The following is a 554,150-nucleotide window of genomic DNA, read 5'->3' on the forward strand; positions in this document are numbered from 1 at the left end:
TGGTTTCACTTCTAGATCCGATGCAAGCTCCCAGGGAGGAGTGGAGCTCTCCTCAGGTTCCATGCCCAAGAAAATGTCTTCCCCTCTAGCAATGCCTTTCATTGATTACTATACCCTTTTGCTCCTTGGAGGCCTGACTCCCACACCCTCTATTACTTGGAGCTGATCTATTTCCCAGCAATGTCAGAGGTCTTGAGTTCTCACCTACTAGCAATTTAACCCTAAAAATTAGCTACAGTCAGTAGTACATATATGTGTCTTTTAAGATCCAGGAGATTTCCCACACGGATCTGAGTCTCCAGAGCCCTGTTTCTCCCAGCTTTAAACGGGCTTTGAGCTTTCACATGTGCTAATCAAAGTGTGCTCAAGTGCCCTTGCATGCCCCATGCTTGGACTGCACACTGACCTGCCCCTAATTTTGCTATAGAGTCCAGAGAGAAGAGAGACCTTGATGCCAAGGAAACTTGCTGTTTTGGAATCACAGAACAGTCTCAGCAACACAGCTGGGATCCACTATTTTGTGAATGGATAAAGAAGATGTGGTACATACATACAGTGGAATACTACTCAGCCATAAAAAAGAATGAAATAATGCCATTTGCAGCAACATGGATGGACCTAGAGATTATCACACTAAGTGAAGTAAGCCAGACAAAGAAAGACAAATACCACATGATATCACTTATATGTGGAATCTAAAGTATGCCACAAATAAACTTATCTATGAAACAGAAACAGACTCACAGAAAACAGACTCATAGAAAACAAACCTACGGTTACCAAAGGGGAAAGGGGATGCGGAGGGATAACTTAGGAGTATGGCACTAACACATACAGACCACTATATATAAAACAGATAAACAACAAGGATTTACTGTATAGCACTGGGAACCATATTCAATATCTAATAATAACCTATAAGGAAAAAGAGTCTGAAGCAGTACACCTGAAACTAGCACAATTTGTAAATCAACTATAGTTAAATTAAAATAAAATTAGGGACTTCTCTGGCGGTCTAGTGGTTGAGACTCCGCCTTCCAGTGCAGGGGGTGTAGGTTCGATCCCTGGTCAGGGAGCTAAGATCCCACATGCCTCGAGGCCATAAAACCAAAACATAAAACAGAAGCAATATTGTAACAAATTCAATAAAGACTTTAAAAATGGTTCAAATCAAAAAAACAAAAAAAATTTTTTTTTTAACTTTTAGATTAAGATTAGAGATCAAAAGACTGGAATTCTAATTCAGGTTCTTCCACTAACTTCCTGTATGACTTAAGCAAGTCACTCTCCTTTTTTGGGCCTTCATGTTTCTCATCTATAAATTTAGGGGAATTGAATGCAGTGAGTTTGAAGGTGGCTTCTGCTTTAAAATGCTTTATCTCCTCTCTCTCTCATCTCATTTCCCAAGTATCTGCTCTCATAGAATGTGGCCTCAGTTAGAGGGATCATAGGGATATAAAGAGAAGAAGATGACACTGTTTCCTCCCCTATTTTCTTCCCATTGCTCTGTATTGTGATGGGATTTATTTCAAGAAAAGTAAATATAGGAAAGGATAAGTAGAGGATTGGATAAGCAGAGACATAACATTTAACTATGGCATCATTGTGCAACTGTTGTATTTGCTCAACAGAAGATTCATGAACATGACCTGAAAGCTATTGATAAAGGACTGAGTCAGACTAGGATTACCTCACAACATTGCAATCTTACTTGTTTATAGCCACACGAACTGCTGACCTGACAGAACATGTTGGGGTTTTCCTCCCCACCAGCTTCCGCCTCAGTGATGCTTGATCATGCTTTCCCTAACCGTTTCAGTTTCTGTAACACAGACCTTGCGCTGTGTGTCATAGGGAATGGGCAGGGCAGTTTCACCAGACTTCTTTGCAAGAGTCCCCTTTAATGAACTTCATACGCTGTATCCTTGGGGCAACATTCTCACAAGTTATGACATGGTATCAAAAGGTTATGCCACCTTGTGTGCATACCTTCACTCTCTTGCAGCTCCATGTATACTAGTGCCATCACCACCAGAAGGAGGGCACTATTTTGGCCTTGGTGAAGTCTAAGGCTTACAAAGGGAAAGCTACGCACTCAAGGGTTCTCAAGAGAGCCCAAAGGCACATAATAGGTATACACTGGCTCAGGAAAGGGGTCATGCTTCAGAAGGGAAGTTGTACTGATTGCTCCTATCGGTTATTACCTGGTCCACTCAATCCCCACACCCGCTGGCATTTGGTTAGATGTCAGGGTCTCCGAAGTTCTTTCTAAATGTGTTTAGTCCCTGCTTTCTCCATCACTTTCTGTTTGTGTTAGGATCTGGCCTCAAAAGATTTTCCTTTTAAGAAGAAAAGGCTTTATCTATATTTTGGCTTTATCTATATTTCCTTTCTCCCCTTCAGCACCTTCTGTACACTGTTTTTTGCATGTAACTTTTACCTCCATTTTCTTGCTATCTACGTCATATCAAATCTCATCACTCTTCTGTTAGTTCCATGATCATACAAGAGAATCCCTTTACAATACAGGCGTAAATATTACTGTCAAATTCAACCCATGGCAATTGGGTAGGGAGTGCTTTTCATGGACATTTGGAGGCTGGGTAGTAATTACATAGGTGACTACTAGGAGAGAAGCTGTCCAATGGAGCTATAAACCTTAATCACCAAGTCGAAGAAATAGAATAATTTCCCCCTCTTCTATACATGCACAGGCTCTGGATAGTCATGTTTAGCCTTTGCGACATTTTCTCTCTTTTAAGATTGTTCCTGAAGATGTTCATTTAACCTAGCTGTTCAACCTAGTTTAATGAGTTGTTCATTGAGCTTAGTTTTAATTTAAAAAGGGGAAATTATCAGATTGATTTACCTGCAAACGCTTACTGCCTTAAAATTGGCTTTGGATACTCAAGACATTAAAAAATCTAATAGTAGATTAGAATTCTAATATTACATTGCTCTACAGCATCAATTTGATCTGCAATAGTTCTAGAACATTCCAAGAACAAACTCTGAAGTTAGAGAGTTCTGCTGTGTGAAACAATTAGAAAGAATTGTCTGCTTTAATTTTTTTTTTTTAATTTAGGGGTAAGTTTTCTACTGAAAAAGCAGAACTTAGGAGAAATATTAACACTGTAAAAAGGAAAGCAGTACAAAGGAAAAACTGTTCAGAAAATATTTCCCTTAACTGCTTATACAAAGATGTTAATAGTCTGCTAGAATACTCTGATCCATAGATATTCAATATGAACATCATTTAAACCATCAATGACGTGCTGATCGTTGTATTTATTTACTGGCTTAGAAGAAAGGGGCCCAAAATCCTCCTCATTAGGATAGCTTTGTCTGAGGGACTTCTAAACGGTTTCTGGCATCAATCAACCCAGCTTCAGCTAGCAGATTAGCCAGAAAACAGTTTCTAGTAGTACTTTCAAGTAGTATATCCCACATTGAAAGGTAAAGCTTGCTTTGACAACAGACATAGGAAGACAATTCTGAGAACACAACATGCTGAAAGGTTCGTCACATCAATACAATACAGCAGCACTTAACACTGATCCTATGATCAACGAAAATCTGTTCATTAAGCAAGTGTTGACCAATGAGTGAACTGGCTCATTGAGACCGGTGAACTCTATAGTTCCTTGAATCATTATCCCTTCAGTAGATCTTCAACTTCTCTGCCTCCCTAATCCACGTTTATCAGCTATTACTTTCCCAAACAGGCTCTTCCCTCACGTTCCTCTCAAGTATACTTGATTTTCTGCCATGTCTACCACCAGGCCCAATTCTTCTCTCCTGGGATTTTATTACAGCACCTGAGAGATAGATGATAACTATAGGATAAAGGGGTGGGGAGGCAGGTAATTGGACATTAAAATCAGAGATAGATATACAGCAAAAAAAAAAGTTAGAAAGACAATTTTAAGACATTCATTTTTCTACTTTAGGTAGAATCCACATAGTATGGTCAGGCTTATCGTTTATAGGAAAATTTCCATTGAATCTATTTTCCAATGAATCTATTCCATAATAGGATCAGGACTCAAATGAGGTTAAAGCATTTTCCTAGGTAAGATCAAGATGAACCAACTAAAATACGATCAACTCAGCCAGAGAAACAGAGTTCAGAATAGAGGTTCGCATTGGCGAATGGGATTGCCTGCGGGAAGCATGAGGAAAACTTCTGAGTGCTGGACATGTTCAATATCTCAAATCTGGGTGATGGTTACATGGGTATATACTGTCAACCTAAATAAAGAGGTAATCTGAGGCAAGCTCAAATTACCAGAAATTGAGTTTATTCAGGAATAGCAGAGGAATTGCAATTCAGGAAATGAGGCTGGACCAACTTACGGGTGAATCCCTTGAGGGTTTGGGGTGGGGACAGGGGCTGTATTTGTGGGCAAGGAGTGCAATGAGGGGAAAGTCCAGCCAGAGACCAAACAGCAAGTTCATTGGCTTGAGGATGGGGAGAAATTCTTGGTGGATGTTCAGTTCACTGTCAAGAGATAAGTCTCAGTATTCCGTAAATCGAGCATTTACGGGAAATCAGCCACTCAATTCTTAAGTTCTGTTCTGAGGGTGGATGAATGAGATTCTCCATTTCATATCCTCTCGTTCCATTTTAGATTGAAATCCTTTCACAATACATATGTAAAATCCATCAAGCTCTACATTTAAGATCAGGTACTTTACTATAAAGAAGGTATACCACAATAAAAAATAAACAAGAATGTAACAATGTAAAATGAGCTGTGCAACTGAGAATCCTGATTATGACAGTCCTCTGAAAAGCAATGATTGGTATAGTAATGACACCAATGAAAGAGCCAAAGTGATCCATAATTTGGTACCATTTTCTGAGCAATTTCTAAGATGGAGTGATGCTCTCTGAGGGCTCTGATAGCCAGGAGTAGAAAGCAGAGAGGCAGTCTACCAAACTCTGTCCAGAAATCTTATTTAATTGTACACTCAATATTTTAGCTCCCCATTCTAAATTAATAAATTTGTTTTCTGGTAGATAGGCCTTATTTGAGTCTGAATGGCTTCACGAGCAGGTTTTCTGAGTCTGCTTCCCACTTCTTCAAAGGCAATCTTCAAAGATCTGGAGTAACTGGGCTAATTATAATTCCTGGACCCATAACGGCCTCACCAACCTGCAAGTTCCAGTGTCTGATTAGCCTCCCTAATATAAATGCTGAGGGCAGAAATCCTCTGGCTGAGGACTTGGGAGGAATGGGGGGTGGAGTGGGAGATGGATTATGTGAAATGTCATGTCTTTCTATCTTACAAGGGGGAAAAAAGATAAACCTAATTAAATTGGTGTTAAAAATGCGACTCTCTAAATTCATATTTTTCCTTTGTGAAGTAATATTGCTATAGACACTAAGTATGTTTCAAAACACTTTCTGTACAACATTTGGTAGGTTGGTGTTGCCCATTAAAAGGAATATAAAGAAAAGCATCTGAAAATATGTTAAGATGGACTTCATTTCACTATGTTTATAATGCAACGGTTACCAGATGTCAGTTTTAAGGGATTTTTGAAAATGGTATCTTTTAAAGGACTGTGAGTTCACTCAATAAAATTTTTTAAAAGAATTTTCTCTGATGGGTTTTCTGTAACTATTTCATTTATGGAATTAATGAAGAAATACATTTTAAGCATATATCTAATGCCAAAAAATAATATAAAACTTCCAAGAACAAAACAAAACAAATCAAAACAAGAAGCCACTAATAGGAGGTCTCAGAAAATAAAGTACGGATATAAATTTGTTCCAAATCCCAGTATGATCAAGATAAACAGAAAGAAAGTTGAAAGTACACAAGATCCTTTTGCTTAAACATAACTGTATGATAATCTATTGAATGTGGTTAGATCAATGCAAAATTGCATTTCCTCCTGCTGAAATGTTTTATTACCAAGCACGCTTTTCATTAGCAATGACACTGACAATATTTTAGGCCTCTTCTGTTTGTGCCCCAATTTCATTTATTTTGTTGACTGTTATGAACCTGTAACACTTTTTAGAAAATATCAAGAGGAAAGTGTTCCAATCATTTATTTCCTAGGAAACAGTATATGTATAGACACTCCTTACATATCTGCTGACTGGCTAAAAGGAAAATTCACTTCAGAACAATATTCTAACATGCCCAGGAAACAGAAAACACTTATTCATACATGGCCTAGGCAGTCATTTATGTGTAAGGAGGTGCTGGAGATTTGAGAGAATAACTCTCCCTAATTTCATAGTCTCTAGAGAAGCCCATATGTCACAATTGTGAAAAACAGATACTTGTCATTTAAACAGTCTCTTTTGAGAAAAGTCATTCTGAGAAATTATAAGCTAATAAACATTGAGGAAAAAAATAATTTCTATTTTATAACCTTGAATCTCAAATATAAAATAGAAATAAAAGTCATCATAAAATATTTTTCTATAACTTTGCTAAATTATAATGATGTAGACATCTTTGATTTCATGCAATAGCAGGAAATTATATGAGACAGAAAAATAGGAAAGAGAATTCTTCAGTGCTGCCCTCAATCATATGAAAGTCAGAGGTCTTGAAAAACTGAAATAGAAATGTCTGATCATTTTTAAGTATGTTACAACTTTATGTTTCCTAAAATTCACCCACAATGTCACAGGGCAAATAAAGGCTAGTCCTGCACTGAGGCTTTCTCTATTTCTGGACTCTGATTTGGGTGCAGGGATCTCCCTCACCTCCTTCTCTCATCAGTTTAGTGAACCGATTTAACTTTGCAAGCATTTATCAAACTTCAATTTTGTGGTCCCCAGGACCATACAATGAAAAATACTAAAAAAGAAGTCAAAACATTGTGAGTCATAACCTCAAGAAGCTTACAGACAAGGCAAAGAGCCCAGGTGGGGAACTGGAAGCTTGCTTCTTGTAACTTCTTGTTAGTTGAGCTTTGATGAAAGCCTCCAAACTATTTGATGGGTGCTCATTTTGAAGTGCTTAGCTACTCCTTAGCAAAATGGCAGAGTACACGGTAGCACTTATTTACAGAGTTCTGCCACTAAAGTTACTAATAGGGAGCTATGTTGTAAAAGTTTTTGATATCACGGACTAACACTCAAGGTGAGAGCAAACTTTGCCATTTGCAATGCTTTTTCAACATAACAATGACATTTTTCTATGTGTCCAAATAGTCCAAACTTTTCTTCAGGAAAAAAAACAAACTTAGATATCTTCCAAACAAATTTACCATGTTTCAGTTGAGCCTAAGGAAGTGCTGATTCTAAGACTTTAAGAACGGGCAAGTGTGTTTAGAGTTGTTTCCACCTAAACCTCCCAGTGGGATATTAAAATCCAGTCAACAGCTCTGTATAAACACTTAGGCATTTAACATTATATAAATGTTTTAGAAGGCGCTTACTACCGAAAATAAATTTTTAGTCAAGACACTTTAATAGCAACTTGTTGAAAATTTTCCCATTCCTTAATGACCTTTCATTTCTTGACACAGGATCCTTGAAAGAATACTATGTTGCTGGCAGATCTTATTGTTTTTATGTAAACATATATATTTATATATTATATAATCATATATATATTATTTCCTATATAATTTACATAGTATATAAATATATATAGTATATGTAACATATCTTTAATTCTTAAAAAGTTGTGCCTTCAGAGTTCCACAGAGAGTGAAGCTAAAAACTCAGAAGGTTGAAGGGACTTGGTAAAGTTTTTTGATTAAAACTTCTTAGATTCTCATTGGGAACTGAGCACACTATCTCCCAGCTGGCAGGATATTTCAGCTGGAATCTTCTTCACTACTTCTAAGATTAGATAGAAAGCTGTCTCATTATCCACAGGAATTCTACAGTTAAAAACCATGCCAAATAAATGCCATGAAAATGGGTATGGCATTCTGGTTCAGTAACTAAAAACAAATAATACTAAATCCCTTGACTACACACAGAGTAATGGCGCTTAATCTACTGTGTCAGTGGTTTCAGCAAATCTCTGGTACTCTGAACCAGGGTATGGCCAGACAGTCTTGCCAATGAAAAGTCAATATTTGACCAACATTTTAGCTTCATGCCCCAATATGTTAGCATGAGTCCCACTTCAGGGAAGAAGTATGGCAGGAGAGAGGCTGCTGAGAACATTCCCTCCAGCTCCTTTTCTTTATCTACTTCAGGCTTCAGTCTATTCCACTCCTTAATTATCCATTTGGGCTTACCAACGACATGCCCTTTATTTCCTCTAGACGTGTTTTCTAGTCATTGATTTGCAAACAGAGCTACTGATTAAAATAGTAGAGAAGCTAATCACTTTAATGAAAAAACCCTGGCTGAAGCTGGAAACAATCAATAGCAAAGGAAGAAAACTGATGAATTGAGTAATTACTCACATCCTGTTGTTAAAAAGTTACACACAACTCATAGAAATGACAGTACCCTACCAATACATATTACGACATCCTAGTGTGTCACAAGGGAGTCAAGGTGCATGGTAAATTGACGTTTTCAGATTGGTGTGAACAAATGAGATGTAATATGTACATCCTATCCCCCATTGGTTTTGATCAGAACTGCCCATATTCTTTATATTTAATTCCTATGGTCTTACTTGGGCACTCTTTTAACTGTTTTTCATGTTTCTTGGCTGAAATAAAGTAGATGAAACACTAAGACAGGCCATATTGCTTAGAGGAAAGAATCCTGGGATGATACCATAAGTGCCAGGCTCCTCTAATTTTGACTTTGTAGCCAACATCAGGCAAGTTACAACCTCTCAGTAACTCATTTGCTTCACCAGTCAAATGAGAATAATGCTGCCTTCCCTGCCCACTTGCCTCACAGAGTGATGATGAGAATCAAGAGATATCAGATATGAAAGATTCTGAAGTTAAAAGTGCTCTGTAAATGCAAGTGATTATTGGGGGAAAAAAAGCTGTTGTGGCCAATTCAGCTGGAAAAACTGTAGGCTGGTAGAGGTGCAAAGGAACCTGAGAAATTGAGTCCAACCCCTTAATTTTGCAGATGGGAAAACTGTGACCCCAAGAGTAGTGAAATGCACAGATAATTCCCATAATTTTAGATAATAATGATAATTAGAGGGCTTATTCTGGGCCAGACAGTGTGCCAAGTGCTTTATATGTATTATCTCATTTAACCTTCTCAATCTCCCTATTAGGTAGGTGTGAGACTCAAGTAACTCACCTCCCCAAGGTCACATAACTAGTAACTGGTAGGACTATGATTCCAAGCGAAGAGTTTTTGATGCCAAAGTCAATGCTCTTAACCACCTTACTATACTGTCATAGTTGTGAACCTTTTTTCCAGGGTGGCTAATTAACATGAAAAAAAAAAAACTCCTTTCTTCTTTCTGAGAGAAGCTACTCAGCCAACAGATAGAAAGCTAGCAGAAAGATATAGGACAAAGGATATATCCTATTTCTTAAAAGTTAGTCATTATCTTGTATATCTTTCCCTTTGGTATTCTAAAACTACTACCTAGTTATCATTAACTGTTGCTGCAGTACACAAGCATCACTAGTGTACTTATTTACAATCTCTAAGCCCTTTAACATGAAACATATGCAACTGCAAATGGGAAGTTTCATAACATAAGGGTTTCTTGTGCTTTGCCATTTGCAGACGTATCAGTCAGCATCCCACACCAAATAAATCTAACCTCTATACCTAAGAGGATAGTGCAGAAATAATGGAGTATGACTTCTTTTTAAATTCAACATATATGAAACTTTCCAGTTCCTATATAAGCCTAAATGATTTTCAGAATGACTATGGACCAATGCCCTTTTTGTGCCTCCTGCCCTACCCCTTTTCAAAGGGGAGTTGATAGCAGTTATCCTGTGAATGACAGGTGTGTGTGGGGGGAAGCAGATAGCTTATCTCCAGGCCTGTAGGTCATAGAACTGCACCCAGGGAGCTGTACCTAGTGGACTACACCTGTGAGGCCTCATCAGCACCTACATCTGACTGAGAAGATGAGATTCTGGACTTTGTACTGGGATGAGACTTTTGGCGGGCTTGGGCAAGAATGAATGTATTTTGCTAGTGGGAGGAATGTAAATTACTGGGGACCAGAGAGGACTGTGGTAGCCAGTCTCCATGTTGATTCCCCCAATGATTCTCACTTCCTAATATTCACGCCCTTGTGAGGCCCACTTCTATACTGATCTCTAAAATCAACAGCTTATTACGCAGGTGGCAGGCTCTAACTTTTTAATTAATTTATTTATTTTTGGCTGCATTGGGTGTTCATTGCTGCGTGCAGGCTTTCTCTAGTTGTGGTGAGCAGGGGCTACTCTTCGTTGCGGTACATGGGCTGCTCACTGCGGTGGCTTCTGGTTGGGGAGCACGGGCTCTAGGTGTGCAGGCTTCAGTAGTGTGGCACACAGGCTCCGTAGTTGTGGCTCGAGGGCTCTAGAGCGCAGGCTCAGTAGTCGTGGCACAGGGGCTTAGTTGCTCTGCGGCATGTGGGATCTTCCCAGACCAGGGCTCGAACCTGTGTCTCCTGCATTGGCAGGCGGATTCTTAACCACTGCGCCACCAGGGAAGCCCAAGCTCTAACCTTTGAGACTAGATCCTAAAGTCATTGCAGTTTCCTCTTTGCTTTCTATTGGATCACTTGCTCTGGGAGAAGCCAGTGGCTTTGTCCTGAGGACACTGAAGCAACCCTATGTAGAGGTCCATGTGGGGAGGAACTAAGACTTTCCACTAACAACTAGCATTAATTTGTCAGCCATGTGAGCGAATCATCTTTGAAAAAGATACTCTAGGCCCTGTCAAACCTTTAGATGTCTACGCCCTAACCAATATCTTATTGCACCCTTATGAGAGACTCTGAGCCAGCACCACCCAGCTAACCCATTCTTGAATTCCTGACCCTGTATGAGACAATAAATGTTATTGTTGTTTTAAGCTGTTATGCTTTTGAAGGTAATTTGTTATAGAGAAATAGATGCAGCAGAATATGAAACATGCTTATCTCAAGCATTTAACTGACCTCAGAGAATATTTATCAACCATAATTTTAGGATTGAGGAAGCTAAAATGGCAGGTTGGAGTATTCATTTCAAATGCAGTGTGTGTGTGTGTGTGTGTGTGTGTGTGTGTGTGTGTGTGTGTGTGTGTGTATCCCTGAACAAATCATTATGTATCTAGATGTCCTTCAGTTAACTTCATTTTTTTCCTACCAATTTCTCCCGAGGTGGCCTTGAGGATGACCAGTTACTTAACCGCTGAAAACTCTGAAAACAATGGGACTTGTAAGGAATAAAAACATATCTGTGAAGAGATTGAAAGTAACTTCTGTGCTCAAATTCCTTCAGGGGCTTCTGAGTAAAATTTACCACGTTTTACTTTTTTGTTCTCGAGGGAGGTGATTAAAGAAATCCCATCCTGTCCCGCAGAATTTTTAGAGGCAAAATTAAATGTGATAAGGTATAGCCAACAATTAACAACTAGTATGGGCTTTTTCTCATTCTTGCCTCTTCCCCATCTCTCCACTTTGTCAAAATTTAGAGCACTGTCCACTCCTTAGAATCACAAATTTTTTAAATCCCATTATTCTTTGGCTTTTCCTTTTATAAAGGCTTAACTGTCCCTGAGATCAAAATTCTAAAATCTTCAGGGAAGATTACTGACACTGGTATGGCAGGATTCATTTTGTTTTGGGGTAAGAGATCATTAAATTTGTAAAACATGCTCAACCATTTCAGAGACTGTAAGGTCCCCAAATACATGTGGGAAAAAAAAAAAAGAACAGTGTCTATGAAGCAAAACAGGAGGTTTTGAGAAATTTTTAAACAACCAGAAATACTTAAAGGGAATTTATGATGATTCTTTTCCTAGACATTTCCAAAAACTTCCCATAGGTGATCGTTTTCTTTTTCCTAGTTGATGCCTTGTCTGTTTCCTGCATTGAAAAAAAAAATCTCTGTTGTGCTCTTTCTAAGCCCTAAGCCCACTGATTTACCACACTGAAAAATACACACCCTAGATTGTCCCAATACTCCTCTCTCAGAAAAGCACAGAATTACAGTGCTGGAGGATTTGTGCTGTAGTTCAACTCCAGCGTTGTCCTTTTAGAGGAACGGATAAATGGCTGTCCCCACTGAGAAAAAAGAGTAGCTTTTTGGCACTGAAGAATGAATATGGAGAACAAAAGGTGGGTAGAAAAGGGTAAGAAGTGTAGGATATGATGTTGTACAGAGTAATGTCTAATTTTTCCCCAAATGAGAGTTGAACAAAGAAGAATATCGATTTCACTTTAACAGATATTACTCTACTATTAGCTAATAAATTTCTATCCAAATATAACATAGACTTTCTATCAAACATTATTTATTGTTATTAAATAAAAATTGACTATTGAATCAGAAAAATATGTCCCTGTAATCCAATGGTGTCTGACTCTCATCAAAGCCAAAGCTTTTTTGGTTAAGTTTTGACCACAACACATCATAGTATACACACACACACATTTTTATAAATAAATAAACAGATAGATAAATAAATAAATAAGTAAATGGCACTAATCCTAAGTGCACAGTTGGATGAACTGTATGTATGATTCCACCTAGAACAAGATAATAAGAAGTTCCCTTAGGCTCCTTCCCAGTAGGTAACTATCCACCTCCACCCCAAGGTAATGACTGTTCTTCCTACTACCACCAAAGATTAGTTTCCCATGGTCACTTTTTAAAATAGATCTCAAAACCTCATAATAATAATTTATTTGTTGTTTCATGGCTTATATGAATCAGAAATGATTACCATAAAGCTTGTGAGAAAACATTTACTATAAAATCTTGCAAGATTCTGCTTCCTTGTCATTCTAAGGATACAAGGAGAGCAAAGGAGAATATTAAAAGTCCATATCTGCCTATACAGAGAAGTAAAAATGCAGATCTTGTGTGCTTTAAAAGACATTGGCCCTATCCCATGGATGATACTTGAACCTTGTAAGTAGATATAATCATGTTGTTCAAATTAGGATGAATTAAGGTAAAAATAGAACTGCACTGCACAGTGCCAACTAGACATACATTTCTTTCTAACAACAACAACAAATCCAAAACATAGACCTGCAAACTTTCCAGAGAGACAGAGACAGACCAAGGCATTATTTTTTAAAAATCTAAACACTCCTAAGAATTAATTTTTTTTGTTTTAAAATGACTTCACTTAGCTTAACCTTCATATGTTAAGGTTGATTAACTCTATGCACTTTATGTCCAGAATGTACTTTAGCTGATACTTGCTTGGTTGAGAGAGCACTGTCACTGCTGATGCGGGAAATCTATTTTAAAAATTGCAGAAAAAAATGCACCAGATACATCCTTATCACATTTTCAAAAGAAGTCTATTTTGTGTTATTCCTAGGGAAGAGAAAAGTTAAAAATAAAATACTCAGTAAAAGCTTAGTGTTTCACCTAAGCCTTTGTAAATAGCCTGCAACTTAGAGACAGTGAATTAAGAATTCCATGTTGAATTAGAAATTAAAAATAGATGCAGTAGTGAGAAATGTATTTTAGGCCCTGCCTACACTGCAGTAAAAATTGTGTTTTGCAGAAATTAGGATGATTCTTGCTAGCATGCTGTTAACAATTTCTCTGGCCAGGAAAGATAAAAATATAGATTTTTTTTAGTTTATTATTTCAAAAACTTATTAATTTTCTTACTGTTATAGATCTAAGTATTTAACCTTTAGCATATATTTAGCCTTTTGTCTATTTTATAATGAATTATGTTGAATAAAGTATGAAGTAGTGACATTTAAAATGCATGTGATATTTTCATAGAGGATAACCTTATATCAATGTGTTTGAGGTCAATTATTATTATCAGTTTTACATCTAGAGTACTGAAGTACAATTCCAGTGAAATCATTAATAGGGGTTTGTTTGTTTTTTTAATTTTTTTAGGCCATGCCATGTAGCATGTGGGATCTTAGTTACCCGACCAGGAATCGAACCCATGCCCCCTGCATTGGGAGTATAGAGTCTTAACCACTGGACCACCAGGGAAGTCCCAATAGGGGCTTGTTTAACTTATAATACCTTTGTCCCAAAAGAACATGGCACAGCCCTGCCTTGTATACACAACCCACGCACACATACAAGCAGGTGTAAACTGTGGAATATATTATTAAATAATAAAGGGGACTACTTCTATAAGAACACATAACCAAGAATTATATGTCCTCTAATAGCCTATTTCCTAAGAGCAACACTGTTCACAAATTAAAGCATGACAGTGTTTTGCCAACAGATCTCAAAAAACTATCCTTTGCTAGAACATATGTAGTTAATATTGCAATATATTAACCATTGAAGTTAAGGACTGGGAAATTCCTTAACTCCGTGAAAATAAGTTTAAATGAATGCATCTATAATTTTTGTTCCCTAAAATTCAGAAAAGATTTTTTTTACTCTTTATTAGCTCTAAGACAGTAAGGGTAATCTCTTGACAGTCAATTAATTCACAGTGTAAGGTTTTTCTTTATATATATATATATATATATATATATATATATCTTTATTGGAGTATAATTGCTTTATATAGTGATGTTAGTTTCTAATGTTCAACAAAGTCAATCAGCTATATGTATACATATATCCCCATATCCCCTCCCTCTTGAGCCTCCCTCCCACCCTCCCTATCCCACCCCTCTAGGTCATCACAAAGCACCGAGCTGATCTCCCTGTGCTATGCAGCTGCTTCCCACTAGCCATCCATTTTACATTTGGTAGTGTATATATGTCAATGCTACTCTCTCAACAGTGTAAGGTTTTTCTAAATTAATAAACCCTGACTTTTAAAATTGCCATTTTAACATTCTATTGTATGGTTTTCTGTCTCTCATCTCCAAAGCTGTGAAGCACTTATCACCCAATTATTACTTTTTTTTTTCCTTTTTCACATTCATTCTTTCTTCTCACTGAGGTGGGCCATGCCCAAGTTGTGGTCTTCCATTTCCTTGTCTTCCACCTTTCACAGCTCAGTTAAGTACACAATATCCTCTTTAATTCCATCCCTTCCTCAGCTTTATTACAACTCTTTCTCTTTTACTTCAGGAAAAACCTCTCATATTTTTTTCTCTCATGCTCTCCCCTTCCATTTGCAATCTAAAAGGCAAAGTTAATCCTGGGTGATAAGCCCCACACTGTGACAGTAAAAAGGAAAGTCATGAGTTTTAAAGTAAGATTAAATATAACATAGACCAATTTCCTTTGACTTCTAAAGCTCTTGAAAGTATCCAGAAGTTCCCAACAGACATTCTACAAATCTCTAACTCCAAAACTTCTTTTAATAAAACCAGCTTTCCTTCAGATACCAGCATCAAAAGGATCAATAAGAAATATTAAGTGGTATTGCTTTTCTATTTTATTTCATTACTATTATAGAAATACTACTTTATTTTTCACTGTAACTTAAACAACCTCAGTCACATTACGGTTTAAATAGGCACTTGTGGGCTAACCTTGACTCTTACTATTCATTCATCCCTAATCTTTTTGCTTGAAAGTGTTCGATAGTATCCAACCCAGCTGTTCTCTCTACTTCTATCATTGCCTTTCTGCTATTTTTCACCCAGCAATCAGTGATTATTTAAAAGTGTAACCAGAGTTTGTCACGCCCATGACCTCAGCCCTCCAAAGGTACCATATTGAGAGTAAAATCCAAAGGCTTCATAAAATCTATAGCCCACCAGATCCTAAATAATGTGGCTCCAGTCTTACGTCCTTCCACCCTCGCTCTCTCCCACCACGCCGCAGACAAACTGAACCATTTGCTGTTTTGCCAAAACACCGAGTTTGCTCCCCTCTCTGTAAGTCTCCCTCCAGATGTGCTGAGATCTGGGCTCAAATGTCACTTCAGGCTGGTTAACATTTTAGATAATACCTGAGTAGCCAGGTGGTGAGAGACTGAATTATGCTGTAGGAGTCCGAACAAAGAAAGAAAAAATTGGAAACCACTAACATGTAGATACATAGGCAGAGTGTGGTGACTAAGAGAAATTATGTGAGAGAGAAGACAAGGGTCCCGCCTTGAAAATAGCCCACAATTAAGTGACCTGGAAGAGGAGCCAGTGCAGTGAAGCAAAGAGGGAAGAAGTAATTAAGAAAACCCAGAAGTGCAATGTTGTTGAATAGCTGTGATGTGGGAACTGCAAAAAAAAAAAAAAAAAAGTAGATGAATAATCAAGTGAAATGTAATAGCTTAGGAAGTGTGAGGATCAAGAAGGAAAAAGCCATGGGCTTTGTTGATTTATTGTATTGTTTCAACGTGGAAAATGTCTTTTGTACTGCTAATATCTGTTTTAACTAATGAATTTCTTGGACAACTTTTGAAATTATTCTGTATATTCATGGAGCAAACTTTCCATATGCCCAATGACAGCCCCATTTTGATGATTCTTATTTGTTCTTAATTATCTGCACAGTAGTAAGAAAGTCTATCTACAGCACCATTGTCCCTTGAGGATTTCTATGAAATTGCTGCTCATAAAAGACAGAAGCTGTGATATGTAAGGGATTTTTGGGTTATCAGAAGGCACTCACAGAATAAGACTTGAATCATAAAGAAAAAAATTGCTTAATTTTAAGTTTAAAAACATTTTATTACTCTTTGTACGCTTTGGTTGACAAGTCTATAGAACTAAGTTAATGTCATCTAAAATATTACCACAAAACCCCTCCTGGGATGTCACAGACTAAATCAGCACACCTATCAGTAAAAGAACTGCTCTTTATCTACTGTCAGTGTTATGGAAGTCCTACTCAAGCAAAGTTATAATTATATGTAATTAACTTTTCCATTTTCAACTAATTAAAGGAAGACCTGAAAACCCATCATCCCTGTATAACACAGTGTATTGAAGCTTGGAAGTTTTAACATTTAATCAAAAAAGGCACATTCATTTTGGCTTCCTCTTATCCCTCTTGTTAACGGAAACAGCCCACTGGCTCTAGAACAGAAAGGCCAAGCTTTGAAATTACGTGGCATTAGGACGTGGATAAATTTGCTGTCATTTTTTGTTTTTGCTGTCATACTTTTAACATGCATTTTTAAATTCAGATATAGAAAGATCTAAAGCAGTGCAATTTGTAAGTTGAAAACAACATAATTAATACAAAGTGATTCAAAGAATTAAAACAAAACAGAAGACAAATTCTCTGAATAACATCTAAACAGAGACAGATGAAGAGATATCATGTCCTTACTGGTTGACAAACTTACTTTCACGTATACATTCATTTAATTTAGTCATTCTTATGTCAGCTAATTTGTTTTATGACATTCTTATGTCAGCTAGACTGTTCTTCAAATATTACTAATTTTAGAATTTCAGATGATAAATTTTGTGTTATAGATAGGGAAACATGAGACTACTTTACATTTTAACATGATATAACCCCAAATATCTACATAGAACACGACTTTGCCATCCCCATAGACTTTATTTACAAAATGTACATTAAAATTGATCATGGGAGAATGTATACTGTTATGGAAGGGAAGAGTTATTGTTGCAGACATGTACTTTTTGACCTAGGAAAATTCAAAGTGAAAAAAGCCTACAAAAATAATACAGAATGATATTTTGTGTGCATGAAAAAAATGTGTATAGGTTTATTAAAGACTGAAATGGGGCTTCCCTGGTGGCGCAGTGGTTGAGAGTCCGTCTGCTGATGCAGGAGACACAGGTTCGTGCCCCGGTTTGGGAAGATCCCACATGCCGCGGAGCGGCTGGGCCCGTGAGCCATGGCGGCTGAGCCTGCGCGCCCGGAGCCTGTGCTCCACAACAGAGAGGCCACAACAGTGAGAGGCCTGCGTACCTCCCCTCCCCCCCAAAAAAAAGACTGAAATGGCACACACCAAAATACAATATGTTGGGGTTACAGGTTATTATTTTTTTATTTGCATTTTCTAATTGTTCTGCAATGTATCTGCATTACTTTGATATTCATTTCATAACACTATGAAACTATGTGCCAGGCAGTGTGTAAGTCAGTATATCCAAAGGTAAACCAAACAGACACAATCCCAGTCAATACAGGGCTGATATTTATTTATAATATTTACATATTTTACTTTAAAATTTATATTTCCTAGTGGTAAAGAGCACAGGCTTTGGAGACAAATTGCCTGGGTTCAAATCTCAGCTTTGACTTTGTAAGTCACACTTACTGTGTGTGACTTGGGATAAGTTATTTAACCTCTCCGTGCCTCAGAGACCCCATAAGTAATACAGGGACAATAATAATACCTACCTCATAGGATGTTTTGACAATAAGTGAGTAGATGCCTGCAAAGCACTTATATTAGTGCTAGCATGCGCCTAGCGCTTTGTAAGTGTAAACTATTATTGTTACTAACTGTGCTTTTATTTTATTGTTTTTTTATACAGCAGGTTCTTATTAGTTATCTATTTTATACATATTAGTGTACACATGTCAATCCCAATCTCCCAATTCATCCCCCCAAGCCCCCATGATTTCCCACGTCAGTGTCCTTACATTTGTTCTCTACATCTGTCTCTATTCCTGCCTTGCAAACAGGTTCATCATTTTTCTAGATTCCACTTACATGCATTAATATATATTTGTTTTTCCCTTGCTGACATACTACACTCTGTATGACAGTCTCTAGGTCCATCGACGTCTCTACAAATGACCCAATTTTGTTCCTTTTTATGGCTGAGTAATATTCCATTGTATATATGTACCACATATTCTATATCCATTCGTCTGTTGATGGGCATTTAGGTTGCTTCCATGACCTGGCTAATGTAAACAGTGCTGCAATGAACATTGGGGTGCATGTGTCTTTTTGAATTATGGTTTTCTCTGGATATATGCCCAGTAGTGGGATTGCTGGGTCATAGGATAATTCTATTTTTAGTTTTTTAAGGAAGCTCCATACTGTTCTCCATAGTGGCTGTATCAATTTACAACCCACCAACAGTGCAAGAGCGTTCCCTTTTCTCCACACCCTCTCCAACATTTGTTGTTAACAGATTTTCTTATGATGCCCATTCTAGCTGGTATGAGGTGATACCTCATTGCAGTTTTGCTTTGCATTTCTCTAATAATTAGTGACGGTGAGCAGCTTTTCATGTGCCTCTTGGCCATCTGTATGTCTTCTTTGGAGAAATGTCTATTTAGGTCTTCTGCCCATTTTTGTATTGGGTTGTTTGTTTTTCTGATATTGAGCTGCATGATCTGCTTATAAATTTTGGAGATGAATCCTTTGTCCGTTGATTTATTTGCAAATATTTTCTCCCATTCTGAGGGTTGTCTTTTCATCTTGTTTATAGTTTCCTTTGCTGTGCAAAAGGTTTTAAGTTTCATTAGGTCCCATTTGTTTACTTTTGTTTTTATTTCCATTACTCTAGGAGATGGGTCAAAAAAGATCTTGCTGTGATTTACGTCAGAGTGTTCTTCCTATGTTTTCCTGTGAGGGTTTTATAGTGTCTGGTCTTATATTTAGGTCTTTAATACATTTTGAGTTTATTTTAGTGTACGGTGTCATAGAGTGTTCTAATTTCATTCTTTTACACGTAGCTATCCAGTTTTCCCAGCACCACTTACTGAAGAGACTATCTTTTCTCCAATGTATATTCTTGCCTCCTTTGTCATAAATTAGTTGACCATAGGTGCGTGGGTTTATCTCTGGACTTTCTATCATGTTCCATTGATCTATATTTCTGTTTTTGTGCCAGTACCATATTGTCTTGCCTACTGTAGCTTTGTAGTATAGTCTAAAGTCAGGAAGTCTGATTTCTCCAGCTCTGTTTTTTTCCCCCTCAAGACTGCTTTGGCTCTTCAGGGTCTTTTGTGTTTCCATGCAGATTTTAAGATTTTTTTGTTCTAGTTCTGTAAAAAATGTCATTGGTGATTTGACAGGGATTGCAGTGAATCTGCAGAGTGCTTTGGATAGAACAGTGATTTTCACAATATTGATTCTTCCAATCCAAGAACATGGTATATCTCTCCATCTGTTTATATCAACTTTAATTTCTTTCATCAGTGTCTTATACTTTTCTGTATAAAGGTCTTTTGTCTCCTTAGTAGGTTTATTCCTAAGTAGTTTATTCTTTTTGTTGCAGTGGTAAATGGGAGTGTTTCCTTAATTTCTCTTTCAGATTTTTCATCATTAGTGTATAGGAATGCAAGAGATTTCTGTGAATTAATTTTGTATCCTGCAACTTTACTACATTGATTAGCTGTAATAGTTTTCTGGTGGCATCTTTAGGATTCTCTATGTATAGTATCATGTCATCTGCAAACAGTGACAGTTTTACTTCTTCTTTTCCAATTTGTATTCCTTTTACTTCTTTTTCTTCTCTGATTGCCAGGCTAGGACTTCCAAAACCACGTTGAATAATAGTGGCGAGAGTGGACATCCTTGTCTTTTTCCTGATCTTAGAGGAAATGCTTTCAGTTTTTCACCATTGAGAATGATGTTTGCTGTGGGTTTGTCATATATGGCCTTTATCATGTTGAGGTAGGTTCCCTCTATGCCCACTTTCTGGAGAGTTTTTATCAAGAATGGGTGTTGAATTTTGTCAAAAGCTTTTTTCTGCACCTATTGAGAGGATCATATGGTTTTTATTCTTCAGTTTGTTAATATGGTGTATCACACTGATTGATTTGTGTATACTGAAGAATCCTTGCATCCCTGGGATAAATCCCACTTGATCATGGTGTATGATCCTTTTAACGTGTTGTTGGATTCAGTTTGCCAGTATTTTGTGGAGGATTTTTGCATCTATATTCATCAGTGATATTGGTCTGTAATTTTCTTTTTTTGTAGTATCTTTGTCTGGTTTTGGTATCAGGGTAATGGTGGCCTCATAGAATGAGTTTGGGAGTGTTCCTTCCACTGCAATTTTTTGGAAGAGTTTGAGAAGGATGGGTGTTAGCTCTTCTCTAAATGTTTGATAGAATTCACCTGTGAAGCCATCTGGTCCTGGACTTTTGTTTGTTGGAAGATGTTTAATCAGTTTCAATTTCATTACTTGTGATCGGTCTGTTCATATTTTCTATTTCTTCCTGGTACAGTCTTGGAAGGATATCCTTTCTAAGAATTTGTCCATTTCTTCCAGGTTGTCCATTTTATTGGCATAGAGTTGCTTGTAGTAGTCTCTTATGATGCTTTGTATTTCTGTGGTGTCAATTGTAACTCCTCCTTTTTCATTTCTAATTTTATTGATTTGAGTCCTCTCCCCCTTTCTCTTTCTTTTTTTTTAACATCTTTATTGGAGTATAATTGCTTTACAGTGGTTCCCCCTTTTTCTTGATGAGTCAGGCTAAAGGTTTATCAATTTTGTTTATCATCTCAAAGAATCAGTGTTTAGTTTTATTGATATTTGCTATTGTTTTGTTTCTACTTCATTTATTTCTGCTCTGATCTTTATGATTTCTTTACATCTACTAACTTTGGGTTTTGTTTGTTCTTCTTTCTCTAGTTCTTTTAGGCGTAAGGTTACATTGTTTATTTGAGATTTTTCTTGTTTCTTGAGGTAGGATTGTATTGCTTTAAACTTCCCTCTTAGCACTGCTTTTGCTGCAACCCATGGGTTTTTGATTGTCGTGTTTTCGTTGTCATTTGTCTCTAAGTATTTTTTTATTTCCTCTTTGATTTCTTCGTGATCTCTTGGTTATTTAGTAACGTATTATTTAGCTTCCATGCATTTGTGTTTTTTACATTTTTTCCCTGTAATTGATTTCTAATCTCATAGCGTTGTGGTCAGAAAAGATGCTTGATATGATTTCAATTTTCTTAAATTTACTGAGGCTTGATTTGTGACCCATGATGTGATCTATCCTGGAGAATGTTTCATGCACAGTTGAGAAGAAAGTGTAATCTGCTGTTTTTGGATGGAATGTCCTATAAATATCAATTAAATCTATCTGGTCTATTGTGTCATTTAAAGCTTGTGCTTCCTTATTAATTTTCTGTCTCGATGATCTATCCATTGGTTTAAGTGTGGTGTATTATTGTGTTACTGTCAATTTCCTCTTTTATAGCTGTTAGGAGTTGCCTTATATATTGAGGTGCTCCTATGTTGGGTATATATATAATTACAATTGTTTTATCTTCTTCTTGGATTGATCCCTTGATCATTATGTAGTGTCCTTCCTTGTCTCTTGTAGCACTCTTTATTTTAAAGTCTATTTTATCTGATATGAGTATTGCTACTCCAGCTTTCTTTTCATTTCCATTTGCATGGAATATCTTTTTCCATTCCCTCACTTTCAGTCTGTATGTGTCCCTAGGTCTGAAGTGAGTCTCTTTTAGACAGCATATAAATGGGTCTCGTTTGCATAGCCATTCAGCGAGCCTGTGTCTTTTGGTTGGAGCACTTAATCCATTCACATTTAAGGTAATTATTGATATGTATGTTCCTATTACCATTTTCTTAATTGTTTTGGGTTTGTTTTTGTAGGTCCTTTTCTTTCCTTGTGTTTCCCACTTAGAGAAGTTCCTTTAGCATTTGTTGTAGAGCTGGTTTGGTGGTGCTGAATTCTCTTAGCTTTTGCTTGTCTGTAAAGCTTTTGATTTCTCTGTTGAATCTAAATGGGATCCTTGCTGGGTAGAGTAATCTTGGTTGTAGGTTCTTCCCTTTCATCACTTTATATATATCGTGCCACTCCCTTCTGGCTTGTATAGTTTCTGATGAGAAATCAGCTGTTAACCTTATGGGTGTTCCCTTGTATGTTATTTGTCATTTTTCCCTTGTTGCTTTTAACAATTTTTCTTTGTCTTTAATTTTTGTCAATTTGATTACTATGTGTCTCAGCGAGTTTCTCCTTGGTTGTATCCTGCCTGGGACTCTCTGCACTTCCTAGACTTGGGTGACTATTTCCTTTCCCATGTTAGGGAAGTTTTTGACTACAAACTCTTCAAATATTTTCTCACGTCCTTTCTCTCTCTCTTCGCCTTCTGTGACCCCTATCTAACTATGCTTTTAATTTTTTTTTTTTTTTAAGGAGATGGTTGAGCTGGCAAACCCAAAGCATTCACTCCAAAAATTTCTGTAAAGTACTATGGAATTTAAGATGTGGTAGTTATATTGTGAAAATAGAAATTTAATATAATCAAAACCTTATTATAAGTAATGTGTTGGAGTGTTACTGTTAAGCATATCATTTCAGGTATATTAATATATTAATATTTTCATTTCTGTGTTTACACAGTAGTCAGCACACACTTGGCCTTTCAAAAATAAGAAAAATTGTTTCTACCATCTTTAGTATGGGAAAATAATCTTACTAAATGGGCTTGATATAAATTGGAGTTATAAGATATGGGGAAGAAAGGATGCTTTGAGGATATAACATAATTATTATTTTAAAAATGGGTATAATTTCTATGTGTCTAGTTATCAGGTTTAATTACTTACTATGCTCTCTAATATGTGGTTTAAACTATGTATGATGTCTGTGAAGACAGTCACTTTTTTCAAAATGTTTTCAAATTTTATCCCAATGAGAATAAACAGAATTTGGAGGTAGAACAGCGTGAGGGAGGGGATATTAACCATAGTAAGGGGTTTGCCTTTAACGTCAAAACAGCTATTTTGCCAACAAACATAAACAGGACAATTTCTTAGTCATGTGTTGCTAATGAAAACTAACCAGAAAAGCTAAGCCTGAGGTTGACATACTGTGTCTTACGCTAATTTATTATTTATCCATTTATCATTAATTACTTATGCTAAAGTGTCATACAATGCTTCACTCAGCTACTCTCATTGAGATGTGCTTTGTGTGCCAGGCACTGTACTAGTGCTAGCTCCTCCATCAACAAAGATGAATAAGGTCTACCCTCTCCCTCAAGAAGTTTACAGTCTAGTAGGAAAGACACATGAATACCCACTACTGTTTATATGTGATTAATAGAGAAGAATTTAAAAGTAGCCAAGCTTTTTCTTCTAGGCAATAAATATGTGAAAGCTTCTCATGGCACCAGTTGTTATCATAAAACTTCTATAAAACACACACATTTCTGGGACTTCCCTGGTAGTCTAATGGGTGAGACTCTGAGCTCCCAGTGCAGGGGGATCAGGTTCAATCCCTGGTCAGGGAACTAGATCCTGCATGCATGCTGCAACTAAGAGTCCACATGCCACAACTGATCCTGTGTGCTGCAAATAAGACCCAGAGCAGCCAAAATAAATAAATATTTTAAAACACACACATTTCTATGCATATTAGTATTGATTTCTATAATGTAATGTTCAGGCAAATAATCAATTTATAATTGATTATTTATAATAATCAAATAATCAATAATAATCAATTTATAATAATCAAATAATCAATAATAATCAATTTATAATAATCAAATACTCTAATTCTATTTAATCCATGCCAATCAGGCATGGATTAAATAGAATTAGAGTGTTTCGGGGTGAGGGAGGGGGGCAGAAAGTGAAGGTTATTCTTAAGCAGGGCATTTTTTTTGTAAAACATAAAGTACTGGTACTCACATCTTCCTGTGCTGTGCTCATTTCTTGATGGATTTTTAAAGCCTACTTCCTTACTGCCGCTATCCTGTGTCCCCTCCTTCCAAAGGGTGTAAACTTGATGTGCTTACAAATGAATCAGTCAAAGAAAAACCAGTAATTTATTTGAGAAAAACTATAGCAATAATGCTGTAAAGGAAAATCGCTGGAACTCAAGAAGAGGGGACCACAACAAAAGAGAAACTATTGTTAATAGGGTAATAATCTCTCCTGAAGCTGGAATATGAGGCACAGACTTCCTAATTACTACAAGGATCAAAGTCTTATCCGACTAAATAATATGTTAAACATAGACTTTAATTGTCCGCAGTCTAATAATCTTTTCTACACTTAAAAACTGAATGTTAGCTTTGTGATAAACTATTTCATATAAACTGAAACAAGAGCAAAGCAATGACTTTTTATACCCAAATTATCTTATTCTGAAAAATCCCAGCAAAGTATGTCAAAAAACAATCTGTGATCATTTTAGTTTGAGCTTAATGTCAATTCCCATTCTTAGTTTAAACAGAATTAAAATAGTCTGTAGTTTTGATTTGCATTTTGATGTAAACTTGGCCATTTCTCTCACTTTGTGCAAGTTTAAAGATTGAATAATTTTTAGTTGTCAAAATCACAAATAAAATGAATACAGAACAAAGGGACTACCCAGAGTCAGCAAAAATATCTCACAAACTTATTCCCATGAAAGGAATTGGAAGTTGTTAGAAGTTCAATCCATAAATATATGCAAAATGAAAACGACTGCTTCTGTTAAAGGATTATGTTTTATAGTTTCATCACATGAAATGTGAGCTTAAAGAGTTTTTAAGTGTTTCTGGCAATCCTAGAGTGAAGACTTCTAAAAAAAGGGACTGGAATAAAGTCCTTTAGTTGCAATAGAAGAAGGAAATATCTATTAATTTTTCCAAAAGCAACTATAGTAGCACTCTTCCACCATCCCCACCCTCCCCACCCCCACTCCCATACTCAGAAAGCTGAATAATTCCTGGTTAAATGGGCACGGATGGTGAGATCTAGGTAGAAAAGTTCCGATGGACAAGATGTTGTCAGATAAGTCCTGCGGAAACACTGGGATAATTCTTATGCATGAGGGCACTCTGCTGTAGTATTCTGAAATAGGACTTGATTGTTTTTTATACCTATTCCTACTGTGATGGTCAATTTTCTGTGGCAGCTTTGTTGGGCTATGAAATGTGGTCAAATATTATTCTGGATGTGTCTGTGAGGTGTTTTTGGATGAGGTTAACATATATCTGGTGAACTTTGAGTAAAGTACATGGCCCTCCATAATGTGAGTAGGCCTCATTCAATAACTGAAGGCCTGAATAGAACAAAAGACTGACCTCCCTTGACCAAAAGGGAATTCTGCCAGCAGATGGCCTTCAAACTTGAAGTATAACATTGGCTCCTTGGTTGTCCAGCCTCATGGCCTACCATGCAGATTCTGGACTTGACAGCCTCCATAATTGTGTAAGTCAATTCCTTAAACTAAAATTTATTTCTATACATGTACACACCCTATTGTATCTCAATCTGTTTCTTTGGAGAATCCTAATACACTTGTTTAGATAAAAATTTAAAATCAAATTCTGGAAGATGACAGACATGACATATATACATCCTGGCACCAGAGTGAGACAGTGTCAGAAATTCTTTTTAAAAGTACTAGATAAATGGGTGAACAAATTAATTTATGGTCTATTCCCCTTTTTATTACAGAGTATGGTTAGTGCAGAGAATGGGAAATGCAAACACCTCCAGGTAGCCTAACCAGTAGGTAAGAGGTAGAGGGTCCACCCTCTAGTGGCCTAATAGTGTGTGGTCTGTGATGTGTGGTAAACTTGACAATTACTAAATCCAGTCTAATTTCCTTTCTCTTCCTCGTTCTCATTTTTAGTCTCATTCTTATTCTTCATAAATTAATACACTACATGGGTCAAATACAAAAAAGACCACATTAAGTTATCAATTTTCAACTCCAAATAAATTTGAACTTGAAATTTCAGAGGAGCTTGACCTCACAGATATTGACAGAGGGCAGATACAGGACAACATAAGGGCATACTTTGTTGAGAAGTAACAAGTCTAATAGTGGGTGGGGGATAGGGGTGGGTAGCATTGTAGATTGGTACTGTGAAGGCAGAAGCATTATAAAGACCAGAAGGGCTGAGAAGGAGACACAAGAAGATCACACAGGAGTGATATTGTAACTGTAATGCTTGAGTTGGAAGGTTCTGTATAGCTTTGAAAACAAAATTTCCCCAGGGATTCCCTGGTGGTCCAGTGGTTAGGACTCCGAGCCTCCACTGCTGAGGGCCTGGGCTTGATCCCTGGTAGGGGAACTACGATGATCCCACAAACCGCGCTGTGTGGCCCAAAAGGGAAGGAAAAACAAGAAAGAAAGAAAACAAAGTTCCCCAAAGATGGTTACTTTCCCAAGTTCACAGCTAGCTCTTTTTTTGTTTGTTTGTTTGTTTAAGTATATTAGACAATAGGAGAGCCACCTAGGACACATGCAGAATTTAATTTCCTATAAGGAAAGAATTAAGTAAAATTGCAGCCCTTATTAAACCGTAAGTTTCCTGAGAACTTATTTACCTAAATCTAATATCTTTGTCACAGTGCTTTGTACAAAGTAGGTGCTTGATAAACATTAGTTGTTTCAAATAGCACTTGATAATGAATAAGTAGTCAGCCTGCTGTCTCAAAGGCCTCCTCAGTCCAGGAGCAGAGGAAGGGAAGTAACTGTAAGATACAGGAATAACTCTGGGACATTGAGCCATGTGGTACACCTCCACACTGGGCTCCGTGGCAGGCCTTGACTGAAAATATCCCTCCCTCAACACCCTGTGTGACTTTTCTGTCTTTTATTTTTATACAACAACCCCAATTTTCCCAACCGAAGACTCTTTTGGCTGAGGAATCCCCTTTAAAAAAATTAATCTACATTTTTTTAGAGTTAATGTGACATTAGTCTTACAAAGATGAAGCAATTTAAATTAGGTAGCTTTCTCCTACACATTAGCTGAAATCAGCTTTATTTGTAGAGATGGGGAATTTTGTGGTTAGTTTGGGAGTAGCAAATATTTTAAGAGGAGAGACGGCAGGTTGTCACAGTACATTGAGAGAACATCAACAAAGGCGGGGACAGAGCAGAGGAACTGGAAGTACAGAAGTCTTATGACTAGTTAAGGTAACCTAAGATCTTGTCACTCAAAGCATGGTCTGAGGACTGGCACTATGGCATCACCAGAAAGCTTGTTAGAAATGCGGAATCTCAGGCTCCTCCTTGAGCCTACAGAAGCAGAATCTGCATTTTACAAACACTCAGGTGTTTTGATGCTAATTAGAGTTTGAGAAACCCTGCTGTAAAATTTTATTTCTTATTTCCAAATATTATCCTAATGGAGGTCCTATGGAAGTCGGGAAATGCCTCTGTTCTTCCTTCTTCTGCTCCAAATGACTTCTTGCTTCCAGTAGCCAGGATTTAAACCTGTGCTGTTACTAATATATTGTAGTTATTACATTATGAGTTAAGTAGGCTTTGAAACTAGCCTAAGAGTCAAACCAAGTCATGCAATAAAGCACCCACAGGGAAATGTGTTCTGATTTCAACAACTAACTTATAAATAAGCTATTAGAACACAATTCCCTTATACATTTGAGTTGTCTTCAGTTATTCATAGAAAAGACTCATTCTGAGTTCAGAAAACACAACAGAATTTTCATGCACCAATCTATAAACATCAGAGTTAATTAATATTAGAATTTTCATATTCAGGTATCTGTGACAGTGAGAGAAAAGTAAATATTTAAACAAACAAACAAGAAATCCCTCAATATCATAAATTTACATATAACAAATCATGCTAAAAAATTTAGGGCTTCCCTGGTGGCGCAATGGTTGGGAGTCCGCCTGCCGATGCGGGGGACACGGGTTCGTGCCCCGGTCCGGAAAGATCCCACATGCCGCGGAGCGGCTGGGCCCGTGAGCCATGGCCGCTGAGCCTGCGCGTCTGGAGCCTGTGCGTCTGGAGCCTGTGCTCCGCAACGGGAGAGGCCACAACAGTGAGAGGCCCGCGTACCGCAAAAAAAAAAAAAAAATTAAATTTTCCATTGAATGAAGAAATCAAAAAACAATCAATGAATGGGAAAATAGAATTTTTTCCAGATTGCTGTGGCTTAAAGACAGAGCTGTATTTTATTCATCTATCCCTAGCATTCAGAAGGATGCCTGGAACAAAGAAAAGTCTCATTAGGTTGTGAATGAATTAATGAATGAGTGAATCAATACCTGGTACAATGCCATGTTTAAAGTAGGTTCTAAGAACATATTTGTCAAGTCAACAAAAATGTATAAGAATGTACTAAATCAAAAAAATTATTTAGTTAATAGAAGACCATGAGTCAAGGTGACTAGCACATATATGCTAAATGAAAATGGCATGTTTTATATCACTGAGGATAGAAAGTTAAAAAAAATTTTTTTAACAACTGCATATTTTTGTTTAGATACAATGAAATAGTCTTTATCAGCAAAGGAGATAAAATGTCTAAAGGATTACTAAAATGAATTAATTTTCTTTGAAGACTTTCAAAACCAGATAATCACTCATTTGTGGAGTTGCCATCCATGTTCACTGTCAAAAATTCATCCTCTAAAAATACAAGATAATAATTTGCTGATTAATATGTATTTTAAGTAATTTGTTCTAAGTCATATGCTCCAAGATGTAACTATAGAATTAAATTTTTAAGACAAAGTTAACTTAAGAGTTCTATATCCTAACACAAGCCTTTTAAAGAGTTCTACTGAATGATTCTTCCATGGCAAATCAACTAAATGCCTGAAATGTGAAAATTTTCATAAACCTCTTCATTTTAATCCAATTCAGATGAACTCAGAAATCTGTTAAGCTATTTCATTTTATGAATGGAGTGAAAGCTTAATATACTTCAGCTGTAACAAATACCTAAGGACAAAGGAACTTTTCAGGTTGACTTTTCCTAAAACTGAATTGGGGATTGGAGTTTACCTTTCACTTATCTGTACACAGGCAAGCATTTATTTGCAAAAAAGAATCCAGCACCTAAATCATTCCAGTGTTTACTTTCAATGGCAGCAGAGGTCATCACACAAAGGCTACATCTCCAAGAAACTGACCACTTGAATCTATGTGCTCAGATTGCTTTTTGAATGAAAGTAGTCAACATTTTTTTTATTAGTCATTATTTTTGTCTTAAAGCTACCACTTTTGAGAAGTGCTCCTCTTAAGTTTAATACACCGCAATTGTGTGAACAGAGTTAGGGTCACATTCACATTAAGCACACTTTATACAAGTTGTTTATATCCCACTGCAGGTAAACCTTTCCAGAGTAGGTCACCATACTTTTGTGACTCTGCCGGAGCTTCATTTTATATAAATACACTAATTAAAACATGTTTACTGAGTGTCTACTGTGGGATAGGCACTTTGTGAGCTGGGATATAGCTGTGAACAAGACAGGCAAGGTACATTGCCTATCAGGAAATGTACATTCCACAGGGGCAACCAAGAAACAAAGAAGGAAATACCAGTTAATGAGAAGTGTCGTGATAACAATAAAATCAACTGATACATAGTACCTGGTGGGTAGCTTTTGATTGTGTTCTCAGAAGAGGTCTCTCTAAGGAGATTATATTTAAGCTGAAATGCAAAGAAGGTTGCAGGCATGTAAGTATCTGGGGGTAAGGGCATTCTAGGCAGGGAGAGAACATCTAATTCAAAAACCTTAAAATGAGGAGAAGCTGCACATACTTATAAAACAGAGAAAAGTGGGCACAGAAGAAAGCGATGGGAAATGAGGTCAGAGTGGTAGGCAGGAACTAGATCACATAGGACCTTTGAGACAAAGGTCAGGGACCTTAATTTGTTTCCTAATTGAAAACAGGAAATCATTGATACATTTTAAACACAGAAATGACATGATTAAATTTAGGACTTAAAAAAGATCACCTTGGTTACTCTGTGAAGGATGGAGTGTAGAGGGGCAAGGTAGGAAGCCAATGGCTACTGCAGTCCAGACAGGATATGAGAAGGACCTGGACACTGTGGTAGGAGTAGACATGAAGTGAAGTGGATTTTTTTTTTTAATGATTTGGAAGTAAAGGCAATAGAGACACCTACAAAATGTAAAGATTCTATAGCTTTTTACAAGGATATGTTTTCCTGTTTTATTTCTAATGCCACAATTAATATTATTAGAAGTCTGTTGACCTTCGTGGACCAAACTAGTTGATAGGATCAATGTCTTCATGGAACAGCCTATGTGGACTCCTAAGGTTCCTTCTCCCTATGCCTCTGGGAAATGAGACAACTCATAACCTACCACCTCTTTGAGTATTTTGGAATATTTTTACAAAATGCATGATTTACTGTTTGCCTCTGAGGTCTTTAAGGACAGGGACCGTGTTAAATTTATCTTTTTATCACCTGAGAATGCACAATAGATTCCTGATACATATGCAATAAATGAATAAGTGCTGACATGTGAAATTCCATTTCCCCCTTTTCTACTTATATAAACTCTATAAAGGCCCCTTAAAATGAATCCCATTTGCTATTCTGCCACTTGGAAAAAATTCTTTGTTTTCAGGATAATTCATGTTAACTTCTACATTGGGGTTGTTTGATGATGGAAAATTTTATTTTAAAAATAATTAAATTGATGTCAGTAGCAATACATGGATAGTTATGTTTACATTTTGTATTATTTTGCTAGAGCTGCCATAATAAATACCATGGAGTGGGTGGCTTAAACAACAGAAATTTATTTTCTCACAGTTCTGGAGACTAGAAGTCCAAGAGCAATGTCAGCTAGTTTGGTTTCTCTTGAGGTCTCTCGCTCTAACTTGCAGATAGCAAGTCTTCTCACTGTGTCCTCACATGGCCTTTCCCCTGTGCACACACGCCCTTGGTATCTCTCTGTGTCCAAATTTCCTCTTTTTATAACGACACCAGTTAGATTGGACTAGGGTTCACCCCAAAGGCCTCATTTTGACTTGATCACCTCTTAAAAAGGCCCTATCTCCTAATACAGTCACATTTTGGGGTACTGGGGGTTAGGACTTTGGGAGGAACACAACTTACCCTATAACATATTTGTTAGAAATGCTAACTCATTAGCAATAAGAAAATAGACACATTTTGCAGTGATGACTATATGCCACTCACTGAAACACACACACACACACACACACACACACACACACACACACACTCCCATGAGTGTGCATGTGTTGGCCCCATAAGGTAAGCAGTACCATTTACTGATGAAGAAACTGAGACTCAGAGAAGACAATTCGGCAAAAATCCCAGAGATAGTGTTGGGGGGGTGGCTAGGATTTAAACCCAGATCTTCATGACTTCGAGGCCTGTTCTTTTAACTCTATACTGTTGCCATCCCTAATAGAACGATTGTGAATATATTTCATAAAATAGTGCATGTAAAGTACACGGTACACTGCCTGACACATAATGACTCAACAAATGTCAGTTTACTTCCCCTAACACTACAGGCTTAAAGGACAATAGCATTTAAATCACCCCTTTCCGGCTCTCCTAGCTTTTCTGGAATGCCAATTTGGAATATGCTTCTCCAAAAGACTGGCCATAATGGTTATTTCTCTTGACTGAGCGTCAAAGCTTGTTCACTATTTTGGTAGATGCCTCTGTGTACATATGAATTCATAAGAGCTAGATAATGAAAATGCTTTTAAATTTAAAAATAGTTTTCACAATTCTAATGCTTAGCAACTAGCATTAAAAAGGGAAAGAAAAGCATAATAACATTCCTTTTCCTTTAAAGACCATTCTGTTTATAAAACCATCTCTAGCTGTGCTTTAAACCAGCAGGAATTAGGGCAAAATATAATGAACTCCAAGTTTAACATTGCAGTAAATTAAGTACTCAAGATCTCTACCATGAATAGTATCTACCAATTCATACAGGTAAAGGTCCATGGTAAAATGGAATATATACAGTGAAATGAAAATTAACTCTCCAAACTAAGAAAACTCCCATTTAGAAATGCTATCAAAGAGAATTCTAAACAGAATTTCTCCTTTTGTTATTTCACCTGTTACTGCTATAAATGCTCTCTCAAAATGTCTAATAATAATAATCAAGGCTTGGTTACAAGATCTGTGATCCCTTTAAAAATGCTCTAGCTTAGACAGTATAATATCACAGATGTGTCTATTAGTTTCCTTTTTAACCCAAGGGGCAGTCAGTTGCTTTAATGGAGATTCAGAGATGGGCAGCAAGCAATTTATCAGAAAATGCCATTTTTCAGAAGTAACTAGTACAAGTGCTTTGGCTCGCTGCATCTCAACATCTGAGACTTGCCTAATTAGCATACTAAATGTCAGACGTGGTTTTTATCTGGGAAATTTATGGTTTATTTATAGGCATGATGAATGTTAGAAATGGGCCATTATTGGTGGCATTAAAGGTACTCACAGATTGGTGAGGTATTTTAGAAACACCTCTACTTTTGTGTGAATCTGGTGAACCCTGAAACTTGGACCAGCAAGGAGGGGACTCGAGTCTGGACCCCCAGATGCTCTTGTGTTCATTCACTGGATCTGAGGCAAGATCTAAAGCAGACTATACAGGACAGCATCCTGCCTGTGGATTACTGTTTTTCCTAACTCGAGTAAACTTTCATGCAGAATACCTAAAGAACAGAGAGCACATCTTCCAGTTTCCAGATCAGGTTGTAAGAACTGTTTTTGAATCTGCTTGTTAATGTGTTTGTTAATTAAATGTCTATATGTATGGCAAAATTGGGTCTGAGATTTATTTTCATTGTAAGATGGTAGCCAGTTTGTTGGGGAAGAGCCAAAACTTTCCCACCCAAGGTCTTTCTGGGTCAGATAGGATTCAAGAGTTGTGGCTCGGTTCCATCAGAGCAGCATTTTACAGAATTCTTTTTCTTGAATTTTAATCTTTAATTTTCTGTGGGAATGTTAAGATGACTCATAGGAATAAAATATATTAAGCTTTTTAATCATGCAATTTAAAAGACTCCCAATAATACTAAACATGAGATCATTTAAATGAGTATTTTCCTCATTTCTTAGTTTTCAATTAACATTCTTTTACATCTTTCTAGACCACAGGGGAAAAATGACGAAAAGTTGCCTTGAGAATTTAAATATTAAAAATTAAGAAAAGCTTTGTCCTCAAGGAGGACAAAGAATTCAGAGAGGAAAAAAAGCAGGAACCAGTGCTTTAAGCCTTAGTTAAATTTCATAAACCATTCATAAACCATTTTGTTCTGGGTTTGGCAGAACACAAAATGCTTTTGCCAAATTTTTCCCTCATTATTTAAAGCCACATGTTGTATGAAGGGGACTTAATGCATATGTCAGAAATATTTTTATAAATACATTTTACTAGTAGAGATTACTGAACTAAGGTAACCAAGCCTAACGTTAGCCCAGTATAGCACAAACCATGGGATTATTTTAATTAATCAGTCACTTTCCTAAGGTATGATGGAATGGAATTTACCTGCAGAGGAAGTGGATTTTAGTTGAACCATGAGGAATTGAGGTTGAATACATTTAATCACCAGTGAGATTTATTAAACCTTGTAATATATGAAAGGCTTAGGAATGTACCATAGACTCACTAGACAAATAAAAATTAAGAGCTGAAAGGGGATTTTGGCAAGTTGCAACCTTACTTGACCTCAGCTTCTGCTTCTGTAAAATTTAAGAGTCGGTGTATGCTGTCGAATCCCAATCTATTCATATTAAGGACCCCCTTTATTATTCACTCACTCAACATGGGGCCTATACTTTGAAATTTTGCCAAACAAACTGAATCTGATGACTAATAAATCCTTTCTCAGATTTTTTATTAATGAAACATATTAATCACTGTTTCTGATCGGTGTAAGATATCCAGGATTACTACACTGGGTGCATATACTGTTGGCCAAAGCCAAAGAAAATTTGATATTTTAGTTAACCTGGGCAGGTTGACTGTGGTGAAATTTATTATTTCCATCAGACATTTTAAAATATAGGCAGTGCCGATTATACGAGGATAACTGGTTCCAGAAAAGGGCCGTTTTTAAAGTGAGTCCATGTAAAACAGGGGTCACTCTGCCTTGAAACTTGAAGCTTAAAATTATGAAAATAGGTTTATTTTATTTCAGTTATACTTGCAGTGAAGGGTATAATTGTATCTAAAGATATCATAGAATAATGAGAGCAACAAGAATGTGGTTTGTCTTATTTTGACGCAAAATTTTTTCCAACAAGCTTTCACACCTCGCATTTAACTTTCTTGCAGCTTGCAAGAAGGGTCAGAGGGGAGGGGTAGATAGGGGAATGCAAAACAGTCCAGGCCCAAAGACCTCCTTCGTCTTTTGATATGTAAATCATTCTCTTTTTGCAGCCCCATCATCCTTGTGCCTCATCTTTGACTTCAGTTTGCAGTTGATTTATTTTTCATATATTTATTTATTTTTTATTGACATATAGTTGATTTACAGTTGATTTTTGTGTTGTACTTGCATTAAATGGTTGAAAGATTACAAGTATCAAGTAATTATCAAAGAGAACAGAGATGGTGAAGCCAAAGGAGAGGCTAGATCTAGTGGTAGAAAGCAGGTCTAGAATCTAGGCTCCTGAGGGTTTTTTTTTTGGACACTTAAGCATAGTATTTTGTAGTTGTAACTGTTTATGATTTTATAATCCAATTTGTGCCTTGTCTTTAAACTAAGATATTATTGATATAACTTGATTAAATAGAAATATTAAAAACAACTGTCTCTTCCTCAGGAAAACTCATGGGTTTTAAAAGGATATCTTTAAAAAATACGCTATATTCTGTTAATTTTAATTAAATCTTTCCAGTCTGGAGATCACAATTAAGCTGAAACTTCAGACAGTGGCACTTCGGAACAGTGCAATTTGGTACAACTCAACCAAAGGAATTTCATTTTTTTTTTTTTTTTTTTTTTTTTTTTTTTGGTACGCGGGCCTCTCACTGCTGTGGCCTCTCCCGTTGCGGAGCACAGGCTCAGGACGCGCAGGCTCAACGGCCATGGCTCACGCGCCCATCCGCTCCGCGGCATGTGGGATCTTCCCGGACCAGGGCACGAACCCGTGTCCCCTGCATCGGCAGGCAGACTCTCAACCACTGCGCCATCAGGGAAGCCCCCATGTACAGTTTTAAAAGTAATTTTATAAAGCTGCAAAAGGAGTTGTGTTTTTTAGTGGCATATTCTTCTGAAATGGGGGGGGGAATAAAGTGTCTGTTAAAGAAACATTATCAGATTTTTATTTTTAAAGAGACAGTTGAAATTGACTACTTTCAAAGTATGTAAGTCATAATTCTTAGCAGAATTTATTATATTTCCATGATGTGACATAGCAAATCACACAGAAAATACATAGTTCACCTTCAGTCTGAAAATATTTCCTCTAATTAACGGGACATTTTATTGTTTTATTGATGGATGTAAACTATTATGTTAAAGGCTAGGAGAATGAGAGTACTGGAGGAAAAAACAACTTTAGACTCACTTGAGGAACTGGGCTAGAATCCTGGAGAAATGCTAAGCTCACAGCCTTTCAGGGGGAAGACTGCCATTTGCACTTGCGGGTTCTCAGAAGTGCACAGCTGATGGTCAGATAGTGAGTTTGGGGAGAAGCAGGGCTGTCAGCACCAAGAACATTCAGATTGTATACAGATGTTCTATGTGGGCTGGAACAGAGGGAAGCCTTGCCTGAACAAAGATAGAACCTTTGTAAAGGAATTATTTAGGAACAATTTGCCTAAAATAATGGGAAAAATAGAAAAGTGTCTCAGAATATTGAATGTATTAGTTAATAAAGTATAGAAAACTATGTCTGAGATCTTTAGGTCATACTTCTTGAAATTCTGCTAAATGCAGTAAAGAAAATGTTGCTTTAGTCAGCTAACTGGAATGTAGCAGAATGCCTTGGGACTCTTACAGGTTAAAAACGACAATAGAAGATATGCTGTATTCCCAGCTTCACTGGATTCCAGGAGCCTGTAATTCTGCTGATGGACTTCCACGCCCTAGCTAGTGATATAATCACCTTGAGAAACAAGTACACTTGTTGCAATAGTGGTTTCCAGAGTCGACAGTATCCTTCTATCAGGTACTACATGCTACATGTCTAACTTGCTGTTGTCCTTAAACCTTGCTCTTTTCACAGAGGCTGAAAAGTCTACTACAGTAGTCCCCCCTTATCCACAGTTTCAATTTTCACAATTTCAGTTACCTACAGTTAAATGAGGTCCAAATATGTTAAATTAAAAATTCCAGAAATAAACTTCATAAGTTTTAAATTGCACGTCATTCTGAGTAGCGTGATGAAATCTCACCCTGTTCCACCCTGTCCCCAGGATGTGAATCATCCCTTTGTCCATCTATCCTGTCAGTTAGTCACTTAGTAGCTATCTGGGTTATCAGATTGACTATCACAGTTTCACAGTACTTGTGTTCAAGTCACCCTTATTTTCCTCAATAATGGCCCCAAAGCACAAGAGTAGTGATGCTGGAAATTTGGATATGCCAAAAAGGAGCTGTAAAGTGCGTTTTTAAAGTGAAAATGTAAATGGTTTTCAACTTAATAAGAAAAAAAATCGTATACTGAGGTTGTTAAGACCTATGGTAAGAAGGAATCTTCTATGCATGAAATTGTGAAGAAAGAAAAAGAAATTTGTGCTAGTTTTGCTGTTGCACCTCAAACTGCAAAAGTTTTGGCCACAGTGCATGATAAGTGCTTAGTTAAGATAGAGAAGGCATTACATTTGTATAAGGTATTTTGAGAGAGAGAGAGAATACATTCACATAACTTTTATTATAGGATCTTGTTATAATTGTTCTATTTTATTATTAGTTATTGTTGTTAATCTCTAACTGTGCCTAATTTATCACAGGTATGTATGTCTAGGAAAAGAACATAATATATATAGGGTTCAATACTATCTGCAGTTTCAAGAATCCACTGGGAGTCTCATCCTCTGCAGATAAGCGGGGATTACTGTATTCAAGCTGAAGTGTGCGGAGGAAAAGGAGGAGGCTGAGAGACAGAAAGAGGGCAGTGAGAGCAAATGGAGGGTAGTGGCGATTGAATCAGAAATATAAACCTCAAAGGAACCAATGTCTGGAAGGAAATCCCAGGAAATTCCCGTTCAGTCTGGCTCGTCTCAGCTCAAAGCACCATTTGAATGATACTGTTTATATAGTTAAATTAGTAAAAGTCTACAGGCCTAAAATGGTCGTCAATGCTATTATGATTTGTAAGTGTGAATGCCAACTTTAAATCATATGGCAGAATAATGTCTGTGCTATCCAGGCTATGCGGAGGCCATGAACATACCCACGGAGCCTCAAAAAACAGGGCAGCTTTCAGTCTTCTCTGTAGGTAGCCTTAGGGATCTGGTCTTTGGAATTTTATGACCACTGAAGAAATGGCTTCATTCATTGGACCAGCCTCTGAAGTACTGTCTCTCTTAGCTCCAGAGTGGTATGAAATTGGTGTGATTGTGGGGTGTGCGCTCTAGCTAGGAGTGTGTGCCCTGCTCTGCTCGCATCCATGCTTGGGGATGATGGGAGGAAAACTTGCTTGCCTAGAAGTATATTTATGTGTTCCTTGGTTTTGGATACAACTGAAGGTAAAGAGCCTTATATAGATCTGTAATTTTGTTGACTCCTGGCCATGAATAAAAAAGAAACTTAGTGGCTAGCATAGACGAGAAAACTGAAGCCAAGCAGCTATTTCCTGACAGACTTCAGAAGGAAAAGCAAAGACTTCTGACCATAGTGGTTTCCGAGGCTAGGCATGTCCAGAACTTTGGAGTTTGGAGGGCCTGTAGGGATTTGACTTTAGCTCTCCACTAACCTTGCTTTTGGTTCAGAACATGTATATAACCAGTTTTCAATATTCTCATCCTTGGAGACAGGAATGGGGCTATTCCTCCCCAACCTAAGAGACTGAGAGTTAAGGGAGGAAATCAAAGTGCTCTTATCCAAGGAAGAGAGTACGGGTGCTAAGGAAATACAGCAGGGCACTACAGTTGTTAGTTGATTTCCTCCAATGCAGTTTTGGATTTAAAAGCTTTAAAAATTACACTTTTACTCTTGTATGCTTAAACTTCTCAAAATCCTTTCCCATAGATTCCCTAATTTTGACCTCACTATTAGCACTCTACTTGAAGAGACTGTACTGAGCACAGATGCTGTGGCCAATTATTAAACCTTGTTAAGCTGTCTCACCCTTGGGGAATTACTCAGCCTACATATACCACAGTTTTCTCATATGCAAAACAAGGATTATATTAGCAACCTCTTCACAGGCTGGTTGAGAGGGCTATATAAATTAATACATGTAAAACGTATAATGGTACCTGGCTCATACTACACTATCAGCAAGTGTTAGCTATTATGAGGAAACTGGGGCTCTGAGACGTGAAATGATTTACAGAGGCTAAATTCTACCCCAATCTCAAGCTTACAAGACTAGTAACCAGTGTCAGGACTTGCATGCTGGTTTAATTATATCAACTCTAGTCCAGCTGCTCAACAATAGAACACAGCTGAATACTTAAATACAGAAAGAGAGAGAGAGGCCCATTGAATCTGTACAAAATCATAATGTATCTCATTGTGTTATATTTATATATATACACACACATATATATGGTATGAATATTTTTCTATATGATCATGAACTTTTGGGGGACAGGAACTCTGTCATTCTTTTTTCATTTTACTGGAACCAGGTACATAAAATGCCCACCCATGTGTATAAATATTATGGAATGAAAGAACAGAAGGACAAGTGAATGAATGAATGAGTGAATGAACATGCATGGTTAGCTATTAAAGAAATACTCTAAGTCTCATACGTTAAAGCAAGTAGTTTGGAGAGACTCGTGTAATAATAAACCCCAAACCATGTCACCATGATACTAGTAGAAAAGCACTTGATGCACAGGATGTCTACCATCAACACAGCCTCCAGTGGTGTTCTAAGAGCACTTAGTCTTAGAAAATGATGTTGAAGGGGACTAAAATGATCAGCTGTCGTATAACATTGGAAATCAGTGTTTCTACAGCACAGTGCTCTCCACCACATAGTTTTAAAGGGCCAGATTTCCTTTCCACTGTTAAGATTTTCCTTTTTAACTGCAATCTTCGTTGATGATGAGAAGATTCGGTGATAAGAGTTGTGAAACCTATACTTTAGCAATCATCTCACTTTTGCATCCAGTTTTTTGACTCCCTGATCACTCAGATCTCTATTGCTGTCCATTAACATACAATAAAGGCTTCCCACCAGCCAAATAAAGCTATTTCCTGTCATTCCATGGCTGGCTACCTGGTGGGCTAATCACTAGCAGCACATACAGACTGGACCTCTATGTAAATGAACAGTCTAAAAATAGAAGTCTGTATGCACCCTATGGAATTCCCTAAGCCATCCATCCCCTTAACTCCATTTTTGTTGAAATTATACCCTATCCTAAGGGGCATTTCAATACAAAGAGATAGTATTGAGCCCTGTAGCATCCCATTTATGTATGTTACTTTACTAAGATTTGTAGATCTGCTTGATTTCTTCTAATTTGGGGTTTCCAAATTAATTTAATTAGTTCTCCCCATAAAACCATGATAACTAAATTTCTGCAGCAATCTGCTTCAGAGATGCACAGTACATTTCCTCTCCCTGATCTTCTCCTGCCCCAACTCCTCCACGGCTTAATTTCTGCCCTCCTCTTCAGCACTTACCGCTTGAGAAAGTTAGATTTTAAAATATCAGGATCTTCGTTTTCACTCATATTTAAATAGCTTAGTCTATAGGATACATTTGCAAGATTCATAGTAATGAATATATAAGTGAACTTTTTAATGCTAAACTTTAAAAGTTGGTTCAAAATGTGCTGCCAACAGCTGCAGTACAACTCTACATGAAGCTACTGATGACCTTAGGATATCCTCTCCTTTATAGTAATTCCATAATTTCATCTGCTTTTCCCATTGCTAACTATCATTTAGAAGGCTGCGTGAATTAGTCTGACAGTAAGAACTCAGAGTAAGTATTAAGAGACATAATTTTAATGTCTGGTTTTATTGTTGATTCATGTTTTGGCTTAAGGCAACCAAGCCATCCCTATTCATAAGGAGAGGGTGGACACCTACAAAGTGTAATTTTTTGGGGGTATTAGTACCATTTTCATACAAATGCCATAGTGTGTGATGTTCTATTATCGAAGGTCAATTCATTTGTGTTTAAGGCTTTCTTTCTCTTTTAAAAAGCAAAGGACCATGCTGTATTAAGATCCTAATAATATGCTATGATTTAATATTCAGTTTACTATATTACTGGGCTTTTAGCCTTATGACAGCAATGTGTTTATATATGTGTGTGTATGGAGGCTATGGTTAGGCACATGAGTAAGTCAGGGGAAGGTGAGAGGACAAACATACAGAAAGGGTTGTTTCGGGACACTGAAGACAAATTGTCTTTTTCTGTTTCTTAAAACTATAAAACAGGAGAAAATCCCTGAATCTATACAATTATTTGAAGATTTGTCAGCTAATGGTTGATAATGTGCCTAAGCAAAAACCTGAGACAAATAAAAGGTATCAGTCACCTAACGGACAATTTCTGACACCCTCAGTGACATGCTACCCTTAACCTTTAATACCTGATAGTGAATAGAGCTGTTAGGAAACACACACACACACACACATCACCAATGCTGTTACATAATACCTTTCATATTGAGCAATGTAAGCTACCAGGTAATCATGGCAGTTAAAATAACACTTTTTTTAAAAAACTGACGTTGTTTCTCCTCTCTAGATTTATTTTTTTGATAAAATGCTATTCTATTTTTCAGTCCTTCCTTTATGATGTAGAAGGTAATCACAGGTTGCAATTTTAAATCCCTTTAGTTTTCTTTCCTCTGAATAATCCTATTTGACAGGCTCCCTTCCGCCCCTTTTCTTGTCATTAAGAACAGCTTCAGTTTGGTCTGAGTAAAAAGAAGATTGATTATATAGCTCTAGGAACACTACTACCATGTTCTGAGAGGTAAAGAAGGGAATTTCAAAAATGAATCTGTCTTTATCAGGAAGAAATAGACTTAACACCTCTGAGCTATAATAGTCACTTATATTAGTGGAATATTACATTTTGTGACTGCATTTATAGTTTAAAATACAGAAAGATACTGATCAAATCTTTTGGTCAGGATGTTAGACGTATTCCCAGAATTCTATTTTGCCTTATCTTTTGGGAAGCTAATAGAACAGTAAATATCATCTTGAAAAGTTGCCATTTTTAATGAAGCATTTACTTTGCAATTGATAAATATTTTAAAAGTTAACACAATTTATGGTGTGTTCATTCTCAATAGATATCAAAGAAGCCCATTTCTCCTTTGGAAAGATATATATTTTTCCATTTCAAAAGGAATGGAAAAAAATAATTTTGATATGAATTAGCTGATAAGGGCACGTATTTTAACCATTTCCTCCAAAAAGCTCCAATCAAGTGAATCCAGCATTTCAAGAAGTTAGGAGGTGGTATGTATTACTCCTGGTGAAAAAAAGCTATCATGGGCATCTAAATGTTAAGTAGCTTGCCAAGTTCACTAAGTCAAGCAGTGGGACTGAGGATAAAACTACAGGTTTCCTGCCTTCCAGATGGTAGTAGAGTGGAATGAGACCTATACATCAGATGTTTCTAAACAGAAGGAGGGTAGAGATAATCCTTCAAGAGCAAGGTCCCCCAGCACCCCCTTTTCACAGGGCAGCTGAATGTTGTAGGCTTGTCTGGGTCCAAGAATGACAAGGAGATTTCTGAATTAAACAATAAGACTACCTGTTGGAAAATGGCCTGTGGTTTACTTCTTGGATAGGCGTTGCCCAGAGCAGCTTCCACTGCCTCTGCAGTGCTGTCTGCAAAGCTTAGGGGCTGAGCGACAGGTGGAGAAACAAGAGACCTTTTTGCTGCCCTCCCTCTTCCTTGCAGATTGAATACTAATACGCTGTAACTTCTCACCAACCTCCTTTCCTTTTAGGGTAGTGGTGATCTAGGATGCAACAGAGTTTATCACAAATGCACAGAAAGAATCAATGCCCCCTAGGCAGCCCTGGAGGGGTGGGGAAGGGAGTGGGCTGTATTTCCAGCACAGTGATACTCAGGCAGGTACAGCCCTCCAGGCCCTGTACACTCAATGAGTCAGGGGCAGTCACTAGGTCACTATCTCACCGAAACTTGTGGTAATAGACCACCTGGGGCAAGTAGTTGTTCTATGAGAGAAAGAATACAGGACAATGAGGAGGGAAGAAATGTGCTGAAATGGACAAACAACTGAAGCTTGGTTCTTGTGGAGATAATCCCATTTCCCCACCTTAGAAACTGCATATCTAAATAGAAATGCAATGACTAGATTCCATTTGATCACATCTGGTTTGTAGACATTGCATCGGTAATTTAGGAGATATGAGGTATCTTTCTAAGGTTTGCTGCAAAATACAATTCTGCTTATGCTTTCATTCAGCGGCTTGTTACCCATGTTGTAACACACTGTCTATAGGAAGCAGCCACCTGGAGAAAGTTTAAAGCCTTTAACAGTCCATCCCCCTCCCTCTTTAGGTATTTCTCTAATCACTTCTCTGCCACCCCTGGCCCTCACCTCCTGCACACTCAAACACACTCTCCACTCCAAATTATCTGCAGTTTCCCAAACCCACCAGCCCCTCTTACTTACTACACCCCTTTCTTTCTGAGGTTATCTTCCCTAGTCTCTCCTTATCTGCCTGCAAATATCAACAAGTTTATCTTTCAAAATGCACCTCAAGCTTCACCTCCTGTGTAAAGCCTGAACTGCCCTCCCCCACCCCGATAAAACTGACCATTCTACTTTTACACTCCCATATAGCTCACTTGATTATACCTATTTGTTTACAAGTTTATCTTCCCTGGCTAGATTGTGAGCATCCCTGGAGTGGAATCTGTATCTTATCTTGCAGTCTCCTGAAGCAAACGCAGTGTCCCAGCATTTAAATATGTTTGTTGAATGAATAATGATCCGTGTTCTCTGCTCTGTTCTATCTATCCCCTTGGATAGAACAACCCACAGTTGCAGTTTTTTAAGCAGTGAGGAATTTGGAAGAATAGGGTGGAAGGATTCTGGAAAATCAAAGTCCAACTCTAGTTTTCAGACAAGATTGTTCACAGTGGAACAAATTCTCCCTCTGAGAAAATTCAGTGAAAAATTCTCTCTACTGATTATGATGAACTACATTTAAATCAAGTCCTAGCTGTGCCAAATAATGTTTGGAAGGAATTCATTCTCTTTTTTTGACTATTTCCATCCCCGGATAAGTATAATCCAGGGAATTTTTGAAACGATACTGATGCCTGGGTCATGCCTTGGATATTCTAGTAAAATGGGCCTAGGGTAGGGCCAGGGTTTGGGATTTTTAAGCTCACCAGGTGATTCTAACGTGCAACCAGGATTGAGACCCACTGCTTTAAGAGAATTTATCCAGGACTGGGTTTTACATAGCCTCTGAATGTTGATAAGCTACCAACTTTGCAGGTCCAATTTAAACTGAGCAGGCGTCTCCAGTTTAACATGTTCAAAAGCAACCACGCCCCAAATACCAAAATTAAGTAGCAACTCCATCCTCCCAGTGGCTCACAACAAACTCCTTGCAGCTGAGGATATGAGTAAACTGAATGGTGGGGGAAGAAGCCAGATAAAGTGGTTTAAGAAGAAGGTAGTGAGAGGGAAATAAAGACTTTGACTGTAAAAGGAGAAGAAACTCAGGGAGCTAGTTATAAGTGGAATTAAAATTAAGGAACCTATTTATAGTTTGTTTTATAAATTTGAAGAAAGATTGGCCTCATTTAAAAGGTGATGGGAAAACCCAGTAAAGAAGTGCATTGAGCGAATTGCCTACTTTCTCTGAGTTGCTTGGTTCTCTGAGTTGCTTGTTTATTGAGAGTGCACAGGTGATACGGCTGATGAAACAACATAGAAGAATTGGAGAGATAGTTAGAAGGTGCACTTGCAGAATTTGTAGTTGGATGTGGGGTGAAGTAAAGGGACGAGTCAAGAATGACATCCAGGGATTTGCTGGCTCAAGGGTGGCTGGTGGTGCCCTTCACTGAGCTAGAGAACAGAGAAGAAGGAGATTTCAGAGAGAAAAGGAAAAAAAACTTTTTTTTTTTAAAACCGGATGCTTTATTTAACATTATAATTTTGGTCGGGCATATCCCTCACCTTTAAGGAGCAAAACAAAACATAAGCCTCAGATTAGGTCCAGGCACAAGTTATTCTTCCAATGATTCTGAAGTCAAACTGTAAAATTCAATTATTACTGCCTCTGATTTCCCATGAGGATTAAATAAAACCACACAAATGAGAGTGCCTAGCACAGTGCCTGAAGTAAACAGATGCTCAATAACATTAACTGCTCTTTCCTTGGCTTGAAGCCATGTGATTAATGAGGAAATAATAGGCTTAGGAATTAGATAGGTTTAAATTCTCACTATACCATTTGCTAGCTGTGTGACTTAAGGCAAATTATTTAACTCCATCTGTCAAATGGAACTAACAATACCCACCTTATAGGGTTAATGTGAAAAGTCATTAAAGAATAATGCATACATCATTCAACCGAAAAAGGACTTAATAAATATCCAACCCCCCTCCTTCAAGATAGCCTATTCATAACTCTTCCAAAAGTATAGATTCATAGGTCGATGAATTTAAACATATCCATCAGAATCCCTAACTTGTGGTAAGAATTACACCAGTGCAGTACCTTGACACAGTACCTGGCATGGAGTGGACCCTACATAAATGTTTATTGAACTCAGGTGAATTGCTATGTCCAATGTCACTTGGCTAACTGTGGCAGCATGGGCTAGCCTGGGATGGGACTAGGCCTTTCTACTACTCAAACAAGGGCTCTTTCCATTATCCTGTGTACTCCCCCAAGGTTAAGTCATCTACTTGCTGATAAAATTATATGCTTATTTAGAGCAGTACAAATTAAATTAAGGGTCATAATAAGGTATTACCATAATTTGAGTTTTTCAGGGTTCTATGGCTAAGGAAGTCATTACTGTTAAAATACTTTTACATAAAATAAATTTTACAAGAAACACAAACTTTTTTTTTTTTTTTTTTTTTTTTTTGCGGTGCGCGGGCCTCTCACTGCTGTGGCCTCTCCCGTTGCGGAGCACAGGCTCCGGACGCGCAGCCTCAGCGGCCATGGCCCACGGGCCCAGCCGCTCTGCGGCATGTGGGATCTTCGCGGACCGGGGCACGAACCCGCGTCCCCTGCATCGGCAGGCGGACTCTCAACCACTGCGCCACCAGGGAAGCCCAAGAAACACAAACTTTTTAACACAGCTTAAATTAAGAAAAGTTTCCTTCCTTTTGTTTTGCCTAACTACCACAGGAAAGTCACCTATGTTTATGATTTCCTAAATGGAAACTGTGTAGAAATGCTTTTAGAATAGTAATAACTTCAGAATGGTATAACCAATTCAATGGTAAGCAGCAGACTCTAGTGGAATAAAGAGTTGGGGGAAGTGGGAAAGCCGGTCCAATCTTGTGAAACTCAAGGCTGAATACACATGAAGTAAAATACTATGCACTGAACATACAAATGCAAGTACAACTGTACGTGGTGAGGTGAACTGTACATGAAGCACCTATTAAGACGAAACCACTCAACCTCTGGATGACAAGTAGAAAACAGGTTTTTAAATGTCTGAAAACCGCAACTTCAGTGCTTTTGCAATCCCCGCTTTTAGGATTTGTCACGTGAAGCAAACAGGCGTAACCCAACAGCACTATTAGGGCCACACAACCATTCCACACACAGGCTGGTCTCATAAACATCATCAAGGAAAAGCAGGCAAACCAGCAGAGAAGGCCTTCACCTACTTTCCTCCAGATTGCAAACGCTGTACGGAGACGGCGGCGCGCAAGTAACCAACCCCAAACAAATAAAGGAATACCTAGGCATTCTGACACCCCCAAAGGTCCTCCATAACATTTACGGAGTCTCATCCCATGAAATACGGTTAGTTTGCACAGAACCCCGCGTCCCCTCCTACAAGGGGCAGCAGTGGTCACCTTCCATGGATGGACCCCTTTAAGCCAGCTTCACGGACCCCCCCACAAACCAGTGACTCGATTGACCGCCACAATGTAGACTCCATTACCCCTGTTAACGTTTCTAGAACACGTGATTTGGGGGTGCACACTTGCTAGAAACAGATCAAACAACACTTTCACACATTTCTGAGTCCTGCCATACTTGGATCCAAACTATTCCAAAGGAGGGGCCGAACATCACCAATCCTGGATGACACTCGTTCAAATCGCCCTCAAGAGGGGAGTGAGTCCCCCTCTTAGCTGGTCGCCAGCAGCTCTTACCTTTCTGTCACGGGGGACCTCGGCGAGGGACCCAGGGATCTGGTACAGGTCCAAGCTGAGATGCTCCAGGCTCAGCCTCTCCTGCAGGAAGTGGCCCGGGTACCACTGTAGCAGGGACCGACAGGGTCTTCTTGATGGACCCTTGAAAACGTCCAAGGCATGATGGGGGCTGGCAACTGGGTCGGCGGGGCCTCCGGCCGAGCGTCCCAGCTCTGGCTCCAGGCCATGGCGGGGCCCAAGCCCGGGGAGGCCCCTCCTTGCCCGCTCGGCGCGGCGCCAGCGCCGGCTGTCTCCCAGGGCGACCCCGCCGCCTACACCGGCTGATCGCACTAGGGCTGGCGGGAACCAGCCGCGGAGGAGTCCCCCTTGCCCCAAGCCCAGGGGCTTCTGAGGGGTTCGTAGTCCGCACAGAGACCGTGTGAGAGAGCCTGAGGGGAAGCCGCAGGGCCCCAGGCCCGGCCTGAGGTGGACTGAGAAACTGTGTCTTCCATACAGTACATTCTACGTAGTATTTCTTTTCCTTTCTTTTTTTCTACTAGCAAAAGCAAGTTTATTCAGAAACAGCCAAAGAAGTTGCCAACCTACGTTTCTGAACTACAGCTGATGCTAGTCAAATCCAGAACTTGCTTTTATAGGGAAAAGGAGGTAGCTGGGCAGGGCTGTAATAACAAAAGAGTTCATTGGTGGAAGCTGGGAGTCCAAAGTATGGAGGCTTCTCATTGGTTGGGCTACAACTAGGCAGTGTTTCTTATTCAACATCACAAATCTATATTCGGAAGCTCTGAATCCCTGCTACACTGAAACTCTGCTAGGGATATAAAGATATGAGTAATGAATAAATCCAAGTTCCTGTTTTCGAGAAGCTTGCAAACTTTTCATGAGGACAGGAAAAGAGCCACAATAAAAGAAGAAGGTAAGTGCCAGAAGAATTATGCAAAAATCTAAAAGCATTCAAAGAAGAGGGAGATTTTTTTTTACGTGTGAGAGGTCGCTGGAGATAAGATTCAGCAAAGACTTCAAGGAGAGGGGGTGATGTTTGAGATTCATCCTGAAGAACTAACATTTCTATAGGCAGTAGGATTGGGGAGAACATTCCAGGTGGAAAAACTCCGCCACAACAGCACAGAACTGTGATAGGGCTAGGAACGATTGCAAACTAGCACCGCAGGCTAGTGTTAATTTAGGCTACGTATGGCCTAGTGGTCAGAAACAAATCTAGACCGGCAGGCTGGACTTCGGAGTTAAGCAGGCCTGAGCTGGGACACTGGTGCCACCACTGGATAAATACCCAACCTAGGGAAAGTTATTTAACCTCCCTCAGCCTCGGTTTTCTCCCTTCTAAAATTAACCTAATCATACATTTACCAGGATCGTTTTGAGATGTCTGTTCTATAATAGGTGTTTAATAAATGATAGGTATTATTACTTTGCAGAGGTCTTGAATACCAGGGTGAAGAGTTTATGTTTTCTTAGCCAGCTTATGGAAGCGTTTGCACAAAGTGACTACAGCTGGAATAATCTGCCCCCAATTTATACGCTTGAGGGAAGCAGGGAAGAGAAAAGACTGGAAGACAAGTTAGGAGACTCCTTGGTAGTCAGCTAGTAGATCAATAAGTAATCCTCAGGGTGATGCTACTTCATAGTCAATCCATAATATCAAAGTTTTATTTTTTAGTTTTCAAAATATACAGATATTTTATTTTCTTCCCTTCCCCTCCTGCTGTTTTGCCATTGGATTGTTCTGCCAGCAGGCAAAAAGACAAATCAGTGAAACTTCAATCAGCCAGTGTCGCCATAAACAAAAGAGGAACTTAAATATCTGTGGTTACTGTGTGAATGTAAGCATCTTTGAAAGATTTGGTTGGAGCAGGCTGAAATTAACCACTTGAATTTAACATTTTATGTAGAATATATATGCCAATAATTCTTAACCTCCCTTTGTTCCACCGATACAGCTGAGTCACTATAGCGTGGGAAGAACCTCTATACTATAAATAATCTTCTGTCAGTTAATTTAAAAAGGCAGTAGGGCAGGACTTATTCAAAGTCAGTGGTCATGTACCACTGACCAACCACATAGAACCTTGGACAAGCCATTTAATAATCCTGAACTGCAGATCACATATCTGTAATTTGGGGGAGGTAATTTATTTTTTGCCTCATTCTTAAGGTTGTTTTGAGGATTGAATGAGGTAATTGATATAAAAATGCTTATGTTTTATAAACCACAAATGCAAAAGATTATCTGGACAAAACCTCCATCCACATAAATAAGGCACAATCATTATGAACTGTATAAGAAGTTTTCCCACTTTTTTTCTTCCTTGCTCTCTGAAGAGCTGCTTGATTTGTCTTTTTTTTTTTTTTCCAGTTGGCGAGCACTTTACTTTCATATGTTGACCACAGTTAACCTCCCATTTTGGGTGAGATTTCCAAAGTATGATTTCCAACTAAGTAGCCATTTTGTCATTTTGAAATTGTGTTGTTTGGCCTTCCCTGTGTTTTGGGATAAGTATAGGAGGGTTTGGCTTCAGACTTAAATTATTTCACTAAGGGCACTTTTGGAGGAGGAAAAGTTATTTTTCGCTCACTTAATAAAACAGCTTCTTGTACAGCAAACTCTGTCTCATTAAGGGCTGTGCCGGAGACTTCAGGGATTATTTAAGAGACTGAGTCAGCATCTTTATCTTGTGATGTATTGAAAGATGTGTTAGTTCCCCAAGGGAAGAAGAAGGGAAATTGAAAATAAAATCCTTTTTCCCCCTTTTTGGTTAATTTTCAACAAAATGAAGCAGTTAGTTCTGAAATATAGACACACAGGTGAGAAAAATGTGTGTAATTACTTAATAAGAAAGGGACTTGCATAATTAAACTGAAATTCAATGCATTTGAAGGAAAGGGAAAGCATCCCAGCTAAGTTTCTGGCAGATAATGATGAAGAAACTGAAAACAGTTGAGGCTCTGAAGTCACACTTCTGTTGATACATATGGTGTTAATGGATTTTGAGCTCCTGGGCCTCCTGGTAAGCAGATGGTTTTATACTTGTGCTTAAACTAGAGGTTAGATGGCTTGGTGGAAAAAAGCAGTGACCTTTCATCTCAAGTTTAGTTCTGGACCTAATGATTTCTGTATTCAAACTTTTCAAACACATATTGTCACGCTTAACACCCTGTAAGATACTCGAACATTGACTGGGCCTGGTAAATAAATCGTAGTTGATCTTCACAGAGATTCTTTTTTTTCCCCCTGGCTGAAGCCAAGTTTTATAAGTTACCTCTCTTCTTCTGGGCAAAAAGTTAAATCAGGGAGTCAGTGTCTCTCATTGGATTGTCTGTTCAAGTATACAAAGTAAAACAACTAAAAATATACACTAGTTTCTGTTAGGTTAACTAGAAAGGAATATTCCTGAAAATAATTATGCTGCTGTAGAACTACAGTAATAAGCTCCCTGCCCCCCAGACCCACATTTAATTAGAAAACTACTGGTGTCATTCCAAATCCTAACTAATTTAATTTAAAACCGTATGTTTTATACAGTAATTGCCTATTTTTTAAGTTAACTAACCATTGTACCATCAGCTTAGACATTTTATGAGTGGAGACAGCACTCCTAATTGATAAGCATGGCATGCTTATAAATGAAGTGAAAACAACAGTGACGCTTTGGGAAACAAATGTTGCCATTTGACTGCTTCCCAAAAGTAGCTTGTTTAGCAGAGATCCAAGAAAGTTGCAGATCTCTGCATTCAGGATTCATGACTGGAAACTGAAATGTACTTGAAAGTCAAGAAGGTGGATTGCTGCTTCTCCTTTTGGTCAGACAGAGGTGCTAGGAGCAAAATGAGGTGGGGTGTGGGGCATGGGCTAGAGCCTGGAGAATCACATCAATAAACACCTTCTCACCTGGGCTCCCTGGGTCCCAGGATGCCAAGACTCTTTCAACAATAAACACAGTAGTTGCCAGATAATTCCACAAGAAGAAGGAACTTTCACCTTCTTTACAGTTTGGTGATTACAAAGCACTTTGAAGAGAATATATGTGAGTATATAACACACTAATTGAGTGAGTGATGTTATTTGGATCAAGAAATGATTGGATGGAAAACTGTCTATGATATATTAAGAAGGAAAAGCAGGTTACAAAACAGCGTGTACAGTACAATTCATTTTTTGTGAAAAATAATTCTATAAATGTGCAACAGAAAGACTGCAGTGAGACATAGGAAACAAACAAGCAATGGGGTAGAGGGAATACAGATGATTTTCGTTTTCTTCTGACTTATCTATATTTTCACACAGTAATGTTATTTTCAGAATAAGAAAAAAGTTCTTTAAAAAGACTTTAGAGGGCTTCCCTGGTAGCGCAGTGGTTGAGAGTCTGCCTGCAGATGGAGGGGACGTGGGTTCGTGCCCCGGTCCGGGAGGATCCCGCGTGCCATGGAGCGGCTGGGCCCGTGAGCCATGGCAGCTGGGCCTGCGCGTCCGGAGCCTGTGCTCTGCAACGGGAGAGGCCGCAGCAGTGAGAGGCCCGCGTACGGCAAAAAAAAAAGACTTTAGGGAAGGAAACATTCAAGTTATGAAAACACGGGGCAGTAATTATTACTTAGACTAGTAAATCTCTATATTTAAGGGAATAGAAAGCGATTAAAATACAGACATAAAGAACACAGTATTTATATTTCCTTTCACACCCTGGAACAATACATTTTTGAGAAGTGAGATATTTAGCTAGGTCAGGCTGTACACATTCGAGGAATCCTACATCATGATGTCTGTTAGCATTTAAGAAGCGTTAGTAACTGCAGAGTAATACACTAAACAAAATGTCCGGAGCATACAAATACCATATTATATAAAGGTAACTTAACTTTAAAAAGAAAAGCTGGTCCTGTCTCTCTGAAATAATTCAAGATTTGAATTGAGAAATATTGCTATTAATAGCGCTAGAACACTGAGACCAGAAACCATCAGAACTTCAAGGATTAAAGAAAATTGTAACATGAACTGATGGAGAAGATATTGGAAAACAGGCTCTCTCCCATGCTACTGGTGGAAGTATATTTTCACTACTCTAAAGGACAAGCTGGTAATAGTCATCAAAAGTCTTAACATCATGGATATCTTTACAACCAGCATTTCCATTTCTAGGAACTTATCCTACAGACTGTATAAGAATGTGAACAAATCAATAAGGATGCTCATAGCAACATTGTTTATGACAGAAATTCACAGTGTCTTAATTGTCCCATAGAAGAGCTTTCATGCTGAAGTCAATCATAGTAATCCATTAAATAGTATACTGTGCAGCCACTAAGAAGGGTTTGTGTGTGAATGTATCTAATAAACACAAAGGTGGACAAAGGAAGCCTGACACAAAAGAGTATATACTATATGTCATTTATATCTAGTTAAAATGAGGCAAAAATCACTAATGGACAGCTTTGGGAATGCCTCATGACTAGAGATGGGCACAGAGCACGGAGTGCTTCTGGAGTTCTGTCAGTATTCTTTTCTTGGTCTCAGACTGATACATGGGTGTGTTCGCTTTGTGAATGTTCATCAAACAGTACACTGATGTTTGTTTACTTTTCTGCATGTCTGCTGTACTTCAATAACATTTATCAGAAGGGTCGTAAGAAGTATTCATAACATAGAAAGAATTTCAGCATATATTTTTAATATAAAAGTATTAAAATCCTTTTCCATCTTAAAGGATCTTATAGAAAAATAAATGGATGTTCACAAAGTGGCATTGGTAGACATCTCTGGGTAATAGGATGATAGGTTATTTTTATTTGTAATATTTTTATTTTAAATATTTTCTAAAATTGTCACAGTTTTATAAGAAGAAAAAGTCAAAATAATATCATTATAAAAATGAGAATGGTATATGTAATTTTGTTAAAACAGAGAAAAGAGTTAATAAGAATGTGCTAATAGTAAGAAAAAAAGCTCACCAAGATCAGTTAGTATTAAATAACCTGGCATTTTACAAAGCTTTGATTCAAAAATAGAACACTTTTTATTCTAATAGTACATAACATGTGGCTTTAAAATGAACGAAGGTTGTTAAAATCCCAAAACAAGTGTGTAATAACAGACTCTGCCCCACTAGTTTGCTAGGTGATGCAAGCAGTCTAGACCTCAGTTGTCCTGCCTGTAGAATGGGTTTAATAATACCTTGCCTGCATCCTCCCAGAGGTATTTTGAGAATAAGTGATATAAAAATATAGGAGTAGCTTTTAACTTTTCAGAGATGTTGTTTCTAGGTATTATTACAAGGGCAGTTTATGAAAAAATATGAAATTTGATGCCACTTGAAAATTTTGTGACTCTTGTGAAACTGTACCCTTAAGAAGCACCTATACATTAAGAAGAGTTGGGGAAAAAAAAAAAGAGTTGGGATAACACTTTTCATTTTTTCAGACTTTTATACAAGAACGTTTTTACAAAGAAAAATTGAGCAGAAAATAACTTTCTCTTTTCATCTTGAGAAAAATGGAACAATTGTACAGATTCAGATTATTTTTGAAAATTGGATGATAGCACTAATCTATAATTCTTATGATCTACTGAATATTTCCCACTAGAGAGAGATAAAGAAATGCATCCTTGTTTACTTCAGCTCTTGTTAGAATTGTTTCTCCTCTCTGTCAGTTGGCTTTCCTTTCAGCTGCATGGTCTTCTGGGATTGGTTAAAAAATACTGAAGAGCTGACATTTAAAAGTCTTAAACCTACAAATATTCCTCTCCATCTGCCACCTCCACCCCACCTACATTCTATGATCTTTATTTCATTACCCTAGGGACTTGGTATTAAGATGCATTTAATAGTTTACAACAAATGTTTTGAACTAGTACTTTTATTTTTCCAAAGAGTGTACCCGAGGATTGTTTGTCCATATCCACGTTACCCAGAGGACAAAACCATATTCATGGCATTCATTCAATGCTGTGGCCCTTCGAAATGGACCTCACTGGATGGTCATAATAACCCCAACAAATATATCTCTAGCATTTCCTAGATCAGTGGTTCCAAAGTGTCCTTGGACCAGTAGCATGAGCATCATCTGAGAACTTGCTAGACATGCAAATTACTGGGCCCCACTCTAGATCTACTGAATCAAAACTCTAGAGATGCTTCCCAGCAATCAGTAGTTTAATAAGCCCTCCAGGTGATTTTGATGCATGCAAAAGTTTGAGAACTACTGTCCTAGAGGGACCATAGGTGAGATTTCTAGAAGCACAGTATGCTCCCTTAAGGGATCTGTGAAAATTACCAGTATGCATGAGCTTACTTTGAAAACAATGTTGAAATCTCGACAGTAGTCATCATAAAAAACATATGGTAGCACTAGCAGCTTCACTTTGCAGCCATTTGACCATTTTCAGGCCACCACTATGGTAAATTAGAAGCATTCCTAATTTACAGACAAGAAAATAAAATCAGATAAGGCAGGGGAAAGCACTCTTAGAAACTGGTGTAGCTTTTTGCATCATCTGAAAGTTTCTTTAATGTTAATTGCAGTAGAGATGGTGGTTACATTGCCTTTCAAAGCCTTTCTCCATGGCAAAACTGAGACTGAAAACCAGAATACTGGTCTTGTTTCCACCAGTAAATCATCCTGGCCTTAAAGTAAGACTCAGATACAAGAAACACCTGAAGAACAAGGGATCGTTACTGTGGAATCATCAGCACCTGTTCAATTTCTCAGCCTAACCACATCCATCTGTGTAAGAGAGCTTTGGTATTATGACCATCCAGGGAGATCCGTTTCAATGGACCACTGCATTGAATGAATGCTGTGGGTATGGTTTTGTCCTCTTGGCAAAGTGGATATGGACAAACAATCCTTGGATACCCTCTTTGGAAAAATAAAAGCAGTAGTTCAAAACACAATTCATTGTAAACTATTAAATGCATATTTTTTTATTTTTTATTTTATTTATTTACTTTTGGCTGTGTTGGGTCTTTGTTGCTGCACGTGGGCTTCCTCTAGTTGTGGCGAGCGGGGGCTACTCTTCGTTGCGGTGAGCGGGCTTCTCATTGCAGTGGCTTCTCTTGTGGAGGAGAATGGGCTCTAGGCGCGTGGGCTTCAATAGTTGTGGCTCACGGGTTCTAGAGCGCGGGCTCAGTAGTTGTGGCGCACGTGCTTAGTTGCTCTGCAGCATGTGGGGTCTTCCCGGACCAGGGATCGAACCCATGTCCCTGCTTGGCAGGCAGATTCTTATCCACTGCGCCACCAGGGAAGCCCTTGAATGCATATTAACACCAACTCCCTAGGGTAATGAAAGGCCTCTTCTCTAAAGTAAAGTCAGTTTACATATTACAAGACTGCTCTTTTTCTTACAAAGAAAGAATAAGGTAAAACCAGGAAAGAGAGAACAGGAGCAACACTCTTATTACTACTGAAATTTTTTTATATCTCTTCACCAACTTTAACTTACTAGTTCATTTCATATAAAGGTTCTGATGCCCTAGAGGCCCCTTCCCAATACGGTGGATTTGATTATCTACATATTTAAACACAATTGTGTAAACGGAGCCATAAGAAAGGCTCTAAAAGGATTAATCCACTACTATGACTTTATAAACAATTTGTGAACAAAATTATTATCTTTAATTTTGGTTAAGAATCAGAATGGTAACTGTTTTCTTGACAAAAAAATATACAGAGGTAACAGCTTTATATTTTTAATGCTAAATTAATTCCAGAAAGTCACATATAGAAGTAAGGCTTTGGGACAGTTACTTAATTGCTCTAAACCTAAGTTTTATTGCCTGTAAGAAGGTGTAACAGGATGGTTGTGAGAATAAATGAGTTAATTCATGTGAATTGCTGAGGACAGTGCCTAGCACTTAGCAAGCACACAGAATGTTAGCTAAATTATTATTTTTGTAACTGCAAATGTTACTGTTTTCAGGTTAAATTAACTACAGAATGCGGAAGTCAATATGAACAGACCAACTAATATTGAACAGATTAGTAACAGAAAAGTTTTCAAGATAATGAATATTGTTGCCTTATCCAAAGCTATTACCATTTACTCAAGGAATTCAGATAATAACATATGTAGTCCCTTAATCATCATACTCTGAAAACAACCAACCTAGCTAAGCTTCTGATGTGGAATTTGATTTACCTATTATAAAAACAGAAACTATACTTAGGCCCTCTGAATAGTAATTTTTAATTCACAGTCACTTATAGGTCCTATTTAAAACAGAAAAGCTGGGGCAGGATTACCCTGTAGAGTATTTGGCATTCATCCAGTTGGCCCCTGATGTAGAGAACTCTTGCTGGTCTGGGAGACATGCTGCAGGAGGACAGTGGTTTTGGGCAGAGCAGTGTCAAAATCTGTTTTTCCTAATTCAGTGTAATTTTGTAATCAGGTCCCTGTTACTGAAACAGTGCACAGATATATTTCAGTTTGGATAGTCTTAAAATGCACACATCATAAAGGAAAACAAAAAGACGGAGAGAGGTCCGCCTTTTAATGGCTTGTCTCAGCTGATCCTTATAATAATATTGAAGTGTATTGCATGTGTGTGTGTATGTGTGCATGTATAGTTTTATAGGTGGAAAAACTGGAGCACAGAGAGTTTAGAGTCAGGGAGGGGTTAGAAACCGTACTGAGAACTCACTAGAAGTCTTGAAAATAAGATCATGCCCTTTAGAACGTGAAATGCTCAGTGTGTGGAACAATTTTATGTTACACAGGCAATAAAGTGTTCTTTCTTTCTTCCTTTCTCCCTCTCTCCTCCCTCCCTCCCTCTCTCTTTCTCCCCTCCTTCCATTCCCCCCCTCTCTTTTTCTTTCTTTTTAAAATAGATGATAAGCCAAACTTTAAAACCTACTATTCAGAGCTCCTTGCCAGCATATAACACATTGGTGTAGAAAATTAATGAATAGAAATCTCAGATAAATAGAGTGGAATGACCAGAAGGGGGAGCTCTTACGTAGCAATAGCAGAGCTCAACTGGAAGAAGAAAGTCTCCTCTTTCCTGGCAAGGACTTAGCCAATGAAAACCCATGGTGTCTTTGTTTACTACAGCCCTCCCAACTTCCTCTTCCTCTCTATGAAAAGAGTTCTCCCCTTGACTTGCAAGGACTTGCACGTGGCTCACCATTATTGCAGACCCTGAAATATAATTCTTTGCTGATCCCACATGAACCCAGTTTTGCTGGATAATAACTGACAATCTATTTGTTTTAGGTCAGCATTGGTCTCTAGACTTAACTTTACTGATTTTCACTTCTAGAAAGGCGTTAAGGTAATATACACTTCTGAACTTTGAACACTGAGGTAAACACCTTGGCCTCGGCATATTCTAACTTGAAGTCCATGTTCTTGGATCCAAGTCATGGCTTTTCTGTCTTCCTGACTGGGCACTGAATTCTTTGTGCCTATCTCAAAGTATTAATGTGAGAGTCCAATAATTAGGTGGGAAGGAAAACACTCTAAATTGCAAATTACTGGATAAATGTTAATTTTTGTTTTTATACTTTACAACCTTGAATTCTCAGTAAGTAATACTAGTTAATCTCCAAAAGAGAAACCTTGTAAAGGTGCTGTTATGTAGACCTTTGGTATGTCAGATGTTACACAATTTCAGTCATCTCTATTTATCAGCAATACACATTCAGTAAAAATACCACATGAGTGCTATACATCCTTCAGTGTAATTACCAAGCAAATATGTATTCAGCCTGTCAGAAGCCTAATATAGAGTCTCAGCCTTAGTTGTAGCCTAAAACTAACGATGGTAACTATAAACAGTGACAGATTGGATTGGCAGTCCCTGTACAGTCTCAATTTGCAATTTTGTATTTGGCAGAACTCATAGATTTTATTACCAACAATATATTGCAGTCCAAAGGAAAAATGTAAGCATTCTGAGCCATTTTCAAGGGCTGTCTCACAAAATACATACTGTAATTACTGAACCGTAGAGAACAATTCCTGATGTGGCATGGTGAAGGCTGTTGTTTCTGTTTTGGCCATTATTATTTTAAAGACAGGGAGTGTGTATAATACTACATCTTTCAAAAGGGACCAACGTGAAACCTTTGGGTTTGTATGTAGCCAAAATGCCTAATCCCGTTCAGAATGAATAATAGACAACCGAGGAAAGAAATTCTATTTTAAGGAGTGACTCAAGTGTCAAATGTTTAACCAAGGTGTAGTTTTGATTTGAAACATAGTTGGAGGAAATAGCGATAGAAAACAACTGAAGATAAGAAAAATCACAGTGAACTTATTTTCAGTTTTTCAAGTTTAAACTCTGTAATAGTTAAAAACTTTTAATTGAACTATGGAAATGTGCAAATTTACTCTTCCATATTTTAATCATACAAGCTGTAAATTTGTGAGTTATTAAAACATCACTAGTTTCATCTTCATTTTTTATTTTCTGATAGGATGATAGTGATATTCAAGAACTAGTTCAGACTTATAAGTAAAATTAAGCAATATCTACACAAAAATACCCATTCTCTTATTTTACTTCCAATTAATTATTCTTAGTCTTTCAGTTAAATTGATGAGGTTGGGAATACCACTATTCAAAAACATTTCCATGAAAAATTCACCGACTGATAGAAAACATCACAGAGATAAAATTTCCCCAAATTGCAGGTCTGACATCATTTGGAAGGGAAAAAAATAGACTGACTGACATTTTTGTATTACAGGTACAAAATATGAAAAGCCAAAAAGAGAATTTTAAAGTTTGATGGAAATTTAGTTTCAGGTAAAACTTAAAGACAACTCAGAGAGTGAAATATGCTTTCTTTTGTAACCAAAACCCTTAACTAATCTCAGCTCCAAATGATTAATTTTACATCCTACATTTTTGGGGGTCACTTATTATTAATGAAAATAACCCCACCATCTACTCACTCTCTACCAAAACACCTTGTTTTATTTCTTCATAGCACTTATCACTATCTGAAATTATCTCTGTGATATCTTTACTTATTAATTAGCAAGTGACCTGATCAGGTGTGTTCACAGATTACCAGCACCTAGCACATTAACTGGTACATAGGGTCTGAAAAATATTATAACATTAAAATTATAATTTAAAAAATTAGGAGGGGCATTATGTTTAGATCTCTGTTCTCCAATTTTTATATATTCCATTCTTATCTTTATTTCTTTTTTTTTTTAACTTCTTTTTCTTGCTGTCTCTCTATTTGGGAAGGAAGAGAAACATTTTGTAATGAATGACAAAAAGTATTCCCTGACCTAAGAAGAATAAGGCCATAGAAACATGGGCTTTTATTATAGATTTTAAAGCCTATGAAAAGATGCATATTGATAAATTCTCTCTAGAAAAAAACTTAGCCAGCCCTCTATTTAGCCAGGCCACAGAGGAGAAAAGTTTAGTTTCCTCCCTTAAAATTTGAAATCCAATTGCAGGTATGGATTCTGATGGAATACACATTTCATAAAATAAACAGTGTTGTAGTCTTGCTGCTGTCTTTTAAATGGTAGTCTAGTGAAGTGGCTAAAAACATGGGCTCTGGAGCCAGGATGCTAGAATTTGACTTCTGACTCTTCTATTTAATAGCTATATAATTCTAGGGAAGTTAAACAACCTCTTTGTGCTTAAGTTTCCGTATCTGTAAAATGGGGATCATAATGGAAGCTTCTTTTTAAGGTTGTAAAAAATTAATGAGTTGTATAGCACAGGGAATTTTACCCAGTATCTTGTAATAACCTATAATGGATTATAACCTGAAAAAGAAAAAAAAAACCCACTATGCTGTACACCTGAAACTAACACAATTTTGTAAACCAACTATACTTCATTTAAAAAAAAAAGAATCAGTTAATACATCTGAAGTCCTTGGAAAAGTAAGTGACATATAGAGAGTGCTCAAAAAACGTTCTCTATTGTCTATTCTAAGAAAAATGTCCAAAGTGATACTGTTATTACAAAATTACCTACCATAACAAGTATCAAGTTGTCTTTGTAGAGAAACTTCAGACCAAATGTACTTGAGAGATATGCTTTTCACACAGTGCAGGTACATAAGCTATAGGCCTGTAGACCCAAGTTTCACAAACTGAAACTTGTTCACTCATTCAGTCACTTAAATAACTAATATTTATTGGATGATAAACTACAGTATTTCCAACTTCCTTTAGATGCCAGGAAGAAGTCTTAGAAGGATAATTTTAAAAAGGAAGAGCTTTCTTCTTTCAGAGGAAAGAATAAAAATAAAAAAAATAAAAAAATAAAAAAAAAAAAGGAAGAGCTTGAACAACAAACTGAGATATGTTTAATCTCCCTTTCTGGCTACTATCTTCTAAGAGAGATCAGAGCAAACAGAAAAATTCTCTTCTACACCATCAAGTATCCATGTTGAGGTATCACATGCCCTTCCAAGTAAAGAACCATTGTACTGTGGTGTAATCTGAATATACTAATATGTGGATCCTGAATTTTTTCTTATTCATCAAATACTTATAAGTGGCTATGTTGTGTGTTAGATTTAGTACTAGGCTCTGGTTCTAGAACTGGAAACAAATAAAAACAAAACAAAACACCAAACCTCCCTACTACTTTTAAACTGCTTATGATGTAGTCAGATAGAGATGAGCCACTGACGGCACATATTAGGGAAAAGAAATCCAGCCCCGGGAATTTTGATTTCAGAAATAAGGAAGGGTAGGGTTAGCTTAGTAAAGAAACAAAGAGAAAACTGTTGTAAGCAGAAGGAAGAACACATAGAAAGCCAAGAGGCCAGATGTAGCATGGTGGGTCCTGGACTGGGAGCAGTTCAGTCCTGACTCATTGTACAACTGAATCTCCTCAGGAGTTGCTTTCCTCCCCTCCTCTTTCATCCACTTCCCTTCTCTTTTTTAATGCTAGAACCCCCACCCCCTTTGATTTTCTCATCTTTTCCCTCAGAGATTTTAAAGTAACTGGTTGAGGGCTGGTATCCAATGCATCAGTATTTTTAAAAGCCTCTAATGATGCTCTGATGAACATAGATGCAAAAATTCTCAACAAAATACTAGCAAACAGAATCCAATGGCACATTAAATAGGTTGATACACCATGATCAAGTGGGGTTTATCCCAGGAATGCAAGGATTCTTCAATATATGCAAATCAATCAATGTGATAAACCATATTAATGAATTGAAGGAGAAAAACCATATGATCATCTCATTAGATGTAGAAAAAGCTTTTGACAAAATTCAACACCCATTTATGATAAAAACCCTCCAGAAAGTAGGCATAGAGGGAACTTACCTCAACATAATAAAGGCCATATATGACAAACCCACAGCCAACATCGTTCTCAAGGTGAAAAACTGAAACCATTTCCTCTAAGATCAGGAACAAGATAAGGTTGTCAACTCTCACCACTATTATTCAACATAGTTTTGGAAGTTTTAGCCACAGCAGTCAGAGAAGAAAAAGAAATATAAGGAATCCAAATCAGAAAAGAAGTAAAGCTGTCACTGTTTGTATATGACATGATCTATACCTAGAGATTCCTAAAGATGCTACCAGAAAACTACTAGAGCTAATCAATGAATTTGGTAAAGTAGCAGGATACAAAATTAATGCATAGAAATCTCTGGCATTCCTATACACTAATGATGAAAAATCTGAAGGAGAAATTAATGAAACACTCCCATTTACCGTTGCAACAAAAATAATAGAATACTTAGGAAAAAACCTACTAAGGAGACAAAAGACCTGTATGCAGAAAACTATAAGACACTGATGAAAGAAATTAAAGATGATACAAATAGATGGAGAGGTATACCATGTTCTTGGATTGGAAGAAGCAACATTGTGAAAGTGACTATACTACCCAAAGCAATCTACAGTTTCAGTGCAATCCCTATCAAACTACCAATGGCATTTTTCACAGAACTAGAACAAAAAATTTCACAATTTGTATGGAAACACAAAAGACCCCAAATAGCCAAAGCAATCTTGAGAACGAAAAACAGAGCTGGAGGAATCAGACTTCCTGACTTCAGACTATACTACAAAGCTACAGTAATGAAGACAGTATGGTACTGGCACAAAAACAGAAATATAGATCAATGGAACAGGATAGAAAGCCCAGAAATAAACCCGTGCACATATGGTCACCTTATTTTTGTTAAAGGAGGCAAGAATATGCAATGGAGTAAAGACAGGCTCTTCAATAAGTGGTGCTGGGAAAACTGTACAGCTACATGTAAAAGCATGAAATTAGAACACTTCCTAATGCCATACACTAAAATAAACTCAAAATGGATTAAAGACCTAAATGTAAGGTCAGACACTATAAAACTCTTAGAGGAAAGCATAGGCAGAACATTCTATGACATAAATCATAGCAAAATCCTTTTTGACCCACCTCCTAGAGAAATGGAAATAAACATAAATGGGACCTAATGAAACTTAAAAGCTTTTGCACAGCAAAGGAAACCATAAACAAGAGAGAAAACAACCCTCAGAATGGGAGAAAATATTTGGAAATGAAGCAACTGACAAAGGATTAATCTCTGAAATTTACAAGCAGCTCATGCAGCTCAATATCGAAAAAACAACCCAATCCAAAAATGGGAAGAAGACCTAAATAGATATTTTTTCAAAGAAGATATAGATTGCCAACAAACACAGGAAAGGATGCTCAACATCACTAATCATTAGAGAAATGCAAATCAAAACTACAATAATGTATCGCCTCACACCAGTCAGAATGGCCATCATCAAAAAAATCTACAAACAATAAATGCTGGAGAGGGTGTAGAGAAAAGGGAACCCTCTTGCACTGTTGGTGGGAATGTACATTGATACAGCCACTCTGGAGAAGAGTATGGAGGTTCCTTAAAAAACTAAAAAGAGAACTACCATATGACCTAGCAATCCCACTACTGGGCATATACCCTGAGAAAACCATAATTCAAAAAGAGTCATGTACCACAATGTTCATTGCAACTCTATTTACAATAACCAGGACATGGAAGCAATCTAAGTATCCATCAACAGATGAGTGGATAAATAAGATGTGACACATATATACAATGGAATATTACTCAGCCATAAAAAGAAACAAAATTGAGTTATTCGTAGTGAGGTGGATGGACCTACAGTCTGTCATACAGAGTGAAGTAAGTCAGAAAGAGAAAAACATACCGTATGCTAACACATATATATGGAATCTAAAGGAAAAAAAAAAGTTCTGAAAAACCTAGGGACAGGACAGGAATAAAGATGAGAGAGTGGCATGGACGTATATGCACTACCAAATGTAAAATAGATAGCTAGTGGGAAGCAGCTGCATGGCACAGGGAGATCAGCTTGGTGCTTTTCGACCACCTAGGGGGGTAGGATAGGGAGGGTGGGAGAGAGACGCAGGAGGGAGGGGATATGTGGATATACGTATGCATATAGCTGATTCACTTTGTTATACAGCAGAAACTGACACAACACTGTACAGCAATTATACTCCAATAAAGATGTTTAAAAAAATAAAACATTTATAAATAAATAAATAGCAAGCATCTAGTGATGCTGAAGGGCAAGGCAATGAAAAGAATTGAAGGTGGTACCTCACCCTTCACTACTACAGCAAGTAACCTAGGGTGGTACCCTAAGGCAGAAGGATGACCTTGAGGCGTTTTATACATGGGCAGCTTATAGTCAAGCTCACTTTGGAACTATTCCTCTGGCTGAGTTGTGGAGAATGGATTGGAGGGGAAAAGACTGGAGGCAGAGGGACCACTTAAGAGGCTCTTGTAGTATGTGCATTACTGCCTGTGGCTTTCCTCGTTGTTTCTTAAACCTGGTCCCTTAAGTGTAGCATCTTTCTTTCAAGAAACACACAGGCTCTCGTTAAGTGCTATTTGAGGGGGAGTTACTGAACTATTAACTCTCACAGACCACAAGTGCAAGCATTCACACAGGCGTTCTTCTCCCTAGATGGATTTAAGCAATCTATAGACACCCTAAAATTGCGTATAATTTTTTTACCTTTCTAGGCATGTGTGTTTTTCTGGAGTAGAGGTCAACATTTTTCATCAGCTCAACAAAATGCTGTATGACCTCTAAAGGTCAATGGCACATAAGGCCTTGCAATGAGTGAAATTTAGTGACATATTTGGAAATTGAGACATTTTAATATATTCAATAGTGCTAAAAAATACAAGGGTATTTTAAAAACTCTCCCTTAACTTGAATTCTCCTGCGGGTTCTGAGCCTGACAAAGCATCAGAATAATCTAAGGAGGTTGTGAGAAGTAGAGTTCCATACCTCACCCCAGAACTGTTGAGTCAGGATGTATAGGGAAGGATCAAACTGACTGTAGTTGCCAGTCGGGCTTGGGGACCACTAAGATACTTCTTTACTTGCGGGAAATGTATTTACTTCATTATTTATGTAGAAAAGCTGAACCAAGAGCTTTCTTTTAAAGTAACGTGACATCACTAATGCTGTATCTCCCCCAATGGGGGGGCATATTCATAATCCGATTTATAATTCTAGGGAATTTTGGGAGTTGGAAGGGTTACATTTTTTTGTATGTACCTCTGCTCCTTTCTGTCCCTACTAAGAATTGCCGTTCAGTTCTCTTCTAAGAGTGCTGTTTCTGCTGAAGATTTTTGTGCCAAGGTGAAAATCATTCTAAATTGTCTTATCTCAGCACTTAAAATGAATGGATACCGTCTTCTTTCTTTTCTTTCTTTTTTTTTTTTTTAAGAAAGAGGCTTCCTGGTTTGAGGAAATTATTTTCACTCTCAGATGAATCTGGCCCTCTCATGAATATCCTTCTTATTTTCCCCTATTTATGCTATCTGCTCCACATCTGTATCCAGTACAAGGCAGAAACAGCATGTTATCAACCACAAGAAGAAAGAAACATAAGGCTCTTAGAAATCTTGGTTCTCATTTATTGTCCTATTGAAGGCGCACGCTGGTGTATCTGAAAAGCTTTAGATGATTAAAAATGTAAGAATGTGTTGTCCTAGACAATTACAAAGGCTGAAGGGAAACCTTTTGTATATCGCTGGGCTGCAGCTATCTCCAAGGACAGCTTGGAATAGCAGCAGCATATTATGATATTCAGAAGGACTGATTATATAGGATTGATACAGTATTTGGTATTATTTCTTGTTCTATCAGATTTAATAATGTGAATTTGACATAGCTAAGTATTCTAAATGACAGCAACGCAATTGCTGTTTTGATGCAAGACTTTCTGAAAGAGAAATATTTTACATTAGTTCCCCCCAAAAGAATCCATGCTGAGAAAGTCTAATTTAAAAAAATACATTTTGTTTAGGACTGGGGCTAGAATTCTCTGGCAAGTTTTTCTTTATACCTACTCCGTTTTCATTTTTATTTTTTTTCTTCTGCTTCCTCTCATGTTTCTTTTTTTCCATATTTCTACATCTCACTGTTACCCTTTTTCTCTTCTGTCATTTCATCCAGCTTCCGCCTTAAGAGTTCCGCACCCATGGCACTGAGGAGTTTGGCAGACGTTGTCAGGAGAGAAAACATTGTATGCTCCTTCTGTAAGGACATCCAAGAAAAAGGAAAGCCCAGGAATTTGAAGGGGACCTAGTATGTGTGAGTTTTCAATCCCTTATTTTCCATAGACTCCCTTTGGTTATCCCCTTGTATTATAGGAGTTATCTTCCCAGTTTTTTTTTTCTTATTTAATGTATAATTTCTTATTCTTGTGATAATAACAAGGTATCGGACCCTTTTAGGTTTGGTCTTCACTCTCAACCCTAAATACCTATTAGGTAAAGAATTAGAGTCTGTTCTGTAGAACTGACAATTTTTTGATTTGCCTGAAAAGAGATACTCCAAATCCCAAGCATACATCACATCTTATGTCCAATCTTTCCCCTCCCTGCATTGAGAACTGCACTGCGAGGGAAAATATTTTCAGGACAGCCCAGTGCAAAAAGGCTCATCTCTATAGCAGTGGCTGTCAGTGGATTGATTTTGCATCCCCTTGCCTGGGACATTTGACAATATCTGGAGACATTTTTAGCTTTTGAAACTGGAACGATGCTACTGGCATCTAGCAGGTTAGAAGGATGCTGCTAAACATCCTACAACGTGCCCTCGCTTCTCCCTACTTCACCCTCTGCTGCTTAAACAAAGAATTATCCAGCCAAAATGTGAGTGGTGCCAAGGTTGTGAAACCAACCCTGTATGAGACATCAGACGTGCCCTGCTACGTGAGTTGCTTGGTCCATGCGCGACAGCAGGGAAATGTGTCCGTGAGACTCAATGCTGACTCGCCGATGGCAATTGTGCCACCTTTGGGAAAACTGGCTATGCTTGTTAGACCCGACGGGTGTCTATGTGTCTGCCAGACACTTGGTTTGTAAGGGAAAGTGAAGTGGAGTCTGCTAAGCAGAGGCCGGGGGGTTGCGGAGCACAATCTATTTAAAGAGCATTAACTGGGCATTGGCAGACCTGGCTCTGCTTTCAGCTGGTTGCAGGGCTTGGGCAAGTCACCTCACTATTCGCCACTCTAGGCCTCTGTCTCTCCTCTTATCAAACAAGAATTTGAATGAGCTCATCTCTTCCTGTTCCAAAATTGTGTAATGAATGAAAAAATTACCTCACAGTTAAGTGTAATTATTTGACATAGCTTAGACTGGGCATCTTTTTAATCACTAGCTTCCTAAAATTTTAAGAGCCATCTTTAAATATCTGCATTAGAAATGTATTGTCTTGAGTAAGTTTGATATCCCAGGAAAACAGAATATCCATTGGTGTTTAAATGTTGCCCCTCTGTGATGTCCTTCTTAGAAAAATCCAGTTTGTCTAGCTACTTGTTTTACCACTTACCTTGAGGAGCTGTCAGTGTTTTTCTACCAGACATACATCAACCTGGCTGACCGCTAATGCTACCTGGGAAAGACAGTAGGGTAGGGTCAGGTCTAAGGAGAGGCACTGGGAACTGTGGCCTTGGTAATGACTTCACTCCTTATCCCACACCACTCCCTTCTCTGAAAACACCCTGGGTCGATGGATCATTCAGTGATCTGACACATCAGTACCCAGAAGTTTGTGAGTTGAGAGGAAAAGAAAGGAAGCAGGATTAAATAGTTCCTGAATACTCAGCACATACGACCTGCTTTACGGATGTTATCTGATTCAATCATCACAAATACCTGATGAGGTGGGTAATATTAACATCCCTTTACTGATTAAAAAGAAGAACAACGACCAAAAAGACTGAGGCTCAGAAAATTTATCTACAAGCTGTTGAAAATGTGATTAAAGGGGATTTAAATAACAAAATTAATTTAATGGATCACATAACTGAGGAGTCAAGCTTGGTCCAAAGCCTTAACACATATCAGCATTTTTCCAATTTCTGTTTCTCTTTCCTGAAGTGTTGGTTTTGGTGTTGGTTTGAAGTGTTGGTTTAGGCCACATGGCGCCTCCCAGAAGCTATTGGCTCTCCCTCAGGACCTCATCTCTCTTTGCTTTAGAGTATCCTGTGGTCCCCACCCAAGCCATAGGATTCATTCTCTCACTGGCTCTTGTTGAGTCACATGTGTTTTCCCGGAAATAACCACTCTGATAATGGGGGTGAGTTGGGTCAAAGGTACAAGTTAGAAATCGATTGAATTCCTTAAAGGAATATCTGGGTGCTGTTGGAGAGAAAATTTGAAGGACTGGATATGGAGGTGGTAACTCAAAAGTTCACCAGTAGGTTAGGAAATGACCAAAGTACCTAGAGTTTCTACTACAAAAATACTTTTTAAACAAATCTAAAACAAACTTTAAATTTAAATGTCCAAGAAACAGAAAGATCAATGTCAGAATCTGGGCTACTAATCCTTAATTCCCAAGCAAGTTCTAGAAATTGTGGAGATTTTGTATGAGTAATTTAGAGTTTATTATGCAATGATATTTTGAAGCTGGTCAAGATAAGGCATGGAGACTAAACAACAGTTCCACTAACTATGTTGTTTTTCATTGCTCATATTACTGGACACATTTTTCTCACTGATCAGTGGAAATTCTCATGAAAAAGTAACCAGGACAGATTGGTTCCCTGCATCCAACCCTCTGGTCATCTTGGAATAGGACCATGAGAAAGAATCTGAATGATTTCTAGATCCATACCAGTGTCTTTTTTTTTTTTTTTTCTTCAAACATCTCATCAGTTTCCAAAGATGACCGCATTTGTTTTCAGCTATGAAGTATTTCTTCATCATTAATAATGTGACAATTTCTAGAGACTTGAGTCAACTCCATATGATTTAAAATTAAAGAAGCTAAAACTTTTAAAAGGAAGACTACATTATTATGCCTATTAAAGAGTTTTTTTTTTCCATAATCTAAAACACAAACATTTTTAATTAAGAGAATTCACATGGTCTCAGGGAAACTCTGGGCAGCAACCACTTACCCTGTAGAAGCAAAAAACCATGAAATGTGGACATTAAGCTTATTTATCCTCAAGAAGTAAAGGGAGCTCAAAATTAAACCTGAAATGGTAGGATTCATATTAGTTGGATATTGCATCATTTCTCTGTACAGGTGGATATCAAGTAAGAGTGAGAACAGGTTTCTGATCCATCACATAACTACCAATATACCCAAATAGTCTTTGATTAACAATATCCCATCTGGATGGAAAATGTATCCCCTCTTTTAAAAGATTATACATTTTGGTCTGAAACCTAAGTTTGAACAAAAAATTGCTTGTGAAGAAATTAGCACAAAAATTTCAAATATTAATTTTTTGGTTTACCCCAGGCTATCTTTAAACCACAAAGGTAGAAATAATTGAAAAACAAATTTTAAAAAAGCCTCCTTTATAATGTTATCTTTTAAAACAGAAAACAGGCTACAATACTAATATGACAATAAATCATCTGTGTGGACCTATTTAGAAGCACTTATTGCCTGTGGGCGGAAGTCAGAGTGGGCCTCCGACTCTGCTTGGTGTCCCCTCTCTCTCTCTCTCTGGTACAGTTCAGCACATCACAGTTTGAGTGACCAATACGTCAATTGCATATTCAGAGAGGAGTGACTTCGGTGGCGAAAAGACTTCAAAATGAGGTCATGTCCACTGTCTGGATGTGTTGAAGGAATTTAGATTTTAACTTAGGAAATAATGACTTCATTTCTTTTTCCAAATAACCAAAACGTTAACTTGACCTAGAGAACTAAGTGTTTAATTCATTAGCATCTTAAGAAAAACCAGAAGCAGTGAACGGAGGCTCAAGAAAGTGGCTAAGTACACAAATGATGGAGTTGGAAAGTCAGGGGTTCAAACACCTGTTCCGCCACATACTAATTGTATAAGTTTGGCAACATATTTAACCATGCTGAGCCTCAATTTCCTTGTCTGATAAATAGGGAAAATAACAGCTAACCTGCAGGGTTGTCATAATGATCAAATCAGTCAACAATGTTATCTGAAGTGCTACATGTAGCAGCTGGCATTTGTAAGGATTCAACAAATGGTCTTTCAACAGTTGCTTTATAAATCAGCATCAGACTATTACTATTATCTGTCGGAAGTATGCCATGAAAAAATTCTTGCCTTTGGAAGTAGTAGTTTCAGCCATCAGTTGAGGTATTCAAGTAGCTTCTTATGGTGTAAGGAGTATGGGCTTGATGTCATCAGGTCTGGATTTGAATTTCAGTTCTAACACTTTCCAGCTCTGTTTAACTTGGACATGATATTTAATTTGTATGAGCCTCAGTTTTCTTTTCTTAAATTAGGATAATAATATCTTTTTCACAAGTTTGTTTTTTCCTGAGTAGTAAATAACAATCACAGCAAGAATATCATTTTTTGCTCATATACAGATCTTCCTTGACTTACAATGGGGTTATGACCCAAGAAACCCATCGTACGTTGAACATATCATTAAGTCAAAATGAATTTAATACAACTAACTTACCAAACATCAAAGCTCAGCCTAGCCTACCATAAATGTGCTCAGAACACTTACATTAGCCCACACTTGGGCAAAATCGTCTAACACAAAGTCTATTTTATAATGAAGTGTTGAATATCTCATGTAATTTATTGAATAGTGTGCTGAGAATGAAAAATGAAATGGTCGTATGGCTGCAGCATGGTTTTAAGTGTATCAGTTATTTACCCTCTTGATCGCAGAGCTGACTGGGAGCTACGGCTTGCTGCCACTGCCCAGCATCACAAGAGTATCATACTGCGTTATCACTAGCCTGGGAAAAGATCAAAATTCAAAATTCAACAGTTTCTGTTGAATGCATATCGCTTTCACACCATCTAAATCAAAAAATTGTAAGCTGAACCATGGTTAAGTCAGGGACTGTCTGGACTCAGTGCCATGCACTATGCTAAATGCTTTACATGCATCCACTTATTCAGTCCTTATAACAAAACTGTGAGGAGGTTATTACGATTATCTCCATTTTACAGATAAGGAAACTGAGACAGACAAAATTAAGTTGTTTGACCAAGGTCACACAGTTAATAAGGGGCCGAGGAGGAATCATAAGTACAAGATGTCTGGCCTCTGGAGCCATGCTCACGAGCATTTCCAACATAGTGCTTGACACTGAACATTTTCTCATTCCTTCCCTGTGCACCAGAGGACCACTTAGCCACCATAGCCATATGCTTTGCTTTGTGAGAGCAAAACAAAGATGCAGACTTGCCAGGGGTAGTAAGTCAGGAGTCCAGACTTACCTTTCTTGAGTGCCAATCCATGAACTAGGGTCAGATTGCCTGCAGTTAAATAAAAGATTGCTTTGAAAAGTACAAATTCCCGGGCCCACCTCTGGAAATTATGAGTCAGTAATTTGAGGTGGAGCTCGAAATGTATAACTCCCTAGGGATCCTCTTACACAGCCAGGGTTGATAACCAATCTATACATGACTCTGTGTGTCTTCCAACTAGGAGTTTCTACAATCTTTTAAATTTTATGAATAAAAACAGGCCCTTGATTGTTTGATTCTAAATTTTCCATTTGTAGTCAGGGGCATTTCCTCCTTCTAAGTGATTAGGGAAAAAGACATAAGGTGCCAGAATCCATTGTGTTTTCTCCATAGAAAAGCTTTACACCTCCATTTCTAAAGGATGTGGGTTTTTTTTTTTAGGTTTGTGTTGTTTTAGTTATTCATTCTTTTTTTTTTTAAACATCTTTATTGGAGTATAGTTGCTTTACAATGGTGTGTTAGTTTCTGCTTTATAACAAAATGAATCAGTTATACATATACGTATGTTCCCATATCTCTTCCCTCTTGCATCTCCCTCCCTCCCACCCTCCCTATCCCACCCCTCTAGGTGGTCATAAAGCACCGAGCTGATCTCCCTGTGCTATGCGGCTGCTTCCCACTAGCTATCTATTTTACGTTTGGTAGTGTATATATGTCCATGCCTCTCTCACTTTGTCACAGTTTACCCTTCCCGCTCCCCATATCCTCAAGTCCATTCTCTAGTAGGTCTGTCTTTATTCCTGTCTTACCCCTAGGTTCTTCATGACATTTTTTTTTCTTAAATTCCGTATATATGTGTTAGCATATGGTATTTGTTTTTCTCTTTCTGACTTACTTCACTCTGTATGACAGACTTGTAGTGAGGTGGATGGACCTAAAGGGTGTGTCTTAATTGAACATTGCCGTCACCTCCCTGGTCACCTCATACCTTCTACAATAAATGGAGATGAAGAAACCAAACGAACAATTTCAAAACCCGAGTACAAGCCAGTTCCTCAGTCTCCAGGAGATGTTATGGATAACATAAATAAAGAGCAAAAATGTAGGGCACATTGAGTTTGTAAAATAAATGGGTATGAAACTCTACCTCCACCTCAGGCATGCAAGACTGTGCAATTTAGAAGGACCAGGAGGGGGACTTCCCTTGTGGTCCAGTGGGTAACACTCTGCGCTCTCAATGCAGGGGGCCTGAGTTCGATCCTTGGTCGGGGAACTAGATCCTGCATGCATGCCACAACTCAGAGTCCACATGCTGCAACTAAAAAGACCCCGCATGCCTCAATAAAGATCCCGTGTGCCACAAGTAAGACCTGGCACAGCCAAAATAAATAAAATAAATAATTATTAAAAAAAAAAAAGCAGGAGGAACAACATCTGGGTCCAAGGAAGATTTTGTCTGTGAAAAGCATCCTTAATTATGGTCCATATACGAGAGGAAAATGGTGAACTTTCAGCTAAGGGCATAATCCTTAGACAAGAAAAACAACCGGTTAGGAAAATGGATCCAAGACCCTGATTCAAGTGTGTAAAGTGAGGTCCCATGAAGAGCTCTGGTCCTATAGTTGAGTGACTGTGACACTGGCTGGAGGTGACAAAGAGAAAGATTTTGTGTGTGTGTGTGTGTGTGTGTGTGTGTGTGTGTGTGTGTGTGTAAATATATATGCATTCATACACCAATGCACATGTTTTAAAATTATACCTACAAACATAATTTCAATAAATCATCAGTTACTCCTTGACTAATTATTTGGACAGAGGAGTTTCCCCAAGTTTTAGTAGAGAATACAGAGGAGAGAAAAAAAAAAGGTTTCATAATTCTTTGGTTGGAATTTGATTCACAGCCAAATTAATTTCTCTTTCCAGTGTGTTGTTTTTTTTTCTTCCCTTCCCTAGACAGGGCTTGGGAAATGATAATCATTTTTCATGAGAGCAAATATACATATTTTGGTTCCCTAGATTTTATCATGGTATAAACACCTAAAAAAGTTATAAATGTTGTAAAAACTCCAAAATAGCTGTAAGGCAGAAGTGCAGTGGGGAATTTTCCAGGATATACTTTGAAGAAAGTCATGGCAGAGTGTTAGGCAGGGAATACAGGAATGACATTTGGTAACTCTAATTCTCGAGAGAATAGAATGACCCAACTGTTTCTAAAGAAGCAGAGCAGTGTATGTCTCAATAAGAAAAGGGCAAAATAAATAATTACTGTTGTATAAGATAAAGGAATAGAAATGACTTACTGTGAAGGAAAGGGCTTTACAAAATTGTAGTGGACCTCAAAAGACTATTTTTAAAATTTACTGTGAGTGCCAAGTGATAAGGAAAAACATCTGTGCATCTTTGCCCAAATAACAGATAAATAAAATAGAAACTAAACAGTCAGCAGAGACCTTGTCCGTTTTACACTGAAGAGTTGCTGTTATAGTTGTACTTTTTTCCCCAATTGTAAGGATATAGATTCTTTGGGCGCCATCTAGTGATAAATTGGAGGAAGGCAACTAAAAGAGTTGGAATTTTGTTTTATTTTGGTATTTGGTACATAGGAAAAATGAGTGTAATGAAACAGTTGAGTTTCAGGGATAAGGCATTAGTTTGAAACTTTTAAATTAAATCAATACTCATTGGTATAAGCAAGAATTTGAAGGTGATTTGCAGAAGGCAGGGAACTTTGCCTCTCCGTTTTTGTTTTAACTCCCAGCATCTAGAATGATATCTAGCATACTGTATAAATGTTATGTGAATCTGTTGTAAATAAAATGAATAAATGGTGACAAAAATTACAGGGTTTAAGAGACTGTCTATCTCTTGTTCTGCATATATACTGCATCCACCTACATTTTTTTAAACAGATGGTGCAACTTTTATAAGTGATTTTAAATAACAAAATTAAAATTCTATACACTAAAGCATTGTCATTGCTGTAGACTCTTCAAAATCATGTTAGGAGTTCCTTGCCAAGTTTGAAAGGAATATCAGAAAATCTAGGCTATTCAAGCTCTAAAATTCATATTATTTAGCCTTATCTGTTAATTTATTTTTATTTTGCACATTTGCAGGGAAAGGAGGAGATTAACATATATTGTATCTCTCTGATGAGCTAGGTGTCTTATTTATATATTAATTTCAAAGAAGGGAATTGGATGGGTTAAAAAAAAGATAAAAAGAAGGCAATTCGGTGGGTTTAAAAAAAAAAACCCACCAAAGCTCAGAGGTTTAGTTTATATAGTCATAAAGCTCACCCAAGTTTTTTGGCTTTCAAGCCCTTAATAATGTGTTAGACATGAGTGGTTTTTATTTGTTTGTTTTTTAGGTTTTTTTTTTTTTTTGGTGGCTTTTCTCTAGTCTAATGTTCTCCATCCCTCTTTCATAATTACCTAAGCTTGTCATTTTGATAGCATTGTCTGGGACCAAGGGATTGGTTTGGTTTTGGTCATGGTAACCCATTTATGGCCAAGGAGACAGAGAAGAGATCTTCGAGAAAAGTTTCTCATCCTGGATAAAAAAAAAAACACGAGAGAAATGTTCCTTTTCTGGCTTTTGACATTGGTTTCTGAAAATGTTATGCCTGGCACTATTGCAGTCATCTTGTGACCATGAGGGGAATGAGTTCACATATCAAAAATGACAAAGTGAACAAATGAGAAGATGGGCATTTATGACATTGTGGAGCCACTAAGATAACCAACCAGGGGCTGCCCTGCTTTGAACTTTGTGTTATATGAATAATAAAGAACCTCCTTTTATAAGTCATCTAGAGATGATTTTTCTGTTACTTATAGTTGAAAACATCTTAATTAAAACATGTAAGTGAAATATAAGAAAGAAATAATATGAAATAGTTTGTTTAAACCCTATTGGGAAAAAGAATTAATATGAAAATGAGTGTTATTTTAATAAATCAGAGAAGTAATCTTACATTTTAAAAAATCAACAAATGGCCTATTGAAAAAAAATATCTAGCAAAGTATGTTTGGTGAACTTTAAATTGAGACAAGGAGGAGCTAAATTCTATAGAACGATCAATTAAAAAGACAAGAAAACTGAAAATCTGCTTACCACTTTATGGGTGCCACAATTTAATAGACTGTTAAAACTATGCTTTAATAACTTTCTCAAATCCTCTAGCACGCCAATGGAAAACTGGGTAAGCCAAGTTTCAGCACACATGATCCCTGTTGTATTGAGCTTAGCTGTCCTCTAAAAGTGGTGCTCTCATACTTCTAATATGAGAATTAATACCTTAACTTTCTTGGAAGCCAAACCAAAGTAAGGAAAACCGCAAACAACAATAACAACCCCCCCCCCACCGAAGCAGAGGACACTTCAAATTGAAGTGGAAATTAAAAGTAGTTTATTTTTAAAATTCAAATAAAAGATGAAAGTAGAAACGTTTTCAAAGTTAATTGGGGTGGTGATTTTTGTAAATATAAAATTATTTGTATTAAATTTATATAGCAAGACATAAACATTATAGCTATTTGCATTGTATTCTGTTTTGGCAAACACACACACTCACACTCACTATCATTTCCTTTGAAATGATTTTTTTTGATAGAAGCTTTAAAAAGTCAACACTTTATTCTTTTTGCCTCTCTTTAGAAGTAGTAAGTGGTGGCAGGAGGAACCGGTCTTCCAATGCACCATCAGCATCTTGCCATCTTTTATTGCTTCCATTTGCTCCCGAGAGCCATCTTATTTCCCATCCAATCAACTTTCAATAAAATCGAACTTCTCCATACCTCAGGCTTATGAAAGTGTGCTTTATAATTTGAAGAACTAGCTCTATTACTTTCCTACATTTCAAAACATAGTTATTTTGCCACTATTTCACTGTGGGTCAACAATGTAATAAATTTTGAGTGTGAAAGGATTTCTGTGTAAAATCATCATCATATCACAGCTTAGAGACATTCTCAGAATATTTTCCTTACACAGACATTGTAAAAAGTAGCATAATAAAATAGGTGGTGTTTCTCATTAATCTCATATATACCTCTTTTTACCTCTTTACAATTGTATTAATTACACCATAAATAATAACTCAAACAATAATAATTATTACTATACCTTCATAGCATGCCTGTGAGATAGGTGTATTATTATTACCATTCTACAGATGGAGAAACTGAGGCTGAGTGGAAGAATAACTTTTCTGAAATCACGTAGCTATCAAGTGACAGAGCCAGGACTTGAACCCAGGCGGACTGAGAATAAAAACTCGGAAAACAGGAAACAGTCTTAATTCCATTGCTCTGATGAGACAATTAGCTTGTTAAAATTATGTCGGAAAGGATCATGCGTACCTTGCTGTTGAGAATGTAGAATAGCAAACACTCTTGCAAACAGTTTGGCAAGTTCTTATAAAATTAAACGTGCAATTACCATATGGCCAGACTACTGCACTCTTCTTGGGCATTTAGCCCAGAGAAATGAAAACTTGTATACATGTGTTCACTGTGGCTTTATTTATAATAGCATCCAACTGGAAACAACCCAGATGTCCTCCAGCAGGTGAATGGTTAAACAAACTGTGGTATATCCATACCATGGAATACTACTCAGCAATAAAAAGGAATGAACTGTTCATATACACAACAACTTGGATAGATCTCAAATAATTTATGCTGAGTGGAGAAAGCCATTTTTAAAAGGTTAGGCACAGATTTTAGTTATATAACATGTTTGAAATGGCAAAATTACGGAGAGCAGATTAGTGTTTGTTATTGGTCCGGAATAGGGCAACTGGGTGGGAAGGTAGTAGATGTGGTTAAAAGGGCAATGCCAGGGATCCTGGTGGTGAGAGGGCTATTTTGTGTCACTACTGTGGTGGTAGATACACAATCTACACCAGGTAGTAAAATTACATGGAACTAAGTATACACATACCCCAATACAACTATAAGTAAAACCAGGGAAAATCTGGATAAGATCTGTGGTTTACGTCAGGGTCAGTGTCTGCTTGTGAACTGCATTATATTTTTGCAAGATGTTATCACTAGAGGAAACCTAGTAAAGAGTACATGGGATCTGTATTAGTTTTTACATCTACTGCCAACCTGAATGATCTCAAAATTTAAAAAGTATTTAAAAATTATTGTAGGTAATCCTATTATCTTAATTAGAATTATTTTCCCACACACCTAAAAAAAGTGAACTAAAATTTTTATACATATTTTTAGCCACAAAGTAGATATAAAAGTAAGGTTTCATTCAGCAGATAAAGCTACTGCCCTCCATTGGTGCACTGCTTTTAATGTTAGAATCCACCAACAAGTGATTCAGTAATACCTCATTTCTTTGCTATATAGACGTGCATCATACGGTGTTTTTTTTTTGAAATGTGAAAAGAAATTCCTTAACGGTACAGCTTTCCTTTTGCATTAATTCATTATCCGAGCCTGGACATCTTTGTCTGTTTTCATTTTCTCTGTGTGACTCTTGTCAGACACATTGATTTTTTAAAAATATTTTTTTATTTATCAATACCCACTGATTTTAAAAATATACATAATTCAAGTCATTTATTTTTCTCTAAAAATGGCATAATAGTTTGTCTCACCTTTGATTTGAAGAGGATAGAGGGAAAATATCTTTGAAAACAATAGGTCTTAAAGTCTGATTTCTTCAACTGCAGTTCTAATGAATCAAGGCAGTCTAAAGTCACACAGCTTCCAGTTTAGCTGTCATTTTCTTTACTCACCTTCTCTCCAGATCCCCCAGCTCCTGCTCCCCTGCCATTTTTGTTCAACCTGCTCCAGCTGTTATTGGTATTGCTGTAATATATACACAAAGCGAAATTTGCCTTTATGGTTGCCATGGAGACGCTGCTTCTTTTAAAAAAAAGAAAAAAAAAGTCTTTCTCTTCTGAAAAGAACTGTGATGTTATGCATTCGCCTAGGTCTGTGAGCAAGTTTTCTACATTCTGAAATTACATAATTAGCTCTGCAAAATTAACCTCTGGCATTTACTGTCTATATAAGTGATCTTGTACTATTTCACAAGATATATGCTATTTCCCCTAAGTTGCGACCACATCCCTCTGGCCACAGGGAACTAAATAAACAAAACAGCTAATAATTCTCCCCTTTCCTTCACCACTCTCCTCCCAATTTTAAAATCGATAGCAATTAGTTACATCTCTCCCAGCTCTATCCTCCATTCAAACTTATGGTTGGACATACTGTGTACATTTATCAAATACCAAGACTTATAGTTGGCATTATCCCGTTGAGAAATGTATTGTATATTGTCTTTAAAATTTTTTTTTAATTTTTAATTTTTTTTCTTTTTTTTTTTTTTTTGCTGTACGTGGGCCTCTCACTGCTGTGGCCTCTCCCGTTGCGGAGCACAGGCTCCGGACGCGCAGGCTCAGCGGCCATGGCTCACGGGCCCAGCCGCTCCGCGGCATGTGGGATCTTCCCGGACCGGGGCACGAACCCGTGTCCCCTGCATCGGCAGGCAGACTCTTAACCACTGCGCCACCAGGGAAGCCCTGTGTTTGAGATTTTAACAAGATTTTGCAGAGAGATAAAAGAAAGAATAACAATCTTGAGAATATAAAAATTATGAAAAACCAAACCAGTAGCATATGAAAAAAAATCAAGTAAAAACCTTGGAAATGAAAAGCACTATTATAGAAAAAGATAAACAGGATTAATTCAAAACTAAATGCAGTTAAAGAAGAAATTTAAAAATGATAGGAAAAAGGTACTGGGAAATCTAGCCCTAGGAGGTAAGACACTGAAAAATATATATGAAATAGCAGTTAGACATGGATATGCTATAGAAAGACTCCAAAACTGTTTACTAGGAGTTTTAGAAAAAGACAATAGAAGAAATAGCTGAGAAGCAATAGCTAAAGATAGTTTAGTATTATATAGAACTGAAAAGAATAAAATTTCATATAGAAATACCACACAGTATATAACAGGATGTATTTTATCTTATTTTTTATTGAAGTATAGTTGATTTACAATGTTGTGTTAATTACTGCTGTACAGCAAAGTGACTCAGTTATACATATATATACCCTCTTTTTCATATTCTTTTCCATTATAGTTTATCACAGGATATTATATATAGTTCCCTGTGCTATATAGTAGGACCTTGCTCTTTATCCATTCTATATATACCAGTTTACATCTGCTAACCCCAAACTCCCAATCCATCCCTCCCCCACTCCCCATCACCCCTGGCAACCACCAGTCTATTCTCTATGTCCAACAAGATGTATTTTATTTATTTATTTTTATTTATTTATTTTTGCGGTACGCGGGCCTCTCACTGTTGTGGCCTCTCCCATTGCAGAGCACAGGCTCTGGACGCGCAGGCCCAGCGGCCATGGCTCACGGGCCCAGCCGCTCCGCAGCACGTGGGATCTTCCCGGACCAGGGCATGAACCCGTGTCCCCTGAATCGGCAGGCGGACTCTCAACCACTGTGCCACCAGGCCCAAGATGTACTTTAAAATGGACTTGTTGTTTATTCCAGTGAGAAGTCTTTTGTCCACTGGGAAAATATAAACTTTAAAGGATGTTGATGAAACAATGACTTGTCTACTTACAGAATTTAATTTATTACTTTAGCCACACATATATTTAAATTACATTTTATCTAAATAGAGTAATTTAGAAACATTGTTTTTTTCCCTCAGTCACACTTAAAAAATACCCAGCCTCTTTAGATGCATCTTTGAGATCACCAGAGTATTTTTAAATTATCATAGCAGCATCACTTATATCTCAGTTGTTCTGAGATACAGCACTATGTGATTATGTGTGTGATGTGGACACTGAAGGTTCCCATTCACACACATTAGTACAATTTCATTTTCATTTTTATTCTTCCTCTAGGTTTATATTCCTAAACTTCATAATGTGATAATCTTTATTGCTTTTTAAAGTAATCTTTAAAAGCATTGTTTATAATGGTCTCCAACCCTTGCAAACATAATGTCAAAACCCAGGAATAAATACTGAAATTGTTAACCTTCTTTGCCTTCTTTTATACTGATTTTAACAGACTATCTTTGTAAACATGAAAACTAGCATTAATTTTAGAAAAAAAAATCGTTGGGTCTTTTTTGTCTAATGTTCTAAGCAGTATTTTATGGCTTATGAAAGTGTCCATAACATGGGAGACTGTATAAGGACTCAAATATATGTATGGCTATTTTCTTTTCTAGAAAATTTGGGGAAAAATCTTACCTTATATTTGGGTTATATAAGGCTTTTATTGACCTCTTACTCCATATCAGGTGTTGGTGCTATAGGTATGTAGCAGTGAACAAGATGAATAATGAATGGTCCTGATCTCCTGGAGTCCACATTCTAGTTTGGTGATATAAACAATAAGCAAACAAGTAAGAAAATATCATGTAGTGATAAATGATATATAGAAAATTTCTTAAAATTTCAAGAAATTGGATGAAGTTTATAAGGGTCTGGAGGGCTTCCAAGGAATCTGAATATTCGATTGAAGGCCCTGTGAGACCAGGTAGACTTTAAGACTCCTTTATGGAGCAACCCAGGTCTAGAATTCCCATACCCTGAATCTAAATCCACTAATTTACCTTTAGACCATTCATCTTTCTGTTTAAAACTTTTTGACCTCACATTAAAAAAATGTATGATATAGGAGGATGTTATAAAGCTAGAAAAAGTAGAAAGGAGAAGAAAATTGTAGAAAATCAAAAGCAAACAAAACAAAACAAAAAGATCTCTGATTTACTGGTAGGCAGAAAGGCATGAGTCTTGGTCATGTACAGAATTTTTTGGCCACTTGAAATCTGCCCTATGGGGAGGGTACGTGTACATTTGCTTGCCTACCTTCCTTTCTTCTTTTCTCTCTTTCTTTCTTTCTAAAATTCTGTATTTTCCAAAATAAGCCTGCATTGCTTATATAATCTGAGAAAAACCCATGCTTTTAAATTGGAACCATTAGCTTTCACTTAACATTTCAGGCATCATCATCTTTTTAATTTGAAGTGATTGAAGTAGTATTTTTAAACCTTAAATTTGACACTTCTATAAATACATTCTAATGGGTATGTTGCCTTGTTGATTTTATGTCAATTAGTATGTAACAATGTGAGAATATATGGAATGTAACTCAGAAACACTGATTTTACATGACTTCTGAGAGAAGGATGGTTTGCTTATCTGCAAAAGTTTCCTAAAAAGATAGTGTATTCTCTTCATTACTTTCAACTGAGTGAAACCCAAGCCATTTACCACTAGTTACTCTCTCATGATATATTTTATATTGTCAGGTTGATCATAGGATGTTGAATTACTAATGCTATGAGATAATATCTAGGTCTTGAAAAAAGATACTCACTCCTTCTTGAAACTCGTTTAATGTAGAAAATATATATTACCCTTCTAACTTTATTGCTTTTATGTACTTGAAAGTATCCAATTGAAAATACTGCTAGATAATAGGTTCATAATCATCCCAGATAAAAATCTTTGGTTTACTTCCCTGTGCTCACATTATCCTGTTTCAGGTAATAGAATCACTCAGAGTAATTTCGATTCTTTATAAGGTCAAAGTGTCTTTTGCTTGGACAGTTTTCTGATGTAACTGGTATTGACTCAGTAACTTCTCAGTATCTTCTGTACAATCAAGTCACATTCGGTTTGAGAATTGTCATTTTTTTCCCCTATACTGTGACCCTCGAAAGACATGTGTATTATATCCCTTAACTCTAATTTCATTTTTCCTGGTACATTGTAGACTCTCACCTATTTACGTTTAATTGAATCATTAAGGACATTTGAAAATTTCTCACAATACTTCTATAAAAAAAATAAAAATTTTTTCTGCAATCAAATACAACTTTTAAAAGCATCTAAAATTAAAGGGGTAAAAAGAAGCTTGCTAGGTTTTCTTTCAGCTCAAAAAGTACATAATTTAGTAAAATAATCTTTTTAGGTCTTTAAATTTTTTTTCAAGAGTGGGATATCAGATTGTTAGCTGATAGACATTTTTAATTGCTTTGAAAAGTATATGCGTTACATCATCCAATAAGGATACATTATAAACAGATTTACAGAAAAATGTCTAAACAGCTTAGGTCATGACAAGTCTCGAAGGCATTTCTCTAATACATACCACACACACACAGACACACAGACACACACACACACACACACACACACACACACACACACACACACACACACACACACACACACACACACACACACACACCCCTGTTGTGTGCTGCCTGGAGCAGGTCCAGGCAGCTGCTGGGGTGGGTGGAATAAGGCAGCTGACATTGCCTGTCTGTCTCACAGAACAGCCGGGGCTGGAAGGAGGCTCGTTGGCAATGATGCAGGTGAAGAATCCAGTTCTTCCGGCCAAGCTTTCTCCTGAAAATAGTGGTAATGGCACCAAATATGCCCCACTTGAACTTTATGAAAAAGGTGAATATGGGGAGAGCACCCAAAGCTTGAACTAGGACTAAAGTGACACGTACGAGGCACCTGGGATGCACAATTTAAGGTGGGTGCTGACCCTGTACCTGTATGACCTGAGAGTGAATGTCACCTTAAATTGTGTGCCTGCAGTGTTTCACTCTAGTCCGTGCCAACTTTGTCCTGCAATTTTTAGTATCTCTGGGTTATAAGCCACCTGTAACCAGGTATAAGTCAGGTGACAAGAAAAACCCATAACAAGTGTAGTTTTCTTCCATTGAAGCATCTGGGAGATATTTGATAATGACTTAGAGTAAGAACCTAGTTGAGAGTTCTGAATATCAGGGCTCTTTTAGGTTAATTAACTTAAGTGTGTTTTAAACATACATTTTAACTATACAAAAGCTCCCTTTCATGAATAGAAGAGAAATGTCTGACTTGATCAAACTATATATTCTACCCTCTCATTTGTTTTTTGTTCTGGATTTATATACTCAACTCATCCCCACTAGGCTGCTTTTTTATGTCATTGACTTAATCACTAGTTATAGAGAATTCTCTCTCCATCGTCAATTACTCAGAATTAGGCTCTAAGTAATGTCGGTCTATGGCTACAGCTACCTGTGCTCAGAATTACACAAAGCTTAATGAAGTTCTTTCTGCTCCCAGCGTTATTAACAAAATGCTCACCCTAGCTACTTATTCTCCTGAAATGATGTCTCTGTGTTAGTGCAGTATTCCAGGACTCTGGTTGGTTCTTCATTGAGAATGTCTCATCCTGTTCTGGATTTGGGCAGAACAACTTCTGGATTTGCTGTACCCTGAGTAACTCCTCCACTGCAGAAACATTGTACTCCCTGTTGCTTACTGAGTTACACTACAGAGAAACCCCTAGTTAGGGTCTAATATTTAACTGTTGCGTGTTCATTATGGCATAGGTTTCCCATACTACACGTGCATTTTTCTGTTGTAAGTTCTGTGAAAAATGAGTGAGACTTAACATTTCTCTGATGATTAGCCATGCTGAGCATCTTTTCATGTGCCTGTTGGATATCTGCATCTCCTGTTTGGAAAAATGTCTATTTAGTTCTTCTGCCCATTTTTTTTTTTTTTCGTTTTATCATACAGGTTTTTTTTTTTTTAAATTGGGGTATAATTGCTTTACAATGTTGTGTTTCTGCTGTACAGTGAAGTGAATCAGCTATATGTATACATATATCCCTTCCCTCTTTGACCTCCCTCCCTCCCGTCCCATCCTACCCACCTAGGTCATCACAGAGCACCCAGCTGAGCTCCCTGTGCCATGCAGCAAGTTCCCACTAGCTATATGTTTAACACACGGTAGTGTATTTATGTCAAACCTAATCTCCCAATTCATCCCACCCTCCCCTTCCTCCCCCTGTGTCCACATGTCCATTCTCTATGTCTGCCTTTCTATTCCTGCCCTGCAAATAGGTTCATCTGTACCATTTTTCTAGATTCCACATATATGTGTTAATTTACGATATTTTTCTTTCTCTTTCTGACTTACTTCACTCTGTATGACAGACTCTAGGTCCATCCACCTCACTACAAATAACTCAATTACGTTTCTTTTTACGGCTGAGTAATATTCCATTATATATATGTACCACATTTCTTTATCCATTCATCTGTTGATGGACACTTAGGTTGCTTCCATGTCCTGGCTACTGTAAATAGAGCTGCAATGAACATTGGGTGCATGTGTCTTTTTGAATTATGGTTTTCTCAGGGTATATGCCCAAGAGTGGGATTGCTGGGACATGTGGTACTTCTATTTTTAGTTGGTTTTTTTTCCTTTTTTTTTTTTTTTTTTTTTTTTGCGGTACACGGGCTTCTCACTGTTGTGGCCTCTCCCGTTGTGGAGCACAGGCTCCAGACGCACAGGCTCAGCGGCCATGGCTCACGGGACCAGCCGCTCCGTGGCATGTGGGATCTTCCCGGACAGGGACACGAACCTGCATGAACCTGCATCGGCAGGCGGACTCTCAACCACTGCGCCACCAGGGAAGCCCCTATTTTTAGCTTTTTAAGGAAGCACCATACTGTTCTCCATAGTGGCTGTACCAATTTACATTCCCACCAACAGTGCAAGAGGGTTCCCTTTTCTCCACACCCTCTCCAGCATTTATTGTTTCTAGATTTGCTGATGTAGATTTTTAAAATCAGATTGTTTTTTTGTTTGTTTGTTTTTTGATGTTGAGTTGTATGAGCTGTTTATATATGTTGGATATTAATTCCTTATTGGCCATATCATTTGCAAATACTTTTTTCCATTCAGTAGGTTTTTTCATTTTGTCAATGGTTTCCTTTGCTGGGCAAAAGCTTTAAGTTTAGGTCCCATTAGTTTGTTTTTGATTTTATTTCCTTTGCTTTATGATATCATTTATATATGGAATCTAAAAAATACAACAAACTAGTGAATATAACAGAAAAGAAGCAGACTCACAGATATAGAGAATAAACTAGCAGTTACCGGTAGGGAGAGGGAAGGGGGGAGGTACAGTATAGGAGTAGGAGATTTAGAGGTACAGACTATTAGGTATAAAATAAACTACAAGGATATATTGTCCAATATGGGGAATATAGCCAATATTTTATAATAACTATAAATGGAGTGTAACCTTAAAAATTGTGAATCACTATACTGTACACCTGTAACTTGTATAGTATTGTAAAGCAATTATACTTCAGTTTAAAAAAATGAGTGAGTCACGGAAGTATACAGGTGGAAGAATCCTTTATCTCATTTATGCTTCTGACCATGAGATTCTAACGTCCTGTTTAATGCTGTTATAGCCAGGTTAGCCCCCACCTATGAATTAGTTATCCGGGTACAAGACAAACTCACACCTCCTTCTTCCTCTAGATGCACTTGCCCTTCCTGCCCTGCTTCAGAACACCTAAGGCAGGGGTCACAAGCTCAAACACATTGAGTCCAGTCAGAATGTGTGAATGAACAAAGCTGACAAGGAACAGAGAAGGTAGAACTGTGGTCACCTGGTTTATGGGCCTTCACCAGAGGTCCTGCATGAACCCCAAGTTCAAATCCAGATGTAAATAAGATGGCATATTCCATGGATATGAAACAAACATTCCAAATACAAGGTGCTTACACACGTGTGGATGTGTGTGTCTGAGTCTGTGTTGTGTTCCGACTACTACTCAGAAGAGGCTCTGCTCGTGTAGGAGTATCATGTATTACAAAATTTGCACCTAAAACATAAGTCTCTTAAGAAATGAAAATTGGGAGCCAGAAAGAAACCGTTTCACAGTTGATCTAGGAGGCCATGCTGGAGGTAAGCTAAGGAAGTATAAGCCCGCAGTTTTTCCAGGAAGAGAGAAACAACAGCACTCCAATTTCTAGGAGAAACAAAATGCTAAAAATAAACTCCCAGCAGTAAACCTAGGAGAAAGATGTAACAGCAGTGTCAGAGTCTCAATCCTGCTTTCCGGGGAGATCGATGAGAAAACAAACATCTTTTCTCACAATTAATGGTTGTAGCATTTCAAACTGAAAAAACTCCAGGGTAAACAAAGGCAGCACCGAGGCAGGACTAAGAGCGAGTGCATTGATGATTCAGCAGCACCTGTATCTTTCCACATTAATTCTTAAATCAATTTATCTGGAACACTTGGGATCTTGAACTATGAAAGCAAATGCCACAAAAAGCATCATTGAAAGCCTCATAAATTTTATTTATTTTGAAAGTAAAACTCAAAAACTGAAGTGTCCTGAAGTCGATCTTCTAAATGAAAACTTAACAAAAAATCAGTCCTTTCTTCTGGTATTCTCTAATAACTAGATTTTTGGCATTGTTTATAAAAAATTCTAGATAGTATACAAACTTAAATGAACAAGGAATAAAAATGTAATTTCAGACAGCAATAAGAATACAGCAAAATGATATGATTGAATGAATATCAACCATGATGAAATCGTCTGAGTATATATTCTTATATGTAATGTATATATTGATATATTCCTCGATTAAAATTATGCCTACCTTTAGCAAGGACACAGGAAGAAAAAGATGATGAGTTTGTTTTATAGTGTTATATTTCTTTGTGAAACAAACAAAAACACAGTTGTTCTCGTGGTATTTCTTGAAAAACAACTTTCGGAAAGGTGACTTAATACTTGGTAAATAATAGAAATCGTCTGGAGCCACCTAGTGGCAGTCATCTGTAATTGGATGTGGTTTTTAAAATAATGGTTTAGCTATAGTCTAGAATAAATAAAGATGTTTTACAGCTGATAAATCATCTAATTTCTTTCAGAATGCTAACCTCTCAAACATAGTGTACTTATGATGCAGAAGTACCAGACAAAAATATATTTGTAATAGGAAGTAATAATAACAATTACAGTCATAATCCTTTGTACAGTGTTTCCTGTGTGCGTTCGTTCGCTGCCTGGGGGACCCTATAGGGGAGACCAAAGTAGACCAAATCAGCTTTTTGCCCAAGGCCACAGAGACTTAATTATGGGGTGGAGCTGGGATTTGAAAGTCAGATCCTTAGTAACTATTACCCGTTTTAAAAAGCCTATTATATACCAGGCATCATGTTAGGTACTTTCTGTTTGTTGTCTAGTTGTGACAACAGTCTTATGAGATAAATATTACTATACCCATTATATAAATAAAGATATTCAGAAAGATTATATAGACTGTCATAAATCATTTAGCTGAAACTGACAAAGCTGGAATTTAAAACCAGGGTTATTAAAGATCACAATTATTAAAGATCACACTCTTCAAGAATACTGTGCTTTGTTCTATTATATCAACTATATCATTATACTTTAATTAATTATATGTATGGATGTATTCATTCATTCACTCACTCATGATAACACACACGCACACACACACACGCTACACAGGGATGGGTGGGAGAGAAAGAGAAGGAGATATTAAGACACAGACTATTAGGTTTCAGGCTCAAGAGTCCATTTGACAGGGTCTAGGAAGAATCTGTTTTCTCCAAAACAGGCAAATCTGTTTAATATGGCTTTAAACTAATTGTGAAGAAGACTAAGAAAAAAAAACCCAGATAGATACATACAACTGGTTATCATGGAGGATACACTGAATTTCTCTTTCTCTAACTTACATACACACACACACACACACACACACACACACACACACGCCCCAGGGCCTTGGGGCGTTTTTCCTTCAGCTGGCATACTCTCACTTCTTCCCTTGGGTAACTCGTTCCTTTTGCAAGTATCAGCTTAGGCATCAGTTCCTTGAGAAGCTTCCTGGCCTTCATCCCCCGTCTTAGCGCCCATGAAGCTTCCACACACCCCGCCTTCTGCCTTTCAGAGCACTTGGCCCACGTCCCTGTGATTGTGCTTTCCTGTGCCCCACCAGACTCCAAGCTCCATGGTCTCCAGGCCACTCCCTCCATCAGTGGACCTCCAGCATTCCATACAAACCTGTTGGCAAATGAATTAAGGTCCCCAAAGAAATCCCAGTATAGATCACAAAAATAAAAGCTAGGTACCATAGGTGCAGGGTAGAGGTATGGAAGGGTAAAGTGGCTACACAGGAAGGGCAAAGGGTCAATTGTATCTGCGGAAGGAGAGGGTTAAAAAGACGTTTCTCAAGGAGATAATATTTGAAACGTAGAGGGACAGAGGGGAAGAGGGACTCCTCATAAGGAGTGAGATGTGGCCCTCAAATTGTACTGTATGTGAAAAATAAATTGCATGGAGAATTTGTTAAAATACAGCTTCCTCAGCCAAATGCCGAAGCGTTAGGTTTCAGTAAACCCTGGAGTCCACGTTTCTAAAAAGGCCCTCAACTGATTCTAGTGCTGATGGTCTTCAGATCTCATTTGGGGAAACGGAAAAGCAAGAAAAAGCATGGTGTGTTTGAGACCAGGCGAGAAGTTCACTGTGGCTGGAGATCTGTGATGCAAGGGAAGAATGTGGAAGGTATGGCCTGGAAGTTAATGGAGGCCAGATTAGGAAGCACCTTGTGAGTCATGCCAAGGAATTTAAACTTTATTCTGTAGTAAGTACTATGGAGGCACTGATGGTTTATAAGAGGGAACTGGTATGATCACATATGATTTGACTTCACTGTAAGGTATGGAATTCGTGGGAGAGAGACAGAAGGTGGGGTGTGTCCACCAAACATCTCCTCCATGCATTGCCTCATGAACCTGAGCAGTGTTTTTCAGACCCTTCCAAGTTACCAGACATATTCTTGGGTTCCATAAATTTTCTATGACGATCTCTTTAGTTTGTATTTTTCTAGCAATGACAGTTTTATGTTGACGTAATCTTCCTCCAACTCATCTCATTGGTTGTCTTGTAACTAGATGTTACTACACACATCTAGTAGCTATTTACATTTGTGCTCTTCTCTGCATCATGCTGGGTAGATAAGCAAGGCAGTTTAGCATAGTTCTAGGCTTTGTGGATTTAAATCCTTACTGTGTCACTAACTAGCTCTGTGTCCCTGGGCAAGTCCTAAACTTCCTGTGCCTCAGTTTCCTCATCTGTGAGATGGGGGTAATAGAATGCCTACCATATAGGGACATTGTGAGGATTAAACGTATTAATCCTGCAAATGTAAAATGTTAGAGTAGTGCCTGGCACAACATAAGGACTATATGAGTTTTAACTGTTTCTGAAAAACTATTGCTTTATCTTAGGTTTCTAACATTTGTTAGGTTTACGTTAGCGTCTCCTAAGCTGTGGGGCTTTGTTTTACTGCTGTACTTTCAATTAGTCCATAAACTGCTTGACACAGTCACCAGCCACTTCCAAAGCATGAGAAATATTTTACAATGACCTTCTGCCTTGGGCTTACTTGAGTCCACTTTATTACTACACTACTGTGGGAGAAGGAGGCTCTCAGAGTCACACCAGATCTTGTAGCTCAGATCTCCACACAGAGATCATACATGTCTGTCTTGACCTTGCTTACATGATTAATTTTCCAGGGTCACTGTGCCAGCTGAGATAGCAGGGAGCATGCTTAGACCTCAAATTTTATTGTCCTCTTTCCTATATCTGAAGATGTTAAATGATTTCTATAACTATCCTTTATTGCCTCTCCTCTTGTATCTGGGATGATGGAAATTTATAGGAATAAGGCATTTGGAAATCTGGGATTTTGTGAGGTTAGCATGTCAGAGTTTAAGTACTACAAACTTGAGAATCTCCTCCTAAAACTTTCCTTACCCCTCAGTGCTCACTCTGTTTAGCCCAGCGCCTTAATGTGCATGGACTAACTGGAAAGGAACAATACCTATGTTATGTATAACTTCCACTAAAATGGAATGATAACAAACGGGTCTTATCATTAGCAAGTCATGCTCTCACATATAAAACCCTAGAGAATGTTCTACTCGTGTGTTACTTAAGGATCAAGGGATATAATAACTCATGCAGAGTTCTCCTGGGGGCAAAGAATTCGGACTGGCTTTTTTTCACCTCTTTTTTTTAAAATTGGAGTATACTTGATTCACAGTGTTGTGTTAGTTTCAGGTGTACAGCAAAATGATTCAGTTATACCTACATATATGTATTCTTTTCCAGATTCTTTTCCCTTATAGGTTATTACAAATGATTGAGTATAGTTCCCTGGGCTATACAGTAGGTCCTTGCTGGTTATCTATTTTATATATAATAGTGTGACTGGCTTCTTTATTCTATTCAGCTTGTCCTGGGCACAGGGCTGGTGTCCTGGACTCTTGGCACGTCTCTTATGGAGTATTGTTCACCTTCAGGTCAGCAGGGAGCATCCCTCCTGGAATCTCTCCCTCAAGATTTCCTTCTCTGGGGCTTCCCTGGTGGCGCAGTGGTTGAGAGTCCACCTGCCAATGCAGGGGACACGGGTTCGTGCCCCAGTCTGGGAAGATCCCTACATGCCGCGGAGCGGCTGGGCCCGTGAGCCATGACCACTGAGCCTGCGCCCGTAAGCCATGGCCGCTGAGCCTGCGCGTCCGGAGCCTGTGCTCTGCAATGGGAGAGGCCACAACAGTGAGAGGCCCGCGTACCGCAAAAAAAAAAAAAAAGAAAAAAGATTTCCTTCTCTGTCTTCACCCTACCTCCTCCCCTTAGTTTTGTTAACCCCTTTCCCATGTGCCCAGCGTGCATCTCCTAATTCTGCCTGGGTGGGGCAGGACTCACTGGGGCCCACCCTGAAGAGCTGCTTGCTCTTCTTGTCTCTGTGCGTTAGTGGTTAGTGTCAGCATCCGGGGTGGGGTATACAGTCTTCACACAAACAATGCTAACCTCCCTTCACACTTCAGAAACCCAAACCACCACCAAACACTGGGTCCTCTATACAGTTCTCCTGTGACTTTCTACAACACCCACGTTCTTTAGTAAGGCCTGAGGGCTGGTCTGTGGATCCTGGTCCTACATGCAAAGTCACTGTTTTTCTATCTTAAGCTATTATGCCAGAGGCTTACAGGAACCAGAAGAAAAACCCCCTCTGAGGTTGTTTTTTTTTTCCACCTAGTTCTACATGAAGGGAGGTAGCTATTTTATAACCAAAATGGGGAAAAGCAGCAGAGGCTTCTATCCAAATGCCAAAAAATGGGAGTGAAGAGGAGGTTATTATTGTGATGTCTGGGAAATCTGTCTATTCTCTTAGCTCCACTGTCTTTCAGCCCTGGTTGTAAAGCCCCTAGAAAGTTCTACGACCTCTTTGGTAGGGAATTCCCTTGGGAATAATAAGATATTTTGTTCCCTAACCGGAACGTACGTCAGAGAAACCGGGTCCCAAGATTCCTCCTTTGACGGGAGTTGGTTCAAGCGGGAGCCCTGGAATTTTTTTTTTCAATTTTTATTGGAGTATAGTTGATTTTCAGTGTTGTGTTAGTTTCAGGTGTACAGCAAAGTGAATCATATATATATATATATATATATATATATATATGTATGTATGTATATCTCCATTCTTTTTCAGATTCTTTTTCCATATAGGTTGTCACACAATATTGAGTAGAGTGCCCTGTGCTATACAGTAGGTCCTTATTAGTTATCTATTTTGTATACAGTAGCGTGTATATGTCAGTCCCAAGGGGGCCATCACCATAGACAAGTTGTTTAAATGGAGGTTTCTGGTTCTATTCTGCTTCCGCATAGATTCTGAATCAAAATAGAACAGAGGTTTGCTGGCTTCTATCAACCTCTACCACTGTAGAGGTATTTACAATTACCACCACCGTAATTAAGATTTGCCTCCAAGTACCCTCATCCCAGGGAGATGATGCAGAAGGGGTGAGGGTGGGGAGTTCTCACTCCTTATACGTGACCCTAAACCTGCTGGCTTCTCTGCAGCCTAAGTAAGGCGTCCTGACTACCTATTCAGTGTGTAATAATGTACACACTTCCTCTTTTTCTAGATTCTACCCGCATGACAAGTTGTCTGAAATGCAAGTGTGTTGCCAATGACAAAAATAAATGCCTTATTATGGTCACTTGAATCATAAAGTTCCCTGAGAAAGCCATCCTTCTGGAATGCTTCTGTAAAGGTTACAGTTCCTGAACACCACCCTCCATCCCCCCTCCCCTCGCCCATTCAGTCCCATTCTGTGCTGCTTTCTTTTGTCCAGCCCTTCTCCTAGCTTGCAGCGTTTGGTTTTATCTTTCCTTCCCCGTCCACACAACTGGGCCAAGGTGAGTCAGCCACCACCCTGTCTCCCTTCCAGGTTCTCACATGGCCCTCCATCCATCTGTACTCAATCTCTGCCTGTGGACTAATGGCTTTGGAGGAAGTGGTCTTGCCTTGAGAATGAGTAACCATTTTCAAGGGCGGAATCTGGAGAACTCATACAGCCTTGAGCCCAATAACATGCCCAGACCTGTGGCCCAGAGGACTTCCTTCTCTGGCATTCAGCATGTTATGTGCTACAATAAGAATATTAATAGCTCACACTTAGAGTGCTTACCCTGGGCCAGCTTTGTTCTAAATTCTTCACGCACAGGAACTCAGTCCTCTTAACCCAACACTAAAGACAGATTTATGAAGGAGAGAAACCCCAATTCCATAATCTTACTCATGCATCATTGGAAAAGCAATTCACCTTTTTTAAAAAAAATCCTGCATCAAAGTATGTAGGCTAACATCTCCATTGGTTGTTTTCCTTGGCATTTCGATAGGACAGCTTGGGTCCAAACTGGTCCCACAACTCGCCTCATACTGGCTGCTGAATGTTGACTCAGCTGCAACCCTGGATGCCTCCGCCTCATTCCCCGATCTTGAAGGGTGCCCAGCACACCCTTCCTATTCACACTGTGCCCACCTATTCCACAGCTGCGTTTGGTCATTAGAGTAGAACATTTGTTGCCTCTGATCTATGTGATGATGTAATTCAGATAAAGCAGAACACTACCAAAACAGTAATTTTTCAAAATGTAACGTCAACGTATCGCTTCTGTACTTCATTGCTTAAAAAAATCAGATTCCTCTCCTCTCCTTGATTCATGTTACAAAAGCCCTCTTCTGTTCCTTTCGAACTCCTCCTTAAAGCCCTTCGTCCCTTCAATCCAAATAGAGCCGTGACAGTATGCTTCATGAAGGCCTCTGTCTCACAGAGCCGGCGGTCTGGATGTCATTTTAAGCTCAGCTGGGATTCTCCATCTACAGAAATATTCAGCGGTTGGCTGAATGAAAATAGTGATGTTTGAAATGAAGCTTCATTTTCTTCCTCTGACTGGGTAGCGTATAGCTTACTTACAACACAGCACTTCTGTTCTGCCCCGCTTTGTCCTTACCAACAAGAGCTGCTTCTCTGTGTGCTTCTTCCTGCATACTGTCACGGATTTATGGATTTTTGCACACACAGATACATTTCCTTTTGGTAAACAATACTTATTTGCCTCTGTTTCTTTTGAAGAGGCAATACTAATCCATCATTGTATTAGTTAAGATGCTTTGGGTGTCAACTAACAGAAAACGTAACTCAAACTAGGTTAAGAAATAAACATGATTTATTGATTCATAGAAAATAAAATCAAGAATCAGTGTAAGCCCTAGATAAAGCTTGATCTTGCAGCTCAGCAAGGTAACTTGTGATTTGACTGCTTCGTTATCCTAAAGCATTACAGATGGCTTTCAACTGCTTCTAGTGGCCACATTCATACCTAGCAGTGAGATAGAATTCCTCTGTGGATTTCTGGTAAAAGCAAAGACGGTCTTTCTTCAAAGGTCCCAATACACATTTTCTTGTGTCTCAGTGACCGGCTGGGTCACACACCCATCTGTAGGCAATCAGTTTTGGCTAGTAGATGATACATGCTGACTGGCTTAAACTAATCGGGGCTCACCCCTGGAGATGGGGGTGGGATTAGCTTTTGCCAAGTACAGGGGCTTTATTGAGAAAGGTATTGTACTTTCCCCAGGAGGAAGTAGGGCTTGGATTCAGCAAACAACCCTTGTAAGTACCACGTTTCCATGACAAATATAATCCCACTAATATTCAAGGAAACGCATTGTTACTTATCAATTTTGTTAGCTCCTGTTTCAAATGCACTTTGTATATTTCCCATGCTCTGTGCTTGGGTATGAACAGATATCTGAGGCCATAAGCACTCTTACTGGATCCTTTCTCAACTAAGTTCTTGTGTGAATGACTAGATCCGGAGCCAAGTGCTTTACATGTTTGCACATTAGAATTTCACAGAAGCCCTGTGTAGCAGACACTATCAACTTCTTTTTGTATATGAGGAAACAAAGTTAACTAGTTTGCTCAGTGTAACACAATTAGTAAATAATGGACTCAGGGTTTAAATGGAGGCAATCCGTCTGTAAAACCTGGAATCTTAAAACCTGGAACCTATTATGCCATGCCAACTATTGTTTCCCTAATGAGCTGAGGCTTACCAAGTGTCCTAGGACAGGAACATGCACTATTTTAGTTATAGTCAAAAAAATCAAGAGAATAAGGAAGTTATTATCTGTTTCTTGGGACTTTTCTCTGCATCCTTGCCAACACTTGTTATTTCTTGTCTTTTTGATAATACCCATTTTAAGGGGCATGAGGTGCTATCTCATTGTGGTTTTGATTTGCATTTCTCTAATAATTAGTGATGGTGAACATCTTTACACGTGCCAGTCGGCCATCTGTATGTCTTCTTTGGAAAAATGTTTATTCAGATGTTCTGCCCATTTTTTAATCAGTTTGTTTTTTGTCGTTGTTGACTTGCATGAGTTACAATACCTTATGATTTTCAGTGCACAGGTCTTTCACCTCCTTGGTTAAATTTATTCCTAGGTATTATATTCTTTTTGTTGCAATTGCAAATGAGATTGTTTTCTTAGTTTCTCTTTCTGCTAGTTTATCATTAGTGTATAGAAATGCAACAGATTTTTGTATATTGATTTTGTACCCTGCAATTTTACTGTTTCTCTTTATTACTTCTAATAGTTTTTGGTGAAGACTTTAGGGTTTTCAATATATAAAATTCATATCATCTGCAAATCATTATTGTTTTAATTCTTCCTTTCTGATTGGATGGCTTTTGTTTTTCTTGCCTAATTGCTGTTTCTAGGACTTCCAATACTATTGTTGAATAAAAGTTGGCAAGAGTGGGCTTCCTTGTATTGTTCCCAATCTTAGAAGGAGAGCTTTCAGTTTTTCAGTATGATGTTAGTTGTGGGTTTGTCATTTATAGCCTTATGATGTTGAGGTACCTTCCTTCTATATACATTTTATTAAAAGTTCTTAGCATAAATGGGTGTTGAATCTTGTCACATGCTTTTTCTGCATCTAATGAGATGATCATATGATTTTTTTATCCTTCATTTTGTTAATGTGTCTATCATATTGATTGATCTGTGGATATTGGACCATCCTTGCATCCCTGAGATAAATCTCGTTTGATCATAATGTATGATCCTTTTAATGTATTGTTGAATTTGGTTTGCTCTTCTTTTGTTGAGGATTTTTCCATTGATGTTCATTAGTGACAGTGGCCTGTATTTATTTTTTTTAATGTGTGTGGTCCTTGTCTGATCTTGGTATCAGGGTCATGTTGGCCTCGAAAAATTAAGAAGTTAGGAAGTGTTCCCTCCTCTTCAATTTTTAGAAGAGTTTAGGAAGGATAGGTATTCAGTCTTCTTTGAGTGTTTGGTAGAATTCATCTGGCCCTGGACTTTTGTTTTGGGGGAGGTTATTTTTTTGGTTTTTTTTGTTTTGTGTTTTTGCGGTACGTGGGCCTCTCACTGTTGTGGCCTCTCCCGTTGCAGAGCACAGGCCCTGGACGCGCAGGCTCAGCGGCCATGGCTCACGGACCCAACCGCTCCGCAGCATGTGGGATCTTCCCGGACCGGGGCACGAACCCGTGTCCCCTGCATTGGCAGGTGGACTCTCAACCACTGTGCCACCAGGGAAGCCCATGTTTTTGGGGAGGTTTTTGATTACTGTTTCAATCTCCTAACTAGTCATCAATCTATTCAGACTTTCTATTTCTTTATGATTCAGTCTGGGAAGGTTGCGTGATTCTAAGAATTTATCCATTTCTTTAGGGTTGTTCATTTTGTTGGCATATAACTGTTCACAGTATGCTCTTACAATCCTTTGTATTTTGGTGGTATCCGCTGTAATCTCTCCTCTTTCATTTTTGATTTTATTTATCTGAGCCTTCTTTTTAGTGAGTCTAGCTAAAGGTTTGTCAATTTTATCATTTCAAAGAACTAGCTCTTAGTTTCATTGATCTTTTTCATTGCCTTTTTAGTCTCTATTTCAATTTATTTCTGCTCTGATCTTTATTATTTCTTTTCTTCTGCTTACTTTGAGCTTTGTTTGTCCTTCTTTTTCTAGTTTCTTTATGTGTAAGTTAGGTTGTTTGTTTAAGATTGTTTCTTGAGGTAGGCCTGTATTGCTATAAAGTTCCCTTTTAGTAGTGCTTTTGCTGCATCCTGAAGATTTTGGTATGTTGTATCTTCATTTTCATTTGTCTTCAGGTAGTTTTAAATTTCTTCTTTGATTTCTTCATTGGCACAACACTTGTTCCGTAGCATGTTGTTTGGTGTTCACATATTTGTGATTTTTCCAGCTTTCTTCTTGTAGCTGATTTCTAGTTTCATACCATTGTGATTGGAAAAATGTTTGATATGATTTCAGTCTTCTTAAATTTATTGAAACTTGTTTTGTGTCCCAACATATGATCCATCCTTGAGAATGTTCCATGTGTACTTGAGAAGAATGTGTATTCTGCAGCATTTGGATGAAATCTTCTGTATAAATCTATAAAGTCCATCTGGTATAATGTTTCATTTCAGGCCACTGTTTCCTTGTTTACGTTCTGTTTGGAAGATCAATCCATTGATGTAAGTGGGGTATTAAAGTCCCCTACTATTATTGTGTTGCTGTGAGTTTCTCCCTTTAAGTCTGTTAATAATTGCTTTATATATTTTGGTTCCTATGTTGGGTGCTTATATATTAATAACTATGTCTTTTTTTTTCTTTTTTCAGTTATTTTTATTGTGATTAAAAATCACTATATTAACCATTCTTAAGTGTACAGTTCAGTAGTATTAAGTATAATCACATTGGTGTACAACAGATCTCTACAACTTTTTCATCTTACATAGCAAACTCTATACCCATTAAATGCTAATTTTCCCTCCTTCCTCCCCACAGCTTTTGGCAACCACCTTTCCACTTTCTGTTTCTATTATTTGACTACTTTAAATATTTTACATGAATAGAAATATCTAAAGGACAGTATGTGTCCTTTTGTTTTGTTTTGTTTCAGCTGCACCACACAGCTTGCAGGATCTTAGTTCCCCGACCGGGGATCAAACCTGGGTCCCCTGCAGTGAAAGCACTGTGTCCTAACTACTAGACTGACAGGGAATTCTCAGTATCTGTCCTTTTGTAACTGGCTTATTTTACTTAGTGTAATGTCCTCAGGGTTCATCCAAATTTTAGCATGTGACAGGATTCCCTTCTTTTCTGAGGCTGTATAATATTCCATTGTGTGTATATACCACATTCCCTTTTTTCCAGTTTTACTGAAATATAATTGACATATAACATTGTGTAAGTTTAAGGTGTATGTGATGACACATTTATATACTGTGAAATGATTACTGTAGTAGGTTTAGTTAACACCTTCATCATGTCAGATAATTATCACTTCTTTTTTGTGGTGAGAACATGTAAAATCTACTCTCTTAGCCATTTTCAAGTGTATAATACAGTATTGTTAAGTGTAATCCCCAGGCTGGAACTTTGTACCCTTTGTCAAAATCTCTCCCCATTTTCCCCACCCTCAGCCCCTGGAAACCACCATTCTTCTCTCTCTATGGAACCTCATGATGGAGTCTGAGAAGCAAGTAGTAGGATCCACGTCCCTCTAACGTCCTTTGAGGGTCCTATCTGCTGCTCTCTCAGACTCTTTCCACCCCCCAGTTATGCAGCTCATGACTCAGTATTCTGGATACTGGGGTAAGACAGAAATAGGCCTCTTTGGCAATGTCCCATGTATCTGGGGAAGGCAGGTGCTCACTCACGCTCTCACTTTCCCAAGCAGGAGAAATCATGGGCTGAGAAAGTCTTGCTTGGCACTGAGCTGTGCCACCTTGGGGGAGGGGTTGACAGGGATAAAGTTAAACTGGTCCCCGTACTCTCTCCAGTGGGTCCAAACTCATTTGGTTTCTTTTTGTTTGTTTTTTGGGTTTTTGGGGGCTCCAATGGTGTGTCGGAGCTTCTCTGATGGAAACCAAGACTTCCACAAAAGCTCTCTTGTCTGTGGGTGATTGTCTAAGACAGCGTTCTCCAGGGGCTCCTGAATGGTGACTGAGAGGGGCTGGAGCTGGTTCATGGGTCACTGCAGTGTCCATAGCCACTACTGAGGTCAGTGCACAATTACTCAATGCACAGGTGGGTGAGACTCCTCTCAGTTCCCTTGGCATATGGTGCTGGATCCTACAGTTCCCACAGAGGGACTTCTGTCCATGGATAGGTGCAGAATTGTTGATGTTGGAGAGGGGGGATACAATGCGGGATGTCTTCTTCAGCCATGTTGCTGACATCACCCCCATAGGACAGTTTAAAATGAGAAAACCTTCTCAATAAATAGAGAAAATATTTTTGGTAAAATTAAAAACGTGTTCCTGACAAAGTTTTTAGCAAATGAGAAATAAAAAGGTACTAACATGATAAAGGACAGCCAACATCACAATTCTTTGTAGAACATTATAATACAGACAGGCCCATTAAATTAAATAGTATTTGAGCAGAAGCCTGAATGAAAGGATAGAAGAAGCCATCAGAAGGTCTGGGAGAAGAGCATTCCAAGAAGAAAGAGGACAGCCAATGCAATAACCCTGAGTGTGATCGTAGTAGTTAAGAAAAAGCCAAAAGATCACTGTGGCTAGAGTGTAGTGAGCTAGAAGGGACGGATTTTATTCTGAGAATAATGGGCAGCCATGAAGGGTCTGAGCAGGGAGTAATATATGATCTAATTCAATATATTCTGGTTTTCTTCATTAATTACCAACACTACCATTCTCCTAATTAGCCACAAAGGAAACATCGAAGGCATCTTCAGCAGCCCCATGTACATTCCATGTACAATTGATCGGCAAGGTTTGCTGATTCTAATTCTCCAATAACTCTTTTAAGTGGCCCTTTCTTTTCAGCCCATTGCTACTGCCTAGGTTCGTGCCCCATTATGTCTCATGTGGACCACTGCAATTACCTTCTTAATGGGTCTTATGCCACCAATCCAGACATCATGCTGATGAGTTATCCTCTTGAAATACATAAGGGATACCCCGTTTCAAAAACTTCAGTAATTAATACTTCATAGTAAAATCCGAGCTCTTGGGACTTCCCTGGAGGTCCAGTGGTTAAGACTCTGCACTCCCAATGCAGAGGGCACAGGTTCGATCCCTGGTTGGGGAACTAAGATCCCGCATGCTCTTTGACAGTGATTAATGTTGAGGTTGGCATGTGACTCAGTTCTGGCCAGTGAAACATAAGGGAAGTCTGCAGGGGCTGAGAGGGCTGGGCGGGGGGCGGTGGTTCCAGAAAAATATTTTTCCTGATTTTTTCTGAGGGTAGAGCAGTTCAGATTCAACTTCTTTCTTCCTGCTTTTGTATGCAGCATGCAGCCACTGAGCTGCTCAGTTCCTTCATCTTTTAAACTTCATTGACCTTCACTGCTATACATCCACAGCCATCTGCATCTAGGACTTCACTCAGAAACACTCTGGCACAGACTCATTCTCTGGAAAAACGTCTGGGAGAAACCGCAGCAGGGCCGGCTTCTTAGCAGTTGCAGCCTTAACAGGAAGCTTATTCCTCCCTACGGATGGGGCAACAAGTTGTCCTGCAGGTGCAGGGGCGCTTCCTTTGTCCTAAGGAAACTAACTTCTTGTCGCCCTCGCTGTGGACTGGGCAGCGACATTGTGGTAGCTAACTATGTCTTCTTCTTTTTTTTTTGCGGTACGCGGGCCTCTCACCGCTGCGGCCTCTCCCGCCGCAGAGGAGCGTAGGCTCCGGATGCGCAGGCCCAGCGGCCATGGCTCACGGGCCCAGACGTTCCGCGGCATGTGGGATCTTCCGGGACCGGGGCACGAACCCGCGTCCCCTGCATCGGCAGGCGGACTCCCAACCACTGCGCCACGAGGGAAGCCCACTATGTCTTCTTGATGGATTGTCCCCTTTATTATGATATAATGTCCATCTTTGTCTCTTGTTACCTCTTTTGGCTTGAAGTCTATTATAGGTGTGACTACACCCACTTTTCTTTGACTGCCGTTTGCCTGAATTATCATCTTCCAGCCCTTCACTTTGAACCTATGTTTGTCTTTACAGCTGAGATGAATCTCCTGGAGGCAGCATATATTTGTGTCTTATTTTCTGATCCATCCAACCAATCTGTGGCTTTTGATTGCTGAATTCAATCTATTTACATTAAGGGCGATTATATAAATGAAGATTTGGTATTGCTGTTTTATCTTTTGTTTTCTGGTTGCTCTTTATCTCCATGGTTTCTTTTTCCTTACGTTTCAGGCTGCCATTTTAGTTTAGTGGGTTTCCACGATGTTTTTCTCAGTTTCTCTTTTCTTTATGTTTCGTGTCTCTGCTCCAGATTTGTTTTGTGATTGCCATGAATTTTGTATAAGATGTCTCATAGGTAAAATACTGCTATTCCTTCTGATAGTATCCTATCTTCATTGGCCTACATGAGTTTTGTCCTTTTCCTCTTTCCTTTTTATGTTTTTTTTTTTTAAATTTCAAATTATCCATTTTTATGTTGTGAGTTTGTTAAGAAATTGAAGTAGCTATAGTTATTTTTATTGCTGTGTTCCCATTAACCTTTATGCTATAATTAAGTGTTCAACGATCTCTTCTGATATAGAGTTGCAGTTTTCTGATTGTTTCATCCTATTTATCACCTCATTAAAAGTTTTGCGTACTTTTGCCTTTTGTTTCAGGTAGAAGAGCTCCTCTTAAACTTTCTTATAAGGCAGGTCTAGGGGTGATGATCTCCCTCAGCTTTTGTTCACCTGGGAAAGCCTTTACTTCTCTCTCCTTTCTAAAGGGTAGCTTTGCTGGATAGAGTACTCTTGGCTGACAGTTTTTATCTTTAGATGTTTTGGTATGTCATTCCATTCTCTCCTAGTCTGTACAGTTTCTGCTGAGAAATCTGCTGATAACGAAATGCGGGTTCCTTTGTAGGTAACTGTCTTCTCCCCCGCCCCGCAGCTGCCTTTAAAATTCTTTCTTTATCATTGATAGTTTTAATATAATGTGTCTTGGAGAACATCCTTTTGTATTGAGATAATTAGGTTTTCTCTTAGCTTCGAGAACTTGTATATCCACTTCCTTCCCCAGATTTGGGAAGCTCTAAGCTATTATTTCATTAAGTAAACTCTCTGTTCCCTTCTAGAACCCTCTCCTAACAGTGCGACTTTTTGGTAACTAGAGGTCTTTTTCTTGTTTTTCAGTAGGTGGCGCTATAGCACACGTTTTTGTTTTCTTTCACCTTCTGCTGCCTCTGGCTATATTTGAGAATCTGCACTCTCCACTCTCCACCCTCCACGGCCTCTGCTGTGGGTATTGCTGGTGCCCTCATTGTTGCTTGTGCCTCTGGAGTTGCTGGTGGTCTTCTGCTTCTGGTGTCCCTGATCTTGCTGGCGTTGCCACCAGGGGCACCAGCATGGTGGGTGCCTCTGTTACATCTGGGGTTGTTGGGTATGTGGGTATTGCCACCATGGGCAGGGAGACCAGAGTCAAGGGTGCTGCTGTGGCTGAAGGGACCAGAGTCATAGTTTCTGCTGCTGCTGCTGCCCGGTTCCCTGCGGCAACCGATGCCACTCTAGCTGGGAGCCTTGAGTCGTGTGCTACACCTTCTCTGCTGCTAACAGGTTCTCTGGAGCTGCAGGCTCAGCCGCCTTGACCAGGGCCTGGATGATGGGTACTGTTTCCACCATTCCCCCACCTCCTCTCTGTGTTCCAGTTGCCCACCTTCAGCTGTACAGTTGTATGAATCTCTCTGGCATCCAGGTGTGTTGGGCATTCAGAAACATTTGGTGAATATGGTTACTTTACTAGTTGTAGATTGAAGGGGAGAGACGAAGGGAGAATCTCAGGCTGCCACGATGCTGATGTCACCCCACAAACTCATGTCCCTTTGCCTAGACAAATTAAATGCTAGGAACTAAGAGAAACAGTGACTGATTCAGACTGCTGAAGCAATGACGGTGATCCATGACAGAACTATTCCTGAAGCCTAGGGACTGGCAAATGCAGTTGGAAAAAAAAAAATGCAGTTCCATAAATAAATAAATATTTACACTAAAGTCTGAAGAGGCAACTTTTGATTGTGAGCAAGTAGTTACCAAAAGCGCAGTTTATTAGCACTTAGAAATGGAACCAGGCCTTCCAAATGTAAATGGCAGACTGAAGATAGTTGTTTATTTCCATATATTTCTTGACTCAGAAATCCCAATAAAGGATTTTAAAATGCATAAATCCGAGTATATATGGCAGTCGATGAGAGGAACCCTATATTTTGAAGCTAAAAATGCGATACACACATAGTTACTGATCTAGAAGTCTACAGAAAGTGAAACCTAAGTTTGTGATAGAATAAAGCAGGAAAGTCAAGGAGAAGTAAGCCTGTCCACTATAAAAGTGAAAAGGCTTGGGAAGAGGGGGCAGAGGGGGTGGTAGTAGTTACCATGCATAAAAGGAGGAATAATAAGTACAATTAATAATGACTGCTTTCACCTGCTTGGATCATATAATTTGACATCCAACAATATACCAGCCTAACCTCTACTACAGATGAGACTGGAGTATTCCTCCCTGGGGAAAATTACATATACTCAAGAGAAGAATCTACTAATAATGACAATCAGAGATCTCAAAATAAAGCAGGTGGCTTGCTGGCCAATCATCTAATAGAAAAGCCTGCCAGTTGACAAGGTGTTTCACTTCCAACTCAAATACAGATTTTCCAAATAGCTTTTTCAGTGTCTTGTCTCTTTTGCCAAACCAAGCTACCATGTGATATCCTTTCTATAGTCACTCCCCCTACCTCCTTGTCTGTCTGATGGACCCTCATAATGCTTCAGGACTCAGCTCAAATGCCAAACCTTTCGTGGTTTCTCAGAGAATAAGCACATCACCCCCCTGTCCCTCGTGCTGTATTATGCATTATGACACCTTATTGCTTTCATTACTTGGATCTAGGTATGTTTGTCTCCTCGTTTGGCCATGGATCTTTCAAAGATAGGGACTATATTCTTTTCAGGTCTGTATTTCCAACCTCTATTCCAGTGCCTGGAACAAAGAAGGAATGTATCTTAAACTATTTTTAATGTTAGGTACAGTGAGAATTATACTAGCTAACTTAAAAGAATTCTCTTTGAAACCTGAGACACTATGATCATAAAACAAAAATTTAATTTCCTGAGAGATAATTAAGACTATGTAAAATGGAATGTGACCATTATAATGGTATAATTGAGAAACTGGGAACCTGTTGGGAACAGAACTGGTATAACGTGCAATATAAAAAATATTGAATAAAATTCAATCGTTTCCTCAAAATACTTATTTTTTATTCTCTATTCATATCTTCTTTTCTTCATGAGTCCCTTTACATTTAGAGACCATGTAATTTTGTTCTGTATATATGATGGGTATTATATATATGGCTACAACTCTCAGTCTTTTATAAACCAGGCAGTGACATGTGTTCACTGGCTAGCCATTCCTTGTGTTTGGAGTTGAGGATTTTGAGAACAGTGTTAGGAACCACTGTCTATTGGGAAACTTTTGTGACTAACTTTGGGGAACTCTTGGGGTTTATGAAGTGTGTTTCTAAAGCTTGATCTTTAACACACAGAGATCTCAAGGAATTGTTGGAATAGAATTAATGCTATTTTTCTTATTATAACTGGTAAGGCTATACAACATTTCTTCCTAGCTACATAACCCCATTGATTTTTCTCAATCATTATGCTTATTTTGGGGATAATTCAATTCCATAAAATTATGTAGGCCTATTAGAAAAAAGTGGGTATAAATATAATACATGCAAATGAACCATATTTCATTTAACTGGGAATTTCATGAGGGCAGGAATCATATCTATTGTGTTACTCACTGTTTGTCTAACATCTAATATAATACACAGTAATACAGAGTAGATGCTTAGTAAATATTTGCTAAATAAGTGAAAAACATAATCATGGTAAGCATTTCATTATCTCCTCAGATATAATTTTTACAATGCTCTTCTAAATTTTGAACCAATTCAATAGTTTCTATTATTGTATGAATTTTTAAAATCCTTCCATAATCAGAACAATGTGGTATTGGTGAAAGAATAGGCAAATCAAGAGAATTTGATTTGAGAGAATTTCAGAATTTGATAAGAGAGAATCCAGAAATAGACCCACATATATATAGTCAACTGATCTCTGACAAAGGAGCAAAGGCAATAATAACTGTCTTTTCAACAAATGGTGCTAGAACTGGACATCCATTTGCACAACAGCAACAAAAAAAATGAATCTAGACACAGACCTTATACCCTTCACAAAAATTTACTCAAAATGGATCATAGACCTAAATGTAAAATGCAAAACTATAAAACTTCTAGAACATAACATAAGAGAAAACCTAGATGACCTTGAATGTGGAGATGAGTTAGATACAACATGAAAGGCAGGATCCATGAAAGAAAGTACTGATATACTGGACTTCATTAAAATTATAAATTTCTGCTCTATGGGGAAAAAAAGGCCAAGAGAATGAAAAGACAAGCCACAGACTGGGAAAAAATATTTTTAAAGGACCCATTTGATAAAGGATTGTTATCCAAAATACACAAAGAGCTCTTAAAACTCAACAATAAGAAAATAAACAAGCTGATTTAAAAATGGGCCAAAGACCTTAACAGACACCTCACCAAAGAAGGTACACAGATGGCAAATAAGCATATGAAAAGATGCCCCACATCACATGTCATCAGGGAAATGAAAATTAAAACAATAGTGATATACACTACACACTTATTAGAATGGCCCAAAATCCAGAATACTGACAACACCAAACGCTGGTGAGGATATGGAGCAATGGGAACTCTCATTCATTGCTGGTGGGAATGCAAAATGATACAGCCACTTTGGAAGACAGTTTGGCAATTTCTTAAAGAACTAAATATTCTCTTACCATGTAATCCAGCAATTGTGCTTCCTGGTATTTACCCAAGCGAGTTGGAAATTTATGTCCATACAAAAACCTACACACGAATATTTGCGGTAGCTTTATTTATGACTATCAAAACTTGAAAGCAGGCTTCCCTGGTGGCGCAGTGGTTGAGAGTCCGCCTGCCGATGTAGGGGACGCGGGTTCGTGCCCCGGTCCGCGGAGATCCCACATGCCACGGAGCGGCTGGGCCCGTGAGCCATGGCCGCTGAACTTGCGAGTCCGGAGCCTGTGCTCCTCAACGGGAGAACTTGAAAGCAACCAAGATGTACTTCAGAAAGTGGTATATCCAGACAATGGAATATTATTCAGTGCTAGAAAGAAATGAGCTTTCAAGCCATGAAAACACATGGAGAAAATTTAAATGCATAATACTAAGTGAAAGAAGCCAATCATATTGTATGATTCCAACTATGAACATCCTAGAAAAAGCAAAACCGTGGAGGCGATTAAAAGATCAGTGATTGCCAGGAGTTAAGGGAGGAGCACAGAGGATTACTAGGGCAGTGAAAATTCTCTGTATGATACTGTAAAGGTAAATACATGTTTTTATACATTTGTACAAACCCACAGAATGTACAACACCAAGAATGAGCCCTAATGTGAATAAAACACCTAATTCTCTTTCTGCAGGTCCATTTTTGGACATTCTATTTGTTTAATTTGTCTTTCTATTTATTCAGGTATGATTGCCATACTATTTATTGAGGCAATATAAGATGTTTTAATTGTCTGACATGGTAATGCTATTTCTCCTGCATTAATTTTCTTTTTTCAGAGAAATTCTTAGGACTCAGAATTTTTTTTTTACAGCTGCCTAGAAATTCATTGTATGGATATACTTAATTTATTCAACCAATCCCCCTATTACGGACACTCGTTTATGCTTTTTTGATTTTACAGACAACGCTGCATGAATATAATTTTACAGATATTCAAGTATTCCCAAAGAATAAATTTAAATTGATAATTATTAAGTAAATGTTTATTTTTCCATATGAACTTTAACATCACCTTAAGTAGTTGAAAATATTAGTGTTTTATTGGGATTTTGCTAAGTTTATAAATTACAGAGAATTGACATTTATGGTATTGATTCTTCTCATCCAAGAATAGGGCATGCCTTTCCATTTATTTGAATCACTTTTTTATATATGCTTCATGAGTATTTTAAAGTGTCCTTCTCATGGCTCACACATTTCTTATCAAGTTTATTCCTAAGCATTTTGTTATTTTAGTGAGGTCTTTTCTTTCATTATATCTCCTAAGTGGCAGCTGATTATGTTGTTAAAAAACAAAATCCAACTGAGAACATTTGAAGATCTAATTTGGTTTTATTCAATGATTCATGAATCAGGCAGCATCCCATCTAGCAAGTAGAAAGGAGCTCCAAAGAGCTGCAGAAAAAGAAAGTTTTTATAGACAGAAGGAGGCAGGGACAAGGAAAAATGTGAATTATCTCATCTTTCTTTGGGAGGTGGAAGGGGTCTATCAGGCAGATTACCTCAGTACTGCCAACCAGGAAATTCTAGACTGACTGGTTAAGATTGCATTCCCTGGGCGAGATTGAAACTGCAATTAGGTTAGGTATTAAATTTCAGTTTGGTGATGTGGGCTGAGCACAAGTCACTCCATTTTGAGCCTATTGTCTCCCTTTTTTTAAACAATGTATAAAAAGCTGCTGATTTTTGTATTTTGTTTATGTACTATGCTTCCTTATGAAATTCTCATGTGTTTATGGGAGTTTTCCAATCAATTCTCTTGGGATTTCTAAGAATTCAATCATGTCATCAGTAAATAGTGATAGTTCCTTCTCCTCTCCAGCGTTTATACCTCTAACTTCTTTCCTTTGTCTAATTGCATTGTGTGGTACTCTCAGGACAATCACACAAATAATAGTGGTGATTGAGGATGTATCTGACTTGAGTGAAGACAGACTTATTTTCTCTGCTCATATTTATTCATATCTATTTATATTACTCTAGTCATATTCCGTAATCCATTTTCATCAGGAATGGCTGTAAACTTTTATTTTAAAATGTCTTTTCAGTGCCTGTGGAGATTTTTATATGATTTTTGTCCTTAGATGTAATAATATGGAGAATTATATTAATAACTTTCTTAATATTAAGACATTCTTGCATTTATGTGATAAACTTCTTTTGCACATAATATATTTTTCTTTACTGAGCTGATGGATTCCAGTTTGTAAAATTTTATTTAGGATTTTTTTCATTTTATTCATTAGTGGGCTGAATTTCTTTCTTCCTTTCTCCCTTCTTTCCATCCTTTTCTCCTTCCTTCCTTCTTTCCTTTTTCAATCTTTTCTAGTTTTGACTTCAATCTTGCTTTCTCAAAAATAATTGGGAATTTTTCCTTCTTTTTCTGTGCAACAACATAGATTTATCTGTTATTTAAAACTTTGGTTAAACTATCTGCGTCTTGTGTTTTTGTGGGGAAAGTTAGTTGCTTAACTTTATTTCTTCTATGGAAATTTGTTTAGATTTTATATATATTCTAGGATCAGTTTTAGTAAATTGTTTTTTCTTAGAATATTGTCTTTTTAAGCCAAAGTTGTGAACCTTATTTCCATGGATTGGACCAAATAACTTTCTCATGGTTTTTAAATTTCCTCTCCTTAACTGGTTATTAATGGGAAGCATATTTATTTTCATTTTTCCTATGTTAGGTTAGCTAATAATTTATATATCTTGTTATTTTTATCTTTTTTGTGATCTACTTTTTAATTTTATAATTTTATTTATTTTTTGACAAATTTTCTTCCTTTTATTTTACTTATTGTTCTTTTTCCAAATTCTTGAATTGCTTGCTAAATTTGTTTTATTCCTTCTTATTTATTGGTATGTGTGTATATATATATATTTATAATAGTTTGTTTTTATGTCTATAATATGCTTCTGTAATTTTCTTCTGAACTTTGCTTTAGTATGTCATCAGTTTAGATATGCAGTGTTTTCATTGTAAGTTCTTTTAGATCACCTTTATTTTTCTTTTTTTATTTCTTTTTTACCTAGAGTTATTTTTAAAAGGTGTTTTAATGTTACTGTTTTTGAAAAATTTCATTGCGGTGAGGTCAGAAAGTGTTGCCTGTATCCTGGGTCATTTTAACTTTCTGAAATTTATAGATTTTTTTTTGAAGCCAATGTCCCTGAAAGTTTCATGAGCACTTCAAAGGAAGATGTATTCTCTATTTTTGGCAGAATTGAAATTATAATATTTATATACACTTTATTAATTATGTTATTTAGATCATCTATGTATTTACTTACGTTTGTCCATTTACTTTGTCATGTTCTGAGAGAGTAAAATTAAAGTCTCATAGTAATAGTTATTTCTATTTCTCTTTACATTTACTCTGACTTTTCCTATATATATTGATGCTATGTTATTTGGTTCATAATGATTTTTAACTATTTTAAGTATAACATATTTACGGAAAAGTGTTACTAATCATATGTGTACACTTTGATGAATTATTTCTAAATGAACATACTTGAGTAACCACCACCAAAATAAATATTTAGACTATTTCCAAACAAGGCTGGCTAGCCAATTTTTTTAAAAAATTGAAGTTTAGTAACTTTACTGGGTAGGATATGTGTCAGTGTTGACCATGTAGGAGGTCAGAATATGCCACCCCAAAATATGACTGTAGGAAACCAGAATATGCCTCTTTGGCATAAGGATTATTTTGAGCTGATTATTTTGAAAAAGAGCAGACGCAAGAGAAGCTCTGAAAACAGAGTAGGTTACCATTTCTGTAAGGGAAATTTACATTTATAAATTTACGTTCTCCTTTTGTAAGAGTGTCCCTCTCTCTGTACCAGGAAGAGAAGGATGACTTTAAATTACAAGAGACTCGTGTCAGTGGAGAAGGCAAGGACTTAAATCTGCATAATAAGCCTTATTCTGGTTTACCCTGCTTTCCCTGGTCACCTTCCCCTAACTTGCCTCCTCCACACCCTTCTTTCTTTGTTTTTGCTGAGATGGTATTTAAACCCCAATTCTAAGCCAACTCTTTGAGTTACTCATTCTCTGGGTTTTCCCATATGTATATATATGAGATATACACGTTAATACCTTTCTGTCTGTTTTTCTCTTGTTAATTTGTCTATTGCAGGGTCCCCAGCCTAGAACGTAGAAGGGTAGAGGGAAAAGGACTTTTTCCTCCCCTTCAACCATTTTGGCTCAGTGTTCTCTGGCACCTCACTCTTACGATCTCACATCAGAGAACTTGGCTTGAAGTATATCTTTTAAATTGGCTCTGTTTTATTCTTTTGTTCTTCTACTTTGGGAAATACAATTACGTATATGTTGGATCTCTTGCTGTCTTCTACATTATTTTCTTTCTAATTCCTTTTAGCTCTCTATTTCCATTTTATTCTGCTCATTTTTTTTTTTGTCCATTTCTACCTTTTTGCCCCTTGCTTTGTTTTCTGGATATTTTCCAACTCTTTGCTTTTCTTCTAATTTTGCCTTCATTTCTGTTACAATTTTTTTTCTTCTTTTCTTAAATCTGTCAGACTATATTTCTAATCCTCTTGTCGTTTTTGTCATTTCTTTTCTGAGTTATTTTTTGCTTAAGGCCTTCTTTCATGAAGGAATTAATATATAAGTTTCTAATACAATTCATGGTGCAATATATGATCATAATTTTCATCTGCTTTGTTGATTTTTTTTTGGTAAATGCTTTTTTTTGTTACCAAATTTTGCTGCCATATCCATCATCTCTATCTTAAAGTATCTTTGTGTCAATTTTTTGTTAGTTTCTTCTTAATTCACTCATCACTGAATAAGTTGGGTTGTCATGGTCTGTTCAAGTTATTGTAACAAAAATACAGTAAACTGGGTGGCTTGTGAACTATAGACATTTATTATTTCTGGAGGCTCGGAAGTCCAAGATCAAAGTGCTGGCAGATGAGGTCTCATGAGGACTACTTCATAGACAGCTGTCTTTTTGCTCTATCCTCACATGGCAGAAGGGATGAGGGAGCTCTGTGGAGTTTCTTTCAAATGAAGGTATTTGTTGCAATTATGAGAGCTCTGCCCTCATGACCTAAGGTCCCAAAGACCTCACCTCCTATTACCACCACTTTGGGGGGTAAGATTTCTACATATGAATTTTGGAGGGACACATTCAGTCTATAACAGAGGTTCTTCCTGGATCTGCTGAGCATGTTTGGGGATGTAGAGAGGGGAACGCATAATGTTCCAGGTCAGGTGGTTATCAGAGCACAAAGGTTCTGTGGTGCACCATTGCCATGACCATGACTTTTGTTAACAACTGAACTTCAGAACTCAGTGCTAGGGCAGGAAGTTATGTTACATTTTTCCAAGGGCATAAGTTTGCAAATTCATTTGTTAGTCTGTCCTCTGCTTTCTCAGTATGTCTTAAAGTATGGAAAAACATGTTTGGTCTCTGTGTGCTACACATAAAAGTGTGTGTGGGTGTTGGTGTGGGTGTAAATATGGTTATATGTGTATGTGTGTGTGCACCCATGTACTTCAGCATGTAGTGGCAGGACAGAAAATGCAACCGTGCCAATTTGGTTGGTCAATCCTCTTTACCAGTTAGAATGAAACATATAAATAACTGATTGAAATTTTAAAACCGCAGATGCAAAGGCAATATCAGACAACTCTTTATCCTCTGTCCTCCCCCATAGCTCAACGTCAGTGGTTGCAGCACTTAAGATGGGCACACTGAGCTTTGAAGTATTCAAGTATAGAGTACTCACCAGAGAATAATCACAAGTGGCTGGAAGTGAATAAACAGAAGACAGAATAGCTTTATTTATTTCTGACTTAAGTAGTGATAAAATGACTATATTTGATTTTAGGGCTAGTGGTTGCAACTAAATTTTTTCTCATTAGGTTTCACTAGGAAACCAAAATAAAGAAAAATCTTACTCAAAACAATAGCTTTTAAAATGTAATACAAATTTTTTGACTAATGCATAACACAGAGTCCAATTTTAGTCAGCTAACTTTACCTGAGATTATATGAATTGTTAAACATTGTATGGAGTGGCTTAGGATCACAAATATATAAGTATAGTGTCCTTTCTTCCTGACCTCATAATTTACTAAAGCCCATGAACTGTAATCTAAAAATAACTTGGCTGAAAGGTGAATATGGGTGAAGGAGAAATTAATCCTGACAAGGGAATCGGAGAAGACTAGTGTTGGGAAATGTGGGTAGGGAAGGTAGGATTTGCAAAGCAGTCTTCAAGGGGGAAAGATCTCAAGTGATCCTTGGGTTGGTGTCTACTGGGGGTCCTGTGAGCACATAGTATGCTCAAAGAACATGTCTTCAGGTGATGGCTTGTAGCATGGGGTACATCTTGATATGCAGATTCAGAATTTTTGAACTTTAAATGATCATAAGGCTCATTAAGTTTATTTTGCAAATAAACTAAGTGCAAGAGAAATTAATGGATTCCCTGAATGTCTCAGAGTTATCAGAGACTGTGCTGGGACTGAAACCAAGAACTTCTGCTCAGTGTTTTTCCCAGTATACACACTCCCTCTAGAAGACAGTGGTCAGACTGGAGAAGGCTTTGAATGCCAGGGAAGGAATATCGAAAGGATCTGGGATGATTAGATGTATAATTAGAATATATTGGAGAGAAGAGGAGGTAGATAAAGGAATCAGTTAGGCAAAATCTGGGTTATCATAAGAAAAGTGTACCTCAGTTCTATTTTGTGGTCTCACACTGCCCTGGGTAGATGACATATTTGCTAGAATGCTTTCTACCCTTCTGTTTTAAGGCACTGTATGGACGTGCAGGATAATAGAAGTATTTGTGGCTGTATTTGCTGTGTGGGGCCTTAGCATGAATAAGAGAATGAATACCTGCCCATCTAATATGAAGATATGGCTTTGCCCTCTTGAATTACCCTGACCATGTCATGTATATGGCTTCCACTCTTAGCTCATTTGTCCAGGAGGTCACTCCTCCCAAGGCCACCCTTTTGAAATGAAATAGTAATCTAAAACAAATGAGTATTTTATGCAGGCATAAAGCCAACACGTATAATTTAATAATCAGACTGAAACTCATTGCTACGGATTTCATTCAATATCAGCATATAAGTACAACCTTTCATATTTTATCACTTTTTCCTCCTCCATCGACAGCTGAATATGTTTCAAGTTCATCTTTTGTACAAGCAATCAATTCTCAGAAAAACTAGCTGGCAAGCCTACAGCTTGAAGAAAATGAAAAGAGAAGAATATCAATAAGCTTCCTGCTGCTTTGTCTTTTATGAATGGTCAGATTTATGCTTTGTATGCCTGTTACCTATTTTCTGAAGCTAAACAGTTGGCTTCCAGGAGGGAATAAAGCCCATGAACCATCCACTTTAAAGATCTTGGCATTTACCTCGAGGACTAGTTAATTAGCTCTTTGGGTTTTCTCGTTTGAATCAAAGACAAATTAGAATCAAGAGGAAAACATACATTCAATGGCCTTATGTTTCTGATTTTATTATTGCTTCAGTCTTGCTTGGTGTGGTTGGCTTGAAGTCAAACAGCCAGAAAGCAGAATGCACAGTTGAGATGATAGAGTGACCATGAGAAGTATAATTACTTCATAATTGGGTTTTCACATTCACTGCTAATTACCGTGCACCAGAATTGTTATAGTTCAAAAGCAGTAAAAATAATGTCCATAGTTAGGAGCTTTTCGATGAAATGCATATGTAATTTTCTAATGGTGGGAGCTCTGTGGTGATGCCAGCCACAATGAATTTAGCAATGATTACAATAACTTTGCATTACAGTCGAACAGTTACCTTTGGGAACTGATGAAAGCCCATAATCCACTTGATTTTTTGTTACAGTCATGCTCTCAGTAAAAGCTTTTAAAGAGTTACCAAGAAATATACTCTCACTGAATGATCAAAATTTTGAGGCTTCGGAGAGCATATAGTTTAGTCAACACCTAATCTGAAAGTAAGTAACATCTTTTTGAAGTTTTATGAGCCTGAAAATGTGACTACCACTTAAGTTACTGATTTCTTAGTAAATTAAATAAAGGAAAACAGAAGATACCGTGACTGCATTATCTTCATCCGGACAGTTTAAGGCAGCAGGCCCCAGCGTTTTTGGCACCAGGGGCTAGTTTTGTGGAAGACAATTCTTCCACAGACCGCGGTGGGGGGGTGGCTTTGGGATGATTCAAGCACACTACATTCATTGTGCACTTTATGTCTATTATTATTACATTGTAATATATAATGTAATAATTATACAACTCACCATAATGAAGAATCATTGGGAACCCTGAGCTTGTTTTCCTGCAACTAGATGGTCCCATCTGGGGGTGATGGGAGACAGTGACACCCATAAGTGTGTTGCTTATGTCCGGTCTACTCCGTAAGATGCAGCTTGTCACTTGCTACTCACTGATAGGGTTTTGATATGAGTCTGCAAGCAGTCGATTTATTGTGGTCTCTGTGCAGTCAAACCTCTCTGCTAATGATACTGTGTATTTGCAGCCACTCCCCAGCACTAGCAACACCACCTCAGCTCCACCTCAGATCATCAGGCATTAGATTCTCATAAGGAGCGCGCAACCTAGACCCCTCGCAGGTGCAGTTCCCAGTAGGGTTCGTGCTCCTATGAGAATCTAATGCCACCGCCAATCTGACAGGAGGCGGAGCTCAGGCAGTAATGCGAGCGATGGGGAGCAGCTGTAAATACAGAAGAAGCTTTGCTTGCTCGCCTGCTGTTCACCTCCTGCTGTGCAGCCTGGTTCCTAACAGGCCACGGACTGGTACCAGTCCATGGCCCAGGGGTTGGGGACCCCTGGTTTAAGGCATTCAGTATATAAATCAGATAGCTCCATAGCAGCTGCTTGCTATAGTGGATCACTCATTGAGAAAAGACAGGGAAATATGCATAATCATACATAGAGAGAGTTCAATACCATCTTTAGCAAGTCAAATACACCTTTCACAATTATTCCTATTTACTAAGAAATCGTATACTACTTACTCTAAGAAGGTAGATTCTGAGCAGGAAGAATAATGAAAGTCACATGATTGTTTCTCTTTAATTCTCTATTACGTTCCCCATTTGCAGAAAATTTCTGTCACCTTGATTAAGTAGTTAAATTTTCCAAGTCTGCATCTCTCTTTATGCAGAGCAGGAGAGTAATACTGTTTACGTGCAGGAGTAGAGCCAGGAGAGAGTGGACAGTGCCGAAGATGGCTGCTATGATTGCACTAGAACCTCAGTTAAAGGTTCCAGTCCTGGGACCCAATAATACAGAAGCAAGTTGTCTCTTGCCACTCTTGATTTCAATTCTATGATTCATAATTTAGTTTTACCATGGGTTAGGTGGAGAGCATTAACTTTCTAATCAACCTTTTCACCTAAGCCAAGAAGTTTGATGTTTGCAATTGTTTTGAACATAAAAATAATTACTTCGCCATGCAGGAATTGGCAAACTACGTCAAGTCCCAACTTTAGCTGGACTAAATCTGTTTTACATTTTTAAAGGATTGCAAACAAAGCAAACAAAGAATATGCCACCAAGACTATGTAGGCTTGTAAACCCTAAAATGTTTACTATCTGACTCTTTACAAAGTTTGTCTACCCCTGCTCTATGGGCTTATACAGCTTTCTAGTATCCTTGAATAAGAAGTACTGAATAATGTATTTTTATTCTTTATTATTTCAAGTCTCTATTGTAAATTACTTTCCTGTCCTCCAGCCTTTCAGCGTTTGCAACCAGGGTTATATCCACTCATGCTTCAAGGATGCTATGTTTGTTAAAGTATAAAGGCAGCTCATTGTACATCAACTATTGTAAGATTTAAGACACTCATCATACTGTCTCTTGTAGTTTGGAGCTATGAGATTTGTATGCATATCTCTTCTTTAGATGCTCAACGTGAGAGTCAGTTAATTACTGGAGCAACAGTTTGACCAAAAAAAAGTACATGGTGTTAGAGGGTCTGATTCGTACTCAAGCTTTCTGCTCGGATGTGTCACCTTGGCCAGTGTAGCCAAGTTCTCTCAGCTGTGGTTTACACACTAGCCATACAGTCTAGTAGCACCTTCCAGAATTGTGTGACTTAAATTGAGAATTCATAGTTAAAAGCATTTTGCTCAGTTTCTAATGCATGGACTCTCAACAATTATCAGTGGACTCTGAATCTGAGGTCAGGACAATGAATGTACATTCTTGGATTTAACTCCAAGTTGGACCATAAAATAATAATACCTATAAAGTAATATACAGTAAGGAATTGATTCATTTTTTCCATTCAGGTTAATCTGTACCATTTTCCTTGTACCCTTTGTATTGGCTGAATTTTTTAGAGATGACAAATTTTATGACTTAGACGTGGTTGTCTATATTCTGCACTAAGAGAATCTTTACCTCGAAAAGTTACTTATGTAAATGAGCCCAGTTATTAGGCACATTATTTTCAACTGAGAAACAAATTTATGAAGTGAATATTTAAGGGGACATATCAATGAATATTTGTGCAAATATATTGTTGATGTAGGGTTAATGAGTATCTCAGGAGGATCTATTTCTTCATATATATATTTCTCTCTCTCTCTCTCTCTCTCTATATATATATATATATATATATATTTTTTTTTTAACATGGCTTCATTTGGAAACATGCCCAGTAGCATGGTAGCTGTGATTGCTAGTGGCTTCCCAATATCTATTATCTCCCTTTCTTGTTAGTAACAGAATCCTTATTTTTAACCTTGGCACACTGGTACCCACTACACTTGTAGCTAGATATGATTACGGGACTAAGTTCTAATCAATGGGATGGTTGCAGAAAAGTTGAGTGCAGACTTCTAGGTAATGTCCTACAAGAGAATGGCTGTATCCTTCTTCTTTCTTTCCTCCATCTTGCTTCCTGGAGTGAAGATATAGATGGCTGGAGCTCTAGCAGGCATATTGGAACATAAGGATGAGGATCACACCAAAGGAAATGGAGTTCAGGGAACTACAAGGTCCCTGAGTTTCTGATGTTTTGAAAGTTTCTGCAAAACCTATACTATCTACCTCCAGACTTACTTTATGTGAGATGGAATTAACTTATATCTTCTTAGTTGCTATTGTTTTATTTTCTGCCATAGATAGTAGAATCCAATCGTATCTAATATAGATACCAACAGATTTTCTTCGTTCATGGTAAAAGGGAAACATCCATTTATTAAGAAGGGGGGAGCTTATTGATTCTATAGCAAGGATCATGAATATGTATTTAAATTTGCATCTTGAAATAGTCTTCAAACACATCAAACCTACCACTAAATAAATAATTGTAAGATATGTGTCTGAATATATATATAATATAATGGCAAGGAAATATATATATATACATATATATACATATATATGTGTGTATATATATATATATAAAATCACTAGGATACAACCTTCTCTAAACCATTGTAACAAACAACTTGAAGTTCCAGTATTGCATCAGATCTTGGGCAGAACTGATTAGCCAATCAGAGATCTTATGTCTGTGAAGAAAAATAAACATCATAGGGGCTTCCCTGGTGGCGCAGTGGTTGAGAGTCCGCCTGCCGATGCAGGGGACACGGGTTCGTGCCCCGGTCTGGGAAGATCCCACATGCCACGGAGCAGCTGGGCCCGTGAGCCATGGCTGCTGAGCCTGCGCGTCTGGAGCCTGTGCTCCAAAACGGGAGAGGCCACGACAGTGAGAGGCCCGTGTACCGCAAAAAATAAAAATAAATAAAAAAAAATAAACATCATCTAGGTACATTTCTTTAGCACAAACCAAATTTATTATAGAAAGAGGAAATTCTGCCAAAAATATGTGGATTATATTCTTTTGAAAGAAAAATTATGTTTCCTGTTCTATTTGTATCTTGTTCCTTCATTTTCAATAGCACTTGTCAGGTGGTACTAATTCATTAACTTCTATCAATGAATAAAACTGCTATTTAACAATCAGTGTATGTCTTCTACAAGTGATAAGGTGCAATTGTGCCTCTGCAAATAAAACACCTTCACTGACCATATCATAATTTTAAATATTTGTTAACTGTGAATTTTCACAAATTGACTAGGTGGAAAAATGTTAGACTCATATGTGAGATGAGAAAAAAATACACATGCATGCAGAAAAATGCCCAGCAATTTTTCATTTTTGAAAGTAATAATAGATTAAAAGTGCAGATTACTTATAAACATATTAAAATAACTAATTGCCCTACAATTAACTAAAATTATAAGCATTAGTCTCATAAAATAGTACGCAACTCTTCTTTAAATATCAGGAAACTGAAGGATAGAAAACTTAAAGTCACAGTAAGTAGATACTAGAGGTAGGATAAGAATCCATATTTCTTTATTTCTAAACTGGTGCTCCCTTGGACATGCTGTAAGACATCTTAAAAATGATGAATTATGGATGGACATCATGCTGTTGTTGACTCTTCTGAGCAAGAGATTTAAAATTCAATTCTAGCTTGTATAAAAGTTTTGGAATTAATTGTAGACATCTGCCACTTTCTTTGCTCTGTTCTTTAGCAGAAGACACTATCACTCACCTTCTGTCATTCGTGTTGCTATCACATTCTGTCTCCCACTGGGTTCCACTGCTCACTCATCAGAGCACATATATTACCTTCCTACTGCCCAGAGGTGGAAAATAATATGGAGTCAAATCAAACTCAAGGAAATAAGAACCCTGAAGTTTTAATGATGCAGCTGGTTTTGGTATTTTAAATTCTCTGGTTCATTAATAAAAACCCTGCACTTGCTGCTACTATCCTAAAGCCGATAAATACTGGAAAAGTGCAAACACTTTTCTGAAATATCAATATTATCTACTAAATAAATTATTTACTAAGTAACCAATGATATTAAACCACAGAAAATGGAAAGAGAGAGAAGTTATTGGATAAAAACAAGTCACAGTGGAACTATTCTGGCCGACTGGTTTGGGCCAAACTCAGAAAAAAGCACTAAGAAAGTAATTTTATAAAGAGGAATGATGATCTGGACAACTCCTGGTGTTTGTTTCTACCAGTAAAACCTTCTAGAATAAAGTCACATGATAGATGGCGTCCAGTGGGAGATTGTAGCTACAAAGGGGGAGGGACAGAAGGCCAAGTTTCGGTTTTCTCTTTGCATCATCTTCCCATCCTCCTAAAATACTTTGTAATTGCATTCAGCCCTTTCTTTTCTTTTTCTTTCTTTTTTTTTTTTTTGTGGTATGCGGGCTTCTCACTGTTGTGGCCTCTCCCATTGCGGAGCACAGGCTCCGGACGCGCAGGCTGAGCGGCCATGGCTCAGGGGACCAGTCGCTCCGTGGCACGTGGGATCTTCCCGGACCAGGGCACGAACCCGTGTCCCCTGCATCGGCAGGCAGACTCTTAACCGCTGCACCACCAGGGAAGCCTTCAGCCCTTTCTTGACTCCATTTCATTGTCACTATTTCTGTGTCTCTAGGCAATATATTTTCTTTTCTCAATGAGAAATAAAACTGTATTTGCTGCTTTGTTTTCAGATGGCCAATGTTATTAACCATGTGTTTCTATATGATGAGTGCTTAAGGTGAAGAGATTGTGTAGGTTATTGATTAGTGGAAGAATGATAAAATGTGCTAATTGAGTGGTACTTGGAAAATCTGTCAGGATCTGCCTCCATGGAGTGGCATAAAAAAACCAAAAGCTGGTAAGAGTTCACAAGTAAACGGGAGTCGAGTACTAACAATTTGAAATATATGATGACAGTGGGTGGAAAAAAAAACAAAAGGACTGATCCAAGAGGAAAAGTAATGTTACTGTTAATTATAAATCACGCACAGACACTTCACTCAGGAAAAACTGTACCATGAGACACTGCTACAATCGTTGTTATTAGAAATGTGTCTTTGTGCATTCATATCAGTCTTAGGAAGAGACAATAAGCTGATGGTGAGAGGGGAACAGGAGCCAAGTTTTGTGACAGAGTTCCAGAGAGGGAAATTTGTGAATACCTTCTGGCAAGATAGAGAGGGTTCAGAATGCAAAGTGTTTCTTAAAGGAGAAAGGGGAGAACTCAGAAAGGAAAAGTTGAATGACAACTTCACCTCCCTGATCTTCAGAAATTACGTACAATTGCTGACCTCAGAGTACTAGAGGAAGCAAAACTCAGACCTACAGCCCGGAGAAGCAAGTATAAAGCTCAGAATGTTTAGGAGAATTACTGGCCAAAGAGTCTGGAGAGATGTGAGAATGAGAGTAACAGTATTGAGTGCAGGTCACATAGAGTAAAGCCTTGGCCCCAGCATTCAAACATTGCAGAGTTGTAGGGAGTTCCTGGATTTCTGTGTCATTCACATAATTAATACTTGTTGCATTTTTAGTCTGCATTCCTCCAGTTTTGTTCTAACGGGTAGAAGTGGCAATTGCCCACTGTAACACCTCTTTGGAGATTGCTTGGGGTCTTCAAGTTCAGTGAAGCACTGGACTTTCCATCACATAACTCAGACTCTTGAGGAATATCAACACCATGGTTACTATCATCAAGTATGAATAAGTCATACTTTCCAAACTCAGGAGTATAAGAAATATAATATTCTTTCTTTTCTAAAGCTCCACTTAATTTTTTAACTTCAATTGCCTCTTTTGTCTGACTGGCAGGGGGAGAGAGGAACAAAACTCAGACTATAACCTTAATGTTGCAAGGTGTCCTTCACTCTCATTTATCTACAAATCTGTGATATTCGCCATGCTTACGTGGCTGGGGTGCAGGGAGTCCATTCAGCCATTGGTTATCCATAGGTCCTTGGTTACTCTGCCCCAATCTTCTTGTTATTCACCCCATCCTTGGTTACCCTGCTCCATCATTGGTTAAATTAACTCATAAAGACCTTCACATACCTCAGTTCCCTGCCATTTCTGTGCCACTACTGGGGGCATAGGCATTTTGCCAAAGTTGCCTGTGGTCCTACCTGTCCTAACACATACCCAATCACTCCTCTCTCAAGTCAGGTTACTTTCTGTTGGCATTGAACCAAAGGGCACCAGACATGTTTGGTCTGAAGAGCCATCCAACTCTTATATCTCACCCCTCCTTTTTCCCACTCCAACTCTACCATATTTTTTCAGATAACCACTAATCCTCTTAAAAGTTGTTCTAGAGTCATAGACAGCATAATCTCCTGAATGGTTTTGGCTGTGCTCCAGGTGCAAAGAAGACATAAGTTGGCAACCTGCTTGAAATGGAGGTGGGGGAGGGGAGGGGAAGTTAGGAAGAAAAACAACAAATTAACATCATGAAATATTATTTAGCTTCATGTTTATTTTTTAGATATCAGATAGTCCAATAAGAAGCATGATTTGTGTTTGCCTAAATCATTGTCATTACTCAAGCATCACTGGGCTGACAATCCAATGACTTACTTCCCTTTCAAATGCCAACGTTAAAGATACTTTAAAACACTTAAGTAGGTGGTTGTTACTGATCGCAATAAGCATTCTGCTGTAGATTGAAACATATCATGAGATTCAAAAGAGAAGAAAGAAAAAACTTACTGCAGGATTCCTCCAGGATTTACTGTTTTCATGCAACTTGGAGGTCTCTGGTAATGATGAATTTATGATCCATATTACATATTTTAAAATAATCTGTAGCTCCCTGAATACATTTAATCTCAAACATATTTCCTTTCGGTTATATGACAGAAAAAAATTTCAGAATCTTTCTGTTGAGTTTACATCTTATGCTTCAGGATGTTTTGGCTGGGTGACTTGATATTTGAGGAATTTTTTCTGTGAAACAGCCTGTTGAATTTTAAAGTGAAAAAATGAATAAAGGATGCCATTCTCGCTCCCCTAGAATCCACCAAAATGGGATTTGATTAATTTTCTTTGTTAATTTTACCTATTTCCTGAAGTTGTCTTTTTTAGTGAAAGCTCTACTCCAGTTAAGAGCTTCGTATCTATTGAGAATGTGAAATCTTACTCAGATATACAAAAAGATACGTTCAAGAATGTTCGCCAAAATTGTTTACAGTAATAAAGAGTTGAAAATAACTTAAATGTCATCTTGAAGAAGAGACAAATAAAATGTTATATGACAGTGATAGAATACAAGTTAACATAATTAGCAAAACCTATCTATCATGAATAAATTCCAAAATATAAGTTTGAGTTATAAGTTAAGTGAGATGTAACATGATGCCATTTATGCAAATTACAAATACCATACTATTTATGGACATATACATGAGTGTGTATACATGTGTATATATGTATTTATAAATATACATTATGTATTATATATGTGTGTTATACACATGTACACATTTGTGAGATATATATCACACACATATATAGACACATTATATATGTATAATAACTAATTATATATACACATATATGTGATATATATCACATAATAATACACAATGTATATTTTATATAAGCATATATACAGATATATACATTATATATGTATACATATATATATGTGTGTATATATATGTAGAAGAACCCATAATAAAAGCATTTATCTGTGGAGAGAAAAGATCAAAATTAGACTAGGAATGTGAGCCTAAGGGGAAATTGATAAAAATTAAATTAAATATGGGCAATGCATAGACTCCTTCAAGTCAGATGTCAAATTCAAATGTCACCTTTCTCAATGAGGCTTACTTTGTCCACTCCAACTCCTGATGCCCTTAATTTGCTTTCATTACTCTTTTCTCATATCATCTAATATGATGATCAATTAGAATCTTGGCAGAAAGCAAAATATCTCCGATGACAGAAACAAAATATCTCAAGAGACTAATGAAAGGACTGATTGAGGAATTGTGGTCAAGGTTAAGGGAACTGATAAGGAATAATGAGACATCTAGAGACCTGAAGAAGGGGCAGAGGGAAACAGTGGTTTATTGGAATCCAGAGAGAGTTAGAGCCTTGCAAGAGGAAGACACCCAAGAGGAGGTGTAGCTGGGCAGGGACACAGCTTTTGCCAGAAATGCAGCCCAAAGTAGGGAGGAAGTAGGGAAGAAGTAACCTGACATACACCTCACGTTGGCCCAACTCAACCAGAAGCCACCTGGCAAGGGAGCCTGGGTGCTGTTCATAGGGCAGAGAATGGATTTGGGGAGGAGTGGGGAAAACAGAATAACCAGGATATGTCATGTAAAAATATTTAATAAATAGAAAATAAATGAATAAATTTATAATAAAATGTGTTTATATTATACATTTTTTATTTATTATCTGTCTCTCCCTGCTAGAATATAAGTTCCAAGAGTCAAGGACCATTGTTTTATTCACTGAAGTATTCCAAGTGCCTAGAGAGTACCAGGTATAAATAGTTCATCGATAAATAATTGTTAAATGAATGGTATGCCACTAATTAAGGAATATGTTTAATATACTTCTTGGAACCTGAGATAGAATAAGAAAAGATGATTAGTTTTGGATGAATTAGACATCAGAAAATAGTGATTTTTATAATTATGGGGAAATTTGTATGCATTGAATCAATTAATTTTTATATTTTATAGTTAGATGCAGCACAAATGGAGTTAATAAATTACCTTAAGATTCCAGACTAATGTATCTGTACCTAAATCTTAGAGATATGTGAAAGGCTGAGCTTCCTGCTTATCCAGATCCTGTCTTCTGCAGACAACCCTATGTAAAGAATAGGCATTGGAGCAAGTCCTTGTCAATGATTTCAGCGATCATAGTGACTAAATCCAAATGAAAGGTTATGCTGCAGGAAAACACTTCAGAATGATTCCTCCATATCTTGAGGTCAGCTAACAATATCCCATCAGTTCACTGGCCACCCCTCATTTCCCTTCCTTTTTTAGCTAGTCAGCGTTCATCTCTAGTAATCTTCCAAGTTCTTAGGAAGTGTTAACGACCAAGAATTATTTTAGAGGATTGCCTCTTATGAAAAATGTTCCTGACATGAATTCCTGTCCCAAGGGCAGATGATGTCCAAACCCCTTATAATACGTCCTTGATGTTTACTGTTCTAAACACTCAGAGAATCAGATTATGCTACTGGAAGAATCAGATTATGCTACTGGAAGCATGGCTTTACGTACTTAATATTACAATGAAGTATTTTGCCTAGCACCTTAATAAACTAAACTGCATGAGGCCTTAATGAGGTGAAGTGTGTCCGGTGACTTTCAACTCTGGTCTTGAAAGCTTTTAAGTACTAAAGTAATTTGCATATTGTCTCATCCGCCCATATCTGAACAGTTTATTGAGTAACAGTATAATTTTAGATTGCCCGGAAAATATGTCAACTTAATCGTTAGGGAAAGGCGATGGGATTGCTGTCTGTGGTGGTTTTTTATAGACGGTCTTAGAATTCTTTGACAGTCCTCCCGTTGAGAGATGGAGGCTCTGTCTCTCCCTTTGGTCCTGTGTTCTGTGACTGTTTGACAAATAGAGGACAGCATAAGTGACACTGTGCCAGCTTCTGGCTCCAAAGACTTAGGAAACTGGTAGCTCCTACTACCTGAGTTCTGGGCTAGTAGTGGCTCTGCACACGCAGCCACCCTCCTCTGAGGAAGCCTACCAGTCACATGGGAGAGGCCACGTGCACACATTCTAGCTGACAACCCTAGCTAAGGTCCTGGCCAACAGCCAGCATCAACCCCCAGACATATGGGTGAATGAGACTTTGAATGATTCCAGCCCCCAGCCATTGAGTCATTCTAACCTTTCAGCCACCAGAGCTGGCAGTGCATGAGCTCTGACCAAATTGAAGACTCATGAGCAACATGAGTAATTGTTGTTTCTGTCCAACGAGTTTGGGGTAGTTTGCTCCACAGCAATAGATAATCAGAGCACTATTCCAGCTTCTCGATGGCTACAGAAATCTTACTCAGCATATCTCCCACTTGTGGATATCGGAATTTTAAGTTAGAAAAGTTTTGCTCTGTGTCCTTCAGTATACAAGCTGAAAGAAGCTGTAAATTTCAGGTTTGGTTAATCGAAGCATTTTGTGAATTAACATACTTAAGATAAAATAAGAGCAAAATTATCTAAAATGCTTTTCTGAACCATTGAGCTGGTCAAAAGAGAATCTAAGGAATTTTAAGGATCCATATTTTCAGCCATTCTAAAACCATCTTCCTCCTTTCTCAGAGAGAAACCTTTCATTCACTCAGCTCCCTCCACACCCACCTTGGCCTGCATAGACTGCCACTTTAATAACCATCTGGTTTTCTTCAAGTACCATCACCATATTTTCTTTCTTCACATCCCACCTCTAAAAAGTATGTTTATCTTATATCCATACAGTGCTGTCTGCTTTGTTCGTTCCCAGTCAGTACTCATTTCTGGCTTGATGCCAAAGTTGATTAGCTAAAATCATTTAATTTAGTAAAGATTGTTCATTATCAGGAAGACTAGGTTTTACTAGCATGTTGACATTAGAATCTCAAGTATTTATTTAGGTTAAGTATTTGCTGTCTGGCTTTTCTGTATTTACTTCTTTTCCTCTCTGTTTGTAGCTTTCCTGGACTTACAGAAACCAAGAAAATTAAAATAAGGGCCTAATTAATGAAAGCAGATCAAACCATCAAGGTGTATAATTTGTTATGACAAGTTCTAACCTCTTTTGTACACAAAATTCTAAAAAATGAAAGGGAACTAGCAAACATTTCAGTTTTCAGCTAAGTACTTACTGTCCTTGTAAGAAAAATTGAATATGTGAGTCTATACTGAATTATTTTCATTCTTTTTTTTAACATCTTTATTGGAATATAATTGCCTTACAATGGTGTGTTAGTTTCTGCTTTATTACAAAGTGAATCAGTTATACATATACATATGTTCCTATATCTCTTCCTTCTTGCGTCTCCCTCCCTCCCACCCTCCCTATCCCACCCCTCTAGGTGGTCACAAACCACCTAGCTGATCTCCCTGTGCTATGCGGCTGCTTTCCACTAGCTATCTATTTTACTTTTGGTAGTGTATCTATGTCCATGCCACTCTCTCACTTTGTCACAGCTTACCCTTCCCCCTCCCCATATCCTCAAGTCCATTCTCTAGTAGGTTTGTGTCTTTATTCCCATCATACCCCTAAGTTCTTCATGACCTTTTATTTATTTATTTATTTTCTTAGATTCCATATGTATGTGTTAGCGTACGGTATTTTTTTTTCTTTTTCTGACTTACTTCACTCTGTATGACAGACTCTAGGTCCATCCACCTCACTACAAATAACTCAATTTCGCTTCTTTTTATGGCTGAGTAATATTCCATTGTATATATGTGCCACATCTTCTTTATCCATTCACCCGTTGATGGACACTTCGGTTGCTTCCATGTCCTGGCTATTGTAAATAGAGCTGCAATGAACATTTTGGTATATGACTCTTTGAATTATGGTTTTCTCAGGGTATATGCCCAGTAGTGGGATTGCTGGGTCATATGGTAGTATCTTTACATTTTAATTTTTATTTTATTTTTAAAATTTATTTATTGAAGTATAGTTTGATTTACAACATTGTGTTAATTTCTGCTATACAGCAAAACGATTCAGTTATACATAGATATATTCTTTTCCATTATGGTTTATTACACAATACTGAATATAGTTCCCTGTGCTATACAGTAGGACCTTGTTGTTTATCCATTCTGTATATGCTAGTTTGCATCTGCTAATCCCAGACTCCCAATTCATCCCTCCCCACCCTCCATTCCAGCAACCACAAGTCTGTTCTCTGTATCTGTGAGTCTGTTTCTGCTTCATAGATAAGTTCATTTGTGTCATATTTTAGACTCCGCATATAAGTGATATCATATGGTATTTGTATTTATCTGGCTTACTTCTCTTAGTATGATAATTTCTAGGTCCATCCATGTTGTTGCAAATGGCATTATTTCATTCTTTATTATGGCTGGATAGTATTCCTTTGTGTGTGTGTGTGTGTGTGTGTGTGTGTGTGTGTGTGTGTGTATATATATATACACCACATCATTGTGCATTTATCTGATGATGAACATTTAGGTTGTTTCCACATCTTCGGTATTGTGAATAGTGCTGCTATGAACATAGGGGGTGCATGTTTCATTTCAAATTATAGTTTTGTCCAGATATATGCTCAGGAGTGGGATTGCAGGATCATATAGTAACTCTATTTTTAGTTTTTTGAAGAACCTCCATGATGTTTTCCATAGTGGCTGCACCAATTTACATTCCCACCAACGGTGTAAGAGGGTTCCCTTCTCTCCAAACCGTCTTCAGCATTTGTTATTTGTAGACTTTTATTTTTTTAATATCTTTATTAGAGTATAATTGCTTTACAATGGTGTGTCAGTTTCTGCTTTATAACAAAGTGAATCAGTTATACATATGTCCCCATATCTCTTCCCTCTTGTATCTCCCTCCCTCCCACTCTCCCTATCCCACCCCTCTAGGTGGTCACAAAGCACAGAGCTGATCTCCCTGTGCTATGCAGCTGCTTCCCACTAGCTATCTATTTTACATTTGGTAGTGTATATATCTCCATGCCACTCTCTCACTTTGTCCCAACTTACCCTTCCCCCCTCCATATCTTCAAGTCCATTCTCTAGTAGGTCTGCATCTTTATTCCCGTCTTGACCCTAGGTTTTTCTGATCATTTTCTTTTATTTTTTAATTATTTTATTTTATTTATTTTTTTGTAGACTTTTTAATGATGGCCATTCTGACTGGCGTGAGGTGGTACCTCATTGTAGTTTTGATTTGCATTTCTCTAATAATTAACAATGATGAGTATCTTTTCATGTGCCTATTGGCCATCTGTATATCTTCTTTGGAGAAATGTCTATTTAGGTCTTCTGCCCATTTTTTGATTGGGTTATTTTTTGTTGTTGTTGTTTTTGAGTTGTATGAGCTGTTTGTATATTTTGGAAATTAAGCCCTTATCAATCGCATCATTTGCAAATATTTTCTCCCAGTCTGTAAGTTGTCTTTTTGTTTTGTTTATGGTTTCCTTTGCTGTGCAAAAGCTTATAAGTTTGATTAGGTCCCATTTGTTTATTTTTGCTTTTATTTCTATTGCCTTGGGAGACTGACCTAAGAAAACATTGGTACGATTTATGTCCAAGAATGTTTTGCCTATGTTCTCTTCTAGGAGTTTTATGGTGTCATGTCTTAAATTTGTCTTTAAGCCGTTTTGAGTTTATTTTTGTGCATGGTATGAGGGTTTGTTCTAACTTCATTGATATACGTGTGGCTGTTCCAACTTTCCCAACACCAAAAAATATGGAATGCTTCACAAATTTGTGTGTCGTCCTCGCGCAGGGGCCATTCTTCTCTGTATCGTTCCAATTTTAGTGTATGTGCTGCGAAAGCAAGCATGGTATTTATATGTTTAGATGTTTGTAACGGGTTAGTTAATTTAAAAACATATCAATTTAAGTCAATTATATAAATAATTTGCATGCTATATTCTTTTCTAAAATTTTGTTTACTCCTTTTTAAAAAATCCAAAAACATATTTTAGAAAGTCCAAACAATAAAAAAGCATGATTTTAACAGAAAAAGTTCTTCTGATCCACTAATTCCCACCTACCCCATGGAATACTTTCCAGTTTGTAATTCTTATTCCTACCTGGTGCCCAGGAAAACACCTGCCGAATTTGGTCTTCACTGTGGGAAATTTCATGAATCATTTTTACATCACTCCTTTGACATTTCCTAATAAAACAGACATGAAAATTAGAATCAATCTAAAGAAGTTTATTTTAGAATTACATACTTTGTAATCCATAAAGCTAAGTGTCATCTCCGAAGGCGGAATTGAATCTTGTGTCTTTCCTAATGTAAAAGTCAACAGAATGATTTTTTTCAGATTTGTTTTGCAGTAAGCTTGAAAATATTTTAAAATATAAATTATGTCTTCATATTCATTATCTTAAATTGTCTAAAAAATTTATTTCAAAGAAATGAGCACAATTTTACACCATAAAATTGGGCCGCAAAAATTTAAGCAAATTTAACCAAAAATATGTAAATAAAAAGTAGAAATGACAAGAACCCAGAGCTTCATTGCTCTCCTAAGACTGCACTGCTGAGCTGACAGCGATTAAGTAAAAGTTATCATTGGACAATTCAGGTAACTGCAGTGTAAATAACATTGCTCCCATTCTGTCTGTTGTAATTAAATGCTGCTTGTGATTCACAGAGAAAAACCTGTGCCCTATTGAACTCTTTTTCCCAAAGAAATAAGAGACAAATTGAAGGATCACCTAAATTCACATTTTGTCACAAATAACTTCCGTTGTAATTTAACCCATAACCTTATATTTCAGGTTTTCCAATAGGTGATATAAAAAAGAAAAAAAAATTTACCAGAATGACATTTTTATCACAACTGAAACTTCATGTGATTCCTATAATCTTATCAGCTCTTAGAGCATCTCTTAAAGGAACAGAGGCCTTATTCTTGGTTGAGTGTACACCATCTTGCAGGAGAAAACACTGGACTGTGGTGTATTGTACTTGTTTGCTTAGCAGACTTTTATGAAGTACCTATTATATGATAGGCACTGTTATAGGCACTGAGGATACAGCAGGGAACAGACTAGATCTAGCCTCAGCTGTCATGGAGCTTATATCCCAGTGAAGGGAAGCAGAGAGAGCAGGAGTCCCCAACCCCCAGACCTTGGACTGGTACTGGTCTGCAGCCTGTTAGGAACCGGGAAGCACAGCAGGAGGTGAGCAGCAGGTGAGCAAGCGAAGCTTCATCTGCCGCTCCCCATGGCTCGCATTACCACCTGAACCATCCTCCCGCCCTCCCGTCCGTGGAAAAATTGTCTTCCATGAAAGCGGCCCCTGGTGCCAAAAAGGTTGGGGACCATTGAGATAGTGGACATCCAAATCAACAAACATGATAATCATAGATAGTAAGATAATTATGGATATGAATAAATATGGATAGTCAGAAAATAGAGTGATGACATAGGGTGTGGAGGACTTGGATGTGGATATATTGGGGAAGACGTCTCTGGAAGTGAAAGCAGAACAGTGTTCTGGAGGAGGGTGAGCCCCAGCCCTGAAAAGAGTAGTGGGGAGCACGCAGGCAGAGCTAATCCAGACCTCATATTGGACACACGAAGGTTCCGTAATCATCACAGAGTCCACATCTTTAAATTTGAGTGCGTTGTTTTTCTTTCTATTTTCCAGAAACTAGTTTTCTTTGCCAACTATCCCATTTTCTGTCATCAATCCTCTAATTCACTTATAGAGAACAGAAGGAGCTGATCAATATACTGATGGCAGCCACACTTCCCTGGTTTGCTGGTTAGCTCAGGGGTAAATTCAGTTACTGAAAATTAACTTTCCCTAGCAAAAAAGTGTAAAGGAACTACAGAGAAAATTATTGGTAGAATAGACTTTCTGGCTACTGTTATAGAAGGAACTGATCAGGTTGGGACTCAAGAGAAAGATAATCTAAATCAGACAGAATTAGGATGTCAAAAGAAGATTAGGTTATTAACAAAGACCATGCAATAAGGTGTTTTAGAATAATCTTATACTGGCACAAAAACAGAAATATAGATCAGTGGAACAGGATAGAAAGCCCAGAGATAAACCCACGCACCTATGGTCAACTAATCTATGACAAAGGAGGCAAGAACATACAATGGAGAAAAGACAGTCTCTTCAATAAGTGGTGCTGGGAAAACTGGACAGCTACATGTAAAAGAATGAAATTAGAACACTCCCTAACACCATACACAAAAATAAACTCCAAATGGATTAGAGACCTAAATGTAAGACTGGACACTATAAAACTCTTAGAGGAAAACATAGGAAGAACCTCCTTGACGTAAGTCACAGCAAGATCTTTTTTGAACCACCTCCTAGAGTAATGGAAATAAAAACAAAAATAAACAAATGGGACCCAATGAAACTTAAAAGCTTTTGCAAAGCAAAGGAAACTACAATCAAGATGAAAAGACAACCCTCAGAATGGGAGAAAATATTTGCAAATGAATCAATGGACAAAGGATTTATCTCCAAAATGTAGAAACAGCTCATGCAGCTCAATATTAAAAAAACAACAGCCCAATCAAAAAATGGGCAGAAGACCTAAATAGATGTTTCCCCAAAGAAGACATACAGATGGCCAAGAAGCACATGAAAAGCTGCTCAACATCACTAATTATTAGAGAAATGCAAATCAAAACTACAATGAGGGGCTTCCCTGGTGGCGCAGTGGTTGAGAGTCCGCTTGCTGATGCAGGGGACATGGGTTCGTGCCCCGGTCCGGGAAGATCCCACATGTCGCAGAGCGGCTGGGCCCATGAGCCATGGCTGCTGAGCCTGCGCATCCGGAGCCTGTGCTTTGCAGCGGGAGAGGCCACAACAGAAAGAGGCAAAAAAAAAAAAAAAAAAACTACAATGAGGTTTTACCTCACACCAATTAGAATGGGCATCATCAGAAAATCAACAGACAACAAATGCTGGAGAGGGTGTGGAGAAAAGGGAACCCTCTTGCACTGTTGGTGGGAATGTAAATTGATACAGCCACTATGGAGGACAGTATGGAGGTTCCTTAAAAACTAAAAATAGAATTACCATATGACCCAGCAATCCCACTACTGGGCATATACCCAGAGAAAACCATAATTCCAAAAGACACATGCACCCCAATGTTCACTGCAGCACTGTTTACAATAGCCAGGTCATGGAAGAAACCTAAATGCCCATCAACAGAGGAATGGATAAAGAAGATGTGGTACATATATACAACGGAATATTACTCAGCCATAAAAAGGAACAAAATTGGGTCACTTGTAGAGACGTGGATGGATCTAGAGACTCATACAGAGTGAAGTAAGTCAGAAAAGGAAAAACAAATATCATATATTAACGCATATATGTGGAACCTAGAAAAATGGTACAGATGAACCGGTTTGCAGGGCAGCAATAGAGACACAGATGTAGAGAACAAACGTATGGACACCAAGGGGGGAAGTGACAGGGGAGGGGTGGTGGTGGGATGAATTGGGAGATTAGGATTGACATATATACACTAATATGTATAAAATAGATAACTAATAAGAAAAACAAAAAAAAGAATAATCTTAGACCCATAATACAAGTTAAGCTGTCATATATATTTCTAGTTATATTTACAGGTATTATGTGAAATTAATAATTGCTAAGTTATAATATACAAATGAAATAGTCCATTAAGAAACCTGTACGCAGTTCATACATGGTGTTGATTTAGGTTTTATTCTTGTTTTTTTTTAAATTTATTTTCTTTATTTCATATAAAGTGTAAGTCATATCTTAAAGCTTGATGATAACAATTCAATTTAAAAAGTTTAGATTGATTCGGTACTGTTGTGAGCCCAATATTCCATGGATCCCACCATCCATGATGCTAATTTTGACCCTCTGCTTAAATTATGAAATTCTGAATGTAATCTGTGTGATTTCTAAGGAATTTTTAAAAATCTAATTCTTCATCAATCATACACCTGATGATTTTAATACCAATTGTTAATTCTTGCCTGACCCAGTATTTTCATCAGGGTTTGTGAAAGTTTTGCTTCTAATATATTATTCCTTCTGCATATATTAGTTGTCCTTTTCGTCCTTCCTCTCACAAATAGTCTCTTTCATCATCTCTCCCTAGAATTACAAAGCAGCATCGTTTCTTCTAGGGAACCTTCCTAGACCACCAGGTTGGGCTAAGTGTCCCGTATCTAAACTCTCTTAGCCCTCTGCACAAAGCCCTTTACTAGTCCCTTACCAAAGCGTATCAAGATAAGGCTGCAAGCACTTCAAAGGCAGGGCCAGAGTATTATCATTCATTGTGTGTATAATGTTCCTGACGCCTTGTGGGAGCTTAGCACATGATAACCTGAAACAAACTACTCTCACTCAGCTAGCAATGCAGTCTCTGTTTCTACGTTCTGAAGAGAAATATGTGTTCACTGAGACTTCCTAGAAGAAAACTTGGAAGAATTCCTTTAAAACCATGGAGTGGGGAAGACCTGTATGAAGTATGGCTCAAAATTCAGAAGACAGGAAAGAAAAGATTGATGGGTTTTATAACACACACACACACACACACACACACACACACACACACACACACACTTTTACATTACAATAAATGGGAAGCAGCTGCATAGCACAGGGAGCTCAGCTCTGTGCTTTTTTTTTTTTTTCACATCTTTATTGGGGTATAATTGCTTTACAATGGTGTGTTAGTTTCTGCTTTATAACAAAGTAAATCAGCTATACATATACATATATTCCCATATCTCTTCCCTCTTGCGTCTCCCTCCCTCCCACCCTCCCTATCCCACCCCTCCAGGCGGTCACAAAGCACTGAGCTGATCTCCCTTTGTGACCACCTAGAGGGGTGGGATAGGGAGGGTGGGAGGGAGACACAGAACCAGTTACATAAATTACAGCACATCCACACAATGGACTATTATGCAACCACAAGAGAGAGTGATGAGGACCTCTAGTGACTGATACCGGATGATCTCCAGGATAGACTGCTAATGAAAAGAGTAGGGTGTGAGTATAAAGAGTATAAGAGGGAGGAAAGAACTATATATATTCATATTTTCTTGTGTTAAAGAATCATGCAAGGACAAACAGGAAGCTAATAGAATCATTACCTAGAATGAGTAGAGGAAAGAATGAGAAGAAAAGGCAGTGACAGAGGCAAGTTTCTCTGTATGTACTTTATTGTTTTGACTTGTGAATCATTCATGTAAATGTAACTATTAAAAATTATTTGTTAAAAAAGCACTGCCTTTCCAAAAAGAACAGGGCTATGAATATTAGTTTTGTGTATACACCTTCTATTTATTTTTATTCAGATAAGATTACAGTTATATATGCAGAAATAAATATCACAATATATGAGTGTGCAAAGAAGAGAGCTTGATATAGTGGGAAAAGCATAATTTTAGAACCAGAGAGATCAGGATTCAAATTATAGCTCTACCGTATAATTAGGGATTTGATCTTGGTTTCATTCACTTATTTTCTTCTTCTTTAAAATGACGCTAATAACGCCAGCCTTCTAAAGCTCTTGTAAGGGTCAATTGAAAGAAGGTGTGTAAGAGTCCTAGTACATCATCTAGCTCACCATTCACACAGCTAACAGATGCAGGGTCTGGAATTTGACCAAGATGTCTGCTTTTTAGAAGCTCTCTTCCTTGCATACACTCACATACTGTGACAGTTCTGAATCAAGAATAATTCTCTTCCCTTCTGGTCATCCTAACCACTCCTTGGAAATTTAGCCAAGATCTTACTTCATGAAGATTTCTTTTCTAGGGATTCTATTTCATTTATGGTTAATACTATAAACTTTATGAGTTTCATGTTTTATATATTCATTTTTTGTCTCCTAAGAGCCCTAGATTTTAAAAATTCTTTCCTGCATTTTAAAACAATAACTAAGCACATAATAAATGCTCAGTAAAATTTTGTTGTTTCTATATGTGACAGAAAGCCTAAATATTAAGTGGCAAAGCCTAATCTAAGTCTAGAGTACCAATTGTTTCAGTTTTTGATCTGTACAACCTTTAATTAATGCCTTTTTGCAGACTGCTGAATGCATTTCTCTTATATCTAGTACCTGCAGGTGTTGATTATTTTTAATGAAAAAGTAGTGTGCTCAGGAATAAAATAAGATAATAATAATTAAATAATAATAATGAGAAATGCTTAGATTTGGGGAATACCCTGGTGGTCCAGTGGTTAGGACTTTGTGCTTTCACTGCCGAGTTCACGGGTTCAGTCCCTGGTCAGGGAACTTAGATCCTGCAAGCCACGTGGCATGGCCAAAAAAATTAAGAAAAAAAAAAATGAAGAAATGCATATATTTGGAGCACAATATCATTTAAATATTTTCCATTCTGGTGTTTTATAATATTATTATAAGTCAGGTTATAACACCATCAAAATTGACATCTAATTATAAATATGGCAATCTCATAATTTTTCACTTGGCTACTCTTTCTTAAGAAATTATTTTTTAATAGACTTTATTTTTTAGAGTAGTTTTAGGTTCACAGAAAAATGGAGTGGAAGATACACAGACTTCCCACATGCCCTCTACCCCAATATAAGATACATAGATTTCCGTATTATAAACACCCTCCCATCAGAGTTGGTACATTTTTTACAAGTGATGAACCTACATTGACATATTGTAATCACCCGAAGTCTATCGTTTACATGAGGATTCACTCTTGGTTCTGTACATTTTGTGGATTTGAACAAATCTATAATGACATGTATCCACCTTTTTAGTACAATACAGAGTATTTTCACTGGCCTAAAAATTCTCTGTGCTCCTGTTATTCATCCTTTCCTGTCTCCTAATCCCTGAAAATCACTGATCTTTTTATTGTCTCCATGGTTTTGCCTTTTGTAGAATATCACACAGTAGGAATCATACACTATGTAGGCTTTTCAGCTTCTTCCACTTAGTATTATGCATTTAAATGTCCTCCATGTCTTTTCATGGCTTGATAGCTCATTTCTTTTTAGCACTGAATAATATTTCATTGTCCAGATGTACCACAGTTTATTTACCCATTCAGCTACTGAAGGGCAGCTTGGTTGCTTCCAAGCTTTGGCAATTATGAATAAAGCTGCTGTAGACATCCATGTGCAGGTTTTTGTGTGAATGTAAGTTTTAGTTTCATTTGGGTATATACCAAAGAGTGCAATTGTTGGATCATATGGTAAGAGTATGTTTAATTTTGTAAGAAACCACCAAACTGCCTTCCAAGTAGCTTTATCATCTTATATTTCACCAGCAATGAGTGGGAGTTCTTGTTACTCCATACTCATTAGTCTCATTGTTCTCACCAGCCTTGTGGGGTTGCTAGCGTCCAGATTTTGGCCATCTAATAGGTGTGTAGTGGTGTCTCACTGTTTTAATTTGCATTTCCCTGATGACATATGATGTGGAGCATCTTTTCATATGTTTATTTGCTATTTGTGTATCTTCTTTGGTGAGGTGTCTGTTAGGGTCTTTGGCCCATTTTTTAGTCAGGTTGTTTGTTTTCTTATTGTTGAATTTTAAGAGTTCTTTGTATATATATGTCCCTCTCTCTCTCTCTCTCTATGTGTGTATATATATATATATATAATTTTTTTTTAATTTCTTGGCGGAGCCACGTGGCACGTGGGATCTTAGTTCCCCGACCAGGGATCACACCTGCGCCCCCTGCATAGGAAGTGCAGAGTCTTAACCACTGGACCACCAGGGAAGTCCAAGATTTCTTTATATATTTTGGATAACATTCCTTTCTCAGATGTATCTTTTGCAAATATTGTTTTCCCAGTCTGTGGCTTGTCTTTTCATTCTCTTGACATTTTCTTTCACAGAGAAATTTTTAATTTTAATGAAGTTCAGCTTATCAATTCTTTTTTTCATGGATTGTGCCTGTGGTGTTCTATCTTTTTTTTTTTTTTTTTTGGCTGCAATGGGTCTTCATTGCTGCGTGCAGCCTTTCTCTAGTTGCAGCGAGTGGAGGCTACTCTTCGTTGCAGTGCGTGGGCTTCTCATTGCGGTGGCTTCTCTTGGTGGGGGCCACGGGCTGTAGGCGCATGGGCTTCTTGTTGCAGCACGCAGGCTCAATAGTTGCAGCGTGCGGGCTCTAGGGCGAATGGGCTTCAGTAGTTGTGGGCTCAGTAGTTGTGCTCATGGGCTCTAGAGCACAGGCTCAGTAGTTGTGGTGCATGGGCTTAGTTGCTCCGCGGCATGTGGGATCTTCCCGGGCCAGGGATCCAACTGTGTCCCCTGCATTGGCAGGCGGATTCTTTTTTTTTTTGAGGTATGCGGGCCTCTCACTGTTGTGGCCTCTCCCGTTGCGGAGCACAGGCTCCGGACGCACAGGCCCAGCGGCCATGGCTCACGGGCCCAGCCGCTCCGCGGCATGTGGGATCTTCCCGGACCAGGGCACGAACCCATGTTGCCTGCATCGGCAGGCGGACTCTCAACCACTGCGCCACCAGGGAAGCCTGGCAGGTGGATTCTTAACCACTGCACCACCAGGGAAGTCCCTTGGTGTTCTATCTAAAAAGTCATTGCCAAATCCAAGATAATCTAGATTTTCTCCTAGTTTTAGTTTCACATTTTACATTAGACCTGTGATCCATTTTGAGTAAATTTTGTGAATGATGTTGGGCCCTTGTCTAGATTCCTTTTTTTTTTTCCTGCATGTAGATGTCCAGCTGTTCTAGCACCATTTGTTGAAAACAGTGTCTTTGCTTCATTGCCTTGCCTTTGCTCCTTTGTCAAAAATCGGTTGACTATATTTATGTGGGTTTATTTCTGGGCTTTCAGTTCTGTTCCATTGATTGATTTGTCTGTTCTTTTGCCAATACCACACTGTCTTGATTACTGCATTTGATTACTCTTTAGCATGCATTTATTATGTTTTAGCACTTGTCATTCTAATTTATCTGAAGAAATACTTAGCCATCTTGCTCAAAATAGCATCATCAAAACTAAGTCAGAGGGGTGGGTAGACCCCTTGATGTTTATGAAATTTCCACATCTTACATGTAATTTTCATTCTCACTGTTCCATATTTCTTGACTGGAATTTCAGTGCTATTATAACATTTTCCTTCTTACCTTGGAAAAATTGGGGTTTTGTTTCAGTTCTTTCTGATAGCATAAAATTATAATTTAATTGATAAAACACCTAAGAAACAATTTAAAATATAAAATTAATACCAATTTTGTATAAAAATCTAATTATTTATTTTTGTTTGATTGATGGAGCCTCAAATCAGGTTGAAAACTGGCAAGTGACCATGGGGCACAAGCTTAAAGTCCCATCTCAGAACTCTTTTATTTTCTTCTTTTTAATAACACTCTCCTACTGCAAACGTCTAAACGTCTTGTATCTTTCAACACAGAGAACTGACAGTATCTAGATTGTCTTTTATATTTGAAGCTAATTTTTTAATTAAAATAAAAACTTCAAAGTAATTTAGTCTATTAATAAACATAATAGTTATACTTAAAGGATTTACCATGTTCAGGATTCTGTGCTAAACTTTGCCCTATATAACTTCGATTAAATTTCATAGCAACACAATACCTTATGAGATAGGTGCTATCATTATCTTCATTTTAGAGATGAGATATTTAATGTGCAGAGAGGTTAGAAAGCTTGTTTAAGATCTCTCACATTTATGCCTTGGTGGTATAGTGGGGAGCATATTTGCCTTCCAAGCTCTTTCACATTTAACAAGTGATGGAGCAGACCTAGTCAGACTGGCTCTGGGGCCTGTAATCCAGTCACCTAACTACCCTGACTGTGAAGAAGTTGCACATATTTTGGGGTTAGAGAAATCAAAATCCTTTTTTTGTGCTTTCAATGGAGACAATATAGTATCTTTAGCTTCTGAAATTTCTTATTTCTGAATGTGGTACTTTACAGTGTTTATTTTTCTGTGAGTCAAAGCAGAAAGTATAGTCAATTAAAAGAAAAGTCATTGGGACAAGTTAAGTAACACATATATAGTATTTTGACTCATTCAAATTATTTTTTGTTGATGGCATAGTTAGTATAACAACACTGAAGAAAAATTACTACATTTCACTTAAGTTACTAAATAGGGATTTTAATCTATTGAATAAATTAATATTCCTTCCAGTTATAAAAATTACTGTTTTTCTTTTTTATAAACAAATTTTATGCAAAGGATTGATGAAAGTAACATGGGAAAGATTTCTATGTAGAATTTGAATATAAACTTTGACATGAACTGATTTTACTGAAGTAAAATGGAATCTGTCTCTTTCTTTTCCCCCATGTCACTAATATTTCTAGGAGCAATTTGAACTTAAATGTTTCTTAAAGTGTACATATTGTGAAATTATCAGGAATTTGGAACTAAAAAGTCTATTTTAAATTTAAATAATTGTTTTATTATACATATTTTAAAAAAGAAGTTATGGGTAAAAAATAAAGAAACAATCAATCATGACCTTTATTAACAGTCAATACTCTTCCAAAAGTAATTCTTATATTAATAAATAAATGAATGAATTGCAAGTTATGCTAGACTTTATATAGATTATACCCGCTGTATGTAGGCACATTTCAGTGCAGGAGATATTATGGTTTTCAAGACAAGTAATGTCCCTGCTTTTATGGAACTTATTTTCTATTTGAAGTAGTGGTGTGGGTGTATGTCTGGTATTTACTAATAAACAAATAGGTTTTATGGACTGAATATGTTCCCCTAAAATTCGTATGTTAAGATCCTAACCCCAGTAACTCACAGTGTGACTGTATTTGGAGATAGTCTTTAAAGAGATAATTAAGTTAAAATGAACTCACTAGGTTGGGCCCTAACCCAATGTGAATGGTGTCCTTATAAGAAGGGAAGAGTAGGACACAGACATATACAGAAGGAAAACCATGTGAGAAGGCAGCCATCGACAAGCCAAGGAGAGAGGACTCAGAAGAAAACAACCCTACTCACACCTTTACCTCCAACTTCTGGCCCCCAAAATTGTAAGGAAACAAATTTTTGTTGTTTAAGCTATTCAGTCTATGGTACTTTGTTATGGCAGCCCTAGCAATCTAATATACTAAGCAAGTACTATAAGATCAAATAGAATGTGATAGGATAGAGAGTGATGGAGAGGTTACCTTGGACTGGATACCTAGAGACTGTTTCTGTAAGGAGGAGATATTTAAACTGAGATCCCAGTGATAAGAAGGAGTCAGTCATATGATGCTCAGGGAGGAGAGCACCCAGCGAAGGGAACAAACAGCGCAAAGTTTCTGTGGTTCAAAGGACCACAAGAAAGCATGTATGAATTAGATCTAATAGAAAATGATACTAAATGAGGTTGGATTCCTAAGCCAGCGTCAGATATTTTAAGGCTTAGACACCAGGGAGAGGAGTTTGGTTTGATGTTATTTTAAGTGCAGTGGATGGTCGTGAGAGGGTGTGAATCATAGAAGTGATATGATTGGATGCTCATTTTAGAAAGATAACACTGGTTGCTGGGTGAAGGATGGATTTAGGGGTCAAGAGCAAATGAAAGGAAGCCAGTTAGATGGCTACCCTGGTCATCCAGTCAAGAGATCAGGTAGCTTGTGCTGTCTGGCTGGTTGCTGTGCAGATGGAAAGGACTGGTTATATCAGTGGTGTGTTTTCTAGTCGGAGACCACAATTACTGCCAGACTGTAATTGTGGTTGAGGAAGAGAAGGATCAATAAGTTTTGGGTTAAGTAACTTGATGGTGAGATTGGGAAGGATCAGGAAGGAGTAGATTTGGGGGAAAATCAAGAATTCTGTTTTGGCTGTGTTACTTTTTAGAGATCTCAATTTGGCAGCTGGAAATACGAGCCTGAATTTCCGGAGTGTGTCAGGGCTGGTGATAAGAAGTTGGAAGTCGCTGGTATAGAGCTGGTATTTATAGCCCAGGGATTGAAGGCACTCACCCAGAGAGAGTACGTAATAGAGAAGAGAGAAGATGTCTTTTCTCACCAAGGGGCAGTCATCTGGAATGGTCACTGTGGACAGAACTCAGGGTAGGCTTTAACATATATTTCAAAATAAATGGTACATTTAGGGCTTCTGTGGACAACATGTCTGATCTAGGTAGAAAGACAGTATGTAGCAAAACATCCGTTTAAAAAATCAACTTAGGATACTTATATCTTCATATATGTTTTTATTCCAAACGCTCTCAATACACTCAGAACTCTCTTCTTAATGCTTTTCTGCTGCTTCTTGTGCCTATCCCTCACATGAAATTTCAAGAGATCTTTGAGGAGAATGGAAGTCAGACCTAGTAAGTTAACTTACATCCTGCCTCCTCTTAATATTATCCAGCCCAGTCCAGCTTGCTCCTTTCTGGAGGAGGATAAACAGGGGCTGAAATAAAATGGAGTTGGTTATAATGACCCATTGAATTGAGGGTGGAAAATAATGATCTGTGACTCACATTAGCCCTTTGAAATTGTCAGAAGATCAAATGAAATTCAGAATACGGTCTTGACAACAGAAGTGGCTTAAGCCAAATATATTTTTATCATTAAACATTCAACAACTTCATTTGTTCATTTATTCATTCGCTCCTTCAACATTCAAGAACCAACTGTGTTTTAAGCACTCTTTTGCCACCCAAGGCGGTATGGGAACATGACAAAGCGTCAGTCAATCAGATGCTTCTATCTGAAGCAAATGAAGCTGGTGGCTTCCTGTTGAGATGGCTCCTGCAAAAAGACAGTTATTTTGCTTGTTCTTTATGATTCTCTGATAACTATCCTAATTCTTATTCAGTTCCCAAATCTTGGTCTCCAGCTTGTCATTGACTCCATGAGCCTTTGCTAAACTTCTTATAAAAATCTCTTCTGCTTAAGAGAACCAGGGTCAATTTCTGTCATCTGCAAATAAGAGTTCTGGCTGCTGTATGTCTCATAATTGTCAAACTTGAAAGGGTAACATCAGACTGTCAAAGACTAAATGTATATACATTTCAAATGGCTACATATCATGAATTACTATCCAAGTCTCACATGCATTGTAGAATGAAGGACTGTTTTCTCCATGAACCCTTTACTGATTCAAGAATAGGTGGAAGACGAGCTCTGCTTAATATCCAATTATTTCTTTGGTTAGCTCTATTTTACTGAATCTTAAAACAGCAAATTATTTCTTGCTATCCATCTTGCCGTGGTTGAAGAATGGAAATTTGGGCTGAGGGATGGGGACAAGTAGAACTAATTGCTAGGTCAAGTAAAGTAAATTAGATGCAATGACTAAGTGCTATTTTAGAAACTCTCTCCAGAACCTTGGGGTTACAGAGCTAAGTGCCAAAGAGAATAAAACATCGAATTGGTCCAATCATGTCCAATGTGATGACCAAGAAATGAAAACACTTGGGGGAGTCTATTCACAAGTTCAGGATATTTCTAGTTCTCTTTCTTTGTCAGATCTTCAGGGTAGACTTTGGGCTGTAAAAGCCAGAAGTGATAGCAAGTCATCCTAAAGTGTGCAGAAATGGAAGCATGATGAAGCATGAGCACCCGGTTTTCTTGTTAGCCTTCTGGGTGGAAACGATAAGAAAACCAGGAAAAAGATGACAGTATCTTTTTTCCGGCAGCCATGGGCACCTTAGTGTTTTACTCTTAAGAGAAGTGCCACCAGAAGACATTTATTTAAGAGGGGAAAAGGAATGTTCTTTGTAACTTTCACTGGCAGTTACAAATAAAAGTTCTACCTTGCAACTTGACCTGCATGTTAGAAATGTCTGACTATTGCACACATTTAGGCCCATAAAAGCCATATATTTATGTATCATTTTATTCTTTTATATCCACAATTAAATCTGAAATATGAGGAAACTCTCGAAGGATTTATTAAAGGTAATATTATCTCCATAGGTTGAAAATTATGGAAAGAGTGATTTGGTAAAATTGTACAGTATCCTGACTGGACTGCCACTATTCGTTTGTTTCCAAAAGCATTAAATTGCCCATTTTGTTTTTTAAGGGAGAAATGATTTTAAAAAGTATTTACTGGAATTTCAAAATGGATTTGTATATATTGTATTGAATTATATATTATAGGTTAGTATATATCAATTAAATTATCAATGGACTCTAAGTACTCCACACTGTCATAGGTCTGGATTTACCAAGAGAAAAATACATTGAGCGCTAAATTTTGAAGAAAGCTTAGAGAAGAGATGCTATCAGCTCTTGTAATAATAATAACAATAACAGCTAGTACTTATCGAATATTTAATGTGGATTATATCATTTAATCCCTTTAACAATCTAGGAGACTGGTACTATGATTCCCATTTTACAGTTGAGATAACCAAGTCTCAGAAAAACTAAGTAAATTGTCTAAATTGTCCAAAGTTATGCAGCTTGTAAGTAGATGAGTGGATAATTTGAACCTGAGTAGCTTAACCCCATCATCTGTACTCTTGATCATTATTGCTTTTACCAGATAAAGAGTATATCAGTCAATAAAGGCACATTCTACTTACTAGACAAAAGGGATGGATTTTAATGAGCCATTTTGTATTTGAGATAATATAACCTGAAAGGTTTGTAAATAATCGTGCACCACCATGTGCTACTGGAGTGAAAATAATTTCATGCCCTCACCTCAGAAGACTTGGATTTCATTTTTCAACCTGCCACTTGATGTGGGTAGCAAGGGCAAGTCAGACAAGTTCACCAGTTGCTGCTGTATAAAGTAGATGGAGTAGATGGAGATCATCATTATCCTTGTTTCTTATAGTATATGAAAAGATATTTTTAAACTATAAAATGCTATATTATGACTTTAAATTTAACATTTAATTTTTATTAAGAAACACAGACCCCAAGAAAGATAATGTGAAAAGGAATATGGCTGAGTAAAGAAACATGTTCTTAAAACTATTTGTTTTCAGACATTCAAACTTTCCTCTTGACAGTGTTATTTTCTCACTGTCAGTAAGATTTACAAAAGTTATTTACAGTAGAAATGGCATTCATTGAACTGTTTGTTATCTGTGCCTGGAAGTCAACCAAAAAAAGACAGCTGGGGAGGGTACTATTGCTTACAGTCTGGTCAGTGATATCTTTTGAGAATGGTTGCCCAGTGGCATTATTCAGGTAACTCGTGTCCCAAGAGGATGAACTGCCAGTTTCATTTTAACATGAATTATTTGATAAAGGGATGGGGGAATTGGAGGTAAAGGGAGAAGAAGAGATAAGAAAGAAGAGAAGGGATTTTATAGAAATCAGGAGTAGAGAGCCTAGGAAGAGGGTTGAGGAACCAGATTGAAAAAGACCTCCATGTTGCTGAGAAACAGAGAAAGGGGTAGATCAGATGGCAGGTATGCAAAAATGGTAAGGTGAAGCTAACATATAAATTTGAAAACTTAAATCAAAATTGCGTGATTGGCAAAGAGCCTGGAAGTGATGGAGCCTCATGAATAATATGAGTGGTGCTTCATCTAGCAGGGTCTTCCCATAAAACTGAGTGGTTATTGTGTGGGCAGGAAGTGTCCGCTTTAAGGTTTGAGAGATTTTGGGGGGGGTGGAATATTGAAGGGAAAAATGTTATGACTCATTAACTTTTGTTGGCATTGTAAATCCCTAAGGAAACATTTTCTGCATGAGAACTGACAGCCTATTTCTCCCTTCCCACTTTATCCTAAAATACACTTTATCTCAACTTCAAAAAGTGTATGATACCTATATATATGTACACACACATATGTGCACACATACATGCATGCATATACACACATATTCCTCTAAGATTTCAGAGTTCATTGGGTTATATACTCATCTAGGATTATATTTTTTATAATGGAGAATGCAAGTTCTGTGAGTATAGAAAGAGATTGTCTTGTTCACCGATATATGCCAAATGTCAGGCAAATAATCTTGTAAATAAAAGATGCCCTGTAGATATTGGCTAAGTGAGTGAATGTCATTCATTCTTGGTTTCATAGAAAATCCTCTGATTTTCTGAGGTGGTCATCAAAATCCCAATTTCATCATGGAAGGCCTAATTTTGAACTGTAAACTTCCCTGGGAATAATGGAAAATAAACATTTAATTTATGAAGAGAAAAATCTTAATACTTAATAATTCGCTTTACTCATATAATTAGGGTATAGTTTTATTATAATCTATATGATAGAATGTCAGAACATTCCACTATTGAGAAAATGTTTTTATCTACTCAGACTACATAGGGGTTGTTGTGTTAATTTTCAAACAAATTTCTTTGTGAACAAAAGGATTACTGGAAGCCATTGCCTTTTACAAATTGACAATATGGAGATCTCAGTTAAAGATATAAAAGAACACCAACTTTTAGAAACTAATATTGAAATGTCATTGATGTCAGTTTAGCACTGGTGGAAGATATTAAAAGCTTCTCAAAACTGACATTTTTAATCAAAGTAATATTTTTAATAATAGTTCCTCAGTGATCATGGCAATCACTTGTGTTATTCAAAACCTATTTTTTTTACATCCATACAGTGGTAGAGCTCTAAAGGTGGGTGGTGTAGGCAGCACACAGACAGTGTGAACTGAAGGTCACCGAAAGGGCTGTGTGCCCAAATCCATCCACATTGTCAGTAATATGGTGTTAAGTTTGTAGAAAACTCACTAATGTTGTTTGAATGTATTATTCTGTTAGTCTTATCTCCAGCACACCAAATATGTGGAGTATATAACAACAGATGCTTGAACAATTTAAGTGACTTGCTCAGGGCCATATAGCTAATAAATAATGGTTCTGGGGCCAAACCTAAGCCTTCTTACTGATAATCTAATATTCCTTTCACTGTGACACAGTCACTCTTGGCACCTAAACATCCTGTACTAGGGACTTTCCTTTAGGTTAAGCAGAGTGGTGTTTCCAGAATATCCTTGTTAAAATTTAAGTTTACTTGAGAGATGTATAATGAAATAAACCAAAAAGAAGCATAAACCTTTGGAAAGAAAAATCAGAAGTCTAATGGGATAAGAGGCAAAAATAGGTCAATCTTGAAAAAGTAGATTTTTTTAAAATTAGAAAGTTCCCAAACAGCACTGCTGTGGTTGGAGAAATCTGGACCAGCCAGGTAACACCACAGGAGGCCCTGAATACTGGCACATAGGTCTAGAAAGCAGAAAACCTCTGGGGACTGTCACTGGGAGCTGAAGGAACTGGAGTAGGAATTGGGTCTGAGGAAGGATTGGGTCTGGCTGAGGCCAGAGAGCAACACATACTTGTTTTTGATAAGAAAGTAACTTACATATATTTTTATCAAGACAAGTGATTTGCTTTGAAAAGAGATACCTTCTCTTCAAGCAGTAAAAAAGTTTTCTAAAGTTCTAATTTTCAGATGTCATACATTTTTAAAACTCAAATTATTATTTGCTAGATAATTGGACACTTCCATCAAAGTCATGCATTAAGGAATAAAAAGGAAGGAGCTGTCCTTTGCTTTTCAAGGTGAGCACAGGTCTGGACACAAAAGGTGTATATATTCCTTGGGAAAAACCCACACCTGCCATCCTTTCATGCCCGAGGTCTTCAAATGCTCCACGGAGGGCTCCATGCTACAGCCTAGTGTTTACGGATCTGGACATCAGTGGAAAGTGTTGTAGTCCATGCCCAGGGGTGCCTGAAAAGGGATCTGAGACTCAAAGTTGACACACGAAGCCTACACAGTCACCTCAGGCAACCAAGTACTTGTTCAGAAAAGCCAAATAAAGAGCTGAAATTTAGTGCTTTTTACATAGTCATTTTACCTTCATTTTATGGCTTGATATCAAAACCTCTTTCCATTAAGATACTAACAGTTGATAAAAAGCCCAGATTAGGTTTTGCTAAAAGAAAATCTAAGTTAATGTCAAGCTCTCTTGGTTTTCTTGTGTTGTTATTTTCAGGAAACTCTCTTGAGACAAAGTATTAAGATGGTGAATGAGCTGTTTAGTGAGGGGGATCTGGGACTGTTTAATGAAACGAATTTTATGTATGTAAAGGTTTTTGAAGGCTGCCTGATTAAAAAAAGCAGGGTTTGTGCCTTAATTCTAGTTGTAGATTTTAATTTTTGTTTCTTTTTAAAAGCAATTTTCAAATCAGCTCACCAAATTTCCAGCATTTTATAAGATACTAAGACCAATTTGTTGGAAGACAGAGACTTTATCTGATTTTTTTCAAAGTTTGAACCTTTTATTTTTCCCACATATTTTCTTGAGCAACTTGTAGAGAGATAAATTTAGTTAATGAGGAAGAGGATGGGATGGAGAACTGTCTGTAACATGGAATTAACATTCATTTAACATATATTTATTGAGCACCTGTAGTATGTCAGGCTGTTCTAAGAGGTAAGGATACATTAGTGAAAAAAAAAAAAATCAAAACAGAAATCTCCACCCTTGTGGGTCTTGCTTTCTAGCTGGGGGAGACAGAGAGTAAGGAATAAATAGAGAATGCCAGAAGGTGGTAAATGCTATGGAGAAAAATAAAACCTGAAAGGGAGTAGGAAGTGTCAGGGTATGGTGTAGGTTGCAATTATGAACAGGACTGTAGAGGAAAGCCACACCGGGAAAGGCATATTTGAGCAAAGACTTAAAAGAGATAAAGGAACAGTTATGTGGGAATCCTGGGGAGGAGGTTTCCAAAGAGAGGAAACAGCTGGTGCAGAGAATGAGGCAAAGAGAATGCCTGCCGAGTTCCAGGAATAGCAAGGCAACCTGTGTAGCTGAAGTGGAATGATCCAGGGGGAGAGAGGTAGGAGATAATGTCAAAGAAGTGATGGATGGCTCAGACCACATAGGGCCTTCAATGCCATTGCAAAGTTTTGCTGCTGAATGAAAGGGGGGAACGTTACAGGGTTTTGAAAAGAGAACTGCCAATGCCTTTACTTACAGGTTTAACCACTCCACTCTGGCTGTTTTGTTGAGAACAGACTGTATGGGAGCAGGGAGACCAAATCGGAAGTCATTGCAGTAATCTAGGGAGGCAATGATCCTGGTATGAAAATAGGGAGAAGTGGTCAGATTCTGGATACATTCTGAGGAGAGAGGCAATGAGGTTTGCTTAGGAAGTGACTGAGATGTCTGAAGTAAAGAGAACAATCCAGGATGACTCCAAGGTTTTGGCCTGAGCAAGTAGAAGGGAATAGCTGCCATATACCAATGTGAGGACTGTTGGGCAGAGAGATCAAGTGCTCAACTTGGACCCATCAAGTTGAGATGCCTGTTAGATATCCTAGTGTAGATCTCCAGCAGGAGGTGACTGTCGGAATTGGATGTTCTAGGGAGATGTCTATAGTGGGGATTTGGGGATTGCCTAGCTATCAAAGTATTTATCAATAAAACAACACAACCGGATCAGATCATGGAGAGTGAGTGAGACAGAAGACCCAAGACCACGTCCTGAGCCGTAAGACACTCTGATATTAAGAAGCTGGGGGCGAGAATGGAAACCAGGACTTTATCCTGAGATAGAACAACCAGAGACCAGTGAGGGAGGGAGAAAACAGGAGGACGGGGTGTCCTAGAGGCCATAAGTAACATGGGCCCTGAGCATTGGATTCAACACTGTGAGTTTACTTTTGGGGAAAAGAAAAGTTTCTTTTCAAAGAAAGAAAGAAAAGAGAAAGTTTCTTTTTCTCTGGCTTTGGCTCAGTGTGTTTTTCGGCAGGTTGTCTTGCTTTCTGAAGCCAGGTCTGACTCACCCTGGAAATAGGGCTTGCAAAATCTGGCCTAGGGCCAGGTCATGTGCTCATTTTCCCTGCCTCTTCAGCTTCTAAAAGCAGCCGATCTCTCTGATAGGGTTAGGCCAAAACTCTCATCTCTCTGGTGGGTGGTAGCAGAGAAGAGGCCCAAAAGAATTGAATCCCATTCTCCCAGAGCATTTCCATTGTGGTTTACTTAGTATGCAGACTCCCAGAGAATATAAAGGACCGGAGTCATGACACTTAAGAGCAACAGAGTAGGTGGCCCACAGGTTATTTATTCAAGAAAAATGAAAAACTGAAAAAGATGAAAAAAAGCGTGTCACAAACTTGGAATTTAAATCATAATGTTGCACATCATTTATTAGGATATAGGTATCTGAACAGCCAATCTCATCTCTTAGCTTATAAATCCGGTATTGCAATGCCTCTACATTCCCAGAATGATAAAAATATGTAAACTATGATTAAAAAGCACTTTAAAGATATGAAGCAATTTAGTACTTTAAAAATAAAATTCCCTCAGGAAAATAAAATGCTGTTTTCATCACAGTACAATCAGATAACTGAAATATAATAAATAGTTTGTAGACTGATTTAGAGAAGGCTCTTATAGATTTTGACTAAAGAATAAGCTCGGGAGATGCAGGTCACAAATTGATATTTTTCTTTTTGTATGAATTTTTCTAATTAAGGGTTTACTTCGTGTAGGATTTTAATAAGGGAAAATGAATATAAATAAATAGATTTCAATAAGCTTGTTTGAATTTCACAAATATACTATATACTGAAGATCTAATAATCAGAATACAAATTTGTTTTTCATTTGTCTATTGCTACATAATAAATCACCCCCAAATTTAAAGGCCTAAAGCTACAACTTCTCTTTTTAATCTTTACAAATCTCTTGGTTAACTGGGTGAAGCTGGGTGGTCGATTGCATTCGGCTGAGTGGTTCTTCTGTTCCATGTGATGTTGGCTAGGGCCCCAGTCATCAGGATACTTGGCTGGGTGGGAGTACTGGTTGGCTCACTCACTCGGCTGGCAGTGGTGTTGGCTTTTGCTGGGAGCTCAGCTGAGACCGTAGAATGTCTTGGTTCCTCTCCAAGTGTTTTGGGATTCCAAGAGGCAGAAAGTAAAAACTCAGTGCCCTTAAGACCTAGGCTTGGAAACTTAAGAATGGTATTTCCGCTGCATTCTGTTGGTCAAAACCAGGTACAAGCTTAGCTCAGATTCAAGGGGAAAGGAAATTAGCACCATCTCTTGATATAAGGAGTCGCCTATGCATCCAAAAAGGGAAGAAATGGTTGAGGACCATCTTTGGAGATTAGCTACCACAGTTTGTCCTCTGGCCTCAATAGTTCATGGCCCTGTCATGTGCAAAATACCCTCATTCTTCCCTAAAACCCCCAAAGCCTCATCCCATTAGGACAGTGCGCAAAGTCCAGGATGATTTAGTCCTGTCATCTAAATCAGATCCAGGCATGGATGGGGCTCCTCAGGGGCAGTTTCTCAGGTACAGAGACCTTGAAAAGACAAAGTATATGTCATCCACATTCCTAATGTGCAGTGATGATACTGGATAGCATAATTGCAATAGACACCCCTGTTCTAAAAGGGAGCAAGTAGGTGAACCCTAGAAGTCATCAGTCCATGGCTGGGCACATGTTGCCATTTCCTCTGACACCAGGGAATTTCTGCTCCCTGGGAGTGAATTCCATGGTTCTGTGGTTCTTAGATCCCGAAATCGCCCACATTCAGAGCTGAATAGCTTTCTCAGCCTGCTTTCTGCCCATAGGAATTGGGGGTCCACAGGCCTTTTTAAATTATAAACTGCCTCGGTAGTATTTGATCCAAGCTTGTATAATTCATTTTAAAATGGTGTGGGTTTTCCATGCATCAAATTATAATCTACTCCATTAGACAAAAATAACACCTATAAATTTCTTCCAGACAGGCTCCTCCCTACCTTGGGCTGTGGGAAAGTACCTTAAATATTCTTAAAAATTCCTTTTAGTGTAGTGGAAAGGGTATAAGAATCATGTCTTTATGATTCCTGGAGTCCCAATTTTTAAATCGAGAGGGTCTATGAGACATGTCTTTAAGCTTCTTACATGTTCTGTAGTCTAGCTCAGAGGGTATACAAAGTGCTCCGTTACATTTTTCTGAGGACCCAACATGTAAGAACAACCATACCCCTGAACTGATTTTGACCATCAGGCTATGTTTTACTGGCAGTGCCCGGGCATTGCCTCCAGGTTTTAATTTGCTTTGAGTATATTTTGTGAACTGGGATTTTAGGATTGACAAAGAGTTTTATTATCCAAACCAGTAATTCTGGGTTTGGAAATGTTTTATCTATTCTTATCTTACCATACACAGTTAAAAGAAAACATTCAGCACTTTCAAAATCCTGCCTGGCAATGTTCTTAGCCATGTTTACAATTTCATTAAGAATGTTGCCAAACTTTCTGTCACTACATAACTTTCTGTAATCTTTTTCTTCCTCTAGTGTTTAATAATAATGTCCTCACCGTCCAGCCACCATTTACAATCTCCTTGAGGCTGTTCTAGCCTCCGCTGGCTACTAGTCCTATTGTCAATGTCACATGTTTTAGGATTTTGTTATGGCAACACCCTACTTCTAGGTATCAATTTTAATTTTGGTTATAGTGGTACCCCTAATGAAAATGCAGAGCATTTGGAAAAAACACTTATCTTAAAAATAGTAAGTGCCAAGAGAACCAAACTTGACAAATTTGCTAATGCTTCTCCACGCCTACCTATATCAGAGTTAGTCTTTTAGCAGCAACACGCACTAGTTACATAGCCAGCTGTGAATTTTTGTCCACTGATGAACTGCCTATAAAGTTAGTAAGCCAATATCAGGGTATCAAAAACTTGGTTTTAGGGACTTTTTTTTTTTTTTTTTTTTTTGCGCTACGCGGGCCTCTCACTGTTGTGGCCTCTCCCGTTGCGGAGCACAGGCTCCGGACGCGCAGGCTCAGTGGCCATGGCTCACGGGCCCAGCCGCTCCACGGCATGTGGGATCTTCCCAGACCAGGGCACGAACCTGTGTCCCCTGCATCGGCAGGCAGACTCTCAACCACTGCGCCACCAGGTAAACCTGGTTATAGGGACTTTTTAAAGATTGTTTTCTGTTAAAGGCACTGCCTCCTCCTCTATTCTCCCACTCCCACTTACGCCCCCAAATGTGAAACCATCATGACTTTTTTTCTGTCCTCCAGCTAATTAACTGTCATGTTTTCTAGATTCAATCTTCACCGTCTCTCTCTTCGTCATGCCATCCACTCCATGGCTTTGACCTGAGTCCAGATTCAGGTCTCCTCATCTCTCACCTGGTCCAGCTCAATAGCCTCCTCATTTCTAGTCCTTTGCTCCCCTTACTTCCCCTCCTGACCATTCATTTAATAAAGTATGAGACATGCTATGAAGCATACGCACTAGTATAGGCTGTAGACACTCATACATGAACTAAATATGGTACTTTCTTGAGGAACTCAACCCTGTTGACAAAGGAATTTTTGTTAAGCACAGATTGGGTCACTTTATTCACAATTCAAGACCAATAGAAAAAAATCAGTTTCTGTTTCTGGCTCCAATCCAGGATTCCATGTTGCATTCACGTGTACAGCCCCTCAGTGTACTCCAAACTGTGATAGTTCCTCAGTCTTCCTTCATCTTTCATGATCTTTACACTTTTGATCAGTACTCATCAGCTATTTCAAAGAATTTCTCTCAATTTTTTTTTTGTCACATGTTTTCTCATGATGAAATTTAAGTTTTGCATCTGTGGCAAGAACACCACAAATGCCATCTTATGTCCTTCTCGGTTCATGATATCAGGGGGTACATGATGTTGATGTGTCTTAATTACAAGAGATGCTAACTTTGATCACTTGGTTAAAGTGTCTGCTAAGGTTCTCCACTGTGAAGTTACTATCTCTCCCTTTACAATTTAAAAATACCTTGGAAGGGATTTGGGGGGGATTATATTAATATACTATTTCTCTTCAAAATTTCACCCACTGATTTTAACATCCTCAGTGGATCTTGCCTGCAACAATCTATGATGTTTGCCTAATGCTGCTTTTGTATATCCTTCATTGCCTCTACATTTATTAATCAGAATTATTCTGTAAGGAAAAGCTGCCTCCTTTTGCCCATTTATTTATTTATTCAAATATATATTGATGTAAGCATGGACTTATGGATATTTATTTTATGAATGACAGTCAAATACTATATTTATTTTGTTGTTCAAATTTCAATAGTCACCTTTTTAAGGAAGCTTTCTTCTTGAATTACTCCAACTGGATATTATCTCTCTCGCTTCTGAACCTGCAGGTCATATCATTTGCAGCCCCTTTATGTTGCACTCTACTTTTGGCCTTATGTTACAGATATTTATAAGTACTCCCATTCTCATAACCCCCATCTCCATTTTATGTGCTGGTTTATTGAGGATACGAGATGACTTACCACTAACCTTCTATTTCTTCTACAGTCAATAGAACTGTAGCACATTCTAGGAAATCAGTAAATATATGTGGAATTAAATTCAACTGGCCAAAGCATTTTTGGCCAGAACATAACTTAGCAACCCAAGAGCCTAACCCTCTGTCTCACTTGTTTTTACACCCGCTTTTCATCTAAAGGTTTCTTTGTCTTAGAATTCTTAAATGTTTTATTATTTATATCCCAACCTCTCAATGTTCTAGAATATTTGTGTTTCCAAAAAAAGCCTCTCTTTAAAATACTTTAAATTGTTAGTAGAAGGATGGGAATTCTAGCAGGAACACAAAAGTTCAAAACAATGAAAAACAAAACCAAAAACTAAATTAGGTACAGATAAAGACATGGGATTAGGGGGGAAAGCAACTAAGACACGGGCCACTAAAAGAATTAGACATAGGCATTGAAACAATGACTAGGGAGCTAATTTCTATGTAGCTAGAACAATTGGGGTCTGAAATATGGAATTTGGATTCTCTCAATTTTTTGATTTGGTTCTCTTGACTCATTGACTTATGAGGGACTCTACCACATTAAGGGTGAGAATTATGTCCAGGTCATAATATATAATGTGTGTATGTATGTGTGAGAGAGAGGGGTGGGTGTATGTGTGTGTACACACATATACATGCAGAGATTATTCTTCGTGCCTCTGTGTCATTAGTCTTATAGAAGACTATTAAATGTCTTAATAAATATTTATTAAGAGCAAGATTTGAGCTATTAGTGTTGAGAAAATATAAATAACTTGCCCTCCATGTAGTTCTCTAATTTCAGTCATTTATGTACTATTTTAAAAATACAGAGCTGGTTACTGACACCTGGGATATGAACCCAGACAGAGACTAACCACTGATTCTAAACTGCCTCTTAGTATGTATTAAAATGATGTGTTCCTTAAGAACTGTAAAAATCATTTTGTATAACACTAGTGGGCACATTTATATTTCGTGATTCCCTAGAAACTGGATGAAGTATATAAGTGACAATGGTAGTACAAAGTGTTATACACTATGAGAATGGTTGGTACAATGAATCACTACAGGAGATAAGAGAAGAAAAAGAGTATGTCCAGCTGGGCAAAGTGAAAAGATTTAGTGGAGGAGGTGGCATTAGAATACTTGATTTGTGTGTGTAGAGATGGGCATGAGAGGGGACATCCTAGCTTCAGAGAGAAGCACAAACTATGCATGAAGTGCAGCAGGTGTTGATAGATAATTCTGTTGGAGCACACACTGTACAAATGGGAGTGAAGAGAAGTAAAGCTGGAATAGTACTAGATGAAAGCATTAAAGGGTCTTCCATTTGAAGATGATTTACTGTGCTAAGAAAAGTAAGTGAAGCACCTGGACAGATGCCCCCAAACCTAGAAATGTACCCCTCAAAGTGTTTTGAGTTGGCAACGTGCTTTAGATTTACAGAGTGAGAGTTGTATTGATCAAGATATTTATTCAAGGGCTTCCCTGGTGGCGCAGTGGTTGAGAGTCCGCCTGCCGATGCAGGGGACACGGGTTCGTGCCCCGGTCTGGGAAGATCCCACATGCCGCGGAGCGGCTGGGCCCGTGAGCCGTGGCCGCTGAGCCTGCGCGTCCGGAGCCTGTGCTCCGCAACGGGAGAGGCCACAGCAGTGAGAGGCCCGCGTACCGCAAAAAAAAAAAAAAAAAAAAAAAAAAAAAAAAGATATTTATTCAAATACAAGAAAATTTAAGTCAGAATTTGGGTAAACTACCACCAGGTGGTAGCAGTTATGCTGATTTCTTAGTCCAGATGACTTGATTTAAGCCAGAAACGTACATGTGTGAGAGCCAGTTCAGAATTCTCAGTTATCCAGGATATCATGTGTGTAGAGGTTTGTCTGCAGAGTGTATAATTACATCATGTAATCACTATATTTATATAAAATAATTTACTTCTAACAGTACAGCTGCATTCCCATTTTCAGAAACAGTACAACGTGTTTCTTTGCAAGACATTTTATTCTTAGAAGTAGAATGTACGGGGATATACGCTAATTCAGTGGGATGGTTGGAAATTGCTATTTCAAATATTATTTCAAACAAATTAGAAAATACGTGTTTATCTGAAAGTCTTGTGGTTGAAGGAGTGAGGCCAGAAAATGGGTTAATTAAGATTGAGAGAGATTGGGGAGAGGCCCAAATTTGGCTTTTTCACAGACAGTGGGTGGAATCTAAGGGGCTTCAGATCATAGGCAGATCTGCCTCCAGGACGCAGCTAATGTCTTCTCCTTTTATCATCTAATTTAATCCTCGCAACAGCCCTATGAAATAGAAAGTACTATCTCTATTTAAATATAATAAGACTGTGGCTCAAAAAGCTAAGCAATTATCTAATTTATTTGCACAAGTAAATTTGGACTTTGAACCCTCATCTGGTTTCACTCTCAGTGCCCTTTCTTCTCAGTACCCAAGAGATACATGATCCACCTACTTCAGAAACCCACTGGCCTTTGCCCTCATCAAAGCAGGAAAGGAGGTAATAACAGTTTTTTAATTCTGGGTAATTAATCATTGCATTTCCCCAGCATTTCATTATGAAAAATTCAAACATACAAAAAGTCAAAAAACTTTTACAGGATGCCCTTCATGTAGGTACAACCTGGATTCTACAATTTGCATTTTACGCTACTTTCTTTATCACATATCTTTCCACCTATTCATCCCATTATTTTATCATTATCCCAATTTTATATGCATTTCACAGTAAATTGAAGACATGAGTACGGCTTCACCCCATTACTTCAGCATGCATATGTTAACTGAATTTCAATATTGGTTTATAGATTTATTAAAAATTTGAGATAAACATACAGTGAAATGCACTGATCTTAAGTGTATCATTCAGTAATTTCAGACAAATGCATACAGCTATGTAACCCGAATTTCTCTCCAGATACAGAACATTGCTCTCAGACCAGAAAGTTCTCATATGTCCTTTCCCGATCAAGTTCCATCCCCTCCACCCCTTTTAGGACACTGTCATTCTGTTTTTTGGTTGGTTGTTAGTTTATTTAACTATAGATTAATGTTGCCTGTTTTAGAATTTTATATAAATGGAATGAAACAGTATGACAGTACGTACTCTTTTGTATAAGGGTTTTGTCACAGCAGCATAATGTATTTTGAGAGTAATTCATTTTGCTCTATGTATCAGTAGTTTATTCCTTTCTATTCCTGATGATGGACAGCTGGACTGTTTTTTATTTCTTATATTTGAATTTTATTTTATTTTTTTATACAGCAGGTTCTTATTAGTGGACTCTTTTGGTTTTTTATCTATTATGGAATAAAGCAGCTGTGAGTATTCTTGTATCAATTTTTCATTTCTTTTGGTTTAACTACTGGTCACAGGGTTTAGTTTTACAAGAAACTGCCAAAACTTTTTCCAAAATATTTGTACCATTTTATACTCCCATTAACACTGTATGAGAGTTCTGGTTGCTTCACATTATTACCAGCACTTGGTGTTATCAATCTTTTAAATTTTTTTCCTTCTGGAGGATTTGTTATTGTTTTCTCATTGGGGAAGAGAGCCATGCGCGCCTTGGTTGGGCCCTCTGTTCCTTTTGAGTCAACTTCCATTATGAGCTTTCCCCATATTGTTTTGTCACAGTTTGTAAATATTCCCCAAGTTCCTCGTTCATACTTTTTCTGCTTCTTTATAACATTTTTGCTTTTCCTGCATTCTCTGACTTTATTTTATTTCTACTAACTAGCTCTGATAATGCCTCCTCTTTTATTGCAATAGATTTCTCCTTTTGACTAATATGACTCTATTTGTTGAGTTTTTTATCATTTGGAGTCAAATAAGAGGATCCATTTATGCAAGCTCTTTGTAGCCCAGGTTGGACAGTAATTAAGTAAGGAATTCTGCCAGACTTTGCTGAAGAATTTCAGGCTCAAAGTTTTCAAGTTATGTAGACAAGAATTGCTTTTATTTGCAATGAACTTGGGCCTGGGTAGAAGTAGGGTAGTTTTATGGTGAAGTTGTGATTGGTGGTTGCTTAATCAGAGGACTTTGGTAATATGTGGAAAACTGGTAAATCAAAGGGTAAAAGGCAATGAGCAGTAGGTTTTGTTTGTTTTAATTTGGCAAGACTTAAATGAACAGAAGAGCAAAACCTAGGGATTGCCTATTTTTTTGGGGGGGGGTGGGATTGACTATATTAAGCGTTGTTAATCCCACTGTATTTGTAACTCACTGTGAGTGACAGAGGTTCCTTATTTTTTACCTGTTTGATACCTATGAGAGGGAAAACCTGCTGGAAGACTTCTTGGAGGGCATTATTGAAGTTTAAATATTACTTTTAAAAAGTCATTACTGATAAGCTGCAATATTTTATACTCTGCCAGTGATTAAAATGGTTTAACTGATTCCAAAAGGGCAGGTCCCCTGCTAGAATAAGAAGTTTTTAAATGACATTTAAAGGCGATTTCATGAAATGGACTTAAATTTAGGAATTCTCAAAGAAGGTAGTAGCATAAATTCATTTCTATTTTCATTAGGTAGACATTTCTCAACAACTTATGCTTGTGTTCACATTCATTTAAAAAAGAAAAAAGAAGAAACGTGAAAACTTCCTAGTCTAAAATTCTAGCCTGAAGTCAAGAGAAAATCTCACTAGCTAAAGAAAAAAGAAATAAACTGGAATTGAATGGCATGGGTAATATAAGTATAAAGCAGGGAGATAACAGTAAATGGAACCACAAAACAATTCTTTGGATATCAGAGCAATCTTTTTCACTTTTTAGCTGTATGTTCTTGGGCAAGATTTTTAAATTCTCTAAGCTTCATAAGGTGATTTTAAAAACTAAATAAAATAAGTCTACAAAAATTTTTAAATTCTTTTACCAGTCTTGCAGAATAACATTACCTTTCCCCCACCCCAACTTCTAGATGAGAAAACTGATGTTGTTACTTATTCAAGTATGTACAGATAAGTTATTAATGAAGCTGGAGCTATTGGTGAAGCTGTTTCAACACAGATATAGACAAATTCCCAAAGCCATTATCCTTTCCATATAAAGCACCTACCAGTTCCTTGGAAATTAGTAATTGCTTAGTAATTATGAGTCTCTCAGTCAGGAGGGGCAGGGGCGGGGAGAGAGACAGAGTGAGGAAGGGGAGAAACATATAAGGTGGAAATATCTAAAAATGGGATTAATGCGTACTATATTGAGGTACTTGAAATGCTCTGTTTCAGGTTCTCTTTTGTAAAATAAAATTCCTGTAGCCTGGAAAGAAGTTGAACTGTGATGCAGACCTGACAAAGCATCAAGTGAATATTGCCCATCAGGGTGTCCTCTGTTGAGCTGAAATGACTGAGCATGTCCACCCCTGTCTCTTTCAGTCCCCAGGGGTGGGCTGCCCTGGGAAGGGCCGATGAGAGGCAAAGCAACTCCTTGTAATTGAGGCAGAGTCTGAAAGAGGTGGACAGGTGAAAGCTATTGACTGCATGGCTTGTGACTGGTCAGTAAATCCCAGGGCAGGATTTAAAAAAAGAGAAGAAAAGGGCTGAAAATAAATTATCTGAAAGTGGGATTAATACCTCACTACACTGAGATGAGAGAAAGTTTCTCTTCCAAGTTCTTCTGTATATAAAAAAATATGTTTTGGAAGCTAGATCTTGGTGGTACATCTTGGTGACACCTTACCACATTTTTGCTGTGTAATATTACATTGTATGGATATAGCTTGACAATAAGTTTGGTTTCTGATATTTAAGTCTACACTTTTATACTTTTTCAAAATTGCCTTGGCTATTTTAAAGTTTTTGCATCTCCATATGAATTGTGGTATTGCTGGTTGCCAGAAGCTAGTACCTAGGAAGGGCTGTCCATCGGGAAGGGTGCAAAGCTGATGTACATAATGAGCTGGATTCCATCAGGCGAAGAGCTGAGATATCGTGCACTTAACTTCTTTCACTGATCTCTAGCACAACTTAAATTTTCTCATTGGCTTGCATTAGCAGATTCATTACAACAAGATTTGGTTTGCCTGGTGAATATTTTTAAGTCTTTGTAGTATTGTTATAATGTATAGGATTATTCAGAGAGTGAGAGTTTGCATACCAAGGGAAACCTGTATTCCATATGATTAATACACGCGCACACGCACACACACACGCGCTTCTATCTCTGAATTTTTATTTTGTGAGTTACTTACCATATTGGGAATACAGTAAGGTAGGTGGTGTTTAGTAATATACATTTTATATTATTTCTGGTAATGTACCCTTGGTGGAAACTGTGAACAGAAGCCTACACAACCCAAAACAATAATGAATGTGGTTAGCCATTTCATGTTCCAGTGCCTACATCTAAACATGTACTGAGGAAAGTAATGATAGGGCAGACTTCCTTTCTACAGTGTCATTTCCAGTTGGGGAATGAATGTAATTACATTTAATGAGTTGAGGCACATTATTACACTGATGTATGCCTCTCTTGGTTGTAAATAAGAAATCTGTGGTATTTTATAACAGTGGAAAAATGCTTTCAATCTGCATGTAGTAAAAATTAGTATGGCAACCAATGTATGTCTCGTCCCCATTATAGACAATTAGGAAGGCTCTTTGGTATTATTAGAAGGCATTTCTGACATTTGATTAACAGAGGTCAGGTAAGTAAAAAAATACATGTACTATACAGAGAAATCTGTGTAGACAACAAATGATATGAGGGGAAATGTGGCAGAATAAAAGAAAAGTGATTAGAGATACTGAAGACGTGAATCTTAGCTCCAAAATCATGACCCACTAGTTATATTTGGAGAAGGTACCCAGTTATTTTATCAGTGAAATGAAGCTGGTGAAAGTGCATCTTAAAGATCTTGTCCCACAAAGCTCTGCACAATTCACACTTTAAGGAGATTATGACCTGAGAAATATATTAATGTTATTGCCAATCACTTGTTACTCAAAAATACATTATTTGAGGGAATATGTAGATGTCATATGGTAATTGTGTTTTCGCTACAATGATACCCAACTTTTCAATTTTTTGACATTGTTTTTCACATCATCATCTTATTCTTTCCTAGTCATGATTACATCAGTTGAATTTTCACTTTAAATACACATTGATATACAAAGTTCATGCCCTACATAAACTCAGCAGTTGTGATTTTTTGCATATGAAGGATGGGATATAAATTACTAAACTAGATGCAGATTGTCAGCGTTCTATCAGGTTCCAGAGTTAGTGGCTCAACACACTTAATTTACCAACTTTGATAATCACAGAGCATAAGGAGAGGTATTAACGGATTAATTTGATTGCTTCGTTTTGCTCAGTGCTGTGATATGCACGTGTTTAACAATGTTCCTTCTATCTCCCATTTGCAACTAATGATTCTACAGCTCTCTGTTGACCTTTGGTTCCAATTCTAATTTTGGAAGTGACTGGCTTTAAAGCCATGTTGAAAAGAATCCTGAGGCCTCCTCTAGGCTTGGTAGGAAAGAGCAAAGTAATCAATAAATGATAACTGCTTTAGGCATGGAGGAAACTGTGGCCACACATGTGCCGCAGGCTGGCCGTCCCTGCTGCCTTTACTGCTTCATGAATCACAGTGAATATAATGATTTTGAAGTGGAAAATTTAATTGCATAAATCATTGGAAAAGAAATCATTATCATTTGTTGGATATTCTACATATCATATAAATTATATTAACAATCTTTGGCCCCTCCCCTTCCTGTTCTGCCATCAGGCTGGAGTGGGATAAATACTTATAATGATGGTAACACTGTGTTTACCACTCTCTCATTGAGGAGAGCCCACCATGACTTAATTTAGTAGTGTGACTTTGTAGTAAAGTCTTAGCCTGATGCAATTCACATATTCCATTTTCTTCTCAACAGGGCTAATGTCCCCCAAATCTCATTCTTTTCTAAATACAAAAAAAAAATCCCACAAAATTTTAAATAGCATTTAGTATTTCTTTGATGTCTCTAAGCACCAAATGCTCCCTCGGTGCATTAAATGATGCTTCAGAAGCAAAGTTGCCAAAATACACAGGTGCTAAAGAGTTAGGATTCTCTCTGCTAAAGTAAAAAGATCCAATTTCATTGGGCTTAGTAAATACACATATGTTCTGAGACACAAACAAAATTTGCGTTTCAAACCACTCATTCCCCAGTTCAAAGATTATCTTTGTTTTCCAACAGTTAAAGTAGAACATATCAAGAGGCTACCTTTCCTCAAGAATAAAAAAGTATGGGAAAAAGTACTAAATAGAGCACACCAACATGCAAGCAAATCACAATGATGATAAAAAGCAAAATATAAGGAGACAAAACAACATGTTTTACCTAATGGCTTACTCTGAGCCTTTTGTGGGTTTTACAAAAGACTCATCATATCCTCAAGGTGTTTATGGTATTATTAAGTATATAAAATGTATGCCCTGAATTATGGAGATATAATTAAAGACAGAATTACCAGCAAGTAAATGAGGAAGAGAAGAAATGATCTAAATTGATATTTTACATAGAAATAGAAGTCGCTATAAAGACTTGCAAATAATTTGTAAATAATGATGTGTTAAAAATCTCATAGAGTTTTCAGGGATTTACTAATGAAGACCTTTCCACATGTGTAGTACGTGTTTTGGAAATAAAACTTACGTTCACAGTATGACTTCACCAACTAATAGTTCTTTGACCTTGATTACATTACTTAAGTTTCTAATCCTATTACTTCATTTTTAAAATGGACATATAATAGTACTCAAAATCTTAGAGTTTTATGTGTATTAAAAGAGATACTTAATACAATGAACATTTATTGAATGTCTACTATATGCAAAACACTCTTTTGAGAGCTACGTAAAACAACACCACCAATAAGGTTAAATCCTGCCCTCATGGAGAGAATATTCCAGTGGGAACTTGATTAACTCTTATCCATTCATTTAACAAGCATTCATTAAATGAATATCATGTTTCAAGATCTCTTTCTGCTTTTGTGGTGTTTATTTGGGAGGCACACAATACACAAAGAAACACAAATGCTTATGGATGAGGGGTAAGAAGGAAAGAACAGGATCTATGGGAGAAAAACAAGCAAGAAAAACAAGCAACTTTCATTTGAGTGGTAAGGAATGGCTTTTCTAATAAGGTAACATTCAGACTAATTCATTAAAATGTAAGAAGGATTAAGCCTTGAAAAAGAGAAAGGAAAAGATTTGCAGCAGAAGGAAGAACATGTTTAAAAGGTCCTAAATTGAGAACGAGCTTGGTGCATTTCAGGACCTGAAAGAAGGCCAGTGTGTCTGAGTGAGTTTTTGACTGAGTGAGTGAGCGAGTGAATGGAAAAATGGAGAGATAGGCAGAGGCCAGATCTTGTATATGATTTCCATGCCACGGTTAGAGTTTGGCTTTTATTCAAGGTGCCGTTGTAGCCACTTAAAGGTTTCACGAAAGGGAGTGATGTGATCCAATTTAAAATCTACATTCTGGCTGCTGTGTGGAGAATGGATTGAGGGGGATCATACTTGGCACCAAAGAGAATAAGAGTTTATTGCAGAAGTTCGGGTAAAGAGTCATGATTTATATTTGGGTGGTCGTGGTCGATTCAGAAAGAAAAGAATGGGTTTGAGATATTTTTTGGAAATAGAATTAAGTGGTAGATAGTACAGGAGAATTGACAGATGATGCAGAGTCAGATCTAAAGAACGGTATCCAGGTTTCTGGCTTGAACAACAGGGGGAATCATTCCGCTTGAAGTGCATACAAGATAAAATGTTTGGCATAATATCTGACATGTTAGGTGTTCAATAAATGTTAGCTCTAAACAGGTAATTGATGATGTGTACCTTGAGAAACCAATCCTTTTTACAAACTTTACACTTGACAGTGTAGCACAGAAGTCTAGAAACTTGCTCTTCACAGTGAGGTATAACAGCAGCACCAGCATCACCTAGGAAGGTGTGAAAATCTTGGAGTCTCAGGCCCTTTCCCAGATGTAAAGAACTAGTCTGTATTTTTAAAAGATGCTCAGGCGATTCAACACTCAAGTTTGAGAAGTACTGGTCTAGTGCAGGGAACATGAAACTATGGTCTGCAGGCCAAATCTGACCCACTGCCTGTTTTTGTAAACAAAGTTTTGGTGGTTTTTTTTTACATCTTTATTGGAGTATAATTGCTTTACAATGCTGTGTTAGTTTCTGCTTTATAACAAAGTGAATCAGTTATACATATACATATGTTCCCATATCTCTTCCCTCTTGTGTCTCCCTCCCTCCCACCCTCCCTATCCCACCCCTCTAGGTGGTCACAAAGCACGGAGCTGATCTCCCTGTGCTATGCGGCTGCTTCCCACTAGCTATCTACCTTACGTTTGGTAGTGTATATATGTCCATGCCACTCTCTCGCTTTGTCACAGGTTACCCTTCCCCCTCCCCATATCCTCAAGTCCATTCTCTAGTAGGTCTGTGTCTTTATTCCTGTCTTACCCCTAGGGTCTTCATGACATTTTTTTGTCTTAAATTCCATATATATGTGTTAGCATACAGTATTTGTCTTTCTCTTTCTGACTTACTTCACTCTGTCTGACAGACTCTAGGTCTAACACAGCCGTGCTGTGCTCATTCATTACTGCTTTTGCACTACAATGGCAGAGGTGAGTAGTCATGACAGAGGCTGCATGGCCTGCAAAAACTACAATATTACTATTTGGCCTTTTATAGAAAAAGTTTGCCAACCCTGGTCTGGTACATAGATTCTGATGCAATGAGGATTTGAATGCTGGCTCTTGCATTTACTAGATGTATACTATTCAACAAATTACATAACTAATCTGTGCCTTAGTTTCATTTCTAAAATGAGGACAATAGCAGTATTTACCTTATAAAATGGCTCTTATAAAGGAGAAAAAATATAACACTAGTAAATTGGCATATGTAAAACATTCAATGAATATTAGTTGTTATTTTCACTTGGTATACAATTTAGCTTGCTCATAAGAATGTGTAATATTTAACGGTGAAAGAGGCCTTAATGAAACATTAATTTGAAAAGCCAACTGGCATTTGTCATACAGACAGTGCTTTTTGGAGATTTGCTGTGATTTTTTTTTTTTTTTTTTTTTTCGGTACGCGGGCCTCTCACTGTTGTGGCCTCTCCCGTTGCGGAGCACAGGCTCCGGACACGCAGGCTCAGCGGCCATGGCTCACGGGCCCAGCCGCTCCGTGGCATGTGGGATCTTCCCGGACCGGGGCACGAACCCATGTCCCCCGCATCGGCAGCCGGACTCTCAACCACTGCGCCACCAGGGAGGCCCCTGCTGTGATTTTTAATGGAGCCGTTGGGTGGAGGCAGTATATGGAGCAATTAATGAAACTCAGTTTTCATGTCCTATTGATACCTGGACAAGATAGTTTTCCAGATCAAGTGTCAGCAAACTACAGCCTGTGACCAAACGCAGCTTGTTGCCTGTTTTGTACGGTTCTCAAGCTGAAAATGGTTTTTACATTTTTAAAAGGTTGTGAAACAAAGCAAAATAACAAAGACTAGGTGATAGAGATGAGTTGGGGCCCACATGGCCTGAAATATTTACTATCTGGCCCTTTACAGAAAAAGTTTGCCAACTCCTGTCTAGACAAAAGAAAGTACTTTATCTTTTATATTTTAAACTTACTGGATTAAAGAATTAAGCACAGAGTTAAAAACCCAAGTTTTTTCTGTGAGCCTATTATTTTTTTGGAGTTATTCCATTTATGAAATTTGTTTTTGTCTTTTTCATGGTAACCATCTTGCTTGCCAAATACCTGTATCTCTGTTTCAAACTGTACCATTTATTTTAACCACTACTGTAGAGAGCAAATCCATGGCTAGTGAAGTCATTTATCTATTATGCAAACTGTTTGCAGGGGGGGAGGCTAGCAGGTTTTTACTTTTCTTAATTTTCATTACCTAGTTGGCCCCAACTTGGGATTTACCAAACCTAGAAAGAATTCCTAAAGCAACTTTTCAATAGACTCAAGAGAAGGCAGGCGGGCAGGAAGAATTGAAGGAAGGAAAGAGAAAGCAGTGGTCACTTTAAGACTACTTCCTTATCGCTTCAGCCCGGTCTCCCCCAAACCCACCTACTTTCACAGTGACCTCTTTATCAATCTCTCAGAGTTTCGGGTTCAGTTCAGGTAAGGCTCACACAAGGGTAGTTTGCTTGAGTCTCAGAGGACTAGCTAAAAGCTGTTGTGACAATAAATGAATCCACAGTCTTTTCCAAGATACCCACAGGCATTTCAACTATAGGTCTACAGGGGCTCGCTTGCACACCAGGCATTGTCTTTTTTCTTACAGCATGTGGTTCATAGCTTATTTGAGGGCACTCTATCAGTAAAGCTATGCATGGCTAATTTCCTAAATTGTTGTCTTTAACAAGTATCTGCAAATGTGGAAAGAAAGACTTGTAAAGAAACATATTTCTAAGACTAACTTGTGATAAATACCGTGTAAGCTATCTGGAGTTCCTGAACAGTATTCCAAATATCTCAATAATTGAAAACATTTAGCAAATAGGCCTAAGGGTTCCAGATGGTATTCTAATCAAATATATAATAAGCTGATTTAGAAAATCTCCCGTCTGTTTTTTACAAATTGCCTGGTAATACACTTGAAATAATACATGTACCATTTTGTCTCAGAGTATAATAGTAGAAATAATGAGTATAATACAAGGAGAGGGAGATTTTAGTTTATGAGAAAGAACTTCTAGAACTGTGTTGACTAACATGGTAGCCACCAGCCACATGTGGTTATGGAACACTTGAATGTAGCTAGTTAAACTGAGGAACTGAATTTTTTTTAATTTTTATTTTATATTGGAGTATAGTTGATTTACAATGTTGTGTTAGTTTCAGGTGTACAGCAAAGTGATTCAGTTATACATATACATATATTCTTCTTCAGATTTTTTTCCCATATAAGTTATTACAGAATATTGAGTAGAGTTCCCTGTGCTATACAGTAGGTCCTTGTTGATTATCTATATTATATATAGTAGTGTATATCTGTTAATCCCAACCTCTTAATTTATCCTTCCCCCCCACCTTTCCCCTTTGGTAATGATAAGTTTATTTTCTAAGTTTGTATGTTTCTGTTTTGTAAATAAGTTCATTTGTATCATTTTTTTGATTACTCATATAAGTGATATCATATGATATTTGTCTTCTCTGTCTGACTTACTTCATTTAATGAAAATCTCTAGGGCCATCCATGTTGCTGCAAATGGCATTACTTCATTCTTTTTTATGGCTGAGTAATATTCCATTGTATATATGTACCATATCTTCTTTATCTATTCCTCTCTCAAAGGACATTTACGTTTCTTCCATGTCTTGGCTATTGTAAATAGTGTTGCAATTAACATTGGGGTGCATGTATCTTTTTGAATATGGTTTACTCCATATGTATGCCCAGGAGTGGGATTGCTGGATTATATGGTAGCTCTATTTTTAATTTTTTAAGGAACCTCCATACTGTTCTCCATAGTGGCTGTACCAATTTATATTCCCGCCAACAGTGTAGGAGGGTTCCCTTTTCTCTACACCATCTCTAGCGTTTATAGTTTGTAGACTTTTTGATGATGGCCATTCTGACCAGTATGAGGTGATACCTCATTGTGGTTTTGATTTTCATTTCTTTAATAATTAGTGAAGTTGAGTATGTTTTCATGTGCTTTTTGGCCATCTGTATGTCTTCTTTGGAGAAATGACTATTTAGATCTTCTGCCCATTTTTTTGATACAGTTGTTTGTTTTTTTGATATTGAGCTGCATGAGCTGTTTGTATATTTTGGATATTACTCCCTTGTCAGTCACGTTATTTCCTGGAAACCTGAGCCAGCTGAATACTTACGTCCTTCTCAAACCTACCTCAATCCTGTTTCATTCAACCAACCAATCATTCATTCATTCATCCTTTTAGCATGCATTTATCAGTCATCTATTGTGTTTCATGCACTTTGCTAAGCATTGGCCCCTGATATCAAGATGGAAGTAAAAACTAATTTAATATAAATAATAAATGTCATCATTGGTGTACAGGGATACCTCATTATGCTTTAGTTTTTTTTATCGTGCTTTGCAGATACTGTGTTTACAAATTGAATGTTTGTGGCAACCTAGCATTATCAGATGATGTTTAGCATTTCTTAGCAACAAATAAGTTTTTAATGTATGTACATGGTTTTTTAAGATGTAATGCTATTGCAGACTTAATAGACTACCGTCTAGTATAAGCATAACTTTTACATGCCTTGGGAAACAAAAAGTTTATGTGACTAGCTTTATTGCGATATTTACTTTACTGCAGTGGTCTGGAACTGAACCTGCAATATCTCTGAGGTCTACCTGTGTATAAACCACAGTGTTAAGAATGTCAGAGAAGAAGCACCAAGGTCTTTTTTTGAGGAATTGTCATTTGAGCTCATCCTTGTAGGGTAAGTAGGAGTTTTACAGATGTCTAGGAGAGAGGAGGGAATGTTTGAAAGAAAGAAATGCAAATGCAAAACTGGTAGAAGAGAACTACCACCAGAATATTTGTGGGACTGAATGTCCAGTGTTTCTTTTACTTAGACAGCAGAAGGGCAGAAGATGAAGCTGGATAAGAGAAAGGATTGTATCATGAAGGGTCTAACACACCATTTAAAGGACTTCAGATTTTACTTTGTGGGCAACAAAGTCACCGACAATTCTAAACATGGTTTTATTTTTTAAATTTATTTTATTGAATTATAGTTGATTTACAGTGTTGTATTAGTTTCTGCCATACAGCTAAGTGATTCAGTTATACATAGATATACATTCTTTTTCATATTCTTTTCCATTATGATTTATCACAGGATATTGAATATAGTTCCCTGTGCTATACAGTAGGACCTTGTTGTTTATCTATTCTATATATAATAGCTAAACATGATTTTATAAATTTGATTATAAAAAATTATGTTTCGGAAAGATCATTTTGTTGATTCTGAGAATAAGAAGTGCTTTTGGCTAGAGGTAGAGAGTTTGGTAAGCTATTGCAGTGGTTCTGGCAAGAAATGATAAGAGCCTAAGCAAGAGCAGATAACTGCTAAGGGACCAAGGGAGCGCTGGGTAAGTCTAGGCTTGCAGCTTGGAGAGGTGGATATATACAGGTGCCCTTTACCAGGGCACGTAAAGGAGACAGAGAATTGGAGAAATAATAACTCAGTTTTGGGTATTTGAGATTGAAATACCTATGGGAAGTCCAGGTAGAAAAGTCTGTATGTTATGTTATCAAATAAACCAAATAAAAATGCAGAGGAAAACATATGAATAACTGTAAAACTTTAACCGTCAGAAGAAAAAAGAAAACAGTATGATTTTATCTCAGAACGAATGGTCTTAAAAGTATATTGTGAAAATAAACTCAAAATGGATTAGAGACCTAAATGTAAGACCAGACACTATAAAACTCTTAGAGGAAAACATAAGAAGAACACTCTTTGACATAAATCACAGAAAGATCTTTTTTGATCCACCTCCTAGAGTAATGGAAATAAAAACAAAAATAAACAAATGGGACCTAATGAAAGTTAAAAGCTTTTGCACAGCAAAGGAAACCATAAACAAGATGAAAAGATAACCCTCAGAATGGGGGAAAATATTTTCAAACGAATCAACGGACAAAGGATTTATCTCCAAAATATATAAACAGCTCATGCAGCTCAATATTAAAAAAACAAACAACCCAATCCAAAAATGGGCAGAAGACCTAAATAGACATTTCTCCAAAGAAGACATACAGATGGCCAAGAAGCACATGAAAAGCTGCTCAACATCACTAATTATTAGAGAAATGCAAATCAAAACTACAATGAGGTATCACCTCACACCAGTTAGAATGGGCATCATCAGAAAATCTACAAACAACAAATGCTGGAGAGGGTGTGGAGAAAAGGGAACCCTCTTGCACTGTTGGTGGGAAGGTAAATTGATACAGTCACTATGGAGAACAGTATGGAGGTTCCTTAAAAAACTAAAAATAGAATTACCATATGATCCAGCAACCCCACTACTGGGCAGTATACCCTGAGAAAACCATAATTCAAAAAGACACATGCACCCCAATGTTCATTGCAGCACTATTTACAATAGCCAGGTCATGGAAGCAACCTAAATGCCCATCGACAGACAAATGGATGAAGAAGATGAGGTACATATATACAATGGAATATTACTCAGCCCTAAAAAGGAATGAAATTGGGTCATTTGTTGAGACGTGGATGGATCTAGACACTGTCATACAGAGTGAAGTAAGTCAGAAAGAGAAAAACAAATATCGTATATTAACGCATATATGTGGAACCTAAAAAAATGGTACAGATGAACCGGTTTTCAGGGCAGAAATTGAGACACAGATGTAGAGAACAAACGTATGGACACCAAGGGGGAAAAGCAGCGGGGGGAGTGGGGGGGGTGGTGTGATGAATTGGGCGATTGGGATTGACATGTATACACTGATGTGTATAAAATTGATGACTAATAAGAACCTGCTGTATAAAAAATAAATAAAATAAAATTCAAGAAAAAAGGTGTGTTGTGTACTTTGTCTTGCTTTGCAATCAAGGAAATTTAAGTGAAGATTTAATCTAATTAATGTTCTGTTAAAACAACTGCAGAGAAAGTTATTTATATAATAATAAAAGATTGGCAGCACCCTAAATGAGCTATATTAGGGCAATGGTCAAGTAAATAGCAACATGTACCATCTTTGGAACATTACATAGGCGTGGAAATTATATTTTGGAGACTATTTAATCAGTAAAATAGTCATGATATGATGACAAGTGAAAAAGCAGGATACAAAACTGTGTAAACAGTACAATCCTAATTTTGCCAAAAATATATGTACCTAGGAGTAGTATTATAGGTAATTTTGCTTATCCCCTTGCTTTGCTTTTATTAAATGTTTTACTCTGAAAATTAATCAAAAACATTAGAGAATAAATAGTTCATATAAAAGAAGTATTCAATTCCACTGAATTTAAAAATTATATTATTGAGTTATAGGTAAAAATAAAACTGAAATCCATTCAACAACCTCATTTTGGATGTGAATATGGCATATTTTAACTTCCTGTTACTATTATCTTGGAAGCAGAAGAGTTCACTTATTTATGCAAATTAATATACATGCTATTTGCAAATTATAAGATTACCAAAAATTAAGGAAACCTTTAACTTTATCATTCAAACTAGGACAATTTTGAGAATGAAAGGGTCACTAATAATTATTCTGGACAGCAGGTACAAATCTGGACATATGGTCACACATTCACTTGGATTAAAATTTAAGGCCCTATATTGTGAATAAAATGTTGACTTTTAGCATTATTTCATTTCCTTTTTTGTAAGAGTAAACATTTCAAGGGTAACACGTATGAATGAGCTAAATCACACAGTGGCATGTATAGGCAGCTCTTTTTGACAATAATTTTCTCACTCAGTAGATTGTAAAATTCAGGTTTGAAAGGAACTCATTCATCCTTGATGCGTTGATATAATAGGAGGAGAAAGAAAAAGGGTAAAAATCCATCTGTTTCAAAAATGATTTATGTAAAAATCAACTATAATTCAATAAAAAGATATTAAATCAATAAAAAATGATTTGTGTCATTTAGGTTTTTCTGAAGTTTATAAACTTCCATTTGAAACTGAAAGGTGGTGTGTAGTGTAGGTCAGTATAAAGGTGGTGTGTAGTGTAGGTCAGTATACTCTGACCTTTAACACATTTTATCTTCTTGTTTATCTCCTAAACACTAAGATGGAAAAATTTTTTTAAGAAAATCATTCACAAATGTTAATATCTGATGCTCTACGGTTGCTGTATTACAAATGACATAAAATTTCACAAGAATTGATGTGACTAAGTAGAAATTCATAAAGTCATTTAAATAGTTAAGATTTGTATCAACTTCTGTAACTACTGAAAAAAAAAGTCTGGATGGGGAAAGCACTTTCATAAACAGATGAGTATCCTAAATGCTACAGAATGCATGAAAAGGATCGTGTCTCCTCTCTGTTAATTAACACTGTTATAAAGAGGTGATAAAGGAAAGAAAAACCCAACAGTCCGTAAGATCATACACTTACATTTATGCACGGTACTTTTGATTCTTGGATAGAACCAAAATCATAAGCTTCTTAGCAGCTTTCGTAGTTACATGTAGCTAATAATATATTAAGTGCATTGTGTGATTTGCTTTTACCAAAGTATCTTGAACATTATGGCAAACAAGCTTATTAAATATTACTTTGAATTTTAGAATGAAGTTTTGGTGGTACTGGGACTAATGGGTAGAGGGAAACTATTGTTTATCTTTTATGCTGCACCATAAAGGGAGACAGGCACTCAAAAAACCTTATTTCTGTTAAACGTTACAAAAATATGAGGGTCAGCTTTATGTACGAGAAGCCTGAGAATTAAGGTATTTAAGTGTTATTGTCAAGGACTAAAACTAAGTATTTCAAGCCTAAGGCATACATAGGCTTAAAAAAAAGCATTAGAGACAGAAGAAGCCCCAAGCTGGTGGAGTACGAAGACCCTGAGCTCACCTCTTCCAACAGGTACACCAAAATCACAACTATTTACAGAACAACTATCTATGAGAATGACCTGAAAACTAGCAGACAAGATTTTCTGAAGCTAAAAGTATAAAGAAGGAGCCACATCAAGATAAGTAGGAGGGGCAGAGACACATTATATGCAAGATCTATGCCCCCAGTTGGCAACCCACAAACGGGAGGAATATCACAGTTGCAGAGGTGCTCTCCAAGGAGCCAGGGACCTAAGCCCCAAATCGGGCTTCCCAGCCTGGGGGACCTGCACCAGGAAGATAAGCCTCCAACATCTGGCTTTAAAAACCTGCAGGCGGGCTTCCCTGGTGGCGCAGTGGTTGAGAATCTGCCTGCCAATGCAGGGGACATGGGTTCAAGCCCTGGTCTGGGAAGATCCCACATGCCGCGGAGCAACTAGGCCCGTCAGCCACAGCTACTGAGCCTGCGCATCTGGAGCCTGTGCTCCGCAACAAGAGAGGCCGCGACAGTGAGAGGCCCGCGCACGGCGATGAAGAGTGGCCACCGCTCGCTGCAACTAGAGAAAGCCCTCACACAGAAACGAAGACCCAACACAGACAAAAATAAATGAATAATTAAGACCACATATTAAAAAATAAAAACCTGCAGGCTTATGAGAGCTGGAGGACTATAGGAAACAGAGACTCCACTCTTTTTTTTTAATTGAAGTATAGCTGATTTATAATATAGTTTCAGGTGTACAATATAGTGATTCAATATTATTATAGATTATACTCTACAAAAAGTTATTATAAAATATTTGGCTGGTTCCCTGTGCTGTACATTACATCCTCTCCAATAAATGCTTTTGGGAAAACTGGACAGCTACATGCAAAAGAATCAAACTGGACTACTCTCACATCATGCACAAAAATAAATTCAAAATGGATTAAAGACTTAAGTGTAAGAAGACTCCTAGAAGAAAACCTAGGCAGTATGTTTTTTGACAGTGGTCTTAGCAATATACTTTCGGATCTGTCTCCTCAAGCAAGGGAAACAAAAGCAAAAATAAACAAAAGAGACTACATCAAACTAAAAAACTTTTCACAGTGAAGGAAACCATCAACAAAATGAAAGACAGCCTACTGAATGGGAGAAGATATTTGCAAATGGTGTATCTGATAAGGGATTAATATCCAAAGTATACAAAGAACTCATGCAATTCAACAGCAAAAAAACAAACAACTCAATTTAAAAATGGGCAGAAGACCTGGGTAGACTTTTTTCCAAAGAAGACATACAGATGGCCAACAGGCACAAGAAAAGATGCTCAACATCACTAATCAGGGGAATGCAAATCAAAACTACAATGAGATACCACTTCACACCTGTCAGAATGGCCATCATCAAAAGGACAGCAAATAATAAATGTTGGCGAGGATGTGGAGAAACGGGAACCCTTGTGCACTGTTGGTGGGAATGTGAATTAGTGCAGCCACATACTTTTGGAAAAATGTATGGAGGTTCGTCCAAAAATCAAAAATAGAAATACCATATGATCCAGAAATTTCATTTTAGGGTATTCACCCAAGGAAAACAAAAACACTAATTCAAAAAGATATGTGCACCCCAGTGTTTATAGCAGCATTGTTTATAATAGCCAAGATATGGAAGCAACCTGAGTACCTATCTATCTATATATCTATCTATGTGTCTATCTATCTGTATATATATACATATATACACACACACAAAAATGCAATATTACTCAGCCATAAAGAAAAATGAAATCTTGCCATTTGTGAGAACATGGATGGATCTAGAGGGTATGTTATCATGCTAAGTGAAATAAGATAAAGACGAATACCATATAATATTACTTATATGTGGTATCTAGAAAACAAACCGAACCAAACCAAAACAGACTCATAGATACAGAGAACAAACGGGTGGTTGCCAGAGGGGAGGGACGCAGGGGTTTGGGCATAATAGGTGCAAGGGATTAAGAGGTACAAACTTCCAGTTATAAAATACAGAAGCCACAGGAACATGGTCAGTAACAGCATAATAACTTCGTATGGCGACAGAAGGTTTCTAGACTTACCATGGTGATCATTTGGTAACGTGTATAAATGTTGAGTCACTATGTTGTATACCTGACACAAACATAATATTGTACATCAACTTTATCTGAATAAAAACACCGTAAATTGTCAAAGTATGTGCAACTAAATTTGTAGGATAAATATAACTCACCTTTGAAATATCTCATGGGTCCATATATCCCTAATCTCTATAAAGATCTCTATGCAGTTAAAAGTTTAAAATAAGGTTGTTTTATGGGCTTCCCTGATGGCGCAGTGGTTGAGAGTCCGCCTGCCGATGCAGGGGACACGGGTTCGTGCCCCGGTCCGGGAAGACCCCACATGCCGTGGAGCGGCTGGGCCCGTGAGCCATGGCCGCTGAGCCTGCGCTTCCGGAGCCTGTGCTCCACAACGGGAGAGGCCCACGTACCACACACAAAAAATAAATAAATAAAATAAAAAATAAATAAAATAAGGTTGTTTTTTAACAGTAGAAATAAGTTTATGGTAGAATAACATTATTCTATCCACTTTGATAATGATCTTCCTAACTGAATATCCATTCAAAAGCCCCTATAAAGAATTAAATAGATTTAAACACCACGTGAAAGCATGAAAACCAGTTTTGTGTTATTTTTATAATTCGTAAATAGTTTAATTTTTAACGGTGCCCTGGGATGTGAACAGAGAGACAGTTCATGTGGCCAGGACATCATGGTGTGACTGGAAAAGAGGGGCAGTTTGGTGGAGGGTGGAGAGCAGTGAGAGGGCACATGGATTTGAATCCACATTTTGCTATAACCCGTTTTCTGACTTCAAATGGATCCTTGGTGGCCTCGTTCCTTCCTGTAGATGATTTCTGACTTCCCACCCCCATAAAGTCTAAACTTCAAAGGAAGGAACTCACAAATTAAAACGATAACCAAGTACATTGGAAAGACCCTGAAGGCAATAATGATAGTAGTGATGATATTGTTATAATGCTCTCTAAGGTTCACCCGAGCTTTGAAAGTAAAATACTCTGGTTTCTTCCCAGAATTGTTATGAGATGGTAACTAGTACTTAGTAAGCTGGTCTGCGATTCCATCCACTAGAGGACAGTAGTAAATGTGCACAAGCATATTTTTTAAAGCCATAGTGTGACTCCTTTGAAATAAAACCTGTCTTGCAGAAAGATGCTATGAAAAGAAGCACATAAAAAACCAGGGTCATTTTTTTTTTTTTTTTTTTTTTTTGCGGTACGCGGACCTCTCACTGTCGTGGCCTCTCCCGTTGCGGAGCACAGGCTCCGGACGCGCAGGCTTAGCGGCCATGGCTCACGGGCCCAGCCGCTCCGCGGCATGTGGGATCTTCCCAGACCGGGGCACGAACCCGTGTCCCCTGCATCGGCAGGCGGACTCTCAACCACTGCGCCACCAGGGAAGCCCCAGGGTCAATATTTTGAATAAAGCCACAACATTAAAGGGTTATAGAAATTTCTGGTCTAGTAAATATTTGAATATTTACTAGTGCGTAAATGGGCAATTTCTTCAGGACCAGCTCCTCTGTAAGAAGTCAGCTGTGTTGAGAGTGATAGGCCCCTGGAGTCATCATCAAGTATGCAGCTGTGCCTGCAATGGCAGTGAGGTGAGCCGTGGACAGCCTGGGGCTGCTCCCAGCCCAAGACAGGCTCGAATCTCCTCGGGGTGTACCACATACTTTTTTTTGTCTCTGCAGCCCAGCCCAGCATTTTGTGTGCAGTAAGTGCCTAATCAAAGCTTGTTCTTCAACCCTAGCCATCTCTGGACTTGGTTCCCTGTTTTGCCACTTCTCAGATTTTTGATTTTTGGCAAGTCACTTAACTTCTCTGACTCAGCTGGTGTTGGTTTTGTGGATTCAAGAATTTCTGAGGACCCTTTAACATCCTCAGTTATGAACTTAGCCATCTCACCTTTTGAGATATTTTATGTATTTCCTTGCTGCCCTTCCCTGCCTGAGAACAAATCAGGCGTTTAATTATGCTTCTTAACACATTTTCGTCCCAGATTATTTCTTTTTCTGATATAGAGTTTCTGAACAGGTAAAGTAAGTTCAGTGGCAGGTAGACTGCCTAAATGTGTACCTATGAGTATATGTCTTAATCTTTCTGAGACTTACATTCTTAAATAGCAAATGGGGATACTATCTCAGAGTGTTGCTAAAGATTAAAATGAGATATGATATTTAAAACACAATGGTAGATCTTCGGTCGACTTCTCACAAATATCGGTTCTCTACTCTTCTCTGACAGATCTAATAGTCTATGATTATGTTATCTTCTTTTCATTTATAGGTAGGAATTTATAGAGAATTCCATTAAAATAGACAGTTTTTAGTACATGGTGGGTCATACGGTGTCTTTTATAATATAATTACCAAATATAGAAATGTCTTAATATCATAAGACACAAGTAAGCAATAGTGCCCCTTCTCAAGAAAAAATCATTATAGTAGAATTCTAAATTTTCTAAAATGACTGGAATAAATCAACATGTGCCCCGTGTATTGGCCAAATTTGGTAACAGTAATTTTATTGATGAATCTGTAATTAAAGATAAATGTTCTGAGTTTTAAATTATATGTGATTGAAACAAACTCTTCTTTTTATAACATGCTTAGTCACTCTGTAATTTCCTGCACATTTAAGTGTTCATTTTGTTAGAATTAGCATATATTGTCATCCTTGCTCCCAATGTTATGGGATGAAAACAATTCCAGTGTCTGAATCATTTATCCATTAGTGACAGTGAAATAAACCCATAGCTGAAATAGAATTAAGAAATTAAGTGTTTTAATTTCAACAAAGGCAAAATGACAGATTGGTTTTGGAATAGCTGTTGGCAAAGCATAGATATGACGCCTGTGACCAATATAGACAGGACATTTATTATTTTCTGACTTTATAAGTAAGCGGGGTTTGTGAAAATCCCAGTTCTTCTTGCTCCATCATGAGAAATGCAGAGGTGATTGGACAACTGGGGCTTCTGCTTCCTGCTAAGAGCCTACTTTCTGTAAGAATCAAATAGCGTCAATAGACCTTGAAAGGCCCGTGGAATTGGGCATTCACTCAACGTACAGAAACACAGAGATTTTTTTCCTTTACCCAAAAGTTGCTCTGTGTTTCTAGGCTCTCTCTGTCTCTCTCAATTTTATTCAAGGTTTTTTCTAGAATGGATTCTTCTTGGACGTAAATGACTGTAAAACATTTTTCAAGGAAATGTCTTTTTGGGTAAATGCAGTCACACCGTAATAGAGGACACAGACTGTGTTTGACTTGAGCCAAAGAAAAGAACTTCCCTAGATACTCTTATATAAACCAGGTGCATAAACAGAGCGCACTGTGACAAATCTACAAATTCTTGAGGGGCTCAAAATACAAGCTAGATGCTGAAAAACCAAGATACGAATGCTAAAGTGAGGCATAGTCTTTCCTGTAGGGGAGGTCTATTAGCAAGAACCTCTAACATAGAAGACACGATTTCTCTCTTGACAATTCCCTAATATTTCCAGAGCTAAATACTTTATAGCCTGGTCTACCAGTGCTTCACAGCCATGCCCTACCCAAACAGTACAACTTTGTCCTTGTTACTACTAGTGCCGTCCATACCCACATTCCATCCCCACCCACACTCACCATTTCCAACACTTCCTTCCCTGAGCCTTTGGTTGCTTCCTCTGCCAGAAATGTCTGTCTCCCGCTTCTGGTGAACTGTGACCCAACCCTCAAGACTAGCTCAAATGTCAATTCTGAAATCAGTAGCTTTGTGGGAATCTCTTCTCCCTACCCCCAAGCAGAATTAAGTTCTTCCCTCCTCTGTACTCCTTTAACCCTGGTGTTTGCCTACACAAACGTGGCACTGGACACATCGCATTACTACAAAATATATGTGGTATTGCCAGTGCCATTGGTTTTATACTTTCCTGCATGTGTTCATCTCCTCTACTAGCCAGTGAGTTCTTTGCTTACATACCCTCACGATCCAGGGCCTGGGACATAGTAACCATAAATCAAATATTCTCAACAGAATTTTTAAAATCCATGCCATTCATGTGCACAAAAGTCTAAAGTCTTCAGAGTTTCTACCAATCTGTAGTTTAAGAAAAAAGGAAAGAGGACTGTGTCACCTTTGCATATATTTGTTCTTTGAGTATTTGTTTATTTACTGATGAATCATCAGGGTACTTTTAACATTCAAAATTGAGTTTATTGAACTTGGCAAAGTGATAAATTCATTTATTTCCTTCTATTTCCCAAGCTAATGGCTGTGTTTGTTTTATTTTAAACTCCTTTTTGAAGGAGTAGACATTTATACACATAGACAGTTTGTTGACTATCAAGTGTGTTTTAGATTTAGGTTCGAGACACGCAACCTGTGGGGAATGGAGATGCACAAGGGTCCAATGGAAACATATAAGTTAAATTTAAAGTAGCTTGAAAGTCTGCCTTCTGTTGGTAGATCATAGATTCATATGAATTGTGAAGTGATATAATTTAATGTTAGAAAATACCAGGGTTTTTTCCTCCATAATTAGAATGACTTGGAAGTGGAGTGGGTTGGAGAATATTTAGAAGAGAAGAGACAGGGAAGATAAAATTGTTGAGAGAAAGTCTTGGCCGGATGGTTAGATGTGGGAATTAGAATCAGAAAGAGGAAAATCCCATCCAACAAATATGTATAGACATGGGCAACGGGGTCCTAGAAACAAGTAACTGCATTAATAATTAACTAACATATTAAATTAACATTAAAAAGCCTAAAAAATGGTTGCGATTTTGACACCCACCTCAGGGAAATTGCTCCATTCTTGCAAAAGAGAGGTGTCAATCTTTTTGTAGAAGTGGCTCATTTCTTAGGTTCAATGGGAGAACCTGCCCTGACTGGAAAGGGCCTCTTCAGTCATTCCTTATTTTAGGAACAGGAGTTACTGGGCATTTCAGCCAGAAGGGACAGTCAGAACAAAGTCTCGTTGTGATGATCAGTGAGTGGTTCAGTGTCCTAGAGGGTAGTGCTAGGAGAAGGGCTTGGTTGAGATGAAGCTGGAGAGGCAGAAAGGGCCAGGCCCGAGGCTTGATTTGCTGCATAAAGACAAAGGGATCCGGGGGAAATACCTGCCGTGACTCGGCTTCCTGACACGGTCCACTGTGCAGAGAGATGGGATGGTTGTGGACATGTGCTTTCTTTTCCAAAAAAGGTTAGAATGTTATTTTCTGGATTTCTCTAGTTGTCAAAATTTGACAGAGATAATCTTCTGAAAGCATTTTATCTCTGTTTTCATAAAATGTTTATAAATGTATATAACTGTGTTTCAGGTCTTCCAGTGTGAGAATACCACAAGGAGCTTTCTGGCAATTATAAGGAGCTGTGCCACAGCTGTGTGCAATAAAGAGGGTGTGGTTTATAGGACGTGCAAAGCTATTTCCAAGAAATAAGATTCTGCTTAACAGGTTTAGACACAAATCTTAGCTGCACAAATGGCTAAATATACTTGGTTATGACAGGTACAAAGAGTCATTTTGAGCCAGTGAGGTCACCAACTTCAGTGCAAAAGAGGCTGAGAGTCAGTTTTAGCTATTGGCAGTTATGTTTATGAAATGCACCCCAGACTGGGAAGGATGCTAGCTTTCACTTGCCTTGGTAATACTTAAATAACATGAGAGAATGTGGGATACCACGTCTTCCAGTAGCTCCAGTTAAGACTTTCTGTAATGATAGGTTTCTACTGAAATAACGAGCTTAACCACATTTGCTCACAAAAGCCCCATTCTTTATGGGTCAAAACTATAAATGGTACAAACAGCAAAAGCAATCATTTGTTAATCCATAAATCTGTTATCTGGATGTAATTTCCATTGTCCTTCATTCAGTTCTTAAAACAGTAAAAACATAAATATAGCTCCTCAGTTTCTTTCCTTCCTTCCTACTTCCTGCCCTACACACACACACACACACACACACACACACACACAGAGATACGCAAATACACACACACACAGAGGTGGGGAAAGATAGTCCTTCCAGAAATATTTCTGATGGCACATTAAAAAGGGAGTACCTTTGGCTTTTAGACAAACATACCTTTTCCAGATTACAGATTCTTCCCAGACAGGTTTAGACACAAAAACTCAGCTACCAACTGATTGCAGTAGGTGAAATTAGGTCTCTGAATGTGTTAGTTTGGTGTTTTAGAATTCTTAACCTAGATGTATGTACTTATATATATATATATATATATGTCATTTATTTGGTGTGACAGAAATTTCGATACCAAAATATTATAAGGAAGCATTAAATAATCACATGCGAAAATGCATTCTAAGAATATAGTAATTAATAAGGTATGTTTCTCACGTTTAGTGTGTACATATACATAAAGACAAAAGCTTGGTATGGGCTATTATTAAATCCTAGGATGGTTCGGACACTCTTACCTTGCTCTGAAAAAAAAAAAAGAGTGTTTATAACCATGGAAATGGTTCTTCCTCTAAAGGGAAAGCGGGGAGATGGCTCAACTAACAATAAAGAACTTAAAAGTATTTTTATTTAAACTTCAATTCATTAGCAATCATTATTCCTTAACTCACTTGTGACGACAATCAGTGTTGCTAGGTCAGCAGCTAATTCCAGGTTTCTCTGCTCACTTTATGGCTTCATCCTTGCTTGTAACAGATGATGTGTTGGGTTGACCACTGGACAAGTCGTCCATTGCCATATTGGAGGAGAACTTGCCAACTCTACAGAAATTATAAACCTGAAACATGAAGAGAAACTTTAGTGGTTACCAGGTCCAGGGACCTAGTACAGTATGTATTCATCTCCCCCCTACCTTTGTTTGGGGAAACATCCTATCTTACATTTCAGGCCATGTGGTTTGGATGAGGTTTTCCTTACCCTTAGCTTCAGGGGTGAGTTTTGTTGTGTTGTGTTGTTAAGTTGTGTTGGTTTAAGCCAATCATCCTTTCACATCCCTTTGACTAGAGTAATTGATTGGGGGATTTACTTGCAACTTAATTTGGGCAATGAGCAAACCCAAAACATTTGTTTATCTGTTAACAGAGAAAAGTTCCATTTTGTGGACTTGAAGCTGAAAAAAAGTATTAATCCTGAGGCAATAATAGCCATCTTGAAACCAGGAGGGGAAACCTTACTTCAGCGTGAAGACAGTGCATTAAAAAAAGCCAAGTTCAGAGAAGTAGAGAATCAGGCTTCAGTTACTTCAGTGAAGCCCCTGAATTAAGGCTTATCTAAAGCCAGTCCTTACTCTAGGACTTCTCATTACAGCAATCAATAGGTTCCTTATATGTTCTGGCCAGTTTGGTTGGGTTTTAAGTTGCTTGCTATGGTACGAATCCTGTCTAAATATAGCATATCACCTTATTATTGAAGCACCAGCTTAGACTTTTACCTTCTTAGTTGTAACTCCATTAGGATGATAGCAAGTAAAATCATGCCCCAACAGCTGTCAATAACATCAAAGAGTAGATCTCATCTCTATTGATATTTCTGATTATATATGTATGTGTGCATATGTGTATATATGTGTATGCATATATACATATATATATAATCATATATCAAAACAAAGTTCTTTTTGGTGGATTAATTAATGTCTTTTTGATTACACAACAAGAGATTGGGTTTGCTAATTCTGCGTCCAGTAATCCATAAAGCATGCAGTACAACCATGTAGCTTGAAAGAGGAAAATAGCTTTAGGAAGATCTGGATCTAATATCTTAAGGATTAAGCAGTGTTAGGAGAGGAAAGCCATGCTGATTAATAGAGACCCCTCTAGTGGCCATAAACAGGTACACAGAGGGAATCATAATCATATTTTCTCATCTGTACTGCTCCAACATTTTGCCTCCTCTCATACCCTGCAGCTGAAGTTGTCTCATTGTGTCCAAGTAAGCTCAAATAAAGTTGGATGATGAAGAACTGCAGCCCATAGGCAAGTAGCAGTCATGTGCTTTGGATTGTAGTTTGAAAGCTGACAGGCTTAAAGTGGCTCATAATATGCCAGAAAAGAGATGGGGTCAGCTATTTACTGTGTAATGTTCAATGGCATTATGAAAAATCTACTAAAGGAACTATGACACCTTGTTAAGTCCCAGCAGCAGAGGCTGGGAGAGGCGGTGTCAGTTATGCAGTGTTTTACTGCATGAATATGAAGTTTATTTCAAAGATCCTCTCAATACCTATTAACCAATATTGAGAGTACAAGTGTTATATGAGCTGCTCAAAGGTATTCTACATTTTGTATTTGTACAAAAAGGCTTCTAATATATCTGCTTAGAAATGTAGCAATTAAACCCAGATAGTAGGAAGTAATAATAGAGATAATAATGAAAAATAGATAATGCTGTATTTCTGTATTCGTCCTTTCATCATATTGTGTGACACAAAGTACCATAAGTCCTCTGAGAGTATTCTAGTGTCCCTTGAAATCTATTAGCAATTAACTGAAATAATTTAAATTTGCTAGACTGGAAACTGGGGTAGAGTGAAAGAAAAGAAGCAAATAATAATAAATATTTATACAGATTCATTTTAAAGATAATCTTGAGTTTCTGAAAGTAGAATAAATATTGATAAGAAACAAAAATAGATTTAAGGCTCGCTCAAGACAATCTAAATGTAATAGAAATTTGAAATGTTTTATTTGATGGAAATCTTTCAAGATGGATTTGACTACATAGTGCGGTTCTGATAACAGGTTGGCAGATGTGGCCCTGTGAGTACAATGTGACCAGGCACTTTTCTAGGTACTGTGGATACATCAGAGAATAAAAGTAAGGACACTATCCCTGACCTCATGAAGCTTGCATTCTAGTATGGGGAAACAGGAAATAAACATGAGAAAAAACTACATTACATAGTATATAGTATCGACAGAAGATGTTAAGTGCTATCAAAATATAATAGGGTTGAGCTGCTGCAGCAGGGGATTCATTTAAATAGGGTGGACAGTGACACTTCAGCAAAGACTTGAAAGAAGTAAAGAAAGGAACCACATAGATATCTGGTGGAAGACCATTACAGGTACAGAAAACAGCAGTGCAGAGATTCTGAAGAAGAAATGTACCCAGTGTGTTTGAAGAATAGGAAGGAGGTCTCTGTGTCTCGTGCAGAGTAAAAAGGGGTACAGTAGTAGGTGATGGGATCAGACAGGTGTGACATGGAGCCTTATAAGGATTTAGATTTTTTAAATTGAGGTATTAACTGACATATAACATTATATTCGTTTCTTCAATATCTTGTAATAACCTATAATGGAAAAGAATCGGAAAGAGAATACATGTATTTATGTATATATATATATATATATAACTGAATCACTTTGCCATACACCTGAAACATTGTAAATCAACTATACTTCAATAAAAAAATTCAAAAATTTAAAAAAATTAAGTAAACATTATATTAGTTTCAAGTGTATAAAGACTAATTGTTTCTGTATATTGAGGAATGATCACCACAATATGTCTAGTTAACATCCATCACCATATATAGTTACAGAATTTTTTTCCCTGTGATGAAAATAACTGGAAACATGTACCGTTTGACACCCTTCACCTATTTCACCCACCTCCGCACCCTCCCTCTCTGCCTCTGGTAACCATCGATCTGTTCTCTATTATCTATGAGTTTGGGTTTGTTTGTTTTGTTTTCAGTTCCACAAAAAATGAGGTCATACGGTATTTGTCTTTCTCTGTCTGACTTAATTCTCCTAGCATAATGCCCTCTGGATTCATCCATGTTGTTGCACATGACAAGATTTCATTCCTTTTTTATGGCTGAATAATATTCCATTGCATATATATATATATATATATATATATATATATATATATACACACACATACACACACACACATATATATATATATATATATATAGTCACATTTTCTTATTTTCTTTATCCATTCATCTATTGGTAGACAGGTTGCTTTCATATCTTGGCTGTTGTAAATAGTGCTACAATGAACATGGGGGTACATGTATCTTTTCAAATTAGAGCTTTTGTTTTCTTCAGATAGATACCCATAAGTGGAATTGCTGGATCATATGGTAGTTGTATTTTTTTTTTTGGCCACACTGCCCGGCATGTGGGATCTTAGTTCCCTGATCAGGGATCAAACCCGCCACCCCTGCGCCTGCAGTGGAAGTGCAGAGACTTAACCACTGGACTGCCAGGCAAGTCCCGGTAGTTCTATTTTTAATTTTCTTGAGGAACCTCCGCAGTGTTTTCCATAGTGCACCAAGGATTTAGATTTTTAATGCACATGAAATAAGCCTTAAGGGAGTTTTGAGCAGAAGAGTGACATGACCTAACTCCGTGTTTTAACAGTGTCAATCTGGCTATGTTGAGAGGAGACCATAAGAAGAAAAAGGTATAAACGGGAGTGTCAATTATTGCAATTATCCACGCGAGAGTTGGTGTGATTTAGTTCATGGTGTTAATCGCGGAGGTGGTGACAGGTAATTCTAGATACGCTTAGAAGGTAGAGCCATAGGGATTCTGATACATGACAATAAAGGATGGAAGGCAAAGAAAGGAGATAAGAATTACTACACGGTTTTTGACCTGAGTAATGCAAGTTTGGAGAGGTCATGCCCTGAGATATTAAGACTGTATGTGGAGTGAGTTTGGGAGGAGTTAGATGAATCTAGAGTTCAGAGAGATCTTGACCGAGAGGTCAGTTTTGGAGGCGCATATTTAAAGCCGTCAGACTGAATGCATAACGGCACATAGATCAATGAAGTTTCTGTTTTAAGCAATTGGCCAGTCTAAATATCTAGAAAAATTTCTTCTGGCGTAGAACACCTAAAATGCTAGATAAAACATAATAAACTTTAAATAAGTCTGAGCTCTAGTAATGAAAACAATCAGAACCAGCCAAGAATAAAGAACGATTGCGCAGTGGCAAGCCAAGTCTAAAGTTTCTTCTGACCTGAGGGCATCTCTCAGTTCCTGAGGGCTCAGAGCCAGGCTTTTAACTAGCCACACATGTTTAGGACTGGAAACTAAGCTGCAAGCCCCTAGAATATGGTGGACAGATAAGAGATACTTAGTACAACAGAAAACTTGAAATAACTTTCTTAGAGAGTGCATTAGGATAAATCAACCCACCACTCAAAAGGAAATATCCCCCTAAGGGGGATAGCCGGGATAGGGGGGTGGGGGGAGGGCTAACTTAGGAGTTTGGGATTAACATATACACTACTATATACAAAATAGATAAACAACAAGGACCTACTGCTATAGTCAGTAGGAACTATACTCAATTTATTGTAATAATCTATAATGGAAAAGAATCTGAAAAAAATGTATAACTGAATCACGTAGCTATACAGTTGAAACTAACACAACATTGTAAATTAACTATATTTCAACAAAAAAATTTTTAAAATACAGTAACCATCTTACAATAGAAGAAAAGAGAGAGAAAGGAAATAGTCTTAGACTTGGCACGGGTGGAGGCATGGATTTATGTTTAGGGGACAGAATTAAAACTTCTTGTGTGGCCCACAAAACCCTCAGTCTGAAAGTTAAGTTCCTACCATAGTTCTGGGTTGTTGGTGACATCGGGGATAAAGCAAAATCAAAAGCAGTTCCTCTCTGAAGGAGATGATTTAATTACTTACCTGTGTAAGATATTTCTTTCTCTCTGGTTCTTTCCCCTCTCCCACTTTTATCAGGACATTCTTTCCATTGCCTCTCTTGTCCTTTATCTTATTTCATTTCTATTCTCAGCAGTTTTCCTCAGTGTCGCAGTCTACTTTGGGAGAGAACCCTAGCGGGCCAGGTTTCAGAGATCACAGAAACTAGGCTGCGCCAGTCTCTTGCAGTTTCACGGCAAGCTCTTATATCCACCTGCCACCAGAGTGGGTAAAACCCATCATGGTTTTAGCAGCAGCTCCTGAACTGACCCATTGCACTTTGTGAATATCTGTTGGCTGTTTTATAGTTCCTGTGTTCTTAGACACTGGGTTGCTTCACATTACTTCCTCCTGCATAGTATGTGGATCTTAGGGATGTTGAAGGATTGTCCCTACTCACTTGTATTTTTTTACCTCATGAGGATAACTTGTCTCCTAGTTATTCTAAATTTTGTCTTTCATTCTTTGGTTTTACTTTCAATTTTCTCTGTTTTTATATGGGGATTTGGGTTGCATCAGAAACTATGCCCACCACTATTACTATCTTCTGGAATCCCCATAATACATTTTTTTTTTTAAAAAGGAAGTAGAAGAAAAGACTCAGCTTTTATAAACATATATGAATATATATTGATGTATACATACATATATGCAAATATATGTAAATATATACAAATATACATATACAGAAAATCAAGACAGTTCTTAGAATAATGGTACATGAAGAAAGAGCAAGCAGAGTTTGTTAAATAGTAAAATGCATTACTGGAGATAATTATAATGTGCAATGATCAGACCAGCCTCAGGAAAAATTGTCAACAGTAATAGGTTTTCTTTGGTGCTGAGCACGTCCTGATTCTGTGGTCAATGCCCTCTTCTGGCTTGCCACACCTAGCATCCCAGTAACCTATGTTTTGTGCCCATCTGTGGCCTATCAATATCTTTTTAATCCTTATTTTGCATTCAACCATAATTCACTGTTAAGAATGTTAACTAGTATTTTTGGAAAGAACAGTAGACTAAGTGGAAATCTCAGCTTAGCCATTAATTGACTGGACCAGCTTTGACAAATCAGTTTATCTCTCTGTTTTATATATATATATATATATATATATATATATATATATATATATATATATATATATATGTGTGTGTGTGTGTGTGTGTGTGTGTGTATTAATTATAAATAAATTATATATATATAATTATAGATAAATTATAATAAAAATAAAGAAAAAATGAAATCCAGAGCTTGTAATTCATTAATAAAAAGATAAGCATGAAGCACATACATGTAGAATAGAAACATGAGAGACGAGTGACCCATTCATCCCAGGTCCTTTTTTACCTGGTTATAAAACTCAATTCTAAACTCTTAACAACCAGGGTGAAAAAAGTACATTCATAGCTCCGTGTGCTTCACTCACCTGTGATGCTCTTACACAGCTAGAGTCTTCTCCTGCCATGAGATAGGTATCTCTGCCCACCCTGCCAAAAATAGGGTTCCTGACCCCCCCTTCTACCATATCTTTCTTAGCTACTTGTTTCATTTATAGAATTTATCACCTTTCCAATTATTTCATGTGTCTGTGTATTTGCTTTTGGTCTGTCTTCTTTAGTAGACTGTAAGGTCCATGATGAAAAGCATTATGTCTGTTATTTTCAATAATCTGTGCACAGTGCCCAGCGCAGTTCCTGGAGCATACTAGGCTCCCAGATATTTTATAAATCTTCATGCAAAAGAAAAAAGTGAATGAATGGAACACTTGGTCAAAACTCTGCAGGGGACTAGTCTGTGACATTTGAAAGTGGGCGTTAGGGTCAGAAGATAAGTGTGGTGCAACAAGAATAATGTCTCTAAATTTAAGACAAAGAATAGAAAGTATCAAGAAAACATAAAGCTGACTAGGAAAGCACACTATATAGTTAGATAGAACCTGGGAACTATTACTAAATAGGAAAACAGACCTTTCAAACAGATAACTCGACCAAGTTATTGGTTAAGTAAAAATAAGCTGATATTAAAAAAATAAGCTGATAAAATATGATAGTATTTGAAATAAATTTTATTATTTAAACAGTTAATGGCAATGTGAAACAAGCTAAAACTGGAAAAAATAAGTTAGAGTTGAAATTTACTGGGATGTGTCACAGTAAAAGAGACACTGAAGGAAAGATATAAACATTCATTTCTAGTGAAGAATATGAAAGGTGCTACGTGGAATGCCAGTAAAAGAATCATGGCTGTAAGCACTAAAAACGTGATCATAATGAGTAATGGAAATGTCACCTGGGACAACAGGAGAAGTTGTTACTCAAGTAATGAGTTTGAGTAGAAATTAGAAGCTAATGACTTCTTGTATAATTCTCTAGTTCAAATATCAACAAAATTATTGAAAAGTATTCCATGACCATAGCACATATGTCAGACCATATACCTGATAGTATATGCTTTATTAAAATATTAGAAACAGTTGTTCAAATTCAGGCAAAATGGATTGACAATGTGCGTAGTGCAATTTCAAAGGACAGGAGAACTAAGAAGAGGACAGAGGAGAGATGGAATGTCACATGCTGGCCTTAGGGATGGTAACAGTGGTTAATTCTTCCCCACAGGGGCAGCTTATGCTCTGGAATCAAAAAAACAGACAGACAATAAGTGCAACCAAACAGGAAGACAATTAAAATTCTTCACAACAGGAGTCTGAATCCAGCTCCTGCTTGATCCATCATTTCCCTGACTTTCATCCATTTTCCTGTGTCATGAAGAAATAGAGAAATAAAGCCCAGAAATTTCTCCCAAGGATGCAAAATGCATGCTTCTCTAGTCTCCATGAGAGTCAATATCTTTTTTTAACATCTTTATTGGAGTATAATTGCTTTACAATGGTGTGTCAGTTTCTGCTTTATAACAAAGTAAATCAGCTGTACGTATACATATATCCCCATATCTCCTCCCTCTTGTGTCTCCCTCCCTCCTACCCTCCCTATCCCACCCCTCTAGGTGGTCACAAAGCACTGAGCTGATCTCCCTGTGCTATGCGGCTGCTTCCCACTAGCTATCTAGTTGACATTCGGTAGTGTATATATGTCCATGCCACTCTCTCACTTTGTCCCAGCTTACCCTTCCCTCTCCCCATATCCCCTAAGTCCATTCTCTACGTCTGCGTCTTTATTCCTGTCCTGCCCCTCGGTTCATCAGAACCTTTTTTTTTTTTAGATTCCATATATATGTGTTAGCATACGGTATTTATTTTTCTCTTTCTGACTTAACTTCACTCTGTATGACAGACTCTATGTCCATCCACCTCACTACAAATAACTCAATTTCGTTTCTTTTTACGGCTGAGTAATATTCCATTGTATATATGTGCCACATCTTCTTTATCCATTCATCTGTCGATGGACACTTAGGTTGCTTCCATGTCCTGGCTATTGTAAATAGTGCTGCAATGAATATTGTGGTACATGTCTTTTTTTGAATTATGGTTTTCTCTGGGTATATGCCCAGTAGTGGGATTGCTGGGTCATATGGTAGTTCTATTTTTAGTTTTATAAGGAACCTCCATACTGTTCTCCATAGTGGTTGTATCAATTTATATTCCCACCAACAGTGCAAGAGGGTTCCCTTTTCTCCACACCCTCTCCAGCATTTATTGTTTGTAGATTTTTTTCTTTTAATTTCTTTTTAATACATTTATTTATTTATTTATTTTTGGCCACGTTTGTCTTTGTTGCTGCGTGCAGTCTTTCTCTAGTTGTAGGGAACGGGGGCTACTCTTCGTTGCGGTGCACAGGCTTCTTATTGCGGTGGCTTCTCTTGTTGTGGAGCACGGGCTCTAGGTGCACAGGCTTCGGTAGTTGTGGCTCATGGGCTCTAGCGTGCAGGCTCAGTAGTTGTGGCACACGGGCTCAGTTGCTCCGCAGCATGTGGGATCTTCCTGGACCAGGGCTCGAACCCGTGTCCCCTGCATTGACAGGTGGATTCTTAACGACTGTGCCACCAGGGAAGTCCCATTTGTAGATTTTTTGATGATGGCCATTCTGACCAGTGTGAGGTAATACCTCATTGTAGTTTTGATTTGCATTTCTCTAATGATTAGTGATGTTCAGCATCCTTTCATGTGTTTGTTGGCCATCTGTATATCTTCTTTGGAGAAATGTCTATTTAGGTCTTCTGTCCATTTTTGGATTGGGTTGCTTGTTTTTTTGATATTGAGCTGCATGAGCTGCTTGTATATATTGGAGATTAATCCTTTGTCGGTTGCTTCATTTGCAAATATTTTCTCCCATTCTGAGGGTTGTCTTTTTGTCTTGTTTATGGTTTCCTTTACTGTGCAAAAGCTTTTAAGTTTCATTAGGTCCCATTTGTTTATTTTTGTGTTTATTTGCATTTCTCTAGGAGGTGGATCAAAAAGGATCTTGCTGTAATTTATGTCATAGAGTGTTCTGCCTATGTTTCCCTCTAAGAGTTTTATAGTGTCTGGCCTTGCCTAATTAAAGATTTAGGTCCTTAATACATTTTGAGTTTATTTTTCTGTATGGTGTTAGGAAGTGTTCTACTTTCATTCTTTTACATGTAGCTGTCCAGTTTTCCCAGCACCACTTATTGAAGAGGCTGTCTTTTCTCCATTGTATATTCTTGCCTCCTCTGTCAAAGATAAGGTGACCATATGTGCGTGGGTTTATCTCTGGGCTTTCTATCCTGTTCCATTGATCTATATTTCTGTCTTTGTGCTAGTACCATACTGTCTTGATTACTGTAGCTTTGTAGTATAGTCTGAAGTCAGGGAGCATGATTCCTCCAGCTCCGTTTTCCTTTCTCAAGATTGCTTTGGCTATTTGGTGTCTTTTCTGTTTCCATACAAACTGTGAAATTTTTTGTTCTAGTTCTGTGAAAAATGCCATTGGTAATTTGATAGGGATTGCACTGAATCTGTAGATTGCTTTGGGTAGTATAGTCATTTTCATAATGTTGATTTTTCCAATCGAAGAACATGGTATATCTCTCCATCTGTTGGTATCATCTTTAATTTCTTTCATCAGTGTCTTATAGTTTTCTGCATACAGGTCTTTTGTCTCCTTAGGTAGGTTTATTCCTAGGTATTTTATTCATTTTGTTGCAATGGTAACTGGGAGTGACAAACAAATTTTTTTAGAGCATGTCACATTCTCTGAATTGGAGCCTTAGGATTAGTTATTACAGAGTGAATCAAGAGTTTAAAAAGTTTGCAATAGATCAATAATCTTCTTTCTTTTAAAGTTAGGAGAACATCCCTTAATACGATATCATTGTACTTCTGAATTTAGGAATATATTTATTAAAGTCCTTATTGAGTACCAGTTATTACCAAGAGCTAGATGCTGTGGTTAACTGAACTACAGATCTGCAGCCTCTACCCTCAAGCTCACAGCCTAGTTGGTGTGGGGGTTGGGGTAGGGACAGAACACTGTTGTAAAGGCTATGTCATTAAGCTCTGCCTAAGTTACCTTTGTGGCAGTGAGGGCTCCCAGAGGAAGAGATATTTGATCTGTGTCTTCGAGGATGAATAGGGATTCACCGAGAAGACAGAGGCAGAAGACATTCCAGGTTAAAGGAGCAGCAACTGGCAAGATGCACACATGAAGTATGCCAGCACATTGGAAGATTATGAGAAGTTTGCTATAGTTCAAATAAACGTGCCCCAAAAGATACCATGCTTAGAAGGATCATTGTTGTGGCTGTTTAGAGGAAGCATTAGAAGAGAGGAGAAAGTGGAGTTTATTGGTTGAGAGTTATTTTAATAGCCCAGGTGAAATATGATAAGTGTCTGAACTGAGGTCATTGCAATAGGGATGAAGAAGGGAAGTGAATAGGAAAGAGGGAGTACTCAGAAAGTAGACTCCTAGGTTTTGTTTGGTAAACAGTGGAGATGGTGGTTCTAAAGCCAGGATGTAAGTTATAGGAGACATAACAACTTTGGGAGATTATTTTCCTCTGCATACCTGAGTTTCAGTCACCTAAAGACCATCCAATCAATAGTTGGTTATTGATATCTGGAGTACAGGAGAGATATCTGAGTAAAATCTTTGGGAGTCGTGGATGTGTAGATTGAGAATCAAAAAATCAAATGTCTACAGGTTACAGCTGCTTAGTAGACAAAGTAAATGAGTAAAGTGGATGATAAGGAATGGTGAGAACTGTCATGAGCTGGAGAGAGCATGCCCCGCTTATGGGGGACAGCTGCTACTCAGTTCTAATAGGTTACTGATGTGGGACTCTGGGGGAACAGCGCTGGCAGCTTTTTTAGAAAGAGAAACCAGAAACACGGATTTTAATATGGGCTTTCCGAATCTCAAAACTAGTTTAAGATTAAAAAAAAAAAAACCAGAAAAAACTTTGTGAGCCAAAACAAATTAGTTGACTGGCCAGATTAAATCAATGGATACCTCTGTTGTAGATGGTAATGCAAATTGTAAACATGAATGAAATTCCTAAGAAAAATGTAGTCTACAGTGAGAAAAGGAGAACCTCAGAATGAAACTCATAAAAACCTGAGGCTCAAGAGACAGCCTTGAACCAGCTACTGCACAATATAACTCATATTTTTAGTGGTGAAAGAGTAAAACTAACATTTTATTTCACAGCATAAAGATGTGTCCCATTAGAAACCCATGAGTACCAACTTAAAATAAGCACTCAATTGTGGGCAGTCCTATTACATTTCTTTCATCAGCTCACCCTCATCCATCCCAGACATCATTTCAAATCTTTTCCACTATCTTAAAATCTCTGACCATCACAACTAACTCCAACCATACCCTCTTTCAGCTGGTGACCCCATCTCATAGTTTCCATAGAAAATGGAAACTGTGAGATAGGATCCTGTGTTTAGTTTCAGGGATAGGAGAAATGTTTCTCTTCTGCTGCTCTAGCCTGTTCTCTTCCCTCCAGCTTCTCATGAATCTTACACTCTCAGTGCCTTCTATGATATATTCAGATACCCCATCTTAGTCTCTCCCTAGGTTTTTAAACACATCCAGGCCTCTCCCATTAACAAGAATAAAAAACGAAACAACCACTCCCAGGCCCACAAGTTTCTCTAGCTTACTCTATCTTTTTTCCCTTTTATAGTCCAGCTTCGCGAAAGAATCATATATACACCCTTGTCTCCAGTTCCTTTTCTACACTCACTCCTTAGACTATCTGATCTAGCTTCTGTTTCAGAAAGTCTGGTAGACTCTCTCTTGTTAAGGTCACCACGCTACTAAATCCATTGAAAGTTTTCAGGCCTCACCTTTCTTGTCCTCTTAGCATCATTTGACCCTGTTGGCCACTCCACTCTTCATGACCTACGTTACCCTTGCTTCTGTGATATCTAGCTCTCCTGGGCTTCCTCCTACTCCTTCTTCAGATCACATCTTATTCTTCACTTCCCCTGGGAACCCTGCCTTTACTGGTTCAAATCTCACTATTGTATGCTCTCTGAGGGCAATAAAACTCTCCTTTGTAACATTTTTCACTGTGAAATTTTATATTTTTCTGTGTGGTCTCCCCACTTGTAAGCTGAAGATAGGTAGGAAGCATGCTAGATTTTCTCATCATCATATGCGTTGTACCTGGACAGAGTCCTGGGGCTCAATAACTATTCTTCTAAAGAATGAATGACTAAATAACTGAAAATGAGTGAATTTAAAGCCTGAAACTACAGACCATAGAGGCTGCCTCAGTTGCCTAGCACATTATTTCATATTTGGATCATTTTCATTTTAATTAATTAAACCTCAAATATATTTCAGAAGTTTAAGAAGGGTTATTTCAATCTATTTAATTGGGGGATTATTTTTAGTTTTTATTCTTCAACTCACACTTAGTCTATAATATAACCTTTAAGTAGAGTGGCACAAAATGAATAGGAGTTTGTCTCTACTCTTAAAAGGTGTAATTTTTTCCTCTTCAAATTTAAACTGGAAATAAAATTTAAATATCTATTTTTTCAAACAGCTGCAAATACAGAGAGAATAACAATAAGAACGATAAAGAACAAAATAGTTGGAAATCTTAAAAATCTCATTGAAATTATATAAAAAAGGCTTTTATTTCACCCCAAATATTTTTACATTATTAAATATGTCCATGTAAAGGATCTGTATCTAGAGAGATATATAAAGGATCTATGTTTAGAAACTGGTATGAATGAACGCTTTCAGTATAGGAAATGGACCAAATATTATTGCTTATGATCATTAGCTATATTCATTCAACAAGCATTTATTGAGCACTTGCCATTAGTTAAGGTAAGCGAAGCCAAGTCTTCATGACCAACTGAATGTGAGATTGAGCATGGGGGAGAGGAAGAGATCAAAGGGCACAGAGATTTCTAGATGTGTTGACTGCAGGCAAGATGGACAGGAATTATTTCTGGAAGTTTTGAATTTGGGCTGCTGATGTGTAACTAAATTAAAACATGTTGACAATATGCCTACAGTGAAAACTAAAGAGTTCTTGCTTATAAATATCGTTTTTGGTAATAACTGACACATCAATAATGGTTGAAGGTCAGGGATTAGTCAACGGTGCTGGATGTCAGGGAGAGGTCAAGCCATATGATAAATGAAAAAGGCTTTGAGATTTCCTAATTAAATATAGATGAGAGTCTAGTAGATAGATTTGGAGATTATAAAACAGAGAATTTTCTCAGAACTGAATGTGTCAAATCAACCCAATCCATGTCAGACAGCCCTGTGTTCAAATCCCAGGTTTGTCACCTTCCATATAGGACATTGGTCAAATTTACTGAACCTCTAAAAGCCTCAGAGTTTCTCATCTGTAAAGTGGAGATAACAATATCTGCCCGCCTCTAACGTTTGGGGAAGAATTAAATACAATGCTTAGTACAATGTCTTTCACATAGTAAATGTCAAATATAAAGCATTTATGAGGAAGAGGAGGACAATGGTGACAACCGTCCTATGTTTACGAATAAAAAGAAGGAAGGAGACTTTGATTCAACATAGGGATGACATTTTGAAAGACCAAGTCGTCTAGATGGAGAGGTGAACTGTAGGAAGGGTAAATTTCACATCACTGGAAGGAAGGATTAGTTGGTCATTGGACAGCAAGCTGACAATGAGGTTTGAAGCATGAGGTAAAGGTCGACATTCTAGTTCTATGATTCTATTATAGCTCTATATTCTATATAGTTCTATGATTCTGCTAGTTTCCCAGGGAATGTGATAGATAAAGCAGGTGTAATTTGGGAGAAGACGGGAAAAGAGACAGCTTTCTTATAAGATTAATAGAACATCTGATATATTATTTCACAACAAAATCAAGGGATCCCCAACTGTACGATGACAGTTTTGTGGTCAAATGCAGAGTGGCAGCTATTACAGTTGACCCTTGAACAGCACGGGGGTTCAGGGTGCCCGAACCTCTGCCGAGTGGAAAATCCGAGTATAACTTACAGTTGGCCCTCCATATCCATGGTTCCTCCATATCCAAGGCTCTGATTCTACAGATGCAAGCAACCGTGTAACACTGCAGTGTTTACTATTGAAAAAATCCAAGTATAAGTGGATCTGCGCAGTTCAAACCCGGTGTTGTTAAAGGGTCAGCTGTATACTCAAACACTGTTTTACTAACAGCAGCCTCATTTCTTTTGCTGTAGTGTCAAAACTTTAGGAAAACAAAAAGAATTTTGTCCTCAAAGCATGTTGGGACCCCAGATTTGTGGAAACCACAGTATGTATTTTCCTAAAAATAAAAACCTGGATTTTGAAAACAGGCTCTTTGGCAGGTGATCAGTAGCATTACCAAACTATTACTCAATTAAGAAAATAATTACCTATAGAAATCTCTTAAGTGGCAACTCTCCAAAAACATTTCACTTAATTTTTGAACTCCACATAGGATGAAGTACTTATTAGTGTAGCTATTTCTGAAGACTGTTCTTTTTGTTGTTTTTAGAGCAGTGGTCTTGAGTGATGGAGCTACCCCCATTTGTTCTTGGGATGGTTCATATTTAGTCTTGAGTTGACTGGCTAGAACTAAAACTAAATTCTAGCTCTAAACCTAAATGGTATTTACAATCCTGAGCTCACTCTCACATCCTCAAACAAAGAACTAAGGGACTCTAAACACGGGGATAAGATTTAGCATGACTTTATTCTTCTGAAGAAAACATTTCAGATAAATCCTCAGAGTCTCTAGATGTCAGAGTGTATAGGATGCTTTGTGCAATAATCCCTCACAGGAGAAACCTTGAAGGAGTCCTAGTTTTCCTTATGGCATATGAAATCTGAGCATGTGAATTGTTCTTACACACACATCAGCTCTAAATTCTCCAGGGAAAGAACTCTTTTTAGTTTTAAACAGACCAAAGAGACCTGTTCTGGATCTGATTTTCTCCCAGTCTAGCCGACTTAGAAAGTGGATTTGCAGTTTACTCACATACAAACTGAGTGCAATGTTGCATAGAGGTCTCCAAGGACAACACTCCTTGTGTTCTGAATAAGAAATAAAATCACCAGGGTAACCAGGGTCTTTTAGGGCTATCTCAGTCACACCCTGTATCTTGAGTTGTAATTATGAGAAATGCATCAAAGCAACTCCTCATTTGTGTACGAATGAAGAGAAGGGACAGGTCCCTTTTATACTTGCAGAGTAAATAAGGTCCGTGTAGCAACATGTTAGCAGCTTGGCATTCTTGGATTAAACAGTCATGGTTCTACCTACTCTTGTGTGATATTATTAGACCCTGACTGGCAATGTTTTATACTTCTACTGAGGCATATTTTTGACTTGAACATACTGCAAGGCCAGAAAGTTTGGATTAACTAGTGAGCAAATGGATGACTCCAATTAACTCAGCATCCACATCTCAAGACACATTTGTTGTCTTCCTTCTGGAACTTATTTTACAATAACTGGAATAAAGTTATTTTATAATAAAACCTTTGTTTACTTATGAAATCTGGTCATGAAGTAGGAAAGGAGATGGTTGAATTTGAGTTTAATGCATGCTCACTGTAATGGAAGTGTGATTGGATCACATTTTGAATTTTTTCCAAATTTTTTTCATACCTATGAATTTAGAGAATTCACAAGGCCCCATCTTCAGAAATATGGATACAAGGAGTTAACTCTATCTACAAAAAAGGTGTAAAAAATGTCAAGGCACATGGAAAGGAGTTTGAGGATGAGAAATATAATTTAATTTCTGCCTTCCAAAAAAAGTCTTCAAGGCAATGTATCCTTTTTCCAATGTTTGATCTTTTAAAAGATTTATTTGGAGGACATAAACATTATCAAAAAACCTTCTGTAGGATCATCTTAAATGTTACCCTACAGAGAGAAAATACCTAAAACAATTCCCAATTTCAGTCAATATAACGTTTAGTAATATAAACTCACCCTGAAAATTCATTTCTCACAAAAGTTTTAGTATAAAATGTTGATATCATTTGATAAAGAATTACTTACCATTTCATAATATAGAAAAGGTGATGAATGTTTCCTACTAAAGTAACTTCTGATTTGATATGAAATCCTTCAGCGGTTCCTCATTGCCTTCAGGATAAAGTCCATACTCCATCATGTGGCCTATGCGCCCCTTTATTGCCTTCCATTGGAGCCTCACCTCGAGCCACACAACCCAGTTCATATTTCTCCGAGCACCTGTCATACTGAACTATTGGCAGTTCCCAGACCTTCTGGGCCTTTGTTTATGATGCCTTGTCTGTCTGAAACTCTATACTCAGTCTTTTGACCTTTACAACTTGCCTCAGGAACATGTCTTCTAAAAGGCCCAAGAACTTCCCCAGTCGGCACTCACTGTCCATCAACACCCTTTCCCAAGCACCCCATGTTTCTATTTACCATAGCAGTTTTCATGCTGCATCCTAATTGTCTACTTGTCAATTTTCCTCATTCATTCATTCAAGCATTCCACAAATATCTAATGAATATTAACTACATGACAATCACTACTCCAGGCACTGAGGACAAACAATGAACAAAAAAACTACCAGCTATCATGGAGCTTAGCTTCTAGTAGGGGCACAAATATAATAACACATAAACATATTTATAATAAAATGCCAGGCAATTTTAAATGCTATGAAAACAAAAAAACTCAACAAGGTAAGATAAACAGGGAAAGTGGGGAAACAGTTCTGGTGGGGAAAGTTGCTTTTAGAAAGAAAGTGGTTTATTTTTAGAAAGATGGTCTTCAGGGACCCTTTATTGAGATGGCAGGGTTTTTTGTTTGTTTGGTTTTTGTTTTTTACATAGATTTGAAGTAAGCAAGAGAGCAAGCAATGCTGGTGTTTAAATGAAGTTGTGTTCTAGTCAGAGGAAACTATGCATGCAAAGACTGTGAAATGCAAATATTCCTGGCATATTTGGGGGTGTAGCAAGGAGGGCAGAGTGGCTATTGTCCATACACTGTGTTACGAAGAGAGAGGAGTGGGAGATGGTATTAGAGAGGCATCATGAAGTAGGACCATGGTTCTCAACAAGGCTGTACCTTAGAAACAACTGGTGAGCTTTAAAAATTATAAGACAGCCCTGTCTTATCCCAAGAGAGTCTAACTTTAATGACTTGGAGTAGAGCCCAGACATTGGTATTTGTTCTTCTTGTTGTTTTCTATCATGTTTTTTTTCAAGGTTTAATAAACTTTTAATTTTAGAATAAAACTTTCTAGAAAAGTAGCAAAGATAGTACAGGGAGTTCCTGCATCTCCCCACCCAGTTTCCTCTACAATGGTTGACATTTTGCATTACCATGGTACATTTGGTACAACCAGGAAACCAACATTAACTAAATAAACTCCACACTTTATTAGGATTTTACTACTTTTTCAGCTGATGTCTTTCTATTCTAGGACCACATCCAGGATTCCACATTACATTTAGTTATCATGATTCCAATAGTCACCTTTAGTCTGTAACAATTTCTTAGGCATTTGTTTTGTTTTGTTTTTCATATCCTTGCCAGTTTTGAGGAGTACTGTTCAGGTGCTTGGTAGCGTGCCTTTGATGTTTTTCTCATGTTTAGCCTGAAGTCATGGGTTTGGGGGAAGGATACTCCAGAACTGAAGTATCCTTCTCATCACATTCTATCAAGTGTGTACCATCAACATGACTTAATGACTTATCACTGATGATGCCCCCTTGATCATTTGGCCAAGATACACAGGTTATACACTGTAAAGTCTCCCCCACCCAACCTTTTCCATTACTCTACCTTTTGGGTCAGTAATTCAATAAGCACAACCCTCACTCAAGCACGGTTAGGGGGTGGATATAAGGTTCATATTTTGGAGGGAGGAGGCACTGATATTTTTAAACAGATCCTGTGATAATTCTAATGTGCAGTGGATGTTGGGCATTTTAGGCCACTTTAGGATTTTGACCTACAGTCTGAATGAGATGGGAAGGCATTGAAGGAATTTGAACAACTGAGTGATATGATCTGACTTGTGATTTCAAAGAATTTCTCTAACTTTTTAGTGGACTATGGGGTCAAGGACAGGAGCAATGAGATCAGTTGAGAGGTTATTACAATAATTCAGGTGAAGAGACTGTGGTATTTGGGACCAGGGCTGGCTATGAGCTACCTCTACCGAAAGGGATCATGATTTCTTTATATCTTCAGACCCTAGTACATATAATAGATGTTCAATAAATATTGTAGGAATGATTGTGAAACAGAGAGTTTATGTATTGCTCTTTGGGAGACAGCACAGCTCAAAGCGTAGTAAGATAAGAAGTCTGGGAAGGTTCTAGAACATAACATGACCTGGATCATTTACAACCAGTTGAACAACTGAAAACTTATATTCATTATCTGTAAAATGGAAATAACAATCCGTCAGGGGGTTATTAATAGACTAATAAAAATAATCAAATATAAGGGATCTGTTTATACTGCTAATAACCTGCCACGATTCCCCAAGCCTTACATACACCCAGTGATACCGCAGAGATAAGAGTGAGACCTGGGTTTCTACAGCCTTGGTTCTTATTCTAGTACTGGTACTTATTACTTTGGCCAAATTATATCACTTCTGTAAGTCTCAGTTTCTTCACCTTGGAAGTGAAGATATTAGTTCCTATCTCATAAGATTGTTGCGAAAATAAAAAATATATAATATTTAAAAGTGCTTAGAATGATTCTTGGCATATAATAAGCTCTCAATACACAAGCTACTACTATTGCTGTATCATCTCCAGCGTATGTATTTCATGTTCTCAGAACGTCTTCTCACTTAATACTACTGTGTTGGATACTCTCTATTTGCCCCTCCAGATCCATACTCCATTCTGCTCTGGGCCTGGACAGCTGACCTGTATGGGCTGTGTCGGGATGGTATCCAGTTGGAAGGCAATCACAGGCCATCATAGGGTGAAAGGAGGATGATGATAGGATATCAGTCCCACTCAGCACACAGCAAGGTTGACACTGGCCGTGTTTTCCTGTGGAAACCCTCAGCTTCTGGCCAGAAGCCCTCTCTAGAACTTTCTTGGCACTTCCAGTAATCACTTTCTTTCCTGCCCTTGAAGGCCACAAGGTGGTAAAGGGTCTCCCTTATTTCTGGCCAGGGCACTGTCCCTTTTTCCATATATGTACTCGCACTATAGTAAATCGTCCCTTTATTGGAATCTTCAGTTACCTAGTTTGGGTGTACATCAGTTTCCTGTTGAAATCCTGACTAATACATCTGGAAATAGGCATCATTCCCATTTTGCAGGTGATAATACAGAAGCTTTAAAAGACTATACTCAGGATAGTGGAAACAGCAGAAATTTCAAGCTAGATAGCCGTGAGTTCAAAATACTGTGTAAATTTGAGCAAATTACTTGAACTCCTTTTTTTGCTGTATGAATCATGCAAACTTATTTTTAGCTCTATGAGTTTGGACAAGTTATCTAAACTCTCTAAGGCTTACTGTTCCCTCCTAGCACATAGGATTTCTGTATTATTAGTAATATTGCATTTAAAATAATCATCATAGTATCAGCCACAGAGTGGTTGATAAAAAATGTTAATTTTGTGTCCCAAGAAGTCCCTGCAAGTCACAGGCTTTGCTAAATTTTGGATATAGTTTGGCGATTTCTGACTCAATGTCAGTGGTCTCTTTGAAGGCCGAATTTTCTCATTTTTATTATTTTGTAAGTACATATTTGTATGTACTGTTATCAGATAAAATTCTTGTAGGCTTTCCTTTGTAATTGTTTTAGTGTCAGTTTGTTTTGTTTTTGCAAATTTAGCTATAGAATTATGCTTCCAAGAGATACTTCTACTTTGTATTTCACAGTGGTAATCTTAGACAAACCTTATGAAAACAAAATCTTCCTGTTAGCCTTCTAATTTAAAAAGTGTCTTGGCAAATTGGCCTAGTGTAGAAAGTTTTCATCAACATGACATTTACTAATGATTATAGCAATCATTGATACCAAATCTCCCTTTTTGATAGCTTTTTCCTATTGGTGTAGTTGATAATTGCTTATTTACACAGTGGGATAGATTTAATTCAAAGCTGTTTCTGAAAGCTTCTCAGGAGATGCAGAACAACTTTTCTGAACAGAATTTGGCTTGAAATAACTGTTTCACATTGGGGATTTTCACTTATTATCAGAAGTCATTTATAATCCAATTGGCAATGCAAGTGGCATTGGACGGCTTTATTGAATCTGATGTTTTGTCCAACAAGTATATCGATTAGAATATGTCAGCTCTAGGCATATTACAGTTTTGTTACATTTAACATAACTGTCACTTGGAAATTTCATTACAGAGTGGTGCTCTGGGCCTGATCCTACCAGGAAAAAAATAAATTGCTTATTAAGAAAATTTTAGGCTCTCAGACAGCCAATTCAAAAAAAGAAGTTGTCTTTTTATGTTAAAGGACCCATTCCCATGGATTTTAGAGTTGAAAAAGAGGGCAGAAAGCAAGCTAATTGGCTATCCACATATACCAAATATTCTTCATAATTTATTTAAACGTCCCAACAATCTTGCAAGGCTGGAATTACCTCCAGTTCACTGAGGGTCAGACAGGTAAGTATCTGACCATAAGTAATCCATCTTGGAAGTGATGGACTTGGGTCAGAAGTGTAGACTTCTCTGATTTCCAAGTCCACATTCAGTCCACCCCCAATCCACCCCATCTAATCACCAGCTCTAAGGTATCAGTGCAGAAATTTATTAGAGAATGGCTTTTTAAAAATTATTAAAAATCTCATCTTGCTTGATATTTAGACAATTTTCTCAACTACTAACTGCTCTCAAAGCTTTCTCTCCACATCCTATTGTTCTGTTCTCAATTTAAGGCCTCATCATCTCTTAACCAGATTGTGGTAATACCATTTTAACTTGTCTTCCTGAGTCTAATTTTGTCCACTCCAATATATTATCCATATTAATATTTTAAGCACAAAGACCTGATTACTAATCCCTATTGATACCCTTCCGTGGCCCCATTTCACCAATGAGGTAAAGTCAGAATTCCTCAGTACCATGTTCAAGGCATTCCTGATTACATATTTCGCAATCAAGGTAACTTCTCATACCCTTAGTTCCAGGAATATGGAATTTTGGAATTTCCCTAAATCCACCACTTTTCCATGCCTCCCAGCTTGGACATGTTTCCCTGAACACTCACCCCCATCTTACCTGGAGAATGTTTATCTTTTAAGAGCTTGATCAGAAGTTACCCTTTCAATAAATTCTTCCCTGTCCTTTCTGAATGATTTTATGCCCAAATTTTTATTTCTATTTGTAAGAACAACACTATACTGAAGGTTTTTTGTTTTGTTTTGTTTTGGGGATTTTGTTGTTGTTTTTGTTTTGTTTTGTTTTGGTCTCCTCCTAGCGAATTTTGCATTTTGTCTCCTCCTAGCAAATTTTGAGCTCTTTGCAAGCAGGGGTTGTGTCTAGATGTTCAATAGTTATTTGTGAACTAATAAATCTATTGAAACCTTTAGAGTTAGTTTCCTGTTTTCGAGCAAATAGCTTTAAAAATAGCAACTTCAGAGATCTAATCCATTACATTGATGCTTCAGAGACATTTCCAGCAGACCTTACTCTTGAAATCTTCTAAACGGGCCCAGGGCATGCCCGAAAAGTGACTTCTGCTCACACTAGTAAAAGTTGGGGAGAGGGCTCAAGAAGAAAGAGAAGGAAAATGTAAGAAGCAGAGACCAAAAAAAAAAGGACCCAGAGCATAAGCTCAGGTGTCACACAGTTGAAAGGGGTAGAAGCTAGACAAAAAGTACATATATCGCATCAGAGCAACTCAGAGATGGGTTGTGCTTTCCTGAGCATGGAGTAATCGAGGGAGGGAGTGTTATGGATTAAGAAGGCAGGAGGCTGGGCTAAAGAAGCCAAAGCAAAAGTAACAGGCTGCTGGGGCTCACAGCTGTGTTCTTCCATCTCTCCATCCAGTATTGGGATGCTATATACACGCCGCTAATTATCATCAAGGGCATGTCACTCCCATCTCTCCTGACACTCCTGTAAAACAGATTATTTGTGAAAGAAAAAGACAATGAATTTTGGGAGCAACAGACATCTGAAATTGACTGTATAAAACCCAAACAAAAAATTCAGACAAATAATAGTATCTTTTTTCTTCATCAGTTAGATCTCTTGTAACAAGATTTCCTTGTCCCTGTTGACACTCTGGCAAGTGATATTGACAAGCCAAGGAATGTAAATAGCAAACTGGAAAGGAAAGAAAAGCAAGCAATGGGCATAAGCAGTAGAAGGGCTAATCAGATCCTTTGTAACTGAAAGTTTACTGGAGGCACAAGTTAAGGATCATTGACTAATTACTTCACTCAACAGAAAATTACATTGCCCATTTTCCTGAGCACATATGAAAATGGTGTGCGAACTAACACTTGATGTCGTATGACAATGTCATACCCACAGGTGCAGTCAGAGCGTCCTCTGGCCACTGACGCTTCCTCACTAGTCTTCATATCTTCAGCCTCCAAGCCTGTATTGTCCAATACAATAGCCGCTACCACATGTGGTGATTTAAATGTAAATTAATTAAAATTATAAAAAATAAAAAGTTCAGTTTCTCTATCCCACCAGCCACATTTCACTGGCTCAGTGGCCACATGTGGCTAATATATTAAACAGTGCAGATGTAGAACATTTCCATCACTGCAGAGATTTTTATGGGAAAGCTCTGCAAGCCTCCCAGCTTACCCTAAACATCCCCACTAAGTTAAGCCTACTCATGCATAATTTCATTATATCACTTCCTGGCTCATAAACTTCTGACAGCTTTCTTACTGCCACCAGGACGGCGCTTCTCAAAATTTACTGTACGTCCATATTATCTGGAGATCTTGTTAAAATGCAGTCTCTGATTCAATAGGACTGTGGTGAGCCCACAAATCTGCATTTCAGCTCAACTCCCAGGGGAGGCCGATGGTGTTCCTTCAACCATATTTTATCACCTGCGTTCCAAAGTTCTCTATTCCCTCACCAGCCCTACCTGATGTCCATCAGCTTCCAGAAAGGCCCTTCTTTGCTCCAGCGGCTAAGTTTCTCAACAGTTCCTTCTGATGACATTATTCACTTGTGCCCCCTTACTGGGTTCCTCCAATTTCTTCATCTTCACGGAGGTTGTCCCAAGTGGCTCAAGCCTGCTCAATCACCTCTGTAGAGATGGCTTTCAAACTTCAGTGTACATAGGCATCATCTGAAGGGAGCTTGAGAACTTGTGCTACTCAGGCCCTACCCCAGGAGAGTCTGGTCATTAAGTTTGAGATGGGGCCCAGAACCCACCTGATTAATAGACCACAGGTGATTCTAAGTGTTTCCCTAACCAAACTCTGAGAACTATTGTCTTAGTATACTTCTTATCTACATAACTCATTTTGATACTTAAAAAACTTACAGATAACCTTATACTGATATTCAACTGCTTGTAGTGTTTTTTATTTATTGCAAAATTTAAGTATAAACAATCTATTTATGTCTAGAAATGTCTAGAGCTGTGGATTTCAACCCTGAGCACATGTTGTAATCCCTTGAGGGAGATTTTAGAAACCTTCATTCAGATGTTCCCATCCCCAGAGATTCTGATTTATATGATAAGGGAATAATAGGCTTTGGTTATTTTTGTTTGTTTGTTTCCCAAAGCTCTGTAATTAGTTTCCTGGGGCTGCCATAACAGAGTACTACAAATTTGGTGACTTAAGACAACAGAAATTTATTCTCTCAGGGTTCTGGAGATTAGAAGTGTGAAATCAAGGTGTTGGCAGGGCCATGCTTCCTCTGAAGGCTCTAGGGAAGAATCTGTTGCATGCTTCTCTCCTAACTTCTGCTGGTTGCAGGCAGTCGTTGGCATTCCCTGGCTTATAGCGGCATCACTCCAATTTCTGCCTCGTTCATTGCACAGCCTTTTTCCTGTGTCTGTGTCTCCAAATCTCATTCTTCTTATACGAACACTGGTCATGGGATTTGGGACCCAACCATATCAGGTCTGATCTCATCTTAACTTGATTCCATCCGCAAAGACTCTTTCCAAATAAGGTCACATTCACGGGTATCTGGGGTTATGACTTAAGCATTTCTTTTTTGTGGGAAACAATTTAACCTGCAAGCTACCCCAAGTGATTCTAAGGCACAGCCTGGCTTTAAGAACGATGGTCTAGACTCAGTGGTTCTGAAACTTGAGCATACAACAGAATAACCTTGGGGGCTTGGAAATATAAGGGTTGCTGAATCCAAACCCCAAGTTTTAACAGGTCTGGGTTGGGCCTGAGAATTTGCATTTTTCTAACAAGCTTGAAAACCACTGGTGTAGGGGAAAGGGAAGTAAAATGGGTGTACTGTTGACCCTTAAACAAAACGGGTTTGAACTGCATGGGTCCACTTACACGCGACAGTAAGTACTACAGCACTACACGACCCGTGATTGGTCAAATCCAGAGAATCGCAGATTCGGAGGAAGCTCATATACAAAGGGCCGAGTATAAGTAACATACAGATTTTTGACTGCAGAGGATTGGGACCCCCAAGCCCTTTGCTGTTCAAGAGTCAACTGTATTTCTTTCCTACCCTTGCAGGAGCAGCACAGGTATCACCTGGGAGCTTAGGAGAAATGCAGAATTTTGAGCCCACCCCAGACTCCTGAATCAAAGACTACATTTTAACAAGATTCCCAAGTAATTTGAACTTTCATGAAATTTTTAGAAGCACTGTTGTATACTATTCAAAATAAAATTGCTCTTAATTGGCTGGTTGAATTAGTTAGTAAGGGGATGGATAGATAAAGAAATAAATGAGGGAATAATAAAGCAGATTCCCCAACTGCCTATCTCCCAGGAGATAGAAAGTGGATTGTCTAAATCCTTTGATCATGAAGTTGTCTTAGCAACTGTGAAGACAGTGGCTTGTCATCCTAGTGGCACCAGGGGAATCTGCCTGTTGGTTCGTCAGCAATTGAGTGTTCTCAGCTTATTTAGCCGTTTACAGGCTTTACCCAAGAAATTCCATACTTTCTTCCCCCTGCCCCTTCCCAAATGACCTCATCTTAACATTTCGTGGCTTCACTATCAGCACTCTGTCATTTGTGCCAAAGTCTGAAATAGGAGTCTGGCTGGAATACAGAGGAACACAGCCCAGTGTAGCTTTAGTAATGAACTGGCTTTGGGCCAGAAGGGTAGCAGGTAAGTTTCAGAGCTTCAGCTGAAAAAAGAAAGAAAAGCTTTTAGAAAGCTTAGAGCCAAGTCAAAACATGCCATATATGACTTTTTTTTTTTTTTGGCAGATATGCCGTAAAATAAGAGTAGACCAAATTCCCCATTGATAGATTGAGTTTCTGGAAACATTGTTCTAGAGCTAAAGTGCTCATGTGAGTCTCAGAAAGGAGTTTCGCGTCAAGCTTTGAAAGTCCTTCTTTTTCTCTCTTCACTACTGATTTCCATTTTTCTCTTGGAGAGTTGCACTTTTTTTTTTTCTTTTAAGCAAGCCACATACCCAAGGAGTCACAAACAGTTGTCTCCTAGAAGGCCAAAGTTTTCTTGGAAAAAGTTGTTTTTTAAAGGCCATTACCTTTCATTTCTTCATGGAGCCACGTCACACCCACATGGAATCATTTAATAGAAAGATTGAGAGAGCTCTCATTAAGGTATGCTTTTTAACTTGACGATTTGAGGAAGAGCTGATATTTCATTTTAATGAAATGGTGTTGCCTGGAGAGGCACAGTGTGATCTCAGGAAGCAGTGCTGTGCATGTGTTGTCTCCTGCAACATGGCCTGAGGAGCATTCATTCCTTCAGTGGTCTGTTGTCTTCTCTTCCTCTTCTGTAAAATAGGATTAACGAAGTTATCAATCGGTCTCCCACATGTCTATTAGAGTTAAAGAGAACACATCTCCTATCCAAGAAAAAAAATCTCTCATGTCTTTAGCCATATAATATTAGGTACATTTCTGTAATCACTTAATTTAATTTAAATTTTATTTTCTTTTTGGCATGAACTTATAAAATCAGTTTCTACATTCTAAACACTCGATTAAAGCAAATAGGGTTGGTTTTTTTTTGTCTGAAATCAGCCAGTTACACACATTAGCAGCTTTGGAATAAAGAACGACTTAATAACTCTAGATATCTCTTTATTTGTGCACAATGAGAAATGTTCCTCACCCAAATCCAGGATGAAAAATTCTCCTCTTCTCGCTGTCATATTTTCTACTGGTAAATTGCTGAATCACTGTGTGTGGCAGCTGTGTTCAGCTCTTGGGCATGCCTCTTAGAGAACTGTCAGGGGCACCCAAGGTCCCTCTGCTATTTCCAGATGACAGGAATAGAAGAGCAGCCTGACGCCGTACTCTAAACAGCTGTGCACACGTGTGTGTGTGTGTGTGTGTGTGTGTGTGTGTGTGAGAGAGAGAGAGAGAGAGAGGAGAGAGAGAAATTATTTCCTTCCCCCTTGTTAAAGCTGGTGGAGACTCTGTATCTTTGCATGTTTATGCAAATCACAGATTGTACAATTTGAGCATAATGTAGGGATCTTAAGAAATCATGTAATATGACTCTAAATTGTAGTGTGATAAAATGTAGATAGCCCTGGCCAGGAGTTAGGAGACTTGGGCCCTGTCTCACTAGGTATATAAACTATAAGTCACTGTCTAAGACTAGTGTGAGAAAAAATTTGATAACTAAGATTTTCCTTCTTTCATTTTAAAAGTAAACCACAAGCTGCAGATTAACCCTACTTTCTTTAGTTCTTATTGGAAATAGTGCAACATTCTCATAATAATGTTTTATTGGTTTCCAGTTCTATTACCATCTTTCTCTTCCTCAAATTAGAAACAAATCTCTTTAATTCATCCTTGAAAAAGCCTTTTGTAACCCCTTAATTATTATCCATTAGAGCTAGACATAATAACAGAGTAAAGGGCTGATGAACACTCAGAAAAATTGCAGATTATTTTACAGATCAAGAGTATTAGCTCTACGAGAGAAGGAACCAGCTTAAACGCTGGAAAAGGCCTGCCTGGATTTGATTGAATACTAATAATGTTATCCTGAGCACATTACTTAAACTCTCTGAGTATGAGTTTCTTCCTCCCTAATAGACCCTACACTATAGGGTTATTGTGAGAATGAAATGCTATAAAACACATAAAGTTTTTAGCATGGTGCTTGATATGTAGTAAATGTTTGTGAATCTGAGCTGGAATACAGTCTATAAGTGTTTGTTCAATTTATTTACTTATATTGAAATACTGTCTAGTTGAATTCTTCTTAAAATGCTTGCCAGCTGGGTCCTATAATCTCTTGATTATGCAAAAAATTACTTTTTATATTTTATTTGTTATGATGGATTTTATTAACACCTATTTGAATTTACAATATTGGGCTTTTTTTAGTTGCTGTTTATTACTGACTGATTCTTTTAAATTATATGTTACAATCTTTAAACCTTTTCAGTTTCAGTAATATGTTGTCAACCTTTCTCAATCCTCCAATTATTAGTCAGAAGATATGACTGCTTTTAAAAAAAACAAATTCCAGAAGAAGGTCTTATTTCCAACAATAAAGCCCTCTCTTCTACAAGCTGAATGAATGTCAGAACTTAGATATGGAAAATTCGTTTTTAAAGAAAAAGATAATAGAGCATTTAAGAAAACCTTCACAGCAAGAAGATAAGGCAATTTTCTGAATTATTTATGGAGAAAATCCACTTTTTATTAAGTTAGATGAAGACTCCATGTTTAAATATACTTCATCGAATGGCTTTGAATATCCAGTTTCCGTACTGAAGTAAAAAAAAAAAAAAAGCTTTGATGTTAGGGAAATTTTGCAAATGTTAGAGCAATTGAAAAGCATGTTCTCACTACCTTCTGTTTTCTTCTGCTATCCCTATAATGTATGTCTCAAGATGTTATGGTTGATTTATCTAGAATATCTCTTAAATCTCTTAAAATCTCCAGAGGCCATTGTAGATAACAGCTGATTGTGTGTTGTGAAAGTTCGTAGGTTTTATATCTTTGGAAAGTATCACATTCTTTATTTTTATCTGAACTTCAGGTTATGCTTAAAAACCACTTTCTGTTACTTGGTACTTATAGTCTAAGACAGAATGAAAGTTTATTACTGTCATGATAATGGTAACTATTAAGTTATTAAACTCAAGAATAACACACGTGGATAATTAAAAAGGTTTTTGACTATGGAATTTCAAAGCATTTGTTGAAATAAGAAAGAAACAACATTTCATATCTAAGAATTTATCCAGAAAATTCCTGATTCAAGTTATATCTATAATAATTTTCAGGATAGCGTGATGACTGTAGAGAAAAACTGGAAATGACTATGACAGGAAGCTGGCTAAAGAGCTACTACACTGTGACAACCACTCATGATATAATGCCTCTAAGTAAAACTTAGAAACAGTAAAATGGGAGACTGATGGGAGAAAGACAAATGAATTTATCATTAGAAGCATAACTGCCAAAGAGACTAGATACTTGTTTTGCCTGGATAGTTTTTCCGTTTTCTAATATAAGGATTTAATGCTATAAATATCCCTCTCAACACTGATTTAGCTGCATTCCACAAATTGTGGTATGTTTTATACTCATTTTTATTCAATTCTATGTATTCTTAAGTTTGCTTTGAGACTTCTTTTTCAACTCATGGATTGTTTAGAAGCATGTTATTTAATTTCCAAGTGTTTGGATTTTTTTTTTCCTGTTATTGATTTCTAGTTTGATTTCATTATTATCAGAGAGCATACTTTTTATGATTTCATTTCTTTTAAATTGGCATAAGTTTGGTCTATGACCCAAAATATGTTCCATGTTAATGAATGTTGCATGGGCACCTGAAGAGAATGTGTATTGTGCTATTTTGGAGTGAAATAGGTATAAATGCCAGTTAGATCCTATTGGTTGATGGTGTTGTTCAAGTCTTCCTAATCTTTGCTGATTTTCTACTTAACTCTTCTATCACTAGCCAAGAGTGGGGTGTTGAAGTCTCTAACTGTAATTGTGGATTTGACTATTTCTCCTTTCAGTTCTAACAGCTTATTTTTATGTATTTTGAAGCTCTTGTTATTTAGTGCTATGTTTTCTTTCTGGATTGAGCCTTTTATCATCATGTAACATCCTTCTTTTTCCCATGTAATTTTCTTTGCTCTGACATCTACTGTCTGATGTTAATATAGTTTCTCTATTAACATTGGCATGGTACATCTTTTCTATTCTACTTTCAATCTACTTACATTGTTATGTTTAAAGTGAGTATGACTTTTTTCTTTGTCTTTAGTTTTCAGAAGTTTAATTATCACATCTTGGCATGGAATTCTTTTATTTTATCCTATCTAGGGTTTACTCAGCTTCTTGAATCTGTATGTTCATGTCGTTTGTCAAATTTAGGAAATTTTCAGTTATTGTTTCTTCAATTACTTTTCCAGCCCCACATTCTTTGCCCTCTCCCTCTTGGGGCTCTGATAATACAAATGTTAGATCTTTTGTTATTGTTCCACAGCTCTCTAAGTCTGTGTATGTGAGTGTGTGTGTGTGTGTGTGTGTGTGTGTGTGTATGTGTGTGTTTATTTCAATCTCTTTGCTCTCTGTTGTTCGGATTGAATAAGTTCTACTGATTTGTCTTTAAGTTCGTTGATTATTTCTATTGTCATCTCTATTCTACTCTTGAGCCTATCCAGTGAGATTTTGTTTAAATTTTGGTTATTGAACTCTTTTAGTTATATAATTTCCATTTTTGAAAATAAATTCTATTTCTTTGCTGAACTTTTCTATTTTTCACTTGTTTCCAGGGAATTTGTAATTTCTTTTAATTTCTTCATCGCTGCTTTAAAACCTTTTTTCAGATAGTTACAATATCCAGTTTCTTTTAGTTTTGGCCTCAGAGATAGCATTTCTCCTGGTCTCTCCTCCAGCCACTTGGTGCTGGCGGGCTTTCAACTCAGCCTCTGCAGTGCACTGAGAAAGAGAAGTACCCATCTGGGATGCCTTCTGTCACTGAGTGGAGAGCCAGGAGCTGTCTGAAATTGTGGGTTCTGGGTTGCCTTCTGCTGTTAGGTGGAGAGCCTATCTAGATCTTCTGCTGCTGCTAGATGGAGGGGCAAGGAAGCACTGGGCTTCTTTGTCTTCTGCCCGTGAGTAGAGGGTGAGGAGATGCCTGTCTTGTCTTCTGCTGCTGGTTGGAGGGCTGGGAGTTGTCAGGTCCAGGGAGTTCTTTGTATTGGATAGCAGATCCAGAGATGCTGGCCCTGAGCTGTCTTCTGCATCTGGGTGGAGGGCCTGGAGACACTGGGCCTGCAGGGGCCACCAGTGTGAGTGAAAGGCTTCTTGCTGCCAGTGAGTATAGGATATGGAGTGGGCACATATATTTTAATACCACTGATCGAGTAATTTTTATTCTAGTTGATAAATCCTTGATTTTCTCAGTGCTATTCTTGGCTTAACCTTCTGTTAGTTAAGATGGCATTCTATTTATGAAAGCAATTTCTGGTCAATGGGTGTAAAGTTTCAGTTATGCTAGATGAGTAAGTTTTAGAGACCTGCTGTACCACATAGTGCCTACAGTTAACAATACAGTATCATGCACTTCAAAATTTGTTAAGAGGGTAGATCTCACGTCAAGTGTTCTTAACTCACCCACACACACATACACACACACAAGACCAAAGGAACACAAGAACACAAGAAAAGTTTGGGAGGTGTTGGATATGTCCATTACCTTGATTGTGGTGATGGTATCATGGGTCTTTGCATATGTTCAAACTCATCAAATTGTACACATTAAATAGGTGTAGTTCTTTGTATATAAATTATACCTTAATAAAGCTGTTAAAAAATATGATTTCTGTTGAGTCTAATCTACTCCATTCTGTATTGATTCTAGTAGTTAATTAGTGTCATTTTGATGCTCTTTTACATAGTCTTAATTGCTCATTAACAATATTGGCATAATAAAAAATGAGAAAAAAATTTAAAAGAGCACAACAATTTCTAGGTATTAAACTGACAGATTAATATTAAAGATAAGAGCATTTGCTTTGAATTTCTTATAAGAATAATAGATTTAAGTGATTAGGTTTCTTGTTATGCCAAAAAGCAGAAAAATAATTGTTCCAATAAGATAGCTCTGCCAACTCTGGCTTGTTCACCCCGTGAATTAGTTTAATGATTAAGATCATTATTGGTTCCAGAAGCTTAACTTGACCAAAGGCCAAATAATATATTCAGTAAATATTAATTCAACAAATATTGACAGATTACCTGCCACTTGATAGTTTCTAATCTGCTTTAAGGAAAATAGTCCTTTTAATGGAATGAATTTTACTATCTATTCTGTTTTCCTGAATCACTCTCTCATTTGTTCCCTTGATGGAGTAACTGACCCATTTAGCCTTGGTCGAGCCCACAGAGGCTGTGACATCTCAATTTCTTTCCTGGTAGAAAATTGGAGTCAAGTGCCATAGCATTGGTACCAAAGTGGCAGATATCCTGGAAGCGACCAGGAAGCCTCCCTGACAGCTGGAAGAGCTATGGGTAATAAACACTGTCAAGCCCTCCCTCTTGAGATCAATGAATTAGGGAAGCAGGAGGATGTATCACAGTAATTACTCAGCCACACCAGCATTTGTGCATTGTTATTTCATTACCATACCCCTCGGCCTCTTGAACTTTACCTAAAACAATTATTGTTTAATCTGAATTATTACTTATACAGTTAATAAGATTTGTTTTTCAGAGGCAGCACCGACACTTGTACGTAAGAAAAAATTCTGAGGGTAGCTTTAAAATACCACACATTTCTTAACATTGGGGGACCTTGTTGAATTGAAATATAGTCACCTTTAATGCATTCAAAAGCAGCCCAGATTTTTACATCTAAATGCTACAGTCCATTATATATTTGCTATATAATACATTATTATACAGTATTTATATTTTTAAAAGTAGAATTGAATGGGGGTGGGGGGAATCACTTATCAGTCAAGACACAGATCTTACAGCTTTTACGAATCTCTCAGACTATCTGAGGCTGGAGGATTCTGGAACCCTAACATACTACTTCATTTTGTTTTCTTTTGGCTCATAAACTAAGGCTAGCATCTCTTTGGGCAGGTCTTGGAGTATGGTGCAATTACAGCTTCTCGAGGGCAACACACTGAACTTCAGACTGTGGCAGCTGCAGCACCCAGATGTGGCCCATGATTGCCAGTGTCCTCTGCTTCCAACCTGATTCTTTTTTTTTTTTTTTACATCTTAATTGGAGTATAGTTGCTTTACAATGGTGTGTTAGTTTCTGCTCTATAACAAAGTGAATCAGCCATACATATACATATGTTCCCATATCTCATCCCTCTTGCGTCTGCCTCCCTCCCACCCTCCCTATCCCACCCCTCTAGGTGGTCACAAAGCACAGAGCTGATCTCCCTGTGCTATGCGGCTGCTTCCCACTAGCTATCTACCTTACGTTTGGTAGTGTATATATGTCCATGCCTCTCTCTCGCTTTGTCACAGCTTACCATTCCCCCTCCCTATATCCTCAAGTCCATTCTCTAGTAGGTCTGTGTCTTTATTCCTGTCTTACCCCTAGGTTCTTCATGACATTTTTTTGTCTTAAATTCCATATATATGTGTTAGCATACAGTATTTGTCTTCCTCTTTCTGACTTACTTCACTCTGTATGACAGACTCTAGGTCCATCCACCTCATTATAAATAGCTCAATTTCATTTCTTTTTATGGCTGAGTAATATTCCATTGTATATATGTGCCACATCTTCTTTATCCATTCATCCGATGATGGACACTTAGGTTGTTTTCATCTCCGGGCTATTGTAAATAGAGCTGCAATGAACATTTTGGTACATGACTCTTTTTGAATTATGGTTTTCTCAGGGTATATGCCCAGTAGTGGGATTGCTGGGTCATATGGTAGTTCTATTTGCAGTTTTTTAAGGAACCTCCATACTGTTCTCCATAGTGGCTGTACCAATTCACATTCCCACCAGCAGTGCAAGAGTGTTCCCTTTTCTCCACACCCTCTGCAGCATTTATTTTTCCTAGATTTTTTGATGATGGCCATTCTGACCTGTGTGAGATGATATCTCATTGTGGTTTTGATTTGCATTTCTCTGATCATTAATGATGTTGAGCATTCTTTCATATGTTTGTGAGCAGTCTGTATATCTTCTTTGGAGAAATGCCTATTTAGGTTTTCTGCTCATTTTTGGATTGAGTTGTGTGTTTTTATGTTATTGAGCTGCATGAGCTGCTTATTTGTTGGAAGATTTTTAATCACAGTTTCCATTTCAGTGCTTGTGATTGGTCTGTTCATATTTTCTATTTCTTCCTGATTCAGTCTTGGCAGTTGTGCATTTCTAAGAATTTGTCCATTTCTTCCAGGTTGTCCATTTTATTGGCATAGAGTTGCTTGTAGTAAACTCTCATGATCCTTTCTATTTCTGCAGTGTCAGTTGTTACTTCTCCTTTTTCATTTCTAATTCTATTGATTTGAGTCTTCTCCATTTTTTTCTTGATAAGTCTGGCTAATGGTTTATCCATTTTGTTTATCTTCTCAAAGAACCAGCTTTTAGTTTGACTGATCTTTGCTATCGTTTCCTTCATTTCTTTTTCATGTATTTCTGATCAGATGTTTATGATTTCTTTCCTTCTGTTAACTTTGGGGTTTTTTTGTTCTTCTTTCTCTAATTGCTTTAGGTGCAAGGTTAGGTTGTTTATTTGAGATGTTTCTTGTTTCTTAAGATAGGATTTTATTGCTATAAACTTCCCTCTTAGAATTGCTTTTGCTGCATCCCATAGGTTTTGGGTCGTCGTGTCTCCATTGTCATTTGTTTCTAGGTATGTTTTTATTTCCTCTTTGATTTCTTCAGTGATCACTTCGTTATTAAGTAGTGTATTGTTTAGCCTCCATGTGTTTGTATTTTTTTCAGATCTTTTCCTGTAATTGATATCTAGTCTCATAGCGTTGTGGTCAGAAAAGATACTTGATACAATTACAATTTTCTTAAATTTACCAAGGCTTGATTTGTGACCCAAGATATGATCTTTCCTGGAGAATGTTCCATGAGCACTAGAGAAAAATGTGTATTCTGTTGTTTTTGGATGGAATGTCCTATAAATATCAATTAAGTCCATCTTGTTTAATGTATCATTTAAAGCTTGTGTCTCCTTATTTATTTTCATTTTGCATGATCTGTCCATTGGTGAAAGTGGGGTGTTAAAGTCCCCTACTATGAATGTGTTACTGTCGATTTCCCCTTTTATGGCTGTTAGTATTTGCCTTATGTATTGAGGTGCTCCTATGTTGGGTGCATAAATATTTACAATTGTTATATCTTCTTCTTGGATCGATCCCTTGATCATTATGTAGTGTCCTTCTTTGTCTCTTCTAATAGTCTTTATTTTAAAGTCTATTTTGTCTGATATGAGAATTGCTACTCCAGCTTTCTTTTGGTTTCCATTTGCATGAAATATCTTTCTCCATCCCCTTACTTTCAGTCTGTATGTGTCTCTAGCTCTGAAGTGGGTCTCTTGTAGACAGCATATATATGGGTCTTGTTTTTGTATCCATTCAGACAATCTGTATCTTTTGGTGGGAGCATTTAATCTATTTACATTTAAGGTAATTATCGATATGTATGTTCCTATTCCCATTTTCTTAATTGTTTGGGGTTCGTTATTGTAGGTCTTTTCCTTCTCTTGTGTTTCTTGCCTAGAGAAGTTCCTTTAGCATTTGTTATAAAGCTGGTTTGCTGGTGCTGAACTCTCTCAGCTTTTGCTTGTCTGTAAAGGTTTTAATTTCTCCATCAAATCTGAATGAGATCCTTGCTGGGTAGAGTAATCTTGGTTGCAGGTTTTTCGCCTTCATCACTTTAAATATGTCCTGCCAGTCCCTTCTGACTTGCAGAGTTTCTGCTGAAAGATCAGCTGTTAACCTTATGGGGATTCCCTTGTGTGTTATTCGTTGGTTTTCCCTTGCTGCTTTTAATATGTTTTCTTTGTATTTAATTTTTGACAGTTTGATTAATATGTGACTTGGCGTATTTCTCCTTGGATTTATCCTGTATGGGACTCTCTGTGCTTCCTGGACTTGATTAACTATTTCCTTTCCCATATTAGGGAAGTTTTAAACTATAATCTCTTCAAATATTTTCTTAGTCCCTTTCTTTTTCTCTTCTTCTTCTGGAACCCCTATAATTCGAATGTTGGTGCATTTAATATTGTCCCAGAGGTCTCTGAGACTGTCCTCAGTTCTTTTCATTCTTTTTTCTTTATTCTGCTCTGCAGTAGTTATTTCCACTATTTTATCTTCCAGGTCACTTATCCGTTCTTCTGCCTCAGTTATTGTGCTATTGATCCCATCTAGAGTATTTTTCATTTCATTTATTGTGTTGTTCATCGTTGCTTGTTTCATCTTTAGTTCTTCTAGGTCCTTGTTAAATGCTTCTTGCATTTTCTCCATTCTATTTCCAAGATTTTGGATCATCTTTACTCTCATTATTCTGAATTCTTTTTCAGGTAGACTGCCTGTTTCCTCTTCATTTGTTAGGTCTGGTGGGTTTTTATCTTGCTCCTTCATCTGCTGTGTGTTTCTCTGTCTTCTCATTTTGCTTATCTTACTGTGTTTGGGGTCTCCTTTTCGTAGGCTGCAGGTTCATAGTTCCCATTGTTTTTGGTGTCGGTCCCCAGTGGCTGAAGTTGGTTCAGTGGGTTGTGTAGGCTTCCTGGTGGAGGGGACTAGTGCCTGTGTTCTGGTGGATGAGGCTGGATCTTGTCTTTCTGGTGGGCAGGTCCATGTCTGGTGGTGTATTTTCGGGTGTCTGTGGACTTATGATTTTAGGCAGCCTCTCTGCTAATGGGTGGGGTGTGTTCCTGTCTTGCTAGTTGTTTGGCATAGGGTGTCCAGCACTGTAGCTTGCTGGTTGTTGAGTGAAGCTGGGTGCTGGTGTTGAGATGGAGATCTCTGGGAGATTTTCACCGTTTGATATTATGTGGAGCTGGGAGGTCTCTTGTGGACCAGTGTCCTGAAGTTGGCCCTCCCACCTCAGAGGCACAGCACTGACTCCTGGCTGCAGTACCAAGAGCCTTTCATCCACACGGCTCAGAATAAAAGGTAGAAAAAGAAAGAAAGAAAGAAAGAAAGGAAGGAAGAAGGGAGATGGAATAAAATAAAGTAAGATAAAATAAAGTTATTAAAATAGAAAATAATTATTAAGAAAAAAAAATTTAAAAAAAACAAAAAACGGACGGATAGAACCCTGGGACAAATGGTGGAAGCAAAGCTATACAGACAAAAATCTCACACAGAAGCATATACATACACACTCACAAAAAGAGGAAAAGGGGAAAAAATCATAAATCTTGCTCTCAAAGTCCACCTCCTCAATTTGGGATGATTCGTTGTCTATTCAGGTATTCCACAGATGCAGGGTACATCAAGTTGATTGTGGAGCTTAAATCCGCTGCTTCTGAGGCTACTGGGAGAGATTTCCCTTTCTCTTCTTTGTTCTCACAGCTCCGGGGGCTCAGCTTTGGATTCGGCCCCGCCTCTGCGTGTAGGTCGCTGGAGGGCGTCTGTTCTTCTCTCAGACGGGACGGGGTTAAAGGAGCCGCTGATTCGGGGGCTCTGGCTCACTGACGCCGGGGGGAGGTAGGGGTATGGAGTGTGGGGCGGGCCTGCGGCGGCAGAGGCCGGCGTGAGGTTGCACCAGCCTGAGGCGCGCAGTGAGCTCTCCCGGGGAAGTTGTCCCTGGATCCCGGGAACCTGGCTGTGGCGGGCTGCACAGGCTCCCCGGAAGGGGGGTGTGGAGAGTGACCTGTGCTCGCACACAGGCTTCTTGGTGGCGGCAGCAGCAGCCTTAGCGTCTCATGCCCGTCTCTGGGGTCCGCGCTTTTAGCCTGGGCTCGCGCCCGTCTCTGGAGCTCCTTTAAGCAGCACTCTTAATCCCCTCTCCTCGGGCACCAGGAAGCAAAGAGGGAAGAAAAAGTCTCTTGCCTCTTCGGCAGGTCCAGACTTTTCTCCGGACTCCCTCCAGGATAGCTGTGGCTCACTAACCCCCTGCAGGCTGTGTTCACGCCGCCAACCCCAGTCCTCTCCCTGCGCTCCAACTGAAGCCTAAGCCTTAACTCCCAGCCCCGCCCGCCACGGCAGGTGAGCAGACAAGCCTCTCGGGCTGGTGAGTGCCTGTCGGCCCTGATTCTCTGTGCGGGAATCTCTCCGCTTTGCCCTCCGCACCCCTGTTGCTGTGCTCTCCTCCGCAGCTCCGAAGCTTCCCCCCTCCGCCACCCGCAGTCTCCACCCGCGAAGGGTCTTCCTAGTGTGTGGAAACCTTTCCTCCTTCACAGCTCCCTCCCACTGGTGCAGGTCCCATCCCTATTCTTTTGTCTCTGTTTATTCTTTTTTCTTTTGCCCTACCCAGGTACGTGGGGAGTTTCTTGCCTTTTGGGAGGTCCGAGGTCTTCTGCCAGCCTTCAGTAGGTGTTCTGTAGGAGTTGTTCCACGTGTAGATGTATTTTTGGTGTATTTGTGGGGAGGAAGGTAGTCCCCGCGTCTTACTCTTCCGCCATCTTCCCGATCCCTCCAAGATGATTCTTTAGGTCCGGGTTCCAAAGAAAAAACTTGCCCCAATTAATCGCATCTATATTTCTCATTTCTTTCTTTCTCACTGCCCTCAAATTCAGCCAGTCCTGTTATACGGAGGTTGATTCCAACCACTATAGGTAACCTGAGGCTTACTTCTTACAAAGTCCACCCACAGAAAGCTAAGGTAAGCCATTATTGAGCTTAGGCCTTAGTGCATAATGAATGAATGGGCTAGAAATTGACAAACTTTGTGGTGTGGTATAGACTGTAGACATTGATCTTCCATTAGCATTCATCTACATAGATTACTTCTCTTTCTGTTCTCCCCTAAGATCCTTTAAGTAGGTCCGTCACTTCCCTATTGGGAGGTACTGCCAGGAACTGGGAGGATTAAATCAGCTGTTCCTGAGCCTTTGATGGACCCAAATCTAGAAAACTCAGACTTACAGGAACCAACCAGATAATTATTGCTGCCCTGGTAGTGACTCTGGCGAACCCCAAAGCACATTGCATGGACTTAAAAAGAGTGGCTGCTCCTAGGGTTTCCAACAACAGGCTTTATAGACTGACGGGGTTTTCAAGATGTGGGATTCTTAGTACTAAAACTGGAAAAGTCCTGAGCAACGGGCATGAATTGGCCACCCTAGCTTCTACTCAACATAGCCAATTGTTACTATATTTGAACTTCCCTTCCATTTTTCCTTTCTTCATTATGTAAAACCTCTTGATATTGGGAATTAATTCAGATCTAACCAATAACCTGTGGGTAAAACACAGACTAAATTTGGCCCAGGAGCCTCCTGGTTTGTGATCTTTGTTTAAGAGATGAGAGTGTGCACTGAGGGAGGGAGAGTCAAGTGATGACCTTGGTTTGCTTTTAGTCTGGGTCAAAAATTAACCATTATGGCTCATTTATCCATAATATCTTACTAAGGTTTCCATATAAGCTTTAAGGCTGAAACCTAAATTAGTTATAAATTGTGTCATTTTAATCTTTTTCTGTTTGTTTTTCATCCCTTGTATCTGTATATACCCTCCTTGGGAAGCCACCAGAGGTATCTGTGAGAAAACGGAATTCAGAGACTGTGTTCATGCCCAAACTCTCAACACAGCTAATATTCTAATTATCACAATACTCTGCATGTTCCTCTGCCCTTTCACCACAGACCTTGTCACTCTCTCTTTTTTACCATCTGGAATTTGCTTATTTCATCGAAAAAAAACACCTTTACATCCTCAGCTTTTTGTTTTTCACAGATCACCCCCTCCCCCTGCTAGACATAAATAAGTTAATAAATATAAAAACACTTGGAGCAGTGCCTAGAATGTAATAAGTGTCAGTAGCGTTTTAATCATGATCATAATAATTATTAACTGAAACCTGACTCTGTCCAGAGGATACACTTTTTTTTTTTTGCAATTCTCTCAAGGCGAAGCTTCCCAGTTTTCAATAATGCCTCAGCTCTACCCAATGGGATAAAATGATTACATTCTCCTAGCTACCTACTGCTGTTGGTAGACCATTATTTTTCTGTCTTCCTGTGAAAACTCATTGTGTTTTGAGACTCTTACCATCAGCCCAAACCCTGTTTTACTCATCTTTGCAGCCTAATCACAGTCCTACTGTCACTGAAGACTAGACATGCCTTTGCAATTTCCTCCATCCTGAATCCTGTCAGAATCCTAACAGACTTCACGTCCACGTGAACGAGCCATCCATTACAGCTTCCTGCTTTCTGCACCTCCAGCTTTACTGAGTGCCTCTTCAGTGTCATCAGTAGGGAACTCTGAAGTCCTAAATGTCAATACGCCACTCTCAGACTACAACCTCCTTTTAAAATCTCCTCCTTTACAAAAGGCACTTGAGCCTTTTCCTTTGCAGTACCACCTCTTCTCTCAGCATCATCCTTCGTAGAAGAAACTGAAGCTACCATGTGGAAACAGCCTTACTTTCCCTCCGTCACACCTTGAAACTGAGGTATCTGTCTCTCTACTACCTGACTCAAAGGAGGGGGAGCCATGGTGCCATCTTGATCAAGCTTAACTTGCCACCTGTGTTTTTAATCTAATCCACACTGTCTAGGACATTTCCAAATCATTTATTTCCATCCTCTCATTCTGAATTAGTTCTGCATCCTTGCTTCTTGCCTGTTAATCCATTTAAGTCTCTTCTATCTCAAAAGAAAAAAAACAAACAAACCCACCAGAAATGCCTCTCTAGATCCTCCAACTATTACCCCCACCTCTTCTCATGCCTTCACACCCTAGCTTTTCAAATGCTCTCATCCAGCATCTTTACTTCCCATTCCCTCTAAAGCATTTTACGCTTGGGCGTTTTCCATAATCGCTCTAATTAACAACCCCTACTTAAGTATGTTAAGTTCACTTGATGCCAGGAGAATCATTTTATTTTCTAATGTACTTGTTCCTAAGGAGTATTGGACTGATCTTCACTCACACTTTTTCCTCCATTGTTTTTTTTTTTGTTGTTGTTGTTGTTGTTTTTGCGGTACACGGGCCTCTCACTGTTGTGGCCTCTCCCGTTGCGGAGCACAGGCTCCAGATGCGCAGGCCCAGCGGCCATGGCTCACGGGCCCAGCCGCTCCGCGGCATGTGGGATCTTCCCGGACCGGGGCACGAACCCGCGCCCCCTGCATCGGCAGGCAGACTCTCAACCACTGTGCCACCAGGGAAGCCCTCCTCCATTGTTTTAATGTACTCCTTTTTATTTATTTATTTGTTTGTTTGTTTGTTTGTTTATGGCTGCACAGTCTTCCTTGCTGCACACGGGCTTCCTCTAGCTGTGGTGAGCGGGGGCTACTCTTCGTTGCGGTGTGCGGGCTTCTCATCGCAGTGGCTTCTCTTGTTGCGGAGCATGGGCTCTAGGCACTCGGGCTCCAGTAGTTGTGGCACGTGAGCTCAGTAGTTGTGGCTCACGGGGCCTAGAGCGCAGGCTCAGCAGTTGTGGCACATGGGCTTAGTTGCTCCGCGGCATGTGGGATCTTCCCGGACCAGGGCTCGAACCAGATTCTTAACCACTGTGCCACCAGGGAAGCCCCTCCTCCATTGTTTTATATAGAGAATTTCATGTGTGTACACATGTTTTTGTCATTTTTCTAGCCATTTCTCAGCCTCCTTCATTGTATCCTCCATGATTTTTCCCAGTTTTACAGTTACTCCTCATACTAACCCAAATCCTTGTTGTTCTCACTCATGACCACAGCACAGACTACCACCAATGTATGATAACTCTCAAATCTATACCTGTGTCTCTGACCTCTCTTCTGAATTCTTGATTCATAGTATGCAGTTCCCTGTGGAAAATCTGTACCTAAATGTCCTAGAATCCTGAAAAGACAACATGTACAAAATTGACCTGGTTTTTCCCAGACTCTCATCATAGTCCTTGTAATTGTCACCAGAATTGATTTATTTTTTGTAGCCATTGACCTAAGAATCCTCTTAGAACCTTCCTTTTCCCATTTCTCCACATTTAATTAGTACTATGTTACTGTGAATCCACCAGGAAGCAGATGCCAAGACAGGATGAGATGTTCAAGAGATTATTGGGGGAAGTGCCTGTGAAGGATGAGGGAAGGGAACAAGAGTTTATATGAAGAGCCTTTAGACTGCAAAGCAGATCTCTCCTCTCTGAGGAGAAGGGGAAGGAAGAATGAGTAGGAAGACAAGAAAGTTCCAAGCAGGAGAGGAGAGTGCTCAAGACAGAGTCTCTCCTTAGAGGCATTCTGTATCCTACAGGAGTCTTGCATCCTATAGGAATGGCCTGCTCTGCTGCCCCAGCCGTGCTCAGTCGTTGGCTGGGAGCAGTTCATGCGAAGCATGACCTTGTCATGAATGAAGTGGTGGACCTAGCAGGATGGATGCTGGGGCCATCGGTCAATTATACTCCACACGCTGCAGGAGATTTGAGAGATGCATTTTCACAGCTGCCACTTTCCAAACCCTGCCCATTTAACCTCCTAAATATCTATCGTGCTTCTTTCTGATCCGTTCCTTTGAACATGGCCTCGTCATCTTTTTTGGGGTGGAATGCTAACTGTTCTCCCTGCTACCACTCTTGCCTGCCTTCCTCTCTAGTTCATTCTCCAAGCTGCTAACAAAATGCTCCTTTTCACATGCAAATTTAATTTGGTAACTCCCAGCAACCAGATTATGAATTTCAGTGGACACTCGGGGATAAAAGCCAAGCTTCTTAGCATAGAAACAAAGATGTACCCAAATTCTACTGGTCCTGTATAACTGCATCTGTCCACTTTACCTCTCCAGAAATGTACGGTGTAATCCACTGACTGAATCTGTAATCCCTCCAATGCATTTTCCTCAGTTCCATGCCTCATGCCTTTGCACACACAGTTTCATCTGCCTAGAGTGTCCACGCTTTCACTGCCTCCCCTTGCCCCATGGCCTCATTATCAAATGCCACATGGCTCAGTATATTCTCCTGCGCCCACAGTTCTTGTCTCGGCTGTGCAGTGGATGGAGAGCTTTGAAAACAAAACTGAGGCATGGCTACCATGCCCGAAGATTCTTCTTTAGTTAGCCTGGCTTCTTTTTCTCAGCATAGCATTTCTGAGATTCATCCATGTTTTATGTATTAGTAGATTGCTTAAGTAATTACTGGGTTGGTGGTAACTAAAGAGACATGTTTGTGGGTTTTTTTGAGTAATTAGTGAGTAGACATGCTGTTGAGTTAGAGTAGTTGCTAGATTCCTTTTGCCAGTCACGCTATATTGAAAGCAGTTTGAAAAGTAAGTATTTAGATGGATCATTTGAAATAAGTTTAGCAAATAAAATTGGTTGTTTGAATTCAACTGATTTAAAAAAAAAAACCCAACTGTTTCCCTGAATTATTTTTTCAAAACATTTTGGAAATTTCTGTGGAAAGGTTACGTACACAAGACAATTAAAAACTACTGATTCGGGCTTCCCTGGTGGCGCAGTGGTTGAGAGTCCGCCTGCCGATGCAGGGGACACGGGGTCGTGCCCCGGTCCGGGAAGATCCCACATGCCGTGGAGCGGCTGGGCCTGTGAGCCGTGGCCGCTGAGCCTGTGTGTCCGGAGCCTGTGCTCTGCAACGGGAGAGGCCACAACAGTGAGAGGCCCGCGTACCGCAAAACAACAACAACAACAACAAAAAACTACTGATTCTATTTCCTTCACAAAGGAAAAAAACAACATTTATTTAAGAAATTTGGCTCTTAGGAGTGTCTGAATTCTTGTCCTGCATAAAAAGGATATGAGGCAGTAGACTTGGCTTTGCCTCTGGAGGGCCTGCTTTCAGCTAGAGTTGGGCACTGGAACCAAGAATAAGATGGAGAACAAGGGGACCCCCAGCAGAATGTGGGGCAGCCTGCATCACTGAAGCATAGGTCATATGGGCCAGAGCAGAAAGGCAGAAGCCAGGTATGAGTGTGTGGGAAGGGAGACCAGAGTACGAGATCTCAGAGTTGAGGAGAGGAGAGAGCCCCTGGGGTCGTAGCTACAGGCCCTTCGTACACAGCTGTGACTTGACTGTGAGTGGGTTGTGAATTGGGAATAGCCTCAAAGTGTTTCAGCTATTCCTGTGGAAAAAAAATCAAAACAGCTGAAATGGTAGCAATAACCAAACACATAACTAGATGCCACTTTCTAGAGTGGAACAAGAGGACTCCTCATATCTGGAATGATTAGTAGACTGTCAGAGGAATTTTTGAATAACAAGGGGAAACCGTCTTAAAAGCATCCAAACAGAAAATGCAAGTTACCTGCAAAAGAAGGAAACTATCCTGGCCTCAGTTTTCTCTTTTTAAAAATGAAGGGCAACAGGAATGGAGCAGCATGGACATGGTCATGAAGGAAGGGGCTGTACCTAGCACAGTTCTTGTTTATGTAGGGTACCAGGAGAGATTTCCAAATATGCAAAGATTCGAAAAACATTTCACTCACTGGTACTACTGCAAAGAAAATTACTTGAAAATATGTGTAGCCAACTGAAAGATGACCAAAATGTAAGACTTTATGAGAAAGTATGCTATGAAAGATTGACGATAAGCATCAGTGTCAGTTAAATATAGAAATAGGTCAACACGTCTATGGTAGGCCACATAGGAAAAGATAATTTATATAGGTTACATTCCCTTTCTACAGTGTAAAAAGCCAAGTCAAAACAACAAAAAAACCTTGCATAAAGAGCCTCCCCAGCAATGTGTCAAATGCCTTATAAAAAATTACATCCTGTCATCCAATAATCCTTTCCCTGAGCTAGCCTAAAAGACAATCTGTGATACAGACAATATATATATGCAAAGATGTTCGTCACATCGTTATTTATTATAGTGAAAATCTGAACCTAAATATTCAGCAGTTATAGAATGGGTACCTAATTACACATGCATTTGAAATAACTGGAGAAAAATCATAAGGCAGAGTATGGTGTGAGCTAGGCAGGCGTCTGTTCACAAAGGATATTGACAGTGTGATTTTCCTGGGCTTGCAAACTACCAGCTTCCCCGGGCAAGGCCATTCCTCTTTCACACTTAAAATCTCTACTCTGGGAAGGAGTGTGCAACAATCATTCCTGTTTTTCCTAATGGCTAATTTAAACCCTGCTTGTAAAATTCTCCCCAACAGTGAATTTAAACTGGTTCCAGTGTTCATTATTTTTCACCCAATTCTGTATATCCAATCCATCTAGAAGGAAATACAAAGAGATTGTTATTGAGTTCTTCGATCACAAAATCTTCACAGGAAGGAGATTTCCAGAAACAAGGGATTGAATAGTATTGGCACACAAGTACTTATTTATGTCCGACAAGTATTCACTGAAAATTATTTGAATATATCTGGTGAAGAGAATGTTGTATCAGTAAAGTTTTGAGAAGTTCCAGAACTGGTGTGGAAAATTAAATGATTGTTCAGCAAATGTTCATTCACTGCCCAATGCCCCCACTTCTTCGGGAGGAATATCTTCCCTGTACTATTGATGATGGGTTTGGCTATGTGACTTGTTTTGGCTGATGGGGTGTTAGTGAGATGAAACTAGCAGAGGTTTGAAATGTGCTTGTGAGTTTGGATGTAGTCTTTCGACTTTTGCCATGAAAATTACATGCTTGGGTAGCCAGCCCGAGAGGAATGAGAGACCCATAGAGTAGATCTGGACCTATTCTACAGTTGGCACCGAGCACAGCCAACACAGTCCAGATCAACCAAATTCCATCAACTTGAAGGTGTGTGAACAAGAAATACATGCTTGTTGCTGTAGGTCACTGAGTTTGGGGATGGTTTCTTATGCAGCATATAGTGGCAGTAGCAAACTGATACAGTTTTGTCTGTAAACTTGGAGACAAAGCAGTGAATTAAAAAAATATATTGTGAAAAATATTAGTACCTGTCAAAGATGAATATAACGTTACTCAGGAAAAAAAATTCAAGAGTAATAGTCAAGTATATTCAGAGGCTAAGCTCATGAGAGATGGAAAACAGAGGAAATAAAAAAAGAGATTATTCAGAATCTTAGCGCCATGAGCAGTTGGGTGGTTAAAACGCTTGTAACAAAACCCTCTAAAAGTTGGAAGGAAGTGGAGTAATACACATGGCCTATATTTTGACCAGGTTGCTTTATATGTTTGGGTCTCTGTTTTATCTTCTGTAAAAGGGGAGAACAACAGTGGATAAGCTGTTTCAGGGAGAGGCCACAGCAGTGAGAGGCCCGCATACCAGGAAAAAAAAAAAAAAAAGGAAGAAAGAAATACAATTTCTGCTCCTCATGGTTCAAATCCAGAAGAAAAGACAAGATATGAAACATTCCCACAGCAGTCTGTGAGTTCAAGAATGGGCAGGGACTGTATCTTATTTGTTGTGGCATCCTAAGTGATCCAGCATCTCGTAAGGATTCACAATTCTAAGGAATCAATCAGTAATTTGCACATAGACAACTTAAAACAAAGCTAAGCCTTACACTTGGTTTTTTCTTATTTAATCCTCACAACAACTCGCTGAGGGAGCAACTATCAAATGATGAAATTGAGGGTTGGAGAAGCTAGGGGAATTGCCCAAAGCTACACAGCTAGTGTATGGTAGTGTGTATCCAGAATTCAGGTGTTTAATCACTTTTTTTTCTTATTATTGGGTTGGCAAAGAAGTTCGTTCAGTTTTTTAACATAATATCTTATGGAAAACCCCGAATGAACTTTTTGGCCAACCGAATATCTTATTGAGTGTTACAAGTTGTAAAAAGATACAGCTAAATTATTGTAAGGGTTAAAGAAGGAATTATTCCAACTAGGGAAATCAGTAGAGGCATCAGAATATAGATGATTGCCCTGGGCACTGTAGGATGGAGACAATTCTGAGGGATGGAAGCAGGATCCAGACCCGTACTATCCCGTAACCATGAGCACGTGTGAAAATTGAAATTTAAATTCGTTAATGTCAAATAAAATTAAGAATTCAGTTCCTTAGTTGCACTAGCCACATGCCAAGGGTTCCGTGACCACATGTGCTTCTGGCTATCATATTGGTCAGCACAGAATTGCAGAGCATTTCCATTCTCACAGAAAGTTCTATTGGAGAGAGCTATTCTGGACAGAAAGGACTATAAAAACCAGTTTTCGCAGTGAGAAAACAGCAAAGGCAGCAAGAAAGCAAAGTTCAGGTCTGTTCAAAGAAGATTAAGGTGTTGAGCTTGGTAAGAGTATAAAGTCCACATCAGTAAGTAGAACATGATAAGTAAATGCCAGATATATTTTGGATGATCTTGAATGCCAGCGAGGAGAATTTATGTGCCTGGAATGCAACAAGAAACATGGAGGATTTCTCACCAAGGAAAAAATATTATTGGATCTTTTCTGGAAGTGGTTCATAGATCTAATGAAATAGTGAGAACCAATGGTTGGAAAACTGATCACGAGGCTATGGAGCTTGGGATGGAAAAGCTGAAAAGGATGTGAGAAACTTCAGGTGGAACCTCTATGACTTGATATGCTGAGGAGGAAGGGAAAAAGAAGTTTGAGTAACTGGGAGAACGGTGGGGGCATGGTCAGAAATACAGAAATCAGAAGGATGGGGTTTGTTTGGAAGGAAAAAAGAGTAACTGCAGTTTGGAACATGTTGAATGTAAGGTTCTTTTGAGACATTTATCTGGAAATGTCCATGAAGCACTAGGAAAATTTTCCAAATCCTTTCCTTATTTTCACAGAAGAATCAATGGCTGGCCTGTGAAGATGAGACAGCGGAAGTCGTCACTGGCAGGAGGACCAATATCCAAAATGGCAGGAGTGGCGTCCAAAAAGGTGCCAAAGTCAAGAGAAGCAGGTATGAAAGTTGAAGTAAAAAGCCAAGATTTGGGGCCATGACTAAAGTAGTCTAGTTTGTCCCTTACAGCTTTGGAATATTGTGCACTTTTTTAGTCCTGCTGGTTTAACATCATTCCCCAAGTAGGCTACTACTAGAAAAGTTCCTAAAAGTATCAACTTCACATTGTTTGCTAACATCTTAGATGTTTGTGATAATACAACAATACCTTTAGTGTCTGTGAAGTGTTATCAGAAATGCATATAGGATTCTCCTAAATTTTTCTATGGACTTGCTTACATGATACAAACTGTTGGTATGTTTCCTTGAAGCAAAAGCCTGGTAAGAGTTATAAACTATCAAGCCTATTGTTTCAAATATCACAGAGAATCATGAGGGCTCCCTTCACCTTGGTGTTAGTAGATTTCAAGATCCCTGGAGTGATTCTCTTTCACAAGAATTTTCCTGTTCACCATTTAGATTTCATTAGTGTAATTGGTAGTGGAAGGAAGAAACCAACAATGTAATTTAAAAGAGAAAACAGAACCCAGATGGTAAGATAAAGTTCTATGTATTTGTCCAGCTTCATGAGCAGAGACAGGAAGAGGTAAAGCTCTTTCTGTCTTTCAGAAGATATTTCAGTCTTTGTCACAAACTGAGACAAGGTACTGTTGACAACCAAGTTTTCAGGGAAAAATAATGTAAGATAAAAAGATTGGTACTACCTCAGAATTTTGAAGTTTTACACAGTGGATTCCTGAACCTAAGGAAAGTTTTCTACCAGACCTCACTCTGTATTATTGAGTTTATAAATGCTGATTTTGTTCAGTGATTTAGTTGTTTTAAAAGGCTAAATGCTTGTAATTTATATACTTCCCAAGGCTGTAATTACCAAAAAGCCATTGAAACTCCTTCAGTTAGAGAATTTTTAATGAGTCGATGCATGACCCTCCTCTGAGATATCTTGAACTCAAAGGGAAGGAAGCAGGTGCAGAAAACCACGAGAGAGGCCAACTGAGTAACCTCTAGTAGAGTCAGGATTGAAATGCATACCTCCCAAATCTCAGTGGCTCAGAAAAGCAAGATGGACTTGACAGCAAATGGAAGATAATTAATAGGAAGAGGAAACCTTGATGGTGTTGAGAAGCTAGTCATTAGCTATAGCAATTAAGTGCAGTTGTCATTACTCACAAAAGGGTAAGATATTTTACACAAGCAACCATTATTCAATAAAAGATAATTTTCTCTCGTGATTATGGTCGTGTGACAGGTTGTGTGCCATAGATCAGCTAAGATAACGTGAAAGTGAGTAATTGTCTCAGCAGCTGTATTTCAAAACACATACCTTCTACCACAAGACTAATGTTGACAGCATCTATCCAATCCCACATATCCAAAGGAAAAGTGAACGCATTTTACTCTCATCCTAACATGTGGTCTACACAATGTTAAACATACAGGTGCCTGAAAAAGGCTGTTTTTCATTTAAATAATGGAGAAACTAGAATTCTTGTACCTTTAGTATTTTGATCTGAAGTTGGGCTTTTCACTTCTTACCTTAATTCTAGCAATATAGTTAAGTGAAGACTGAAAACAAGAACTTACAGAATTGCTGTAAAGTGAACTGTATTTTTCCATTAGCACAACATGTAATTGAAAGTTTTTGTTGACTGCACATAGATAGCTGTGAATATGCCATCAAAGCAAAGATGAGCAATTACGCTAACAAGGTAGATTTAGTTCCATGTTGAGAGTTCATGGGTAATAATGCTTATGTAGCAAATTACAGGGAATATATTCTAAGATTTCTACAAAAAATTCAGAAACAATTTTTGGACTTTCATAATCTATTTTACTAGCTTTAAATAAGTAAATGAATTATGCATCAATTGACACATCTTGAAATGCTTACTACGGTATTTTGTCTACTTTGTTGAAACGTGATTAGATAAATCAGCTTTCAGTTCCTCTGATTTATGATTTCAGCTGTTTACAAATTAAAATTCATTAGAAGTGGGGCTAATTTTTTTAAATTAATTAATTGGTTTTTATTTTTGTCTGTGTTGGGTCTTCGTTGCTGCGCACGGGCTTTCTCTAGTTGCAGCAAGCGGGGGCGACTCTTTGTTGCGGTGTGCAGGCTTCTCATTGTCGTAGCTTCCCTTGTTGCAGAGCACGGGCTCTAGAGCGCAGGCTCAGGGGTTGTGGCTCACTAGTTTAGTTGCTGCGCGGGCATGTGGGATCTTCCCAGACCAGGATTGAACCCGTGTCCCCTGAATTGGCAGGCGGATTCTTAACCACTGCGCCACCAGGGAAGCCCTGGGCCTAATGTATATATTGTAAAATCAGATTTAACTATCTACATGCCAGCTATTATAATAGTAGTCTTGATTTTATAAAAGACTCTTGTATGGTGGTAAAGAGAACATCATATGGAAGAAGGCTGCCTGAGTTTGAATCCCTGCTCCTCTAATTATTAACAATGAAATCTTGGTCAGGTCATGCCTAATTATGCCTCTGTTTTTTCCCTCTGTAAAATGAGCATAATAAAAGTACTTACCTTTCAAAGATGTTGTACCAAATTAGTTAATATATGTAAAACCATTAGAATAGTACCCATTACAAGGTAAGAACTATAAAAGTCTCACCTTATATTATTGCAGCTCTGCCTCATATTATACACAGCTGAGGCCAATACATGAGCAACAAATGAAGGAAAAAAAGTTTGCAAGAAGTTAAATTTTGATACTAATAAAATAAAAATCTTATAAGATATACTTCGTAAAAAAATTAAGATTTTAAGAAAGCACGCAGCTACCAAAAGAAGCACTATATCTAATCATCCAAATAACTTATTAAGACTAATAATTCCTTCCCTCAACTATTTAGTCACTAAAAACCTTTCCTTTAAGTTTTTAAAGTTTTCACACTTAAAATTCATGAAGACTAAGTTAAGCTGACTTACTTGAGAGTTTCTATTATATTATAAAACCAGTCATATGAAGAATAAAAAAAGAGTACTTTAAATAAAGCCGTGGATAATATCCAAACTTTTAATTAGCTGTGATAATTGGGGAAAATGTATCCTGGATAATTAATGTTCACAGAAAAGTCTAAAAGCTCATTTTATTTAAGTCTCTTCTGTTTCCAAGTTTTTAATTTATTTTTGGTTGGAACTGCAAACTAAAAGCCAAGATACAGCTACTTCTCTGTTTTATACTTTTCTACCATGATTTTTATTAGCAAAGGTAGAAATGGCCAGGAAGTAAAGCTATGTGAGTTTTCGATGGTCTGTAATGATTGAATGATCTCCGAAATACATTCAAATTGGCTTCTGAAAGCAAAGTTTGGGCTGATACAGACCTTAGTGTGAGTCTTGGCTATGCCGTCTAACAACTATTTCATTTTGCATAGATTATTTAAACACTGTCAGCCTCAGTTTCCTCCTATGTCAAATAAAGATAATAGTATTTATTTCTTACGATTGAGATTTAAATTAGATGATACAGAAAAATACATAGTACATTTCTCGGCATAAATAGTTCAATAATTGTGAGCTGCTCTGGTGGTGGTGATGATGATGGGAATGATGGCTATTGGTTCTGCTCCACTAGCGCTTTGGTCTTTAATCACTGATAAGCTTCCCTATTCTAATGTTTACTTCTATTTCTCTAAGTCTTCTTTCTCCTTTACAGGACCTTTCCCTATGTACCTCTTTTAAGTAAATATTCCTCAAAGATCTGTCTGGTTTCTATTCAACTTCCCACAATGCAATCTCTCCCAAGATATCTAAAATTCTTTACATCTTCAGATACTTTTTTCAGGTGGTTCAAAGGCCCTCTCTCTGGCCCTGACTTGTCTCCTGAGTTCCTCATCTGATTGGTACACTTCGCAGAGATATCCCACCATCACTGCAACCAGTGATGTGCTGGTAAAGGCTCTCAAAATAAATTATTTATAAGCATTTGCTAATTTCTATAGTGTAAATACTCTCATTATGACCTCTTTCAAGCTACTGTCTTAACATCATTGAATGCAGACTTGGGAGAAGATGTGCGTGCTGGCTCCAACACAGCACTGGACTTTCCCCAACTTGTAATGCCCCAAATCAAATTCATCATCTTTACTCCAGTCCTAGTTAATAGCACTTTATTCACCAATTTATCCAGGCTAGAAACATCAGTCAGCCTTAGTGGAATATGAGGTATTCCTCAATTGTCTTTTGCATACCCCTGTGGCTTAGCTGGTGCTGCCGGCTCAGACTGGACGGTCTCACATACTCATTGTGGAAACTCTTCTTCAATTCTGAGCTCACACATTGAATCCTTTGAAAGCCTTCCTCACTTGACTCTCCAGTTAGTTAGAGGTAGTCGTTTTTTGCTCTGTAATCACACTAAGCGTTTTTTTTCAAGTAGAAACATCTAGAGTTGGTTCATTAAAAGCAAACCCAGATTTCTCAAGGTGAGTAAAGAAAGAAGGGCTTCACCTGTAGGGTGTGAAGATGGATCTGAAGTTCTGAGCTCTGATTTGCAGTCATTCACCTTCCTCTCAGGAGAATTTCATATGGGTTACAGCCAGCAGTGTGGGGACCTCAACAGGGATCCTTTCCCTTTAAACGTCTCAGTCTGAAGATAGATTTTTTACTTTTTTCCTTAATTCTGTCAACACAGTCCAATCAAGACTGGAACTTTAAAACAAAGCATTCAAACAAACTCAAGAGAAACAGGAAGGAAACAAAGGGCAATCAGACCATGTGGCTCACTCCAACTTGAAGGTTTGAGCTTATAAATAAAGCTAATCTTTCAAAAGCATTCATCTATTTTTAGTTTTTGTTATGCTAATTATAGCCTTCACCAAATACAGTATAAACTTCTATCTGCTACGACAGTGTTTTACTTGTCTCTAAACCGCTCATGCTGTAGCCCTGTATTATGTATAATACACAACCTAACTCAACAATTTGTGAGCACAATTCATGAATGCATGACATGAGAACTTTGATTTCAAAGTTTAGCTTGAGAAGACTGTGACAGGTAACAGAATATTAATATGCCACTATGATGTGAATGTCCATATGTAAACTTTTGTGACCTTGTTTGACTTTAAATGGCATATAATAAATAATTTTATTTTTGCTTCTTTCTATGTTTCTTCTGAAGAAAAAAAAAATCGATCAATGTACACTATTCAAAACACACACTAGTCTGTTAAAGGGAGATAACTTTTAGCCTTTCTTTGTCCTTCCAGAAACACTGAGAGCTATCCTTAATTTGCAGGCAATTGCTCTGAAGAATCCAACCTCAGATTGACATTAGGATTGTGGAAGAAGTATTTGTCCTTTGAACTTTATTTCAAAACATCTGAAAACGTAGATGGTATATTTTTCTTAACTGCAGAGCCTTGAACTTCTGGGACAAAAGAGGAAGAGAGTTGTAGCAAAGACTGTGATTAATCCTTAACCTAGAAGACAAACTGGCCAGACATGGATGCACGTGATAGTTGAGCTTGTTCAGACTTGCTACTTGTTGCATAAACACTCCCATTCTGTCCATCAGACCCACCCATCTCTCTCTAGTAGAAACCAGTAAATCATGCTGAATCCTGAGTAGGCCATTGTGATCTTTACCTTTTCAAGGTCTATCTATTGCTTTTGCCTCTGATCACCTTTTCTTTGCCTCTTGCCTGTTTGCCTGACATCACTGTCTACCAGGCATCTGGATAGGGAAATAGGTTTAGAAGGAGATTTGGAATGGAGTGGTCTTTTGGAAATCATTAGGCAAGAATTCAGGAGACCTGGTTTGGTTTTAGTTCTAACTGCTTTTGAGTAGCTATTGACCTTGAATAAACCCCATTATGTTTCTGGATATAATTTATAAAATTATTGAACTGTAATAAATAGTATTCATGAACTTGTGCTATTCTTATATGTTAAGGTTCTGTGTAGGTTGCTTTTTTAAAAACTAGACTTTTAGTGATATATACAATGCACTAATAAGCACAGAGGTAGATATAGTACAATAACAAGAAATTAACAGGATCAAAACAGTTGATAGGGGAAGAGAGGAAAATAGGGAAGAAGATACAGACCTAGGTACAGTGATGGGTAGCCTTGCCTTCTAGATCTGTGATGTAAAATTAATTTTGCACAGAGGAAATGGTGTTAAGGGGCAGAATGTGCTGATAATTGATAGTGTTACTTAGTTATAGTATATAACTATATATATATATATAGTATATATGTATATACACACACACACATATGTATATGTGTGTATATATATATACTATATAACTATATATATATAGTTATATAGTATATAACTATATATATATACTATATATACTATATAGTATATATGGTTGGTTGCTATTTTACACTGATAATGTCTGCTTCATTGTTTTACTTTTAGTCTGTGTCTTTTGCTTCACTTTTTATTTATAATCTTTCTTCACAATTAAAAAAATTAAAACATGCAGTGAAGAAAAAGTATAAAATAACAATTATACCATTACCCAGAATCATTTTGTCACACTTTTGGAATTCTAATGTTTATTTTTATTATTTTTACATGATGTATGTATTAGTTTGTGTTTTTTCAGAAGAAGATCCTAAGGCAATAATTTGAGTGCAAATAGTTTATTTGAGTGGAGCAGGGGACACCAGCAGGGCAGCTGGATAGTGGGAGAAGGGAAAGCAGCTAAGAAAGACTACTTTAGTCAGTCCATTTCTATGGTGGGTAACTGGAATTCATCCCTTGGAAAGACTCTGGAAAATGGTAAAAAGACACAGGTCGCAATGATCCTGCTGAAGTTCAAGGGGCTGGTTTTAGGGCTGCTGGGAGTGGACGTTAATCTCTCAGTACCTCTGGATCATTTTCCACGTGTAGAAGGGCTACAGTAGCCTTCCACAGTTGAGCGGAAATGGCACTTGGGCACAGAAATGTGGATAATGGTAGTAGGGAGTCAGCTGGAGCACACAAAAGGGTTAGACAGATATGGGTGGAGTACAGACAATGTCTATTATATCACCAAATTTTTTAGGTAAATCAATTAATTTTTTATAAAGATGAAACATGTTTACCTTAGAAAAATCAAAATGATACAAATATTTTAAAATCATTCTAAATTTGACCATCTGGTAGTAGTCATCAATATGTTTAGATGAATACCATTCTCGTTAAATAAGTAAGTGTGTGTGTGTGTGTGTGTGTGTGTGTGTGTGTGTGTGTGTATCCATGTGCATGTGCGCATATGTGTGTAGAGAGAGAAATTCAGCGAATTCTTCATTTCAGGAAAAATTTTTTATGTCGACTGAAAGAAAAATGCACAATGTAAATGTTGCAAGGTAAGTTTCATTCTGGGACCTAACTGAGGCCTATAGCCTGGGAGACAGCCTCTCAGGTAGCTCTGAGGAGCTATTCCAAAGAGGTAAGGGAGGTGCCAGGATGTGTATGAATTTTCTGCTGGGAAAAAAATCATGCAGTCGAATATCAAAAGATTACTCCTAATCACAAAGACCAGACATCTCAAGTTAATGATTTTAGTGCTTTTCTAAGTATGTAGAGATGCAAGAATCTGGGGTCACTGAAGTTTTCCTTCGATATGTATCTTAACTATCTAGGGACCAGTATATCCAAAGAACAGAAGACCTGTTTTTCTTCATTGTGTATTCCCCTCAGGGTGCACTTGTCAGTAGGTAGGTGACTGCAGTGTCTTGTGGCTTGATTCTTGTAGAACTGGAATAGCAGGCAGCATTCTTTTCTTTACAGATACATCTGCTTTTCTTTGGTCAGATTCCTTATTTAAGGAGTGTTGTATAGTCATATGTTGGATTTTATTTGTCTTCAATATCTATTAGCCATCCTGTGATTGCTTAAAAATTTTTTTTGCCTCTCTCCTATGCATTTATTAAAATTATCTCAAACTTTTCTTCTACATCAGTATTTCAATTTTTAGTGAAGTTTATTTTTTACTTTGCCTTCTTTAATTTACTTATTTCTGTGATTATGTTTATAGCCTTCTTTTATTTTCTTAAATCTACACGTCCCCTTTTCCTCTATTTTTATTGCTCATCATCTTATCTTTGAGCTCTTGAATTCATGTTCTCACTAGGTTATTCTTTAAGGTAAGATCATCGTGATGAATTTTCTTGTGCTTTGAAGTGTGTTTTGTTTCACATTCCTTCCTTTGAAAGTCACATTCCTTTCTTGCTTGCTTTCTTCCTCTTTCCTGCATGTTTTGTTTTGCTATGATATGTTTGCTTATTTGCCACGGTGCTTTCTTTCACACCGTTCATAATTGAGCAGTTCTATTCAGACATTTCTTCTGAAATAATGAGAGTACACTCATGATTCTTCCTAGTATAGCTGAACCAAGTTTCTTTTGCCCTTCTAGCTACTGTTTAAGAGATATTTTGTTTTCTATTCATTTTCAGTAGATGGATAGAATGGCAAGGATGGCATAAGAACTCAGTTGAAGTGGTATGCAGTCTTTATAATACCATGGCTCTGGTCTCTCTTCTGAGATGTCATTAAATATGCTACAGAAGGAGTCAAACCGTCTAGTTTGGTACATACATTCTTATGGGGCGCTATACTTGGGTTTCATACTATTTCCTCAATTCAGTGTGTTTACCTCACTTTTCTAGGATAGTAATAGTTCAGCTTTTTGGCTTCAGGATAAAAAAGTTAATATGTCAGTTTACTCTCTCTTAAATTCAAAAGTGCTTAGCTATTGATATTTTTCAAACTACATCTTTAGGTGGAAGAATACCCAAGAATTGACTGGGGTAATTTACTTGTAATGAGATATATGGTTATATGCCATCCATGATGGTGCCTGTAATTGGGTGAGGCAGTTTTTGGTTTCTTTTAACCTTCATGACAGGTCAAAAGAGTTTGCTATACTACCATTTTAAGGCTTTGCTTGTTTTTTTCTGGCATTATTTTAGAAATGACCTTCAATCAGTCAATATTCAGACCTGTTTTTATCAAAATATAGTTGATTTACAATATTATATTAGTTTCAGGTGTACAACACAGTGATGCAATATTTTTATAGATAAAACTCCATTTAAAGTTATTACAAAATAATGACTATATTTTCCTGTGCTGTACTTTGTCGCTTACTTATTTTATACATAGTAGTTTGTACCGCTCAATCTCCTACCCCTCTCTTGCCCCTCCTCCTTCCCTCTCTCTACTAGTAAACACTAGTTTGGTCTCTATATCTGTAAGTCTGTTTCTGTTATATTCATTTGTTTGTTTTATATTTTAAGTTCCACATATAAATGATAACATAGAGTATTTGTCTTTCTCTGTCTGACTTATTTACTAAGTATAATACCATCTAGGTCTATCCACATTCCAAATGGCAGAATTTCATTCTTTTTTATGGCTGAGTAGTATTCCATTGTATGTATACACTACATCTTCTTTATTCATTCATCTGTTCATGGACACTTAGGTTGCTTCCATATCTTGGTTATTGTAAATAATGCTGCTATGAACATTGGGGTGCATGTATCTTTTTGAATTACTGTTTTCAGATTTATTCTTGAATGATACTAATAAATTATAGAATTACAAATTTAAAAAATTCTTACAATACATGGAAAGAATTCTTGTATTGGAGAAGTTAAACTATCTGGGCATTATGATAATTTCCAGTTAATTTATTTTATAATTCTAAATAAGTATATTGTGATATACAATATGTAACTTAGAAATAGGACAATCAAAAATGATCTCTAGGGGCTTCCCTGGTGGCGCAGTGGTTGAGAGTCCGCCTACCGGTGCAGGGGACGCGAAAACCAGAGGGTGGGAGGCCAGTGTTGAAAAGAGGAGAGGTTGATCTCCTGGGGCTTAGTAAGGCAGGAAAGAGTGGGGAATGGATCTGGAGGGACAAATGGAGGCCAGCCAGGACAACATCCTACCCTGATTCTGTCTTTAAAGATCATTTAAAGAGAAGGAATGAGCTCTTTAGCTATAGAAGTAAGGGCCGTAATTTTCTGCATTTACATAAACTTACAAAGCCAATCATGTACAATTTGTAAAATGAAATTGTTTCATGCTTGTTCTACGTATGTAGGCACTCACATACAGAGTTGTTCCTACTACTTTCATAGCTAACGTTTCTTGAGTGCCACACGCAAGGAACTTTTCCAATGGCTTTATGTGCATTTACTCATTTACTCCTTAGTAGTAGGTACCATCATACCCATTTTGCAGGTGAGGAAACAGAAGCTCAGCTAGGTTGCCTCAGGTTAATAACATGAAGTGGGATTCTAAGTTGGGATGCTAACTCAAGCATCTGGCACCAGAGCAGTTCACTGTAACTACCATCCCTACAAGAAGTCTATGCTGTGAGCACACAGACTCATCAGCTGCTTAATTTTGGAGTCCCCTGAGTTTTTGTGTCATTTTTATTACACTTGAATAATAACTACTCAGTTGGCAAAGTAACTTAATCTGAAAGAAATGACCCACTTCCCGAACTCTGCACATAAAGTCTGAGAATCAGATTCCAAGATGTACTGTGTCAGAAGGGAACTTAGCCAATCCTCTCTTTAGCTGTGACCAGAACAGTACCCTCTCTAACCTCATTAGCATCTTGCTGATTCATTTACTAGAACAGATGTAACTCCTGTTTTGTAAGCTTAAAAACCATCCTCCTGGGGCTTCCCTGGTGGCGCAGTGGTTGAGAGTCCGCCTGCCGATGCAGGGGACACGGGTTTGTGCCCCATCTGGGAAGATCCCACATGCCGCAGAGCGGCCGGGCCCATGAGCCATGGCCGCTGAGCCTGTGCGTCCGGAGCCTGTGCTCCGCAACGGGAGAGGCCACAACAGTGAGAGGCCCACCTACCGCAAAAAAAAACATCCTCCTGAAATACTGCACAGCTCCTGAATGGTGGCACTATGAAGATATTTTGCATCAGATATGATTCTAATAGCAATGTATGGCAACTCTGTCACAGGGAAAGAAATCTAACTAAGTTTCTTCTTATGAAATGAAATAAAGAAATGGAGATTTTTGTAAAAGAAGTAATGATTTCAGCAGCTTCCGAGAGTGAAACTAGGAATTAAATACAACCACATAGAATTTCTCTCTTTAAATTGAAGGTCAATTTGTTAGTTAACCCAGGCTGCCAAAACAAAATACCATAGGTTACATGGCTTAAACAACAGAAATACATTTTCTAACAGTTCTGGAGGCTGGAAATTCAAGATCAGGGTGTGTGGTTGGTTCTGAAGAGAGTTCTCTTCCTGGCTAGCAGATGTGCTCACATGGCCTTTCCTCAGTGTGTGCCTGTTCTTGAAAAGAGAGAAAGATCTCTTCCTCTTCTCATCAGGTCAACAATTCTATCCAATTAGAACCCCATCCTTACGGAACTCATTTAACTTTAATTACTTCCTAAAAGCCCTATCTCCAAATATTGTCACACTGGAGGTTAGGACTTCAACATATGAATCTGGGGGGCACATTCAGTCCATAGCAGGAAACTACTTTTTTCCCAACTAGATTGGTAAAATAAAATTATTCTGGACTTTATTCAAGAGTAATTTCATCACAGCACATTTATATTTAAAATAGAAATAATAACCCAAGAAAGTTTCTTAAAAAATAAACCAGCAATTACTGCTTTATGAATTTCTAAATGTAGGCCATAACATAGAATTCTATTAGCATTCTTAGCTTACTTCAAATTAAACTGATGTCATATAGTTTCTAAAATTGATTGGACATGAAATTGCAAGGATAATCAATATTCCCCTTAACGTTGCCTCCTTCTCCAGTCAATGTAAATGCAGATGACTATGGTAATTGGGGTGAGTGGGAGGAGGTGAAGATTATATTGTGTCCCTTCCTTTGGAGCTTCTGTTCTATTTGCTTAGGGCAGTGAATCAGGGCCACCGTTAACTGAGGGAAAAAATGATATGTTAGCGCATTTGTGTCAAAAAGACTTAAGGTTTAGATGAATACAATCAACCCACAATTCCCACCATCCCTCAAATGAGTTACTTCATTTGTCCACCTATAAGAGGCTTGATGGTGTTCTTATATTACTTATATCCACTCTGAGTTCCTTTAGATATGGCACTTAACCGGATTTCTTTGAACACTAATATCTGGGAGTAATAGGGTACAGTGGTTTAGGGGCATAATTGCTCCAGGTCCTATGCAATTCCGAAGACAGCCACACTGCCTCAGAAGGCTGGTTAGTGAAGAGATTTATGAGCATGGATAGTTGAGATACATTTTTACATGACAAACTATGCCTTTCACTTAACAACTTATATAACTTTATGCAACCTTCTAGACTTCAATTTACTTATTAAAATATAGGTCTAATAATAGTACCTAATAGCATTATGGTATTATAAATATGTATATATGATGTATATTTATATCCACGTATGTATGTGTGTATCTATCTAGAGGGAAAGATCCTTTCAATTGGGACTGCTTAATAAGTGTTGGTTGTTCTTATTTCTTTTGAGTTGGGGTTATAATTTCTGTTTAAATCTCTTTAGGTAGATATTTTTATCACTGGTCCAATTTAATTAAATTTCTATGTATTTTTGAAGGGCAAAAGCAAGAATAATTTTGAAGTTATAGAAGAAAGTATAAAATTAATTTATAAAATTGCATTGGGCTGGCAAATTAGCCAAGGTTGCAATATATGTCTTATCTGGCTCTGATTTCTTTAATGAGTAAAAATGACCTTCTTTGAACGTAAGACTGAATCTGAAAGAAAATCACATGCTTTCAACTACAATACTGAAAATAAACTTATAATACTAAAATAAATCATCCCATTTTCTATTTAACAATGCATTTGATCACCAAGATGTTTTCCCCTTTTTTAAAATGGAGAAAGAATATGCTACATGACTATATGAATACTAATAAAACCCCAGTGGCAGTCTGAGCTGTCATCATTGTCAGGCGGTCAGATAAAATGCTTTACAGTGCCCCTTGGATTACCTATTTAAACAATGTGATATGTACACCAACGGTGTACGTGTTCAATACTGAAGGATTGCCATTGGTTGTAAAAGCAAATTCAAAATTATGATTTTAAAACAATCACAAACTGACAGAAAATTTGGAGGTAACAGTACAGGAAACTTTTTATTTTCCTGAACCATTTAGGACAAGTTGCCAACCTGATATCCAATTACCCCAGAATACTATGAATGTATTGATATATTTCTTACAAACAAGGACCTTTTCCTATACAACTATAATACAACCAGTGAAATCAAGAAGTTAGCACAAAAATATTACTAACATTTAATCCTCAGACCCCGTTTAACTTTCACCAGTTGTCCCGATAATGACCTTTATAGTAAAAGGATCTGGCTTAGAATTACAGGGTACATTCCGTTGTCAGGTCCTTTTACTCTCCTTTTCCTGGAACAATCACCTATCTTTCTTTGACCATCACGATCTTGACACTTGAAATTTAAAGGCCAGCTATTTTGTAGAACGTTCTCATGTTTTGCAGAATGTTTGGGTTTGTCTGATATTTCCTCGTGTTTAGATTCAGATTGTACATCTTCGGCAGGAATATCACAGGAGGAATGCTGTGTTCTTCTTGTTGCAGTTGGCACACAATTTTGATTAATTCCATTACCAAAGAAGTTCACTAAATTAAGGTGGAGTCTGCAAAGCTTCTCCACTATAAAGTTAGTTTTCATTTTAGTAATCAGTAAGTGTTGTGTGGGCTGGTGCTTTGAAACTGGGTTATTACTATCTTATTCCTCATCGAACTTTCAGCTTGTTCATTTATTTATTTGTATCTGCATGGACTCATGGTTTTCTATATTATTCTTCGCCATTTTTATTTATTTTGGTATCTGTATTGATCCTGATTGGGCCATGCAGGGACAACCACTCCTATGGACACCCTCGTCACTCTCCTTAAGCTTTTACAGACCGCGCCCAGCTGCCCTTCTGCACAGACGCCCTCTCAATCCGCTGGGGCTCTGGCACCCCGATCTGGACCACTGCAACTCCTTCAGACTGGCATGGATGCCTGCCTCACTCTGTTCCACCTAATGGCTTTAGGAAGGAAAGGGTGAAAGGAGTGGAGGGAAGGAGAGGGAAAATGAGCCAGAGTTACAATTTTATAATAAGTAGTGTAGCTTCAAAATTCTGCAACTTAAAAAAATTTTCTTTTTCCTCTGATGCTTTCTCAATTTCATATAAGGAAAACATCAAGTCACCCTCAGGCAATTCAAATCTCTATTTGAGCATAGTGGTCAGATATTTATTTTAAATTTCTTTTAAATAAATCTCTGTGCTTGTCCATGGCTGCCTCCTGAGTCTGCATTAAAGCACATTGAGGGAGGAGCTAGTCCTTTGAAGGAGAGAAGACTAATGATGGATTTCTGAAAGGCTTCTTTCAGAAGCTTTACAAGTATGCAATTTAAAGTGTCTGTTCACTAAAGAAAATAATAGAGCATGGAATATATGAAAGATCTTTTTGATTATGGGTGAAAAAACATTCCCTTTTAAGGCTATAGAGCTGTTATTGTGAAACTGACTTGGGACCTGTACATTTTCTGCTGTTCAAATATAAACTTTAACCCCGATCTGACCTCAGTGAGGTGTATACTGTTGAAGAAATCTGTCTACACACTTGGAGAAAATGTCCAGACAGGAGGGAGCCCAGCTGCGTGAACTCAGCTTTCTAAAGGCTCCCACTGCCTAAATGGTCTGTAGTGCTATCTGGTATTCAAAACCTGTACTACCTTGTGATATCTCTTCTACTGCTGTTTCATATGAATTCTCCTGCATGTAAACATTTTATATGTTTCTGCTTTGCTTCATCAGCTAGGCTGTAAACAACTTGATTATACAGATGCTACATTTAATGAATTTTTCCTGGATATCATCCAAAATACAGTAGGTGTGTAACTGTTTGTAGAATGAATCAATGAATCAATGGTCCAATCCATCAATTAATTAACTCAAGTACCTGGCATTAACCGTACTTTAAAAACATTTTTCCACCCTAAAAGTCCATGGGTTTGGGTTTTCAGGAGAGAAAAAAAAATCTCTTGCTTTTAATGATCCCATTTTCATTGTTATAGATTCTGTAACTTAAAAGAAAAAAACAGTTGTCTCCTGTATTTTCCCAATATCGTTTAAGAAAACCATCATGTTGTTCTTAGGCAATTCATCCCTCTACTTGCACATATGATCAGAAATTGCTGGAGCAGGTGAGAGATTTCCCCATATTCGTAAAAAACTCAAGGAACAATTTTAAAGTGGAATAGTCCTACTCTGCCCCAAGGAAAATGCTTCGACATCATCAGGTATTTGGTACCGTGAATGGAAGAGCATTACCGATGTCTTGAGGCAAACACATAGCTTCCCCAATCACAGAGTTTGTCTGTTTTTTCAACTTGCTTTAGGTATACCGGTTTTCTTTAACAAGGAGTTCAACAAATCTTAAGTGTATTGTTATTTCATTGGCGACAAATAGAACACGTCTCCAGAACATGAGTTAGGTATACCTTTCAGTGTCAGCAAATGCCATTTTGAGACAATGCTATATTTCTCCTCCTGAAGACTAGCACTTTACACACATTTGGAAGGTGTTAGTGATAAGCAGTAATATGGCGTCTCTTAGATACAGCCTGAAGAAGGCGAGTATTTTACATAAAAATATTGAAAGGATAACAACAAATATTTTGTGCTGCTTCTTTCTAAACGTACTGTTTTACTATCAGTATATACTAAAACCAGTAACTGCACGAGATGATGACTTGAGGATTTAATATAAGAAAACAGAAATTACACCCCCATCACTTCCCTGCTTAGACCCTCTAACCCTCTTACCAGGGTCTACCAGGCCAGGCATTATGTGACCCTCCCAGCCCACTGCTCCCTGAGCTCGTCTCTTACTACTCACTCCTCTGTTTCTTTACCTGTTCCAGCCCCTAGGAGAGCCAAGCTAGTTTCTGCTTTTGTGCCTGTTCTTTCACTCTTCTCTCTGCTTGGAACTGCTGGTAACCCAAAGTACCACTTGGGAGGTGTGAAGAGAGTTTTTTGTATCAGCTCCTTCCATCTCAAATAAGTACGCACTATAACTAAACAGTAAAACAGTGTGTTTTCTCTTCAAATGTCACTTCCAAAAAAGTCCCCTCAAACTTCTTCCAATCAGATTGCTGCCTCTTTATAGGAATTCTGGAATCTGCTGTCTAAAAGGTCTTCTCCTGTTTCTCTGCAGAGCTGTCTCCACATCTTTCAAGGCTCAGGTCAAATGCCAGCCCTTCCGAGAGGCATAATCTCACGTTCTTCTTCCCCACTCTTGTCACTCTTGCCTTACTGTGTTCTATACTGTTTTTATTTTCTTCATAGCATGTGTAACTTTCTGAGATGAATTTATCTTCATTGGTGTCTACTCATCATTTCTATTTTTGCAGTAGACTGTAAACACAATGGGAGCAGGAATTGTGCCTGTTTTTTTCCCTACTATATCCCCAGCTCTCAGTGGTGCCTGATACACAGTAGGCACTCAAAATCTACCTATTGAATGTAGAAAAAATTGTTTCTTTCCTTGAAAAAATTGGATACTTGGCCCAATTCTGAACCAGATGACTCTAGCAATCATATTTAGCAATCATATGACAATTTCAACTGCCCTCTCACCAGTATTTCTTCAGAATATTTAAATCTTGCTCTATTTATAACAAGACACTTTTAAATAAAAACAAATGAGTAGGCTGGAAAACACAAAATTATATTTATTAGAGCTCCACTTTTGGACCCAATTAATCAAAAGAGGAAGTCAATGAATTCCCCATCCCCTTTCTCAGGCTTGGTGAATAGCTCCACCATTTGCACCATTCATTGCTCAAGCTAGAAATTTGGGAGTCATATGAGGTCTCCCTCATGCCCTCCATCTTCAATGAGTCCTATTGCTCATGCCTCCTATTAATATTTTCCGGTCATTCACAAGGGCACCCACTCAAAAGTTCTGGTCTCATCATGTCTCAACTAGTGTGCACTCAATATATTTTGTTGAATTTGAAATATTCCCTATTTGGGCTTTAAAAGCCAAAATTTTCATACTTTAAAATGTAGTTTAAATTTCTCATCTTTTTGCAGTATTTTTAAAGGAAGAGTCGTAGTGAAAAATCAAAGACAGTTCTAGATATCATTAGTAAAAATGTACAAACCTTTAGGCAAATAGATGTCAAGTATAACTTAATTTTTAAGAAAAATACAGTTTTTTTATCCAAAAGGTCAAAGAGATCTCTGAGATACATTAGTGTTCAAAGAATTTGAACGATTTTTCTAAATGGTATCAAATATAATTGCAAAAAAAGTTTAATTTAAGCTTTTATTTGTTATAGATTTGGAAACTGTGAAGTTTCTTCAGTTTTGTACTGAAGAACATATGCTGCTGTTAGCGAGCAATGTAGTATTTTAAGAATTCTTGTCTAATATTCCTAAAACAAACAGTTGAAAGAGAAAATTACTTGAGGGTACTTTTCATGACAAAGGCAGACTTAATTTTAAGTAATATTGGAAAAAATAATAGTAGCAATATGGAGCTAAATGCACTATGGGAAATTGTTCAAGTGGTGTAATTAGGCAGTTTCGTAGTATTATCACTTGCATATAATTAGGATCAACTCTAGTTTCACTCCAAATTTTTTTTAAAGAAATTTTGAAACTTCTAGATATTTGTGGTATTAAATATTATCATTATTTTTATTTACTTGCTCTTCTGGCGGATCAAAAGATTCATGAACACTTCTGATGTGAATTAAATATATAGAAGACAAGGAACTACTTGAAATACTTTACAAATTTACATTAAAATAAGCTTAAAAAATCCACTGTTGTCATTTCAATTTTTTTTTTGAAATTCACAAGGAGAGTTTACTTTTTAAATTGCTAAACGCCTAATAAAGTGAATATTTTCTTATTATGGAGAAAAACTTCAATATAAGATTAATACTACTTTCAGTAGTTGATTTTAAAACTGAGGAGATGTGAAAAGAAACAGAGCAATCTACAAGTTAAGACTTGCTGTGCCATATAATGGAATTTGACAAGGCTGAAAAGATTTCAAGTCCTAATGAGTACTGTATGAACGCTAACAGGAATACCATGGGGAATGGCTGCGCTTGCCAGAATTGGATTTTGAAGCAGCAGGAATAATATATCCTGGCAACCAGGGTCTGCCTGTTCTTTTAGAATTTGAGATTTGAACAACAGCAGTATAAACAAAGACATACTCAACAACATCACACTTCAGAATCAATACACTGTGCTACTTGACCTTTCAGGGCCACTGGTTCTGCTGACCCATCCCTGAGAACTCAGTGTTTCTTAATATTTCATTCTTGACCCTCTGCCCTCTGGCTTACTTCCTCTCCTCTCTAATCCTCTCCTTATTGTTCAGTCCATCTCTTGTCTCCCTCGAAACTCATTCTCTTTCCTCATTTACCCCTGCTTGTAACTACTTCTTTATGGGTTTCTTGGATGCCGTTATTTCCTCCTTCCCTTCTTTGCTTCCCTGGATAGTCTATCCTGGTCTCCTGAGTCCTTTTAGTTTGACTCCAAGCCTCTCAAGTTTCCCTCTCCCTACAGCTGATTCCATTGACCATCTCAGGCAGCCTCTGCCCAATTCCACTTCCTAGGTTCCCAGCCTCACTCTCCAGCATGACTATTCGTTGAGCACTTACTAAGTGCCAGGCAGTTGTACAGAGTTTCAAATAAATGATCTCATTCATACCTCACAAGAACCCAATGAGATGGGTATCACTCACTCTATTTTTGGATGAGAAAACTGAGGCTCAGAAAGGTTAAGTATCTTGCCCAATTTCTCATGCTTAATAATTGTCTGTGCTAGGATCTGGACCCCATTGAGTCTCACTATTAAACACCATAGAATATTAGCCTCCAATTTGTTAAGCATTCATACAAGACTTGCACTGACCTTATGCTGCGATTTTCTTCATTCTCACCTCACTCAAAAAGCATAGTTTCCGTCTTGTACTGGTGTCTGGGTTCCTCTATATCTGAGTTTCTGAATTGTAACTCCTCTTCCTCTTAGCCTGGCCAAGGGAGACCAGGGAAAGTCGGGAAAGAGAAGGACATGTAAAGTCTAGCCTTTCTTTGCATCTTCCAAGTGTTTGATGAGCAGAGTCCTGTCTTGTAATGACATTTCAGGGTCTGGAAACCCAGGTATGAACTGACAGGTGTTGCCTCACAAATCAGCCTAGTAAAGTGGACAGACTATCTGCCTGATGCAAAACTGACTGGTAAATTGGGGAGAGGTCAATGTTAGACTCTGGGAAGGGACAGCTTCAGTCTTGGCACAAGTGTCCCCACAGAGCTTTGTGACAGAATATGGCAGCATGGCAGCGTGGATTTTGTTACAACACCCTCTTCTTCCCGACCTTCCCTAACTCTCTCCTGATCTAGTCAGTTGGTGTCTCACAAGCTGGTTTCTCCTCTTGTGTCATGTCTTGGTTCGGACCTTACCCACACTCCTGGCTAGGTCCCTCCCTGGCTAGGTTTCCTTTTCATCTATCACTCCCGTTGCATGCTTGACTTCACCATTCCAGTCCACCCCTGGCTGGCTGTCCTCACCGGTACCATGAGTTAAAACCTAGCCATCCCATAGGTAATTTGCCTGCAATTGTGACAATCAACCTCGCTAGGCATTCCGCATGACCTGCCCTGCCCACATCTTCCTCACTCACGGACAACTCTTTTAGCCCTCAGCCTCCTAGCCTACCCTCCACCCTAAGGTTAATAGGCCAATCTGTGAGAAGAAGACAGGCCTGTCTTCACCAGCCCTTGAAATGTATTTGCTAGCATCTTCCTTGCCATCTCCTCATTTGCACACATCTCCTTAGCGATGGTTCCCTTCTCATGCTTTTCTCATGATGTTCTCATCACATACAAATCTATCTAGCTTTGAGTAACTGTTTTAAACTCTTTTTCCTACTCTGAGTCTTGCTGCTCTGAAAAGAGATTCCTGGGTATGCTTCTCTCTTGCTATAGCTTCTGACCAAAACAAACAAACAAATAAACCCCACAGTATCATCTCTAATTTCTCAATTGCACACATTCTTTCTCTTTCTTTAAAGTGAACTTTGTACTGACAAAGGTGGCTACCTGTAACAATCACGGCAATCATGATATAAAACGGCACAATCTTTAGCCCCAGAATTCCCTTACGCAGCTTTGCCGCGGTTCCCTTACACATGCACAGTTCTGGCCGTAGGCAATTACTGGTCTGTTCTAGATCGTAATCTTGTGTCTGGCTTCTTTTTCTCAGCATAGCATTTTTGAGATTCGTCAATGTTGTATTCGTGGATTGCTCCCTTTTGTTGCCAAATAGGCTGTGTCACAATTTGTTTTGTCATTCATCTGTTGATGGATATTTGAGCTATTTCCGGGTTTGACGATTCTCATTCTCTCTCTTTTTATTTAATTTAACTTTTATTTTAAGGTAACTGTAGATTCACATGCAGTTATTAAGAAATAATACAGAGAGAGCCCACGTACCTATTACCCAGTTTCCCCTAAGGGTAACATTTCTGTCGCCGCAAGAATCCCTCACGTTACCATTGTATAGTTATATTCATTTCCCAACTTCCTTCTTTAACCCCTGGCAACTACTCATCTGATTTTCTCATCTCAGGAATTAGATAAATGGACTAATACAGCTTCTGACCTTTTGAGGATTTGTTTGTTTGTTTTACTCAGTCTATTTCTATGGAGATTCATCCAGAACATTGGCTGTATAAATAGTTTTTTTCCCCTTTTTCTTGCTGAGTAGTATTCCATGACATAGTTTGTACCACAATTTGTTTAACTCATCACCCACTGAAAGATACCTGGGTTGTTTTCAATTTTTGTCTATTACGAATAAAATGTGTATAACATTTTTGTACAGGTTTTCCTGTGGCTGTGGGTTTTCATTTTTCTGGAAAAAATGTCCAGTGGACAATTTCTGGGTCATATGGTAGTTGCCTGTTTAGTTTTTTAAAGAAATTTCCAAACTGTTTTTCAGAGTGGTTGTATCATTTTACATTGCCACCATCAATGTATAAGTGATCCAGTCTCACCATATCCTTACTAGTATTTGGTGTTGTCACTATTTTTTATTTTAGCCATTTTGATAGGCATGTACTGTTATCTCATTCTGGTTTTAATCTGCACTTCCCTAGTGGCTAATGATGTTGAATGTGCATTTTGTGCTTATTTGCCATTTCTACATCCTTATATTTTTGCCCACTTTCTGCTTGGATTATTTGTGTTTTTACTGTTGAGTTTTGAGAGTTCTTTAGATATTCCATTCCTTGTTCTTTGTCAGATATGAGGTTTGCAAACATTTTCTCCCAAGCACGTCTGTCATCTTCTTAACAGGATCTTTTACAGAGCAAACATTTTAAGATTGGTGAAATCCAATTTATCAATTTTTCCTTTATGGATCATGCTTTTGATGTCATCTAGAACTCTTTTCCTAGTCCTAGATCTTTAAGGTTTTCTCCTGTGATTTTTCTAAGTGTCATAGTTATATGTTTTACATTTAAGCTCTTGCTCCATTTTGAGTGAATTTTTCTATAAGGAATGAGGTTTGCAGTGATGGCTTCTCCTTTCATTCTTTCCTTCATTCGTTCCTTTGTTCCTTCCTTCCTTCTTTCCTTCCTTTATCCCTCCCTCTTTCTTTTCTCTCTCTTTTCTTTCTTTCTTTTATCTTGGTCTTGGATGTCCAACTGTTTTAGCACCATTTGTTGAAAATATTATCTTTTATCCATTTAATTGTTTTGGTACCTTGGCCAGAAAGCAACTGGATATTTTTCTCTGGTTCTGTGTCATCGTTCTCTATTCTATTGCATTAATCTATGTGTTTATTCCTATGCCAGTAGCAAACAGATTATTATAACTATATATGTTTTGCAATCAGGTAGTTTTGATTTCTCCCACCTTATTCTTCCTTCTCATAAATGTCTTAGCTATTCTAGTTCCTTTGCCTTTCTATATAAATTTTTCAGATAATCTTGTCTATATCTACAAAAAGTCTTGCTGGAATCTCAATAAAAATTATGTTAAACCTATATATCAGTTTGGGGAGTACTGATATCTTTATTATATTGAGTCTTCTAATCCATTAACATGTTATGTCTCTTCATTTATTTAGCTTATTGATTTCTTTCACCAACATTGTATAGTTTTAAGTATTCAAGTCCTGTACATGTTTTGATAGATTTCATTTCATTTTTGAGCTATTATAAATAGTATTGTATTTTTAATTTCAACATTCATGTGTTCATTGTTAATATATAGAAATACAATTGATATTTGTGTGTTTTTTATGTCCTGTGACCTTGCTGAACTCACTTAATAGATTCAGGACTTTTATTTTGGAGATTTCTAGGGTTTTTCTACAGGGCAGTCATGTCATCTGCAAATAGTGAGGCAGTTTTGTTAACTTCCTTTCCAATCTGTGTATCTTTTATTTGCTTTTCTCACCTTATTACACTGACTAGAACTTCAAGTCCTATGTTGACTAAGAGGGGTAAAAGCAGAACTGTTTGCCTTGTTCTCAATCTTGGGGGAAAATCATTCTGTCTTTCACCATTAAGTATAATGTTAGCTGTGGTTTTTGTTTGCTTGTTTGTTTTGTTTTTAAAGGATGCTCTTTATCAAGTTGAGGAAATTCCTCTCTTTTCCTGTTTCACTGAGAATTTTTACTATGAATAAATGTTATATTTTATCAAATACTTTTTCGTCAATGATATGATCATGTGATCTTTAGTCTGTTAATCTAATGATTATATAGATGGATTTTTAAATATTAAATCAGCCTTGCATCACAGGTCCCACTTGGTCATGAAAATCTTTTTATATATTCTTGTATTCTATTTGCTAATATCTTGTTAAGAATTTTTGTGACTATATTCATCAGGGATATTAGTCTATAGTTTATTTTTTATTTTTTGGTGCTCTTTGTCTCGTTTTGGTATCAGGGTAATACTAGTTTCATATAATAAATTGGTAAGTGTTCCCTCTCTTGTTTTCTGGAAGAAATTGGGTAGAATTGGTGTAAATTTTTTTTAAACATTGGTTCAATTCTCCAATGAAACCTACCAAGCCTGGAGTTTTTTTTTGGGGGGGGGGCAGGGTTTAAGTTACAAATTCACTTTCATTCATAGTCTCAGGACTACTCAAATTGGGTGAGTTGGATAAATTAGTATTTTTGGAGGAATTTTATGTAATGTCAATTTGTTTTTCCTTTTCTTTTTGGCTCTTCTTATTCTAGATTCTTGAGATGGGAGCTTAGATTATTGATTTGAGGGTTTTCCCCTTTTCTAATTAATACTATAAATTTAATGCTATAAATTCCCCTCTTACTACTGGTTTAGCGCCAGTTTTGCCTTGTTCCCCATCTTAGGGAGGGAAAGTAGTCTTTCAGTAGTCTTTCGCCACTGAATATGATGTTAGCTATAATTTTAAAGAAAATATGCTCTTGTGTTCCGCAAATTTTGATATTTTACATTTTCATTTTAATTCAGTTCAATCTATTTTTTTTTATTTCCCTTGAGACTTCTTCATGACCCATAGGTTATTTATGGGTTATTTATAAGTGTATTTTTTAGTTTCTAAGTGCTTGGATTTGTTATCGTTCTCTAATTTATTTCTAGTTTGTGTCCACTGTAGTCAGAGAACACATTTTATATAATGTCCATTCCTTTAACCTTTTTGAGATTTGTTCTATAGCTCAGGATGTGCGTGCTTGCAAAGAGTGTATGTTCTGCTATTGTTGGGTGGAGTGTTCTATAAATGTCAATTGGATCCTCTTGTTGATAGTTGTTAAGTTCTATATCCTTGCTGATATTTGGTCTAGTATTTTATCAGTTGTTGAAAGAGGAATGTTGAAGTCTCCAACCATATTTTTTGATTTGTCTATTTCTCCTTTCAGTTCTATCAGTTTTTGCCTCACACATTTTGCAATATATACATACACACACACACACACACACACACACACACACACGTTTAAGATTGCTATGTCTTCTTGGTGGACTGACCCTTTTATCATTACAAAACACCCCTTGCTATCTCTGATAATTTTCTTTGCTCTAAAGTGTAATTCAGCTGCGATTACTATAGCTACTCCTATGTTTCTTTAATTAGCGTTTATATGACATATCTACATTCTTTTACTTTCAATCTGCTATATTGTTATATTTGAAGTGAGTTTCTTATGGAAAGAATAAAGTTGGGTCATGTTTTTAAATCCAGTCTGCCAATCTGTTCATTTTACTTGGTATATTTAGACCCATTTACATTTATTGATATGTTAGTATTTAAATCATTGGTTTTCTGTTTATTCTCCATGTTTTTTTTTGTTTCTGTTTTCTTTTTTCTGCCTTTCCATGGGTTACTTGAATGTGTTTTTAGAATTCCATTTTTGTTTTATCTACATTGTTTTTGAGTGCACTGCTTTGTATAACTACTTTTTATTTGTAGCTCTAGCTATTACTTTATATGGACATAACTTTTCCTATTTACTGTTGACATTATTTTACCAGTTCAGCTTAAGGGTAGAAACCTTAACTCTCCTTTATGTCTCTTTACCCTACCTCATTTATAATTATCTTAAATATTTTCTCTACATATGTTTAGAACCAAATCAAATAGTATTATAATATTGCTTCAATCATCAAACAATTTAGAAAACTGAAAAGGAGGAAAAATATATATATTTTTTTATATTGAAATATGGTTGATTTACAATTTTGTTTTCGTTTCAGGCGGACAGCAAAGTGATTCAGTTATACATGTATATGTATAACTGAATATATATATATATATATATATTCTTGTTTTACATTCTCTTCCATTATGGGTTATTACTGTGCTTTACAGTAGGTCCTTGTTGGCTATATATATATATATATATATATATATTTTTTTTTTTTTTTTTTCCTTTTTTTTTTTTGCGGTACGCGGGCCTCTCACTGCTGTGGCCTCTCCCGTTGCGGAGCACAGGCTCCAGATGCGCAGGCTTAGCAGCCATGGCTCACGGGCCCAGCCGCTCCGCGGCATGTGGGATCCTCCCGGACCGGGGCACAAACCCATGTCCCCTGCATCGGCAGTCGGACTCCCAACCACCGCGCCACCAGGGAAGCCCTGGCTTTATGTTTTATATATAGTAGTGTGTATACTTTAATCCCAAATTCCTAATTTATTCCTCTCTGTCCCCCTTCCCCTTTGGTAACCATAAGTTTGTTTTCTATGTCTGTGAGTCTATTTCTGTTTTGTAAATGAGTTCATTTGTATCACCAAGATGAATTCTTTTTACATTTTCCTGAGAGGCAGAAAAACCCCTGAATAGAAATAGCTATGTGGTATATCTAAGGCAATGGCCTAGGAGAACTCACAGGATGCCCCATGAAACCTCAGGCCCCAGCAGTAAGATGCTATTCCAAGAAGGGCACGGTATCTGCTCAGAGAGCCATAAATGAAGGGCTCATGCGAATGGCAACAGGGGGGTAACTAAGCAGTGCACTGCGGACACAGGCTGCTTCGTGAGTGCCAGTGTTGAGAGATGATGGTGTGGACCAGATGCTCCCCTTTCAACAACTAAATTTCCTTATGGATTTAAGTCGCAGCTTCAAAGAGAAGGGCAGAGGAACGGAACAAAATGAAGTTAAATTTCTGCCAGATTAGCAGATGAGAGGCTCATAAAAATTAAGTTGAAGTACAGAAAAATAAATGGAGTGCTATATCTTGCACAGGGGCCTTCCCATCTTACACGCTATTTTCATGCTTTTTTTTTTTTGGTACTCTCCTGCTTCCCTTTCCAACATCCTAGTTCCATCAGAATCACTACCATTATTCCTAATTCTCCAGATGGAACCTCAGGCATTGTTGACTTTTCTTTTTCTCTTCTCCACTTTATTCATATACCCTTATTTCTTCCTACAAAATCTTTTATGCTTCTGCCTCCTTAATTTACCATACCACCATTGTTTGAATGTCTTGCTTAGAGCAACAATGTCTCTGCTCCCCTTTGCTGAATTCCCTATGATGTCATTCTCTTGATTTAAAACTTATCATGACTTTCTGTTGCCTTCTGTAATGAATACAAACCTCTTTGCCTGTTCCATCACAGGGTGGTTTTATTCTGCCTACTTAACCTTAATTTCTCGGATCCACTGAGCCACAGTGAATCTGTTTTCTCCCTTTCTTCTACCAAAGTTCATCCTGTTTCCAATCTGCTGCCTTTGCTCATTTTTCCATTACACCCAAATGAATAACAAGCCTGGCATACTTTCCCCTCCTGAATATTAAATTCTGTTCTACTTTTAAAGCCAACTTAACAATTGCCTTCATGAATATGCTTTCTCCGTCTACTCGAGTTAACTGAAATTCTCTTCTCTGTGAAATCCTTTTTTTTGTTTGTTTGTTTGTTTTTCCGGTACGCGGGCCTTCTCACTGCTGTGGCCTCTCCCGCCGCGGAGCCCAGGCTCGGGACGCGCAGGCCCAGCGGCCATGGCCCACGGGCGCAGCCGCTTCGCAGCCTGTGGGATCCTCCCGGACCGGGGCATGAACCCCTGTCCCCTGCATCGGCAGGCGGACTCCCAGCCACTGCACCACCAGGGAAGCCCTGTGAAATCCTTTTATACTCATAGCTTCTTGATACATTTTACCTCTTGACTCTTCTCCATGTGAGATGTTTTCTGGTGCCCATTTAAGTGCCCTCTAAATGCCTGGCACTGTTTTGGAGGCATGGGTTGTGATCATAGAAATATTTAGCCACAATTAGGCACTAACTTCATCCAATCTGAATGGGCATCTGGCCAGTCATCCAGTTCTCTTGATGCATATAACTGAACATCATCCCTGGTTGAGGATACACTATATATCCCTAAATCAGTCCCACCGCGAACCTCTATCACTACCTTGGCCACACCTATGTAAAGACAGAAAAAGCAATCACCATGAGAGATAACACTGCGTTGGCAGTCACACTCCAATTGTAGTCTAACTTAGGCTTTTCAGGTTACCTATTGCTGTGTAAGAAACTACCCCCGAACTCATAAATAACCACAATTTTATTTTCCTAATAGATTCTGTGGGTCAGGTTGTCACACACACCTCAGTAAGGATGGATTAGCTTTGCTCTGTGATGTCGGAGGCCTCAGCTAAGAAGAGCCAACCAGTTGGAGGGATTAGAATGGCTGAGCGTTTAGCTGAGGCTTCTTCATGCACGTGTCTGGTGCCTGGGCTGGTATGATCTGCGTGCTAGAGGATCTTGGGTTCTCATTTTCTCTCTCTTTCTCTCTCTCTCTATCTCTCTCACAAACACACACCTCTGCCTCTCTTTTCAGGGCCTTGCCAAGTAACCTGTCCATATGGTCTCTCCAGCATGTGTCCCCAAGGCAGTCAGCTTCTTATACTGTAACTCGGAGCTCCAAGAAAGAATGTTCCAACCAACAAGGCAGAAGCTATGTAATTTTTTTGTGACCTAGTCTTAAAAGTCACAGTGCATCACTTCGCCATATTTTGTTGGTCAAAATAATTACAGACCCTCTCAGATTCAAGGGGAGGGAACATAGACCCCAATTCTTTTTTTTTTTTTTTGGCTGCATTGGGTCTTCATTGCTCTGCGTGGGCTTTCTCTAGTTGCAGCGAGTGGGGGCTACTCTTCGTTGCAGTGCGTGGGCTTCTAGGCATGTGGGCTTCAGTCATTGCAGCACGCGGGCTCAGTAGTTGCACACGCAGGCCCTAGAGCATGTGGGCTTCAGTAGTTGTGGCGCACGGGCTTAGTTGCTCCGTGGCACGTGGGATCTTCCCGGACCAGGGATCGAACCCGTGTCCCCTGCATTGGCAGGCGGATTCTTAACCACTGTGCCACCAGGGGAATCCCTGTAGACCCCAATTTTTAATGGAAAGAAATGGCAAGGGATTTATAGCCATGTTTTAAAACCACCACACAAGCTCTCCATCACTGTCTAAAGCCAATCTATTTCCTTCTTCCCTGATTCCATCTATCTAAAGACAATCTGCCTAGGCTATGGGGAAACTTACTGCCAAAGTTCCTATTGAGATATCAGTTATTTCCACCCTGGGATCTTTCTACAGCTTGCCTCTTTTATCCTCATGATCTCACATGACCTCCTGGGTACAAGTTTGCTTGTCACCGAATTTTTCTTCTCCATCCAGTTCATTTCCCTTTCTTCCCATTTCTACCCTCTCTTGACCACGCTTCCTACCCTTTTTCTTTCTTTTTGTTTTTTTTGTTTGCTATGTATTCTGGAGACACAATTCTTTCCAAAGGAAACTTCTGTACCCTCAACCTTCTTTTACCAAAAGCTGCTGACAACTTTCCAGTAAAATATTTTGCTCGCTCTTTTTCCCAGTAGAAGCCATTTCTTTTATCTCACTACCCTAACCCACCAGAAAAGGGATAGGCATTCTCCCAGATCCCCACTGCATCTTAACATTATTCCTCCACCACTATGTAACTCTCTCTTTTGAGAGTAATGCCAACTAATTCTTGCTACCTCTCCCCTACTTAGTGCTCTTCTTGCGCACCAACTTTTGAATCAGTTTCCTCCACAACTCCTACAGTCTTCCTGTCACTCAGTGACCCACCAAGTGTCTTAGCCTCACAATTATGTCTCTCCTCTACTGTGACAGCCTTTACTGCCATTGAACTCCAGTAACCACAGCCACTTCTTCTCCTTTGTCCTGTTGATGTCATCCATCTACTCTAGTTTCCCCAAGACCTTGTTTCTTCTGGCATTATAAAGCAATCTCTTTCTTTATACCTTTTTCTATCTCTAATCCCTGTCTTCTCCTCAAACTACTAAGCTCTTTTCCTCAATATCCTCACCAAAACACTTCTTGGGTGATCAGTAATCATTGCTATTTTTATGGTTTGAAAATGCTCTCAATTAAACACCAATGCTTTCTAATTTCTAAATCCAGCAGACTTCTTTATGGCCCTTGCTGTAACAAGGGACACAGATTTACCTCCTCCCTGAAATCCTCTTCTGAGACTGATTTCTTCAGGAGGCTGTCAGGGATCTTCTATGACTCCAATTCTTCCTGCTCAGTATTCTTCTCTGTCCATCCCACCAATGCTGGTGTTGCTTATGGTTCAACTCCACCCGCCTCTGCTGGCCCTTTTTTTTCTGTGCCGACACATTCTCCCTGAGTGCTTACACCTACTTACTTGGTTACAGCTATCATTTGCACATGGACAACCTCTATCTCTTGCTACAACACTAGAATGGTCTTTGTAATGACATATTCTACCTTTCCAACTAGATGTCTTTTAATTATCTCCAACTTAGCAAGCGCTGCAATGTTCTTTACCATACCCCTCTTCCTACAGCACCATTGGGAGACATTACTACAACAAAATTTGCAAGTAAAGAAGTAATAATGGTGGTGACTGATTTTAAAAGAAAATAAGCAGATGTGAAATTTTCTACTTATGTGCTGCTAAGCTGTCACAAGCAGGTGGAATTTCTTCAAGTACAGGGTGAATGCTGATTGTCGTGACCAATATCTCTAGGGATAAGCAATTCTCTTAGCTTCTCTATCTTATTAAAAGTAGTGCCTCTCTTTGTTCTTATTTTAAGCTCTGCAGGCAACTTTCTGATACATAATTAGATTAAACAAAAAGGCAGATGTCTGTTATTGTGACTGAGATATAGCTGTTGTATATTCCTAAGGTGACATTCTAGTTGGTAAATGATTTTCTTGTCAGTTTACTTGGTGTTAGTCAGTGCCCCAGAGTTGGTGACCTCTAGGTGAACTGTTGAGATCAAGTTTCTAGATCTGCAAAACTGAAGACCAGGCTCTGGACTGTGGTGACTGAAAATAGACCATGAATCTGAAGGTGAGGCCAAGTTAAGGAGGTCAGCAGACCATTCTTGAGGATATATTTTTAGCTGTACATACTTGGCCTTATATATCTTTGTCCCACACAGTGAATATCATGGTACAAAGGCATCAAAAAATTGAATACTTATTATTTGACCTCAGATATTCAGTAGAATGTCCAAAAGAGCAATTAAAAAATATATATTTCTCAGATTCTTTTCCATTATAGGTTATTACAAGACATTGAGTACAGCTCCCTGTGCTATACAGGAGGTCCTTGTTGGTTACCTATTTTATATACAGTAATGCATATCTGTTAATCCCAAACTCCTAATTTATCCCTTACCCCTCTTTCCCCTTGGGTAGCCATAAATTTGTTTTCTCTGTCTATGAGTCTATTTCTGTTTTCTAAAAAAAGTTCATTTGTATCATTCTTTTAGATTCCACATAGAAGTGATATTTGTCTTTCTCTGAAAAGAGCAATGTTAAATGCACTCAATCCCATAGCATGAATTTCTAAGAGACTCACTCTCAATCCCACAATGTAAGTTTCCAGGAGAAACACAAAGCCTCCATGGCATGAAAGAAAACAGAAATTTTAATATCCCTATTGGTAGACATAATATTTGTATTAATACAAAGAGAAATAATAATAACAATAAGAAAATGGCATGTGGAGTGGCAAAACCTGAGCAGCCTCAAGAATGGTATACCTACCATTTATTAAGTGTGCATTATATGGTAGGGGCTTTGCATATTTTTTTTTTCACTTAATTCTCCTAACATCCTTGAGCTGCAAATGTTTATGCCTATTTCATAGTTGAGAAAAACACAACCAAGAGGATTTAAGTAACTTGCCCAGGATACAGAAGTAGTAAACGGCAGCGATAGGTAGCTTCAAACCTAAGGCGCTTTGACTGCAAAGCCAATGCTTTTACACGTAGTGGACGTTTGCTATTTTGATGTTAACTTTCAAACCAGAGGGAATAGAATGAAGAGTTAGGCTGTCGAAGTTTACATAAATATGAGTTTCAATTGTACCATCTTAAACTAAAATTAACCATCCTTAGATGTAGGGTAAATGCTGCTTTACTCATTTCTTTGGGAATTTTCTTCTTCAGAAGAAAATAACATTTAAAAAAACGAGAACACATGTAACAAAATTAACAACTAAGATTCTTTTTTTAATTCTTTAACATGTTTATTGGAGTATAATTGCTTTACAATGGTATGTTACTTTCTGCTTTATAACAAAGTGAATCAGTTAAACATATACATATGTCCCCATATCTCGTCCCTCTTCATCTCCCTCCCTCCCACCCTCCCTATCCTACCCCTCTAGGTGGTCACAAAGCACCGAGCTGATCTCCCTGTGATATGCAGCTGCTTCCCACTAACATCTATTTTATGTTTGGTAGTGTATCTATATCCATGCCACTCTCTTACTTTCTCCCAGCGTCCCCTTCCCCTTCCCCGTATCCTCAAGTCCATTCTCTAGTAGGTCTGCATCATATTCCCGTCTTGCCCCTAGGTTCTTCATGAGTTTTTTTTTTCTTTTAGATTCCATATATATGTGTTAGCATACGCTATTTGTTTTTCTCTTTCTGACTTACTTCACTCTCTATGAAAGTCTCTGTGTCCATGCACCTCACTATAAATCACTCAGGTTCGTTTCTTTTCATGGCTGAGTAATATTCCATTGTATATATGTGCCACATCTTCTTTATCCATTCATCTGTTGATGGAAACTTAGGTTGCTTCCATGTCCTGGCTATTGTAAATAGAGCTGCAAAGAACATTTTGGTACATAACAGTTTTTGAATTATGGTTTTCTCAGGGTACATGCCCAGTAGTGGGATTGCTGGGACGTATGGTAGTTCTATTTTTAGTTTTTTAAGGAACCTCCATACTGTTAGCCACAGTGGCTGTATCAATTTACATTCCCATCAACAGTACAAGAGGGTTCCCTTTTCTCCACACCCTCTCCAGCATTTATTGTTTGTAGATTTTTTATGATGACCATTCTGACCAGTGTGAGATGATATCTCATTGTAGTTTTGATTTGCACTTCTCTAATGATTAGTGATGTTGAGCATCCTTTCATGTTGGCAATCTGTATATCTTCTACGGAGAAATGTCTGTTTAGGTCTTCTGCCCATTTTTGGATTGGGTTGTTTGTTTTTTTGATATTGAGCTGCATGAGCTGCTTGTAAATTTTGGAGATTAATCCTTTGTAACCTGCTTCATTTGCAAATATTTTCTCCCGTTCTGAGGGTTGTCTTTTCGTCTTTTTATGGTTTCCTTTGCTGTGCAAAAGCTTTTAAGTTTCATTAGGTCCCATTTGTTTATTTTTGTGTTTATTTGCATTTCTCTAGGAGGTGGGTCAAAAAGGATCTTGCTGTGATTTATGTCATAGAGTGTTCTGCCTATGTTTTCCTCTAAGAGTTTGATAGTTTCTGGCCTTACATTTAGGTCTTTAATCCATTTTGAGCTTATTTTTGTGTATGGTGTTAGGGAGGGATCTAATCTCATACTTTTACATCTATCTGTCCAGTTTTCCCAGCACCACTTACTGAAGAGGCTGTCCTTTCTCCACTGTACATTCCTGCCTCCTTTATCAAAGATAAGGTGACCACATGTGTGTGGGTTTATCTCTGGGCTTTCTATCCTGTTCCATTGATCTATATTTCTGTTTCTGTGCCAGTACCATACTGTCTTGATTACTGTAGCTTTGTAGTATTGTCTGAAGTCAGGGAATCTGATTCCTCCAGCTCTGTTTTTCTTTCACAAGATTACTTTGGCTATTTGGGGTCTTTTGTGTTTCCATTCAAATTGTGAAATTTTTTGTTCTAGCTGTGTGAAAAATGCCAGTGGTAGTTTGATAGGGTTTGCATTGAATCTGTAGATTGCTTTGGGTAGTAGAGTCATTTTCACAATGTTGATTCTTCCAATCCAAGAACATGGTATATCTCTGCATCTATTTGTATCATCTTTAATTTCTTTCATCAGTGTCTTATAATTTTCTGCATACAGGTCTTTTGTTTCCTTACGTAGGTTTATTCCTAGATATTTTATTCTTTTTGTTGCAGTGGTAAATGGGAGTGTTTTCTTGATTTCACTTTCAGATTTTTCATCATTAGTGTATAGGAATGCCAGAGATTTCTGTGCATTAATTTTGTATCCTGCTACTTTACCAAATTCATTGATTAGCTCTAGTAGTTTTCTGGTAGCATCTTTAGGATTCTCTATATATAGTATCATGTCATCTGCAAACAGTGACAGCTTTACTTATTCTTTTCCGATTTGGATTCCTTTTATTTCTTTTTCTTCTCTGATTGCTGTGGCTAAAATTTCCAAAACTATGTTGAATAATAGTGGTGAGAGTGGGCAACCTTGTATTGTTCCTGATCTTAGTGGAAATGTTTTCAGTTTTTCACCATTGAGAATGATGTTGGCTATGGGTTTGTCATACATGGCCTTTATTATGTTGAGGAAAGTTCCCTCTATGCCTACTTTCTGGAGGGTTTTTATCATAAACGGGTGTTGAAATTTTTCAAAAGCTTTCTCTGAATCTATTGCGATGATCATATTTTCTCCTTCAATTTGTTAATATGGTGTATGACACTGATTGATTTACGTATATTAAAGAATCCTTGCATTCTTGGGATAAACCCCACTTGATCATAGTGTATGATCCTTTTCATGTGCTGTTGGATTCTGTTTGCTAGTATTTTGTTGAGGTTTTTTGCATCTATGTTCATCAGTGATATTGGCCTGTAGTTTTCTTTCTTTGTGACATCTTTGTCTGGTTTTGGTATCAGAGTGATTGTGGCCTCGTAGAATGAGTTTGGGAGTGTTCCTCCCTCTGCTACATTTTGGAAGAGTTTGAGAAGGGTAGGTGTTAGCTCTTTTCTAAATGTTTGATAGAATTTGCCTGTGAAGCCATCTGGTCCTGGGATTTTGTTTGTTGGAAGATTTTTAATCACAGTTTCAATTTCAGTGCTTGTGACTGGTCTGTTCATATTCTCTATTTCTTCCAGGCTCAGTCTCAGAAGGTTGTGCATTTCTAATAATTTGTCCATTTCTTCCAGGTTGTCCATTTTATTGGCATAGAGTTGCTTGTACTAATCTCTCATGATCCTTTGTATTTCTGCAGTGTCAGTTGTTACTTCTCCTTTTTCATTGCTAATTCTATTGATTTGAGTTTTCTGCATTTTTTTCTTGATAAGTCTGGCTAATGGTTTATCCATTTTGTTTATCTTCTCAAAGAACCAGCTTTTAGTTTGACTGATCTTTGCTATCGTTTCCTTCATTTCTTTTTCATTTTTTGATCTGATTTTTATGATTTCTTTCCTTCTGCTAACTTTGGGGTTTTTTTGTTCTTCTTTCCCTAATTGCTTTAGGTGTAAGGTTAGGTTGTTTATTTGAGATGCTTCTTGTTTCTTAAGGTAAGATTTTATTGCTATAAACTTCCCTCTTAGAATTGCTTTTGCTGCATCCCATAGATTTTGGGTTGTTGTGTTGTCATTGTCATTTGTTTCTAGGTATTTTTTGATTTCCTCTTTGATTTCTTCAGTGATCTCTTGGCTATTAAGTAGTGTGTTGTTTAGCCTCCATGTGTTTGTATTCCTTACAGATCTTTTCCTGTAATTGATATCTGGTCTCATAGCATTGTGGTCGGAAAAGATACTTGATACAATTTCAATTTTCTTAAATTTACCAAGGCTTGATTTGTGACCCAAGATATGATCTATCCTGGAGAATGTTCCATGAGCACTTGAGAAGAATGTGTATTCTGTTGTTTTTGGATGGAATGTCCTATAAATATCAATTAAGTCCATCTTGTTTAATGTATCATTTAAAGTTTGTATTTCCATATTTATTTTCATTTTGGATGATCTGTCCATTGGTGAAAGTGAGGTTTTAAAGTCCCCTGCTATGATTGTGTTACTGTGGATTTCCCCTTTTATGGCTGTTAGTATTTGCCTTATGTATTGAGGTGCTCCTATGTTGGGTGCATAAATATTTACAATTGTTACATCTTCTTCTTGGATTGATCCCTTGATCATTATGTAGTGTCCTTCTTTGTCTCTTGTAATAGCCTTTGCTTTAAAGACTATTTTGTCTGATATGAGAATTGCTACTCTAGCTTTCTTTTGATTTCCATTTGCATGGAATATCTTTTTCCATCTCCTCACTTTTAGTCTGTATGTGTCCCTAGGTCTGACGTGGGTCTCTCGTAGACAGCGTATATACAGGTCTTGTTTTTGTATCCATTCAGCCACTCTACGTCTTTTGGTTGGAGCATTTAATCCATTTACATTTAAGGTAATTATCGATATTTATGTTTCTATTACCATTTTCTTAATTGTTTTGGGTTTATTATAGTAGGTCTTTTCCTTCTCTTGTGTTTCCTACCTAGAGAAGTTCCTTTAGCATTTGTTGTAAAGCTGGTTTGGTGGTGCTGAATTCTCTTAGCTTTTGCTTGTCTGTAAAGGTTTTAATTTCTCCGTCGAATCTGAATGAGATCCTTGCTGGGTAGAGTCATCTTGGTTGTTGGTTTTTCCCTTTCATCACTTTAATTATGTCCTGCCACTCCCTTCTGGCTTGCAGAGTTTCTGCTGAAAGGTCAGCTGTTAACCTTATTGGGATTCCCTTGTATGTTATTTGTTGTTTTTCCCTTGCTCCTTTTAATATTTGTTCTTTGTATTTAATTTTTGATAGTTTGATTAATATGTGTCTTGGCGTGTTTCTCCATGGATTTATCCTGTATGGGACTCTCTGTGATTCCTGGACTTGATTAACTATTTCCTTTCCCATATTAGGGAAGTTTTCAACTGTAATCTTTTCAAATATTTACTCAGTCCCTTTCTTTTTCTCTTCTTTTTCTGGGAACCCTATAATTTGAATGTTGGTGCATTTAATGTTGTCCCAGACGTCTCTGAGACTGTCCTTAATTCTTTTCATTCTTTTTTCTTTATTCTGCTCTGCAGTTGTTATTTCCACTATTTTATCTTCCAGGTCATTTATCCGTTCTTTTGCCTCATTTATTCTGCTATTGATACCTTCTAGAGAATTTTTAATTTCATTTATTGTGTTGTTCATCACTGTTCATTTGCTCTTTAGTTCTTCTAGGTCCTTGTTAAACGTTTCTTGTAGTTTCTCCATTCTATTTCCAAGATTTTGGATCATCTTTACTATCATTATTCTGAATTCTTTTTCAGGTAGACTATTTCCTCTTCATTTTTTAGGTCTGGTGGGTTTTTGCCTTGCTCCTTCATCTGCTGTGTGTTTCTCTGTCTTCTCATTTTGCTTAACTTACTGTGTTTGGGGTCTCCTCTCTGCGGGATGCAGGTTCGCAGTTCCCATTGTTTTTGGTGTCTGTCCCCAGTGGCTAAGGTTGGTTCAGTGGGTTGTGTAGGCTTCCTGGTGGAGGGGACTAGTGCCTATGTTCTGCTGGATGAGGCTGGATCTTGTCTTTCTGGTGGGCAGGTCCATGTCTGGTGGTGTGTTTTGGGGTGTCTGTGGCCTTATTATGATTTTAGGTAGCCTCTCTGCTAATGGGTGGGGTTGTGTTCCTGTCTCGCTAGTTGTTTGGCATAGGGTGTCCAGCACTGGAGCTTGTTAGTCGTTGAGTGGAGCTAGGTGTTGGTGTTGAGATGGAAATCTCTGGGAGCTTTTCGCCGTTTGATATTATGTGGAGCTGGGAGGTCTCTTGTGGACCAGTGTCCTGAACTTGGCTCTCCCACCTCAGTGGAACAGCCCTGTCGCCAGGGTGGAGCACCAAGAGCCTGTCCTCCACACGGCTCAGAATAAATTTAGGAAAGAAAGAAAGAAAGAAAGAAAAAGAAAGAAAGAAAGAAAGAAAGAAAGAAAGGGAGGAAGAAAGAAAGAAGATAAAATAAAGTTATTAAAATAAAAAAATATATTTATTATGAAAAATAATTTTTTTAAGTAATAAAAAAAAGTGGACAGATAGCACCCTAGGACAAATGGTAAAAGCAAAGCTGTACAGACAAAATCTCACACAGAAGCATACACATACACACTCACAAAAAGAGAAAAAGGGAAAAATATATATATATCATTGCTCCCAAAGTCCACCTCCTCAATTTGGGATGATTCGTTGTCTATTCACATATTCCACAGATGCAGGGTACATTTAGTTGATTGTGGAGCTTTAATCCGCTGCCTATGAGGCTGCTGGGAGAGATTTCCCTTCTCTTCTTTGTTCTCACAGCTCCCGGGGCTCAGCTTTGGATTTGGCCCCGCCTCTGCGTGTAGGTCCCCGGAGGCGTCTGTTCTTCGCTCAGACAGGACGGGGTTAAAGGAGCCGCTGATTCGGGGGCTCTGGCTCACTGACGCCGGGGGGAGGGAGGGGCACGGAGTGCGGGGTGAGCCTGCGGCGGCAGAGGCCTGCGTGACGTTGCACCAGCCTGAGGCGCGGTGTGCGTTCTCCCGGGGAAGTTTTCCCTGGATCACGGGACCCTGGCAGTGGCGGGCTGCAGAAGCTCCCGGAGGGGAGGTGGGGATAGTGACCTGTTCTCGCACACGTGCTTCTTGGTGGCGGCAGCAGCAGCCTTAACGTCTACTGCCCATCTCTGGGTCCCGCGCTGATAGCCGCGGCTCGAGCCCGTCTCTGGAGCTCCTTTAAGCAGCGCTCTTAATCCCCTCTCCTCGTGCACCAGGACACAAAGAGGGAAGAAAAAGTCTCTTGCCTCTTCGGCAGGTCCAGACTTTTCTCCGGACTCCCTCCCGGCTAGCCGCGGTGCACTAACCCCTTGCCGGCTGTGTTCACGCCGCCAACCCCAGTCCTCTCCCGTCGCTCCGAAGCCTGAGCCTCAGCTCCCAGCCCCGCCCGCCCCGGCGGGTGAGCAGACAAGCCTCTCGGGCTGGTGAGTGCCTGTCGGCACCGATCCTCTGTGCGGGAATACCCCTGCTTTGCCCTCCGCACCCCTTTTGCTGTGCTCTCCTCCATGGCTCCGAAGCTTCCCCCCTCCGCCACCCGCTGTCTCCGCCCGCGAAGGGTCTTCCTAGTGTGTGGAAACCTTTCCTCCTTCACAGCTCCCTCCCACTGGTGCAGGTCCCGTCCCTATTCTTTTGTCTCTGTTTATTCTTTTTTCTTTTGCCCTACCCAGGTACGTGGGGAGTTTCTTGCCTTTGGGGAGGTCTGAGGTCTTCCGCCGGCGTTCAGCAGGTGTCCTGTAGGAGTTTTTCCACATGTAGATGTATTTCTGATGCATTTGTGGGGAGGAAGGTGATCTCTGCGTCTAACTCTTCCGCCATCTTGAAGCTTCTCAACAACTAAGATTCTTTGTGTTGATTTAAAAATAGTTTTTAAAAAACAATCTCTCATGTCCTATTCCATAACTCCACGCTACCTTTTGCTGAGTAGTGTCATTTTTTAACTTTTTTGACCAGGTCCTCAATAAGAAATCAAATGTCCACTGTGACCCAGGGCACAAATACACGTAAATATATGTAAATATATGTGTTGTGTGAGTGTGTGTGTGTGTGTGTGTCTGAAGTTAAAATCACAAAGACTTGCTCACTGATTACGGACTGTGATCTATAATGTTCCATTATGTGAATGAGTGCCTATCATAACCCACTATACTCATTTTCTTACCCACCAATGGGTCAAGATCCACAGTTTGAAGAGCCCTGGGATGTGGGAGGAATGTGTTAATAGGAGTTAGAACCCTCAGTTCTTTTTGCTACTTCCACCTTTAAATGTGAAAATTTGACTCCCAGGAGCAAACTGAGGTGACTGGATTGGATCATCTCCAAGGCCTCCTTCTGTTTTAATCTATCATCAGGGAGTTTCCACCTTCACACAGACGATCTCCCTTTATCTGGTAAACAGGAAAGGCAGTGCATTTTTCCCCCTCTGTGCAGTACTGACTGCTCCCGCATGCCTCCCATCACCCCTACTCCTTACCCACGTCCATTTCTATGGGGCTTCAGTGCTGTCAGCTGCTCAGCCCAGGGGCCTGACTCCATCCACAGCTGTTGTTTGGATCATCGGTCCCAGAAACCATGCTGGCTGGGGATGTTAGGCCCTAGGGTCTACCCCAAAGCAATATAACCTTGCAGGGTTAAATCAAGTAAGCACAGTATTAATATTTACATGGATTTCTAGTGACATATGTTGTGTCTTTAATGGCCCATCCATCAGACTTTTAAACCATAACAGATCTATTTTGAATTTAGGACATGTTTTTTACATTTGGAAATAGAAACTCTGACCATATCTGGCAGCAAAAGTCTAAACCTCCTGAAAAGAAAATATAAACTTCCCAGTTCATTAAAGTAAAAAAGAGAATTTAAACACAGTATATTTACTTGTGGATAGAGAAGTTTCTCTGACTATAATCCCAAAGTGATTTTGAAAATCACAGGGTGCCCAAAGCGTTATGGTAAATTCTTCTTAAGTCAGAAAGATAATTATCTGTATAATTTCTGTGTATGCACTAAACAAACTTACACACACACACACACATATACATAGCCACAAAACTCTGCCAAAGCTGATGTTAGTAAGTGAGGACTCCTGAGTGGTGAAGTCTGGATAGTATAGTCAATTAAGGAGTTAAAACTGAGTGACAGTATCTTAGGGGCTGCAAGAGATTTGCATTTTTCTACCCACAGGATTCTGTGATAGGGCACCTGTCTCAGCAGACAACCAAAAAATCCAGTGCAGGACCATAGTGCACTTACCTTCCCCACTAAGGAAAAAAAGTAATGCTTTAAGCATGTGTCCATTCCAGGTACAGCTTTTCACTGCATAGCAACATATATATGTGTGCATATGTGTGTGTGTGTGTGTGTGTGTGTCTATCAATATATAAACTTGAGAGAAGTAGGCAATGTAGGCTAATAGATAAACAGAAACCACAAAGGATTATTAGAATCACTACCTCCATGGATTAAAAAATTAGAGGAGGCATTACATTATATTAGATTACAGCTAACATTTTAAACACAGAACACTAGTATGAGAAATATGTATTAAGATTGTGTTCCATATTTTCCTCAAAGAATTAAATCAAGTTCCTATTAATATTTAAATATCAAATAATGATGATCTTATCAGTTACCTTGCACCAGGATTCTTTCTTTAACACTTCACTTCTTACAGTCCAGGCTACATGTTAAGAGATGCCTGCGCTGATTCAATATATCCTAGTATTAGTAGGATACTAGTAAGTAGTATTGCCAATATTTGCCAGCTGGTATAATGGTACATGTCAAAATTTGGGGAAACTTGTAAGTATTAGTACTATAATAACATAGAAGCCATCAGACCACATTTCATAGTTTTATTGAGACTTTTTCAGTTTTAACTGTCTATGGTAGGTACAATTCTAATGACCATGATTATATCAAAGCTCTGCTGTTATTACCAACAGCAGATACGAAGTTGGCTGCCATGCCATGGACACACACACACACACACACACACACACACACACACATTCCAAGCTGTACACTCCTGCATGCAAACTTATAGGAAATATACATTCCTTTAAAACACAATTATGCACAATTAGTCTGGAATCTGTTAAGCTACCATTGATTTCGATAAACCTGAGAAAGCTCAAAATGTCAAGTAACACTGTTTCCATACTGCTCATTCAATGGCACTATTAATCACAAAGAAATCTAGTTCAATTATCTATATTAAAATTACAGATATTATAAAAATAAACATTTTGGCAAAAGCACTAAAACATACTAGAATTCAAATTCACAATTTTTGATATGTAACATATATTCCCCTTCATATTAATTTGTAATGATGTGTATAATACAATGTACAACAGAACTAAAAAACTGAAACAGGATTCAGCAGCTAAATAATATACAGTTATTACTGTAAAAATTGGAATTAAAGTTATCAAATGAACAAAGAAAACAATAAAATTACTAGCAGTGTTGAACTTGCTGGTAGTGTGTTACTTAGAAACTCCATCTCACAGAAATTAAGATTATACTATTTCACCTTGAAACACAAAATAAAAATTGAAGCGGAATTGAGCACAGTAACTGATTACATCAGCTGCCTCTTTCTCTCCCCATCTCCCTAAAGTATTTCCTCAAACTCTAATGTTGTATCTGTAATGCCCATCTCACCATACTTCTAAAACGTAAGAGATCTCCTTTGAATTTAGGACAAGGCTTTTGCATTTGGAAATGGGAAGCTCTGACTGTATTTGGGGACACAATTCCAAATGTATTAAAAAGACAATATAAACTTTTCTACAATAGTATATAAAATGTAGACAGTACAGACCCAGTCTGGCTAAGATATTTTGTATTTACTATCGATTGGCACCAAACTGTGTCTATGTAGAAAGAACCCTAAATAAAAAGAAAAACGTGCAAAAGCATTTGTAGAGAAGATGAATCACTTGTATCACAAAACAGATTTTCGTATTTTAGATAAAAGAAATCTGAAGACCTAAACATTTCAAGATACTGATATTTGGAAAGCATCATAATATACAGTAACTCTCATTTTTTATGCATCATATATTATGTAAAATACACGTGTGACATATTAATATTATACATTGTAATAAATATAATTCACCTCAGTATGTTGGAACTTTCAAGAAAGTTCTTCAGTCTGTACAATGGGAGGGCTGTGAGCTTCATCAATAAATACTATTATGATAGTTACAATTTGACCAGCAAAGTTAAAGCTTCACTATATCTCTAACTAATTACAAATCTTTATTGTCACTAGTCCAATTCCAGCTGCTACAAGCTGCTACAGTGCTATAAGCACTGACATCTCTTGTATCCAAAGGCAATGTAGTGCACTGCCCTGAGGAGACTGAGAAAACCTACAGGTCATATCCATATCACAGTCGGTGAACTTTGTATGAATTTTCAGTCAAGGACTGGAATTGAACAGTCCTGGAAAATACAGTAGCAGACTTCATGCACCTCTGGCTTTACCACATCCCCTAAGGCCCCAACAGATGGATGTCATCTAACCCTTTTAATCCACGGAGAGTGGGCTTGCCAGGGTCAAGAGTTCCACAGCTGGCCAAGTGGCAGTGTCACCATTTTAACTCCAAATCCTACTCTCATGCTGTATCTCTTCTTGGTCTGTGTTTTTAGCATTTCAGTGCGAACACTGATGCAAACAAGTGCAAACATTGTTTGCAAACAGGTGCAAACATTGATGTTCAAAGAGTCAAAGATGCCAACTGATGAGCCATAAAACGCCTTGAGCTTGGCATTCAAACAGTTTTGTAGTGTGAAATTTAGTTAACTGCTAAGTTCTGTAATTTTGACTCTTTTATCAAAATGCCAGTAGATTTCTGCCTTTACTCTTAAAATACCTACTCTTATCATATATCATGAATCAGATCTTCAGCCAATAGATCACCATTAGCAGACTCGTCCCAGAGACCAATTTGTGCCTGGAAGGGGTTGGAGAGATCATTCTTGTCACTATTAGGCAGGCATCTGCATGTCATCATTGTCTACCATGTGATGTATGAAGCTAAAGAAGAAACACTCTGGAAAAAGCATGCCAAGGAGTAAAAGAGCACTTCTAGTCACTGTTCACCTCCACACTGGACCAAAACAAAGTTCTCTGGAAGCTGAAACAACGTACTTAACACATACTGTAAACCAGCCTGGGCATCAGACCTAAAAGGAAGAACACTAAAGTAAATGGTGAGGGAATATTATAGAAATGTGTACCATTAGCCTTCGAGTTTAAGGATGATACGGGCTTTGACATTTCCATTTTGGACAATTTAGTGATATTAATTGTGTCTCACTGAACATGATATTTGACAGGGGTAACACACTCATGACATATCTTAGTCTTTTTCTTTTAGGATTCCACAACAGACAACACTGCAGGGCCCTAACCAAATGAGAACCTAGCTAACCCTTCTCTTTTCTCAAAATGGGGAGGTGTAGGTAGGACATTCTAGAAGGTTTCTTCTTGACTTGGTTTCTATAATTCTGTGCTTTAAGACTGAACCTGTGAAAAAGCAGCACTCTTTAGGATGGCTAAACACAGCTTTTCTTCATTGATCTTAGTGGCTGGAGCAAGTCTAGGAAGAAACTTTAGGGCTCACAAATCTGCAGTCCACTGAGGTCCTGCAAGAACTGAAGCCCAGCTCTGACTTCCCTGTCACCAGGTCCCACAGGGCGCTAGGGTTCTCACCTTGAGGCACAGCCCCAAACTGCTCTACATATAAAGTGCTTTCAAACAAGTTACCCCACCATCAGCTGCAGACTCTGATATTGGCTTTGTTGGGGGTACCTTCACCATTAAAAATTCCTTTGACACTGGATTTATTTATTTGGTGTTGGAAATTGTCACCTCACCTCATTATTCGGCATTATATCGAATTTGACCATTTCAAAGGCTAGAAATGCCACAATTCAATATTCACTGAAAATCGTTATTAAAGTTATTGAAGTATTTTACAGATTTGTCATTACTGCCCAGCAGAGGGAAAATATAAAAGAAAACACTGTCTGGTTAAACTATTGCTAGTCTGATTAGTAGTTTCTATACCTTACTCTTTAGTGCTGTGGTACTTCAAGTACTTGAATTTAATTCCTCATATTTCCCTTTCCCATATGTCTGGAGTTTTTTCCTTCAAATATGAGGCTGTAAGATCCAGTGAAGCATCACAGCATTTCATTCTACCAACACAACCCATACACATTCTTCCTTCTTCTTTTTATATTGCATTTAATGTTTTCCAGCATTTGGAAGGAGCAAAAGCAAAACAAAACAAAAAAAGGGCCTTTACACCATAATTAATTTAAACTAAAGTCCTTATTCTAAAAATGTCTTCTCCCCACTCCCAGTTGCCTCATACGTTCGAGAATATGTTTGCCGGCTATGCATTATGGATGACTGTCAGCCGCTCTCCCGCCTGCCCAACATCCCTCAACTCGCTAACAGTTATTCAACCTTGGTCTGTAATTTATCTGTGATTTTGAAAACTGTTTTTACAGATGGAAGTGAGCATTTGTACTGGAACACAAACACACTCCTAGGGCACTGCACAGCAGTGGTGCAAGTAAATGCTCTTTGTCACAGGAAGTCTAACAGAGTTTGTGGTGTTTACAAAGGAAAGTATATGCACTTTGATTATTTTGAAGGCATTTTACCTGTCAGATAATATATACAGGATTCCACCACCAAACATTTAGCACCCAACGCAGAGTGAGCAGTTTTCTAGAAATCACTGGGAGATAATCACTTTTGAGACTTGTCAATTCATTGACTTGATTTTTCTATTCAATTCTCCAAAGTAATTCAGCCAGCCATCACCTATGCTTACAGGACCAAGAAACACCCAGCTGCAATCTGTTCATCTGCTACCGAGTGAACCGAGTTTAGTATTCTGCTGTACTACAGTAATTTGAGGATGTGAAGTTTCAATTTGTTCCCACCTCAGATTATTAAAAACAATAAAGACTAGATGAATCACAAACTCAAGTTTCAGGTGGTCAGTTTTCTTGGAGAAGTTATTAATATCCAAATAGCTCCAGTACTCATGTAAACTTGAAACAGAAGAGCTTGCAAATTTTAAAGGCAGAAGAGAAAGTAAATATTTAAGGATAGTATTATTTTATGTTACATACTTCTGGTGAGAAAGAAGGAAGTCCTTGAAAGCAAACCCAAACAAGCTAAGTGTGGGTGTAGGCATTTCCACTTCTATTTCTTTTTTTTAAACTCACTGCTTTCTTGGTTTGAATTTTCTCTAATCTTACTAGAAACTTAAAGGGGAAAAAAGCACTTGGCTCTATTAAGCATCCTACCATGTTACAAAAGTGGGTGTTGGGGGATTCTTGCGTCTTCACAAGCTTGTATCTCCGTTCTGCTTGAACTCGGATAAAATATTGAGAGTCATGTCTTCACTCTTGGACTGCAAATTTGCCTCACTTCTTCTGGAAGCTTTCCTGGTGGCTCGGGAGAGTCTCCTTCTGAAGGTATCTCCTGCCAAGAAATAGAGAATGGGGTCCACACAACTGTTGAGACTTGCTAGACCTCTTGTCACCTGATACGTGGCATAAACCCTGTCATTGAAAGCACACATTTCTGGGGTCTGAAAATCCAGCCGGGCCCTCAAATTCATTGTTTTCATCACGTGGAAAGGGATGTAAGACACAGCAAAAACAGTCAGTACAATAATCACCAGGTAAATAGATTTCCTCCTCAGAGGCGAATTGTCCAGGTCTTTGTAAATCAAAGCTCTCACAATTAATCCGTAACAGCCCAAAATCAGCACCAAAGGGACACAGAACATGGCCACAGTCGTGCACATGCTGTAGATGAAATAACTTCGCAGGTACTCGTCTGAGGTGGTGTCATAGCAGGTGATGGTTTTGTTTTTCCGGATCCCGGTGCCGGAATAGAAGAGGATGGGGGAGATCCCCACCACCACGATGAGCCACACCAGCACGCTGATATAGACTGCGTTCTTCTTCTTCAGCCTGCCCAGGGACTTGAGCGGGTACACCACACCGCTGTACCGGTGCGCGCTGATGCAGGTCAGGAACAAGATGCTGCCATAGAGATTCACATGGAAGATGAACCTCTGCAGCTTGCACATGGCATCCCCGAAGATCCAGTCGGTCTTATTGAAGTAGTAGAAGATGAGCGCCGGCAGAGTCAGCACGTACAAGAAGTCCGCCAAGGCCAAGTTGAACATGTACACGGAGATGCCGCTCCACGGCTTCATGTGGAAGACGAACATCCAGATGGCCACGCTGTTGCCCAGGAAGCCGACAATGAACACCAAGATGTAGACAGCTGGCAGGTAGTAGAACTGGAAGCCTGTCTTGGTCAGCGCGCATTTGAACGGAGAGGCGACGGCGGCGGTGGAGGCCACTGTGCTGTTCCCCCAGGGCGAGCCCGGGCCGGCCAGGAAGGCAGCGTCCGTCCCATTGGGGACCGCCGGCCACAGCACCTCGGTCATTCTCTCCTCCCCGACTTAGGCGGCGGCTCCAAGGGGCGAGCGGCGGCAAGAGGGCGGCGGCGAGGGGCGCAGCGAGCATCGGAAAGGCGGGCGAGCAGACGGGAGGGGGCGCCGGGGAACTCTGCGGGAGGGGTCAAGCAGGGGCTCGCCCACGCCGGCTCCGGCCCCGCGTTCGCCGCGGGCCATGAAATCTGCCCCGGGCCGCGACCGAACCGGGCTGGCCGGAGGACCAGCAACTTCCCGGTGAGGCTGGCAGCGCCGAGGTTACACAACAGGGCGCTACGGACACCGCCGCCGACAACTTTCGGACTGCACTTTCCCGAGGGACCGCGGGTTCGCGCCGGAGAGCGCGCCGGGGGCTCAGTGAGGTCGAGCCAAACTCGCTGAGATGGGGAGGGCGCGCCCCAACCTCCTTCCCCCAAAGATCAACTTCGTTTGGGCATCTTCCTGCGCCCTACCTTGCAAGCCAGCAGCTCGGCTCTAGGGCCCGCGCCGCCGCCTCCGCGCCCCCGGCTCTCAGCGTCTGGGGGCCATCGGAGCGCGCGTGGTCGCAGACTCGTGTGCTTCTGGATCGCGTCCGGCTCGCCGTCTGTGTTAGCTCGCAGGCTCTTCTAGAGACCTGCTTGAGTGCAGGCGGCGGGAGGGCGAGCCGGGCTCCCCGCGAGGATGGGCGGAGTTTGGGCACCCGGGCGAGTCCGCGCTCCTCCGGGAGGCGAGGGGCGTGCCTTCGCGAAGTTCGCCCGGGGCCGGAGGCGGCTTCTGGGAGAGCCGGTCTTCACCAGAGTCGGCGGTCAGGGCGCGCTCGGTCAGGGTCAGGGGTAGGGCTGGCTGCTGGAGAGCGATTGGTCCGAGAGCGCTCCGTGGCTCTTCCGCCAGCTATCTCGGCAGAGTGATGTTGCTGACACACAGGAAACCCCTCTGACCGCTCAGAGCCTTCTGCCTACAACCCTGGAGCGGACCGGAATGAGACTCAAGTCTCTAGGGCCCTCAAGAACCACGCCAGGTGTTTGCACGTTCCAAGCAGCCTGTAGTCCCCCTGTAGTCCCCAACTGGGAAAGCCCTGGCGTTGCAGTGCTCCGCGCTTCACCAGAGACCGGATTCCTGGCACTTGCAGGAACCTGCTGCTCCCAGAAAGCTTTCAAAGGAGGGAGGGTGGGGAGGGAAATGGGGAGAGTCTCTTTCTGTCCTTCTAGTCTGCCTTTCCGCTTTTATTTCAATATGGTTTCTCTTAATTAACCAAATGCTAATAAACCGACGTCAATTGGTAACATCAACGTGAAAATTTCTAAAAGGGCTTTGTAAAAGTATTAGTAGTTGATACTTGACGTTGCTTCAGCACAATTTGTTACCTATCACTTACAGACAACGCAGGGTGCCCAAATCCTCCTGTCCAGTACATTTAATTAAAGATCAAAGTCTGCAATAAAAAATAAATAAAAACATATTGTTCAGGAAATAACGAATATTAAATATAAATTTATATAGATAGATGTAAAGACAATTTCAACTCCAAAGTGATTAAGGTGTGCTTTGGGGGTTTTATTACCAATCCTATTTCTTTAGGTTAAAGTGATTAGTCACAGGGCTTCTCTGGTGGCGCAGTGGTTGGGAGTCCGCCTGCCGATGCAGCGGATACGGGTTCGTGCCCCGGCCCGGGAAGATCCCACATGCCGCGGAGCCGCTGGGCCCGTGAGCCATGGCTGCTGAGCCTGCGCGTCGTCCGGAACCTGTGCTCCGCAACGGGAGAGGCCACAACAGTGAGAGGCCCGCATACCGCAAAAAAAAAAAAGAAGAAAGTGATTAGTCACAAATATCTCTGGTAAGTACCCTAACAATACTGGTTGAGACTTCCTTGAATACTACATTTATTCAAAAACTCATTTTCATGGCTTGAATGTATCAAATTTTAGAGCAATGCACTTCAACATTGTAGTTGAGCAAGTTTGATTGGAAAATGAATTAGCTATTGAGGGACATATTTAAATGGGCCCACACAGGGATGAATCTAGCAATCTTGACAATTTATTAATTAACATATGCTTTATGTGAAATAGTCACAAAGGCTTTTCTCTTTGAAGAAAAAAATCCCAGAAGAAAATATCTGTAAAATATATACCATAAAGATTTCTTTCTGGCCCCAGATGTTACATGATAATGTTCTCTTAAAAAATGCTCAAAGGAAAACCTGGAGCTCCTGGCTTTGATACCACAAAGGAAAATTCCCCACAAGGACCAGACAGTCCTTTCCAGGGACACATGTAGAAAGGACCATATCCAAACACATGGCATTGTGAGCACACTGGTATTTTGAGTTGTGGTCAATAAAACAGCATGAAAATAAATGATAAAACTAGAGTAAGTAACTCAAGGGCATGAATGTTGTTTTGAAAACAAGTCTCAATTGAAATGAATGCTACAGGCCTCAGTTTTCTCAACTATAAAATAAGGGAGTTGGATTTGATTTTTTTCCCATCCATATATGATTCTATAATTCCAAGTCTTAACATGAAACATTTTCATATTCTTTGATTAGGATGGTACTGACTGGGATTATTTTCTATTAAGAGAGAGAGGGAAGTGGAAGAAAACATTGACGTCCATTGGTACTCAATAGGTCCTAACTCCTCACTCTTCCTGTTTTTCATTTGCAACATAAGCAATATGTAACCTCATTCAGAAGTCTGTTGCAAATGCATTAACCCATAATGTGAGTGTTTGGAAAAGTACACTTAGTCTAAATACCATTAAGTACTTTCAGAAAACTTCACACTTTATTAGGCATTTGGAGAAGATACTTGTCCTAAGTGGACCACAGATTTTTTTTTTTTTTTTTTTTTTGTGGTACTCGGGCCTCTCACTGTGTGGCCTCTCCCATTGCGGAGCACAGGCTCCGGACGCGCAGGCCCAGCGGCCATGGCTCACGGGCCCAGCCGCTCCACAGCATGTGGGATCTTCGCCGACCGGGACACGAACCCGTGTCCCCTGCATCGGCAGGCGGACTCTCAACCACTGCGCCACCAGGGAAGCCCCACCACAGACTTTTTAAAATGAGATAAAAAAGGTTGATTTTGTAAACACTGCTTTTACATGCCACATATTTTAGATTTGAAATATGTTTAAGTTGTATTTTAAATCAAAATTGTGCTTTTGAGAAATAATTTATGTATTCAGTTATTGTTTGTTGACTGTGTTAACTTTCTATTTGTAATACATTGGACTAGATTTAATAAAGGAAAAAATAAAATACCATCTAAAACCCAATAACATGTAAGTATTTATTGATGCTTAAATACCAAATATAAATGCCTTAAAGTTATGAAAAGAATATGTTTCATATCTTTAAGTGACTTACCTCAAACATTTTGTATTAATTTGTTTTTTATTTCATTAATGATGTAAATGTCTGACTTGAAGAGATTAACAATTTAGTTGGAAATGCAAAGAACTTACAGGGTTAACCATGATAATAACATATAACAACAGCAATAATAATAAGCCTTTCCTATATACTCAGCACTATGCACAGTGCTGGGTCCTTTAATCCTTAAAATATCCTACGGTAATTGACAGTCATATCCCTTTTTTTTTTTTTTTTTTTTTTGCGCTACGCGGGCCTCTCACTGTTGTGGCCTCTCCTGTTGTGGAGCACAGGCTCCGGACGCACAGGCTCAGCGGCCATGGCTCACGGGCCCAGCCGCTCCGCGGCATGTGGGATCTTCCCGGACCGGGGCACGAACCCGCGTCCCCTGCATCGGCAGGCGGACTCTCAACCACTGCGCCACCAGGGAAGCCCCAATATCCCTATTTTATAAGTGGTGAAACGAAGGCACAGAGAGGTTAAGTAACTCATTCAGAGTCATACAGTAGAAACTGGGATTTAAACTGAAGCCATCTATCCCTAAAGGCCACACATTTAACCACCATTCTATGATAAAATACACACTAGTACAGGGCACTGATAGGAAAATTAACTGTTAGTGGCCACTACTAAAAAAGATTGAGTATAGAAAGTGTTATTCCCAAAGCCTTCTATCAAGAGAGAAAATTTTGAGCCAGATCTTGAAGGTACTGATAGTCAGAGTATTTCAGAAGCTTCCCAAATGTTCTGCTCTCCTTAGGCTTTTAAAAAAATAGCCAACAATTTATATATAATTTGAGAAGTGACAGACAATTCTAGGAAAGTCAAACCTGTTCAGTTTCAGACTCATAAACAAAAAGGCTGCCCTTCTTGTTACAAAGTTTCTAATAACCATCTTTACAAAGGTTCTTCTTTCCCTTTTTCTTAAGTCACAGAAAATCCAACAATCATTGAGGATGGAAAGATTATTGAAAACATTTGAATCGAGGGCTACAAGCATAAAAAGAAAAAAACTTCTGATAAACATAAAATGTAAAGGGTGGGGCTTCCCTGGTGGCGCAGTGTTTGAGAGTCCGCCTGCCGATGCAGGGGACGCGGGTTCGTGCCCCGGTCCGGGAAGATCCCACGTGCCGCGGAGCAGCTGGGCCCGTAAGCCATGGCCGCTGGGCCTGTGCATCCGGAGCCTGTGCTCCGCAACGGGAAAGGCCACAACAGTGAGAGGCCCGCGTACTGCAAAAAAAAAAAAAAAAAAAAAATGTAAAGGGTGGCAGAGAGAAGGGAGAGCTAATGGGTAGGCCAATTCAGGATTTTGCAGGTGAGAGAGGATGAGACTCTGCTTTGGGAGACGAGGGAATCCTTTGAGAGATCCCTCCAAGAATAATAACTAAAGTGTGATAACTTCTGAGATATACCTTAAGAAAGTGAGGAGACTCTTCTATTCTCCAAGAAGAATATAGGAGAAAGAAAGAAGAAAGAAGCCCAAGGAATTCACAGCTGGTATCCTCCAGTGAGTTAGAGGTGAGAGGGCTAAGGTGGGGCAGGAGTGGAAAAAGCACACAGAGAAAGGATGAAAGACGGTCCTGTGCTGGGCAGGGCCCGGCTGCTCCTATAAATGATTCACTTGTCATGGATCCAGTCAGTAGGGGTCCTGAAATTTATTTCATTAAGAATCACCTCAGCAGTATAGGACACAGAATAGGAGATAGCCTGGTTGCTCCAGGGTTGGAATGAATAAGAGGAGAGGTGAGTAAGGGACCAGGGAGGCTGAAGAAAGAGGGAGGGGAAAGGAAAGGGAGGAAGGAGATGAAGGTGCAAGAGGGGAACTGTGTAGGGGAGAAGAGAAAGCAAGGTGCTTGCACACAACTGATAGGGAACTTTGGAAATCTCACAGAGCGTTGCTTTCCAATTATTTAGGTTTGAATCTGGGTAGCTGTGGGGGAAGGGGTCTGGGAGGTGGTGAGATGACACAGGCTGAGGGTCCCGTGGTTAGAATAATGTGCCGTTTGAGTATCTGCCCCTTCGCAGATGACATTGAGCTTGGTTTTCTTTTCTTTCTTTTTGTTTCAGTTCAATGAAGTTTCTTTTTTTTTTTTTGAAGTGTAGTTGATTTGATTTACAATGTTGTATTAGTTTCAGGTATACAGAAAAATGATTCATATATATGAATACATATATGAATGAATATATATATGAATATATATATATATATAGGCTAGGTTTTCCATCTGCGTGCTATCACTTACAAGGACCTGTAAAATCCCAGGCCACCTAAATCTTTTCATCCTTCACAAAATTTCTTGCTCCCAGAAGTTAAGAATAGTCAAGGAAACTGCTTCCCTATAGTGCCCTTTTTAGTATTTACTTTCCTTATTCCCATCCACATGAAGCCCTAGTCCCTAGTCTTGGTCACTTTATAATAGTTTTAAAAGAATTTATGTTAAATCCAGAATAAAAATGCCAGTCCTGGCTTGTCGTCTTTCTCTAATCATTATATATGATAAATATTCCCTTTGTTCTCTTTGTATCTGACCTCTCTGGTTTCACAAAAGCATGTCTCACAACATTTACTGATAATAGATTGGAAATGCTATATTACATGCCAGTTTTTCTACAATTTTCTTTTTTTATTTTAAAATAATTTATTTATTTATTCTTGGCTGTGTTGGGTCTTCGTTGCTGCATGCGGGCTTTCTCTAGTTGTGGCCAGCGGGGACTGCTCTTCGTTGCAGTGTGCGGGCTTCTCATTGGGGAGCTTCTCTTGGTGTGGAGTATGGGCTCTAGGCACGCGGGCTTCAGTAGTTGTGGCTTATGGGCTCAGTAGTTGTGGCTCACAGGCTCTAGAGCACAGGCTCAGTAGCTGTGGCGCATGGGCTTAGTTGCTCTGTGGCATGTGGGATCTTCCCGGACCAGGGCTCAAACCCGTGTCCCCTGCATTGGCTGGTGGATTCCTAACCACTGCGCCACCAGGGAGGTCCCTACAATTTCATTATACACTTAGCTTTTTCAGGAGATAGGAAGTGTTTGTAAAGCCTGTGGGTGCAGAAGTATCTTTAAAGCCAGTTACCCATATCCAAGATCTTACACCATACTCATGGACCCATGGAGGGTTTCCATGGTAGCACAAAGGGTAAAAATATGACATTATTTGAGTGTCATTTGTCATCGTTATTATATCCACCATAAATAAATTGTTGATTTCTGATACATCCATATTTTGAGTGCATAAGCTAAATCCCAAATAGGTAAATGAAAACCATGTGTGAAAATAAAGAAATACCTGTTTTCCTCATGTTAAGTCACAGATTCCATCAGCTCACTCCTGGGATGTTGATCTCAATTATGTCCTGAGAGTTTCACATTTTTCTTTTTCTTTTCTTTTTTAAATTTAAACATTTTTTTAATTGAAGTATAGTTGATTTACAACATTGTGTTAATTTCTGCTGTACGGCAAAGTGATTCAGATATATATATATATATATATATATATATATATATATTCTTTTTTTTCATATTTTTTCCATTATGGTTTATCATAGGATACTGAATATAGTTCTCTGTGCTATATAGTGCTGTACACATTTTTCAAGATTAAACTTAATAGCAGTTGTTGTCATTCAAACTTCAGATTTTGGAATTTGGCTTTCTGAAAATTTGATAAGTTTTCACCCATGGCACTCAAAGTGTGAACCAATTTTAAGCAGATGAGGATTGTGTCCATTTTTATAATTTCTTAATTTAGATTCTTGTAGAAAAGCTGGCAGGATGGGCTTATCCAAGAGGGTCTTCTTACAACAAGCACAAGATTGGATACTCTGCTGGAAAGATACCTGGGTAGCTGAAGAAAGCATCTAATATGTCAAAATACTAAAGTGAAATAGACCCATGTTTTGTCTATAGAAACAATAAAATGGAATAAAATATAGTTCAATATAGAAACAGTTATTTATAGCTGAAGAGAACTCAAATAGTGTAGGTTATGCTTCAAGTGGAGAAATAATCAGTTACTCCTTGACAAATTCTTACGTTTTCAATGACAGGGTTTAGCAGAACCTCAACATTAGTTCTGATTTTCATCTTTCAGCTTCAGTTCTAGACACCTGATATTGCAGCTAAATATTTATCTTAGAGACTGTATCATAGTTATAATAACCATGTAATTAAATACTATCTTAGCTCACCAGCAACGTCTGCTTTGAGTCTCTTAGCACAGTTTCTCAAACTTGACTGGGCATACAGATCAGTGGCAGGATCTTGCTAAAATGCAGTTGTAGGTATGGGGTGGAGCCCAAGACTTTGCATTTGCAACAAGTTCTGTTTGATGTCCAAGCTCCTCATCCAACCACTACACTCTGAGTAGCAAGATTTTACATGATCCTGCCTGACATTGCTTTACTATGGCAATTTAAAAATGCTGTAGCTGCTCCTATCCAGTGACTAAAACACGTTAAGGGTTTAGCAATCGTGAACTGTGGTATGCATGTGCCACGTGCTGTTTGGAATGCTTTTTATGTATTAGCTCATAGCACGTGGTTTTGGAGAATAAGACAGAACTGGGTTCAAAGGTCAGTTAGGGCCACTTAATAGCTGTGCAACTAGACACATGGCCAAACCTGTGTCGTGTCAATGTTCTTATCAAATAACTCCTATATCACAAGATAGCTGTAAGAATGTGATTGTGTGAGTAAAGTGTTTAGGACTGTGCCTGGTACATAGTAAGTGTGTAATGAATACTAGCTATTATCATCATTATTATTTATAATACTATCATTTTTACCTTAATGGATATAACTTGATAAGTGGGCCTTTGGGTGTAAGAAACCAGATTCATCAAAACCAGCTTGAACAAATAAGTGACTTTATTGGAAGGGTACAGGAGTGGGGGCTTTAGAAGAGAGAAGGTATAGGAACTTGAAAATCATGTATCTTGCCTATTCTCTCTACTTCTCTAAAGACATGGGATCTCTGTTCTCTGCCTTTCTCTGTTCAGCCACTGATTTTCTTTCCCTCCCTCCTTCTTTTTCTTCCTTTCTTCTTCCTCTTCTCCTCTTCCCTCTCTCTGCAAAACAGTTTTCTCTTCCTACACGGATATGACTCAAAGTGGCAACCCAAAGCCTAGCATTATTTCCAATAATAAATTCCTAGGGAAAGATTCTGGACTGACACGGTCAAATTCACTTTGGCCTGGAGGTGAAGGGGTTGAGCCAGGCGATCAGAGCCTTCCTCCAGGGCTGAGTGACAGACTCCAAGAGAAAGAGAAGTATAGCCTACCTGTCTTAGGAGGAAATATGGGGGCAAGGAGTGACATTGTTATCACCTCTGGTATAGAAGGCAGTACAACCATGGGTGTGATTGATGGGTGGAGAGGAAGAGGGAAAACAAGGGTTTCAGGAATACAGTTGTGACTGGCAAACTCCAGAGCTTCAAGGAGGCTAGAGTATTGTGCCTGGGACCATTCAGAGCCTGGTGGAGAAAACAGTGCTCCAAGATTGGTGAGACAAGGCCCTGGGAACCTACTGCTTTGGCAGGGAAGTTGCTGAGAGTTAGCTCCCAATGGGAGCACCCAAGTGGAGATCTACAGAGCATATGGAAAAACTGAGCAGAATGAATGAACTAAGAAGGCAGAAGGCAGAAAAATCCTGTTGTCTTACCTCTTTTGTCTTTGCTAAGGACGTATAGAAGAAAGGATGAAAAAAAAAAGAAGGAAAAAAGAATCTTTGCATTCCTGCCAGGAAAATGAAAGTCTTCCTTCAATCAAAGATAAATTATGAGGTTCTGCTTCCATGATGGAAACCAGCCCCAAGGTATGGTAATTTCTCCCGGGACCTTCATTATTAATTCAGTTGGGAGGAAACCAAGGGACATACTTACAGTAATTTGAGTCTTTGGAAATAAGGAGTTTGACGTGAGCTTCGGAGCAGCAGAGAAATTGAATTTGATTCAGAGAATGAGTGCCTCAGAAGAAAGTGGAAGGCAAGTCTGGAAAAACTTTGTGGTGATTGCGTGAACACTTCATAGCTGAAAGCCCTGTTCATTCTCCTCGGGCATGAAATTGTGGCTGTAGGATACATTATAATTTGCTTTAGCAAGATAGCATGAGAGATTAGATTAGATTTCATCTCCAATGAAGGTGGCAGACTGGTAAGGGTTTGGATTGAAAGTGTATGTATAAAGGACAGGTGTGGCAAGGGGAAGCAGCGTTGGACTACCAACCTAATACTTTTCATTTAGAAACAGGCAAAGATTACTACTCGCATGGGGATCCTCAGGAATTGGCCAAAGATAGACTTTACAAAGTCACGAAATGAGTGTTAGGTAAGTAAGGAAAAGTGGTTCAGCAATGGAGGATAAGGTTGATTTCTTTAATTACAAAAAAAGGGAGGGGAGAAGCAAGAATTTGTAAATAGTTGTTCTGGAGAAGAAGGTCAACTTTATAGCATTCACCCCAAAGCATGCTGTATGTTATAATAAAATATATTTTATATGCTACATTATAATCAATGCAAGAGTTCTTCCTGCTCAGAATAACTGCAGGAAAAAGTTGTGGAGCTCTAAGAGAAGGAAATGACGTGGGACAAGCTTTTCAAGAGCAGAAGGGGAAATAAAGCAGTTCTACTCTGGCCATGGAAGGAAAAAAGGCAGAGGGAAACAGGTATAGTCGGTACGATGAACAAGAGGTAGGTCTGTAAATCAGCTGGGCTATGAGGAAAGAGACAAAATCTCCTTACCTCTGAGAAGGCCATTCTGCTTAGAAGTCCTTAGAAGTAATATATGAGGAAGGGAAGGGAACCCACCGCTTTCTTCTCATGGAGTAAAAGACTGAAGAAAATGAATATCACATCTCAAAGATGTAAATACACAGTATTAAATTTATTAAGTATTAAAAGATTATATGAGGAAATTGGAATATGAGGAATATGGTATATGGTGATATATGAGGAAATCTAAGAGTGTAAATTTTCAGGCAGTGAGGAGAGCCAGACGAAGAAGAAGGAGAAGGAGAAGGAGAAATCAGTCAATGATAAAAGAAACATTGGTCATCAAAGAAACCTTTAAGGATTGATAAAGTTCCTATAACTCTAGATAAAGCAGAACTTAAAGTTACAGTATGTAATAAAAAAAACTCAGGCCTCAGAAGATTGATTACATTGCACTCTGAAATGAAAAGCGTATATGTGTCTGAACATATAAACACACACACACACACGTGTGTGTGTGTGTGTGTGTATTAGAGAAAGGAGCAAGATTGAAAATGAAGGAAGGAGGACTTGTGGCTCCTCAGTTAGGGAAGTTGAAGAAGGATTATCCATTATCATGTGGATAATCTAAAATGTGATTGGAAAAAAATGTGGCTAATGCCATGGTGACAACACTGAAGAAAGAAATAAGTTAATTATTACCAGACTTCAACATTCCAGAAGTGAATGACCTGATGGCTTTTTTAGGGAGGAAACTCTTTCTAGGTTAATGGCCTCAGCTGAATTCCTTCTGTAGACTGCCTGACTGACTTGTCTCCTATATTGTTGGTTTATGGGAGGCTATTAGAATAGCAAGTATGATGAAATAAAGAGACTCACCGATCATTTTTAAAATGTATTTAATTTCTAATAAAAATTACTCAACTAATTACCCAAGAACAGGACTATTGTGGGAAGAAAAGTTACTGCAGATAAGTCTCACACACAGACACACACACAGACACACACACACACACACACACTCAGAAAAAACAGAGGCAAAATTCTATACCTTGGGACAACCAATATTAACATTTACTCATCCAAAGATTTTTCCTTTCAAATATTGTCATGTGAATATATATTTATATGTATATTTTAAACTAGGGTACTATATAATTGTATCTTGCCTTCCTGCCAGGATGTAAATATATGTATATATACCTATCTTACCATTTCTTTCCATTTTCTTAATGCTGACAGAACACTACTAGTAGTTGAAAGGATAAAGGAAAGAAAACTAGATAAATAGTTTCCTGGCATTACTAAACAAGAAAGTCTGACACAATAACAGAGGACTTGATACATAAAATACAAAGAAGCCCTGTAAAGGGACAAAGGGAACTTGGTTTCCTTAAGAGATATCATGGTGCATCAGTTAAGTTTAGATCAAGACTTTGAATCAGGTAAACAATAATTTTCTTTCCAGTAACAAAGGTAAAGCACTTACCTCTTAAGTTACTGCAAAAACTTTATATCCCAATATTCCCTGGTCAGAAGTTTTCAGATAGAAAAGAATCAATATGGCAGATGGCATGGATATGTAGTATTTTAATGTAGTTCTACATGAAATGAAAAAAAAATCAAACACAAAAGAATTAACATTTAAGGTGCAAAAGTGAGATGGATATTTAGTCTGAATTCATTACAAGGACAAAGATGAAATGTTTAAGGTAATAAAAAAATAAGGAAGAAGTATTTAATACATTAATAAACTATACAATAAGTTGTAGTAAGAGACATTAAACCCCAAAGAAGAGCCAAAAAATTGTATTTATATGGAAACTATAAGGAAGATTCAAAGATAAATTAGAAGTTGGAAACAGGAAAGCAAACATAATGAGAAATTACAAAAAGTTGTTTTTGAAAATAGGGTGATTCAGGACGTAGTAGTTATTCACAGCCATCACCAGGATAGTTATAAGAATAATAGCTGGTATTTTCTGAGCACTTACTGTGGGAAGTCTAAGGACTTAATGATAAAAAGATAGTTCTCTGCCAAAGAGTCAGGGTTTTCTAGAAATGGAAAAGAGACAAAAACAGAAAAGATAAGGGAGAATAAAAGCATTGAGACACAGGAAAAGACCCTAAAGTTAAACAGAAACATAAAGTAAGTTAAATACAAGGAAATGTCAAAGTAAATCAATATCTACAAAATAGAGGCTGCTGAATTTGATGATGAACGTATTAAAAAAAATCCATTAAGAAGCTACAGGAAATAAAACTAGGGCAAAGCAGAGTTACCACACAGAACGTTTTGTAAAACCCCCAAAACTCCTAATTAAAACCAATATAGGAAACACATGGCAGTTCTCCAAAAGAAGCATGTAAGTATAAAGTACCTCCTAATAAGGGAATGCACTATAGGAAAAGATTTGAGAGCCAGGTGGCTGAAGTTATTAACTGGAGAAGTCACATCCAGGAGCTGGGAGAAGCAGGCAAGAGGGAGGTTTAAATACAAATTCATTGGGTATTATTAGAAGGAAAAGAAAGGATCCAAAAGGCCTAATCACGGGGATAAAATCCTTCTGGGAGAGCAGAAATGCAGGAGCCTGTAAATGAGTGAAGGAAACAGGAGGATGTGCCCAATGGGAAAAACCACATCATAGAAAAGAGGAGGAAGAATGAGTTGAAGGGAAAAGAAAATATAAGAAATTGATTTTCAGAGCCATGCAAATTGTTGGTTGGGGAAAAGTAATAAATGCATACATAAGTAGTACTTTTAAATATCATCTGTAACTGTGAATATATGAAGTGAATATTTCATATTCATTCAGTGAATATATGAAGATAAAATATTACATATAGAAAATAAACATCAGAACACAAACACTATTTCATTTGCTAAATTCTGGAATATGAGGAAGTAGGATCCATTAGGCCCAAGGTATTGAAGATGCAAGGGTAATTCCAATGGCTTCCTTGTAATGGTATCAAATTAAGAAGACTAGGAGGGACTTCCCTGGTGGCACAGTGGTTAAGAATCCGCCTGCCAATGCAGGCGACACGGGTTCGAGCCCTGGTCCGGGAAGATCCCACATGCCACGGAGTAACTGAGCCCGTGCACCACAACTACTACAACCCACGAGCCACAACTATTGAGCCCACGTGTCACAACTACTGAAGCCTGCACGCCTAGTGCCCGTGCTCCACAACAAGAGAAGGCACAGCAATGACAAGCCTGTGCACCAAAACGAAGAGTAGCCCCCACTCGCCACAACTAGAGAAAGCCCGCGCGCAGCAACAAACACCCAACACAGCCAAAAATAAATTAATTAATTAATTTTTAAAAAAATAGGAGACTCACAGATTGGTTCTCTCTGGCTATTCCTCTTGAGGCATAAAGACACCAAGATAGAATGGCTGCCTTCTTTTCTAGCTAGGGTAAGCAACTCTGCTTTGAATGTGATGTTTGCTTTTTCTCAATAACGGAATTGTTATAATACGTATTTTTGTGCTTTTCAACAGTTAAAGACATTGGGGCTTCAAAAATGATAGAAGTTTCCCCTTCATCCTCAGAGCAGAGAGTGTGCCAATATCTAATAATTCTCCATTTCTCAGTAACGCTTAAACATTGCTTCTCTAAAATCAGCAATTTGACCTTCCAATATAACTCTTATGTCTCTTTTCCTGTGAATTTTTAAAAATTGAGACAAGTAACAAGATGAGGTATTTTTGATGTAAATTTGGATGACTTTGCAGGAAGGATAAAAATGAAAATTACCTAGAACTCAAAACCCTTGGTACACAAATATCACCTAAGTGAGTAAGTGAAAAGTAGAATCAATATTAGATTCTAACCTCAGCTCTCCCACTGCCTGACAATGGGCACTTAACCTCCCTGTGCAGCTTGGGAGTATTAATTTCTATATCTAGTCACCTCTTTGAATATTTTGAGAATTAGATAATGAACTTGCTCTTTGAGCTATTTGGAAAAACCAATGGTACATAATTTTTTTTTAAGTGTTGTTTAAAATCTTGTGTCTTGCAAAGAAAAAAAAACGTATTTAGCTATTTGAGATGTTATATTCAGTCAAATATGTATTCTTTGTATAACATCTAACATAAAAGTATGCCCTAAGTACTGGTTTTTACTATTTACCACATTAATACTTAATAACATGGAATCTAGATGATTATTCTATTATAGGCTAATTCTTTTGAAACACAAGAAAATAGATAATATGAACCTGTATGCAGCAAAAAATATTTTTCATTCTATTTCTTTTTCCTAAAATAGGACTTTCATTATGTTTTCTGTGCTCAAAGGACTTATATTTTCTCCCAATTTCATTAAGTTGGGATTTTTAAAGACTTTGTAACAGCCCCAAGTCTTCCTTTCCAAACCCTGTCCTTAAATCAAGGCAATGTCGTTCTATTCCCCATGTATCCTGTGATAATTCTGGTCTCACTTTTTCATGTCATTTGCTCTTCCTTTCACTGTCGTCTCTGCCTTTTCCATTTTTTTTTATTCTTTAAAAACCTTGAAGAACTGATGCAGTGAAAAACTGATATATATACAAATACACATATATAAGTGTATTATGTATGTATGTATGTTTATATGTGATATCTAATAGTCAAAGCCAATAATAAAACAATTATTTGTATACATTTTTAACTTTCCTATAATATTCAAAGATTTTGTTTTCATGCGATTGTTTTCAATGTTCAAACTCTCTTCCCTCCCACTTTGTTGTTTTGCCTGATGGGAAGCCCCCTGCTTTACAGTCTGCACCCTGAGGGGACCTCTGGAGTGAGGAAGAAGAGGAGAAAATGATAGATTCAATATCCACTAGCTAAATGACAACTCTCAAATTCCTCTTTCCCAGCATCCTGGGAAGAGTGAAAATCTGTTTCTAATGAAGGAATTACTGTTTTTGCAGTGATCCTTCTACTTTCTTTGTAATTCCTGGAGTTTTTCAAATTCTATTCTTTTGTTGGAGCCAATTTTTAAAAAGTCAACAATGAGATGTTTATTGTAGCTAACATTTTCATTTTGTCTTATAAAAAATTCATTAATTTATTCAAAATATATTTATAAATTACAGGTTATGTATGGGAAATTAAATAGCTTACATATTTTGAACCCTCACTAATAAATATTTAATGTATTTTTATTAAAATGATAATGTACATTTTTACGTAAAAGTCAAAATCAAGAACTAAAAGTTAAATAACTGTATAATGATAGTAGAGAGAATCAAGAGTAACAGTATATTCAGAACAGTGTTATAAAAAGTCTTCAAGAGTTGACCTTAAAATTATTTTTTAAATATTGTAGATACTTCCTTTCCTTGGCAATACACTGCTAAAATAGTTACAAAAGATAAAAAATGATTAACCCACAAAAGGTAAAAAAAAGAAAGAAAGAAGGCTGAGACATTAAGAGATGAGAGATTTAAACACATTTTTGGTACTGGTGTTAACTGACTTAGGAGAGAGAAGAAAGCTGTATCTTGAAGTGGAGAATTTCTAGAGGAAATTAATGAATTGATCACTTGAAGGGGCACTGTTTGGAAACATCAGGTACTGAGAGAGGGTGAGAACGGGGGGATTGGCTGAAAATCTGGACAAGACAGAGGAGGGAAACCTAGGCTCCAATTCTTCTGCACAGTGAGGAACTTTCATCTTCCACCAACTCCTTCTCTTCCTGTCAACCACCAGCTCTGAAACTCAGCACCAGGAGACATCAGGTTAAATAGAAAACTGTGGTGACATTAGGTCCGAAGCCACGACACTTAGTTCAGAAACCATATTGTGAACTGATGGGCCTTTGGCCTCTTCGCAAGCACACTAGCAGGCAGCATAGCTGTGCCGTCCATCCCCGGGCCCCCACCTGCACTCCAAGCACGTGATGCACTGATTCTTCTCTAGTGTCCAAAAGGCCCTTCCTTCAACCCTACTCCTCACCCAAAAGAACGATTTCTAAATATTGACATTTCTCAATTTCAAATCTGAATATATAGTCAAGGTACTCCAATCCCTCAAGGACAGCCTTCGTTTGAAAGGAATGGATCAAAACAGAGAGAGAATTTCTACAAAAAGAAGGACAAAGATAGTGAAGGAGTCAAAAATGTGAAAGAAAACCCCTAAACTGTAACATCTTCAGTGAGTTAAGAGAAAATATTCTACCCATAAAAAAGGAATGTAATACTACAAAAGAATGATATAACCATAAAGTATACATAAAATACTTGATAGTAATTTAACAGTAATAGTCTACATAAAAAATTCTAATGGAGATTTTGGAAGCCAATATGCAAAGTGTAAAAATTGAAAAATCAGCACGATAGACATTACTGAATATTGAGATAAATACCCAAAGAAAGAGCTTAAAAAGTTGAAACTGTTTCTGGAGAGAAGGATTTAAAGTTTGATAGAAGACCTACTGTATAACACTCAATACTCTGTAATAACCTATATGGGAAAAGAATCTGAAAAAGAATACATATATGTGTATGTACAACTAAAAGACTTTGCTGTACACCTGCACAACCTTGTAAATCAACTATACTCCAATATAAAATAAAAATATTAAAAAAAGAAAGTTTGATAGAGTTTACTATGCACCCTTTAGCTCTGTTTGTTTTACCTGCTTGCATGAATGACTGGTAAACAAACAAAACAAAAAAAAGAAACAAACAAAAGACCAATTAAAACAAATATAATCAAAGGTAAAAGTACAGACCGTTTTTTTTTCTTTTGCGGTACGCGGGCCTCTCACTGTTGCGGCCTCTCCCGTTGTGGAGCACAGGCTCCGGACGCGCAGGCTCAACGGCCATGGCTCACGGGCCCAGCCGCTCCGCGGCATGTGGGATCTTCCCGGCCCGGGGCACGAACCCGCGTCCCCTGCATCGGCAGGCAGACTCTCAACCACTGCGCCACCAGCGAAGCCCCAGACTGTAATTTTAAAAATTGAAGCTTTTGGTGAGTTTATTAAAAGCAAAATTAGTACACTGTGTAGAGCAAGTAATTTTATTTCTGATGATTTAATACTCAGTAGCGATTCAGGGTCAGTCATTATGGGATGTCAACTTGGTTATATAAACGGAAACTGTGTAAGAGACTGTAACAGATATGTATCTAATCTAGAGCGTGAGAGAAACAAAGCTCAGACATTTTTCTTTTGATCAGTGATTTATTATTTTTATTTTCTCAGATTGCAGAAAAGCAAATAAGTAAAGTAAGATTTTTGAGTTGATTTAGCTATAGAAAATTTAAATTAAAAGTCTCATTTTGATATTTCTTAAGGAAGGAGTCAATTTTGTTATTATGAAACACTGTAGTTTTACCTTCGTCAGTTGTGCATAAAGTGTTTTTAAGATTGTGTCTAACTGCAAAATGTAAGTACTTAGTGTATGGCTGACTACTATTTTAATCACATACTACATTGATTGTACTCTTCTGTTTAATACAGTACATAAAGAGTTTTGTACTTCGTTGTATTTGGATCAAGTGGGGATTAAGTCTTACAAACTATGCCTATGAATATTTCTTTGGTGGTTTAGAGATTATCCATGTATGATCTGAAAATTGTATTTATAATGAAAACTTTCATCAGAGCAAAAAAGAATACTGAAATTGCACTTACAAATCCCAAGTGAAAGAGTTCTCAATCACAAAACTTAGAAGATGTCTCTAGGAACTGGTAAGTTAATGTTTTCAAAAAGCCACCTGGGAATGAAACTGATAAATTATATCTTGGGTATTTGATAACCCAGTGGTCACTTTAAAGTAGATATATTTAATGAAAGCATTATGATCTGCTTCTGTCAGCTAATGAAAGAGCACAAATCACTACAGCAAAATGAAGTTTAATTTTTTAAGAATATTAAAAAGTTCTGAGTTGATAGGTAATTCTTAGCTACTTTGAGTCCCATCTTTCCTGCCAGAGTGATTGTTCTATACTCTCCTACATTTACAAGGGAAATGGAATCAATATAATATTACCAACCACCCTTGAGTGTGAATCATTGATTTGCCACTGGTCTGTACTCCCCGACCTCCTCCTTTCTTTCATGTAATTGTCCATCTAGATGGTATATGATCAATACTCTGTTATATTTTGACAGAAAAAAATAGATTTCCACTTGTTAACTTTTTACTAATAAAGAAAGAATGGCCTCAACGAATGGAAGGCTTAGAACAAAAAACCTTTTGTACTTTTTCAGGGAGCAGTAAGTGTTGCCAATTACTAATAATTGCTATCATATACGTTCTGCAAAGCAGGTAGTAATCTGAAAATCAAATGATCAGGGAAAGTTAAGAGACCATGAGTGATTGGTTTATATAATATTCATATTTTCAAGCCAACTTTAAAAAATATATTAATATCTTGGACATTTCCACCACTCCATTTCCACTATTCCTACTTAGAAAAATCATGTCTTGGAGATAATAAAGAAATAACCCTAAGAAGATCGTATCCTACAAAAACTGCAAGTACAGTATGTGGATCATCTTTCTTGTCTCTTAGCTAATGTGGAACATATCCAATACTTTCACGTCAAGTCATTTACTTCACCATAGGAACATTGCAGACTCCAAAGCCTACATCAAGCAATGGACTTTTAATTTTTTAATGCAATATTCACTCTTTGCATGGAAGAAAAATGCTCTATGCTAGCGGTAAGTGTGGGGAAAACAAAAGGTAATCTTCTTTATTTACTCTGGGATTGAATAAACTAAGCAGTACCAAAATAAATTCCTAAACAGGTATTTAATACCAGAAGAAATTCATTGCTAGTTAAAGCAGTGTTTTATTCATAAGAACAAATCAGTTGGGACTGAATAATGTCTGGATACTTTAGGTATGAGAAATTTGAGAGACCCATAGTAGAATTTGGCAAAAGGATTCCTAACTAAATAAGGCTGAAATTCTGCCAAGTGAATCAATCCCCTTCCTTAGGCTTTGTCTTCCCAGCTCTCTCCCCAAGGATTATTTGGCCAGCTCTAATATTTATTGCTTATAATCTTAAGTACATAAGGTGTGCTCGCTAACGTGACCTCTAATTATATTTACATACTGAAGTACACATGTTACCAGTCATAAAGTTGTACTGACCTTTGTCATTAAAAAAACAAAAACAAAAAAACCCTAAAAACTCAAACCTAAAAGATGTGTCCAAAGAACTTTCCCTTACAATTGGCAGAAAATCCAGCCCAAACAGGCTTTTTAAAAGGAGCTGATTCACTCGCTTAACTAAAACATATAGGGGAGGGCTGGCTCCCTCTCTCCCTCTGTCTCTCTCCTCTCCTTCTCCTTCTCCTTTGCTTCTTCTATTCTTTCCTGTTTCCTCTCTTTTGCATCTCTTCCAGGTCTCCATTTGCCTTCATACCTGTGCAGGTTTCCCACCTCGAACAGAAGATGGCTTCAGCTTTCCCAGATCTCACATCCTCTGAGGTTCAGTCTAGCAGGAGGGAGAAGTCCCCTGTCTCTTCTCAGCATTCCTGGTGAATGCTTAGTTTCACTTCTGATGGGGTAACATAAACCATTACTGAACTATCCATGGTTAGGAAGAGGAGAATGAAGCATATTGATTGGCTTAGAGCTGTCACTCATTTCACTCCGGAACCCCATCTGTATTAGTTTCCTATGGCTGCTGTAAAAAATTACCACCAACTTGGTGGGTTAAAATAATATGTTTATTCTCTTACAGTTCTGGAGGTCAGAAACCCAACATCACTTTTACTGGGCCAAAATCAAGTTGTGGGGAGACCCGTGCTCCTCCTGGAGGCTCTAGGGGAGAGTCCATTTGTGAGCCTTTTCCAGCTTCTAGAGCTGCATTCCTTTGCTCTCGGCCCCTTCCTCTATCTTCAAGGCCAGCAGCCTAGTGTTATGTTTGGTCATATTGCCCTCTTCTGTAAGCAACTCTCTCTCTGCCTCCCTCTTTTTTTTTTTTTTTTTTTGTGCAGTACGCGGGCCTCTTACTGTTGTGGCCTCTCCCGTTGCGGAGCACAGGCTCCGGGCGCGCAGGCTCAGCGGCCATGGCTCACGGGCCCAGCCGCTCCGCGGCATGTGGGATCCTCCCGGACCAGGGCACGAACCCGTGTCACCCTGCATTGGCAGGTGGACTCTCAACCACTGCGCCAAGCCCTCTGCCTCCCTCTTGTAATGAAGCCCTCTGCCTCCTTCTTGTAATGACATTTGTCATTACATTTAGGCCCCATTCAGGTAATGCAAGATAATCGCCCAGTCTCAATATCCTTAGCAATCATATCTGCAAAATCACTTTTGTCACATAAAATAGCATTCACGGGTTCCAGGGATTGGGACCTGGGTATCTCTGAGGGACATTATTGAACTTACCACACACAATATAAGCATAAAAACAGAGAGAAGGGAAGATGGAAACCCAACAAAGGTTGGGAAGATAAGTAACAAATATCTAACACTGATGTGTTTTAGAAGCTGTTTTTATTTTGTTCCTTTGTCTTTTGTAATTATATTAGCAAAGCAAGGGTCTTCCTGTGCTTCTAATTTTAATTTAACATCAATGGCCAAATTATCAAGTGTACAGAAAATATAAGTGGGTATCGGGAAGCTAGAGATCCAGTTGTGACTTGAACTTTTCATGGCATGAAATTATCTACTCTAAGGATAGTTTGAGCATTAGACACTTCTTCAGCTATAATAATAGTTCCTTTCTGTGGCTCGAAGATGGAACTGTGCTTTGTTCACCTCTTAAGTAAATGAATCAAGTAAGATTTTTAGTCAAGCATGATAAAAGAGCTACAATGTAGGTCGGTTGACGATGAATGTATTTTCTATTTTCTATTCCAAAACGTACGTGAAAGACCAGGTTAGCATCAATTAGATATTTTGTAAAATACCTTACGTTGCCCAACCGCTGTAAGTTTAAGCCTTCACCAAAAAAAAAAAAAAAAAAAAATCCTCTTCTTAAATTGGTTGTTCACTGTACCTTCTTTTTTGTTTGATTGGATTAATTGATTGCCCCTTATTCCCTCAATGCAATCAAATTATAGCATCCTCTCTTAGTTTTCAGATTCTCAGAGGAAGATGGAACCTGTTTGTTTGGCTTGGAATTAAAATTCCCTATCCTTAATCTTCCATGATCATTGACTGATCTGCTTGAATGGAAGAATTTAAAAAAATTGTAAGAGAGGCAGAACTATATTGTGGATGAGAATCAGAAGATTTGGGTTTAAATCTTTATTTTGGCTAGTTGCTAGTTTTCAGCTGTGAGACCTTGACAAAATTACTGCACCTCTCTGATCCTCAGTTTTTAATCCATAAGATGGGAGATAGTAGTAATTATCCACGGTTACGCTCTGCTTTGAAAGTGTAAAGCACAGCATGCAGCACCAAAAATTATGGGTGTTTTTCTTGTCATTGTATTCATTCTATCACATGGATATTGCCTAACATATAATTTTATTCAAGTGTTTTGAAGGAACTGATATGTCAGTTAATAACGGTTTCGTGAATACTCTGTGTGCTGCCCTTAAGGAGCCTTCAATCCTGCTATGTACAGTTTTTAGTAGAACCCATTACAACTGTTTAATATCACCTAACAGGACACATATAAATATGTTTGACATAAATTTAGCCACAATTTAAAATAGTTCAATATGTTGTAAAAGATTTATTTTAAAAAGCATTATATAATTTTCAGTAACTGAAAAAACCTTTGATTTTTGGACATGATTCAAGAAGATTTTAAGTATAAAGTGAGAAACCAGATAATAAGGTCTATCGTATTGAGTGGCAGAGGAATTCAGCAATCTAGGCCAGATGATAAAACTGGTAACACTTTGAAGACTTCCACATCTCTGTGATTCCTATAGTTCCAGATACCTATCAGTCTCAAGTTTATCCACAGGCACTCTAAAATTATATGAAAATGGCTATACAAAGAGCAGTTATAAAAAGAAACAAAGCTTGATTGTTTTGTTGTTTAGATTACACATATAAGTGAAAGCACAAAGTATTTGTCTTTCTCTGTGTGACTTATTTCACCAAGCACAGTACCTTCTAGGTCCATCCATGTTGTTGCCAATGGCAAGATTTCATTCTTTCTTATGGTTGAGTAATATCCCAATTATATATATATACGCCATTTTCTTTATCCATTTATCTATCAATGACACTTAGGTTGCTTCTACAACCTGGAGGGGAGGTGGGTAGGGGAATGGGCAAATAAACATAGGAGATTAAGAGGTACAAACTACTAGTTATAAAATAAATAAGTCACAGGAATGTAATGTACAGTACAGGGAATATCATCAATACTATTATACAATAATAACTTTGTATGGTGCATAATCTATAAAAATATTAAATTACTATGTTGTATACCTGAAGCTAATATAATATTGTAAGTCAACTATACTTCAGTAAAAAAAAAAGAAAGAAACAAAGCTGTGGCTCTGTGGTCATATTAGCAATAGCATAAGTCTGATTACGTTGGGTTGGCAATGTACTACTAATTACATAATTAAGGCTAGATGTACTGTGTTTAAAAAATTAACTCTAGAATATAAATTCCTATTTATATTTTTCCCCTCTCTTCCCACTTTGATGTTACACATTAAAAAAAAAAAAAAAGAGAAAACAAACTCTGAATACTGGTGATCAAAACCACTCTAATAATCAAATACGAATTGAAAAAAAATTCTCTCTCTGACACTAACATTTACAGTAATAATAAAAATGTTAAGTGCTTAAAAGAGAAAAAAATCTATGTAGTTTGTCAGTCTTTACCCAAAAGATTGTGAGGGGGCAAATTTTTGTTAACAACACTAGAATATACTAAAGTTTCTTTAATTTTAGAAACTCAGACTTACAATGAATATGGCATTCAGAGATCCATCCATGTAGAGCCCCAACTGGTGCTTCCCCTATTACTTCATAAGGTGCCCTAAGCCTTTAATGAATAAATATGTGACTTTCTAAAATAACTAATAACTTTAATTTTAAAATAAAAATGAAAACAACTAGCTGGCATTGCCCCACGAAGAGTACCATGTTCCAAAATTATAGAAAGAAAGAGAAGCTAAAATTAAGTTATTAGTTCCTGGTGAAAATTTAATGAAGTCGACATAGGTAGCATTTCTTTTAGAAGCATAATTTTTGACTTAATAATTTGTTATTCCTAAGACCTGTAATTATTTGAACAGTTTTTGTAAAAGAGGCAGTTGCATGGGGATATGCTAAGACTTAGACAAAGAGATTAATTTTTTCAACAGCAGGAGTGAGTGAGATTTATGTTATCCAAAAGAGAAGGTAAACAGGCAAGCAAAATCATCCATCTTCCACAATAATGCCCTTCTGTTTATTAACAGCTATGGGGAAGTTTAGACTATCAGTCTATAGTTGAGTTTTGTCTACCTCGTGGCATAAGGGAGGGTGAATCAGGAAACTTGTTTGGTTAATTTTAGCCTAGTAAGTTTTTAAAAGCAACTCAGAAGAAGTAAGGCAACACAGTTAGGTATTGATTTTCCTGTCTCAAACCGAGAGTCATAAATTACATGCCATGCCCAAGTTCTTCCTGAAGATATCAATACTCTTCCCATAAGGCCATCTGTGGTTAAATATTTTGATCACTGAAGTGGAAAAATAGACACCAGAGCCAACTGAGGTGGGGAAGAGGGGGTGTACCTTTTCTGATGAAATACTGGACCACTCAAATAGATTTCTGTTAAACCGTCTGGGTCACAAAATACATCTTGGGCCACATTCATTATGGCAACCAAAACACAGCAGCTATCCTGACTACAGATAAGTACAAACGCTGAGGGTAGGAAATAGATATCCCAATATAAGGATACAAATTTAAATAAATATAAACCACATTTGTGAGTGCTTTGAAAATACACTGTCTCATTTGGATAAATTTTTATTGTTTGCACCAACTATTTTTCTGTATTTTTGGTTTAATCATTTTATTTTTCATTCAATCATACACCAGTATTTTTTACTACTTACCTTGGATCAAGTATGATTCTACAAGCTGAACAGACAGGAGTGAACAAGACAGATGAGGTTCTTGGCCCTTAGAGAAAAATATGTAAACAAATTAATGAACTAATACAGGTTGTCAGGAAATAGTGCTTCGATCGAGAGTAGTTGGGAAACTCCCTTCAAAGGGGTGTTCAAGCAAGTTTTCCAAGGTTGTGCCGGCGTCTGAACAAGGACTTAAACGAGAGTGGGTTTAAGTGAAGAACTGGTGAACCAGTTTTCCTGGATAAGCGATGAACAATGTCCTGAGATGGAAAGCATCTTGGCAAGTATGAAGAATTGAAAAGCCGTGAGTGTATCTGGAAAGTTGTGAGGGAAAGGGCAGTAAGTACTAGAGTCACTAGGCAGTCAGAATTCTAAATGCTAGGTAGTCAGAATTCAAAAATGCAAACCCAAAGGGCCTGCTAGGCCAAGTTAAGGAGTCTGGATTTTATTACAATAGCATTTATTATGGAGTTATTATGAGGTATTTTATGACAATATTCTGCTTAGAGTAAGCCAAAAGTTAATTTTTTTAAAAAAGCTTTATTCCTTAAATAAATGCAAAATTCAGTTTCTCCATCTAAATTTATTTTTAATAACTTTCAAAAGAACACTACTGTGTAAACCTCAGACATAGTATGTTTAAGGAAATTTCAAGAGAACTTTGGAATTCCTGGGGAACGTGTTCTGGTGGTTCTTCCAGAAGGAGAGACCAGTTGGTAGAGAAGGAGGGCTGGGGAGGAATCCTGGTAAGTGATTCTGACAGATAATGGAGCACGAGCTTTCACATCAGCCTCGATTCCTTTTTTTCCCCCCTCTATATCCTTTCACACATTTCACAATCAAGTTCACAGACGGAGAGTTTGGCTCAGCTTGATGTAGAGCTTTCAAAACAATGGGTGTTTGGTTTCAAACGATCCTTACACTTTTCTCAGGGATATTTGTAATGAACAGGAACTTGTTAGCTACTCAGAATACTCAGACAGTAGATTCTCTAACACCCACTACGGCACATGTACACAAACACGCAGTCTCACACTTTCTCCATCAGAGCATAGCGGAGTCAGGACGTTCTCAGTAACTTGCCGACGTATACCAATCAGCTAACACATCACTCACTGCAAGCAGTAATGCCTCCGTGACGGGGGGCTTAGTGAGTGAACTGACCCAGCAAAATGTCAACACAGCGAATGAAGAGTTAATGGATATAGGGGCTTATTTTTTCCTATAGATACTAAATAAACGGAGTAGGGGATGTGATTTCAATTTGCTTATTGAAATTTGAATATGGTTTTAAGAACTTTAATGTATTGTAATGCCTTATCAGATGGCGATATCAAAGTAGTTTCACACAAGCTTTCACATTGGCTGGGACATTTTATTTAAACTAAGGAAGAACTAGAGAACGAGAGGTTGTCTTATATTTGAGGTACAAATCAGTTTCTGTTTCAGTCTACTAGGAAATTATTCAATATTGTTTTTCCTAGAAAAGCATCTTGTTTTCTCCTGTATTTGATTTCTTGAAGCATGGTGAATACACTTACTTGGTCTAAGAGAAATTTTTCTACTTTCTCAATTGCATTAAAAGATAATATTTGAAAATAAATTGAATATTTGAAGTAAAGTACACAGTCTTTTCTAATAATAGGCTTCTGAAACAGACAATGTCCATTTGGCTTCAAGACTGAAAATAATGTTACATCAGCAGCGTATCTTCCAGTGTGATTTAGTAGAATGTTTGGTTAGCAGGAAGTATCAGTTTACTAGATTTGTATTTATGGAATGGAATGTTAGTATTTACATTAAGAATAAATGATACCAATCATTTCTGTTACTCATGTATTACTTTTCCACAGCTTTTCTACCACTTTATGACAAAATTTCTACCCCTTCTGGAATAATCTACCTAAATTTGATCTGCCTGAGAACATTCCTGAAGTAAGAGGGTCATCCTTTTCCCTTTTTCCTTTCATAATTGTCCATCTCCCACTGAATTGCCCTTCTTATAATTGCCCTTCTCATCCATCTTGAATCTTACTAGGGTGCATTGGCCCAAGGAAGAAAAATCTCTGACACACAAAGGAATATTTTTAATATATTGGTGTTGGTGTTGAGAAAGTGAATTACTCCAGAGACTCAGTTTAAAAAATCTTTTTGCAATGTAAGTTGTTACCAATGATTTTATTTCAACAAACATGAAGGAGGACCCAAATAAATTGCCCACTGACAGATCATTAGAAATATTTATGGCGTATCACTCTGATTTTGGCATATAATTCTGAAGGAGTTCAAAGAATTGAGAAACACTGCTTGAACAAAAATCTTTCTATTCCCATGTACTTAATTTCTATGAATAATTTTTTCAGCATTTGCCTTCTCCCTCAAAAAAAACTGAAAAGGAAAAATAGAAATAAAATTGATGCTGAACCTATTTCAACTTAAGAAGCAACTCGCATCTTAAAATCATTAGCAATAAAATTATACTTTATGTTAAATATTCCCATGTCAAAACTTATTTCCCATTTAAGTTGTTTTGATTAATTATATGCTTTTACTATTGTAAATGTAATTTAATACTGAAAATATATTTTAACATTTAGAGCATTATAGTCACAGGAATACTACTACTACTAAAAATAATAACAAAGACTTAAATGTCAATTTGCATATATATTTTCAATGTAGCAAAATATGCTAAGATGATCAATAAAATACTTTAAAGCATAGGTTTATATTATATAAAGATAAAATTCTGCCAAGGATTTGGAATGAAATAGGAATTCAAGGAGATAAATAAATGTCGGGCTTCCCTGGTGGCGCAGTGGTTGAGAGTCCGTCTGTGGATGCAGGGGACACGGGTTCGTGTCCCGGTCCGGGAGGATCCCACATGCCGCGAAGCAGCTGGGCCCGTGAGCCACAGCCGCTGAGCCTGCGCGTCCAGAGCCTGTGCTCCGCAACAGGAGAGGCCACAACAGTGAGAGGCCCGCATACCGCAAAAAAAAAAAAAAAAGAAATATGTCAAGTTTTCAACAGTTAAAGAGCATGTTCACGTATCATTTAAAGGGATGATACTGTGACTACATCACAAATTTCTAAGACCTTAGGAGTCCATTACACTGGAAAGAGTAATGTAATCATAGATTTAAAAAAATATACAATATGCCAGAAGTCATATCCTTGGCAACCAATTAAAATAATTATGAAAAAATTTAGAAGTCAACCTAAAAACATTTATGATGATACAAAGCTTTTCAAAATTCTCATGGAAAGAATGTGAGCAAAATTTTTTGGAAAAAACAATGGACAAAGAATGAAACCTCCTTTAGAAGAATAGCAATCTTGCAGAAACAATTTTTACTGGACGGCAGGTTTATGCAACCAGGAGCGGAAAGCCAAAATCCTCACAACGGCCTGCAAAGCCCTATACTATGTCCAGCACCTTCCCTTTCCTACTCTTTTTTCCCTGATCACTCCACTTTAGCGAGACTGCGCTCCTTGTTACACTTCAGACACACTAGACAGGTCCTGCCTTTGACTTTGCATTGCTTATTTCCCTCTGCCTGAAATACTCTTTCCCCAGGTTTCTTCATGTCTTGTTCTGTGCCCTCCTTCAAGTCATTATCATCTACTCATTGAGGCCTCCCTCTACCATCCTACATAACATTACAGTTGCCTCAACCCCAACTCTCCCCTGCTTAATCTTTTTTTCCATAAAATAGTACTTTTTATACACATAATACTTTTAACACACAATGGAGTTGAATTATTTATTATTTATTAAGTTTTTAGTCTCTACCCCTCTAGAACGCAAGCCCCATGGAAGTGGAGATTTTGTCTCTTGTTCACTGCTTTATCTCCAGCACCTAAAACAGCCCCTGGAACTTAGTAGGCATTAAATAAAAGATGTTGCATGGATGAATATGCAAGTTGTTTCTAAGATTCATGGCCTACATGTCAAAGGCTTCTTTAGAAGGAAATGACAAAACCTCTTGTAAAATTTTCTTGTCAATGTCAGTAGAAATAATGGGAGTCTATCATAACTGATTATGGAACCAAGGAAATAAGCCATCCTTATCCCTATTAGTCATTTATTATAGATGTAATTTATCCTCATGACTAACAAGATCACAAAGAAGCTTACATTCGCTCCTTTATTCATTCTGTCAGTTCGGTTAGTTAATTAAGTGAGTTAATTGTTCAGCATCTGTTGGCTACTGTGCCCTTGGGGCAAAGGTAAAGAGAAATCTGCCTCTGGCTCCCCAGGATAGCACAGGATAGTAAAATAGGGCACTTTTAATTTTACAAATGCATATTTCTTCAAAATGCTTTTCTTTAATTTAAAAAAATAATATAGTTTTACCCACATTTATCTGTAAATTCAATGTACTCCCCAATAGGAAGGTCATGGAATTTGATGAGGTGATCATATAGTGACATGAAAGAACCAAAGGCCAAGAATAACCAATATATTTTGGAAGAGAAGGAAGAATCTGTATCAATAAGCCCTATATCTAATGTCAAGGCTTATTATAAAGCCATAGTACTTAAAAGTATTGTATTGACAGAGGGAGAGACAAATACAATAGTGAAATATAATGGAGAACCCTGCATATATAGAACCTTGCAATATGACAGAAATAGCATTACAGATTAGTCGAGAAAGGATGGATTCTTCAATAGACGACTGGATTGTTTAAAATGATGCTCTTATTATGAAAAAAAATCTCCACTCTTACACCCAAAGAAATTTCAGATGGTCTAAAGGCCCAAATTTAAAAGAAAAATTTTATAATGTTTAGAAGAAAATTTAAGAGAATATACTTAAGACCTTATAGTATGAAAAACATTTCTTTTAAAAAGGACTAAAGAAAAACAGTAATATAAAAGAAAAGATGGATTTACTTTACCAAAGCTATCATAACTAAATATAAAAGATAAGCACAGAAGGGAAGGATATACTTGCTTTTATACAAAGAATCAAAGATTATGATATAGTATGTATTTATAATATATAAAGAGTTTGTATCAGTCAATAAGAAAAATACCCCCAAATCAATAAATGGACAAAGCATGAATTGAGAGACTAAGTTATCCAAGTCACCAATAAACAAATGAAAAATGCTCATGCTCAGAAATGAACCAGAATGTTTAAATTAAACCAGTTAACAAAAAAACATTTCATATTCATTAGACTGGCAAAATTTTAAGTCTAATAATGCCAAGTGTTGGAGAAAATGTGAAGTAAATCTCACATAATGTTGACTGGTGGTTAAGTTGGTCAAAAAAACAGGGAGACCAATTTGGATATATGTAATTAGTTTATAATGTTCAAACACTTTGATTTAGCAACTTCTTAGTATTTACCTTACATAAACTCTTGCATAGGTGCACAAGGAACCATACGTAGGCATGCTCATTGTGGCTTCCTAACACAAATATATACTAGAAATAACAAATCAACAAGAGACTGGATGAATGGTGTCTTATTTTCACATAGAATACGAAAAAGAAGTTAAATAAGGTAGATCCATATATGTCAAAACAATAAAATTAATGAAAAAAGCAAGTCAGAGTAAAATGTCTACAATACACAATTCAATGCTATGTTGCTTACAGTTACATATGTATGTAATAAAGTTGGGTAGATGGAAACTACCACCAATTCCTCCCAGTTCCAAAAGTCCATAACACCCCATACACAAAATACATCTTCTATATTTGTGTTTTCTGGGTGACTTTTATCAAGCTATTATAATAATTCAAAAGACAGTAACAGTGACCTTCTTCCCCAGGAAATTCTTCCCATATCATGGTTTTAATTAACATCTGTAAATGTATCCCCTTTACCCCAATCTGTCTCCCTGTCCCACACTGCTCCTTTGGATATCAGAGCTGCGTATTGCTATAGTTCCCTAGATATTTCCACTTGGATGCCCACCAAGCACCTAGAACTTAACGAGTGAAAGATGGAACTCATCTTGCCTTGCCCCCCTTGCTCCTTGCCTGCCTCAGGTTCCTATTGCAGAGAATGGCTCAGCCATCTAACAGATTACTCGGTGGACAGGTTCCCCACCTCCTCCCTCTTCCTCAGTCCCCACATCCAATTACAAAGTACTCTCGGGCTTCCCTGGTGGCGCAGTGGTTGGGAGTCCGCCTGCCAATGCAGGGGACACGGGTTCATGCCCCGGTCCGGGAAGATCCCACATGCCGCGGAGCGGCTGGGCCCATGAGCCATGGCCGCTGAGCCTGCACGTCCGGAGCCTGTGCTCCGCAACGGGAGAGGCCACAACAGTGAGAGAGGCCCGCGTACTGAAAAAAAAAAACAAAACAAAGTACTCTCAATCTCACTTGTCAAATATTTATTTCAGCCTTCCTCTTCTCACCATTCCAAATGTGGAACCATGCCCAAGCCCCCTTGTCTTCAGGCCAGATTATTACCACAGCCTCCTAACTACTCATCTATTCCCCACATTGAAGCTAAAAAGCAAACCTAACTGTGCATGTTCCGAGTGCAATGCTTTTAGCATGCAAATCTGACCTTGGTATGTCCCCAGCTTAAAATCTTACAATGGTACCTACTTGTCCTTAGGATAAAGGTCAAACTTCTCAATACAGGTACAGGGTTCTTTCTAATGTGATGTTTGCCTCTTTCCCCTCCCCATTTTTTACTGTGCCTTCCTCTTCTACTCAGCGCTCCAGCTAAAGTGAACTTCAATTCCTTCTTTAGATATGTTTTCTCAGGCCTCTAGGACTTTATTCATGTGATGCTGTTACATTTACTCATTCTCCTTCCCCTTTATCCAGTTAACTTCTGCCCACTGTATATATTGTTTCTTTTCATTCCCAAGTCTGAATTCTATCATACCCCTCTTTTGTGCTGTTCTTAGGCTGCCACATAATGGGTGCACAGGTTGTACACTGTTCAACTGTAGGGGGCGCTCTTCACATTGGTCTATGTAAATGGTGCCCCTGAAGTTGTGCAATGTGGTAGTCATACCTATAATGTCTCTATCACAGTGCTAACTGCACTGTAATGTAATTGCCTGCTGACTTGTCTTTCTCACTGTTTCACTAAGTAGATAAGGGGCATCACACCTGAGACTAGAAGTCAATTAAAAAATACAAAAACCACTGACTCTTCACCTTTGTCATGAGGTCATATAAGCACATATCCTCTATTTATACGCCAGGATATCATCTCAGGGAAAGAAACAGAAAGGACAGGCCACCTAAGAAACTAAACTTCTGTGTGTGTGGCCTCTCCCGTTGCGGAGCACAGGCTCCAGACGCGCGGGCTCAGTGGCCACGGCTCACGGGCCCAGCCGCTCTGTGGCATGTGGGATCTTCCCGCACCAGGGCACGAACCCGTGTCCCCTGCATTGGCAGGCGGACTCTCAACCACTGCGCCACCAGGGAAGCCCAGAAACTGAACATTTTTATCCAAATAAAAGTAAGATATAAAAGTAAGTATGCAATGAAATATCAGCTCCATGATAGCAGGGATTTTTGTTTGTCTGTTTGTTTCTGTTTGGTCCATTGCTGATACCTCTGACTCTAGAAGAAAGTCTCACTCTTGGTAGTCCTGAAGAAAGGTTTGCTGAATGGATGGAGTCATTTGTTTCATGATTATTGTTGTAGACTGTACTTCACCTGGATTGAGGGCCCATAAAGAATACTAGAATGGAGCTAGACAGGCATCCAGTTTGCTGCTTTGTGTTCAATGAATGGCTCTCCTACATGTATCGGGTTAAGAAATTGCAATTCCTTAGCATCAGTCAGCTTTGTACGGTTCTTTAATTCATCTGGGGACAAGGCAGAAGAAAGAAGAAAAAACTCATGGGGAGTAGAATCACAAGAAAGGTAAATACACCCTTTGGATTGCCGGGCTTTTAAACAAGTAACATTTATATAGCAACTTACAGACCCACAGAACTTCCACGCACGTGATCTCCTCTGCCCTTCTCCAGGGAAGGCAGAGACCGAGCAGCCATTTCCTTCCTGTCAGGATAAGACAGAATCTCTCCACCCGAAATAGAGTTCCTGTTAAAAGTTTCTTTTACATCTTAAAGGTCATAAATGAAAACATAGTCATCAGGAGCTGTTTGTTATCTCTCAATTGTGTTTATTTTAAAGGAAGTTTTCTATCTGTTAGAGAAGAAACAGAAAAAAAAGAAAAATTTTTATGGAACTGGGTTGCTAGGTTAAGGTTTCATGAATTCTTTTCCACATAATCCTAGGATTCCATGAAAATGCGCTGAGATTCATGGATGTATTAACCAAGAAGGCCTGTCTCTAAATAGTTTAGTGATGATTATGATTTCTGTTGTACTTCCTACTGAAAAATACCACTGAATCTAGTCTTTCCTCCTTTCCCACTCCCAACTACATATTTAGATTCACTCTGTGGTGATGTATTTGTTCCCAAGTTCAACTGAAATCTAAATTAAAAGATAACAGAATAACGGAACTGCTTGGTCAAGTTTCTATTTTTAAATATTTTAAACGATATGACTTTAAACATTGGAAAACTCCTGGGTTAGTTTTTTCCTTTATTGTCACTCACATTAGTATGTGTCAGTTATTGTTAAATAGAGTCCTTTTTAACATAGATTTTGAAGAATGGATTTCTTTTAAAAGGAGTACACTATATCTAACAATTCAGCAATGGATTATGTGTTTGGAGAAATATGATCTCACTTGTTATACCATAATTTAGTTCATGTTCAATAATATTTCACTCAGTTTATTTGATCTTGGCATAATTTGAAGAGATAAATGATATAAACATGTTTCAGTGCCAGCTTAAACAAATTCTATTGATATTTATCTCTGGTAAAATGTGACTTGAGGCTGGATGATCGAATGTCACAGTGTCAGACTAGTTTTTATTAGCTTTTAAATTATGCTACCCCAGACCAACTGGTGCCTTACGCAAAGCATTATTTCTCAGAGCACCCACTGTTGCACATCCATTCTTAATGAGATTGGGCAATGCAGCCATTTACTGATGGTACAAGGAGATTCAGTCTTCTCCCTTGTCCATAACCGTGACAAGTGAAAATATATTTATTTTTCCTAGGCTTCATTCAAAAATTGCATAATATCGAAGTACACACTTGTCTTCCTAATTCATTTACTTGTATGATGCATCGTAATGAAACTAGATTTCTTCATTTACCTTCCATTTCAGAATCAGTTGCATGAAAAGGCAGTATTTATTTAAGTAATTTTGCAATCTAAAGAGTCAAAAGTGTGTGGATGAATTCCTTTAATAATTGTCGGTAACCACCGGAAACTGTACTATTGCAAAAGTGTTGTGGATTGTCAATGAGCTGGTATCTAATGGGGAAAAGTCCAGATATTTTTTAGAAATTAAAGCAAAATCTCATTGTGAAGTTGCTGCTCAAAAACACAATATTCATGAAAGTTTTCCAATATAGATAATTTGTGCTTTGACGTTTAAGCTCTACTAAAAGCTCTATGACTTTATGGAACATCTTCTAGAAACTGAACTCTGAAACAAAACCTTCTGGTGTTGCTTTTGTGAGTGAAGTTGTAATAAAATCAAATACATGCATAAAGGGCTAAACATTAATGTTTTAAAGAGGTCCAACTGCATAAATAACTGCAGTCTAATAACTCCAATAATTCCAAAGCTCCAACACTAGAGGAAATATTAGAATATCAAGAGGTTTCTGCAGAAGTTTTTGCAATATTTTGGCTCCCCATGATGCAGACATGAAAAGAAAGTCCTCCAATGTGAGTCATCTTGAAATGAATGGTCTCCAGGCCATACATACTCTTTTTTTTTTTTTTTTTTTTTTTTTTTTGCAGTACGCAGGCCTCTCACTGTTGTGGCCTCTCCTGTTGCGGAGCACAGGCTCCGGACGTGCAGGCTCAGCGGCCATGGCTCACGGGCCCAGCCGCTCCGCGGCATGTGGGATCTTCCCGGACCGGGGCACAAACCCGTGTCCCCTGCATCGGCAGGCGGACTCTCAACCACTGCGCCACCAGGGAAGCCCTATGCTAGATATTTTTAATTTATTCTGCAGATGAGGAAACTAAATCCAGAGGGGTAATTTGCCCAAGGTTATAATGCTTGTACAAGGAGAAGCTAAAATTTTACAGGTCTCTAGCTATAAAATGTGGGGTTTTTTTGTTATTTTAAAGACACTCAATTGAATTCTTAGTACGTTTAGGTTGTGAGACTTTCCATGTTGATTTCATCTAACCCTGATAAAAATTCTATATAGTACATCATACTATGGAACCTGTTCTACAAAGTGAAAACCAAGGCAGTGAAAGGTTAAATAAGTTATCCACATTCATTTGGTGGTGAGCAGTGGTGTCTAGTTATGTAATTCAACACAGCAAAGATATATATTAGTTTTTCTATATGAAACGTAGAACAGCATTTGTTTCCTAAATTAATTTAACTCAACACTACTATTGTTATTATGATGTGATTTTTGAATGCTTTGGGATCTAAGTATTGTGTTGCTCCCAGTAGGTCCTAAGCCTTCGGTGGATATTTTTCTTTGCATTTTAATGCTGTATCTATTTTGAAAAATCCTTCTGAAGTCTATGGTTCACTGGAATAGACGCTACTGGAAAAAAAAAAAGCCTAGGAGAGGTCAATTATTTAACTAGGGCAGAATAAATATAGTATAAGATTGCCTACCCTTTGCTAATCTGCCTGTGGTTTATAATTTCACATACAACAAACTTTGATTCTCTATTCATTTTAAAATATAAAATACCTAACATTCACCTGTTGTATTTGAAAGAAAATGAATAGATCTATCAATATAAAAATGCCTTATTTTGTTCAAAAACTATATAAGCTTAGCAATTACATAATTCTCCATTAGTCATTACTTATGTCTGACACATTGATTATTACCTCTCCCCGCTCCCACACTGACTCATTGAAAAGGAAAGAAAAATATGCTTGAATGGGTTCTACTTTGTACTTTTCAATAAAATGTTGAAACTAGATGTTTTAAGCTAGATACTGACTTCTTACCTGCTTGCAAAGTATTTGCCTATTTTAAAAAATCTAAAATATAATAGTTGACTTTGCAGAGTCCAGTGGTTAGCCCACCGCCCAGCAAAGAAGACACACAGTGAAAATGCCTTCTCTCTGTGTGGCGTCCCCTCCACTACTAGCAGTTTGCAGAGAGAGAGCAGTCTTTGCCCATGTTGGAGTGTGGTCTGGGCATTGTCTGAGCTTGGCCTTCTCAGGAACAGATGTCGTACTAGTGGTACCATACAACTCTATATCTTATCTGCAGGGTGACCCTTGTTGTTTTTTTAAAGGTTATATTCCATGTATAGTAATTATAAAGTAGTGGTTATATTTGCCATTGTACAACAATATATCCTTATAGCTTATTTTATACCTAATAGTTTGTACCTCTTAATCCACTACCCCTATCTTGCCCCTCTCCTTTTCCCTCTCCCCTCTGGTAACCATTAGCTTGTTGTCTTTATCTGTGAGTCTGTTTCCTTTTTGGTATATTCCACTAGTTTGTTGTGTTTTTTAGATTCCACATAAAAGTGATATCATACAGTATTTGTATTAGTCTGACTTATTTCACGTAACATAATACCCTCCTAGTGCATCCACGTTGTTGCTGATGGCAAAATTTCATTCTTTTTAATGGCTGAGTAATATTCCATTGTATGTATATGCCACATCTTCTTTATCCATTCATCTGTTGATGGACACAGGTTGCTTCTATCTCTTGGCAATTGTAAATAATGGTGCTATGAACATTGGGGTGCATGTATCTTTTCAAATTAATGTTTTGTTTTCTTCAGATATACCCAGGAGTAACCTTTGGTTTTGGCAGTCCAGAAACAATTTCCAGTCTCCAAGCTTGTTCCTAATCCTCTCCCCTTACACGCATCATATATAGAGAGGATAGATGTTTCTTCAGACCAATTGATGTTGCACTGCATCTTCAACTTATATAACCAGCCTGAGAGAGAACCAGCTAAGCCGATGCTGCCATGTAGAAAGTCCAACCTTGTGTGATTTTTCACACGATCATAAGGCTAGCCAGAGGGCTCAAGAAATGATATTTTCTTATATTGGTGATCAGAGAATCTCAGAAATTTAGAGCCATGAGACATCTTTTAGCTTCTGTAGACCAGCTCCTTTATCTCTCAGGGAAAGAAATTCAATCCCAGAGAAGTGGAGTGGCCTTTCTTATCCCACTCAGTGTGAGCGGAGCAGACTCATGGCTAGAGTGCATGTTTTCTGACTGAGTGTCCTTTCCTGTCAGTTCCAGCTCCCTTCCACCTTCTGCATGACGTCAGCAGGGAAGAATGTTTAGAGCAGGCAGTTGCTGCTTTCTCCTCCTCCCAATGCATTGCGACAGTTTTGGGAAAAGTGGGGACCCCTGAGGGAGCGGACGAGGGTGCATTCTGACTCCCTGTTTGACTCATGTCAGCATAGCCCTTTCCCATTTGGGGGGCGCCCCTTCCACTCCCCGTTTAAGTCTTCCAGTTTATACTAAGTTGGCATTGCTTTTCTCAGGTCAAGAATTGACTAAACAGGAGCACGGGGGAGGGTTGGTATTTTTGTCTGTTTGCTCTTGCTGTAAAGTTCAGGCCATGTAGGGGTCATTCTGAAGTTGAGCGGATATTAGAGTGAAATGTGAGAGCAGGAGAGCACTTTTCCAGATGAATCTGTATTTAATTAGGCAGTCAAGCCAATCTACTTCTGACACTTGACAGCTTAACTTTCTGATATTGAAGAGCAATTTGTGAGGTACAGCATTTATTAAAAATAAACATAAAGGCCAAACTAAGATGTTAACATTTAAGGTGATGGGCAGTAATATCGTTATATCTAATCCCAATGGCATTATAATTATCTTACTAATTATACCAACCTTATCACCTAACTTTTCTCAGCACTTAGAAAGGATGTTACAATAGAAAATTCCATGGATGAATTTTAAGTAAAAGGCAATTATACCCTAAAATATCATCGTTTTAAGTTTAACTAGAAAATTACATAGAAAAAATGTAAAATATAAGGATGAGTTCAAAAGCAAAAAAATAAATCGTTTATATAATTTTATAACAATTATTTACTATATGGTTGTTTCAATATTCACTTAATTCTGTTTACTATTTCACCTTTTTATGTCAGAATGTTTATACTGACATCTATGCTTAGTATAACAAGAAGCCAGTATCAATTTACATAGTAGGAGATACTGTTAGTTTCTTTTTGTGGATAGTTATCAAATAAATGGAAATTAAAACAATGAAACATCATTTTATATCTATGAAATTCGTACAAGATATCTGCTTAGTATGTTGAAATGGTTAGACTTCAAAATATGTGGTTAATTGTAAAGTCATTAAGCCCTAAAAAACTTTACATTAAGCCCTGAAAAACTAGCTCTCTGTAACCCAGTAATATCATCCCATTCAGTTTGGGCTAAAATATATATATAAGTTTCTTATTACAAAGTTTTTTTTCTAATATCAAAAATCTGGATATTGTAACTGGTTAGAAATTTTGGAACTAAAATATAAAGCAACTGTCGGCATGTTCTATAGCTATTAAAAAATATAATTTAAAAACCAGGTGTTGGGCTTCCCTGGTGGCACAGTGGTTGAGAGTCCGCCGGCCGATGCAGGGGGTGCAGGTTCGTGCCCCGGTCCGGGAAGATCCCACATGCCGCGAAGCGGCTAGGCCCGTCCGGAGCAGGTGCTCCGCAACGGGAGATGCCACAACAGTGAGAGGGCCCGTGTACCGCAAAAAAAAAAAAAAAAAAGAAAGAAAAAAAAAGACCAGGTGTTAATATGAAAAAGCATTTATGTTTTAACAAAATGTGAAAAAATAGAATACATATGGTTGTTGGCATCATGTCTTTTTCAGCATGTGAGGAACACGGAAGGGAAAGCCAGAAAATGAAAACTACTGATTTATGCTACGTGGCGTTTTGTTTCTCTCACTGTGTTAGCTAGTTCCGTTAAAAACATGATGTCTCTGGTATCACAAACAAGATGTAAGATATGAAAAAGTTACTGTTTAAAAAAAATCAGGAATTTCTCTTAAGAAACGAAACAGATTAAAGAAATCGCTTCCAAAATCACGGAAAACAGAATGAATCCTTATAAAAAGACAACATAACCAAAGCCATAAATTTAAAAAGTAAAAATTAAGCCATGGAAAAAATGATGCAATATTTTGATTTTTTTCCGAATGCCACTGACATTTTTATAGATGAACAATGATATTAAGTAAATGGTTTCTAAACTGATGCTTGCGTATTCAATTTGTGTGTGAAATTCATTTCTCATCTCTCTATCCTGAAGCCATTCAGGTTTAGCTCAAATACTTTGAGCTAAACCAACTGGTTAATCCTTAGATTTCTATCCCCCCAGCCTATAACTGTTTGCTACCTTTGAACTATGATGAAATCATTGAAGTATCTAGAGTGAAGCTTTAAAAAAATCTATTTAACAAATTAGTAATTCATGTTCACATGGCAACAAATACTTAGTTATCTTTTTCAAAAAAGAAGTTTTTGAAAAGTATTTGTTGCAATTAAGATTTCGGTAGAAAAAAAGTATATACTGATGTCCACCACATATTACAAATAAAGGTGAGCATAACACATTGCATCTATATGTCAGCTAGGTAGCTTTTGAAACTGATGTTAAATGCAAAACAACATTCTAAGATAGCTTTTTAGTAAAAATCCCACATGATTTTGTAGGATTCCAGAATAAAAGGAATCTGTGCATTACTTTTGAGGGAGACATCCAAGAAAAGGGGGCAAGGCTCCAAAGAGGAAATGACTGTAGATTATGTAGGTATCTAGTCATGTGCACCTCAAACACGTTCTCAGAGATTTCCTGGGCCCCAGAAGCTTGAGCTGCTGATGCTCCCAGGAGTGGCAGAAGAGAAAGAAGGAAAGCAGCAGTCAGCTTTTGGGGGAGCCCAAAAGACGTTATTGGTAACATGTGACGACTGGTGGCTGAGCTCCAAATAAGCCAATGGATGCCTCCAAAGATGCTAGTTTGAATAGATGTCTTTTAGAGCCAGATAGACATCTATTCTGTAGTTCCTGCAAGACTCAAAACTGAATGAGAACATAGAAAACGTAGATGGGATCCTCAAATCGACTAAGTTGTTGTCACCTTGACTGTGCAGAGTAAATGTTTGCTAAGTGATTAAAGCCTACAAATGCCCTGTCTTGGTTTGAGACGTTAACTCAACCTTATTGTTAACTAGAGGGAAATTTCTGCCAAAAGTCCGAAGAAAATCTGAAACATGGTACTTAAAAGAAAGATGGTAGCATCCTTTCTAGAGATTTATAAGGATAATCAGATTTTAAAAGCACAGATGCAAGGGAAAAACTAACAAGAAAAAAACATTAAAGCAACACACAATAAAAAAATAAATGAAAAATAAGAAAAGGCGTGTGAAGTTCAGATAAAAATCTAACTTCTAATTATTCAGCATTATAAAATTATTTTAATATTTCATAGAAAATGCCAAATTCAACATTTTTTAAACTATGATTTTTATTTATTTTTTAACATCTTCATTGGAGTATAATTGCTTTACAATGCTGTGTTAGTTTCTGCTTTATAACAAAGTGAATCAGTTATACATATGTTCCCATATCTCCTCCCTCTTGCATCTCCCTCCCTCCCACCCTCCCTATCCCACCCCTCTAGGTGGTCACAAAGCACCGAGCTAATCTCCCTGTGCTATGCGGCTGCTTCCCACTAGCTATCTATTTTACGTTTGGTAGTGCCACTCTCATGGACATATGTCCATGCCACTCTCTCACTTTGTCACAGCTTACCCTTCCCCCTGCCCATATCCTCAAGTCCAACATCATTTTTATATAAAAGGAATAATTTTTTCTTCTTCCCACCATCTCCACTCCAGGCTCCATAGCTTCAGTTAAAATATTTTATTATCCAAGAAATATGAAGGGAATCATGGAACTTCTGAATTAGAACGGCTGTTGGAGTTGTTCAACTCTTTGTTTCTCATCTTTCCAAGGATAAGGATCACCTGGAGATTCTGTCAAATGCATGGCTCCCCGGCCTTCCCCTGAGAATTCGGATTCAGTGGGCTTGGAGTGAATTGCGGAATTTGTATTTTGAGTAAGTACAAGTACCTCAGATGATCCTAATCATGACAAAATTCTGGAAACTATGGAAACTTTTAGCCCAGCTCCATTTCTTCAGAGAGGAAGAGGATGAATCCAAAGGTTACATGGACAGTTAAGTCAGCCCGGATGTGTAGCTCCTGTGATTTCTCTCTTTTTCCTAACTTCGTGGGAGATTTCAACTATGATCTCAGTAAGAGTTCCAGATGGTTTCAACAAAAAGACCAGACAAATTTGGTAAAAATACGTGGAACAAATAATAAGAAAGCACATGGATATTTTCATTTACAAAAATCCGTATTAAAAACATATGCTTTACAACACATTCACTGTTTACATGCCTATATCGCAATATTGTATAACAATAGTTTGAAAAGTATATATATATATTTATATAATATTAGGACAGTTAGTTCAAAGTCAGACATCTGAGCCCCTCAGCTCTTCGATCCCCTTGAGCTTCCTGGGAGAGGGAATGGGGTTATGGAAAAGGACAGGTTGAGAAGTTGCAAAATAGAGAGCCTTGATGTCCTAGTTTGCCACAAAAATTTCCACTTTTATATGTTTTATGTATCAGTCTTTAGCATAAAATTTCATGTAAATAAACAATTCTGCTTGGCTAAAACCCATCTGGAACAACTGCATTGCAGCTAGGTTAATCACACAAAGATAGATATTTCAATCAGCAACAGTTAAATCCAAAATAATTTACCTTCCTCATAAATACAGGTAAACAGTAGACAGAAGGGATATAATCACATTCTCCCCAAATTAGAATATTTTAACATAGGATGTCAATCTAAGTAGAATCGATACCAAAAGAAATGACGAAAGCCAATCTAATAATCTAGGTTACATACTCACCACTTTTTCCTACCCTATGCATGTCTAATACCCATCTCTTACTGCCTGGAATTAAGTTTTGTGGAGTTGTTGGCTAGAGAAGAATGATGAATCAGGGCTATTAGATTAAAGCTATTTTCTTTAATCTGTGAAGCTAATAACTATGCTAATAGGAACTATATGATAATGAGTTTTCTAAAGAGAGTCCTCAACACTGCTTTACATCAGCACAGTACAACTTAATGACCACATCTGGGTGGGAATTGGTAGTTGGCACAATGAGCTTATACTCAACACAGAGCCAAAACGTGTCTCTTTAACCAAATAGTTTTTATAACCGAAAATTCACTTTCTAAGAGATTACACGTTTCAAGTTTTAGACATACCAAAGATTCTAAATGATAGGCTGATACACCTATTTGGATCACACTTCTTTTTTCTTGTTCTAGTATTATTTTTTATCTCTTCCTCCCCCTAAGGTCGTCAAGGCTTGCTGTCATGTAGCTCCAAGAATCATAACAAAAGTTCTGTAAGAGAAGATTGACAATACTAATTATTGGAAACAGTTTCTGGATTTCTAGTTGCCTTGTCAGATCTCTCAGTGCCATCCTAAATGACTAAATTTTTTTCAGGCATATGTGGTGGTTTTAAAAGTCAAACTGATTACTGTAGATCTGATTTTTCTCTATGTAATACAGAAGTAGGTGGTTTTTGAGTAGAACCCAGTGCAGAAACCCAGCTTAGGGTTTCTGGTTGCAAACAACAGAAAATGACTCTGGTTAATTTAAGTCACAAAAGAATTTATTGAAACTATATCACAGGTGTTCATAGAATAGACTGACATTTCTTGTTAGACTTCTTTTCTGAACATGAGTGATCAGACCTCAGGTCAACAGAAAACTAAAAAATACACCAAGCGCTTGTGGACTGTTAATTGGATTTATTTCAAATAATCTGAAAAGAAACAAAAAAGTCTCATCTCTTTGGTACTTTGTTCAACAAACCTCAGATGCTTAATGAGTGCTCACTATGAGTTACTTCTTACTTTATAAAATTAAAATTTGATACATTAAACGTTATTACTTCGCAAAGAATTATTATGTTATCTCTAGAGAAACATGGAACAATACTGATTGGATGAGTGCATACAGTTTTTTCATAACTTTTGAATTGCTCTATCCTAAATAAATTGAAACATTACTCTGGAAGAAAGATGAACTATAGAGTCCAGATCAAGTGCAATGGAATGTCACTGGCATGGGTCCAAGGCAATGGCTCTCTTCCACTATAGCATGTTGCCTTCTCATTAGTGAGGGAATGAGTAATCCCAAATTGGAGAGGGTTGAGTTCACACAGGGACTTAAAGAATGGAAGAAATTTCAGGAGGTAGCTTGGCAGAGGGAGAGAGAACAAATCATTTGTCATAAGAATGTTTTGGTAGGATGACAAGCACTATGTAGTATGGTTTTTGTTGAGGGGTATAGTTAGAAATAAGTCTAGAGAAACAGGTAAAGATGAAATTCTGGTGGGTCACATTTAAGTCAAAAAGGAAAAATGTCACAGAGTCTCATGGAATGGGTATTAATGTTGTAAACAGTCTCAAAAAATGGTCTGTAACCAAGAAGGGCTGAACAAAAGGAATCACCAAGGAAATATCAAATACGAAACATAATAGTGTCATTAGGGAGATGTCAATAGTGTCATTAGGGAGAATTGCTCCCGCTGTCTACTTCATGTTGCTCACCGAACTAAAATGCCACAGTGTATAATTTCTAAATGGCTTCTGTTTTTTTATATCACTCACTTGGGATTCAAAGTGATAAGTAGGAACATCTGGCTAGCAAACATAGGTTACTCCCCTGTTCCATAGCTGCTGAGGGTGGGTGGCAGTGAGGGGTGGAGATTACCTTTACATACATTCTCTAGAGGAGACCGCATCCAGCCTCCTGCTATAATTCATACAATGTGAGATTTCTTCCAAATATGATGGGTTCAACTGCTAGAAAGTCAAACTAAGTTATTATATCTGATACAGGGAGTGAAACCTGTTAACCAGAGTTAGCTCTATCTAAGGTATATTAAAGAAAGGAGAAACTATGTAATGTAGCACAGAACCTGGCTAGGAAACCATTGGTAGGCTGGGTTAATGAGAGTGTGAAAATGGGAGGGGTGATCTTAGCCTCACCTGGGCATGAAACTCCAGGGACAGCTCCACCTCCTTCTATATAAACTAAAGGACAAAGAGAATGAAAGCTGTGCTTCAGTAGGAACCCTGTTGTACCTCCTGTTAGTAGTATTCCTGGGAAACTACTACACGTGATCCTTTAGAACGCCAGATTTCCCAAATGGATATCAATAATATAGTCAATCTATGTTGAGGTAAAAGTCTAGAAGAAAGGCACATGCTGATCTCTGTTTCTTTTGTCATCTATCCGTGTGGTATTCAAGGTCAGTGTTTTCCCTAACATTAGTAAGGAGGCATGGCTCTCACTGAAAATACCTTAAAAGTGCCAGCTCTCATTTTCAATGATGAAAAGAACATAGAATACACGAAAACAATCGTCAAACACAAACACACACACACACAAACTGGAGCCGAAGCATCAGTGACAAGGAAAGAAGACTTCCAAAGACGTTGCCACTAGGTCCTCCATGCTGGCTAATTGAGCTGCTGCCACCACCTTTAAAATACTGCACAAAGCTGGTCAAATGCTCAGTATCCAAGAGATTGTTGAGGCCTGTTGGTTGAATTGGATTGACTTGGGCTTTCAAGGGGTTATCATCTGAATTTTCATAAATGCCACTCTTCAATGATATTTTGGACTTTGAAGTTCATTATCAATTTGGATCAATACACCCTTCTATTACTCAAGAGTTGATAAAATATTTAAACAGGAAGAATGAGGCCCAGTGTCTACATCCTGACCTTCGTTATTTCAGCTTCCTTCTTTTTATTATGACATCAGTTTAGACAAAAACAAAAAAATGAGGAGGTGCGATATCACAGCTGGCTCCAAAGCAGTTTCAATTTTGGCAGTTCACATGAATTATTTTAAAATTTCTTCACTGCAGGATCTTTCTTACACATGACCATGACACTGGCTATAAACCATTTCAGTCACTGGTCAGTTTTAGGAGAGATTTAGGGGAAATACCACATCAATTGCTAAGAAATTGTATTCATTATTCATTAAAACTAATATCTCCTGGTATAGGGTAAAAAACATGTGTTCATATTGATGTTACCACATCTGAAAGTTTCTACATCCCTGATAATACACTATTAAGCCCAAATACTAAGTATGACATCATAATATGTCACTGGTTATGTTTACCATAAAATTAAACCCACATGCCTAATCCTCTACTTGATAAAACCTTTAATTGTATTATTTCATTTAATAACCTTCACAACTACCATACGAAAAAGGTATTATTATTGTTTCTATTTCAAGGATAAGGAAAGGCAAGCATGGAAGTTTAAGTAACTTACCCAAAATCTCACAGCCGATAAACCCTGGTTAGGCTGTGCTCCTAACAGCTACAGATACACATCCATATAGAAAGGAGACAGTCTTCGTCACTGTTATTTTAGACCCCAGACTACACTAATGGGCTATCGATTTATTTAGGATATGGCATTAATACTTTCATGGAAGTCTTCTTATACATTTCATCACATCTTGACCTCTGCAATGGTAATGCCAAAGGAGATTCTTCCACTAGCTTTGGTAAATGGCTGATTCTTTATCCTGTAATATAAATTGTTCTAACTAATTTTCAATAAATGAAGCCTGGTAGCTCAACACATGTTTCAAAAATAATCTTATTAGCTCGGGTCGTGTGGCAAATCATAGAGTACAGTCTAATTAATCTACTTTTAGAACGTACAAACACGTCTTCGTTGTCATTGGAACTGCTGATTAGTGGTAAATCACTCTTTTACCTAATGAAACTAGGGGGTTTGTGCAGGGCTGAAAGAATTTGAAAGGAGCTAATGGAAAACCCAGCCTGTAAAGTGCTTTAATGGCTTTATTTCTAACAAAATCTACAATTACAATAAATTCATTCTAAGTTGAAGAAAAAAGGGTTTTTTACTTGTTTTTTTTTTTTAATCTGCAGCTTAACAAATGACCTGATTTCTAACAAAAAGAGCATTAGATGTTTAATAATCTACCACTGGCTAACTATATTTTCCTGAGCTTATTCAAGACTTATTTCAAGCATCTGGAGAAATCTAAAAATCTAAAAAAGAATAAGTGCTAAAAAAGAATAAGTGCTACACAAGGCTCATCAGCCTTGATGAACAAGGTTCATCAGCTCAACTCTTAACAAATAAAAAGAAGAAACGTATACACAATGTATCTGTTTCTTGCCTAAAATTACTGTCGACCAAGGAGTGTTTTCCAAACTTGTTAATTGCTCACCCCATCTCTAAACATGTTTAGCATGTATGTTTAATATATGTAATTTTCAGATTTATTTATAAATTATAGACATGTCCAATTCTATGGAAAATTTCTATGTAGAAATATGGAATTTTATGTGGATGAGATAAACCTATTATGAGTAAATATTTATTTTACTTTTAATTGTACAAAAGCAAAAAGCCTTTTGGTTGTCATTAAAAATAGCTTTGGATGCGCAGATTTAAAACGTTTGCCAATCAAGCTGTCTACTTAACATCATTTACTGATGTAAAAGACAAAGCGGATACTTAGAATAAGATTTTTCATTAGCAGCGGTGGTTAAAGTTTCTGTTTCAATGGTCTTCTTGACAATTTCAACTTTTTGGCTGACACCTTGACACTTATCACAAGGTCATCATTTTTACTTTATGATATGCCTGAGGAAGAGTTTCTACAAGGAGTAGAAGACATGTTTGCTCTGCCATTTTCTTGTCTTTTGCTTTTGTTTACATTATGGGAATTATCTTCCACCTGCAGCTTCCCTGCAGGAAGCTTTTTAATTTACCAGTCCATTTGGTGAGAGTTAGTTTAGTTTAAACTAGGTAATACAACTTGCAAATCTGTTTACCAGGCACACAAACATGAATTCATTACTGTAGGCAGAGAGAGAGATGGAACGCCACTTTCCAACCCTTGGCACCAAAATGAAGTCTATTTCAGTACTTTGGTGTGTGGTGTGCACATGTGTGTGAACATGTACGTGTACAAACTGACAACACATGCAAGGTGCCATTTCAAAGCAGAGGATTTCGTTATGCTATTGCAATTGTCCCATTCCATGTAATTCAATTAAATTCAGTAAGTGTATACTAACCTCATTCTGTATCCATCTGCTAGTCATGTATTTCTAGTTAGTAGAATGCCTCTCCCCTAGACAACTCTACTTATAATTCCACTCACCTTCAGAATTTTTTTCCTTCATGAATTCTTTCCAAGACTTTTCTAAACCTCTGAGAGATACCTCATAACCTTTGAGCTTTTGGAAATGCTCTATTCTTAACACCTAGAACAGTGATTGGCAGAGATTAGAAACTCCAGAAACATTTGTTGAATGAATGAATAAATGAATTAAAGAATAAAGCTTATCCTACTCTCTTGTTGCAATTAACAATGAATATTTTCATATGAAATCTCTGAGAGGTCCTAAAGTGAGCACAGTCATTTAATTTTTCCTTTCCCAAGCTTATCCTTATCCTTTCCTCTCTTAACCTACTTATATAAAACAATCTCTGGGAAGCATGTTTTGGGAAATGCAAAGGTGGGGAAGGGGCTATACATGCACCAGATAATTTAATATTTTAAAAGTATTGGCCACTTCACTTTGTAATTTTAAAGTTCAATCAAAATAATGATGACCCAGGTCTTTTGTTATATTTTGTGTAACGTCATGAAAATATTTATAAACTCTAAACATCTATGCCTCCTTCTTTATGCATATGATGCATTAGTGGTGTAAGATAAGAAAATATGCATTTCTCTGTACTGTATTAGGAGTAAATTCCCAGTATGTTGAATGATCAGTCATTAGAAGTGATTAAAGGAAGCCAAATAAGAATTGATTTGGGCTTCCCTGGTGGCGCAGTGGTTGAGAGTACGCCTGCCGATGCAGGGGACACGGGTTCGTGCCCCGGTCCAGGAAAATCCCACATGCCACGGAGCCGCTAGGCCCGTGAGCCATGGCCGCTGAGCCTGTGTGTCCGAAGCCTGTGCTCCGCAATGGGAGAGGCCACAACAGTGAGAGGCCCGCGTACCGCAAAAAAAAAAAAAAAAAAAGAATTGATTTGGAGTTATATAACCAAAGCAAGGCAATCACTACAAACTCTCATTCAATTATATCTATAGTGTAGAGGCAGCAGAAATTGAAGATGTTTTAAGATGACCATGATTCATTACTTTCAGCTTTTAAAATAAGATTTCCTGGCTAAATATTCAAACTAAAAGTCTGAATTGCTCTGTCCTACAATTAAAGAAAAAAGTTTGAAAGAAAAAGAAAGGAGAAGAAATAAGGTAAAAAATTTGCCATACTTTTCAATGTCATTATTCCTATAGAGCAGGGTCGGCAAACTTTTTCTTAAAAAGGTCAGATAGTAAATATTTTAGGCTTTGTGGACCATATGGTCTTCATCAACTCTGCCATTGTAGCATGAAAGCAGCCAACATACTAAAGAATGGAATAACATGAAAGTGTTCCTATAAAACATTACCTGCCAAAACAGGCAGTGGGCTGGATTTGGTCCAAGAGTCATAGTTTGCTGACCTCTGCTATATAGAACAAAACCTCCCCACTCCATAGTTCTAATCATGTGTGATAGAGTTTGTGACCTTTAGTATGTTGGGATTTAAGTGGTTCTTCAAAGTCAAATATTTTCTTACATTTTATCAACCTTAGTGCTCTAAGTTCTCATTGTGGTCTTTTAGCCATTTCTTTGATTTAACACATCCCCATAAACTTAAACATAGTACTACTAGATTAATACTTAGTAACTCATTCAGTTATTCATTCATATCAGGGAGATCATTAGTGGATGACCTAAAGGTAAGTTTTATCTGGGGACTTCCTGGAAGAGCAGGGCAGCTGAGGGGCATCCAGGCCCCTCTTAAAATTTCAGGCTACCTGGAAAAGAACCGAGTAAGGTGAGGGGACACAGCCAAGGGGAGATAGGGCTTGCCAAAATCAAACCTCACTGGTTCATTTGCCCCAAGGCTGTCCCTGGTCTTCCAATAGAATGTGACTTGGGCTCAGTTATATGTCTGAACCCAGAAATATGGAATGCTGTTTGTGAAGTACATTTGGGGCATGGGAGAGGAGAGGGAAGAGAGTAGGAATTGATGCTCCACTTTGGCACATGGGGATTTTTTTCTTACTGTCTTATGTATGGATGTCATTAAATAAATGTTGATGCTTTGAATTATTTCACCTCCACCTCCATAAAGAGATGAAAATATCTCCAAGTTCTTTCCTAACCTTTCCTAGATCTTGGGATTTACTCCTATCTTATCCCTTTCTTTTCGACTCTTGCTCCTTCCTTCTAATGACCAAAGTGACAGAGGATGGGAAAAAGAGGAAGAAAAAGGTGGTAGGACAATGGTTAGGTCTGAGGCAGTGAGAGGCAGGGGCAAGAATAGGCAATTTTGGTGATCTCAGCCTCTTTCCTGGCATGAAACATCATGCATTTCTACAGAAATGAGCAACAAGTTTACTTTAAAATATCTTAGCAAGCACTATCTTAAACATCAGAAAATAATATTATTTTTGGTTTATTTAATTTGAAGAGAGGAAAGGAGCACTCCAATAAAAAGTTAAAATAACTAATTTTAATGTAATTTTACTATGTATAAAAATATGTGAAATCCGGGACTTCCCTGGTGGCACAGTGGTTCAGAATCCACCTGCCAGTGCAGGGGACACATGTTCGAGCCCTGGTCCGGTAAGATACCACATGCCGCGGAGCAACTAAACCCGTGAACCACAACTACTGAGCCCGTGTGCCACAACTACTGAAGCCTGTGTGCCCAGAGCCCATGCTCCACAACAAAGAGAAGCCACTGCAATGAGAAGCCCGTGCACTGCAACGAAGAGTAGCCCCTGCTCGCCAAAACTAGAGAAAGCCCGCGCGTACCAACGAAGACCCAACGCAGCCAAAAATAAAATTTTTTAAAAATTAAAAGAAAAAGTGAAATCCATCTATTTCTACAACATTTACTGTAACGCATCCATTAGTAATTTAAAATATGTATTTTTGTCTAAACTTGTCACCAGTATAAATCTTTTCTTTCCAACAAATGGAGATTGCATATTTGATTCACGGATGGTTTCCAACTTCTCAACCACTACATTTCATTATTATGCATCTGAATTTGTAAGTTTTCTTTTTAAAGATAATGCCTTTTTGTGATCACAGTAAACAAAATGCAGACCCCATGAACCATGTAAGTTAATAAGTTTCTGATATAAAATTTGTATTATAGCAATTCAATTTCATCTTGCCTGACCAAGGAAAACATAAAGGAAGCTCAGTTAATAAAATATCCTGTAAGAAAATGTGTCATTTATTTTTAAAAATGATCTAACTTTATGGAATATAATCATGTATTTATAAATACTTTGAAAATGAAGTTGTTTGTTCGGCACTTCATGTAGAAAATGAATTACAGTGAATAGGAGTATTATTTATAATATAAACAAAGCATGAAAGGTTAATCTAAAATGCCAATGAAAATATGCTTCATAATTCTCCTGTTTTTCTTATTTTCAGGTTCTTGAGTGATCAGTCACAGCCTCCAACTTAACAAATATCTAGAACTAGAAACAGTACAATGTGTCTCTGAAAGTTAGTCCAGATTTTTATCAACTATAAAATCCCTTCTCATTTGCCTGCATATGTTTCTGTTTTATTTTTAATATTTTTCTCCACATTGAATTTTGGACTTTCCCCTCCCCGTTTTTGCACAATGTCACACTTAGTAATAAGCTGAAAGAATCCACATATTAAATACAGTAACAGGTCTGAGTTAATTACCCTGGAATGCTCTTGACTTGGCTGCCGTGATCTGAAGAAATGTCACTTGCTGCATACTTTTGCTCCAGTGGCTCAGATGGTAGGTAGCATCACTGAACTTGTAAGATGAGAGACTTTACTTTCTCTTCAAATGGCAAAGAACTCCTTAAGTGGATAGAAAGGTCATCTCACCCTTCCTCTGTTATAATGACATATAAAGTTAATCATCAGATGCATCCCAAAAGACGCTCTTCTCCAAGAAAACAATCCAAACAATGTTTATATGTGTATATTTAGAGCCAAAAAAAGAGAGAAGCAATAAATACTAAATGACCCTGTGAAGTCTATTACAGCTTTCAATTTGGTCTCACTAACCAGACCCCAAGAGCCTCAGCAAACAGGCCGTGAATATGTTCCTCTAATGACCCAATTCACCACTGTCAGCAAAGGTGACATTGAAATCCAGTCAGCATCCCTACATCCTAACATCAGCAGTAAAAAGAAAAAAAGAATCCCCTTCTCTTCTGCAGTGATCTGTTTGAATCTGTAATATGGCTTCATTAGTATCAGGCTGTAAACCTCTTCACTCTCCTAACATGTATACTGCTCATGGAGCTCATCTGGTTTCTCTCACCTCTCTGATTACTCAATCCTCGTAATATTCTAAAGCCTCACAAATCCAATCTTATTCATGAGATCGCCCTACTCTGAAGTAGCTTTCCATTTCTCAGTCTTCTAGAACATTTGCTGTAACACACACAGTAGTACTTAAAATTAATATGTATTTTAGTCTCAACATTTCACCAGTGTAAATCTTCACTTTCCAAGAAATGAAATTACATTTGATTCAAGTTTGTATCTTGAAACATATATGTGTTTTGAAGTAGATTATTTTTTAAGTGGTTAAATCAGAATGTTTTAAACAGTCAATTCAAAGGCAAAAAAGGAGCAGGAAATTTTTGTAGCAATGGCTTCTTGTTTTAATTCCTTTATGAGCATTTGATATCAGATAGATTCAGACTGACTGATGGGATGGAGTATCAATATATTTAGAGGAAGTTGTGCAAAGAAGAAAATGCTGAAAAATTCTCAGAACGACTTCCTGTTTCACAGTTGTTATGTCTCTGCAAATGTTTAGGGTTTTGTTTGCCTTCCTTGCTCTTGGTGTTTGATTCGTATTAAGTTTCAAACTTTGTTGTTTAACGTTTAGACGTTTCGAGCATTTTTCTATTGATAACTTTCCAAAGAGAGTTATATTTCACTTTAAGCCAAAATTCTCATGATTATTTTCCAGTTTTCACTCCAAAATCCCACTGACTAAAATGATCTATCATAAACCTTTTAGTGGTGCAGCTATCTCTATTCTGGAGAGAAATATTTGGAAGGGCAATATTTTTACAGATCCTTCCATCAAAATGCAATCAATGGCTTGACCTCTCAGGTTTCCAATTTGTAGATTCTGGGAACAAAGTTGTCCTAAAACTGCTTAACTTTAATAAGTGTGCTCTTAAGGTTGCTAAAAGTTAAGCCCTGAACTTACAGATATCAATCTACTTTTCAAAGAGTTGACCTCACAAGGGTTGCCGCTCCTGTTATTCAGAAGCAAATTTTTTCCTGGAAATAGGTATGTGCTTTTCATCAGAGGAAAAAAATAGTAAACTTGCTATGCCAGTCATCCATCTCTCCATCCATTCATTCAGCATTTGTGGAGCATTCATGTCTTCCGAAGGCTGTAAGTGCATTTAGCTGGATTCTATAATCTATGTAAATGAATACATACCATATCTGACCTTGAAGAGCTTCCCATTTAAAGTACAGAGTTCAGTTCATTCATTTTCAAATATTTATTGTGAACCTACTCAACTCAAGGCTGTGTCAGATGTGTTGAGGATGCCATGCTGAACAAAAGGAACCCAATCTTGCTATCTTTGAACTTAAGGTTCATTGTAGAGCTTGACACTAAAACCTGAAGGAGCGAGAGCAACTAACCATGAAGAGATGTTCGGGTGGGACATTGCTGGCAAGGGAATAGAAAGGGTAGGAATTGAAGCTACCTTCTAGAGTAGGGCTAAGGTAGGAATGATTGCAGTATGTTTGAAGACAAAAGACCTGACCACAGATAACTATCAAAAAGGTATATTCTGCTCGGATTGTAGTGGGTAAAACAAAAGATGAGGGTGGTGGGTGGCAAGGATACTAGTGACAGGAAAGTTTTATAAAAGAAATTTCATAAAGTGACATGTCATTAAATGAAAGGTGAGCAGAATTTCAGAGGATAATAGAAGGGGGAGGGCATTCAGAACGAAGCTGCTGCTGAACCCAGGCAGAAAAACAAGATACATCTTGGGAAATGCAAGTTGTTCTACATGGCTAGAGGGTAGAGTGGTGACAAGTGTACTAGAGCAGGTGGCAAAGAAGGAGAGGCAGGCGTAAATTAAGATTGCTAATGGCCGCGAATAACAAGAATGTAAATGACAGTGGCTTAAGTAATTAGGAATTTTGTTTTCTATCAAGAAGTTTGGTGGTAAGCACTTACTCACTTTGATCCAGCAGCTTAATTATATCAGGGCTAAATGTCAGTCTCCAGGCCTTCGCCTCATGGGGTCAACATGGCTGCCACAGCTCCCATCATGTCATTCACACCCCAAGTATCCTCAATCCCCCAATGCAGGGAACAAGGGGTTGAATCACACAGAAAAGAACCTTTTCTTTTAGAGTACTTCTTTACTTTCAGGGAGCAAAATTCTTTCCCAGAAACTCTCCAGAAAACTTCCCCTTATACCTGGGTAACATGCCCACCTTAGATGAGGAATCAATTTTCCTAAGGTCTAATAAGTCAAGGTTTTCTTGGCAAGGAAGAAGGAGGAGAAATACTATTGTGGTGGCAGACACTGTGTTTGCCAGAGCAGAAGTGGATGATGGGAAGCCGAAGCAATCGACTTCTCTCTGTGGACAATGGGCCTCTGGCTGAAACCTCAGCTTATGATAGCTTAATGTTCATCAGCTCTTTTGTTCCCTTAAACTTCCCATTTAAAACATTTTGCTGTACAAAGCTTCATTTTTCCCCTACTTTTTGCCCTCTTTCTGTCTGTGGGGTTTGTGGATGAAATAAGTATTGCTGAATTCTGTTATTGGTTTTCAAGGTAATACATTCAAATCCAAACAATAAAATCCACCAGAATAGAATTCTTTCTAAGCAGTTTTATAATATAGCTTTCTAAGAGACTTTTCTCTTGGGTCACAAAAGTAGACAAAAATATCACTTATACTACCTTATTAATTATTATGTTAAACAATGAGTCATACAATATTAATTTTTCTTTCAGGAAAAGTAAAAATCGCTCTCATAGAATATAGAAAATATAAAGATTGATATCTTATTTTGCTTACATATACAGCATACCTAACGACCTACATTTCTTATTCAACCAAGAAAAAGATACAAGACAAGCACACTGATGATGAAAATCATTTCCTGCATTTCATTAAATTAAATTAAATTAAAGCACATTTCATTGTGCTTTTATGCTACATTAAATGAGGAGTCTAAATAAATTCCTACCTGCTCAGAAAGATCCCTCAACTTATGCTATAGGCATTTTAGTTCGGCGTTTGCTTCTTCTGCCTTAAGGAAGAAAAAAAAGGTGATAAATTCTCATTACAAATATCCATCTGCAATTGAATGCACTGCCCATTTACTATTTGTAGCAGTTAGGATTGTACTTTTTTGAAGTATGAGTATAGAAAGACACTATGCTTGGTAGTTCAGACCCATTATGAATATACAAGTGAGGGGCTGAATCATGTCCACTAAGAAGTTCTGGTTTGTGGTAGAAACTATAGAAAATGGCTTTGCAATGGTGGGAGTCTGTAATTGGCCACTTTAGTCCCTTTACCATCTAGATTCTGCCAAAGACTTCTGGATTCCCCTCTAGTGACCCTTCACCCAGAACATCCACATGACTAGGGACTTCTTAACTTTTTCATCATGAGGACTTTTTCCTCAGATACCTATACGATGTTCTGTTTCCATCCACGTTCATTTAGTATATATGGTTAAGAAAACACAAAATAAGAAGTGAACATGCGTCTAGTAATATTTTTAAATGTATTTGCTAACTTTGGGTTAAATGTGAAGACTTGACCACAGGTGATTATCTCCTCTTCCTCCCAAACACCATAAAAATGGCTTTTAAAACTTTAAAAAATTAACAAATGAGGATGAAGAGAAAAATAGAAAATATAATTTCAGAAAGACTATTAGAGCAATTTTTAGAGAGTCAAATAAGATGCAGGAGGGATTATTGACATAGCAGGGCAGAGAATGCCCAAAACTAACTGACCACAAGAGGGTGTTCTGATGGGAAATGAGCTTGTTTACCTCACAAATCCTCCAAGAGTCTCTGTATGTGGGGAAGCAGGTAACATGAAAAGTGGAAGGCAGTCTAAAGACTGAACACTCAGAGATTGTTTAAAGTCTCTTAACTCTCCCACAAATGCACACTAAGGGAAAAAAATTTTAGTATCTGGAGAAGTTTACTCAGGAACCAGTGAATACCAAGTAACAGAGCTTTAGGAAGAAAACAGGGTGATAAAATTGGTCTACATGCATCCCCTATTCTACCCATAGTCCGTTTCCTCAGCCTTGCTTCCAGAATACTGGTTTCCATGTTTATCTTTCTTGGCAGAAAATTGGAGTCTGTGAAAAAAAAACTGAAAAACTTCAGATAAAAGACCTCTAGATGTTTGGGAGTTTCCTAAATACATGGAGGAGTTCACTCTAAGTGAAGCCAACTAGTTGAGTCCTGTTCCCCTGCCCCAGCCTTCTCCCTTACAACCCAGAGCTTTCTGAACTTGGATCATATATATAAATATTTACTGAAGGAGTAACATACATGAGAAAAAATCCATTCCCATGGAGAGACCAAAACAAACAAATATTTCTAAAAATTGGACCCAGTTAAAACAGGCAAATAGATCAACTAACATCACTTTCATAAAATAAGAACAGGAAACTATTTTTTAAAGCAATCAGAGAAAAAGAAATTAGGAACTAAAGTACAGTATGAAAAATTATTAGAAATCTTTACAGAAAATCTATAAAGTAGTTCAAACAACAAAGAGATAGAAAATAATAATTTAAAAAATAGAAAATTAGAGGATTCATTTAGGTGGGTTAACATCCAACTAGGAGAAATTCTAGAGAAAGAAGAGAAAAAAAGAGGAGAGGAAATGGTCAAAGAAAAAAAAATTACTCCCAAACTGAAGGGCTTCTATCTTTAAGTTGAAAGAGCCCATTGAATGCCCAGTAAAATTAATGACACAAAATAGTCACACAAAGTCTTATTATAATGAAATTTCAGTATGCCTGGGGTTAAGAGGCAGACTTTAAAACACTCACAAAGTAAATATTAATCTGATCAGTAACATTAGAATTCAAAGGACAGTAGAACAAAGGTATGAAAAATTCTGATGAAAATTATTTTCAACCTTTAATTTTATACCCGGCCAAGGTATCAAGTCAAATATGAAGATTGAATAAAGGCATTTTCAGATATGCAATAATTTTTAAAACTTATCTCTCATATACCCTTTCTTAGGAAGTGACCAAATTTATAATTCATAAAAAATGACATACTAAAGCAGGAAAGAGAAAATGAGAGGATTCAGGGATGAGTGTCTTTATTACAGGAGATAAAAAAGGGAACTTCTGGCATGATTAATGTGCTTTAAGACTAAAAAACTATTAGTTTATATTGAATCAAGAAACAGATATCTGTAGGAGGCAGATCGTCAGTTAAAACAAAACAAAAAGCAAAAATTAAATGACGGGATTGTTAGCTGCTTTGAAGTATTTGTGTCTTTGGGAAAATATTGGCTGGTATTTAACAGATATGTTAGAGCATTTGCAAAAAATAATCAATGGTAACTATATAAGAAAATAAGCAGGTTTAAATATAATGAAGTAGTAATTGCCTTCAGTATCAAAAGTCATATAAGAATGAAACCTAATAAACATACACTATTGTTTCAACAGCGAATAATATTTATTTAATGCTATGGTCTGAATGTTTTTATCCTCCAAAATTCATGTGTTGAAATACAAATGTCCAATATTAGGATGTGGAGCCATTGGAAGGTGATTAGATCACAAGCGTGGAACTTTCATGAATGCAATTAATGTCCATAAGGAAGAAGTCATAATGTCCATAAGGAAGAAGAGGTCAGAGAGAGATCCCTGGCCCCTTCCACCATGTGAGAACAAAGGGAAAAGTTGGAAGTCTGCAACCCAAAAGATAACCTTCCAGTAATCCAGCCATGCTGGCAGCTTGGACCTCCTGCCTCCAGATGTGTGAAGAGTAAATTCTGTCTTTTATAAGCTACCCAGTCTGTAGTATTTTGTTATACCAGCCTGTACAGACTAGGAAGTATAATAAAAATAATGTAAAGACTGGCTGCTGCTTTATCATAGATAGAAGAAATGAAGAGTGAGGTTGGTGAAGAGAACCAAATTCTCAATTACCCTCAATACCCTCAAATACCTCTAATTCTCTTAATCCCCCTGTTTAATATATTACTTCAATCCCTAACTATGTTCAGAGACCCTCTATTAAGTAAGTTTCCGGAATTTTGCTGGGACTTTTTCGTACTACACAGAGGGAGTGAGGATTCTGGGAGTCTGTCAGTTTCTTAATCAGAACTTCCCACAATCATACTGTTTTGAGAACTATGCCTTACTACTTTTAGAGGTATTTGGTATGATCAATTGCTTATATTCTAGGGGGTTATGGATCTGAAGCAAAAATTGGGTTGCTATTCTGTGAGCTTAGGCTTCAACTCTTCAACTAAGCCAGATATTCTTCAGTTATCTCCTTCTCAAATCCTCAAAATTTTGTTGCTCTCATCTACAGTTTGTTCTTCTGTGTTCTCATATGTCAATGCCTTTCTTAAATTTTGAAGTAATTGTAGATTAATGGGAGGTTGCAAAGAAATGTACAGGGAAGTCCTGTGCACACTTCCCCCAGCATCCTCCAATGTTAGCGTCTTACACAACTATAGTACAATATGAAAACCAAGAAGTTGACATTGGCTTAAAGCTTATTCAGAATCCATCAGTTATACATGCACTTATTGGTGTGTATGTCTGTATCTATGCAATTTATCAGATAAATAGGCTTGTGTAACTACTACCACAATCGAAATATGCAGCTATACCATCACAAGACTCTTGTTACCCCTTTATAGCCACACTCATCCCCTCTCCTCCTGCTCCTAAACCCTGACAACTAATATGCTATTCAACTCCATAATTATGTTATTTCATGAATATTATTTAAATGGAATCATGTAGTATGTATTCTGTTGAGATTAGCTTCTTTCTACTCAGCATAATTTCCTTGCAGTTCCTCCAAGGAAATAATCGCATGTATTAATAATTCCTTCCTTTTTACTGCTGAGTAGTATTCCATGGTATGGACATACCACAATTTAATCATCCATCTGCAGAACATTAGAGTAGGTTCCAGTTTTTGGCAATTAATAATAAAGCTACTATGAATATTTGTGTACAGATTCCTGTGTGAAGATAAGTCTTTATTTCTCTGGAATAAATGCCCAAGAATGCAATTGCTGGATCATATGATAACTCCATTTTTAGGTTTGAAGGAAAGTATCAAACTATTTTACAGAATGGCTGTACTATTGTACATTCCTACCAGCAATATATGAGTCATTAAATTTCTCTGCATCCTCACCAGCATTTGGTATCGTCATTATTTTTTTTAACCTATAGCCATTGTGATGTATATTGGTATCTTATTATAGTTATAATTTACATTATCTAATTGCTAAATATTCCAAACACGTTTTTGTGTGTTTATCTGTCATATGTTTTTTCTCTTGGGTAAAATGTATGTGTTTATCTTTTTGCTCATTTTCTAATTGGATTGCTTGTTTATTTTTTTTCTCATGCCGAATATTAAGAATTCTTTATATATTCTAGATACAAGGCCTCTGTTGGATAAGAGATTGCAAGTATTTTCTTCAAGTGTGTAATTTGTATTTTCATCTTTATAGCAGAGTCTCTTGCAATGCAAACGTTTCTAATTTTGAAGAGGTCCTATTTATCAATTTTTCCTTTTATGGATCATTCTGTTGGTGTCAAGTCTAAGAACTCTGCTGGTCCTAGATTTTGAGGATTTTTCTCCTATGTTCTTTCCTAGAAGTTTTATAGTTTTATGTTTTACGTTAAAGTCTGTGATCAATTTTGAGTTAAAGTTTATATTAAGTGAGAAGTATAGGTCAGAGCTATTTTTTTTTCTAATGGATGTCCAATTGCTCCAAAACCATTCACTGAAAAGGATATCCCTCTCCCATTGAGCTGCTTTTGCCTCTGTGTCAAAGATTAAATGGGAATATTTGTGTGGATCTCTTTCTGGGTTCTCTATTCTCTTCTGTTGATCTACGTGTCTCTCTCTCTCCATTGGTATCACACTGTCTTGATTAGTGTGTCAATGTCTTTTTAACTTCTCTTTACTGTTGTTTTTTTTTTTTTTTAAGAAGGAATACAAGAGATATATTGGAAGTAAAAGTATATGATCTGTTATTTTTTACTAAAATCTACTTTTTAAATATCTTTTTCATTGTTTCACTAGCTGGGACAAAAGTGTTAATTTTGTAGAGTTTAAAAAATGATTTATTAGTATTTTCGTTACTATTTGGGTAGTATATTTGAAAAATAATACCTAGGTCTGTGACAAATGCTGAAGAGAATACAAGCATAAAATAAGCCAAATCAGAGAAGGAACAATAAATTTTGCCAGAGATGAGGTGGAGGAGGAGGGTAAAAGAATGATTAGGGAGAGTTAACCAGAAGAGATGACAAGGGAGCTGGATTTTCTTATATGTAGAGAGGGTGTGAATGAGGGAATTAGTAGTTGATTCATAGGATTAATTTCAAATATAGCCTCAGAGGACTTCCGCTTCTAGTCAAGATAGAGTAAGAGGAGTTGGATTTACTCTCCTGCCAAGAAACAGGTAAGATAAAAAAAAATATGAAACAAAGGCACACAAGACATTGAACAACAGCAACATAAGACAGCGATCCCTCAGAACTGGGAAACAAACATGGTGAGCTCTAAAATTGCCCCAGCTTCATGCCTGAAGATTAGGCATAAGGGAGATGAAATCCAGGCAGAGCCAGCATTCGCCCTAAATGGAGGAGATGGAATGGTGGATCTAGGGAAGCCAGGCAGCTAGCGTTTACAAAGTAGAATACTGGACATTTGGGTAGTGAGAATTGCAGGGAGAGAAAATTCCAGAGGTCTGCAGAGGGTTCCCCTCAAGGGTTCAACAGAGAGTGATCAGCACATAAATGAGAGTTCACGGAAAGAAGCACATGGAAGAATTAAAAGGCACAGTGCTCAGAGACCACACAGGACCAGAGATAGCACACTTACCCTACCCAACAGCCAAGGTAGAAAACCTCATAACTTAGGGGGCATCGACTGGAATTCTAAAAATGTCTTGTTTCATTGTTGGGCAAAGATTAACCTTATTTCTCATCTCATCTAACAAAGCTTAAAAGCAAGGCCCCAAGGGATCAAACTGTTTCCAAAAGCCACATGCAGAACAAAAGTCAAGAATATTTATAGGACGACAAAAATATTCAGACACAGAAAGGTTAAATTCACAATGTCGGGCAACCCCCCAAAATAGAAGGCACACAAAGAAGTGTGCAAATATAACTCATGAGGAGAAAAATCAATCTACCTAAAAATGAAATAAAGTGGTATAGTATTACTGCCTTACCTTGGTAGTACCCTAAAGTATTAGGACTTGTGTTACATTTCAGTGGGGTGATTAAGCAATGGAAAAGGTGATAAAATGTAAATGTATGGAATTCAGTGGAAGTAGAAGGTTAGTGTCTTTAACTAGTCCCAAGTTTTGGTGAGGTGCTGGTTTTCCTACTTTACAATGAGAAGGGGTTGGGAGCAAATTTATTAAAATCTTGAAGCATATGGTAACCATGGGAGGCTGGAAGATTTAAGTGTGCTGGTAGCTGACTTTGGGTTATACTAGCAAAATTAACTTAATTTTAGAATGAGAAATACTTAAGTGTGCATAGAGATATAGCACTCAGCTTTTGTACCAAGGGCCTTAGGGCGATTTAGGGTTATTTGAGGAGTCCTGAGACTTTATTTGGGCCCTAATCAATACAGGACACAATTACATTGTGCTGACAGGTGTCCAAGTAACCTCTTCCTTTTCCTCTCTTTTATCAATACGAAACAGACTCAGACTTAGAGAATGAACTTATGGTTACCAGGGTGGGGGGCAGAGAGATAGATTGGGAGTGTGGGATTGACATGTACACACTGCTATATTTAAAACAGGCAACCAACAAGGACCTACTGTAAAAATAAATAAAAAGTAAAAATAAAATAGGTATTATCTACATAAGCATAAGATCCTTTCTCTAGGAATTGTGCTGAATAAAATTATTTAAGCAAGTATGAGAAAAAAAGGAAAAAGATAAAAATAGGCAATTTTATTGAACTTAGTTCCTGTTCGCTACAGGAAAGTCTTAAATAGATGATAAACCTATTGTTTTGAAACTAAGACATAGCCCAACCTCCCCACTACCCAGCTCCACTAGTTGGAAATGGTGGTGATGAAACTGAACAAATGCAGCTGTGAAGCTTACTGAGCTTTTACATGGGCTTTGAACTTGGCTGTCTCACCGTCCTTGCCTGTTCTTGTGGTGTCTACCAATGTACCAACACTCCAGCTGTCATTGCTGCCTTTGCCTTTGTGCTACTATCGGCATTGACCTCTCTGCAGGATAGAGTCCCCCATAAGCCCCTGGCATGGCCCACAGGACTGAATAAAGCTCCTCACCAGAGGCCATTTAGAAACTGTCCAGCAAAGCAAATGAAATGCAAAACAAAACAAATGAAACAAACTACAAAAGCAGTTGATTGATTCACTTATTATCTAACTAATCCTGAGTTAAACAATTAAATGTTAATTTAGATTTGGGGAAAAAACACAGTTTCTAGCTTTTCTTTTTTGAAGCTTGAGTTCTGTCCATGATAATAATAAAATCGCTGTGATTTTGAAGGGCTACTTTAATTAGCAGAGTTGAAAGATTAGATTCAATTGTGAGCGGCTAAGAAATATCATTTTAGGCAAGAACAACATTCTCTGGTTCCCTAAATAATAGCATGTAGAGCTGTAAGATCCTGGCAGGCTGCATCATGGGGTCAGCCAGCTGGGCCCTGGCCCAGGGCACCAATCTATGAGGGCACAGAACAATCACTGTCTCTGCTGGAGAAGGTATATTTATTGAACTCCTCTCTGTGTAACTATAATATGAGGTTGAAAGGAATATTTTGTTAAGTTACTTGGGATATGACAGATGAAATCCCACAATGTATTCCTAAGAAGGCTGGCAAAAAGGAAAAGCAAAGCTTTCATTTTGCCCAGCTGGAGTCCAAGTTTGGAAGCTGAATGGAATTGGAATTGCTCGTGACAATGGACTGGAGACAGCTCCTCTCAACAGCTGTCTTTTCTTAATTTTTTTTCCTCTCAGGAACCCAGCCTCAGCTGTTAATTCTGTTGAACAAATATTGAAAGAAAATCAGCGCAAGAAGGTACATAATTTTTATCTAGTGATGCACAATATTGTTAAGCCACCACATATCTTGGTCTTAACACTGGGCTTGAGGAACTCCAACTTTGTAGATCCAGACTTGTCTACCCGAAAGACAGAAACACAGGTAAGGTCATATTTAAGTGACTAGATTTCCAGATATGAAGCCTAATGAATAACACAAAAATCACACTTTAACATAAACAACACAGTACAGCTGTTCAATATTTACCTTTTCAAGAGGTTCATTCCACCTGTTCTAACATACTGTCTTAATCCAACTGATAAGATGTTATCCTATGCATTTCAGCACATTGCCTAACTGCTAGTCATGGCTTATTTGCCAACTGAGAAATATCCTGGAGGCAGGAAGTTACTGAAGAAGTTACGGGAACCAGAGGAGTGTTTTCTGCAAAAATCAGAAGGAAAAGAAGTTGCAAAATTAATGGATTTCTTAGAGTCCAAGAAGGAGTAGGCTGTGCTAAAACAAAAAGTAAAACCTATCTGTGTACTTATTCATTCACTTACCACATGCAGTCAGCCCTCCCTGTCCACAGGTTCTGCATCCTTAAATTCAACAACCAAAGATCAAAAATACTGGAAAAAAATTCCAAAAAATTTCCATAAAGCAAAACTTGAACTTGCCACACACAGGTAACAATTTACATAGCATTTTACAATTATTTTCATAGTATTTACATTGTATTAGGTATTATAAGTAATCTAGAGAGGATTTCAAGTCTATGGGAGGAAATTATAAGCAAATACTATGCCATTTTATACTTGAGACACTTGAGCATCCACGGATTTTTGTATCCATGGGAATCCTGGAATCAATCTCCTGAAGAGACCAAGGGATGACTGTAGTATGGAGTACCAGAAGTCTATGTTGCAGCCATTGTTCTTGGCACAGGGGAAAGAACACAGCAAAGAACAAAACAAAGTCCTCCACCATGGAGATGTCATCCTAGAGAGAGAGAAACAGTAATCTGATAACTCTCTGTAGTATGTCAAATAGTGATGAGCACTGTGGTGGAAGATGAAGCTGATGATGGGGAAAGAGCACGCTGGATGGGGGGATGGGTTGATTTGCTACTTTATTTTACTTAGAGTGATCTGGGAAGGCATCACTGATAAGGCAAAATTTAAGCAGTGATGTATAAGAGGTGAGAGAGTTTATGGTTACCGAGGGGAAGGATGGGAAGGAGGGATAGACTGGGAGTTTGGTACTGACACGTATACACTGCTATATTTAAAATAGGTAACCAACAAGGACCTACCGTATTGCACAGGGAACTCTGCTCAATATTATGTATTGACCCATATACATGTTGTCTACAAGAGACCCACTTCAGACCTAGGGACACATACAGACTGAAAGTGAGGGAATGGAAAAAAGTATTACATGCAAATGGAATCAAAAGAAAGCTGGAGTAGCAATACTCATATCAGATAAAATAAACTTTAACATAAAGAATGTTACAAGAGACAAGGAAGGATACTACATAATGGTTAAAGGATCAATTCAAGAAGAAGATATAACATCAATTCAAGAAGAAGATATAACAATTATAAATATTTATGCACACAACATAGGAGCGCCTCAATACATAAGGCAAATGCTAACAGCTATGAAAGAGGAAATCGACAGTAACACAATAAGAGTGGGGAACTTTAACACCTCACTTACAGCAATGGACAGATCATCCAGACAGAATATTAATAAGAAAACACAAGCTTTAAATGACACAATAGACCAGATAGTTTTAATTGATATTTATAGGACATTCCACCCCAAAACTGCAGATTACACTTTGTTCTCAAATGCACACGGAACATTCTCCAGGATAGATCACATCTTGGGTCACAAATCAAGCCTAGGTAAATTTAAGAAAATTGAAATCATATCAAGCACCCTTTCCAACCACATCACAATGAAATTAGAAATCAATTACAGGGAAAATAATGTAAAAAAACACAAACACATGGAGGCTAAAAAATAAGTTACTGAATAACCAAGAGATCACTGAAGAAACCAAAGAGGAAATCAAAAGATACCTAGAGAAAAATGACAATGAAAACATGATGATCCAAAACCAGTGGGATGCAGCATAAGCAGTTCTAAGAAGAAGGTTTATAGCAATACAATGCTACCTCAAGAAACAAGAAAAATCTCAAATAAACAATTTAAACTTACACTTAAAGGAACTAAAGAAAGAAGAACAAACAAAACACAAAGTTAGCAGAAGGAAAGAAATCATAAAAATCAGAACAGAAATAAATGAAATAGAAACAAAGAAAACAATAGCAAAGATCAATAAAACTAAAAGTTGGTTCTTTGAGAAGATAAACAAAATAGATAAATCATTAGCCAGACTCATCAAGAAAAAGAGGGAGAGGAATAAATAAAATTAGAAATGAGATAGGAGAAGTTACAATGGACACCACAGAAGTACAAAGCATAATAAGAGGCAAATCTATGCCAATAAAATGCAAATCTATGCCAATAAAATGGACAACCTGGAAGAAATGGACAAATTCTTAGAAAGATATGAACTCTCAAGACTGAACCAGGAAGAAATAGAAAATGTGAACAGACCAATCACAAGTAATGAAATTGAAACTGTGATTAAAAATCTTCCAATAAACAAAAGCCCAGGACCAGATGGCTTCACAGGTGAATTCTATCAAACATTTAGAGAAGCGCTAACACCCATCCTTCTCAAACTCTTCCAAAAAATTGCAGAGAAAGGAACACTCCCAAATTCATTCTATGAGGTGACCATCACCCTGATACCAAAACCAGACAAAGATACTACAAAAAAAGAAAATTACAGACCAATATCACTGATGAATATACATGCAAAAATCCTCAACAAAATACTAACAAACAGAATCCAACAACACATTAGAAGGATCATACACCATGATCAAGTGGGATTTATCCCAGAGATGCAAGGATTCTTCAATGTACACAAATCAATCAATGTGATACACTATATTAACAAACTGAATAATAAAAACCATATGATCATCTCAATAGATGCAGAAAAAGCTTTTGACAAAATTCAACACTGATTTATGTTAAAAACTCTCCAGAAAGTGGGCATAGAGGGAACCTACTTCAACATAATAAAGTCCATATACCACAAACCTACAGCAAACATCGTTCTCAATGGTGAAAAACAGAAAGCATTTCCTTTAAGATCAGGAACGAGACAAGGATGTCCACTCTTGCCACTATTATTCAACATGGTTTTGGAAGTACTAGCCACAGCAATCAGAGAAGAAAAACAAATAAAAGGAATAAAATTGGAAAAGAAGAAGTAAAACTGTCACCTTTTGTAGATGACATACTATACATAGAGAATCCTAAAGCTGCCATCAGAAAACTACTAGAGCTAATCAGTGAATTTGGTAAAGTGGCAGGATACAAAATTAATGCACAGAAATATCTTGCAATCCTATACAATGAAAGATCAGGTAGAGAAATGAAGGAAATAATCCCTTTCACCATTGCAACAAAAAGAATAAAATACCTAGGAATAAACCTACCTAAGGAGGTAAAGGACCTGTATGCAGAAAACTATAAGACACTGATGAAAGTAATCAAAGATGACACAAACAGATGGAGAGATATACCATGTTCTTGGATTGGAAGAATCAATATTGCAAAAATGACTGTACTACCCAAAGCAATCTACAGATTCAATGCAATCCCTGTCAAATTACCAATGGCATTTTTAACAGAACTAAAACAAAAAAATCTTAAAATTTGTATGGAGATACAAAAGACCCCGAGTAGCCAAAGCAATCTAGAGGAGAAAAAAATGGAGCTGGAGGAATCAGACTCCCTGACTTCAGACTATGTTACAAAGCTATAGTAGTCAAGACAATATGGTACTGGCACAAAAACAGAAATATAGATCAATGGAACAGGATAGGAAGCACAGAGATAAATGCACGTACCTATGGTCAACTAATCTATGACAAAGAAGGCAAGTATATACAATGGAGAAAAGACAGTCTCTTCAATAAGTGGTGCTGGGAAAACTGGACAACTACATGTAAAAGAGTGAAATTAAAGCACTCCCTAACACCATACACAAAAAGAAACTCAAAATGTATTAGAGACCTAACCGTAAGGCTGGATACTATAAAACTCATAGCGGAAAACACAGGAAAAACACTCTTTGACCTAAATCACAGCAAGATTTTTTTTGACCCACCTCCTCGAATAATGGAAATAAAAACAAAAGTCAACAAATGGAATTGAATGAAACTTAAAAGCTTTTGCACTACAAAGGAAACCGTAAACAAGATGAAAACACAACCATCAGAATGGGAGACAATATTTGCAAATGAATCAACGGACAAAGGATTAATCTCCAAAATATATAAACAGCTCATGCAGCTCAATATTAGAAAAACAAACAACCCAATCCAAAAATGGGCAGAAGACCTAAATAGACATTTCTCCAAAGAATATATACATATTGCCAACAAACACATGAAAGAATGCTCCGAGATATATTTTCTAGTGAAAGAGTCAAGACACAGAATATTGCAACAGAAAATATGAACCAAATTGTATAAAGTAAGAAGCATTACTATATAATTAAATACTTAGACACTCATATCACACAGACACATACATGTTAAATGTATAGAGAAAGGTTTGGATGAAGTGCACATTGATTTGTTAAAACAAGTTACTTTTTTTTTTTAACATCTTTATTGGCGTATAATTGCTTTACAATGGTGTGTTAGCTTCTGCTTTACAACAAAATGAATCAGTTATATATATATACATATGTTCCCATATCTCTTTCCTCTTGCACCTCCCTCCCTCCCACCCTCCCTATCCCACCACTCCAGGCAGTCACAAAGCACCGAGCTGATCTCCCTGTGCTATGCGGCTGCTTCCCACTAGCTATCTACCTTAAGTTTGGAATTGTATATATGTCCATGCCACTCTCTCGCTTTGTCACAGCTTACCCTTCCCCTCCCCACATCCTCAAGTCCATTCTCTAGTAGGTCTGTGTCTTTATTCCTGTTTTACCCCTAGATTCTTCATGACATTTTTTTTTCTTAAATTCCATATATATGTATTTAGCCTACGGTATTTGTGTCTCTTTTTCTGACTTACTTCACTCTGTATGACAGATTCTAGGTCTATCCACCTCATTAAAAATAGCTCAGTTTCGTTTCTTTTTGTGGCTGAGTAATATTCCATTGTATATATGTGAAACATCTTCTTTATCCATTCATCCGATGATGGACACTTAGGTTGTTTCCATCTCTGGGCTATTGTAAAAAGAGGTGCAATGAACATTTTGGTACATGACTCTTTTTGAATTATGGTTTTCTCAGGGTATATGCCCAGTAGTGGGATTGCTGGGTCATATCGTAGTTCTATTTGTAGTTTTTTAAGGAACCTCCATACTATTCTCCACAGTGGCTGTATCAATTTACATTACCACCAACAGTGCAAGAGGGTTCCCTTTTCTCCACACCCTCTCCAGCATTTACTGTTTCTAGATTTTTTGATGATGGCCATTCTAACTGGTGTGAGATGATATCTCATTGTAATTTTGATTTGCAATTCCTAATGATTATTGATGTTGAGCATTCTTTCATGTGTTTGTTGGCAGTCTGTATATCTTCTTTGAGGAAATGTCTATTTAGGTCTTCTGCCCATTTTTGGATTGGGTTGTTTGTTTTTTGTTATTAAGCTGCATAAGCTACTTATAAATTTTGGAGATTAACCCTTTTCAGTTGCTTCATTTGCAAATATTTTCTCCCATTCTGTGGGTTGTCTTTTGTCTTGTTTATGGTTTCCTTGGCTGTGCAAAAGCTTTGAAGTTTCATTAGGTCCCATTTGTTTATTTTTGTTTTTATTTCCATTTCTCTAGGAGGTGGGTCAAAAAGGATCTTGCTGTGATTTATGTCATAGAGTGTTCTGCCTATGTTTTCCTCTAAGAGTTTGATAGTTTCTGGCCTTACATTTAGGTCTTTAATCCATTTTGAGCTTATTTTTGTGTATGGTGTTAGGGAGTGATCTAATCTCATACTTTTACATGTACCTGTCCAGTTTTCCCAGCACCACTTACTGAAGAAGCTGTCCCTTCTCCACTGTACATTCCTGCCTCCTTTATCAAGGAAAAGGTGGCCATATGTGCGTGGGTTTATCTCTGGGCTTTCTCTCCTGTTCCATTGATCTATCATTCTGTTTTTGTGCCAGTACCATACTGTCTTCATTACTGTAGCTTTGTAGTATAGTCTGAAGTCAGGAAGCCTGATTCCTCCAGATCCGTTTTTTGTTCTCAAGATTGCTTTGGCTATTCGGGGTCTTTTGTGTTTCCATACAAATTGTGAGTTTTTTTGTTCTAGTTCTGTGAAAAATGCCAGTGGTAGTTTGATAGGGATTGCATTGAATCTGTAGATTGCTTTCAGTAGTAGAGTCATTTTCACAATGTTGATACTTCCAATCCAAGAATATGGCATATCTATCCATCTATTTGTATCATCTTTAATTTCTTTCATCAGTGTCTTATAATTTTCTGCATACAGGTCTTTTGTCTCCTTAGGTAAGTTTATTCCTAGATATTTTATTCTTTTTGTTGCATTGGTAAATGGGAGTGTTTTCTTGATTTCACGTTCAGATTTTTCATCATTAGTGTATAGGAATGCCAGAGATTTCTGTGCATTAATTTTGTATCCTGCTACTTTACCAAATTCATTGATTAGCTCTAGTAGTTTTCTGGTAGCATCTTTAGGATTCTCTATGTATAGTAACATGTCATCTGCAAATAGTGACAGCTTTACTTATTCTTTTCCAATTTCGATTCCTTTTATTTCCTTTTCTCCTCTGATTTCTGTGGCTAAAATATCCAAAACTATGTTGAATAATAGTGGTGAGAGTGGGCAACCTTGTCTTGTTCCTGATCTTAGTGGAAATGCTTTCAGTTTTTCACCATTGAGGATGATGTTGACTATGGGTTTGTCATATATGGCCTTTATTATGTTCAGGAAAGTTCCCTCTATGCCTAATTTCTGCAGGGTTTTTATCATAAATGGGTGTTGAATTTTGTCGAAAGCTTTCTCTGCATCTATTGAGATGATCATAAGGTTTTTCTCCTTCAATTTGTTAATATGGTGTATCACGTTGATTGATTTGCGTATATTGAAGAATCCTTGCATTCCTGGAATAAACGCCACTTGATCATGGTGTATGATCCGTTTAATGTGCTGTAGAATTCTGTTTGCTAGTATTTGGTTGAGGATTTTTGCATCTATGTTCATCAGTGATATTGGCCTGTAGTTTTCTTTTTTTCTCACATCCTTATCTGGTTTTGGTATCAGGGTTATGGTGGCCTCGTAGAATAAGTTTGGGAGTGTTCCTCCCTCTGCTATATTTTGGAAGGGTTTGAGAAGGATAAGTGTTAGCTCTTCTCTAAATGTTTGATAGAATTCGCCTGTGAAGCCATCTGGTCCTAGGATTTTAATCAGTTTCCATTTCAGTGCTTGTAATTGGTCTGTTCATATTTTCTGTTTCTTCTGGGCTCAGTCTCGGAAGGTTGTGCATTTCTAAGAATTTGTCCATTTCTTCCAGGTTTTCCATTTTATTGGCATAGAGTTGCTTGTAGTAATCTCTCATGATCTTTTGTATTTCTGCAGTGTCAGTTGTTACTTCTCCTTTTTCATTTCTAATTCTATTGATTTGAGTCTTCTCCCTTTTTTTCTTGAGGAGTCTGTCTAATGTTTTATCAATTTTGTTTATCTTCTCAAAGAACCAGATTTTAGTTTTATTGATCTTTGCTATTATTTCCTTCATTTCTTTTTCATTTATTTCTGATCTGATTTTTATGATTTCTTTCCTTCTGCTAATTTTGGGGTTTTTTTGTTCTTCTTTCTCTAATTGCTTTAGGTGCAAGGTTAGGTTGTTTATTCGAGATGTTTCCTGTATCTTAACGTAGGATTGTATTGCTATAAACTTCCCTCTTAGAACCGCTTTTGCTGCATCCCATAGATTTTGGGTCATCGTGTCTCCGTTGTCATTTGTTTCTAGGTAATTTTTTTATATCCTCTTTGATTTCTTCTGTGATCACTTTGTTATTAAGTAGTGTATTGTTTATCCTCCATGTGTTTGTATTTTTTACAGATCTTTTCCTGTAATTGATATCTAGTGTCATAGCGTTGTGGTCGGAAAAGATACTTGATACAATTTCAATTTTCTTAAATTTACCAAGGCTTGATTTCTGACCCAAGATATGATCTATCCTGGAGAATGTTCCATGAGCACTAGAGAAAAATGTGTATTCTGTTTTTTTTGGATGGAATGTCCTATAAATATCAATTAAGTCCATCTTGTTTAATGTATCATTTAAAGCTTGTGTCTCCTTATTTATTTTCATTTTGGATAATCTGTACATTGGTGAAAGTGGGGTGTTAAAGTCCCCTACTATGAATGTGTTACTGTCGATTTCCCCTTTTATGGCTGTTAGTATTTCCCTTATGTACCTAGGTGCTCCTATGTTGGGTGCATAAATATTTACAATTGTTATATCTTCTTCTTGGATCGATCCCTTGATCACTATGTAGTGTCCTCCTTTGTCTCTCCTAATATTCTTAATTTTAAATTCTATTTTGTCTGATATGAGAATTGCTACTCCAGCTTCTTTTGGTTTCCATTTGCATGAAATACCTTTTTCCATCCCCTTACTTTCAGTCTGTATGTGTCTCTAGGTCTGAAGTGGGTCTCTTGTAGACAGCAAATATATGGGTCTTGTTTTTGTATCCATTCAGCCAATCTGTGTCTTTTGGTGAGAGCATTTAGTCCATTTACATTTAAGGTAATTATCGATATGTATGTTCCTATTCCCATTTTCTTAATTGTTTTCAGTTCGTTATTGTAGGTCTTTTCCTTCTCTTGTGTTTCTTGCCTAGAGAAGTTCCTTTAGCAGTTGTTGTAGAGCTGGTTTGGTGGTGCTGAACTCTCTCAGCTTTTGCTTGTCTGTAAAGGTTTTAATTTCTCCATCAAATCTGAATGAGATCCTTGCTGGGTAGAGTAATCTTGGTTGCAGCTTTTTCTCTTTCATCACTTTAAATGTGTCTTGCCAGTCCCTTCTGGTTTGCAGAGTTTCTGCTGAAAGATCAGCTGTTAACCTTATGGGCACTCCCTTGTGTGTTATTTGTTGTTTTTCCCTTGCTGCTTTTAATATGTTTTCTTTGTACTTAATTTTTCACAGTTTGATTAATATGTGTCTTGGCATATTTCTCCTTGGATTTGTCCTGTATGGGACTCTCTGTGCTTCCTGGACTTGATTAACTATTTCCTTTCCCATATTAGGGAAGTTTTCAACTATAATCTCTTCAAATATTTTCTCAGTCCCTTTCCTTTTCTCTTCTTCTTCTGGAACCCCTATAATTCGAATCTTGGTGCGTTTAATGTTGTCCCAGAGGTCTCTGAGACTGTCCTCAGTTCTTTTCATTCTTTTTTCTTTATTCTGCTCTGCAGTAGTTATTTCCACTATTTTATCTCACAGGTCACTTATCCATTCTTCTGCCTCAGTTATTCTGCTATTGATCCCATCTAGAGTATTTTTAATTTCATTTATTGTGCTGTTCATCATTGCTTGTTTCATCTTTAGTTCTTCTAGGTCCTTGTTAAATGTTTCTTGCATTTTGTCTATTCTATTTCCAAGATTTTGGATCATCTTTACTATCATTATTCTGAATTCTTTTTCAGGTAGACAGCCTATTTCCTCTTCATTTGTTAAGTCTGGTGGGTTTTTATCTTGCCCCTTCATCTGCTGTGTGTTTTTCTGTCTTCTTATTTTGCTTATCTTACTGTGTTTGGGGTCTTTTTGCAGGCTGCAGGTTTGTAGTTCCCACTGTTTTTGGTGTCTGTCCCCAGTGGCTAAGGTTTGTTCAGTGGGTTTTGTAGGCTTCCTGGTGGAGGGGACAAGTGCCTGTGTTCTGGTGGATGAGGCTGGATCTTGTCTTTCTGGGGGGCAGGTCCATGTCTGGTGGTGTGTTTTGGGGTGTCTGTGGACCTATTATGATTTTGGGCAGCCTCTCTGCTAATGGGTGGGGTTGTGTTCCTGTCTTGCTAGTTGTTTGGCATAGGATGTCCAGCATTGTAGCTTACTGGTCGTTGAGTAAACCTGGGTGCTGGTGTTGAGATGGAGATCTCTGGGAGATTTTCGCCGTTTGATATTATGTGGAGCTGGGAGGTCTCTTGTGGACCAGTGTCCTGGAGATGGCTCTCCCACCTCAGAGGCACAGCAGTGACTCCTGGCTGCAGCACCAAGAGCCTTTCATCCACACAACTCAGAATAAAAGGAAGAAAAAGTAGAAAGAAAGAATTAGTAGAAGTAGAAAGAAAGAAAGAAAGGAGGGAGGGAGGGAGGAAGGAAGGAAGGAAGGAGGGAAGGAAGGAAATAAAGAAAGAAAGAAGATAAAGTAAGATAAAATATAATAAAGTTATTAAAATAAAAAAATAATTATTAAGACAAAAAAAAATGGACGGATAGAACCCTGGGACAAATGGTGGAAGCAAAGCTGTACAGACAAAATCTCACACAGAAGCATACACATACACACTCACAAAAAGAAGGAAAGCAGAAATGATCATAAATCTTGCTCTCAAAGTCCACCTCCTCAATTTGGGATGATTCGTGTCTATTCAGGTATTCCACAGATGCACGTATATCAGGTTGATTGTGGAGCTTTAATCCGCTGCTGCTGAGGCTGCTGGGAGAGATTTCCCTTTCTCTTCTTTGTTCTCACATCTCCCAGGGGCTCAGCTTTCGATTTGGCCCCACCTGTGCGTGTAGGTCGCTGGAGGGCGTCTGTTCTTTGCTCAGCCAGGACGGGGTTAAAGGAGCCGCTGATTCGGAGGCTCTGGCTCACTCAGGCCGGGGGGGGGGGGGGGGGGGGAGGGAGGGGCACAGAGTGTGGGTCGAGCCTGCAGCGGCAGATGCCAGCATGACGTTGCACAGCCTGAGGCGTGCCGTGCTTTCTCCCAGGGAAGTTGTCCCTGGATCCTGGGAACCTGGCAGTGGCGGGCTGCACAGGCTCCCCGGAAGGGGGGGTGTGGATAGTGACCTGTGCTCGCACACAGGCTTCTTGGTGGCGGCAGCAGCAGCCTTAGCGTCTCATGCCCGTCTCTGGGGTCCGCGCTGTTAGCCACGGCTCGCGCCCGTCTCTGGAGCTCCTTTAAGCAGCGCTCTTAATCCCCTCTCCTCGCGCACCAGGAAACAAAGAGGGAAGAAAAAGTCTCTTGCCTCTTCGGCAGGTCCAGACTTTTTCCCGGACTCCCTCCCGGCCAGCCGTGGCGCACTAACCCCCTGCCGGCTGTGTTCACGCCGCCAACACCAGTCCTCTCCCTGCGCTCCGACCGAAGCCCGAGCCTCAGCTCCCAGCCCCGCCTGCCCCGGCGAGTGAGCAGTCAAGCCTCTCGGGCTGGTGAGTACTGGTTAGCACTGATTCTCTGTGCGGGAATCTCACAGCTTTGCCCTCCGCACCCGTTGCTGTGCACTCCTCCGCGGCTTTGAAGCTCCCCCTCCGCCACCCGCAGTCTCCGCCCGCGAAGGGGCTTCCTAGTGTGTGGAAACCTTTCCTCCTTCACAGCTCCCTCTCACTGGTGCAGGTCCCTTCCCTATCCTTTTGTCTCTGTTTATTCTTTTTTCTTTTGCCCTACCCAGGTACCTGAGGGGGTTTCTTGCCTTTGGGGAGGTTTGAGGTCTTCTGCCAGCGTTCAGTAGGTGTTCTGTAGCAGTTGTTCCACGTGTAGATGTATTTCTGGTGTATCTGTGGGGAGGAAAGTGATCTCCACGTCTTACTCTTCCGCCATCTTCCCGGAAGTTGCAAACTAGTTATTTTTGATGAGGAGAATGGAATCTGGAGAGTCTGCTGAAAGGAAATTTTATTATTTATTTTACATGCTTATGTATTGCTTGAATGGTTTTTTACAAATTGAAAATACTTCTGTAGTGTTTGTTTTTTTTAAGCTTCAAATACATAGCTATAGAAAAAAAATTAAAAATTACCTTAAAGGAGAAAGAAATGAACAACCTTGCATTGCCTTTTCAAATATTGCTACCTGCAAAAGCCTTCCTCTCTTTCCTTTGCATTCTCTTGTACTTGAATATGTGTCATTCTTTCAGTATTTATTCAATTCAATAATATTTATTAAAGCTCTACTGAGATTCAATTTTTTTTTTTTTCTTTACACGGGCCTCTCACTGTTGTGGCCTCTCCCATTGCGGAGCACAGGCTCCGGACGCGCAGGCCCAGCGGCCATGGCTCACGGGCCCAGCCACTCTGCGGCATGTGGGACCTTCCCGGACTGGGGCACAAACCCGTGTCCCCTGCATCGGCAGGTGGACGCTCAACCAATGCACTACCAGGGAAGCCCGAGATTCAATTTTGAAAAAGATATTATCCCTATCCTCAAGGAACTCACAACGGAGAGAAAAAAAAAATGTGTTAACAATAAAGCCATGAGCAGATGGCTACAATATGGCAAGGCATGAACAAAACGTTAGGGCTTTGTGGGGGAAGAATTCTAAGATGGCCCCCAAGATTCTCAGCTGGTTTGCTACTGCCTTTGGCCTTTAGGAAGCACAGGCAGGGCATGGGAGACTAGGAGGAAATTTCCAGGGATTTCTTCCACATTTCCTTTCTGCTCAGTCACCCTGCTATTGACCAGGTACTACATGCCAGGCACTGTCCTAAGAATAGTACTCTATCTACCTCATTTAATCCTCATAACCTACCTTTTTTTTTTTTTTATGGCTGCATTGGGTCTTCGTTGCTGTGTGCAGGCTTTCTCTAGTTGTGGTGAGTGGGGGCTACTGTTCGTTGCGGTGTGCAGGCTTCCCATTGCAGTGGCTTCTCTTGTTGCGGAGCACAGGCTCTAGGCACGGGGGCTTCAATAGTTGTGGCTCGCGGGCTTCAGTAGTTGTGGCTCGCGGGCTCTAGAGCACAGGCTCAGTAGTTGTGGCGCACGGGCTTAGTTGCTCCACAGCATGTGGGATCTTCCTGGACCAGGGCTCAAACCTGTGTCCCCTGCATTGGCAGGTGGATTCTTACCCACTGTGCCACCAGGGAAGCCCCTCATAACCTACCTTTGAAATAGAAATTATTATTATCCCCACTTAAAAATGCTGTTAGATAAATTACTATGGGTCACAGGAGAAAAAAAATCAGTGGAGCCACAATTCTACACAGGCAACCTGACTCCAGAGCCCAGACCCTAACTATTATCATATACTATAATCATCTTGGATAACCTGAATCTATCACTTCAGGGAGGAAACATAACAAAAGTTATACTTTCTACAAGATGCATTAGGGTTTCTGGAAAACAATCAAGTGGCTCTAGCATAAATATTTGATCTTGTCCCCCAACACTTGACAATTTTCTGTACTTGTCACAGAAAGAAAGACATGATTTTATTAGGTATATTTTAAAACCTTACCTACTGCTGCAATACAACATGGAAATTGGATGGGGGTTCTATTTGCCTCTATTTCCGACATACATTCTTCAGTGAATATATTTGTGTCTTGTTTCTACCATGATACTAAAAAGTTTGTGATGAGTAATCTGACTGTATTTTCTTAGGATCCAACTATCCAGAAGCTTCTCAGAAATTCATCACATACATGTTGCCTTCTTTGATATATTGCCATTGTGATTGTGACTTAGGGGGTTTCTAGCTTAAAATAAAGATAAAATAATAACGGTGATGTGGATCTTATTCTTGGTTCAAGCTCTCTATCCTCAAAAATTATAGATGTCTTACAGCAAGATTACAGATGTTTTATAACATTGATGTTTTATAATTTGTGTTATCATTGATGCTCTTTTTAAAAATACTATGCTTTAGTAATTGAAATTGTGATATATCTTCAAAGATGCATCCTAATGTTGTGGTTTGGGTGTGTGTCAGAATCCATTAAGTTATACCTGAATGCCAAAAGTTTGAATTGCCCTGCTATGGACCAGTGGTGGTTTAAAAAAAAAAAAAGCCTTACCTATAAGTAAGCTATAGTTTGCACATTGTGCAAAGGCTAGTTCTCATGATATTAGAACTAAAAATTATTTATTTAAAATCCCACTCTGTACCATCTAGCATGCCAGTTAATGGGAATAAAAAGAAGTATCACATCAGAAAATCCCTAGTCTAGTAGGAATGTCTAGACAATTGGACATATTATTTGAGTACAGTTGAGATTATATAAATAGACAAGCAGATAGAGTATGCACGCTCTGGAAAGCCACAGGATGAACACTTAATGTCGAAAAGTGGAAACATATGCTGGATCTTGAAGTGCAAGTAGAAGTTTTACAGGAAAAGAAAGAAGTTTGTGCATTAGGCAAAGCAACAGTCTGTGCAGAACCCGAGAGATGAGTGACAAAGTATGAACCTTCCATGGAACAGTAAGCATTTCTTCAGGAATGGACTGTGGATTATGAAGTGAGATGTAGCAAGTGAAGTAAGTGGACAGGTTAGAGTCAGAGTGGGAAGAGCTTTGTATTAAGCAGTTTTCTGTTTATCCTGGAAGCCCCTGGGAACCTTTGGCTTAAGCAGTAGAATAACATAATTATATTATGTTATATTACATTATATTATTATAACACAAACTTCTTTTGTATTAGAATTCTTATGCTGACAACCTACAACTTGTGCACACTGCTGTGTGATAAAAAAAAAAAACACTCAGACTAGAAATAGAAGGGATCTGCCTCCATGTGATACAGGACACCTAAGAAAAACATCACACTTAATGATGAAAAATGGAAAGCTTTCCCTCTAAGATTAGGGACAGGACAGGATGTCCACTCTCACCATTTTTATTCAATATTGTACTGGAGATTCTAGCCAGGGCAATTAGGTATATAAAAAAAGAAAGAAAGCAAAGATATCCAGATTGGAAAGGAGGAAGGAAAACTATCTCTAATTACAGAGGGCATGATCTCCTATATAGAAAAGGCTAAGCACCGTCAACAGCAACAAGCTATTAGAGGTAATACATGTGTTCATCAAGGTTGCAGGATACAAGATCAATATACAAAAATCAATTGTATTTTTATACATTTATATGTTAGCAATGAACAATCTCAAAATGAAATTAAGGGAAAATTTCATTCAGAATAACATCAAAATATTAAAATACTTTAGGAACATATTTAATAAGACAAATGCCAGATTTGTACACTGAAAACTACAAAACATCACTGAAAGAAATTTTAAAAGCCTTAAATAAAAGGAAAGCTATCTCATGTTCTTAGATTGGAAGACTTAATATTGTTAAGATGGCAATAATCCACAAATTGATCTACTGATTCAGTGCAATCACTATCAAAATCCTAGTTGCCATTTAGGATAAACTATTCCTAAAATTCATACTGAAGTGCAAAGGACTCAGAATAGCCAAATAATCTTGAAAAAGAATAACAAATTTGTAGAACTCACTCTTCCCAATTTCAAAACTTATTACAAAGCTACTGTAATCAAGACCTTGGTACTAGCATAAGGATACACACCTAGATAAATAGAGTAGAATTGAGATCAGAAATAAACCTGTACATTTATGGGCAACTGATTTTTTTTTTTTTTTTTTTTTTTTTTTTTTGCGGTACGCGGGCCTCTCACTGTTGTGGCCTCTCCCGCTGCGGAGCACAGGCTCCGGACGCGCAGGCTCAGCGGCCATGGCTCATGGGCCCAGCCGCTCCGCGGCATGTGGGATCTTCCCGGACCGGGGCACGAACCCCGCGTCCCCTGCATCGGCAGGTGGACTCTCAACCACTGCGCCACCAGGGAAGCCCTGGGCAACTGATTTTTAACAAGGGTGCCAAAACAGTTAAATGGGGGAAAGCACAGTCTTTTCAGCAAATAGTGCTGGGACAACTGGATATGCAAAACAATGAAGCTGTACAAGGGATGCGACCTTGTAACCATCCAAAAATTAACTTAAAATGGATCAAAAACCTAAATGTGAGAGCTATAATTATTAACTTTTAGAAGAAAACATAGGAGTAGACTTTCATGATCTTATATTCGGCAATGATTTCTTAGGTAGTACACTTAGAATCTAAACAAAAAAAAACTGAACATCACCAAAATTTAAAATTTTGTGCTTCAAACAATGCTGTCAAGAAAGTGAAAAGACTACCCATAAACAGAAGAGGAAAGAATAGTTGCAAATCATATACACGATAATGGTCTAGAATCCAAAATATATAAGGAATGTTTACAGCTCAAAAATAAAAAAGACAAACAATTCAGTTAAATATGGGCAGAGGATTTGAATAGACTTTTTGCCTAAGAATATATACAAATGGTCAATATGCATGTGAAAACATGCTCACCATCTTTGGACATTAGGGAAGTGTAAATCAAAACCATATGAGATACTATTTCAAATCCACAAGAATGGCTATCATCAAAAAGATGGTCAATACCAAGTTTTAGTGAGGATGAGAGAAACTGGAGCCCTCTTGCCTGAGTAGTGGGAAAGTTAAATGGTACAGCTGCTTTGGAAAACAGTCAAGCAGTTCCTCAAATGGTTAAATGTAGAATTACCACATGGCCCAGCAATTCCACACCTAAGTACATACCCAAGAGAATTGAAAAGATATGTTGGCATAAAAACTTAACATAAATGTGTGTAGCAGCATTATTCACATAGCCAAAACATAGAAACAACTCAAATATTCATTACTGATGACTGGATAAACAAAATGTGCTATATCTGTACATGGGGATATTACTCGGCCAAAAATATAATGAATTACTGATACATGCTACAACATGGATGAACCTTGAAAAGATTATGCTAAGTAAAAGAAGCCAGACAAAAAATGCTACATATTGTATGATTATATTTATATGAAATGTCCAGAATAGGAAAAAATAAAAACATAAAATAGATACTGATTGTCAGGAGCTGGGGGGAAAGGGGAATAAGGAACGACTGCTAATTAGTTCAGGATTTCTTTTCAGGGTGATTGGGACGTGTGTGTTAAAGCTATGGAGAAGCAAACCTCACTTAGTGGATTGACACAGGTCAATGATTACTACTAAATGGGGGTAGAGTAAACCCTCTACTCATCCCCTTCAATAAATAAATAAATAAAAGGGCAAATCCACAATGCACCTTGCAGTATGAGGCGATACACCTGATTGGCCAGAGACCTTAAACTCTTTAAGGAATGGAACCTTGTGACCATGGCAAAACTCATCAAAGTGACAGAGATGACTTGAGCTGTTCTGTTGCCTCCCTCATGGTTTACAGACTGTACAATAACTGTGACCACTTTGCTTTGGAAACCACTCAGCTCCAGGAAGTGCTAAGTGACCCTCCATGGTTTCAAGTTGTCTTCCCTGGCAGCTGTTAATACATGCTTCCCATGGCTAGGGGAAAATAATTCAGGAAAAGCATTTCAATAGTTAGATTCATGCTACCCTGGACAATGTGATCAGCAGCATTATTCGCACTTGGTTGTGGAGAGAGAACAAAGGAGGATGAGGGAAAGGTACTGGCATTCATTGAACACCTGTTATTGTCGTGGTTGGTGCTTTATAGATGCACTGTCACATTTGGGTGTCATGACAAAGCTGTGAGCTAAAGAGTGGCATCCCATTTTATTTATTTTATAGGTGGCTCCCAAAGGGTAAAGCACTTGCTCAACGTCGCTCAGCTGATCAGCAGTTGAGCTGAGATGTGAGTCAACATCCGTCTAATTTCCAAGTGCTGGTTTAAATTGTTCTTGATTCTTATTATCATATTGCTCCTCTAAAGGGCTCTATTAATTAAACTGCTCCTAATAATATATAAGGATATCTTTCACTGCATCCTCACTATGGGTATTATTGCTAAAACATTTTGCAAATAGTCTAAGTACTGTCTTTTATATTAATTTATTATGTATTTTCATGTTTGGTAAATTATTAAATATAGAAAATTATTAAATATTAAAATGATTATTAAATATAGCAAAGTATAAATTATTACAAAGATTATTAAATATAGAAGATATTAAAAATAGAAAGTTGACTGTTTCTCTGTTTTTATGTGTTTATGGATTCATTATGTCTTGAATATCAATTGCCTTCTTCCTTGATCCATTCATATTACTATTATATTTATTTTAATATTATGATCAGTTTTCTTTAAAATTCCATTCGCTAATTCGTAATTCATTCAAACAATTGCTAAATGCTTTGTGCTTTTAACTGACCTTGTGCTAAACCCTAAGACTTTACAACTCCTACTGCCAAGAGCTCACAGTCTGTCTGGAGGAACAGTTGGAAAAGCCAAGTATTAAAGAACCGGAGGGCAGGAGTTCGCAAAGGAGCTCCCTTTCAATTTCATGTTTCACAGTGGAGTCACATACACGCTAACAGGAAAGCTGCAGCTTGGCGGCTCTTTGCTGCTTTTAGGTGTCCTGTGTCTTAACTCAGACCAAACGGCCCTGAGCGGAGGAGGCCTGGAGTTTCATGCTCAGCCAGGGTAGGGGGAGAGACCTCAGGCTTTGATGCATTGGCCAGCCCTCCTGGATCCCAGAACCAACTCGATCACCTCCATGAAATTCTCTGGGGGTAGTATGGAAACATTAGTCCTTCAGCCTTATCAGCATACCCCATCCTGTTTTCTTATTCCACTCTTCCTACTACCAAGATGACTATTCAGAGGCCAGTCTTGTCTCCTTACGATGCCAGCCATGTCAGAATCTAGCCAGGTGCTATATGTTAAAGACGTAATGGGTATCTACACTCTAGTGTTCTGAACGCTGAGATGCATCATACACACTTGGGCATTTACTTCTGTCTTCTTTGAGATTTCCGGGCTAGAGTGACGAGTTGTGCTCCAGCACTTACCCTTTCTCTTTTTCCATAGGTCAGGACAACACAACCTGAGTAGCAGCTTATACGGTGGCTATGGAGGTGGAAATCAAGCTTCTCCTATCCCTGTGGTGAGAGGCTAACTTTATGTGGCAATTATGTCTATTCTTCATCCATTTTTTAATGAACAACGTGAAATAACGATCAACTGGAGACGTGTTGACAATATTATCAGATGCTGGGAAGATTTGACTCATATTTCTTGGGGTGGTCACGTGTCACATGAGAGGAAAGAGTGGTTACCCCTTGAGAGGCATGGTCTCAATTAAAATTTCATTTCCTAAGTTTGGATAACAAGGAGAATCCTTGGAAAGTTGAATGAAACACAGACACTTTAACGATTAAACATCAACACTAAGAGAAAAAAGTCAACAAGTGCACTAACTACTACGGTTGATTTTAAGTAATAAAGAAAACAGTGTACAATTATTTAAAATCCATAAACATGTATGTATTTCAGAACTGGAAATTCATGTGAGAAGTGTAAGAGTAATAATGACTTGTGCCCCCAACCTCATTATTGTGTGGCCCTTTATATTCGAAATAGTCTCTGAGGTGTATATTATAGGCAGATGGATAAAATGGCTTTAATACTAATTAGACTTCTGGTAACTTCTTTTAGGAAAACCTTACATATAGTAATGCATATTAAAAAGCACAATGGGCTTCCCTGGTGGCGCAGTGGTTGAGAGTCCGCCTGCCGATGCAGGGGACAAGGGTTTGTGCCCCGGTCCGGGAAGATCCCACATGCCGCGGAGCGGCTGGGCCCGTGAGCCATGGCCGCTGGGCCTGCGCGTCCGGAGCCTGTGCTCCGCAACAGGAGAGGCCACAACAGTGAGAGGCCCGCGTACCGCAAAAAAAAAAAAAAAAAAAGCACATTGCAGAGACGAAGGTATTTCAAGAACAGCATGCATAATTACACTTGAATATTATTTTTAAACACAGTGAAATATACATTGTGATTAGGAATCAAGGCAAGGAAAAGTTACAGTGTAGTCATCGGGAGCCCTATTCCTGGCAAATGAGTCAGATTTATACTAAAGGTGGACCGCTTCACATATCTAGTGCTGAAAAATGGAACTTCAGACGATGAAAATAATCGGAAAACTTCCTTTGAGCTCTGTCTGACATTATATGGACTTCAGCTGGCAAGTGTGTTGTGAGAATGTAATGAATCCCAGGAGCAGAAATAATCAGTTCTGTCATCCTCATCCTTATTTAAAGGATAGTTTATACAGTAACATGAGCAGCAAGAAATCTGTTCTCCTCCAGCTGGAATAGTCATGCTGGGCGGATCTATTTAATAATTACTGGCTAAATATTTACAATAATGAATGGCATTTGTTTTAAAGCTCAGTCAAGATAATTAGACATGATGATGAGTTTATTTCCCACAATAACAAATTGAAATTCTTGACTTGAAAGAAAAATAACTATATATGGTATAACGTTTCTATTCAGGTTCGTAATACGTTCGAGCACAGTCCTGATGGGTGTGAAATATTGAGTTCTCCTTAGCCACGGCTTACCAGAGAGTCAGGGATAGTTTTCATTGTTAATTTAATGCTTAAACTACTAGCTGTTCTCTCTACTATGTATTGAAAATGATAAAACCTGAACTAATTAACCGGCATGTAAAATCCACTTTGTGGGATTATCATCTAGTATTTTAATTGGATTTCATAAGAATGTAATTTTGTTCTATTTAATTCAGTAGAAAAAAGGTAAAACTGTATCTAAAGGTGATTTAGCTTTTTGTAATGAGCTTTTACAGAAAGAAGCACATCTTGAAGAGAATGCTAAGAATAAAGAGATTGAGTTATTTCAAAACAACCTTTCACACACAAGCTAGACAGGAATGTGTCTTTTAGGACAGTTGCCAGGTACTGCAGAGATGAGGCCCAATTTCCGGCTTCTCACTACATTCTCTGCCCTCCCATCACATCTTCCTTCGGGGACCTCCACCATGCATTTCCCTTCCACTTTAGGCAGCATTAGAGGTCCTGCGCTCTCTCTACCATGGCTCCCTTCACTGCCCAGACCTCTGGGGCTCATGTGTCACACTTCCTAAGTTTGTAACCTTTATGTGTGAAAGTATGTAAAATAAAACATTTGTGTAGAGAGGCACACAAAAGTATACAGCTTCGGGAACATATGTATATGTATAACTGATTCACTTTGTTATAAAGCAGAAACTAACACATCATTGTAAAGCAATTATACCCCAATAAAGATGTTAAAAAAAAAAAGTATACAGCTTCAAGATGTATTGTTTTTACTCTCTTATCTCTATGGAGGAACACAAGTTCTTTATTTAAATGTACTCCAATTTGTAATCTTTTCCTTTATAGTTAGTGTTTTATGTGTGTCCTATCTCATACATTTTTTTCTTCCCCAAAATGATGAAGGTATTATATTGCTTTCTAAACTGTTCATTGTTTTCCCTTTTGAAAATTGTTTTGCCTTTCACAATTTACCTGGAATTACTTTTTGTATGTGTGTTTTTATATTTGGTATGAAGTAAAACTCAACATTCCAGTTAGGGAGCATAGCCAGTGCAAAGACTTCGAGATTTCAGGAACTTGCATCTGATGAGGAAGAAACTGGAGCCAGTGAATGAGGCAAGAGGAGTGAGAAGCGAGGTTGCAGAGGCAGACACAAGACTTAACTTAGCTGAAGATTCAGCTTCACTCTCTATTAAATCTTTAAGTTTTTAGGTATAATATTTATGTCTAAAGATAGATATAGAGAGCTTTCTAGCCCTCAGTAATCATTTTTTCATTTTATTCTAAATGTATGGGAAGCTATTGGAGAGTTGGGAACAGTAGAGTGATACTATACGATTTACATTTTTAAGAGTCACTGACAGTTGTGAGAATAATTAAGAGAGGTGCAAAAGTAATGGAGATGGAGCAGTTAGGGAACTTCTGCACTTTGCCAGGTGCTAGATGATGGAGGCTTGGACTAGTGTCTTAACAGTGGAGGTGGGAAAATGTGGACAGACTTGAGGTTTGTTTTGAAAGGAAAGCCAACAAGATTTTCTGATGAATCAGATACAAGTATGAAATATGACTCCAAGGTGGTGATATTTATGAAGATAGGAAAAATATCATTTAAAATTTCACTGACTCCATGAAATTCTGGTCCAAGTGGTGAATGTTTCCAAAAGTAATCTATACTACTAACTTTGCACTTGATGGTAAAGTTACCTTTTATTTGATAATGCCTTCCTAGTTAACATATAAGCGCCCCGATCCCTGTATCTCCATGTAATTATAATAAATATTTTCTAGATGTTTATCAAGCATTCTCATAGGCTATATTTGATTGCAGCATCCCCTCGAATGGTCCATAAACCCATCAGTCTCCTTAATTTTCAGCTGAGGAAATTTAGATACAATATTTAATAGATAGTAAAGCTGGATCGTCAACTAAGTCCTATGACTCTAAAATTTCTAACTTCTTTTGTATGGAGAGGTTATATGTTTTGTGTAACCTCTGTAACAGCAATATCAGTGGCTGAGCACAAAAAAATACACACTCATAAAATGATTGCTAATTGGTTTATTGAATAGGCACACTTGCTCTATCTAGGCAAGGAAGACAGTTTAGCCATGCACTGACTACACCAGGAGGTGCAGACCTGGAATTCTATTTCTTCTACTTAAAGGTTGTATTTGTTTGTTAATTAAGTTTATCTAGAAATATTTAACTTTTAAGGCCTAAACCTACTTTCTAATGAAAGCATATGGAAATACCCTGGGATTATGCTCCTACTAATTTTTCTTAATCTGTTTGTTTGAATTCTCTTTTGTGAGTGAGTGTGAACTGAAGCATGAATGATAAAGAACAAAATGCTGTTTCTACCTGAACTTAAAAATTCAACAGAAAGAGTGACTCATCTGCAGCAATTAGTGTGGAAACCCAGATGGTCAGATGAGACAAACCATCAGCAGATTTTATTAATTTCTTAAGGAAATGTTTAATGTTGAGATGGAGTCTTCAGAAATGTACCTAAAGTATGTTATTTTTCCAATAGGCTAAGTTCATTAATTCCAACTGGATTAATTTGGACATATTACCATTGTTTATCTAAAGAGAAAGGACAAGTACAATAAGTTCTAGTGTAGTGGCATGAACAGCACAAGACTGGACCTTTAAAAAACTTGAATTCAGGGACTTCCCTGGTGGTGCAGTGGTTAAGAATCCGCCTGCCAACGCTGGGGACACGAGTTTGAGCCCTGGTCCGGGCAGATCCCACATGCCGTGGAGCAACTAAGCCCATACGCCACAACTACTGAGCCTGCGCCTTAGAGCCCACGAGCCGCAACTACTGAGCCTGTGAGCCACAACTACTGAAGCCTGTGCTCCTAGAGCCCGTGCTCCACAAGAAGAGAAGCCATGGCAATGAGAAGCCCGCGCACGGCAATGAAGAGTAGCCCCAGCTCGCTGCAACTGGAGAAAGCCCACGCGCAGCAAAAAAGACCCAAGGCAGCCAAAAAAAATAAACTAATAATAAAAAAAAAAACAACATGAATTCAAGTAAAAGGAATTTATAATCTGCATATGTTGAATTGTCCTTCTCAGGGTAAGAATGATAATAAACTTTTAATAGCGGGCATTTATAACTTTCACAAAGCGCCTGTATGTATCATTTTGATTTGATCTTCACCCTCAGCCTTACTAATATGAAGTTTACATCCATCAAATCCTTGAGCCAGGCACTGTGCGCAATGCTTTGCATACTTTATCTTATTTAATTTTTCCTAATAATCTGCAAGTTAGGTGAATTGATTAAGGTTTGGGGTGATAAGCAAAACAAATGGACTTTGCCTAACTTGAGCAAAGTAACGAAGATACTAAAATTGAAGACTGGAACTAAAGCAAACCGGAGCACTGTCTTTGAAATCAACCAATTCCAATGTTTTCTCAGAATTTATGAGATTTTACCCAAAGTTCACATTTTCAGGAGAATCTATTTGGCTTGCCTCTAATATTGTACTCATCCCCTTGTCCAGGTGCTTCAATTTGGTTAAGACTAATTTCGGAGCTTTGAAGATGGAATGAAAGGAAAGTTCCTTTTCCTCTAACCATGTTGGCATTTACATAGAGAATACAGCAAACCAGATATAAAAGTTAAGAGGAAAAGGTACTAGAGTTAATGCTTCCTCCCAGCTTTCCAGAGTCAGTGGAGAGTAAGGGGAAGAATCTCAGGTTATACACAGATGGCAAAGAAATGGTCGAATGGTTCCCGAAGCCTTCAGGTCCCTAAGGAGCTGGATCCGTCTTAGCTATTTGGTAAGAAACAAAACTGACAGTGAGTCCAGCAGGTTTCATAGTAACGGGACAGCTGGGCGCCCATGATGTACAGTCCAACTCCACCCCAGAGAGATGGCGATGGAGCCCTCTCTTCTGTAGCTCTCATCGTATGAACTAAATACAGATTCCAAGACATAACAAGCAACAAATACGAGAGGAAACTGTCAGGAAGCTGGAATGAGTGTGTGTTGGTGGAGCCGGGAGACGGTGAGTCTTCGGTCAAGGGTTAAAGGCAGCTGTCAGCGGCGGAGAGAGGGATAATCAAATTAAGTTCTGCTCTTTCCCTTGCCCACTGTGCTCCCTTAGGACAATCATTGCTAGCCTCCTGGCCTCACAATTCTACGGCAACCACCACTGGGGCTGATGTCCTCAGGAGAAATATCAGAGCAACACTGAGGCCGGGATGGGCATAGGAGTGGATGAAAGTATGTGCTACCTACCAGCCTTGGTGTTTTACCCCTTTACCCCATCCCTTCCTAACCCCCAGGATCCGTGGATTACTCTTCAGGGAAATGACTTCCTGCTTATTCCTGAGCATTTAGAGATAAGTAACTGTTGGTCAGATGGTGGCAAATAAGAATAATTTCTTCTTGTGAAGGCTAGGGTGTGTTCTTCACATTTTCCCTAATATTCATTCCAGACAGAGTAGCTGGTAGACTTAAGGCAACCTAAGTTTACAGGTTAAAATAAGAAACCTGCTAAGTATAGCTACTTTGGATAAGAACAAAAAACTGGAAAATATATGTCATCTGAGGCAAATGCTATTATTATTATTATTAGCCAATCATACTATTGACAGCGCTATAAAAGCTATTAGTAAAAATGTGAATGCTGGTCAGGCAAAAACAATGGAGCTGTGAAGGTCGAAATGATGTAAAGAATGTGCCTAATGCCTGCAACATAATAGGTGAGTAGGAGGTGTAAATTTCTACCCTACTTTTTGGAATCATACATGAAGTAAGTGAGGAGCCAGACTCGTGTCTGTTTTTCTTGACTGTTTTTCTTTACTGTGTTCTTTACTGTTTTTCTTTACTGCTATAACTTCAGGCATTGTACAAGTTTCCCGACGCTTCTGTTACAAATTGCCACAAGCTTCGTGGCTTAAAACAACAGGAATTTATTAGCTCATGGTTCTGGAAGCAGAGTGTGAAATCAGTATCGCTGGGTTGAAATCAAGTTGCCAGGGCTGTGCTTCTCCTGGAAGCTCTAGGGGAGAATCTTTCTCGTCTCTTCCAGTTTTCTTTAAGGAATGGCTGCCCACGTTCCTTGGTGTGTGGATGTATTACCACAATCTCCTAGGCCAACGTCTTCAAATCTCTCTCTGCTCTGTCTTCACATTCCTTCTCTATGTGTGTCAAATCTCCCTCTGTCTCTCTTTTATAGGGACACTTGTGATTACATTGGACCCATCAGGGTAATCCAGGATAATCTCCTGATCTCAGAATCCTTAACTAAATCACATCTACAAAGACCTTTTTCTTTGGTCATGTAAGGTAACATTCATAGGTTCTAAAGATTAGGATGTGGGATCCATTACGCAATGCACACCACAAGTAATTATGCCTATGCATAGTAAGTGCTCAATAAATATTTGTTGAGTAAAGCCTCTTTCCACAGCCTTTTCCCACTGCCTCTCCTACGATCTGTTTTATTGATAGTACTTTGTCCTACCCTCATGTACTCTCTCTATATGTTATTTATACATATTTTCTCTCCACCATCCCTTATGATCTAATAAAAGTGGTTTTAAGCAACATGATTGTGCAGAAGGAACCATAGACATGTAGACTAGAATCAGATGTTGGTCTTAACATTTTGAGTTGGGATGGAAAGTAACAAGCAACAAAAGTATGGTTCATTTAAAAATCTATCATTTTTACAAGTCTATAGCTTTGTTAGTCATTTTTCCAATGAGTGAATAAGAAAGACATTGAGGACTTCTGTAACTTAAAAGTAATGATTTTGCTGTCAGAAGTGTAAGCTATAAGACTGACATATTGTGGATAACACCAGAGTGGTCTTAAAAACGGTGGTTTTCATAATTGAACAAATTATATGGTTTTCAAAGGTCATGTGGTTATCGAAGGTGATACAGTCATCAATGGAATATCTTTAACACATGAAACACTAGCAGAAATGACTGGGCTCTTGAATGGATGGTATGTTTTGAGTCATGGATTGATACAGTTTCAATGACTGGGGCTGTGGGTGAAGACATGTGTTGCTTCCATACGACTTAAGAAGCCCACTGTAGTTAAGGGGTATTTCATAGTCATCTCCCAATTCTGAAGACAATTATAGTTGGTCTTTGTCTTCTCACATGGAATTGTTCACAAGAAGATAATGAACTTGTGATTGGGACAAGTATTCAAGGGAATGTTCTGCCCATAGCTCTCACCACAAGCAAATAAATTAGAATTCTACTTCTTTATTCATCATCCTATTATGAGCTTTCTGAATTCATTCACTGAGTCAAAAAATACTTACTGAGCATCTACTGTGTATCTGATACCTAGTGAGTTGCCAGGCATACAATGACGGAACTGATGGACCTACCCTCTTTCTGCATTCTTCTGTACTGACAAAATCATATCCTGCAAAACTTCAACTAAATGACAAAAAACAAGTGAATAAGCTGATGGATTAGTAAAAATACACCACCTAAAACAACAACAACAAAAGCGTTTTCATCAAGTTCTTCACAGTGTCACAACAAAGGTAACACTAGGCCTGGTATCAACATGTATTTCTTTATTTATTCATGATGAACTTTTATTGAGCATCTAATATATACCAGGCATTCTGCTAGCCACTAGTAATACACAAAATGATAAACAAAAAGACCCTAATGGATGTTTGTTTAAGTAACTAACTAATTAGGCTCTGAGATCATTGAAATAAATAGAAATATTGAATCAACTAAATAATAACATCTTGTTTACAAAAATAACAGATGTGATAATAGGTAGATGATATGGTTGAGTAATGCAGATAAACCAAGGATAGTATACTTTCAAATTTTTGTTACCATAAAGAAGTTAAAATATGAGACTTAGTATAAAATTGTACATCCAATAAAAAAGTTCCAAAGTTGAAAGATGACAGATTTCAATATGGAATGATTTCAAGTGACAAAGAGTCTAATTAGTAAAACCATACAAGAAGTTCCTTTATCAAGAGAAAATTAAAAAGGAGATTCAAATTAACTAATTTCTGCATCAGACTGCATAGTGTAAGCCAAAATGCAGGCACTGTAAATGTAATTAAAGTAACAATTCGATCCCTATCTGTAGGAAAGCAGGTGAAGCTGCTTCTGGAGAACTGGTGTGACTCAGGAGTCAAACTGATTATGCAACAAGAATGACTCATTTTTATTTCGTGCCACTGAGAGTGGAATCGGTGGCATTCTCAGTCTCCCCACTAAATGAAACATTCCTCAATAGAACCTATTTATGTTCACCCAAGACCTCCTGATTTAATTGTAAACTGTCTCATTTAGCCTGTTGATAGAATTTCAGCAATCTCAAAACTCCCAGCTCAGAATCTCCACAGGGAGCAGAGCAGCCACCTCAGTCCAACTGGTTTACCCTTGTATATATACTTGTCACGTGTTCTGCTTGCTCAGGCATTTCCTTTCACTTGGTAACCTGGTCTCAGTCCAAATGCTCTCTTAGAAATGAGACAAGGTCAGAACTGTTAAAGGCATAGAGTGACAACTGACAGTGAACAAAGAGGCCAAAGAAACATCAAACAGAAAAATCACAGTTGCCCAGGACAAATCTGCCCAAGTATTCCAACATTCCCCAAGGGCAATGCTGGATTGCAGCACTTTACCTCGTAGTGAGCAGCATGAGTCATCGAGAAAATGTCAACTGCTGTTCAAATATGCCTTTTTGACTAAGACTTGGGGGTGTGTAATAAACTAATTTAAACTAGAAAGCTTTGTCATTTAAGGGAGGGGTCAAGCTTCACTCTCAAAAATTAACTTGGTTTAAACCTTCATTTTCTTATGGAACTGGCATCGAGCTTTCACAAAAGAAGCCTCGCCAAGTGCTGAGATAAAGTTTACATCTGTAGGAAGCTAAAAACAGCACTTGATGAAATCTATAGTGCCTGAGTCCCAAACATTTATATTCAACATATGAAAGAATATTTTAAATGAGTTTCTCTTTCCAATGTACTTAATAATGACAATAGGGCTTCCCTGGTGGCGCAGTGGTTGAGAGTCCGCCTGCCGATGCAGGGGACACGGGTTTGTGCCCCGGTCTGGGAAGATCCCACATGCCGCGGAGCGGCTGGGCCCGTGAGCCATGGCCGCTGGGCCTGCGCGTCCGGAGCCTGTGCTCCGCAACGGGAGAGGCCACAACAGTGAGAGGCCCGCGTACCGCAAAAAAAAAAATAATAATAATGACAATAGAAATAATAGCAGATAACACTTATTAGCACTTATCATGTGTCAAGCACCATGTTGATTTCCTTACAGAGATCATCTGACTTAATCTGCTGACAGTTCTAACAAGTATACATATATTATTATAATCCCCAAAATTCTGATGAGGAAACTGATGCTTTCTCTGGCTAGCCCCATGTCTTACTATAGACAAGGGGCAGAGCTGAACTTGAATTCTGGCCATTTAACTCTGGAGACATTGGAAATCTTTGAGTCAGGTAGATTTCTTTGTCATTAGATAGATGTTTGTTGCCAAAAACAATATTTCTTTTTCAAAAATGTTACTGTGATTGGGCGATTGGGATTCACATGTATACATTGATGTGTATAAAATTGATGACTAATAAGACACTGCTGTATAAAAAAATAAATTAAATAAAATTCAAAATAAAATGTTACTGTGCATTCTCTTAAACCCAAATCTATTCAGAAATGTATTTCAGTGGTTTCAAAGTAAAGTTGAAATTCTTGATAAAAAATGTTCAGGGAATCAAGAAAAGCTACAAGAGGAAATTGAGAATTGTAAGGTATGTTTTTTTTTTTCCTTTTAATATATTTATTTTTGGCTGCGTTGGATCTTCGTTGCTGCACACGGGCTTTCTCTAGTTGCAGCGAGTGGGGACTACTCTTCGTTGCAGTGCGCGGGCTTCTCATTGCAGTGGCTCCTCTTGTTGCGGAGCAAGGGCTCTAGCGCGTGGGCTTCAGTAGTTGTGCCTCGCGGGCTCTAGAGCACAGGTTCAGTAGTTGTGGCGCATGGGCTTAGTTGCTCCATGGCATGTGGGCTCTTCCCGGATGAGGGATCAAACCCGTGTCTCCTGAACTGGCAGGCAGATTCTTAACCATTGTGCCACCAGGGAAGTCCATTGTAAGGTATGCATTTAACTAATAGAAATCAATCAACAATGTGTGGTTTCATCAATTTCGTGAACAGAGTCACCAAACATAAAATTCTATTTATCTTATTAAGTTGTTTCATTGAATAAAAGCTATATTACACAAACTTGCTAACTGATGAAATGAAGAGTCTAAATTCGAAAATGTATGACCTCTAGGAAAAAAAGACTTTCAGATTTATTAATTTCAAATGAATACATATATGTAGCTATCAGTGTACATAGATAATATACTATTTTTAATAAGATATTTCAAAGTAAGGAGACAATGTTTTGAAGTTTTGCTCCAAAATGATTTGATTTTTATTAGAGAAATGAATTTGTTCACAAAAAGAGGTTAAGGCTCTGAAAAGCAGTTTAACCACTTGGATATCCTGCAATCCAATTTCTTCTGCAACTTTGCTTAGCAAATTTGTATGCAGAGAGATTGCAAAGATATGTCCAATCTAGATCAAATGATTGCATATCCCTTAATTAGCAGAACCTGAGATATTATGTGAGTTCTAACTTATAAAATATTTTGACCTCTTTGTGTAATTGACTGCCCTGTGATTGTGCTTTTGAGTATCAAAGCCAGAGTAGGGGAGGTCAGAGAAAGGATCCAGAATTATCTGGGCATTATGCGTTTATTTAAACACTAAGGAAAACTTCAATAAATATAATACCAGCAAATTGTACACTGATGATTCAGGCTCCTGTTTAGTTTGGTATTTTCAGGAAAATACAGTTATTTTAGCAACTAGCATGTCACATGGGACATGCTGTAGCAGGCAGAATGTCTCCAAATCAAAAGCTTGTCCCTCTGGAAGTGATCACATCAGGAAATGGGAAAAAATAAACCAATCTCTTCACATAATGAATCACGTTATTTACCTCCCTCATAGATAGAAGATAATTTATATTTAAACCAGTTTTTCTCTGCTACAAACCCATCAAAATGGCAATATGTATATTACATGGATTAGGACAAAAACCTAAAGAAATTACATGACTTAAGTGTACAAAGTAAATTTTCCATTGAATTAACTTCTAAGCATTCCATTGACTTATTTACTAGCCTATTCAACTGAATTAACTTTGGGGGGAAGTGTTATAGGTAAGATATTTTCTAAAATTTAAGTAATAAGTTATTAAACATCAAGAAGTATACATATCTTTATCCTGGTGACAATAACTCCAAAGTTGACAAAATTATTATTTTAAAAGTATGCCTTTATAAGTCTAAAACAACCTGTTTGGATGTGAAATCTGCAATTAAACTGATTGCTATCTGCGTTGTTATAGAGACTTAAGTCTAACTAACTTCAAAGAAAAATAAGAGACTTAAGTTTTTTTAATCCTCTATGTGTGCCTTGCAGAAGAAACAAATATCCACTGCTTGCCTCCCAAATGTCCCAGTTTTTCAGTAACAGAACAGAAAAGGTACCTGACATTGCAGAGTTTATGTTCTAGCTGGGAGAGACATACAAAAAGAAAAGAAGAAGGAAGGAGGACGAAAGAAAGAAAGAGAGGGAGAGAGAGAGAAAGGAAAGAAAGAAAGAAAGAAAGAAAGAAAGAAAGAAAGAAAGAAAGAAAGAAAGAAAGAAAGAAAGAAAGAAAGAAAGAAAGAAAGAAAGAAAGAAGGAAAGAGAAAGAAAGAAAGAAAGAAAGAAAGAAAGAAAGAAAGAAAGAAAGAAAGAAAGAGAAAGAAAGAAAGAAAGAAAGAAAGAAAGAAAGAAAGAAAGAAAGAAAGAAAGAAAGAAAGTAAACAGAGTAAATTATACCGTGGTAACTTCCATAAAGAATATGGAACAGACCTCTTCTTCCTCTACCTCTTTCTTTTCTCTTCCCTTCCTGGACATTTCAATCCTGAAACTATTAGATACTGCAGAGAGAGGATCAGGAGGGGATGAAGCCACTGCTGCAGGTCATCAGAGCCTGAGCAGGGGGAGAACACCTGCAGGGGCCGGGCGGGATGGGGGAGATCGAAGATTGGTTACATACAGGGAGATTTATCATATGAGAAAATGTACTAAAGACAGTGGAAGTCAGGTTTCTCACTGTCGGAAAATGGAGCTACAAATTCAGAAAATGAGAAAACTAGACTGAATCCTGCCTGTATGGTTGGATTGGAAAATGTATAATTTTTAATATATATGTAGATAGGTACAGAAATAAATGTATATAAAAATACATATATTTTATAATATATAATGAACATTTCTAATATAATTATATATTAATATACAATTATATATTAATATATAAAAATATATTACACGTTTGACCTCTCAGTGGAGAGGTCTAGAGAATATATTATAGGATATATAAAATATCTATTCTCTGGATCTTTCTACTGAGAGGGCTCAAGCACCAAACTCTGATAACAGTGAGCATACTTGGAGCCCGAGATCTTGAATTCTAAATACAATTTTCCACTAAAAGGAAAACAGCGCTCCTTGAAAAGATGTCTGATACAAGGGCTAGGAAAGGGATAGTTCATGATGAGCCTGGAATGTCTTGTCATGCCAGAAAGCAAGAAAACACTGTAATGATGATTGAAACATGTCTAAGGAAAAAGAAGTCAGCTTGGAGAGGCCCCCACTAGCCAAATCTGGGGCAGCTTGAGCATCGAGATAAATCATGATAGCAATGGGTTAAAACATATTGAATAAAATAGGGAACCATTAGTTCACCCAGATATAAATAAATAAAAGAAAAAAAGGGAAATTTGACAAGGAAAATGATATTTACAGTTTCAGTACCTCCCCCACAAAATGCTTTCAAATTGCAAAGGGGAATGAGTGACTTTATAGTAGAGAAGCCTGGCAGACACCATCCTGATCAAGTGATCACAGTGAACATTACCTGTAATGTAGTAAAGGATGGAATCAAACTTACGTGCCACCGGGGAGGAAGCAATGAGAGGGATACAGCATCACTTCTGTGATATGTTTGCCAGTGACACATAACTGAATGTAATCATAAGGAAATATCAGACAAATTCAGATTGAGGCACATTCTACAAAATATCTGGCCTGTAATATGGTCATGAAAGTTAAGGGGAAAACTGAGGAAGTCTTCCAGATTGAAGAGACAGTGGATAACTCAATGCAATGTATGATTTTGAACTGGATCCTTCTGTTATAAAAGATATTATTGGAACAATATAAATAGAGCCAAATGATTAAATGGCAGTAGTGTATTAATGTTAATTTTCTGATTTTGTTGGTTGTCTTGCAGCTATATAGGAGAATGTCCATACTGGTAGGAAATACCCACTAAAATAGTAAAGAGTGATTGGGACATCATGTCAGCAGCTTACTCTCAAGTGGTTCAGGGAAAAATTTCCTTGTGCCACACTTCTACCTTTTCTCTGTGATTGTTTCAAACTAAAGAATATGTAGAAAGGTAATATGGTAGATGCCAACTGCACATGGACAACTCCTTTAAATTTGTGTTTTCCAGGAAATATTGTTTGAAAAGGCAGCATTTCAAATTGAGAGCTGAAAAATAAGTCAGTGACTCAGAAATCTGGCTTAAAGGTATTCTAGGCAGAGGGAGCAGCTGGCACTGAAGCCCTAGGCATGAAGGAGTCTAGTTGAGTTCCAAGAATAAACAAGTCAAAGCATCCCGTATAGCTGGAGCCTAGGGGGTAAGGGAGGAGTGACGGAAGGTGCATAGACAGGCTCTCGAGAGGGGCCTCACTGATGATGATAAGAAGTCTGGAACTTCATTTGAGATGCCAAGGAAAACCACTGAAGGATTTTAGCAAGAGTGTAAAATGAACTCATTCATATTCAAAACTCATTCATATTCATTTCAAAAACCACTCATTGGAGAAGGGAGACAGGAGTAAATATAAAGCCATAAATTAAAGGGCTGTTTGCCCTTTTATACTAGGAGTTAAAAAAAAATGGAGAAAGTTTTATATTTTGGAACTATAGGTGGTAGGATTTATCACTATCACTATTGAATGAGGGTGTTGAAGAAAAGAGAAAATTAATAGGTAAAGAGAGGATCTATTCCTTATTTAGAGCTTACTATGTGCCAGGCACACTCTAATCACTTCACATACATTTATTTACTCATTTAACTCTCAGAACAATCCTGTAAGGACTGTTGTGACTATTGTTAGCCCCATTTAAAGATACTGAGGCATGAAGAGGTTAAGTGATGACCACAGAGGTAAAATGGCATTTTCATCACATCATATCAAGGGTACATGGTACCAGCGTAATTTATCACCATTTATATTGACCTTGACCACCTGGTTGAGGTAATGCTTGTCAGGTCTCACCACCGTGAGATTACTCTTTTCTCCCCCTTTCCGTACTGTAGCTTTTGGAACGGAGTCACTGTACGCAGTCCACAGCTAAGAAGCAGGGACTTATGCTCCATCTCCTTGAGGGCAGAGTATCTACATAAACTATTTGGAATTGTTCTGCAAGGGAGCTTTGTCTATTATCCTGTATTATTTACTTACCTAATCACTTATTTATATTCGTATGAACTCATGAATATTTATTTCTTATTTTGGGTGATAAGCCAATACTACTTATTTATTTTATTGCTCAATTTGTTCCAGCTTGGGAGTTCTTTCTGTTGGCGTCTATGTCACTTTGATAAATACCCAATGATGTAGGGTTGATTTCTTGGTTTTGTTTCCTGTAGCTTTTTTTTTTTTTAACACTTCTTACTTTTTAGCACTACGAGATGCTTTCAAGCTCTTCCAATATGTTCCTAGCTCCAGTTCAAGAACTAGTCATTTACCCAAGAAACCCTGGTTTCTTTTATTATGGAATAGTATTAGAAACCAAGATCTGGATGCTAGGTGTACTCTATTCTTTTTCAATTTTTTTTTCAAAATTGTCTTTTTAGATTCTTTGCATTTCTGTAGAAAAACTCACCTATATTTTGATTGGGATCCTGGGTTTTGGCTTGAACACTGGATAAATGATTGCACCTTTTACTGAAACTGGAAAATCTGGAAGATGATTAGATGGGGATAAGGAATAAAAAACATTTCTATTTTGGATATTTAAAATTTAATATCCAACTGTTCTAATCTAGCCCCTATACACCCTCCTAGCTCTCAGGACCAGAAGATTGTTTATTTTTTATTTTCTAAAAAATTTTAAATAATTTCTATTGGAGTATAGCTGATTTAAAATGTTGTGTTAGTTTCTGCTGTACAGCAAAGTGAATCAGTCATACATGTACATATATCCAGTCTTTTTTAGATTCTTTTCCCATATATAGAGTATTACAGAGTATTGAGAAGAGTTCCCTGTGCTATACAGTAGGTCCTTGTTGATTATCTATTTTATTAATGCTTGTTATGTGATAGCAGGGGTGACATGGGCATCAAGGAATTAATTAATTAAAGAGTGGCTTAAAATCTCGGCTGGCAGCATCCAAATTCATTAGTTTATCCATTACTGATTTATGTACTTTTTGACAGGAAGGGTTGTAAATTGATAACTAGCTATTTCCATGAATAGACTCTGAATGAATAGAGTCTCAGAAGAGGGGGAAGAATCTAACATTTCTCAAGCACCTATCATGTTTTAGATATTGTTTAAGGTCTTTTGCATACAAAATATATGCCAAGACTTACAAAACTTGAAAAATGATTATACTTCCTAGTTTGAAAATGTGGAGATTGAAAGTCTGAGAGATTAGGTAACTTCTCAAGTCACACAGCAGGAAAGGAGGTGCTCGGATCCAATCCAGGATTAGGTTGCCAGATAAAATATTGCATAGAATGTACACTAAAAAAAATTATCCATTGTTTGTCTGAAATTCAGATATAACTGGGCATCTTATATTTTTATTTGCTAAATCTGGCAACCCTAATCCAGGACCATCTGGCCTCAAAGGCTGTGTTTCTTCTGCCCCACAGTATAAACACAATACATCAGGAGACACATGAGAATCTGGAAAGTATTTTCCCCCTATAACCTATACTTTAGTTTAGCTGCAATATATAAATACAAATACGAAAGTGCCCTACAGTCCACACTGAAAAAAATATACTATAGGTCTGAAAATAGGAAGGAAATTTTTATTTTATGTTGTTTTGGTTTTTTTGGTACAGCTACATGAGCCTTTAATAAAATTAACCTTTTGCTTCAGTCAACTGTCATCAAATTGGGGCTTTTTTCCAACCCAATAATTTCATTACACATTTAAACTGTTTTATAGCACTTAAAAAATGCAATCTAAAATATCTGAAAAAAGAAAATACAATGTCCTGTCATATTTGATGCTCTCAATCTTTAATTAAAAATACCAGAGCAGTAAGACTGGGATTGTTCCCGTGCTCTGGAAGCACACCACCTTCTCAGTACTAGAAGAAATAATTGGTACTCTTGCAGTCAACTCTCAGGGTAAAATTAAAGTCTTCATCGGGAGCTTCAGGGTTTTATGATAAGAGCTCTTCTCCTTTTAGCCTCATATTCTTTAAAATTATGATTTCTACTCTAACTACTCTATTTCTTTTGTAAATAGAAGAAACAATGTAAGTCCTTAAAAATTACATAACTATTCTTATAACCTTAAAATATGAATGAGACTTTCTCAAAATTACATAAATATTCTTATAACCTTAGAATATGAATGAGACTTTCTAATCAAGATATCAATTTTTTTTAAAAAGAGAATGATAAAGGAGAAAGTAGACAGATTTTCTATACAAAAGTGTGGAACTTCAGTATAGTTAAAGACACATTAACAGAATTTAACATCAAAAGCCAAATTAGTAAAAATTTTGCATATGGTAGCCAATAGTTCATTGACAATTTTTTTCAAACTAATCATTGACTTATTTATTTAAACTATTGATCAATTTATTCTTTAGTTTTATATTTTTAAAAACATACAACATTGTGTGTATTGTTTTTGCCAACATATTTAAAATTTTCTGTTCTTTTCATTGTTGCTTACATTTCAATCATTCCATCAGGATTCATATTTCTTGTTCTTGAGTTACATCCTTTATTAACTATTTCAGTAAGAGTCATGGGTGGTAAATTCTCTTGAAGACTTATCAAAGTTTTATGCCATTTTAGGGGAAGCTTTGCTTACAGTTTTGCCTAAGTTTCCTAGTGGGTGGCCAGGAGGCATTAAGATGGAGCTAGGATTAGAAGCTCAGCATTCTGGGGAAAGGTACCAACTTTTATTCAAGAAAAGTGAGGATTTTCCCAGTGTGAAGTTTTCCCAGTTGAACTTGAAGAGATGAGAGTAAAAGAGTCTGAGAAGTTATCCTTCTGGAAAGAGAAGGTATACACAAGAGATGAATGTCCTTTGTGGGGATGCCAACCTACTAGGGGGAGATAGAGCAGGAATAATATTTTGCTATACTAAACCATTGTGTTTTTTATCACTAGTGAAACCTAGTTCTTGGTCTTCTCATAGCTCCAATAGTAATAGCCGGCCCAGGTGACTCCATCACAGAGTTGCTTTTACAAGCTATAGCATAGGGAGGAAGGAGGTTGTTGTGTTAACTTTCCCTAAGAAAAGGAGGAAAGCTCTCCTGGAGGAAGAAATAAATTTGGAAAGATAGAGTGGGAGAGAAAGATAGGAAATCAGATTCAACTGTTTGTTCCCCCAAAACACAGCTGAGGGGGATCTCCAAAGCAGTGGTGCCTGTGTCATCTCGCCTTTGAGACTTTGGGACAATACTGCCTCCGATGTGCCCTGAACTATAGCAAAGTAACAAAGTGTGAGTGTTCAGGCAGAGAGCCTGAGTTTGGGCCCCAGTTTCCTACAGATGTGTGGGGTTTAGGGAAGATCCGGCCAATGCCACATGCCTATGCAAGGGGAAGTGAAAATGCCAAGAGAACCAGGAACCACAAGAGGCAAATCCAGACAAGAAACTGGCTGGAGATGGGACTTTGTGACTGAATCAAGGGGAGACTCCACAGGGGGCATTAATGGCAGGTGTCAGCTGCTTGAAGACCAGGAGGGAGAAGTTACATTAGGGGTGGGTGCAGGAAGGGAAGCTGTACGAACCATGCATTCCTGACGTTTGGACCCCTGGGGCTTTGCGGATCCTGGAGAGACCGGCTCTCCCAGGGTTAGCCAATTTCTAGAGGCACTAAAGGACCCCACTGGCCTGCAAGTGCACCTTTCACATGCAAAGCAACCAGCCCCAAACCAAAACCACATCCACCTCTTTTTTGGAGCCCTTACCCTCCAGGCCACTGTTCTCCTGCCCTTAGCAGCCCAGGGCCAGGTGCCAGGCAACTAGAGCCAGGTACCTATGCCCAGATCCTGTTGAAATTACTCAAACTAGCCAACCCTAAGCCTGCTTATCCTGCCTTGCTAGCAACATTCTTTCCCTCCCACAGAAACCACAGTCAGGCCTCTTGCTCTCTTTCCCCTTGTTCTCTCTGCCTCTTGACTGAGCCTGGTACTTCCCCGTGTGGCTCCCTGAATGCAGTGACCTATCCCCTCTTCTTGGGAGTCATGAGTAACAAACTATCTTCTCAATGCCAGTTGTCTCCTGATCTGTTGGCCTCACCATACCAGAAAAATAATAAAACTTACATTTAAAAGTATCCAATACTCAGAAGCCAGTGGAACCTGACAGTACATCCATAGACCCACCTGTAGCAGACACCCTCCTGCTACATATATCATCCTCTTTCTGCATCCTGAAACATTTTGGGAAGGATGAGGGGCAGAGGAGACTCCTTGAGAGGAGAGAAATTACCTTATCTTTGAATTGACATAATATTTACCTAAGATGACCTCTTAACCCAGAAGTTCATTTGCTTTTAATTGGAAATGTTTAACCTCCCCTGACCCATGATAAACTCACCTTGGCTATTTAGTGGATATGTGGGTTCAAGAGAAAGGGGAAGTTAATTAGAGAAAATAATGTGGTCTTCTTGCATATCTAAGTTGAATTTTCTAACCAAGTTTAAGATTCCAGCCTTTAATTTTTTTTTTTTTTTTTGAGGTACGCGGGCCTCTCACTGTTGTGGCCTCTCCCATTGCGGAGCACAGGTTCCGGACGCGCAGGCTCAGCGGCCATGGCTCACGGGCCCAGCCGCTCCATGGCATGTGGGATCTTCCAGGACCGGGGCACGAACCCGCATCCCCTGCATCGGCAGGTGGACTCTCAACCACTGCGCCACCAGGGAAGCCCACCTTTAATAATTTTTAAAACAAATAACTTCTGTTTATTGGGATTTATTTATAATTATAAAGTAACACATATTCATTGCAGATAGTTTGGGATATGTAATTCAACTCAAAAACCCTTTATTCTCCCATCATTTTTGGAATGTATCTCTCCATGTATTCATTTCATGAACATATGCTGTGCTTATTAACTCAGACATGTTTTTCATTAAACAGTAATTCATATTAAGACCAATAAATGTTCTTACTATTCATTACTTAATTGATTTAACAATCCCCTTAGTTATTTATTTAGATTGTTTCCACAGTTTCCTATTCTAAATAATACTCTGATGGATATTTAGGTACATAAAAATTTGTGCGCATCTTTGTAATTTCTAACTAGATAACTAGATATGGGAATGAAAATAGCAGAGTTCCATTTTCAAGACCTTTCAATCGTATGCACATTTTTATGGCTTTTGATTCATACTACTGCTGGACCAGTGTATATAACTACCAGCAGGGTATGAGAAGGTCCATTTCTCCCTTTTCTCAAAGACATGCTTTATTTTTTTTAATTTTTGTAAAATCTTTGCCAATAGATAAGATGACATCTTTTGTGGTTTTTTTTTAATCTTTTTCTTTGAAAACCAATAGAAATGAAAATTTCTCAAAGCAGGTTAAGCTTTCATTGAAATTATGTAGTCAGATACTTTCCTACCTGTCTCAGTCCATTTATATATATTTAAAGATAAAATCCTGAGATGAGCTCATTCCTAGCAAATTTCCCTTTAATTTGCAACTCTTCATAGAACACTGAGAATATGCTCTTCCCAGCAGGGAGTAATGATTGTAGTAAATTAAGGAAACAAGTTTAAACAAACATGTGCTTACTCAAACTCTGCCTATCAGGACGTGCTGCTCTCAGCCCACACAGTCTTCACATGAGCTTCAGGGACTCTCAATGCCCTGAAATGTCCTGGTCCTTGAGAGAACACTGAATATAATAACTGACAATGTCTAGGGTTCTATAGTTCTTTCTCATTCTTCACAAGGAGGATCTCCTTTAACTAGAGGAGCGGGTGTATTTTGCTCCACCTCACAGATGAAGAAATAAGCTTCTTGACTTGCCAACAATGCTCGGGAGTGAGTGGGAAGGCATGATCAGTATACACATGCAGTTCTTTCCCCACCTTGAATTCCATGCTTCTTTTTTCCCACAGGACTACTTTCCCAGTGTTAAGTGGTTTTAGAAATATATTTATCTAGGCTGAGAAATGTTGTGAGAAGTAAAAGTATCATCTCTTGGGTAATATGTGAATAGTGAAATTTGAACATAGATTAGGCTCTTACTGTCAAGACATATGTTTGACCTTAAAAGTAACCTGAAACAGGCAAAAGAACAAGGAATCTCATCTTTCTCATCCTAGAATTCAAGCACTATGGAAGGTCCAAGTTTATGATTCTTTAGAATGTTCTTGGGACAAAAATGAGGAAGCCATTGGCATGTCAGTATGTGCTCACCTGTGAGGGTGCAGGAGCTGGAACATGTTAAAAACAATGGTGGGAACCCTCTTACACTGTTGGTGGGAATGTAAGATGGTACAACCATTATGGAGAACAGTATGGAAGTTCCTTAAAAAACTAAATATAGAACTACCATATGATCCAGGAATCCCACTCCTGGGCATATATCTGGAGAAAACCATAATTCGAAAAGGTACATGCACCCCAGTGTTTGTTGCAGCACTATTTACAATAGCCAGGACATGGAAGCAACTTAAATGTCCATTGAGAGGAGTGGATAAAGAAGATGTGGTGTATATATATACACAATGGAATACTACTCAGTCATTAAAAAGAATGAAATAATGTCATTTGTAGCAACACAGATGGACCTAGAGATTATCATACTAAGTGAAGTAAGTCAGAGAAAAACAAATATCATATGATATTGCTTATATGCAGAATCAAAAAAAAATGATACAAATGACCTTATTTACAAAGCAGAAACAGACTCACAGATTCAGAGAACGAACAATTACCAGGGGGGAATGGGGGGGGCGATAGATTGGGAGTTTGGGATTGACATGTGCACACTGCTATATTTAAAATAGATAACCAGGAAGGACCTACTGCGTAGCACAGGGAACTCTGCTCAATACTCTGTAATGACCTATATGGGAAAAGAATCTAAAAAAGAGTGGCTATATGTAAATGTATAACTGATTCACTTTGCTGTACACCTGGAAGTAACACATTATAAATCAACTATACTCCAATAAAAAGTTTTTAAAAAATCAGTGAGCAGGTCTTTGTGTGGACATACTTTTCAGTTCATACTAAGCACTATGTTTGCTGGACCACATGGTAAGACAGTTTTGGGTTTTACAAGAAACTGCCAAACTGTCTCCCAAAGTTGCTGTACCATTTTGTATTCGCACCAGCAATTACTGAGAGTTCCTATTGCTTCACATTCTCACCAGTGTTTTCCCATCAGTGTTTTTGAGTATTCAGTATTCTAAGAGATGTGTAGTGACATCTCAGTGTTTTAACTTGTAATTCCCAGATAATGCATAACACTGAACATCTTTTTATATGCTTATTTGTCATCTGTATATCTTCTTTGGTGAAGTATCTGTTCATATCTTTTGAGCATTTATTAATCAGGTTGTTCCTACTCTTATTGTTGAGTTTTAAGAGTTCTCTGTATATTGGGGCTAACAGTCCTTTATCAGATATATCTTTTGCAAATATTAAAAAAATAAAAAATATAATAAAAGCAGTGGGCCTAAGTATACGATCATTAAATGTTTGCCTTATTGAAGACTGAGGGAGAATCTCTGAATTATCACCCCTCTCACCAGCACACACTCAGTTCTACTCCACCTCTCAGTCCTGCCTTAGTTTTCTGCATAACACTTATCGTGTCTCACATATTATGCATTTATTTGGTTACTTATTTATCATCTATACCCGCACAATATAGAATATAAGTTCCACAAGAGTTGAGACTTCGTTGGAATCTTTACATGATTGTCAGCCCCTAAAATAGTGCCTCTAGCACAATGGGCACCAAATAAATATTTGTGTTAGAAAAAATAGGTAAGGGCTGAGCAATGCTAGATTTTCAGGTAGACCACAAGAGACGTCATCTCCTCCCGTAAAGTCTGTACGAGGGTATCTGGAATGCAGCTTCTCTTCACCACCTCCCCTGTCCCCGGTCAACCTGAGGGTACACCAATATTTTCCCAACTTGGAAATTTTCTTGAAAATTAATATTTAAATGATAATATACTAATGGGACTATAAAGCTTAACTGAGTTTGTTATGTTACAAAATATATTTGTTTCTACTGTTATTCTAAACGTACATATTAACGCCAGAAAATAATATACTTTGAATGGACACACTAGAATTTATTCACATGTATCACATAGGATGAAGTTTCTTTTGAGTAACTGAGACCCCAGATGATAGTGACTTACAAAAGAGATATGCTTATTTCGCTTACATAAAAGCCTGGAGGTAAGAAGTCTGGGACTTGTATAAGACTCAATTTCATAAAAACTTTTTTAGTACCTGGATTCTACCTTGTTATTCTACTACTTATATGGCCTTCAATCCCAAGGCCACCTCATGGACCAAAATAGCTGCTTTAGCTCCAGCAATTTTATAGCACTCTAGCCTGTAGAAAGGCTAAAGGGACAGAGAAGAAAGGGCAAAGATGCATGATGATTGTCTGTTAATGAAGATTCAAGGCAGCCATGTGATACTTCTGCTTGTATTCCATTGGTTAAAACTAAGTGGCATGGTCTCATCTTGCTTGAAGGGAGGCAGTGAAATATAGTCTTTATTTCATGTGGTCACGGATCCAGCTAAATACTGGGGGCTCTACTACCACATAAGAAGGAAAATGGATATAAAGGACAACTCGTAGTTTTTATCAAGGCATCCAACTGAGTGTTTTTCTATTCAATATAGTCATCTCATGAGGCTAAGTACTTATTCCAATGACTCTGTCATTTTGCCACTAGTTTTGAACTGCCTTCAGAGCCATTTTTTATACTTACCCTCAGAGGCGTCAAATATTCGATCTTCAAGAGTAAATTTTATTTTTGAAACATCAGAAAGTCATCTCAGATGAGGTTTTATGTGTAAGACATACGACAAAATTATTAATGTCATTTGAGGCCAGTAAGTTAGATAAGACCTCAAACTTATAAGTCCAGTACATCTCTGGAAACAATTTCCTCAATCCTAACACCATTCACTCTCCTCTACCACCACCATCACAGTCATAATTAGTACTACCACTTAGTAAACACTGAAAACTTATGAGGATGGTAATTTTCATATGTGACACCTTCTACTCTAAACATAGTACTCAAGTAAATCTAATTACTGTCCCTCAACTTGTAATTTCCAGACCTGTATCCATTTGTCTGATATGCTCTAATAGCTGGTGGTATGTCATTAAAAATCTTATACTTGTGTTCTTCTTTCCTAAGATGAAGAGGATCTATCTACAAAATTTACATAAAGATGCTCTAAAATTAAGATCTAATAGTAGAAAAGCTACTCAGGGCTTATTTAGAATATCATATGATATTTTGCTTCCACCCATTAACTGGAGGACATGTTAATTACTTGTGCACTTCATTATAGGGTAGCTCAAAACATTGTTTCATCAGAAATTTGAAATTAGGAAAAATTACAAGTATTGGCTATATTTTAAATCACTTTCTAGAATTTGATATCTAATTCCTTCTGCTTTGGAATCTCTATCAATTATTTCAAGCCAGGAAAGTAGTTCTTTGTTAGTCTTTCAGAACTCAGCTAGACATTGTGCACTCTGGGGCCCTTCCCAGACGGTGGTGTCCCTCCTACGTGCCCTGGTAACATGCCATCGTAGTGCATTGTACTTGCCTAGTGGTCTTTCACCAGATTTAAGGTTCCTTTAAGGTTGAAACTACGACATAATCACATTCAGCAATGTGCCTGGAACTTAGCAGGCATTTAATAAACTTGAATTGTTTTAGAATCTCCTACCTCAATTTCCAAAGGCACATGTATGTATGTACTTTCACATGCTCTTTTAGTCAAATTTCACTGGAAGTTATTTGGTAAGTACCCACTGTGAGTTGTTCTGAGATATGAATCTCCCACCAATACCATACAAGGAATAGTTATTGAAGAGGAAAAAGGGATGAGGGGAGAAGGAAAATTAGAGAAGGGAGAAATGTAGGAGAGATACTCAGAAAGTTGATCAAGTATAGTAACTCAATCTTAAAAGTGATTTTTTTGGATCCAAAATAAGTTTTCTTATTCTCTAGATAAGTAAACCATGAAAAAGACAAGGTAGTATTAAGAAGAGAGGGATGTGACTAAAATATCTGAAAATAATGAGATGTAAGTTAGAAATTTCAGAAAACTGCCAAACTACATCATGCTAATAGGTCAGAAGAGAAAATATATGATCCTTTCAAGTGACCCCAAACCTCATTTGATGAAATTCTAAGTCAGTGTTTCACAAACATCTTTGGTAGAATAAAAGTAAGTGCTTTTAAAATAATAATAGTTGGGCTCCCCTGGTGGCGCAGTGGTTGAGAGTCCGCCTGCGAATGCCGGGACGCGGGTCCATGCCCCGGTCTGGGAAGATCCCACATGCTGCGGAGCGGCTGGGCCCGTGAGCCATAGCCACTGGGCCTGCGCGTCCAGAACCTGTGCTCCGCAACGGGAGAGGCCACAACAGTGAGAGGCTTGCATACCGCAAAATAAATAAATAAAATAAAATAAAAATAATAATAGTTTTTATTGCATGGTACCTCTCTCAAACTAAAAGTCAGCATCAATAAGCTTAATGGTGAACCACTGGTAGAAGCATTACCATTAAGGGCACAAACAAGACAAGAATGTCCACTAATACCACCATTATGTACATCCATTATGTATATTGTTCTAGAAACATAAGCTAAAGCAAATATACAAGAGAAAGAAATGAGGTATAAACACTGACGAAAATGAGAAAACTAAAGTTTTGCAGGTATAATAATTACATACTTGGAATAACAGCTAGAACAAAAAACTAGAGAAATCATAAGTTGGATGATAAAAAATTAATATACAAATTATTAGATTCCTTTGGGACTTCCCTGGTGGTCCAGTGGTTAAGACTTTGCCTTCCAATGCAGGGCGTGCAAGTTGGCTCCCTGGTTGGGGAGCTAAGATCCCACACGTCTCGAGGCCAAAAAAACCAAAACATAAAACAGAAGCAATACTGTAACAAATTCAATAAAAACTTAAAAAATGGTCCACATCAAAAAAAATCTTAAAAAAATTATTAGATTCCCTATACGCAAACAGTAGCCAAATGTAAAATGTAATGAAAGGAAAACCCATGTTTAGAATAGCCTCTAGGGTAAATTTTTGTTCTGTAAAGCTGAGAGCTTTGAGTAATCTAGAAAGAGCTGTCCAAAATATGTGCGGGCAGCACAATCCTCAGAAGCAGGGGAAACTTAGGATTGGGTCAGATAGGGGCTGATATCTCTGAAAACTAGCATTAGGGACAGTACTTTGGTAGGCCGTGGTGCACAAAGGAAAGAGATAAATCAGTTTCACGTGGAATGGCCTAGAATGAATTCACAAGCTCACTAGGTCTCCCACAGAAAATTAAGACATTGTTTTGGAAAGAATGGGTCCCCAATAATTGAAATGGGAGACTTTAGATGACTCAGGGTACTCAGGGTTCCCAAATCCCACTGAGTATGCTTTGCCAACAGAAGCAATCCTTTCTCTCCAGTCTGTTGTCCAATCTGTTCCTGTCTTGCTTGAAGACCAGGTAATGAAGTTATCAGAGGCAGTTGCCTTGTAATGGGAAGTTAATTCTGTTTAAGCCTACTACCACCATTTTTAAATTGTCCATAGACCTATAATTAGAATCAGACCCTATGTACCTCAGGGTCACATCACAAATTATACCTTAAAAGATAAAGCTTAACAGCAAAGGAATTACAAAGCTTTGATCATTTGTCTTGGAAAAATACTGAGAACATATGAGAGAATGGAATCCCAAAGTGCTAGACCAAGGTGGACAGTACATAATTTTGCATTAGTCTGATTCACCAATATAAATGAGTTCATCAGAGATTCAGGGTTCATCGTGCTACTTTGAGCAAGAGTAATGCTCAGCTGACTGAAAACTGTATTCACTGTGATCCAACTGAAGGAAGCTGATGTGAGAGAAACCATGGTATATGGTAGAGGAAGTAACTCAGCATCTTAAAAGTGTCATACGTGGTTCACTCACTCATTCCCTTCTGGTCCCTCAATCGGCTGACAGACAATTCTGTCTTTAAGAGTAATAAACTGCTGGGTAAAGCACCAAGATCCTTTAAAAGTGTATAGTTACAGATCTTTACATGTTGGGGAAGTTAGTAGGTCTGAACAAATCTCAGGATGGCAGAAGGAGGTATAGCTAGCATAACAGGCAGCAGAGTCAAAATGATTCTCACAATGGTTTTTATCTGCAGAGATCATTGGTGGTGGTTAATTAATCATAGGATTCTTGGACCACCAAGATTCTATTGGAGTTATGTAACTCATCTGGCAAGCAGACCGCTGACTTGTGCCACAATAATAAGTCTTCATAACCTCATAGCTTCTCAGTTACTAGACCTGAGAGAGTTCTCAGACTCAAAGGCCCACAGATGAAGGGGAAGCCCAGACACTTTGAAGAAAAACCATAAAACAGCATCATGAATATGTTCTATAATGTTTCCCTTTGCCTTTCTCTAAAGGACAGGTAGGCATTTGTCACAGGAAGTGCCCAGGCTTTCAGGATTATTAGTTAACCCAGAATGTAACCAGTCAGTCTAAGCCTTTAGAGATTAGACGATAAATGGGATTTAGGCTTGGGACCATCTCACAGTCGGAATGGTATGTCATGTAGTTATTTTCTAAGTTTAGATTGTATTGATGAAATAAATATACTCAGCTATGGGTAGAATCAGCATCCATGTATGTTTGTATATGTATGTGTATATTCATTTAATATTCACAACAACCTATGAGGTAAATCCTGTTAATTTCCCATTTTACAGATGAGGAAACTAAGACACAGAGTGAATAAATAACTCATCCATGACCACAAGCCTATCTTGTGACAGAGATGGAATTTGAATTCAGGCAGTCAGTTTCCAGAATTTGTACTTTAATCTCTGGACTATATTGCTGAATATAGAGTAAGCCCATTTCTTCCCCCTCATTCCAAAAAAATGCACACACACACACACACACACACACACACACATATTTTAGGAAAATATACAAGAGGCACATTGGATACTTTTGGTAAGAGTGACAGAATAGGAGTGAGAGGAAAGATTTCCACTTTTTTTTTTTATAGATTTTTGTACTGCTTGATTTTTTTAACCATGTGGATATTTTATTTCTACTTTAATATAAACAGAAACATGAGAAAAAGTGTATGCAAAGGCCCTGAAGTAGAAAAAAACGTATTTTTTGAGAAACAAAGGAAATTTTCATGATTGATGCACAGATAAATCTGGGAGAAGAGAGATAATGATGAGCTCGAAGAGGAAAGCAAGTTTTGTAGGCCATTTGAAATATATTTTGGAACCTGTCCTAAAAGCAATGGGAAATCATTTAGAGTTTTAACCCTGGGAGAAACATGATCAGATCAATGAGTTTTAAAGAATCTGATCTAGGTCAACTCCTAGATTGGATAGGAGCAAAAGTAGATGCCAGGAACTATTTACAAGTGAATTAGAGTAATGCAGAAAAGAAAATGATGGTGACTTAGACTGTGACAGTGGCAGTGGAGAAAGAAATAAGTGGATGGATTGCAGAGATACCAAGTAGACAAGATCAGTGTGATTTGGTGATTGACAGAATGGTGAGAGACAGAGAAGAGAGAAAAATGACTCCCAGTATGCTAATTGTGGCTACTACATGGATGAATCAAATCTGTTCTCCTACCCTGTCACCCCATACCCCTATCACAGTAATCGGATCAAGAAGTGGAGCTATAACACAAACTGGGCCAATAAGAATCATTCCTACTACTGAAGTTAGGAGAGGAAGAACCTTTCCCTTTCTATATGCTGCTGTGAGCCTGGACTTACCAGAGGGGATGCAGCCAACACACAGAGAGAAGGAGAGATCATAGTGGGATGGTACAAGAAAGAGATTGAGAGATTTAGAGACACCTGGTAGCATGAATTCCCTTGTTCCCCAGCTGTATTTATTTCCACCAGTCGAGGCAACACAAGACTGTATCGTTTCCCTTTTGCCTCAGGGAAATTTAAGTTGGGTTTCTTGCACTCGAAGTGACACGTGTAACTCCAAGTGTCATCATTAGTATAAGATTCAGGTAATATTTAGGAAATAAATGAAGAAGGCCTTAAAAATTGACACTACGTGGGGATGAGTAAAGCAAGAGAATAAGAACAATACTAATGTTCTGGTTAGCGATGGGTGGAGCCTGGTACCATTAACTGAGATAGAGTATAAAGAAGGATGAACAGGTTTGGGGAAGAAGATGATGAGTTGAACTTTACACATGTTAAATTTAGGGTGCCTATCTGCCACGCAGGGGACCTTCAGTTGATAATTAGATTTAAATAAATCTGGATAGACTTGTATCCAGTTCTGGAAATTTACAGGCTGTAGAATTATTACATAAATATGAGAGATGAAAAGTTCAAAAATGATGGCGTTAGACAGGGAAACTATGCAGAGTGAGAAAAACAGTAGGATGAGAATGAAAATCTGGAGAATGTCAACTGTTAAGTGTCCAAAGCAGAATAGCACATTAAGCAGATAGAAAAAGAGATGCCATAAAAACACAAAACAAAACAAGGGTATTCAGGGTTATAGAAACTAAATGATGGAGAAAATCTTGGAAGAAGTTGCTAACTCTTTTAAAAGTTACAAAGGTCCAAGGTCTGAAAGGTCTCCTTGGCAGCTAGAAGGGCTGATGATGGTCTTATAAGAGTTATGTTAATAGAAGAGGGAGAAGAAGAACACATTTTCAGTGGGATGGGATAAACACGTGAGGTGAAGAGGTTAGCTACAACTAATGTAGTTCTCAAGTTTTCATAAACAGAGGACAAAAGAGTTGGACCACAGTTAGATGGGAATACAGACAAGGTTTTAGTAGTAGGTTAGGAAAAACACCAGTAGGGAAACTACACACACACACACAAACACATACACACACACACATACACACACATTTAGTTTATGCACACATATAAACTAAATATAGTTTATATATTACCTGTGTGTAATATATAAACTACATAGATATGTGGTATACAAATTACACATACACACTCACATATATAATAACTACGTATACATACATATTCTGGGACCAGAGCTCCTGGGCTTAAATCTTATTGTCTGAGAACAATTTGTATAATTTTTCTGTGCTTCCTTCATTGTTTCTGTAATATGAGGATAATGGGAAAATAATGGAAATTGTTTACTGGAATTGTTGTGAGGATTAAATGAGTTAATGCATGGAAGGGACATTGAAGAGATACTGGGGCACAGTAAGCACCCAGTAAATGTTATCTATCATCACCGCAAAGACAATCCATCTTAGAGAGTGATTATATGCACTTGGAAATCTCTTCCTTCCAGGCTGCTCAAGTGTGTAGGGAGAGAGGGATGCCGGCTCTCACAGATACATCATTACCTCAACTCCTTACTAATGGAGAGAGCTCTCAATGCCGAAAACACTTTGGACCGGCTGACAGGGCGTTAAGCATTGATTTTCTCCTTTCTCTGTCAGTCTTCTTCCTCCTAAGTTATTCCTTTTCCTCTCAGCTCCAGGCCCTCAGGTCTCCTTTTTATCTACTTAGTCTTACTCCCAGAAGTGCTACTTTTCAGGGCCGCAAATAGCACGATATCATTGTCATGGGTGGGGGTGGGGCACATACTTCAAACTTGAGCCAAATGTTATTAATGGCACCTGCCTGGGACTCTTTATCTCTGCAACACATCTAGGCTCATTGCTTATAAAACTTGGATACATCTTCAATAGAATATACAGCAATTTTTAAAAATTATAAAGAATGAGTAAGATGAAATGCTTATAATATGATGTAATAAAAATCAGAATTTAAAAATCCATCCACAATATAATTGCAATTCCGAAAATGTATGCATGTTTGTGAGTATTTACGTGGTGCTTGGAAACATATAGAAAAACTGAAAGGAAAACACACAAACATCCTGAAATTGTCTACCTGGGTGGTATGATTTTATTTTCTTTATACTTTTGCTTTTATTTACAGAGACCTTCATTTTTTATGATAAAAATTATATTTGTTATAATATAATTTATATAATTATATTATGTAGAGTTTTCTGACACTCAAAAACTTTCCTTCTTTATATTGTTCCCAAGCAAATTTGCAGACAAGTGTAATGCTCTCGGATTAAAGCTTTTGGTAAAACTCATTTTGGAAAGTGTCAGTGGTGATCCAGATCCCAAGCCTTTTTTTTTTTTTTTTTTTTGCCGTACGCGGGCCTCTCACTGTTGCGGCCTCTCCCGTTGTGGAGCACAGGCTCCGGACGCGCAGGCTCGGCGGCCATGGCTCACGGTCCCAGCCGCTCCGCGGCATGTGGGATCTTCCCGGACCGGGGCACCATGTCCCCTGCATCAGCAGGCGGACTCTCAACCACCGCGCCACCAGGGAAGCCCCCAAGTCATTTAAAGAGAAGAGTTTTACTTATTCTTTCCGGTCTTGCTTAAAGTGGCAACATATTTTGATTTTAATATTCTTTCATACAACGAAGATGTGTGTGCCTACTCTGTGTCAGGTTTTGTACCCTGGCAGTAGAGCAGGGAACAAAACAAATCCCTATCCCTATGGAGGACATCTACATTGATCTCTTAATTATCATCCCAGAGTAGAATATTTCTCATTTACTCATCATAGCCATGACTATGTCATTATTTTTTCACCTTGTACTTGTTCTTTCACGTACTTCCCTGGAGTTGCAGTGGTTCTTTCTCAGCATTCCTGCTGGCAGGCCTGGTTGGGTTATGGTGGGGACTGTCTGGGTATCAGGAAAGGGAAAGAAAAAGGAACTAACAAACTTCAAATAATTTGTTATCTCATGTAATCCTTATAATCTAATAGGATAGGTAATTTTAACTGCCAACGGTAGATGAGGATACACAGGTTTAGTGAAACTAAGCATCATTTCAAATGTCATGTGACTTGTAAGTGGCAGAGATGGGATTCTAACCCATGTCTAATTGACTTTTAAGCCTGTGTTGTGATGCTGCATTCTGGTCATACACAGAGTGAAGGAGGGCACAGAATGAGAGCTCAGGCAAACTCTCCCATCCACAATCTCTCTTTCAGTCACCTACTCAGTTACTAAATTTCAAGCAATTAGTTAGTCCATCAATTTTCATTTTTAAAGTTTCTTCTCATTGTCTAGAAGAATAAATACCTTCCTTGGAGATAATCGTCCTTGTGGAAATTGATTTTAATGAAAAAAAAAGAATAAGAAGGGAAGGAAGGAAGGAAAGAAAGAAGGAAGGGAGGGAGGAGGGAACGGGGTGGGGGAGAGAGAGAGAGAGAAAGGGGAAAACAGGGATAGAATTTTGTGAAGAAGAAAGAGGACAAATTTTAGACAAGAAGTTCTGCCTGAAGAGCCTGCGGGGGCCTCCAGGGAACCCTGCATCTAGGCCGGGAGGAAGAGGAACAAGGGTCTCATAGTGTTCAGAAAGGGGCCATCTCCAGGACACTCTTTGCCTCCCATTTCACCTTAGGATCCTGCCTCCAAAGCCAGTCACTCTCTCAACTCTGATTTTCATCTCTAATCAATTTTTATTGAGGTATAATTTGATTTAGATACAGTAATATTCATCCATATTCATGGACAGTTGGATGAGTTTTGACAGTATATATACCTATGTAAACAACTCCCCAGTGAAAGCATTTCCATCAGCCCAAAATTTCACTCATGTCACTGGCAGTCCATTTTCAACCCCCTGGATACTCATTGATCTAATTTCTATCACTCCAGATTAATTTTGTCGGCCTACTTTTAACCAGCAGCTGGGTGGATGCCCGTCCATGGTGACTGCGACATCTCACTGCCATAACTTTACCAAGCTTCCTAGCTGCTCTCTCTTTTTCTCAGAAAAGGCACAGTCATCAAAATCAATGGCACCTTTTCTGGAATTGATGCCAGACACTTTCCACAAGCAGCCACAGAACCTGTTATCCCTCTTATCACAGGTGACGATTTCTTGGAGGCTGACCCTGGCTCTGGAGCCCTAGCTTCTGGGAACGTGGCTGAACTGGTTAAAGAGGGCTCCCCTTGGTTTCTAGGAATGATCGTCACAGTTGCCCAGACAAAAATTCTCATGTGTTTGAAATTTTGTTGGGTGCTGAGCGCTGAGGTTGTTTACCTGTCTTGCAAGAACTTTAGTGAGGACATTTGCAAGTTTTTGTTCTCGTGCTATTTTAGCCTTCAGAAAGTTGTTCTATTCAACAATTCACTGTTTTGGAGTATTATTCACAGCACTAGAGGCTTTACTATATTTGTAATTATTATAGAAGAAACATCTTCTATTAAAAATAAAAGCCATGTGTGCTTTTGTGAGTTAATTAATAGGCAGATGTGGGCCTTTACCCACTGAGCCATAATAATAGAGATATCAGGTATTCTTCCCATAAGGCCTTCTATTTTAAAAAACTTATGATTCATATACCTGTCTTCTCTAATATTTTTCCTTATAAGAAGTATACATCTCCACATATATTGAGACAAAGAAGGGGAACATTGTTCAGAATTCACCAGATTGTATTCCTTCTATTCAGCATCCAAACTTACTACTCCTAGTATGGAATAGAAACACAAAGTAAAAAGTAAAAAAAAAAAAAAAAAATTGTAGTTTTTTTCTTTGTTTATTCTATTATAAATGCTGATAACATAAAATGTTACCAGCTCCAGGAAGTAGTTCTTCCTCATATCATTTTTCTATCTACAAAAATAGGAGTAGTTCCTTTCTACTAATCTATAAAGCTGTAATTATTTATATTTCTTTTCCTTTCTTTTCTTTTTTTCCAACCTATGAAAGATAGATAGATAGATAGATAGATAGATAGAATATGAGGGATAGATATGAGTCATCTTGTTAGAGATGACTAGAGGATTTTTTAGGGAAGATGTGTTAGTTTGCTAGGATGCCACAATGAACTACCATAGACTGGGTGGCTTAAACAACAGAAATTTATTTTTTCATAGTTCTAGGGCCTAGTCCAATATTGAGGTGTTGGCAGGTTTGGTTTCTCTTGAGGCCTCTCTCCTTGGTTTACAGATGACCGCCTTCTCACTGTGTCCTCACATAGCCTTTCCTCTGTGCACCAACATCCCTGATGCCTCTTTGTGTGTCCTAATATACCCTTTGTATAATGACAAAAGTCAGATTGGATTAGGGCTCAGCCTAACAGCTTTATTTTAATTTCATTTCCTCTTTAAAAGCCCTGTCTCCATACACATTCTGAAGTACTAGGGATTAGGGCTTCAACGTATGAATTTGGGGGGACACAATTCAGACTATAACAGAACGTATAATACTTATGTTAGAGAACACAAGAATTTTCAGTGATAGTAGTAATAGAAAGAAATGGATTACAGATAATTTTCTCAGGGACAATTCAGAGGATTGAATGATTGATTTGATGTGGAGGGCGAGATATAGGAAGAATGAGTTCAAGTTTTCTACATTTACCAGCTGGATATATAACAATAGACTTGTATAGAAAGAAATGCAGATTTGGGGGTAAATTAGGATAATCACTTATTAATTCATTCAACAAATATTTAGCATGCTTTTACTACATACCTAGCACTTTTAGACAAAGTCCCTAACTTCACTGAGTTTACATTCAACAGTGCTCTAAATATGTAACCTTTGTGGTATCTATTAGATATTGAAAAGAAAGTGGAGATGTTAGGTAAGCAGTTGTATGTATAACTCCGGAACTCAGGGGTTGGGTTGGAACTGCAGCTATGAACTTGGAAGTCACAGTATATATATTATTAAAATCATGAACCTCAGTGATTTCACCTCAGAAGTAAGAAGGCTGAGAAACAATCTCTGAATCAGGCATGGGTTACAAAGAAGAGGAAGGACCAGTAAAGGAGATGGGGGGGGGGGGGAATCAACCAGTGAAGTAGGGGAAAAACAAGTAATAACTTCAGTTTTCACTATGTCCAGCCGAGATTGCTTGCAGAATTTTCATATATGCACCTTCAAATTAGCATTACAGAATAATACTTTTAATATACACCATTCATATATTCAGATCATAACAGTGACTCTATCTAGCTGCTCTAAATGTAGTTCTCTTTTTTTTTTTTGCGGTATGCGGGCCTCTCACTGTTGTGGCCTCTCCCGTTGTGGAGCACAGGCTCCGGACGCGCAGGCCCAGCGACCATGGCTCACGAGCCCAGCCACTCCGCGGCATGTGGGACCGGGGCACGAACCCGTGTCCCCTGCATCGGCAGGCGGACTCTCAACCACTGCGCCACCAGGGAAGCCCCCTAAATGTAGTTCTAAGAAAAAGACTTTAATGCATTATCTACACCAACCTATAACCAACAAGAAGCAGCCCAAGCCCTCAAGGAGTATGTTCTCTTGTGCAGATATTACTCTGCCTCTGGCCATCTTGTTTAAAATACTAATTTGCTTAGCATAAACTAGGCAAAGGTAAACCAGAGCCATTGATTCTCATCGGCACCAACTTCAAACGTCTCACACAACACTGACACATTTTCCAACCGACTTTGGCTTGCCCATCTCAATGTCCCTTGGTTCCCATTGTTATTAACCTGGGTCTCCAGCCTGCAGTAAGAATTTCTCTTTCTTTTATGTTTAAAGCCTTTAATTACTCCCCCAGACATCCCTTCCCAGTTTGGCAGTGCAAACACTTCTGGGAAAGGTTTTCTAGATTTAAACAAACGGATTACATCAGTGATTTCCTGTTCTTTTAAGAATTAGGGCAAAATTCTGTCTTCATCATGTTAGTCCATGGGAGATGGGGCCAGAGAAGAGGCTGGTGATTATTCTTTGAAGAGAATGTTAAGTGGTCTTTCGTCAGCAGTCACAGCTGATAATAATATTTCTGGGGAAAACAAAAATGAAATCTTTTTGGCTTCTACGATAAGACCTTCATTTCCTTTCTTTCAGACATTGTTCTCATTTTGCCGTGACCACATGCATGCTGGTACTGGAGAGCAGCTTAATATGTCCTGGTCAGTTTTCTCCCCAGTCTCTCCAATGCCCAAAGTCATTATTCCCATTTGGTTTTTTAAATATGATCCACTTTCTGATAGATCAAAAAAGTAATCATCTTTTTCAAATCTGTCTGAAATTTTGCTTTTCTCTACACACAAAAAAAATGATTTTCTTAAAAAATACATCACTCTAATTTTGCCTTCCTTTTTACTTCTTTTTAATAACAAGGCTATTACTCATTCTCCAGTTCCTAATGCAGCCAAATTGGAGGGGGACTACAGACTGCTGAACCCTATTCTAAATGAGTGGTACATTATAAATTAAATACAGACAGAGTCAACATGAACTTGATCAGACAGATGAGGGAGAAAAGCCAAAAAGCTGGTTAATTTCTCTTCTCTATCATTTTTTTCTCAAGGCCTTGTATATCTCCTCCCTCTTTTTTCTCTCAAGCTTCTCACCTCAGCTTGGGCACAGAGCAAAGACAAACCACAGCCATCGCCCGTGGTGCAGACCCTAGTGCACAAGGCACAGGAGAGTCCCAGGCTCTCATCGGGGTGAGATGGAGCAAGGAAAACGCCAAGCCTGGGGCAGATCAGTGAGGTCCTGGGGTGCGCTGTCAGGGGATGAAGGTATTTGGGAGATCATGTCATCCAGGAGGAGCAGACTCTGACATCTTCAGAGCCAAGAATGTGGCATAAATGAGCAAAGCCAAACAAAAATGAGTGTGACCCATGGCCAATAACATACCTTAGGTAGACGAAGCTGACACCACTCATCTCCAGCCAAATATTGCCATTCAGAACTGTGGGGTCAGCATTGCCAGAGCGCCTGATTATTAGTATTATTTTTGAGAGAATCAGAAATCTATCTTTTTTTAATGTATGTAAAATAACCTGAGTTTATAAGTCAACTAAGTTTTCCTTGACACCATTACACTTAAGGACCACCAAGTTGAAACCTCTTGTTTTACAATAAGAATCACTATTCCAATTGTCCACCAAAGTCACATGGTGATTAGTAGGCAGAACCCAGACAGTATATAAATGCCCATCTTAAATATTCTCCAGCTGTTATGGGGAGGAGTTTCCCAATTTATCAAATTTTGAAAGAGAAAATACTGGTACCAAAGGTAATAAATAAGTTCTTTAAGAAAGAGATAATAAAAAGAAGAATATTAACATCCTCTCCCCATAGACCATTTTGACATGCTTTTAGGTTTCTTTCATTCTGCATCTTTTTAGAAAAAACAAATTAAGAGAGAGAGAGAGAAAGACTCCTGGAGAGAGAATTAATCTGTTTTGAAGCCTTGTCACATGCCAAACAACTTCCTTAGGACTTTAGGTGTATTATATTTTTTTAATCTTATTTTTTAAATTAGAGAGTAAATTAGGTAAACAGTAAGTGAAGTGAGACCCCAAAAGCATAATTAATGTAAAGCTTTCTTCACGTAAAAATAAAAAAATTAAATAGCTAAGAAAAGTGTGTATGAGTTTAGCTCCTCAAGCATTTCGTCAGGCAAGTATTGGGATCTGGGACTACTCTAAATTTGCACAAGATTATCTAAAAATTACCTCTGTACGTAAGGGCAAGAGTCCTGGTATCTGACCTTGCACCTCTGGAGGCATGAGACATATGGGATTGATATATTTTTAATGCACATTTGAATGTCACTCTGCTAGGAGCAGGGCCAGAGACTGAATGCATACATTTTACTAAAGGCTAAATTTGCTATGTCAGTGTGAGCACAACGAGGGGAAAGTGGATTATCTTGCCCACCCAGAACCAGCCCATCTAATTTACTCCTTCTTTCCTTCACTCATCCAACGCATATTTATTATATTTAGCTCAGTTCTAAGCACAGAGGGATTTGGCAATGTACAAGACACAGGAGACCCCTGCCCTCATGGAGTTTATATTCCAACAAGAGGATACAGACAATAAACAAGGAAAAAGCCAAATTAATTAATGATGTAATTTCAAATAATGCTAAATACTGAGAAGAATTTTAAAAAGCAGAGTACTATAACAGACAGTGAGGAGTGTAATAATGGAGGGGAACAATTTTTAGATATTTATATCAGAATGAGTATAACCCAGAGGTAAAGATATGAGAAAAGAGTGAGAAAGAATTGCAGGTACAAAGGCCGTGAGGTCAGAATGTCCTTGCAAAGTTCAAGGGACAGAAAGGGGCTCTATGGGGCTGGCGGATACTGAGTAAGGGTCAGAAAGGTCACGGGAGGAACGTTTTCCATCACGGAGACTTTTATTTGTTTTAAAATAGCACAGAAAGTCACTGGAGTGTTGGAAGTAGGGAAATGACCTGTCCCTTTGGGAAGACTGAAAGGCTTCCAGAGCCTCCATAGAACAGGAAACCATCACTTCTCTGCCACCTGGAACAAAAGAGTAACTCCAGAAGAAAGAGGGGTTTCTAAGCTTTACGTATATGTAACACGGAGGCCAAGGGAAGAGTCTCTCTGACTTTGGCAGCTTTGTGCCAAGCAGATTTGGCTGACTGAGTCAGCGCCAGCCAGAGCTGGAAGAAGGCCCAAATCCTGCTTGTAAAATACCGCACACAGCCCACTCTCAACAGCCAATCTGCTTCATCAAAACATGGACTTAAAGACAACTAATACAGCCACTTCTGACCTGAACAGACAGCCTTCTGCAAAGACAGCGAGTCCCACCGTGGCAGACCCTTGGGATCACACAGCCCTGACTTTCCTGTTCATCTTATCTGTTCACCTTTAGTTGGCTTTTTAAAAAAAAAAAAATAAACTCCTTAGTGTTTGCATACATTGCTAGCGGGAGTGTAAATGGTTATAGTCTGGCCATAAGCAATAGAATGATAAAAATGTGCCTTCATTTTGACCCAACCATTTTATTTCTATGAATTTATCTTCAGGAAATGATCAGAGATGCTGTGATGAGATAAAGAATATAAATGTCCAACAATAGCACATGGGTTATGTCCGTTAGAGCACTTTTACAGCCATTCAATATCATGTTCTGGGAAAATACTTCAAGATAGAAAAAAGCTCTGTGACATAACTTTAAGGAAAAACAGAGGCTACAAAGTACTATGTATGACACAAGCCTGATTTTTAAAGTATGTACATTTATACGTACATATTTTATTTATATTGCCTATTTTAACATTTTAAAGTGTTAGCAGTAGTTCTCTTTCAACCGTGAGCTAGACTGTCAATTTTTGTTTCTTACTGATTCTCTCTTTTATGAAGTTTTTATAATGAACATAGTTTAGTTTTGTAATTTAAAACAACTCTATCAAAATGTACTAAAACCTTCCTTGAAAGCTTTGTGTCCAAACTGCTTACCTGTGGCATCCTTAGGGCTAGTCTAGGATCACATGTACAAGGATCACACATGCAAATGTTTCCATGGTCCCTGTAACTAAGGCAAAATAAGAGAACAAAAATGAGCTGTTAATCATCACTATTTTGTGATTCCAAATATTCTGTATACATTCATATTATTTTTTAATTTTTTGGACTGAAGTTTTAAAAGTTTTGTCCATTTGGTAGTGACATTCTCCTCTTCCTACTAGAATGTATGTTCCACAAAAGCAGAAGTCTACAACAAAAGTCCATTTTGTTCATGTTTTATCCTCAGTGCCTCCACAGTGCCTGGCAAATAAAGTAGGTAAGTATTTGCTGAATACATTAACGGAGAATAAATGAATCCAAGCCCTAATAATTGCAACTCAGAGACAAACATGGCACATTGGTCAGTGTTCAGTAAAAATGAAAATACAGTGTTTAGGAGGACTGAATTAAACTTTTTGCAAGGGTATACTATCCTACAGACTGGAAAATTCCTTTTTGCTCCAGCAGTATTTTAGGAGCTACTAATTTCTCATATGAATGGCTTTCAACAGTGGTTTCTTTTCCACAACAAGCAAGAAGATTAAGGCCTATGGAAAAAAAATTGCTATTCACAGACTAGTATTGCTGCCAATTTATCCATGAAGGCATAGAATGAAAGGTTGGGGAGATCTCACAGAGGAGAAAGAAAAGTAAAATAAATGAGATTATGCAAATTGCAAATAGTCTATAATTATTTCTTCTATGCTATTCAAATTCAAAAATTATAAATGCAGGGAGCAGGCCACAAAGCCCCAAGGTATGTTATACAATCCAAATAAGTATCAAGGATCTTGAAAATGGCCACATCTCTTGATGCAGTGATTCCACTTCAAGGATACAAACTAAGGACAAATAATAAACTCAGACAAAGATTTTTGAACAAACATGGCTGAACCGCAGATATGAAGAAGAAATTCCATTTTATACATGAATCACAGGCAGATAGAGCTGAAAGGGACCTTAGCTATACTGAAGTTCTCTAGAGAAACATAATCAAAAGGGTGTGTGTATGTGTGAATGAGAGAGAGAGAGAGAGAGAGAGAGAGAGAGAGAAATTTATTTGAGGGAACTGGCTCATGTAATTGCGGAGGCTGGCAAGTCCAAAATCTGCAGGGTAGGCTGGAAGGTTGGAGACTCGGGGAAGTTTGGACGCTTCAGCTTGAGTCCAAAAGCAGACTATAGGCAGAATTCTCCCTTCTTCAGGGGAGGTCAGTCTTTTTCTGTTAAGGCTTTCAGCTGGTTGGATGAGACTGCTCACATGGTGGGTTGTCTACTCAAAGGCTACTGATTTATATGATAATCTCATCTAAAAAATACCCTCAAAGCAACATCCCAATGTATTTGACCAGATATCTGGGTTCTCTGCCTAGCCACGTTGACACATAAAATTGTCCATCATATTGGCCCATAGGCACATTTGGAAGGACTCTCAGAGACGTGAACTTCCCAAGCTTGTTGACAAATAGACCCAAATTGAAATCTCTCCTTAGTGTTGATATCAGTCTTTTCCTGAAGTCTACAAAATGTCCTTGAGAGTCATATCTAGAGCTAGAAAATATCAGACAATACCTTTTATTTTTTTATTTTAATTTTAAGTATAGCATGCCTTGTTCTAAAAGTATATAGCTCATCTTTCCAGGGGTATGGAAGATCTTATTCACTTGAGATCCCAGAAGCTCTTAGCATCATGCTTTCCATAACACAGGCATCCAATATCTGCTTGCTCAATTAAACTGAGCCTCATTTTAAATGACCTCAGTCAGAAAGTTGTCATGTCATATCACCTAACTTCTCTGATTTTCATTTTCCCTTTCTATAAATGACAGGATGTACTATTAATCTATAATATCATATAAATTGTAGCTACAGTAAGTATGTAGGAGCTCAGAGGAGAAAAATGGCAAGGAATGCTCTTCATGAAGGATGTGAGGTTTGAAGGAGGAGTCAGATGCATATAGTCAGAGACAAATGTGGGATATTGCAATGAAAGAAAACAGTGCATGAAATGAAAGAGGTAGAAATGTACCAGGTGTACTTGACAGACAGTGGGTTGTATAGAACTTTGTTGAGAGAAGCTATGGGAGATGTGGCTAGAGAAGCACGTGATGAACTTCAAGACAATATAAATAGCTTGCACTTTAATGTGATTGGGTGTCATTGATAGTTTTTGAATTGGAGAGAAACTTGATTAAAGTGGTGTTTTGTGGAGGGGGAAAAAACCTATTCTGGCCATATTAATTTGTCCTCTTTAAATTAAACAACTTGATCATTTTCTTATGTCTCCCATTCCCTTAACTGTTTTTGTAGTCACAGGCTAATCCAATTCCTTGTATAAATTATACAATATTAAGCTGCAAATAAACTACCAAAAAATAATTTAGAAGTAATTTTGTCATAAAAATTATTTCAATGCAGTTGTCACATCTAATATCTGTTATTACATTTATACACTATTACTTGTCAGAGAAAACATTTAAACAGGAAATCTTGGGCTGCAGAGAACCCCATTAAAATGAACTATAAATCTAGGGTGAAGGGAAGTTTTCAAAATTAAGAAAGAAGAGACATAGGCTGTATGCAGATGTCACAGTAAGTCTTCCAGGGAGGAAATAAGGATTTGGTAGCTTGCAACTTAAACAGTAAAGAATTGACTGTTTCAATGTATCTGACTGTGTGGCTGGTATTTGGAAAAGACAGCGTTGTGAGGATACCAGGAGTTGCCTTGGCGGCTGAGCTCTGTCTCTGTTACTTCCTAGCTTGCTGACTGAGCAAATATTCTCTTCTACAGTTTCTTCATCCGTAGAAATAATATGCCTAATACATTATCCCACACATAATAGGCCTCCTTAAGGACACAGTTCACCCTCCCACCACCTTCTCTACTCTGGCCACAATCGTCTTTAGTTGTAAAGTTGTAGACAACACTACCAACCTCACAGTGCTGCTGAGAAGAGGGAGGGAACTAAACCACACTAAGTAATGCCCGCAAGGCTCTCATTGTAGCAGATCCTTTCACACATCATATAATAAAAGTTATTAGACAAAATTATTCCTGTTTCAGGGCTTCCCTGGTGGCGCAGTGGTTGAGAGTCCGCCTGCCGATGCAGGGGACACGAGTTCGTGCCCCGGTCCGGGAAGATCCCACGTGCCGCGGAGCGGCTGGGCCCGTGAGCCATGGCTGCTGAGCCTGCGCGTCCGGAGCCTGTGCTCCGCAACGGGAGAGGCCACAGCAGTGAGAGGCCCGCGTACCGCAAAAAAAAAAAATTTTTTTCCTGTTTCAATTCACAGTTTTTCCCATTAAAAGAACATAGCCTACATGTTCATGTCTGGTTAGAATCAGATGTATCTACTTTTTCTTCACATGTTTCTAAAATGAGCAGAACGCCATGATTAAATGGTTTCTCATAGAGTTCTTATACATGAAAGAGCTCAGAAAACAATTCATCTTAGTAAGTAAAATATACTAACACTAATGTATGTTTATTGAGTGCTTCCTATCTACCAGGCACTCTTCAATGTGACTTAATGTATTCATACATGCTCACAACAAGTTGGTAAAGAATCCATACCTTTATTATTGCCATTTTATGGGTAGGAAAATTACAATTTATGAAACATGCTTGAGGTCACCTTGCTTGTTGCTAGCAGAGCTGGGATTAAGAGACATCTAATCCCATGCACTTGTTGGGGCATGGAACAAAAACCAAGTAATATCCAAAATTGTGGTCTACATTCTTCTTTTTCAAAAAATCGAAAGCAAATGAAGATTTAGACTTTTGTGTCTAAAATGTCTATAATTTCAAAAGAACAAATTCTCTACCTTTCAGTGAGAAAAACAAAAAATCTAGTGTATCATTCTTAATAGAACTGTTTGGTTTTGTTTTTAACTGTTATTTAAAAATTACTTTAAAAAAGGATCTCTGAAATATAGACATAAATAATCCATAGAAAAATTTCCAAGATTGCTGATTATAGGACTTTGGCCCTATGTTAAAGCTGTAAGCATCTCTGGTATGTAAATAGAGATCAATTTTAGGGTTCTTAGATATCCTTTATCCTTATTATTTTTTAAACAGACTTATTGCAATTTAATTCATATACCATAAAATAAATCACCTGTTTCAAGTGTGCAATTCAGTGGTTTCTAAAATACATTTACAGAGTTATAAACTGTCACCAGGAGGGGTACAATGTTGAACCTGTAAGGGACACCATTCTCTAAAAAAGGATAAGAGCAGAAACCACAAACCAATCTGGAAATGTACTTGGAGACACTGGAGTTAAAGGAAAGTGATCTACTTAAACATTATGAACACTAAAGTATTAACTCATAATTCTCTCCTTAACACGGAGTGGGAATATATTTGCATTCCATAACTAACAGGAAGAAATATGTTTTACTGATCTACAGAGAACTAAACTAAGACGTCTCATCTAGAGTGTATTATCAATTTCCTCTGTAAAGCTTTGTGATGACATCTATTTGCTACTACCATTCCCTTGAATGTTACTCATAATCTTCTTGCTGCCAAATCCATATAGTCTTTTATTATTTGATGAGTAGAAAAGGTAACAATGAGAGATGTGAGAGAAATGTCTGTCAATTGAGAAGGCTGTTGAATTTCAAAGCGTACAAATCAAAGGATCTATTTATAGACATTAAGTTCTAGATTTTCACAGTTTGAAGGAACTTTAAGCTAACAACCTCTTTTTTTTACAGATGAGGCTGCTTGGAGAGACTAAAGTTCAGAACCCGCTCTGGTGAGCCACTTATTACCTAATTTCATATTCAAACTTGACCTGTATGAATATGAAATTGAATGACCCTATATTATTCAGGGGGTTCAGGTATCATATAGGTGTCTCATCGCTTTTATAGTATCATAAGCTTTTCAGGACAGGGACTTGTTTTTCCTGATTCCTCAGCATCCAGCAGTGTTTGGCTAAAAAGCATTTTTTAACTATCACATTTTAGCTACCTATAAAAGTTAAGCCTGTGGTTTCTTCGGAACTAAAAGTTCTATATCCAAAAATCTTACTGTTGTTTGTCTTCAGATTTTTCATCTTTTTTTCCTCTATTATTCCACCATTTGATACCTATTTGTTGCTGCTCTTTGTTTCAATGATAAGATAAAGAATTCTAAAATGAATTAAAATTTTAAAATATTTTTTAAAACAGTCTAGATTACACAGGAAAAAAATGATTATCTTTGGAAGGACTAATTCTCAAACAAATTTTCTAGTCAAAGAAAAACAAAAAGTAAAGAATTAAATCCAATTTAACAAGTATTAGTTGGAACTTTCTTATGCTTAATGCACTGAAGATACAACAGTTATATAAGACATAGATCCTACCTTCAAGAAACTCTTATCCTCTAGAAAAAAATAAGTATTGTATGACAATTTGATCAGTTAATTGTATTTTTTTTTTTTTTTTTTTTTTTTTTTTTTTTTTGCGGTACGCGGGCCTCTCACTGTTGTGGCCTCTCCCGTTGTGGAGCACTGGCTCCGGACGCGCAGGCCCAGCGGCCATGGCTCACGGGCCCAGCCGCTCTGCGGCATGTGGGATCTTCCCGGACCGGGGCACGAACCCGTGTCCCCTGCATCGGCAGGCGGGCTCTCAACCACTGTGCCACCAGGGAAGCCCAGTTAATTGTATTTTAAAGCAAAATAATACTTAGTATATATTATTAAGTACTAAAATATTTTATTTAATCCTTACAACAATCCTATGAGGTAAACACTATTATACTTTCATTTTACAAATGAGAAAACTGAGGCACAGAGAGGTTAAATGACCTCCCCAAGCTACAGCAGAGCTGATATTTGAACCAGGCAGTGTCCATTCAGAACCTGCATTCTTATGCTGTATTGTATTACCTCTCACTGAATGCAACTTCTCAATTAATTTCATTTCTTTTTACACATATATCACCCAAATCAGAAATTAAGATTTACTGGTTATTCTACATCAGGGAGATAAATCTATTCTCACACAGAATCAGTCTGAAGATTGTAAATGCCTTACAAATATATGACATTATTAAAACATTATTTTCATGTTTTACATTTTGATGAAAATGTGTATTTAGAAGCATAAGCGTCTGCTATAGCACACAGTACATTTCTAAAAAGCTTGCAATATGATACACTGAACATCTAAAGTTACAGAGCTTATGGGAAAAAAAATAGAATTAATCCCGATAACTAAAACCCTTTGCCACTTTATGGCCAGAGCACTAACCACAGCAACAAACAACAACCACAAATCCTACTTTAAAACTATTGATCACAGTTTTTTTTAATGTTAAAATTATTATAAATAAATACTATAAGACTTTATCCTAAAATACAAAAGAAGGTAGACTAATGGAAGGGAGTCAAAGAAAGTCTGCTGAATTATGGAGACAAGCAAACTGCCCTCAGAAGTTGTAGGTGGATAAGCAGATGCAGGCTTTGCAAAGATCTAGACTGATGTTTGGATGTTATCTTGTCACTGTTTCTTCTGCACGTGATCAACCTCAAGAAAAGGTGGTATGAATGAACACCATTCACAGTACCGTGTTCTTCCATGGCTTGCTGGATCCAGCTTCCTTAGTACACCTTGCATTCTGATGTTAAGAGCACAAAACATTAGGATACTGGGGGAAAATCACGTAAGAACTGTCTGGTCTTTCCGATTCTACTGATGTCATCTCTTTCTATATCAATCCCATTTGAACTTATTCACATTATAGAACATGTGTTGTAGCAGAAGAAATTGTATTTAGAATTATTTCTTAATTTAGAGTCTTTTCTTCTTTTCTGTTAAACACACTTATAAGTTGAAAATGTCCACTTTATTCAGAGCAAAATGCTTTACTAAATTAAGTCCAATTATGGCTAGCAGCATATGGGTCAGTGCAGAGAAAACACAGCTTTCAGCGCCAAACAGAAGTGTCCCAGGCGTCATTCACACATTTCCACCTGCAATTTCAGCATGAGTGCGAATTTTCTTCCCCTTTCATCTCCTCTGACATTAATACAAAATTTAAAATAATATGGGGTGACTATTATAGCCTTTCATTCCCGATAGCCATATTTTAGGACTAAGGGATTAGCTAAAGTCCGGTATCATTTCAAAGAACAAAATAAAAATAGATAGAAATGGCACTTTTCCTAATCAAGTGGAAAGTGGGGTTTTTTTTGGTCCAATTACAAGAAATTTCTATTGATTAGAACGTACTTATACAGCTCAGGTTGATGTGTCTCTCAAAGCTGTTATCTGAATTGCCAATTCACTTCCTCTAAGCCCCATGACCAGAAAAAATGATTTGTTTTCTGTAGTCCTGCCCTAATTTGGTCCTGGTGAGTTGTTGAGCCTTTCTTGTAACTTTGTTCCTTGGTTTGCTGAAGGCTTGGTTTACTCATCCCAGTAAAAACTCCTGCTTGTTCACCTCCTTCTCTGAACAAAGGCTGATTTTCGTAAGAGTTCCTGAATGTTTTCCCTTAGGCATTGGGACTAGCTTCTCCCAGAGAAGTGGGCTGTTGCACTGCTTTTTGTCATCTTTCATCACAGAAATGTTCAAAAGGCAGCAGAAACTGTGATAGGCAAGTAAGTCTCTGCTTTCACGAAGAGGGTGATGGAAAAGAATTTTAAACAATTTTAGCAATAAACATTTGCTGGTACGTGAATCTGGATTTATAGTAGTTAGAGGTATGTGCATTTTCATAGAATAGTCTAGGCATGGTTCCTCCCACTTCGTTACTCCAAGACCTGAGCATTGTGTTGCTTTTGGTTTCCCTGTTACAGCTGATAACATCAAACATTTAAAACGGAGCAGAGCGCTGCTGACTGCGGCTCCAAGCAGCTTCAGGTTGAGCGATGTTATCAGTGGTTACAAGAGTAACAGAACTCCAGGGCCTGGGCTGGGTCTTGGCTTGTAAAATGTCTTTCAGTTCTACTTCTACAATGTTTTTATGTAGAAAGTAGCTTGGCATCAATATGTTACTAAACACCAGGAATTTTTTGAAAGGGAGCAAAGGATTTTGAAACATCGAAGCTATGATGATAAAATGGAGACATGCAAAATTATATTTGCCTGTTAAAAATCACTCTAACCTTTCACTTGTACATAGATCTTAACAACAAATTCCCGGTGTATCTTAACAAATTCCCAGTGTTCTGAAACAGCTCTGAAGGACTTGTTTGCGAGCATTTTAAAATATGAGGGAATTCCTTACTCCTTCTAATAAAGCTGTATCTCATGATTTACGCATCAATTTTCACAGCGTGGCTGCACAAAACGGGTTAATTCCAGAGCTCAGGCAGCTGAAAGGAGGGAGTTAAAGAGACCAAGAGTTTCTTCAGGATGGTCTGGGTTCCTTTTTTCTGAGCGTCTATACCTGGAAGCCTCAAGAAATACAGATGACATGGGAGAAAAAGCGAACATGCATCCTAGGGCTTTAAACTCTGTTCCAGAGTCCCCCACCCCCGAACCACAGCCCTCCTCCCAGCAAGAGGCCTGACATTTTGCATCAGGACCAACAGCAGATAGCCAGCTGCTAGGAGGCTAGCTATGGGGAAGCCACACAGAGAAAAGGGTAAAAAAAAATAAACTTTGCAAAATCTTTCTTTAAAACATAACTTTCCAGAACACATAGGTTTTCCCAGAAAAAAATGATTAACAAATTAGTGTTCAAATAGATTAAGTTGAGAGTGGTGTTAAGATAGTGACGTTTATATAACATTTGGACGCAATGCAGTACCAGGGAGGATAATAATTGGGAAAGCAGAAAATAATGAAAATTGCTTTTTCTTAATTTAGTTCTGACATCCAGCAAGGTTCAGCCCAGGTGGCTACCATATACGTATGCTGGAGGCTACCAGAAAAGAAAATACTTAAGAAAACAAGTGTACCATTTTTTAAATGTTTTATTTTAAAATATTATTAAATTAAAATATTTCTAAAGGAATTGGACATGACTATTTAAAAGGCATTTTAAATAGTCTCCTAATTTCTCCTAATTTCCTTCAGCTCTGATATGACTCCCCACATTTGTTTCATCTTTATTCCTTTTCATTTGGGTTTGACTAGGGAAACAGATGATTACAATGATATTATTATAATTAAAAATATTGAGATGAAAATAAAAGTTTGAAAAAAATATTTATCAAAAGTTAACTTTTGAGGGGTAGGCCATTTTATTTGAGGCAAAGTGCACAGAAAATTCATCTGTGCAATGATCCAAGGCATCATCATATCCCAAATCCCTGAAGTCTTTCTTGTCTCTTGTAGCAAGGTGCATTAGCTGACTAATAGTATTTCCAGAGAGAAAAATGGAAAGGAAAATGCTGAGCCTGACACAGAAGAGCTTAATAGACTTGGGTACATATATTAGCCTTATGACTCACGATAGATTTGCACCACTGCCAACTCCATCTCAGAGGGTCTGTCATTAACACTTCCTCTTATCCCTCCAGCCTTTTCTCCCCTCAAATTATCTTACAAGCTTTCCAAGTGGATGCTTTAACTTAATATTTCCTCAAGGATGACAGAATTTAAGCAGGTTCAAGAGAGAGCAATTAGATGTCTTATTTTGTTGGCTGATTTCAGCAAATATCAAGTTCAAGATTTTGTTTTATTTATAGGGTCTATGTTTCTATTAGAAAAATAGAAAAATCAACTAATACTGAGGCCTTAAAGGACTAAGAAGAAAATAGTCCTTCCCTTGTCCTTAAGGAATGACAAATTTCTTTCAAAATTTTAAAAGTTTTTGTGATTTCTTAAATAAGTTAGGTAACACTTGGTTAAAATGTATCAAACACACAGAAATGTAGCAACTGATAATAACTGATAATAAGGTAATTTCATTTAGTTATTAAAATTGCTTCCTCCCCCTTGTTTCCTACCATCTATTAACATGAGAATCAGAGATATAAATGGAAATGAGTTGTTTTTCTCTGCATGAATAGAAAAATGGATAGTCTTCCGTTACCCTCGGTCAAGTCCAGAAATGAAATAAATTATGATTACAATTTATAATTACAAAAGTGAACCTTCACTGGGATTCACATGGTGGTCTCTCATTCCCCTTTCCTACTTTCAGGAAGATTCTGTAAAGACATCATGATTTACAAGAATTATTTACACTTGCTTTCTACTGCAGTGCTTCTTCGTGTGAGGTAGATAATTTGCATCACCTCTAAACAAAGCATAGACAGACTACAAGGATATTAATGATCTAAAATATGAAAAGAAATAATAAGAAACTTCTATAGACCGCTCTTTATTTATGAGTTCTCTAGATACTAATGCTATCTCAGAAACACCTGAAAGACAAGCCTGTTTGAAATGACTTCTATTAGGCTGAAAAATTAGTCCTTAATAATTTATTCACTTTAACATTTTCAGAGCTGAGACACGGAGAGAGTTTTTCAGTGTTTCATCAGCAAGGTCTTAGGCATTGCTCTTTGGGTGAAATCTGAGCTAAGATGTTTCATCATCACCCCTGTTCTTCCTCCCAGAGAAACCCTCACGACTTGGTTCTCCTCTTGCTTGACCAGGAACCCCAACCAGACTCAGTTGCTTGATATACAGTGAGACCACATCCCTTGTCGTCCTCCCCTTCCCTTTAGTCCCTTTGGCTAGCATTGCCACTTCCCTTCCACACCTAGCTCTTCTCTACACCTCACCCACCTTACCTACCAAACTAATCTTAAAACAATCCAACATTTTAGGATCCTGAGTCATACTGGGGAAACCACACCACCGTGCGGACTAATCACTCTTTCAGATGCCCAGTCACAGCTGGCCTGCAGCCCTCTCTGGACAAATATTTATATGGTCATAATAAGTTGTCACAATGGCAGGAATTCCCTGGTGGTCCAGTGGTTAGGACTCTTCACTTTCACTGCCGAGGGCCCGGGTTCGATCCCTGGTCAGGGAACTAGGACCTCACAAGCCTCGCGGCCAATAAATAAATAAATAAATAGCCACAGTGGCAAGTCAAAACCATCAGCAAATTGCCCTGTTGTTCTTTGCTGTCCCTGCCACCCTTACAGCCTGCTCTCTTTCTTCAGCAGCACCCTTCTCTCCTACGTCACAGGGAAATAAAAGCTGGCCAGGTGTTTCCCGTTCTGATGTCCAAGGCTCCTGCACCTGTCTCTCTTTTACATGGTCTTTTCTACTTGTGTAAGGTCTCTTAGGTACTTCCACCAGCATCTCTCTCTCCTGCGTCTTCAATTTCTCTCTTCTATATCCCCTCATTCCATCTGCCTTCAACAGACTCTGATCTGGTTTCTGCATCCACTCTGCTAAAACTTCCTGGCAAACTTTGCCAGTGATCACCTCCTATTGCTCTACACAAACTCATTTTCATTATGTTAGTTGACATTCTTAAACTATTTGACACAGTCGATCCTTCAATTCTTTCTAGAATTCTCTCCTCTCCTCCCTCCGTGGCCATTTGCTTTCGTGGTCCTCCTCTTGTATTTCAGACGTTTCCATTTCACTCTTCTTATCCATCTCCTAAATGCCTGTCATCTTGGGGGGAGCTGAAGTGGCTGAACCAGGATTCAGAGCCAGACAGAACTCCAGAGCCCAGCAACACAGGCTCCGTATTGCTTAATGGCTGAACCCACTGGCTTCAGAGTCAAGCCAAAATGGGTTCAAAGCTCAGCCCTGCTAATTATTTTGCCTCTTTGAGCACTGGTTTTCTCATATATAGAATATAGGTAATAATACTTTCCAGATAGAGTTGCTGTGAGGAATAACTCTGGTAATAAATGCAAAATGTCTGGAAATAGTAGCTTTCCAATAAGTGATATTTATTATTATTTCATTGACTTTATGGTTCCTCAAATATTTATATTTGTTTTCAGAGTCAAACATGAAACAAAACAATAAGGTAGGGAGACATTTAGGGCACAGTTATATTAGGGAAGGAGAGAGAGGCATTCTTGCTGCAAACCAGTTAAACCAACTGAACAATTATCTGAGCTATTTACCTTCAGCTTAATTCTCCATTAAGAGGCTTCCATCCTTTTGAGAAGCACACTGACGTGAATGCCTCACCAGCACTGTTAGTAAAGAATCCTCACGGCCTCTTCCATCTTAACCCGGACTCTGTATGGACCAATGATCCCAGATTGGCAGCTTCCAAAGCGTATTAACGCATCACTAACACATTATCTTTAGGACTATCTTTGAACAGCAAAGACAGAAATATTTGATAAGAATCTATTAAGCAAGTCAGAACATTTCTCATTTTGTGGAGATTTCTTCTACCTATAAGTTTGTAATTCAAAGGAAAAATGAAGAGTCTATTGATTGTTTTAAGTTCTTGATAAAGGAAAATTTTTTAATGTTTTTTAATTTTTTTTAAATAAAGGATAAATTTGTTTAAAAACATGGGGAAACCATGTTTGTCATACAAATATAAAGCAAACATGTATTAAAGATTTTATTTAACTTATTAATGCATGAGGGAACCCAGAAGATGTTACAACTTAGTCAAAGGAGAGTCCTTAGGACACAGATATACAAATAGATGTGAAACTGTCAATACCCACCAGGCAATAACTAATTAAGTTTCACCACATACAGCACATCTATATTTCTATGGATAAAAACTTTTTTTGGATTATTATCAGAGTCGTAAAAGTTTGAAGATAATGTAAGAAAGAGATACCCTAACAGAGCACTTAGTATTTTTTTTTGCCCATTTTGAAGTTTTTTACAGTTTTTCTGACAGCTTGTCTCTTAAAGCTAAGGATACCAACTGTACATTTTGCTATGTCCTGATACTTCACACAGACAGATAAATTCTCCTCAACCAAGGAGACAGATTTAGCATGTGTTAAAGAGTACCAAAATAATATTGATACATGGTAGTCAGAATCTAAATAGGTTAGAGAACTCCTGGTTTCTACTCCTAGAGCCAGTACTTTGAACACTATGGGTCCCTTTTACCTTATGTATAAAATGGCATTTAAGTTTTCCTAAGATTTTAGAGTAGAAATTACAGAAGCAGAAAAAATAAGATTCATGACTTTCAGATGAAGGATAGAATGATGACTGCTCTGACTTGCATTTCCCCCTCATTCTTCCTCTCTTCCTTACCCATCTGGGTTGCATTAAAAAGCTTGATACAGGATCTCACTGGGAAGGAGAGGGGTGGGTGGTGGTGCAATGGACACTGAGCTTGACAGAGAATCATCATGGCATTTCCATAGAGAGCTCACAATGGAATCATTGTCAGCCCTCCCTTTGCTTTGACCCTGATGCTGAACATGAAGTCAGGGCACATGCCCCAGAGTTCATCCAGCTGGAGCCCTGCGAGAACAAGGATGGTGATGTCAGCTTTGGCACTCTGTTTAAGGACAACAAAGCCTGTGCCTAGCGAATTACATAAAGATGGATCACAACCCCCAGCTCCATGTTTACAAAGCCATCAGCAATAAACACACATACCTTTTTTTTTTTTTTTTTTTTTTTTTGTGGTACGCGGGCCTCTCACTGTTGTGGCCTCTCCCGTTGCGGAGCACAGGCTCCGGAAGCGCAGGCTCAGCGGCCATGGCTCACGGGCCCAGCCGCTCTGCGGCATGTGGGATCCTCCCAAACCGGGGCACGAACCCGTGTCCCCTGCATCGGCAGGCGGACTCTCAACCACTGCGCCACCAGGGAAGCCCAACACACATACCTTTTAGTAAAAGAAAACCATAGCCACTTTCATCATCGTGACAAAAGAAGAATCGATTTTTTTAAAAACTATGGGTAATTAGTATAACATAAGACCCTCCCCCCCTTTCTAGTTAGTCAATATCACAAGAGCATATGTGTTTTGCCTTTATTTTCCATAAACTACAGCTCTTTGTCACTTGTACCTATAGCTGTAAACATTATTATATCAGCCTTTAGAAAATTTTACAACTTTCATTTTAATAATTATATAGAAAAAGAACAGAAATTTTAATTCTAGAAGTAATTTGGGTCAGGGTCTCCTAAAATTCCCAGAGGTCTCTTGGCGCTTCTGAAGAGGCTCCATTCTTTCTCAAAAAATAAGGTTTATCTCTGATTTCACACCCCCCCACTAACAATAGCAGTGATTATACAGAATTGTTTTTATTCCCTTTATAAATAACTTTCAATTCTAATCTGCTCCTTCGAACAAATAACTAATCACTGTTTCTCTTACAATCATACTCATTAGGCATGGCTTTTAAAAATAAAATTAAATATGTTTAAGTACATCTTTGAGGCCGACTCTCAAAGTAAAACAGAGGAGAAGGACGTATGACCTCAACCACGTGGAGTTTAACCTCATTTAAATATCCATAAGCCAATCCTTCCTCTTTTCATAAAAAATTCTGTTGTTTGAGAGTATTGCCATTTGCTATCTGTTTCTTTAAAAGATAAATGTGTAAGTGTTCAACTGAAAACAAAGTCAGAAATATATAAATATGTTGTTTCCCTAAGCACACATGCACATAAAACCTGGGAGAAAAAGGAATTTGCATATTGTTATTGAATTTCTTCAGGAAAAAAAAATGTTGGGAAAGATATATAGCTGTTGGTGAACAAAAGTGGAGGCATTTAGCTTTTCACCATTACAGAAAAGACTAACTCAAAACCTACACTCAGTTTCAGTTCCATGAAAACAAAAGCAATTTCAAGATTTCTTCCCACTAATTATTGCCTTTTATAATAATAGATAACATAAGATAAGCATTTAATATACGCCGGACACTAAGTCTTTTACGTGCATTGATTATTTCTAACCCTTAATAACAATTTATAAAGCAAGTACTATTATTATCAGCCTCTTTTCATGGATAGGAAATTAAGGATTTGAGAGGTTAAAACTTGCCCAAAGTCACAAAGCCATAGAGATTCACGGCAAGCACTATCTCTCCTATGTTTTACTGTAGGCAGTATTACTGTACCTAAAAATGCTTCTTAGGCTCTGTAGTAATGTTTCCCAAACTCTCTGCATTTCTCCTTAGGGTCCCAAATTGCACAGTACCTTAATTTCTTTGTCTTGTTTAGGGATTTTATCACACTCTCTTTAGCTCAAAAATTCCAATAAATTTTGCCTGCAAAGGCCCTTTTCCAGGTCTTCCTTGCGCTCTTCTCTGTTCCTTGACTACACCAAATTTTTAAATAATACTATCCTTTTGTCCTTTACTGACAGGAAATCCTTTTGATATCCTTTTGGTCTGGTTCCACAGGACTGGAGTTACGCCACAAATAATAAGTGAAAAGGCTCAGGGAATGTTAAGTAAGGGTGTTGATTTGTCAGAATATTTTCCACTTGTTGCTGAGGTTAGTAGCTAAATTGCTTAAAATTTTAGATAATAGGGAAGAAGATAATCATTATCCCAAACACACAAATAATGAAGTTTTTCTCTCGAAAGAGCCAATCCTCTTCACTTTCTCTCCTCAGCACTTCGTTTCTTGGGTAGATAACGGAGGTAGCAGATTTTTCCCTCCTAGAAGCTCCTCAGATGTGAGATTTTTTTCCTGCTATGTGGACCTTCTATTAAATGCAGGAAGGAGGGCTGAAGCTTTATCATTAACATCTTAAGGATCCTGATTTCTTTCTCTGCTTAGACAACAACCTTCCCTACTCTAGGATGAAGTAAAAATGTCTTGACCTGGCATAAAAGAGGCTTCCAAATTCATCTCCTTCCAGTGGAGCCTTACCTCTTCCCACTGCTTTCCACTCTCTTGGGCTCCATGCTCTCACAACTGAACTCCCCAGATGAGCCTTTGCTTCCATGCTTTTCCATTACTGTTTCTCTCACTGGAAAAGTCTGTATTCCTCTTTTCTCCTAGTTCCAGTTCAAGGCTTTAATTGAAGGTTTTGCCTCTGTAATACCCCCCAGACAATCTCACTCTTCTCTCACTTAGCATTATACCTTTCTCCTTGTTCTCCTTTGCATATTTCTCGATGCCTTGGAACTGTTCCTGGAGCAAATTTCCAGGGATCAAAGCCCAAGAAACTATCAGATAATGCTAATTCAAATATCTGATCCTGAATTAAAGTTCACCCCAACTTCGCTGGTATCCCTCTCACATAGAGGAAGTAGGATGGAGGGGCAGCAGGGAAGGCGAAGGACAAGTGGACGGTTTCCTGATGGTTGTGACTTGCCTTCGTGAGTGATGGCAGAGAATACTCACTAGGAACACATAAATGGTTGGCCAGAGAGGACTGCAGCCCAGCTGTGAGTGGGCACCTGGGCACCTGCTGGCATGGTGGTGTGGTTTCTCCAGCAGAATTTGAGCACCTAAGATATTGGATTGGTTTGAGATTAGGGCTAGGTAGGTGGGGTGTAGAAAAAGACAAGAGGTAGAAGGGAAATGGCAATGCTAGCAAAAGTGATTAAAGTGATAAAGAAGGGGTATGTGGTCAGATGTTGTATATATATAACTGAGCCTGCTGGGGGTCCTGAGCTGGTGAAATAAGAGGAGGAATAAGTCCTGAGGCTTCTGTAGGATAAAGGACAGGGGTATGGAAAGAAAGGTGTTAGAAAGCTTGAAGAAACTTGACTCATTCTGAGTTATTCTATTGAAGAGCATAAAATGAAATAATTTAGGTCAGATTGAAGAATTTTTTTTTTTACTTTCAAAATTGAGAAAATAAAAATGGTTAAAAAATTTTAAGAGACCTCAGTGTGAATCTGATTGATCCAGAAATAGCTTTCAAGTTAATACTTATGAATAAAGTGATTTGAAAACAGAAAAGTTATGGACTCAGTCCCCTGTCTCCCAAGGAACTGATTTGGAGTTTTTAGCCATTCGAGGGTGGATTTACTTGCACGTCATATCTGGGAAATTGAAATGGAAGAAAGCACTTTTGGAAGGTGCAATTTGTATTTCTCAGGAGCCACTGGAAGTTTGAGAATGTCACACATATTAGGAAGTTAATAAGTGTATTAAAGACCGTTAAAGCCAAGTGATAATGTTGCAATCAATACTTTAGAAATACATTCTGTCACTGTACATGTAACAGAGAATTAAGAATTAAGTCAATCGAGCCAGTTAGGGGTGTGTGTGTGTGTGATGCTTCCAAGTTCCCTATATTTTCCCGTTAGATTTTAGGAAAATACCAGAAATAGATGCCTGGGTCCTATAGTAAGTGTTTACTTGACGTTTAAAGGAACTGCCAAACCATTTTCTGAAGTGGTTGTACTGCTTAATATACCCACCCACAGTGTGTGAGTTCAGTTCCTCATATCCTCACCAATATTTGGTATGATCAATCTTAACTTTGACCATTTTTATAGGTGTGTAGTGATACCTCACTGTGGTTTGGTTTTTTTGTCTTGTTTTGTTTTGTTTTTGCATTTCCCTAATGTCAAATGACATTGAGTATCTTTTCAAATGCTTGTTTGTTTTCCATACATCTTCTTCGTGAAGTGTCTGTTCAACTCTTTGGTCCCTTTTTAAAAACTGGGGTTTTTCTTTTTTATTATTGAGGTTTGAAGGTTCTGAATATATTCTGGATACAAGCCCTTTTTCAGATATATGCTTTGCAACTATTTTCTTCTAGTCTCCGTCTTGTCTTTTAACAGTGTTTTTTGAATAGCAGAAGTTTCAAATTTTGATGAAGTACAATTTATTCATTTTTTATGTCCTTTTGGGTTCTGTCTTTAGTATTATAGCAAAGTATTAATATAGTATAGTATTGTGCCTAACCTGAGGTCACAAAATTTTTTCCTAGAAGTTTTATAAGTTTAAGCTCTATATTAGGTTTATTGTCGATTTTAAGTTGGGCAAGATATAGATAAACTCTGCTTTTTTGCATATCATTATCTAATCTACCATTATTTGTTGAAAATATAACCTTTCGTCATTGATTTGCCTTTAAACTTTTGCCAGGAATCAGCGTCCACATACCTGTGGGTCTCTTCTGGGCTCCATTCTTTTCCTTTAATGCATTTACCTATCTTGATGCCACTGATGCCCTGTGTGATACGTTTACAGTTTTATATGTACATATTTATAATTTGTCTCAAAGCCAGATAGTATTAGTCCTCCAACTTCATGCCTTTTAGTTATTCTAGGTCTTTTGCATTTCTGTTCGAAATGTAAAATCAGTTTGTCAATTTCTACAGGAACGTGTATTGGTATTTCAATTGGGATTGCATTGACTCTATTGATCAGTTTGGGAGGAACTGACATCTTAATAATATTGTCTTCCATCTTACGAACAAAGAACATCTCTCAATTTATTTAAGTTTTCTTTAATTTCTCTAAACAATGTTTTGTAGTTTTCAATTTACAGATCTTTGTCAGCTTTATCCCTAAGAATTTTATATTTTTGGTGCTATTTTAAGTGGTGTTGCTTTAAATTTTAATTTCCAAGAAGTCTACATATTTGCATTAGGACATGTCACCCATTTTAGTTTTCTAGGGCACTATGCTCAAATCTTCATCATTTCAGACCTCCTGTAGAAGTTTTCAAGGCATGGCATGGCTGCCTTTCTCTTTTCCACATAATTCATTGAAGAGAAGTCCCGCTTTCCTTCATACAAGTATATGTGTCCTGCTGATGGACTACACAATAAAAGCTAGGGAAAGGTATTTACTCAGTGTGAGGATAGCTTTAAGGGAAATTTCTTTTTATAAACTTCTGAGGGTGATTCACCTGACAATGATATCCCAGGTATTGAGCTTCTTTCAAGGATGGACCAGAAAATAAGAATATTCTGATCAAGCCTCCTTCGAAATACAATGGGTTAAAATGCTTTAGGGGATGTGTGTTTACCTACCTATATTATATTAATTGCTGGGAGACCACAGAGCCATTTAGAAAGTTACTTTTGGTAGAGCATTAGATAGTGTGTGTTTCTCTAATGGGATTAATTTAACTATGACAGTTAATTGAATCAATTCATCACCCTAGAGAGGCTTTTATTCACCCTGATTTTCCACTGAATTAAGTATAGGCTGCATTTCCTTTCTTTTTTGTGTATTTATATTTAGCATTATTCCTTTGGTAACATTTAACAGCATTTAAGTTACAAAGTAAGTTAAGGAAAAGATTGATTATGGACTTTGGCAGAAGCTGTAAAGCTGTTTAGTCAAAGCTTAGAATGTAATTTATTTCCATAATCACAGTTGAGTGTGGTCTTTTCTTAAGACCCACTGACTCATACTCTGGAATGTGGGTCTTGAAAAACAAACCTTCATCCAAATTTAATAGATTTTTAGAAATCATGTGAACTGGGAATCTGGAAATAGACAGGCATTTTATGTGTGAATATTAATATAATGATTTGCCATATTCTTGTATCCAGTTTCAGATTTAGAGCCATTTTTACAGACTATTAAGTGTAACTGGAAATGCCATGCTAATTGCATCATTAACCAAAATCTTGCTAGAAATAGCATTTATGGTAACCATAATACGTATGACCCAAGTTTACTGCTGCGAGCGTGGATCAGCGTAAGCACTTGCCAGGGAAGTTTTTGATTTGGATTCAGGTACAACTTTGCTGTGGCTAACAGTGTAGTACTGGATAACCAGTATCACTCCTTTGTATTAGTTTGCTAGGGCGGCCATAACAGACTACCAGAGACTGGGTGACTTAAACAACAGAGATTTATTTTCTCACAGTTCTGGAGGTTAGAAGTCCAAGATCAAGGTGTCATCAGGTTTGGTTTCCTCTGAAGCAATTCTCTTTGGACCCTTAGTCAGTTCAGGCTGTTATTTTAAAACTACCATAGGCTGAGTGGCTTAAACAACAAATATTTATTTCTCACAGCTCTGGGGGGCTCGGATGTCTAAGATCAAGGTACAGGCAGATTCAGTATCTGGTGAGAGCCTGCTTCCTGGTTCATAGAGTGCTGTCTTCTTACTGTGTCCTCACATGGAGGAAAGGACAGGGGAACTCTCTAGGGTCTCTTTTATAAGGGCACTAATCCCATTCATGAGGGCAGAGCCCACATGACCTAGTTAGCTTTCAAAGGCCTTTCCTCCAAATACCATCACATTGGTGATTAGGTTTCAACACAGGAATTTTGAGGGGACACAAATATTGTCTATAGCAGATACCTTCCCTCTGCCTGTTCACACGTTCACCTTTCTGTGGACGCACAGGATTGGTGTTTCTGCGTCCTCATCTCCTCTTTTTATTAGGATACCAGTCATAATGGATTAGGGCCTAGCCTAATGACCCCATTTTAACTTAATTACTTCTTTAAAGGCCCTCTCTGGAAATAGAGTCACATTCTAAGGTACCAGGGGTTACAGCTTCAACACGAATTTTGGGCAGACACAGCTCAGCCCACAATACTCTTTAACCTTTGCTTCTTCAATCACAAAATGTGTGGATTGGTTAAAGCGTCACTAAAGACTGTCCAAGGTCTAAAGGATTAATATTACTATGAGTCTTAGATGACCATTGTCTTTTCTAAATAAATATTGCAATGTTCAGTGGCCCTGGTTGCAAGCATCATAAAATGACCCTGGCTAACTTAAGATAAAGAGAATTCATTGATAATCTGCAGGGGAGTCAGAGAGTAAGGGGAGGGCAGAGGCTTTGGCTAAGGAGAGACCCTGGGAGATGCGAAGAGCCAGGTAGCAAGAGCATTTATACTCTTCCTGGCTTCCTTGCATACAGGCAGGAGGGGGTGTCCATTGGGGGAGGCTGGCATCAACTCCCACCAAGACCACACACAATGAAGGGGGAGCAGAAGACTCCTGAAAGGGCAGTGAGGAGTCACAGCAAGATGCAGTGATGGTATGGAGTACTCCCTCCCCCATAAAATGACAGATAACCACTAAGTACATCTTGTGATATTTAACTAACATTAAGTTAAATATGATTGGAAGAGCTGACAAAACAATAAAGCAAACAATCTCCTGACATTTTTAACGGCTCTCAACAATCACATTTTGACAATAAATTTTTGAAATAAAATTCAAATTAACAATAGAAAGTGCTCTTTTTGGAAAGGTTAATTCTCCCAAGGGAGAGGCATTGCTCATTAGAAATTGATGGGTTTTTTTAATTGATTTCCATAACTGCAATTTCCTTGTAGATATTCTCCTATGATTCTCTTATGATTCTGCTATTCAATTTTTTTCCAATAGGCTTCCTGGAAGTTACTATCTACATTGTACTAAAATGTTAGTAATCACATTTAATTATCCCTTCATTTGTAGGTTTTGTTACATTTTCTCTTTTCCTCAATTCTACTCTGAAATATGAAGTGTTCAGGTTTTTCTTTAATTTTAAAATATATTCTAGTTTTGCTCCAAATGCTAGATATATAAAAAATTGTTATTATAGTCTAGCTATTCAAAACTTCTCTTTAGCTATGAAACTTTATTTTGGATACCTTAAGAACTTCAAGTTTTCATTGAGCTCACTGTTATTCTCACTTTATTTTCAAATATTTTGAAACTTCTTTATACTGATTTATACTCTGCTTATTTTTAGTCAAATAAAAAATCTCTACAACCCTGATTGCTGTGTATTTGGCTTTTCCTTTTCATCCCCATTAGGAATTAATATCCTTGAATCCTCATTCATCCAACAAATATTGAATGAACAGCTACTATGTGTCAGTTACTGTTCTAGACATGAGTTGGTGCTCACTAATCTTCCTTCATAAACCATGATAATTGCACTGTTTTTGTTTCACTTATTTTTTTTATCTATCAAAATTTTAGTAGTGACAACAAAAAGCCACCTTGCTCTGTTTTTATTTTATGTATAATAATAATGAGGACCCTTTTTCATCCATTTACTTCTTGCAAATACACATCTAGCAATAGGGAATTCTTTAAAATCAGAAGAGATCATTAAATTATCTATATGGAAGGGATCTCATAGAGGCTTCTAAACTGTTAAAACAGTCATTTTTTTCAAGTAAAATTATCCATAGGGCTCCAGTTGTTTAAAACAGCCGGAACTATTGCTTTTTCTGTGCGAAGATGTTAAACATATCCAAATTTATAACTTTTAAAAATTTCAACATCACTAAATGGGAGCAATGAGCCAGTTTTGATAACATAAGAAACTGAAAACTGGAGTGATATTATAGGTGACACTGCAGTCATACCAACCTCAACATCTCAGTTACTTTTGTATTTTGCTAAAAATCACACAATTTCACAAAGATATGTGGTTGCAAACAGTAACCTTTATTTGCCACTTTGCCTCACACTCTAAGAATACTCTTCAATTTGCTCTAATCTAGACCCTGGAAACAGGAGGCAGTTGGCCTTTTTAATTTCAAAGTTAAATCCCCGACAATACCTGCCATCTGCTCACATTCCCCTTCACCAAAATAAAAGACAAGTAGCTTACAGACCCTTCAGATAAAACCTGTAAAAGAACGCATCACGACTTAGCATTCCACCCATTCCCTCGCTGTTGCACAACTATTGCTGGGCGCTGGTGGACACGTGCAGAGCAGAGACATCCGGGCTAACATTTCATTGGACTTAGCACCCTCGTGCTGTGGTAGTGTACTCACGCATACATTTTTATTTGAAAGAGCAAGCTTGGGCCTGAATTTTTAAAAAGAAAAAGAGAACAAGTCTTCCTAATCTATGCACATTTGCAAGAAATTCAAGTATCTGTGCTGATAGACTATAGGTCCTTTTTCCAAGGACTACCCTCCAAGAACAGACTATCCTCTATCTTCACCTAGAAGAACTATTTAATGGGTTAACTGTGTTTCAAGAGATGCAGTTCAAAAAGCCCTAATCTTGTCCAACTATTTCTCTCTGTGTGTGAGACACTGAGACCAAAGGAAGTCAAGTAAAGCACCCCATGCAGAATACTTCCTTTCCACTGTTCATGCTATTGCCTCACCTTTCACTCCATATCCCTTCAATCCTAACTGGCAGAATTTTACTCATTTTTTTATAGCCTCTTTCAGATACATCTACTCCATGAAGCTTTTCTTCTTCCCTCAAACAAAACTTCAATCTCTGTCTCTGTCTCTGTCTCTCTCTGTCTGTCTGTCTCTCTCTCTGGAATCCTACAGCATTTTAAATGCAACTAACAGGTTCTTTTATTTGATTCTGTGTCTGGAAAGCACAAACCTCTTGCTCACTTTGTTGTAACTCTTGCTGCACCTAACAGCTGGCCCAGCACATTGTAAGTACTAATTAAATAACAAGTTCATTAAATTGTTCATCCAAAGACACAATCCTCAATAGGTCATTCACATCAAAATGGTTTCTATTTGGCTTGATTTAATGAAAGTGTTTTCTGCAATCCCTTTCATATTCTTAGAATTCTGTATATTTCTTCCAAGGCTTCCACATTACAATATTTTTTCAGCTGCTTTGATCCTTTTTCATCGAATTCTCTTTTAAAAATATTACTGTTTAAATTGGCGATTTTTACAGTAAAAGAGGAAGTGCTACAGAAAGATAGGAAGATTTCAACAGTTTCTAATTTGCCCGTCTGTCTCTTTGTGTTTGATAATAGATTTTCTCTTAATTGCGTGTGGCTGTGTGTTTTTCATAATTCCCCCAAACTAACACAGGATAGTATACATCTCAGAATGTCACTTTATCCTTTGTTGAAGGTCTGATTCTCGAGCGTCAGATACCGAGACGGAATTTGGTATAAACATCTTTGGAAGGGAAGGGGAGGAAGAAGGATGGGGCAGAGGAAGAAGTCCCCGTGAGAGCTTGGGAGTGTATACAGACCATTAGAAGTAACCTCATCGGGCCAAAATGGCTGGGTCTTTATACCCCATCTTGATCAATCATTGGCTGTGTTCTGCCTGGAAAAAAATGTGTATTTGAGCAAGTTGCCTCTCTGCAGATTCATCAAACCCTGGGAAGCTGACAGCTGGAGACTGTCTTCTGGGATGATCTGGGTAGTTCATCTCTGTGTCCACAGCATCTCTTTAGAGAACCCCCTTTCCCCAAAATGGGGACAGAGATTACTTTCTAACTTTTGAGATTGAAAAACAGAGACAAAACTAAATTGCCACCAACCTTTCTGCAGTCCCAGCTAGACTTTCATGAATTAGCCCCATCACTCCCTTGACAGACATTAGGGTGTTTATTTCTCTACAATCTGAATGCTGTGATTTTACAACATTGATTAAATTCTGGCTTTACACAGTGAATCCTGGCATCCTATGACACTGGTTACATTGAAATTCCCAAACTCAAAATTCCAAAGAGTGTCAGATTTTCTTAAGGTTTTAGTTTCTGAGGTAAACAGAATTGATTAATTAGTCAGACCTCAAGAGGATTTGTTGAATTTCTCTGAGCATATCAACCATTTTAGGACTTGGGGATCTGGATCATTTTTCTTTGAAATATAGCAGTTATGACAATGTGATATGAATGATGAAAAATTAAGATTATAAACTGCTTAGGTCGATTCACAAATCAATCTGATTTGTAACGAGCCAGTCCCTAATAATAAGGGATACATTTCCTGAGACCAGCTATGCTTGGATAGTGTCAGATGCCAAAGCCTAAATGAAAACATTCTGCAATATTTCAATAATTCAAATATCTCATTACTTCTGCAATATTAATTGGTAGCTGGAAAATTCTATTTCAAAATTCTGCTTTAACATTGCCTACACCACACTGAACATTTTTTTCCCCCCTTTGGCCTCAGCCTATATTTATTTAAAAGTTTTAAAGTCTTAAGGATAAACCTTTTACAAAGGAGTAATTTGGTGGGAGGGTATTTAACTTTTATAATAACAGTTCTATTACTCAAAGATCTGGGTTCTTCTTTGGTAATTTCCTGTGAAGTATTACTTTGAGAATTCTCAGTGATGAAAATTCTTTAACCTGAGAGGGATTGAGGAGAAATGATGGAAGAAGTCTCTGGAGCAGTTACTGAGGGGCAATAGGAAGGAAATTCCCAAAGACTGTAGTGATAACCTTGGGTGTCTTGACCGTGTAGCCTTTCCTTTGAAAGGAAGCTAGAAATAAGTTAAGGTAAAATGGCGCCAGGTTATTTTTTCAGTCATGAATATTTTCTTATTCTGAACTCTACATCTCTCTCCTATCAACAGAAACTTTAAAAAAATATTAAAAATTTTTTCTTGAAATATGTACTGAAAGTGTGTACTGTACATTCTCAAAGCCTCATATCTTAATATGTAGTATTCCACTTGGCTTCAGTACTACAGGGATCATTCTTTGTCCCTTATCCTTAATGTTCAACAATTTTTTAAATGAATTAATGAATAAACATTGGCCTTGGTTGTGGAGATATTTGGGATAAAGGTACAGACCTATCACTATATACTGTATGTCACTATACAGCATTTTCATTAAAACTTTACACAATATTCAAAGAAATATGACATTATTCCCCATTCTGATCCATGGGATATGCTCTGATGATTGCTCTTGTTTCGTCCACAAGATCAATATTCTTGTACTTTAAAATTTGAGATATACTGTCTTTTCTTAATATGAGAGAGTGTTTTAAAGAGTTAATAGAGAGAGGATTTTTAAATTCAAATGTCTCACTTACTATTGTTATTATTCCCTCCATCCATGGATATCTAACAAAGCTATTGTCAAAATGAAAGCCTTCCATGTCCACTTAAAACAATTCAATGTCTTCCTCATTCATATAGTGGTGAGTACCCCAACATGTACCTTAAAACAATTCATATCCCTTGATAAAATTAACTCTGCAAAATTTAGTGCAGCATAGTGGTGGCCATTACATTCTTCTCCACTTCTTAATTCACAAACTGGTGTCAAGCTTCCCACTCAGGAAAGACCTGTAGGTGTCAACACACTGCACTACAGAGGGTACTGCTTTTTCTGCAGTCCAAGAAGATGGTAACCCCAGGAGTGATACAGTGCACAGCCATGCACCACGGAACTGGCAAATAAAATGAAGAAACACATAGGTAAGGGCCCAGGACAAAACAGAAAGACAAAATATAAATGTGATACAGTTCGCTATTCTGATTCTATGTCTCTTTGTCGTTAGACTTGGGCACACTCTGGAGATTAAGAGAAGAGGCCAAGGAGATAAACAAGTGCTTAGAGCTGGTCCAAAAAGCCCAGCAGCATCTTTTCACTGTGTGAGAGAGGCAGCAAGACAGAGTTCCTGAGAGGTCCCAAGACTGGTTACTGGTCAATGTAATCTGGAAACTGGAAAGACACTAGATAGGTTTCATTATCTGAGATCCCACGTTGAAAGATGGGAATGCTGCTGCAGACCTCAAACAGAGCATAGAGGACAAGAACAGCATCAAGCAGTTGGAAAAGTATTGCCCCCAGGAAAGTTTACATGGGAGCTATCTATCTGGGCTCTTGTTTCCAGTGGTCCTTGGATCTCACAATTTTCTCTCTTCTTTTCTGAGAATCTTCCATGTAACGTGTATCTGTACATCAAAGCATGGGATGTAAAGGACCAAAGTATAAATTTGAATTAATTTTAAAATGCCTCTCATCATTTCAATTCCTGCCTTTATTTGCCTAGAACCACCACAATACAGAGATTTTTTTTAAATGAATGAATGGCACTTTTAATATGGTTATGAATATACACCTTTGCCTAAGAGAATAGGGGTGTGTGTGAGTGTTGTGTGTTGTGTGCTTACCCTACTTTATTAAGAAATAGAAATGCAAGCAAAGACCGGAGAATATGTTGACTCACTGAATTGCAGGAAACTCTCAGAGGAAAACTTGTGACTGTTTTAGAAAAAATATGCCAAAGTAGAAAGTCAACCCTGTGCCTGGCATCCATGAAGGCTGATGGCCAGCAAGGCGTACATGAATCCCGTGATCTGCATAGAAGGGACGAGGGGACTGTGAAGGCACACAACCCAAAGAATAAGAGCACTGCCTTCCAGGAAAACACACTTGATGTAACTCCTGGCTCTTCACTCTCTAGTTGTGTAACTTGGGCAACTTATTGAGCCTAAGTGTCAGTTTCTTCTGTAGAATGTAGATGATAATGCTTATCTCCTAGGGTTACTGTGAAGGTGCAATAAGATAGTGCATGAAGATGCTTAGCATAGGGTCAGCACAGGATGAGCAATAAACATAAATGATATTATTGTCAGATGTGATTTAGAAAGAACAGCACCCAAATAAAAGATACAACAATGAAAAAGGATGAAGGGGTGAGAATACTCAGGCCGTCAAAAAGTTTAAGAACAATTGCCAAGAATGGACTCTGGGTAAAAACACTTAAGAGGTAGTAGGAGAAGGAGCTTGAGAGAGAAATTTGATAAAATGGTAAGAGAGGAAGGAGTAAAAATGGTAGAACACAGGCTTGCTTAGAAGCCCAGGGTGAAGATAATGTCAGGTGTGGTTAACAGGGTCACACAAAGAATATTTACATTTATCTGTTGCATTTGACACTGTAAAGATGGTCAGTGAGGTCTGTCCAAGCAGCATCAGAGAGAGAGAGGGAGTTAGACCGCACTGAGTTTTAGCATCTGTAAAGTCAGGAAGGAAAGTCAACCACTGGTAAGCTTGGATGAGAATTTATAGAAAGAGATGAGGTGCCACCTAAAGGAGAATGAAAAAGAAAAATTGGAGAGAACAGAAGGTGTTTACACAATGAAGGACAGAGAGAGTCGAGAGGATACTAGATGGAAGAGGATCCCAGAGCAGTGAAAAGAGACGGCCTCATGAGCTAAGATATAGCAAATGGCCTAAACCAAGAGAAGGTTGACCTCATCCTATGAAGAGTTGGAAATAGGAAAAGATCAGTGGAGATGCTATAATATTAATATTTAATAATAGAAGGAAGTTCAGATTGGTGGACTGAGCACACACCAGCTCTCCCTCCCTCTCAGAATCTGATAAATGATAATACAGAAGTGTTCAAAAAGCAAAATATAGATGAACCCACAACACTGAAAATAATCTATGCTGGGGTCATCAAAAGACGTTTCAACTAATTTCTTGAAGAGGAAAGAAAAAGGAGAATTTTGAAGCATCAGATAAAGCCATGTGAACAGTACAGAATATGCTGTGGTCAGAGCTGCCCCACAGAACCATAGGGAGCTGAAGTGCTGCTGAAGACAAATCCGGGGGTGGGGGCGAATTAAAGGTACAAGTAAGGAACAGCTTCACGAATCAACTTCTCCTCCCTCCACTTCCTCTGCTCCCATCTGGATGAGCAGAGGCCTCATATTTTCCTCCAGGCAGAAAGAAGCAACCTCTTATCTAACAAAAAGGAATGAACAATTAGCAAAAGCCAACATTTTAGTGTGAGTGTTAGTGTCATAAAGGAGAAAGCTGACAAGCTGCCCTCTTATCTTAAAGCAAACAGTCCCACGTTAGGCCCCTGTGCACAGACCTCCAGAGACTTTCTGCTCTAAGGAAACACGCCTGCTCACCAGTGCAGAAGAACCACAGCCCAGCGCTTCAGTTGTAAACACAAGTGGACAACCGAGGGTTAACAGGTGTAAAAAGGGAACCGGCAACACACACACACACACACACATACACGACAAGAATCAAGACAAAAACTGGACCCTGAGATAATTTAGGGAACAGAAAAGAATATAATAATATAATAAGTGGTACAGATGTTGCTTGACTTACGATGGGGTTAAGTCCTGCTAAACTCATCATAAACTGAAAATATTGTTGCTGAGAATGCATTTAATACACCTAACCTGTGACTTAGCCTAGCCTATCTTAAATGTGCTCAGAATACTTACCTACCATGGGGTAAGATCATCTAACACAAAGCCTATTTTATAGTACAGTGTTGAATATCTCATGTAATTTATTGAATACTGTACTGAAAGTGAAAAGCAGAATGGTAGTATGGGTTCAGAATGGTGTAAGTGCATGGGTTGTTCACCCTCGGTATTGTGTAGCTGACTGGGAGCTGCACATCACTAGCCTGGGAAAAGGTCAACATTCAAAATTCAAAGTCCATTTTCTACTAAATGAGTATTGCTTTTGCAACATTATAAAGCTGAAACATCACAAATTGAACCACTGTAAGCCAGGGATTGGGTCTGTATAGTCACAGAGACCAAAGATAGCTTGTTCTAAATAAAAGCAGAACAACAAAAAAGTCTATTTTGATGAAAAAATATCATTATACTATGACAGATAGGTACACAGATACACATACAGATACGTACACACCTACATTACATACATAAATGGAAGGGCTGGAGAAGAAAATCCAACAAAACTTTACTGTGTGGGACAAAATATGAGAAAAAAATGAGATCAAAAATGCCTATCTAGCTCGGGTGCGCTGTAGGGGAGGCCGGTGGTGGCCGCAGCCGCAGTTTTGCCCCCGTGCCCGGCGGAGGCGGCCACGGCGCCGACGGCCCAAGTATATAGAATTTAAGCATTCTCTCAGAAGTGTATGGTAGAGCTAAAGAAGACAGCCAACCAAGGGTCATCTGAAATTGTGATTGGCTAATAATCCCAGGACAAAGTTAGAGATCACTACTCAAAGCATAAGGCCTCTACAAAGATGTTTGATATAAAGGCTTGGGCTGAGTATGTTGTGGAATGGGCTGCAAAGGACCCATATGGCTTCCTTACAACAGTTATTCTGGCCCTAACTCCATTGTTTCTAGCAAGTGCTGTACTGTCTTGGAAATTGGCCAAGATGATCGAGGCCAGGGAAAAGGAGCAAAAGAAGAAACAAAAACGTCAAGAAAATATTGCAAAAGCTAAACGACTAAAAAAGGATTGAAGGAATGAACTGCTCTGGCTCTGCAACCAGAGGAAAATCATCTGGAAAATTATGCAGCTTTGGAAGGACCCATTAAGGTTTCTTTTCAGATCTTGTGACAGTATTATTTAGTAAACGAAGTCTGAGCATGTGGAAGAATCATGTTAGTTCTCACCTGTACTATAGCAACTTTTAGGCTTCGGTGTAGAAGTCTGTTGACAGTTACTGTAAATTGGCATTTATTATGCTACAGATTCTTTATAACTGACTTAGTCATTTGCCTTTTTGCAGCATATGTACTACAGTGAAAACATCCTGTGGAGAAAAATGGCTTTAGATTATGGACTCTATTCAAATAATGGCTTAAAATGGGGTCTTGTTCTGGACAAAGGAGATTAAGAATGTAAAAATCAGAATTGTCCTGAGGTGAAAAGCATGCTTTGGCTTAAAAGAGATACAGTGTGTTAATCACATCTTTTATCATTATTACTTATTTCTTGAAATAGAATCATTTCTGGCTTCCTCAAAGCAAAGTATTATTCAACGAGTACTTCTATTTTCTGTATTTTTCTCATTTTAGCTTTTGAGATACTGGTAATTACCAGACATTCTGCATTTTTAAAAATCTAATTTTATAAAGAATTCTCTTATTATCTTGACCATGTAGAATACCACTTACTGGATATAACAATTTTTGTACTTATGAACACTGCCATTTTCTTAGAGATGACTTTAGATCAACACTATGATTTAAAGCTTGGAGTAAAAATGCCAAACCTTGTAGTACCTTGGAACCAGTTCATTCTCACTTGTGCTATAAGTAGAAATGTGAAGTAGTTAAAATGTCTTATCAAATAATTTGCTGATTATATAATACCACTTTTGTTTTTCATTCCATTCTTTAATTCATGTGGTAGTGATGTCCTTTACTTTTTTGATCAAACAGGTTCATGGTGAAAATTAAAATTCAAATCTCTTTTAAGGAACTTTGAAAGAGTAACAGTTAAGTCATATTTCATAAATGGTAAAGAAAGGCTTAACAGTTGGAAAAAGTTTGTTTAGCATAGTGTTAGTTGGGTGAAAAAGGTGTAAATCATGTCAAAATTAGAATGTGTTATAGTTAGAAATAAAGGGCTGAAGGATATTTCCTTCAGTTAAGTAGTATAACTGGAACTTTTTACTCTTTAACATGGCTTTTATAAATGCATGGTTAATAATTTTGTTGTCAGTAATTAATAGCTTATTAATGTTTTCCTCACCCCTGATAATGAATCTTAAATTACAAAAAAATTGTCTAAAAGTTTTAACTTAAAAATGAAACTAGATATTGAAATAAATTTGATACATTTTTATAAAGAGGTCCTGGGCTTTGTTTTTTTTTTGTGGGGGGAGGAGTAATAATTCAAGTTAAATATGTTATAGAAGTTAGACTTTTCAGAGGGTTACAAATTTCATTTATAGATAAGCATGCAGTTGACCCCTGAACACCACGCTGGGCTTTGTTTTTTTTTGTGGGGTTAGGAGCATGAGTCCTCCCTTGCAGTCGAAAATCCCTGTATAATTTATAGTGGACCCTCCGTATACATTGTTCCTTCCTATATGCAGGTCCTCCATATCTGCAGTTCCGAGGTCCCTCTGTAGCCACAGTTCTTCATCCGTGGATTCAACCAACCCTGGATCATGTAGTATTGTAGTATTGACCACTAAAAACATCTGTGTATAAGTGGCCCCACACAGTTCGAACCCATGTTGTTCAAGGGTCAACTGTACTTGTAAAAGTTGAGAGCAATGTTTCTCAAATATGAGAACCTAAGGACCTCTGAGAATGTTTATGGACTGGTTGAACAATACTTATTACTGTTATTTTAGGTTGTCAGTTCCTACTTGGTGCCAGTGTGGTCAACACATTGCAGCTCCAAGCACTGAAATAATTCAGTGTTTAATTACAAATTAGTTATTCAGGTGATCTAGGATAATGCTTTTTATATTGTCATTGAAATTTAAACAAAACTTACAGTTATCCACTAAAGCTATGGTTTCATTGCTCATTGTGACAATTTAAAGGTATTTAACTAAAATAGGTTTTTCTATAGTCCCTGTTAGTCTTAATACAATTTTGTATTTGTTTGGCATAGGCCATTTATTGTTTCTTCAGCTTTTCCCAAAATTTATGGAGCCTTTTTATACATTTGAGATCAACAAGGTTTTATAATATGTGTCTATATGTTTGTGTGTGTTGGGGTGTGGTGTAAATTAGAGACTATAGAGCTACCTCGATTTAAAATGGATTACATCCTGATAAACCCATTGCAAGCTGAAAATAATTTACTGAATAATGTACTGAAAGTGAAAAACAGAATGGTTGTGTGGGTATCGGTTGTTAACTTGTGATTGCATGGCTGACTGGGAGCTGTGGCTCCCTGCCACTGCCCAGCATCACAAGTGTCCTACTGCACACTGCTAGCCCGAGAAAAGATTAAAACTCAAACAACGTTTCTGTTGAATGTGAATGTGTATCGTAAAGTTGAAAAATTAAGTTGGGGACTGTGTATTATGAGTTTTGAGAGTCTTCAGAAAAATCAATCTTTTATTGTAACATACTGTTATGGTTACAAGAATCCCATTTACTGTTACCCAGAATAACTCTTTTAAAAACTGCAAAAAAAAAAAAAAAAAAAAAAAAATGCCTATCTAGAGAGTCTACTAACCAACTAATTGGAATCCTAGAAAAAGCAAAATCTAACATTTTGGTTTTTTCTAAATGTAAAGCATTAAAAAAAAAAAGAGTAAAAAGAAAAAGAAAAGAAATGGAAGAAGCAAAATGTCCATCACTAAAGAAGGTCTTAAGAATTCAACATGAAGAACTCTAAATTTTAAATAAAAAAAGAAAAAGTAGAAAATACTATGGATATAATAGAAATACAAATTGAAAAAATTTATTTGTAATTATAATTACTCAATTAACCATAAATCATATATATCATAATAAATGTAAATAAATTTAAACTTTCTATATTAAAAAGTAGTTTTCTGTTTGGATTTTTAAAAAACTAACTATATAAGCTATATGTTGCTTATAAGAAACATAATTAAAAGGTGGAAAATTAAAAATAAAGCAATTGACAAATATATATGATGCAATCTTGAGCCAAAAGAAAGTTAATGACTCTATTAATGTCAGAAAATATTAAGACAAAAATAAAGCAAATTGGTAGTGTTTGCTTTTAATAGGAATAAAGACAGGTGCCACATAATGATAAAAGAAACAATCAAATAAGAATATGTGATAATAATAAACTTGAATGCACTTGAAAACATAATTTCAAAATATATGATCCAAAATAAACCTCTAGAATTATAAATATAAATGGATAAATTTTACCACCATGGTAAGAGAATTTAACAAAACTCTCTTTAAAAAACAATAGTTGAGCAAATTTAAGATTAGTAAAAATATAGAGGCTACGAACGGCACAATTAAGAACTTTATTCTAATAGATAAACAGAGATCCATGACTTCATCAAGAGAAGTTTTATATTTTTATGTACACATGGACACTAGCCAAAAATGATCATATATTAATTTTCAAAAGTAGTCTCAACATGTTAAAAAATTAATATAGACTATTTCTGACTACATTGTGATTTACATACAAATTAATAATAAAGAAGAAAATGAACAGTTTTTTAAACTAAAAAATAATGGGAAAATAATTCATGGGTTAAAGAAGAGGAAATCATAATGAAAATTATAAGCTATTTACAATCAAGAAAAAATGAATATACAATATATCAAAACTTAGGAATACAAGTTAGCTCTTAGAAGTAAATTTACAAACTCAAATTTAAATACTCCTATTAAAAAAAGCCAAGATTGAAAACAAGTTAAGCCTAAAGTAAATTGAAAGAATAAATAATAATGATTAAGGCAAATATTAATGAATTAAAAAGAATAGAAATAATTAACATAAGAATCAGGTTCTTTGAAATCAATAATAGATAGATAAATATTCAGCAAAATACCTCTAGGAAAAAAATGATATAAAAAGTATTAGAAAGAACCAAAATAGAAGGGCATAATGATAGAGATTTTTTAAATCATAAAGAATACTGCACTGTATGCCAATGCATTTAAATACTAAGGTAAAATGGATACTTTTCTTTAAAAAACAACTTACCAAAATTGATGCAAGAAAATACATAAAGTATTAATAAACCAACAATTAACAAGGAAACCTCTCTGCATTCCACTAAAGAACAAACATCATGCATAGCGGTGAAAGTTCTGAAGGAAAAGCATTAAACTCAGGAACAAGAAAAGGCCATCTTCTACCACTGCTTCTATTCAACATTATAATGGAAGTTGTAGCACAAGCAATAAGAAAACCAAATGAAATAAAAGATATAGGAATTGGAAAGGAAAAGATAAAACTCTCCATAGTTGCATTATCCCATTGCCTAAAATATCCAGGAGATCTACAAAGTATGAGACATATGAGTGTTAATACAAGTACTAACCATTTAGAAATGTAATATGAAAAAATAAAACATAGCAATAGCTAGGAAATATGAAAAACCTAGGAAAATACATATTTTTCTATAAGTAAATTATTTGTGAGTGAAATTACAAAGTAGTATTTAAGGGCACCAAAGAGTAACTTCAAAATGCAGAGATGTAGCATAGTCTTAGAATTCAGAGGCTTGATTTGTGACCCAAGATGTGATCTATCCTGGAGAATGTTCTGTGTGCACTTGAGACGAAAGTGTAATCTTCAGGTTTTGGATGGAATGTCCTAGAAATATCAATTAAATCATCTGGTCTATTCTGTCATTTAAAGCTTGTGTTTCCTCATTAATTTTCTGTTTGGATGATCTGTCCATTGGTGTAAGTGAGGTGTTAATGTCCCCCACTATTATTGTGTTACTGTCGATTTCCTCTTTTAGAGCTGTTAGCAGCTGCCTTATGTATTGAGGTGCTCCTATGTTGGGTGCATATATATTTATAATTGTGATATCTTCTTGGACTGATCCCTTGATCATTATGTAGTGCCCTTTCTTATCTCTTGTAACATTCTTTATTTTAAAGTCTATTTTATCTGATATGAGAATTGCTACTCCAACTTTCTTTTGATTTCCATTTCCATGAAATATCTTTTCCCATCCCCTCACTTTCAGTCTGAATGTGTCCCTAGGTCTTAAGTGGGTCTCTTGGAGGCAGCATATATAAGGGTCTTGTTTTTGTATCCATTCAGCGAGCCTGTGTCTTTTGGTTGGAGCATTTAATCCATTCACATATAAAGTAATTATTGATATGTATGTCCCTATTACCATTTTCTTAATTATTTTGGGCTTGCTTTTGTAGGTCCATTTCTTCTCTTGTGTTTCCCACTCAGAGAAGTTCCTTTAGCATTTGTTGTAGAGCTGGTTTGGTGGTGCTGAATCCTCTTAGCTTTTGCTTGTCTGTAAAGCTTTTGATTTCTCTGTCTAATCTGAAAGACATCCTTGCCAGGTAGAGTTATCTTGGTTGTAGGTTCTTCCCTTCCATCACTTTAAGTATATCATGCCACTCCCTTCTGGCATGTAGAGTTTCTGCTGAGATATCAGCTGTTAACCTTATGGGAGTTCCCTTTTACATTATTTGTCATTTTTCCCTTGCTGCTTTCAATAATTTTTCTTTGTCTTTAATTTTTGCCAATTTGTTTACTATGTGTCTTGGCGGTTTTCTCCTTAGGTTTATCCTTATGGGACTCTCTGCACTTCCTGGACTTGGGTGGCTGTTTCCTTTCCCATGTTAGGGAAGTGTATGACTATAATCACTTCAAATATTTTCATGGGTCCTTTCTGTCTCTCTCCTCCTTCTGGGAACCATATAATGTGAATGTTGTTGTGTTTAATGTTCTCCCAGATATCTCTTAGGCCGTCTTCATTTCTTTTCGTTCCTTTTTCTTTATTATGTTCCACAGCAGTGAATTCCACCCTTCTGTCTTCCAGGTCATTTATCCGTTCTTCTGCCTCAGTTATTGTGCTTATTGATTCCTTCTAGTGTATTTTTCATTTCAGATATTGTGTTGTTCATCTCTGTTTCTTTGATCTTTAATGCTTCTATGTCTTCGTTAAACATTTCTTGCATCTTTTCGATCTTTCTGCCCATTCTTTTTCCAAAGTTCTGGATCATCTTCACTATCATTATTCTGAATTCTTTTTCTGGAAGGTTGCCTATCTCCACTTCATTTAGTTGTTTTTCTGGGGTTTTATTTTTTTCTTCCTCTGGTACATAGCCCTCTGCCTTTTTATCTGGTCTATCTTTCTGTGAATGTGGTTTTTGTTCCACAGGCTGCAGGATTGTTGTTCTTGCTTCTGCTGTCTACTCTTTGATGGATGAGGCTATCTAAGAGGCTTGTGCAAGTTTCCTGATGGGAGGGACTGGTGGTGGGAGAGCTGGCTTTTGCTTTGGTGTGCAGAGCTCAGTAAAACTTTAGTCTACTTGTCTGCTGATGGGTGGGGCTGGGTTCACTCCCTGTTGGTTGTTTGGCCTGAGGCGATCCAACACTGGAGCCTATCTGGGCTCTTCAGTGGTGCTAAAATGCGGACTCTGGGAGGGCTCAAGCCAATGAGAAGTTCCCAGAACTTCTGCTGCCAGTGTCTTTTCCTCTCAGTGAGCCACAGCCACCCCCAGCCTCTGTAGGAGACCCCCCATCCCAGCAGGTTTCTCTGGTTCACTTCCCTATGGGGTCACTGCTCCTTCCCCTGGGTCCCAATGCGCACACTGCTTTCTGTGTGCCCTCCAAAAGTGGATTCTCTGTTCCCCCAGTCCAATAGAAGTCCTGCAATCAAATCCCGCTAGTTATAAATGTCTGATTCTCTAGGAATTCCTCCTCACATTGCCAGACCCCCAGATTGGGAAGCCTGATGTGGGGTTCAGAACCTTCACTCCAATGGGTGGACTTCTGTGGTATAAGTGTTCTCTAGGATGTGAGTCCCCCACCCAGCAGTTATGGGATTTGATTTTATTGTGATTGTGCCCTTCCTACTGTCTCATGGTGGCTTCTCCTTTGTCTTTGGATGTGGGATATCTTTTTTGGTGAGTTCCAGTGTCTTCCTGTCGATAATTGTTCAGTAGTTAGTTGTGATTCTGGTGTTCTTGCAAGAGGGAGTGAGAGCACGTCCTTCTATTCCTCCATCTTGAACTAATCATCAGTGGATTTGTTTTTTGTTTTGCTTGCTCTCTTCTTCCTTTTTGTCTTTTTGGTTAAATTACTTTTTATTTTTCATATATATTTTTAATTTTTTATTTTAATAAGTTTATTTTTATTTCTTTGGTTTTTTTCTGAGCTGTGTGGCTGAAAGGTTCTTGGTGCTCAGGCGGTGTCAGGCCTGTGCCTCTGAGGTGGGAGAGCACAGTTTAGCAAGAAACATTTAACTAGGACATAGAAAAAGTAAAGAGCAAACAAACAGTGATGAACAACACAATAAATAAAATTAAGAATACTCTAGAAGGAATAAATAGCAGAATAATTGAGTCAGAAGAACAGATAAGTGACCTGGAAGATAAAATAGTGGAAATAACTATTGCAGAGCAGAATAAAGAAAAAAGAATGAAAAGAACTGAGGGCAGTCTCAGAGACTTCCGGGACAACATTAAATGCACCAACATTCAAATTATAGGGGTCCCAGAAGAACAAGAGAAAAAGAAAGGGACTGAGAAAATATTTCAGGAGATAATAGTTGAAAATTTCCCTAATATGGGAAAGGAAATAGTCAATCAACCCCAGGAAGCACAGAGAGTCCCATACAGGATAAATCCAAAGAAAAACATGCCAAGACACATATTAATCAAACTATCAAAAATTAAATTCAGAGAAAAAGTATTAACAACAGCAAGGGAAAGGCAACAAATAACACACAAGTGAATCCCCATAAGGTTAACAGCTGATCTTTCAGCAGAAACTCTGCATGCCAGAAGGGAGTGGTAGGACATATTTAAAGTGATGAAGGAGAAAAACCTGCAACCAAGATTACTCTAACCAGCAAGGACCTCATTCAGATTTAACAGAGAAATTAAAACTTTTACAAACAAGCAAAAGCTAAGAGAATTCAGCACCACCAAACTAGCTTTACAACAAATGCTAAAGGAACTTCTCTAGGCAGGAGAGACAAGAGAAGGAAAAGACCTACAATAACGAACCCGAAACAATTAAGAAAATGGGAATAGGAACATACATATCGATAATTACCTTAAATGTAAATGGACTAAATGCTCCCACCAGAAGACACAGACTGGCTGAATGGATACAAAAACAAGACCCATATATATACTGTCTACAAGAGACCCACTTCAGACCTAGAGACACATACAGACTGAAAGTAAGGGGATGGAAAAAGATATTCCATGCAAATGGAAACCAAAAGAAAACTGGAGTAGCAATTCTCATATCAGACAAAATAGACTTTAAAATAAAGACTATTAGGAGAGACAAAGAAGGACACTACATAATGATCAAGGGATCAATCCAAGAAGAAGATATAACAATTGTAAATATTTATGTATGAACATAGAAGCACCTCAATACATAAGGCAAATACTAACAGCCATAAAAGGGGAAATCGACAGTAACACATTCATAGTAGGGGACTTTAACACCCCATTTTCACCAATGGACAGATCATCCAAAATGAAAATAAATAAGGACACACAAGCTTTAAATGATACATTAAACAGGATGGACTTAATTGATATTTATAGGACATTCCATCCCGAAACAACAGAATACACATTTTTCTCAAGTGCTCATGGAACATTCTCCAGGATAGATAATATCCTGCGTCACAAATCAAGCCTTGATAAATTTAAGAAAATTGAAATTGTATCAAGTATCTTTTCCGACCACAATGCTATGAGACTAGATATCAATTACAGGAAAAGATCTGTAAAAAATACAAACACATGGAGGCTAAACAATACACTACTTAATAACGAAGTGATCACTGAAGAAATCAAACAGGAAATTTACAAATACCAAGAAACAAATGACAATGGAGACATGATGACCCAAAACCTATGGGATGCAGCAAAAGCAGTTCTAAGAGAGAAGTTTACAGCAATACAATCCTACCTTAAGAAACAGGAAACATCTCGAATAAACAACCTAACCTTGCAACTAAAGCAATTAGAGAAAGAAGAACATAAAAACCCCAAAGTTAGCAGAAGGAAAGAAATCATAAAAATCAGATCAGAAATAAATGAAAAAGAAATGAAGGAAACGATAGCAAAGATCAATAAAATTAAAAGCTGGTTCTTTGAGAAGATAAACAAAATTGATAAACCATTAGCCAGACTCCTCAAGAAACAAAGGGAGAAGACTCAAATCAATAGAATTAGAAATGAAAAAGGAGAAGTAACAACTGACACTGCAGAAATACCAAAGATCATGAGAGATTACTACAAGCAACTCTATGCCAATAAAATGGACAACCTGGAAGAAATGGACAAATTCTTAGAAATGCACAACGTGCCAAGACTGAATCAGGAAGAAATAGAAAATATGAACAGACCAATCACAAGCACTGAAATGGAAACTGTGATTAAAAATCTTCCAACAAACAAAAGCCCAGGACCAGATGGATTCACAGGCGAAGTCTATCAAACATTTAGAGAAAGCTAACACCCATCCTTCTCAAACTCTTCCAAAATATAGCAGAGGGAGGAACACTCCCAAACTCATTCTACGATGCCACCATCACTCTGATACCAAAACCAGACAAGGATGTCACAAAGAAAGAAAACTACAGGCCAATATCACTGATGAACATAGATGTAAAAATCCTCAACAAAATACTAGAAAACAGAATCCAATGGCACATTAAAAGGATCATACACCACGATCAAGTGGGGTTTATTCCAGAATGCAAGGATTCTTCAATATACGCAAATCAATCAACGTGATACACCGTATTAACAAATTGAAGGAGAAAAACCATATGATCATCTCAATAGATGCAGAGAAAGCTTTTGACAATATTCAACACCCATTTATGATAAAAACCCTGCAGAAAGTAGGCATAGAGGGAACACTCCTCAACATAATAAAGGCCACATACGACAAACCCACAGCCAACATCCTCCTCAATGGTGAAAAACTGAAAGCATTTCCACTAAGATCAGGAACAAGACAAGGTTGCCCACTCTCACCACTCTTATTCAACATAGGTTTGGAAGTTTTAGCCACAGCAATCAGAGAAGAAAAGGAAATAAAAGGAATCCAAATCGTGAAAGAAGAAGGAAAGCTGTTACTATTTGCAGATGACATGATACTATACATAGAGAATCCTAAAGATGCTACCAGAAAACCACTAGAGCTAATCAATGAATTTGGTAAAGTAGCAGGATACAAAATTAATGCACAGAAATCTCTGGCATTCCTACACACTAATGATGAAAAATCTGAAAGTGAAATCAAGGAAACACTCACATTTACCACTGCAACAAAAAGAATAAAATATCTAGGAATAAACCTACCTAAGGAGACAAAAGACCTGTATGCAGAAAATTATAAGACACTGATGAAAGAAATTAAAGATTATACAAATAGATGGAGAAATATACCATGTTCTTGGATGGGAAGACTCAACATTGTGAAAATGACTCTACTACCCAAAGCAATCTACAGATTCAGTGCAATCCCTATCAAACTGCCACTGGCATTTTTCACAGAACTAGAACAAAAAAATTCACAATTTGTATGGAAACACAAAAGACCCCAAATAGCCAAAGCAATCTTGAGAACGAAAAATGGAGCTGGAGGAATCAGGCTCCCTGACTTCAGACAATACAACAAAGCTACAGTAATCAAGACAGTATGGTACTGGCACAAAAACAGAAAGATAGATCAATGGAACAGGATAGAAAGCTCAGAGATAAACCCATGCACATGGTCACCTTATCTTTGATAAAGGAGGCAGGAATGTACAGTGGAGAAAGGACAGCATCTTCAATAAGTGGTGCTGGGAAAAGTGGACAGCTACATGTAAAAGTATGAGATTAGATAACTCCCTAACACCATACACAAAAATAAGCTCAAAATGGATTAAAGACCTAAATGTAAGGCCAGAAACTATCAAACTCTTAGAGGAAAACATAGGCAGAACACTCTATGACATAAATCACAGCAAGATCCTTCTTGACACACCTCCTACAGCAATGGAAATAAAAACAAAAATAAACAAATGGGACCTAATGAAACTTCAAAGCTTTTGCACAGCAAAGGAAACCATAAACAAACCAAAAGACAACCCTCAGAATGGGAGAAAATATTTGCAAATGAAGCAACTGACAAAGGATTAATCTCCAAAATTTATAAGCAGTTCATGCAGCTTAATAACAAAAATCCAAACAACCCAATCCAAAAATGGGCAGAAGACCGAAATAGTCATTTGTCCAAAGAAGATGTACAGACTGCCAACAAACACATGAAAGAATGCTCAACATCATTAATCATTGGAGAAATGCAAATCGAAACTACAATGAGATATCATCTCACACCAGTCAGAATGGCCATCATCAAAAAATCTAGAAACAATAAATGCTGCAGAGGGTGTGGAGAAAAGGGAACACTCTTGCACTGCTGGTGGGAATGTGAATTGATACAGCCACTATGAAGAACAGTATGGAGGTTCCTTAAAAAACTACAAATAGAACTACCATATGACCCAGCAATCCCACTACTGGGCATATACCCTGAGAAAACCATAATTCAAAAAGTGTCATGTACCAAAATGTTCTTTGCAGCTCTATTTACAATAGCCCAGAGATGGAAACAACCTAAGTGTCCATCATCAGATGAATGGATAAAGAAGATATGGCACATATATACAGTGGAATATTACTCAGCCATAAAAAGAAACGAAATTGAGCTATTTGTAATGAGGTGGATGGACCTAGAGTCTGTCATACAGAGTGAAGTAAGTCAGAAAGAGAAAGACAAATACCGTATGCTAGCACATATATATGGAATTTAAGAAAAAAAAATAATGTCATGAAGAACCTAGGGGTAAGACAGGAATAGAGACACAGACCTGGGCTTCCCTGGTGGCGCAGTGGTTGAGAGTCCGCCTGCCGATGCAGGGAACACGGGTTCGTGCCCCGGTCCGGGAAGATCCCACATGCCGCGGAGCAGCTGGGCCCGTGAGCCATGGCCGCTGAGCCTGCGCGTCCGGAGCCTGTGCTCCGCAATGGGAGAGGCCACAACAGTGAGAGGCCCGCGTACAGCAAAAAAAAAAAAAAAAGACACAGACCTACTACAGAATGGACTTGAGGATACGGGGAGGGGGAAGTGTAAGCTGTGACAGGGCGAGAGAGTGGCATGGACATGTATGCACTCCCAAATGTAGAATAGATAGCTAGTGGGGAGCAGCCGCATAGCACAGGAAAATCAGCTCGGTGCTTTGTGACCGCCTAGAGGGGTGGGATGGGGAGCGTGGGAGGGAGGGAGACGCAAGAGGGAAGAGATATGGGAACATATATATTTGTATACCTCATTCACTTTGTTGTAGGGTAGAAACTGACACACCATTGTGAAGCAATTATACTCCAATAAGGATGTAAAAAAAATTAAAAATAAATAAATAAGGAGTCCAAAACACTAGGAGGAAAGAAGGAAAAAGGAGGAAGTGGAACATTTTTGTTCGAAAGAATGTCATCAGGAGTGGTAACCAGACTGCCTGGAAACAGCAATCTTCCTATTGAAGAGAAGTCCCAAAGGGGGCACTGATCCAATGTATCTTTTAACTACTGAAAAACAATATTATCTCTTCATGTTACTTTAATTGTATTTTTCAATCAAAAACATATTCAAATAATGCTTTTTGTACTATCATATATTTGGACTCTGGGGAAGGTGGGTTGGATGAAGAAATCTTTGTAAAAGCTCTGTGCACAGTTACAGAAGTCCACAATTTAGGAAAGATCACAATTACCTTTCTCATAGTTATTTTTATACTTTATTTTCTCTCCCAAAGTTCAAAGGAGCTCCCTAATGCCTTACTCTGCTTTACATATTTGTTCTGTTGGCTGTTGCCCAACCCTCAGCTTGCATGCTCAGCAAAATTTGAATGAACTTCTCTACTCTCTTGTTCTAATTCTAGTTTACAGGAACTTTTGTTTTCTTAAAAATGTAAGTAGGAGGCTAACTAAAGATGGACGTTGAGACTTATTGGTTCTGTCCCTGAAACCACTGGAAACTGGAGATGTTAGCAAACATTCAATTTTCAGTGCTTCAGACATAAATGTGGTCAATCCTTTGATTACTTCCTCAACTCTTTGCAGTCATCCTAAACTTTTTTATCTCATAATTTTCTGAAACAACTAATGCAATGTGGTAGCCACCTCATACACAAAATGGCTTTGAGTCGTACTTGCAGAGGCCAAAGTTCTCTGTAGGTTTTTCAATTCTAGTTTTTATGTTAGAATCTTATACCTCAGAGACATGAAAACTATTGCTATCACTAAAGGGCTGCTTAACAGTTTTAGTTGAGCAAGCTGTGCAGAAATTCTTCATCTCAAACTCTCTCTACTCCCTTCAATTTTACTCCCAGGGTGCTTATCTTTGTTTCGGGAATTGATTACCTTTATTATAAATATAAATTGGGTTTGTTTTTTTTAATTACTTTTCATGTCATTTTGTATTTATTTAATTTGTGAATTGTTACCATTTTGTATGTTTTTGCATTATTTTGTTTTCTGGGTTATTTTCTAGGTAGTTAAAAGTTATTCTTTATGCATCTACCATTGGATCATGTCCAATTGTCACAGTTCCTATGACAATAAGAATATAGTAGACAGATATTTATTCTGAAAGAGAGATGAGAGACAATGATATTTGTTCATATGGTGCCTGTCCTGGCGTACTCAAGAGGGCTTAGACCTGTTCTTAGACCCTAACCCCAGAGGATACAAGTTGAGCCAGTGAGGGAGAGTTGCATAGATGTAGGTTTGGTGTAAAGAATGAACTTTCTAATTGTTAGATCTGTTCAACAATATGCTAAGAACAGAAAGTTGTGCATATGAGTTCCCAGTCACTGGAGGTGTAATAGCCAAGACCAAGGAAGGGTTCAGCTCAGTGGGATCTAAGATCCCTCCAAATTGTGATATTCCACACTTCCCTAATTCATTGTGGGAACCACAGACAGAGCATGTGTGCATATACCATTCATAGAAGTCATGGGGAAAATTTACAAACCCTCACTAGCACTAGTGAAATGGAGCAGGACCTTATCGTTCTTCCCCTCCATGTCCCCCATCTGCCTTTTGTCTGTGGAAAAACTTTAGTCAAAGAATAAGTTTAATCAGAGAAGTGAAAAAATACAAGAGCAGAGGAAAAGCAGTTAGACAGGACAAAACAATAATAGTTTAGTCAGTAAGCAAAGTCAAGGACCTTTAACTCCTTCTCAAGGGCTATAGATAATATTCTGAGCCATATCCTGTGAGCTGTCTTGTAGATACTGAAACCCCCATCAGGTGGGAAGAAGTTAACTACATGATGACGAGGCTGTAGCCATGACTTAAGCTGCCAGAATTCCGAGAACTGGCCTCAAGGAAACGGGAACAAACCGAGCCTGGAACTGGAGATGAACTGTACTTAAAACAATCAAGACAACGCAGGTCAGACCACCGCATGACCAATTTCAAGACGACTGTCAGAGCTGACTGCTCTGTTTCTGCATGTAGCCCCTCCCTCTGTCTATAAAAGCTCCTGCCCGCTGGTTGTCAGTAGCAGGGGTCGGGGGTGGGGGAGGAGTATGCCTTTGAACAGGAGCCCGTCCTTCTCCTGGTTGCTGGCATCCAAAATAAAGCAAACTTTCCAGGACTTCCCTGGTGGCGCAGTGGTTAAGAATCCGCCTGTCAATGCAGGGGACACAGGTTCGAGCCCTGGTCCGGGAAGATCCCACATGCCGCGGAGCAACTAAGCCCGTGCACCACAACTACTGAGCCTTCCCTCTAGAGTCCGTGAGCCACAACTACTGAGCCCATGCACCACAACTACTGAAGCCCGCGTGCCTAGAGCCCATGCTCCTCAACAAGAAAAGCCACCGCAATGAGAAGTCCATGCGCTGCAACGAAGAGTAGCCTCCGCTCGCCACAACTAGAGAAAGCCCACGTGCAGCAACAAAGACCCAACGCAGCCATAAATAAATAAATAAATAAATAGAAAAAAGCAAATTTTCCTTTCCACCAGCCTTGCCTCTTTAATGGATTTTGAGCGCTGATCAGCCGGACCCCACTTTCCGTTACACTAGGACCTCATATACTGTCCTCCCAGCCCTGCTCTGTCCTGACTTGCAGTATATGGATTATGGGGTGAGGGATTTAATGCTTCAGTGCTTGTTATTGATTTGTAAATGAAAAGGTTGGCCCCTGGTGTCACAGTCACTGGAAGAGAGAGACCTGAATCCTAGCCTTGGCTTTGTAACAAAGATACTCTGGGCCAGTCATCTCACCTGTGTAGGTCTCAGTTTTCTCACACGTATAATAAATTGGATTAGGAAACCTTCCTAGCAAGACCTTCCTGCTTTGATATTCTACAGTAAGAACATATCTCAGGACTACTCGTTGAAAAGCAACAAATGAATGAGATGTACTTGGACTTAGGAAATACAGAAGTATGGCTTTTTCATCAATATATAGTCATTGTAATAATGACAAGATTGCCTTTCCTGTCTGACCTCAGGAAATAGTTTGAGTCAGTAGGCAAGCAGGAAAAAAAACGGTATTTCCAGATTATTAACATCCATTTAGGGGTAGCTATCAACTTGTTCCTGCTAGCAGGAGAGGTTTTCAAATATTCACTCACTCAGCAATTATTAAGTAAGTACCTGTAGAGTTCCAAACACTGGGATGCCCAGCGCTGGGGGTAAGATGGAGGATCACACACAAGAAAATACACAGTCTTTTACTTGAGAAGCTCACCATGTGGTGGAAAAAACAAGCCCATAGTAGGCAATAATAATAAGCTAGAGTACTGAAGCATAAACTAAGATTCAGGACTAAATAGAAGACAGTACTTCGAAAATGTTTATGACTTGTTCCGGGGGCCAACCATCCCTGCCCCATAAAAAAAAAGCCTGGATGCTGAATTTTTCTCTTCCCAGTTGCTAGGAATAAAGTGCAGCGTGCTGAGTCATCAAGGCTTAAATTCAATGGCAGTAATACCTTCCTTCTTGTGGGGCAGAAAGTGCACAGTCAGCCGTCATGACTTGTTACAGAAACAGATCCCTGCTCTGTAAGGTTAATCCACTTTGAACATGATAAGGCACGAAGAGGTGGCACCCAGAGACTTCCCTGAGCTCCATTCAAATACAGCCCAGAGCCCCACAGCCAGCCAGCATCTGTGCTGTTTGAACAAGACATACTTCTGCCCATGATTAATACTGGCTTTAGAGTTCAGTTTGAAGAATCAGATAAACAAGTATCAGTTTTCTGCTTTCCCTTCTCCCTGTCTTCTGTTCCAGTCCACTCCCCTAGTGGTAAATGGTCTCTGTTCTTTTTGTGGGTGGGTAAGAGAGTTTTAGACAAACATTGAAAGGCTCCCTTATTTGAAGATTTCAGCTTGGGACTGGTGTTTTCTGTCCCTGGAGGACACTTGGGCAATGAATTGCCTCATTGTTTTTAGAGGACGACTATTCAGTGAGAAGTGTGGGTGTCTAACTGAACCACTGCAGTTTTCTGGAGCCAACCGAATGGTGATGCTGCCCCAAGAAAAAAGGGTTGGCTTGCCATCTAATTCAAAAAGGCTGTTAAATATGTAAAAACAAAGCCGGTATTTCACATGTGCAAAAGGTCACTTGTAAAAAGTCCCTATGGCATTCAGATTAATTTACATGTGATAATTTTTTGATTTGGACACCAGTATTCTGAACCATTACTCTGAAATAAGTTAGGCATTAGGAGACTATTTAAAAATAAAAAAAAAATCCTATACTTCTTTTGATATAGTCAAGGCAGTTCTGGACTATCTGTATTTATTTATTCTATTTATTCCAACTTTGTTTCAGAAATTATTTTAAGTGGCCACGCGCTCAGTAAGAAGTCTACCCTAATTACAAACTCAAAGCGGGCTTGGTTTCTACTTGGGAAACTCATCCTACTTCAAATTGTATTCCTCTTGCTGAAATGACAATGAAATAAAAGTCCTGGACAGTGCCAGGAGGGCTGCCATTATGCCCATAAAAGAGCAGGACTTACTCGACATCTCAGGTGGACTGATGCTTCAGCAGCTCCCAGCTTTAAAGCTGGCAGGCAGATACTCTTGGCACAAAGTTGGAGCACAGCTAGTACAGTTGGGGTTAAAGCAGCACCCTCACAGGCCCTCGGATTACTCAAGCAGCGAAGCCGAACAGAAAGACAAACCCAATGTTTGTCCAGATTTTTCTCTGGTTATACTCAAAGAAATGATCTCTACAAATTCAGCCTACTTCAGCACTCTGAGTTGTGGGCCTTATTGAACTGACTGTAAAATTATCTCTTTTATAAGAGCTTGGATTCTTTAATCCATGGCAGGCATTTCAAGCCATGGGAACAAATGTAAATACCAGACAGGCTTTTTGAATAAGTAGCAACACTCAGCATACATTTCCCCACTCCCTTCCCCACTCCATTTCTTCACTTTATATCAATCTAAAAGCTCTCCTGGCCCTAGCACGTCACCAAAACTCTTCTTATCAAGTTTGTCAATGGTCATTTTTAGAAAGTTATATTACTTGACTTAACAACATTGGACAATTTTGACCACTCTTTCTTTTTCCAAACGCTCTCTTTCTTTGGCTTCTCTGATGCTTTTCTTCTACCCATTTTGGCCTTTTCTTCCCAAAGTCTCCTTTTTATTGTAACCCACTCCTTTACCTTTTCTTAAGTGTCATGTTTCCTCAGGTCTTGATTTTAGTCCTCTTCTAGTTTTATATTTACTTCCTATGCCGCCATACCTGCTCCCAGTGCTTTAATTACCAAGTATATTGGATGGTTTCAACAATCACTTCCAAATCAGCTTTTTTTTATTGAGTGCCAGTTCCGTATAGTCAACCGTCTCCTGGGAATAACCCTGTAGAGACCCCACAGATTCCTCCAAATGAATATATCCATAATGGAACTCACCCTGAACTTGATCCCTTTCTTCATTGCCTCATATCCTCTTCAATGGTGCACCATCTACTGGAAGGAGAAATAGGGAGTCATCATGGACTGTCTTCCCTTTCCATCACTCTCCATCAATCACCAGGTTTTGTTAAGTTTACTTTCTCAATGTCTCCTGAATCTATTCTTTTTTTTTGTCTCCTGTCACCAGCTGTCACCTGGACAGCTCATCTCCCATAGCCACACAGGGCTCCCTGCAATACATTTTCCAGCCAGACTGTTGGTTTTAATAAACACCTAACTTAAAACCAACAGATAGCTTCCCAGTACTTCTGGGATTAATTCCAAAATTCCAAACATGCCCCTTAAGGTCCAGTACTGCCCCTCTAGTCTCATTTTGGGCCACAACTATTCATTTGTGGTAATGAGGCACAATTGGTTTCTCTTAGAGTATGGTCTTTCCAATCTCAAGCCCTCTCACATGCTATTCTCTCTTCGTTGTAGAGAGATTTACTCTTATATGTGCTTCCAGTTTCAAACTAAATCCCACTCCCCTTGCCCAATGCTCTGGCCAACCCACTTATCTCCCCTTTTATAATAGTCATTATATTTGATTCTAAAAGCTTTTTAAACTACTCTTTTCTGCCAATACACTTGAACTTAGTAAGGGTGGAATCAAATTTATCTTAACTTCCTCAAGTAACTGGGGACATAGTAAAGTCTCAATAAATACTATTGAGAATAAATTAATGGATATTTAATGCATTTTTGCATAATAATGAGTATAATTATAAACAATTTTAAATGCTTTACAGAACTTTTGGGGTAGGAAATAAAATGGACTGTTGCATTTAGTCATAGAAGGAAATACTAGCATTTGTGTGTTAGTAACTATTTAAAGGAGCTAATAATAGGGTCATGTTTCTATCATCCCCTCAATATAGTAGCCATCTTTTCTCTGTAAAACACTTCTTTTGTGGAAAGAAAAAACTAACCCAAATGAGTTGTGGTAAGATAAAATTTGGAAATTTTATGTCCTTTTTTTTTCTTTCCCCAAATTATTTATGTTGTTGCACATATTTTCTCTGCTGGATCTGGGGAAAGGAGAGAATGGCACACATCAGCAGCAGATGTATTGGGAGCAGAGGTCGAGGCTTAGAGCTACAGCAGGATGCAATACCTCGGCAGAGGCCAGAGAGGACAAAATAACAATAGGCAGAAACACCTCTTCCCTCAACTGCGCTCCTGTGAAGCTTCTCTTCTCACCCAGGTACCACCTTGGGAGAAGGAAGGCTGACACCTTGAGAGGGAACAGCTCTGCCTGGGTTTGAACTTCAGCTGAGGGGAGGACGAAATGTTGTACTGACCTGAACGAGATTGCTGTAAACAGAGAGACTGAGTTACCCCTAAGTGTGAACACTCATTGTTCTTACAGAGCAGAAATAAGGACTGTGAGCAAGTCATGTTTATTTGGGGGGAAGTGAAGGAACACTAATTTTCTGGCCATCTGAGTCATAATGTATAAGTTTAAATCTAATGTAGAGAGAAGTCAAGTCCTCAATGTACTATTTTTTTATTTTTTATTTTTATTTTTATTTTTGCGGTACGCGGGCCTGTCACTGTTGTGGCCTCTCCCGTTGCGGAGCACAGGCTCCGGACGCGCAGGCTCAGCGGCCATGGCTCACGGGCCCAGCCGCTCCGCGGCATGTGGGATTTTCCCGGACCGGGACACGAACCCGTGTCCCCTGCATCGGCAGGCGGACTCTCAACCACTGCGCCACCAGGGAAGCCCTTACTGATAGTTCTAATTAAGATTATATTAAATACTGACAAAAGAAATCACATCAGTTAGCTCTATGTGGGCATGGAGAAAAATTATTATTCAAATTACATTTTATACATCATTATTCATATTTCATCTTAATTCTTTCCTTTTTCAATCCTTGATTTTTATGCCCAAAGTTTTTTAAGACCGTTCATTTGAGGCTAGAAGATAATATCAAAGGATTGAAATTCTCAATTTTTTTTTCATTTTTCACTTTTGTTTATTTTTTTTAAAGTGAGAGATAGCTAGAAATGGAGGCAGAGAGATGGGGAGAGAGAAATGTAGGAGGTGCTGAGAAAAGGAAAGATGGAGGAAACAAGATGCCTCATATCAAGAGTAAGAGAAAACATGCAGTCTTTTTCTTATGGGGGTTTGGGTGGGCTTCCTTCTGACCCTAGATCGATCTTATTCATATTTTCATTGAAATTATAATTTGGAAAGGATAAAATGCACATCTGAAACAGAAACTTTTCTTTCTTGAGTCCACTAGGGGCTGAGACCCAGCTATTATATTACCACATGGTCAGTAAAGGAATACCCTCTTCCCCTTCACTGTACTAAATTTCCAAAGCCGTCTGTGACCTCAGTACTACTAAAAACTCTTGTAGAATTTCCTGACAACTTCTTAGAGGATCCAAAAACAATACTACGTTGATACAAATGCACAAGAAAAATTGAATGTAACTCTGATCACTGTGTCCAGGAAAGATATACATATTTATAGAACATCATTTTTATTGCTGTATTCCATCCCATTGTATGAATGTGCACGTATAATATACAGTCATGTAGGGAATTCCCTGGAGGTCCAGTGGTTAGGACTCCGAGCTCTCACTGCTAAGCGTGCATTTTCAATCCCTGGTTGGGGAACAAAGATCCCGCATGTGGCACAGTGTGGCCAAAAAAAGAAAAAAAAATATATATATATATATACATATATATACAATCATGTAACTGTAAACAAAGTTATGAAACTGCACATCTTCAGAAAAAGGCATGAGGGAGGCCTTAGCCTGTGTACAGCTCCTCAGTATTCATGGGCCTGTATATACTGTGCCTGTAGTAAATGAAATAGGCCTCTGATTGTACCAAGCTTATAACAGCAACAACTGTGAGGCAGATCCTTGAGAATGTAACCACCCAGGCCTGCCTGGAGGAGTCCCATGGAGCTGAGCTCTACAAAGAGGGACAACAGAGGATGATAATACAAATGAGGCTGGAGTATCAAGCATAACGATGTATTGTGTACTTAAAATCCTGATTTTCCAAAGAAACATGCTTTTGCCTATAACAGTAAAGATAGGAGTTATGGTTCAGGGGAGTTCATACTGTCTGAAAATTAAATAATAATGGAAAAATGTAGGATTTTTAATTAATCCTCTCTGTACTAATACTTTTTTTGTCTTTCCAATATTGTATTCTTTATTTATTTTGTTACTGAAATATAGTTTATATGCAATGTTGTGTTAGTTTCAGGTTTACTGCAAAGTGATTCAGTTATACATATATATATTATTCCTTACATTCTCTTCCATGATAGGTTATTACAAGATATTGAGGACAGTTCCCTGTGCTATACAGTAGGTCCTTGTTTGTTGTCTATTTTATATACAGTAGTGTGTATCTGTTAATCCCAAATTCCTAATATATCCCTCCCTCCCTTTCCCCTTTGGTAACCATAAATTTGTTTTCTATGTCTGTGAGTCTATTTCTGTTTTGTAAATAAGTTCATTTGTAAGTACTGATAGTTTTTTAATGCAGGGCTCTAAAGCTTTCAGCTCATCTTGGAGAGAAGAATTAGTCCCATGGTCACCACAACTTCCAAATAAATCTCTTTCTTCTGGAAAGCCAGATTGGGAAGGCTTACAAAGACAGACTTCCTTGGGCTCTTCCCAGAACTTCCACTTCCGGCAGGGCCGAGAAACATGGCAGCAGCAGCCTATCTTGTGATACTCTAGCTCCTCCACTCTGATAAACGACAGAAACTGGGGTTGGAAAAGTGAACTAACATCAATAGAAACATTTCCCGTGTTTAAAAATACAAGGTTCAAGCTAACCAAAAATATGGGGGTGAGGCGAGGCGTCAGAAGTAAGTGTTACAAATTATATCTTGCATTTTGGCCGCAGAATCACTTTCTAGACGTTAAGTTCCATGAAAGCAATGACCACGTTAGCTGCTACCTTTCTTTTTTCTCCAGAATATAGTATTGGACTTGAACACTAGGTAGTCAGGAAATATTTGTGGAATGAATGAATGAATACAAAGAGAGATTAAACTCTTCGTAGTATGACTGAAGGACAGAGACTTTAGTCAGCTAAATGCCATCCTTTTGTTTATTTTTCCTCAGGTAAAAAACATTATATGCTTACACAGAACTATGTATAAAATAGATAAACAACAAGGACCTACTCTATAGCATAGGAAGCTATATTCAATATCCTATAATAACCTATAATGGAAAAGAATCTGAAAAAGAATATATCTATGTATACATAACTGAATATCTATATGTAACTGAATCACTTTGCTGTACACCTGAAGCTAACACAACATTGTAAATCAACTATGTCATTAAAATTTTATATGCTAGATTTAACTAAAATAAGAGGCTTAGTGCAATTATTATTAACAAGCACTATCATTAATGCATGATATGTGCTTTCCAGAGATACATAAGAAGCAAAAACAGAGAAGAGGCTTTACTATCAATAATTCTACCCATAGAATCCTGACCTACATTTCTACTGACCAACACCAGGAGGAAGATGCTCTCTTAGGGCTCAGCAGCATCACTGATTTTGCTGTCAGAGGTGAAGAGCTTTGAAAATTCACCTACAACTGACATCGTGAAAGGAGATGGGAAAGGATGTCTGAAAAATCCTACCAGGTGTGGTTGCAGGCTAAAGGTGTCCAAAGTTGGAATAGTCTTGCACAACTTCATCCATTCATCCATAGACATTTGCCATTTTGAGTACTGCTTTGTACAAGAAGAAGTTATAGAGAAAAAGGTAGACACCAGCCCTTGTACTTAAAGATCATATACCCTGCTAACTCCTTTACCAGCTGGCTGTCTCTTACTGTAAACTCTTCTGTTCAAAAAGTATTTTACTAAGATGCTTAACAATTCTGGTTTATATATCCACGTATTGTTATAACATTATGTTACAGTTACCTATATTTTAATGGTTAACATCTATTTTATTAAACCCCTTTTCTATCCTAACTTGTTTTGATTACTATCTTTATGTTCAAGTATGTTTAAATATGTTACAAATATGAAATTCTACCCCTAAAAAACCTTACATTAAAAAAAAAAACAAACTAAAAGGACTAGAACATTGCTTTAAAAAAGAGACTATTCCTGCATGTGCAAACTAATATTATCACACTTAACAAATATCACAACTCTCTTATATTAGCGAATATAAAAGTTATACTCAAATTTCCCCATTTGACATTAAAATGTTCTTTGCAGCCAGCTGTCTTTTTAATTCTATACCTTAAAACTCCCACCAGATCCCATCTCCCATCACACACACACACACACACACACACACACACACACACACACACGTACTCCTATAAATCTTTCAGTCCCTGTCTTTCTTCAGACTATAGAGTATGTGGATACTCTGAAGTCTGTCTCTCCCTTGTCTTCCCTTCCCTGGTCATCTTCCCCTTGACCCGTCACTTCCTATTCAGCGTCCAAGACAGCATAGAAGATGCAGGTGGTCAAACTTATCATTAAAAACACATTTTTGAACACGCTGTTCAAGAGAAGCTCTTTTCTGCTCCAAACCCATTTTAGGACTTGGACCGCTTTAGCTATTATAACAGCTCTCAAAGAAGCACTTGTACAATTCAGAAGAAAACTTCCCTTGATTTTTGGCTGAAATTCAGTACTCAAGGAAGCACACAGGAAGGACAAACAGCTCCCACTAGTATTGGCACAAATGACCAGAGCAGGGCAAGTGTCCCCAGAAAGCCTGGGCCTGCTTTCAGTCCTGATCCTGTGTAATCACTTTTAGTTTCTAGAACACACCACAGATAAGGTTGGCATGCATGAATATTTTCAGCCGTTGAGAGTATTAATGTGAAAGCTGGAATCACGCAGTTGATAAGGACACTCAAACACACCCACTTTCTAAGGCAGACGTGAACCCTAGGACTCTTACTGACATTCTCAAGAACCAAAAATTGGGTGGTGGGGACTACGGAACATTTTCTCATTTGCTTTTTCCATTTACCAGAAAATGTTTTGTTGAATGCTTTCATCATAAAAAGCACTCTTTACATTTTTAGATTACCTAGCAGTATTAGCAACTGCTTAATTCACAGTATCCAACCTGCAATCTTTTTACCCTTCAGAAAGCAGTACAGAGCAAACTTCTCCAGGAACTTGTCCAATTACAGATATGCCCTATTTATGTGAGGTGGAGGGTTCATGGACCCGGAGGCTAGGAGCATGGAGGGAAGGTGGAGAGTGGTTATAATGCCAGAATGGAATCCTTCACTGACTCAGGGCTGTGTGATCATTAGAGCACAATCCCTGTGGAGACATATTCCAAACATTCTATGTTTTCAGGTCACTAGGTTTTCTAAACATTTCCTGAAGCAATGCCATTTTTCAGAACTCCTTTTTCTTCCAGGTAAGCTCTTTCGCATCAATGTCAGCCCCATTCTCCAAGGTGATGTGCTGTCAAGGTGTCCTATGGGATATTAAAGGGCTTTAGCCAGTTAAGGACCCCCTCTAGCCTATAAGGCACAGCACATTTGCACAAATTAGAAAGAGGAACTCCCACTGGGGAGATGAATTTAAAAAAAGTAACCCTCCCCTCTGGGTCTATGCCTCCCTGGAAATGGCTGGGCAACAGAAGCACCACATGCAAAGGAACAGGCCTCTATTCTCCCCAGTGGAAGGACCCTACCTCAGGGGATCCACTGAGCCAAGCAGGGCTGTGTCTCAGGCCCAACCCTCCTCATTGGTGAAGGACTTTGCATGGACTGCACAGCCTTGCTTGGTTGTCCTGCCCCCAAATTCCCAACCAAATCCCTGAAGATGCTGGCCTTTGTATAAACTTGCATTTTAACATGATGCTTGATTCTCTCTTTTGGTACCTTCGTAGCATCCTTAGAGCAATATAACCCATAGTCTTATCTGCTTGAGGTGTCAAAAGTATTTGCCAAAACAAGAAAAATGGAAAGAAAATGAGATCCTAGGTGAGTAAGCAAGGAGGTTGAAGGAGAGGAGCCCTCTGCACTCATTACAGGAGGAAGTGGAAACCATTCACACTTCTGCCCTGGCCGAGGACCATGAGACAAATGATACATTATATGTACAATTCACCTCACAAACACAGCTCTGTGCTAGTACGTTTCTGAGGCAAACAGCAATAATACAAATCGTACTGTTGGAGACCGCGCTAATGAAGTGTGCCTGTAAGCAACGCACAGACCCAGCCTCACACCCACAAGCATCCCTTTCACACAACAGATATGCACGCAAGTCACACATTCTCTATCCAAAACATAAATGCACTGTTTGTTCCTGACTCATTTGTTAACTTATCACGATTTTAAATAAGAAAGTGGATGCTCAAGTCTATCAGTCTTTTATTGTTTTATTTCTAGAAGGTCCCTCTGATCTCTCCAAATCTAATTGTCTGGTAGGTAGAACCAATCTTAACTTTAAATCTCCTTTCTGTTATATTTTAATGGAAACGATTATATGGGAATTATTTATATTTCAGGCTGTAAAATTGTAACCAATATACTGTAGCCATTTCAACGTGGCAAAAAAAAATCTTTAAATCATTTGGACAATGGCATGAGACAAGGAAATAATTCCTGTAGGAAAAAAAATTAACAATTGAAATTGTGTAGCATCCCATACTTTTGGGAGGTTTTCTGAGATGTTGCAGAGAAGGGAAGTAGTTTTGATGAAACTGGCCCCCACCAAAAATCTAACCCCAAAACTTTGCTCATGTGGAAATGGAAAATCCTGTATCTTCGTTCCATTTTCTTACTTCTTATATCTAGTGCCTGGTGCTAGTCCTAAGGGCACAAATACACAGTTACTGAGTTAAGGAAATGTAAGTCTATTCCTAAGTCAAGAATTTCACTGTCTAAAGCCTGTATTATTTGGACTCATAAGCCCCAAGTCCATTGTAATATAATGTACATTTCTGTAATTTAGGGTACAAGGGACTAAGAATAGCATGAAGAAACTCAAAACCCATTCAAGGTCCCCAAGTACTGAGTATGGCTTTCCCCTGTCTACAGTGATACTCTACACCACGCTGACAACTTATCTGATGGTAGCGATTCCAAGGAGCTGTGGGCATTTAAGGATAAAATACAACCTATGACAAACCCTGCCTCAGGATTTAAGAAACTCAGATGTCTACACGGACCAGGTGGAAACATGAGTGAAGCAAGGGGAGGATTTGCCTATTAAATATGTACAATTCTTTTGTATTTTCCTGAAGAAACACAGTCTCCATTTTTCTTGAAACATGAGGTGGTGTTGGCATGGCCTGGCATTTGTTATCCCATCAGTGACAGTGACGTTAACAGCTGAGAAATATTTCCAGTGTTAAAAGGGGGGAAAAAACATACTGGTGTGATGATTGGCAACTGCTACTCAGCCTCAGCAGTAGAGACAAAGAGAGTGATGGAATTCATGCTGTCCTAGAAAGCTCATGTGTGCCTAACGGGGCCAGCTGCTTCTCAGCCCTGGACATTGTTATTGCATAGAAATATGTGAACTCATTGTTCTCCCATCTTCCAATTTTTCAAGGGGAAGATGAAAACCCAGATTTTTAAGTAAAATCTCCCAATTTTAAAATGTTAGCTGAACCTCTTTAAAACTGGGTGAGTCAAGAAAAACACAGAAGCCCCTTCTTTTTGAAACCTCTGGTCTATACCATGCATCTCAGATTAAAGGGATAGCAGATAGTCTTGGAATTCTCAAGGGCTTAGAACAGAAATCAGTGAGCAACGTGCATCCCAATGTAGAAGAATTTGCTTTCATGTATGATGTGAAGCAGATCACGTTTTTATCTCCTGCGTATTAGAGGGGTGGGGTCGCCCCTCCCAAGTGTCTGTGATTCTCTGACTTAGTGTTTGCAGCTATTTTTCAGTGTTCAACATCTGTGCCCTGTACTTGAGGAGGACATGGCCTGCATTGGCTGTACGCTTCCATTCTGGATATGTATTTGTATCTACAGATCACTAGGTAAGGAAGTTCCTTAGTGTTTCTCCACTGGATCAAGAATTCTGTCTATGCTGGTGATAATTGCTACCTGAGCTCCTGGAAGATGGAATAGGTGCACTTGAGGACCATGCACATTGTCAGATGGATTAGTTGCCCATCAAGACCCGGCTGAGGCCAAGAACCCAAACCAGTGATTTCCCACAGGCACCTTTGTGCTCTTTGTTTCCAGTATATTAAATACTCCAAACAAACATACACAATTTTATTAGTTGGAGCTTCAGGCATAAATCCATTCCTGGTCTCCTGCCTTCAAGAGATGGGCTAGGTATCTTGGGAAAACTCAAGTGTCCCTCGAACAGGAGGCCTAGACTCTAGAGGAGGCTGCTCCAAGCCCTCCTTGATTCCCATTGTTTCTTCCAAGCAATAAATTTCTCTAGACCTCACCTAACTACCTCAGCTGTGTTGGAGCAAAGAGAAATGAAACAGATTAAATAGAAAATGTTTCTTTCTGAAGTCTTGGCTTGGTCCAAGGTGGACATTGAATTCTTCCTTCCTTTTAGGCACTCTTCCTTGGTCTCACTTGGCCTTCCAAGGATGAGGACATCTCTAAGGTAGCATATCTCACAAATTGCAATTTTGGAACATCTGCAAACTCTCGCTCTCTCTCTTTCCCTCTCCCTCTTCCACTCTCTCTTTTGCTCCCATATGTCATATCCCCAAATTGCCCAGAATAAAACAGTAGTAATTCTAATGTCATTAATTTATCGTAAATCACACAGCAAGCATGGAGAGTAAACTAATAGTGCTCAACTTTTCCGGCATGAATTTCTGTCACTTTTAGCCAATAAGACTTCCCTGGAGAAAAAAAATAAGAGATAGCTTCCGGGAAGATGGCGGAAGAGTAAAACGCGGAGATCACCTTCCTCCCCACAGATACACCAGAAATACATCTACACGGGGAACAACTCCTACAGAACACCCACTGAACGCTGGCAGAAGACCTCAGACCTCCCAAAAGGTAAGAAACTCCCCACGTACCTGGTTAGGGCAAAAGAAAAAGAAAACTCAGAGACAAAAGAATAGGGACGGGACCTGCACCAGTGGGAGGGAGCTGTGAAGGAGCAAATGTTTCCACACACTAGGAAGCCCCTTCGCGGGCGGAGACAGCGGGTGGCGGAGGGGGAAAGCTTCGGAGCCGCGGAGGAGAGCGCAGCAACAGGGGTGCGGAGGGCAAAGCGGAGAGATTCCCGCACAGAGGATGAGGGCCGACCAGCACTCACCAGCCTGAGGCTTGTCTGCTCACCCGCCGAGGCGGGCGGGGCTGCGAGCTGAGGCTCGGGTTTCGGTCGGAGCGCAGGGAGAGGACTGGGGTTGGCGGCGTGAACATAGCCTGCAGGGGCTAGTGCACCACAGCTAGCCGGCAGGGAGTCCGGGAAAAAGTCTGGAGCTGCCGAAGAGGCAAGAGACTTTTTCTTCCCTCTTTGTTTCCTGGTGCGCGAGGAGAGAGGATTAAGAGCGCTGCTTAAAGGAGCTCCAGAGACGGGCGCAGGCCACGGCTAAAAGCGCGGACCCCAGAGACGGGCATGAGACGCTAAGGCTGCTGCTGCCGCCACCAAGAAGCCTGTGAGAGCACAGGTCACTATCCACACCCCCCTTCCGGGGAGCCTGTGCAGCCCGCCACAGCCAGGCTCCCGGAATCCAGGGACAACTTCCCCGGGAGAACGGCACGGCGCGCCTCAAGCTGCTGCAACGTCATGCCGGCCTCTGCCGCCGCAGGCCCGCCCCGCACTCCGTGCCCCTCCCACCCCGCGGCCTGAGTGAGCCAGAGCCCTGAATCAGCGGCTCCTTTAACCCCGTCCTGTCTGAGCGAAGAACAGACGCCCTCCGGCGACCTACACGCAGAGGCGGGGCCAAATCAAACCTGAGCACCTGGGAGCTGTGAGAACAAAGAAGAGAAAGGGAAATCTCTCCCAGCAGCCTCATAGGCAGCGGATTAAAACTCCACAGTCAACTTGATGTACCCTGCATCTGTGGAATACATGAATAGACAACGAATCATCCCAAATTAAGGAGGTGGACTTTGAGAGCAAGATTTATGATTTTTTCCCCTTTTCGTCTTTTTCTGTGTGGATGAAAGGCTCTTGGTGCTGCAGCCAGGAGTCACTGCTGTGCCTCTGAGGTGGGAGAGCCAACTTCAGGACACTGGTCCACAAGAGACCTCCCAGCTCCACATCGTATCAAACAGTGAAAATCTCCCAGAGATCTCCATCTCAACACCAGCACCCACCTTCACTCAACGACCAGCAAGCTACAGTGCTGGACACCCTATGCCAAACAACTAGCGAGACAGGAACACAACCCCACCCATTAGCAGAGAGGCTACCTAAAATCATAAGTCCACAGACACCTCAAAACACACGACCAGACGTGGACCTGCCCACCAGAAAGACAAGATCCAGCCTCATCCACCAGAACACAGGCACTAGTCCCCTCCACCAGGAAGCCTACACAACCCACTGAACCAACCTTAGCCACTGGGGACAGACACCAAAAACAACGGGAACTACGAACCTGCAGCCTGCAAATAGGAGACCCCAAACACAGTAAGATAAGCAAAATGAGAAGACAGAAAAACACAGAGCAGATGAAGGAACAAGATAAAAACCCACCAGACCTAACAAATGAAGAGGAAAAAAGCAGTCTACCTGAAAAAGAATTCAGAATAATGATAGTAAAGATGATCCAAAATCTTGGAAATAGAATAGACAAAATGCAAGAAACATTTAACAAGGACCTAGAAAAACTAAATATGAAACAAACAACAATGAACAACACAATAAATGAAATTAAAAATACTCTAGATGGGATCAATAGCAGAATAACTGAGGCAGAAGAACGGATAAGTGACCTGGAAGATAAAATAGTGGAAATAACTACTGCAGAGCAGAATAAAGAAAAAAGAATGAAAAGAACTGAGGACAGTCTCAGAGACCTCTGGGACAACATTAAACGCACCAACATTCGAATTAGAGGGGTTCCAGAAGGAGAAGAGAAAAAGAAAGGGACTGAGAATATATTTGAAGAGATTATAGTTGAAAACTTCCCTAATATGGGACAGGAAATAGTTAATCAAGTCCAGGATGCACAGAGAGTCCCATACAGGATAAAGCATTTCCACTAAAATCAGGAACAAGACAAGGTTGCCCACTCTCACCACTCTTATTCAACATAGGTTTGGAAGTTTTAGCCACAGCAATCAGAGAAGAAAAGGAAATAAAAGGAATCCAAATCGGAAAAGAAGAAGTAAAGCTGTCACTGTTTGCAGATGACATGATACTATACATAGAGAATCCTAAAGATGCTACCAGAAAATTAGTAGAGCTAATCAATGAATTTGGTAAAGTAGCAGGATACAAAATTAATGCACAGAAATCTCTGGCATTCCTATACACTAATGATGAAAAATCTGAAAGTGAAATCAAGAAAACACTCCCATTTACCACTGCAACAAAAAGAATAAAATATCTAGGAATAAACCTACCTAAGGAGACAAAAGACCTGTATGCAGAAAATTATAAGACACTGATGAAAGAAATTAAAGATGATACAAATAGATGGAGAGATATACCATGTTCTTGGATTGGAAGAATCAACATTGTGAAAAGGACTCCACTACCCAAAGCAATCTACAGATTCAATGCAATCCCTATCAAACTACCACTGGCATTTTTCACAGAACTAGAACAAAAAAATTCACAATTTGTATGGAAACACAAAAGACCCCAAATAGCCAAAGCAATCTTGAGAACGAAAAACGGATCTGGAGGAATCAGGCTCCCTGATTTCAGACTATACTACAAAGCTACAGTAATCAAGACAGTATGGTACTGGCACAAAAACAGAAAGATAGATCAATGGAACAGGATAGAAAGCCCAGAGATAAAGCCACACACATATGGTCACCTTATCTTTGATAAAGGAGGCAGGAATGTACAGTGGAGAAAGGACAGCATCTTCAATAAGTGGTGCTGGGAAAAGTGGACAGCTACATGTAAAAGTATGAGATTAGATAACTCCCTAACACCATACACAAAAATAAGCTCAAAATGGATTAAAGACCTAAATGTAAGGCAAGAAACTATCAAACTCTTAGAGGAAAACATAGGCAGAACACTCTATGACATAAAGCACAGCAAGATCTTTTTTGACCCACCTCCTAGAGAAATGGAAATAAAAACAAAAATAAACAAATGGGACCTAATGAAACTTCAAAGCTTTTGCACAGCAAAGGAAACCATAAACAAGACCAAAAGACAACCCTCAGAATGGGAGAAAATATTTGCAAATGAAGCAACTGACAAAGGATTAATCTCCAAAATGTATAAGCAGCTCATGCAGCTCAGTAACAAAAAAACAAACAACCCAATCCAAAAATGGGCAGAAGACCTAAATAGACATTTGTCCAAAGAAGATGTACAGACTGCCAACAAACACATGAAAGAATGCTCAACATCATTAATCATTAGAGAAATGCAAATCAAAACTACAATGAGATATCATCTCACACCAGTCAGAATGGCCATCATCAAAAAATCTAGAAACAATAAATGCTGCAGAGGGTGTGGAGAAAAGGGAACCCTCTTGCATTGTTCGTGGGAATGTAAATTGATACAGCCACTGTGGAGAACAGTATGGAGGTTCCTTAAAAAACTACAAATAGAACTACGATATGACCCAGCAATCCCACTACTGGGCATATACCCTGAGAAAACCATAATTCAAAAAGTGTCATGTACCAAAATGTTCATTGCAGCTCTATTTACAATAGCCCAGTGATGGAAACAACCTAAGTGTCCATCATTGGATGAATGGATAAAGAAGATGTGGCACATATACACAATGGAATATTACTCAGCGATAAAAAGAAACGAAATTGAGCTATTTGTAATGAGGTGGATGGACCTAGAGTCTATCATACAGAGTGGGGTAAGTCAGAAAGAGAAAGACAAATACCGTATGCTAACACATATATATGGAATTTAAGAAAAAAAACGTTATGAAGAACCTAGGGGTAAGACAGGAATAAAGACACAGACCTACTAGAGAACGGACTTGAGGATATGGGGAGGGGGAAGGGTAAGCTGTGACAAAGCGAGAGAGAGGCATGGACATATATACACTACCAAACGTAAGGCAGATAGCTAGTGGAAAGCAGCCGCATAGCACAGGGAGATCAGCTCGGTTCTTTGTGACTGCCTGGAGGGGTGGGGTAGGGAGGGTGGAAGGGAGGGAGTCGCAAGAGGGCAGAGATATGGGAACATATGTATATGTGTAACTGATTCACTTTGTTATAAAGCAGAAACTAACACACCATTGTAAAGCATTGTAAAGCAGTTATACTCCAATAAAGATGTAAAAAAAAAAAAAAAGACTTCCCTGGAGTTGACAAGGTAGGTATTTCCAAATGAGTAGCAATTTTTTGAATCTCCAAATCTAGAAACACAACTAACAAAAAACAGAAAAGAAAGAAAAAATTCAAAGTTTTCACTGTCCATAAATTCAGCTCAATGCCTCACCTATGAAACTATCCCAAAGTTTCAAGCTTTTAATCCACAATGTCAGTCCGGACAATTCAAATCTGAACTCTTTCTCTATCAATGACCTATTTCCAATTTCCTTTAAGGATTAATCTCCAAGTTCCAAAGGGAATTCTTAATTGTATAAGCTGATCTTGGGGAAAACAAACCAAAGATAACATAGAAATAAACCACATCCTGTTACACCTTTTTTAAAACTGCTGGCATTTGACATCAATTCTGTAAATACCAGACTTTTGATAAATCTTAAAGATACTCTTTACATATGAATCTGGCAGATAGGCCTGGTTCACAGCCATTGTTTTATGTGCAGGTCCAGAGATTTCCTAAGGGTTATCTGGAGACCACACTTAATTCTGTGTGGAAGGAGGGGCCCACATGCGTGTCTGAGTGAGAACATCTGGGCTGGAGGTTGAAAAAGGCTAATCCAGGGGCGCTTGCTGCCCAATCTGTCGTTAGAGAGGAAGTGAGGGCAGGTGCAACAATACAGCACTTACCGGTTGATACGCAGATGCTGGTATCTCTCTTGAGTGACGCTGCTCCCGGGTGTCAAAGGGAGAAAACCAGCTCCTTCAGAACTCAACCTTTAGGTTAGTCTCCAACACAACCCGTCTGCAAGTCTTCCTCTGCCACATAGACGTGGTTTCATGGCAAGCACGTAGGTCAATCATTTGGTTAGTCAGAAAATATTTAAGCCATTTGTACTGATGGAGCAGGCATCGTGCCAGTTGAAACATTGTTACACAACCTGACCGCTGGGAATGATTTGTACATATTGGAACCAGGCACAACAAGCAGCTTAAGATACTTGGAGTGGAGAAGTGAAAACAAAGGATGTGGTCTCACTGTGGCTCCCTGACCTCAGGGATCTGTGTGGTTTCCATGATTATAAATTACCTCAAAAGAAATTGACTTTTAGGTGGAGAGAAATTATTCTCAGCTGCAGGGTTACAATGAGAAAATTGCCAAGCCCAAATGTCAGAGGGTCACTCTGGTCGTGTTCCTTTTTAAATGTCGTTGCTGCTATGGTTATTCTTCCCTCTGTAAGTCATCTTTTGGCTTGGCAAAAATGAACTGCAGACTGTTGACTATCAAGGAAGTGAGATCTGGGTCTCCCAGCTGTGTTGCTGTAAACGATTCAATGAGAGCTCAAATGACCTCCACAGGCATATTTGGGCAGAGCGAAGTTCACTGTCCTCTCCCTCCAGAATGGGGCCAGGCTAAAAGAATTCATTCTGCTTTGACTGATAAGGAAGTGTGCTTCCTGTTTCTCTCTGAGGGCAAGAAGCTTGAAGTTCAGCTGCATCAGAGAACCATGGTGCTCCCCCCTACTCCAGATTTGAGACTCCAGCCTTGCTATTTTTAAGTCTGTCTTTGGCTAAAGAGCTCCTCTTTGGCCTCCTTGGTCTCACTATAGAGAAGAGGAAGGGACCTGCCAGAGGAGAGGCCTCTGTCCTTCCTCCCTGACACCAGGCTAAAGGATCCCCTGAAAATATCAGAACTAGGAAGCATGTGGCTTTATCCACCGAACTCTAGATTATTATCTTTCTTACTATTTTTATAGCAGCACATTTTTGCCACAAAGCTAGTGTATCACTCTATGTATAATCTATTCTTACAATTAACCTGTCACTTTTTTTCCTGTGTCCAGCATGGAATCTCTCTATCATGTGTAGAGAATCCTCCTGATGAGTGTGGGTGGGAGGCAGAGACCTCCTTTCACAAGAGAACTTGAAAGATGACATCTTCGGTGTTCGTTGAAGCCAGGGCATAGGCATGCGCCAATCAGCTGCTGACTTGGGGGATGCAAAGGCATATTCATCGGGCTAGGGTGGCAAGCCCTACAGTCAGAGTCCTGCATGGTGAGTATCAGTGGTACTGCCTCCTTGTCTGTGCCTAGAAATGGTGTCATCGGTGTTGACATGAGACCAGCTCTGCTTGGCTTGATGTTGGGCAGTGGATAGTAGAGTCTCTAGCAAAAGCCTTCAAGCCCACTTGAGGATAAATTCTATTTCTGCCTCAATAAACCAAATTAATACCTGTTGCTTACAACTATAAACCCTGAGTCACAATGTTAGCCCTTTCCCAGCTCTTCTTTTCCTCTCTCCTCTCCCATATTCTCCCTTATTCTCCTCTGCCCTCCTCTCGTCTCCCCTCTTTCATTCCCTCCCCTTCTCTGAGCTCCCTTTTCCTCTCCTCCCCTCCACCACTTCTCCTCCTTCTCTTCTTCCCCCCATTCCCCTCCCTTTCCCCGTCTTTTCCCCTTCCCTCACCTCTTCCCCCGCTTACCGTCTCTCCTCTCCTACCTTCTCCTCCTCTGCCTCTCTCCTTCCCTCCCCATCCTCGTTCTCCTTCCCTCCCATCCCTTACTTCCACTGCTTTCTCCCCCCTCATTATTCTGGCTCTGATATTCAAGTCCTTATGGATAGTCTTATCTTGAAAGCAGAACTGAAAAGAACCACTCCACTCCCATTTTGTAGTTGATAAAACTGAGACCTAACAGATTTGGACAAACGATTCCAGTCAAATAGCTAAAATTTGGAACACCTTCCTCCTAATTGAATGCTTCTAGCCCTGTGCTACCACACTGTCTGAAAAGTACACTTGATATGTTTCCTGAAGATGAATGAGCAATTCATTTAATTCTACAGATATAAGGGGATAAGGAGAAACATTTAGTAAAAAGAAGTTTACAAAATTTTACATATCTCTGCATTTTTTCCATTGTCTTTGAGGCAGAATATAGTAGATAGATGTGTTTTTGCATCTAGTCCATGTTTATTTGGTGACTTGCGTGGTTATGTGGTCATGTGAAAAAAGTTGAGGTGAAGACCAGGGAAATCACCTCTGCTGGCCCAGGAAATTAAGGATATCCGTTATCGGTATTAGTATTATAAACAGGGAAAAACCATTTGATTATTTGCATAAACACTTACAGTCCTCTTTCCAAAGGTTAATCTTGACTTTCTCTGCTTTAAAATCACCCTGTGGTTTCCCCTTGCACTTGAAATAGAATCCAGGGTTTACATAGAATGGCCATATCACTTCGACTCCACTCTGGGACACTTGTGAGTTGAAAGGAGCCACAGTCTCATTAGTCATCAGAACGGGACAGCAGTCACAAACTGAGACCATACCAGCAAACCAAGACCCTTGGTTATCCTACCCACAGGGACATTATTTTCTCCTCAACCTCATGTGGTACCACTAAACTCCTAATCTCGCAGTTCAGTTTGCTTCTGGCATGCTGGTTTTCTTTCTTTCTTTCTTGGTTTCTTTTTTTTTTTTTTTTTGCTCTTGGCTATCTTAAGCTAGGTTTCTTTCCAGAGCCTCTGTACTTGTTGTGCCCTGTGCTGGAACCTGCTCCCCCATCTATTCACTTCACTGCTTCCACGTCATTCTGTACTCCTCTCAAATTTAGTTTCCCAAGAGTGGCCTTTCCTCACCATCCTAATACTGCTCAACCCCTCCCCACTTCCCCTTCTGGTTATCCTTTATTTGAAATAATTGAATTTATTTATTGGTTTAATGTCCACAGAGACAAGGACCTGGTCTCTCAAGTCCACTTCTTCATCTGCAGAGCCAAGGACAGTGACACAGTAGGTACTCAAATTGATCTGTCCAATGAATGAATATGTGACAGTAGAATAGAAAAGGACATTATACACCTTTGCTGATGGTGATTGTAGATGTGCATTCAAAGGCAGTTTAACATTCCTACAGTCACACATACACAACACAGCACAATTCCTGTAAGAGCTTATATTTATTTCTCCTATTAACAAAAACATTGTAGAAAGCTACCTTCATTTTAATGGTCTAAAGGCACCGATTTATTTCAGACCGTTCCATACACTGCATAGATGAGATTCAATGAATTCATATGCCTCCTTGCCAAACGTACAACTATTCACATTCTGTTATTCTTGTTTCATCTTTCCCTGTACCTACAAAATTTTTATTTCTTTAGAGAATTTTAAATCCCAGGTAGCACCTCATTTTACCCACAGATGCTTCAGTGTGTATCTCTTATAGGCAATCCTTGTTTGTTAGCATAACTATAGCACTATTATCATATCTAACCAGATTTATAAATAATGTCCAGTTTTCTCTGATGCCTAAAATATGCATTTTTATAATTGGTTTGTTTGAATCAGAAAACAAACAAGAACCAAATATTGCTTTTCATTTGTATGTCCCAACTTTCTTTTAATCTATAACACACTGCGTTCCCCCTCCACTCACCATCCCACCACTTTCTATGTTGAAGAAAATAGGTCAAGAGAGATTGGTTCAAGAAGGCGGAGTAGAGGGACGTGCTCTGACTCCCTCTTACAAGAACACCAGAATCACAACCAACTGCTGAACAATCATCAACAGTAAGACACTGGAACTCACCAGAAAAGATACCCCACATCCAAAGACAAAGGAGAGGCCACAATGAGATGGCAGGAGAGGCGCAATCATGATAAAATCAAATCCCATAACTGCTGGGTGGGTGACTCACAAACTGGAGAACACTTATACCACAGAAGTCCACCCACTGGAGTGAAGGTTCTGAGCCCCACGTCAGGCTTCCCAATCTGGGGGTCCGGCAACAGGAGGAGGAATTCCTAGAGAATCAGACTTTGAAATCTAGTGGGATTTCATTGCAGGACTTCAACAGGACTGGGGGAACAGAGACTCTATTCTTGGAGGGCACACACAAAATAGTGAGCTCATTGGGACCCAGGGGGAGGAGCAGTGACCCCACAGGAGACTGAACCAGACTTACCTGCTAGTGTTGGAGGATCTCCTGCAGAGGCAGGGGATGGCTGTGTGTCACCGTGAGGACGAGGACACTGGCAGCAGAACTTCTGAGAAATACTCCTTGGCGTGAGCCCTCCCAGAGTCTGCCATTAGCCCCAAAAAGAGCCTGGGTAGGCTCCAGTGTTGGGTCACCTCAGGCCAAACAACCAACAGGGAGGGAACCCAGCCCCGCCCATCAGCAGACAAGTGGATTAAAGTTTTACTAAGCTTGGCCCACCAAAGCAACAGCCAGCTCTACCCACCACCAGTCCCTCCCATCGCGAAACTTGCACAAGCCTCTTAGATAGCCTCATCCACCAGAGGGAAGACAGCAGAAGCAAGAAGAACTACAAACGTGCAGCCTGTGGGAAAAAACCACATTCACAGAAATATAGACCAGATGAAAAGGTAGAGGTCTATGTACCAGATGAAGAAACAAGATAAAACCCCCAAAAAACAGCTAAATGAAGTGGAGATAGGCAACCTTCCAGGAAAGAATTTAGAATAACGATGGTGAAGATGATCCTGGACCTCAGAAAAAGAATGGAGGCAAAGATCGAGAAGATGCAAGAAATGAAAGATCTAGAAGAATTAAAGAACAAACAAACAGAGATGAACAACACAATAACTGAAATGAAAAATAAACTAGAAAAAATCAATAGCAGAATAACTGAGGCAAAGGAATGGATAAGTGACCTGGAAGACAGAATGGTGGAATTCACTGCTGCGGAACAGAATAAAGAAAAAAGAATGAAAAGAAATGAAGACAGCCTAAGAGACCTCTGGGACAATATTAAATGCAACAACATTCACGTCATAGGGGTCCCAGAAGGAGAAGAGGGAGAGAAAGAACCCGAGAAAATATTTGAAGAGATTATAGTCAAAAACTTCCCTGACATGGGAAAGGAAATAGCCACCCAAGTCCAGGAAGTACAGAGAGTCCCATACAGGATAAACCCAAGGAGAAACACGCCAAGACACATAGTGATCAAATTGGCAAAATTTGAAGACAAAGAGAAATTACTGAAAGCAGCAAGGGAAAAACAACAAATAACATACAAGGGAAATCCCATAAGGTTAACAGCTGATTTCTCAGCAGAAACTCTACATGCCAGAAGGGAGTGGCATGATATACTTAAAGTGATGAAAGGGAAGAACCTACAACCAAGATTACTCTACCCGGCAGGGATCTCATTCAGATTCATTGGAGAAATCAAAAGCTTTAGAGACAAGCAAAAGCTAAGAGAATTCAGCACCACCAAACCAGCTCTACAACAAATGCTAAAGGAACTTCTCTAAGTGGGAAACACAAGAGAAGAAAAGGACCTACAAAAACAAACCCAAAACAATTAAGAAAATGGTAATAAGAATATACATATTGATAATTACCTTAAACGTGAATGGATTAAATATTCCAACCAAAAGACACAGGCTTGCTGATGGATCCAAAAACAAGACTCATATATATGCTGTCTACAAGAGACCCACTTCAGACCTAGGGACACATTCAGACTGAAAGTGAGGGGATGGAAAAAGATATTCCATGCAAATGGAAATCAAAAGAAAGCTGGAGGAGCAATACTCATATCAGATAAAATAGACTTTAAAATAAAGAATGTCACAAGAGACAAGGAAGGACACTACATAATGATCAAGGGATCAGTCCAAGAAGATATCACAATTATAAATATATATGCACCCAACATAGGAGCACCTCAATACATAAGGCAACTGCTAACATCTCTAAAGAGGAAATCGACAGTAACACAATAATAGTGGGGGACTTTAACACCTCACTTACACCAATGGACAGATCATCCAAACAGAAAATTAATAAGGAAACACAAGCTTTAAATGACACAATAGACCAGATACTTTTAACTGATATTTATAGGACATTCCATCCAAAAACAGAAGATTACACTTTCTTCTCAAGTGTGCACGGAACATTCTCCAGGATAGATCACATCTTGGGTCACAAATCAGGCCTCAGTAAATTTAAGAAAACTGAAATCGTATCAAGCATCTTTTCTGACTACAACACTATGAGATTAGAAATCAATTACAGAGGAAAAAAACATAAAAAGCACAAACACATGGAAGCTAAACAGTACGTTAATAAATAACCAAGAGATCACTGAAGAAATCAAAGAGTAAATCAAAAAATACCTAGTGACAAATGACAATGAAAACACAATGATTCAAAACCTATGGGATGCAGCAAAAGCAGTTCCAAGAGGGAAGTTTATAGCTACACAAGCCTACCTCAAGAAACAAGAAAAATCTCAAATAAGCAATCTAACCTTACACCTAAAGGAACTAGATAAAGAGGAACAAACAAAACCCAAAGTTAGCAGAAGGAAAGAAATCATAAAGATCAGAACAGACATAAATGAAATAGAAACAAAGAAAACAATAGAAAAGATCAATGAAACTAAAAGCTGGTTCTTTGAGAAGATAAACAACATTGATAAACCATTAGCCAGACTAATCAAGAAAAAGAGGGAGAGGACTCAAATCAATAAAATAAGAAACGAAAAAAGGAAAAATCACAACTGGCACTGCAGAAATGCGAAGGATTATAAGAGATTACTACAAGCAACTCTATGCCAATAAAACCGACAACCTGGAAGAAATGGACAAGTTCTTAGAAAGGTATAACCTCTCAAGACTGAACCAGGAAGACTTAGAAAAACAAACTGCAGAGGAAGGAAAACTCCCAAACTCATTCTGTGAGGCCACCATCACCCTGATACCAAAACCAGACAAAGATACTACAAAAATAGAAAATTACAGCCCAATATCACTGATCAATATAGATGCAAAAATCTTCAACAAAATACTAGCAAACAGAATCCAACAACACACTAAAAGGAGCATACACCATGATCAACTGGGATTCATCCCAGGGATGCAAGGATTTTTCAATATACCGAAAGCAATCAATGTGGTACACCAAATTAACAAATTGAACAAGAAAAACCATATGGTCATCTCAGTAGATGCAGAAAAAGCTTTTGACAAAATTCAACACCTATTTTTGATAAAAACTCTCCAGAAAGTGGGCATAGAGGGAACCTATCTCAACATAATAAAGACCATATATGACAAACCCACACCAAACATCATTCTCAATGGTGAAAAACTGAAAGCTTTCCTCTACGATCAGGAACAAGACAAGGATGTCCACTCTCACCGCTATTATTCAACATAGTTTTGGAAGTCCTAGCCATGGCAATCAGAGAAGAAAAAGACATAAAAGGAATACAAATTGGAAAAGAAGAAGTAAAACTGTCACTGCACATGACATGATACTATACATAGAAAATCCTAAAGATGCCACCAGAGAACTACTAGAGCTAATCAATGAATTTGGTAAAGTTGCAGGATGCAAAATTAATGCACAGACATCTCTTGCATTCCTATACACTAATGATGAAAAATCTGAAAGAGAAATTAAGGAAACATTCCCATTTACCACTGCAACAAAAAGAATAAAATACCTAAAGATAAACCTACCTAGGGAGACAAAAGAACTGGATGCAGAAAACTATAAAATACTGTTAAAAGAAATTAAAGGTGATACCAACAGATGGAGAGATATTCCATATTCTTGGATTGGAAGAATCAATATTGTGAAAATGACTATACTACACAAAACAATGTACAGATTCAATGCAATCCCCATGAAATTACCAATGGCATTTTTTATAGAACTAGAACAAAGAATCTTAAAATTTGTATGGAGACACAAAAGACCCCGCATAGCCAAAGCAGTCTTGAGGGAAAAAAATTGAGCTGGAGGAATCAGACTTCCTGACTTCAGACTATACTACAAAGCTACAGTAATGAAGACTATATGGTACTGGCACAAAAGCAGAAATATAGATCAATGGAACAGGATAGAAATCCCAGAGATAAACTCACGCACCTCTGGTCACCTAATCTATGACAAAGGAGGCAAGGATATAAAATGGAGAAAAGACAATCTCTTCAGTAAGTGAAGCTGGGCAGCAACATATAAAAGAATGAAATTAGAAAACTCCCTAACACGATACACAAAAATAAACTCAAAATGGATTAGAGACCTAAATGTAAGACCAGGCACTATAAAACTCTTAGAGGAAATAATAGGAAGAACACTCTTTGACATAAATCACAGCAAGATCTTTTTTGATCCACCTCCTACAGTAATGGAAATAAAAACAAAAATAAACAAATGAGACCTAATGAAACTTAAAAGCTTTTGCAAAGCAAAGGAGACTACAAACAAGATGAAAAGAAAACCCTCAGTATGGGAGAAAATATTTGCAAATGAAGCAAGTTACAAAGGATTAATCTCCAAAACATATAAACAGCTCATGCAACTCAATATTAAGAAAACAAACAACCCAATCCAAAAATGGGCAGAAGACCTAAATAGACATTTTTCCAAAGAGGACATACAGATGGACAAGAGGCACATGAAAAGTTGCTCAACATCAGTAATTATTAAAGAAATGCAAATCAAAACTACAATGAGATATCACCTCACACCAGTTAGAATGGGCATCATCAGAAAATCTATAAACAACAAATGCTGGAGAGGGTGTGGAGAAAAGGGAACCCTCTTGCACTGTTGGTGGGAATGTAAATTGATACAGCCATTATGGAGAACAGTATGGAGGTTCCTTAAAAAACTAAAAATAGAATTACCATCTGACCCAGCAATCCCACTACTGGGCATATACCCAGAGAAAACCATAATTCTAAAGACACATGCACCCCAATGTTCATTGCTGCGCTATTTACAATAGCCAGGTCATGGAAGCAACCTAAATGCCCATGGACGGATGAATGCATAAAGAAGATGTGGTACATATATGCAATGGAATATTACTCAGCCGTGAAAAGGAATGAAATTGGGTCATTTGCAGAGATGTGGATGAATCTAGAGACTGTCATACAGAGTGAAGTAAGTCAGAAAGAGAAAAACAAATATCGTATATTAACACGTATATGTGGAACCTAGAAAAATGGTACAGATGAACCAGTTTGCAGGGCAGAAATAGAGAGACAGATATAGAGAACAAATGTATGGACACAAAGGGGGGAACGCAGTGGGGGGTGGGGGCTGTGGTGTGATGAATTGGGTGACTGAGACTGACGTGTACACTGATGTGTATAAAATTGATGACTAATAAGAACCTGCTGTATAAAAAAATAAATTAAATTCAAAAAAAAGAAAAAAGAAAACTGGTCATTTTTTCTTAGGACTTCTCACATTCTGGATTTGGCTGATTCTATCTTCATGAACTCCTCAACATGCTTCTTAATCTCCCATATTTCCTGTAAGTTCATAGTTAATGATTCAAAACTTTTTTTCTTGGTGCTATATACTTCCGACTATAGAAAACCATAGTGTCTGGATGTCACGCTCTGAGTAATGCTCAGACTGATCACTGGGTTTGCATGCTGTCAGTTTCATCCATCTAGTGTAACCCCATCCCCACACACACCAGCTTTTCATGTAAAGGTTATTACAGTTAATCATCATTGCCTAAATCTATTACTTCCCTAAGAATTTCAAAATGAAATTCTTTTTAAAGCTTATATTTTCTTCTTCTATTAAGAAAAGCTTCTTCATCCACTATTTGGATGCCTTAAAATTTAGTCCTTACAGGAAAGGCAGGATACATGCTTAAGTCTTTCTTTGCTTCTCAATTTTCCGAGTAATGAGTCAGTATTCCAGCAAACTCCAAGAATGACAATTGGGCTTTTATTTTTTAATATCATCATAAATTCATTGACTTTTAAATATTTTATTTAACATTTTCAGTTCTTAGCAATTATTATTATTATTATTTTGGCTTTTTGGTACCTGGGTTCTCCTGATACTGACCAATGGGAGCTCCTTCAAGTTTGCTCCTGTGTTCTTTTGACACCACCCAGTTTTCTTTGACAGTTTCTTTGCTTTCAGGCACAACAGTAATGCTCAGAATTCATCTTGTATATTTCCTCCTCCAGACCTGGAATCAGCAATTCTCCAAGGAGTCTTAGTTCCTTTTAATGGGAAATACATATTTGTAAACCACAGTCTGAGCACCAGGAATGTTCATGGTTGCCTGGTGTTCAATGCTTCTAGGATTTTTTAGTGGAACAAGTGAGAAAATATCTATTTTTTAGAAAAATAAACATCATTCCTAAGTTCACGCTGATATTTTCACCAATTCAAATAAAAAATTCCAGTATTTTTACTTAAATTCCTTGGTTTTATATTTATATATCTTTTCCTCTGAAAATATCTTGGCTCATGAGAACATTAATAGAATTCATTATTTGCTTTATTTCAATATATTTAATAGTTTCAAAATAACAATAACAATATTTCTAGTAATAACAAACCTACTGAATGCATTTAAAAATTTCTTTGTGGTTTTCTTTCTTATCATTAGAATGTACAGTCAAAATACTATGGTTTAAAGCCACTTGAAGTGAATCTTTCCCCATGTCATCGATGGCTACTTGATATATAGTTTGGTTCATTTGTTTCTAGTTTTGATAACCATTATTTTTAGGGATTGCTTTTGATTTTACTTTTTTAAATTGTGTGAAATATAAGTATGATTTCAAAATCAAAACCACAAAATAAAGCATATTCAGTTTTAGAGAAGTTTAGTTTCCATCCCTGCCCCTACCCTGTTTCCTCTCTCCCTCACAGGTAACATACTTATTAGTTTTTACTTTAAACATCTATATATTAAATCATATACAGATATACATTCATTGCACAAAATGTAACATAATATCCACACCCTTGTACAACTTGCTAGGTTTTTAAAAAATTTTCAACTAACAATATATTTTGGCAATAGCTCCATAAAAATATAGAGAGATATTCCTAACTTCCTTAAGCTTGGCATGCTTCCTTAAGCATGCCCACTATTTGGGCATACCTAGTTTATTCCATCCATCCTCTGTTGATGAGCATCCGGGTTGTTTCCAGTGTTTTTCTATTATAACTAATGGACCAGTCCGATTTTCAGACTTTAACTCCCTGGGAAAGCCAGGTTCTGTCACAGTCCATTCAATGACCTTCATTGATGCCCACTATCTTGAACATCTTAAGGAGATTTTCACATGTCGTGATCTGGTTCCTGCCTAGAGGAATTCATAATCCATTTGCAGCAGGAGTTCTAGATTTTTTCACATACGACTTCACCACTGTGTAGCTGTGTGACTACATAGTGTGTGATTTGGGGCAGTTTAATTAATTTCTCTCAGTCAGTTTCCTCATCTGTGAAAAGAGATAGTGGGGTCTACCTGCCAGATGTATCATGAGCATAAAATGAGACAATGTTTTTAAAAGCACAATGCCTAGCACATAGTAAGCACTCAATAAAAGTCATCTATAAATGGTTATAGATTTTTGGATAAAACATATCACCAGTGAAAATGAATATCATTAATATTTTAGAAGTAACCTGGTGGAGTAAGAAAGGCAAGAACTTTGGCATCAGTCAACCCAGGCTTCAGCACTAACTCCACCATTTCCTCTGACCTCCTTTGAGCAATTCATTTATTGCCATTGAGCTTCAGTGCCCTCACCTATAAAATGAAAAAAATACCACTCCTCTGGTTTTGTTTTTTTTGATAATTACAAGAGATTGTACCAAAGACAACTTCGGGCACAGAGTAAGCAGATAATAACTATTGCTTTATAGCTCTACCCTGCTCTAACATGTTACAATACAAAGACTGAAGTTGGCAGTTGTGATCCAGCTAACATACAAGTGTGGCCCTCTTACTGGAGCTGCTGGGCAAATGTCTTTTGCTTATGGCAAAGCAGAGGGCACCAAGGGCTTCCTTGTTAGGATTCCCTCTCACCTGCATGGATCCATTGTCTTGAAATCAGAGTATTTCTTAATTTATCTGAGGATCTATCTCTCTCCTCAGAGATGTTCTCTTTTGATTCCTGCCTTTTGTCCTCTACTCTGCCCAGTAATCTAATGCAGCATTTTCATTGCTTTACTAGAAACTGTAGTCTTGGGTTTAGATGACAATCAAACCCTAAAGGCAAAGTGGGCTTCACTCAGCCCTAAGTATATTTGACTTTAAGACAAGACAGGAAACAACAGGCCTGCACAGAAACAGCACGTGGGAGGTCTCATGATTCCCAGTCATAGCATCTGACACTCCAGTCATTTTACATCTGGGGCATATGTGTGGTCACAAGAGGCAGACTGAGTACAAAAGGACCGCTTCAACTCAGGGAAGACAACAGCTGAATGGCTCCTTCCCCATTCCTAGATAGTGAACTATGACCCTTCTCCCTCATTCAGGTGCGAATAAGTAGCCTGATTCTCATCACCTCAGGTCACTCATCACACCATCTCAATGATGTGGTAATATAAGTGCTTGATTCAGAACATAGTCATTGGGTAGATTTTCATTTATTTTGGATATGGTATGGATAAACTCTTAAGCAAGTCTTTGAGTTAGTCTTGCAGGGAGGATTGACCAAGGATCAAATCCTGAGGTGTTTCCAAAACTAGAGGAAAGGTTCCAGAACCAGCTGTTAACCTTGTCAGTCTAAATATCTACAGAAGGTAGTATAGTTTAATATGATATAGTGTTCTAGGTACTATGTGAAAAACTTTATATAAGTCATCTTCTTTAACCTCCCATGACAATCCTATGAGATAAATATAATTTTATTCCAATTTTAAAGATGAAAAAACAAATTCCAAGTTTGAAATCTAATAGACCAAGGTTCAAATCTTGATTGACCCACGCTTACTATCTGCCCTTGTGAAGGACACTTAGCCCCCGAGCCTCCATTTTCTCATTGTGACAATACCTACTTCTAGAGCATCGTGAGCAGGGGTAAAACTTGTGTACCGGACAGAAGTGTGAGTTGATACTAAAAGCCAGCCTGCACTCCCCTCACTAAGCCATGTGCCTTATGACGTTATCTTTCCAGGTTTCCAGGAGTCTTTTCCCATTTGTACAAAAGCATTCTGTAGGTTAGTGGTAGCAAGCCCTGCAACCCTGTACAGTTCATATTTCCGGTAAAGATTAAGGGAGATAAATGTACGGTGGTTTATACATGGAAAGCATGTAATTAATGTCTTTTCTTCTTTTCCTACAATCGTTCAATGGTGGATTTTTCCTTCCACAGAAACTGGAAATGGCCAGTAACAAATTATGCTTAAACTGACTCTGGTCAGTTGGCTATGCCCTCTCAGCAGAGATATTCAAATCGAGAGTTCCGTCTCTCACAGTGGAATTTAAGGCACACGCTGTTAGCAGAAGAAAATCTCAGAGATGTGGGTTGCCTCATCTTCCAACCACATCACACAGATCATCACCTACTTTGCTTTTTCACAAGGGCTGCACTTCCTGAGTAAAGTGATATCTTCACTATCTTCACTTAAGCTGAAAACCACTGTCCAGTTTTTCTCAAAACGGCAGTTATATATATATATATATATATATATATATATATATATATATATCAGCTCTGCCGATTGTTTGCCAAATAAAAATTTCCAAGTCCACAAACTTTCACGTGACTTAAACAATCTACACATCTGCGTTAGCACAATCCATAGTCTGAATGCCACCATCATTTTCTTTGACTACTTTGTATATTCTATCTATTTCTATTGACTACTTTGTATATTCTATCAGTAGTTACAGCAGACGCAAGCATGTCCTCACAGCATGCCCTTGAATAATTCTTTTATCTGAAGATTCACAGGGCAAATACATCTGATCCCATGACAAAGGGCCTGCAAGAGAGAATTTATTTCCTTTTCAATTAGATGTGCTTTGGGTTGTTGATTTTTAAGCTCTGGGAATCTCAGTACTCATTTTCATGGTCACAGAAAGTAAGAACCTCTAACGTAGCAATAACTACTGTGCAAAATATATTTTCTTACCATCTAGACAACAGTGTGGCCAATAAAGCCACAAAACGTTAAGCTGCATTTGTGCTGAGAGACACTAAGTATTTCCAGCAACGGTAGAAGCAATTGGGAGTTCACAGATCCTCTGTCATGGGGTAAGGGAGGGTGAAGTCAGGAGTAGGTTTTTCTCAAGGGAACGGGGCAGGGGCAGGAGTGGTTGTGTTGAATGCCAGGGACTCCAAACCAGAAAGCCTGAGTTGACTGTCCTCTGCCATGCCTTCTGGGAATTCCCGTTTCTGCCCAAGAACCTCTTATTTGAGGTTCTCCTGAGTCAGCCCACAAATGCTTCCTCATTCTTTTTCTATACCCTTGGTATTTAGTCCAAGTAATTGCAAAGTTTCTCAGAAAAGATATTCCTTCCTTAGATATTCCACTTTCTTTGCGATTCCTCCCAAAGGACGAATTCAGATGGGATATTACCATTCTCGAAAAGCAGTTCAACTCCATATTACTGCAATTTACATTCTAGCTATGTGGGCAGCACAGGTGTGCTAGGGGTTGTGAATGATGTCTATGATGTCTGTCCTCTAGGAACTTATTATAACTTATCACACCATATAGGAAATAGCTGTCACCCTGTCTGACTCCCATCACTAGGCTGTGAGCCAAGATGAGTGCAGAAACAAGACCTCTTCAGCCCTCTGTCACTTATAAGTGTCTGATACTAATCATGCACACAATGAATATTTATTGATTGGATGAGGGAATGAATCGAAGGAAATCAAGGACATAGCTTGGTGGAGGTAGAAAATGCTCTATGTGGGTGACTTCCCTGGCGGTGCAGTGGTTAAAACTCCGCGCTTCCACTGCAGGGGGCGCGGGTTTGATCCCTGGTTGGGGAACTAAAATCCCACATGCCGTGGGGCGCAGCCAAAAAAAAAAAAAAAAAATGCTCTATGTGGCAAAAAAAATACAGAAATTAAACTTTGAAATGGGATGAGGAACCATGGGAAATTGTACGGAGCCTTAGGGCCTAGATCCAGAGACTATGCTGGAAAGCAATGGGAGAAACAGCTGGCTGGCCAGGACTTGAGCCTTTGGATAAAGGAGTTGGAACCAAATTCCACCTGCAAGAGGTTGTAGATTTTATGTCCCTAAACAGGGGAACTTCTCTAGAACGAAGATGGGTTATTTCCTTTAATTCATAGCCTATGTACCTGTGCACATATGTACAAAATAGAAATATAACAAATGCCTGTTGTCTACAGAGTAACGAGAATTGTCCCTCTACCAATGGATATAGTCAGGGTACATAATTTTATGTACCTTTGAGAGTTTTAGTTATGGCCCTGTGAGAATTTTTGAAGTACGAAGCCACTGCTAATTGTTGTAATTGCTATATCTTTGGCCAATAAACAGGGGCTGAATCAGGCCAAAGTACAGTATTTCTGTCCCTGTTACTGAGCCAAGCGATTCAAAGTCCTTTTCTAAGGATAATTGTTAAAATCATGAGACTGTAGAAGGAAATTACTAAGGATTCGATTTTTAAATCATAAAATCCTATCTCTAAAACCTTCAGTGACAGGATCTATGATTTACCCAAAATAGCTGTTCTGTGTAGAATCTGTTTGAGGTAAGCTAGACTTTAACAGAATTAGTAGATTTAATATATATCAGTGCATTTGATAGGCTCAGAACCTAAAACATTGCCTTCCCCATCTATCTTCGTTCTGTGTTGAGGTGCCGTAGAGATGGAACAGCTCCTGACATAAGGCATTTATTTCTCTTTGATGCGCCACTTGTAACTGATGTTTTGCCTCTCAACTGGTTTTTGATGCCTGTCCAGTCTTCTCGGATAAGACGTTGCCTTCAAGCGGGATTCCTTGATCTGAGCCCACAGCTCTTTACCCATCTTTACCTCCACCCTATCTGAATCTAGGAAGCCAGTGCCTCTCAAACTTTAGTATGCGTCAGAATCCCTTGGAGGGCTTTTTAAAACACAGATTTCTGAACTCCATCCCTGGAGTGTCTGATTCAGGTGTTTGGGGATTGAGCCTGTGAATGTGCATTTCTGTCAAGCTCCCAGGTGATTGGAGGCCACATTTTGACAATTGCTACAGTAAACAAATTAGTCCTACCCAGGTCCAAAACCTGGACTCCAAAATAAGAATAGAAGTTGAGTCTCTGACTTACATGATAGGGAGTTCAGGCATGAGAGAATGAAATAATATTTTAATAATAACTAACATTTATTGAGTATCTGTTGTATATTTACTATAATGCTATACTAACCATGTAGGTTAATATAGTATTAACATTATGTAGTATTACATTAATATTAATGTAGCATTAATATTCCTATTTTAAAGATAAGAAAACTGAAGTTTAGAAAAATCATACAAATTTCCTGATGTCACACAGCTGGGTTTAGATTCAGATTTCTCTGATCTCAGAACAAAATTCTCGTCACTCAAATTGGGACTACTGGCTATCCTTTGATGGTGTTTTGATGGGGAAAAGTCTCAGATTTGCATGTTCAGAAATGGCATTTTTTCCCCCAGTGAAACTGAAAAACAATGTGGGAAGATTGTGAATTATTTCCATTTACTCTTGAGTAATCTGGTGTGGGGAGACTATCTCAACACAGATAAACTTGTAATCTGCAGCTTTGGAAAGTCATATCACCCTCTGGTTCTTAATTTCCATATCTGTAAAAGAAAGGAATTGAAATGCTCTTAAAGTTTCTTAGCCTCTTTAAACATCTGTGGCCTTCATTTAGTAGCCAAGATTCTATTGCATTAACTTATACTGATAAAGAACTGCCGAGGAGTTGGAATGTTCACTGTACTCTCTACCAGGAATGTCTATTAGAAACGATTGACAATGGAAATCGTTCTATCAGAAGGCTAAATTCAGAACAAAGAGAATTAGATTATTTTAATGGAAAATGTTATCAGGCTAAGGTGTAGGCCGTTCTTCCCAGTTCCCCTGAAGAAACAGAGCTGAAAGTCATCATGCTACTTATATTAAGCCTGGAGTTCTGCTCAAAGCAGTAATACTTTTTCAGTCATTATTTTTCTCTATTGCCTTCTGCTTTACATCTAGTTTTTTCTTGCATTAAAGTTACATTTGCTCCCTTGAAATTGGAAAGATATTGCCCCATCATCAGTAAGCCCACATACAAACGCAGCTAGAGGCTGGACTGCTCTAAGCAGTGAACTTCATTTAACATCAGTAGCAAAAGCTGACATTTTCCTGTACCTTTTTGCCAACTTCTGGGGTGACACCCTGTCTGGAAACTACAGACCATATGTACTGACAACAAGGAGACTTTGTATAAAGAATCAGACTTTTCCTCCCCAGCTGTTTGTGGAGAACAGCATGGGAAATGTATCTTTCATGCATTATGTTTATGAAGTGACCGTTCATTGTAAAAACAAATTTATAATTGGTGTAATATGGGCGGGAGATGTCTGGTGGCCATCATGGTGCTAATCATGGATAACATTAGAAGGCAGCATCATGAATTTGGCCTTGATGCCTAGCATTTCTCATTTAGAGAACCCTCTCCTTAGTTATCTGATTTTTGTTTCTGCAACCTGATTTAGGCATTTTACCGGGAAGACCAATGCCAAAGTTAACCACGCGTGGAAGATTTTATACAACAAGAATAGAAAAATTTGTGGGGGAAGGAGAGAATGATACGATATTGTAACGGAAAGTGGGGTCTGGCTGCTCGCCCCTCAAAAGCCATTAAAGAGGCAAGGTTGGTGGAAAGGAAAGTTTGCTTTATTTTGGTTGCCAGCAACTGGGGGGTTGGGAGGATGGGAGGGCAGACTCCTGCCCAACGGCTGACTCCCCCCATCCGACAACCAGCGAGCAAGAGCTTTTATAGGTGAAGGGAGGGGGCTACATGCAGAAATAGCACAGCCAGCTCCGACAGTCATCTTGAAATTGGTCATGCGGTGGTCTGACCAGCGTCACCTTGATTGTCTTAAGTACAGTTAGTCTTCAGTTCCAAGGTCAGTTTGTTCCCATTTCCTTGAGGCCAATTCTCAGAATCGTGGCAGCTTATGCCATGGTTACAATCTGGTCATCATGAAGTTAACTTCATCCACCTGGTGGGGATTTCAATATCTACCACACAGCTCACAGGATATGGCTCAGAATATTATCTATAGCCCATGAAGAGGAACTAAAGGTCCTTGACTGTGTGTAATGACTAAACTTAGTTATTACTTAGTCTTGTTGGACTATTTTCCTTTGCTTCTGCATTTTCTCACTTCTCTGATTAAACTTATTCTTTGACTAAAGTTTTTCCACAGACAAAAGGCAGGCAGAGGGCATGGGAGACAAGGGCCATAGGGTCCTGCTCCATTTCAATATTTCATGTGCTCTTAAGGTCTCTAATTCTCTGGGAATATGTGAAATTAATTTTGTGTTCCATAATCAGCATCAAAATACCAAATGGAATAAAATAGAGTAGAATTGCAATAGAATCTCTCAGACTTTATAAGAGAAAGTATTATGTTGTGAAATTTTTGTTTACAGTTATGTGCATGTACATATGTGTACGTACATATGTGTGTGTGTGTGTGTGTTTGTGCGTGTGTAATAGTCTGAAAAGTAAAATGAGTTTCTTGCTGTAGATTATGGTTGTTTTAAAACCATCGTATTATGGGTAGCCTATCACTCTTCACACAAGGGTATAAAAGAGGTTGCAGCCTGATTCCATGATATCACTCGTCCCTAGTGGTCTATAAACAAGACTAAGTAGGTATTCACAAAAACATACAGTGATCCTAGATTACAGAGAGAAGATTTGCATGGTATTTTATATCACAGTGTGCATAAAATTTGGGCCCTAGTTTCCAGAAAGAGCAGTTCCATTTAAGATGGTTTCAGTGGTCATTTGTTCTGAAGTACAGACAACTGGCTGAAAAATGATCTTTGTAAACATATTCTTTTGTCAGCCAGCATTGTATGGATGTAAAAAGATCAATGACAGAGCAAGTACAGGCTAAACCCAATCATTAGTAGAAATAAGCCCCACAGGATCCAGAGTATGAAAAGATGCCATGAAATGATTTTTAAAGAATATGTTTGTTTTTCTTTGAGTATAGTTGATTTACAATGTTGTTACTTTCAGGTATACAGCACAGTGATTCAGTGATATATATATATATATATATATATATATATATATTATTTTTCAGATTTTTCCCTTATAGGTTATTACAAAATATTGAGTATAGTTCCCTGTGCCATACAGTAGGTCCTTGTTGGTTATCTATTTTATTTATATATAGTAGTGTGTATATGTTAATCCCAAACTCCTAATTTATCTCTCCCCCCCTTTCCCCTTTGGTAACCATAAGTTTGTTTTCTATGTCTGTGGGTCTATTTCTGTTTTGTAAAAGAATGTTTTATAATGTGCTTCAGTTTATAAATATTTCATTTCATGTTGCCAGCTGATGGGTAGAAAGGGATGATACCTACACTTTGCTAAGCCCTCTGCTTTACATGTATGATCCCATTGATTTCTCACCTCTACAGTGTCATACAGTAGGCAGCATAATTTCCTTTTACTGGTAAGACGAGTCACTGAGTGGCTAAATAACTAACTCATATTCACAAAGCTTGAAAGTCGGGGAATTCAGTGCAAATCTAGAATTGTCTGCCTTTAAGACAACCTGATTCAAATGAAATTCATAATTTCATTTGAAATGTTTTCTGGCAAATGGAACTCTATTGTCCATGTTTGAGGGCTGTTATTAGGTAAGAATGCAGCAAACTTCTCTGAAATTTTTGGCTTTCTATTTTTGAAAGAGGAATGTCAAAATTTCCCTCTGTGTGTATCAGTGCCATTTCCTAAGTTGTGGCTTCAAATGTTCAAGTGATTATTTCGTGGATATTACCAACGTCAAGTAAAGTTAAAAGATTTGAGTGAAAGGCATCCTCTACCACTAGATTCACTCTCTACATCTCCACATTTTATGGTAGGATTAATTTTGAGAGAAACATAATACAGTGTTTTAAGATTTAAAAATGGATATTTTGAAAACACCTTACCTAAGTTTAAATGAAGCAGACATTTCAAACTATAACATTCTATTTTGTTACTGCTTTGGGAGTCAGTTATTATTTCCAGTTAAAGTGATAGATTTTTGGTTTCATTTAACAGAGAAATCTCTACTTGTCTCAATAGACTAGTAGAGATCCTCTTTTATTTTCTTGGTTAAATGTGGCTTCATTATTTATTAGCAGACTTTCAAAATGTAGACATTCCAGTAAGATTTTGGGATTCAGTAACTTTATTGAGTACTAACGATGGGCTCATTTCATTGAATTCGGTGATGCAAGCCCTGCCTGCAGATGTTTGCACATAAAGTCTGGGAGTTTCCTGATGGCTTGGTACCCATAAGGCCATCTCATCCAACTAGCATCAATGCTTGATTCCACCTCTCTCCTTGTCTGCATCATCTGGCCTGACAGTTGACCAGGTTCTATTTTTTTAATTGAAGTATAGTTGATTTACAATGTCATGTTAGTTTCAGGTGTATAGCACAGTGATTAATCTGAAAAAGAATATATATATGTATATATATACTTTTTCAGATTATTTTCCCTTATAGGTTATTATAAAATATTGATTATAGTTCCCTGTGATGTACAGAAGGTCCTTGTTGATTATCTGTTTTGTATACAGTAGTGTGTATATGTTAATCCCAAACTCCTAATTTATCCCTCCCTCCGCCTTTCCCCTTTGGTAATCATAAATTTGGTTTCTATGTCTGTGGGCCTATTTCTGATTTGTAAATAAGTCGTTTTGTATCTTTCCTCTTGAAACTGGGAAAACCACCGCATTGGGATATGTGTGATTTCACTTTGGATGTAAAGGGAGTCAAGTGAATGAAAATTACCCATGTCCCTTCTTTTGAATGTTAAACATGATGTATCCTTTCACTCTGAGTTGTCTCAAGGTTTGCTTGCACTGATCACCCACTATTTTAACAAGAAAATTTTTCTCACAATTTTATCATTTTATCAAATCTTAGCCAATATAGCTAATATTTATTAAGTATTTACTCTGTGCTAGATACTCATTGGAATAAAGTTTATAATTTAAACTTTCACACAAATCTATGAGATAGATACTTTTAATATCCTTTTTTTTGTATAAGGAAACTGAGCCACACAGGATTAAGTGATAAGTAAGCTATAAATTTGGGTTTGTACCCAGACAGTCTTATTTCAGCACCAAAGCTTTGAAGCAAGCATCTTCAATAGTATTTTTCAAACCAGATTCTGGGGAATAGTAGCTCTGCAAGATATTAATAGTTATTTTTCAAAATCAGATTCCAAGGTCTGAGAACTTCACCAATGCACGAAAACTTATGGTACAATTTTGCAGACCCTTTAATATGGTGGTAGGCATTGTGAATCTTCAAGAAAGCATAGTGTTTCTCGAACATATTATATGTGTGTACACGTGTGCATGCATACATGTGCATAAACGTATATATGGGTATATATGCATATATGTGTAATATTATTCATATACTATTATATAAGTTGTAAATAATTATATACACATATGTATTTTACAGTACACTAATAAGGAAACACAGTGTTCAAATTAGCGAGATCTTATATTAGTCCTAGTGCACCTGTCTCTAAATATAATGTAACTCAATAATAAATAGTAAGCTCCTAAATTGTATAGAGTACAGCATAAAAAGAGAACATTTTGATGCTCCTCCAAATGTAACATAAAAATGATAGTAAAATCATAGGTATTTTAGAGTACAGCCCAAAAAGAAAGTTTGTATCCAAAGTTCACATCCCATTCATAGGATCTAACACTCAAAGGTGTTAACAAACATTGATCAAGAATAGTTATCTACTTTAAAGCATTAGAATTATAATAGCCCTTAATACACCTTCTAGTCAGAGCTCTTACTCCAAGACGAGTTATATGGAAATTTTCAAGACACATTGCTGATTTTTCAGAAATCTTCAGTACCAAAAATTATGTCAGTTCAATTTTTAAACTCTTCCTGAGTTACATTGACCTTAACACAAAAGAGTGGCTCTTAGTTGTAAAGCTAATGTCCTGCTTCTTTTTCTCCAGTACTGTTTTCAGAGCAATGTTTTGGAGCCCTGCGTTTGGAATTGGGGAGAAGTTAGTCCTAGTTTCATCAGAAGTCATCTCTATAATGGTAACAATGCTGAGGTTTGAGCACAGCATGATAAAATGGACTTTATGATCATAAGAGTAATTATTGTGTCAAATTACATAATCTACACAGCACAGCCACAATGCATGTACACAAAGGTACATACCACACACACACACACACACACACACACACACACACACATGCACATACACTTGCCCAATTTTCCTTAATATTTTTGCCCTGTGACTGATATAGGAAACTAATATCCACAGCAGGCTTCCTTTAACTGAGATTCCTGCCATTATCTACTTAAGGACATTAAGGATTCAGAAGACTTAGGTTCTAGTTTGAGTTAAAAAATTATTGGGCCTTTGTCCTTTGGGCAATTCATTTACTATATCTGTGACTTCATTTTCTCATCTATAAAATGAGGTTAAATAAAACTGTGCTATGCTTTAATTGATTGGTGTAAGGGTCAAAGTAAAATGTGTGTGTGAAGTTGCCAGGGGTCTATTTTTTATATTTTCAACTTCTCTCCTCATTATGCTTATATTCTCTTTTAACTTTTTTCATAGTTATGGGTCACATTTTCCTGCTTGTAATGTCCAATTTTTTTCTCACCGTTGTGGTCTCTCCGGTTGTGGAGCACAGGCCCCGGACGCGCAGGCTCAGCGGCCATGGCTCACGGGCCCAGACGCTCCGCGGCACGTGGGATCTTCCCGGACCGGGGCACGAACCCGTGTCCCCTGCATCGGCAGGCGGACTCCCAACCACTGCGCCACCAGGGAAGCCCCAATTATTTTTGATTAGATGTTGGACGCTGTGATCCTACCTTGTTGAATGTTTGGATTTTCTTGTCTTTTTTAAATAGTATTTTGGCCGACAATTAAGTTGCAGATCAGTTTAATCACTTTGAGTCTTGCTGTTTAGACTTGTTAGGGAAGATTTTGAGTAGCTTTCCCTCCAGAGATAATTTAGCTCTATTACTAAGGTATGACCCTTTGGGGTCGCCACTGAATGCCCCCGAGTGATGACTGAGGACACTTCAGCCTGATTAGTTGGTTCTCAGGGGACATTCTGACTTTTGTGAGCTCTAGGAATTATTAGGCTTACAGCTCCCAGACTGCTCTTTGCCTGACATAGTAGAGTTTTGTTCTCATAAGCACTGACCCCTACTCAACCAAGACTCAAAGTGATTTCAATACAGATATTTGTAGCTGTTTTGTTCTGTTTTGTTTTTCATAGCTTTATGCTTTCTGTAACTCTGCCCTGCAACTTTCAGTCATCTCAGCATCTCTGAACTTCCATTTCTGGATCCTAACTCCCTAAGACCATTGAACTCTGTTTAGGTTTCCCCTTGGTATGGACAGTGTACAGAAATTGCCTCCAGGCAGGAACCTAGGGAGATTGTAAGGCTCATATCAATTTTTTCCTTCTCTTAAGGATCATAATGCTGGATTATCTGTTATGTAAAGTCTAAAAATAGTTATTTTATGTATTTCATCTAGTTTTCTGTGCAAGAGGTTGAGTCTGGTCCTTGTTATTCCATTATGGCCAGAAATGGGAGTTTATATGTGAATGTGCTTTGAACTCTTTAAAGTATTATATTTTTCACATTCCCCCTTCTTTCAATTTTCTTCCTAAATTTTTAGTGCAATATATTTCCAGTGGTAGATTGGCATTATGTGTGTATGGGAGAGAGAAAGTGAGTGAGAAATCGAGAGAAAGAGAAAGAGAAGAGAGACAGATACCTAGAATGTGGAAAACTACTATTTTTATTTTTTTCCCTGCAACTTCCAGGTTTTGGCTTTTGAGTGGTAGCTTTTTATTTTTACTTTAATAGTTATGTGTTTATTTGAATAAGAATTATAAAAATTAACACCAAAACTGTCATTTCATGCATTATATTGATTAGAAAATGGCTAAATAAAAAAGTGAATTTAAAGAAAAATATTAAATAAATCAGAACAGACATAAAAAACAAATTTGTGAAGGTAATATATGGCTAACTGATTTGCAGGCCTCCCTTACACTAAAGAAGGACTAGATAAGGTGAGAAAGCAGAAGAGTAAAATATTCAAACTCTTTGTGTCTGATTCAGCACTACTTTTCTTCTATTTGGAAATCTTATCTACCCCAAATGCATTCATATTGTTACCCCTTTGGGGCTCCTCCTGTACTTGAATTGCTAATGGAAGACACTTGTAGTATCTGGAAATCAGCAATATGATGTTACTGGTAGAACCAACTTCAATCAGGAATATGCCGATGAGAGCCTCATCCCGTACATCTACACTTTTCCTTCCTCTTGACAGTTACACACTTCTTCCATTTATTAAGGGGGAAAAGGGGACCCATGAAGAACTCTTTAAATAGAGCTATTAAAATGTAAAAAAAAAAAGAAATGAGGACATTTCTGACAGAAGAAATTAAAGGGTTACATGAAAAACTCACATCTATTTTACATTTGCTTATGCTATGATTGTGTTATGTTATCAGAGTTCAGGAAGCAGACGCCGTCATTATGAATTAATTGGATGAGCCAGTTATCAGGGAGGAAAAGAAATGAGTATGGATTCAGAACCTGTGACTACAGTAGTCTAGTTCTAGGTCTGTAGATCTGCCTCCTATTGTTTTAAGGCAAAAGCATAGGGTTGGTGATTTTGAGATTATTTCACTAAACATGGTGATCTTACCCAATAACACTGGGAAGGCAGATTTTCTGCAATATAATTAACAATAGTGGAAAAAACTAAAGGGACAACTCGTTATAAATATAATCAGTAGCTCTGTAAATCCACAGTGGTATCGAGTTCCAGGGCTTTGAGGCCAAGTCAACAAAGATCTAAGCTGCAAAAAGGTCTCTTTTGCATTTTTCTCTACATCCTCTTTCCATCCCTCCCAATGTACACTTTCTTCAGAGCTTGGGACTGTAGAGTCACTTGCTGACCCTTTTAGCACAGAGCAGTTGTGAGAAAACATCTCGTCAAATCATGCTGTGAAGTTAAAAAGTGAAATGTTGCCAAGTGCTTATTGAAAATCTTACAAGAAAAATCGAGTGCTTAACTTTTCATATAGGGGACCCAATCAAATATGCAAATTTAAAAATTAAAGATGATCCATCTAAACAGGAAAAATACTATGATACATAACCAGAAGTGCAAAATACAATCTTTAAGAAGTGATCTTCTGCTCTCATCTGTAAGAGATAAGTACCCACTGAGAGAAGCACAGGCTCCTGCAAGTGGGGGAACCTTGGAAGAGAGCACAGCCTAGAGGTCGGAGGGGCAGGAATGGCCGTGACTCTCTTTTTTCATGTCTTTTTAAAAAAAGTATTGGAACCCTCTCCCTGAAACAGGAAGTCGCTAGAATTAAAGTTGCTGTTGGCCACCAGGTGGCAGCAATGCCTCAGTAACATTATTTGAAGACTAAGGACAGTTTGCCCTATCTTCTCCACCTTCTCACCCCCAGATTCATAAGCATTACTTTTCCATATTTATAACTATTGCTAGTGGACTCATGGACTCCATTTATAACTTCACTCATTTTATTCCTTGCCTCCTAAGAGGAAAACATAACCCCCATTTAACCAACTTTAACATCTCTTAGGCTCTTCATAATCCCTGTAATTTCTAACACTTTTTGTCATAGTTTCATTTTTTGTCTGCCTTTCATTCCATTTTTAACTTCTTTCCTCTTACGTCCTCTCTTGCATCTGGGCAGATATGCCCAGAAATATTTCTAGCATTCCATGCAGCCAGACATTAAGATCAATTGTGGATGTTTCTCTTGGCTTTTCCTCTTCGCCTCATCCTTCTTCCTGTACCATAGGGAGACACTCTCTCAGAAGAGCAAGATGAACTCTATACTTTAAGTTCCCTATTCCTGGCTCTGCTGAATCATGTCTTCTCCCTCAGAGAAGCAGAAAAAGAAAGCAAAGCTACTGAGCATGAATAAATCTCTTGTGATTTGGCTTAGCAGATATTTCTGTACATTTACCTTTAGGGATGTTGAGCTTTGAGAACGTCTTCATCCTATTCCTTCATTTTGTTTCTTCAGCTGGGGCTAAATGAAGTCCTCACAGAAGGATACCTCTTTAACAAGATGTTACTATACCAACATCCATTTCAAATATAAACTGCCTCAGTGAAAGCAACTGTGCTTCTATAGACAATCAAGCATCAAACCAAAAACAAAGCTGGAGGTTAACTTGGAAATGATCGTGACCAAGCATCTGAAACCTTCTTAGAGGAAGGATCCATGTAAATATTCTCCAGAGTCTATGGGTTAAGAGGGTGGGCTTTACCAAAGTCAGGGTCTGACACTGGGGTAGGGGGAAAGATATAACTGTCAATTACGTTGCCTTCTCAGCAGAGAATCTGCGCAAGACAAAGGGGCTGGATTGTGGAGAAGAGTGTTATAGGCAATGGCAGTCACTGCCGGGGAGTCTGTGAGATATTTTGTTTCATGAGTGGAGACTATATCATTGGTTAGAGAATCATGAAGCGGTTACCTGTGTTTCCCAAGGTTATATACCTAGTATGAGAGGAGAATTCAGATTTCTGGAACAAATGCTCATCTTAGGTAGCACTATGGTGAGGAATAAATAGCATGCATTCCGCTCTACATAACAGGTGCTACTAAAAGGGATCGATACACATACCTTCCCTATGTAATAAATAACAAGCAGTTATAAGCATAGGCTTATAGTAAGACAGATTGGTGTTAAAATTCTGCTTACTTCTCTTACCAACTCTATGTTTTTGATTTTTAAGTTTGGCTTTATTCTCTATTAAGTGGAAATATAATAGCACATACCTTTTAGGATATATTGGTCATGTCTGCTGTACAATGAATGCTCAATAGATTGTATCTATTAATATTATGATAAATATTCTGAAGTAAAATTGATGAAACATATCTTAACAACTGGAAAGAGAATTCAGCTGTTAGAACTGATTATTAAGCTGGGCATACAGAGAACTGATTATTAAAATGCACTAAGGCATATTATCTATATACTGTTTTCTTCTCTAGAAGAAACTTCTCTGTAGAAAGATTTGAGCATTAAATGGAATAACTTTCTCTTGTTTTGGCAAGAGGAAAGTTACTTAAGATGGTTAGGTGATGAAGGTTGCTAGATTTAATTAATTTAATACGTTAATTATTTAATGTGCAACCTATAAATCTTCTCACTCTATTATTATTTTAAAATACACTTAATTCCACTCAAGAACTTGATTTTTAAAAAATCATAATAGGGCTTCCCTGGTGGCGCAGTGCTTGAGAGTCCGCCTGCCGATGCAGGGGACACGGGCTCGTGCCCCGGCCCGGGAAGATCCCACATGCCGCAGAGCGGCTGGGCCCGTGAGCCATGGCCGCTGAGCCTGCGCGTCCGGAGCCTGTGCTCCGCAACGGGAGAGGCCACAACAGTGAGAGGCCTGCGTACCGCAAAAAAAAAAAAGAAAAAAACATAATAACTAAGGACATTTCTTTTTTTTAATTAGAAAAAAATTCAAAGTCAGGGGCTAGGTTTGATTTTTTTTATGTTTTAGCACTTAATAGATACATATTTTAAGTTTATCCCCCAAAATGACTGAGTTTGGCAATAATAAGAAAAATATTCAATTAGCATAGCAGCACCCAAGTAGGATCACCAAGTATCCAATGTGTTTTCAGGCTATAGTGAAATAATTTGGTTGTAAAGATAAATAATTTCCTTACAGAAAAGACAAGTTGAGCAATAAAAATTTATTTGCAGACAGAAGTGGCCAGGACATTACCAACACATCCACATCTTGAAAAATTCAAAGGATGTAATTTTCTCATTTAGAAAGAAAACAAAATAGCATTGAACTCTAAACATAATGCATTTGTGCACATCTGCAAACTCAATTTATCTTTCGTGTTTTGTTCATGTTCAGAATTCAATTACAATTCACTTGCTTGTTATCATCCCTTCTAGAGAAATCAGAAATTAAATTTTGCCCGTAGCTGCCCTCATGGTCAGGAATCACTATGGAAATAAAAACTCATTTCAACCATGATACCTCAAAATGCAATACTGTGAATCAAATTGGTCAGGTCTTATTGAACAGATATATGGAGTTTAAGTTATGGGAATTAAGATATATGTCTGTGCCATTAGGTTAACTCTAAGGAAGAAAAAATGTAAATTATTTGTTACTTCTTACCTAAGCTCCTGACAACTTATACATTTAAGATCATGTATATAAAATGTTATGGAGCAAAGAACATGCTTAAACATGAAATACATATAGTATTTTATAAGGAAACTAATTTATTGTATAGATGTAGATATAGACATAGACATAGACATACACACCTTGGCTTTAAGGGTAAAAATTCTAAAATTGTAAATCTATTCTAGTACTGCAAAAGACCTCTCTCTTTCTCTCTCTCTCTCTCCCTCTCTGTTTCTATAAAGGAAAATTAAAAACCCTAAGTTCAGCACAATGAAAATAGAAAAGCAAGTCAGAACATAGCTTTCTTATTCGTAAAAGCATGCCAGATATGGATCATAAGTTGCTTATAATGGTAGGCATATTTTTGGCTTCACACAAAAAAATAATAATAATAAAGGAAGCGTGATTTTCAGAGATGTTGAAATGAATAGTAGCGTGCCGTCACCACATTGTTTCACGTTCTCATTCTTAGCAGACTCGTCATTCCTTTTTCCTGAACAAAAATATGAATGCTAGAAAGTTCCAAGTATCAGATCAGATTGTTCTAGATCTATCCCTTTAAGCATGTTCTATATGGAAAGTTAAAAGCCATTATATAGAAGCTATATTAAAAATGAGTCCACAAAAATAATTTCTAAATAAAAGTTTCTAGCACTAATCAAAGCACGTTAGTTGTTCTCTTTCCTTTTAAGAAGGAGGTGGTATCAGTTTAACTTCATGATTATACAGCCTAAATCTTTTCAGAAGAGGAAACATGAAGTAAATAGAAGACATAGAAGTAAATGAAAAATGCTGGGTCAAGTTGAAAACTAATGTAGTGATCAGAGCGTAACGTCAGACTCACAACTTCTCAGGCTAACCCAAATCATGGGTTGTGTCTTCAGTCTCTTCTTTCTGAAGTGCTCTCCGAAATTTTCCACTCACTGACCTTTCTATCCTTCCTATTTCCTGCTTATTGAAGCAATAAAGCCATTCTGTTGCTCACTTTGGATGTTTGAGGTAAAAAGGAAAATAAAGCTTGCTGATTTCATTTAACAATTCATTTAACAACTTTCGAGATCCTACTATGTGCTAGGGACATAGTTCTGGGAAAAACATTGTAAAGCCGATGTCCCCACTTTGTTTCATTTCTGGTAGGGGCAGAGAGACAACAAACAAATAATGCATCATATGCAAGGAGGTGGTGATTAAGGAGTATGAAGAAAAATAATACAAGGAAACTTAATAAAGTGATGGGAGGAGAGAAGATCCTGTTTTAAACTGTCTATTCCAACAAGACCTCTCTGAAAAGGTGACATGAACAGAAAACTGAGGGAACTGAGGGAGCAAACTGAGTGGCTGTATCTGAGGAAAAGAATTCCAGGTACAGGATAGAGCAATCGCAAAGTCACTGAGACAGGAGCAAGCGTGGGGTGCTTGAGCGTGGTAGGAACCAGTGAGAGCTGGGGGCGGGGGGTAGGGGGGGTGGGGGGGATGTAGGACAGGAGGCCTGAGAGGGGGCAAAGCAAGGGGGACTTGGGTTTGTTTTCTAATAAGGTAAGGGGGTGGGGTTCGCGTTCTAATTTACATTTTTAAAGGGAGAATGATTAGGCCTTGAACTTTTTCTTTCCCCACAGGTAGCAATCAAGGCAAAGAATCAGCCTTGTTTTGGTCTTAACACCCAAGCTCTGCATCTTTACCTCGGCAGGTGTGGAGGGAAACTCCCTTGGGGCAGTATGCAGGCTCTGAGTCCTCATCCTTACCTGGTTGTAGAGGAAGCAGGCTATGTCATTTTATTTGCCTTTAAAAATATTTTCTGACATTTTCCAATGGTTTTAGGACAGGTGCCTTTCATTGTATTCCAAGACCCAAACCCAACCAAATATGACCATTCAGTGATACAGCTGACATTTTAGTTACAGATTTCATCAAAATAAATAGGATCACTTGACCTCTTTTTGCATGGATTTTAAGGAGGCAATCGGTGAAAAGTATAAATGAAATCTTTGTTATGACAAAATGAACCAAAACATTATTACCAGTATTCTTTGTTTCGTTAGCCAGTTCCTTGAAAGAATCTTTTATTTCACTGATGGCCAAAGTCAGTGAGACACTGTTGAAATTATAACACAAACAATGACTTAAAGAAAGATTTTTAAAAATTGTAGCAGGATTTCTAAACATGGAGTAAAAAGAATTTCAAATCTATTTCTCTCCCTCAAAACAGTGAACTGTTTCTCCCAAGATGGCAGCCTAAAAGATGCATGTCCATTGTGGCATTATCCTAAAAGCACTTGCACATGTATTAAGTTGGCTAAACAGCCAAAAGGGAAAATCATCTCTCAGTGTTCCTCAGAGCAAATACACATGTAATGAAACTTATGAATCACGCCTTTCTTCAATTTCTTCCAATGATAAGATTGTATAAAGAGTGAATTCAGAACTAAAATGTAACCACATTTACTATGTTTGTTTAACTTTTAGTATAAATGCAGTGGTTATTGTAAGTATAAGCATTATTTTTAAAATTTAAATATGGGGTGGTAGAATGGCACAAATCACCTTTTAATGGAAAGCAACCCAGTTGTTCTATCCTTCTATGTCTTTCTTTCCTGTGTGTCTCCTTTACAGTCACAGGGAACACTTCACTTCTAATACTTATGGTCAACCAAATGTGTGGAGGCTTTTCCCCACACAAGCAGTCCTCTGTGACACCAGCTGGGTGTCCTACAGTTTAACTCAATTCTAACACTATCTACCTGGAGATAGTGTCAGATCCCACAGGTTAAGACTCAGTGTCTCAAGACTGTTCCCACCTTGTTTCAGATACCAATCACAAGTAGTATCTATAGGTCCCCAGGTACCCACAACTTGTGTCCAACTTGGCTATAAATTGAAGGTTCCCATGACCCACTCCTCAGGTTCAATTAATTTTCTAGAGCTGCTCACAGAACTCAAGGAAACACTACTTACATTTACCAGTTTATTAAAGATATGATAAAGAATACAGATGATCAGCCAGATGAAGAGAAACATGGGGTGAGGTCTCAGATGGTCCCAGGCACAGGCGCTTCTATCCGCATGGAGCTGGGGTACATCACCCTCCTGGTGTGGATGTATTCACCGACCTGGAAGCTCTCCAAACCCTGGGCAATTGGGATTTTATGGAGGCTTATTCATGTAAGCACAGTCAACTATTAATGCCATTTCCAGCTTCTCTCCCCTATCTGGAAGATGGGGGTGGGGATGAATATTCCAAGCTTCTAATCATGGTTTGGTCTTTCTGGTGACCAGCCCTCATCCAGGAGCCCACCCAGAGTCAGCTCAGCAGAATAAAAAATTCTCCTAGGGCTCTTATCACTTCGGATTTACAAGGGTTTTGGGAGCCCTGTGTCAAGAAAGGGGTCAAAGACAAATATTAGAACAAGATATACTCTAGAGTTCTTATCTCACAAGAAATTAAAAGGGTGTTAGGAGTTCTGTGCCAGGAACAAGGGGTAGAGACCTACATAATAAAAATAAAAACAATTTTAGTTAAAATATTCATATGTTTTTCTACAGCTTCTTAAGCTTTCCTTTGGTAAACTAGTTAAATGTATTAACTTTGGTAAACTAGTTAAATGTATTAAAAAAGAGAAGTAACTTCTAAAATTGGCCTTCTTTTCCAAGTTAGGTTTGTTATGAAATAATACAGTAAATGGTACAAGATAATTTTTAGTCTTTATGTCTTCTATTTTAAACATCTTAATCATTCTGATAGCTGATGGGTTAGACAAGACAGTGATATTAATAGTTGGCGATTACAGGTGCTTTGTGGATTGGTTTAATCAGACTAAACCCCCACGAGCTAACTCAGAGAAGTGAGAGCTGGGACTTCCTGGTGGTCCAGTAGTTAAGACTCTGTGCTTCCAGTGCAGGGGGTGCAGGTTCGATCCCTGGTCAGGTAACTAAGGTCCCACATGCTAAGCGGCCAAAAAAATTTTTTTTAAATGCAGAGGAATGAGAGCTGTCAAAAATAGAATCAGAGTATCAAGGCCAATGGAAAGTGAACACCTTAAGCAGTAACAATTAGGCACAGATTCAGGGGGCTTGCTCCACTAATTTGCAAGGAAGCTACTATATTTGTTCTTCTGCTAAGGGGATCACAAACTCTGGTTGTAATCAATGCAAGCTTGTTTCATCCTCTGTGAAAAGATGGTAATGGGAAACTTGTAGCTTAAGTGATATACTTAACATGTTCTGGGGAAAAAAATCCTAGAGATAATGGAGAAAACAGAAGAAAATTAAACTAGATAATCAAATAGTATGAAGGATGGGCATAACGCTTTTAACATCAAGGTTAACAGATATACGTTTTAGAATGTGGCAGAGAATAAAAGAAAAATTAGATGGATATAAATATGATGAAAATGATGTGCATGTCTTCCCATACATAATGACCTCAAACCTTTCAGTTTTAAGCTCTATCAGGGTAATTGTATTTGACAACTTTTTTTTTTTCACTTTTGATTTCCAAGTGCCTAGAACAGTTCTGGGTCTTAATAATCAATAAATATTTACTGATTGTATGACTAAATAAATGACTGACTGGGCTTCCCTGGTGGCGCAGTGGTTCAGTCCACCTGCCGGTGCAGGGGACGTGGGTTCGTGCCCGGGTCCTGGAGGATCCCACATGCTGCGGAGCGGCTGGGCCCATGGGCCATGGCCACTGGGCCTGTGCGCCCGGAGCCTGTGCTCCACGGCGGGAGAGGCCACGGCAGTGAGAGGCCCGTGTACCGAAAAAAAAAAAGACTGAATGAATGAATAAATGGGTTACTGAATGGTTGGATGGATGGATGGATGGATGGATGAAAAGCAAAAAGGAGATAACAATAGACCCCCAAGTGGTAGAAATTTGAAAAACTTTATTCAAAGCATGGAAGAAAGGGTGAAGTTGTGTCTTTTGTACTTTCTTGATAGGGCCAGTGATAGAGGAGGAGACCTTCCACCTACAGCTGGGAGTCAAAACACCATAGAAAGTCTGGTGAGTGATATCAAGTCTATCTATTGCTACAGTTTTGATCCATAGAATTTTGTGTCTCTGCTAAACCTTATTGTAACAACTTTAACAGATGCTATTTATATGTCTGGGGTGTACAGAGGTTTTGCATTGTTTTTTAATTTCAATTTCCCTGATGCTTGATGATGTTAAGCATCTTTTCATGTGCATATTATTAGCCATTCATATATCTTCTTGGGAGCAATGTCTATTCAAATCCTTTGCCTATTTTTTAATCAGGTCATTTTTTGTTGTGGTTGAGTTGTAGGAATCTTCTACAACTCTGCCTATTTTTAATTGGTTTTTAAATCTTCTTATAATTAAATTTTTTTAAAATTATTTTATTTATTTATGGCTGTGTTGGGTCTTCATTGCTGCGCGCAGGTTTTCTCCAGTTGCAACGAGTGGGGGTTACTCTTTGTTGCGGTGCGAGGGCTTCTCACTGTGGTGGCTTCTCTTGTTGCGGAGCACGGGCTCTAGGCATGCGGGCTTCAGTATTTGCAGCTTGTGGGCTCAGTAGTTGTGGCTCGGGGGCTCTAGAACACAGGCTCAGTAGCTGTGCCACCCAGACTTAGTTGCTCCACTGCACGTGGGATCTTCCCGGACCAGGACTCAAACCCGTGTCACCTGAATTGGCAGGCGGATTCTTAACCACTGCACCACCAGGGAAGCCCCTTTATAATTAAATTTTAAGAGTTTTTTTAATATTCTGGATATAAGATTTTCATCAGATATATAATTTACAAATATTTTCTCTACTCTGGGACTTGTCCTTTCATTTTCTTAATGGTTTTAGCTTGTGCATCTACTATTTATTTATTTATTTTTTTTTTTGCGGTATGTGGGCCTCTCACTGCTGTAGCCTCTCCCGTTGCGGAGCACAGGCTCTGGACGCGCAGGCCCGGCAGCCATGGCTCACGGGCCCAGCCACTCCGCGGCATGTGGGATCCTCCCGGACCGGGGCACGAACCCGTGTCCCCTGAATCGGCAGGCGGACTCTCAACCACTGCGCCACCAGGGAAGCCCTCTACTATTTATTTTGAGTTAATTTCTATGTGTGAGGTATGGTAATGGTTTAGCCCATTTTTTAAAAACATGAATATCCAATTGTCCCAGTACCACTGGTTGAAGAGACTATCTTTTCACTCTTATAGTTTCAAAAATCATTTAATCATAAGTGTAAGGGATTATTGCTGAACTCTCAAGTCTGTTCCACTGATCTACATGCCTACCTTTATAAGAATATCACACTGTCGTCTTTACTGTAGCTTTTTAATATGCTTTGAAATTGGATAGTGGAAGTCATCCAACTTTATTCTTCCTTTTTCTAAGTTGTTTTGTTTATTCTAGGTTCTTAGCATTTCCATATACATTTTAGGAGTAAATTATCAATTTCTGCTGCTGAGATTTTGATAAAGATTGTGGTAAGTCTACAGATCTCTGAAGACATTTACCACCATACTGAGTCTTCTAATCAACGTCTTCTGGGAGTTTGGATCATTAGAGGAGATATTAGATAGAAAGTGGGTTGGAATTGGGCAATCTGATGGCTGGAACCAAGGCAACTATCCCTGAATCACTGTTCCTCAGGTGCTGGGGGTGTCCCTGATTCCTGTCCTTCTGGTGTCTGTGGTGTTCAGTGCTTCATTCACAATGCTAACTACCCCCAGGATATTTCCAATAAACCTTGTTTTCTTGCTTAATATGGCAAGATCAATTCCCATGGTTTACCACTAAAAAAAAACTTTTTGGTTTGTTATACTTTCAGGTATAACAGCAATTTCTGGATTAGAAATTAAATTTAGTGTATGTGTGAGATAAAGAAATTATACAGTACAGTGGGTCCACTTGTCAGTAGCTTATCTGCAGGCTTGGTTGGCATTATGTAACCTTCAAGTTCTATGTCATGTGGTCCTTCCAGCTCCAAATCTCAGTTACTTAGTGAGTCCAGAGAAGCTAGTGAGGCAGTGGGGCTAGTGTTGTGTTTCCCAGTGCGTTCTGAAAGATATATATATTGAGTCTTAGAATCCATGTCTATTTAACATTTTCTTTTTTTTAATGTTTATTTTTTATTTATTTATATTTCTTATCAGTCATCCATTTTATACACATCAGTGTATACATGTCAATCCCAATCTCCCAATTCATCACACCACAACCCCCACCTCCCACCGCTTTCCCCCCTTGGTGTCCATATGTATGTTCTCTACTTCTGTGCCTCAATTTCTGCCTTGCAAACTGGTTCATCTGTACCATATTTTTAGGTTCCACATATATGTGTTAATATACGATATTTATTTTTCTCTTTCTGACTTATTTCACTCTGTATGAGTCTCTAGATGCATCCACGTCTCTACAAATGGCTCAATTTCATTCCTTTTTATGGCTGAGTAATATTCCATTGTATATATATATATACCACATCTTCTTTATCCATTTGTCTGTCAATAGGCATTTAGATTGCTTCCATGACCTGGCTATTGTAAATAGTGCTGCAATGAACATTGGGGTGCATGTGTCTTTTTGACTTATGGTTTTCTCTGGGTATATGCCCAGTAGTGGGATTGCTGGGTCATATGGTAATTCTATTTTTAGTTTTTTAAAGAACCTCCATACTGTTCTCCATAGTGGCTGTATCAATCTACATTCCCACCAGCAGTGCAAGAGGGTTCCCTTTTCTCCACACCCTCTCCAGCATTTGTTGTTCGTAGATTTTCTGATGATGCCCATTCTAACTGGTGTGAGGTGATACCTCATTGTAGTTTTTATTTGCATTTCTTTAATGATTACTGATGTTGAGCAGCTTTTCATGTGCTTCTTGGCCATCTCTATGTCTTCTTTAGAGAAATGTCTATTTAGGTCTTCTGCCCATTTTTGGATTGGGTTGTTTGTTTTTTTTAATATTGAGCTGCATGTGCTGTTTATACATTTTTGAGATTAATCCTTTGTCCACTGATTCATTTGCAAATATTTTCTCCCATTCTGAGGGTTGTCTTTTCGTCTTGTTTGTAGTTTCCTTTGCTTTGCAAAAGATTTGAAGTTTCATTAGGTCCCATTTGTTTATTTTTGTTTTTATTTCCATTACTCTAGGAGGTGGATCAAAAAAAATCTTGCTGTGATTTATGTCAAAGAGTGTTCTTCCTATGTTTTCCTCTAAGAGTTTTATAGTGCTCGGTCTTACATTTAGGTCTCTAATCCATTTTGAGGTTATTTTTGTGTATACTGTTAGGGAGTGTTCTAATTTCATTTTTTACATGTAGCTGTCCAGTTTTCCCAGCACCAATGATTGAAGAGACTGTCTTTTCTCCATTATATGTTCTTGCCTCCTTTGTCATAAATTAGGTGACCATATGTGCATGGGCTTATGTCTGGACATTCTATCCTGTACCATTGATCTATATTTCTGACTTTGTGCCAATACCATACTGTCTTGATTACTGTAGCTTGGTAGTATAGTCTGAAGTCCAGGAGCCTGATTCCTCCAGGTACGTTTTTCTTTCTCAAGATTGCTTTGGCTATTTGGGGTCTTTTTTGTTTCCATATGAATTGTAAAATTTTTTGTTCTAATTCTGTGAAGAATGCCATTGGTAGTTTGATAGGGATTGCATTGAATCTATAGACTGCTTTGATAGTATAGTCATTTTCACAATATTGATTCTTCCAATCCAAGAACATGGTATATTTCTCCATCTGTTTATGTCATCTTTGATTTCTTTCATCAGTGTTTTATAGTTTTCTAAGTACAAGTCTTTTGCCTCCTTAAGTAGATTTATTCCTAGGTATTTTATTCTTTTCGTTGCAATGGTAAATGTGTTTGTTTCTCTGATTTTTTGTTGTTGGTGTATAGGAATGCCAGAGATCTCTGTGCATTAATTTTTTATCCTGCAATTTTGCCAAATTCGTTGATTAGTTCTGGTAGTTTTCTGGTGGCATCTTTAGGATTCTCTATGTATGATATCATGTCATCTGCAAACAGTGACAGTTTTACTTTTCTTTCCCAATTTGTATTCCTTTTATTTCTTTTTCTTCTGTGATTGCCATGGCTAGGACTTCCAAAACTATGTTGAATAAGAGTGGCGAGAGTGGACATACTTGTCTTGTTCCTGATCTTAGTGTAAATGCTTTCGATTTTTCACCATTGAGTATGATGTTTGCTGTGGGTTTGTCATATATGACCTTTATTATGTTGAGATAGGTTCCCTCTATGCCCATTTTCTGGAGGGTTTTTGTCATAAATGGGTGTTGAATTTTGTCAAAAGCTTTTTCTGCATCTATTGAGATGATCATAATTTGTTAATATGGTGTATCACATTGATTGATTTGCATATACTGAAGAATCCTTGCATCCCTGAGATAAATCCCACTTGATCATGGTGTATGATCCTTTTAATGTGTTGTTAGATTCTGTTTGCTAGTATTTTGTTCAGGATTTTTACATCTATGTTCATCAGTGATATTGGTCTATAATTTTCTTTTTTTGTGATATCTTTTCTGATTTTGGTATCAGAGTGATGGTGGCTTTGTAGCATGAATTTGGGAGTGTTTCTCCCTCTGCAATTATTTGGAAGAGTTTGAGAAGTATCTGTGTTAGCTCTTCTCTAATGTTAATAGAATTTACCTGTGAAGCCATCTGGTCCTGGACTTTCATTTGTTGGAAGATTTTAAATTATGGTTTCAATTTCATTACTTGTGATATGTTTGTTCATATTTTCTAGTTCTTCCTGGTTCATTCTTGGAAAATTGTACCTTTCTAAGTATTTGTCCATTTCTTCATGGTTGTCCATTTTATTGGCATATAGTAGTCTGTAGTAGTCTCTTATAATCCTTTGTATTTCTGCAGTGTCAGTTGTGATTTCTCCTTTTTCATTTCTAATTTTATTGATTTGCATCCTCTCCCTTTTTTCTTGATGAGTCTGGCTAAGGGCTAATATATTTTGTTTATCTTCTCAAGAACCAGCTTTTAGTTTTATTGACCTTTGCTATTGTTTTCTTCATTTCTGTTTCATTTATTTCTGCTCTGATCTTTATGATTTCTTTCCTTCTACTAACTTTGGATTTTCTTTGTTCTTCTTTCTCTAGTTGTTTTAAGTGTAGGGTTAGATTGTTTATTTGAGATTTTTTTGTTTCTTGAGGTGAGATTGAATTGCCGTAAAATTCCCTGTTAGAACAGCTTTTGCTGCAGCCCATAGGTTTTGGGTCATCGTGTTTTCATTGTCATTTGTTTCTATGTATTTTTTAATTTCTTATTTGATTTCTTCAGTGATCCCTTGGTTATTTAGTAGCACGCTGTTTAGCCTCCATGTATTTGTGTTTTTTATAGGTTTTTTCCTGTAATTGATTTCCAGTCTCATAGCATTGTGGTGAGAAAAGATGTTTGATACGACTTCAATTTTCTTAAATTTACTGAGGCTTGATTTGTGACCCAAGATGTAATCTATCCTGGAGAATGTTCCATGTGCACTTGAGAAGAAAGTGCATTCTTCCACTTTGGGGTGGAATGTTCTATGAGTATCAATTAAATCTATCTGGTCTATTGTGTCATTTAAAGTTTGTGTTTCCCTATTTATTTTCATTTTGGATGATCCGTCCACTGGTGTAAGGAGGATATTAAAATCCCCTACTATTATTGTGTTACTGTCGATTTCTCCTTTCATGGTTGTTAGCATTTGCCTTATGTATTGAGGTGCTCCTATGTTGGGTGCATAAACATTTATAATTGTTATATCTTCTTCTTGGATTGATCCTTTGATCATTATGTAGTGTCCCTCCTTATCTCTTGCAACAGTCTTTATTTTAAAGTCTATGTTATCTGATATGAGTATTGCTTCTCCAGCTTTCTTTTGATTTCCATTTGCATGGAATATCTTTTTTCATCCCTTCACTTTCAGTCTGTATGTGTCCCTAGGTCTGAAGTAGACAGCATATATATGGTTCTTGTTTTTGTATCCATTCAGCCAGTCTTTGTCTTTTGGTTGGGGCATTTAATCCTTTTACATTCAAGGTTATTATTGATATGTATGTTCCTATTACCATTTTCTTAATTGTTTTGGGTTTGTTTTTGTGGGTCTTTTTCTTCTCTTGTGTTTCCCACCTAGAGAAGTTTCTTTAGCATTTGTTGTAGAGCTGGTTTGGTGGTGCTGAATAATCTTAGCTTTTGCTTGTCTGTAAAGTTTTGATTTCTCTGTCATATCTGAATGAGATCCTTGCTGGGTAATCTTGGTGTAGGTTTATCTCTTTCATCACTTTAAGTACATCCTGCCACTACCTTCTGGCCTGCAGATTTTCTGCTGAAAAATCAGCTGATAACCTTATGGAGATTCCTGTGTATGTTATTTTTTGTTTTTCCCTTGCTGCTTTTAATATTTTTTCTTTGAATTTAATTTTTGTTAGTTTGATTAATATGTGTCTTGGTGTGTTTTTCCTAGGGTTTATCCTCTATGGGACCCTGTCCTTCCTGGACTTGAGTGACTATTTCCTTTCCCATGTTAGGGAAATTTTTGATTATAATCTCTTCAAATATTTTCTCAGACCCTTTCTTTTGCTCTTCTTCTTCTGGGACCCCTATAATTCACATGTTGTTGCATTTTGTTTTGTCCCAGAGGTCTCTGAGATTGTCTTCAATCCTTTTCATTCTTTTTTCTTTATTCTGCTCTTCAGTAGTTATTTCCATCCATTTCCATTTTGTCTTCCAGCTCACTTATTTGTTCTTCTGCCTCAGTTATTCTGTTATTGATTCCTTCTAATGTATTTTTCATTTCAGTTATTGTGCTTTTCATCTCTGTTTGTTTGTTCTTTAGTTCTTCTAGATCTTTGTTAAACGTCTCTTGTATATTCTCCATCTGTACCTCTATTCTATTTCCGAGATTCTGGATCATCTTTCCTATAATTACTCTGAATTATTTTTCAGGTAGATTGCCTATTTTCTCTTATTTCTTTGGTCTTGTAGATTTTTTCCTGGCTCCTTTTTTTGCTGTCTCTTTTTTTTTTTTTTTTTTTTTATGAGTGAGATTGTGTTCCTGTCTTACTGGTTGTTTGGCTTGAGGCTTCCAACAGTGGCTGTTGGGTAGAGCTTGGTCTTGGTGCTGAGATGAGAACCTCCATGAGACCTCACTCTGATGAATATTCCCTGGGGTCTGAGGTTCTCTGTTAGTCCAGTGGTTCGGACTCAGAGCTCCCACCACAGGAGCTTCAGCCTGACCCCCAGCTCATGAATCAAGATCCCACAAGCTGTGTGGGGTGGAAAAAAAAAAAAAAAGAACAATAACGAAGTAAAAAATAAAATTAGACTAGGAATCTAACAGATACGTTGGAAAGAATTTAAAAATAAAAATATAGATGAATCAACAAATGGAAGGTATAACAGTACCACAATAGTAAAAAAGAGGAGGAGGGAAAAGGCAAAAAAAAAGGGGGGGAAATGACCTTGGCTGTGGAGGGCAGGGCCTAAGCAAGGATGAGTTTTGGGTGGTGGGCAGGGCTTATGCTCAGTACCCACAGGGCTGGAAAAGGCTCTGGAGGCTGTGTGGGGGGTGAGGCTTAGGCTCAAGGAACAGACGGGGCTCAGGTGTGCCCCCAACCCTGGTCTCAGAGAGCAGGGGACTTCACCTGGGAGCCCAGCAAGCTCCCTAGGCCTGAGTGGGTGGGGAAAATGCCCGCAGCTCCTCTCCTGCTCCTCCCAGAAGGCCCCTCCCACCTACCTCCCCTGATCTCCCCAGCCTCCCTCCTATGCCCCCAAGGCCCCACACGGCCTGGAGGGGGCTTTGGGGGAGTGATACCAGCCTGGGAGCTCAGCAGGCTCCCTGGGTCTGAGTGCACAGGGCAATCACCCTCTGCCCTCTCCCGCTCCTCCTGGAGAGCCCCTCCCGCCTGCCTCTCCTGATCTCTCCAGCCTCAGGGTCACTGATCCTGTCTGGCCTCCACTTCTCCTCCCCCCTCAGTCCCTCGATGTCCTACCAGTTCACTTGGGCATTCCTCCTGTCTCCTTGGGCATCAGGGTCCTCCACCAGTGGCCAGCAGTTGCCCTTGTGGGGAGAAGCTAACTCGGCGTCTTCCCACACCACCATCTTGACTCTGCCCTGGTCATCTATTTTTAAATATAGCAGTGTGTCCATGTCAATCCCAAACTCCCAATGTATCCCTTCCCCAACCCTTTCCCCCTGGTAACCAGAAGTTCATTCTTTAAGTCTGTAAGTCTGTTTCTGTCCTGTAAATAAGTTCATTTGTATCATTTTTTTTTAGATTCCACATATAAACGATATTATATGATATTTGTCTTTCTCTGTCTGATTTACTTCACTTGGTATGATAATCTCCAAGTCCATCCATGTTGCTGCAAATGGCATTATTTCATTCTTTTTAATGGCTGAGTAATATTCCATTGTATATATGTACCACATCTTCTTTATTCATTCTTCAGTCGATGGGCATTTAGGTTACTTCCACATCTTGGCTATTGTAAACAGTGCTGCAATGAACATTGGGGTGCATGTGTCCTTTTGAACCATGTGTTTCTCTGGATATCTGCCCAGGAGTGGAATTGCTGGATCATATGGTAGCTCTATTTTTAGTTTCTTAAGGAAACTCCATACTGTTCTCCATAATGGCTGTACCAATTTACATTCCCACCAACAGTTTAGGAGGGTTCCCCTTTCTCCACACCCTCTCCAGCATTTATTGTTTGTAGATTTTTTGATGATGGCCATTCTGACCGGTGTGAGGTGATACCTCATTGCAGGTGTTTTTTGGTTTTTTTTTGACCACACCACGCAGCACATGGGATCTTAGTTCCCCAACTAGGGATCAAACCCACACATCCTGCAGTGAAAGCTCAGAGTCTTAGCCACTGGACCACCAGGGAAGTCCCTCTTGTAATTTTGATTTGCATTTCTCTAGTAATTATCAATGTTGAGCATCTTTTCATGTGTCTCTTGGCCATCTATGCCTTCTTTGGAGAAATGTCTGTTTAGGTCTTCTGCCCATTTTTTGACTGGGTTGTTTGTTTTTTGGATATTGAGCCACATGAGCTATTTATAAATTTTGGAGACTAATCCCTTGTCAGTCGCATCATTTGCAAATATTTTCTCCCATTCTGTGGGTTGTCTTTTCATTTTGTTTGTGGTTTCATTTGCTGTGCAAAAGCTTTTGAGTGTAATTAGGCCCCATTTTTAAATTTTTGTTTTTATTTCCATTACTCTGAGAGATGGATCAAAAAAGATATTGCTGCGATTTATATCAAAGAGTGTTCTGCCTATGTTTTCCTCTAAGAGTTGCATATTATCCAGTCTTACATCTAGGTCTTTAATCCATTTTGAGTTTATTTTTTTGTAAGGTGTTAAAGAATGTTCTAGTTTCATTTTTTTACATGTAGCTGTCCAGTTTTCCCAGCACCATTTATTGAAGAGACTGTCTTTTCTCCATTGTATAGTCTTACCTCCTTTGTCATAGATTAATTAATCATAGGTGCATGAGTTTATTTCTGGGTTTTCTGTCCTGTTCCATTGACCTTTTTTTCTGTTTTTATGCCAGTACCATACTGTTTTGATGACTGTAGCTTTGCAATATAATGGGAAGTCTTGATATGTGGAGTAGGCATGTCCAGATGGTACAGGGCTCCTGGCAGGGTAAGGCATCTCAGTCCAGTGGCAAAATCAGCAAAGTGTTAAGCAATTCAAAGGACAATACCTGGGACCAGTATTCATAGGCTTATTTCAGGGAGGTGTCTTAATTTGCAGAGAGAAGACCAATGATAATCATTGTTTGGGAGTCACAGATTATAGAATACAAATATCTTTTTCCTGTTCTCACAGCTAGTGGTCATTTCCTCTACCCTGTTTTTGAGTGGTCATAAACTTAACACCATTCGTTAGTCATGGACCAAATGGCTAGAGCAAGGCAGGACTCAGAGAAAGCATCAAATCATTGTATAGTTTGTGAGTAGGGGGTCTGGTTTCCTGTGACTGCGATTTTAATTTTTTTTCCAGTTTCCCACTACTTCAGATTGTCGACATGATAAGAGAAATTAGAGGAGCTGCTCAAGGGTGGAGTGATAGACAGCAACCAGGAGAGGGCATGCACTCCCCAGGAATGCCCAGAAATACTGAGCTAAAGAAACAGACATTCAGATATTTCATAAAACAGTGATCTCAGGAGGCCAGAAAACTTAGGGATGCTTGGGATGTGTGTGTGTGTGTGCGCGCGCGTGTGTGTGTGTATTTCCTCTGGGAGTATATTTTTTGAGATGTATCTCATGATGGCTGAATTGGTTGTCATTTACTTTTTTTTAATTGATATTATACACATACATTTTATTATGAAATACAGATAATAAAGAGATAACTTTATACTAAAAAGAACTTAATTCTATTTTTATAAGCTTCTATTAATAATGCCAATATATATCCTAGACTTCCAGGATTTGTGTAAATGGAATATACCCACAAAGGCATTATTGCTTAAAACTAAGCCCCCAAGGGATTTCTTCAAAAGTACACTGACAAGAATGTAACCTATGCCCATCTGTGAATTACACCAGTATTCCTAAATATGTTACCCAAAAAACAGTTCAGGGAAGTGTCAAAAAGTGAACCTCCAGCTCAGATCTCTCTTCTTCCAGCACTGATCCACACCTCGAAGATACACTTCCCCATGAGTCTTGATCGCCTCTAATGGGCTGTGCAGTAACTAGGGCTTTGATTTAATGGCCAATCCCCCACTTCCACCTTGAGAGCCAACATCCTTCCTAGGAAGTGGCCACCTGTTTGTGCTTGCTTACATGCAGGTATTACATCTCCCCTCATCTCTCCCAACCCCCAGCCCAATGCTCCTGATCAGGACTTGGCTTTCTGATAGAAGATTGAAGCTGACAACGATAGAGAGCAGATGCTGGGCAGAACTGTCAGGTTCCTCTCCCTGGCTCCCCAAGCACACCTTATTTTCTACATCACTGCCTATGAAATGGGCACCTGTTTAAAATTCTTATTGGTTGATATTGAAACATCCCCTCTCAAAAGCATGGCAGTGCCACACAAAGACCTGTATGTGAATGTTCATGGCAACATTATTCATAAAAGCCCCGAACTGGAAGCAATCCAAATATCCATCGACTTGGTGAACATATTTTTTTAATTGGGGTATATATGCATGATAGCATACTACTCGGTAATAAAAAGAAAAAACTACTGAGACATGCCTCAAGGTGAATCACCCTCAAAGCATCACGCTAAGTGAAAGATGTCAGATACAAAGGGCTACATATTTTATGGTTGCATTTATTTGAAATGTCCAGACAAGGAAAGCGTATAGACAGAAAGCAGAAGAGTGGTTGCCCAGGGCTAGGGGTGGGAGTGAGGATTGACTGTAAAGAGGTCCGAGGGCACTTTCTACAGTGATGGAGATGTTCTAAAAGTGGATTGTAGTGATGGTTACACAGCTCTATAAATTTACTAGAATCGTCAAATTGTGTAATTACAGTAGGTGAATTTTATGTTATATAAATTATACCTCAATAAAGCTGCTAAAAAAAATTAAAAAGATGACAGTGATCTCTCTAGAGTCTCTATGGAGTAGGTTCTCCTCCCCCAAAACAGAGTTCACAGCATAATCCCCAGGTCACCTGAAGGCCTGAAGATTAAGGGAACATAGGAATGTCTAGTGGGTGGGAACCTGGGTGTGATTGTGTGCTCACCAAGGAATCATTAGCAACATCTGACAAGTCCTTGGGCATAGCAAGTATAAATCTCAGTACACAAATTCTTGTGTTCAAGAATTATCACATCCCTTTTCTGCATAACCTGAATCGATTCCTATTTTCAACTTTCATCCACCTGGCTGGTAAAGCAATCATTGTCATTGTTTATTGAAATTCCTACTTCTTGTTCACACCCTTTAGTTAGGCCATGGGGCCAAAACATGGATGGTTGTGGTGTCATCTTGTCCTTGGTCATCAGTTTGCACACTACTAGGGCCCTAACTTCATGACCCCTTCAGACCAACCTTCCTTTGCTGTTTCAGCACGGCCCTCAGGCCCAAGAATCCTTGCTGAGATGGCCTGCGGCCCTGTCTAGGCTACAGGTTGCAAGTCATTGGCATGGAGGCTACATCTGGCCGGCAGATGTGCATTGTTTGGCCTACTCTATGTTTTAAAAACGTTTTAGCCAACTTTTAAAAGTCAGGGGAGTTCACTATTAAAAAAAAAAAAAAAAGCACCATTTCTGGCTTCTCTGGAAAGTCAGGAAAACTAGCAATTATGGACCACCTCACCACGTGGCAACAATCACAGGCGCTGAGAAGGGGCTGCCCGTCCAAGGTTTGACACAGACCCATCCAACCTCAATGATCTCCCCAACACTGAGGTGAGGTGTCAGTTGACGTTTTTATAATATTCACAAGATTTTTTTTGTTTTGTACACCAGGCCCTTTTGCAACCATTTGTCTGACCTGCCTTTGCCGTAGCAGGTGTCTGAGATCCCTGCTGTGGCTGCCCCATGCAGCCACCCTCTTACTGCTTCCCCAGTAGACTGGACATACACTCTTCTGCTTCCCTCTCCCCTGCTGACGGTAATCTCTTGCTAGTCTGTGAAAGAACTTTCTCTCTCCATTTGTTTTCCTTTGACTAGCCTATTCATTTTTAGCTCTGGGGATTAGCCTTTTAAAAACCAAAACTAGGAAATGCATTTTTTTTTTCAGGCAACATGAGCTTTTGTCCTTCTATAGACCTCTCTTAAGATTAGGGGAGCAGAATCCAATATTCCTGCCTAAAAGGAGAAGGGAGAAGAGAAAATATTATGGAACAAGGGAGCATAGGTTAATATCTCAAAATATTAGCCCACAGGAGTAACTTTGTTTTCAGGTATCTAATTAAAACACATACTAGTTGAGTCAAACGACTCATCAGTTATTACAAACACATTCCATCTTTTACTTGAAGTCAAAATATAATCTGTTCAGTGAGTTATTATTCCCTTTGCTTGTAATATTGCTGGGCTGTTAATACTAGAGGAACGTGTAACTATGCAGTTAAATGCCAGGGCCTCCCTTGAATGGAAGGGATGCTTCAACTCAGACCTGGGTCAGGAACTAGCTCCCCTACAAACATAACCTAAGTCACTGGGTACCCTTTCCTGTCTCGGGTATGTGTGCTGGAGAGCAAACCCAGCATGGCAGAACAGAACTCTGAGGAGGTCAGGAAGCCAGGCAGGGAAGGGCCATGCCTCAGTCAATGCTCAAGTCAAAGAGAACTGTAAGAAGCCAACGAAAGAAACTCCATTCCTGGGATTAACGATAAAAAAGCAGACGGCCTGTAGGCATTTATCCAAGCGCACTGGAGGGGAGCAGAGGACTCCTCTGCAGGCTGCACTTGGAATGAACTTTGAGCATTTACAGATGGGAAGGCTGAGGGCTCTGTGTAAACAGTTATAAAGGCGCAGAAACAAAGAAGCTGCAACCCAGTACGGAATGTCATCAGGCCACACAAAAGGAATCCACTGGCCCAAGAGAGTGCAAAACAAGGATTCCAGGCAGAGTGGATACAATCACTTAGCCACTGACTAGGCTTATTACCAGATCTCAGGGGGCCAGGCCCTGGAAGTTATTGTTTAAAGCTCATTAAATGATGCTAATAGTTCTTTTTCTTTCTTTATAGTTGATTTACAATGTTATATAAATTTCAGATGTACAATGCAGTGATTCACAATTTTTAAAGATTATACTCCATTTATAGTTATTATAAAATATTGGCTATATTCCCTGTGCTGTACAACATATCGTTTTAGCTTATTTATTTTATATATAGTAGTTTGTGCCTCTTAATCCCCTACCCCTATCTTGCTAGGAGCAATGATATTGAGAGGCAGTGTAAATTAATCACTCAACCAATCAACAGAAATGGCAGCATGCCCATTGCAATACCAAGACACGTTTTCCCTTTAGGTACTGAAGCTGAGTTGGAGGGAAGTGGCCAGCTATAAATCTCCTGTCGTTTATTACAAAAGTTGGGTTGGAGGTTGGAGGCACAGCTAAACGGAAGACCTATTCTTTCTACCCCTGAAGAGATACCTCACTGCCCAAGGGGGAATATGTGTTCTTTCCAGCTCAGATATTAACTGGGAAGGCAGCCAATGACCAAGGACATAAAGAGATGATTGGATGGGATATAATCCCTACATAGTGTGTTAACTTTCCTTTACGTGTGTTTAGAAACCTTTGTTTTATTGAACAACTTAATCCCTGCTGGAGCACATAAATCTCTGTAGGCGGGGGAGGCCTATAGGTATGTATGTCCCAGAGACTCTATTAACATCCAGAAAAGCAGACTCTGCAGCAAGTGACGCCATATCTGTCCCCTTTGGACCCACCCTCACGATTGGTCCCTGGACAGAGAAACCTCACATGAGGCTGCCCATCCCTCTCTGTGCCCACCTGCTCTGTCACTTGCCAGGGCCAACTGAGCCTCAGGAGCAGCCCTGACTGAGCCCTTGTCCATCCTGGTCCACCTTTGGGGCTTTCTATTTTTTTCCTTGTTGTCTCCCTTCTATTTTTCCCACTTCTACCTTGGTTCCATAAACTCTCTGGACTGGAATAAACTGTGCCCTTGCCTTTGTATGGGATGAAACCAGTTCGTGGCCAAGTACTGGCTCTGGCAATTAGGATGGGACAAATCTAGACCATCTCATCCCCTATCCTTATGCCACCCTGCCCTCCCCTGTCTCACTTGTCCTCTGGTTCAAGTGCTCCCAGCACCGGCTCCTGGCATATGAACAGCATCTGGACATATGGTCAGTATCATGGTTCGTGGTGAAGGAATCACTGAGAGGCCAGGAGGCCAGTAAGGGAAAACAGAAAGCTTAGAAGAAGGTCAGCATGCAAACTTGACCCCTTAGGTGCATGGCAAGATTCCCAGTAACTAATGACTAGAAATTGGATGAAGAAATCATTGGAAAAGATACAGTCAAAACATAGCTCAGACAGAAGCATCATTTGGCTAACCAGAGCCACATTAATAATAGTTGGAAATTATTAGAATAATTTGATCAATGACTTTTGCTGCCACTTATACCATTTGTTATATAGTTTTTAAATATATATAATTTAGACATGTGCTGTCCAGTATGGCAACCAGTAGCCCAATGTGGCTATTTAAGTTTAAGGTAATTAAAATTAACTAAAATTAAAAATTCACTTCCTCAGTTGCACTAGTCACGTTTCAAATGCTTGATAGCCACATATGGCTGGTGGCTACCATATTGAACAGCACAGGTATAGAATATTTCCAGCATCTCAAAAAATTCACTGTATTTTCATATATCAGGTTACCTCTCCCTCCATATCAAGTAAACAAGTGTATTGTATATTGCTTGTAGCTCTGGTCACTGTGAAATTTACCTTCACTGTGGAGGTAGCTGACATGGCAGTCTGGGCCACCTACTTACGCAATCTACTCGTAACTTCTGTTCCTGTTTTGCAAATATTAATGTACTATTTCCACCTTACAAGAGATCGATGATACTCTTATGCACCTTATGACTCTGCAGATGGATAATATTCCATTTAGGGTAAGCAACTCAAGTTTCATAGTCACTTTTACCTCCATGATTAAGAGTCTTAATGCCTATTGATGTACATTAGTTTCTGAGGGCCTGTTATTTTAAGCAGAGATGAACTCTAGATTCTGGGAGGTCTGTCTACACTGCCATTTGCCTATTGGAGCTTGCCAAAGATTCCCCATATCTACTGTCTATACCTCTAGCACCATCAGATCTGCAGGATGACACGGCCAAGTGGCAGAGAAGATTGCACACCAGCCTGAAACTGCTGCCATCACCTCCAATCTGAGCTCTAATCAAAATTGTAAACTTTTCCCATAATCTGATAAACTGATTGGAGATGGTACTCCCAAGCATGGAATAAGTTCCCTCAAAAAAACAGTGGGAGGGTGGTGGAGGAGGTATGAATTGGGAGCTTGGGGTTAGCGGATGCAAACTATTATACATGGAATGGATAAACAACAGAGTCCTACTGTATGGCACAGGAAACTATATTCAATATCCTGTAATAAACCATAATGAAAAAAATATGAAAAAGAATATATATATGTAAAACCGAATCACTTTGCTGTACAGCAGAAATTAACAGAACATTGTATATCAACTATACTTTAATAAAATAATTTTAAAACAAAAACAAAAAAATAGACCCAACCAAACACTATTTCTCTTTCTTAATGGGGGTCCAAGATGCAAAAATGCATTCTTTACATTAGAGAAGAATTTCCTGGAATGTCCCAGGTCAGTGGTTCACTACAAAACTTTAAGATGTTTCAGGACCTCTGGTATATACGTATGTGACTAGAATATCTAGGGTAAATGCTGCTTCCTGCTTACCAAGTCTATTTAGCATAATGGTATCAAAATAGTGGACCAATATAATATTTTAAGGTAAGTCAAGACAACCAAGTTTCCTCCCAACTAAATTATGACATAGAGGAGAGTTAGCATGAAAACACTGAAGCAAAACAATGAAGGTATCCTGCCCTGCTGTTTGAAGTGATCTCTCTTGCGTGCTTCCCTATTCAAGGGATGAAGAATCATGCATTGCCCAACAGCAACCAGAGAAGATGTTGATCTGCTCCAGCGAAGATACCACAACTGGCAAAGCTGCTGCAATTGGGCCACCATCTGATTAAATTTGTCCATTCCTCCCATAACAGTCTTTGTTCTAATAAACCAGGAGATTAATGTGAGGGTTCTATCAGTAGCTAAGTATTTATCCCAATTATACATTTCAGAACGGGGAAATAACCACAAGTTGAGTCCACAGATCGATTGAACCTCCAGTGAAATGGACTTGAGCCCACTCTCCATTTACTACCAGCCATCTGTAAGTCCTCATCCTGACCAGAGGACCATGATGACAATGACAGCCCATATCTAACATCCTTGAAACATATAGCTATTCTTCTTTCTGGAGTGTACTATTGCCCTGCAAAAACCAAGGGAACAGCACAAACTATTATAAGTAAGGCAAGTACCCTGTGGTACATAAGCTGAATCTGTATATTTTAGTAATTTGTTTCAAAGTTCTCTATATTCTGGGTTTTTTTAAATCTATCTCTCTGAAAATAACACAATGTCTTAACTAACATAGCTTTATTAAAATTTTATTATCTGTTAGAGCAGTTTTCTTCTTTGGAAATGTCTTGAGTCTTCTCGACCTTTTGCTCTTTCATTTAAGTTTCAAAATCAGCTTTTAAGTTCCATGAAAACCTCTATCGTGATTTGAAATGGATTTGACTTCAAGAGAGCCATCATTTATGTAGGGGATAGAAGTGTAAGACTATTTGTAGCTACGGAATAGAGATTTCATGGGAGTGAGCGTGAATAAAAATTAAAGGGATTATCTGAGAATGTTTTCTGACACCTGGTATTTGTCCCGACAATGTTTTTACTGTTTCATAATAAACTTTAAACTCTTGTATATGCAGATCTTTTGAGAAGTCAGGTGGTAAAGGGAAGGAATGAGAAGAGAATATAGCTTGGAAATAAAGCTTTAAGTTTGAAGGAACATATTTTTGTTTTCTTTGCTATTGAGCTAGCAAAATTTGAAGATACTTACAGATAAAAGTAAAGAAACCAGCGGAAAGATGGAGAGTAAAGATTGAAGAGAAAAGATGATTGAGGAAGCAACAGTTCAGCAAATATAGAGCAGAATTCTGTGCGTGTGTGTGTGTGTGTGTTTGCACATGTCTGCATACATGCACACAGAATTTCAAGAGTTCACAATATTAAAGAGGAAACTTTTTCCCAAATCATCACTTCCAAACAATCTCATTATGTGTAATTATTCTATTGGAATGGAGGGAAATCATTAGATCTGAGAGACTGAGGAACTGTAGGAACAAAGAATTATTGTAGGAAACATGACCCATTTTCAGAGTTTTTCTTAAAAAGGAAATGAAATATGACTTGACAATTAGTAAATTTGACTGTAAAGAGCATCCCAAGTTAATATTCCCAGCCAGTTTTATGACTTTTTATGTAATTCCATAAAAGCTACTTAAATTTCTCTGTATGCTATAATTTTACCCATCTTACTTAGGAGGAAAATTTCTCTATTTCATAATTCAAGGGGAACATTTTTTATAAATTAGAGATTGGGTTTCTTTTTAGGAAAAAATATTAAGAACTGAACAAAAAGTATTATAATAATAAATCACTTTCCCTTCAAATGCACACATCTTTTTTTGAAATTTAATAATATAATAATGAAAGCAAGTTTAAAATCAAATTATGTCATGGACATTCAACAAGCAAAAACATACTAAAAATTGAATGGTGCTTTTAGTTTTCTTGCCAGAAGAATATTCTCTTTCACAAGCATAGTCTTAGGAAGTTTGTGATCTACACTCAGTTGTTTTAAAGTTACTGCTCATGATTTAATCTAATTTTAATTTGCTATATCTGAGAAAGTGCGTATGATTCCATGGCTTATAAAATTATTTTAATAATTAAAGTAAAAGTGATTAAAGTGCAAATAGAAGAGGTTGTGATTTCTCTTACATTACTAAAAAAATTGCCAGTGAAAGTGGTATGAGTATTAGTAATTTTATTAGTGTTACACATGACTACAGGGATAGCAATCCTTAATGCTATATCTCTTCAATCATCTTTGTCTTTAAGTGGCCACATGCGGTTCTTGCTTTTGTTCTATTTTGTGTTTTGGGGGTGTTTTACCCTCCCACTTACCCCCCCCATACACACACATCTTAATAATTTTGTGGCTTTTGGAATAATTTATAAATAAGTTATAAATAACTTTTAATTAAAACAAAACTAGTTCCTTCAATGTATCCCAGATAGATAAAATCATCTTTCTTTAAGCCATTAGTGCTCTACTTAGAAATTATGGTTCCAGAAGTATATGACAATGACAACTTGAGGGAGTAACAAACTGTAACACATACAGCAACTGGCTCACTCAGTGAGACAATTCAGTGGTTGACTAAATCTCACAAATGTGTGAAAATGTGTGCTGATTCCTAGATTTTATTTTTTAATGTGTAAATAGGGAGTTTGAAATGCAGTGATTTGCCATAGTAAGTCTGAGGTCTTTCAGTGACAAAGTTCCGGAGCTGAAATTAGTGTCACCAACTTTTAACTCAGCCTATTACATTCTAATGAACTGGTTGCATTTGTCTGGATTTAAATGGAATCATACATAGGACTTCCAGAATGGTGGCGTAAGGACCCTCTTCCCCGCAGAACAACCACAAATGATTAAAACTATATAAAAAAACAGTGACTTGAAGTCTCTGGAAATTGTCCTAAGGAAATAGAGAAAATAGTAAAATTTTAATTCAAGAAAACTCACTCAATCTTTTTAAGAACAGTAGAGTCTGTGGTAATTGAGCCATTAACCTCTTCCTCCCACCCCCTCAGCTCAGCATCATGGAAACTACCCTTGGTGGGTGTATTTAAGAACACAGATCTCCCTCTCCATCTTGCTCTCAGGCTATAGCTATGAAATCTTCCCAGGAGGAGCATCCTCCAGCAATACTCATCCCCCCAGCTCCTTGTTCCAGAAACTCTATTCTAGGAAAGGGCAGTTAAGGGATCTGGGACTCCCTTCTTCCACCCAGAAGGGATGAACAGTAGAAACACTACAGTAGGCCCCAGTCACTCTTGCCCCAGCTTGCTCATAGAGTGGAGGTTTCTAGCTGGGACAGTCAAGATGAGAAAACCAGAGACTATCAACCTCATCCAGCATTTCACTTGGATGACACTGTTATCCCCATCTCCAATCCCCTAAAGTGGCACAGAGGTTTTACACAAGGGTAGTGAGACAGGCCATAAGAACAAATAGCTCCATAGCTCCGTAAATACAATATCCAGGGGCCCACATTGAATTGAATCAAACTGTGGAGAAATGTATGCCCCAGGGCGTTGTTGCAAACAGTAGAGCCATCAGCTGGCACTTAGTGAAGGTAACAGAGGGGCATGATCAACAGAGGCAAAAAACTTAACAGAGAGAGCAGGGAAAGAGATAAAGAAAGCCCTGATGAAACCATTGCCATCCTGAGTGACTGTGTGTCCACCCAAGGCTGAGCCCTGTGAAGAACCACATCAGAGGATATGCACTGCAGGATACAGGTTTCTTTAAAATTGTCTATTTCAACACAAATGATGAGATATGTAAAGAAACAGGAAAGTATGACCTATATACAGAACAAAAAAAAAAATACAGGCGAAAATGCTGCCTTTGAGAGGGCTCAGTGATCAAACTTTGCAGACAAAACTTCAAAGACCTATTATAAAATATTCAAAGAACTGAAAGAAACCATGCATAAAGAAGTAAAGGCAGATATAATGGCGATGTCTCATCAAATAGAGAATGTCAAAAAAAGATATGCATACTGTACAAGAGAACTGAATAGAAATTCTGAAGATGAAAAGTAAAAAAAACTCAAACAAAAAATTCACTAGAGAGACTCAAGAGTAGATTTAAGCTGACCAAAGGGAAAATCAGTGAACTTGAAGATGATTCATATAGAGTATGTAATCTGAATACACAGAGAAAAAAACGAATGAAAAAATGAGCAGAGTCTCAGAGAACACAACATACCTAAACTTATGGAATGCAGTTGAAGCAGTGCTTAGAAACTTAGAGCAGAAAATACTTTAAAAGAATAAATATCTTAACTTAATAATCTGACTTTTCACCTTAAGACACTCGAAAAACATGAGCACACTAGACCTAAAGCTAACAGAAGAGAGAGAATAGTAAAAATTAGAATGGAGATTAAAGAAATAGGAGATAGAAAAACAATAGAGAAAATCAACTGAACGAAAAGTTGTGATGACCACAAAATTGACAAATCTTTAGGTAGATTAACTGGGAGAAAAGAGAAAAGACTCGAATGAAGGAGGGAACATCACTACTGACCTTACAGAAATGAAAAGGATTTTAAAGGAATAATATTAGCAATTGTATATAAGCACGTTAGATAATTTAGATTAAATTAACAAACTCCTAGAAAGAAAGAAACAGCCAAAACTGACAAAAGAAGAAATAGATGTGAATAGACCTATAGTAAGTAAAAAGAATAAATTAGTTAATTTAAAACTTCCCACAAAGAAAAGTCCAGTGCCAGATGGATTCACTGGTACATTCTACAAAATGTTTAAATAAAAATAAGCACTCATTCTTCATACTCTTTCAAAAAATAGAAGATAATAATTCTTGACTCATTTTATGAAGGCAGTATTACCATTATGTCAAAATGAGACAAAGGCATGACAAAAAAGCAGAGACCAATATCTCTTATGAATATAAATACAAAGATCTTCAACAAGATATAGCAAACTGACATGACAGTAATATATAAAAGGGATTATACACCATAACCAAGTGGAATTTATTTCAGGAATGCAAAGTTGGTTTAACATACAAAAATTATTTACAGGGCTTCCCTGGTGGCGCAGTGGTTGGGAGTCCGCCTGCCGATGCAAGGGACACGGGTTCGTGCCCCGGTCCGGGAGTATCCCGCATGCCACGGAGCAGCTGGGCCCGTGGGCCATGGCCGCTGGGCCTGCGCGTATGGAGCCTGTGCTCCGTGGCGGGAGAGGCCACAGCAGTGAGAGGCCCGTGTACCACACACACACAAAAAAAATTATTTACAGTAATACATTATATCAATAAATTGAAGGATAAAAAGTATATGATTATTTCAGACACAGAAAAAGCATCTTCATGTTAAAAACTTAATAAAATAGGAATAAAAAGAAATTCCTCAACCTGAAAGGTAACTTCTATTAAAAAAAAAAAAAACCCACAGCTACCATTATACTTAATGGTGAAAGACCAAATGCTTTTCCCCTAAGATCAGAAATGAGATGAGGATGTCTACTCTCACCTCATCTATTCAACATTATACTGGAGGTTCTAGCTAGGACATTTAGGCAAGAAAAATAAATAAGGCATTCACATTGGAAAGAAAGGATCAAAACTATTTCTATTTTCAAATGACATTATCTTGTATAGAAATATATTAAAGCTAAAATCCACTAAAAACTATTAGAATATTAGTATTAGTGAATGAGTTAATATATTATATAATCACTATCAGATCAGATCAGAAGATCAACATACAAAAATCAACTGCATTTCTGTGTACTAAAACTGAACATTTCAAAAATAAAATTAATAAAAGAATTCAATTTCCACTAGAATCAAAAACAATAGAATACTTAGGTGTAAACTGAACAAAACACATAATACTTTACACTGAAAACTACAAAAATTGATGCAAAGAATTAGAGGATCTAAATAAACGAAAAGCTATCTCACGTTTATAGATTTAGGAGACTTAATGTTGTTAAAATGGTAATATTTCCCAAGTTAATAGACAGATTCAACACAATTCCTATCAAAATACCTGTATTCTGTTTTTGCAGAAATTGATAAACTCATCCTAAAATTCATTGAAATCCAAGAGACCCACAATAGCCAAAACATTCCTAAAGAAGAGAACAAAGGTGCAGTACTCAGACTTCCCAATTTCAAAGCTTAGTTCACTAATCAAGATAGTGTGCTATTGATGTGAGGATAGACAGATCAAGGGAATAGAACTGAGAGTCCAAAAAATAGACCCTCACATTTATGATCAATTGATTTTTGACAAGGGGATCAAGACAATTTAATGGAGAAAGAATAGTCTTTTTCACATATGATGTTGAGACACTGGGTATCCACGTGCAGAATTAAGCGGTACCCTTTCCTTATACCACACACAAAAAATTATTCCCAGAAGATAGACATCACTGTCAGAGATAAAACTGTAAAACTTATAGAAGACAACACAAGAGGAAACTTCATGATCTGACTAGGCAAAGACCTCTTAGATATGCCACCTAAACCATAAGCAACAAAAGGAAAAATAAGTTTCATGTCATCAAATTTAAAATATTTGTTTCAAATGACAGCATCAAGTGAAAAGACAACACAAAATAGAAGAATACAAATTATATGCCAATAAAACAGCTTAAAAAATAAGGAAAAAGAGAATCATGATCTAGGTGCTGTGGAACATTTTGCATGGGATCTCAGATCCTTTTTTTGTGTCAAGATATAGTCCTACTTTCCCCACATATTCCCTCTTTTACTTCATCTCTCTCCATGTGTAGAGTAGGAGAGAAAAAATGAAACAGAAAAAATCAAGAGCAGTTGCTTTTCTAGTAAACTTTGGGAATATTTGTTTAGATCTTGTGAAAAATTAGAAGATCACTAACTCAGAATTCTACTAAGCTTGAAAGGAAAGCCTAAGTATGTGGCCTACTTACCATACACATCAACTTTACCTACATGATTACTCTTTAATGATTCTATAAGATTAACAGAAAATATAAGTAAAAATATACATATTAAAATATATCAGATTTTAAAAATCAATAATCCCACCTATTAGTTCCTCAAAGAAAAAGTGCAGGGTATTTCTTAGAGCAGCACTAGATAGATTGTAGGTAATTAAGTTATACCTTGAAAAATATTGCCTCCAGATGGTAAATTAACTCAGTTTTTCTAATTAATATTTTAATAAATTACTTACCTTGGAGTTCTAAGTGTATAGGCTTTAAGCAGATTTCAAACTTAAACTATCCCTTAAATTCTTTTACCAGGATTACTAATATTTCCTAAAGAACTATTTATTTTCTAACTTGTTCATTTTCATTACTTAATATGCTGCTGGGAATACTTTGTCTTGGGCCATGTCTAGACATCCAGATGGTTTTGATAAATTCCCTTGAAAAAGAGGCTGAGTTCAGTGAAATGGCTAATCATTTTTTTTTAAACTAAGCATATTTTCTTCTAAAGAATGCCACAAAATCATCTTGACTGAATTATTCACCTTTCAACTGATTATTCTGGCCACAGGTCAATCAGAAACATCATGTTCTATGATGCAAACTTAATATTTAGCACAGAGATACTTAACAGAGACATGATTCTTTAGTGGGAGCAGGGAGGGTCCAGGGTGGTGGAAAGGAGGCTTGCTTTTAATGACCAGCCAGTTAAATACTGCCAAATAAATACATCCATCATTTTCACAAGCAAAATCATATCCAAAATCTAAGCAGCATTTTATTTCTAAGGGAAATAGATGTTGTTGAGGAAGCCAACTAAGAATCACTCTTTGAACTATACACTGAAAACTATCTTTAAATCAGGCCCAATAATAGACATGTTCATCAGAGGTGCAGCTTTCTCAGGTGGCAGAATGTAATGTTTTATTTGCTGCAGCCAAAAGAAAGAGGCTAGAACATGACGAGACTCACTGCACACCTCTTGGCAGATACACAAATGATTATCTCTTGTTTCCTCTGTCAGACATATCCTGGATTCTAAATGGAGGAAGGATGTGCATTATTCACTCATTATGATTCTAGAGCCCAAGATCTTGATTGTTCCTTCATTCATTTATTCAACAAATGTGAGAATAAATATTTGTTATGTGTCTACCATGTGGCAGCTCTAAAAGAGGTGAACAATATATAGAAGCCTTATATAATTCTCAGAGTGATTCTATGACATAGAAGCCGACGCCCAATTAAATTATGTAATTTATCCAAAGCCGCACACTCTCCCAAGTGGAAGATCCTGGATGGAACAGTTCCCTCAGACCATAAGAACGTTTGTTTTTTACTTTGCTGGTTTATTTCTTTAAAGATATTCCTTTAATTTTAACTACAACGTATTTTATATACTTTAAAAAGAATAAAAATAGCTCAGCATTCAACAACCAGATTTAAGGGAAATTAACACTTCACAGCATTTGCTTCAGGTCTTAAAAAAAAAGAAAGAAAAGGAATTAAGTATTACAGATCCAGCTATAACACTAACTCCATCCTTTCCCCTTCCTGATTTCCTAGAGTATCCACTGCGCTGAAGACGCTTTACGTCATTCCCATGCATGTTATGTTAGCCAGTGCCTATGTATTTCTACATAGTAATGTTGTTTTATGTGTTTAAGTTTACATAAATGGTATCACTTTATGAATCTGCAACTTTTTTCGTTTTATATGATATCTATCAGATGTCCATTTTGATATATGAATATATGATTATTTCTTTAACCAATAAATTATATTAACATGCATTTTTAAAGTCCAAGTGCCTATGTTTTTGCTAATGATTTCTAATTTTATTATTTACGTCTGTTGAGAGTTTCTTTGTGGCCAAAGCACGTTCATTTTTAAAGAGATTTCTTGTACTTGAAAATAACATAAAACTGTCTAATTGTTTTATACGCATTCCATGTATGGCTATTATGTCAAGCTTATAAATTGCTTTGTTTAAATACTCTATATTGACACTAATTTTTGTTTGCTCAAGCAACTACTGTTTTAAAATATTAAGTAGAATTACAAATCTTTCTCTGTGATTGCATATCTATAAATTTCTATTTATATTTTTTACTTCATACATATTAGTATGTGTTTTACCAAAATCATATCTTCCTTTTATCATGTAATGCCCTCTTCTCCATAATAATGTATTTAACTTAAAATCTATTTTGTTTGATAATCATCTTTCTGAACACCATTATAGTATGTCTCTTATAAACAAGGTATAGCTGATTTTGTAGTTTAAACAAATTGAGAATTTTTCTCTTTTACCTTGTGTGTGTGTATTGGTTGTAGTTTCTGATGGTAGATATATTACTATCATATTATTGTGTACCGTTAACAATGCTTTTCCTTTTCTAATTATTTTTTCCTCGATTCTATTAGATTGATGTGTCCTTAGTTCTACTTTTAAAGTTTTTTAAAATATGCATATTTGACAAGCTCTAAATTAAATCAACAATTCTACACAGCTACTGACTAACAATGAGTACTTTTGTGTTTGTGTGTGTGGTACGCGGGCCTCTTACTGTTGTGGCCTCTCCCGTTGCGGGGCACAGGCTCCGGACGCGCAGGCTCAGCGGCCATGGCTCACGGACCCAACCGCTCCGCGGCATATGGGATCTTCCCAGACCGGGGCACGAACCCGTGTCCCCTGCATCGGCAGACGGCCTCTCAACCACTGCGCCACTAGAAAAGCCCACAATGAGTACTTTTAATTGCTTTACATCAGTTGCTCAGAAAAAAAAAAAAAATGTAGTTTCTCCAGTTACTAATACATAGAAAAAAATTTCCTATAGCTAATCATAAAGCAACTGCCATATGATGTGGTGAACTTTAAAATCAAAAACATCCCTGTAAATATCTCTGAGTTGTTACTTGATTATCCTTGTGTGAAGTTAATGTGGCATGTGTGTTAATGTGATTTGAACCAAGATAAATTTAGGACTCAGAGGAATAGCTCAATTGTTCTCATGATGAAATTTTTGCTAAATTCGAAGATGTTCAAGTTTCACATTGTAAAAACTTTAAAATCATATTTATAAAGTTGACAAATGACAAACAGCATTGGAAAGTTTGAGTTTTATTAATAAAAACAGAAATAAGACACACTCCTCAATAAAAGAAAGCCAAGTTTTATTTTTTCAGGAATAATTTTCTGCTATTTTCATACTAATACATAGACGAATGTGTGATTAGGGTTCCTAACTTTTATTCTATTGAGCAACGTTTCACAGCAGTTAAAAACAAAGGAATCTCACTTTAACATCTATCTATTGTATCTATCATCTATCTATCGATCTACCTTCCTATGTATCTATCATCTATTTGTATATGGCAGAAGACTACGTAGAGGAAAAATAGAGAAGTGATTTTAAAATTTAAAAATATAAAAAATAATTTAAAATTCTAATAAAAATATTAGAATCTGTGTGAAAAGGCTAAAACAATGTTAAGAGGAAAATTCATCGCTTTAAATAATATAATACATATCAGGAAAAAATTAGATTAATTTAGTTACAACTTCAATATTATTAAAATTGTTCCCGAGCACAGAAAAGGAATGAAAACTTCTAGATTCTTTAGTAAAAGCCATCGGAACATTTATTTCACCCCACCCCCCAAATAGTACTAAAAATGGAAAAGTACAGACCAATCTCAAATATTAAATATATATAATATAATATTTATATTATATCAGCCTTATTATACCATTGGGGACACAAATGATGGGGAGGAGAAAAATGTTGAAACCACACTGGCTCTTAATTTCCTCTGTCTGGAAGGATACATATCACTTTTTACAGTTCCTTCGTTAAAGAACTGCTCACAAGAACACACCCCAGCTGAAGAAGCAGGTGGGAAATGAACAGAAAAATGGGTATTTGATGAACATTAATGATATCTCCTACAGATATATTCTTGGTTTAAAACATAAAACAATAAATTGGAATGCCTTTCCAGCTTGCTGTATATCAGATATATAACCCTCAGAAGTCAGTGTTGACTTATGTGAGGTAAATGGCAATGTCTTCCTCTCATGAGCATACTTCTGAGCATTTAAACATACTCAAGTTTCTACCTTTAAAAAAATTAAAATCTCTCTTTCCAACCCCATGATTCTCCAGTTATTATTCCACCTAAGCCAGTGGCACATAATTAGCTAAGACTAATTATAGCAACATGTAGTCTAATTATAGACTAACTCATAGCAACTAATTGGAAGCCTTGGCTATTATGTGAGTTGTCAGTTGTGCATGATTTAAATAAATATCTTATACCCATTTGATAAATAAACAAACCAAGGCTTATAAGATTAATTGATAACCCAGTTAGGGTTATAGAACCAAAACATGGAGGTCTTTTGACTCTAAATCCTAGTCTTTTACCATCAACATAGTATAGTAGGTAAACGATCTCTCCATGCTGTTAACATTGTCTTCAGATTTTCCCCCTTCACTTGGGTTCCCCTAGGAGTTCAGGGCCAGAGAGGGAAGGCACTTCCTTCCTCACTTTCCCTACCCTGCAGTGCCCCACAGTCAGGACTAGCTTTCTTCTCTGACTACTCATCAAAATTTTCTGTCCCAAGTTTCTCTTCCAAAGAGAACTGATGTCAGCAAGATGAAAAAAGCACAATATAGTCAGTCATCTTAAAGAGTAACTTTGGGAAAACAATGACTTGACATTCTTACACAGTAGAATTTGACAATATGACAGTGCAATAATTTGAGAAACCTACACATTCCACTAGGTAGGCAACTTTCTGTGCTGTCTCGTTAGAGGGCATATCTTGAATATTAATGATTATCACATCCCCATTAAATCATTATACTGACTGATTACCTAACTTTGGTATTATGGTAATTCATCCTAAATTATACAATAAACCTTAGTTTTAACTAAATACTTTAGATATATTTCCCAAGAGAAAATGAAATTCATGGAATATTTAAACACATGAACAAAAAATAATTACAAAGCCATTATCAAGTATTCAGATTTTATTTCATAGTAAACTCAAAGCGTATTTAGTAGATTTTTTCCAATGTAATTTAAAAACCTAGTTAAAGTCATAAAAAATAATTTTCTCATGTTATATTATGCTTTTGTTTTAATAGAAGTAGCACCATGAAAAAGTTCATCAGAACTGTTTAATGTCAAGTATTAAAATAAGGCATAAGGCTTTTCCAAGTCCAGTAATTATAGAAAAGTGCATTATTTATATTAATAGATGTTTCCATACTTCTCGTTACCAAATTTGTTATTTTAAAGTCATTTGCGTTTTAAACTGATAGCATTTTTATGTAGTCCAATGTGCTGTAAAAGTTGCAGATGCCTATTAAAGAAATAAGCACCGATTGCAGTTTGCATTGTTACCATTAGGTGGCAATAGTTGTTTCTCTGTAATTTACAAAAGAATTTAAAGTTACTTTAACATTTTTATTTCTGGGGTGCACCAGTTCACTTCAAAAGTCCTTCTGCTTTAATGGCAACCTATGAAAAGAAAAGTGTTAAACAGTTGATCCAAAATAAGACCGACTGTGTTAGGGTTTTTAGAAACCCCAAATCAATGAAAACATTATGGTATGCTTGATTTTCTCCATATATATAAAATAAAAACAGTTAAGTAAAATGTACATGTACATAGATAGTAAAACTTTTTTCTATATTTTTTGTTTTCAAAATTCTGGATAAATCCTTTGAAGCTAAATCAACCTCAGTCTCAATCTCTCTCTCTCCAAATCTCTCTTGCTCTCACTCTCCCCTATTTATTTATCTACTTATTGGTTTGTGTGGTTAGTGCCCCTCTTTGTGCATGCCCAGAGCACATGCTCAGTCTGGCAACTGGGTAACACTGCTCAACTCAAAGATACTATGTAAGAACAATCCAAATTTATAATTTAAAGCTTACCACAGTTTAAAATTTTCTGATTGTTAATGTTAATTTTTCACTAATAGGTTATTTTTTCTCAAAGCAAAGTGCATGTGTACACACACACACGGAGAATTTCTTACTCCTTTTTAAACAGTAACTGCAAGAAAAATTTTATAGTTTTCTATTATAGTTAGAAAGATTTATTTAGATTCACTGTGACTATATCAGAAACTCAAGCACACTTATTATATTCAATATAGAACAGAATTACGAACATTACTAATTAGTATTGTTAATACTAATAACATAGATAAGCTCCTTGTCTGCTGTAAGGAAAACTTATGATCTCAGACTCTAGTGGAAACTTGAGCTCTTATTCTGGCGGACAGAGACCACGTCAATCTTGTTCACCATTGTGTCTCCTGTGGTTAGCATGGTGCCTGGCACAGACAGAGCAGCCCTTCAGTAAATGTTTGTGGACAATCTAAGTGGGAATTTCTCAGGCTTTTAGTTTTGATGACAGTGTAGCATTTAGAGAATATAGTCTTTGAACTGGAATGGGTAACCAACAAGGATCCACTGCATAGCACAGGGAACTCTACTCAATACTCTATAATGACCTATATGGGAAAAGAATCTAAGAGTGGATATATTTGTATGTATAACTGATTCACTTTGCTGCGCAGCAGAAACTAACACAACATTGTAAATCAACTATATTCCAATAAAAATTAATTTTAAAAAATAAATAAAAGACTTTTGACTTAAAAAAATAATAATAAGGGAAGAGGGCAAGGGAGCCCCTGGGGAAAAGGGAATCAGAGAGAGGCTTACATGTCTCCGTGATGTCACTCAGCCTCAAAGTGGGTAGCCTCTGGGTCAGAGACTTCCAAGGGGCAACAAGGTTTTCATTCTTCTATAGCCCCAGGGGTTTGTCTTATCTATAACTGGCAGATAAATCAGTGCAGTCCCACAGTGCAGTTTAAGGCAACCAGTCTCTAAATGGCTATAAATATCGTTACTTGGGCTATGTTTAAAGCAATTGGATGTGTAAAAACTTGAGTCTGGCGCTGGCAAAGTTTGAGCTAATGACCCTAGCCTGCTGGGAAGAAGTAACACCATAGGAGCCGGTATCGGGGGCCATCTTAACTCATTTATAGAACACACATGGATGGATTTACACACACATCCAAGATGCAAATTGTCCTCCTGATATCCTGTTCTGGTTAGTTTTCATTTGTTGCCAGGATTTATTCTCCACCCTTTTTGGCCATCCTTTGTCCCGAAGAAGGTGACCACTATAGAGAGTGTGCCCCAGGCTTCCTCGTTCTCTGGTTTATATTTGGCACTAGCAGAAGATTAAGGGTGGGAGGAAAGAAAGATTGGGATATAGCGTCTTTTTGCTCCTTATTGCCGCACTGTTTCTGGCATGGGCTGCTTTCTACAGTTAGAGCTGTTGTCCTTGCCTTGCCTCCATGATAGCTCCACCCCCTTTACCCTTCCAGTGGGACCCAGCAGCAGGGGTGCTAGTCCCTCAGTGCCTCACTATCCTCTGTCCAGTACCTTAAATCAACGGTCCCCAACCTTTTTGGCACCAGGGACCAATTTCGTGGAAGACAATTTTTCCACGGATTGGGAGGGGGGATGGTTCAGGCGGTAATGTGAGCGCTGGGGAGCGGCAGATGAAGCTTCGCTCGCTGGCCGGTCGCTCACCTTCTGCTGGGCGGCCACTTCCTAACAGGCCACAGACCGGTATCGGTCCACAGCCCGGGGGTTGGGGACCCCTGCCTTAAATCGGCACATCTCTACTCGTGGTCCTTTCATCTCACAGCTCGAGCTCCAGTTATCAAATCAGACCAAATAATATCTCTGTTATTGGTGGGCAAATATTTTTCTACTTAGCATTGCAAGCCATATATATGGGTTTAAGATTTTACAAAAATGTTTAAATAGTTATGTTCATATGGCTCAAAAAAATCAAAAAACTATAAAAGATAAATCAAAAAACTATAAAAGATAACAACAACAAAAAAAAGTTTCTTTCTTTCCAACCCAGTCCTTTATCTAGCCAGAACCTCCTTGCCTTCCACATAGAGATCTCTACTCTTAGATTCTATAGATCTTTCCAGAGTTATGCATATTCAATAAGGTAGAAATATAGATTTTTATTTTTTCTTATTTTATACAAAATATATATTATACCTACTCTTCTGACATATTTTCCCCACTATATAATTCCTAGGATTTGTTTTTAACAGGTACATAGTTCTCCACCATAAAAGTAAGCCATAATTTATTTAGCCATTCCCTATTGATGGATTTTTTTAGTTGATTCTAACCATTTGCTATTATGCAAAAATGTTACTATGAATAGATTTGAACCTATAGCATTGAGCATATATATACAAGTAAATCTATAGACTAAATCACAAAAGTCAAATTGCTGGGTCAAAAGCTATATGCATTTGCAATTTTGATAAATGTCAAATTGTCTAAAGGTCACACTAATTCACACTCATTTCAGCAATGAAGAGTGATTGCTTCCCTACGGATTTGCCGAAGGAGAATGTTGTCAAACTCCCTTCTCCTGTGGATCTCTCCAGCATCATCTCAAACTCCAGACGGTGGGGCAAGAGGTTTACACACAATCGTAGGTAGCAAGCAAAAAAGCAGTCAAGGTAAAAAAAATATATAATTAGCTTTAATTTAATAAGCTCACTTAAATATTTGATACAGAAAAGGAGTTATAAATCACCCTTTTAATTGATTCCCACTACGTTGTCTTGATATTCTGCTTAATATTACATCCTTAGTCCCCCCCAAATATTTCATTTTCTTACCGTCCAAAGAGTGACAGCCAGTGAGGCAGAATTTTTTTTAAGTACCTTTTCCTTTTTTGATGAGTAAGACAAGCTCAAAGGGACATAACAAACTTATGAGTCCTTGGGGAAAACATGTAGCAGTCTCTTTCCTTGCCTATCTCTCAAAGAGATTAGTCACAAAACAAATTTTTCTCTAGCTCAGAGCTGAAATATCTGGCTAGTGTTGCTGGTGGTCCCATGAGAGTTGTTGCAAAACATGAATAGAGGAAGAACAATTCCTTCCCTCTTCTAATGTGTTCACTGATTAACTTCCTGGTTATGATTATAATGTTAGTGAAACATACTAAATTTGTCCTTACCATGATCTCTAGACTGGCCAGCATTAATATAGCAAACTATTAAAAAGACTGTGTTAATATGAGGCAGAAGTGCACTGGTAAATGTTTACAACATACTCTCCAGGGCCCACATTTTAGTATATGTCAACTTCCAACGTTTATATATTTCTTCCATGACGAGTTTTAAGCTACCAATGTAACATCACAAAATACAGAACTGGGAAGAGAGGCACAGTAGCTCACCATTATATAGGCGTCCATTATATATTATTTCTACCTGTGATATTGTGATTTATAATAAAAAATACACATTTGGTCTTCTTCAGTTTCTGCCACAGAGCTCCTAAAACCCTTGGAATTTCATAATGGCTGAGAACCATAAAGGTGTCTCTTGTCACGTTAATGAAGTGACTTTTGGACCTTCAGTAAGGATGAGGGCTGGTTGCCAGAAGAACCAACCCTGTGATTAGAGGGTTGAAACTTTCAGATCCATCCCCTCACTTCTTACCCGCCCCCGTCGCCACCTCTGGAGGGAGAGAGGACCTAGAGGTTGAATAAATCACAAATGGCCAATGATTTAATCAGTTAGGACTATATAATGAAGCTTCCACAAAACCCCAAAAGGACTGGGTTCAGAGAGTTTCTGGCTTAGTGAACATGTGGCAATTCAAGGAGGGTGGTGCCCTAGGAAAGGGCATAGAAGTTCCAAGTCTGATCCCCATCCCTTGCCATAAGCATCTCTTCCATCTCGGCTGCTCTAAATGAGATCCTGTTATAATAACCTGGTAATCTAGTAAGTAAAATGTTTATTTGAGTTTTGTGAGCCTCTCTAGCAAATTAATCAAACCCAAGGAGGGGATTGTGGGAACCTCTGATTTATAACCAGTTAGTCAGAATCACAGGTAGTAACCTGGGTTGTGGCTGGCATCTGGAGTAGGGGGCTGGAAAGGGGCTGTCTTGTAGGACTGAGCCTTAACTTGTGTAATCTGATGCCGTCTCAAGGTAGATAGCGTCAGAATTGTGTTGAATTGGAGGACACTATACTAGTGTCGGAGAATTGGTGGTGGTGTGGGAAACCACACGCCCCTACGTTAGAAAATGGGTCTCAGAACAACGTTATCACCATAGATACAATGGATGTACATAACCTCAAGGGCATGGATGATAGTCAATTAGAGTAAAATAATTAGAAATTTATCTGTTTTAAGTATTTATTAGCCTTGTTTCTAAGATAATTAATTTAATTCTGTTTATATTATTTAATTTTTAATAATGGCTGTTTAATTACCAGCTTGCAAAATGCTTGAAAATTTATCAGTTGGCCCTTGCAAGCTGACTCTACTGCATTACTAAAAGGGAAATATTATAGTCACACAGAGAAGCAAACCACTGCGAAAGGACACATTTATTCTTGGACCTCCCAATAGTTATAGTCATAATAATAACAGTGAGAAAGACTGCTGGTTGTCTATCCAAATCCAATATTCCTCTTTTTTCTTAAGAACAGAATTTTAATTTTGTTAGGTTTGGCGATGCCTCCAGTTAAAGTATACTTCCCGTCTCCCCTTAAAGAAAAAGGAAAGCGTGTGACTGCATTTAGGCCAGTGATGTTTGAGCAACAGTTATTGATTGGGACTCTGGAAGAAATGGCATGGATTCAGCTGGCCTTCACCATTTTGCACAACCAGCTTTTTTCCTTCTTCTCCCTGTATGTGGTAGGTAGGATCATGGCAGTCATATTGTGAGCATGAGGTAGTTCTGAGGATGTGAGCTTCTGCTAAGAAGAGCAAAGCAGAAAATAGAAGTATTCTAAGATATTGATAATATGAAGAAGTCAATATGCCAGCCTTGAACAGCCCACCTCTCAACTCCATTGTACATGAGAGAAAATTTAATGTATTTTTAAGCCACTTATTGTTAGGTCTTTGTAATGCACAATCAAATACTACTTCTAAATGATGATTATAGTTAAGGTTTATTGAGTGTCTGCCATGTGCCAGAACACCATGTTAAGTAATTTATAAGTGTTACTCCTAGAGAGATAACACGTTTCTGTGCTTAATCATGCTAGTTTATGATATTTAGAATTATTTGTCCTACGAAGGATTGATTAACTTTAGATTTATAAATGTTCACACTTTCCCTTCAGCAGAATATACGTGTTCTGAGTCAAATTTATCCTTTCATGCTACGAGGGGTATTTACTCAATTTCTGCTCAAAGAGGTATTAACAATATAAAGAATTGTATTACATTTGAATTGCACGTGCTAGTCTAATACTCAGTTCATTGTTTGCAATAGTAAAGGTCTATTCAGAATCACAAGAAGTTAAGTAAGACTGAATATAGAAAGCACTGTTCTGATGTTCAAGCTCTCTTATAAAGATTTGAGGTAACTCTACTCCATTTCTCCATACAGTTCCAAAAATTTCTAAGAATCATATTATTAAGTTAGACATAATATTCAGACATAGAATCCCTGCTGGAATTGCAGACAGAAGGAGCTAACATTTCTAGTTCCTTCCAATGAGTCTATGACAGCACCTCAAAATAACAACTCATTGAAATCAGCTCCCGGAAGGAACAGTTGATAATCAGCTAGAAGAATGAAGCCTTGGCATGCTTGTCAATCATATCTATTGTTGCATCCTATGAAGGAAGGTAATCAATTCTGAGTGGCATCTCTTAAGGAGGAAACCTGCTTTTATTACAATAAGGCTTTTCCTGAAATTTAACTTTTGAAAAACATCTCGATCCTTCTTTTCTGAAATACTAAGAGGACCATTTGAGGATTATTGTACTTTATTTTACAGTTCAGATTATAGTCTATCTTTTTTTTTAATTCTGAAATTAAAATTGAGGGGGGTTTGTTTTGGTTTTGTTTGTTTAAGTCCTCAGAATGGAGCCGTTAATAGTTATTGGCGCCAAACAACTTTCACCAAATCTTTCTTGATGTCCTCGCCTTCACCCAGTCCCATCTCTCTTTTATAGCAGCAACAATGCATCCTCGACAAAGTCAGAATTCCTGGGGAAGATGTGGAGACTTATTCCAAGATTTATACTCCTCTTTTGAACCACCGTGAAATGTTTTTTAAAGGTAATCTTTCCTAAAATACCTCCATTTATTTCTTCAGTGTGTTATAATTAAAGGGAAAAAAAACTCCATGACTGACTTACACATTTTCTCCTTTGTATTTCTCCTTCACTGAATTATCTGTGAGAATTCTAAGGAAATAAGTAAATACCATGTATACACAAGGATTTAGGTAATGGGTTTTACTCCTGTTGTGTGCCAAAAATTTGTCTGGAAATTCCAGACACGTACGAGTTAACTACTTTTTAAAAAAATTATTGAAGTATAGTTAATTTACAATGTTGTGTTATTTTCAAGTGTACAGCAAAGTGATTCAGTTATATACATAACTGAATATATATAAAGAATATGTATGTACCCTTTTCAGATTCTTTTGCATTATAGGTTATTACAAGATATTGAGCATATTTCCCTTTGCTATACAGTAGGTCCTTGCTGTTTACCTATTTTATATATAGTAGTGTGTATATGTAATTTAGGAATTTAATTTTTAAAGTGACCTGTTGCTTTTCTGGTGTCTGTTCATAGACAAGGAAAGTTTGGAAGTTGGGGGCAGAGCTCCATGGGGTCTAGGGCTGTATGGACCTTTTTTGTTTTCCTGTGTCTTCACAAAATGCTTTACCCAGAGCCTGCCCTAGATAATAAGTGACAGATAAGGCATACTGGGTCCTTAACTCCACACTAGGTACCACACTGAGCAGTTGACATGTGTGATTTCCCTTAGACCTCACAGCCAACCTAAGAGTTAGTCAATGTTATTATATTTATTTCACAGATGAGGACATAGAAGCTCAGTCACAGCTTTGGCACAGCCTGAACTCAATCAGTTTGCCTGCCTCCAGGGTCTTTGAACTTAAATTCTGGTGCCCTATTGAGAACCTTAGCAGATATTCACTGCATGTGTGAAGATCGCATAGGGGAACTAAAGGCCTGCAATAAACACATCCCTTTCAAAGTACTCTGCCTCGAAAATATTTCCCCACTTAGTCCATTGATTAGTTGTACTTAGTTCATCAAACCTTACACTGCACAGGTTAAGACTTTTACCCTCAGAGTGAATTACTTTAATCCCATGGTCTCCTACCTGCTAAAGATAAGCGCTTTTTGGTAATAACCATTTTGATCTTAGGGAAAGAAAGAAAGTAAGTGAAGAATGGAATAATTTTAGAGTGATGTTGACTTTATGCATGGCAGACCCTGTGTTGAGCTGTGAGGTCGCTCAGAGGCAAAGAAGGATACAGAAGAGAGAGTGAGAAGGCAACAGAAGTATATTTATTTTAGTGTGTAAATGTGCCTAAGGCCCTTTTGGCTGAAACAGATCCGCGTGCCACTGACTGTCACATCTGGTTTCTCAGCCACAGATTACTAATATTTGTTCTGGGCCTTGATGGATTGAAAGCTTTAAAATAATTGAAATGTAATAACAATACTATATATACTAAACCAAAACAATGCTGAAGATCATATGTTTAAGTCCATGATTCAAAACACAGTGTATCTCAGATCGGATCTTACTGGATCTCAGAATAAATATTCTGAAAGCTATTACAAATATTCTCATTATATAGGACCTTTGGTTGTTTGCAGATACTCAGATCTACACAACAGAAGGACAGTGAAGGGATCTTACTGCACGTTTTCTGCAAGAGAGGCTACTCTAGAGCCTGAAGTCTGTGCACACGAGCAGCCTTTCTAGCAGCCTCTTGGCAGATGTAGAGTCCCATGGCTTCATGGATGCTGTATTCGTTTCCTATTGCCTCCATAGCAAACTGCCACAAATGTAGTGGTTTGAAACCACAAAATTATATATCATACAGTTTAGAAATCAGAAATCTGACACAGGTCTCACTGAGCTAAAATAAAGATGGTGCTCGGGCTGCTTTCTTTGCTTTCTCTAGAGGAGAACTCATTTCCACATCTTTTCCAGCTTCTAGAGGTGCCCATATTCCTTGGCTCAAGACCCCCTTCCACCATCTTCAAAGATGATAATATTGCACCTCTCCAACTTTTCTTTTGGCCTCTCACCTCTGACAGCAGTTGAGAAGTGTTCTCAGCTCTTAGGGCACATGTGATTAGATCGGGTCCACCCAGCTAATCTCCCTACCTCAGGGCTGTTAACATCACATCGGCAAAAGTCTCTTTTTGCCATGGAAGGTAACATATCCGTAGGTTCCACAGATTAGAGCCTGGGGATCTTTGGGACCCCTTATTCTGCCTACCACAGATGGCCTAACTGAAATATTTTGACTAGGACTGCAGTGGTCACCCTCCACGGGGCAACAAGGAAGGTCACTGTGCAGACAGCCTGGCAGAGCCTCATCCTCAGAGTGACTCAAAGGTTAATCCTCTCATGGCAACCTCAGTGATAGCAAGTTCAAAAACAATTAAAACCTGCCAGGAGACTCCAGCTGTGAGCAAATTTTGTAGTACTGGGAGGAATAAAATTGGACAAATTAGCTTGGCTGATTTAACTTGAAAATTTTTTAATACACATTTAGAATATTCCTGATTTGGAGGTGAGGATATATTCAAATAAGTCATCAATTTAAATCAGAGAATCCCAGATTGGGATGAGATATCACCTTTTACTGTCCAGTGCTATAGTCCCCTCTACCACGTTTCTGACCTGTGAATGATATCTAAGCATAGCAAGGGCTGGTAACTCACTGCTCATTTGAATTTTGCACAGCTGTAATTGTTTAAAGGTTCTTCCCACCACTATGCTGAAATAAGCCCATCTGTCATGTTCACATATGGCTCTCTGTTCTCTCTTTTGGAACCACACAGCAAAAATCTAATTCAGCTCCTACTTGCTAACTGGTTTCTAAGAGGGCATATAGATCCATTGTAGGCCACTGTATAGATTAAAGAAACTGATAGTGACTTCCCTGGTGGTGCAGTGGTTGAGACTCTGAGCTCCCAATGCATGGGGCCTGGGTTCGATCCCTGGTCACGGAACTAGATCCCACATGCATGCCACAACTAAGAGTTTGCATGCCACAACTAAGGATCCGGTGAGCTGCAACTAAGACCCAGCACAACCAAAGAAAGAAAGAAAGAAAAATAAATATTTTTTAAAAAGAAAATGATAAAGGTTTCCTATTTTACAATTTGAGTCAAGAAACAAACAAAAAAATCTAGCTTGTGCCATAAGTAATCACTTGTAAAAACAGTTAAAAGATGTATTATAAATCCATTAAACAGTTTTTAATCCATATTATAATCTCCTTGTTCAAATTTGTTACAAGGGAAAAAAAATTCTACAATGGACTTTTAGCCAGACAGTTCCGACTTGACATTTATCTCCAAAATACTAAAAATCACTTCAGTCACTAAGACTAGAAAAACAATCTTTCATTTTCTTTATGAAACATATGAAATTTCTGTTTCACTTTAAAATCATCTAAATAACATTGCCCATGCTCTCTTTTAAGACAATTTTACTTTATCAACAAAAAGAGAGAATTTGAAGATTGAAAATGTCAAGGAACGGAATAGATAAGGGTCAGCAATTTCCAGGCAGCTGTTAAATAGATGTTTCTGTATTCAGAGGAACTGTTCATGAAAAGCAATTAAGTACTGCGCCTTTTAGTGTATCTCTTATTATTTTGGGTCATGTTTTTCTTGGTGTATTTCAAAAAAATTTTAAATCAATATTAGTAAATATATAATAAAAGTTAATGAAATTCACTCAAGTTTAAATAAACTGGCTTTGCTGCTTATAATTTTTTAAAAAGAAATAATTCTGTCTAGTTCTTAAAGCTTATTTGTGTTTATAAGCAGTCAAGTAAACAAAATAAATCCAACAAAAGACCATTTATTAGTGTTTTTTAAAAAGTAATAGTGAAAAACACAGGAAGTTAGGGGGGAGAGATTTTTAAATGGGGGGATAATCTTAATCATAGAAATGTCAACTTTTTGAAGTAACAAAAAGCAACATGTTCAGAAACGGAACATTTGATTGACAGACGAGAGTCTGCACAAAAGCTTTGAGAGTTTGATCCTGGTGTCTTTTGTGGACTATTTGAATTATAAAAATAATGAACATACCATGTTGTTCTGAGGTATTTTTGTAATTGAAGTGTTATTTGGTTCAAAATTTCTTTCTGTGTTTGTTAAATATAATTGGTGATAAAATATCCTTTATGTGTATTGGTCTATAGCTTAAAACTGAACTTCAAAATGAATACACTGCAAATGAAATTCAAATTTGCCATTAGAGCTCTGATTCTGCCTGGATGAATCTATATTCATTGAAATATTTCTAAATAAGATATAGTTTAGTTGAACGCTCTTTTTTCACCAGTATTTTTGGATAGTTTTAATAAATAATGTAAATAATATCAAATTCAATTGTACCATAGTAGTTCTATTACCTTTTTTTAACTTAAAACACTTTATTTATGAATATTCACTTTTGTGAGACATTTGTGGCTTAAGTTGTGCTCCCTGAAAAATAGATTCTGAGATGGAGATTTGGGTGTCCGAGGTTCGGGACTGCTTCTGGGAATACTTCTGAAGAGTAAGGGAAGAGAATTGAGCAAAAGGAGAGGTTGAACTGTGATACATTTGTGCAAGCGTGTTCTCAAATTGAGGTCAAGGTTCTAGGCCTTATTATCTTTCCTACACTGACATGTCATTGGATGTAACACACATAGGGGAAGGGATGTGCAAGGGATGTCCTTCAAAGGAAGGGCAATTCCCCAAGTATAATGCAACTATGAACTCTAATCACCCAACGCTCTCAGCAGCAGTGGAAATGAGTGCCCCTTCCTCCTAAAGGCAATGGGTACATTACACTATTTTTTCAAACTAAAAAAAAATTCTTCCAGTATACCATTGGCATCATGACCATGATATCATTAGTATTAAAATTTATACCTTAATAGAATATTTGTCATGATCAACCCCAACCCTCTCAAAGCACTAAGGAAGAAACAATGTAGATGATACCCTACACATGAAACCACTTCTAAGACTTTGGGCTAATGCATTCAGATGAATTCCAACTCATATATCCACCTGCCTACTCAATATTCTCCTTTGAATGCCTAAATGGCACATTAAAATAAAAATCAAGCATTTGATTTTCCCCTGCATAAGTGTGCTCCTCCCCCAAGATTCCCCACTTGTGTAAGTGGCACAGTCATTCTTCCAAGTGTTCAAGATAAAATAATCTAATTCATTACATTTTGCTCCTTTTGGCACATGGAATCCATTAGGACATCATGTAGGCTCTTCCGACAAAACATAACTAGAGGGACTTCCCTGGTGGTCCAGTGGTTAAGACTCTGCAGGTCCACTGCAGGGGGCACAGGCTCGATCCTCGGTTGGGGAACTAAGATCCCGCACATCACGCGGTGCGGCTGAAAAAAAAAAACAAACCATAACTGGAATCAGACCACTTACATGCTATTATTATCTTAGCATAATCCAATGTCTCCACTTGGCTATGGAAGCAGCCTCCTGTGTGGTCTCTGCTTCCCCCTTACCTGACAGTATGTTCTCCACACATCAGACAGCGATGCTTTTAAAACTAAGATCATGTCACTCCTTTTCTTAAAACCTTTCAAAGACTCCATATCACCCTCGCAGTCCCACTCACTATCCATCTTAACCACCACCATTTCCCCTCCCTCACTCTGTTCTGGCTACACTAGTCTTGTTAGTCCCTGAACACAACCACCAAACACATACCCTCCCCCAATGGCCCTTTCCCTTCCTGTTTTTTCTGCCTTGGATTCTGAGCAGAGAGTTAGATATCTGCATGTCCCCTCACTTCCCTCAGATCTCTGCTCAAATTTTGTCCATCAAAATTTTCTTCCTGCCCCTCCCTGACGCATCATCCTTTATCCGTTTCCCTGACTTAGGTAGTTCTTTAGTGAGCTTTTCAACACTTTTGCCATACTGCTCTGAAATTAAACTTTGTTCTAATATGGCTGTCGATACTGATGGCAGCTTACTTTTCTAAGGTAAATACCTATCACACAAACATGGTAGATGGAGAGAACAAAAAGATGATGACGGGGAAGGTAAATGTGGCTTTGCTCACGAGAAGAGTGTTCTTAGTGACAGCTGGAGGGAACTGACACAAGAGGTGATTAGTTTCCAGTTTCTGGAGGGTGTCCTCAAGATGCTAGAGAATCACCTCCTGGTGGTTATATTCACAGAATTGGATTCTAAGTTGGTCAAGTGAATCTCAGTATCTCTTACATATCTGATTTCATATGATTTTATTAGAATTTTAAAGACCGACCATTGTGTTTTATGGACCCTTGAGATATTTTTATTCATGTTCAGATTTGACTAGGCGATCCATCTCAACGTGCTCATGGTTTGCCATAAAGATGACTCTTCTTGTAAACAAGGCAAAAAAACAAATTCCTCTTGCAGGATTCATTATGCATATGAGCACTTGATTAGAAATTTGGCAACGAGAAATAAATAATCTGTTGAAAGTTCATTACTAAATGATGCTATCATATTCTAAATAAGCACAGCGTGAATTTCAAACTGGTTCATTAATCATTAGAAGATAACTCTAATCAGTGGAGTGTTTAGTGTAAAGTCTAACTTTGTGGCAATTGTACTTGATTGAAGATAGCTGCCAATTAAGAAAAAAAATGCAAATGATTGGCAAGAAGGAAAAAGAGAACCTTAAAACCTTAGACATAATGACTCCACTGATTGCTAAAAATTGAATTGTTTAAAACCCTCAGATTGTTATAGCTGCCCTGAATTAATCCTGCACTATGCAGATTAGAGAAGTCATTTCTAGGTAGAGACAGTTTTGATTCTCTCCTTCCTTAGTTTCGAGCCCCAGTTATATCTACAATGCATTCATGTAATGGACTACATTTCCAGCCAACCACCTTTATGGTTAGCTGACAAAATTCTGGATAATGGGATGTAATTTAAAGTGTCTGGGGAAAATTCTGGAGAGACTATTTTATTGGGAGCTGACTCAGCTGGGAAGTATGTTTTTGTGCCTTCTCCCTTCCCCTTTCTTACTGCTTGAAAAATCAGATTTGAAGGATGAACTTCCAGAAGCCATCTCAAAGGTGATTTTGAAGAGGGAGGCCACCTAACTGCAAAACAGCCCTGGACATCTATCTTTTTTATGCGAGAAGGAAATAAACTTCGATCTTCCTTAAGCCACTGTTTTGCGTTTTCAGATACACATAGCCAAATTGAATGTGATAATACTCTGCTGCATGATGTTATATTAGGTTCAGTGGACGTGCTCTCTGGAGCATAACAAAGTAGCAAATGCACTGAGTATGGTAGTTATCTGTCATAATTTCCTGCCCAGCATCTATTCCTTTTCTGTAATGTGATCTCAGCTTCTGTGGAGCCATCTTTCCATTACTGAAGGTTCTTTCGGTGAGACTATAAAACAAGATGCCCTCTTCCCTGAGCAAGAGGTACCCATTATCCAACCATGAATGATGGGATTCCATGTGCCCTAATCTTGAAGCTTGAGTGACAAAAAGGTGAAATCGCTGGAGCTGAGTCTTCTACCATCATCCTGAAGAGACTGCCCTTTGTTTCTAGCCAAATAGATACTGAGAACCTCTAGTTACTGTCCTTTCTTAGCCCTAGTTATTTATCTTTTTCTTCAATGCTATATTTCCTTTCTATATATATTTCATCTTTGCTTTCCTTTTGAGGGGTGTTGAGGCGGGGGTGGGGAGAGAGTGCTGTATTTTCTTTTGTTTTTGATTCAGTAAACAGAAGTGGTTTTTTGTATTCCAAGTTGTACTTAACACATGACCAAAATTGGTCTCATGATGGGTCAGTCAAACCCAACATAAATGATACTGATTAAACCTGAAGCTCATGTCCACTGCAGCTGTCTCATAGACTTAGACTGTTCTGATGCCAGATGACCACTAGGACTTCTGAGAGTCTAGCATTTGTCCCTGGTCTGCATGGGATCTTAGGTCACTATTACTTAAAGCAATTGGTTACTGTATAGTTTCTTTTTTTTTCCCCCAGGATGAAAATTTTATTACTTTATTTTTATACCTTATTATTAAAATGAAGATGACTATCCTCATATGCATATTTCTTTGGCATTTGAAGTTACATCATTGTAGACACAGTTAAAATTTATAATGCAAGATTAAACAGGACAAGGACAAAAAATGAAACAAGTAAAATAGGAAATGATGATATTTTTACAGCAATTTTTCAAAAGGCTCAAGGATTAAAGAAAGGATTTCACTTCATTCTTAAACATCTTTTGGGATTAGCTGAAAACTTTTTTCCTTGGGTATCTGGCAATAGACCTGGAAGAAATGACAGGCCTTCATAGTACCTGAACTCTGAGTGTGTGTAACACCAGTACACCAGCAAAGTAATGGAAAAATAGATCATATTACTATAGGAAAACCCTTCCGTTACCAAGTAAGATAAAATAATAATAATTTACATTTGTATGCTAGTTTTCAAGTTTCAAATATTTTCCAAAGTATCTCCAGAAACCTAAACTTCTAGAGAATAAACAATCTTCTGAAGCATAAAGGAGAAAATTTTAAATGACTATGTTTTATGACTCTGGAATGTACCCTTAGTCACAGCTAACCGTGTCATAGATGATGTCAGTGACTAACAGCATTATTTGGAGTGGATAAATTCATCCCCACTCCTAGAACATAGCAAATCAAAAATCACATAACGTAGATGCTAACATAGTAGACTTTTGAACACATTTAGTACAACTCCAACTTAGTGCCATAGAGCATGATTACTGTGGCTAAAACTTCCAAAACTATGTTGAATAAGAGTGGAGACAGTGGGCAACCTTGTCTTTTTCCTGATCTTAGGGGAAATGCTTTCAGTTTTTCATCATTGAGGACAATGTTGGCTGTGGGTTTGTCATATATGGCCTTTATTATGTTGAGGAAAGTTCCCTCTATGTCTACTTTCTACAGAGCTTTTATCACAAATGGGTGTTGAATTTTGTCGAAAGCTTTCTCTGCATCTATTGAGATGATCATATGGTTTTTCTCCTTCAATTTGTTAATATGGTGTATCACGTTGATTGATTTGCGTATATTGAAGAATCCTTGCATTTCTGGAATAAACCCCACTTGATTATGGTGTATGATCCGTTTAATGTGCCATTGGATTCTGTTTGCTAGTATTTTGTTGAGGATTTTTGCATCTATGCTCATCAGTGATATTGGCCTGTAGTTTTCTTTCTTTGTGACATCTTTGTCTGGTTTTGGTATCAGGGTGATGGTGGCCTCGTAGAATGAGTTTGGGAGTGTTCCTCCCTCTGCTATATTTTGGAAGAGTTTGAGAAGGATGGGTGTTAGCTCTTCTCTAAATGTTTGATAGAATTCGCCTGTGAAGCTATCTGGTCCTGGGCTTTTGTTTGTTGGAAGATTTTTAATCACAGTTTCAATTTCAGTGCGTGTGATTGGCCTGTTCATATTTTCTATTTCTTCCTGATTCAGTCTTGGCACATTGTGCATTTCTAAGAATTTGTCCATTTCTTCCAGGTTGTCCATTTTATTGGCATAGAGTTGCTTGTAGTAATCTCTCATGATCTTTTGTATTTCTGCAGTGTGAGTTGTTACTTCTCCGTTTTCCTTTCTAATTCTATTGATTTAAGTCTTCTCCCTTTTTTTCTTGATGAGTCTGGCTAATGGTTTATCAATTTTGTTTATCTTCACAAAGAACCATCTTTTAGTTTTATTGATCTTTCCTATCGTTTCCTTCATTTCTTTTTCATTTATTTCTGATCTGATTTTTATGATTTGTTTCCTTCTGCTAACTTAGGGGTTTTTTTGTTCTTCTTTCTCTAATTGCTTTAGCTGCAAGGTTAGGTTGTTTATTCGAGATGTTTCCTGTTTCTTGAGGTAGGATTGTATTGCTATAAACTTCTCTCTTAGAACTGCTTTTGCTGCATCCCATAGGTTTTGGGTAGTCGTGTCTCCATTGTCATTTGTTTCTAGGTATTTTTGTATTCCCTCTTTGATTTCTTCACTGATCAGTTCGTTATTAAGTAGTGTATTGTTTAGCCTCCATGTGTTTGTATTTTTTACAGATCTTTTCCTGTAATTGATATCTAATCTCATAGCATTGTGGTCTCAAAAGATACTTGATACAATTTCAATTTTCTTAAATTCACCAAGGCTTGATTTGTGACCCAAGATATGATCTATCCTGGAGAATGTTCCATGAGCACGTGAGAAAAATATGTATTTTGTTGTTTTTGGAAGGAGTGTCCTATAAATATCAATTAAGTCCATCTTGTTTAATGTATCATTTAAAGCTTGTGTCTCCTTATTTACTTTCATTTTGGATGATCTGTACATTGGTGAAAGTGGGGTGTTAAAGTCCCCTACTATGAATGTGTTACTGTGGATTTCCCCTTTTATGGCAGTTAGTATTTGCCTTATGTATTGAGGTGCTCCTATGTTGGGTGCATAAATATTTACAATTGTTATATCTTCTTCTTGGATTGATCCCTTGATCATTATGTAGTGTCCTTCTTTTTCTCTTCTATTAGTCTTTATTTTAAAGTCTATTTTGTCTGATATGAGAATTGCTACTCCAGCTTTCTTTTGGTTTCCATTTGATTGGAATATCTTCTTCCATTCCCTTACTTTCAGTCTGTATGTGTCTCTAGGTCTGAAGTGGGTCTCTTGTAGACAGCAAATATATGGGTCTTGTTTTTGTATCCATTCAGCCAATCTGTGTCTTTTGGTGAGAGCATTTAGTCCATTTACATTTAAGGTAATTATCGATATGTATGTTCCTATTCCCATTTTCTTAATTGTTTTCAGTTCGTTATTGTAGGTCTTTTCCTTCTCTTGTGTTTCTTGCCTAGAGAAGTTCCTTTAGCAGTTGTTGTAGAGCTGGTTTGGTGGTGCTGAACTCTCTCAGCTTTTGCTTGTCTGTAAAGGTTTTAATTTCTCCATCAAATCTGAGATCCTTGCTGGGTAGAGTAATCTTGGTTGCAGGTTTTTCTCCTTCATCACTTTCAGTATGTCCGGCCAGTCCCTTCTGGCTTGCAGAGTTTCTGCTGAAAGATCAGCTGTTAACCTTATGGGCACTCCCTTGTGTGTTATTTGTTGTTTTTCCCTTGCTGCTTTTAATATGTTTTCTTTGTATTTAATTTTTGACAGTTTGATTAATATGTGTCTTAGCGTATTTCTCCTTGGATTTGTCCTGTATGGGACTCTCTGTGCTTCCTGGACTTGATTAACTATTTCCTTTCCCATATTAGGGAAATTTTCAACTATAATCTCTTCAAATATATTCTCAGTCCCTTTCTTTTTCTCTTCTCCTTCTGGAACCCCTATAATTCGAATGTTGGTGCGTTTAATGTTGTCCCAGAGGTCTCTGAGACTGTCCTCAGTTCTTTTCATTCTTTTTTCTTTATTCTGCTCTGCAGTAGTTATTTCCACTATTTTATCTTCCAGGTCACTTATCCGTTCTTCTGCCTCAGTTATTCTGCTATTGATCCCATCTAGAGTACTTTTAATTTCATTTATTGTGTTGTTCATCGTTGCTTGTTTCATCTTTAGTTCTTCTAGGTCCTTGTTAAATGTTTCTTGCATTTTGTCTATTCTATTTCCAAGATTTTGCATCATCTTTACTATCATTATTCTGAATTCTTTTTCAGGTAGACTGCCTATTTACTCTTCATTTGTTAGGTCTGGTGCATTTTTATCTTGCTCCTTCATCTGCTGTGTGTTTTTCTGTCTTCTCATTTTGCTTATCTTACTGCGTTTGGGGTCTCCTTTTTCCAGGCTGCAGGTTCGTAGTTCCCGTTGTTTTTGATGTCTGTCCCCAGTGGCTAAGGTTGGTTCAGTGGGTTGTGTAGGCTTCCTGGTGGAGGGGACTAGTGCCTGTGTTCTGGTGGATGAGGCTGGATCTTGTCTCTCTGGTGGGCAGGTCCATGTCTGGTGGTGTGTTTTGGGGTGTCTATAGACTTGTTATGATTTTAGGCAGCCTCTCTGCTAATGGGTGGGGTTGTGTTCCTGTCTTGCTAGTTGTTTGGCATAGGATGTCCAGCACTGTAGCTTGCTGGTCGTTGAGTGAAGCTGGGTGCTGGCCTCGAGATGGAGATCTCTGGGAGATTTTCGCCGTTTGATATTATGTGGAGCTGTGAGGTCTCTTGTGGACCAGTGTCCTGAAGTTGGCTCTCCCACCTCAGAGGCACAGCAGTGACTACTGGCTGTAGCACCAAGAGCCTTTCATCCACACAGCTCAGAATAAAAGGGAGAAAAAGTAGAAAGAAAGAATTAGTAGAAGTAGAAACAGAGAAAGAAAGAAAGAAAGAGAGAACAAAGAATGGAGGGAGGGAGGGAGGAAGGAAGGAAGGAAGGAGGGAAGGAAGAAAAAAAAAGAAAGGAGATAAAGTAAAATAAAATAAAGTAAGATAAAATATAAAGTTACTAAAATAAAAAAATAATTATTAAGAGAAAAAAAAGAAAAAAATTAAAAACAAAAATCGGACGGATAGAACCCTCGGACAAATGGCGGAAGCAAAGCTATACAGACAAAATCTCACACAGAAGCATACACATACACACTCACAAAAAGAGGAAAAGGGGAAAAAATAATAAATCTTGCTCTCAAGTCCACCTCCTTAATTTGGGATGATTCGTTGTCTATTCATGTATTCCACACATGCAGGGTACATCAAGTTGATTGTGGAGCTTTAATCCGCTGCTCATGAGGCTGCTGGGAGAGATTTCCCTTTCTCTTCTTTGTTCTCACATCTCCCGGGGCTCAGCTTTGGATTCGGCCCCGCCTCTGCGTGTAGGTCGCCGGAGGGCGTCTGTTCTTCGCTCAGACAGGACGGGGTTAAAGGAGCCGCTCATCCGGGGCCTCTGGCTCACTCAGGCCGGAGGGAGGGAGGGGCAAGGAGTGCGGGGCGGGCCTGCGGCGGCAGAGGACGGCGAGACGTTGCACCAGCCTGAGGCGTGCCGTGCGTTCTCCCGGGGAAGTTGTCCCTGGATCCCGGGACCCTGGCTGTGGCGGGCCGCACAGGCTCCCCGGAAGGGGGGTGTGGATAGTGACCTGTGCTCGCACACAGGCTTCTTGGTGGTGGCAGCAGCAGCCTTAGCGTCTCATGCCCATCTCTGGGGTCCGCGCTGATAGCCGCGGCTCGAGCCCGTCTCTGGAGCTCCTTTAAGCAGCGCTCTTAATCCCCTCTCCTCGCGCAGCAAGAAACAAAGAGGTAAGAAAAAGTCTCTTGCCTCTTCGGCAGCTCCAGACTTTTTCCCGGCCTCCCTCCCGGCTAGCTGTGGCGCACTAGCCCCTTCAGGCTGTGTTCACGCAGCCAACCCCAGTCCTCTCCCTGCGCTCGGACCGAAACCCGAGCCTCAGCTCGCAGCCCCGCCCGCCCCGGCGGGTGAGCAGACAAGCCTCTTGGGCTGGTGAGTGCTGGTCGGCACCGATCCTCTGTGCGGGAATCTCTCCGCTTTGCCCTCCGCACCCCTGTTGCTGTGCTCTCCTCCGCGGCTCCGAAGCTTCCCCCGTCCGCCACCCGCAGTCTCCGCCCGCGAAGGGGCTTCCTAGTGTGTGGGAACCTTTCCTCCTTCACAGCTCCCTCCCAGAGGTGCAGGTCCCGTCCCTATTCTTTTGTCTCTGTTTATTCTTTTTTCTTTTGCCCTACCCAGGTACGTGAGGAGTTTCTTGCCTTTTGGGAGGTCTGAGGTCTTCTGCCAGCGTTCAGTAGGTGTTGTGTAGGAGTTGTTCCACATGTAGATGTATTTCTGGTGTATGTGTGGGGAGGAAGGTGATCTCCGCGTCTTACTCTTCTGCCAGCTTCCCGGAAGCCTCACTAATTAGGTTTAAATGTTTTTCATTCTTTTTTTATATTGTCTTTTGAAAATTGTCTTTTTATATTCTTAGTCCTTAGGAATGAGCTCTTTATAGGTTTCTCTAGTGCTTAAGCAACGAAGAAATATTTGTAATCATTTTTGAATAATCAAGTGATCAACTTTTTAAAGCCCTTGTAATCTTCTGTTCAGCAATCCTACTTGTTTTGCTCATAGAAACTAGCTTTTTACTTCTAGTTGCTGAACATAAGTTGAGCACATAGTAGAGATGACAGTTTACACTCACTACTTCATATAATTCTTTTTGTCAGTCCTGTGAAGTAGGAACCATTATTATTACCAGGTTAGAGGTGATTGGAGAGAACGGTAAATTGCAAAGGTCAGACAGCTTGTTAGAGCTGAAGCCCAAACTAGAGCCCGCACCCCACACGCTTTAACCACTGCAAGCCACCAAACACAGGAAGTGTTTATAAAAACAACTTGTCACATGGGAGCTGTCAGAGAATGACCTGATTCATACTGTCATATTTCTGACCTTTAGCTTTAGTCTTGTGACCAAAAAACACCCCCCAAATGGTATAAAGTTTAGCTTTCAACATGACTGAAGAGTGGGAATTATAGAGCTATTTTCATCTTCATCCATGTGAAATGACAAAAGGCACAGTGATGGTGTGAGAGCTGGGTCTTCCATTAATCCTCAGTCTCCCACTAACCCCCTGAGTGACCGTAGGAAGTTATTTAAGCTCCCAGAGTCACGATGTCCTCTTCTCTAGAAATTATCTTCATACAGCTTTCCTTGGATTCAGTGGGACTGTATATGTAATGGACCAGACAGAGTGCTTGGTACATAATAGATGCTCAATAGATGTTATTTTTGTGTTTGGTTTCCGAGGTTTGATTTGGATGTGTAGGTGTCAAATGTCTGCAGATGATTTGCTCCAGGCTCTGTCACTCCTGAGAGTTGCTAAACTAGTTAATTCTTGCCAAGACTTTAATCGGAAGAAAATAATCCATTTTAGAACTTCTAACAAGCACTTACACATTGGAAACTTTCCAGTGTAGACTAAATTACTCTTAGCACATCTCTGGACAATTCCATGTCCTCCAGAATCTCTGTACCTTGACTATATTCATAGTGTAAATTCCTGAAACAGGCTTAAATAACTGATTGAGGAAAAGAAGAAAGAACGTCATACCATTATCAAGATTGGATTCAGACTCCCACAAGCCTAATTACCTCCTTGAAAAGTATTCTTCTGTACTTTTTGGCTCCAGCCTCTTAACACAATTAGCTACAGCCTTGATTTTTGTCTCTGCTCATTACCTGTATGTTCTATCTTCAAACGAGGTATGCACGGTGGATTATTACTTTTTCATCTAACACTGATACAGGCACAATTATATGATATTAACACTTCCTCTTCAGAAGAAGTTTGTTTTGTAGAGGTCTTGATAATCAATTGTTCCTCATTTCATGATTTCGTTTAAGGACAGGCCCAATGAAACACATTTCTATTCTCCTGTTTTTTCAGTCTGTTGATTGCTGCAGGTGCATTGTAAGCCATTAGGTCCTTCTCACATAATCACAATCTTTCTCTTGGTATAACTGAAGTTACTGCATTTGTTACCTTCAAGAACAGTATAATTTTCAAAATGCATCACACTCAGTAGCTAGAATGATTTTAATTTCTTTTATTCACTGAGAGATGGCAGAAAGAATATTTGGGGTATGTAGAGACTAAGTGGGTTAACTAGATATAATTAAGGCTGAGATTTTTGAATGACACAATGATTTTATTATTTTAAAATGCTTTGCAGTGCCTCCTCTATTGTAGTTATTGTCTGTTTGGGCTTTTAAAATATCCAATGCTCACCTGATTAAAATGTCAGTGCTAATTCTTATTCAGACTGTTTGGTATTTCTGTTTCTACTGTGATGGATAAATCATTTAGAGGACATAACCCTTAATAACCTTCTTCTGTGTTTGTTTGCGGTACGAGGGCCTCTCACTGTTGTGGCCTCTCCCGTTGCGGAGCACAGGCTCCAGACGCACAGGCTCAGCGGCCATGGCTCACGGGCCCAGCCGCTCCGCGGCATGTGGGATCTTCCCCGACCGGGACACGAACCCGTGTCCTCTGCATCGGCAGGTGGGCTCTCAACCACTGCGCCACCAGGGAAGCCCGCTTAATAACCTTTAACAAGATCTCAGACTGTAATCTGTCAGAATTATTCCCTGAGTACAGTTCTTCCTTCTGCTGAACATTTATACAGCAAAGAAATGTTAATAACTCCTAAGAGAGCTGGTAGGATTTTATTATATTTTAGAAGGAACAATTATTTCTCTGAGAGCCCAAATTGGGTTGTCTATCCAAGGATCTCAACCTCAGAGACTTCTCTAGAAGTAGAATGATCCAGAAAAGCCACTTTGGATAGGCTTTCAAATTTTCATCTTTTCTAGAGAAACTACATTGATACTGATGACATAAAAATGATGGGAAGTGTACCTTTCTTGACTGTCATGTATAAAACAGGTGACTTCCCTGCATTTCCTCACTTATCACCCCACAAAACCCACATGTCTTTTTTCTTGGCCATCGTGTGATTATATGTCATAGTGCATCTGATCATAATACTTTGCCCATAAAATCTATCTACCTTGCACTAGAGTTAACAGAGGTAACCCTTAGGATTTCCATCTATAATAGTGCCAAGCTCAGTTTTTGTGTATAGATTTCAACATTAGATTTTATCTCATCTGTCTATTTCTGTTCTCAATTCCATGCTGATTAGAGACCCACAAGTGCAAGAACTTATGTTAGTCCTGCCTCAGTCCTCTAAGACTCCACTTTGTAGCAATGGGTAGGGCTTTAAAATCCCACTGAAACTTAAAGGGAAAAACTCATGTGCTAAGTGCTATTTTAAAAGTAATTACCTCTTTTCTCAGAAGCTCCTTAATTTCCAAAATGATGTTTAGTTGCTTGGCTATTTACTATTTACTCAATGTGTGTCTTTTTCTTTAAATTTTTATTGGCGTATAGTTGCTTTACAATGTTGTGTTAGTTTCTACTGCACAGCATCGATGTGTGTCTTAAACGTGGACATGGGACAGTTATTTTGATTACTCAGATCTCTTCTTTCCTTTCACATGAGTTTTGAGATCTCTTTCTGATAGTAGAATTACAAGAAAATGTCCTCCATATAAATTCAATCCAAATCTAAAATCTAAATATATGTATACACTCAAATGTATATTCATGTGTGTTTTGGTCACTTGATAGAGGGAGAGGGACCTACACCCGGTATTTGGTTTGAATGTTGAGACTGATGATGCCACACAAGCACCAAGAGAATTGAAAAATCTTGTGAAATAATGAGGCTTTGGGGAGAGAGCAGGGTGCCTCCCAAGCAGTTCCAAAAGTCACTTGGGAGTGTAGGGAAAGGAGACTAGCTTGCGAGTTTTATGGTGGTTAAGAGGTGGGGCTGCTGTGGGAATTCCTGTGTATGGCTTGAACTTCCCGCAGGAGCCACAAGAGGGAGCACCAGCCTTGCTTGCCGGCTTGCCCAGCTGCGGGGCAAAAGGGGGAAAAAGAGGGGAGAGCCTTAGAAGCTGTCAGCAGGCAATCTCAAAAAATAGGGTCAGGGCATCCCTGGTGGCGCAGTGGTTGAGAGTCCGCCTGCCGATGCAGGGAACACGGGTTCGTGCCCCGGTCAGGGAAGATCCCACATGCCGCGGAGCGGCTGGGCCCGTGAGCCATGGCCGCTGAGCCTGCGCGTCCGGAGCCTGTGCTCCGCAACGGGAGAGGCCACAGCAGTGAGAGGCCCGCGTACAGAAAAAAAAAAAAAAAAAAAAAATAGGGTCAGTCTCTTACTACAGTATTACACGTGCATAAACACATAGCACAGACTTGAGTACACCAACCTACCCCTGCAGTCTCCTTTACCTTATCTTCCCGTAAGATTTCTGTGCATTGCAAGGACTTACGTTCCTGTGATCACACTTGGCTCGTAATTCCTGCTCCCTTGCGAGTCTGACTTGCACCTCATCTCCCAAGGCTATTGGTGTCTTTCCACTTGGGTTGATCAAGATGCAGAATTCAGACCTTCTACGTGACTGAAACAACAGCTAAAAGAAAAATGTCCCACTTCCACAAGACATTTGCCTTTGTGTCATACTATTGTAAAAGTTTGATATTTCAAAAGTTTTCTCTCAAGAAAAGAGAGTAATTGGTAGATTGCTATCCCCCCATTGGTGGGAATTCGCCACACCTCTAAGAAGGCAGAAGTGCCTGTGTGAATTTTTTCTCTATGACATAAAAAAAAGCTGTCCCCCTTTGATTATATGAGGTTATAAGTCTAAGTAATCTAGTAAACACACACACACACCAGCACACGCAGACAAATGCTGACACATGGTCTGCTGGTCTTGTTTGTTTCCTTGATGCTAAATGAGGAAACTTCACACAAAGTTGTCTTAGACTCAGGAGACTCAGAAATTCCGATAGTCTCCTCTGGAAAATGAAGCCAAAAATCACAAAAGATCTCTCTAAATTAAATGTTATCATTTGTATAAAATTCATAAAGTGGAGTTCTAACAGAAGGTACCCAAATTCTCTTTTCCTCTAAACTTCTTTTCTCAGGGGAAAAAAAAAACAGAACCATTTCTGTTTATTCCTACAACATATATTCACATCTCACTTTCCCTAATGAAATGTGGAACTGAGAGGTAAATGACTTTAAGTACGTGTCAACTTAGCATTATGAGTTGAATTAATCTGTAAACATTAAGCTTCTGCTCCTCACTTGTAAGGGTGTCATTGCTGAGCATTTACCATGAGTGACAGGTCTGGAAGTTTCAGATGGCTGCTTCCTCCCCTAATCTAACTCCCAACAAGATTCCTACTGAAGAGGACAGGCTGATAAATGTACTGGCTTGAGCTTTGTCTTAGTTAGAATATAAATAATTTGGATGATTCAAATATAAATTTCAAGGTTTATTTTTCCCCAATTTTAGGACATATGGTTTTAGAAATAGCTTATCCATCTTTTATGGAAGCAAATAAATATTTTGCATGATGAAGCAGCTTCATAGTTCCTTCTAGGAAATATTCAAGGTTAAAATGAGCCTGCCTCACCCAAATTTGCCAAAATATTAGGAAATGACTTTATAGGAAAAAAGGTATAAACATCAGTTTCACATGTTAAATATAAAAATCAAAAATGTTACCTTGAGCTTAAAATAGTATATGTCAGTGATTAATGATGGATCTGTTTTCTCTTTTATTATTCTTTGTAAGTATTTTTTTCAGTTGATAACACTTAAATGACTAGAAGTGGTTTATTGCAAAATGTTCTCAAGGATCCAAATGAATCAATGAATCTTTATAATTAAGCATTTTACTTGCTCTCTTCCTGAAAAAGAAAAAATGATATAAAAACAGATTTTACATCCTGTTATGTCCTTTAACCCAAACTAATGCTGACTGGATAAACCAGCTGCATAATTTCTGTAAGAGTTTTTGTGGATTTAAATAATTGTGAACAAATTTATATTTAAAAAATAATAAAGAGTTATAAAATTGGCTAACCAGAATTTGAAATTGACTAAGACCAGTGGTATTTGTCTTGCGCATCCCAAGGTTTTCTCAAGGTCACCAGAGTCAGAAAGACCTCTTTTGAATTCTTGGTTAATTATTAAAGCTCTATTTGGCAATGTATTGTCCTCTCTGTGCCTCAGTTTCCTCGCCTCCCAAATGGACATAAAAATGCCTACTTCAATAGTTTAGTTGTGAGAATTAACTATAATAAAATGATTTTAAGAAAAAAGCAGAGCACAGTGCCTAGTTCACTGTGGCACTTAGTACCTAGTACCTATTATCATTATGGTATAATTGCATTTTCCGGCTGATACTAAAACTACAGGGTGTTTTTTCTTCACTTCTAAAAGTACACATTTTCTGATCTAATTATCAGCTTGATAGCAAGACAACTTTTAAGACTCTTTGGTTTGTACATGTCTGAAATATGTCCTTTATACTTTATACGTACAGTATTCTCTCTTTCTCTCCTTTTAATGCTCAAATGCACATAATACAAAGAAGCTCTCACACACACAAAAAGAAAAGAATATCTCTTCTTCCTGTTCTGAGAATTTTTCATTGCAGGTAATAAAATATTTTACAGAGAATTTATGTTTTATATAAGTTACAAAGCTTTTATCCCAAAAGATAAGCCAAATATAATTGAATTTGAGAAAGTTCCCCTCTTACGAAAGCTCCTGCAAACGTGAGTGAGGTTATCCTCACAACTTCACCAGTTTCTAGGCCAATTTTAACAAATTAATACGGTGGAATAATAATTTGAGATGTTCCTTTGGTCTAAGAGATATGATGAAGGGATGTCTGAAATCGAGGAGAGATCAAGAGGGAAACTCCTTAGCTCTTTGATACAACTTACCATCAAAGTTTGACAGGCTAATTTCGGAAGTGACCAGTTATCAGCCAGAGCTAGTTTTTCCTACTTCCATCCTGTTCCAGACCAGACAGAGGGTATATGCTCTATTTGGCAATGTATTGTCCTCTCTGTGCCTCAGTTTCCTCGCCTCCCAAATGGACATAAAAATGCCTACTTCAATATACCCATATACCCATATAGTCTCTGTCGTCACACATACACAGCTTGTATAAAGTGAGGAGGGAAATTGAGAGTATTTTGACATTGGTGGTTCTCTACGCCTTTCTTCCCATCTTCACCCCAGGATGTGTCTGTGTGGACTTTGGATTAGCAGTAGAACATCTCAGAACCACTTGAGGATGATCCAAGAGCTGAGGAGGACTGCGAATCATCAGTCCCTTATGGACTCTGGTGATTGACAGCCTTGCTGATGTCCTCCCACCCGATGGTGTGAAAGCTAGAATCCAGAAGTCTGCGAGGAGTGTTGGAAACAAGTTGTAGCTTCAGAGCACCACAGAGGGGTGTGCGAGTGTCCCCAAGACTTCTCTGTGTTCAAGAGAAAGTGTCCGTACCTGAAACTAACACAACATTGTCAATCAACTATATTTCAATAAAAATTTAAAAAAAAGAGAAAGCATACCCAAGGTGAATGAGAGAGAGAATAATTAATGTAAGCATGGAGTTGGTTCCTTCAGCCAAGATGAGAGGCTGTGTAGCAGGAAATGTGTGCAAAGCTGTCCTTGCCAGGCAGCACTGGTTGGGAATGCAGTCATCACAAAGGGATGCCAGTGTGGACTGGGCAGTGAAAGCTCAACCACTAAATTGACTATGTTTTTTGGGAGTGACTAGACTCAGGTAGGTTTTATGTTTTTTACATCAAGCAGAATGAGTGCTTTTTTTCCCTTTCTTTCTTTCCTTCCTTCCTTCCTTCCTTCCTTTCTTTCTTTCTTTCTTTTTTGAGGGCTTTGAATAAAGAAAGTTAATTTGTAGGAAAAATAGAGGTATATTTTTGCACATATGCTATTTGAAGAAGGTTAGTGGTACCTGGGCGAAAGAAGCCAGGATCCTTACCCAGGTCTTTGATCCCAGAGCCAAGGGTAGGAAAGGCAAGGTAAATCCCATATTTTCCATCCCCAAATTATACCAATTTTCAGAACTGAGGCTCCCAATAATTTAACTTCTGTTATTATTTTTCTATATTCTCCAAGTTGAATGATTTCACCTACCAAACAAGTTACATATGTCAAGTAATCATTAATTCATATTTCAAATTTTAAACCAAAAGGTATATAGCTAATTTTCAGTGCTTCTCAACAGTGTGAGTTGATTGACTCCTTCCAGGGCCAATGAAACTTATTTGTGTTCACATCTTTCACCTTATCATGGCAAAGGAAAGATGATTTTCTAGATTACTAGACTCCTAAAATTCCAACCACATTCTCATTTTGAATGTGAAGGAATGGTGAAAGGCTCATAGAGTGGATAGATGGTACATAGCCAAAAGGAGGAGAGGTAAAGAGGATAGATTACTCTCATTGTCAATAATTAGAATTTGAACGTAAGAAAAGAATTCAAAGGTGTATTTAAAACTTTGCAGAACTGTCTTACTTATCCAAATACACATAAAGTAAGCTAACAGGTAGGAAAACTGTGAAACGATTGTTGGGAATTTTTTTTTTTAAGATTTAATTTTATTTATTTTTGGCCGCATTGGGTCCTCGCTGCTGAGCGTGGGCTTTCTCTAGTTGAGGCAAGCGGGGGTTACTCTTAGTTGCAGTCCACGGGCTTCTCCTTGTGGTGGCTTCTCTTGTTGCAGAGCACAGGTTCTAGGCATGAGGGCTTCAGTAGTGGTGGCGCACAGGCTCCATAGTTGTGGCACACGGGCTTAGTTGCTCTGCGGCATGTGGGATCTTCCTGAAGCAGGGATCAAACCCATGTCCCCTGCATTGACAGGCAAATTCTTATCGACTGTGCCACCAGGGAAGTCCCTGAGAATATTTTTAATTACATAACTCATTGTTCCCTATACAATATCTTATTTGACAAAATTTCTCTTCTGTAAAACCTTGGCTTTCTTTAGGTCACTGCTTTGTTTCTCTCTCTCCTTTTTTTTTTTTGCAGTACGCAGGCCTCTCACTGTTGTGGCCTCTCCCGTTGCGGAGCACAGGCTCCGGACGCGCAGGCTCAGCGGCCGCGGCTCACGGGCCCAGCCGCTCCGCGGCATGTGGGATACTCCCGGACCGGGGCATGAACCCATGTCCCGTGCATCGGCAGGTGGACTCTCAACCACTGTGCCACCAGAGAAGCCCTCTCTCTTTTTTTAAAGAGCAATTTTAGATTCACAGAAAAATTGAGAGGAGTATACAGAGGTTCCCATATACCCTCTGTCGTCACACATACACAGCTTCCTCCATTTTCAATATTATTCACCAAAGTGGTACATTTGTTACCAAAGATGAACCTACATTGACACATCATAATCACCCAAAAGTCCATAGTTTACTTGAGTTTCACTCTTAGAGTTGTATGTTCTTTTGGTTTGGACGAATGTATAATGATATATCCATCATTATGCTATCATACAGAGTATTTTCACTGCTTTAAAAAATCCTCCGTGCTCTGCCTATTCATCCTTTCCCACCCTCTACCCTGACGACCACTAATCTTTTTATTGTCTCCATGTGTGTCATATGGTAAGAGAATGACATTATGGAAAAGGCAGAAGTATGGTAAGACTATGTTTAGTTTTGTAAGAAACCACCAAACTGTCTTCCAAAGTGACTGTGCCATTTTGCATTCCCACCAGCGATGGATGAGAGTTCCCATTGCTCCACACACTCACCAGCATTTGTTGTTGTCATTGTTCTGGATTTTGGACCTTCTAATAGGTGTGTAGTGTATCTCACTGTTGCCTTAATTTGCATTTCCCTGATGACATATAATGTGGAACACTTTTTTCGTATATTTATTTGCTATCTATATATCTTCTTCAGTGAGGCATTTGTTAAGGTCTTTAGCCCATTTTTTAATTGGGTTGTTTGTCTTGTCATTGTTGAGTTTTAAGCATTCTTTGAATAGTTTGAAGAGCAGTCCTTTATAAGATGTGTCTTTTGCAAATATTTTCTTCCAGTCTGTGACCTGTCTTTTCTATTTCTTGGCATTGCCTTTCATTAAGCAGAAGTTTTTAATTTTAGAGAAGTCCAGCTTATCAATTATTTCTTTCATGTATTGTGTCTTTGATGTTATATCTAAAAAGGCATCACCATACCCTGGGTCATCTAGGTTTTCTTCTATGTTGTCTTCTAGGAGGTTTATAGTTTTGCATTTTATAGTTAAGTCTATGATTCATTTTAAGTTAATTTTTGTGAAAGTTGTGAGGTCTGTGACTAGATTCTTTTTTTCTTTCTTTGTCTTCTTGCATATTGATGTCCAGTTGTTTCAGCAGCACTTGTTGAAGAGGCTGTCTTTGCTCCATTGTATTGCCTTTGCTTCTTTGTCAAAGATCAGGTGACTGTATTTATGTGGGTCTGTTTCTGGGTTCTATTCTGTTCCACAGGTCTATTCTTTTACTGTAGCTTTATTGGTAAGTCTTGAAGTCGAGTAGTATTAGTCCTTCCATTGTGCTCTTCTTCAATATTGTGTTGGCTATTCTCGGTCTTTTGCCTCTCCAAGTAAACTTTAGAATCAGGTTGTCTATACGTGTTTCTCTTTTCATGTGAGTAATTCAACTCGTTCAACCTTTTCACCTTGGTTGCCTGGAAAAAATCAATGTAAGGTATATTTGCTTATTCACTGGAATTCTGTTCATCCTTATGGGTGGAATTTGATTTTCTTCTCTAAGTCTTGTTTTTCCCCTTTCACTTATGTTTATTTTCTGAGTCATAATGAAATAAATATAAACATGAATCACAGAGTCAACCCAACTTTAATAAGCCCATCATTTACCTTCCTTACAGTGAGGAAGGCCCCCGAGTCAATCAACTTGGGAGCTAAGGGTCTGATTCCTGTTCTGTCCTTCAACCGCACTTCATTCTTAGTTGTTCTCACTTAGGAAAGGAGTCGGTCTTCTTCGCAAGATAAGAGGGAAAACAGACTGCTGGGTGATCAGCCTTTTTAAGTGGGATGTTGCCTTACGGGCTCATATTGACGAAATCCTCAATAACCCTGATTTTCCCTGCATGAGCACTATTGTTGCACTGGAGAGATTCCTCACACTCTGCTCTTTGTCTGCCTTTCTCTTGGTGTGCTCTTGAACCTGAGTTGGTCCTTCACTGATAACATGTAAATATGATCCAAAACCACACAGTAAGACGTGCAGAACAGACAACTGCTTGAAATGCCTGTTTTGATATGGTCTCTATACTAAAGGACAAAGTTAATCTGCACAAATATCAAACACTGGTGACCTATTGGTAAACAAACAAACAAAGAAAGATTGGTCCACTTATTTTCCCAGTGAAAGCCTGAGTGCCTCTACTCAGTGTCTACTTTCTTGTATATTTCCTCAAATTCCTAATGAGATAAAAGAGCTACTAATCGTAGCTAACATTTTGAGCACTTACTATGTGCCACATACTGTACTATGTACTTTATATTTATTTCACTAAATATTCTTAACAATTCAGTGAAGTGTCGGTATCATTAACTCATTTTCAGATGACAAAACTGATTCAAAAGAATATTAACATTTTTCCCTAAATTATAATCTAATAATTGAAAAGCAAGGATTTGAATCTAGGTAGACTCTAAACTCTTAAGTTTGTGTTCTTAATCACTTATTAAAATGGCCTCTAGCCCCAAACTATTCTTAACTACTTGAATATACTTCAATAGTCCTCAAAGAGTCAAGACTATGCTCTAAAATCACTAGTATTGAAATCATATGCATGACCAACATTCATTAACATTTTGCATGTTATTTATTCTCCGAAAACCTTTCCCTTGAAGGCTTATGTTCATACTTCAAGGCTCCAAATTCCTTCCTCAATGAAGCCTCCCTGACTTCCTCCAGATAGTATCTGTTGCCCTGTCTTTTGTGCTTAGTAGCTTGTTCAAACCTTGTGATAGAACTTAACCCCATAATTACAAGACTTTCTTTAAGGCAGCTAGGCTGTTCTATTTCTTTGGTACCTGGTAAGTGCTAGATAGATTTTTCTAATATAAACAGATTGAAATTCTTCAAGCCAAAAAAAAAAAAATCATCCTTCTGGGAAGGAATTCAGAGAGAAGAATAGATAGTGAATATACTTTTTGGAGCAAGAAAAAGAATAAATACATATAATTTATGTATAACTAAAACAGGTTAAATCTCAAAGAGATGGAAGAATACTGTTGAATTCAATATCTATTTCCTAACCTACAGCAACATACTTCCCACAAAATATCCCACAAAAGAGCAGAATTCTCCAGAATACCTCTCGGCTCTTCACAGGAACTGAGGAGCTGCACAGTACTCTCTTCATCTTCAAGGTCAGGCCCCAGGTTTGGAGGACTTCCTAGATCACATCGAACACCAACACTGACATCTGCTGGAAATGCACTCTGCCCATATTTCCTGCAGTTGGTTAAAAAGAAAAAAAAAAAAAAGTGCACAGAAACAAACTTATAAGAAACTACCTAAAAAAATACCCCTGAACCTAAACAAAAAACTAATTTACCAAGAAAATGTAAGTTTGAACAACCTGGGGTATTTCTTTTACTGAGACTATACTCTTGACAGAAAATTTTTGGAGTAACATGGCCATAGATTTATGACTCTGGATTACTAATTCTTATATACACATCCTTTAGCTTGGCCTCCAAAATGTATTTAATATTTTTTAAAAAAAGAAAAATAAGATGCATATCTCTGCAATTAATTTCTACCTCACTTTTCATAAATAGCATGGCTCATGCTCTCTGGATCATAGAAAATACTAAATCATTTTGCGGCCTCAGTTTTCATGGATACGGAGAACATAGTTTAGGCGAATAGTTTGTTGCTGTGGTTTATAGCATTCTACCTGTTCTCCTAAGTTTCCTTTCTGCTGTCTCACTTGTGATACTAATTAGGTATTTGGAAAATAGTCAAATTGAAGAAGAATATACTTTCCTCCATTTATTTATTTATAAATTTAAAGTTAATCAGATGTGAAGTATTTCTTTCTACACTTATTTTTCCTATTTATTAAAACGTTTTGGTAAGAGAAAAAATTCTGCAACTCAAAAAAATTATTTTGTTTTATTTTTCAGGAAAAAAAATTCCAAAAACCTGTATGTTTAAAATTGGTTACCTATAAAAATTAAATCCTAGCTTCCTAGCATGAATCTTCCATGTTAAAAGATGTTCATGTTTTCTTCTAAATTTACCTCCTAAGTTCCTTTCTGGGGAAGTAAGGTACTTATTTTGTCCCTTTTTTGCTTTTCAGCTTTTTATCTCTATTGTAAAATATGATGAATATACAGAAAAAGCGTATAAAACACAAGGTACAGCTTAATGCCTTATAATAAAATGAGCACTCACGTAACTCTCACTCAGCTCAGGAAATAAAACATGACCAACACGTTTACAAAAACCCTAGCTGCCCCTTCTCAGTTACAATCCACACCCTTGCTTTTCTTTACATTTTAACTCCTAAATATACATCTCTAAACACTACAGTGTTGCTGGGATTTTCATTTTGTGTAAATGGGATCAGAGTGCACGTTGGCTTTTATGTTGGCTTCATTCAGTCAACATTCTGTGAGTTTTATCCATGTTGTTGCACGTAGCTGGGATTTGTTTATCTTTACTGCTCAACGTTATTCCATTTTACTAATATATCACCAATTGCTCATCCAGTCTATTGTTGGTGGATATTGGGGTCATTTCTGACTTGAGGCTGTTTCTGATTCTAATGCTTCTAAAAGCATTCCTATGTCTTGTGATGCATTTACAGGCATTTCTGTTAGATACAAACCTAAGAGTGGATTTGCTGGGTCATAGGGTATATGGGTCTTCAACTTCCATACGTAACCAAATCTTTTATTAAAGTGGTTGTACCGATTTGTATTCTACCCAGCAGTATATGAGTGTTTCATTTACTTAACGTCCTTGCCAACACCTGATAGGGTCAGACTTTCTCATTTTAGCCGTTGGGGAGGGTTTGTAGTAGTATCTCATTTTGTTTTTAACTTGCATTCAATATCCTTTTTTAAATAAATTACCTACAGAAGTCCATTGCTCATTTTCCTAATGGAAATTTCTTTTTTCTTAGAAATTTCTAGAAGTGTCAGAACAACCTGGCAGCCTTGCAGCCAAAGTTGGACCACTGTGCAATCCTGTGCACCTGCAGCTTCCTGCTCAAGCACCTGCCAGGCGACATCAAGGCACTCTTCTGCAAGCCCAGCAAGGTGAGTACAGCGAGGCCGTCCTCTTCCTGAGGGCAGCCCTGAAGCTGGAATCTTCCAACAAGACCATCCACACCAAGCTCTCAAAGCTAGTGAGGAAGCACGCCAACCAGCAGAGCACAGAGACCACCCTATACCCAGAAATGCTGGGCAACCCCACACAGCTGACTACCAAGTATCCTGCCAAGGGGGCCTGGTCCATCCCATGCAGGAGGCTTTTTGGGGGGAATGCTGTTGCCCTTGGGGGCGTGGCTCTCTCTGTGGTCATCGCTGCCAGGAACTGACTGCCCAGGTGGCTGCCACCTGCCACCGCCTCCTTGCACTGTGGACCCCACCCCATGCTCCCTAACTCTCCCAGGCTCCCTGTCCACTGCTCTCTCTGACCTGACTCCCTCCTCCAGTTTGGAGGCAGTAAAGTTTGGGGATCCCCTGGTCCAGAGCGCAGAAGGGACTGAGACCCTATAGGAGGAAAGTGAAGCAGAGCAGAACCTCACGTCCAGCTTGGAGGGAAGGGACCCTCAATCCTCCAGACACAGTTCCCACCCCGACCCCATCCACCTGGGCGTCTGTTTTCTAGAAGGCCCTAAGAATTCATTATCTTAATTCTAACCATCATGATGTCTCATCACCAATAGCTGGTTTTCCTGTTGCTAGTTTTGCCTTCCCAAATCTTCTGCCAGTGGCAACCAGAATGCGCCGTCTGTCCATAACTGCACTCTGAAAGTAGAAACACTTTACTGAGGTTTCTACGACCCCATTCCGGCCTATCTCTCCAGCTTTCCCATTGTCTCTGTTCACATTTCATGTGATAATGACTTCAGGTCTGTTGAAGCCTTTCGACTCATGCCTTGTCTTATCTCCTCTGTGCCTTAGCTAAGGTGGCCTTTTCTGCCTGGGATGTTCTTCCAGCCTCTTTGCCTAGATGCAATGGCTCATCTCTTGGCACCTCCCCGAGAGAACTTCCCAGAACACCCCAAGCTAGATTTTGTGCCTGATGCCACCAATCGCCCTATGCCTTAAATGTTCCTAGGTCTTACGTTACTGCCTTTGTACCTTTCTCCCCAACTGAACGGTCCTCCATCAGGGCGGGAATAGTGCCTCACTCGTTCGTCTCCATGTGCTCAGTGCTAGCACATGCTTAGCCTAGAGGAATCATTGGGTAAATATTTGGTTTTTTAATTGAAAATGTTAAACCCTTGTATTTCGTTACTTTACCATCCTGAGAAACTCTTAAAGTACGAAATAATTGATTCGTCTGTGCAAGTGTTTTGCAGTTATTAGAGGACACGTTATTTGTAATTCGGGGACTGACACAGGTAAAGCTGCGGCTGCCCAGAGTTTTCATCATTTTAGGATTATGGGAACTTCCAACAGAGGGTGAGCCAGAGAAGGAAAATAAGATTAAATCAAAACCAATCCATTTTCTAAGATAAGAACATTAGAGAAATAAAGAAGAATAAATAAATTGTTGAGACTAATGACTGAATTGATGTTTGAATTTTGTGGAGAGCTGGTTTACTCTTTCACCCATTCATATTTGAAATAAGACATAATCAAGCCTGCCTTTCAGAGTTTTGGAAAAATGCAAAGAGTTAAGCATTTAAATAATTTCTCTTACATGTATTTTAAAAATATTATCACGTTTACCCACGCCTGTGGTGGGTATGCACTTGATATTGGCAAATCAGAGAATTAAAGAGATATCCATCCACATTTATGCCAACACATCAATCAATTCAAGTTAAAGGAACAGTATCATTTGCTGGGGCCAAAACGTAGGGGGTCACATTTTGGACTCAACACACTGAAGGTTTGGGTATTGTGCAATTACAGAAGGCAAATAGTAGTATTCTTCTGTATCTCACGAGCATGATAGAGCTTGTAGAGAGGGGCACTTTTTAGAAAGTGGGAAAACTGGAAAATTGGGGAAGTTAGTGTTCCATAGACTCATCTTCTGGGCTCCTTCTCTACCATTGCTCCTTAGAGATCAGCGACCTTGCCCTCTCCTTTCCCATAGCAGTCTGCATAGTCCTCTAGTGTATCAATCATCAGTTTGAACTGCAGCGTTTTGTTGGCACAAATATCCTGCCAACTCTTCTTTGGGGTCTTTGAGCATGGAGACTGATTCAGATTAATTGTATTGTCCTCAGTGACTATCACA

At 38.1% G+C, this 554,150-nt stretch overlaps 2 protein-coding genes, 4 long non-coding RNA genes and 1 pseudogene across 13 annotated transcripts; 2 read left to right on the forward strand and 5 right to left on the reverse strand.

Annotated features, from left to right (window-relative positions):
- The first annotated feature begins 47,833 nt into the window (after window positions 1-47,833).
- LOC137224680 (uncharacterized) lies at window positions 47,834-355,143 on the forward strand. Of its 5 annotated transcripts, none has more exons than XR_010943431.1 (5): window positions 47,834-47,993; window positions 65,535-65,672; window positions 226,357-226,472; window positions 312,421-312,524; window positions 352,912-355,143. It is a non-coding gene; the product is annotated as an uncharacterized lncRNA (long non-coding RNA). The 5 variants fall into 5 exon arrangements; XR_010943430.1 differs by lacking the exon at window positions 352,912-355,143 and adding an exon at window positions 333,934-334,108; XR_010943429.1 differs by lacking the exon at window positions 352,912-355,143 and adding an exon at window positions 322,098-322,535.
- LOC137224682 (uncharacterized) lies at window positions 126,618-196,020 on the reverse strand. Of its 2 annotated transcripts, XR_010943436.1 has the most exons (5): window positions 195,520-196,020; window positions 193,503-193,587; window positions 178,978-179,144; window positions 127,572-127,657; window positions 126,618-127,302 (listed from the first exon to the last, which is right to left on the reverse strand). It is a non-coding gene; the product is annotated as an uncharacterized lncRNA (long non-coding RNA). The 2 variants fall into 2 exon arrangements; XR_010943435.1 differs by lacking the exon at window positions 193,503-193,587 and having other exon boundaries at window positions 195,520-195,998.
- LOC137225670 (U6 spliceosomal RNA) lies at window positions 127,217-127,314 on the reverse strand (annotated as a pseudogene).
- Window positions 196,124-205,856, reverse strand: LOC137224681 (uncharacterized). 2 transcript variants are annotated; one of them, XR_010943434.1, is made up of 3 exons: window positions 205,714-205,856; window positions 205,121-205,372; window positions 196,124-201,556 (listed from the first exon to the last, which is right to left on the reverse strand). It is a non-coding gene; the product is annotated as an uncharacterized lncRNA (long non-coding RNA). The 2 variants fall into 2 exon arrangements; XR_010943433.1 differs by lacking the exon at window positions 196,124-201,556 and having other exon boundaries at window positions 201,822-205,372.
- P2RY1 (purinergic receptor P2Y1) lies at window positions 266,649-272,956 on the reverse strand. The gene is made up of 2 exons (XM_067737466.1): window positions 271,155-272,956; window positions 266,649-269,009 (listed from the first exon to the last, which is right to left on the reverse strand). Exon 1 carries the CDS (start codon window positions 272,312-272,314, stop codon window positions 271,193-271,195), a length of 1,122 nt encoding a protein of 373 aa, XP_067593567.1. The 5' UTR covers window positions 272,315-272,956; the 3' UTR covers window positions 266,649-269,009; window positions 271,155-271,192.
- LOC137224683 (uncharacterized) lies at window positions 313,769-455,402 on the reverse strand. 2 transcript variants are annotated; one of them, XR_010943438.1, is made up of 7 exons: window positions 455,256-455,402; window positions 440,141-440,197; window positions 392,331-392,406; window positions 334,226-334,402; window positions 325,903-325,965; window positions 322,362-322,539; window positions 313,769-313,899 (listed from the first exon to the last, which is right to left on the reverse strand). It is a non-coding gene; the product is annotated as an uncharacterized lncRNA (long non-coding RNA). The 2 variants fall into 2 exon arrangements; XR_010943437.1 differs by lacking the exon at window positions 313,769-313,899 and adding an exon at window positions 314,187-318,844.
- Window positions 421,566-423,356, forward strand: LOC137224679 (small integral membrane protein 15). Its single transcript, XM_067737467.1, has one exon. The coding sequence runs from the start codon at window positions 421,795-421,797 to the stop codon at window positions 422,017-422,019; it is 225 nt and encodes a 74-aa protein (XP_067593568.1). The 5' UTR covers window positions 421,566-421,794; the 3' UTR covers window positions 422,020-423,356.
- Window positions 455,403-554,150: the final 98,748 nt, after the last annotated feature.

This window comes from Pseudorca crassidens, chromosome 5 (assembly GCF_039906515.1).
Source record: "Pseudorca crassidens isolate mPseCra1 chromosome 5, mPseCra1.hap1, whole genome shotgun sequence".
In the NCBI taxonomy this organism is placed as follows: Eukaryota; Metazoa; Chordata; class Mammalia; order Artiodactyla; family Delphinidae; genus Pseudorca; species Pseudorca crassidens.

Coding starts and splice junctions, on each gene's coding strand:
- P2RY1 (XM_067737466.1), bottom strand. CDS start 272,314: ATGACCGAGGTGCTGTGGCCGGCGGTCCCCAATGGGACGGACGCTGCC.
- LOC137224679 (XM_067737467.1), top strand. CDS start 421,795: ATGTTTGATATAAAGGCTTGGGCTGAGTATGTTGTGGAATGGGCTGCA.